Below are 533001 nucleotides of genomic sequence, written 5' to 3' on the forward strand. Positions count from 1 at the left end.
ATTGCTTGGTTATTCTAAGAACAAAGTATTTAAGTTTAGGTTAACTTGAAAGATTTACACCTTCTGAGTAGAAGAAATCTTTCTTTGTTTATTTTCTTTAAATGACACAGTGCGTAATTTATCGTGGTTTAGATAACCATCAAATAAGCCAAAAAAAAAAAACGGATTAAAAAGCCGACACTGAGCAATTTTCAGATTTATTTAAAGTTTGCTATAATTTTTCCGTTCTTGTTAGACTTGTAGGTTAACTTCTCCCTTGTGGACTCTAATTCAACACGGGGGAACATGTTTTTTTGAATAACTTAATTTGGAGATGATGTATTTCATCTTCCGGTGAGAGACCACTACTTTGGCTTACTGAAGACTGGAATTGGCCTGAAAAAGCACAATGGTCTGTAGAGCAGAGCGAAGATTCTGGGTTATTTAACCCTTAACACATTCATGTTACTGACCTTAATGATGTAGGATTACAGCCTTTTGTAGATAGAATTCATATAAAAATGTTTGCTCCTAAGTTAGGGCTTATTGAAGGTTCTCATATGTATTAGAGTCATTGTTCTGCTTAATAATACAAAAAGATATTATTCAACACCAAACGTAAAGATAATCTTGAATATTGAGCAATTTCAAGTAGAGTGATGTGGACAAACATCATGATGGGAAATTGGACAATGAGACTTATTTGTCTCATAGCCTGTGATCTCAGAGAAGGTTCTACTAAGAAAGAAGTGGAGTAATTTTTCTAGTCATTAGATAAGGCAATGACAAAGAAAAATGAAATCTTGGAGATCTAAAGAACAGAGTAGGAAATGAATCTCACCCGGCATATAGAAACGTTTTGCGAAAATTTGGAGAAAAAGGCAAGGCTAATAATGATGGTAAGTACCTGCTGTATGTAGGATATAAGGTTGTCATCACTAACCATGATCCAACATAAAAATGTGCACAGATTCATATAGACGTCACAAGAAATAAGAAAAGTCTCATTAACTGTGCTATTGTTAATAACATATTAATAACATAATCTACGATATTTGGCAATCTTTAGAAATGATGTAATGTGGCGGTATAAAACGTTTAACAGTAGTGGATGCACTGCTTAATTCAGAAGGCATGATCAGAAAGTCGAATTTCAGGTAAGTGGAGTACAGCTATCATATTACCCATCTATAAAAACATGGAAATAAAGCAGAATGTGAATGACAGAAGAATATCCCCGCTGAATGTTCCAGGTAAGACTTATGCAAGGATATTTCAGAAGAGGCCGAATAAATAGGGACTGTCAGAATCAGATTTTCAATTTGAGACAAATAGATGAAAATCATGATTTAAGTTTTGCAATCTGGAAAAGGCGTGTTACAGGGTTCACAAGAGAAATCTGTTCATTACAGTAGTGTAAACGGTGTTCTATATCGAGCAATAGATAGGCTGTGTTTGAGCTGTAAGCCAATAGTTAGACTTCAAAGAGGTACTGTAATATGTATGATCAGGTGTGAGACAAGGATGTACACTATCTCTACAATTATTGAGATTTATTAAAACCTATATCATCAGTATCAATCACATTCTGATGGAAAGTGGCATTAGACTTAATATCAAAAATTAGATGTTAATCTCATCTCCTTATTTATATGCGTGCTATCCTACTACTCTTAAATAAATCCAGTACATGTCTGCACGATTCTGTAACTAAATTGTATTGAATACCTCTATAACAAACTTGGTATGAAAAAACAGGCAAGAACACTGAAAAGATCAACTGCATACTGAACGTGAAACCTATAGAACAAGTACAACATTTCAGCTATTTAGGCATAATTTTAGTGAAGATTGCAAATTAAAGACAACAGAATTAGCTATGCTGGTATGATAGGCATTCAATTGGATAATTTTATATGGAATAAACGAGAAATTAGTCAAAACACTAATAGCTGTATACATGAAAGTGTTCAAACAAATTTTAACTTACGGATCTGAGTGTTAGATTAAAAATAAAACAGGTGGTCAAAGACCAGATGAAATTAGGAACGAATTTGACATTGTTAGCATGTGTGATCAGAACTATATAAAGTTGTATGGTCATTTAAACAGAATGAGAGAGGAAAGTTTGGCAAAACAGGTGTCTGATGCCAAGATGGTTGGAAATGATTCACAAGAATTCAGTGTCTAGGTGGATTGATGTATATATGATGCTAGTTATTTTATTAGTGGAGGTAATTACCAAATAACAAATTTCGTAAAATTAATCAATGCAGACATATTAATAACAAGTTAGAATCGTATTGCAGATTTTACCAATAAAAATATTCCTATTGAAATCAGTATTGAACCACATGGACATTTTCTTCTGCGCATTCTAAATTTCAAATTTTATGAAACTCCATCTTACACAAAATATAATTTCTAAATCATTTATTGCCATAGATGATTTTGACACGTCTATCTTTTTCTGTGCTTTTTCATATGTGCCTTCCGATTGGAGTAAAATTTGAAATGGTTGAGCACATTTCGGAAAGAATTGCAAGTACCACATTTCGATGAAATTCATCCAGCCTTTCGATCATACGCACAAATACTCCAGGAAAGGACGGATGAATTTTATTGAAATGCGGCACTTGCAATCCTTTCCAAAATTTGTTCAACCATTCCAAATTTTGCTACGGCATTTTACAAATTACCGTAAGTTGTGTACGTTGTGAAACATATCCAAAAACTACCAAAGAAATGTTTGAGACGAAGTACGATCTGACGTACTTCGTCTCGGTTTCTATATTCTAATGTACGTCAAAGACCCGTGAGAATATGGAAAAAGAAGTGTGCACCCTTATTCTCTCTAAGTGCACCATCGGTACACTTAGTCAAAATTAGTAGGATCTGCATATGAAGCCATCCGCGTCAAACTTCACTTTCAGAAAGGTTGTGCGGGGTGATTAGATGTTCTTAACTTGGGGCAGATGAACAGAAAACTGCTTGGACAGCTGCCAAATTGCCGCTTGACCTGACATCGTGAAGACGATAATGGCTTACTGAGACTTATTGTCACTGGTAACGAAACAAATCTCCAGTACAAGCTAGAAAGCAAACGACAGCTGAAATGGAAATGTGATGTCTCTTGGCAAGACAAAGTTCCCATTGCAGTCTTCAAGCTGATAAAATGATGTTTATAATGTTCTGGAATTCACAAGGATCAATCGTTAAACACTGTCAGGTAAAGAAAAGAGTATATCTATGGAAAAAAGTTGTTTTTTTTTTTTACTGCAGATATATTCAAAGATTATACAGAAGATTTGATTATGCTGTGTACATTAAAAAACAAATTATCCACGGTCAACCCCGGTCCGAAAATATTAAATGGAAAATTCCAGAAATAAATAATTTATAATTATATCAGCAAAGTGGATATTAGATCCAACATTATTTCAAAGCCGAATGTTTGCAGAAACTACGAAAGTTTCGTAAGTTGACCTGAGAATACAATAATCAGCATCCACGAATTGCGCTACCTACTTGACTTAAGTAGCTAAGGCAACTCGGGGATGCCGGTTATTGTATTCTCGTAAGCTCTCAAGTCAACTTACGAAACTTTCGTAGTTTCTGCAAACATTCGGCTTTGAAATAATGTTGGATCTAATTTCCACTTTGCATATGTAATTTTACATCACCGAAATGAAGCCGTTATTGGCTCTTTCTTTTAGTAATAGACAATTCGGCTGATCCCAGAGGTAGTCTAACACCAGGGCAACTCGTTGCAACAGTGGAGGAAGCTACGCGCCGCTTGCGGCCTTTCGGAAATATGGAATATCTGGAATTGCGCACCGTTCAAATCGACTGTCCCGGTATCGCAGTGCCCCAAATAATGGCCCCAAAGCGCAAAAGTAGTGACGCTGACAATTCGAATATGCCAGAGAAGCCGTAAAGTGCTTCCTGTTAAGTGAAAAAGATGAAAGTTCTCGACTTTATAAAATAATAAATAAATCATAAAAAAACGTGTTCTGAGGTTGCTAAGATTCCATTCACATTCAAATAGCTTTATTACAGTATGTAGTTATAATTATTCTATTTTACTATTGGTTATTGTTGTTAATCTCTTACTGTGCCTAATTTATAAATTAAATTTTATCATAGGTATGTATAGAAAAGTATATATGGGAATGAAATGGATATACAACCTTATTAAGCAAGCGATCCACAAGATGATGTGGAAAGAATATCGTGAGAATAAGAGTGAGAGAGGTTATAAAATACATAAAGCTCACGCCAGAAATGTAACGAGTATTGTGCGGAAAGCTAAATCGGAGTATGAAAAGAAATTGGTCATGAAAGCTAAAGGCAATCCAAAAGAATTTTATCGTTATGCCGCAAGCAAAAGAAAGAATGAATGTGAAAGAATAACATTATTAAATTCAGATGGTACTGGAGTGTCGGAAGCTAATGAGATTGTTCAGTTAATGAGTACCAACTTTGCTAAGATGTATCAACCAGGTGTATGTAACATGGTACGCAGTGCTACTGCTACATTGGATGAAGAGTTAGAGGTTCATGAAAATGAGGTTGAAAAGCTGTTGCATAACTTGGATAAGAATTTGTCTACAGGAACAGATGGAATATCAGCTCGTTTGCTAAAGGAATATTCAGCCGAATTGGCTAGGCCTCTCACATATTTGTTTAACTTGAGAACAACTATAATTTGTACAACTGACGAATGGAAGGAAGGCATGATAGGTCCATTGTACAAGGGTAGTGCAAAAAACTGATGTGTCTAACTACTGACCTATCAGTATCTCTGGTGTGCTTTTAGAGAAGATTTTCGACAAGTTGATAAGAACTCGCATACAGAAATGGATACACAAACAAGCTCTACTCTGCAAGGAGCAGCATGAGTTTACTAAAGGAAGGTCATGTTTTAGAAATTTGCTCATATTTTATGACAATGTTACGGCCGAGTTGGATAAAGGGAATTGATACACTATGATAATGTTGGATTTTTCTAAGGCATTTGATAGGGTACCACACGAAAGGCTGTTGCATAAACTGGAGAATATAGGATTGGAATATAAACTCTTGACTTAGATCAGGGGATGGTTGACAGACAGATATCAAAAAGTTGTATACAGTGTGTGTGTGTGTGTGCGTATGAATCTGCCAGATTTAAGGTGACCAGTGGTGTACCTCAGGGTTCAATCCTTGGGTCATTGTTGTTCATTCTATACATTAATGACAGGATCTAACATCAGATGTGCAATTCTTTGCCGATGATGCCAAGATAGGAAGGGCAATCAAGGATGCTACTGATATTCAGCAATTACAAAATGATTTGAATAGACTGCAAATTTGGGCAAACGAAAATGACTGTCAGTTTAATGTTAGTAAGTGTAAGTTATGGACTTTGGCGTGATTGGAGTTCCAGCGGCATATTATATTAGCGAGGTAATGCTACAAGAAACTGAAGGTTCAAAGGTCACATAGCAAAAGTTGCAAATACAACTCAGATGATAATTGCAATGTTGAAGAGAACCTTGATATGTAAGGATGAGGAAGTCATTTTGCCTCTTTATAAGGCTGTACAAGACCACATTTGGATTATGTGCAGATTTGGTCTCCCGGGCTCCAAGGGGATAAAAGAAGCCGTGGAAAGGGTGCAAAGAAGAGTTACAAATATTATATCCGGATTATGGGATTTAGATTATGAGGACAGATTGTGACTATTTGGATTGCAGACTCTGGTTAACAGGAGAAAGAGGGGTGATATGATAGAGGTCTATAAACTTGTGAATGGGTTATAGGATATCAACTGATGAAATGTTTCATTATATGGACGGTGGAGAGAGAACACGGGGGCATCCATGGAAGTTAAGTTTGTTCACAGTTAAGAAAGGGCTAAGAGCTAGGTTTTTCTTCAAGAGAGCAGTGAGTGAGTGGAATTATTTGCTCTTAGGGGTAGTGAAAACATCTTGTGTAAAATGCATTTAAGAGAAGGTATGATGGCTGGTTTGGGTGATTTATGGCCTCAATCGATGAGTCCTTGACTCCCTGTAAGTCTCAGATAATAACAATAATAATTATATAGAGTTCAGTACTATCCGTGGTGTATCTTGGAACATATCCCCCTCGGCAGAGAAGGGGAAGACTACTGTACATTGCGGATACTTTGTATTCATTCTCGGGAATATTATATTATATTATATTATTATAGAGTTCATAATTCCAGTTCATAAGTGAGTCTATGGAAAATTAGGATTCAATTTAAGATAGCTCGCTTAAATTGTTTCTCAGGAACCAGTTCGTTGTAAAACCGAGGTCTACTGTATTAACTCAAATGATTACATTTGTGTTCAAAAGTCATTTAAATTTCGAAGTTTAAGTTCGATTACGTAAAAGGTTGAACTCAAATAGTCACTGTCCCTCATTGACACCAAAAGAGATCCTTTTCTTTTAACCTAAAACAACAATTTATGTCGATTTGCTTATGAAAATAAGAAGAAACATGATATTCAATTTTTGCACAATACCGCAACATAATACATAAAAAAAAAATCAGCTAACGCCTTTTTATTCCCGTATACGGGGAGTAGGCGAGGCCATTTAGCCCTATCTAACTTTTGGAGACTGAGTGGGCAGTTCAATCTCCACTGGTACCAATCAGAGATAGATGGCCCAAGGCTATCACTAATTAAGCGGTACTCAGTGAAGAGAGACGGCTCAAATGTGCCGCCATCTCGTGGTCCCTAACCCTAACACAATATATTTAATGTCTGAAATAATGTGGGTTCTATGGTCGATTTTCTTGAGTTTACAGGACGAAAAACCTGCTTGCCCGTGCCAGAGATCGACTAACTCGGGAACCGGTCGAAAAAAGGCTTAGAAAAATTTCCTCTAGTCCTTCCTCGCGGCCAAGCGCCGTGGTTGGCAAACGCCACATCCACTGAGCTACACAGGCTCCAAACATAATACATATCTCAAAATATTGAGTTAAAAATTCCACTGATGTAATTATTTTTTTTTTTAGTATTCAGCTTCTATCAAAGTTTCAAGATCGCAGTATTCAAGAGTAGGTTATTTCTATTATACAGTACAGTAATATGGCTTTAATAATAATCAGAAATAAAACTGTGTTATTTAAAAATGTCTTCATCAAAATTATCCTGACTTATGTAAGTCTAAAATTCAAAGATGGAATATTAGTATAAGATAAAAAAAACCTGCATCTGTTACGAAGTTTAAAAAATCATTTGGTGCTATTAACTTATGGAAGTATCCAGGATAGGCATTTAGATCCAAGATGAGGCATTGGTAAGAAGTCATCACTTCCTAGCCGAGGACCATCGCAGGCTACCATCATTCCCCGAAGTGTTCAATGTCTGTAGATTTGTGTGTTTGCTGGGACTGTTTGCCTGTTTTGAGAGATGAAAAACCCGAGTTTCCGAGAGAAAAAAAATCTTCACCTCCGTATGAGACCTGCTAAATCACCATTAGTTGAAAACACCTAAGAAAGGTTTCGCAATCATAGATGGGAATCGAGTCCAGGTCGTTCCGACCAAAGGGTTTCGTCTGTACCGACAGAGATTCCAAAAATTCACTTTTTTTACAAATTAATTAAAAGATAACTTTTTTTTTCATCTTTTCGGTATTTCGTGGTATTTTATTGGCAATGGACGAATGGAGCCTTAAAAATTGTAGTGCGTTTGTAAGTAAAGAAGATAATTTACCATGAGCGAAAAAAAACAAAAAAAAAACAATCCCCTTAATACATTTTATGATCGAATTCGTTTATGTTCCAAACAGTCTATTTTTGGAATATTACTATATCATTAGCAATAGATAGGATTGATTTTTCACGAAAAGCTCTTGTTTAATCCTCCGTTACCATGGACACAAGAATGTGTGGTCCATTAAAGTTAAATGGAGTTGGAGAGAATTTTCGATAAACTATACTGAAGTACTTTTAGTGACTTTGTTTCAAGTTATTTCAATTGTTAGCTATCCGTTTTTGGAGAGAAGGTCGATTAGTTTAGCTATGGATCGATTAGTTACATCCTTCCCAGCCTTGTGAATAGAACGAATTGTTTAGCTTGAATGCGTACATTAGTTTCTGTACTTTACTTTCTTAAAAAAAAACATAAAAAGTGAAATATGGTTGCTCAGCAAGAGTCTTATTTATTTAGCAAGATTTATTATATATTATGCTTAATAAACATAAAATTGGTATTATTGCAGCTATTTTTCTCATGTGATTCCCAATCCATGAACGATTGTAAAGTAGTCATTTTATGTATTTTTATTTATTTTTCATAAGAATAATAGTCCTCATATCTTCCGAAACAAGTTTATGTAAATACAGCAGTTACACGCTTATGTTGTATGTACCTGTACTGCATATAGGATGTTTTACTATCGCAATAAGTGCCTCTTCAGATACCGAATTGTCTGACTCATACGTAGAGAAACGTTGGAATAACAAAGAGCGATCACTAGATATGGAAGTTAGATGCGAATGGCCAACGAAACATAACCTACGGCTGCTTGCCAAGCATGTAGCGATATCAGACAGCGTGCTAACAAGACGTGTTAAACCAAGTACTATATCATTGACGCTAATTTAACATAGAAGTATTGTGACACATTTGTGACATGCCTAGTGCATGCTTCAGTAAATATGTACGGTTGCATGGCGCTTTAAAGGCCCAAGGGCTTTGATGTTGGCTCATCTCAAACTAGGCTGATGCTGTGTGTTTGTTATCTGAATGTAGCTTGTATATTATATAGGATTACTACGTTCTGATTTGAATATATATATATATATATATATATATATATTCAAATATATATATATTCAAATATATATATATATATATATATATATATATATATATATATATATATATATATATAGAGAGAGAGAGAGAGAGAGAGAGAGAGAGAGAGAGAGAGAGATGAGGAATATGGAAGTAAAAAAAGGAGATGAACTGTGTTAGAGTATGCGATTAATATGTTAAGAATGACATTTGAAGGTTTACACATTTTCCAGTGGAAAATGTTGCTTGACTTGTATGTTCCTAAGTAAGATACGTAGTATTATTATTATTAAGACACACCTCCAGGAAGTTAGAGACTCATCGAGGGAGACCATATACTACACACCGGCTATCATGCTTATTCTTGAATTCATTCACACTGCTTACACTCACAACATCCAATGGTGATCCGTTCCAATCACGCACCACCCTCTGAGAGAAAAATCTAACCCTCATCCCCTTCTTGGCAGCATTCATTCTCAGCTTCCAAGGATGCCCTCTTGTCCTTTTCCCACCCTCCATAAATTGAAAAATTCCATCAATTGAAATTCTGTATGACCCTTTCAGAAGTTTGTAAGTCTCAATCATATCACCGCCTCTTTCTCCTGTTTGCTAGTTCCTGCAGTCTACAAATTCTAAATCTCTCTTCATAATCAGTACTTCATAATCCTGATATCATTTTAACGCTCTCCTTTCTACTTTCTCCAATATATCAGAATCACAACATAAACCAGGAGACCAGACCTGCGCACAATAGTCCAAGTGAAGTCTTATAAAGGCCTTGTAAAGAGGCAAAATAACATCCATATCTTTACATGTGAACGTTCGTTTCAGCATTGCAATTTTCTTTTGGTCGAATTTGCAATCTTTGCCACATGACCTCTGAACTTCAACTTTCTATTTATTAACACCACAAGATCCCTAGTCTCATCCGTTTCTTCTAGCCTAATCCCACCAATATAATACGACATTAGATACCTAATCACACCGAAGTGAATGACTTTACATTTACTCATATTTTCTGACACCCATTTTCCCATGCCCACAATTCCAGCCTATTCAAATCATATCCGCAGCATTCCTGATTACCTTACCAATCTTTGCATCATCAGCACATAGCTTTATGTCGCTTGTCCAATCCTTCCCAATATCATTAATGTACATATTGAATAACAGCGGACCAAGCACTGATCCTTGTGGTACATCACTTGTTACTTTAAACCTTGCAGATTCGGATCCCCCGGATACCACTTCTTGATATCTGTCAATCAGCCGTCCTCTTATCCTTGCTAATATTCTATAACCCAAAGTATATTTTCCAATTTATGCAAACGTCTACCATGCTGTATTCTGTCAAATCCTTACAAAATCCAAAAGTATCATGGCGTATCCATTCCCCTTGTCTAGTTCAATGGTAACATTGTTACAGAATATGAGCAAGTTGCTAAAAACACGACCTTCCCTTAGTTAAACCCATGTTGTTCATTACAAAGTAGAGATTCACTGTTAACTCATTTCTGAATGCGAGCCCTAACCAATTTTCCAAAATCTTCACCACCACTCCTAAGATACTAATTGTTCGATAGTTGGATCCATCGGAAAGATACACCGGTATCTTTCGTATACATCGGTATTAGAAAGGAAAAACAATTCACGAAAGACTTTTATGTAAACCTGTCATATATATACAGGGTGTTCGGGATAAATTTGACAGTTTCGTAAGGAAAAAGAAAATCTTCTTTGTATCTATTAAATTTAATGAATTGACAAAAAACATTACAGGCAGAGTTAATTACAATACTATCAACAAGATTTTACTCAAAATAACCACCATTAGCATCGATCACAGCTTCAATTCTGCTTCGGAACCTCGAACAAGCTGATGCTACAGTCTCCCTGGGAAGGGCCGCAAAACCTGTTTTAATTTTATCCATTAACTGGGCTTTTGTATTACTGGAAGTGCGATTGGTGTCTTTTTCAACTGCGCCCCATACAAAATAATCCATGGGGTTAAGGTCTGGGGAGTTTGGAGGCCAAACATTTGGACTGGTGAAGTCGTAGAAATTTTCAGACAACCATTTTTGACTTTTCCCAGAGGTGTGGCAAGGGGCCGAATCCTGCTGCCATACATACGGCCTACCATTGGCTACCCTTGTTATCCAGGGCTTGACTACAGTTAGCAACTCCACGAACAAAGCCCGAATTCCAATGCCAGGGTTCTTCAACACCTGTTCCTGCAGATTTGCGAGGAATTCTGCTGTACGAACGCAATCAGATCGTCTGCTAGGGATCTTTCTTCTTGCTACATCCTCGTAGTCACCATTGCAAGTCTCTAGTTCATGCCTGATTGTTTTTACTGTATTCAGGGAGCATTGGGCAGCAGTCGTAATATCCTTATTTTGATGGCGGGCACGAATCATCATGATACAAGTTATTCTCTTCCATGATTCAGGTGGGTTCCAGCTATCCATCCTTTCTGACATCTTGTATATGAATGAAGAAGGGTCCAAACTTTTAAATGAAGAGAAGTGTGTGTTAATACATGTAACTTACGGAAAAATATAATTAATTATAAATATGTCAAATTTATCCCGAACACCCTGTATACGTACCCTTGGTGGGCAATAATTTTTTCTGTTTTTTAAATTGTTTTTATTCATTTTTACATAGTCCTGAAATCATGCTGTAGAGACCCAGCATAGAACTTTTTCAAGCAACTTCAGCCTCCAATATATGAGGTGGTTGTCCCACACCGGGCGATGAAATTCATATTCCATCTAAAGGCAATCACAAACATTCATGTCCATGGTGGGATTCGAAGCTGGAGCATGTTAGCCGTTAGCAGATATGCCAACCAACACATTCAGGAACGTTGTATTGCTAACGAATGCACCAGGCACTGCTATTAGTAAAGCAATTCCTGTTTTGTTCTGTTGAATGTAAATTAATCACTAAACGTTTCTCTTATAGTTTCCTAAGCAACTTTTTTCAGTCTCTTAAAAAAACAAATAAAGCAACTCTGTCTGTCTGACTTTGTGTAAGCTGTTTCGCTGTTTGTAAGCCTATTCTAAATATTTTAGTGTTCACAGTCACTGGAGATATTATCCGTGCATGTTTTGAGCATAACATACATCACAACAGGGAAATACGAGCAGTTGTCCAAACTACTTTCAGATAGTTCTATTAGGATTATTGCTTACTGCTGATGTCCGTGTGTTGACTTTTTTTTTCTAGACAAAATAATCTTATTGATCCCACACGAGTCTAGATCGTAGCAACAAACGAGTTCCTTTTTTGTTTTTTGACGACATTGCATTGCTTACTTTTTTCTCGCTATCTGTCTTGCATTTTTAACATCGGTATTTCACTGTCCTCTTATATTCTGCAAGAGAATTTTATAAATTTATTTTCTTCTTCTTGCGACTGGCGTCGCAATTCAAACAGGACACTCCAGCGTATGCTAGAAATAAATTGCTGACAATAAAACTATTAGATGTTATAGTTCTTTTAGAATTGTGATAAGATTCATTCGAGGATTACCTGTATTTGATAAATGTCTTTAAATATGTCATTTGAAAAATTCAGAATCATTTATCATTTCAGAAACCTTTCTTCTAGCAGAAGCTCCTATATCAAATTCTGTACTTGTTTTACAGCCTTGCCTATTGTACTGCGCCATTTAGGGATTAATTTTGATATCGTTCCACAATCCAGTTAATAATTTTTTGAGTAGGAATATTGTTGGCGAATAGTTTATTGATAAGTTTTGTTAAGATTTCAATTCCGGTTGAAACTTAGGATTTCTCACTTTTTGGGACTTTTTTTTTATTCCACAGCTAATAATAATAGCATTTTTTCAATATTAATATCAAAGTTTATTATTATACAACGTATTTATACAACATTATTTGTTATTTAAGTATTTATAAACATTATTATATTTTTTGATCGCTAGAAAAATTCAGTATTTTTTATATGTGCGCTTAAAACTTTATTATTACATTTACTATTCAATACAAAATTCAAAATACCCATAATTGTTTTTGTCACTACTACACTGAACTTATTTTATTTTTCTCGTGGTGTATCAGAGTGTCCTCCTCGAAGCTTGTACTAATAAGCTTATTAGAGTAATATACTAGATGGCGGTGGTTTCGTTTCAGTACCCACAACAAGCCAGGTGTCGATTTAGCTGTTTATATGTATGTCTAGAGATATACATATGTAAAATGCATATATAAATGCATTTTTTCCGGTTAGCGCGTAGAAGCCAGTACATGCGCTCACGAACAACCACTACGTCCTTTCTTGTTTTATGACATGTTGTTCTAGTTATTCTGTACTTTGAAAACTGAAGTAGAACATGTGATTTATCATGACTGTGTAGCAGCATAAGTATTCTGCCTTAAATATTATGTTTACTATCATTCATGGTCATATGAGTGTGGGATCTTCTCTTTGTTCCCAGAATATTAGTTTTACCATTATATTTTGTAACGATTATAATTTGTTAAGTTGGTAGCTGTGCAGAATGCATATAATGTAATTGTGTATCTTAAAATACACAATTACACATTTTCACATAATTCTTTATAGATTAGTATTTTTATGCATGTTAGAACAAGTCTGTTAATCTGTATATAATTTGTGTGGATATTCCAACTTAGATTAGCATCGAAGTGAAGTCCGAGATGACGTGTCGTTTTTACCTGTGTGATGGTTGTGGTTTTAGAACTACAACCATCACGCAGTAGGTTATTGGGGCTGAGCATTTTTGAATATCATTCTTTTTTTTTTCAGAGTTTATATATAATGACCTTTCAGTTAGCCAGTTGTTGATCAGATTGATGTCGTGTTGCATATTTGTGCAAGTTGTGTTTGCGTCGTTGTGAATGGATACTCGACCGTGTCGTCTGCTTATTGGAAGATTTTATTTTTAGCGGAAGTTGGTTAATATCGTGCTTGTATATGGTAAACAGAATCGTAGAAAGAACAGCTCCTTGTAGTACTCCACAGGTTACTGGTAGCGATTTGCTCTACGCTGATCTTATACGTGTGATGCGTTTTCATGTATGCTTTGGAACCACTGGAGTAGATGTCCTCCGATTGCGTTATGCGTTAGTTTGTTCCACAAGGCGTTGTGTGTTCGTGTGTCAAATGCTTTTCTAAAGCGAATAAAAACAACTAATTCTGTTCTATTTTCATCTAATGCAGCGTTTATTAGGTCTGTGAAATCGTCCAGGAGCGTTGCTGTTCTTTTATTCTTTTGAAAACGATATTTTGTTTTTTGGGATGATGCGGGATTTACATATGTATGCGGAGAGTTTGTGATACACAATTATCTCCATGATTTGGTTGATTACCGACAATGCGGCGATGGGTTTGCAGTTAGTTATAATGTTTTTTTTCCGTGTTTATGTATGGGGTGATTAATAAATTTCTCTTTTTTTCCCGCTTGATTTTATAAATGAAATTAGTTAAATGAACCATATACATTTAGATTTTGCTTTCAAATAATAATAATAATAATAAATTTTACACACACACATTTATTTATCATATTTTTAATAAAAATCATTTTTGCTAGTACCACATATGCGTGTGTGCTATTAGCAAAAACAATTTTTAAAACGAAAAATATAACTGTGTATGATTTATTTTTTTTTTTTCAAAAATGAAAGGAGACCATGATTAATTCATATTATTCAAAATGTAATTCATTATTATCAAAATTTCATATCAATATTCATAATTTTCCTTATTATCAAAAATAACTTTTCTAGTAAAACTGCTAACTATTGCTCCGTACAAACAAAGTTTGCTGTTCGTACAGAAAATCAATGAACACTCCAGTTACTTCAGTGCCTACGCCTTTCCCAACTTGTCTTTTTTTGCCAGTATTTGCTTGAGGTGTAAGCAGGCAACAGAACATAAATGTTTGAGTTCTCCCGTTCTTTGTGTGCTAATATCAGTTGCTAGAGTATGACAGCCCCATCTTGCAGTATTTGGTGATATATAAAGGGCGTCATCACACACACACAAGATGCTAGTGACATTGCCCCTGGACCTAACGTAAATCTTATAAATCCCTACCTCTAAACCTGTTTGAATTTTGACGCGTGGCATGAAAAGTCTCTTGACTAATAAAGAAAAAGAAGACAATCAGCGACGCATATACCGCCATCTAGGGAACAGCTGTAGAAATAGCGTTCCTTGATATGCTGTCGAATCTTCGTTCTTTGACGTAAAGTTGGAATAGAATATAAATCTGGTGAGTGGGCATACGTATGAAAAACGCTTTCCTTTCATCTTATTACGAAACGCGAAGATCATCCAGTGAACGAATTTCCTTCAAATTGGCATGTTATGGAGCACTGTTTCCAGATTCTGCGAATCACTCTCGAAACACCTTCAGTGGACGAAGAGTGATTCGCAGACACTAATTTTCTCCTTTAGGAGAGATGAATCACTTCACTCATGCCAGTTCCGCTTGAGATGAACAAAGCAGTAAATCAGTGTTGTGAGCTGTACAATCACGTACCTGTCAGTTCATAAGCATAGTGATTTAACTTTCTTGTCATAGAAGATTTTGTACATTCTCATATATAATTATAGTTCGTTCTTATTTTACACCATGACTGCTTTTTCGGAACGTTATCTTTAGTCACATGATTTCCATGATGAGTATATTTTGAGAGTATTCCTTGACTTTGACCTCTTGCCATGCCACAAATATGATGAATATGGAATTATCATATTGAGTAAAGTTATATTAACTAATCACTTTTATGCTGATTCATCATGTTTATGCAATGCTTTTCGTTATTGTAAACGGCATACTGTGATAAGCTGTCATCCTGGTCTATAGAGAAGTACCTGGACAAGACCGCCTCATGAGTGAAGACTCTTAACATGTAGCTAGCCAGTAGTTTTCTGATCCCTATTTAAATAATTATTTGTAATTTAAACTTACAATTGATTGTTTTATATATGATAGAAGAGATTTTAATGAAACTGTTCTGGCTTTGTATTCAAAAATATTGAAGATCTTCCTTGAGCTTTTTGTCACTTCTATAGTGCATTCGGAAGAGTGGCATTTATACTTTGTGCTGAACGACCTAGGTCCGAATCCTATTTGGAATGCGAGAGGTATTTATAAAGACCTTTCAGCTGGTAAAAATAGTCTGACGAAAATCATCCAGATGACTCGGACAATTTAAATAGGGATCCTACATACCAAATTTCATCAAATTCCTTTTATCTAGAGAATTATTACTCTCGTTGGATCATTAGTCTCGAAATTGGTCCTGATCAAGCTGACAAAATATCTGCGAAATGTGTGTGTGTGTAGGATTATAACTCCTATACATTAATAAAGTTTTGCTGACAGCAAACTAGTAATTGTTCGATTGATATTAACTCTCATGTTCTGTAACATCAAAAATGTCGTTTTATGAGGGTATCAAAGATTTTCTAGTATTTTCGTAAAACGGAAATAGATTTTTCCGACATATGACTAAGGCTGCAAAATTCCCATAATTCGCATTCTCTTTCAACAGGAAATTTAGATTTTATTTTAACCGAAAGAATCATTTATCGCTCATGCTTACCAACGTAATCAGTTGTGTGTGTGTGTATATATATATATATATATATATATATATGAAAGAAACAATGGAATAACTGAATTTCTCCTTTCAATCTACCAGTAAACCTGTTTTAAATGTAATTTCCATCTATTTATTGGTATTCTACGTTTAAAATTCACAACGTAAACTGAGAAATGTGTTCGCATTTGCTTTCAGATTGTTGGCGTACTCCAAATGCAATTGTAGTTTTTAGTTCTTCCAACATGTGCTGGCATTGTGCTAGATTTCCTTGCTTTGTTGTCATGAATGTGAAGTGATGTTCAGCCATGCATGGGAATGTTTCATTTTGGCGTGTCATTCCAGATCGAATGAAAGGAAAGAGCAAGTGGTCCTTGTGGCTGTGATTACAGAGCATACTCGTTCCGCTTTTCGTAGACATCAAGGTTTCTATGGTTACAGCTGTGTGCTTCACTAACCTAAGTACACCTTGCAAACATTGCCATAAATATGCAGCAGTTTTCAATGGTCCAACAGTCGAGTTTGATGGATAGGATGTGATTCGAATGATGTACGTGGTTTGAGAAGGCCTTTTATCTCTCGAAACAAAGCTTACTAAGCGTAGATCTATAAACAGAATGTCTTGCATTTTATATCCAGCGTGGCAGATGAAACAGAAGTTTTGGTTGAAAACTGAAAACAAATATTTCCACTGGAGTGTTTTGATGGATGATCTCTGGAAAAGTTGTACCACGCAGCTGTCCTAGTACTAAATATCATCAGGCAAATGTTTTAGACTTTGATTTACTTTAAAATATACGTATAAAGTATCCTTATCAGCAAAAGCACAGGAATCTAAGTGAAATAAATGATTATAATTTGAATTTTATGTTTGAATATTGAAATCATCATACTTTTGCATTTGGATGTCTTATTCATATGCAAGTGTAATACCTAATAATACTGTACAACAGGTCTCAACTCGCTCTCTGTACTGATCGAACTCTAATATTTGTATTCCAGCTTTAACAAGCATCAGAAGGTTAGTAGATAAATATTGTCTGATAATTGCGCATGCGTTGGTTTTTCCTTGTTTTGTGGGAGGTACGAAAGGTTTATTGGAAGAAAAGCCTTGTGACCTGTTTTAAGAGACTGGTTAGTTCAAGTTTATTTAAAAAGCTTTCATGATGGTTCCGAGCATAAATTAACATTCGTATTTTCAACGACCAGAAACACTCTGGTTATTTTAACTATATGATGGACACCATGTTAACAGTACAAATCCTTCCAAATTGGAAACCTTAAATCTTTTGATGGAGTAGAGCAATTGCTGACATATTATATTCCTAAACCCTAAGCTAATAGTATCTGAAATAGCGTGAGTTCTACGATTGATTTTCTGAGTTGTGGAATTAACAACCTGGTTTGTTTCCGGGAAGGGAAAATTCCACTTGCCTGCGCCAAAGATCGATTGAACAACCATATGAAAAAGCGCTATAAAAACTTCCTATAGTTAGATACTTGAATCGAAACTATAAAGTTATTTCTTCTAGCAATATAGAATTATGGAACCAGAAACGTTGCTAAGACTACAGAAGTACCACAGTAATGTTAGTCCCCATCCATTTTCATTTTTGTTTGTGTAGAAATTTTCAGGAGACACTAACATAAGAAATGACAATATTTCAGAGTTGTTCGAAATACCCATATAGGTTCTATTCTAATCGCTGACTAGAAGAACTTTTTCTAGTCCTGTTTTCAGCTGGTTCTAAGCAGTCAATCTTTGAGTAGGCGAGTGGAGTTTGCTTTCTTAGAAAAGCAAAGGTTTTGTCTGTAACTCAGAAAATCGACCGTGGAACCAATGTTTTTTTTTTCAGAACGTAAAAACAACTTAAGGTTTAGGAACACGAGATGGTGGCAATTGCTTGCTGTATATTCTCCTTCCTAGGTCTTCAAAACCCTTAGTAGCCATGAACTCAGTTTTCGATTTTCAGAAAATTTATTTCTGAAAATAAATTTCAGGTGGCTGAAATTTATTTATTTAGCGTATGGGGGAAAAAGACTCTTATGAGAACTATATATAGACTGACAGTTCAATTACGCAATCGAAGGCACTGACTTGGAATAAATGCAGGTTCTTTGGTGTCCAGGGAAGGAGAGTGTGGAGCAGTCATCAGTGATATGATGCATAGTCTGCACAGCACCACACATGCAAAAGCTTGACTGTGAAATTCCCTATAGATGTAATAAGTAGGCACAGCCTCCTTGTCCTGTCCTAAATTTGTTTATTTGGCTCCAGAGGTGTCGAGGTGATCGAATCCTGGAGATTTGATAGTTGGATCTGTAATCGGTACTTGTTTCTAGTTCGTTCAGGAGTCTTCCCAACCAGTCATGGGAACCATCATCTGGTATTTCCACAGTCCATATAGGAATTTCAGAATTAACACCTGCATGTTAATTCTGAAATTCTTTATTTCTTTGATGATAGCTTTTTCTCTTCTAGCACAAGGAGGAACTGATGTGGGAAAGAAGGTGTAACAATGGGGAAGGAGTAGATCTTAAGGTGCCAAAGATGGTCTCATTGTTATGTTAAGCTGTGCAGCCCCAAGAGTAGTGTGATGACTTCGGTTCCAAACAGGAGAACAATACTCAGCAATAGGGAAGACCAGAACCAGGGCTACTGTTCTAAGAGTCGAGGCATTACAACCCGAAAAACAAGTTATGTCTGACAGCTTGTTTATAATGTTGTTGTCTTTAACTTAGTTTTTCAAATGTTTTCGGTCAGTTGGAAAAACTTTAAGCCAAATATATTGCTTCAAGCTTCCACCTATTCCTTTTCGGGAATAAAAGGTAGTAAAAGATTGATTTATTTTACTGACATTTTTGGTGTGATTATATCCTTGCTTAAGGGGTGCTTAATGGTCAAAGCTGTATAACTGAGGGGAGACGTCCACATAGCCTTTAAAGGAATGCGGAGAACAGACCAGGGCTTCTGACCTAATGTCCAATCCTCACCTTCTCGTGGTATACCCTGTTAGGTATCTACCTGGATACTGAATGAACGAGGATTGGCTTTCAATTTGGGATTTAGCCGACCAAATTGTATTCTTATTGGCTTAAACCACAATATACAATAATGGTAAAACATGACAGAATTTCGTGCCGGCTGGGGCGTCGTCCGGTTAAACAAGGCCCCCGTTGTTTTCGCCAGGGAACCAGGGCAAACAGCGAAAAGTCAGCTACTGGAACAAATCCTAAAACACACCCCAGCTCAACATTGCCGGAGTTCAAAATCGCCACTATCAACGTAAGAAGCCTGAATGGCAAAGAAATGGAGCTAGCTGAGGAATTGGATAAGTACCAGATCGACATAATAAGGGTGATAAGCTGTCACTTATCATCCCTATCATGCCACTAAAACAAAAAAGACAAAAACTGGTGTGATCTTTCTGAGCAATAAACACAAAATGTTATATTCAGACAATGACAATCAAGGAAAAGAAGGAGTAGCCATAGTATTCAACACTAAATCTGAAGCTAATCTTCTTGAATGGCAGGAAGTCTCAAGTAGAGTGATGTGGGCAAATATGAGAATGGGGAACTGGACAATGAGACTTATTTGTGCCTGTGGTCCCACAGAAGGTTCCTAAGGTAGAAACGGTGGAATGTTTGAGGCTTCAGAGAAAGCAACTGACACAATGATAAATGAAAGTTCGTCCTTGTTGGGGATCTAAATAGCAGAGTAGATTGTCATGATTGTCAGACATACAAAAATATTTTGGGAAAATTTGGAGAAAAGAGAAAAGCTAATAATAATGGCAAATACCTGTTGGATTTCTGCTCAGGATATGGACTGGTTATTACTAACACCATGTTCCAACATAAAAATGTACACAAATTCACATGGAGAGAAGAATGGCATACAGGAATACAAAGATGCAAGGAATAAGAAATGTCTGATTGACTATGTTATTGTTGATAGTGATGTTTTCTTCCTGGTGGAAGACGCTAGAATGTACAAAGGATTTGAAATTGGAAGTGATCACCATTTAGTCTTGTGCAGGATAAAATTGAATTTTATATTGAAAAGAAGAACATGTAAGAAAGCTTTAAAGCGAATGAAAGTTGAGCAGCTCTCAAATGTGAACTGTAGACTAAAATACACAAATATTATTCAAGAAAACAATGAAAGAGTTTGAGAACAGAAATCAAACCTTGGACAGTCCATGGCAAATCCTGAAGAAAACATTGATTGATTCAGCCAGAGATGCATGTGGTGATGTCTGCAAGGATAAAAAAATCAGAACTCCGTGGTGGACACACGAAGTTAAAGAGGAGTGAAGGGAAAATAAGAAAGCATATCAAACGTTCCTGGCAAATAAGTCAGCTTGTGCTCTTAGAGAATACAGAGACAAATGTAAGAAAGCTAAACACTGTAAAACTGGCTAAACAAAAGTTATGGGAGGACTTTGTCATGAACATAGAAAATAAATATCAAGAAGGTGGCAAAATATTCTGGAGGTTGTTGAAGAAGCTTAGAAATGGAGGAAAGAGTGCTGTAAATGGAGTTAGAGATGATAAAGGCGACACTAAAACTGGAGAAAAAGATATCCTTGAAGTAAGGAATGAGGAGTAATTACTTCCGAAAAATGTTAAATGAAACAAGCAGTGACAGCACAACACAGTGGTAAAAAAACACTAGCCAGGCATATAATCAGGAATACATATCCATACTTGAAGTAGAAAAAAACCATCAAAATCCTGAAATGTGGAAAGGCAGCAGGATAGATGATGTTCGACCAGAAATGCTCAAGTATGGCGATATAAAAGTCTTTCAGTGGCTACAATGCATAGTTCAGAAGGCCTGTACAGAGGGACGAATTCCCGATAATTGGAATAGAGCTCTCATGGTACAAATATATAAAAAGTTAAATAAAACTGAATGTGAGAATTACAGAGGTATTTCTCTACTGAGTGTTCCTGGTAAGATTTACGCAAGTATACTTGAGAAACGGTTGAGAAGGATTGTGGAAGAGAAGCTTGGTGAAGAACAAGCTGGATTGAGGCCCAATAGAGGCTGTCAGGATCAGATTTTACGACAAATAGTTGGGAAATCATGGGAATATAACAAAGATCTGTATTTAAGTTTTGTCGATCTGGAAACGGCATATGACAAGGTGCCAAGAGAGAAGCCATTCAATACGCTGCAGTTATATGGTGTCAGTGGGGCATTATATCAAGCAATACGTAGTCTTTATTTGAGTTGTAAATCAGCAGTTAGAATTAAAGGAAGTACAGGAAGATGGTTTAATGTTAAATCTAGTGTCAGACAAGGATGTATATTATTCCCTCTGTTATTGATTATCTATATGGATCACATTATGAAAGAAAGTGGTATTAAACCTGATATCAAAATTGGAGATGTTAATGCCAGCTCTTTGCTTTTTGCGGATGATGTTATACTTCTAAATAAATCAGAATAAATCTGAATGTCTTGATTAACTTCATACCATATCTATTACAATAGATTCCCTGACTAAATTGAGTAACTATTGTAATAGATATGGTATGAAGGTCATTAATAACAATACGAAGACAATGAAAATAGGCCGAAGCATTGAAAATATCAACTGCATTGTGAATGGAGAACCTATAGAACAAGTAAAACATTTCAGCTACTTACGCCTCATTTTTAGTGAAGATGGTAAATTAAATATGAAAATAGACAACAGAATCAACAGAGTTGGTAGTAGGAAGTAAACTGAATAAATTTATATGGAAGTAGAGAGAAATTAATCAAAACACTAAATTAACTGTATATAAGACCGTGTTCAAACCAATTTTAACTTATGGATCTTGGAAGTAAAACACTTGACGAAAAACTAGAGACCGCAGATATGAGAGTCCTGAGAAATATTAGGGGGCGTGAACGGATGGCATTAATGGCAATATCATATTAAAAACGAGGATATTAGGAAAGAACTTGACATTGTCAGCATCCAGGAATGCTTTAGCAGAGCTAATCTCAGGTGGTGTGGTCACTTAAACAGAATAGAAGATGAAAGATTATATATATATATATATAAATTTTAATTAAAATTTAATTTTTAAATCGATCTTAGGTTGTCTTGATTAATAAAGTATTGTCTAATTTTTATTAAATCATTTTACCTTACACACACACACAAATAGTCATTTGCATTTGGCTGAATGTTTTGGCAGCAATGTAGGTGAGAAAGTTGAAATTATCCTATTTTATTTTCCAGCGTTGTACCTTCCCTTTGGTTTTTGCTATTTGCCCACCTCAAATTATAAATTAATATTTGCATCCGAAAGAAAAATAAATAACAGGCAAATGGAGGAAAGAAAAAATAACAGAAGAAGGGAATTTGTGCTGTTATATTTCTCTGACTTCGTGTCTAAATGCCCTTCGTTTAGTTTCATTGATGTGTGTTTTGCATAATGTAGATCTGAAAGGCATTCATATCGTATTTATTTCTTTTCGTATTATCTTAACTTTGGTTTCTGTTTCGACACAAAAGAAAAATTGATTTTTACCCGTTACAAGAAAAAAAAATGAAGTTGAAAGGGATTTTATTGCTTTTTCTGACACTTATTAAAATTCTCATCGAGGGGTTTGAATTGATATGTTTTTCTTCCGATTGTTGTGACTTTTTTAATATCACATTTTGTTACGTTATACAGCAATGTCTTGACTCTAAGGACTCTATTTGTACAGTCCATTAGTGGGATTTATTGAGCAGAGTTTCTTCTGAAATAACAAGCTCCTAAAGATCAAGGATTCTAGATGTGCGTTAAATGAATGCCGCATGTAGAACCGGTGTGAAGCAGAGCAGCGCCTTGCTTACTTTGCTGATTTTATAGCTTTACAGAAAAAAGCAGCCGTGTGGTTAATAATATTTGTAAGTTCGTGATTAAAAGAAAAATCAATCAAAATCATTTTTTGATTTGTATATAAAGAAATAAATGTCATAATTATTTTGTCATAAATCGATAGACGAGCCTTTTAGGCTGTTATTTATACCACAATTGTCTTATTTTATTCTTATTTTCTATATATCGATGCTGTAGAAAACTGTTGATATCCGAATATTTATCAGTGTGTTCGTCGTATTTTGGACTTTAGATTTGTTATTCACCAGATAGCTAATGACAGTAGTTTGGAAGAATAACCCGTTTTGTATATACCACTTGTTTTTTACCACCGAAGTACAAAAAGCCACTTTATTGGACTAAATTATTCAATTTAATTTAACTAGACATCTTTTGAGGTCTTTCTGTGTGTTTGGATATTTCTTGCAACTTCCTTTATTTGTTATCATTAAATCTCTGTAGTTATGTGAATAAAATCATTTGATTTTAATAGTTTCTTCAGTACCATTCCTTCCAGTCTTGCAGAAAATAATTAAATACTCTTTAAACGTCTTCAGTTTTTTTTCTAGAAAATAAGAAAATTATTTATTTAATACTTTGCTTTGCTTTTGTAATTCCTGAGAGGAATAGCTGCCAAATAATCGTCTAATTCATTATCCTCATGTTATTACTTTTATAATTTAATATTCAATTAGTTTAGCAGTTTCTTCTGAAACATTTAATCTAAACATTATTTAATTTTGAGAGAATCCGAAAACGAGCCACAAAAGACTCGTTAGATAAATAAATAAATTCCATGTGATGATACAGTGTTCCCCTTTTTACGGGAGTTCAGGGTACCATCTAGTCCCCCCAAATTTTATCCAGGCTCCGGAACCGGCATAGGCTGACGAATCAGACCTATGGCTGGGTCAGTATTCCTGACTGTAATCCGTGTGTCCTCAGACCGGTTTGCCTGCTTGCGGAATGAAAAACACCAGATAAACTGCGGAAAAAACCCTGCTGTCCACGCCCAAGACCGGCTAACTTGGCTATGGCTGAGGAAAATCCTTGAGCTCCTCACGTCGTTGACGGGAATCGAACCTAGGACACTCCTTTCCCCAGGCATATGGTTGCGAAGCGCAAAGCCACTAGACTAACCGCGCAGACTCGTTAGATGTGCACATCTCACTACATGTCAACTGAGTGATGTAGCTTCACCGTGAAGCGCTTGTACATAGAGGGAAGTGCGATTACAGGGGAATTTCGGAGTTATATTCAATATGCTGCACAATTGCATGCATTGTTTTTCTTTTCTTTTCTTTTTTTTTTTTTATGAATAAAGTTACATTTTATATACTCCTCCACCCCTAAATTCAATTTTGGGTGAATTTTGAATGAACACCAGTTCCACATTTTCTGTGATCTATCTTTGTTTAGTTCTAACATGTACGCCAGCAATACAGTGCACTTGGTTTGTAGTATTGTCTTGTAAAAGTCAAATACTTTCTGAGACGGAAGAAATTTATCTATCTGTCGCGAATTCAGGTATTTAGTTGTATAGTGTTAATTGCCTGTATTGCAATAGTTATGATTATATTCGAATCAGATTTTAAATAAATGCAGTTCAGATTCTGTGTATATTTTCCCGTTTACTTTACTGTAACTTCTGTTTGCAGATCACACACACCTTGTTTTTTGGCATTACGCTACTTGAATTCGCATTGATCAGAATGCGTTTTACTGAAAAAATTATATTAGTTGTTCATTAATTAAAACACCATCACCCAACACTATGTATACCAGAATCAACCTCTCCTTCATACCATTAATTAGGTTTCAGAAGTCAAGTTACTTGACTGTTACAAGCTATTAGCTCGACACGTGGCGAAGATATATAATGTATAGCAAGTCATTAGCAGTACAGACGATAGTTATTAGTTTTCATGTCCAGGTTGACTTTGATAGCTTTCTAAATATTCGGATCCTGATATATAATCCCTAAATCAAAACTTTCAACCTTGAGCAACCCAGTGTATCCTGTGCCCAGTTCCTCCGACCACACAGATATTCCTTGCATTTAGACTACTTCTTTGGAACTGTTATGTATTCCATTATTTTGATTTATATAATGCATATTCTCAAGAGTTTATCTGTTAAGTAATGAAAACTTATAATTTCCGTGAGGAAGAAACTCCTTCCACAAAACGATGTTCTTCTCACTGTGCTACGAAGATCTTTTTACGGTGGGTAACAGAATTAGTAATATTCTTTAATGTTACGGTTTCTATCATTCTGCATCTGCTTCTCTACAGAATCATTATCCTTAGTGAGAATATAATAAGTCACATTTCTCTTTGAATAATTTTAATCCCATTTACTTTTTATGTTGAAAAATGGGCTTTAAAATATAGTATCTGTGTCCTTTCTTTTTGATTACGTTACAAACTTTGAAAAATGTTCTATGAAGATAAATGAAGATTTTACTTTTTTAAGACATACTGCCCTCGTAAATGCATACGATATTTCTTTTCATAAACGAATCTCTCTCTCTCTCTCTCTCTCTGTCTCTCTCTCTCTCTCTCTCTCTTTCTGTTTATTTAGTTAAAAACAATGGAAACTTTTACTATCTTATGTAGAATATTAAGATGCCAGATGATAACATACGAGGCCTCATCCTCATTTTTTTTATCATGAGGCCACGACCAATCCATAATTACGTAACTGATTTAATAATGTCAATACTAAAAAGGCTGGTAGTCTTTGAGTTTTCATATAAAATTTTCCTCTCAAATTTATTCACGAATGATATGCAAAGGAGATGCAGCGTCTTAGTTTTTTCCCATATTCTTTAGTAATGAATTCTCTGCTCCTATACGCTAGTTAATGATAAATATCTTAGCGTCTGTTTATTATTTTAACATCATGTTACTTACATTCATATTAAATCAGGATAGGATGCGTTTATTATTGAAAATTTCTGTTTGTTGTTCGTTAATTAAAAACCATCACCCAAGAACTCTAGTCTTATTTACTACGTCCATGAGATAATTGGTGTTCATTATCGTATATACTGAAGTGGAAGGCATGCAAAGTCAAGAAGTAATTTATCTGTTTTCAGTCGTGATAGATACTCATTAGAGCTTTATTTTTAGAGGGACCTGTGGCATAGTATAATTATTAAAAACAACGTAAGTCCCCAGTAATAACTTTAATTAATAAATAAGGTAGATATTTCGTACTAAAACTAATAGTACATCTTCAGTGTTACAAACAGATAGGAGTAGAATACAAGTAACGAACATTCGGTGGATCACCTATTAAAATACAATGCTGTCGAAGATCTGGGAGACTTTTATTTTATGCAATCGTTAAAAAACTAATTGTCTTAAATATTAATTATTTATTAATTTGTTTCATTTCCTAGCTCGCAACAACACTGTATTTTAATAGGTGATCCACCGAATGTTCGTTACTTGTATTCTATTCCTATCTGTTTGTAACACTGAAGATGTACTATTAGTTTTAGTACGAAATATCTACCTTATTTATTAATTAAAGTTATTACTGTGGACTTACGAGTTGTTATTTAATAATAATACTCATTAGAGCTCTTATGTGCATAGTTAATTAGTTGACACACAGTCAACCAAAAATCATCTTCGTATTTTACGTTCTAAAATTTGTCGTAGAGAATATGTTAGTATTTGCTTTTCCATGAATTGAGTACAACATTTTCGTATGGTAAGCTTAATGGCAAAAAATATTAATATACTGACTTTAGATTTCGTTTGGATGTTTAATACTTCGACCTCATCCTCAAAAATATAATTTTTAAGAGCATTTGTAATTTACAATAGAATTTACAATTCAAGCTTCAAATGTTTGACGTGGGAACTATACACCGCACATTCCACGATGAAGCAATAATTCAGTTCATCGAAAAATTTCTCTGGGTTATTATATTAGTGGCGTGGTGACTTCGTTCCCGTAAGGTTTTCTAGTGTTTATTCATAGCATTGATGGTGGTACTAAATACTGTCATTCTCATAAGAAGTCACAGAATGAGATGCCTCCATTACAATGTAATGAGTTCCTCCCTTCATTTCGGCCGCCTGCCTGTTAAGAAGTTCATTCAGGTAGTCCGAAACTGTCAAATTTCAGTGGGATGTGGTAATCAGTGTTGGAAATGCTTCTTTCAACATCAGGAACATATTTAGGTTTAGACTAAAATGCTGGATGTTTTCCTGCAAAAAGAAAAGGCTTTTAGATTTTCGGAGAGGTCACAAAACACATTGACCTTAGGATTTTCATACATTTAAAAAATGCTGTTGGGGTGTTCATCTTGTGTTTTCACAAATTTTGTGTTGACTGTTTCTTACTGATGAAATGTTGCTTTTTTCGAAGAACACTAGTACAATTAAGCAAGGGGTCCTTTTCACTTGCTATGTTTAGCATATTATTAAATATGTCATGCGAAATCGTTCGTCTCTGTTTCTACCAGCTTTGGCTAACAGAAACTAATTTACATGGCTTTATACGCGCACAGGCCTGTCTGCGTAGGACTCGTCCAACATACGATTGTGACACTCCAAAATCTTTGCTTGCATGCACTTTTTGATTTGTGTTGGCTGCAGTTTGTACGACACCGTTACTCGATACGTTCCGTTACTAGTTTATCTGCTCGTTTACTGCTGTCCATTTTCGAAAAATTCAGCAGCTCCATTGTTGTGAATTTCGTTTCGTAAGCCACAAAACACATTGTTCTAATACCTGTCACTTGAACTTAACAAAGCACACAACGTCCAAAAACAGTTGCTTGCTGATTCAGTCTGTTGACGCTATTTCATAGTAATGGAATATTTGTAGTCAAACTTAGATGTGTCATATTGAATACTTTTCGTTTTAAGTTTCTGCTTCATGTAATTTTTCAAATATTACACACACTTGGAAAATACATTATCATTAATCCTCTGTTTTTAAATACAAATTTATAAAAATATTAAAGAATGTTGATCCGGCAATTAAGTATAAAGTTAATTGTTAAAGATTGTTAAAGTTAAAGATTTTTCCCCCTCTTTGACAGGATTCAAACCCAGGTCTTTCTGGGCCAAGATCATTGTCTAAACCGAAGCTGCTTCTAATAAGACGGTTAATCCTATATGCAGTTTGTACTACGACTGTAAATTGCGCGTGTTTGGCCGTTTTCTTGTTTTCTTGGTTGAAAACACGAGTTTCCGAGAGGGAACCCCATCTCTGTTTGAGATCGACTAACTCACCTTCAACTGAAAACCCTAATAAAGGTTCTTCGCTTCCGAGATAGGATTTGAACTCAGGTTTTTCCAAATAAAGGGCTTCATCTGTACCGACTAACTTACAAAGACAAAACGGCGTATTAGGAAAACATATTGTTTTAAATAAAGGCACTCTTGTGTTAGATTGAGCTTATCAATGCTCCTTCGTTCGAATTTCTAGAAACTCTCTAGTAATATCCAGACAATATAGTTTCGTCACTTTACTTTGTCCAAGATAATCTCGTTAAATTAACCACATTGGGGAGCAGTTCTTCCTTCCGTGCGCATTAGTATTTCGACAAAGCATTAGAATCAGATATCATTCTGTGCTTAACATATATTGTGCCGAGGAACTGAACGAATAGTTTTATTATCAAAAGAATAAATATCTCATTAAGTATTCACAGAACTCATTACAAAAAACAGATTCGGATGTTTTTTCCCGCTACGGAAGAATAAGAAGAAATAAGCGTGAGAAGAGAGTATCAGACGTTCTAATTAGTACTTTGAGTTATCATCGATATCTCATGGACTTAGTTGTCTCAGTGATACTTTTGCATGGACCGCATAGACCATTTTTTCAGTTACCAATAGTATTCTAATTCCAAATTATAGTTACCGTAGGGAATTACCGGTACATTTCTTGAAGACATTTTTGCAATGTACCATTAACAATGCTTTTATTAACGTAACGAAGACTTATTTTTAAAGACTATGTTAAAGTTCAGTTACGTATTAGTTCCATAGGTTTACATAGTCTCCACTTTATTTATATTTATATCTTTAAATAAGAAGCATACGTATATCTTGCCTTGAGTTAATTGCTTTTGCTCAGTATTGATCAAACTGTGCTAAGGATTACTTTGTTGGCATCATTATCTTTCAAAAGCTAGAATTCGTTCTAAAGAAAAATTACTTCGGTATCATTTGCTGAAATGTCACCATAGTTCTCCGAAATACAACTTAGAATTTCAGTTGGCTTGGTTCCAACTTTTCTCTGTTTTCTTCATGCATAAATGACTGAGAGGGAGTAAGCTGATTCTAATTGTATACAGTTGCGTATTATTTTTTATTTTCAGTATTATTTTAAGTATTAAAAATGTGAAGTATAAAAAAGTAAAAATACGATATCATGCACAGTAGATTTACTCGAGTTTTATTTTAAATTACAATTAGTTTTTATTTTAATTTCCTTGCAGCTTGATTATCTGAAAGTTGGAAACGTAGAGTTCAAAAGGCAGTTCATAAACTTGAATACACTTGGCTCACGTCCTTAGTTGCCTTGTTGTAATGTAAACAACAAAACAGCATGGAGCTCAAATTGAAAATTTGCTCTCTCTTGCTCTTTGTCTGTCTAATGACTTGTAATCACGTCTTTTTTAAATAGTTTATAAGTAAACTGTGTCTTAATCCTTTCCTGATACTTCATTATTTTCGAATGAAATTAATGAGTCTTGTTTTCAGCTAAATCTCATGCATTCGGAATTGCAGTACAATTCGTTTATCTTAAAGCAATCTCAAATGAGCTTTCGTTTAATTTAATTATGTTTCCAATCAATAAAACTTTTGGCTGCATAACGAAGCAAGATTTGTCAACTGATCAAGAGAAATGTAGTGTAGAGTCAGCAGTAGAACTGTGGAGAGAATTACTAGTCTGCAATAACTCATATAACAGGTTTCTTTCCGTAGCCTCGAAAACTTGGAAAATAAAGGCTCACCAGCCCTAGCACATAGAAAAAGAAATCAGCCAGCCAGTTACTAAGACAGAAGAGAGAGAGAGAGAGAGAGAGAGATCATGCGATAGAGGTTTTATATCTTTCGATGCATTCTGATCAGACCTTTAAATGTGTTTTTGCAGCGTACTGCTTACTTCTGTATTGTTTGTTTTATACATTTTATACACACGACTAGAGAACTGGTATTATCGTCTGTGTTAATCGTAGCCTGTTGCATACCATCCAATACATGCTACTAATTTAAATATCGTTTTCGTTCCTAGTTGGATCATTAATATTTTTGATCCATTTATTGATTTGTTCGCTTTAAAATACCAACGATATAGGTATTTTGATCGAAACATTTATTGAACCATAAAAAGGAAATACGGATGTGATTTGTAATTTCCTTCAAAGCCTGCATCGTTTTTAGAATGTCATCAGTACGATCAATTGTCTGTTCTGTCAAATCACCTTCAATTTTTTTTTTTGGATGAGTCAGAAGTCACTATCCGCTAAGTTTGAAGAATACGAGGGGGAATGAAAGATGGGTGATACTGGTTTTATGTCAAAAGTTTCATGTTTATGCGCTCTAAGCCTCCATCTTTCAATTCAGCTTTGAATTTATCGATATTTAATTTTCACCAAAGAAGATCGCCTTTTTATATCAGAATCGTATTAGTACATATGTCTCTTATTTTATTCCCAATTATATTTCCCCAAAACTGTTTATTTTGGTCTTGCATCGAAAAATTACAAAACAGAAACCGATATATGGTTTGACTGCTGGCTTAAAATCCATCATGTTTCGATTTCCTTTAAAAGTTAGGGAGGTTTATAATTTATAAATTTAAATCTATTAATTGGCATAATCGCACATCTATTTGAACGAACAGAATTAGTATCTTGCAGTTTCAAAATTTCATCGATATATCGGATTCTTGGACTTCACGTGGATTGTCATTGCTAATGACATCACTGACGTCATTCTAGTCTTCTCTAACTTTTTATACCAGTTTTTCGTTTTCTTGCGACATTTGACATACATGCGAAATGGCGAAAATGCTTCACTTTTTTCCGCCTTCTCAGAAAATTTAAGATTAACTTTTTATTCTAGAAAACACTATCACCGAAAATACTTTGTTTATTCTACTATTACGGAAATACTCACCTTTTTGTTACTGTGTCTGCTGGCAGGAGGTCTGTCCAATTAGTATATGACTACACTGAATAGCACTTTATTAGGAACACCTTATTTTCCTAAATGGGTAGGTGTACCTAATAAAATGGCCACTCAGTGTATATCTGATACAAGTAGAAACGTGTCAGACAGTATCGTGTTTCATCGCGCTACTATGTTTCTCTTCACGACATTGTCCACTCCTCGCAAACTCGATCTGATGTTTTTTATAGTCTTTATGCTTACCATTGCTTATAGCGCGACTCAGATAAAAAAAAAGGGATTTCTTGCTGAGAATGCTAAGATTAAATAAATTTTCATTTCCTGAAGTTTTTTAAAAAATATTTTTACATATCTAATCAACCGGAAAGTAACCAGTCTGGTGAGATTCTCATTCCTGGTGAATAATGTTGCAACGTGTACTACTCTTTTAGAATACTGCTGCTACATTTCTCCACACAACTGTCGCAATCTCATATGCTATTCGTAAAGCATTTCACTTTACCTATCTCTGGCTGGTTTTATTTTATTATTCATGTTGTAATTTATCTTTCTGGAGAGCTAGAATATTTCTTGACTCCTGTGGAAATTTTTTATGGACTAGTTATGTGTTAGTCGTTTGAGTCACGGCTATTTGACAGACTCACTCGAACTGTTACAAACTTAGGGTAAACTGAACACCTTCTCAGTTAGAAGTGACCACGTCTCTTTGAAGTATCTTATATCTTGGTTCCTTTTAGTTAGGAAAGTATTGCCATTCTTAATTACCTGGATTTAAGGGCTAATACTCTTTAGTATTTAATGCGACAGCACATATTTCATGTCATCTAACGACTGCCAATTCTGTTTACAGATATCAAAGTCCTGGATTGAATGCCATTTTCAAAGGAGGGAATGTATTCGTTTCATACCTTCTGCCAAAGAACCCAACAGGTAAGTTACTCTTATCTAAAATGTTTCTGGTGATTCTAGTTGCAGAAAACCTGAAGTGGTAGCATAATCATCTGTAATTTGAGTAGAAAGATGTAGTTGACAGCAGACTAATGAAGTTGTCATGGGAGATGTCAAACGTAAAGGATTCCTACTTGATCGATATCTCCTGTGATACATCAGAAGCTTTCTTACATAGCATTGTTCTCTTTTTAGGATAAATAAATATTCGAAAGGTGTCTTTAAAACGAATAGTAGTCGAAAATATAAAAAAACAACAACTAATTTATTATATTACTTCCACTTAGCAGGATGTACAGCTAATAACAAATCGATAAACGCAGTCGCCATTTTCTTTCTCATGAGATGTGTAACTTTAATTAACTTACCATTTGACACGCAAACAACACAGGATTAATTTCTCTCCGTATTCTTCACATATTATTAAAGATGTAACAAATTGCGTGCGCTCTCTCTCTCGTTCTCTTGCTAGCTTTCTTAGAAGAGCCTCAAATAAAATTATACGATTAATAAGTTTAGCGCAGGCGAAAGTGACAACCGACAGTAGCGATGAGTAACGCAAATATGTACGGCCAGTTGAATAACAATTACTATGTCTGGAAATTGTTCTTCGTCAATTTTATACCCATTTCTGTGAAAATTTAATTGATTTTCTTATTAAACTTGCTCAGAAACAACGTTAACAACAGAGTAATATTTCTTAAAGAAAACTAATCCTCTCTAAATTGTAAAGTAGCTGACTAGTTTGAATAGGGCTTTTACGTTTAGTGTCCTAGGGATTGTTGTAGTTATTAATTAGCACATTTAATAGCTATCCTTAATTTTTAAAAATCATGCAGTGAATGTACTTTGACGCTGTTTGAAGGGCAATATTTAACCAATACTCCTCTGCCAGTTATTGCCTTTCCTGCTGGTGTACTCCTCATATTATGATCGACAGCTTATTATTAAGTGATAGCCAAACGTTTAAAACTATGTCAGCAACTCTTCACTCGAAAAGCACTTGTAGCAAATTTGAAGCAGCAAAGGAACTCAAAGTGAAGACATTTTCATCTATTTTACTGGCAACGGTAAGTTTTAATATATCAAACTCTATTAAAATATAGTTTGTTTTGAGAGTTTTTCGTAGATTAACTAATAATTTTCACATAAGTGCTGGCTTAGTTACTTTGGTAGCTATGATAGTGTGCATGAATAACTCTATAAATCATTGACAGTTTTGCACAGAGGTAAAAGGAATTTATAATTATATTTTAAAATTAGTTAAAAATGAAAGCACATCTGTTTGGTGACTGGATACACCTCTGAGGGTGGTCATTGTTATGATAAACATCGACAGGGTGCATCGAATTTTAAGTCATCCTTTTGTTTGATGGATGATTGCTTTATTCAAATAAACAAAGAATTTTAAACATAAAGAATCACTTATAATGATACATGTAGTTGAGTGGTATTTTGCCTAAGAATAAAAAAGTAAAATAATTTAAGGGAGTATCTTTTTTCCAAATAGAATACGCATGATCCATTATCTTACTGAAGAAGTTTCAGCTCTTTATTCTTGATTTCATTGGAGTTTTTAACTTACACATGACTAAAATTTGAATACATGAAACCCCTAAACATTTTGAAAGTGAGATTTTAAAAATTAAATTGTCCAAGATCAAGAGATTAAACTGTTTAAAATGATAAAAGAGTGGAGATCTTCATTTAATCTGTATGTTTTCCATCAACCATTGGTTGATGGTTGGTAGCACTACTATTAGGAAATTGTTATAGTACAAAGTGGTTTTCCGTTTCCTTCCTTGTCCAGTGGTATTTTGTGTCTTGCCTTAATAAAGATTTTTCGCGTCATAGAGGGGATTCGAATCCAGGTCTTTTCAACCAAAGGGTTCTGTCGAAACCAACTGAGCTACGGACTTCATTTACGAAGTCTCTACCAATCAATATTTCCAGTATGTCCTGATGTGGATGCAATGAGCTGTTTTACTTACACGTTATCTAAACACTTAGCGGTACGTTTAAAGAATCACATTAGACAATTGGATATACTAGTTTCTGTAAAACAGTATGACAGAACAGGTTAGTAAAACAGGTGATTGAAGAACAACGTCAGTGATAAATTATGTTATCCTGAATGAAGTGCATTATAAGTTTCGTTTCCATAGAAGACAGACGATTTCAGTGGTATGAAATATATATCTAAGAAATAATAGCCTAATTTAAAAAATCTGTATATAAAATTCTTTAATGCGCTTTTGGGGAAATTATGTGATTTATTGAAAGCACCAACAAAGATATTCACTCATTCATTTTAAATTTTATGCTACCCTAATGTCGAAAGAAATAGAAAAACAAACACCAAAAATTTCCGATATTTGTTTAAAAATGCAAAACGTACGATGGATAAACGATCGCTTACCTAATAGTGAAGCGCTTACCTAATAGTGAATTTGGAACCGATGATCGTTGGATGGATAAGTCGGCAGCTTTGTTACTTCCGAAGGCAAAGCTGTTCATAAAACATTCAGCTTGCAACCTTATTTCTTTTTGAAACTTCTGTCCACTATGAAACCAACCTTGAGCACAATAGCTGTAATTTGTTATCGACGAAGCTTAAGTAACTCCAGCCTTCCGTATGCTGAATTGATCGCTTACTATGCCACATTATGCACATGACGAAAGCAAGGCAAAAAAATGTGGCGTGTTTAAAATACGGGGTGGACTTAAGAAAAGTCCTTTTATTTGTTCCCGATGCCAAAGAAGGTTAAAAATCTTTTTGTTATAACAGTCCATAATTCCCAGTGCAGAACTTACTGGATGTGTATTCAGTCACTGATTATTATACGTTATCTTGAGCAGAACCGTGGGTGCCGAAGATATTAAATTTAAATTATTACTTACAATTGTCCACTGTCGGTTTGAAAATAGTGAAGGATTTCATACAAAATCTTTTTTTTCTGATTATCTGTTTTTATAAAAATTCATAAAATCACAAAACATAGCTGTTGCTACTAATCGTTGTGTAATGAAATTTTGTGTTGGACCGTGATGATGTTTCTCTATATCTTTATGCGTCTATATGCTAGGATATGATGATAAGATATTTATATATGTTGCAAAAGTTATACAACTCTTCATTTCTCTCGACAACTTTTTATCAATGAATCAGTGAAATAACGGTCGTTTATAGGAGAATATTTTTAATAAAGAGCTCTGATAGCAGCCCAAGCGAAAATATAGTTGTGCAAGATATTCCAAATGTCTTGCATGATATTTAGAAATCTCTCATGTGATCATGTAGTATATTAGATTTCTTCTACGATAGCAGGCATCAAAAATTATAACAGTGTGGGACAAACAGCAAAGTATACTTGACGCTTAACTTGTTAAACTGAACTCTCATCTTTAGATTGTTTTTCGAATAACTATTTTTGTGAATCTTCAGAGCTTTTCTTTCTGATTTTTTTTTCTAGTTAAAACTTCATGAACATGCTGTCAGCCATTGGACAACCAAACATATAGATGTGACCTCTTTATTCATATTAATGGAAATAAGATGTGGCTTGAAGGTAACCGATGTATAGTAAGATGTTATCATAGTCTGCCGTGTTAGTTTGTTTTGCAGCACAGTTTAGTGCATCTGAGATATCATCTATGACAGCGAACTGTGAACCTTAATAAAAATTTATGCAGACTACATAAAGGAATATATAGATGAACTGGAGAATATTGTAAAGGGTGAGCTTTCCTCCCATTTGCAGCAGTCTGTTTTCAGCTGTAAAACCTTTTGCCAGAAAATTCCGTAATGAATTTCATTTTCCATTTCCATGAGTAGGAAGCTGCATAATATAGTCAAAACAACACCTGAACTCTGTACCGTGCAACTCGGGTTCCAGTTGCACAGTACAGAGTTCGCCAGGATTGGAGAATAGCAAGTTGGAATATGTGTTTTTGAAGTGACCAACATCCACTTCCGTTCAGATAAGCGTGCTTATGTCTAGTAGTAGTAGTGGTCGTGGTGATATTATGGTACAGAAGTGCTTCTCCTGCTTTAGACTAAGATCTTTTGTTGTATTTCGCAAAAAAAGAACACTAAAAGTTATATTGATATTCTAGACCAGGCTTACGCTGTGACAGTTCTATGAAAAACTTCCCATATGAATACAAGCTTATTAATAATGTTAATAAGGACTATGGAAACATGATTTGAATAGATTATAGTGGGCAAAGGTTAGATTGTAAGCGAACTATATAGAACACCTGACAAAGTTACGACTCAGGTGGAAATGACACGCGTTTAACTTTAGCACAGCGAGTAGCTACAATTTGGAGAAGGAAATGGGTTAAATTGTGCATGGATTGTTTATCAATATATAGTGGAATGTAGATGTAAGTGACATGTTATCGCTACCAAAAATGGCCAGTGGGTTATTGAGGTTTGTGCAACACTGAACGGTCTGCATAATTTTTGTAACTTAATGTATTTGCCAGCTGTTTCGAACGGAATAAAGAAATATACCTAAAGGGATGTTTAAGCTAAATGGATCTGGCAGACTCGAGGGACCTAATCCTTCAAAGCTCTGTCACCAGCAGCTCATACAAAACTTCAGTATTTATTTTATGTTTTAGTTGCATGAAGTGGAAAAACAATTATATTGTGCACTAATATTTTATGTGATGCGTACAAAGCATCAATGTGGCTGAATTGCTTGAACGGGACATTCTGTATGAATTTCGATGAGAAAACAGTTCTAATATTTGCATATTTAAATGCATTAAATCAATGTTTCTCAACCTTCTTTCATGTGTGCCCCATTTTTTAATTTTAGTTTTTGTGGTGCTCCCCCCCACCTTTCCCCCTCTTGCAATTCTTGTGTTAAGACACTGACAAAACACATAAAAGTTAGAACAAAACGTAAGCGGGCATCTGACGACTGTGGAACGTCGACGTCAATAAATTTAAGTTCACAGAATATCATTGCGAAAGTAAAATCAAGAAAGTATGCAGCAGAATATTTTGATTTCGGTTTTACAAAGACTGAAGTAAATGATGAAGAAAGACCATTTTGTTATTTGTTCAAAACTTTTGGCGGCTGATAGCATGAAACCGAATAAACTTCAACGACATTTGGAAAAACACTTCAAAAGGAGTATGTTAACCTCGAAAGGTCTTTGCTGCCAAACTGAAATGTTTTGAAAAGCAAAATCTAGCATTAAAAAGCTTTGTCTGTAAATGAAAAAGCTGTCAATTTAAATGAAATGTAAATGTAAATGAAAAATTGTCAATTTCCAGTGTATCACCATCATATGAAAAGTTTTGCTCCGCAGCACAGGCCCAAGAAAGCCATTAATTTTTAGATTCATTGTTATTGTTTAGTTTTAATTAGTTGCTCGGTATATTTTGCAATATTGATATGTTCCTGTAAGCATAACTAGTTTATTATTCAATACAGTGGATTTTATACATTTTATTATTTTCAGAGTGTATTTTATGTTTTTATATTGTTTTTGTGTCAATAAATAGTTTCATTAAATGCTTTTGTTTCAATACAGTAGGTCTTCCTTGGATTTCCACTTTCTTGGCTCCCCCCCCCCCCCCAAAGAGGGCGCGCCACATAGATTGAGAATCACTGCATTATATGCTATGCATCAAGTTAATAGTTTTCTTGAAAATCCTTTCGTTTTTTTTGTTAGCGAAAATGATATTTAAATTATTACGTGGATCCAAATAATCCTGTCCATTACAGCTGCAGTTGTTTATACTTGAAGTGCACTTTATGCGGCACAGTGAAGTCAATGGTTAATTGAGTAAGGCCAGAGATAGACAAAAGAAATTACATATTAATTCAATTAAGATATGGAATTAAAATTTCCTGACTGACCGCTAGATGACACTATTGTAATTAGTACCAAGTTACTCTGCTAAGTATACTACTATAACAAATCATTCTCCGTTTATTTCAAAGTTGTTTTTGAATAATAACGCCTTGCAAAGTCTGATTGAATGTTGTGCACTTTGCGATTTCCATTCCTTAAAACTGCATATATACTCCACCCACCAGAGGCTGTAAAAATACTTTAGTACTTCTCAAAGATTTATTATTTTTTTATTGTTAATCATCAGCATGATTCTTTTTTTTTTCATACAAATACCAACCAGTTGGCAAGATTCTCTTCCTGGTCTGTCACGATCCTTGAAAATTGTTCGTTGGTTGTGATTGAAATTGTGCTTTTCTCTACGAGTTGATGCAGTTATTCAGGTCCATTTTAAGGCTGACTACAAGGCCATTCTGGTCATCTTATACTCTGCTCGAAATAGTTCTTCCGGAGGCATGTCCTATCTAGCTAATAGAATTTTTTTTTCTCCTTAAAATCGCAGTAAAGTTATTTTCCCGGAAGCATTGATTGTTTTTTTTTCTTGAAAATCTTCTTGTTGTTGGACAGTTTTTCATGAGTCACAAGTATTAGAGCCTATCTTTAAAGAGGCTTGTGAGACAGCACATTGTTTTTAGATGTACCATTTCTATTTTTTTAAGTGAAATATTCTACGATTTCCTAAAAAAGTTTTTATCTCTTTTGTTTTAAAAAGGATTGCTTAAATAAACTTGCCACAAAAAACTTTGTGAACTGCTTTTTCACGTCTTTTCAGACTGCAGTTTTTTTGTCACTGAAATGCAGGAGATGCACATCTCCAGCATTTAAAAAAAAAGTCAGTAAAATAGGCTTAGGTAATATTACGGTTAAGATGAATGTTTTCCATTCTCTTTGGAAAATATTAATTCAGCATTCAAAGAAGTAACTGCAGAAATGCGCTTGTTTTCAAAAGAACTGTACATCAGAAAATCTGAAATCACTGAACCTAGGTAAACGTACGTAATAAAAGACCTGAAGGATAAACAAGACTTGATGGATTTATCTTAGTCTTATTTATAAGTGAGAAACTTGAAATTGCATACAGCTGTGTGCAGACATTCAATAAACAGATTTTTTTTTCTGTACGTAAAATTCTGGAAGGGTAAAAATGAAATATGTTTTAATTAGTGGAATGGATTTTTTAAAATTGATATGCTGTTTATATTAATGTTTATAGCACTGCTTTGATTACATTCGGAAGTAATCTTGGATAAAAATTATTTCATAAGAAAATCAAATTTTCATAATACTGTTTGTGGACTCAGTGAAGTAGCCAGCTTTTACACCCAGCTCAGCCATGCTGAGTTCATTGATCATTGATGTAATCACTACATAAAAGCATCGTTTCTTTTAATTTCATGTTTAGAGATGCCACAGATTCTTGGATTTGCTTATTTTTAATAGAAATTATTCCAGTCATTTTAAATGAAAATAGGAGAATTTGCATTTTCTAGTGACTAAGCAGAGAGTCGGTGAATTATGTAGTCATCTTCCTGCTCTTGCAACCATTCCTGACTGGGTGGTGTCTTGTCACTAGAAAATTTGCATTTTCTAGTGACAAGACATATATCGGAAAGTCCAATACTTTCCGATATATTTCTTTTCAGATCACCGCAATATTCCACATTTGAACGGTAGTTGGATGCTTTATGGTTGTTGGATCCTTGTGGTACACTTTGTATTTAACTCATCACCAGATCGATAGTTTTTGTAATACTTGGACTGGCAAGATCTTCGCCGACTATCGTATCATGCTCAGAGTCAATTAGGACACGCTGTTGTTCCTTTATCATGTTGAAAGACACGCGCATATTTCAGTCCTCAGGCTACATAAAGCCTACCTGCTTTATGTAGCCTGGAACGGACACGTGGTATGATACAGGCTTTGACGAAGCGCTAAGATACATGGATGATTTGGGCGAACCTAATATGGCCGCAATGTAATTAGTTTAATGAACAGATGCAGCATGCTATCACTTCCGGAGTAAAGTAAAATAACCGAAACAGTTAATGTCAGAAGTTGTTCACTTTTGTCTCTTTGATGTGTTCTCACGCTGGTATGACCGAAATGAAAAACAGCAATTTCTCTTCGAAAAACCCTGTCACTTCTGTTTGAGATATGCTGACTTAACTCGAATGATGAAAATATGATAGTCAGAGATAGTTTCCGTGATTCAACTGGATTTATGCAGTCCGGTTACAGTGGAACCAGTCGATTGTCACAAATGCTCCGTACATCAAGAAGTAAATCAGCGTACCGTTATTTCCTGTTAACTTAATTGGTGTACATATTTCTTCTTTGTCTCTTTGCTATGAAATGTGAATAAAAGTTAAGGGAAGAGAGAAAGTTTCTTTTCATGCTATTAAATAGATTCTCCCAGCCTAGTTTCCCCTTTAGAATATCTGTTTTGTTTGGAATGATTTCTCTTATTTATACACACACGCACACGAAAGCTTCTTGGTCATATAATTCATTAACGTTGCGAATGAGAAATTGGAGATGGAAGAACTTTGGAAATCTGTGATGCAGTTTTACGATAACAGAAAAATATCATTAATGGTTATTCCAAAAAAATAGTAGCAGAGAGGATGTGCATGACGACGAAAAGATTTGGTTTGTTAAATTTAGAATGTGACTCTGAATTTTGGGTTGATTGTTAATTGTAAATTGTAATTGTTAACTGTTAAGTGTAATTTATTTAAAAATGCAAAAGAAATATGAAAATTTTAGATACTCATTCGGATGAAAAGATGCGGTATCACGGAACAAATTACCTGCTGCACCATGGAATTTCACATCAGTTTGAGAGGAAGTAGAATAAATACATGAGAGACAGACAAAGAAAGTTAATTAATTAATTTAACTGCTCTGTTCCGAATGGAAATTAATACCTTAAGGAAATTAAGATTACTTAGCAATTTTGTAGTTATCTGTCTTCCACATACACACACTGATCACAGAATTAGAAACTTTTATTTTTCTTATTTGCATGCTACTGCCAATACCGATCCTCTTCAGTTTCGTGCGCATAGTTCAGGAAGGAAGTTCTGTTTATCTGTACAAACCTTCGCAGATGAGACCGATCTCGTTCCTGACAGACAAGGACCTCTTAGACAAGCAATGTAGGTTATTTTTCCGCTGATTAAACACCCGGGATATGTCACCTTTTCAGAAACCAGTCAGCTTTGCTGTTTTCAAATCGTGGCTGCAGCCAGACCGCCACCCACAACAAGTCATTTATCGAATTTTGATAAATCCTTTGTTTTCCCCCATTGTGATCAACATTATTGACGATTATCGACCAGCAGTATTCTTAAATATTTGTCTAGAACGCGTGGCTGTGCATGTAACTATGTATTTTACATATACGTTGCGTAAGTGACGTTTACGTATATCTGCAAAAAGATTTGTAATTCAGTGGCCGAATATGTACATGAAAGCCTTAAGTTGTAACTAATAAAAATCTGTCATCGTTTATGGTATTCGTAGTATGCCGACCTGAAGTGTTTTTATTTCATAACTAATGCAATATTAATATAAGGGGAGAAAACATTTAAAGACAGCCTTAACGGGAATATATCGCAACTTTTCTCCAGAAATTGGAAAGAAGACTCTAATCAACATAAAAAGAAATGTAAAAAGAAACGTCTCAAGGTCTCGTGGGAGAGAAAGCCCTGTTAAATTTAGAATCGAATTATAGAAGTACTTCGAAAGAAAATCTCGAGTTACCTACCTTTAAAATCTGAGAGAAACCGGAGAATAAGTTTTATTGTTTTGCTCTAACAAATTGGATCAATTTGTAGGTTCAGAGAAAATAATATAATGAACATTTTCAATTGTGTTTTCGGGTTTAAGTTTCCGCCCATTTATTTTTTGGACAGCTCTGCGTGCCTGGGAATCATTTCTGCAATAGTTTGAAATTTCACGTTTTATTAAAGTAGTTTTTTTTTTCTCTTGCACATTTTATGGTGAACTAGTAGTTTACTAGTTCGCATTAAAATATTAAACTTCGATGAAGTAATAGCTCGTAGCTATTAGATTATATTGAACTACTATTAATATCAAAATATTGTCTTTCAAAATTTGTATACTCCAGATTTAAACCCAATATTTTCGAATGTATTGAAAAGATTCCACATAGTATCGCTTTATCTTCGATGTTCATGATCTTAATGAGATATCTTGAACATGTGCATATCGTTATGAATACACATGATAGAAAGGGAACTTAGATGACACAAAACTTGCTCATGCAGTGCGATACAAGCGTTAAATGAGCCAAACTTTTCGTTTGTGTGTTTATGGAATAAATATCAGTTTTTGCAGGAGAAAAATAAAAAAGGCTTCAATTTTTGACAGGAAAAATTGTAAATTATGAAAAAATAATATTCAGCGTTATTTTACACTAAGCAGGCAAATAAAGTTTGCCTTTTTCTTAAAAACTTCCTAAGCTATCTATCACTTTTGGAATTTAATTTTTATAAAGCGGACTGTGTTTGCCTACTCGAATAACGTTGAATATTTATTATTCTTTCTTATTTCACAAACCTTGGACATTTTGGGGAATATGTCTTTGGATGTAGATGTTCTACAACTTTGAAATACAGTTATCATGTTATCGTGATAAAAAATAAAAATTTATTTTTATTTTTTTATCATGAATATCACAGAGAAATGAAGAAACAAATACTACTTGCGAGGCTACAGTTTTCCGATTGCACTCCTCAAGCTGGTAAGAAAGTTTGAGATGACAACGAAAATGAATAAATGACATGGATGACCTCACTTCAAAACAGCCCCAATTCACAGTCCACTTACCAGCAAGTGTGTATATGCGCTTTCCCATATACCAAATATTCCTGATGCCAGAAATAGAACGACTGTGAAAAGCTCTTCAGAATTTGCAATACGTCTTTTAAAGTCGAGAGAGTGTAAGCTTACAGAAGGTGACATTACTTAAATGACTCGACTTTGCAGCACACTTTCAGCGTAGGTTGCATGGTGTCGTTTAACTATAGTGGCTTTATGCGCATAACCGCCATTGAATTAGAAACTTCTTAGAAATCATTGGTTTCCGTATAGGCATGCGACTGCCCATACCGATCCTCTTCAATTCCCTGCGCACAGTTCTGTGAGATATTGGTCAGGTACAGCCTTCAGACGATTGCGATCTCGTTCCTGACAGACTGTTGTCTTAGGACCACAGTTACACTTCATAGAAAACCTACGTAGGTTATTTTATCACTAATTAAAAACTAGGGATATCTCACCTTTTGAGAAACGGTCAGCTCTGTTGTTTTTAAAACCGTGACTCCATCCAGATGGGCACCGACAATAAGCCCTTTATGAAACTCGGAAAGATCCTTTGTTTTTCCTATTGCGACCAACACCATTGACGATTTCTGACCAGCAGCATTCTTAGAACACGTGGTAATGCACGTGATGAAGTATTTTGCATCTGGTTAAGCGGCGTTTATATATATTTATATATGTTTAGACCATATTGTTTTGGTGTTGTGTTTTAAAGCCTAAGAAGTTGTAAATGTTTTAGGTTGTTTTAACTTAAAGATTTTACGTTAGCCGTTAGGTTTAAAGAATATGTAATATTTAGCTATTGAAATTATATTTACATTATGTGATAAATTTTGAATAGGACTTGTTCAGAAACGATTTGGTGTGGATGTGCATACATACTCCCCCCCCCCCCCGAAAGATTCATAGAAGTGTAAAATTGCTACTAGCGGCTTCTAAATTGAACTCGGCTTTTCGAGAGTGGAAATGGTCAGGTGTAGCAGCAGAAGCTATCATGTCACTGCTGCACGTTCCTAACAGACTATTCAGACAAGATCAGCACAGACCAGGCTGATTACAGGGTGTAGAAGCAAATCTAGAATTGCAGCCGAACTGTATTCCTGAATGTTTCGATGTCTGTAAAGGGCGGTCTGGAATGCGCACAAAATTCTTAGCTCTGTACATGCTAAGGTACCATTAGAGGTGAAGGAACCCGTATACTAGCTGCGAAGGCCTCTACGTCTCATTCAGAATACTCCTAAAAGGAAGCAGCGGCTTCGATTACGCACGCCAAAACGTGGTTTTTCATTTTGTAGGTTAATGAAAACGGAGAGTAAAGTTTTTTTAAATTTTATTTTTACTACTATAATTCTTAACACTGCCTCCAAAAAAAAAAAAAAAAAAAAAATAGCTTCTGCTATTTTTAATTTAGTCATTCGCCGGATAAGTGTCAAAGCAGTACTCGATGTCGAATATTGTTTATTTGAAAATATTTGTCTAGCGTAAAGATTAAGATTGGGCCTCTGTGCTCTGTTAAAAATGCCAGTGCTATGCTGTGCGAGGTTTGTACAGGTGAAAGCTGCAATGAACTTATGGTTCGATAGGAATATTTCCTTCGATTTGTTTATGATCATTTGCATTGCATTTGATTTTAGTTGTATTATATTTGCCTAATGAGTAACAAATTATTTACTTTTTTATTGATCCCATACACGAGAGATCGAACGACCTATGAGCACATCAATTCCGTTTGTGGGGGTGCAGGTGAGGACTGAGAGAGAGAAGTTTATTGACATTTTTTGCACAGTTGCAGGTTGTAGTTATTTGGGAATATTTCATGAGGAAGAAGTGGTGGACCGAATAAAAGAGAAAGAGTAGAACCAGGTTCGGTGTATTTGCAGCTGTACAGTTAATGGATGCTGGGCAGCTACTGCTCCTGTATTAACAGCGGAGGAATGATGGTTTTCCGTTAGGTCGAGCAATGACCGATTGTGTCAGAAAAGTTTCGATTAAGTTGATAATGAATCACAAATTAAGGGGATAAAAATGGGATTTATTTAATTAACTTCTCCAAAAAAAATAGCCGTTTTGGCTTTTCATCTTAGTTATAATGAATCACAAAATCAACGCGCGTGTATTGTTAATTTTATTCCGAAGGATGATCGTATTATATTTTGATTGGTGAAAAAAAATTCTTTGCTATTAAAGAAACGTATACTACTTATGCAACTGACTCTGATAAGAAGAAATACTGTTCAACATGGATACCATCTTTGAATCGGCATCAGGTGAACGCTTTTTCACTTTTATGTACGGAACCAAACCGAAAATCTACAACTGACAGTTTGTGCTGCTATTTGGATTTTCATTGCACGCATTATAAAGATTAATTATACAAAATCTCCGTCGCCTTTAAATAATTTTCCTTCTCTGTTATATATTTTTGCTTGACAGAAGTGCAATAAACGTCGTGGCAAACACATTGAATAGACTATAGTCAAAATTCTTTCATGTATCACAGTATGAGTCTGCGAAGTAGTGTTATGGATTCTCTGCCATAAACCGTTTTTATTTTTGCTCAGGATATAGTCAGGATGATAATCTTGTTGCCCAAATAGTTGAAACATAAATATCGACTCAACCACGAAGAAAGGTGTGGTCGGTTGAGTAGACTGTGCTAAAACAAGTAAATTTATGAACTAATGTATTACTCGTATAGTATGCCGAAAACTTCGACCACTGCGGACAAATTTCTGTCATGGATTTTCTTTTATCTCTCAAAGCACACTCATGAATATTGAAGATTATCGTTACAAAAATCAAGGTGGACATCCCTGACGATTTTCGAATCGGAACCATTTACAATATTGTAAATGATTTGGGCAACTGGTTGACGTTGCACGATAGACGCATTAAAGAAGTCGTGGTACGATGGCATGACATTTAAACTAATTTTATGTTGAAACATTTATCATGTTGAAAAATGAAAGATTTCTCTTTCATTTGCATAATCTGAAATGTTCATGCTATGTCAAATAAAATAATGTTCAAAGATTTTTAATTCACGCCCCTACTTTCAAGTTGCGTGCTTGAAAAGTATGTGGATTTCAAATCTCTTAAGTCACTCAAAAGTAATAATAAATAAATAAAATATAATATAAATCCGCTACTCTTTTATGCCCCAAAAGGAGTGGGCATGGCCATTTGACTTGTGAAGTCTGGCGGACAGCTGGTTCAAAGCTGTCATTGATCATTATTGGTATCCGTAGAGTAAAGTATGACACACATCCTCTGCTATTCCATGGAAACAAACTGTATGTTATTGTCCGAAATAGATCGATTAACTCGGAGACCGATATCAACATGCCTAGAAAAAGAAATGTATTTCTGATGGTGACCAGAATGGAAGTTATAATGTGTTTTTTTTTAATATAGAAGCAAATATTTAAGACTACACACATATAGGACGCATAAAAGCATTAATAATATTAGAAGCTTTTTATACGACTCCTACTACGAAAGGTTTTAAACCTATAATACAACAGTACTGTGATTGGGCTAAGAAATTTATTATTATTTTTTTAAAAAAATATTTTATATAACATGGAACTTTTCAAGCCACTTCAGGCTTTTATTAAGCGGGACGGTGGCTTTACACCTTATAGTGAAATCAATTTCCACCTAAAGACAGTCACGACATCCAAGCCCACGGCAGGATTCGAACCCGCGGCCTGTTGCTTGAGGAGCAAGTAAACCAGGCTAGGTTTAGAATGTGATATCAGTAAAATATAATGGGTATCACTTTTTTCCTGTTGTTCACACTAGTTCTCCAACCTAACTGCTTTAAATTACGAAGGTGGGTTTGTATTGCAAAATCAGTTTTCCCCGTCAAAGATGCATACCCCCCCCCTCTGAGAACAACACACGCAATTCCTAGACATAAATATTATGCCTGTTTATTATGTCATCAAGCATAATCCACTTGCTTCATAATCTTAGTTGCTTTGACGTCATTTAACCTCCCAGTCTTAAAAGAAAACCTTAAAAAAATAGAGGATAGTTTTTGAGGCCTGATGATTATATATATGTCTCTAAACTGTCACACCAGTAAACTCACATTATTAAAGTGAGTAGTGATGAAACAGATGTCGCTTGAAGACAAGTGACATCTGTTTCATCACTTCTCACTTTAATAATCATCCATAAACTTTTATCCACCTCATATTTAATAAAATACGACATATAATATGAAATATGATTTATAATTGCGATAAATTTGCCACCCAAAGTAACTTTTCGTGCTGAAATGATAAACGAATCTGTTATCTGGTACTATATAATTTTAATTTCACAATGGAATTGTAATGTAAAGGAATAACGAGAAAATTAACAAAGAAGAGGAGGAGTTGATACCTGGATGAGAAAGTTTTTTCCTTTGACTTCCTCAATCACGTGATGCTGTATTTCTCCTTAATACTCTTAATGTGAAGCTTGAAGAACTCCGTACTGTGAAGAGGTATTTCTAAACTTAAACACTAAATAAAAAAACATGCAAATATGAATTGAAAATATGTATTTGAAAATATGCAAATATATTTCCGTTTTCAACATTGAAGTGGACGATTAGGCGAAATTATAATAGTTCCTTGTAATATACGTGTCCTAACAGGTATCATGTCACCTTTTCATTTCGCGATTCAACTTTATTCCTGCCGACTGGTTGTATTTGTTGAATTTGCTCTACCTGTGAATTGCATGTTCTCTCAGGTTCAGTTGTTTGCTTTGAAAGAACAAAAACATTACTTTTCTAGAAAGAAAAACTCTTCAATATTCGTATGAAACTGAAAAGTTCTTATAAATGCTCGTTCAAATTCATATTCTTCACATTCAGAATATGAATGTGAAGACCCCGAAAAGTTATATAAAATAACCGATGAACCATTAACTTTCCAAAAATTGTACTCTTTTGACATCTTGTATTGTTGAGCCAATTTTTCTTCCTGGATATACTGCGAATTCTAAACTTATCATAGTGGTATCGAACTGTTTATTCATTTTCTTCAAAGACAGGGAGATCTATTTTCAGATTTTTTTTCTAATAGGACAGGTTGTATACTAGTAGCCAAGGATTGAGAAAGGATGAATCCGACTAGTGGTTTCACAGAATCAGTCATATTAATTTATTTTAAAGTTTTAAAATTTTCAGTACTACTTTAGAAAGCATAGGAGTGAGCAGATATTCCGTTCGATCCTGTTTTATTCTTTAATTTCACACTGACTAAAGCTTAGAAAATTATATATAGTAATACTTCATATAAAATGCAAAACCCGCCGTAACTGAGTTTTGCACTTTTTAAATTGTAACAATAGTAGGTATGTTTGCGCAGTTTTTTCCATAACATTTGAAATGTTTTTCTAACTGAATTCATTTGCATTATTAAAATACTTATAGAAGCAAACCATTACCTTGAAGTAAAACGAAATTGAGTAGTTGAATCTTCGGAATAACCCACTACCCACTTTGCAAGTAATGACTACGATAACGAAAGTATTTTATAGACTCACTATCAATATTTCGGTAGGTAAAGGAGATTTCCCTTGGGAAATACTTTGCAGTCTTTTTAAGGACATACATCGATTTGATGTGGAAGTGAAAGCACACGCGCGTGTACTTGCATCTATTATAAGTGCGTATTCAGTTTAAAATTCCATGTTCATCATTTTATCAGAATTTTTTTTTTTGGGGGGGGGGGGGTTGGATTCGCAGTTTATTAGTGTGCTCATAAAACTGATAGTCGTTTTAGCAATCTCCTTAGTCAACAAGAATTCCTGCAACATTTGATTATACGAAAAAAATGTAATTCCACCTGCACCCAGCTGATATGATGGGATAATTGTGTATAACCTTTAAGCACCCGATAAAGTTAATTGATAGGAAGAACATATTTTAGGGGTGTCTTATTTTCTTTAGATTCTTGAGATTATGAACTGCGACCGTTATTGTGATCACGGTTTATAAATTCATTTTATTCCGGTTCACGATTCATTTAACTTATCAAAGATTTAGTTTAAAATATTGTTTCATTTTCTGCTTTGTGAAGCGTTAACTTGAAACACTGTTCTCTAAGAAAGCTAATGGAGTTTTTAGATTCGTTACAAAACTGCTTTCATTCCATTATTCTGGCGTCATTCTGCGTTCTTATTTAAATCCTTTAATTGGCAAAGTGGCTGATTGCTGAGGGGAAAGTTATGAGACGCTACGTTTATTGTAAACAATATTTTTTTTTCATGTATCGTCTTTTATTTTCATGTATTGTATTTTTATTGTCTTTCGCTTTATTATGAATATTGTGCGTTTCCTATTACGTATTTTTGTCCTAGTCGAGAGAGAGAGAGAGAGAGAGAGAGATAAAGAGATTAAACTTCTGCATTATGTGAAAGTCCGAATTGGTCTAATATATTTTTAATTTATGCAAAATGTAGAAAGCAATAATGCTCTCCCAGCCTTGATTCTGTAGCAAGTGTGACACACCTGTTCATTATAAAATAATAATAATAATAAGCGTACATTCAAGGGCGGATCAAGTCATAAACGCAGCTTCTTACCCAACCTAAGCTATAGCTTGAAACAGAAGAAAATCAATATCTCCAAAGCAGACTTCCTAAGGTCCAAATACAAAAAGTTTGCCTTCTGCTAAAATGGTAGCAGCATTCTGGTCTCTCTCTGGAGCTCTTTGGAGTAACTTTACCCTTTCTAGTTTCTACCCTCTCGTGTCCTGATGAGGTCATGATTACATCATATAAAGATAAGGCACTAGTCTTTTCCTCTAACTCATATCTATGATCAAATCGATCTTCTCCCACTATACTTTGAACTGTTCGCAGTATGGATTCGCTCTGATCTTTCGCCAGAAGGATATATTACAAAAATCCTCAGTAGTCTCGATACTTATAAATTTTCTGTTCCAGATGGTATGCCTTTAGTTATGCTCTACAATTAATAACCCTGTTTCGCCCGTACTTATCATACCCATCTGGCATCAGCGTGGAAGCAACCTTTAATACATGGGTTACTTAGTCAGCCATCTGTTGTTAAGTCAACGACAATTTAGTCAACAACTATTCCAATTGCCGTTACCTCATTACTACAAAGTAACAGACATCATTATCGGTCAGCATCTTTATTACCCCGGGACTCACTAGTTAATGAATAATCACCAATATGGATTCTACCATTCTCATTTTACCGTAGATCTGCCAACCTTATTTACCTTTGCACACAACCCATGGATAAGTTTGGAGAAACTCACTTGGTTTCTTTGGATATTTCCAAGACATTTGATCTAGTACGCATCGTGGCCTTCTTACCAAACTTTTATCTTATAGTGCTTTGTGATTTGATTTCTAGTTTACTCCCTAGTCGTTCGTTGCTCTTTATCACTCCTAGGATAACCAAGAGCTCTATGCTCTTGCCCAGGCTATTCTACATACACATCAATGACTTTAAGTTAATGTTTCAGATAGCAGAATATGAAACAATATTTAAACTAAATCTTTGATAAATTTTTCTCTTACTAAACTCAAATCCTATGCACAATTTTTCTGATGACACTACACTTCATTTCTCTTCCTCGTTCGAGAAACTTTGTGCTTCTGAAATAATTCAGGCGTCAAGATCTTCCTTGACAAATATCTTAAAACCTGATCTCCTTACCATTTTAAGGGGGAGACGAAGATAATGTAGTGAATTTTAATTCTATCAAACAATCCTGTCTTATTTCTCAGAGAAATATCTTACTTCACCACCACTTGCTGGGTGATAATGTTCTGATCTCCAGACAAGATAAGTTTTCTCTTAGGTCGATTTTCACATCTAACCTATCCTGACATAAACACACCCATTGCCTCCTCAAAAAATCTCGGGTGACTCAAGAATGTTCGGTTTTATCCAGAAGGCATTCCTCTTAATAGATAAATCCTTTTATTTTACTTTTTTTATACATTAGCTTTTGGTTCTCTTTTTGCTTAGTGTTTAAGGGTGCAGGCTCGAACACAGAATGGAAATAGTAGCGCGCATCGTACTACTGAACTAGTAAAATCGTTATATACTGTTAACTACTTATTTATTTCGTATGGGGTTTCCCTCTTTTCTCCCCCGTCCCTTAGTACGGGTTGAGTCCTCCTCATGAGGAATTAAGTATGCATTTTATGACTGTAGATTCGTGTGTGTTCATGGGGCCGGTTTGCCTGTTCTGAGAAACGAAAAACCCGAGTTTTCCGGTGAAAGAAAACCCTATCTTCATATGAAACTGGCTAACTCACCTTTAGTGAAAAGAGACTAGATAAGTTCCTCACATCATGGACGGGAATCGAACCCAGGTCTTTCTGAACAAAAAGCTTCGTCTGTACCGACTGAGCTACGGAGGATCTACTGTTAACTACTAAAATCGTTACATACTGTTCAGAAATGGCATTACTTCTCATCCGGCTATTTTCGCTTATGGAACTTTTTCATTACTGGATTAAAAATTAAATTATATTTATTATCTCACACCTCATCGAACACATTAATGAAATAGTTTTCATTAACTATTTCATTATTGCATTCGATAATATTTACAGAAATTGCTGCTTATCAATTTACCTGAACATACTTCATCGACTTTAGTATTTGAATATTAATTTTAATACCCAAGGTCCATTTTTATTTCTCATCAAAGTGCAAGGATGTTTGAAATAAATAAAATAAGTAATTTTATGTGAAGGACTATAATCGGACATAATTACATGTTGACACATAAATCGACTTTAGTGCACACCACTTTTCCGTATAGTTGTCACAGATGCTGATGTACACTGCATGGAAAGAAGTCAACGGACATCATAGTGTGAGGAACAGACATGGCTCCCACCTTAATAAGATGTAGAGCCTCCTTTCGCTGCGATGACTGCAGTAATCCTACGGGAAATACTTTCCACACAAGTGTACAATAGCAAGCAAGAGAAATTTTAGACCATTCTTCCTGTAGGCATGTAATGTCCTGTGCTGTTGTGTGGCGAACGCCCCTTCACCTCACCCCCACAGATGTTCAATAGGGTTGAGATCAGGACTCTGTGGAGGGCAGTCAAGTGTGGAGACGTTTATGTCCGCAGACCACGCAGTTACAGCAGCAGCCGTATGACACGGTGCATTGTCTTGCTGAAAGTGACAAAGGTCAGTTCCGTAGAAAGGCCACAAAGTAGGAAGCATTGCATTGTCTAGAATGTTCAGATATCTCTCGGAGTTCATTGTTCGTGGCATCACAAACAGAGGTCCGAGGCCAAACCAGGAAAAACAGGATCATACCATCACACCGCCACTTCAGACTTTCATAGTTCGGGTTACGCACTCTGGTAAATGACGTTCACCAGGCATCCTCCACACTCACATCTATTCATCTCCTCGGTAAAGGGTATAGCAAGATTTCTCGCTCCATAACAAAGTTTTCCAACCTTCCATGTCCCACTGTGCACGCTCTTTGCACCACTGAAGACGACGCTGTATGTTGGTTCGGGTAATGTTGGGGACTGCATATTGCAGTTCTACCATGGAGATCCATGTTATTAGCCTCTGTTGTGAATAGTTTTGTGCTGATTCGTGTTCCAGTCGATGCCCAGAACTTTGCATTCAACGTGTCGGCCGACCAATGGCGGTTTTTACATATTATCCTTCGTAGCACCCTACGGTCAAGTTCAGTGAGTATGGCGGGTCGTCCAGCCCACTTGCAGTTGGCTCCCTGCGTTTCTGTCTTAGTGTGGTATCAGTGACTGTTGACCTGAGATGACCCAAATTGTCAACAATTTGCCGAAGGGATAGGCTTGCAACTTAGCTCCTATCACAACGCCTCTTTCAAACTCTGTCAATTCTCTTCTCGCAGCCATCTCGCCCCAACACAGTTGCATTGACTCAGGAGCATCATGTTCCTCCAAACACTCGACTCATTACATGGCACGATGTGCCTTACCTATATGGGGTGTCCGTTGACTTCTTTCCACACGGTATATTTGTTTCACGACGTCAGCAAGACATTCATCCCGGCGTAGAAAAAGTTGATGTGGTTAACCCGGCAATGAGAACATCCTGCGATTATCTCGGTTTCTTATAGTTTGTCAGTCAGGAGCTATGTTTGTGGATTAATGAAATGTAAATTGCTTGGCGCAAGATCTAAGACTGCAGCTGGTGATTAGGAAGTTCTCAGTGGTAGCTATGTAACCATTCACCTACGCAGTTGGCAGTGTTATTGTGAAACACGATGCAGTAGTCACGCAGCAGTCCGCTGTTTGTCACCCATTACCAATCGTTACTGATCCACCCTTTAAGCAATGCTACTTTGGTTAAGATGCTAGACAAGAAGTATATCTTTATGATCGAAATCAACAAAGAAGATGAGGAATCACACTGATTTATGCTCGCGCGTTCGTGTTTGTGTGTCGGGGGGGGGGGGGGGGGTAAGCGGTTGGGTTTGCTCTTCCGCAGGTGCGGTAGATATGGTGGCTATTTCTCAGTGTCAGTAATATTGAGAAAATGGATCCTGCAGTACGCCTTTATATATAAAACACCTTTCCAGTCATCCTGCTGTTTTGCAAAAGATGTAGCCATATGACCGCAATGCATCCTTGTCACACTTTTCCGGGATCGTATGAGGAAATACCCCAATGCATGATTTTCTTCACTCCGTTCCCCCTTGAAAACAATGTTTTTTCTCCTATTGGTTTGAGATTGTTCGAAATTATTTGGAACTTGATATCATACTGAAATATATAGTTGAAAAATTATATCAAAACTCTGACAGATTTCTTGTTAAGTTAATTGCGCAGGCTTATTTAATTTGCGTTGGTTGGCTGAAAGGATAGCATCTCCTCTCATCCCTCTAACCAATAGGTTGTGGGTTTGAATCCATTGCGGGCATGCATGTATGTGAATGTCTCTAATAGGAAGATGAATTTCATCGTCGGTGTGAAACCACCATCTTCCAAGTGGCTTGGGAAAGTTCTCTGTTTGCCTTCTAGAGTAGTATTTCAAGATTGTCTAACCCTTGGCGACCAAGACAGTAATATACGATAGGTTTACAACCTTTCATGGGTGGGATTCATATAAATTACTCTGTATGTTGATATGCTTCTTAAAGGTATTCTCTGGCAACGAATATTCTTTTCAAAGAATTGTAATTTTTCTTTCAAAGAACGGTTGTTTTAATATTTTTTTCCCATTATGCTTCTATAGTTTTTAGTTCGAGATAGTAAGTTGGAATTTTTATTATTATTTTGTTGATTGCTTTAGTATTTATATAACATTCATGATTTTATGATAAAAGCAGAAGTCAAGGGAGATATAAAAAAGGTGGCCTTAATGCAGTGTAGATATTTCAGTTATGTACTAAGGAAATTGTGTTCTTAAGTAATTAAATTGCCAAATAAATACTACTAAATAGAAACCGACAGTTCTAGAAAATGCGAAGTGGTGTTGATTACCTTCACAGAAAAGTCTGTTTGGGCCTTTAAAGTGCAGTATTCTTAGAGCATATTGAATATGAAAACAGACATATTTTCATATTTCATAATATTTAATAGCGCTCTGTCTCTTTTAGACTTTTAATTTTTCCTCTATATATTGTGAAGCTTCCTAAGTCATCTGTGTAATTGTACTCGTATTTTCCTATGAACGTTCGTATTTCTAACCAAGGTTTTGCAACCAAAATTTGCAGATTCACGTTGATTCTTATCAGCTTTCTTCTAGTCTTTCCAGTAAATAACATATTTTTCTGCTATGGTTGATTTATCATATATAATAGCCTTCCAAAATCATCAAATCATCACACCAAAAAAAAGAACTATAAATTAAGATATGAGATTTTTCAACCGCTGTCTTTGATTCACTTTTCATATTGCGTCTGCTAAACACGTGTGCATAGGATGAAGTAACCAAGCCTTCTATCCATTTTTCTTATAACGGTATATTAGAAAACGAGAAGAAAAATGCACTTCTGGTTTCTTAGCAGTATATTTGACTTAATTATCCAAATAGATATTAATGTTTAAGTTTATCGCAAGTTTAGACAAATATAACAAGCATGTCTTCAGTGATAATATTCTCTCTCTCTCTCTCTCTCTCTCTCTCTCTCTTTCTGTGATCTTTTTTTACGCAAGGATATATTCCTGGGTATATTTCCTAAATAAAAGGGATTACACTAAGTCTGATATATAGGATTAGCTAACATAAATATATCTACTCCTGATAGGCATTGCTAAGCTTTTAGCTACAGGCAATATGACATAGAAGTACACTTGTATATCTGTTAGATATAGATTATTTGGCGTCTCTGTAGCGAAGTAGTTCACTCAACACTCACTTGTCTGTGAAATCGACATGCGCTCAAGTATATCTGCTAGGTTCTGTTTCATTAGGCCTTTCTGTAGACAGGATTTAGTTAGCCTGTCTCTTCAACAGAGATGGCATGGTTTTTCTTCCTAGCAACTGGAGTGTTCCTTCTCATAGAACAGTCAAATCATCACTCATATCAGCTATCCAGTGATCGGCTAGAATTAAAACGTGATTCAAATCCAAAGCCATCCACCCGTGATCCTAGAATTCTTACAAAAAACTGAAGGTATTTTCGTCATATGGTGTGAAAAAATTTCACGCCATATGATGAAATCTGCCATATGACTCGGTATCTGCCAAGCAGCTAGTGCTGCTTGGCGGATACCGAGTTTCTACCAGTGATACCATATACTAGTTGGGAAACAAAAGCGATGTTTATAAATCGCTTTACGTTCTTTGGTTAAATAATCCGGAAACTCTCCATCTAAAAACCAAATATGATACTTTTTCAAGTACCTTCAGGCCTCACCATGCATAAACAAAGACATGCATAAACATCCGTGCCACAGTGGAATTTCTTCGAACCTAAAGTCGCTTGATTGAAGAAAATAGTTACTATCGACTCAGCAAGCTATCCCAACAGTTTTGGCCGGATCGATTTAAAATACTCTTTACACAATTTTTCTGGTAAATGTTTATTTACATATTTTATTACTATACATTTCATTTACCTACTTTTTTATTCTGTTTAACACCACGTAAAGCTCACTGTCGGTCTTCTGTGCCTTTTGATAAAAACCAAGGTTCAAAATAGAATATTCTGTAATAATCGACTTTTGCATAATGCTAAAAATGCTCATGAGCTCGTATAGGTTTCTCACCAGTGATTTTCACCACCGATATTAAACGATGCTGTCGAAACATCTGTGCTTTGAAATAATAGCTGATATTAATAAAGTAATAAGTAATTAATTACTACTTGATTAATCACTGAATCTGTGGTTATTGTTACTAAATGTTTTAAAGTTAATTATATTTATTAGAAAGCAATGTATCTTGGTGTTTTGTTGCTTATTGTTAATTGTATTATTGATGTTTGACATTTAATATTAGGGCTGTGAACATCACGAGAGAACTGCGTAGCTCAGTCAGTATAGACGAAGCCCTCTGGTTGGAAAGACCTGAGTTTGATTCCTTTCCGTCGTGTGAGGAACTTTTATCTAGTCTCTTTCGACTAAAGGTGAATTAGCCGGTCTCATACGGTGGTAGGGAGTTTTTTTATCCAGAAACTCGGGCTTTTTCATCCCCCAGAACAGACAAACCAGTCTGTTCTGGGGGATGAAATGAATCGAGAGTTCGGGCGAAAAAAAGCTAATGGACATTAAATAATAAGTTAAATAGGATTCATTTATAATGAAATCGACTTGGAGAAATGACAGCAATAAACATCAGCCTTTTACTGTAGCTAATATGTTTGATTTATTAATTTTCTGTAAATTAAAACTCCGATGCCAAATACTGAAAATATTTTTTTAAAGCATTATAACTAGCAGAGCCTTAGTAGCACAGTCGGATTTGACGAAACCTTTGAATCCGAAGAACCTTTATCACGTCTTTTCATTTAAATGTGAATTTAAATGAAAAGACGCCTCCCACTTCCGTATTAGCCTTACTAATACGGAAGTGGGAGACTTTTTTCCTTCCGGAAACTCAGTTTTTCATCCAGTAAACTGACATTGAGAACACATTCAATTTAGGCATGAGACTAACCATCTTATCTTAAATTTTATTATGAAAAGTCTCTGGGTAGTTTATCGTATTTAAGGGTCTGTAAGTACCACAGATTATTATTATTATTATTATTATTATTATCATACCAATTATTTATGAATGTTGTTCAAAGATTCACTCTATAATTGATTTGTAAAGTTATTTAAGAAGTCGATTTCTTTGAAATGTGATGCATGGACTTACACAAAAACCAGAACATTTTTAAGCATAGTCAGTGGCTCGGCTTACTGAGGTATTTAAAAGTTGTTAGACATCTGTTGCTTTTCCCGCAATCTACCAAGATATTTATTCTTGTTAAAAGTGATGCATAAAACGAAATACTGCACTTCAGGCACTTTAAGCCGAAAACAGTTTTATTCGATGTAGGATTCCAAGTTTAACTATTTGAATGCGCTTTCTCAGAGGTTGGGAAAAAAACTTAGAACGATAAATGTATTGTAATTAATGAGGGGGGGGGGGAGAATCATTCTTTAGTAGATTTTAAAAAGCGGAACAAAATAAATTGTACAAGATTACTAGTTTGGGATCCACATTACAAAATTAAATTTTTGAAACGATACAATCTTGTTGCTAAAAACTAATTACAGAAAAAAATTAAAGGTCTCTCTCTGTATCTTTATTTAGGAAAATGAAATTGTAATATGACAATGCACCAAAAGGACTGGCCGAAGAAGAAGAAGCAAATGATGATGAAATTTAAGATATATGTGCCCATACGAAATTTCATTAAAAAAAAAAAAAAAACGAAAGCAAGCAAGTAGGATCTCGAAACTCGGACATCCTTCTCTTCTTTGTAAAAAAAAAAAAAAATGCTTCGTTTCAAAGAATGAGTAGCAATTCGATTGTTTTAAATGGTCAAACTTTTCTTGTTACTTCCATTGCAGTATGCCTACTGAAAAGATTTTTATCGAGGTCAGATTCATATACGAAGAGTGAATAAATAGACTACTCTTTGGAAATTCGTACAACTGTTGTTTCTTCATCTTAATCTTCCATTGCAGCAGTTTAATTAATAACATTTGGACAGCGTTTTCGATTATAATTATATGAATAGAATACTATCATGAGTTTGTACATATATTGCAGCTTACAAAAATAAAAGAAACATTTTGAAGTATATTCGATTTGAATTCTCTTTAACACTGACATCTTTGTTTACAAACTTTAATGATCTTGGCAGTCGAGCCAAATCCTGGTATTTCCTTGTCGACTATCCTTGGTTGTACACTTCAGATAATTGAGGCTTTACTATGATTATGAAATTTATTGCGTAAAATCCCATCGAAATATGCATCTCGGTGGGGTTTGGTATGTAACAGTACATTTACAGCATCATTCCCATGCTAACAGCGTATGTAGTTTGAAATATGACTTGCAGAATATGTCGACCGTGATTTTCTTCATTTTGTATGAGTTACTTTTACCATAATGGCAATGTATGGAGTTTTAATGAGTGTTAATATGAATATTCATTTGCACCTAAAGATTCATTCTTGCGTTCTGTTGATTCCATTTATAGCATGCTATAACGAAGGACTTCTAGAGGTTGTTTCCAGTCATCATTATCATTCACTATCGGAAACCATTTTTGCAGCGTATCGTGTCAGCTTTTTTTCGATGCATTGAGTGTTATAATGTGATTCAATGCATATATTTTCATACGATTTTTAATTCTCCATTATGTAATCCCTAAAATAACTCTGGAATATCTAAAATAGTCTTACTTTAATTCTTCAGATATTGCATTTTCTTTCATATGGCAGTATTTCTGTTGTAGAAAATAAGATAACCTGGAAATGTTTTTTTACAAATTGTTTTAGTTTAGAAATAAGATTGAGAGAAATTGACTTTTTTTTATAACAATGCCGTTCACTAAAGGTTGGAGATTTAAATGCTGAATTCTCCAAAAGTATTTAGCATTGTCTAAAGTGATGCATTAAACGAAATACGTCACTTTGAGCAACATTTAAATGCCTAATCTCCAAAAGGATTTATAATTGTCAAAAATGATGCATAAAACGAAATACTTCACTTGCTCAAAGTGCCCTTTGGCGCTTTGAGCAGAAAACAATTTTTTTTTCGTCTTCATTACAGATTCACTTCAACCGATGTACTTCTGTGATGATGCTGTGTATTAATAGAGCGCATTAGTACTCTGAATTGGCCAAGGATTAGATGCTTCAGAATCTCATGCTATCGAGACCAGACATTGTACTTTTCAAGTCATTTCAGCCTCCAGTAAGCAAGATAATGGGCACACCGAACTAATATCTGAAAATGAATTTGAAATGAATTTTCCATTTCATTGCAGTCTTATTTTCTTATTTTTATGGCATATGACAGATTAGACATTTTATTGAAAACCTTTCATCCGTTGACACACTTCAAGTCGTACTGAGTTGGAATTCAAATGACTGAGCTTCGTTACCTGTGGTCCGCTTGCACGCATTCATGCATGGTTGCAGTAACTCCAGAGTAACTAAAGCAACCTCTCTCTCTCTCTCTCTCTCTCTCTCTTACTTTCTTCAGTGGCTGAAGAAAATCTCTTCTAAATCTTCAGGAACCTTTATTGGCTTTACTTGTCTCTCGTGAAGGCGCTGTGGTTTTAGAGACATAATACACTCGACTAATAAGTTTAGTTGCTTTGGTATGCTTAAACAATCAAATTTTGCGTTGGGTCAGACTTCCGTTGTACTAGAGTAAAAGCTGGAATTTACTAAAGAACAAACTTTTACTAGCTATCGCGGTCTCTATTGAAAATGGCGTACGTGTTCTAAACGTGATTAATCAGTCTTTCCAACCAAAACGCGTGCGTCCTTTCGACAGCTTCAAGGGAGACGAATGCTGGCATGCATGAATTTTCTTTCTTTCTTTTTTTATTTTTTGTGATAAATGGTGAAGGATTTTAACATATCCTAGTAGAAAATGCATTCTGAGCTGGGTAGGCGTGTTGCTTTCTTTCTTGGTTAGCACTTTTGATGACTATAATTATCTTAGTTATTATTTCGGCTTCGACAGCAGTTTGTCTTATTTTTCCCACCATTTCCTCTTCACGTAAAAGATGTAAATTCTTTTCAGATTTTATTAATGAAACTAAGGGAGCTATTTAGGATATGATACAAATTTTAACTATTATTGGTTAATAATGTTATTTTTTGTGATAGTGGGTATTCTTTATTCTTTATTAAATATTCTTTCTCAAGCACATCTGCTTAATAAGTAAAGTACTATAATCCTATAAGGCTGTGGTTTGTTCATTTAGATATACTAAAATGAATCTGAACTCTTGAGACTAGCGTGGACTGTGTGTGTGTGTGTGTGTGTGTGTGTGTGTGTGTGTGTGTGTGTGTGTGTGTGTGTGTGTGTGTGTGTGTGTGTTCGGTTTGTTTTGCAAGTCACTTTGTTTTGTCTGAAGAAATGTGACATCTGTATGAGATCACTAACCCATTTTCAGTTCAGAGTAATAAACATGTAACCACTTTTCTTTTCTAAATGTTCATAACCACTTCGTTTTAAGTAAAAATAAAACTTTTGAAGTTATGAAATACAAAGTGCAGCTATACGTAATCTTCCTTTCTTTTCTTTTTTTAAAGGAGATTATATTCCAAATGAAACCTTACGACACCAATTACAATTTAGTTAATGTATATAAGGGTAATTCAACAGAAACTACTTGAGACGATTACAAAAGCTGTTTGGATCCGATACAAAAGTCTCCGCGGGCATTTAGACATATCATATTGTTTTATTAGGAGATGAATACTTGACTACATTTTCTTGGAGACTGTTGGTTGAAACAATCAAGCGTCTCTAATCCTTTTGAATTTTTTGAATACCTGCTTCACCGGGCTGACGATCTTGAAGTTCCGTGAAGGAGAGGGGTCTGAATTGTATGAAGCATTGAATACCAGCACCTTTCAATTGTGCAGTTGAGACTGTGTGGTAATGGAAAGGACAGCTTATCGAGCGAGTTTCATTGGATGCAGGTCGGATGTATTCGATGTGTATGTGTGTGCATGCAGTGAAAAGTTTTTGAATCATATTGCGCTGATGAAAAGCCCGGGGCTCTTCATGCCCAGCACTCTAGATTCCCAATGACAAAACTGCAGACAAAATGTTACCCCCCCCCCCCCGCTAAATGATATTTGTGTCTGGAATTTGTGCTTCAGATGTGGTCATGTTTCTTTGGATTTCTCTCTGTATTTAGCATAACTCATGGTCTTCTTACTACTCAATATCTGACCATGACTGTTTGATTCTTGAATATATTAGTGGGGAAGAAATGTTAGAAGACTGGTTATTAGGTTTACTACATCAGCATCAAGTTAGCTATTCTTGTCCACATTCATAAGTTTTAAAACCTGTAGTGTATGTGTTGGATTGATATAAAATCAATAAGAAATTTAAGAATATTCTGAATTTCAATACTAAATATTAATAAGTCACAATTTTTAAGAAAAACTAATTGTTTAAATCGGCATTTTCTAATAATTATATGCTTAATGTTTGCATGCTCATTATCAATTCTGATTAATGATTTCATTTGACTAGATGATTAAAGTTTCGTCTTAATAGATCTTTCCATAGATTGTTCATATAAAATGTAATATACAATAAATGTCAACTAAAAACTCTTTATGTACGTTGTTTTCGTGATTGGAAGCTGTCCTCTAAAACAACACACGACTTTTGAGTAAAGTGCAAATAACAAGAAATCGCAGCTTGCGAAAAAACTGGTCTAGTAAGGATGAAGAGTGTGGTTCTTTCAGTATTATGCTTTCTTTCTGGACGTGTCTACTGCTACCATATGTTTGCCTTAATGGAGATATGGAGGCACAGCTCACTAAGAATAATCTGTTCCCTCCGTGCTTCTCTCTCTCTCGGAGATACATTTTAACTTATCAAGTTTCATCATTTCTTATGTTTGCCGATTCCACTCCGTGCTCTCGGAACAGGTGGAACACTTCTCAAGCAACCAAGTTCTTTGTGTGGCTACAACTGCCAATAACGATGAGGAGCTTTTAAATTAGTCTCTCTTATCGTAACCCATCTCATCGCAAACTTTGTCTAGGATGAGAGAGTTATAGCAGACCTGTTATTACTGGACTAAGTATTTTTTTACAAAAAAATAAAAAGTACTGTTTCGCTGGTAGCTTAATTGTTCAAGTGAAAAGTTTTGACACTTCCACAATATATGATTAAGAGACATTTAATTTATTGGGATATAAATATTTGGAATACTTGCTATGTGTGCAATGAGTTATACTGCTATCTTTATTATCTCTCTATTTTCTGTATGCTTTGCTTATTATGTATTGTTAAGTCCATGTCTATGTAAAATGGTTATTAGCATCATTTAAATCAGTACCTTTTCTTACGCGAAAGCATATATATATATATATATATACAGGGTGTTCGGGATAAATTTGACAGTTTCGTAAGGAAAAAGAAAATCTTCTTTGTATCTATTAAATTTAATGAATTGACAAAAAAACATCACAGGCAGAGTTAATTACAATACTATCAACAAGATTTACTCAAAATAACCACCATTAGCATCGATCACAGCTTCAATTCTGCTTCGGAACCTCGAACAAGCTGATGCTACAGTCTCCCTGGGAAGGGCCGCAAAAACTGTTTTAATTTTATCCATTAACTGGGCTTTTGTATTACTGGAAGTGCGATTGGTGTCTTTTTCAACTGTGCCCCATACAAAATAATCCATGGGGTTAAGGTCTGGGGAGTTTGGAGGCCAAACATTTGGACTGGTGAAGTCGTAGAAATTTTCAGACAACCATTTTTGACTTTTCCCAGAGGTGTGGCAAGGGGCCGAATCCTGCTGCCATACATACGGCCTACCATTGGCTACCCTTGTTATCCAGGGCTTGACTACAGTTAGCAATTCCACGAACAAAGCCCGAATTCCAATGCCAGGGTTCTTCAACACCTGTTCCTGCAGATTTGCGAGGAATTCTGCTGTACGAACGCAATCAGATCGTCTGCTAGGGATCTTTCTTCTTGCTACATCCTCGTAGTCACCATTGCAAGTCTCTAGTTCATGCCTGATTGTTTTTACTGTATTCAGGGAGCATTGGGCAGCAGTCGTAATATCCTTATTTTGATGGCGGGCACGAATCATCATGATACAAGTTATTCTCTTCCATGATTCAGGTGGGTTCCAGCTATCCATCCTTTCTGACATCTTGTATATGAATGAAGAAGGGTCCAAACTTTTAAATGAAGAGAAGTGTGTGTTAATACATGTAACTTACGGAAAAATATAATTAATTATAAATATGTCAAATTTATCCCGAACACCCTGTATATATATATATATATATATATATATATTTAACAAAATGAATAAAGTGGATAGCTAACGCGGCCATTCATTTTGTACACAGTTCTTTGAAGTTTCCTTTCAATCGAATTCCAGCTGTGATTTTACTTGCCACTGAAACTCTATTCATTTATTGAAACACATGGCGAGAAAGTGTTCAGAAAATGCTAGCACTGTGTGTGAAACCTTGGGCTTTGTACGAAGGTCGCATTTGAGTAATTTTGGACATCTCTATTAAGAACATTATTTTATTTTATTTTATTTTTGCTAAAACTAAGGTTTTAGCAGAATTGTAAAAAAACCTTAAAAGATATAGAGAAATTTCTAAACTGCTTTGACTCAGGATAACTCTTCTTGTATCATTCGTCAGGGTTACCTGACAAATAACAGTGATGTCCGAAAGCTAAGAACGAACTACATTTTTACTTAAATATGTGAAATTTTCATGACTACAGCCAAATGGTCTTCCTCTTTGTAGCGTTTTTTATCCCGCTTAGTGCAGGGTTCGGTAAAGGGTGGAGGGGGGATTTATGACTGTAGATGTGTGTGCGTTCACGGGGCGGTTTGCCTGTTCTGAAGGAAGAAAAACCCGAGTTTCCGGGTGAAAAAACCCACCTTCGTATGAGGCCAGATAAAGGTTCCCCCACATCTTACACGAGAATCTAACTTGGTCTTTCCGACCAAATGACTTCGTCTGTACCAGGGATTCCCAACTCTATGCCCGCGGGCACCATGGCGCCCGTCTACCAATTTGTGTGTGCCCGCCGCTGTTCAACCGTGTGCCGTATAGTTTGAAATAATCACGCAACAATTCATGGCATGCGTTAATGACACATGACGAGTATTAAACGCATACAATGTAAAGTAGACGCGCATTCGAAGTTGTTCATTCCAGTTTAAGAACTAGAATATCATCATATTCTCCTAATTATGAAGCACTGGCCAATGAAATGCAATGCCAAAGATCGCACTAACTTACATATATATATATATAAATTTTTATATAATGTAAACTTTTAAGTAATAAAACATTTGATTATAATGTAAACTTTGTATGTATTAATTTAACAAAAGAATTCAAAAAAATTGCTTGAAAAAATAGATGGTGCCCGTCGCCCTATCGGTATTTTAGAATGTGTTCTAGGAAACAAAAAGGTTGGGAACCGTTTATACCATACTACGGAGGCTCTCTTGACTACAGCCGAATGTGCACATAAATGTATTGCGAGCATACAAATAAATTATATTACACAAAAATGTGGTATACATTTCATACAAATTAAACTGCAATACGTTTTGGCAAAAGTTACAAATTTCCTAAGGATGTAAGTTAAGGAATTAATGTACAGAGCTTACAGAAAACTATGCCGAGAGACATTTCGTATGGAATATGTCTACCTTGAACTGCGATGCAGCACTCACAACATCGTACCGTGCTTAACACTAAGTCATTCAGGAGTTCTTGAGACAAACTGGTCCGCTCTTCCTTTAGAACAACGATAAGACCTCGTTTGTTTTCTGGATGGGAGAATTTCCAGCAGCAATGCTGGAAATTCTCCCTTTGAGATCTGGTTGAGATTAATATCCTCGATCTCTAGTAGAAGTATCTCCACTGTTCGTGTACGATGTGGTGTGGCATTGTCATCCATAAAAATGCATTATTCGCCTATAGCATCACGGAACTGTCGAACGTGACATTGAAGAATCTCGTTACAATATCGTTCACCAGTCATAGTCCCCTTTTTCCAGCACTTGTAGCTCAGTGTGTCCATTAAGCATAACACCTTCCCACACCATGACTGCAGCACCGCCGTATATATTTCTTTCAAGAAGATTCTCGCGATGCTAAGCAGTACCACTTTCACGCCAGATCAAGTGTCGTCTAGAATCGAGGAAAGAGTAAAACGACTCTTATCTATAAAGAGTACATTATCCCATTGGTGTCTTGTCCAATTTTTATGGATACAACACTACTGAAAACTTGCTCTACGATTAGCTGTGGATAAAGAGATGTAGAATAGAGGCCTTCTGGCATAATAGGCTTACTTGTCGCAGACGCCTTTCTGGAGTTTGTCGAGATATCTACATAACTGTGCTTGGATGGAGCCGACTTGCAAACTGACCTGTTATGGTGCGTCGATTATATTTTACTGTTGTAACCAAAAATCTGTCTTCATGCTGTGTGGTAGAGCGAGGGCAACCTCTTAGCAAACGTGAACACATTCCATTGGTTTGAAACGCTGCAGAGAGCCTGGATACAACGCTTGCAATATCAGTAATTCTGCGGCCTTCTTCAAGCCTTTCCAATAATTCTTCCCCCCCCCCCGTCAAATCACTAGCTGATGTCTTTGAAACATTACAAGACATCAAACTTTACAACTTTATTCCCTCACGAAAAGAGCTTCCTTCAAACACAATTTGCTTAGCGCACACGTTTACCTTTTGTCCTGTTCTACCACATAATCCCTTTGTGCGCGATTCGAAAATTTGAATATGTACCCGCTTTCTACTCGAAATCGTCAGTTATTCAAATTGCCACAAGCTGACTCGTCTGAAATATGCGTTGTAATCGCCATAAATATTGTCGTCCTTAGGTATTAGACTTCAGTGTAGAACTATGTTGCAATACTCGCCAACTGAGTTACAGTTTTAATTATAACTCTGCCGGTAAGTATAAAATATATTGTCACTATCTAAGCGTTAATTTTAATGTAATCTCGAGGGAAATAGCATGAATTTTAAGTTCCATAAGAAAATTCAATGTATGCTCTTTGGTCTTTGTGTTTCTTCGTTGAGACGAAGTGAGCCAATTTTTTACAGAAATTTACAACACATGTGCTTTGCTATGTAGCTTTTTTAGCTAATGAAACGTTTTCGCAGTCTTTCTCAGAACCTTAATTCATTTTCAAATATCAGTACTATCCATAGTTCCATTTTCACTTTGAAAACTACGTGAATCAAAAATTTGAAACAAGTACTCGATAAAACACACCTTTCAGACTACAAAAATTAGTCTAGCACCAGCTGGGTGGATATTTTGCACGCTCACTGCCTTGTTTGTTCAGTCCATCCCGTGACTGTTATTGAGAAAGCGCGATGTTTTGAGTTTTAGTACAACGTGCATTTCGTCGAGAGTTTCAGAAAGATATACCTTCTCAGATAGATAGAAAGTGATACATCGATTTTCGCAACATAAGTCTGTACATTGCTAAACGGCTGTTAGACCAGTATCCGGGTAAATGGAAGAACCTAAAAGCATCTCTTGTTTGCATCCCACACAAATAAACAGTACATACAAGCAGTGGTTTGTGTTATTACAGTCGACCATTTGCTGAGTCCTACGATGATGTTTGCCTATGATTTCATATATAATGCAACTCCTGTAGGCTACCTTACGGCGACAAAGGACTTTGCACGATACCTATATAAAAAAAGTTGAAACGCTGTGCATTTGTTTGTTGGATATGTAGGAACGATCATGATGATATTTTGAGGAAAATGCTTGATCTTGGATGCGTAGACTACTTGGTTATTTCCTTCTCCTCCATGTTGTCGTCGTATTTCGCCCGAGGTTTACGATATTGCCAAGAAATCTAGTTCTTACTTCTGTGAGGCGGCCATACTGATTTCCAAGAACGTTTCTGGACGTAATAAATGATATATACCACTGTATCATCGCTTCACTGCTTCTAAGATACGCAGAAATTTAGTGCGCCAAATGCGAAACTTAGGAGTGCCAACTTTAGGCATCAGCTACAGGTGAAAGCCGTCCATATTACAGAAGCGGTAATACTGACCAGCTGCGATATGTAAGTCATTCATGGTTAGAGAATTGAAAGATCGTGTGGTTACGGCGCATGACATATTTTTGTATGATATCCAGGAAATAAGAACACGTGTATATATATATTTCTGATATTTCTAATTGTTTTGCATAGACGAGATGATGTGGAAAGTAACAATTGATGTCAATTACTTTTTCCCTTCTGGTTCATGAGAATCTCTTAGCCAAACAGTTTACTTGCGCTCGAATTTGGGAGTTCAAATTAAGTGTTGATCTACCTTGTGCAGTTGGGCCCAAAAGTTTGACAAAACACTGTATCGCCGTAGTGCAATACCGTGGATGAGACTATGGATGATCACTGAACGTATTTTTCCTTCTCAATACGATAAAGACAGCCATTTGGAGCAGTGCAATTTGCAATATATATCTGGAGGGTGCGTGCCTGATTTGAAGCGGATTAACTTTAGCTTAAATATCATTGTAATTTTCACATGAAAAACCTCGATACTGGTTTTGTCCAAATCGTTAAATTCTCTGCTTGCTTGCTTAGTAACTCTCACAGATTTCATGTCAGTCATCCTGCATGCTATTTATTTCTCTTTGTTAAAATACAGTGCTGATGTTTGTTTTTATTTTTCCAATTATTCGTTTTCTCCAACATCTACGCATATTTGTTACTTTCATCCCATCTATTTTTCTTTTTCTCCAACATCTACTCATCCAGTTATTCGTTTTCTCCAACATCTACGCATATTTGTTACTTTCGTCCCATCAATTTTTGTCTTCACATCCATGATTCAGCAAATGCTTTTCTGTTAACGTTGAAAAATGCAAATACGGTTACGGTTGTTGAGTGTATTCTTGATTGGACACTACAATATAGGATAAGATTGCGCAGTAGCTAGAGAGAGAGAGAGAGAAATATAAAGCATCAACGTTCATTTAACTCCTTCAAGCCGTCAGTGGTTGATTTCAGTTATGTTCTCGGAATTATTGATGTAAGGAAAATGTTTTTTGATGTATGCTGACAGACGCATATTTAAAGACTATCAGAAAACCTGAATCTCCAGCTCGTGATCTTGTGTAATTTGTAAGTTTATTAGCGTAATAATATTTTTGTTTCAAAAAGGATATTAAGTACTCTAAAAGTATTCTTTCGAATTAAAATGAAATGCAAAACATATTCAATTTCGAGATGATGGGTCAGTCTGGTTTTGTAATCTCTGAGCTCTCCTTGTTTCATTCAACCCTAGGTATGTTATAATTAGTTTTAATTTTTGATAATTTATGGATTTATTCTTTATTATTCTGTTATTTCTTCCTATGTGCATTTCTGTTATCGCCGTCAAGTTCAGGTTCGCATTACGTAATATCTTTCATTGCTTTTCATGTAGCAGCGTTGCTTAAAAATTCCTAGATAACGTTTTCGCATTCTTGCTTGGTTTTCAGTCCAGGGATCTCCAACCAATGATTTTTGTGTTATTCTGTCCTTCTATCTTTATATTGAATCATCAGAGGTGATAATAGATACGGTTGTAGATTTACAGCTGTCACATTTAAGCAGTTGTTTTCGAACTATTGCTTAAAGTTAATTGAAACAATATCATGTTAGGCGTTTTTGACCGACCGAGGTTTTGTTGCTTTCAAAAAATTTGACTTTTAAGAAGTTCTAATAGACGAAAACTTTTATCACTTTTAACGTATAGTTTTCCGAATTTTCTATTTTATGTTGGTATTTTCTATTTTATCGTGCCAACGTAGACTCTCTAAACCTAGATCCCCGAAAGATGAGGATAGTCCTTCCCATTTTTTATGTTTGACAATAGGGTATGTGTGCCGATTTTGAGATAGGAAACCCAGTTATATATTGCCGTTTCGGGAAAAGACCTTAATGTCTTTATATAAGGCAGGCTAACGTACCTTTATTGAAAAACAGCTTTGAAGGTTTCTCGTTGCATGTCAAGCATCGAATCTAAATGCTTGCTATGCAGCAAGTGTGTAAAAATAGTAATGGTAATCCGCTGGCTTTGAAACATTCACTAAGGGAAGGAAATTGGTTTAAGAGTTGTGAGTTTCGAGTATTTTACACGTTTCTGGAGAGAAAAACTTATTTACTCAAGAGAATACTTCATTGTATGAAATCAAAATTTTTACTGGCATCTCAGAAACACAGGAATTCCTCGTGTATTTTTTTCTTCTTGGTTTTATGTTTCATTTATATTTATTATTTATTTTTCTAAATCGGGCATTTATTTTTCTTGGGAAATGAAATGAGATGCTATGGAAATAAATGCGATTGCACAACTTCGTTATGCCGTTAACTTCGCATAATTATTTTTTGAAAACAGCGTTAACTGTTGTGTTTGTGGTGATAATAATGTGTAATAATACGTGTATAGAACAAAACGTTCCTTGGGGTATAATTACAAGTTTTTAATATTTTCTTTATTTTTATGTGCGTGCTTCTGAGCTCTTGGTTCATGAATATATGTACGATCCAAGCTTTTAAATAGATGAGTAGTTGGAGACGCCTGCTAGTAATCATGTAAATATTAAAGCTTATTTAAATACAAAATATTAGTGTTCATCATGAAGGATCTAGATATCATGGAATAGTATGGAATAAATGTTCCAGTACATATTTCTTATATTTTAGACCTTGATCTTTACACGAAAGGCAAACTGTTCTGATGAAGGCAGCATTTGACAGACCAAGCAATTTTGGATAATTCCTAAAAATATGTTTTTTTTCAACGTACATAAATCACCCTGTCTTTGATTATCTTCATTTATAAATAGCGATCTTGCGCAGGAGTAGAAAGTACTGTATTTATAAATTGTGGTTATAATAACGATTTTGTGGAAATTGTTTACGCAGTTATTCCACCTGCTGATCAAAATTACACGGTAATTCTGATCAGTAGTTGTCAAGATGTCAATTATTTAAAGAAACCGATGTTGAAAAACGTATTTAAAGAAACTGATGTTGAAAAACGTATTTACAGAAACATCCGAAAACTTTTTGATGTCTGTTTCTCTAATATTATTTGTCTGTTTCTCTAATATTATTTGTCTGTTTCTCTAATATTTGATGTCTGTTTTTCCACCTCCTGGCAGTTCGGTGTTATACCATTCGTTTTCTTTCTTTTTATTTTTCATTTTCGTTTTCTTCTTTTCTTTTTTTAATATGATAACAAAGGATGAAGTGTACACATCGAAAGGGACCTCATTGCAGGAGTTAAAAGACGAAATTAGTAACGTTATAATTTTCGTAAGTGTTTAAGTGCAAATAGCAAGAATTGAGTGATAGTTTGGATGTATATCGACTTTATATTGAAGTTTCATCATTCCAAATTATAAATAAATTTCAAATAAGAATAAGAATAATAAACTGTACACTGCAAACTGTCATTTCCAATATCTGTTACTGTACTGGCTAACGTTTTTCAAGAAATGTCTAAGATATCGAATCTCGATTTGTGTATGTTAATATCTACTTTTGAAACTTTATACAACTTGCCAAGTAGTTTGACAGAACCAGAATTATATTTTGACTCCTGTTTTTCATAACTTGAGCACAAATGGCATCGAATCTGCCAGAATTATAAAAGTCCCTGAAATATTTATCGGAAAGTCTTGTGAAGCCCACATTAATTTAATGTAATGTATTTTTTTTCATAAAAATCAATTTTCTTTTTTTTTTTTCAAATTTAAACTACAAAAGGATTTCAAAATCAAATCAAATTATAAAAATTCTCAAATTTTCATTGTGGGAGAGGAATTTCACCGATATATTTAAATATTTTCTTTTGTGTTAGTGCATTCTGTGAGGAAAAATGCCTTAGAATAGAAAGTGCGAATAAGTAAATGGTCTCTCACTTTCCTCATATAACACATTTTTTGCACATCTTTTAACACCTGAAACAAAACCGGCAAGAGTGAGCATCGGTGATATGAGGCAGTTTATTAATCTTACTGAATTGTTCTTTCTTGAACCAAGTTGAGAGGTCCTGGGGAAAGAAAAGTAACAACAGTATTTTCTGCTGTGAAGAATTTCTGATTGACGCAGTTAGAAGTTAAGTCAAGAAACGTTTGCCAGAAATAACAAAGAATTTTACTTGCACTGAACTTAACTAAGAGTATACAAAGAATTTTGCTTGCACTGAACTTAACTAAGAGTATACAAAGAATTTTGCTTGCACTAAACTTAACTAAGAGTATACAAAGAATTTTGCTTGCACTGAACTTAACTAAGAATATCTGTTCCTTGTATTGAAGAATGATCAATATTTAAAAATCAGTTTAAAAAAAAAAAGATTTATTAAGATTAAAATTAAAAAAATACATTACTACATAAAAATTAGATTCGCGATCCTCAGCATTTATGAAACAAATTAACAGTTTTGGGAATATTTGATTTGCTTTTGTCTCTAATAAACATGTTTTATTACTTGAACATCGTCCACGCAATGTGTGACAAAAATGGGATATTCTTTATGCTACTTGAATTTATCGTTATGCTTTACTGGGAGAATCACAGTAACGATTGACGTATTATACAGTATAATAAGGCATCATAACATCATAATGCTACTTCCCTGACATGCTTTTATATAAATGTGGAAGCTCTATCAAGGCTGTAAATAACTTAACAGAATTCATGAACAGGAGAAATATAGGATTAGCATTAATATAAGAACCCTACAACCTATGGCTATCCAACTGATTATTAAAATTTCTCCAAAGGATCAGAAAGAAAGAAAGAGAGCTGCAGTATTCGTGTCCAACCGTAAAGTCTAGGCAATATTAATTTCTTATTACAGCAACGAGGACTTAGTACTTCTCGAAATTACGTTCCGCAGAATCAGAACTTTTGCTGCGAGTATGTATCTAGACTATCATAGTGACATAAAATACGACTTAGTAAAATTGGCAACATCCCGGATTTTACTATCGATCACAGCTTAATCCTCGCAATGGATTGCAACGCCTATTCTGTTGTATGGTTTAACGAGAGGACAAATAATATATAATGTGGAACAGTTTTTAGCATCAGATTCCCCACACATACTAAACGACGGCAGTAATACCTCATAGTTTGAAAATTCCAGAGGAAGCAGCTTCATATATCTGACAATAGCAAACGACCCTATTTCACCCCTGATTTCTGAATGGAGATGCGAGGAAGAAGAATGTTGTTCTTATCATTGCATATTAAGTTTTATTATCAGTAACAAAAATTTAAACGGAATGCACGAGACAAACTACGGCAGTAACTGTAGATACTTCACAAAGAAAATCAATCTTTGAAAGGATAATTTGCACACCTAATCTCAGGGCATCACTCCACTGTCACTAGTTAACAACAGCTTAACCCAGACAAGAACTAAGCCATCTTGGCATCAGCACAAGCCGATATAGACTTCCTTGCTTCTGCGCTCTCTCATCATGTTTGAAACTTCTGCGACCAAACACTCATAATACCCAAGAAGCTAAACATCGATGGCAGAAAATCAGTACCTTGGTGGAATGACGAACTAAGTCTTGAGGAAACGTGTAAATGACGACTCTGTCAAAGAACCTACCACAATCAAGGTTTAAGACAGAGTAGACGACAGAACGTCTACTCTGTCTGTTATAAAGCCAAATACGGCTAACAGTCCAAAATTACAAACGCGAAAACAGAATCATGGAAAAAATTCTGTACTGTTTTGACCTCATTGAATCTTTGGAACTGAGTATATATAAATTAGCAGCAAGCAAGAATAAAATAACACCTGTTATTAACTGTTAAAAACAAATAGCTATTACATTAAAAAACTTAATACATTAAATTCTTTCTTTTAGGGTTACACGGTGATCAGCACTCATATTTGTAGATTTAGGGACTCAAAAACACACGTGTTGAACAGACTATTTTATTAATTACAAATAAAATAAAACTTGACGTTTCGACCTCTATATCGAGGTCATCATCGGAAGAATACAACTGTATACAGAACCAAGAAGCTACATGCTCATGCTTTCTATACCAGTAAACTAAATCTACGTAGTTAATAAATCTTTTTTCTAGCCTGACCTCTAGTGATAGAAAAGAAAAACAAAAATAAATAAATAAAGAAATAAAATTATAAAAAAAAAATTATATATATGTATATATATATATATATTATAAATAGATAAATGCAACTACAATAAACTGTTAGAGTCCTCATGTATTAATATTCTGGATAGTTACAAAATAATTTCTTTCAGTTGCTATTGAATGTTCTAAACACTTTACCAGGTCACCAGGTTGTCTTCTTGTAGTGGGAATTTTTCTAATGCTAGTTTAGGATGTTATACAGGTTGTAGATGGGTCCTCCACATTCTTGAAATGGTGAGGCCATCATTTTTGTTGAGATTTGGGTTGTGTTTGAGCATTTCACAAGACTCTTTAAATTTTCTCTCAAACCAGGTTTTGGTGCGGTGTAGGGACTTGGTATTTTTCCAGTCAATTCTATGGTATGTTTGGAGTGCATGGTCAGAAAGGCCTGTTTTACCGAAGTGGAGGTATTTAATGTGTCGTTTGTGTTCGTCTTGTCTGATTGGGATAGTTCGCCCTGTTTCCCCTATGTATGGTATGTTACATGTGCATTGTATTTTGTATACCCCTGGGTGTGCTAGGTATGGAAGAGGATCTTTAGAAGAACTGAGTAGGTGTCTTAACTTATTTTGGGGTTTAAAGGTGGTTTTAATGTTGTATTTGCGAAGTGTTCTGTCTATTTTTTCAGAAATGCCTCTAATATAAGGAATGGCAATAGCATTCTTGAAATCTTTTTTGTTCTTACTGGTATCTTTATGGAGGATCTTGTGAATAGTTTTTTTATTGTATCCATTTTTGATAAATGTTTGGTTGATGATTTTGTATTCTTGGTTTAGAGCCTGTTCATTCGAACAAATAGTTAGGGCTCTGTGTTTAAGGGTGCTTATGACACCTAATTTTTGTGTTGGGTGGTGGTAAGAATTTTTGTGTATGTATTGGCCTGTGTGTGTAGGTTTGCGGTAAACTGAGAAGGAGAGACAGCCAGAGGGAAGACGTGTGACAACATTAAATACATTAAAATTAACATTAATACATTAAAATTAACATTAATACAAGATTAATACATTAAAATAAACTGCACTTATATTAAACATATCAGTTGCAGAAGCTGCAGCTATTATAGTAAGTTTATTCTTGAAGACAGCGAATCAACAGATGAAGAAGTTCACAAAACATACAGACAAAGAATGCAAAAACAGACATTGACACTCTCTACGACAATGAAATTACGTCTAATGAAATTGAATCAACATTAAGATCAATGAATCCATGAAAAAGCCCTGGAGAAGACGGAAAAACTAGCGACATACTCTTAAGAACATTTGTCGAATTTACCAAATTTATAACAGTTTACAACGAATGCCTCAAGAAAGATTGCTTTTCTTTATTATGGAAACGATCTGAAATTGTACCCATAATTAAACCAGGAAAAGAAACATGAAATTAAATTAGCAAATACAGGCCAATTGAGCCACACTCAGTACACATTTAGACCTCAATCAAGCACTGTAGATGCAAAACGTTCACAGAAGACTGTCTACAACAAAACAAATGATGCACTACTCAATGTACAAGGAGTTCAATGCTGTGTCTGCGAAGCGCGATGGAAGAACGATGGTACGTTGCGCCCTTTGATTGGAAAAGGCTTAAGTTCGATTCTCGTCGTGACTGGAGGAATCTTTATATGATTTTTTTTTTCTTCTTCTCAATCGAAGGTAAGTTTGCCGATGTCATACGGAAGTAGCAGGGTTTTTCTCTCCGCAAACTCAGATTTTTTATCTCACATACAGACAAATCGGCCTTCAGGACACACCCAATTTACAGACAAAAAATACTAGTGGTGGTACATTAGATGGCGTTGGTGTAGATGATTGATGGAGGTAGTGGAGACGGAGAGTTGTAGAGTAGGACTCCTTAAGTGTCCTACTCTACAACACGAAATAAATAATAATAATAATAACTTCCGCTTTATTACAGTAGGTAGTCTCACCCAGCAAAGAAAATATTAAGGAGAAGGAAAGCTCTGAAAGTGACTGACGGGAGCAAAACGAAAGAAAACGTCAGGTGTTCTTTCGTAGTATATCAGAGACATTCCATTATACAAGATTGGTGCTTTAGATTAGATCCCCTTCTGTTCCAGAAACCAAGCAGAACAACTTGTTATAGTTCATTCACTTACATATCTCCGGGAATTAGAACTCAACACCTCTCATCAAAAGACCGCAACAATATTCAGTGACAGCAAAAGCACTATAGACGGCATATAAAACCAGAACAACTACCTAATGTTAATAGAGCAGACAAGAAATCTGGTTAGGAGTCTCACTCTAAAGGGATGGGAAATTAAGTTCTGTTTTGTGAGGACGCATACTGGGGTATCGGAAAACGAGAGCGATCATCTGGCTAAAGAAGCGGCTATAGACGAACAGTTAGAAATAAGTTATCCAAAGTATTCAAAATCAGCCATAAAAACACTTGCAGAAGAAATAAAGCTAAAACCTGTGAGAAGAAGAATGGAACACATCTAAAAACGGATCAACAACAAAGTGAATTCTTGCTAAGTATTGGAAGCTGACTCCGGCTGAAAATATACGCTATCTCTCCAGATTTAACCACGCTATTAACGGGAAATGAAAAATTAATACACTACTACATAGATTCCATATTTTGGAATTTCAATTATGCATTTGTTGTCCGCACCTTCAACAGACTGACCATCTCTTACTGTATGAATGTCAGCTACTGGACTCCATCCGGATGTCCTTAATTCAACACAGCATCAAAACAGAGACTTACCCAACGTATTACTCAACATTCTTTAATAATTTTGAGTAAGTTTTCCAATAGGATCAACTTCCAATCATTATAATGTAATATAAATTACTCATAATGTTTGAATTGCATAGTGTATAAATGTAGATATAAGTGTAAATATGGATGTAAATGTAGGAATACTTACATATACAGGTAAAAATATACATGTTAATATGAATATTGATACAAAATGTAAATGTAAATTTACGTTTAAATTTACGTTTAAATTTAAATGTTAATCAGTTAATTAGAAGCTACATGTAGTTTATGCATTGTATGCAATGGAGTATGTAGGAAATAAATTACCTCCTGGTAGGGTTACTATTGGGAGAGAAAAAAAAATGCTTCATGCTACCTGGACAGCTCCTACTGCCACTACCAAATAATAATAATAATAATAATAATAATAATAATAATAATAATACTGTAATAGTTTTTAGTTTCTTAGATCTCTTGCTAGTTCTTAATGGCAAATTCGTTAAATATCTACATGACTCCCGTCTTATTTCTCAAGACGTCGCTCATGGTGCACAGTTGAAGGAATTAAGAAACGTTTTAATATTATTACAGTACTATTATAGACATTCTAGACAAGTCTCATAGCAGAAAATGCAAATAATTCAAACTCACGGTCAAATGGTCGTGGGCTCGAATATCTTTTCGAATATGAGTGAGAAATGAATTTCATGGTCCGGTGCGAAACTACTAGGAGGCCTGAAGTGGCTTCACAAAGTTCCACGTTTGGTCTATAGAGCAAGGTTTCCGTATTATGTAAGAAATAAATAAAAATATTTGAAAATATAATAAAACAAGAGTAAAAAAACTTTTCCCATCCATGGTGCTAATGTACTACAAATATACAACCTTTTATGAGTGGGATTCAGATAAAAAATATACAACCTTTTATGAGTGGGATTCAGATAAAAAATATATTAATAATATTTGTGCCAGCCTGCTTTTTACATAAAATAATGAAGTTTTGAAGATTTTCCGTCATTTTATTGACGGAAAATCTTACGTCCCTCCCTTACGTTTTTCTTCAACAACGTGAAATATCTTATTCGATAGTGTTGTTTTTATATCACAAAGTAAGTTGCGGTGAGAAGTGTGCTGCAAACAGTAAAGTGGCTTCTATTCAGCATACATATTTACTAACTTCTTCGACAAAATGTATCATGCTTTGTCCAAACTAGTCACGTTTCACTGCTATTTACGAGCACTTGTACAACGTAGCGATATTGTTCATTCACAGGTGAAAATTTTATCGAGATAGACGCGCTAATCCGTAAATAAATTTGTTCAGTGTAATATGTAATGTTGATTTGCTTCATCTCTCCATAAGCACACAAATAGATAGTGCTATTGTTGGCATGCTGACTTACAGCTATGTTATGTCGACATGAAAGGGTTTCATGATATGGTGACTAATATTAAATTTAACACTACAATGAGTTTCTGTAGTAGTTATGCTTATAAAACCATACATTATACCATGCCGTAACTATCATATCACAAAACGTTTATAATGTCTTGAATCCCAGGAGCATTAGACAATAAAATGATAGCACTAGAGATGATCATATGAAGAGCATAATGGGCGTCCTATATTTTAAAATGCAAGGAGGTACAGTTTCGCCCTCCCCCAGGTATACAAGCTTTCATTAAAAACGATCTGTAGGATTAAAACGTCTTGATGAAATATTTTAGTTTGATTCTTAGCGTTCTCCTTCTTCTATTTAATTAAAATTATATAAATTAATATAAACACGAACGTTTATACAAAGAAAGTTCTGAAGCCCTACTACACAGACCAAACTTAAACCGCAACGACGTTCTTACTATTCCTAAAGTATGGGAAATTGTCATACAAAATTGTATTAAATAATATATATATATATATATATATATATATATATATATATATATATATATATATATATATAATATATATATATTGTACCACTGTAGCACGTTATGCACGTTTAATGAGATTCTATTGTAATCATGCGCCCTAACTGTATGTTATTCCTATTATTGTTTAAAACTACTGTACCGATGATGTCCTAAGATACTTAGGATAAAATATTTACAATTAAATAATTTTCACTGTGGTTAATACGTGTGTTTCTTTTAATTATGATCGCACCACAGGTTTCGTTATTAAAAATAAATAAATAACTAAAAATCCTTCTTCTATTATTTATTATCTCTTTTGATTCTCTGCAACATTTTTAATATTAACATAATAACCATTCACTGGTTGGAAATAGAGAAAATAGATGTTGTAGTAGAATTGTTTGCCTTTTTTTTTTTTAACTTCTTTCCCCTCATCATCATTATCGATGGTTGTCATCATTATCGATGAACAGACACTTATGTGCCAACCGCCTTCTAAGTCTTTGGAAAGATTTCGTAACCGTCGAGGATAAGGAGGATAAGCTCTATGCCTATAAATATTCCTTTGTTTGTATGTTGTGTGTTCTGCTGGCCAGTTTGCTTGGTTGCAGTACGAAAAACCCGAGTTTCCGTGAGGAAAAACCCTGCCCAATGGGAATGAGACTGGCTAATTCACTTCCAGTTTTCTTACTTCACTCGTTAATTCCGCAACGTTTTAGAATCATGTTTAAGATTTCTGAATCAGCTTGATACAATTTTCTGAATAAATTTTGTATTTAAATTATTGGAAGCCTCCTAGAGATGCTTTATATTACCAAGAAGAATATCATGCGCAGGATTTTTATACAGTAACACTTCACTTTACGACGCTCTTCAATTAGGATTAATGTCCATATATACGACACCTCGTAAGGCGGGGTATTACTGTATAAAAACTCAGTTAACGATATTGCCCACCGGTTGATTCACGGCAGAGTCATGTCGCTAAAATCATCGTATGGGTAAACTCAGTTTGTGGCATCGTTGCTCGCTACATCTCTCTGTGTTTTGGTGTTGTGCTGTGAATTATAAATTGTTTATAACTATTCATGTATTTCATTGTTGTTAATGATGACCGATGAAATTCAAAGTTGTGGTGCTGTTACCCCAGTGAAAAGGATGCATAAGCCTATTACATTACACACTAAGATTAAAATTATTAAATGTAGGACAATGCGGTATCGAACACTGAGAGTGACCTCAGACTAAATCTACCTCGGACTACTGTTGTAAAGTGTAAAACAAAGAAAAAGTTCTAAGAAATGCTACACTAGTTGAAGTCCTTTATGTTCTGTTATTGCTGATGTCACAGATAATTGCTGCATATAACTTGATTACCACGGTTATTTTTTTTTTCTAGATGTGGATGTGGGCAGATGATGTCATCTCATATGCCTCCTTCCACTCAAGGATTGTATCGAGCTTACAGTATTCATAGTCATAATTCTTCTCAGACATCGGCTGATGACCATTGGTGTCCAGCACGCCACACAGCAGCTTCCTCAACAGATGCCTTTGGGACCATAGAATTTCAAGGAAGTCCACATCCTCTCAAAGCCCAAGTAAGGTTTCCTTCTTTATATTATGCCTTAAAGTGAATTATATTGTGCTTACGATATGTTAATAGAAAATTAAACAGATTAGTCTAATTATTCCAGTTACTAATGGAATGATTAAACAATAGGTAAAATTAACTTGCAAACATATCGCTAATATTTGCAGGAGTTCTGGATTCCATAATATTGTTGGGCACGTTCACATGGGCATGATCTCATGAACGCCAAATCTGGACAGCTGAAGAGAGATAAACAGATTGGTTATAGCTAAAGTTAGTATTAAGATGGAATGGATTGAGGACAGTTTCTGCTGGTTCCAATTCTTCTCTCCAGTTCATCGTAACATCTAAAATGTTTTCTGATTCGTTGCAGATCACGGGATGAATGACAGAATCTTCCTCGTTAGGGCGAACAGAATTGAGAACGTGATTAGAGAGTGTGCTGGCTTTACTTTTGCCATACTTGATGTCTCTCACATGCTCTTCCATACGCAACTCACTGGATTTCTCCATCTGACCAAATTAAGGCGCATTGCAGTTACACAAAAGACGAGAAACTCCTGGATACTTAGGCTGTCATGTTTCGGTTTCGATGTACCGAGTAAGGAACGGAGTTTTGGATAAAGGAGTAAAAGAAATGCGGATTTTAAATTTCATTATATATATATATATATATATATATATATATAATGAATGCATCATGCTCAGTTTAATTTTTTCATGACCACGTTGCTAGTTTGATATATAGTTGGTGAACGTAATAAAATTCCACGTAGTTCAGAGAATTTAACAATCAAAATACAATTACAATTTTTTTTAAAGGTTTTCGGAGATCCAGCTATTCAACGATGGCTGTAGCCATTGCCAGTCTTTCATGCGGAATTTACTAAAGAGACTGCGTAGTAGTTTTGACGTAATCCTGTGAATGATACTTCAGCTTCAATTTGATCTCATACTTGAAACTCTACTGATAATAAGCATAAACCAAGTCATGTGTGAAATGTATTACTTTTAATGATAAGATGCGCTCTCTCTCTCTCTCTCTCTCTCTGGCTGAGGGAACTTTTAAGTACCCCGCTTGCCCACCTATTAAAGAATCCACTATTATTAATAAATACTAATTAATATTCATTCTTTCCTTTCAAGACATAATTCTAATCGCATTAAGCGTATACGCACAGTGCTATACTTAGCTAATTGAGATAACTCAAGCAGCCCTTATTGGAGCGGCTGCAGAGTTAAATCAATATTCTTTCATCTTCTCTGGCTGCATAGCAGAGGCCTAACGTTTCAGTTAAGTAGTTTTAAATTTAATATTAAAGGTGTGAAGTTAATTAATTCCACTATTATTGTCTCTAAAAAGTGGCTTGATTAGATTTTTAGATATTTTTCAAGGAAGATTTTTAAGATTAGTATCGAAAACATTAATTTACCCAGTATTGCCGAATATTGGGCAAATTTACCCAATATTTGACTACTTAATTGTTTAACAAAATGGATAATAATTTTATCGCCAACTAATTCATTTAGGATTGCCGACAGTTTTTTTGTTATAGAATCAGAATGTTGTTTCATACATTGTTTGAACGAAGACATTCTAGATATAATCTGTCTTTTTTTTTTCTCCTCTACCTTCAGTACGTTCGTCTCAGCTACGATACTGAACCAGAATCTTTACTGTACCTTCTTACAAGACACTGGAAATTGGAGTTGCCTAAGTTATTGATCACCGTCCATGGCGGCAAAGCAAACTTCGAGCTACAGCCTAAACTGAAGAGGGTGTTACGAAAAGGTTTGGTAAAAGCAGCAAAGACTACTGGAGCTTGGATCTTCACTGCTGGAACGAATACCGGTGAGTATGATGTTATTGAACTCCTTGAATGTAATAGACTCACGTCTTTCAGAATAAAGAGGTCCTGTGAGGTTGTTTTTATTGCTCCTGTTGTGAAACTCACGCAGGACCTCTTTAAATCTGATGTTAGACTGCCTTTTGGGCATACTTGGTATTTGCATTCCGTCTTCATCTTTTGGCGCACTCACAAATATTTATACGCCTTATTCGTAGGTATCCAATGTGTTGGGTAACGTGTATTTTCTTTACTCTGCAGGGGTCATGAAACATGTAGGAGAGGCTCTTTTTAATGAAAGGACTCCATGTCTTCGAGGACGAGTGGTAGCCATTGGTATCGCTCCTTGGGGAATCATCGAAAGTCGTAAAGAGCTGATAGGGAAAAATGTAAGTACCCTTTTTTCCCCTAGTTAGTAGCCTTGTTTAATATGAGTATGTTTCTTAACGGTGCTGTTGCCATGGGTTACTGTTAATGAAAGTCACTTCGCGTTTTCGTACAATCCCCACTAACTGTTTGTGCATAGGTAAAGTACTCGCGGTTCCTCTTTTCTAACGAATATAATGGCGCTGCCGTAGTCTAAAACAAGTACATTGGACTACACACAAAGAGTTGTTCGCCTGTATAAATAAAGAGTGATGGAATATAAATATGTTCAGCTCCTCCGTGTGATGCTTATTTGGTTCAAAGCGACATCTGTTGCCTAATTAGAAATGCGGACTGCAAATTAGCATTCTAATCCGTCTTTTCAAAAGTTTTAAACCTAATGAGATGCATCTCACAGTGAACAAATATGAAAAGATTGTTTTCGTTCCTAATTTTAAAAACGATCGTCAAAGTTATGCCAGATAATGCTTCTTTTCACAACAGCTAGACGTAATTTCATATTGTGTTGCCATTTCATAAGAGCGATATTAAATTAGGATGTATTATTACTGAAACATCATTTTTTTTTCTTTGCTACATGGCTACAATAGCACTGTTGTGTTGTAATTGGATTATAGTTTCGTGCTACCCATGTGATGTTTTATAAAGAAAGAAACATGTTTTTTAACGGTATTGTTCTGATTCATCAGGAAACCACAGTTGGCAAGTAAGTATAAGAACAGTGACAAAATGTGGTGTTCGGTTTAATTAATGCAGTTACGTGCAGTATACTTCAATAAAGTTGAAAGACAGTCCTAACACACCTGCAACCGATACTGGAAGTCGGTACTTAAGATGGAGCGTCTGATTTAAAAATAAGAATAAAAAAAAGGACATGCATTTTTAAAGTGCATTCGAACTGAGTGCATGCGCCAGTTCTTGCATAAACTGAGGAATAAAAAAATATATACTCCTCTAATAATTTTAAGTTGCATTGATATGATTCTAAACAACAACTCCTTTCTTTCTTCTATTGCAGTTAAAAGAAACCGACAGCATATTTAACTTTGCAGTTAAAAAAATGAGAGGCAAATTAAGAATAAAATCTATTTATAACAAACGAGATGAAATCAAGCATTTATATAAATCTTCCCACCTGTCAGTAATATTGCAATAAATAATAAAAGAAGCTCTTTGAGAGGAAGTCGAATTGTAGCACTCAAAAAGACCTGCGTATTAAAATATAGCTTTCTTGTAGTGAAACGATAGGATTCCGATATTGTGGTCGATAGGAGGTGTGCTTCATTGATTCGAATCCTGTTAGAGTACACGAAGAACTGTCCCTAAGGCTCTTTTCTATCTTTATTCGAAGGTAGACTGATTTAATCCTTGGCTATTCTTTCTTTTCGTAAAGAGACGTGCGGGTGTTTCGTGGCCTTGGTTAACTCAGCACCTTTTCAAAACAATTTCTTTCTTTCTCTCTATCTTTCTTTATCTCTCTCTCTCTTAAACACTCCCAGTGATATGATGATGATGATCTTGAATTGCGTCGCTGAAATGGCTTTCACTGTTACCAGCAGAATTCTATTAGAATCTTTAACCTATTAAATGGACATTTTTAAAGCTGCGAATTTTATACTATGAATTTAAAAGCAGTTTTATCCAAATAACACGACATTATTTGCTCTACATACACAAGTTTGAATGAGGAAATTTGCTTTTCGGACTCTTTATTTATGTAAAACAGAAACAGTTATGTAATTAGTGATTCATTTATTACCACTTGATATCTACATATAATTCGCGGTTAACTGTCGTGAGAATAGTATTTAAATAATAATTGTTGCTGTGGGTGCAGTGTCTCAATTGCTAGTTTGGTTTCCCAGACGTGTAGATAATATCGTTCGTCAACCAAGAGACTTTGGGTTCGAATCCCACTGTAGATATGAATGTGTAGTAAAACTTTAGTATTTAATTATGTGGATTTCATCCACATAATTAAATATTAAAGTTTTACTTACTGTAAAAGCAAACCCACAGCGAAAGAACAGTGAAGAGGGGGGGCGGGTTTCTTTGCACTTAAAGATTTAAAAGAACAATCTAATTTTCTTGGACAAGGTACGATCCGTCATGCATATACTGGATTAAAGATTATTCCCATTGTCGCTTTAAATGATTTAACCTGATCACACAGATAATATTCCTACAATATACTCACTTTTAATAATGAAACGAAAAGCTAAAGAAAGAAAGAAAAAATATTATTAAGTCAGGTTGTCAGATAAAAATGATTTTTTTCCGATTTACATTTTCAGCTCAGAACTATCTCTTCTTGGTTCGATTACTTTTTTCCTCTTTCATATTTCCCTGTTAATTATCTTTCCAGCAGTTCTTCAGCCATTGTTCTCGCTTCTTTATAATAAAATATTTATTAACCAATAAAGAAAAGCTTGTCTATTCCCCTTAGGAATTTCATAATGATGAACCTTCATTCTGCTAAGAGGTTTTTGTACTTCAATTATGGGTTCAAACGGGAAGAGCACTTAACACTTAATATCGATGAAATTCGGAACCTCAGCTCAACGAAAATCTTTTCAGCCCTTTCAGCAAGTTGGCACCTTATTAAGTGATTGATTAATCACTTGACAAGGAAATGCAGTGGTCAGTAGTACTGCTTGCAAAAACAAAAGTACATGATTGAACTAAGAGGGTGGTCTGAAAAGTTCTCGGCCTAACAATTAAAAACACGAATTTATAATTTCAGAATTAAATTTATTTTTCAACATAATCTCCCTTAAGACTAAGACATTATTCCAGCGATGCTCCACCGCCATTATATTGTCCCTGTAGTAGTTCTCAGTAAGATCTCCAAAATACCCCCCCCCCCCTCTACATCTGCAGTCACCTCTTGATTCGAGGAAAAACGCTAACCAGCGAGGAAGAGTTTTAGTTTTGGGAAAAGACAGAAGTCAGAGGGAGTCAAATCTGGGGATATAGGGTGGATGTTCCAACAATTCATAGTGTAGATCCCTTACTTAATTTTCCCGTTGCCAAAACACCTTTGTGGGCAGGTGCATTGTCCTGGTGAAAGATGGTATTTTTCTTCTGCAAACCGAGTCTTTTCTCACGAATTTTTTCGTCTAGTCTGATTAAAAGATCGGAATAATATTCCCCGGTTATTGTTTTACCCTTTTCAAGATAATTAATAAACAAAATGCCTTTATCATCCCAAAATATCGCTGCCATGACCTTTCCTGCTGATGGAACCGACTTTGTCTCCTTTGGCGCTGAACAACAGGCTTCTATCCACTGTTTTGACTGCTTTTTGGATTCTGGTGTGTAATGGTGAATCCGAGTCTCAACAATAGTAATAAATACACTCACAAAATCAGTTTTATTCTTGTTAAAACGCTCTAACCACTGTTCAGAGATTTTCATGCGAGTGCGTTTTAATCTGCTGTGAGCAAGCGCAACACCCATCTTGCGCAAAGCTTTTTCATTTGCAATTCTTCATGCCAAATATATCTTACACGTTGTTTTGAAATGCCTATAGTTAGCAATTTCACGCACTTTGACTCGCCGGTCATCCAATACCATATCGTGCACTTGATCAATGATTTCTGGTATTGTTACACTTTTTTGGACACGTGGATCATCTTGAAGGCTAGTACGGCCATGTTTAAACTCGGTAGCCCATTTCTTAATTGTCGAAAATGAAGGAGAAGAGTGTCCATAAACTTTTATGAATTTGGAATGAATTTCTTTTGGCGTTAAACCTTCTCCTTTACAAAGAATTTTATAACCGCACGATACTCAGTTTTATCCATTTCAAGGGATAGCTATAAAACAAACTACTTGATAGAATGACTTGAAATTTCACATGGATGCTTATGACAGATTTGCCAACTTTGAAAGAAAAAATCTTGCCGATAGTGTTGTCATCTATGGTCAAAGCCGAGAACTTTTCAAACCACCCTTGTATCTACCTTAACCTTTGCGCTGTCGACAGGTATTAGAAGTGCAAAGCGAATGATTAAGACAGTTGTATTGCAATTCCAGTGTATAAGCAGAACTAATATGGCTTAGCTGGCCTTGAAAATAGATAGTTGAGCTTCGTATTTCATTTCTCTGTGGGTGCATTTAGTATGACCTAGCTGGAACCATCGGAAGCAACAGCACGTGCGAGTTCCAATTTAAATTTTGATTTCATACTTTTATTGGTTTTGGTGAGTTACATTTTTTCTAGTACAGTTTGAAAATAGTTCTGTTTTTTTTTACCGAAATAATTTGGTTTATTCATTTTAGAATCCACATGATTTTCTTTTTACTTTACTTAGTTAAAAATATGATATTCATCACTTAATATCGCCATCTCGTTTGATCATGTTGTTTGTTAGTCTTTTTCTCATACTATACTGTTCTCACTAGTGTTACATTTCGGCATCTACAGCATCCAGTGTACGGAAAGTTCTTCGAAAGAATAAAGTCAAAATATTGTTTCGTTTTTAGTACGATTAACGGATTCTTCCACTGTTTGCGATGAAAACATCGATTAGTTGCTGTATGTCGTCTAGCTGAACAGAAACCGAGTCAAAGATTTTGTTTTTTAGCTGACGTGGCGTTAGGAACGGATGCCTTTCTGAAATTAAGCTGTGCTACATCCGCTGCGGAAGGAGAAGTGTATTATTAGATGCCTGTAAGGTAAGGAATTTACAGCACTAATAGCTTATTGCTGTGTCTCGCAAAGAGACAGAGACAAAAGCAAGTAGTTCGTGAAAAGATTTCGCTACTTGAAGTATTAGTCCATTAACTGATAGATGCGAGCGTGCAATATATCAAGTAACGACTGACTCTTGTAGCGATTTCAGTAAACTTCAATTTACTTTGTGTTGTCTATTTCGGGCAGTCTTCCAGACTTCAAAGAGAGAGAGAGATTAATTTCACTGTGCATGAAAAGAGATCAAGCAGACAAGTACAAATAAGTTCCTGTTAGGACTTGAGAAAAGTGCGTCACCATTGCTTTTTGAATTTATGGTATCAAAAAAGGTGATGTAAAGACATAGGGAGTAAGTATTATCTTCGCCATGCAAAAACAAAACTATTATCTCTTCTATTTCGAAATGTTAGTTTCAAAAGTGAATACCATTATTGTTACTTGCTTTTTGTTGAGGCGCTTCCATAACTCTTCGATATCGACAATACCTTTTGGTTGAAAAGACCTTGATTTTGAATGCTCTTCTGGAACTGAACGCTTTTCAGTCGCAGTTTAGTCCGATCTGATACATCAGTTATAGGGTTTTCTTTCTTGGGACTCGTTTTCTCATCTTCATTATAAACAAACTAGCTACAGAACACATGCAGTTAACAGACATAAGATGCTTGCCTCATACCTGTAGTTGTTTCAGCCTTGTGTTATCACATAGATTATTTTTACTCGGAAAATTATATAACATTTTAGAAATAAATCACGGTGAATATTTTTGCATAGATTCCGGCCTATAAATCTTTAAAATGCTGACTGTAATCACTGTTTTTTTCGGAGATCAACCATAGCTTGTAATGCATGGCGGGGTCGTATTTCTCAGCGTGAGTACTATACTTGGAGTCTCGCGTGAGTTGGCACCGTATGGATGAGTGAATACGTTGCTAAGCAGACTACAAAGAAAGTCCGTTTGAGAGGCGACCGAAACCACTAACTAGCTGTGCTTTCTTTTTATCCATTCATTCGCTCATCAAAAGCGCTTAGGTCTTTAAGAGTCGAAAACATGCCAGACATCTTTGGCTTCGGTAACCATAATCTTAATAGGCTAAGGTAGTGTGTCTCAAAGTGTGGTACGCGTACCACAGGGGATACGTGGCAATTTTCGGCTATGCATCATTACCGCATCGAATAATTATTAAGAAAAAAAAAAAGAATTATTTTAAACGTATATATTTCTCAATCAATTATGTATTATGTATAAATTCTCCTACTCAAATTACGAATTACTATCGCCATGGCGTCCTGGCGATAGTAACTGGTTCCCTGCGGTAAACAACACGCCCTCCCAACAGCATCACTATACTGAAGACGCAAGAAAAACAAGTAGTTTTATTGTATCACTGAATAAGGTACAGAGACATTTGCAGTCTGTGTAATATATTTCTCAACAAATAGTGCAATTAGAGACAACTGGGATAAAAATGGCACTAACTAATGAATCACATTTCCCCTCCAACAGAAACTGCTGTACAGACTCTAGCAAAACCATATGTTGCCAGTGCAACACATGGTTTTGCTTGACACCACCCCGTCGTGAGCGTGTTAAAACTAAGAAATATATAGTGAATGTGTTTCAGATATTATGGAATTCCGGTGAAGGGAATTAGCATTTCAACTCAACTGTTGACTTGCCTTTGTCTTTGGTTCGCGCGATCTTTTGTTAATACCGCACCAATCATATGCACTTCTTCACAGCTGCTCTATCTCTACTGGCCTACCATTGCTGTCTGTTTCGTGCTCTACTTTTACTTCTCATTAGTCATTTGGGAAGGATTGTTCATTGCATATCTCAAGTCTTGTAAATTACTGGTAATTTTTACTTGAAATAATGGAAAAGAAGATGAAGCTATTTGGGTAGCTGACTTTGACGATGCACACAAGAAAACTGTTCTCGATTCCAAAAGTAGCGATAGCAAATAGGAGCTTCTTGGTAAGTCACACCATTTTTAGTTTTTTTTCTGAAAACTTTGGTTTCCGAAAATCCCCGCATGTATCTTGCACCACGATTTTTTAGTTTTAATTTTGGGAAAAAAAGTGCGAGTTATATTCAAGTAAATACGGTAATTTTTTTAGCTTTCAAATTCTTAAGTATGAATCATTGGTTAAAGACTGGATTTATAAAAACGCACAAAAGAGAGTAATATAGCAAATACAAGTAGTTGTAAGCAACAAGAAAACATTGATATTGTATCTGGATCAAATGACAATTATAAGGGTGTGTTGTCTGACATCTCTAGAAAACCAATCAGGAAGATGAAAAATCTTCGTAAGTATGATATGAATTACTTGAAATGTGGATTTTCATGGACAGGAAAGGAAGAGCAACCTATTCCAAATTTTGTTCCATTAAAAACAAATCATATTTTTTACATGAACATATAAATTCAAATAAAATAGACATTTACAATGAAATATAATTTATTTATTTATTATTATTTTGATAAGGGTATACTTGGTAATAATGAAAATTTAAGAAAAGTATGTGGATATCTGAAGTGTGAGAAACACTGGGCTAAGGTAACAGTCTTATGCCTATGATATAGTTTTGTATGTAACTTGTTTGTGATCTCATGGCCGATCTGCCTGATTGCAGGATGAAACACCCATCAGAATAGATATTCTGATGGTACTAAATATTAGATGGAAAAAGAATTAACATCCCAATGAGTTTCAATATCTTCTTACCTACCAGAGTAGTAGCGTACATCATTCTGTTCTTAAATAGCTTCTGCATACCATTCTGAGAAGTTACTAATATTTATTACAGATTCTCAAAATCCCATCCTTAAGCATTAGAAATTCAAAATTAGCGTTTGTCATCACAAATGGATTATTACATACAGGTATATGTCTTCTCGCTAGCAACTCGTTTATCCACAAATCCATGGTTCTCTTCACTTTTCAACTGGAGACCCGAGTATTAAATTCCGCTCGATTTAATCTCGAATATATATATGTTGTGTGATATTTATATTTTATTTATTTTGACTGTTCCGCTCTGTTATAATTGTGTGAGTGATTGATATACGAAATATTTGTTGTACATATTTCCAACTTTTAACGGTGTACATTTTAAGCATTCATTAGAATGGACATCTGTTTAAGGAAACAGATATCCATTCCATGCAAATTCCATTAAAAAAAAAAACAAGCGTACATTAGAATATACGCTTTCTTTAAAATGGGATTTTAAGGATTTTTTGTGATATATAGGAAAGAAAACTGAAGAGAAACACATTTAAAAAAATAAAAAGAACACAAAAAAGAAACGTTGCTTGCAGCGCATATTAAAAAGAAAAAGTCTACTTTGCTAACTTTGAATATTCAAAATGTGTTTTTTATTTGTAAATGATGTAGTTGGAAGTGTGTAGTATCCTTGTGTGGGAAAAAGATGTTGTCGAGTATCATGACACGAAACATGATTACGTGTGCAGTTTTGTTTTTGTTGCTGAGCTACTGTTTGCGGAATTAATTAGCAATCACGTTCTGTCTCATCACTTTTCAGTGTTGCGAAGATCTTGTGTGGAACAGATTGCGACACGATTTAAGACGGTGAAAATACGTAAACACATTTATAAGAATGTGAAAAAAACAGAGATCGTTAATCTCCACTTCTCCTAGGAGAGCGAAAATAAAAAGAGAGAGAGAAAGAAAAATTCTTTCTCTAGATTATGGATGCTCACTCATTACTTTGCCTACTATCTTAAAATTTCAATTAAATATTTTCTCATTGTACAGTGATAATTATATGATTTCATGATAAAGCAATATTTTCTCAACTGCTAAGTCAATTACTGCATTTAACTTATAAAAATAATAATAGTATATTTAAATAGTTAAGGATACGTCTTGAATTAGACTGTATTAATATTTAGTCTGTTTTTGTTTGCATATATAGACTAATAAATTTTTAATGCAAGGATGTAGCAAGCATGCCTTGCGATTGTGCGTGGCATTTGACATCCTCTGCCTTTTTCAAGATAATCAGTAAAGAAACTTGATTATTACTTATTAATTTAATTATTCGTTTACTTCTTTTTTATTACTCATATTTTTATCCCGTGAGTTTTTAACCATAAGGATTAATTTAGTGAGCCACGATGATGCGAACTCAATGTACCAAGCGAAGAAATTGATCATCTCTAGGTATACCTTGACGTGAAAATGGAAAATGATCGCCTCAGTAGCTTTGGCATTAGTTTTATATTTCGTTATGTTATCATACGAAGGTATGAGATGCAGAAAAGTCTTACAGAAGAGATTCGTCTCTTTTATAAAACTGAAAGTTAAGCCATTAATAAGCTTAAACGTAAACTGTACGGAATCCCAATGAAAATGACATCGTTGGATTTTTATGTTAGGAATTAATATGTCGTTTAATTCCCTTTGTAAAGAAAGGTCTTAGTAAGCCGATTTGTTAAATTATAACTTTTAATACGTGTAGAATATTTTTTTTTTTATTTTCTCAGCATGTGTAAGAAAAAATAACATTCAGAGTACAGGATATTGAAAACGAAATAACTGATTTACAATGAAGCAGAGTTGGAGACCGAAATGTTAATTGATTTTCACAATATTCTCACCAAAGAGAACTTATGATTGAGATTGCGTAAGATGCAAAAGTATACGTTCTTTTTTTGAACTATATATGTGTATATTTTTTTAAAAACAACCGTTGCTAAATTAAAGAAGCTTTCTATACGGGAAAATCCTCGTTGTATTTATAATAATTAACAACTCGTTAAAGTTCAGAAACCCACATGAAAATAATCTCATTCGTTTCAGTTTTTCTTTCACCTATTGATGATGAAGCATTTCTCATGAAAATATTAAAAACACTTTAATAATAAACAAGATACCTTTGGATTAATATCTCTTTTTCGTACATTAACTAGCTTTTTTTTCCCTTGCGTACATCCAACTGTTCATTAAGTGCAGCTGTTAGTTTCTCGTATTCTGCAAGACTGAGAAAAAACACGCTTAAAATATTGAGAAGTAACGTGTGCAAGAATCGCATTATTTAAAGGGTGTATTGCTTCATGAAGATTATACGTTTCACCATCTCTGAACACCAGTGATTACCTTCCAAAATTGTTGTTTTCTAATACCAACTTCGCAAGCTATTTGATGTAATCCTTTTATTGTAGCATCTAGTAGTGCGTAAGCATTTGTTATGTATCTTTTCTTACACAATTGGTTACTATGCTTATACATCTTTTGGTAGTTAATGACTTTTCTCTTTTAAACATAGCGAATCAGTTATTTTGTTTGATTAGGATAATTCTTTCGAAACTATTTTCCTAGAATGAACTAATGGGCTTGGGCTGAAAAAACGTATCTTTTAAACATAATTTTTCAAAACAGTTTCAAAACAATACAATGTCTCTTCCTTTGCACTTCCTTCTTCTTCCTTTAAAAATGATGAATTGCAATTTTGAAATCGGAAAAATCTGTTTGGTGTATAATTAAAGAGCTTGTTTTGTTTCGTTTTCAAGTATTAAAATCTAATATAATTAAAAAAAGGGAATCACTTGATTTGTTTGAACTAAGCGGAATTTACAACCAGAATGGTAAGAATTATAACATGATACTTGATTATTAACGTACATTTAATTATTTAAACTTCAGCAATAGGAATCAAAAGAATAAAGAAAAATATGTGAACTGAAATAACCAACTTTTACGTGGAGTGATTAGAAAATAGTAAATGCTGTGAGAAATGCTTGAGATTTGTTTGTTTCTAAGATGTAACAAGTGTTGTACTTATGTTACAGAGGTTCGTGGTGACAGAAGTGCCATAAAGACAATTTTATAAGAGCTTTCTATTCTTCAACTCTTATTACTAAAGTACAGAATTCCTAATCATGTATTGTGTGGAGTTATCAAGAAATAATTGGTCAGAATACGTCATCCTTGGGTTAACGCTACTGTAATGAACGCTTTCTGTGAATCTATCTTAAAACTTCTCGGGTAACTTAGCTAGGGTTTTTAGCACCCTTGGCAATTTCGTTGCTAAGCGCCTTTTATACTGTGACATTTTCGATAATTTTTAAAATTTCTTGTCATCGGTGCCCTTGGCAACTTCCCCAATGTCAGAGTGTCACTACACCTCTATCCTTAGGCATTTCAGTTGAAGCTTATGAAATATTAAATTTCATAAGCTTTAATATATTGCAAATAGTATTTGTTGTTTCATTTAGACTGTTGGTTTAACTTGACATTTCGATATGACCAATATTTGGTCATATCGAAATGACCAAAATGCTAAATATTTTCATTCCAGTAGGTGCTTTTATAAATGGAATGTGGTTTTTTTTCTTTTTTTTTTTGGTAACAACAACTCGAGCTTTCTGTATCATCGTATTTTATATTTAGGAAATGCTTTTTGTGTGACAAGCGATGTATTGTATTCCTTAAACTGTCTTATAAAAAATGATAAAGAAAATAAAAAGGTAGAAGCAATAAAATACAGGTGCACACTTTTCGTTCATTCTTCTTTCTCTTTTCACTTTTGTCATTTCTTTGTGCTATCTGTAAATCTTTTTTGCCACTTTACGCGAGTATGGACGTGGTTCGGAAGTTTTAATGTAATTCCAAAGATAGCCCAAAGGTGCCACTTTCGTTATAACTTTCTTAAATCTCTGGGATTTCTTTCAAAACGAAGTCAGTTGCCCTTGAAGAATACTCAGTGTGACGACATGTTTTATCCTTTTTTTTTTTTCCAGAACAAGAAAAGAGATTTCCAGGGAGAGAGAAAGACGTTTCAAAAATGAAACTACGCATGCTACTCACATACTTTTCATTTCATGGTTGGGTGTGTTCCGCTCGACAGTTTTGTCCGCAAAAGAGAAGTTAGTTCATAGGAATGTAGGCCATTATCTGAAGACAGTTTCTTCTCCATAACCTATGGAAGTGCAGGGTACCTTTTGGATTAATGAATGCCATCAAAAGATAAATAATGGAGAGAGGCCAAAATCAGAGTACACGACACAGTGAAAGATTGTTGTATTTACATTTGGCAGTAACCTGTTATTAGGGACAGTTTCTCTCTAAGCACCGTCATGTTAAATGCTGTTATGAGGATTATCTAAAATTTATTGCATAAGTAAGACAAAGAAAAGGGTCTGGAAGACTTAGAATACTAATAGCCAGCAGTTTAATCACCAAGCTTCGTCTGCAAAATGAACAAAGTAATTTTGAGGAATCTGATGTATTGCTAGGATATTGAAATGAGTTCTCTTCCTTCACGTACTCGTGCAATATATAAAGGATTATATTTATTAAACTGAAAATCTTTATCGGCTGCTCCGTTCAGCTGGAAGAAGATATGACGTCAGCTTGTGTAACTTGTGATTAAAAAAAAAACAAAAAAACTGGGAACTGTCAATCATTTTTGGTAAGAAGGAAGTTCTGGGTGTGTGTGATGAACAATTTATTCTCTCTCTCTCTCTCTCTCTCTCTCTCTCTCTCTCTCTCTCTCTCTCCTTTAAGATAATACTGCAGGGATTTTGCTACACGTTTTCTCACAGTTCATCTCTTAAAAGAGATACAATGCTGATTCGTAAGGCGGAAACATTTTCTTCATTTTTCCGAAATATATTCATCATATTTTCTAGCGAAGACAAAAGTCACCTTCCTATTAAAGGTTTGTTACGATCGAGATAAGAAACGATGTTTTGAATTGTGCTGACTCAACGGATATTGTCTTTCTTATATAAAAAGCGATAAGTGCCTTTTATATTAGATATCAATCTCTTTTTCGCCGTGACGTACGGTATTCTAGTTTATACGATGGTTACTTACAAGCTAGGGGGATTTCGTATGTAGATTAATTCTGGAAGATATTTACTTGGGAAAAAAGCGTGTGATTACCTGTCAGAGATTTATTATGTACTGTCCTCTAAGAAAGAGGGGAAATACATCTCTCTAAAATAAAAAGGCCATTAAAATGTATAAAGCAGTGATAATTTATATGGTTATGCTAAATATTATGCCTGATTAAATAAAATGTTAGCCGGTTACATAAGGAGGTTGTAGAGTTTCTCCTCACTGAAATCCTGCAAGATAGGACAGAAGAACACACGCAGTGAACAGCCATACACTGTTTCATACTTTCGTTCTTCAAAATAACAACAAGCAGCAATAGTCTTCGTATCTTTTGATGTAGGTGTTTATCAATGGGTAGTCCGTTTGCATAAAAGTATCGCTGTTAAGTTTCTATTGAAATGAGTAGACAGACTGCCTGTGGAAATTCATCAGAAATCATCTACTATATAGGGTACACAAACAACTAATATCAGCATTGTCAGAAGATGGGTTAGCAGATTAAAAACGGGAGAATATACGTGAAAAGTACAGGTAAACTATCCGACATTACCGACATCAGAAAAAGGTAGTTTTTTTTTTTTTTTTAGTATCATAAAACTTTGGGGTGGGGGGAATAAAAAAAAAATATTACAAAAGGAAAAAAAAGACAGCAATTCCAGCCCTCCTCAATAATGCCAATCCTTATATAGCCTTGCATTCCATCAGACTGGCCATGAATCTTAGTATTCAAGCCATTCAATAGTCCCCACTTACCTTTAAGTGATATTTTATTTATTTGGTTCCCTAAAGTTTCCCTTACGTGGACATCACTTTGACTAGCGACTAGGAATTAAAAAAATGTCCAGATTGTTCATAAGCTCTGACCATTTTTTAATATTAGTAAGAATACTATATTTAATATTAGTGTCGGTATTAAAATAAGGTTTATTTGTGAAAATTATTTCAGAAACGGGCATTGCGTTCTACCATGATCGCGAACATTATTATAGCATTTAAATCATATTTTATACTAACAGAAGGATGATATTTAAAATTAGAATGCCATAGAGCAGGGTTTCTCAAACTTTTTTTACGACGGAACACTTCACAAATCCTGAAATGTTCACCGAACACCTTGGTTATTTTGTAATGTATTAATTAATAATTAATTGGTAATTTAGCTTATTTTATCGTTAATTAATCGATAATTAATTATTAATTAAACATCGATTAAACCATCATTAAATTAATTTGTGCTGAATTTCATTGACATATCCTATTCTGATCACCAAAAATGTATAATATTATTATAAGTACTTATGAGTGAATGCAGACTTTCCTGTGTGCTGGTTTTGTAGGCTAGGTAAATATAAATAAAATAAATGAGTACATCTAAGCGTTAAAAAAAAACAATCATTTATTGTCAAATGTTAATTAGTAAAAACAAAACACATAAAAATAGTAAAACATATATTGCAAATTAAGTTCTTAATGACTCCGCTGTTCTGGGGTCTTTGAATTACAAATTCTTTTGATATCAGGCACAATATTAGAAAGATGAATTCTCATATTTGGTGTAGCGTCGAATCTGTTCCTGGACTTTGATTTAGTTGCAGCATAATATGAAAATCCTGCCTCGCATAAATATGTCGTTGTAATAGGAAGTAAAACAAGAATAGCTAGTTTTGACACGCTTGTCCAGAAATCATTTATTGGTAGTTCCTTGTATTTTTGTTTTAAATCAGAGTCACTAATTAAGTCAATTAGATTTTCATGGTCACTTGCGCTGAAGCCTGCTGTCTTAGCTGTCACTGTAAATGGATTCAGAACCCAGGAATTGTCCTCACTGGATTTTGGAAAATATTGCAAAAGGGTTGATTGCAAGTCATGCAAGTGTTCTAAAATTACGTTAGATACTTCTTCATTTACTTTAGCATTTATTTCAGTCAAAAATTCATGCAAGGTGGTAAAACAATCAAAATTATTCTGTTCAACTGTAGAAATCCAGAATTGCAACTCCCTATCAAAAGATGCAATTTTATCTCTTGTATTAAAAATTGTAATATTCTTTCCTTGTAATGATAAGTTAATTTTATTTTACTTTGTAAAAATATCTGCCAGATACGCAAGACTCATCAACCATGAAGAATTTCTTAATAATTCAATAAAATTTTTTCCTAAATTATGTGACATCTAGAAGACCATTAACTCACTACGAAGTTCAAAAAGCCTCAATAATGCTTTTCCTCGGGATAGCCATCTCACTTCAGTATGTAATAAAAGTGCGTTATGTGCACTACCCATTTCATTATTTTAATGAAATGGGTAGTGCACATAACACAAAACACAAACATAACACAAAATTTTAAATAATCTGGATTGAAGTGGTCGAGATTTTACATAGTTGATCATTTTTACGGCTTCATCCAAAATACTTTTTAAATATGTAGGAATTCTTTTTGTTACTAGTGCTTGTCTATGCAAAACAATGACTTTTGGTGGCTCTTGTAGCTACTTGCAGGATATACATGTTACAACCTCCCTTCATCTTTCCTACCACTGCTTGAGCACCATCTGTACAAATATCAATACACTTCTCCCAACCGATTTCCTGTTTTGTAATATAATTATTAATACAGTTGAATATATCTTCTCTGGTAGTTTTTTCTTGTAGATATTCGCACATTTCATTTCTTCAATACTTTTATCAAATATGTAACACTAGTAATACAGCGAGGTCCTGCGACATCTGTAGAGTTATCCATTTGCAATGAATATTCACTGCAGTCTAAATCGATTAATTAGCTCTTTTTCTATGTCAGCAGAAATATCTTTGATGCGGCGTGAAACAGTATCATTTAATAATTGTACTGCATCTATTTTTTTAGCAACCTGCTCGTTTAACATGCATAATACAATGTCTGTCACACAAGGCATAATGAGCGTCTCACCAATTGTATGAGCTTCACCATGAAGTGCAATGCGGTAACTCACGCGAAAAGACGCCTCTGTTGCATTTTCAGTTGAAGCAATTGTAGCCATTTGAAGTTTAGATTTTTCTAGCGAGTCACGTCGTCTCTTAAAAAAAAAAAATGTATATCTTTTCCTTTGTAATCAGTGTATTTCGTTTCGAAGTGCCTACGAAATTTAGCTGGAGCCAAAGAACTGTTTACTAGTATTTTATTACATAAAACATCAGGAGCACGTGTATTGCCAATATACGTAAATCCATAATTTAAATAACTTTCTTGGTACTTCCGTTTTGGTCTGTTCTTAGATGACTCTTGTTCTTTAATATTAGCTTTTGAAGAAACCGCCGTTTGCAATTCCATATCTTCTCCAATCATACGAGTAGATGTGTCAGCAGAAGTACTTGCTCCTCCTTGTGTTAAAGTTCCTGTCTTTAAAGACGAATCCATGGGTATTTTTTCAATAATATTCAAATTCCAATATTTGTCAGAGCTATAATAAAAACAAATAGAATTGTGTTGTAAAGGTAACTTTAGCATGAAAAACAATAAGATTATAAATAAGAAATGTCGAATAATATAAAAGTAAATGAATAATGGAAAATAGTAAAAAAAGACCGCAGTACACAAAAGTAAATATGAATTGTAACAATACTTGTAAGAAAAGTACTAAACCGTATCAAATAATGTAAAAGCAATTGTAATAAGAATGATTTGATAAAATGTTCAGTAACAAAAATTAAACAGTTCGAAATAAATCAGATATTAATTATAAATTTAGTTAAAAGAGTAAGAAGAATTATTTTTTTAAAAGTCGCCTCGCTTACGCCCTATATACGGGAATAGAAAGGCGTTAGCTGATTTTTTTTTTCCCCGAGGGCTCGGTGCCAACAAATTTACTCGTAAATACCTTTCCAAATTTTTTTAACATTCATACATTAACATAAGTATTAATAATTAATTATGGCATAATCATAAAGAATATTAGTACACTTATGTATACGGTGTGGCATGTTGACAAATATAAATTACATTTAAATTAGTTATCAATCACTGGACTAATGAAATGTTGTAGCATGTCGTAGTTTCTTCAGGCAAACATCATTAAATTAATTTGTGCTTATTTTCATTGACATAGCCCGTTCTGATCACCAAATATATTTATAATATTATTATGAGTACTTACGAGTGAATGCAGACTGTTTCTCCTGTGTGCTGGTAGTTTTCCCCTCCTTTTATACATCCTGGAGATCTTTGTAGGCTTCAGGTGGATGACTCACTATCTGTTCCGTCACAAACACCTTCAATAAGAGATTTCTTAATACCAAAATTAAACAAAGCCTTGTCTCTTATTCATATTAATTTTAACTCTGCATTCCTATTACTTTTAAAAAAATCACGGCACTCCGGTTTCAGAACAAGCACTTACACACTGCAATACGAACTTGCGAAGAAAGTTTTCAGTATTAATAGATTTGAGAACCGGATACAGACTACCTTGATCTTCAATTTCAGCGGAAAAATTTTCTTTAAAGTTCCTTGCTGATTGGTCACTGATATTTGCAACGCAGATGTTATTTCGTTCAGTTTTGAGAACCCCCCGGCGATTGTTGTAATCTGCTTGCCGGCAATTTTTATGATCGGTCATAAACGGCGGTATTCTCTTTCTCGATTGTTGAAAGATTTCGATGTGTGAAAATTAACGATAATTCATGAATACTTCCATGTTTAAAAATATACTGCTTGGTCACTGACATTTGTTACACAGATGTCATTTCCTTCAGTTTTGAGGACAGAAGATATGACACCAATTGTTGTAATGGGCTTGCAGGTAATTTTTGTGACCCACCATAAACAGCAGCGTTCCCTCTCCCAAATGTTGAAAGCTTTCGATGTGTGAAAATTAACGATGCACAGATCTAGGTCTGAGCTTTTCGACATATTCACGAATATTATTCTCCTCAGAATATTTTTACTATAAAATATTTATTCATAAAAAATACTTAGAAAACTAAAATGACAAATTTCAGAACTTCTCGCGGAACACCTATTCACCCTCCGCGGAAGATGAGTGTTCCGCGGAACAAAGTTTGAGAAACCCTGCCATAGAGCAAGACACTGAATAGAAGGCATGCTCAGAATACAACTGATACGAAAAATATTTAAAAGCTGAATAACACTCAAATGAAAAGACGTCGAAAATGCAAATTATATGCAGGCAATTTTATTTCTCTATTTTCTATCAAGATTTTTTCAGTTCATTTATTTTATTGGTCTTCTGTTTGAAGGATATTTTAGGAATACTAATTTAACCATCAAAAGCAGCAAAAGATTTCCGTTGCTGATCAAGTGGACAACTTCGCGAATCTTTAACACAAAGTACTTCTTAACACGATCAGAAATGTGAAATGTATCGGAATGTGAAGTTCAAATTTAAGAATGTTAAGAAAGTATAACTATTTTCTTCTGATTTGTGCCAATTAATTAACCTACCAATTGAAATAGACCTGTTAACATGTCGAATATGATAGGTGGCAGCACCGAAACATGAAATTTAAACAGTAACAAACAAACAAACAAAATTTACCAGTAGCAGATTATTTTAAAATAATCTGCTACTGGTAAATTACAAAATAACAGATTAAACCACTTAAAAGTTTCAACTATGGTTGACAATTTTTAATTAAATCATGATAGCATTTAACCAGAAATTCTTATTATTATAACACATATCATCAGAACTCTCTTTTTTGTACGTTTTTGAATAACAGATCTTAACAGATACTTGCGAAGAAATTCCTTGTGTAAATGCATGTATTTTTCTGATTCTTCTATTTCTTTTTTTTTTTTTGAAACAGTATCTTTATTTTTCTGTGTGAATTTCTTCCTTTCTATGTTACTTGTGACGTTAAGGTATCGATTGGCATTTTCTGAGGTTAGGTCTGATTAAACTTTGATTTTCCAAATTAAAAAATATAATAATACAAAACAGTAAAAATCTAAACATTTGTGATTAAGATTACTTTTGAGCTTACTACCTTTAAAAGTTATCACAAAAGAAATATTACTACTTATTTAATTTTTATCAAAATTCTTTGGCTGGTGTTAGGTTACTAACTTCATATATTAAATGTGTGTGTGTGTGTGTGTGTGTGTGTGTGTGTGTGTGTGTGTGTGTGTGTGTGTGTGTGTGTGTGTGTGTGTCAATATTAGATATACAATATCGACATCGACAAAATGCATAGGTCAGTAATTCCTGTATGATAAAAAAAACGAAATGCTTTTCTGATACTTATTTATTAAGAAGTTGATTATAATGGTAACAGCAGTTTTTATTGTCATGTATCCAGCTTCCATTGTGAATGCAGAGGGAGATAGCCTAGATATATGTTTAATTGGTGTTTTTTGTGCCATTAACTGTAAATATCTTTAGGATTCGCTTTAAATTTAGATATTCACTGTGTACCTGTGTATGATTACTACTCAACAAAATGAGTCTGCGCCCATGTCAACAGTGTTTCCAGGCGTGTCTTGAAATTGAACAGTAGTTTTTGTCGAGTGCAATTCCCATGCAAATATATGGTGATATTATTTGAGTTTCTTATGACTCATTGTAACAGTCGCATTACCTCAAATTTCCTCTTTCAACTTGCTTTACTACGACAGTGAATACAGAAAAATTAGAATAAAAAGGTAAACGAATCGAAACGTTAAGAATTGGTACGAAGTTGTGTGTGCTCGGGTTATGAGTCTTATCACCGCTCATTTACATTTTTCATCTCGCTTTATGGCACGTAACTCATTATGTTTACTCAGCATGTCACTTGCAATTAATTTATTGCTGGAAATGGCTGTTATGTTTGACTTAATGGGGAGAAAATCCTACTGTTATTGTCTCACTTAGCATACTTTGTGTATATTAGGAATCAAAAATAAATTATCAGCATAAGTGACCACTCGAAGTGATCCACAAATAATGCACTAGAACACGTAATCCCCCCATCCTCATCCCCAGTAAGTTTTATATTTATTTGCTATATTCCAGTTAATCTCTGAGTAAAGTATGGAGGTTATGGAGATATATAGAATTCCCCAGAAGGAATCTCTTACACTTCAGAGTGATTTCCTGAGTGATTTTAAGTTAAAAAAAAAACAACAACAACTTTATCACACCATAAGTTGGATTGCTTATCGGCATTGAGATAATGGAAACTGTAAGAAAAGAAATGGAAAAAAAAATTGCGTACTAATGCCGCGGAGTTCCTTAATTTATGAAAATTCATTCTCCCTTATATCAATAAAGGAACATCTTCAGGTATGTTTTCCCCACTGGGACAATCACCGAACGCGCCGTCAGATTAATTAGTTCCTAAACAGTCCACACCATACATTGCCCAAAAGCGTTGGAAATTTGTTTCAACTATTGCACGAGCACTTGCACCAACTTCCAAATGCTTATTACGAGTATTACTTAATCTCTCGAAAAAACAAATAAATGAAAATAAAAATAAGTCATTTCATTTGTGAATAAAGTGAATCTGCACAAATCAGAATTTGCGAACAACCAACGACAAAGGTACACTCACGTTTCATAATTAGTCTCGTCAAGGTACTGGTTGGCCGAGTGGTTAGCGTCTCCGCTCTCCAGCGAAGAGGCCGCAGGCATGGATGTTTGTGATTGTCCTACAAACTTTGTGCTGAAAGGGAATCTGCGACGCTACCACTTATTCTAGCAGAAGACATCATTTCCAAAACCATGTGAGGTACGGCAGTGACCATACGGCGTCTACGGATGTCAAATGTGAAATTTTTTTTAAAAAAGGTACTGCTTTTAAACAGCGCAATCCAGCGCTCTCCAGTCCTTTTAGAAAATCCACGACATATGGATATTCTCCGACTATTCCAAGACTGCCGTACTGCTCAAAGCACGCTACTGTTGAAATTGAAAAAAAAAAAAAAAAAAAAAAAACTTTCCTTAGACGTCGGTCTGCATTCAAACTTGTCAATTCGAAATAATGAAATCGTAATTTTCATGGGTATTCCTCAAAATATCCATGGCAATTTTCATGGGTATTCCGCACGGTTAGCCTAGTGGCTGTGCTCTTCGCAACCATATGCCTGGGGAAGGAGTGTCCTAGGTTCGATTCTCGTCGGAGACGTGAGGAGCTCAATGATCTTCCTCAGCCATACCAAGTTAGCCGGTCTTGGCCGCGGGCAGTAGGGTTTTCCCCCCAGTTTAGCTGGGATTTTTTCATCCCGCAAGCAGGCAAACAGTCCCATGAACACACACGGACTGCAGTCATGAATACCTCCATTAGGAATGCAGCAGAGGAGTGGCGTACCGGCTGCATTATTTCGCCATGACTCCTCATTAGGAGAAGACCCAACCCGTCTGTAACAGACGGAAGTGAGAGATAGATAGATTCCTCAAACAGCTCTGACGTTATTGCAGTTACATAAACTTTAAATGATAGTAAATATCAGCTTATTCTGATTTAGAAAAGTAAGCTTGAATCTATTTAATTACAAACATCGAAATAACACGAAAAGGAATGCTGTTGTTGACAGACTCTGAATAACTCTTGCGAGAGCGAGACCCAAAAAAAAAAACTAAATATCGTGCGATCTAGTACTAAAAGAAAGGACACCTATTGAGATGTCTTAGTGGAATATGTTGCATATATTCCTGAACATCCGGTAAGTCAGAATCCACAGTGAGGCCGCCAAGGCAGAAGTAATTCGTTTGATGGTTAATATCGGAAATGTTAGCTGATTCCCAAAAGGCATCATTGACTGATCGACTCTTTCAGTTTATCAATAGGAAAGGCGCTTTTTTTGACTCGACAGTTTTTTTTCTAGTTAAAATGTGACACAATAATGAAATTGAAAAAAAAAAATTATTGGCTAAAAATATTATTTCTTCAGTATTTGAATAAATTTCTCATCAGTGAAGAAGTTTGCCTTCCGTAAACAGAAAATATTTGACAAGAACGATAGTAAACAAACTCAATTAACTGAACGGCATTCTTTTTAAATTTTTTTAAAAAAGTATCTCAAATGATTTGAGATAGTTACTAAACATTCGGATGTTATTTAAGATATAACACGCCTTTGAGAATATTTACATTAGCCAAATAAGCTAATTCCAGGAAAAAATACCAGAGTAATGCCGCTAGCCTGGAAAATAAAGCAGGACTCTCAAAACACACGACAGTGCAAACGCGTCTATTCTAGTGGGATAACTGCGCAGTTTTTGTGCCTGCCATTTGCAAAGCCTGTAAAGGAAAGTACTCCCAACCAATATAATGTGAATGACAGCACGATATCGAATCTGATTTGAAGTAATAATTCCTAAGTGGAAATTACAGGTCTTCGGATATCTCCACTTTTCTATCTCATAGTTGCTCAGTAACGCAGAGAGCACCGCAAGAACCTAGAGTTGGCGTCCTGAAGAATATAATTGAGTCCACAAACGGTGTGTTTATGCTAGTTTTTTGAGTCATCTTGATGAAGTCGGTTGCATTACCTGAAGTCGGTTGCATTACTAAAAGTAAAATCGGTAGTTTTTTTCCAATATGTAAGGAGTCAATAAATTTCTTACTTTTTCGCAGTCATTTACTCCACACGGCACTGTTGTGTTACATATTATGTAACATATACAGGTAAACTTGGATAGAATCACTTTCCTTCTTTACAGCTTCTTTCGACTTGCAGATAAAATTGTCAGGTCACAAAATTCAATCTATAGAGGTATCGACAATGAAGAAATTTTATTTCTTACTGAGTTTGTTGCAGTGTTTTGGCATGATTCTCAGAGACAGGCGGCTAATGGCTTGATAGCCAAATTGTGGGATAATTAGCATTAGTAAAGTTAACCATTCATGAAGAATCTACTTGGAGTAGCTACATCTTTCGTGAAACGTTTCGCCGCATGCAGTGTGGCAATTCATTTTCATTGCAATTTTTTTTATTAATTATAGTGGAACAGTGCGATCTGCTTCCTTAGCTCAAAAACTTGTTAAAAACTGTTCAAATTTTTTCATGTCATACACTTTACCCTCAATAGTTAGTCTCGTGCCATACACTCTGTTGATTTGGGTCGCTACAGCGTTGATACATTTTCACATCTATTTCAAATCCTTTGGTAGCATGAAAGACAAAGTATTCTTTGAATACTGCCATATAAAAAAAAAATCCATTGAGATGAAGTCACGTTATTTGGGTAGCCATTTCAGTTGGCCAATTTAACCAGATCGGCGATGTGGAAGTCTCTGGTTCAAAATCTGTTACATCTGTAGATGATAGTTTGGCATAACCACATCGTTCTGCACAATGGTTGTCCTCATTTTGTGTCACTTTGGTAGAATCCGTTCATCTTATCGAGGTAGTTTAAACACCTGTCATTTTGTTTTTGAAAAAAAAAAAAAAAAAACTGACCATACATCTTTTTCAGAGAAATTGATCATACTTTTTACGGTCTCCTTCATCTTGTACGGATTCGTGGATTCCCCTCCCCCTACACACACACACACACACACACAACACACACACGCGCGCGCGCGCAAAAATTGCAAGTTGTGATGACTGATGTCATTTGTGAAATATGGAACCTATTATTTGTAGCCTTGTCATTATCAATAATTTCTTGGAGAATACAGCAAAATTGTCATCTCTTTATGTATGTTAACAAGCTTCAGGACGTATAGCATTTGCAGTTTATAGAGACGCAATGAGAGTTGATCTGTAGAGACGTCAAACACTCTGTCTCTCTCTTTCTCTCGCTGTTCTATCTATCTGGTCTTGATCGTTGACTTATTCGGACTTCTTTCTTAGGATTTTATGCCTGCTGCACGCATTCCACGGGTGCATTGTACTTTTTCTCCAGGCAAATTCATCCCTTCTTCACAAACAGCGTGTTTTACCTAAGTAATCAAGTATCGCGCTGGCGGGTTCTTGTGATAACGACTCCGAAACGGTTGGTTCGTAGCAGTGGCCAGCTGTGTTTCTTGATAGTGAAGCACACAAACTGTTATTCATCTTAAGACCGCAGCGCTACTACCCGTCTATTCCCTTTTGACACCTTAATTTTTTCTGGTAGCATGTGAAACAGGGTACGAGGGTGGAGCTGAAAAGTTCTGATAAACACCTAGAATAAAAATGATATTAAAGTAATTGATATAATTACCACAAGGAAGAACATGAGTTCATAACTCTGCTACTAGTATGTTCTTTCTTGTGGTTATAATATCAGTTGTTTTAATATCATTTTGTTCTAGGTGTTTATCCGAACTTTCCAGACCCTCCTCATGTTCTTTCATGAGTTATGTATCATTTAATTTACTGATTGAGTATATATTAATTTGAAGAAAAGATCAGAAATGATTTTTGCTTCACAATGCAATTAAATATTTTAATCGATAAGCATATTTCCCTTTTGTTAGTGATTTCGATTTCCATTTGGAAGTGAAAGGTACTGAAATTTCGACCTGAGTATTTCTGCAAAGCATGTCAGCTTTCTATCTTTGCCTCTGAAGGAACAAATAAAGAGACCAAATAAGGAACCCAGAACATCTTTCTGATGTTCATGTCGAAAGGTGGTACAGTCCATTTAAGTATTATTATTATTACGTGACACCTCTAAGGAGTCCAGTGACTATCGTGGAAGTGCACACTACTCTACCACACAACTCACCGTCTCCTCCACTTAATCCTCCAACAACACAACGGTACCATCAACGCACAACGCCATGTACCTACCACCACCCATAGTATTTGTTGTCTGTAAATTGCGTATGTTCTCAAGGCCGATTTGCCTGTATGCTGGAGGAAAAACCCACGTTATGGAGATAAAAAAAAACTGCTACATCCGCGTGTTGCTACTTTTAGTGATATCAGTTCTGTATGTTATCAGCACTCTCGGAAAAGACATGGATTCGATTCTCGTCATTACAAGAGGAATCCTTATGATTGTTTTTTCTCTAGAAACTCTGGATTTTCATCCTACGTACAGACAAATCGGCTCAAGTCACGAAATTTACAGACAAAAAAATATCATTAGTAACGGTAGATGGCGTTGTGTAGTTGATGTCACATGATAATAATAATAATAATAATATGTTCCTTCGTTGCAACGAAACTTTCTGTTTCTTTGTATATATATTTTATCTTTGATTGCTAAAATACTAATTAATATTTATTAAAATGCGTGTGGGTATAGCGCGCGCTAATGTCATTCGGCCTGCACCTTGATTAAATATTTGGCTTTCAAACTTCGAGACTCGGAAACTTCCGATTTAAGCAGTCTCGTCTGTACCTTGTAATAACATTTTTAACTTCTTGGACTACTCAGTTTAGTGTACGGATCTATATATATGTACATCATATGTATGAAAATAACTCAAGTTCATTAAAATAAATAATTAAGAAGAACATATTAATTATTGAGCTGTCTTCATACTTGTTTAGGAATCGTAATAATATGCTAATAGGATTCAGCAAAAGAATGAGATAGAAGAAAAACGTTTAATCTTGTTACTATTTTCTTTGGTCTGAAGTGAGATTTGCAAAATGAAGCGGACATCACAAAAATTCATAATTGGATATTTTAGCTCGGTTTTAATTATGTTGCTACGGCGTGAAGTGGCTTTAAGTACAACTTGCTGTTTTACACAAAATGGGGGTTATTATATGCTAATATAGATTAGCATATGACGCGTGGTTTCCTAGACAAAGATAAAGGTAATCCAGTTAAGTGTTTCTTTTTTTTCTTTTCTGTTTTCATTTAATCTGTCGTGTGGGCGTGTCTATGTTACGCCAACTACCTTTCGAAAATATCTTAAGGTAATTTTATTTAAAATAGCGCAAACTTTCCCATCTGATTTCATTAAACTTTCATTATACGGATTAGTTTAAATGCGCTGTGAATACTGTTTCTGGAATTTTCTCTTTAATTTAAATAATTTAACTTCCAGCACTTTCTGTTATTTGTTTTTGCACAGCGCAGCTATTTTAAATGATATGAGAAACACGTAGCAGAATACTAATGGAAAAATAGGCTATAGAATTCAAAAATGTGCAATTCTGAAAATTCTCGTATGTATGCAGAATAGCTGAAATATTTGCGGTATCATCACGTGCTTCTATGTGAGTATTGCTGAGAGAGAGTTTAGCCGCCTCATACGGAAGTATCGTTTTTTTCCCCCCTCTCCCGGCTAGTCGAGTTTTTCATCCCTCAAATTATAACACGATCATATACATCATCATCATAACGCTAATTATGGATATCGACCATGGTCTTTTCCGGTCTCATCTAATATCCTTTTTTTGGTGTCTACCCGGCCTTCTCTTTCCTTACTTAATAAAGAAAAAATATAACTCAACTTTTTATTAAACTTTATTAAAAGGGAGATCATAAATACTCATTATTATACGAGTAAGACAGCCAACGTTTACTTGGAAACTATACGTTTAATTGTTATAATTTGCCTACTTGGTCTAATACTCAACTGCCCTCCCTCCGAAAATAACATTTGTATATTTGTATATGCAAGTCACCTCATACAACTCATGTTGTATGAGGTGACTTGCATCGTTTCCAATGGGCTTCCGGAATAAAATCTAAATTGAATAGGTTTATGGTGCCATATATGACTTCAAAGGACCAGTGTGATCCTTACCGCCATTCCAGAATTCTCTCTGGTATCTGCTTCTTCTTATGTTATGCTATATTATATCCCCTATCCCAATGGCTTTAACAGGCCTTTAAGGCCCACAACCTTCCAAGCGTACTTGGATTTCGTAACCAAAGTACGAGGATAGGATGGGCACCCCTATGCCTCTAAGTATTCCTGGTTGTATCTCTGTGTGTTCACGGGGCCGGTTTGCCTGCTTGCGGGATGAAAAATCCCAGATAAACTGGCGGAAAAAAAACCTGCTGTTCACGGCCAAGACCGACTGACTTGGCTATGGCAGATCCTTTAGCTCCTCACGTCGGCGACGGGAATCGGACCTAGGACACTCCTTTCCCAGGCGTAGCGCAAAGACACTAGGCTAACCGCGCTGACAATAAACATTATTAGCAGAGCGTGGTTTCGATCCACGGACCTCGGGGCTATGGGCCCAGCATGCTTCCACTGCGCCACTCTGTTACGCTATATTATGTACATCAGTTTATATTATTGATTTAGCCGAATAATGTCTGTTTATTGCCGCACGTTCAACTACTAAAACTGGAGTGCACCTACCTGATGCCATTAAATGGCCTTAGAGAAAAACATCTTTCCTTCATTATAAGACTCGGTTTCCTCTCAAAGAGTAAGTTTAATTTCTCTTGAAAATTCAGTTCGCAAACCCAGTTGAATTGTTAATTTGTTATTGTGTGTGTGTGTGTTTATACTCTCCAAACTTCGTGAAAAAAGTATCAATCCCCCCCCCCGAAGAATGCACGCTAATTATTTGTTCACTAGGTCAGAAAGTGTATGCTATTATTATTATTATGCTCTGTGGCAGCGTCCGAAAAGGAATTTGTCCTCATCTTAATAGTTCAAAGGTTAATTGCAATAATTAAATAAAAATGAAGTAAAATTGCATGACAGTTTCACACATTTTCTTCATTTGTGCTACTAAAATAAGGACTGATGTTTCTCTCCTGCTCTCTCTGAAAAGAAATTGCGTTTATTGTTGATATTTTCTAAAATTACTATCTACAGTTGTTGAAATCAGTCGTCGATTGTTAGAAAGTTTCATCTTTCTTTTTTATACTATCTTATAGAGTAATCTCGAGGAGTATGCAACATTTACTCTTCGGTGTGAATCACGTGAGTAGTAGTAGGGGTGGCGGTTCTGACCAGATCAAGATCAAGATAAGATAAGGAATCGTGACGTGATTGGTTGATGACGTCATTGTGTGCATGGCTTCATGGGTCTGGAATGTTTGGAATTTCCGTGTGGGCAACTGTGTCACTGGCTTCAGCTCTTGTGTTTTGGTTCGCGTATGGGATTATGGGTGATGGTAGAGATAAGGATTCGTGTTGTGGGTGTGTGTTGTTTTCAGATGTAGATACGTGACATCATTTGTTATTTGTAAATAAATGTCGTCATTTGTTATTTGTAAATAAGTGACGTTGTTGTTTTGAATGGAAAGGATGATATTAGTGGATAAGAAATCGTGTCGTGATTGGTGGGACACTTTAAACCAGATCAAGATCAAGATAAGATAAGGAAATGTGACGTGAATATTTGTTGTTAGTTGTAAATAAGTGACGTTATTGTTTTGAATGGGAAGGATGATTTTAGTGGTTAAGTAATCGTCTCGTGATTGGTGTGACACTTTTAACCAGATCAAGATCAAGATAAGATAAGAATCGTGACGTTATGTGTTTGGATATTCACAGTTTCGAGGTTTTCTGAATAATTAATTATATACTGATGTCACTCAAACACACATACTTTTTTTTTCCATACCTCATCTGTATTTTCTTCTATATTCATATTCTAATCAAGTTCATATTTTATTCATAATTCATCCGGATATTTTGATTTGTCTAAAAGTAAGATCTTAAAGTTCAATAAATAAATAAACAAATCGTGTGTGAATTCACGGTGATTTCAAAAGTGTTCTTACTTAAACATACATAACACATCAAGGACACTGTTTGTTCTTTTAAGTTTACATATTTTTTTCACAGATATTATTTACAATGCAATACGCAGAAATAGGAATTTACATATATCACCAATGCCAATGGTGTTTTTCTTTGCATAACATTTCTTTGAAAAAAAAAAAAAAAAACTTACATTTCTTTCCAGAATGGGAACATCTTGGTACTATCTAGGTTTTCTGAATATTCCAAAATGTTGATTAACATATATTCACAGAACACAAACACAAGTCTGAAAAGACATTTTCATTATAGGTTACTGTGGCTAACATATATTCACAACACAAAACACACAAAACATAGTAGTTGAAAGATATTTCTGTAAATAACCAGAAAAGCTAGTGGACTACTTAATTTACTTTAGTATCCGATTGGTTCTCTGTATTAATTCTTTCCCACGGGTGCCCACCTTGGTGGAAAGTCTATGCGCCGTTTTGTTTAGGGTAAGTGTTATTTCTGGTTTCGAATTCCGATTGCTGTCAGAGTATGGAATTCAGACAAGTGAAATTTTTATTTTTTTTTTTTCAAATTGATTGGTTATTTTCTGTATTTTACTTTTACAGGTCATATTCTAACAGAATAACTGAGCAGAATTAATAAATATATAAAGTATATGAGACTTAGTTGAATATTTAATTTAGATTACTATCTGATTGGTTCGTTCTCTGTTTAATTCCTTCCCACAGTTGCTCATGCTATGTTTCCTAAGCTTGGTAGGAAAGTCTATGCGCCTTTTTGTTTAGGGTAAGTGTAATTTCCTGTTTCGAATTCCGAGTGCTGTTAAGGTATGGAATTCTGACAAGTGAAATTATTTATTTATTTTTTTCAAATTGAATGGCTATTTTCTGTATTTTACTTTTAAAAATCAGTTTAATTACATATTCTAACAGAATAACTGAGCAAAATTAACGAATAAATAAAATGTGAATTTATTTTCCAACACTGTAGATTTCTCACTAAGTCGTATCTTAAAGATATCTCTCTTATCCGGTCGCCAACTTGTTGTACCTAGGTGAAAAATTGTGTGTGTGTGTGTGTAGTAACGTGTTGGTTTAAAATATCTAATGGCTCTGTAAAATAACCAAATTCTAGCAGTATTGTAATTTCAGGTGAAATCTTCTGCACTAAAATTCTGGTTATTAAAATAATACTCGATTTTTTTTTTATTTTTTATTTTTTTTTTGCTTCCAAGAGTTGACAGTTTCTTGATATATTTGAGGGCTTGCACGAACAAATAAGACTTTTAACTCACTGAGTCAAAAAAAATAAATAAATAAAATAAAATAACAAAAATCTAGTTAGTTTGTGGCATTAAATTTTACAAGGAGAAAAAAAAAATGTTGTGGTCTTACTTAAATTTGTATTTTGACTGTTGTCCTCTCAGTCCGACTCTTTTTTTTTTTTTTCACAGTAGGGATAATTATATATTTTAACACAATTATTATATTAGATATTCTTTCCAACACAAATAAATAATTATGTATTCTTATTTCAAATAAATATTAGCTCAGAAAGAAAGAAAGAAAATTGTAAAGAAAAAAAAAAAAGTTTACCTTCAAATAACTATTTTGGAATCACAGCAAACAAGAAATTCATCACCTTTTCAAAGTTTTAAATTCCTACCCATATTGTTTTCATCATTTGGTATCATTTAAATGAAGAACGGTTCTGGCTATAAGGTTTGTTAATGTTATTGATTTTTCTCTTCCATTGGCTGTAATTTTTTTTTTTTTTGATACATTCATGCTGATTCCTTATTATCTGCACACTACGATACCTTTTTATTTTCTACAACAAACGTTTTTAGAGTTTAAGTAACGTGATTGGCTAAAATATCAGCTGTTTGTCTCTGTAAAATAATCAAATTCTAACAGTCGTATTGTTAGAATTTGGTACGACTGTTTTTTCTTGTCTGGTGAAGGTATCTACTTCAGATGTAGTAACAAATTGTCACTTATCACTTCATTTTACTTTATTCACAAAACTACAAATCCGTTATTTGGTATGGTGTCTGTTTTTAATTCCCCCATTACTAGAATGTACGGGTGGTAAAGTTTTGAAATAAGTTTCGACTCGCAAGAAAAATAAAATGTTTACATTCAAATAACTATTTATGATCACAGCAAGCAAGAAATTCATCAGCTTTTCAAAGTTTGGAAATTCATACCCATTTTGTTTTCATCATTTGGTATCATTTAAATGAAGAACGGGTATGGGTATTAAGTTTGTTAATGATTTTGATTTTTCTCTTCCAAAGGCGATTATTATTTGATATATACATGTTGATTCATTTGTTATCTGCATGCTACGATATCATTTTTATTTTCTACAATAAACTTTTTTAGAGTTTAAGTAACGTGATAGACTAAAATATCAGTTGTCTCTCTGTAAATAACCAAATTCTAGCAGTCGTATTGTTTGAATTTGGTACGATTGTTTTTCTAGTCTGGTGAAGGTATCTACAGATGTAGTAACAAAATTGTCACTTTTCAGTTCATTTGTACTTTATTCACCAAACTACAAATATGTGTTGTCAAGTTTTGAAAAAAAAAAAAGAAAAAAAAAGTTTCGACTGGCAGTGATATGTTTTTAAACTTTTATCATGTACAAATATCTTAAAAGAAAAGAAAAATGTACCTTCTTTTCTTTTTTACATCAAGCTTTTTTAAGAGTTTGGTAACGTGATGAGTTAAAATATCTGCACTCTGTAAAATAACCAAATTTTTATCTTACTTTGTGTTGGGAAAGGTAAAATTTGTATTTGTGTTATCTGGAGAGTATAAACCTTTTTTCTATACTAAACTTTAAGAGTTTAAGTTATGTTTTGGGTAAAATTATCTGCTTTCTCTCTGTAAAATCACCAAATTCTAACAGGTAGGATTTTCGAGTATGCGAACGAAATGTTTACAGATAACTCAAAAAAAAAAAAAAAATGTCAATAGGTAGCATTAGACAAATTTCTAAATACTTAATTACAGGATATCAGGTTTCCCATGGTCCTTGCATTAATTTCACATTAGTGATTTTTTACAATAATTAAACAGAATTGCATTAAGGTATAAACTTATGGATTTAATTATCAAATTCTAAACTGAATAACTGAGTAAAAATTTCACTGTGGAAAAACACAACAAAAACACACATCTTTGTTCATTTAAGTTTTACAAATGCTTATTTTATTTTGCTGAAATATTACTTACAACGAAAAAAAAAATCGAAACTTGTAATTACCTAAAAATATTTCACAATATTTAGTTTACACTATTTTCCTGAAGAAAGAAAATTTCAAAGACTTTTGTGGTTCACTCATTATTTTACTTTACTGGACCTAAACACCACAACACAACACAATACGATAGCTGCACTGGACGAACGAATTGCAGTAACTGAAAAGACACTCGACTCGATTGTTTTACTTTATAGTACTGTTTACCTGACCCTTTACCCTGACCGTTCCTTCCAAATGAAACTTTCGCGCAGGTGACTCACAGACATGTTTTCGCATGCTGGTGGATTGATGTTGATGTGCGTTTATCTTACTTTGTGACATTATGGTACAAACTTTATCTCTGTGGCTCGAATTCATCCAAAGGAAGATGAGCGAGCTACCCATTTGTAGATATCTTTTAGTGATGTCACCTCAAACTGATAACCAATGAGATGAACGATCTCGCCATTGCGGATGTCCGAAATTGTTTGGATGGAAAAAAAAAAAAAATAGTATTATGTGTTGGGTGTGAAAGGGTAGTCAAGAGGTTGACAGTGGTCTTCCCTACAAGGCTCCCCCACCCTCCCTATCCTCCAGAAGATGTCTGCTCATCTAAGGGAGATGAGCTATTTTGCCGTTGTCGGATTTCTTTTAGTCATGTCACTTCTAACTGATGCTAAATGCTCCCCATCCCATACTCTAACCCATCATCCCTCTCTCCTCCAGCAGATGTCTGCTCAGGCTAGCGGAGATTAGCGAGCTTATCATTCGCGGATATCTTTTAGTGATGTTACCTCCAACTGATACTGATAACTTTGGAGGAAAAAAAAATAGCATCAGGTTGTGAAAGTGAAAAGGTAGTCAAGAAAAGGTAGTGACTGAGGTCTTCCCTGCAATACTCCCCTAACCCCCTCTCCTCCAGAAAATGTCTGCTCAGCCTCGTGGAGAAGAGCGAGCTCATCATTTGCGGATATCTTTTAGTGATGTCACCTCCAATTGATACTGATAACTTTTTTTGGGAAAAAAAAATTAAAAAAACTGGTTTTTTATGATAACTTTTTAGGAAAAAACACGTTTTTTATGAAAACTTTTTTGGAAAAAAAATAACAAAACGCGTTTTTTTATTTTTTGGAAAAAAATTTTTATTTTTTGGAAACGTCACATTTCCTTATCTTATCTTGATCTGGTTTAAAGTGTCCCACCAATCACGACACGATTTCTTATCCACTAATATCATCCTTTCCATTCAAAACAACAACGTCACTTATTTACAAATAACAAATGACGACATTTATTTACAAATAACAAATGATGTCACGTATCTACATCTGAAAACAACACACACCCACAACACGAATCCTTATCTCTACCATCACCCATAATCCCATACGCGAACCAAAACACAAGAGCTGAAGCCAGTGACACAGTTGCCCACACGGAAATTCCAAACATTCCAGACCCATGAAGCCATGCACACAATGACGTCATCAACCAATCACGTCACGATTCCTTATCTTATCTTGATCTTGATCTGGTCAGAACCGCCACCCCTACTACTACTCACGTGGGTTCCAGTCTGACTCGGACGGGAAATCTTTTAAGGACTTTTAAACTGCAGATACGTTAGGTACTCTTAGTCAGAGGAAATAGGATTTTTCCTCCTAAAACAAACAGACAGACCAGCCTGAGAATGCACGTATTTTACAGACATATACTGATAATCGATCATCAACTGCTACGATGTTAATTCCAACTATTTGCAGTGGTTGGAATGTAGTTTGTTTCTTACTACACTTTTATTACACTGATCACAAAGAATTTTTGCAATAACTCGCAACAGGTCCATTTTTAGGTATTTTGGGGCGTAGAATTTAAAAACGGATTTTTTTTTTTCAGATGATCAATGTTCTGTGTTACAGGTAGACAATACTTAGTCATGCTCATGTTACAACATAAACATAGCCAAATATTGATCACTAATTAAAAAAAAAACATAATTGTCAAGTCAAAAAGAAGTTTATTTTATAAAATAAATATAAACACCCAAACTTCATTTACGTTTTAGACAGTAGATGAATTTCATCACCGGTCTAAGCCCATCATCCTGCTTACTGAAGGATTAAAGTGGCATGTAAATGTTCCCTGTTTGATCTCTAGAGGTTCAGCCTTTCAGATTATGTTTTCAGATTTAGGTTTCCAGCTTCTCAAGCCCTTAGTCCCTTGGGTGCTAAATTTATTGTTTCAAACTTTCGTGACGTTCACATATAGAAAAAAAAATTTATATTTACAGTGAGTAAGGAAAATGTTAAAATACACATTTAAAAGTCCTTATAAGTAACTCGTTTTCCCGTGTATCTTCTCTTGTATCATCTTTTTCAATAAACCCACAGTAGTCTCTCATTATACCAGTTAATTTTTTTTGCATCGTTGATCCATACTCATCAGAAGCACACACGTGATTAATAGAGGTGAACCACCAACTTCATAGTCTTAGTTGTTTCGGCCTTAATTCAAAACATCCCAACTCAACCTGTTATCTTTACTTCTGGTAGATAGAACTGTTTATCTTTGTGGTAACTTATTGCACAAGGAGTTTCAGGAAAAAAATCCAGGTGAGAATGAATCTTCTGTAACATCTTACCATCTTGTGGTAATTTTCATAACTCGATCAACCACATCTTTGCAATTACGGACCTTCACCAATATCTTAGACAATTTCCAGGCTTTTAGTGATACATTTTTTCGTAATCTGAGATCTGACAAACATATCTTTCTTAAGTTTGACTTATGATTTTTTTTTTTTTGAAATCTTTGCCCTTCGGTTGACAAAAATGAGTCTGACTCGGGTATAGGTTAATTTTATCCATCGCTTTAAGCTTTTCACGAGAACTAGTTTAAACTGATTTTATGAAAAACTGGTTCCCCTTATTTATATGAGCAGAGAGATGCTGCTTCCCTTCCGCTGAAATAAATTTATCTTTTATTTGAAAATGTGTCACATATTTGAACAACGATCCATTTCTACCTTAAAGAACTATCATAGCCATAATCTCTGTGTAGACTGGGCGTGTGATTACTTTAAGCAATTTTATTTATTGATTGATTCATATGGAATTTCCTCCCAAGTAGTAGTAGTGGCACTTCTGACAAGATCAAGGTAAGATAAGGAAACGTGACGTGATTGGTTGTTCATTTGATGACGTCATGAGTTTGGATTTCTGGGGACCATCTGTGTATGTGACGTCACGTTGTTTGTTTTGTTCGCGTATGGAATTATGGGTGATGGTAGCGATAAGGAGTCGTGTCGTGAATGTTTGTTATTATCAGATGTAGATAAGTGACGTCATTTGTTAGTTGTAAATAAGTGACATTGTGTTGAATGGAAAAGGGGAGATATATTAGTGGATAAGGATTCGTGTCGTGATTGGTGGGACACTTCTGACAAGATCAAGATAAGATAAGGAATCATGACGTGAATGTTTGTTGTTTTCAGATGAAGATAAGTGACGTAATTTGGTAGTTGTTTTCAGATGAAGATAAGTGACGTAATTTGTTAGTTGTAAATAAATGATGTAATTGTTAGTTGTAAATAAGTGACGTTATTGTTTTGAATGGAAAAGAGATATATATTAGTGGATAAGCATCGTGTCGTGATTGGTGGGACACTATGAAACAAATATGGGTAGGGTGAAAGGGGAAGCGACATCAGTGTCGCCTCCCCTTTTACCCTAATTGTTGTACAATTTCTTTTGAACAAGACTTCAAATTTATTTCCTAAAGAAATTTGTATTTCTGATGTATTATTGTAAGATATGCATTGACAAAATCACCTTGTGGTTGGAAAGAATTACATGAAAGAGTTAAAAAACAGAATTCTTGGTTAATAAAATATAACCATCAGCTGAAGTGGGAAATTGGTTCACTATCTCTGGACAAACTAAGAAATTGGATGATAGAATCAACATGCAAATATCAAATATTACTCGCCAAAGGAAGAGAAAAATCAAAAACATTAACGAGGTTAATAGAGAGGCCTGTTCTTGATTTAAATGAAATTGGATGCCCAAAACGTGAAAACATAATGTGTACTTTTAAATGCTTTTGGAAACATAACGAAAGATTGTGTGCTTTTAATAATGCTCAGAAATATATGTATTAGTTTCAAAAAAATAAATATGCAACCCTTAATTTTACTACAGTAATAAATTTCCAATGATCACCAAATGAAAATTAACTTTCAGATGAGAGTCACATTGTCAAAACCCACATGATGGCAATTCCACAAGCATGGGAAGAACCTTTAAACAGCACTGCAAATTTAACAATAAGAAGATTAAGGAACAAAAAAAAATATATTGTATTTTTCACTTTATTTATTTTCTGTATGTTAGATTCAGTAAATACAATTTGTAAATGATATTTCACTCAAATAAAATGTGTAAATTTAAATGAACAAATTGGGTGTCGTTGAAAGTGACAAAAAAATTAAAAGTATCATAGCCTGCAGATAACAAGTGAATCAACATGTATATATAAAAAAATACTCGCCATTCGAAGAGAAAAATCAAATAAACATTAACGAACTTAATAGCCAGACGTTCTTCATTTAAATGATACCAAATGATGAAAACAATATGTGATTGAATTTCAATACTTTGAAAAAAAGCTGATGATTTTCTTGTTTGCTGTGATCATAAATATTTATTTGAGGATAAACATTTTTTTTCTTTACAGTTTTTCTTTCTTTCTTTCTTTCTTTCTGAGCTAATATTCATTTGAAATAATAAGAAATAACTATTTATTTGTTGTGCTGGCAAAAGAAGTTTCTAAAAGAAAACGCTGCGGAGAGTTCAAAACCATGTTTGCCTCATATCCATTACTTAAAATTACTAATGCTAAAGAAAAAATAAATAAAATAAATAAATTCCAGTTGAAGAAATAGGTTATGAGCACAAGGAATTGAAGGTAAATATAATAGTCATATTGGTTTAAAAAAATAAATGTAAGCATTCATTTATTACAGCAATAATTTCCCACAGGAACCAAGAGTTCTGACCTAAACACACGATTTCTCACCTACGTACAACAATTTGGCGACTGAATAAGAGATATCTTTAAGATAAGACTTAATGAGAAATCTACAGTGTTGGAAAATAAATTCACATACATTTTATTTATTTATTAATTTTGCTGAGTTATTCTGTTAGAATATGTAGTTTAACTGAATTTTAAAAGTAAAATAGAAAAAATAACCAACCAGTTTGAGAAAAAAAATCATTTCACTTGTCATAATTCCATCCTCTAACAGCACTCTGAATTCGAAACAGGAAATAACACTTACCCTAAACGAAACAGCGCCTAGACTTTCCCACCAAGCTTGGGAAAACAGCATGGGCAACTGTGGGAAGGAATTAATACAGAGAACCAATCAGACAGTAATCTAAATTAAGTAGTCAACTAGCTTTTCTGGTTATTTACAGAAATATCTTTTAACTCCTGTGTTTTCTGTGCTTTTGTGCTGTGAATATATGTTAGCCCCAGTAACCTATAATGAAAAAGTCAACTGCATTTTCAGACTTGTGTTCTGTGCTGTGAATATATGTTAAAAATCAACAATTTGGAATATTCAGAAAACCTAGATAGTACCAAGATGTTCCCATTCTGAAAAGAAATGCAAGTTATTTTTTTAAAACTTAAACATAACAGTTGATAATTGTAATTTCCATAATCACGGCTCGTATGTTTTGGTAAGTGTAATTCTAATACTGAATAGTTTTTTTTTCATGAGAATAATCATAGGCTACATATTAGAGTATCAACATGGATACATTAGCGACTTTTCATGTCTAATGTGTGTGTGTGTGTTTGAGGGACACCAGCATATATTTAAATTATTCAGAAAAGCCTAATCACTGCTGCCATCATGACTCTACTCTAAGAATTTCTACCCATTAACAGGAAAGAAATACCCCAAAATACATTGGAAAATTAGTGCAGCCATCTATAGACAACCAAAGACAAAACATGACGACAATGACGGATGTGTGTCACCCTTGGAAAATTCCGAGATATCTTATATCAAAAACATCGCCCACAATTCTATATGCAAACCAAAACACCATGTGATATCACAGAGAGACATATGTTCCCCAGAAATTTCCAAACACATAACGTCACCATTGCTTATCTCTAAATATTACCCACAATGCTACCTGCAAACCCAACTCACCATGTGATATCCCTGACAGAAGGGGGCCCTCAGCGAAATTCCAAACATTCCAAAATTTATCTTATCACTATCCATCACCCATAGTGCCATACGGAAACCATTTACTTATCTACAACTCATAACAACACACATCCAGGACACTGACGTTGCTTCCCCTTTCACCCTACCCATTTTTGGTTCATAGTGTCCCACCAATCACGACACGAATGCTTATCCACTAATATATATATCTTTTCCATTCAAAACAATAAGGTCACTTATTTACAACCAGCAATTACGTCACTTATTTACAACTAACAAATTACATTACTTATCTTCATCTAAAAACAGCAAACATTCACGTTACAATTCCTTATCATCTTATCTTGATCTTGATTTGGTTAAAAGTGTCCCACCAATCACAACATGAATCCTTATCCACAAATATATCTCCCTTTTCCATTCAAAACAATGTCACTTATTTACAACTAACAGATTACGTCACTTATTTGCAACTAACAGATTACGTCACTTATTTGCAACTAACCAAATGACGTCGCTTATCTACATCTGATAATAACAAACATTCACGACACGATTCGTTATCTTATCTTGATCTTGTTCAAAGTGCCCCACCAATCACGACACGAATCCTTATCGCAACCATCATCCATAATTCCATACGCGAACAAAACAAGCAACGTGACGTCACACACACAGATGATCCCCAGAAAAATTTCAAACATTCCAAACGCATGATGTCACACACACAGATGATCCCCAGAAAAATTTCAAACATTCCAAACGCATGATGTCACACAAACAATGACGTCATCAAATGAACAACCAATCACGTCACGATTCCTTATCTTATCTTGATCTTGTCTCAAGTTCTCCTACTACTACTACTCTCCCTTTTCTCCTCCTGTCCCTATTGGGGCGAGTTGAGCCCCCTCATGGGGTGTTAAGTATTTATGGCTGTAGATCCGTGTGTTCAGGGGGTCAGTTTGCTTGCTTGTGGGATGAAAAACCCCAGATAAACCGGGGAAAAAATCCTGCTGTCTTCGCCCAAGGCAGGCTAACTTGGCTATGGCTGAGGAAGATCCTTAAGCTCCTCACATCGGCGACGGGAATCGAACCCAGGACACCCCTTCCCCAGGCATATGGCTGCGAAGCGCATAGCCACTAGGCTAACCGCGCGGACACTTTAAGCAATGAAGTCTGGCAATGACAAGTTCTGTGCCTTTTAGCATCTTTGCCTTCTCTTGTGACTTACACTTCGAAATGTGTGACTTCTTTAAGTGGAAATTTATGAAAGAAGGGACACTTTTTTCACTTATTTTTATTTTATAAATGCGATCTGGAGTACCGGGTTTTAACCTTTAGGTGCTGACGATTTTCTTTTATAAAGTGGGCATTCTGCTGACACTCACAACGTCGGTGTTACCTCTGAAAACCTTCACTCACGTCTGCTTTTGCAGGAATTACTTCGAAGAAAGAGCTGCCTTACTGTCAATACAACTGCTTTTCATCCATGACTAGTTCTGATGTCTCTTAACGTTATTGTCTAAGAGACGGAGTTTTCGGAAGCGTAATGAAAAAAAGATAAATTCCTCCAGAAGGCAGTAAACGGTACACCTTAATAATACCCTCTCGGGAACACCAAGTTGTTCACTGCCAGTGGGAAATTAATGTTTACGTAATTAAAAGACAGCAAAACAAAGCATTTTCATTCTCAAGAGAAATAAGATTATCCTGAGAATGGAAGAATATCGCTCAATACTTAATATTTCCGAATTAGCGGAGATAACAAAAGTAACACCAGCGTCACGTTTATCGCTAACGGACACATCCCGCTAAACTTTATTGCGGATGTGAAGCCTTTATTTCACTTATATGTAAAAGATGAATAGAATTTTGAAATTACGCTTTATAAATTAAGACGACACTACTCCATTGCCTACAGCACTCATTAGTGCGTCCAGTTATTTAGCATTTGGTATTTTACTGCACAGTCGGTACTTGAGTAAGAGAATGAAAAGAGTTCGCAACCCATCATTGTTTTCGAAGTTCTCTACTAATTTCCATTACGAAGTTTGTGTGTAGTCTGACGAAGTTAGTCCATTTAAGACAATAAAAAGAAGTTCGAATGTGAATCCGAAGATGTAACTGATATTCGTAAAAGGAGTGGAATAATATCTTTTACCTGTACTGTAAAATAGGAGCCCATCTCGTCCTTAGAGTCAATAATTAGAAATCTGTACGAAGTATCAAATACATGGGCAGAAGGAAATTACGTAAGTCTTTGGGTGATGATGATTTATGGTTTTAATGGCGCAGGGACAGCAAAGGTCACACTGAGCCACATCAAAGGTTACAGCAGTATCAAGGTAAGATAATCACAACCATCCATGCCCGTGAAGGGATTCGAACTGCGACCTGTTAGTTGGAGAGCGGGTACGCTAACCACTCGGCCAAGTGGTTAGCGTACCCGCTAACCTTTGGATATGTAAATACAGAACAAGCAAGCGCAATCATAAATATACAACAAATAACGAATTTTTAAGAATGACTAGAAATTCAAACTGAGGTACCAGATTAAAGATATGGAATTAAGTTGGACAGGGGTGGGGGAATTCAACAATTTAGGACTATGTCTACTCCTGAGGAAACGGAAAAGAATATCAGAAAACAGAAATAACGAAAAGGATACGGCTCAAAGGTAATGTTGTGTTTCACATTCGAAAGACCTGCTTACTTTCAAATTTCTTTCGAGGAAAAAAAGTACACACATTAGTTCAACTAAAAGTCTTATATGCATGTAATGTGAAACTAACGAAATGTGATTTTAAGAAATTCTAAAATTAAAATACTAATACAAGTTTCAGAACAACTAATGGAAAATGGAACTGGAGAGAATTGACAAAAGACAGACATACCATGCTCAGTAATAGTCAGTATATGAAAAAATTACAAGAGTGTAATGGAGACTTAATTCGAATAGAAGAGGAAGCATGCCAAATAAAGCGCCTTTATACATAAATAAGTTGCCAAATAATGATTAGTATGATGGTTGGCACTAGATACAATATATCGCGCGCACGCACATACACACACACAGAGAGAGAGAGGCTAAGATTGGAGAGCAATAGAATAGCCACTGATATTATAAGAAAAAAAAGTTACGCATCAGTTAACTGAAAGAATATACAGTAGATAATGACTAGCGGTTTGCGACCATCATTGGTCTGCTAGATTCCGTTTAGATATGAAAATGTTTAAGGACTGGTGACGAAACATTTCACTGTGAAAATGAGGAAATTGTTTTTGACTCGCTCTGGTTTTCTTAAGATACTCTTTGTTTTCAGAGCTATTTGTTCGAATTTTATTGACTTCTAATTTATTAGCAGCAGTAAATTTGAAATATTTTGAGTCTGTGAAAGTTTTTTGCTTGGCAGTTTTGTGTATCTTTTAGCAGAAAGCGAATAGATGCCGTGTATTTTTATATCATTCTAAAAATGACAAAGACATTGATTTATTTTACCAACCTGAAGGAACGAGTGCGGATTCATTTTTTTAAAAAGAAATCTTTTGATTCCTGACTGGGAAAGAGGCCACACAAAAGTTTTCGACATTTTGTGACAGTTTTATTTAACACTTAAAATTATAATCGAGAAACATTATTTGACAAAAGATAAGCTATTATATTCTGTGGTTTTAATGTATACCTGTGTCATACTTGGCTTGGCTCTTGGACGTAAAAAAACTCTTGACTAAGTCTTGAATGCATCGGCATTGGCGAAGCTCTGAGCATTCAGGAAGTGAATCCATCTATTAAAACAAGTAATAATCAAATGGTGCACTGTATTCCAGGTGAGGAGAAGACCATTTCCGATTCTATCTTCATCCGAACTTCAGTGTTACCTTCTCGCGTTGTCTTGTTGAATAACATCCGGTTACATTTTATTATGTGACTCACCCACGAAAGGTTGTTAACCTGGAGTGCATTAGTACCTCAAGCCACTTTAGAAACATCCATGCTCACTGCAAGATTCGAACTCGCAGCCAGGTAGTTGGAGAGTTGGTTCCTTAATAACTCCGCCAACCAAGCCGGCGATTTGATCGCTGCTGGATAGTACTCCTACAGAATATTATGCATTCGCAATAATTATTGAGAATAAAAGTCAGAGTGATGGCACGACCTAAGCTAGCGTGAAATGCACCGTTGCCTCTCGAAATTCCACCAGTATGCGTAACATAACTTGCGCATACTGGTGGAATTATGCTCATCTCCATACGAGCATAATTCTCGAATTATGCTCGTATGGAGATCGGAATTGTCGCTTCATTCTATGTTTTTTTCTTTTTTAAAAAATACTTTTGTATAACACAACAGTTACACAAAATTGATGAAGAGATAAGTTATAAATAATAGTTATTAATGTGACATTGTAAAAAATGAAATAGAATATAACTAGATAAAGTCCGAAAACGTTTGCATTGGTATAAAAATGGAAATCTCGTATACCATTCCTTGAAGTTTTCCTTCTGGAACTCAATTTATATATGAAAGTGTTATAACTTGTGTTATAGCAAATGTACTTTCGCACACAACTTGGATAATATTGAGGAACGAAAGTCAGGAAGAAAACTAGTCTTTTACTAGCTTCATAATTATACTCAATCATATACCTTAAGACTTTGCGCAACGTGAGAAACTTGGAGAATGAAAAGAAACATTTCTCGCCTTGTGACGATGTTTCCAATTGCATGCTTCGAATATATTCTGCAAAATGCAGTAATTCCGACATACATGACACACGATGGTTGTAATGACTAGCGTGGATCTTTCGCAGTAAATTCCTTCTTCAACAGGAGCTTATGAACCGAACTGAATGTACCATATTTCATCTCAGAACTATCTGCCCTCTGAACATCAAACTGACTTGCAGTGTTCGAATTAGCTGGTAATCCTCGTACGACAGTACTCACCTGCTTCAATTTGTGTTGCCATGGCGACCAAATCCACTACCTGTAAAAGTATATGTGAAACTGCTGGCAAACAAAAGGCGTCGTTTCTTTCCGCCTATGGTGTCTTGTCTTCGCTAATGCAGTATCGTGCTCATCTGTGTCAGAAGCAAAGTGAAGAGTTAACAATGCTAGCCATTATTAATTCCTCTCTTGAGTTGCCTTCTTTTATGCTTGTGGTGTTTAGCGACATGTGCTAGACTTGAACAAATGCTTATCGTGGAATAAGTAAGGATAGTTTTTTCTTTCTTTCTTTATAAAATGATTTTAATATCAGGGTGGATTGTTTTAGAATTAACTCCGAGGCAACTGAGGGCATGAGATAAATGTAGTCTCTATCAATTACACATGTTCCATGCTGACTTGTTTGTTTTAGGGGATGAAAAAATCTGGTTGAAATTGCCTGAAGACATTTCTCAGACCAAATTTCAACCTCTCTTTAAAATTAAACTTTATGGTATCATCTAATAGGCTAATCTACATAGTAGAATAGTATTAATTTTTATTTTTGTTTAATGCCTTCTGAAATAATTCAATTCGGATATGTTCATTCTTCGCATCTGCTTCCAAATAAAGGTTTATGAATTTCTCTGCGTGAGCATTGTAATCTTAGATCTTTGTTGTTGATTTTCTTGGTATACAAAATAGAAATACTCGTATAATACAAAATCATGTCTTCTTGGCTAATCGGCTGCTCGTGATTAGCACGAACAATCTGGAATATCCATAATTTGTAACTAGGAGGGCGACAGTGGTATGCAGTTTATGAGCCACAATTTGTTTTACGTAGGAAAGTCTTATCAAGCAAGTGCGAGTCATCTGTACAAGTGACTAAATTTTTTTTTTCTTTCGTCATTCATTTTGGTATTCAGCCTTGTCGGGCGATATCCCTTGACCTCGTCCGACTCCAGTTCATCCCACAGATGTTCGATAATGTTGAGATCAAGGCTCTGTGGAGGCCAGTCAAGTGTAGTGACGGTTATGTCCGCAAACTATGCAGTTACAGCAGCCCTATGACACGGTGCATTGTCTTGGTGAAAGAGACAATGGTCAGTTCCATAGAGAGGCCACAAAGTATGAGGCATTCCATTGGCCAGAATATTCAGATACCTCTCGTAGTTTAATGTTCATGGCACCACAAACAGAGATCCTAGGCCAAAACAGGACCATGCCATCATACCGCCAACTCCGAATTTCATAATTAGGGTTGCGCAGTCTGGTAAGAGACTTTCACCGGGCACACACACACACACACACACACACACACACACACAAACAAACGCGTGTCTATCTGCTCGGTAGAGGGTGTACCGTGATTCGTCGCTCCATACTACATCCTTCCAAGCTTCTACGTCCCACTGTACACGCTCTTTGCACCACTGAAGACGACGCTGCGTGTTAGTTCGGATAATGTGGTCTTGCATATTGCGCTCCTACCATGGATATCCATGTTGTGAGCATGGTTCTGAATGATTTTATGGGCAGATTCGCGTTCCTGTAGATGCATGGAACTCCGCATTCAACGTATCGGTCGACGAATGGCGGTTTTATATTATCCCTCGTAGCACCCTACGGTCACGTGCGGTGAGTGTCGTGCGTCATCCACTGCGTGTAGTACTTGCAGTGATTCCCTGCGCTTCCATGATGGTATCATCCTGAGATGATAATTCAATGATGACAATTTGCCGAACAGATAGGCCTGCAACATAGCATCCTATCACAACGCCTCTTTCAAGCTTCGTCAGCTGCCTTCTCGCAATCATTTCACTCGGACACAGTTGCACTGACTCGGGAGCATCATATTTTCCAGTTAATATCGGCTACAAACACGTGACTGGTTACATGGCACGATGCATCTTTCCCATGGGGGTATCCGTTGACTTCTTTCCAAGCAGCTAACCTTTCAATTATTATTATTATTATTGTATGAGCGGAGTTCGAACACTTATCGCGGGAGACCAAAACTATCCACACAATCTATCATACATCTCCTTGAACTATTAACAGACAAAACGCTCACAACTAACTCTGGCAACTCATTCCTCTTATTTAGAACTCTCCAAGCAAAAAATCTACTCTTCACATCCCTACCAACCACACCTTTATTCAGCTTCCAGGGATGACCCCTTGTTCTGGTCCCTCTAGCCGAGTGCTGAAACATTTTTCCTGTATCAGTCCTATAAAACCCTTTAACCAACTTAAGTGTTTCTATCATATCCCCACTTTTTCTCCTATCAGCCAACTGCTGCAATCGACACATCTTCAATCTGTCTTCATAGGGAATATTCCACAGACCACTGACTATCTTAGTCACTCGTCTCTGAATCTTCTCCGCCTCTTTCTCATTTCCAAGAAACCCAGGGGACCAGACTTGAGCACAGTAATCTAGATATAGGCGCTTCAAGGCCTTATAAAGAGGAACAACAACTTCCTTATCTCTACTTGTTAATGTGTTCTTCAATAGCTGAGTAATCGTATGGGCTACCTTAGCAATGTCTATTTAATATAATAATAATAAGCCACGGTGCTTACAAGCCTTTACAGCTCATGTCCGGACAAGATTGACTGGTAACTATAATTTTAAGATGAGGTGGTTAGTTTCCTAAATACAAATGTATATACTGTATTTTATGTATGTAGATCGCTTGTTTTCCTATCCGGTTTTCTTGGTCGTTGCATGGAGTATAATTTCTGAAGAATGTAGTAGTTTCTTTTCTGGTCCTTTCGTTATTTTTTTTAATATCATCCGTATCGCTGATGTTCGATGGGTCAGCATTTTCTACCTAACGGAACTAACTTGCAGACTACTTTTTTGTACGCCAAATAGCGAAGCGATATAGAAGCTCTCTCTCTCTCTGATTCACAAAAACAACTACAATAACACTCTTTTTTTTCAAAGTGACAAGCTCATGCAATCCATTTTAGTTATCTTTTCTCTTTCTAAGCTCCTGGATAACCCTCTGTCATAATCCCGTATAAACAATTTCTCTCTTGAAATGCATTTCTTTTGAAACGAGTGTATTACTGTGGACCTAAATCCTGCCAGATTTTTGTGTGTTTTATGTCACGCCATCTACGATAGGTTGTAAACCTGTACTTATTGTTAATAACTGAGGATTAGATATTCCGGAAACTCTTAAGGTAAATACTTTCGCAGGCATTGAAACAATCAGGATATCATCTTGATTGGCGGAGTGGGCAGAGTCTCCGTTCTCCAGCCAACATTCTTCTAGATATCTTTAGTTGGAAGGTGAATTTCATCGTCTGGTGTGAGACTACCATCCTGCTGAAAATAAAAAAGAATAAATTTACCACCCATGGTACTAATTGTACTCTGCGTTTGCAACATTTTTCTGGTAAGGGTCACAAAAAAACAAACAAACAAACAAAATTCCATGGTCAGGATCTGATTTGAACTCATTGCTTGTTGGTGGGAGATATGACACGATATAGATTTGGTCAACCCAACGGACAAAACAATATTGTATCTCTTTACGATAAAAAAAAGTCAGTTTTCCAAAATGGGGAAATTAAAATTACGAAATGTTATGTGATACAGTGTGTTGCAATGTCTTAACATTTCGGCTTTCAGCATGTTATGATTGAGTATTCTTTATAATTTATTTAGAGTTAAGAATTACGGTATAATACCTAAACTGATTAAAATAAATGTATACTTAAATGTATTGGCCGTAATTTCTGCCCAACACTATTCCCACCCTATCATACTCAGGTGGCTCTATTGCATCATCACCCATAGAAAAAGCCAATCTTCTGGCTTCACACTTTGCTTCCAATGCATGCATAACTAACAGTAGTAAATGCTCCCCAACCATTCCAGATTCTCAATGCCCCTATATCCTTTTGCCAGTAAGAGATCAGAAAAAGATAAGAAAAATTTGTGTCCAAATTAGACACAAAAAAGTCTCCTGGCCCTGATGGCATTTCTCCAATGTCCTGAAAGCTTATGCACCAGAACTGACTCCTATCTTATGTCGCCTATATCAGTGCTTCCCAAACGTCTGGATGTCAGGGCCCCCTTTGGAAAAATTAAAATATTTCACTCCCCCCCTCGAAAAGAAATCGTAATATAGACATATACTGTATTATTATAATATTTATTGTATTTATATTGAATACAAAACATACACAGCGAATATTGCAAAAATCAAATGCAAATATTACATTTTTAGCATCTTACATACACATTTGACATGGCATATTATCTAATATTTTTATATAGATAGATATATTGTTATTGTACATTTGCAGTACAAGCACATAAAACGTAAAACGATTAGTAATAAAGAAATAATTAAAAACATAAAAGAAGTTTAATAACAATTTAATGTGATGGATGTGTTTCAATACTGCTACACAAAATGTCAATATCAGGTGAAATATTTGAATCTGCAATTGTTAGATTTCTGCTTTGAAATGAAACTTATATGAATAAGCATGTATTTACTAATATTCATTAAGCGCTGAAATACACAAGAAGCAAAATTTGTGAACCAACACCAATGTGTGATTTTTTTTCCTATTAAAATATAAAAAATAACAAAAAAAGAAATAATAAAATTAAATACGTTTCTTTCAAAATAAAAAATCTACCTAGTCTTAAAACATTTTAAATTTGTTTTCATTATTTCACGCCCCCCCCCTCAACAAAACCTACGGCCCCAAGGGGGCCGCGGCACACAGTTTCGGAAGCGCTTGCCTATATTATACTCTCTTACTCCACTGGTATCTATCCCACGACCTGGAAACTGGCTTATATTCACCCCCATTTCCAAGAAGGTCGACAAGTCACTGCCTTCCAACTACCGCCCTATCTCGCTTACCTTAGTCATGTCTAAAGTAATGAAAAAAATCATCAATTCCCAGCTCCTACACTACCTTGAAGGCACCCACCTAATAGACGACCGCCAGTATGAATTCCGTCGCTGCCGATCAACAGGAGATCTGCTCACATATGTCACCCATCTTTGGACAAATGTCATGGAGAAGTTTGGCGAATCTCAAGTGGTTGCACTTGATATCTCCAAAACTTTTGACAGGGTCTGGCACAAAGGCTTACTAAGCCAACTACCATCATTTGGTCTCTCTCGGGACTTCTATAGTTGGATTGCCAGCTTTCTGTCTGGAAGCACACTATGTGTGGTGGTGGATGGTTTATCCTCTCACTATCAACTAATGTCGGTGTTCCACAATGTTCTATCCTCTCACCAACCCTCTTCCTGCTAGATATCAATGATCTATTTCAGTTGGCCTCCAACCCAATACACAGTTTAGCAGACGATAGCACATTGCACTCCTCCCTTTCATTTGATAAACTTTACCCTACACAACTGACCTCAATCTACAGAACATCAATCACCACCACCACCCTCAATTCCGATCTCCAAGCTATTCTACAATGAGGTTCGGATAACCTCATCAATTTCAATGCTAATAAAACCTAGTTTTATCCTATTTCTCATAAAAAAGAGCCCTCTTTTCCTAGTATTCTTTTTGACGATACTTAAATTTCCAGACAATTTGAGATTTCTCTTCTTGGAATTACCTTGACATCGGACCTCTCCTGGCATAAGCACATCACAACCATTGCATTTCCAGCTTAAAAAAAAAAAAACCTAGGTTTTCTCTTTCGCTCAAGATGTTACTTCACCTATAAACATCTGTTAACATTATACAAATAACAAGTCCGCCCAGCTATTGAATGCTACTCTCACATATGGGGTGGGCCCGTAAAAGCTCCCTCAAAATGCTTGACTCAATACAGAGGAGACTGTTAGACTTATTAATGACCGTCTTACCAAGTCCCCCCCTACACACACACACACACACACACACACACACACACACACACACACACACACACACACACACACACACACACACACACACACACACACACACACACACACACTTTCGCACGGACGTTGTTTCTGCAATATGTATATTCTACAAATATTTCCATGGGAAATGCTCATCTGAAATAACATCAATAATTCCCCCACTTAATACTAAGCTCGTTAGAACACGTGCAGCTGCTGCTCAACATTCCTTCACAGTGCACCTTGAAACCCACAGAACAAGTTTCTTTTCCTCTTCCTTCATCCCTGCAGCTGCTGCACTGTGGAACAGTCTTCCCCCTGTTGTGTTTCCCAAGGTATACGATATACAGTCTTTTAAATGAAATGTGAACAAGTTCTTCCTTTTCTGACCCACTACCCATATATATGGCACTAATGTACTATAGGTTGATCAACCAACTCTCGTGTATGTGCTCAACATAAAAAAAGAGAAGTATTTATGAAAACACACGAAGGGCTTTATCAATAAATTCTTTTACTATGTAAAATAATTTATTGACAAATGAAAGAGAAATCTTTATTCTCCATCGTTCCAGAATTTTTTTTTTTTTTAATATCCCTTCATGATTAGTTGCCAACGAAACCATTGATCAACAACCGATTATTAGCTTAGCTCTACATTCCGAATACTATGTTTGCTAATAAAATCCTACATTTTACAAATTATTCTGATTATGAACCGTCCTTTATGTTCGTAATCATAAAGAAAAACAAATACAGATAATCATGCGGAGGTTTCTGTGGTTAAGAAGTTTAATCGAATTATTTCGGTTTTGTGACCACATTTTTATTAAAAAAATACTATTGTTTAAAACTAAACAAGTACTAAAAAACAAACCCGACAAGTTTTCGTTAGTCATCAAAAAAGTTCGTTAAAAAACCGAAACATATCTATACAATTCTTAATTAATACGTGTTAGCTGGAAACAATGCTATTTGATGTCGCATTCTGTGGTTCACTTTCACTCTGTCCGAGGTCTGAACTGGGTAAATTTTTGATAAACGCTGACCAAACTTGATTTATAATCAAACTTAGTTTCTGTTGCATTGCGTAGGAATTTTTTATCATATTTGCTGCCTCTTTGAATTTTCTTGTGAAACAGTTTTTATCAATGTAGGACATGTTTGGTCTGTCCCAGAGTACATCATGACAGATGTACAGATGTCTGTGATGACCATTTTTCATTACGTTTTTCATAGTATTAACTCCTTTGCAAAAAAAAAAAAAAAAGGAGCACAGAATAGCTTAAATACAGAAAACAGCGAAATGATGGTTATATCTAATAAGTAGAAAAACCTATTAAAGCTAGCTTCTTGGTCTCTCTCTCTCTCACTCACACACACACACACACACACACACACACACACACACACACACACACACACACACACACACACACACAGCACTAGATAAATGATTTCTCTGTAAACAGGTAATCTACTGGAGTTGCCATAGCAACACATTTTATAAACCAGCATACATTCTGCGGCATGCATTCATTCGAGATAGAAACCAGTCGAATTTTATTCCATAAAAGGAACGGGGAAAGTTTTCGATTTCGAACGGAAAAGTGAAAATTTTCCAGTGAAGCTTTGTAACTTGAATAAATGAATGGAACACTTTCCGATGCTGCAATTCAAAAATGCGTGCGAAACTTGTAGAGCAAGTACCTATTTTATACGTTGGATGAGAACTTTCCTGTAAAAAAAAAAAAAAAAAAAAAAAAAAAGATCGATCGGGAGTGTTAATTGGGTGTCCGTTGACTAAAGATGTAGTGCAATGTGTGGGGAATTTATCTCGTGGTTTCGCGATATCTCAGAAATCACTGTGTGTGTGTGGGGGGGGGGGGCAAGATGCTCAAAGGAGCACAGCGACAGCGCACCTTAATAGCTTTTACTACTTGCGAATTTTGTTTCTTATACTTTTCCAGAGCAAGATATAAAGAATGCAAATTTATAGTTGCATTCGGGTCTGTTTTGTAAAGGACAGACGTTCAAATCTCTTACCACTTCTAATCCTTGCTTGCCCCACATGGTAATATTGTACATTACAGATGATTTTCTGCTTAGAAAGATAATCTTTCTTGCTTCTTAAAAAAAAGAACACGCGAAACGAATTCTAAATTGTGGAAATTTAAACAAAAATCAAAAATATTTCTCACTTTTAAGTTGTATTCGGAATTTGTTTTATTCTTTAGCCTCAACTTTTTCATTGATTTCGTCGGCAGTGGAATAACTTGTTCTTATTAAGTAATTTAAGACAAACCGATATGACAAGTTCCAGATCGCTACAAAGACCAAAGTTTCATTAATTAATGATCTATCGCAGCTATCTGGATTTTCTGTGAAATCATAATTCGAAATCATAATCATAATGATTTATTGTATTTTATATTTTTTGAATAACGGCTTCGCACATGTAAGAGAAAACTAAATATAGTGTATTACTCCTATATATTTCTCTCAATATGTCATGAGCTTCTTTCTGGGAGAAGATAGAAAAACTGGTAACAATATTTAAATTCTGAAAACACTATTAGAGTTTAGAGACGTGGGAATAGATGTTTAATTAATAAATTTAAAAACAATAAATAAATAAAAAATTATAAACAATTAACAACAATTCCTTTCCGAAACTTAATTATGTATTAATTGCTGTTAGTTGTTTATATGTTTTATATTTTCATTTATTTATTATTTTTAAATTAATTAATTAAACATGTATTCCCGCGTCTCTAAACTCTAATAGTGTTTTCAGAATTTAAATGTTGTTATCAATTTTTCTATCTTCTCCCTGAAAGAAGCTCATGATATATTGAGCGAAATATATAGTTAGTTTTCTCTTACAGGTGTGAAGCCGTTATTCAAAAGATATAGTATGTCTAACGCGCATGTCTCTATTAAACAGTTATTGTATTCTAAATAACTTTTATATTTCGAGTTACTTCTTGTCATGGAACTGTTAAGCTAATTTCACTTTATGATTCAGATAGTATTTATCATCAGCGTAGCAAACAGAAGTGCGGAAATTGACGACTTTTGGCAAAAGCAGAAGAAATTCTAAAGACAAGTAAACAGAGACATCTTCCTCGAAAAGGAAAATTCCTAAAAAGAATAGAATAAAAAAAAAAGAATCTGTTCTTATTTCGTATTTTATGCCATTAAAATCTTTAATATTTACTAAAACGGATTGATTTAATAGTGGTTATCTGGTAATAAAATACACTACATAATATATCTCTTTTTTATAAATGCGAAGAAGGCAAGTTAATAGGTCCTGATCATAAGGAGGTGATCGAATTTTTCCCTTCCGGAAAATGTGATTTGTCATTCCGGAAATACGCAAATCGATGATTGAAAAAGATAATATACTAGTGTTAGTTTATTATTCAGGTTTGATTAGATTTAGATTTTATGGTTAGTGCTGAATTTAATGAATAATTGATTGATGACGAATGATTTATTGAGAAAATTTTATTTGATTGAATTTTGAGAAAGTATACAGCGCGAAGTTTAAAATTCTTCTTTCCATGGGACTATTTGGAAAACATACTAAAAGGCATTCTAGGATTTTATGTTGAATGATCTTAAACCCACATGTTGATTTCCCCATCTTCTTAAATTCCTCTTCTTAAACCCCCATATCTATTCGTAAGCTATTGCTCCTGCGCAAGCTGTGGTTAAATAATTTTTATACGGATTTAAGGGAAAAAAAGGTGACAGTCACTTCAGTAATAAATGCTCGTTAGAATATAGGTTTGCATGAATGAAGGGTGTGTTATTCATTCTTTCATCCATTTCACAAATGGATTATTTCCATGTCGATTTGGTACTCCTATTTTCATAAATATGATAGATAAAAAGTCGATTTGTTATGGGGATTCAACTGTGCTCTTATTTGATGAGCAACCGATAACCCAGTTGAATCCTCTGCTGTCACTGGTACTGTTCATCACTCCAACATGCGACTATTTACCGATGCATACCCGACTGTTGCTAATAGAAACGCTACAACGTAACAATCTCTTCCTATGATTTTTGTATAGAGCGTGCTTGAAATCTGTCTGTTTTGCATTTTCTTTGTGTCACCTATTTTACGTGACCTGGATATTAGCACGCTGTGTCGTGTTGCAACGTTTCATGTAATTGAAAGCTTCAGCCACTAACCTGAAACTTTTAATTCCATTGGAGTTGGTTTACAGTTAGCAGGTTGCCCCTGCCGTATCCTTGGCAACCAGGTTATAACACAGCAGGGAGTACCTTTCATTTGCTTGGTGGGTGCTGCACTATAGCGCAGTTGCAGTAGAAGCTTAACAGACTTCTCATCTCATCTCCTTCTTCTCGAGATGGTTTCATCCGCCCACTTATGCTTTGCCGCTTGCGGGCAGATCTCTAGATCCAAACTGATGTCGTTTGCTGACATAACAAGCGCAATCAATGATTTATTTCTCGAAATCTTTCTCTGGACTTCTCTTCCAAGCTTGCCCTTATCATAGCTCTCTGATGAACGTGTAGGTTGGAAGTTGTTGAGTTTTTAGGACTTGTATGGATTTATATACGCGGCTTACTGTTGTCTAAGCTACTTACTTCAGCTCACGTCATTGAAGAGGCGAATATCATCTATGAGATAGAGTTTCCTAAAATTATTCTCGCTAAAATTAAGTGAAAATTATCTTTTAACACTTTCTAATACATACTACGTTCCTTCAATGAACCATCCTGAATTCTTCGATGGTTATTTATCTGGTTTGCATTTGCGTGTTTGTTTTGTATTTCATTTTACAAGCTTACCGTTTTATGCAATTAAAAAAGAAACAAAAAAAAAAACACTTTGTAGATTTTTTATTATTTATTTATTTAACGATAAGTATTAGTCGCATGCTGATCATGCCGTTACACTAATATTGTATAGCCTGCGTTTGTTAATGTTTTTTATTATTAATCGATTTAATTTTTTATTATTTATTTTCCTGAAGAAGAGGCATAAGGCTTCCTTGCCTTATGTCTATTAGTTGTATAAATTCGCAGCTGATTTATCTTGCCATAAATATGTCGGGGGAAAATTCTAATCTCTCTGAAGCTGGATGCCACTTTGGAAAAAAAAAAAAAAATCTTATTCTTGTTGGATTCAATTCAGAATGAAATGGTATACCGATGAGGGAACCAAATGGAGAAACTGCCTTTGAGCGCAGTGATATGAGACCGCTAAATTACCTTTGCTTGTTGGAAATTAAGTGAGAGGTTTCCGCTGCTCCGCTGGATGATTGACTTCTGGGTCCTGTCCTTTAATTTCCAGCAAAGCAAAGGTAATTTCCCAGTGGTCATTTGATCCAAGAAGACAAGTCTCACGAGTGCATTACGGAGGTGCTGCAGTCAATTACAGTAGATAAAGAATATTAGATGACGAATTTGGTATTTGCTCTTAAACGATATCCTATAGAATTATATGATATTAAAAACACTTCTTTTTAAGAAATGTTTTTATATAATCATATGATATATGAGAGGTGTATTCCATACACCTCTTTATTCCAGTAAGGTATTTATAACCATACAAGAGGTGTTATGGAATGAAGGAACACCACCAGAAGTTGATTCGTTTAGTTTGGAGCTGAATGCCCGTTTTCACTGTAGTGTTTTTATGTAATTAATTTCGAGATAAAATTTATTGTTTACGTGCCACCTAGTTGGCCGAATGTTAATGTTCCCGCCTTTTTTCAACCAGTTAGCTGCGGATTTGAATCCCGACTTGAACGTAGATTTTGATTGTCTTTAGGCGGGAAATGAATTTCATAATCCAGTGAATGGGAGACATAAAATAAACATCATAGAGAAGAAATTAAATTTAAAAATGACTTATTACAGTATTTCTTGCTTTTTTTCCATTGTGTTTATTGACCTGTGGCAACAGTTCCAGGTGTCTAATCGAATTGTCTGAAGAAATACGCGAAAAGTACTAGAATCTTTCAAGAAAGGCTTTTTTTATTATTATTTTATTCCTTTCTCTCTCTCTCTCTCTCTCTTTCTCTCATATAAATTTGCATGATGCTTAATCGTGATAATAGTATGCTTTATTTGTGTATTTAATGTTCCCAGGTGAGTCTTTGACTCCATGAGGTCTTGGGTAATAATAATAATATTATTATTTTGCTTTTCAGTGTAGTATTCAGTATTTATAACTTTACAAAGTATGGAAGAACAAATTAAATTGAAATGCTAAATTACAACTAGAATACTGATTAAGGAAATCGAGTCCCATCAAAACCGGTCTCCTCATTACATTCTACCGTTTAAGACTATTACAAGAATAAAGCATCCGAATTGACCGAGGTCAGATACATCGAATAGTTTATGAAGTGATTACTTTCTTTTTCCGTGACTAAAAATCCCGTTTATTTCTTATTCTCTTGTGCATGCGTTCTGGTTGACCGAATGGATACTGTCTTCACCTGGCTACCAAAAAGCTGTGTTGGAATTACATTGCGGTTCAGATGTTAGTGAAAGTATTGTTGAAGACACCTTCCTTCTTTCTGAAGGCCTGATTGGAAAATGAGAGATGCAAGTTTGGTGTCTTCATGGATGAATTCCCTGTTTGTCAGTTCTTGGTCTACTCACTATTCGTGCACCATAGATCTCCGACTTGTCAGGGATAAATGTTTTAGAGCGCTGACATTTGTTTTAATGAACCCTACTCACGAAAGGTTTATAACCTTTCGTCAGTAGGGTAGTACATTAATGTTACATTAATTAGTGTACATTAATTTCGTGTAGGACATTAATACTGTGGACGTGCTAAGGATAAGATAATCGGGAAACTCTGAGGGATTAGATATCCAGTGTCGTATTATATGTGGGATTATGCTTAAAGAGACTGATGAGGCTAGAGATCTTGGGGTTTTAGTAGACAGGAAGTTGAAGTTCAAGGGTCATATAGCAAAAACTGTACATTCAACTCAGAGAATAATGACAATGCTGAAACGAACTTTGACATGTAAAGATAAGGATGCCTTTTTACATCTCTACTAGGTCTTGATAAGACCTAATTTGGGCTATTGTGCTCAGGTCTGGTCTATTAGTTTCCGCAGTGATTCTGATACAGTGGAGAGAGAGAGTGCAAAGGAGAGTATTAAAAATGATATCAGGATTGTGGCATAATGATAATGAAGACAGATTGAGAATTTGTAGGCTGCAGACACAAGCAAAGAGGAGAAAGAGGGGTGATATGATTGAGACTTGCAAACTTTTGAAAGGGGTTATACAGAATTTCAGTAGATGGGATTTTTCATTTTGTGGAGGTTGGAAAAGGATGCGAGGGCATCCATGGAAGTTGAGAATGGATACTGTCAAGGGGACTAGATTTTTCTCTCATAGAGTAGGGCATGATTGGAATGGATTGCCGTTAGATGTTGTGTGTGCAAGTAACGTGAATGAATTCAAGAACAGATATGACATCTGGTGCGAATAGTATTACCTCCCTCGATGAGTTCCTGACTCCCCGGAGGTCTCTCTTAATAATAGTAATAATAACAATGAAGATCGAATCGCCTGTTTTTTACCTTCTAGCTCAACATTATCCAGTTTCTTTGAATAATGTTAATATTTACCAGATAATCTTGAGATGGGGTGCGCAGCAGCTATGTTCTCGTTCCTGCACCATGTGAGTACGCATTATAGGAAGCCAAGCTGCTATCAAACAAACACAAGTGATCAAACTAAAATGCTCCCAAATTCCTGTCCTAAATGATCCTACCTGGGGCATGGCCTAAAATAATATAATTGAATATTGAAAATTTCTCCATTGTCAAGCAAGATCTCATTGCAAATATTTGCAGAGAATGACTGCGATGTGTTCTTCCTGCAAGAAACTCACAGAGGGGAAGGTGCCACAAGAGACCTTACATCCATGGCATTAAACTCATCAAAGAGATACCCCATTATAAATATGGTAGTGCAATATTTACAAAAGAAAACCGAATTCCATCTACCATTGACTCAACGAACAACAGAAACATTGAGATTATTACAATCACATTTAAAAATATCACAATCACCTCAGTTTATAAACTAGAAGAAGCTTTCTCGTTCCCTAACATCCTACTCAATAATAATGCATACATAACTAATGTTGTATTAGGTGACTTCAGCACCACTAACTGTGGTTACACAAAGTCCAATAAAGATGGATAACTTGTTGAAAAATGGGCTGAAAGCTATTCTCTAAACTTGATACATAATCCGAAACTCTCAGCATCTTTCAACAGAGGCAGATAGAAGTGGGTCTATAACCCCACCTCATATTTGTTAGCTCAAAAATATCCAACACTTCTGTTAAAAGAGATTTTAAATGGACACGCTATATATAGCGTGGACTGGAGAGTGGACGTGCTATATATAGTGTGTTCACTCTCCAGTCAAGAGGCTGCAAGTCCAAATCCCACCATGGGCATGGATGTTTGTGATTGTTTGGGGAAAATACTAGTGGTGGTGTTTGGTGTAGATGGTGGTTCGTTGTAGTTAGTGGATACAGAAAGTTGTAGAGTAGGTGCCCTCCCTCGATGAGTCTTTGGACCAACTGGAGGTGTTATGTAATAATAATAATAATAAATCCCACTCCATATACTCAACATAGACCTATAATGCCTCAATTCAACCCAGCCATTATACTTAACACAGTCCCTTACACACGACGATTTAATTTCAAAAAAGCTAATTGGAAGCGTTTCATGGAAGATCCTCGAGATTATCCCCAATTCATAAAACTACTGATGAAAATCTTCACCAAACACCCCCCCCCCCCCCAGGATGCCGCACAAACTGCATTTCAGGCCTTTCCATTGATATACGAGCCTAGTATGCTAATTACTTATTACTTGACAACGCTAACCCCTTTTCAGAGGAAACTATCCATGCAGGAGAAAAATTATGCTCCGAGATGGCAGAGGAAAGGCGTTCCTCATGGAAAAAAAGAAACAGAAGCCCTTGACATGACTCATAGTAACAGAAAGGCATGGAACTTTATCAACAGAATTAGGAAGTATTTCACTAAGCCAAATGAGCATCAGGTAACAGCTAATCAAATTGCTCACCAGCTGCTGCTGAATGGAAAATTCCCTAAAATGCAACCAAAAATAAGATATTTAGAACCCCAAGTGAGGAACAAAATATGATTTACCATACTCAGATTTCCTGATCACTGAACTCAACACTGCCATAAACTTATTAAAACCTAGAAAATCTGCAGGCCTTGATGATATCTGTATGAACAAATTAAACACTTTGTATTCAACGCTAAAGAGTGGTTATTAAACCTTTACAACACTTGTCTCAGGTTCTGGCATGCTAAAATGGTGGACTTTCTGAAACCAGGGGAAAACTCACTGAAGCAAAAAATTACAGACCTATAATCACTACTACTATATAGGACATTCCTGGAACCCAGAGTGGTTATTAATCCTTTACAGCACTTGCCTCAGAACCCTAAAGATACCAACTATCTGTACTATACCAACTAATTCTTTCATATAAAACACACAGAAAAAACAAAGGCAAAAGTTAATGCAAGAAACAATATAATAAGAAAGCTTACTTCCTCCAATTTATTTATTTATTTATTGTATGGCTTGTACACATGGTTAAAAGACAATAAGATATAATACACATGAGTATAGATAAGATACACATATATGATTTAAAAAAAGTCTACAGTCAGGCAAATACAAATGTGAAATTTATGACAAGCATCAGACAGAAGATTAGTCATATTTTAACATTTAGGTTTTTGATCCAGTTGATCGCCTCTGGGGATAGGTCAAAGATATCCTTAAAGTCACCTGGATATGCTGTCATCTCGCATTCCTGTACTATATGGTAAATGGTTTGGGTCTCGGCTCCACGGGGACAATGGGGATTTGGTATGTTACCCCACCTTGAAAGTAAGTCTCCATATACACCATAACCTGTACGAATCCTGTTAGCCGTCGTCCATATATTCCTGGGAAGGTCAAATCCAGATGGTTTTTGGAAGATGTTTATGTGATTGCGAACTTCGGGTGATACTGTTTGGGACCACAGTACATCCCACCTACTCACCATACTGTCATTCTGGCTAAGAAGATTATGGGCGGTTTTTATGGCAGGTCTTCCTGATTTTAGTCTATTGGATAAAGCATCTGGAATAAATTCATGTATTGGGAGATTTTGGGTGCAGACCCTAGCATGCTGCGATCTTCTGCCTTGGCTCTTTGCTATTCTTCTGCTGAATATGCCTACCCTGTATGGGCCAGATCCTGCCATGCTGAAAAACTTGAACCCAGCATTGAATGAACGCTTCTGCTTAATTACAGGGTGTCTGAAACCAACACCATTAAGAGACCTGTATGCTTTGGCTGGTATTGCATCTCTTTCAATTCAAAGATCTGCATTCTCAGCTGATGAAAGAAGCAAACAAATGAATGATGAACGCCACCCACTATTTGGCTAGACCATAGTGTCCCAAAGACTATGATCCCGACATGGCTTTCTAGCAATCGTCGAACCACCCAGATACCCTCCAGAGACAAGATTTCAACAATGGTTTGCACTGTACTCTGAGAACAATACTGGTATTCCAACAGCTGAACATCTTCCACGTGGTGCCAAATTTGGCTGGAATACTTGGAAACGCCTCAACAGACTACCAACGATAGGACGCTGCAATCAAAACCTCATCAAATGGGGTTTTGTTTGCTACCTCATTGGACCAGATAATTCTGAGTGAGGGGCAACCCAGTCCATGGAACATCTTTCTTGCCCCTTCTTCAATCGCCTTGCAAAAAAGAGGACCTCAAATCCTTCACAAAAAGAGTAGTAGATTGCTCAAGATACTGTTATATTCCGTTTCTTTTTCCTTCATATTTTACCTATTTATTCCTTATATGCGAGTAATTTACCTATTAAATTTAAGCTGTTCTCATTTGTAATGTATCCTAATTTGTTGTAAATAATGTACCAATTACTTACTACTGTACCACTTGCGTTTATACGAAATAATCTTGATTAGCCGGATTTCAGCTAATCACAAGATTAGCTGAAAAAGTCTTCAGCGGTAGCATACACCAAATCAGCTTGTACATCACCCTCAGGACTAATAATAAATTTTCTTGGAACTAGGGGGAAGGGAATAATTTGACACGCTTTAATAAGTTGAGTCTGAAAATTTCTTCGCTTTAATATTCTCTAACATTACCTCTTTTAACTAGATACACTTTACTTCATTATTTTTGCATTTTGTATAAAAGGTGTATACTCCTTATTTAGATATATTTGAAATTTTAAATATAGCATATTCTACAACTGTTATTAGTTTGTAATTCTATGTTAATTATTCCCACAGTTATAGCTGTGTCTCATTTTACTTGCACGATGCTAGTGGTGCCACCAGGTGGTAATCTCCACTACTATTGATCGAGAGAATTATATGTTTATATATTTAAACAGCAATATAAAATTATTAATTGTTGTACTCACGAATTTAAATAGATAATTTTGCATTTCCTGAAGTGGAGTTTGAGGGTGATAAATCAGGGCGATACGATGTATTAGGATATGTTAAACTAATTAAATCCTTAGACATTAGAAAAGATACTTTTTATGTTTGCATACCAAATTAATGGGATAAATTACAAATTACAATCGCCTTGCAAAAAAGAGGACCTCAAATCCTTCACAAAAAGAGTAGTAGATTGCTCAAGATACTGTTATATTCCGTTTCTTTTTCCTTCATATTTTACCTATTTATTCCTTATATGCGAGTAATTTACCTATTAAATTTAAGCTGTTCTCATTTGTAATGTATCCTAATTTGTTGTAAATAATGTACCAATTACTTACTACTGTACCACTTGCGTTTATACGAAATAATCTTGATTAGCCGGATTTCAGCTAATCACAAGATTAGCTGAAAAAGTCTTCAGCGGTAGCATACACCAAATCAGCTTGTACATCACCCTCAGGACTAATAATAAATTTTCTTGGAACTAGGGGGAAGGGAATAATTTGACACGCTTTAATAAGTTGAGTCTGAAAATTTCTTCGCTTTAATATTCTCTAACATTACCTCTTTTAACTAGATACACTTTACTTCATTATTTTTGCATTTTGTATAAAAGGTGTATACTCCTTATTTAGATATATTTGAAATTTTAAATATAGCATATTCTACAACTGTTATTAGTTTGTAATTCTATGTTAATTATTCCCACAGTTATAGCTGTGTCTCATTTTACTTGCACGATGCTAGTGGTGCCACCAGGTGGTAATCTCCACTACTATTGATCGAGAGAATTATATGTTTATATATTTAAACAGCAATATAAAATTATTAATTGTTGTACTCACGAATTTAAATAGATAATTTTGCATTTCCTGAAGTGGAGTTTGAGGGTGATAAATCAGGGCGATACGATGTATTAGGATATGTTAAACTAATTAAATCCTTAGACATTAGAAAAGATACTTTTTATGTTTGCATACCAAATTAATGGGATAAATTACAAATACTATAAAATATCTCTTTATACACCATTCTTTCTTTCCCTATTCCCCAAAGTATTCAGATATATATTTCTGTTTTAGTATTTCAGTGACTATAAAACATTCAAAAATTTATTAATCCCTATGCTCAATTTCTCAATCAGAAAATTTATGAACTGATTGTATGTTGATTATAATTAAGAATTAAATTATTAATAAGACTAGATATTGATATTTATTTTGATTTCATAATCTTGTAATAGAATATTATTACTAAATAACATAAAAATAATTTTAAATTGTTTTTGTCAAGTACTAAATCTGCTGAATTGTTACTTATTAATAGGATTGTCAGATTTCTTGGTTGTAGAACCAGACACAGGACCAAATTGACGAAATTTTGACAACCAAAAAAAAAAAAAAAAAAAAAAAACTAGACATCTTCTTTCTACAAATGAGCTACAAATATCACAACAGTCACGAGAATCTTTATTTTATAAAGATAACACAACTCAACTAGAAAAAAAATCACAGAGACAAATGAAACATTCGTTGTTTTATAAAGATTCTACAGTTCAACTAAAAAAATCACAGTGACAAATATGAAAATTTTTGTTTTATAAAGATCTTACAACTCAACTAAAAAAATCACAGTAACAAATATAAAAATTCTTTGGTTTATAAAGATCTTACAACTCAACTAAAAAAATCACAGTGATAAATATAAAATATTAGATATTCAAGTTACTTGACTTTATACTTAAATCAAGTATAACACAAACACAAAATTTAAAGAAAAGAAAATGACGAAAACATTTTTTTAAATTATAACTATAATAAATAATACCATGGGCTTATTCGAACTATTTAAAAATCGCAAAACTAATATTAGTTATCCTTTGTTTTAATTAAAATATTACTCTCTCTTTTTGAACTTATCATTAGATTTGGCCATTTTCAATAGAGCCTTGTTATTCAGTAAATAAATATGCATTTGAAGACAATTAAAATCATAGTTTTAGAGACATTGAAGAATACTTTGAACAGTATTTATTGAATGTCTATTTCTATCCTCCGTCCATTGGATTTCCATTAAGGAAAATATTCTTTCCATGTTACCATTGTGACCAGGTATAAAAAAAACACATTCACATATATTATACAAATCTTTATATTGCTTCGGAAATTCCATTTCCATTTTTGAAAATATAAATGCCCATTTTTCTGAAGCTAATTTTTTATTCCACTCTGAAGATTTTAATTCTTCCTCTAATATGGTTTTCAATGTGGTGATTTGATTAAATAAGTATGTCATTTATATCGATATTTTTTCTCTTCAAATATTCAAAACTTTTTTCCACATCTTCCCAATTTGGAATTTCTTCCAAAGTCATCCATGAAAACGCTGAATATTTTTCCAGTGGTATTGTCCACTGTTTTAAATATTCAGTCATTGTTTCATAAAATTTTGTTATTTCTTTGTGAAATTTATTGATTTGTTTTTTTGAAATTAATCCACTTTCTTCATATTTTTTTATTGTTGTTTTAACTTGAAATGGTACAAAATTATTATTTAACTTTTCTATTGCTGTTTTGACACTAGATTTTATAACCTATAAAGCTTCTATAATCGACTTTTTTCTTCCTTCAATTTTTAATATTTGAAAATGAATACTACTACATTGGCTATGTAGGAACCAAAGATAGGCTTCACTAAGAGAGTTTTTAAAAAAATCTAGTAAAGTCTTTGGTGCCTTTTCCTCCAACAAGAAAAAAAGATTAAGAGAATCAAATAATTTTATAGTTTGCTCGATAGCAGGTTGCAGCGATAGCCATCTTGTTTTACAATGTGACAGTAATTTTTTATATTCTACATCCACAAAATTGCAAAAATCTTTTAGTCTTTCTGATCTTACAGTGTATATAGCAAAAGTATTTAAATTTGTTTTAAAATAATCTGTTCAACATCGTAAGATAATTGATCGGCCACAGTTTGTAATGTATTGTGTAATATGTGGGCTGGATATCCAATTCCTTCAATGTCTGCTCTAATTTCTGTTTTTTTAGTTTAGTGTACACATTATTAGTACCTTTTCTTTCTCGGCCCCCAAAATTAACATTTGAATTGTCGCCGCCAAATCCAATGCATTTTTTAGTATCGATTTTCAAGTCCTTCAAAATTTGAACACAAAAATTGGCCAGCATATCTGATGTCTCCTCTTTTAAATTGCTCAATTTCAATAATTTTAAGTTTTGTCGGTCTTGGAAAAATACTGAATCATGATTGGAAAAATATTTTGATCCTTGTGATTACTAGCATCGGTGCTAATGAAATAAAATGAACAACTTTCAATTTCGTTACAGATTATATTAATCGAATTAGGCACAAGAATCCGATTAATTAAACTCGTTTTCGTTTTTGCTGAAGAATACTGTGTTGCAATTTTTGAATTGTTGAATATTTTTGGTATTAGCCTATTGAGAAAGTCTGCAGACGCAAAAGATTGAAGTTCAGAAGAGGAAAACATTATTGCCATAATGTTTTCCTCTTCTGAACTATCTTGTTTTACAAAATAATTTGTAATAGTTTTACTTGTACTTGATGCTGCTACATTAAATTGATGTTTCTCTTTTTTTATATGATATTTTATATCAGCAATTTCCCCATGACTTATACTTAAATAACTGTTACAATGTTTATAAAAACCTTCGTATTCTGTCCTGCCTCTTTTGATAAAAGGATAATTTTCACTATACTCTTTTCTAAAAATTTGCATTGTCTCTTCAGCATTTTCAGTAGGGCTGAAAATAAATAATGTAATTAGAAACGTTATTATTAATTTCAAAGAATATATTTCAAGTAATTACTAATGATCAAGTTTTAAAATAGTAATAATAACTTAACTTACATAAGAAAACGAAACACAAAATAAATTATAGTAAATAAATCAACAGTCAACGGAACTAAATGCATCTACCCTGGCTCGTGGTAGAACAGTACTGTTTAAATGTACGTGTTCACTGCAAATCCCCTCCACACAACATCACGAAACGAGATAGGCACATGGTTAAATCATAATAATATACACAAATACACTGTAAAAAATTTCTGTACAACGTTAAACATTTCTTTAGTTCGGCAAAAGCAGATTTCGAAAGCTTTCCAATATTTCGAAGCATCCCAAAAGGTCTATTCGGGACGTCGGGATTTGAGGCTTAAAATCGGGATGTCTGACAACCCTACTTATTAACAAACATGCAGCAGAACGCAGAACGATACTGACTTGATTGGTGAAGCATAAATGCTTTCATATTCCCCTCCATCTGAAAAGGAAAGTTCTTGGGGGGGGGGGATTATTGAGCTTTAAGCTCGCCCTGAAAGGGCAGCAAGTTTAACTGTGTTCAGCTGAGCATAGAATTGACTTGGGTGTCTGCTTCATTATAGTCTGAAGCTTGCTTGATCAGTGGGTTCAGATGATTAATTGTCTTGATGAAGAACTTTTCAGCTAGGTCGTGAAGGAGAGATGTGATGTAGGGAATGTTGACTTCTCTGTGAATTTGAGAGTTTCTGATAAACCACGGGGCATCCAAACTCATTCTCAGACATTTGTTCTGTATTCTCTGCAGCTTTTGAATATTTGTGTTCGAAGTATGACTCCATGCAGGAGATGCATAAGTGATGACTGAGCGTATTACCATCTTGTATATGAGTAGTTTGTTCTGAGTATCGAATTTACTTTTTCTATTGATCATGAGGTAGAGCTGCACTATTACTTTAGATGTCTTTGAACTTATGTGTTCTATATGATTGGTGAATTGTAGTTTTTTATCGAGAATTATGCCGAGATATTTGACTGTATTCTGCCATGGGATTTTAACACCTAGTAAATGTATATCTTCCTTGATGTGAGGCTTTTTTCTAGTGAACAGTATGGCTGAACTCTTCTGTGGGTTGGCTTGGATTCTCCAGTCCATCAACCATTTCTCTAGTGTGTGAATACTGTTTTGGAGTCTTTTGATAGCTAGTTTGGGGTGAGAGATCTTGCTAATAATGCAGTATCATCAGCATATAATGCAGTGATTGTTGAGCTTGGGTTTTGAGGGATATCAGCTATATAGATAGAAAACAGCAAGGGGGCCAAGAGTGAGCCCTGCAGCACTCCCACCAGAACCTTGCATCTGGTTGATACAGTTTCATTTATTTTGACTTGCATGTATCTGTCTCTGAGGGAAGAGTGAATTATTTTAACTAGATTAGTAGGCATATTAAATGTGATGAGCTTGTAGAGAAGACCCTGATGCCACACCTTATCAAAAGCCTTTGCAGCATCTAAAAAGACTGCAGCTGTATGAAGGTTCTGGTTGAAGCCTTTGGAGATGTATTTGATCAGCCTGTGGATCTGCTGAACAGTGGAGTGATTTTTTCTAAATCCAAATTGCTCATTTGGGATTATACATAGTTGGTCCGTTTGTGATTGAAGCCTAGTAAGGATTACTTTTTCTGTGATCTTTCCAAGGTTAGACAGACGACTGATAGGTCTGTAGCTTTCAGGGAGTTGGGTGTTTTTTCCAATCTTTTTGATTGGTGTGACATCTGCTATCTTCCATGTTAAAGGGAAATATTTGAGCCTGAGGATGGCATTAATTATGTTGACTAGATGTACAATGGATTTTCTGGGGAGTAGTTTGATTATTTTGTTTGTAATTCCATCTGAACCTGGAGCTTTATTGTTGTTCAGGTGGGTTATAATATTTATAACTTCTGTTGGAGAAGTGGGTGTGAGATGTTCTAGGTTATCTTTTTGTTGTGTTATGGCCTGCCTGACTTGGCAGTGAATCTTGTAGTTGAAATTAATGTTCAAATTTTCACAAGAGGAGCTGCATTGAGTTTCCAAGTTGTCAGCCAGAGCCTCTGCCTTTTCCTTGTCAGTATGGGCTATTCCTTTCATGGTCTGAATTGGGGGTAAAAGTTGTCCTTTAGTGTGGAAGGTTCTCAGAAACTTCCAAATGGAGTTGTTTTCTGGGTTTAATTTCGTTAGCTTAGATTCCCATTCTTGGTTTTGATGTTTTTGAAGGGCTTCTCGGACTTGTCTGTTCAATTTATTCAAATTTGTTTTATCTTGAGGGGCTCTTGTGTTATGATACCTCTTGGTTCTAGGTCATCTTTTTGTTGTGTTATGGCCTGCCTGACTTGGTGGTGAATCTTGTAGATGAGATTGATGTTCAAATTTTCATAAGAGGGGCTGCATGGAGTTTCCAAGCTGTCAGCCAGAGCCGCTGCCTTTTCCTTGTCAGTATTGCCAGTATGGTCTGAATTGGGGGTAAAAGTTGTCTTTTAGTGCGGAAGGTTCTCAGAAACTTCCAAATGGAGTTGTCTTCTGGGTTTAATTTTGTTAGCTTAGATTCCCATTCTTGGTTTCAATGTTTTTGGAGGGCTTCTCAGACTTGTCTGTTTAATTTATTCAAATTTGTTTTATCTTGAGGGGCTCTTGTGTTATGATACCTCTTTCTGGTTTTGTTACAAACATGCAGATCAGCAGAGGACTATTTTATTGTAGTAGTTGGCAGCTGTGTAACTAACTCAGTATGAATACCAAACATATAAATAGGTATATAATAAATTTAAAAAATCATTTAATTGGAAGACATCATTTAATTGGAAATGGAAAACATCAGTGGGCAAGAGGCATACGGATGCCCACTAATTCTAGGCTCAGATTGAGGCACATTAGTCCCTGGGTAGATGGCTGATTGATGTCCCTCCAATAAAAAATAAATAAATAAATCAAGTCCTTAAAAAGGCATTTATTTTATGAAATCTTACATTAAGTTAAACTTACATTTAATAATTTTTTAAAAGTTGCTGTCTTGATTTAGGATATGCAACAGTTCTGGAAATTCATTTTTTGAAGTGATGTCTTTTTTTTTTTTTTTTTTCCCAGAGCAGATAATAATCAGCAGGTTCTCTATTAAGAACTGATCTTTTTTTTTTAAATTTAGAACTTAACAACTGTTCTCATCTGTACAGTTTTAAATTAGCCTTTTAGATAAATCCTTACAGCAATCTCTTAGTTTGAAAGTACTTTCCAGATTGTTTTTCTTGATGAAAGAGTTATATTTCACATTGAAACTTAATGTTTTTGAACAACTCACATACACTTTTGACAATGGTTTGCATGATGCTCATGCACTTGCACCCTTACTAGGAAACCAGTGCCTTTGTCACAGCTTAGTACTTGCATGAACTCTCACTTGTCTACATCAGATCTTTAATATAACAATACATTTTGCAATTTAAAGTATAAACACTTTAAATTGCATGAATGAATGTGTATGAATAAACAATTGAATGAGTTGGATGAGTACTAAATATTTATATCTTAGGTACTCAATTTATCAAAAATGTTTTTGTACACCTTTTAAACCCACATGTCCTGAGCCCAGTTTGCTCATTTATGAATACTTGCTAATTCCTGATCATAACATAACACATGTGAATTGAATTATTAGCAAAGAAGTTAAACCTTTCATTGTAGTAATATAATTTGAATCCACCTGGCATCTGCTGCAAAATAATTTTATGAAAAAATAGTATTTTTTTACTTTTATTTTTATACATATTTTGCAATTTTTAATAAAAAAATAGGAACAATCACCAATTATCTCTTTATGCTGCATTCTCAGATATGATAATACATGTGGAAAGACTGAATAAGAGAGAAGCAAGTGTGGATATCTAGGAAGTGTAATATCCTGATCACCGATGAGGCTTGTTTAAATATGTGTAAGAAACATAGTGTCATAACTGAAATGGTAGTTGAGGAATGTCAAGCTTGTGTAACTAACGAGAAGATAGTGAGAGATTGATGCAAGATTTGAAAGATGAGTTGGCGAAGATGAGGAAAGAGATGAAGCAAAAATGAGGGGTGAAACAAAGAGAATTGTAGATATGTATACAAGCGTGAAGAAAATGGGAAATGACGGTAGTTTAAAAGAGGTAATGAAAGACTTGTGAGTGACATTGTATGGCAATTCGATTATTAAAGGTGTGGTAAATGAGAAGATACACAAAGTTTGTTCTGGAAGGTAAAATGAATAGAGTAAGTTATGAGGAGTAAATGAGCAAAAGAGATGGTAGTGATAATAGGAACAAATGGCTTCACTGGGAACAAGGAGAATATAAAAATGAATATCAGAAAGTTGTTGAGAAGGATAGAAGATAATAGTGAGATAGGAAATGTAGTGAGTGTATTTCCCATGTATGACAGTGATGAGATGATGTGAAGAGCAGGGATTTATTATTATTGTTATTACATGACACATCCAGGGAGTCCAAAGACTCATTGAGGGAGGGCGCCTACTCTACAGTGCTCCGCCTCCACCACTCAATCCACCAACTACAACTATTTTCATCATCTACACCAACACCATCTACTGCCGATCACCACCACCACCGTGGTGGTGATTGGCAGTAGATTTCACAGACAATCACAAACATCCATGCCCATGACAGGATTCGAACCCACAGCCTTTTGGCTGGAGAGCGGATACACTAACCACTTAGCCAACCAGGCTGGCAGGGGAGAGGAGGGGAGAAAGAGTGTTGTACCACCTTACCCCAGTCCTGAAGATACTTTCAGGTGCAAACTTTGTTTGCTCACACTTGGATAAAGGATTAAACTAAATTTATTATGGAAGGCAAGATTGATGTGCTTCTTGTGAATGGAGAAATGGATTGCATGAGTGTAGGGAATGAGAGAATTAGGGAAATGAGGCAACTCAGAGTGGACAGGAGAACACTGTGTGAGAAAAATCGATACTCAAAGAGGAAGTTAATGTGTGTGTACACAAGATGGGAATGGGATGGCTAAGGAAAAAAAGGAAATTGCTCAAGGAAGGTATGGAGAAGTCATATCGAATAAGTGGTATCAGTGAAATTTGTTATAGATCCAGGAATGAGCTGCTATGTTTGTATATTGATGCTACAGGTATCAGAAATAAGGGAAATGGTTGCATTGATTAAGTTTTTCTTCACCCCCAAAAATTGTGGGAATAAGTGAGGCAAGGTTGGACAAGGATGACATTCTGACAGGAATAGAGATGGAAGATTATTATGTTTTTTGTAAAGATAGAAAGGATAAAATTGAAGGTGGAGTGCTATTGATGATATGAAAACAGTTATGTCCATACAAGGTAGAGATGCAAGGGAGAAATAGTGTGAGATAGAATGAATACTTAGTCTGTTGAGATAGGCCTGGTAATGTGGAGGGCAGTAACCATGAAATGCATAAGCAAATCAACCAAACAAATAGGAAAAGAATGATCATGGATGATTTTAATTATGGCAGTATAGATTGGGATGACGAGATAGCAACTGGAAGAAAGAAAATGAATTTATTCAGTTTTTGAGGGATAACTACCTCATACAGTAAGTAATAGAGGACACACATGGATTGAGGGTCTTGAATTTGATCATCTCATCAGAGGATGAGATGATCAAATACCTCTTGCTCACTTGCTGACTTTCAGTGAGCAAGAGGCATATGGGGAATTGAGCAAACTTGTTGCTACTGAGGTTGTGTACTTGACATTTCACCACATATTTTGAATAAATGTGCAAATCATTTGACATCTTCCCTTCCAAAGGAGTGGAAGGGAAGATTGTACCACTGAGTAAGGGAGGTTACGCAACTTGACTGTCAAATTATAGTTCAATCTGTGTGTCAGGTATTATGGTTAGCGTTGGAGAGGCTAATTGTGAAATAGTGAAAACCAGGATCCAGAATTTGGTTGAAAATAGTGATTTTTGATGGACAGCTCAGATTTGATGAAGGAAGGTCATGTTTTAATAATCTACTTGTTACAGTAAGATGACAGCTGCATCAGATGAGTGAAATGGATACACAGTGGTATACTTAAATTTTGCAAAGGCTTTTGATATATTACCACATGATAAGTTGATAGTGAAACTAGAGTGGATGGAGTTGGATATTGGACTAATGCATTGGATTGGAGATTGACTGTCTGATAGGTATCAACAAATTGTATATGAGGGAGCAATATCCAGGAAGAGGAAAGTCACTAGTGGTGTGCCTTAGGGATCTGTTTTATGGCCATTGTTGGTTAACCTGTATGTTAGTGATATTGAGGAGGATTTGAATGGGGATATTCAGTTGGTTGTCAATGATGCAAAGTTAGGTAGAACTATGAGGAGTAGAACAGTTGTTGTGTGTGAATGAATAGACATGAATAGACTGAGTGAATTGGCATGGGAATGCAGATCCAGTTCAGTGTTGCAAAATGTAACGTTTTAAAATTTGGAAAACAAAGATGGGATGTAGAGTTTACTCTTGGTGGAGATATATTGTTGGAGTTGGAGGAATAAGAGATCTTGGGGTGATGGTGGATAAAGATCTGAAATTTACAAGACATATTGCTATAATTGTCAGGACAACAGAACGAATTCTGGCAGATGAAGATGACACTGACTTGTAGAAATAAGGTGATTTTGGTTCCATTGTATAAGGCTTTGATTAAGCCATATATGGACTACTGTCACAGATTTGATCACCTGGTTTTTAGAAGGATGAAGAGATATTGGAAAGAGTCCGGAGGTGATTAAAATCATTTTCGGTCTCTAGGAATGTTGAGTATGGAGGAAGATTGAAAAAATGCAAATTGCAGAGTCTAGCAGATAGGAGGAAGTGGAGTGATATGATAGAAATATATAATTGGTATAAGATTAATGTTGAAGAGGTTTTTCATAAAATGATGTGAGATGGGGAAAGAACAAGATGTCATCCCTGGAAGCTGTATTAAGAGGAGTGAGCAAGGGAGTCAGAAGTAGATTTGTTTCATGGAGAGTGGTGAAGGATTGGGATGCATTGCCTGAGAGTGTTGTGTCTGCAGAGAATTTGAATGTATTTAATGCACAATATGATGAGCTATGTGTATGGGAAAGGGACCTCCTGCAGTGAGTCTTTGACTCCATGTGGTCTTAGAATAATAATAATTATTATTAAATTAATTAATTCATATTTCCAATATTTCAGCAAAAGTCAAATTGCCATCTTGTGTGCGTGGCCTGTGCGAATTTCACAATCAAACCTATTAACAATTTCACAATCAAACCTATTAAACATAGGTTTGATTTTGTAACTTCCCAAAGCACGCAAACCAATAAATAATAACTAACTGGTGTCATCCTCAGATAAGCTTACAAATAAGCTTCGAGGATGAAAGCTGAGAAATTACATCTCATCCAAGATTTTAAAAAATAATAATAATAAAAAAAAAATCAAAACCCATATATCAGATTTCAGTGCTGTAGTTACAGAACTTAAATAATTATTATTTAAATTAAGGGGATATTAAATCCCACATTATTTTAAAACCGAATAAGAAACTCAAAGATTGGAATCAGAGAGTTTTATGCCGAATATAGTAAACTATAAAATAGTAAACTATAAAGTATCGGCGATTACTAGCGTGAGCTAATGCAAGTAGTCCTAGTACATAGTACAATCTTGGGCAACTGCAGCAAAGGTGGTAAAGTTCCGATCTCTATTCTTGGTATTTTCCATAATGTAAAAACACATTTCCTAGGAAATGTATGCTGTTATTACATTATGGTGGGAGGTCACTACCCAGACCGGTTTCAGCCTTTATTGAGGCTTCATCAGTGAGTAGCTAGACCAAATTAATTCCAAAGGGTATAGCGAAAAGAACTTATATACTCTGCTATATGAGTTGTCAAAAAGGTGCACCCATTAAGTTACTTAAATATAAAGAGCCAATAGGCTTCATTTCGGCGATATAAACATTATTAAAATTAAGGGGATATTAAATCCCAAGTTGTTTTAAAACTGAATAAATTTTTAAATAATGTTTATATTTATTGGCTTCTTCTATTTAAGTTAAATAATTGTAAATATATCTATATAACTCATTGTTAAATGAACAAATGCTGTATTATTATTATTATTATTATTATTATTATTATTAATACATTATACAGAAAAAAAGAAAGAAAGAAAAAAACCTGTACGAATTTCATTGTTTCAAAAAAAACAAAAAAAAACAGATTTAAACCTGTTGTAAATAGGTAATCTTATGTTGTAAATATGTAATCACAATATTAATCATAATTTTAATTAAAAAACAAAGGATTGAATTTTTTTAATGAAAAATATATAATCAAGTATGTATTATATGTAAACAAATGTATGCAATGTTGTAAAAAAAAATAAATAATATATTACTACTACTACTATTATTATTATCTGAGACCTCCAGGGAGTCAAGGACACAACAGTGAATGCCATTTTAATGGCATTCATTGTTCATATTAATTTTAAAATCTTGATTTGTTTCTTACCACATCTTTCTAATTAAGAAATTTGAAAACCTTACTTATAGCATTGTTTTTATTATTCAAACAAAACAGTTATTGTTTTTATTATGTTATATTCATGATGAAAGCAGAGATATCACATATACAGAGTGTTCGGGATAAATTTGACATATTTATAATTAATTATATTTTTCCGTAAGTTACATGTATTAACACACACTTCTCTTCATTTAAAAGTTTGGACCCTTCTTCATTCATATACAAGATGTCAGAAAGGATGGATAGCTGGAACCCACCTGAATCATGGAAGAGAATAACTTGTATCATGATGATTCGTGCCCGCCATCAAAATAAGGATATTACGACTGCTGCCCAATGCTCCCTGAATACAGTAAAAACAATCAGGCATGAACTAGAGACTTGCAATGGTGACTACGAGGATGTAGCAAGAAGAAAGATCCCTAGCAGACGATCTGATTGCGTTCGTACAGCAGAATTCCTCGCAAATCTGCAGGAACAGGTGTTGAAGAACCCTGGCATTGGAATTCGGGCTTTGTTCGTGGAGTTGCTAACTGTAGTCAAGCCCTGGATAACAAGGATAGCCAATGGTAGGCCGTATGTATGGCCAATGCTCCCTGAATACAGTAAAAACAATCAGGCATGAACTAGAGACTTGCAATGGTGACTACGAGGATGTAGCAAGAAGAAAGATCCCTAGCAGACGATCTGATTGCGTTCGTACAGCAGAATTCCTCGCAAATCTGCAGGAACAGGTGTTGAAGAACCCTGGCATTGGAATTCGGGCTTTGTTCGTGGAGTTGCTAACTGTAGTCAAGCCCTGGATAACAAGGATAGCCAATGGTAGGCCGTATGTATGGCAGCAGGATTCGGCCCCTTGCCACACCTCTGGGAAAAGTCAAAAATGGTTGTCTGAAAATTTCTACGACTTCACCAGTCCAAATGTTTGGCCTCCAAACTCCCCAGACCTTAACCCCATGGATTATTTTGTATGGGGCGCAGTTGAAAAAGACACCAATCGCACTTCCAGTAATACAAAAGCCCAGTTAATGGATAAAATTAAAACAGTTTTTGCGGCCCTTCCCAGGGAGACTGTAGCATCAGCTTGTTCGAGGTTCCGAAGCAGAATTGAAGCTGTGATCGATGCTAATGGTGGTTATTTTGAGTAAATCTTGTTGATAGTATTGTAATTAACTCTGCCTGTAATGTTTTTTTGTCAATTCATTAAATTTAATAGATACAAAGAAGATTTTCTTTTTCCTTACGAAACTGTCAAATTTATCCCGAACACCCTGTATATATAGATATATATATATATAATATACTTTATACTCTTAATAAGACTGAATATGCTATAGATTGTAATAATATTGCTTTTTTAATTTCTTAATCTATAGCTATCAGTGCCATTTCATAGTATTTCTTCTCCAAAGAGTCGATTTGCTGTCCTCAATAATCAGCACTCCTACTTCTTGTTTGTAGACAATGGCACAGTTGGAAAATATGGTGCTGAGATTCCAGTTAGGAAGAAATTGGAGAAATATATATCTAAGCAGAAAATATATGCAAGTGAGTAAGGTCTCAAGTTACAACATTTCCTATTATTTTTAAGCATGTAAATTTATAAATTTCAGTTATTAAATTCTTACTTTGTCATAACTGTTATATTTCTCAGTATGCACTCATCTTATACTATCTGATATCATTTCTGACTTGATTAAACTATTTTAACAATTTGTTACAAAAATTTTATTTTATAAGCGACATTGCTACAAAAATATACATTCCTGAATATATAGTTGAGTTCAATTAAATTTAGAAGTTAAACAGTGGTGCATAGAAATATATTCACAATGTTCAATTATTAGTTTGCTAGAATTATTTTATGACAATGTCACTTCATTGCTACTGTGATATAGGTTGAAAATATGTACCACATTAATGCTTTATGCAGGATTAAAGATTAGATAATTTGGAGGCCCTGTTCTAGACACCGGGTATGTAACATTTTCAAGCCACTTCAGACTCCAATAGACATATTATACATTCATATTTTTTAATGAAAACCATCCACTATCACCTAGATGACATTCACAGATCTATGTCATAGGATTCAAAGCTGCAGCCTCTTGGTTGCAAAGTGAAGACCACTGTCCTCTCAACAACCCATGCTGACAAAAGTTAGAGAAAGAAATACAAATAATATGGATAAGCTCTTATTCCATGTGGGATTATCTGAAACCTTTAGGACTATAAAATTCATGCATGAATTTTATAGTCTTAAAATTCTGAAACCAGAATATAGTCTATTCTGGTTTCAGTTGTTGTTTTTTTCTCCATTCTATTCAAATTAGAATATAACGTCTGTTCTGTCCTCTATCAATCTTTCACCATCTCTTGCAAATAAAATCATTCTTTTACTCTTTCTTTTTGTATCCTGGTTTATAACTCCACAGAATGTTGTTTGTGTTAGCTTTGTTTCATATTCCATATTTTCATTCTTTACCAAATCTTGCTTTCATTGTGTGTATACATTCACTCTTCTTCTCTGGATTGATTGATTGGCTGTTTAAGTACACTAGAACAACTAAGACTCTAAATATAGTCTGTCTGTAAATATCTATTTTCAGAGTGTTTGACAGTTTTATTTGGGTAGGGATGATGGGATGGCTGCAACTTCTGCAGGACTGGAAAATTAATTCAGTTATAAAGTCCCTATAATGGGATGCAAAAAACAAGATCTTTCTAACCAAATGGCATTGTCACTCTGTATAGACACTCTTCATCAGAGCTGGCTGTTGGCAGGGAGAGAGAGGGTATTTCCCCTGAATGTCAGATTTTGAGGACACCAAATTTCCTAGCTGATAATTAATAAGTGATATTTAAAATTGTATCTATTACTTTTTTTTTTCAAATATTTAATGAACAGTGAAAAATATGCAGTGAGAGAAGATATGAGAGGTGTTGATAGAAGCAAAAAAGAAGAGTGAGAAAGTAAAGATTCTGAGTCTGCTGCCTTGATATGACAGGATGATTGAGAAGGACAGCCATGATTGCAAATGAGTTAATGAAAAGATTGTGCAAGAGGGATGGTGTGCAGTTTATGGATGTATGAGGGAATTTGATGGATGAAAGGACGAAAGGACTTGTATATGCCTGATGGGCTGCATTCAAATCTTTTGGAGTTAGATATTTGGATTGAGTACAGTTCGTTGAAAGTGCAAATCAGGGAAACTAGAAGATTAGAGGGAAATGCAGTCAAGTGTGGGATCTGCCACCCCTGAGACAAATGAAATAAGTATGTGTACAGAAGTGAGCATCCAATGCTGAATGCAGTTTCACAGGTTTCAAATGCATATGGGTTGGTTATGACATTACACAAGGAAAACCATGGGTCTATTGGCATTGATCCACTTGTCTTGTCCAAAAATTATAGGCATCAATGAGATCTGTTAGACAGAAAATGATATAGTTACAGGAATAGAATGTAAAGGGTATTGTATTTTCAGAGAGGATAGAGGGAATAGAACAGGAGGGGGGGGGGGGGTATTGCTGATGATAGATAGTAGAATATCTTCAACTATCTATCATTTAATATCATAAGAAAATTAGAAGTTAATGAGGAATTTAGGTCAGTGGGGAGATGGTTCTTTTGAGGCTATCTAGTGCAAGATAGATGCCAGTAGAAAATATATTTTGGTTGTTGCTGCAGACCAGAGGATCCACATGAAGATGTGGATGCCATTCATCAGCAGATTAGTGCAGTAAGTGCAGGCTGAGAAATTATTATGGAAGATTTGAATTATAGGGTGACAGATTGCAGGGTGGAAAGGGGGGCATGTGGAAATGGGATTTATACAGTTGCTAAGGGATAATTACTTGAAACAGCATTTCATGGAGGGGGCCAGGGACTGAAGTGTGCTGGATCTGATAACAGCACCAGAATGTGTATCCATACCCAAGATAGACACTCAGCCTTCAGTTGGGAAAAGTAACCATGCAGTCCTGTTCCTAGAGGTTGCTCAACATCTGGAATTCTCCGTTAAAAAAGCTTTATGTGGAATTATAAAGCTGATCATTATGAAAAACTAAGGTGTCAGTTTAGAGCAGTGCTATGACATAAGAAGCTACAAGGAAAGTTGTCAGTAGTGCACGAGAAGTGGTCATGGATTGTTTGTGAAAAGCAGTATCAGACTGCATACCCACAGTTAGGAGGATACACTAAGTTGGGGAGGATTAAGTGGGTGAGTAGAGAGCTGCAAAAAAGAAAATGTGAAGAGAAAATGTAAAAAAAATATGATGAGCATACTCATGAGCAGTCAAATGTACAAGATTAGTATGGTAAGAAAGGTTGAATCGGATTATGAGAAAAAATTAGATAAGCACACCAAAGTAAATCCAAAAGAATTTTTTTCACTGTGTAGCGAGTAAGAGGAGTAATGACTAGGGAAGGATGACCTTAATAATGCTGATGATGGAATGGTCACAAACACAAGAAATTGTTGAGTTGCTGAGTGATCACTTTACAAAGGTGGATCATACAGGTGGAGATTTTGCAGTTGTTGATGTGAGAGTGATGTCAGAACTGAGGAAGATAAATGGGAGATGCTCAACATGTTAAAAATATTAGTGTGGATACAGCAGTGGAACTAAATGGCATGTCAGTCCATCTGCTACATGAATGTGGAAGAGAATTGGCAATGAGAAATAAGAAATATCTGATGAGGTTATGTTCAATGTATGTCTCTGCTCTGGCAAGGTTTCAAGGGAGCGGAAAGAGAATAAAATAGTTACATTACATAAAGGTGCCTCTAGATGGAAGTAGCAAATTACTGACCAATTAACATCTCAGGAGTGGTGGCTAAAGTATTGGGAAAGTTGATTAAAGGTAAAATTCAGCAAGGGTGGACAGGAATACAATACAGTATGGTGGCAGCATGGCTTTGTAAAAGGTAGGTCCTGCCTTAGTAATTTACTCACATTATGTAATAGAGTGACAGCAGAATTAGATAAGGGAAATGGCTACATCTTCATACTGCTGGATTTTGCAATGGCATTTGATAGAATACTGCATAGAAAATTGTTACAAAAGTTGAAGCAAATAGGAATAGATATAAAGCTGGTAACATGTATAGAGATGGCTGACAGACAGATACCAGAAAGCAGTGTATGTTGGAATGGAATCTAACAGAATGAAGGTGACTAGTGGAGAGCCTCAGGATTCTGTACTATGACCACGACTCTTTAATTTGTGTATTAATGATATAGGGAAAGATTTTAAGGGGAGATAGGAGATATTTAGTTTTGTTTTTTTTTTGCTGATGATGCAAAACTAGGGAGGGCAGTAGTATATAAAAGTTAAATCATCTTGCAGGATGATTTAAATAAGTTGCCATTATGGGTAAATTTTCTTGTATAATAAAACTTATAATGTAAATAAAACCTATATGCAGTATACGTGTGATTCTATAATAAATTATAGAATCACAAGTATACCGCAGTCAAAAATTGATTTATTATACAGATATTTCATCTTACCTATCATAAGACATTATCAGTGCGGATAGAGAACAATAATAAGAAATTTTAATAAAAGAGTCAGTAAAACACATGCATTTCATTGGTTAGAAACTATTGGCGGAAAATAAAATTGGATAATTTTGAGTTTAAAAAAAAAAAATCTAGAATACAATTTATTTAATACACTTAAGGATGACAATTTCCCACACTTGAGGAATGGTGAGCCAGTTGCTATGATTGAAGTTAAGTTGATGAAGTAGGACTTCAGCACTTCCCTTATATAAATGTTCATGTTTATACATGGATCTATATTACAGTTTTGCTATTTTTGCTGTTATTTCTTGTGGCTGGTGTTTTCAATCCGTGTTGTGCTAAGACAGATTTGTGAGGTTTGATGAGCTGGATATGTTCTTGATTCTCAGAGATGCATTTGTTGACAGATCTTTCTGTTTGTCCATAGTAAGATGAATTGCACAAACATGATACTTGGTGTACACCAGGTAGTATCAGTGGTGGGAATTGGTCTTTTGGAGAAGGCAACAGATTATGAATTTGGTTGATGGGTTTGTAGGTAGCAATGACTTTATATTTTCTCATAATTTTTGATACTCATTCAAAGATGCCTTTAATATATGGTATAGGAGTCTGTGGACTTCTTCTTCTTCTTATCTAGGTTGCTGTATAGAAGAACTGTTAATTATTTTCTGTGTTTTTCTTGGATTCTATACATTTAGTAGCACTGTTTTCTTGATAGTTTTCAATTCTTGTTTTAAGAGATCCTTTGGAGGAGCAAATCTTATGTGCTTGAGACACTAGGGATTTAATGATGCCATATTTTTGTGATGGAAGGTGGGCTGGTGTATTGTGAATATAGTAAGCTGTAAAAGTTAGTTTTCAGTAGACCAATGTGGAAATAGATCCATCTTGTTTCTATTGGATGTGTACATTCTGGAAAGGAGATTTCTTTTGATGATTCTTTTTCTAGTATGCATTTAATACGAGAATGTTGGATGTTCATTTTTTGTAGAAATGAATGGAGTTCTGGTTCTGTGTAACTCCAGACTGAAAAGACATCATCTGTGTGCCACAGCCAAATTGATGGTTTGGGTCAAATGAGAGGATTTCTTTTTTCCTTGTGTTTAAGATAAATATTGGCTAGGTTAGATGATAGTAGTGAGCCCATTGTCACCTGTACATATATGATTCCATGATAATTTTGGGCAAAGGATAATGATTGTCAATTTAATGTTGCAAAGTGTAAGGTAATGCAGATGCAGTTCAGGTTGTAAAGGTTACATATTATAAAGGTCTTAGAGAAAAATAGTCAAAAGGAAAATACAAGATTGGATTGAAGAAAATGGGATACTGTATCGGGGACAGCATGGTTTTGTGAAGGGTAGGTCATGCCTCAGTAACTTGCTCACGTATTATAACACAGTGACGGCTGAACTGGATAAGGGTAATGGGTTTACGGTGATTCTACTGGACCTCTCCAAGGCCTTTGACAGGATTCCACATGGAATTCTAATCAGTAAATTGCAGCATATGGGAATGGACATAGGGTTGGTGAGATGGATAGGAGGGTGGTTGACGGAGAGATATCAGAGAGTGGTTTACTCGGGAGTAGAGTCCACAAGACGGCCTGTGACTAGTGGTGTGCCACAAGGATCTGTTCTTGGACCAGTGCTGTTTAATTTGTTCATAAATGATATAGGAAATGATCTGAGAGGAACAGTTCATTTGTTTGCGGATGATGCGAAGTTGGGTAGGGCAATAGTGAATGCAGATGACGTCAAAATTTTGCAGGATGATTTGGATAGATTGGAGGTCTGGGCTAAGGAGAATGGATGTCAGTTTAATGTGGCAAAATGTAAGGTTATGCATTTTGGGGTGAAAAGATTGGAGGCAGTTTACTGCATTGGTGGAACCCTGCTCCAGGAAATTGATGAGGCACGAGATTTAGGAGTGTTGGTGGATAGGGAATTGAAATTTAGGGGACACATTGCAAAAGTGACCAAAACAGCTCATCAAATCACTTGGTTGCTGAAGAATACGTTGACAAGCAGAGACAAGCAGGTTATTGTTCCTCTCTATCGAGCCTTGATAAGACCCCATCTAGACTACTGTGCTCAGATTTGGTCACCTAGGTTTCTTCTTGATGGGGAGGATGTGGAAAGGATCCAGAGGCGAGTGACCAAGATGATAGCAGGTCTGTGGAATGAACCGTATGAGAACAGGTTGAGGATTTGTAGGTTGCAAAAATTGGTTGATAGGCGGAGGAGGGGAGATATGATTGAGACATTCAAATTACTGAAGGGTTTCTATAAAATTAATTCAGAAGATATTTTTGAGAACAGGGCTGGTTGTGGGAGGACTAGGGGACATCCATGGAAACTGGGCAAAAGTGTGGTTAGTAAAGGTGTTAGAGCTGGGTTCTTTACTTTTAGAGTAGTGAATGAGTGGAATGCGCTCCCTGAGTCTGTAGTGGATGCTGTGACAGTGAATGAGTTTAAGGCGAGGTATGATAGATACTGTATGAATGTCAGATAGTTGTGATGAATATGATTTGGGGCCTCCCTCGATGAGTCTAACGACTCCCTGGAGTTGCCCGTAATAATAGTAATAATAGTAATATATTATGCATCACAATCAATGATACTGGATTTCAGGAAATAGTTAAAGCTAGGGTCTTATGGTTTAATGGTGAACAAAGAGTTGAAGTCCAGTGGACATATTGCAAAAGTTGGTAAAAGTATTACTTGGAAAATTAATTGAAAAACACACTAACAAGTAAAGAGAGGGGGGGGGTTGTTATTCCTCTTTATAAAACTATGATTCTATGATTTGGCTGCATAACATATGGGTTTCTTAGTGATCAGGAGGTGGTGGAGAGAGTTGTGAGCAACATTCCCTTTAATTGTTACTGGTCCATGTGTGCATGAAAAAAAATTTTGCGTGCAAGTTTCCATTCTCAGACTCAATGTATATGATAGTTTCTGCATGTTGTTCTTTACATCAGCATTGCCTTTTCATCACATCACATTTGTCCATCCAAACAAATTTAAGTGAATTTGCAGTCCTATTTTCCACTTGAATTTCAACAGTGACATTTTGAGAGTTTAACGTACTATAACTGCTAATGTAATATTTCTCATATTAACGTGGCCCTTTTTTCTAATGTAGCTATAATGTGTAAAATGATATTAATTTTACAACTTATAGCTAGACTAGCTAAGTTAATTAAATTAATTCATGTAAATCAGTATAGCTACAGAAATCCATCACCATATGCATGTGTTCAAGTGACTACTGTCTAAACCACATATGGGCAACCTCCGGCCCTCTTCTTCTTTTGATCCGGCCCTAATCTATTTCAGCGAAGTTTGTCTGATTCATGGTGGGAGAAAACATGGCATGTTCTACTAACTCACATTAAGCTGATGTCATATGACTTGCGCAAAATACACTACGTTTTCTCCAACCAGGGCTCTTTTTCACTTTGACTAGTCGAGTGTGTGAACTTGTTATAATGTGTCAGTTCAGTACTTGCGTTGGTGTTGTGCTTTGTTCAGTGCCTGCATTGATGTTATGTTCTGTTCGGTGCCTGTGGTGTAGAAGACAGTTTTGTTTGACAGTTCTGAATATCACTTATAAATTTGGGACAATGTCAGGGGTTATTGCAAAAAAAAGAAAAGTAGATGCAGAGAATCGTCAATTTCAAGACAACTGGATGGAGGATTATTATTTTATTTTGAATAAAGGTTTGCCTGTATGTTTGCTGTGCAACGAATCAGTATCCGTTAACAAAGAATACAACTTGAAGAGACATTTTATTTCGGGACATGCGGATCACCAAAAATTGATGGACAACTACGAAAAGATGAAATACAGAATCCGTGTGTAGAGGCTTAACTGCTGTGAGGACATCATATTGGAGGTTTAATGGATTGTATACAACACTCAGAAAGGATTAAAACAGAATTTAATACTTCCTATATATTTCTTCTCAGTAAATGAGACATCTTCAGGGATTACAAAAAAACTAATGTAACATCAAAAACAAATAACATACAATACTAAGCCCAACCACGTGGGTGACACTAAAGTCCTATTTAGGTGGAGCACCCTCTAAGGGCGGTTGTAGGTGGCCTGGAATGTAAAGTGGGACCTCTGGTGATAAACGTTTCCCAAATCTTAGGAAGCTTAATGCAACCATATTTGTTGAGATTTGGTTGGTTCCTGAGAGCTGCTGCTGATTCTAAGAATAGTCTCTCTTTTTTGAATTTACTGTGGTGGAGCATGGTGGTTTTTTTCCATGAGATCCTGTGGGTTGTATCCAAGACATGGTCAGCCAAGCCTGACTGACCATAGTTGTGTTTGCAGATGTATGACTTATGTTCCTCCAGGCAGATAGTTGCTGATCTGCCTGTCTGTCCAAAGTATGCCAGTTTACATGAACAGGGTACTTTATAGACTCCAGGCACTGGAGAGGAGGAAGTTTATCTTTTGTAGAGCAGATAAGGGTAGCAAGTTTGTGGTGAGACTTAAATGCTGTGTGTAGGTTGTACTTTTTTAAAATCTTGGCTATTTTTTCTGATGTGCCACGGATGAAGGGTATGGTGATGGCATTTCTAAACTCTTTCTGAAGAGAAGACCGAGGGGAGGGGGAAGGACCTGATTATTTTTTTAATACTGTGATCACTGTAGCCATTGGGGAGGAAGGTGTTGTGTATGTGGTCAAGCTCAGTTGTAAGGGCGGTTCCACTGGGACAAAGATTGTGGGCTCTCTTGGTAAGAGTTTTAATAATGCCATATTGTTGAGAGGGGGGGGGAGAGTTTGTGAATGTATCTACCTGTGTGTGTGTGGGTTTTTTGTATACAGTGAAGGCAAGTGTATCATTAGGCAGGTGTGTGACTAAGGTGTCTAGGAAGGGTAAACAATTGTTCTTTTCCTTTTCCATTGTAAATTGGATTCTTGGATGTAGGCTGTTGAGGTGACTGAGGAAAGAGTCTAATGCGTCTGAGTCATGAGGCCAAAACACATTGTCTACATATCTTAGCCAGATAGAAGGTTTGTGAGGGGCTGAGTCTTTTTTGTAATCCCTGAAGATGTCTCATTTTCTGAGACGAAATATATAGGAAGTATTAAATTCTGTTTTAATCCTTTCTGAGTGCTGTATACAATCCATTAAGCTTCCAATATGAAATACGGAAGTTGAAGAAGAATTTGGATACCCAGCTGCACATGTTCAACAAGCAAAGAATGCAGCACCACAGCATTGTCAAAGCCAGCTTTGTGGTAAGCGAAAAAATCGCTAAGCATTCTAAGTCATTTGGTGAAGGAGTATTTATCAAAGAATGTCTGCTGGATGTTGCAAGTATAATATGTCCTGAAAAGAAAAAATACTTCGAGAATATTCGTTTGTCGAGATGTACTGTTGTCCAATGGATAGAAATTATGGCTGATGATATCAAAAAAAAGTTTAAAAGAGAAGATTGCTAGATTGGAAGCATTTTCAATTGCTTTGGATGACAGCACTGATGCCTCCGATGCAGCACAACTAGCAATATTTATTCGAGGAGTCGATGCAGATTTCAACATCACAGAAGAATTATTGGCGCTTCGACCGCTAAAAGGAACAACTACTGGTGAAGATATATTTGAAACAGTCAACACAGTCTTTGAGAGATTTGGGGTTCACTATCTGACATATGCACTAATGGAGCCCCTGCAATGGTTGGTGCACAGAATGGATTTATTGGAATAGTTCATGAAAGTGCAATAAAACTACAGATCCATCCGGAAAATTTAACAAATTTTCACTGCATTATCCACCAACAAAATCTGTGCGCAAAATCGATTAAATTCACAAATGTTATGGAAGTTGTAGTAGCCAGTATTAACTGTATTAAGTCACGTGCACTTAATCACCACAAATTTAAGGAGTATTTGGCAGACCCATTTCCGGATTATGAAGATGTGTCTTATTATTGTGAAGTGAGGTGGTTGAGTAAAGGTAAAATGTTAAAACGATTTTATGATCTGAGACAAGACATTGCAGATTTTATGGACATGAAAGGAAACACAATTAACCAAGTAAAAGATGATGAGTGGGTGTGTGATTTATCATTCCTTGTAGATGTCACCAGATACCTAAATGAACTGAATCTTAAATTGCAAAAACAAGGACAATTGGTTCATGAACTGCATGGACATGTCAAAGCTTTTTGTAATAAACTAAGATTGTTGGAAAGTCAGATAAGAGCTAAAAATTGTTATCATTTTCCTACTCTAGCAACTTATAAAAATATCCCTTATAATTGTTATGGAGATGAACTGAAGGCACTAATAGAGCAATTTGATACAAGGTTTGCCGACTTCAAAAACAAAGACCACATTCGCTATATTTGCTCATCCGATGGATGCTGATGTAAATAATGTGCCATAAAACTTACAGATGGAACTCATTGAGCTTCAGGCGGATTTAGTGCTAAAATCACAATTTAACAACATTGCTTTCACGGATTTTTATAAATTTTATTTGGTGGAAGAAAAATATACAAATTTACGCGCCTTTTCAAGAAAAATCATTTGTCTTTTCGGCAGCACATATATGTGCGAACAATTTTTTCGGGGATGAAATACAATAAATCAAAAATTCAGACAAGAATAACGGACGAAAACATCGAAAATTCGATGCGATTATCCTTAAGTAATATTAACTTCAATATTGATAGTTGAAGTACAAGGCCAATCTTCACATTAAATTGTTATGTCGTTCATTATATTATAAAATTTATGTAGAGCTTTATACCAAAGCATTATATTATAAATAAATGAAATATGAAGTAGCAACTTGTTTTAATTCATTTAATATTAATTTATTTTATTTAATAATTTGGTCCCCCGAACTAGGAAAGGTTGCCCATGCCTGGTCTAAACTGTAAACACTATAAACAAATATGCTTCTGTAACTTGCTGGTGTTGGCATCAGTTGGCCCACATGATATAGGCTAAAACAACTAATTGAAGCGTATTAAGATGATGAAATGGATTAAAGTAATATTGGATAATAATTTAATAATTTTTGACTGTAAATTAGAAATTCTCATCATCATCATCAAATTCCTGACATTTACCCTCAAGGAGTGTACAGGGTATGATAGTACTACATGAAAAATTTACATCATTACTAACTTTCTCTCTATAATTTTCCTCCAAATCAGTCCATTATCTGTCAAGACTCCAGTATTATCAGATCTTATATTTCTGTCTTCTAAGGCACTTTTTACTGTATCAATCCACCTATATCTTGGTCTTCCTCTGGGTCTTTTTCCTGCCAACCTGGCAAAGAACAATGTTTTGCTAATCTTTCCTCTCCCATTCTGTTTAAGTGACCATACAACCTGAGATTAGCTCTGCTAACACATTCCTGGATGCAGACAATCAAGTTCTTTCCTAATATCCTCGTTTTTAATATGATATTGCCATTGATGCAATCTGTTCATGCTCCTAATTCTTTGTTCTATTCTATTATATTCTTTGGTCAAGTGTTTTACTTCTGACCCAGCTTTCAGATCCATAAGTTAAAATTGGTTTGAACACTGTCTTGTATACAGCTAATTTAGTGTTTTGGCTAATTTCTCTCTTATTCCATATAAATTTATTCAGTTGACTTCCTACTATACCAGCTTTGTTGATTCTGTTGTCTGTTTCCTTATTTAATTTACCATCTTCACTAAAAATCGTGCCTAAGTAGCTGAAATGTTTTACTTGTTCTACAGGTTCCCCATTCACAACACAATTGACATTTTCAACAATTCTATCTATTTTCATTGTCTTTGTCTTTTTAATGCTGACCTTCATACCATATCTATTACAACAGTTATTCAATTTAGTCAGGGAATCTTGCAGACTTGTAGCGGATTTATTTAGAAGTATAACATCATCTGCATGAAGCAAAGAACTGAGATTAATATCTCCAATTTTGATATCAGGTTTAATACCACTTTCCTTCATAACGTGATCCATATAGATAATGAATAACAGAGGGGATAATGTATATCCTTGTCTTACACCAGATTTAACATTAAACCATCATCCTGTTGACTTACAACTCAACTAAAGACTATGTATTTTTTGATATAATGCCCCACTGACACTATACAACTGTAGTGTTTTGAATAGCTTCTTTCTTGGCACCTTGTCATATACTTTTTCCAGATCTACGAAACTTAAATACAGATCTTTTGTTATACTCCCATGACTTCTCAATTATTAGAAATTGTAGAAATATTAGAAAGAAATTCTGAAAGTAAAAATTTTATGGGTACAGTTATGAGGTGTGTGCACTCCCTTTTCGATCAGTATAGCTGCTCGTGCACACAGACACAGCTTAAAGGGAACATTGGTTCACAGATGAGTGTCCAAGATGGTGACAGATGTGTGGAATGCTGCCTATGAGGATAGTCGAAGTGTGTGGGTTGCAAAGTTTAATTGATATTGGGAAAAAAGAGGACATAATAGAAACTTATAAGTTGTTATAGACGTTGCACCTTTTCATTACTTGTATATAATAAATTAAAGATGCCAAGAAATTATATTCTTGTTTAATTCTTTATCCAAGAGTAACAAACAAAGTTTGCATGAGAAGTTTCTTCATGACTATGCTACCTATATGTAGTGGTTAATGACTTCAAATTAATTGACTTAGTATCCCTTAAGGCATCAGTTACAAAGCATAGATCCTTTCAGGTGTATGTATGATACTATGCTTTATAGGAAGGATTACCACCTGGACCAGTTTTGACCTTTGTCGAGGTCTCATCTGTGGGAGCCAGACCCAGAAGAGATTATAATGAAGTATTGCAGAATCAGGTATTCATATAATGTATATATGAATTATAGAATACATATATTGTAGAGTCATAATGATGTGTGCTTTGCATTATGGGATACTAAGGTATTTAATGTGAAGTCATCAGCCACTACATACTAGTAGCCTAGTCACGAAGAAACTTCGTGTGCAAACTTTGCTTACACTTGGATAAAGGGTTAAACAAGAATAAATTTCTTGCCATGTTTGATTTTATTTATAAACCAATTGAAAAAAACTTTCTACAACTGATGCACTATCTCTAACATCAATCTCTAATTTCTTGTTACACAATTCATGCTTCCTTTCATGTCATTGGTGCCAACCATTACTATCATCTCCTGTACATTTCACTGTGCTTCATTGCCATTGCCAGACTCTCTAATATTCCTCCTGGTATTAGCACTCCTTGGGCACCCTGCTATGCACATCCCACACATGATACCATGATTGACTGTTCTGTGGAATGCTTCCTATGAAGATAGATTGAGGATTTATGGATTGCAAAAAGTTGGTAAGTGAAAAAGGGTGATTATGATAGAAACATTTACGTTACTTAAAAGATCTTATAGGATTAATGCAGGGGAAATGTTTCAGCACTTGGCTAAAGAGGCAAAACAAGAGTTCATCCCTGGAAGTTGGGTAAGAGTGTGGTTAGCAAGGGCCTAAGAACTAGAGTTTTCACTTGGAGAGTGGCAAATGAATGGAATAGGTTGCTTGAGTCAGTTGTGAGTACTTTGTCTGTTAATGGTTTCAAGGAGAGGCACAATAGATATTGTGTTGATAGTTTGGGTCTCCCACAATGAATCTTAGGACTTCATTGAGGTGCTCATGAAATAATAACAATAATTATAATATCTTATGTGTGACTTAATAGGCATCCAAAAAATTGGGATTCCTCTTTTGCACAAAGCATTACTTTTGCTTCTAATCCCTATTAACCATGTACAAATCACAAATCCACCCATCCATTGAGTGCTGCTCACACATCTGGAAAAGGTTTCCCCCTGGTAGCGCCATAAAACTATTCAACACCGTACAGAAGAGAGCAAACTGATTAATGACTCATCTTACCAACTCACTCCAACCACTCTCACACAGATGAGAGTGGTTGGAGTGAGCATGCATTGTCTATAAATAATTCCATCCCCCCCTCTTTCCCAAATCCATCGAAACACATGCAACTGCCATCCAACACCCCCTTCACAATCCAGCTCCATACTTGTAGAACAAGTTTTTCTTCCTTCTTCTTCATTTCTACTGCTGTTGTATCTGGAACAGCTTCCCCTCCTATGTGTTCCCCAAGGAATGCAATGCACAGGCCTTCAAATCCAATGTGTACAAATTCCTCCTTTCCCAATTTGCTTCCCATACACAGTACTATCATGCTATAGGCTGACCAAACAGTGTCAAATTAAGATTTGTTCTTTCTCTCTGACTAATTGTAAACAAAAACAAATCTCAGACTAATATACATACATACATACATCTTCAAGGCCCACCTTTCCTAATTGGGAAAGGTGGGCCTTGAAGGGGGAAACAGCTGCAAGAGGAACTTCCAATGGTCACGATCCTCTGCCACCAAGCTCAGGTGTTCTGGTGGGATTCCCAAATGTGTCCACCCAATGTTTTGGATATAATCTATAATCAGTGAGTCCTTGGCCTTCCACGTGGCCTCCCACCCTCTGGCTTGGCAAAGAGGGCCTGCTGAGGGAGCCTCTCTTGTGGCATTCTAACCAGGTGGCCATACCAATGTAACTGTGATCTCTCAACATGGAGAAGTAGTGGTTGAGTATTGAGGGCTTCCCGAATTGCAGAGCTTCTGACTTTGTCGAGTCTTGTCAGCCCCACAACCCCTCGAAGGAACCTCATTTCAGCTGCTTGGATTCGTGTCCACATTCTTTCAGTTATTACCCAACTCTCATGATCATAGGTGAGGATGGGGACATGGACTGTATTGAAGACAGCCAGTTTTGCCTTCTGGCTTAACTCCCGCTTCAATACTACCGAACGGCCAAGCTCCCACAATATTGAGCTTGCTAAGCCAATTCGAGTATCTAGCTCTACGTCCCATTTTCCATCATTCGTGAATATGGACCCAAGGTATTTAAACTTCTCCACCTGCCTCATTGGGACTCCACTTACATGTAGAGTGCACTGGAATGGTTGTCTTGAGACCACAAATGTTTCAGTTTTGGCCACACTGATCTTCATTCCGGCATCTGCACAAACAGCTACAAACCTATCCAGGGTCCGCTGGAGATCATCTGTGGAAGAGCTTAGCAGAACTAGGTCATCTGCTAAAAGCTGACGTCCAATGCTACATCTTCCAATTCTGACACACTCACTGCCTCAGCTGTGTCGATCAATCCAGTCCATAAATATTATGAAAAGTAGGGGTGACAGAACACACCCTTGGCGGAGGCTAATGGAGACTGTGAAAGGTTCAGACTTTGTGCTGTTTACCCTGACACAAAACTCTGGGCATTCATACAGGGACTTGATGGCAACGAATAGTTGGCTATCCACTCCATACTCCTGTACTACTTGCCAAAGCTTATCCCGAGGAACCCGGTAATATGCCTTCTCCAAGTCCACAAAACGTGTAGACATTCTTGGCATATTCCCAAGATTTCTCAAAGACTTGCCTTAAAGTGAAGATTTGGTCAGTTGTGCTTCTACCAGGACGAAAGCCACATTGTTCTTCCTGGAACTTTGACTCAACTATGCTCCTGCGCCGTCTTTCCAAGCACCTAGCATAAACTTTCCCAGGCAGGCTGAGCAGAGAGATGCCATGATAGTTACTGCAATCCTTCTGGTCTCCCTTCTTGAAGATTGGTATTATTATGCCTGTCTGTCATTGCTTTGGTGCTTGCCCAGATATCCAAGCATCCTGACACACTCGAGTCAGCCAGAAAACACCATCTCGATTTAAGGCTTTTAGCATTTCGGGCCAAATTTCATCATCGCCAGCAGCCTTGCCCAATTTTAGCGATTTTATTACTAAATGGACCTCTTCTGCTGCTGTGAGACTAGTCATTGCCTTGATCTGCGCCTCTTGGATGTCCACAACTGCTGGGCCACCCGGGTTAAGAAGGCTCTCTCAAAGTATTCCCTCCATCTGTGGAGGATATCCTTCTTGGTTGTTAAAAGTGCACCATCAGAGGCCTTAATTGCCCTTGCTGTGCACGATTTCCTTCCTCGAAGGCGGCAGATGGTCTACCAGAATACTTTGTTTGCATTTGCATAGGATGAGTCTAATCTTTCTCCAAAGGATTCCCAAGCCTTCTGCTTTGCTGTCTTTACTGCCTCAGCATTCTGCAAACGCATCTCAGGTGACCTGATCCTAAGCCATGTTAGGTAGGACTCCGTTTTTGCCCGGACAGTTTTTTGGACTTCTTGGTTCCACCAAGGTGTCTTTTTTCTCACTGCCCGTTGCCACACCGAGCCGCTTTCTGCCACAGCATGAGAGTGCAGAGGCAGTGACAGCTGTTCTGAACAGCTTCCACTCCTCCTCAACATCTGCATTATGCTTGGGAATCTCTTTGAACCTGGAGGAAATGTCATCTGCAAAAATTCTTCCTCACAGCCTCATTTTCCAATGCCTCCCATTTCTCACGGTATAGCTGCTTAGGCCTACCAGCATTGATGGTAGCATCTGGTTTCTGAAGCCGTAGAGTGCACACAACAAGGTGGTGGTCAGTTGACAGTTCTGAACCTCTTCTCACACGAACGTCCAACACTGAGGAAAATAGGTCTGCTGAGACTGTAAAGAAGTCAATGAGAGACCTTTGTTCTAGTGTATCCCTGTACCAGGTATACTTATGGCCTTCTCAGTGCTGGAAGAAGGTATTCATTATGGACAAGCTGTTAGTACAGCAGAAGTCCAATAATTTCAACCCATTCGCGTTAAGGTCAGGGGCGCTGTTCCTCCCAACTACACCCCTCCATGTCTGGTCATCTGTTCCAACGTGTGCATTAAAGTCACCCATTAGCAGGACTGATTCCATGTCTGCCACTCTGTCAAAAGCAGCATCCACTTCCTCTAAGAAAGCAGAGTATTCTGACACCACAGCCAAATCATGGTTTTTCATCTGAAGCCTTAACACACATACTGTTCCCCCAATGGGATCTACTTAGCAACACAGTCTGACAGCTGGGGCTTGTGAGTATCCCCACACCCGCCTGAGCAGACATTGTCGGGCTCACACCAGAATAGTAGAGCTTCCACCCCTTATCCAGGTCAACAGTTCCAGAGCCTCTCCTCTTGGTCGAAGAAAGCCTAAGTCTAGCCGGTAGCGCTTGGCTTCCTCAACCACTTCCAACTCCTTCCCTGTCAGAGAGAAGATGTTCCAGTTGAAGCATCTTTCTCTAAGAAACACACAGTCTATCAAGCCTCATCGAGGGGAAGCCCCCCCGAGAAACACAAAATCTATCATACCACTCCTTAAACTCAATGACTGTTCTTGTTCTCACCACTCCATCAGGCAATGCATTCCATGGTTCAACCACCCTCCATGCAAAGAACCACTCCTCACCCTCTTAGCAAACAGTTTCCTTTTGTAACTTCCAGGGATGGCCTTTTGTCATCACTCCTTCCCACTGTTCAACCAAGCGAAAGAACTCCCTAGTGTCAACCTGGTAACCACCTCTCAACAGTTTAAAAGTCTCAATCATATCACCTCTCCTTCTCTATCCACCAAACTCTGCAGTCCACATTCCCTCAGCCGATCCTCATAACTAACATGGTACAGTTCTGAAACCATCTTTGTTATCTGCCTTTGTACCCTTTCCACAGTTAATTTATCCCCTTCAAATCCTGGGGACCAAATCTGAGAACAATAGTTTAAGTGTGGGCTGATCAGAGACTTACACAACGGAATGCATGTCCACGTAAATCTCATTCTTCCTTTGAATCTGTTTTATCTTCCATCCTGGCAGTTTAAACAAGATTCATTCATCAAAACCCTATTCTTTTTGATTTTATATGCTTCCATTTTGTTTAATGACTATCACTTTAGATTAGCACTGCTCATACATTCTTAAATGTTGACAATGCCAAGTTTGTTTCTAATATCTTGATTTTTAAGATATTCTGCTATCAATGCCATCCATTTACACCACTGATTATTTCAGAACTCTATCATATACAATATGGTCTCTAGTCTTTGATCAACCAATTTTATTTCTTATACATAAGTTGAAATTGATATGGGAAATTTTTTTGATTTGGTTATATTGTATGTTATACTTGACAAAAAATTATGTTCTTGCTTTAATCTTATACTCAAGTATAAGCGTAAGCTTGAAATAACTTCATGGATATTTAATAATAAAGTGATACACCTTTTTTTCCTACTTGTATATAGAAAATATATCATTTTTGCATCAGTTTAACATGCAAGATTGAAAATAGCCTGGGTAGTGAATATTCCCATGATTTTGCATTATTGGAGTCTAAATCAGTTGATGTGAAGCCAACAGCTTTTATATACATGTTGACCAGTTATGAATTTATTTAATACTTATGCGTATGCTTTGGTATAGAATTAAAACATGAATATACAAGGGTGGTCTGAAAAGTTCTCGGCCTAACAATAACTAAACAAATTTATAATTTCGAAATTATTTTTATTTTTCAACATAATCTTCCTTAAGACTAATACATTTATTCCAACGATGCTCCAGAGCTATTATCCTGTCCTTGTAGTGGTTCTCAGTAAGATCTGCAAAATACCCCTCTACAGCTGCAATCAAATTGATTCAAAGAAAAGCGCTGACCAGCGAGGAAGAGTTTTAGTTTTGGGAAGAGATAGAAGTCAGAGTGAGCCAAATCTGGGGAATAGGATGGATGTTCCAACAATTAATAGTGCAGATCCCTTACTTAATTTTCCCATTGCCAAAACACCTTTGTGGGCAGGTGCATTGTCCTGATGAAAGTTGATTTTTTTCTTTTGCAAACCTTTTCTGACAAATTTTTTCATCTAGTCTGGTTAAAAGATCGGAATAATATTCCCCAGTTATTGTTTTACCCTTTTCAAGATAATTAATAAACAAAATGCCTTTGGCATCCCAGAACACCAATGCCATGACCTTTCCTGCTGATGGAACCGACTGTGTCTACTTTGGCACTGAACAAACGGCTTCTGTCCACTGTTTTAACTGCTGTTTGTATTCTGGTGTCTAATGGTAAATCCAAGTCTCATCCATAAGTAATAAATCGATGAACAAAATCAGTTTTATTCTTGTTAAAATGCTCCAAACACTGTTCAGAGATTTTCATGCGAGTGCATTTTTGATCTGATGTGAGCAAGCGCAGCACCCATCTTGCACAAAGCTTTTTCATTTGCAATTCTTCATGGAATATATATCCTACACATTCTTTTGAAATGCCTATAATCTTAGCAATTTCACGCACTTTGACTCGCTGGTCATCCAATACCATATCGTGCACTTGATCAATGATTTCTGTTGTTATTACACTTTTTGGATGTCCTTCATGCAGATCATCTTCATGGCTGGTATGGCCACGTTTAAACTTCGTAGCTTATTTCTTAATTGTCAAAAACGAAGGAGAAGAGTGCCCATAAACTTTTATGAACTTCGAATTAATTTCTTTTGCCTTGAACCTTCTTTTACAAAGAATTTTATAACCACATGGTACTCAATTTTATCCATTTCAAGGGATATAGAATATATCAAGGGATATATAACTACTTGATAGAATGACTTGCAATTTCACATGGATGCTTATGACAGATGTAGCAACTTTAAAAAAAACTTGATGCTAGTGTTGCCATCTATGGTCGAGGCCGAGCACTTTTCAGACGACCCTCGTAATTTCATGTCAGTTATGATATATTGTCTCATATATATCTATGAGACTTTATATATACAGATGGATTACAACGTATATATATTATATTATCTGTTATCTACTATCATATATTATCTCTCTCTATATGTGTGTGTGTGTGTGTGTGTGTGTGTGTGTGTGTGTGTGTGTGTGTGTGTGTGTGTAGATTACCACATGATTAGTTGGTGTGCAGTCTGCAGAGTATGGGAATAGATAGTATATTGGTTGGATGGATGATCTCTTTGAATGATACTGGCAGGTTGTTTGTGATGGAGCAGTATCTCAGAAAATGAGGTAACCAGTGGTGTGCCCTAGGATTCTATATTTGGGCTTCTGCTGTTTAACTTGTTTGTAAACAATATATCATGTGGTCTAAGTGGATATCTTCAGTTGTTTGCTGATGATGATGATGCAAAGTTGGGAAAAATTATAAGGTAGTGCTGATGTTAATTTCCTTCAGGAAGATTTGAAGAGACTTTTTACTTGAACAAAGAAGTGGGGTTGTAGTTTTAATATCAATAAGTGCAAGGTATTACATTTTGGAGTGCAGAAATATAAGGCTGTGTTCTATGTCAACAGTGCTGTACTGCAGGAAGTGGATGAGATTAGAGATTTGGGAGTGGCAGTTGACAGAAGATTGAAGTTTAGAGGGTATATTGCTAGTGTTACAAATGCTGTACATTGTAGTTCTGCTATGATAAGAAGTACTCTAACATGTGTAGGGATAAGGAAGTGGTTGTGCACTTTATAAAGCACTTGTCGGGCCACTCGTGGACGATTGTGCTCAGATCTGGTCACCTGGTTTTCAATGTGATGTTTAGACATTTGAGAGGGTCCAGAGGTAAGTGACTAAGACAATATTGGGACTTTGGAATGCTGGCTATGGAGAGAGAGAGAGAGAGAGAGAGAGAGAGAGAGAGAGAGAGAGAGAGAGGTTGAAGAAATGTGGATTGCAGAGTTTGGTGGATAGGAGGAAGAGAGGTGATATGATAGAGACATTCAAGTTAGTGAGAGGATTTCATCAGATTAATCTAGAGGGGATTATAAAAAGAGTAGAAGGTGAGAGGGGAAGAAACAGAGGTTATCTCTTTAAGTTATGTAAGAGTGTGGTGAAGAGTGGTGTGAGGAGTAGATTTTTTACATGGAGAATTGTCATTGAATGGAACGCAGTACCAGAATGTGTTGTTAATGCAAGGAGTATTAAGGATTTTAAGATTTGACATGATAAATATGTTGTCAGTTGAATGAACCTCCCACATTGAGTCTGCCGACTCCATGGAGGGTGCAGTAATAATAATAATAACAACAATATATATATATGCAGACACAGCTAGTTTAGTGTTTAGAGCTAATTTTTTTCTCATTTTATATAATTGTCTTCAACATGAAAACGGATAATATTCTATTATCCATTTTCATGTTGAATATGTTGTCTTAACTAAAATTCTGTCTAAATAGTCGAAATGTTAAAATGTTATACTTATTATTATTATTATTATTATGTGACACCTCCATGGTGTCCAAGGACCCATCGCTGGATGATACTCTACTCTACCTCACCAAATACTGGTGATACCTCACCCTCTCCACTGCTACTTAATTCTCCTACTACCACACTACTATCATCAGCAGCATCTACTGTCCATCATCGCCAAGAACGCTTGTGTTCTGAGGGCCGATTTATCTGTCTGCGGGATGAAAAACTCGAGTTTCCGGGAGAAAAAACCCTGCTACCTCCATATGAGATTGCTAACTCACCTTGAATTGAAAAAGCCCTATAAGGATTCCCCTCGTAACGCCAAGAATTGAACCCATATCTTTTCCAATCAAAGGGTGTAGTGTTCCGCTGTTTTTTATACTTGTTTTAATGATTCTACATTGAGTTGGTGCTTTCCATGTTCCTGTCTGTTTTCAGTGTCTTTTTTATTGCCGAATTTCATACCAAATTATGAAAACCATCTAAAACATCCTGAAGACTAGCACTGAATTCATTTGGGAGTATAGTCATCCCTCGACTTATGTTGGGGTTCCGTTCCATCCCGCAGGATGTAAGTCGTTCAGATGTAAGTTGATATATTAAATCAACAAAGTTATTGGGGTTTAGGGACTTAACCGTAATAAGTATACTGGCATTTTAATTTTTAAACCATACAAAACTATACTGTGCTTTACTACCACTATAAAAGAGGAGAATAATCACTGAAATCTTCCTCCACAATCACATCTTCATTACTTTCCCAATGTGAAGGACCAGGCTACAGTTCTTCTGGTGTAACCTTTGGTTTTTTGATGAAAATGTCCGATGTGCTTTGCTTATTCCTCCTCTTCTTTTCATCATAAATTTGTTTATAGCAAATAAACACATCATGTACTTTTCTTTCTACTAATAAGTAGCATTCAACATTGGGGGTCAATATCTTCACCCATTTTGAGAACATCGCTAACTTCAGAGAACACATCTGCAAGACTCCTTCACTGTGAATTGTTTAACTATCTCTTCTTGTTTCTCTTCCCCCCCCCCCTTTCCGTTTTTTATTCTTCCTTTTCTGCAACACGTTGTTCCTCCAGTTCGACCAATTCTTCATTTATCAACTCTTCACGGGCACGTTCTCTGAGTTGAACTATGCCGTCATCATTCACTTCAAGTTTGCTGGGCACACTATTTTTTCACTCAATTTACAAAGGTCTTCATTTTTTTCAAAACTTCCAAAAGTGTGCACAAATCTTTTTAATGTCTTTTTCCATATGCCACTCATACACTGAGAGGTCACTTCGCCCTGGCCACAGCAATATTTTTAATAGCATGATAAATATTGAATGCTTTGCAGAATTGCATGAGAGTCTGATCATTTCCTTCAGTGGCAGAAATGGCTTGTGAAAAAGTTCTCTGTAGATAATAAGTCTTAAATACTGAAAGAACTCCCTGATCCATCGGTTGGATCAATGAAGTAGTGTTTGGAGAAAGATCTTGGGGTGAAGATCACCGTTGTATGGTGGATGACTTGGAGCATTATCTAGAATTAATAAAGTTCTAAATTTTACATTTTCTTTCACACAATAGCTTTCCATTTCACTGGCATAACAGTTGATTAAGGCATCCACAAACAATTTTTGAGTCATCCAAGACTTTTTATTGCTCCGTTAATGAACTGAAGAGTATGCTTCCTAATATTTTTGACGACTCATGGATTCTCACTGTGCCATATCACAAATGATTTCAGTTTATATCCAGTCACATTGACCCCTAACAGAACCGTAATACAGTCTTTAAGAGTTTTGAAACCAGGCATAGATTTTAGCTTTTGGTGGATGAATGTCTGCTTGGACATTTTTTCCCAAAACAAAGAGGTCTCATCCATATTAAATATTTGCTGTGGCAAATAATTTTATCCAATATCTCGACAAACTCCTTGACAGCCTTCTCATCAGCACTTGCAGATTCACCATACATTTTCACATTATGTAGTGCAAAACTCTGCTTGAATCTCATGAACCAACCAGAAGAAGCATTGAATTTGTAGTTGTAATCAGACCCTCCTTTCTCCTTCAACATATTGAAGAGACTTAGTGCCTTAGCGGTTATGGTCTTAGTGCTAAGCTGTATGCGCTATTGGTTCAGGTCCTCTATCCAATGCAAGTATCTTTTCCATATCACCGATAGGACCTTGTTATTGCTTCGTCACTATTGTCGATTTAATGAAAGCGCATCCTTTTACAGCCTCTACGATTTTATCCTTATTTTTCAAAATGACTTAGAATAAGACCATCCGAAGTCGTGCGATCACATTGACAGGCTTATAAAGCAATACGAAGCTGGTAAGCCCATAGATGTGATTGCTTGCCTCATTTTATGTGATTCTTCACTAGGTTTTTTGATTGGACATGTAGGGGGCCATGTTGCACAAAATATTGCAAAATATTTAACGATAAACACACAAATAACCTATTTCTCAAACGCAAAATTAACAGAGGAACTGTTGAAGAAACTGAACACGGCACTGAATGCACTGTTGTCACTGCACATGATACATTTTTGCTAAATAGAAGCCTTTTCTCTTTATGCTCGCTTCTGTCTTGTTCAAAAGTATAGGCAAAAAATGTTATTTATTTCCTTATGGGATCATGGATGTATCTTTGAATGGACGTAACTCGAATGAACGTAAGTCAAGGTTCAGGACTGTATAACATTATCTGTATAAAGTAAAGAGCTGAGTTTAGTCCTATTTTATATCAGTTTTAATGTTACTTTCCTGCATAATGTAATCATTGAGATGCTGTATCACCCTTAGGGGATGCAGGAGAGGAGTCATGAACCGGTTGCATTAATTCATCATAAGTCCCCTCATTAGGGGAGGCTCAACCCATCTTAAGGGACAGATGGGAAGTATAGGATAGGAGAATGAGATGATCACATCCAAGACCTTTTATCCTCACATGTTCTCTGTCAACAACATGTTGCTCTGAGTAGTTGCTGCACAGAAACTTGAGAAATTCATTCTCTGTGCCCCCAGATGCCATCTCTTCATTGAATTCTGTATTGCCATAATGAAAATCACTCATGATGATCACCCATTTCTTATTTGCTAGGCTGATTTGTCTGTATATTTCCTTCTTACCACCTTCCTCATTATCAGATCTACTCGTATAGCAATATCCAACTAAATATTTCATTCTGTCCTCCTCTACCTCACACCATACTGCTTCTAAACCACTGCCATTTCTTGGCCTTCTCACTTTAAATGGGCATAACTCCTCTGCTATCATCAACAGCCCTTTCCCCTTCTTCCTTGTGTATCGTTACGAAAAACAGCATATCCCTCCATCTTTATACCTGTGAGAATGGCTTCTTCATCCAACCATGTCTCACTTATTCATACAATTTTTGGTGAACAAACTTGATTGATGCAACAGTTTCATTCCTCTTATTTCAGATAAGGGGAATGAAATTGTTGCATTGGTGGGTTTGGTATTCGTAAACAAATATAATAGCTCATTTCTGGTTCTATGATAAGTGCTACCAACACCACTTCTCAGATGTAATTCCTCTGTACATCTCGTTGCCAATCTGTGACAGGGACTAACAATTATAAGTACTTATAAATAGACATTATTATTATAATTATTATTTGACACCTCCAGGGAGTCCAAAGACTCATCGAGGGAGAGTGTGCCAACAGCATCGAATGATTGGTTCCCTTCCAACTACTAACTGCGCTCTAATTTACTTAACTGAGCCATTAGTAGCAGAGGCTCTACCAATCGACCAACCTTTACTGGCAAGGTAAGACTAGTTCAAAAATTATTACTGTGTTATCATGCATTCATTCAAATTGCTTTAGTCTTGCTTCAGTGGTAAAAGTGTGCCCAGAATCAAGGTGAATGTATCAGGACTGAGTGCAGGTAGCTAGTCTCCTCTACTATATGTGTTCATAATTTAATTAAGTGTTAAATGGTTTTTTCAAAAGCAGGCATTACTTTTTAACATGGCTCTGTATGTCATCTCTTCCTCCCTCCTTTTTTTCCCTTCTCAGTCTCTCTTGTTCTCCTAAGCTTTAGTGTTTCCTTTTCTTCAAGTAGACATTCAACAAGCTTCTTCTCGCATATCTCTAATAACCATATCTGCCTTGCATTTTAATAATTCCTCCATTCTCTGCTTTCTTTTCAGTATATTTCCCACTCTCATATTCATCTTATGCTTCATCTTTTCTTTTGATATGCTTCATTAACTACTATTGCTCATCTTGTAGTTTACTTTCCTTTCTTCTTTGAAAGGAAATTCTGTATTGTTTAGACATTTTGTGGTAATTTTTATTTGCTAATAAGAATTAGCAAATAATTAGCAGGTAAATCCAAATTTGTAAGAAAGTTCAGACTTTCTTACAAATTTGGGTTTAATTGGTATTATGTTTCGGTAAAATGATGATTAGCTTTATTTCTATGTAGAGTTTTTGTTTGTTGTGTATATTCTTCTGTCAAGATTGCATTATTCAGTCTCCCTGAAAAAGACCTAGAACATTTCCTTTTTCCTTATTGGGTTTGAATTCATCTTTCATTGCTGTGCATTACTGATTATACAGCATTCTTTCACCTTCTGCTTTTTCTGCTTAGCTTTTCTGCTTTTTTTTTTATCTCTTCTGTTCAATTAGTTTTCTCTCCTCTCTCTCTCTCTCTCTCTCTCTTTTCCCTCCATCTTAGTAGTTTTCTTGTTGTGCCTTATTTGTACAAGGATGGTCTGAAAAGTTCTCAACCATAGGTGGCAACACTATCGGCATGTTTTTTTTGTTTTTTTTCTAAGTTGGTACATCCGTCTAAGCATCCATGTGAAATTGCAAGTAATTTGTTTTATACAGCTGTCTGAAGCAAAAATGTGGTCTGTATCCCTTGAAATGGATAAAATTGAGTATCTTGCAGTTATAAAATTCTATAAAAAGAAGATTTAATGCCAAAAGAAATTCATTCCAAGTTCATAAAAGTTTATGGGCACTCTTCTCCCTCATTTTTAACAATTAAGAAATGGGCTGCCGAGTTTAAACATGGCCGTACCAGCCTTGAAGATGATCCACACCAAGGACGTCCAAAAAGTGTAACAACACCAGAAATCATTGATCAAGTGCAGAATATGGTATTGGATGACTGGCGAGTCAAAATGCATGAAATTGCTGAGATTATAAGCATTTCAAAAGAATGTGCAGGATATATTTTCCATGAAGAATTGCAAATGAAAAAGCTTTGCGCAAGATGGGTGCACAGCAGATCAAAAACGAACTCACAGGAAAATCTCTGAACAGTGCTTGGAGCATTTTAACAAGAATAAAACTGATTTTGTACGTTGATTTATTACTATGGGTGACACTTGAATTCACCATTACACACCAGAATCCAAACAGCAGTCAAAACAGTTGTTCAGTGCCAAAGAAGACAAAGTTGGTTCCATCAGCAGGATAGTCATGGCATCAGTGTTTTGGGATGCTAAGGGCATTCTGTTTATTATCTTGAAAAGGGTAAAACAATAACTGGGGAATATTATTCCGATCTTTTAACCAGACTAGATGATAAAATTCGTCAGAAAAGGTTTGCAGAAGAAAATAAATCAACTTTCATCAGGACAATGCACCTGCCCACAAAGGTGTTTGGTAATAGGAAAATTAAGGTATCTGCACTGTGAATTGTTGGAACATCCACCCTATTCTCCAGATTTGGCTCACTCTGACTTCTATCTCTTCCCAAAGTAAAACTCTTCCTCGCTGGTCAGCTTCGAATCAAGAGGTGATTGCTGCTATAGAGGGATATTTTGCAGATCTTACTGAAAACCACTACAGGGATGGGATAATGGCTCTGGAGCATCGCTGGAATAAATTAGTCTTAAAGAAGATTATGTTGAAAAATAAAAATAATTTTGAAATTATAAATTCATTTTTTCATTGTTAGGCTGAGAACTTTTCAGACCACCCTCGTATTATGAAATACTCATGCCTTACATTTATTAATGACCTTACTTGATGGAGGTCATTAACAAAGAAGGAAAAATTTTTGAGATACATTCGCATTCAAGTAGATATAAAAAGAAATATGTAAGTATGAATTCAATCATACTTGTATATTTCTTCCAAACCAAAATTAAAACATTCTTGATCTTTATTGACAGTTTTTATTATGATGAATTTATTATTATTTTGTAATCAAAATGCCTGATCAGGTCCTGTTATGCAAAGTAATAATGTAGCAAATAAGATTGCTAAATGCCTATATATGTGTGGATGGTTAGCCTGTCCTGTTTTGTGATCATTAGGGACATTGCTGTGGTGTGTGTGTGAATTAGAAGCAGTCTCATGTGTGAAAATATCGAAACTGGCAGCAAATGCTGATAGCAAGAGTGAGTGGAGGTCTGAGTAATAATTATCCAACCCTAAATATATTATACATTTTTGAAAATTATGGAGAGAACTACCGTGTTTTGGTAGTTGTCTCCATAATTTTCAAAAATGTATTCGGATCATTGTATAAGCTTAAAAGAAAGGACTAAATATATTATGTTAAAATGAAATGCCAAAGGCCCACTGTTGTGGTTTTCTGTTTGTTTGTCAGATGATATATGAAAAAAGAACCCTACTGCAATTGCTATTACTGATGTTGAAGTTTTTTTAAAATAATATATACATATATTAGTATAAAATAATATACTTTATTAATATACATATATTACTTTGAATTAAAAAGATATACATGCACATCAATACATTCTTGCATCATGTTAAATTTTCCTTTAGGAAGTGAGATGGAAAGCTGTGGTGTTCCTGTTGTTTGTGTTGTTGTAGAAGGGGGACTAAACACTATCAGGACTGTACTTGAATATGTGACAGATAGCCCACCTGTACCTGTTGTTGTTTGTGATGGCAGTGGTAGAGCAGCTGATCTTCTAGCCTTTGCCCATAAATATACAAAAGAGGATGCGTATGTGAAAATTTTAAAAAAAAATAAATGTTAATGAATAAGTATTATTTATCTAAATAAATTTCAGTGTGATATATGTGTATATATATATATGCATTCAGGAACATTGACTTGGTTGTTTTGATACATTATTATAAAGAGATTTAATGACTAAAACCGAGAATAATTGTAAGGCTTTAATGATATAAAACACTACTAGTTTCGGCTTTTGACAGCCTTCTTCAGGTGTCTTTTAAAAATAGGAAACAGCAATAAAACACTGAAGTTTAAAAACTGAGAAGCACAGGAAAATTGCAGTACATAATTGACATGAAAAAAACGTTGTATTTACATTTAAGTTGTTCTTTCAAACGTGGCATTGTTTGTTGAGTGCGTGCCTGCAGACTCTCATTACCATGATGAGTTTGAAAGAAAACACAATTTTTCTTTCAAACTCATCATGGCAACGAAAGATGTTTTCGGATCTATCCCAGCAGACTAAATGACCCTGCTGTTCATCATCAGGATTGTTCGAGAAAAGGACATGACTAGACAAGGCACTGGCATGTGTTCTTTTGTAAGAGATGTCTCTCTTGTGTTCCTCCATATGTAATTCAATGATTTATTTGTTTGACTAAAATAAGGGATATTACAATCACACCATATCTTATATACGCCAGGATATTTCAGATTATGATGATGATGATGCTTTGGATGGCTTACTAACGAGTGGATTTTTGGAAGTGTAGCGAATAAGGTTCTGATGTTGTACTTCTTAAGAACTTTAGCTAATTTTTCGGAAACTGAACTGATGTATGGGATGGAGATGTTACCCTTAAAGTTGATTATTTCTTCAGTGCAGTGGCTAGGAGGATTTAGAAGAAATGTTTTAATGGTTTTATCAGAATATTCATTTTGTCTAAAGACATGTGAGAGGTAATTAATTTCTTTTTGAAGTTCATCTAGGTCATTCAGAAGAGAGCGCGCTCACTTCTGAATGACCTCTTCATGGGTTAATGTTACTCTCTGTGTGTTAATGTTGTTGCAGGAGTGATGGTAAGGATGGACTGTCCCATGGAAGTGAATAGGTTCAGTTATGTCTTTAGTAAAAATTATGGGAATGGAAAGCTGAGGTTTCAAAATCACAGCAAAAAAAAAAGAAAGCAGGGATGAAGAATGGTTTGGCATTTGTTTATGAATGCCAGTACTATCAGAAATAATGACTAGTTTGAAGCATTCATTTAGTCTTCTCCCTCAAAAAAGTTTGGTGGAGTGAGACACAGTTGATCAAGAATAATATAGTGATGGGAATAGAAATGAGAATAAGAAAGATAAAAGTGGGTGATGAAGGTACTTTTAATGATAGTAAAGTGCAATTACAAGTAATTACAATCAATGGTTTGCTTGTTCAAAATAAAAATACTAGAGGGAAGCAGAGCCAGTGATGCCAGTTGAGATTAACAAGACACAATATAGGATGTTATTATAGACTTAGATGTATAGAGGTAATTATTGTTCAATGTGTAGGTAAATTAAGTTGCTGACTCGCTGCACCTGATATTCATTTTTATCTTTCGTTTCATCTACCTCAGTTCTGTGAAGCAGCCTTTCCCATGAAGTATTCCCAGCACTATAATCTCATTTCATTCCTTCAGTCTGTTTTGGATTCGTTAACTCGTAGTCTCACATCCTACATTACCTACATCTACATAAATATCACACTACCTACAAATCCATACTTTCTCTCATCTCCTGTTCAGTCCCTCCACAAACACATCATTCGCATTTTGGCATGCATGCACGTTGCACTCACAACATCAAACCATTTTAGAAAAATTGTCGTAATTAATGCCATTTGATTTTCACGCAGCTCGCTTAGTTGACCTCGTGTGTATCACCATTGTGTTCCATTCGAGGGAAGAATCAAAAATGCAATAAAAAAAAGTCAGTTAGAAATCCACAAGGCCACTAATCATGCAGACACACTAATTTATAAAATAAACAGTAGTATGTATTATACTAAAATGTAAGCAGCATTGCCAATTATTACACAAAATAGCACTTATCTTTTCCGAATTTTTGGAGCTCTTTACCAAAATTAAGCATATCGCACCTCTGTAGTGGCTGATTATTCTTTAAGGAGCTACTCTTTTTTTTTATTTTATTTCCAATCAGGAGGCATTATATTAAGTTATTTATTAATGAAAATTTAAATTTGAAAGAAAAATAAATCATATATACATGAGTAATATGAAGATCACATTGAAATTCTCAAAAATGCTGATTATTGTTTAAGGAGCCACTCTTTTTTTTTTATTACCAATCAGAAGGCATTATATTAAGTTATTTATTAATTAAAATTTAAATTTGAAAGAAAACTAAATCAGATCTTCATACTGCTCATGTAGTATGAAGATCACATTAAAATTCTTAAAAGCATGCTGCAAATGTTGTGAGGTGAGGAAAACAATTTGGAAAGTGAAAATCAAATGCATAAGTAACAATCTGTCAAAAGTTAGATATAAAAATGTTGAAACAAAGCAGATTTTGGAAGGCTATGCATTTAACGATTATAAAATTTAAAATTATGAACTAAACATTAGCACAAAAAAAGTAGTAAAGAAAAAAAAAATCAGCCAGTATTATTAAAGCTAGATTCTGGAATCTAGAATCTAGAGAGAATATATTAACCAGGAGAGAATATATTAACCAGGAGAGAATATATTAACTAATTGATTAATGCTACAATATTTTGAGTGTTCCCTTGTATTTTAGGATATATTACACTTATTTTACAAAATTCAGTAATACAGCTGACCTGCTGTAATGAATTTTTGTGATTTCCCTGAAAATTGAGTAATGCAGTAAATGATTCATTTTCTAGCTATTGGATGCTGATATATTGTATGATTTATTTTTTATAATAATAATGTTATTTAAAGCAAATTTTCTCATGTTTATCTAATTCTTAAATGTGCTTAAAAATAATATTTACATAGATTTCTTTTTTGTTGTTGTTATTGTTTTAATTAAAATTTTAATATTGCAATCTTTATTTTTTTAGAACGCTTCTAGAAAGTGTCAGAGAACAGCTTCTATTTACCATTGAAAAAGCATTCACTCTAAGCAGAGAACAAGCAGAGAAAGTATTTGTAGAACTTCTTGAGTGTGTTCGTCGCAAAGAGCTGGTTTGGAAATTATTACTTCTTTCCTGAATGTTGCTGTTATTTTTTATATATGTATTTAGATATGTTTAGTAATTAAGAAATGATATGTTATCATTATTATTATTAAGAGAGACATCTTAATATTCTTAAAAAAACAAATATGGAACTATATCAGTGATGTACTTATTCACAAAAATAGTTGTATTACAAATATGCTAATTAATTGAAAACACCTTTAAATTTTTAAAATATTTATGAATAAATAATAATTATTATTATTATTATTATTACTATTAATAATAATAATAATAATAATAATAATAATAATAATAATTAGGGTTGATGTCAGGAAGGGCATCCGGTCGTAAAACTTAAATGCCATCTCAAACTATGATATGAGTCAAAGAGAAAATGATATAAGGGCTAGGGCGTACCCCTTAAGCGACACGCAGCCACATCACCGTATAGCTGCGAGAGGTGGATGAGGGCTACCGCATGAAGGGCCGGTACGGTTAAAGAAGCAAGCCCAGCAAGTGGAGAGGATGTTGAGAGTGGGAACACTGAATGTTGGCAGACATGATGAGGAAGAGGAAGAGAGGTGGCAGACATGATGAGGAAGAGGAAGTTGGACATTTTATGTGTGCAGGAGACAAGCTGGAAGGGGGGGGGGAAGGCAAAGGAACTGGGAGATGGATATAAATTGTTCTACTCTGGAGCGAATAACGAGGGAAGAAATGGTGTAGGAATTGTGGTGTGTGGCAGAATGAAGGGCAAAGTACTGGAAGTGGGTAGAAGGAATGACAGGATCACGCGAATGAAATTGGGTCTTGGAGAAGAGCGGGTGGTCGTATTATCTGTATATGCCCCGCAAGTTGGTTGTACAGCAGAGGAGAAAGATGAGTTCTGGAATGTGTTAGATGAAGAAATGAGAGAACTGGAAGAAAATGAGATGGTGATTGTCGGAGGAGACTTTAATGGACACATAGGAAGACAGAATAGAGACTGTGAAAGGGTGCATGGTGGCCCACAGAGTGGGAATGATGAACCAGGAAGGAGAGAGGGTTGTGGACTTTGCAGTAGATTTGATCTGGCAATTGTGAACTCGTTTTTATACAAGAGGGAAGAACATTTGATAACATTTAGGAGTGGTAAGAACAGTTCACAAATTGACTACATTTTGACTAGAAGAAAACATCTTAAGGTTGTGACAAATTGTAAAGTAATTCCAACAGATCAAGTAGCACAGCAACACCAACTGCTGTGCGCAGACTTTAAAATAAGATCGAAGATAAGTACCTCTGGATGCCATGGAATGAAGACAATTAAGTGGTTTCGCTTAAAGGAGGAGAGTGTGAGGAATCGTTTTAGGGAGAGGATGTTAGAGAGAATTTCGGATGGACTGGAAAGTGTACAAGATTGGTGGAAACATAATTCAAAAGTAATCCTGAGCTGCGCAATCAAAGTGCTTGGTGAGACATCTGGAAAGATTAGAGAGCAGAAGGAAGGTTGGTGGTGGAATAATAATGTACAAGTGGCAGTGACAGCTAAGAGGAAGGCAAAGCAGAAGTGGGATGAGTCAAGAGTGGAAGAGTACAGAGAGAGAAAGCAAGAAGCCAAGAGAGTTGTTGCACAGGCAAAGGCCATGGCATATCAAGATCTGTATGATCAATTAGAAACAAAGGAAGGACAGAGAAAAATTTACCAACTAGCGAAATGTAGAAATAAAGCAGCAAAGGACATCTTACATGTGAGGCAGATCAAAGACGCTGAAGAAAGAGTATTATGGAGGGATGTGGACATAAAAAACAGATGGAAAATATACTTGAGGGACTTTTGAATAAGGAAAATGCATGGACTCATAGAGAAGATAGACAGCCTTCTGAGGGGATGGTGCAGAACATCAGTAGAGTGGAAGTGACGGAGGCCATGAAGAGGATGAGGAATGGAAAATCGGTGAGCCCCGACAGAATTCCAGTGGAGGCATGGAAGGTACTGGGGGAAGAGGGAATTGACCTGCTGTGGTGGGATCTGCTCATGAAAGTTTGCCAACAGGAAAATATACCCGAGGAATGGAGGGAGAGTACGCTTGTCCCCATCTACAAGGGTAAAGGGGATGTACAAGACTGTAAAAATCACAGAGGAATAAAGTTGATGTCCCACACAATGAAAATCCTAGAAAGGGTTCTTGATGGTAGATTGAGGAAGAAGGTGGAGATTGCAGTGGAACAATTTGGCTTCATGCCTGGTAGATCAACAACAGATGCTATCTTTGGATTACGGCAGATGATGGAAAAGTATCGAGAGAGACAAAGGGGGCTACATATGGCATTTATTCATCTGGAGAAAGCATACGACACAGTGCCAAGGCAAGAAGTCTGGAGGTGTCTGAAGGAGAAGAAGGTTCCGGAGAAATATGTCAGGTTGGTGCGGGAAATGTACAGAAATGTGAAGACAAGTGTTCGGACCTGTCTGGGACAGACAGAAAGTTTTCAAGTAACAGTTGGCTTGCATCAAGGGTCAGCATTAAGTCCATTTCTTTTTAATATTGTGATGGAGGTGGTAACAGAGGAGGTGAGAGAAGATGTGCTTTGAACAATGTTGTATGCAGATGACATTTTGCTGTGTGCAGATTCAAGAGACGAAGCGGGAATTAAACTGGAAAGATGGAGAAAAGTACTGGAAGAGAGGTATGAGACTGAGCAGAAGTAAGACAGAGTATATGTGTTGCACAGTGGGTGGCAGACAGGAGACAGATCTGGAGCTGGAAGGAAATGTCATTAGGAAGGTGAGAGACTTTAGATACTTAGGTTCAACAGTGGAAGAAGATGGAGTAACTGAGAAGGAAGTGGGATGCAGGATACAAGCGGGTTGGAGGAACTGGAGGGAGATGGCTGGAGTGTTATGCGATAAGAGGGTGCCGATCAATCTGAAAGGCAAAATCTATTGGACAGTAGTGAGGCCAGCTATGACATATGCTATAGAAACTGTGGCCCTGAGGAAAAATAACATCAGCAGGATGGAAGTAGCAGAGATGAGAATGCTTAGGTGGATGTGTGATGTGACCAGAAAGGTTCGTCTGAGAAATGACTATGTCAGGGGAACAGTGAAAGTTACGAACTTAGCAGCGAAAATACAGGAGGCAAGGTTGAGATGGTTTGGTCATGTGATGAGGAGGGAGGACGAATATGTGGGAAGAAGGGTCATGCAGATGGATGTGCAAGGAAGGCAGAAGCGTGGGTGGCCAAAGAAGAGATGGAGGGAGCTGGTAGACGAGGACTTGAGGATGAAGAACTTGAATGTGGCGACAGCCCAAGACAGGAAGGTGTGGAGGAGCCTCATTATCAACAGTGACCCCACTTAAGTGGGAGAAGCTGTAGAAGAAGAAGAAGAAGATTACTATTATTATTGGTTGTACATAAATGAGGACATTTATGTATACTTAGAAAGACTGTGATTTCATAATAATGAACATGATCTCTAGATATGCAGGAAGACAAAACAGGCAATTATCGCAACACTGTGTATTAATAGACTGTATTTTTAAAAAAGCTGTTGAATGCTGATGTTTAACTGAGTGCTAACTGCTTAGTTCTTACCACCATCCTTTGATAAAGCCATCAAAAATATTATTATATATTGGAGTCTATTTAATCTGAGGATCATCATTGGAAGACTACACTAAGCATTATTCATTTAATATCTGTCATATCTATTCTTAAATTCACTCACTGACAATTCACTCACAACTGGCTCTGTCAAGACATTTTGCTCATTCTTCACTATTCTTCAAATAAAAAATCTAGTCTTTATATCCTTTTTCATTTAATTATTCATTTATTATTCATTATTCATTTAATATCTGTCATATCCGTCCTTAAATTCACATACTGACAATTCACTCACAACTGGCTCTGTCAAGATATTTCACTCATTCTTCACTATTCTCCAAATAAAAAATCTAGTCTTTATACCCCTTTTTTTTTAACCACATTCTTGCACAACTTCAGGGGTGACTCTTTTAGTAACTTATATGTTTCTCTCATATCCCCTCTTTTTTTTTCCTATTTGAACATTCCTAAGAAATCTAAGCTAACAAATCTGTGCATAGTAGCCTAGATGTGGCCATATCAAAACCTTATGAAGAGGAATAACCTATCTCTAATTCTCAGTATTTCCTTAACATCCAAGTGATCCATTGAGCTGTTTTATCCACCTTTACCTCTGCCCTCTGAACCTCCCTAACCCACAGTGTCTTCAAATCCCAAGCTTCATTAATGTCCAGGAGTACAGTTCCATCAGTATAGTACACAGCTTGTAATCTTTTCATCCCAAAGTGCATAGCCTTATATTTTGCCACATTAATCTTGCCATCACTATCCTGTTTCCATACATCTAGTCTATTTAAATTATCCTGTGTATCTCTGTATCACCTTTATTAACAATCTTCTTCTGCAGTTTTCTGTCAGAAGCAAACAACTGGATATTTCCTCACAAATCATTCCCTATATCATAATGTAAAAATTAAATAGCAGTGGCCTTAGTACTGAGCCATATGTGGCACACCATTGGTCACCTGCTTTTTCCTGGATTCTAATCTGCCACATACTACTTTGATGTGGCAGATCAGATCTGTCCATTAGCCACACTTTCATGTCACCAGCTTCATATCCATTCACATTTGCTTCAGTTTATATAGTATAATTCTGTGTGGTATCTTGTCAAATGTCTTTGCAAAGTACAGCAATATCATGTTAGACATTTCCTTTATCCAACTCAAATGTAACTTGATTGTAGAAAGTGAATAAATTACTAGGTGAGACTGGCCCTTTGCACAGCCATTCTTCTCCAATGAGTATCACATTCCTATCCATAAGGAAAGAATCCTGAATTCTTTCCTTAACCACCATGCCCAAGATACTCTGTCTGTAATGTGCTGCCTCTGTCTTGGAGTCTTCTTTATGTAGTAGAAATATATTTTCCTCTTTCCACTCCCTTGCCAGAACTGATACTTAAACTCATAGTCAGAAGTAATACTGCATCTCTTCCTCCTTTTCATAACACATGAGTCAATATCCCATCCATTCCCACAGTACTGTTCATATTGCAATTCTGTTATTTTTGAGCATCTCCAGTTCACCTGGAGATGCTCAAAAATACTCAGTAATTTAACTGTACTTCTTGCTTCTGTTTCCTTTGCAAATTGGCATTCATTAAAGTTATTCTATAACAGCCATTCTTCTTTTTATTTGCATGTTGCAAAAGAATCCTTTTCTTTGGTCTACCCAGCTAATTTTCTCTCATAGTTTGCTTTTGCCTTGAGTAGCCAATGCTGGTTACCCTTCTTGCCTGTGCTTTGAAGTATTTATGAGCTTCTTGCTGATCACCTGTGTCACTATATTCCCTGCACAACACTTTCTCCTTTTTTTTTTTTTTTTTTTTTGCTCCTGTTTAATTTTTGTTTTATGTTGCTCCCACCCACAAAAAGTCATTTGAAAAACCTATAGTACATTTTTTGTACCATGGGTAGGCTAAGGATTTTTTTTTCTATTATAATACATTTTGATATATTGATTCTGCCAGAGAGGCATGTGGGGAGGTTGTCTGTAAGGATAAAAAAATCAGAACTCCCTGGTGGACACAGGAAGTTAAAGAGGCAGTGAAGGAAAAGAAGAAAGCATATCAAAAGTTCCTGTCAAATAAGTCAGCTAGTGCTCTTAGAGAATATAGAGACAAATGCAAGAATGCTAAACACTGTGTAAAACTAGCTAAACAAAAGTCATGGGAGGACTTTGGCAAGAATATAGAAAATAAATATCAATAAGGTGGCAAAATATTCTGGAGGTTGTTGAAGAAGCTTAGGAATGGAGGAAAGAATGCTGTAAAAGGAGTTAGAGATGATAAAGGTGACATGAAAATGGGAAAAAAAGATATCCTTGAAGTATGGAGTAATTACTTTGAAAAACTGCTAAATGAAACAAGCAGTGATAATAGCACAGTGATAAAAAACACTGACCAGCCATGCAGTCAGGAATACATATCCATACTTGAAGTAGAAAAAGCCATCAAAGGCTTGAAATGTGGAAAGGCAGCAGGAGTAGATGATATTCGACCAGAAATGCTGAAGTATGGTGGTATAAGAGTCTTACAGTGGCTGCACTGCATAATTCAGAAAGCCTGGACAGAGGGACGAATTCCTGATGATTGGAGTACAGCTCTCTTAGTACCCATATATAAAAAGGGAAATAAAACTGAATGTGAGAATTACAGAGGTATTTTCCTACTGAGTGTTCCTGGCAAGATCTATGTAAGTATACTTGAGAAACGGTTGAGAAGAATTGTGGAAGAAAAGCTTGGTGAAGAACAAGCTGGATTCAGGCCAAATAGAGGCTGTCAGGATCAGATCTTCACTTTACAACAAATAGTTGAGAAATCATGGGAATATAACAAAGATCTGTATTTAAGTTTTGTTGATCTGGAAAAGGCATATGACAAGGTGCCAATAGAGAAGCTATTCAATACGCTACAGTTATATGGTGTCAATGGGGCATTATTATTATTATTATTATTATTATTATTATTATTATTATTATTACGGGTATCTCCATGGAGTCAGTAGACTCATCGCGGGAGACCCAAACTAGCAAAACAATATCTGTCATATCTCTTCTTGAATTCATTTACAGACGAAGAGCTCACAACTAAGTCAGGCAATGAATTCCACTCATTCACCACCCTCCAGGCAAAAAACCTTGTTCTGACACCTTTGTTAACCACACTCTTCTTTAATTTCCAGAGATGACCTCTTGTTCTTCCATCACTATCACACAGCTGAAACATTTCCCCTGCATCAATCCTATAAAAACCTTTTAGTAATTTGAATGTTTCTATCATATCCCCTCTTCTTCGCCTATCAACCAATCTCTGCAATCCACAAGCTCTCAATCTATCAATGTAGGGAGTATTTTTTTTATCACTCACCAACTTGGTCACTCTTCTCTGAACCCTCTCCACAGCCTCCTGATCTCCAAGGAATCCAGGTGACCAGACCTGAGCACAGTAATCCAAATGTGGAAGTATCAATGCTTTATAAAGGGGAATAATAACCTCTTTATCTCTAGATGTCAGTGTGTTCCTCAACAACCAAGTAATCCTATGTGCAATCTTGGACACCTTAGCAATGTGTCCTCTGAACTTCATCTCCCTATCTACCAATACCCCTAAGTCCCTAGCCTCATCAATCTCTTGGAGTACCTTTCCATCGATGTAGTACACAGCTGGTAATCTTTTAATCCCAAAATGCATGACTTTACACTTTTCCACATTGAACTGACATCCATTTTCTTTTGCCCATTTTACCAAGCAATACTTAGTCTTTATTTGAGTTGTAAGTCAGCAGTTAGAATTGAAGGAAGTACAGGAAGATGGTTTAATGTTAAATCTGGTGTGAGACAAGGATGTACATTATCCTCTCTGTTATTCATTATCTATATAGATCACATTATGAAGGAAAGTGGTATTAAACATGATATCAAAATTGGAGATGTTAATGTCAGCTCTTTGCTTTATGCGGATGATGTTATACTTCTAAATAAATCCGCTACAAGTCTGCAAGATTCTCTGACTAAATTGAATAGCTGTTGTAATAGATATGGTATGAAGGTCAGCAATAAAAAGACAAAGACAATGAAAATAGGCAGAATCATTGAAAATGTCAACTGTGTTGTGAATGGAGAACCTGTGGAACAAGTAAAACATTTCAGCTATTTAGGCACGATTTTTACTGAAGATGGTAAATTAAATATAGAAATAGACAACAGTATCAACAAAGCTGGTATGGTGGGAAGTCAATTGAATAAATTCATATGGAATAAGAGAGAAATTAATCGGAACACTAAAGTAGCTGTATACAAGACAGTGTTCAAACCAGTTTTAACTTATGGATCTGAGAGCTGGGTCAGAAGTAAAACACTTGACCAAAGACTAGAGATCACAGATATGAGAGTCCTGAGAAAGATTAGAGGCGTGAAAAGATAGCATCAATGGCAATATCATATTAAAAATGAGGATATTAGGAAAGAACTTGACATTGTCAGCATCCAGGAATGCGTTAGCAGAGCTAATCTCAGGTGGTATGGTCACTTAAACAGAATGGGCGAATAAAGATTAGCAAAACAAGTGTTCTCTGCCAGGTTGGCAGCAAAACGACCCAGAGGAAGACCAAGATATAGGTAGATTGATACGGTACAAAGTGCCTTATACGATAGAAATATAAGATCTGATTATGTTGGAGTCTTGACAAGTTACAGACTGATTTTGAGGAAAATTGTAGATAGGAAATTAATAATGATGTAATTTTTTTCATCTAGTACTATCATATCCTGTACACCCCTTGAGGGTACATGGCAGGAATTTGATGATGATACATTTTTATATTTTTTGCATTTTTTTTTTATTTTTACATAGTCTGGAAACCCTGCTCTAGAGACCAAACATAAAACTTTTTCAAGCTACTTCAGGCCTCCAATAAGTGGGGCAGTGGTCTCACACTCGGAGATGACATGAATCTCCCACCTAAAGACAATCACAAACATCGATACCCACAGCAGGATTAGAACCTGCAGCTGGTTGCTGCAGGTTCCAGTGGTTGGAGAGAGTGAGTAGACTAACCACTTCGCCAGCCAGGCTGGTGGTTGATGATAATTATCAATTTAAATTCCACCTGATTTATTTTTCTAACCCTAAGTATGCATTCTGATACTACTTACTTCAAGTACCCCCCCCCGGACCATTTCTCATGCATTGCTAGTATCCATCCCTTGCAACTTCTTTTGCCATGACACTGCTATAATCTGTCTGCTAATTTTCACATAATAGCCCTTTTGGATCCCCCTTTCACATATACCTCTTAACTAACAATTCAGTTTTCTAGCCATTACTGGTAAAGACTGTAATAACTGCCACCACTACCACAACCAATCAGAGGCAAAGTGCCTACCTTAGTTATGGTCAAATCCTCTGATGTTATCACCAGATTCATCACTCTCAATTCTAAGTACCCCCCCATCACATGACATTTCAGTTAAATTATCTTGTAGTAACAATCAAACATCGTGTATAAAAAAACAGCAGATCGTTATTGTTGTGCTTTTTTTTTATTTCATTATGTTTTTTAAATAATTACTGTTTGTTTCATTTACTAAAGAAAATTAATATGATATTTAATTTTTTTTCCATTAAATCTTTGGTACAGCAGCAGATTTCAAGATTCATATTCAGTAAGCCATATGAATTTTTTTTTTTTATCTTGGCATCATAGGTTATTTTCCAAAAAATGAAACAAAATATTTAGAAGATTACTCTTCCTGGTTGTGCTTGGAGAGGGAGTCTGAGTAGTGGTATGTGTGTGTGGGGGGGGGGACACTGTTCAGGCCATATCATAGCACGGAGTTTGGTTTTTCTCTCTCTATATGGAAGTTATGTCCAAGAGTCTGTCTTCTCTCACTGCTTGTCCCTACACTATCCTTCCAGCTTATCATGATTAAACTTATGAAAGCTCCTACAAACAATGACAGTAACACTGCAACAAAAATGAATCTTCCCTCACAAACCAATCCCATCAAAATAGTGACATCACAAACAGATACAACATACAAACCAAGCCAGAACCTTTTCACTAAAACTCACTTTCACATCCACTTTACTAACATCCCTAGCATTAACACAAACATAATGATATTCTCCACCACCACTTGCAGTCTTCCCGATATGACATCACATTCCTGACAGAAACCCAGATTGCAGCTATATTCACTACTCTCTGCAAACAATGCCCAAACTACATACTTTATGATTCTTTTTTTTGCCACAAGGTTGGCACCTGTGCTTTTGTGAAATCTGATATAGCCTACCAGAGAATGGCTAATTTAGAATCCTCTGCATTTGACTTTCTCTGGCCAAAGGTTTCCTTGCTCCATTTAATAACATTCATTTGTTGCATTTACCAGTCTCCAAACACTGATAACCATTCAGACTTCTTCACATTCCTTTCCATGAAACTGAACCATCCGCAATCCAGCTATCTGAATAGTGAAGTCATCTTCCTGGGCAACTTCAATGTCGACATTTCCGACTAGCTTCAATGTTCCACCACCACCGACCAAGCTGGACAAGAAGCAAAAGTCTTTGCTGTAAGTAATGACCTAACATAAATCATACATCTACATACTCAAATTCCTGATCACTCACTTCATTCTCCAAATATTCTGGATCTCTTTTTGACCAGTTCTCCTTCCATATACACTGTACAGGTCACCTCTCCTCTTGGCAACCTTAGAAATATGTCGTCTAAACTTTAACTCTTTGTCTGCCACCACCCCTAAATCTCTAGCTTCATCTATTTCCTGGAGTACAGTGCCATCAATGTGATAAACAGCTTGTAATCTATTTATCACAAAGTTCATTACTTTACATTTCTTGACATTAAACTGACACTCATTACCTTTTGCCCATACTGACAAGCCTATTTAAATCGTCCTGCAAGCTCTCCATATTGCCTGGATTAATATTACTCTACCTAATTTCACATCATCAGCAAAGAACTGAATATCTCATTTCAGGTTATTTCCTATATCATTTATGTACAAATTAGACAGCAATGGTCCCAGCACTGAACCTTGTGGCACATCACTAGTCACCTGCTTTCACCTCGCTTCTGCCTCCCCATATACCACTTTTTGATATCTATCCAGCATCCACCCTCTTTCCACTTAACCAGTGTCATATCCATCCCCATTTGCTCTAATTTGCGTACCAGTGTTCCATGTGGTATTCTGTCAAATGCTTTTGCAAAATCTAGAAAAATCGTGTAACCATTTCCTTTATCCAACTCATCTGTTACTCTATTATAAAAAATTAGTAAATTACTGAGGCATGATTGACCCTTCACAAAGCCATGCTGAGCCTAATACAGTATCATATTTTTATCTACCCATTCTTGAATTATCTTTTTTAATACTTTTACAACCATGCCTGAGATACTGATTGCTATATAATTTGCTACTATAGTCTTAGAACCTCCCTTATGCAAAGGAATAATTTTGCCCTCTTTCCACTCCCTTGGAACTCTACCTGAGCTGAGACTTAAATTAAACAGCTTAGTCAAAGGCATTGCCAGTTCTCTTGGACATTCTCACAAAAAACTTGCTGATATCCCATCTAATCCCACATCTGTATTTACATTGAGATTCTGCAATATCATAAGTACCAATGCATCCACTTCTGTTCCCACATTAGTGTCTATCACATAGTTAAAGCAGTAACCTTACTTGGAAGATATATACTTGCAAAGTAGTCACTCAGTAACTCAACTATTTTATTTGCTTCCATCTCCTCTTGACCGTCATCACTCATTAAAGTTAATCTTCCATAGTCATTCTTTCTCTCGCTTGCTACATAATGAAAGAACTCTTTGGGATTTCTTTTGGCCTGCTAGGCTAAATTCTTCTCATAATCTGATTTTACTTTCCTTACCATGCTGATCACCTTTCTTGTCTGAGTCTTGTACTGTTCATGAGTTTGCTGGTCACCTTTCCCTTTATATACTCTGAAGCAGAATGTTTCAGAGCAGTTATAGAGATACCATCAGGACCAGAAGAATTTTCAGTATCCAAGTTACTTAGTAGTTTTCTGTTGTGTTTTTGTCAAACCTTTGCCAGCAAATGTTGGTCGATTGGTAGAGCCTCTGCTACTAATGGCTTACGCAAAACATTTAGCAAGTTTGAGCATGATTAGTAGTTAGAAGGGGTTCAGTCATTCATTTCTTTTGGCACACTCTCCCTTGATGAGTCTTTGGACTCCCTGGAGGTGTCACATAATAATAATACCTTCCGCAGCATTTACTTCTTCTGCAGCTCGTGCTTAATGATATTATTCATCCATCTAACTCCTACTTAATTAACCCTCCTTACTCCAGGTATACTATTTAATACTGCTTCCTCTAGATGACCCTTAACTATCCCATGCACTACTAACTTTACCCTGCAGTGTTTTATGCCATGGCATAGATTTAAGCTTTTTCCTAAGCATATCATAATCACCTGCCTTGTAGTTCCACAAATGCCCCTTCTTGATAGAATATTCCTCATGTTTTACAATTTCCCAAGTCAAGACCGCATGGTCACTTTTGCCAATTGGAGGCAATGTTTGTTACCTTGGTTATGGATAGCTCTTCTGATCCTATGACCAGGCCCAATACTCTCGCACTACTAGTCCCCTCCATCAGATGCTGCCTTAAGTAATTATCTCTTACCACGTGTGTAAATACTACTTCCTTTCTCCCATGTGATCTTTCTTCCTTCCAATCTATATCTCCATAGTTGAAGTCTCCCATAATAATCACTTGACCTGTACTCATACTAAATTTAGCGATGCATGCCTTCCAGATCATATGTGGAATTCCCTGGCCTATAGCAACAACCGACTGTATATTTTATCTTACTGGTCTTAATCTTACACCAGATTGCCTCAAATGAACAGCCACCCTCCTGCCTGTCTCCTATTATTTTTGGTTGCAATTCATCTGCTATCATCAACAGTACTCCTTCCCCCATCCTTTCTTTTCTTTCTTCCCTGAAAATACTAAACCCTTGACATTCAATCCTTGTAACTACATCATCTGCTTTTAGCCAAGTCTCACTAATGCCTATAAGTTTTGGTGAGGTTGCACTAATCAATGCCAAAAACCTGTCCCTCTTGTTCCTGATACTTCTGGCATTAATGTATAGAAACAGCAACACCTCTTTATTCTCTCACCCACCTTTACTTTCTGAATTGAATAACCTATTCAATAATTTTACTTGAAAGACTTAATTCCACACTTGGTCATTCTCACACTCACTCACTTCATGGTTGCTCCTTCACACAAACTCACTTGCTTCCACCATAATTGCTTAGGTTTCCCTGAATTTGCATGTCTACATGCTCGATGAACATAGCTCTCTCCAGACATCTAACACCAAAATCATTCAGATGCAGTCCATCTGTATTGTACAAATCCTTTCCATCAAACAGAGACCACAGATCCACAAATTCTACATCATTCCTTTTGCACAATCTATGTATAGACACATTAGCTATCAATGCCCCCCTCCTTCTCCTCAGTTCGCCTCTAACATAGGTTCAAATCCCACCATAGGCATGGATGCTTGTGATTGTCTGTGAAAATACTAGTGGTGGTGGTAGGAAGTATATGGCGTTGGTGTAGATGATGAAAGTAGTTGCAGTTCGTTGTAGTTGGATTTGAGTGGTAGAGACAGAGTTGTGGAGTAGGTGTCCTCCCTCGATGAATCTTTGGACTCCTGGAGGTGTCATGTAATAATAATCATAATATTAAGATTTTTAAAGAAAGAAAGATGTTTTGTGGTAACATAAATTTACACATTTGTGTGACATATATACACTCAAACTCAACATTAACAAAGAAATAATTCATTCTGGAATATTTCTTTTTTAATATTGAGTTTGAGTGCATGTATGTCACACAAAATGTGTAAATTTATGTTACCTCAAAACATCTTTCTTTCTTTCTTTTGGGCAGTTAATTTGAATCTTACTGTATGATGATCTATACAGTGCACATATGATGATCGCTTCCAGTGTTGAAGGTGTGCTGATAATAGAACAGTTCTGAAATGTTTTGTTTTTTTTCCTGTTACAGAGGATAAATCACTTCCAGTAATTCTACCATTTGGACTTCTCCATGTTCTACTTTGTGTTTTTTTATCATGAAAAAAGTTTCATTATATAGAAGCTTTCTTTTTCTTCAAATTCTGTTAGTCTTATTCCTCTATCATCTCTTGTGCCACATCCAAAATTTTCCATTAAGCTTTCATGTGACTCTTGTGTGCCATTTCTGGCGTTCAAGGGATGTTTTATTTTGTGGTAAAGTTGTGATGCATCAAGATAGAAGGTTTCAATTTCTTTATCAGTATGACTTACTATTGGTTTGTAGACTTGAATGACCTTGAGAGTGTGTATATTTTAAGGGATATGGAGAAATACTTGTTATCCAATGATGTACTGTCAAATTTTATTATTCCATTCTTCAGTTTTCTGTTGATCATGAATCCAATTTCCCTGATTCTTTACTTATCCTGGTATCTCTAGTGCAAAATGCATCTGTTTTAATTGAAGAATTGAAAAAAAAATAGAGAAAGACTTAAATTTTAAACAGTCAATTCCATCTGCTTTACAGGATCAAAATGGAGAAAAATATACTAATAGAAAAAGGATAGAAGAAATTGTGCAGAATTTTTATAATGATCTCTATGCAACTAAGTGCCAAGTTTCAGAACCTGTCATTCCAAAACCAAGCAATATACCAGATGTACTTCCAGAAGAAATAGAACATGCCCTTAAGAAAATGAGTCAAGGAAAAGCCTCAGGACTTGATCATGTTAAGGCTGAAGAAATCCAACAAGGTGGACCAATTATTTTCAAAGCCTTGGCTGCCGGATTCACATGGTACTTCAAAGAAAGAAAGATTCCAGAGGAATGTAAAACCTCAAAAACCATACTTCTATTCAAAAAAGGGAACAAGGAAGACATAAAAAACTATCATCCAATCTGTCTACTCTCTCACATATATAAGATCATGAAAGTAATACTGAACAGAATCCAAAACGCTAAAAGACAACTCCAGCAGAGAGTAGGCAGGATTCAGAAGAGGCTTCTCCACAATAGATCATATCCAGGTCATTTCACAACTAACAGAAAAATGCAGAGAATACCGAATTCCTCTATGTTTCCTCTTTATTGATTCTAAAAAAGCATTTGATACCATAGAACACAATGCAGTCATCAATGCCTTACTGGAAATAAATGTGGATCCTACTTATATCCACATGATAAAAGAAATTAACAAAAATCAGACCACACAAATAACCCTGTTTGATCAACCTATAAATATAGTTATAAAGAGAGGGGTCCACCAAGGCGATGTGATCTCCCCAAATCTATATACCAGCACTTTAGAATACATTCTGAAAAAAATAGACCTAAATGGAGGAATAAGCATAGATGGTGAAAAGCTACAAATTCTTGTGTTTGCCGATGATCTAGTACTGATATCCCACAACCCAAAAGACCTAGAAGAAATGGGTGAAAAAGTATATACAAACAGCAGTAAGATAGGCTTAGAAATGAATCTAGAAAAAACAAAATGGATCAAAAACATCTACACAAGTGACAGTCACCTATGTATTGATAACATCCCTATAGAACAAGTTGACTCATACAAGTACTTAGGACAAACAATAAAAATGAATAACGGTTTATCTGAAGAACTAGCAAAAAGAAAGAAAGCTGCATGGCTATCATTCAACAGACTAAAAGAAACACTTACTGATCCAAATCTTGACATCTCTCCAAAGGCAAAACTATTTAATAGTGATATTCTACCATCACTCACATATGGATCAGAAACATGGAAACATGACAAGAAAAGAAGAAGAGACTCTCAGAATAACTCAACGTGCAATAGAACACAGGATTTGTAACATCAGCAGAATGGAACATGTTAGAAACACAGAACTAAGAAAGAGATCAGGCATAAAAGATGTGGTAACTACAGTATATAAAAGCAAGATGAGATGGGCTGGTCACATAACCAGACTCAGGGATAACAGATGGACATATAGAATACTCTCAACTGGCAACCAAGAATAAAGAGAAAACCAGGAAGACCACCTACAAGATGGGAAGATCCACTAGTTGAAATCTATGGGTATAACATGGAAGAGAGTGGCTCAAGATCGAGATCGTTGGAGGCATCTTTGTGACTTGCACTCATGGAGAAATCCTGAGTGAAACACGGTCCATCAAGGTAATCAAGGTAATCAGAGCTTCCCAGGATTTTCTGCTCGGTAACTAGCGGAAAATCTGATTGAAACAGATAAATTAGTAATGGGTTGTTACTGTATTAATGTGGAAGAGATTTTTCATGGAATGAGGGAGGGAGAGACAGGTGTAGAACAAGAAGCCATCCTTAGAAGGCTATATAATAAGGACATAAGCAGGGATGGGGAGTAGGATTTTTGTGTGGTTATTTGACTAGTGGAATGTGGCGACAGTTGGATTTCCTGTGATCAATGTTTGGGCCTCTGTGGAAGTCTATGGAGGATCTGATGAGAATAAAAGTCATAAATTTGTGCATGTTAATTACATGGATCACATGTAATTAATCAACTCTCTCTCTCTCTCTTTCTATTTGTGTGTGTGTGTGTGTGTACGTGCGCGTGCAGTTTTTTATTTTCTTTTTTTTGCTTTACATTCTCCACTTATGCACACATAAGTCTAGGTAATTGGTTTGCAAGCAATTCAGTCTATCCTTTGCTAATTTAATAAACCATCTAAATGTACCCTAAAATGTATCCTTTAATTATTAGTTAATTTTATTTCTTGAAACCAGTTGATTTTTTCATCTTCATATAGCTGGGTTCAATGGTTTGGACATACATACACAACTTTCTGTGATGTGCCCATGCAATTCATAAACAGAAATCATGAGGCAATCGGTCTGTGCCAGCATGAATGTGTTAAATTATGGTGTAGCATATACATAACTTAGAGGCCCTTGCATTGGGTCGAAAAGTTATGGTATTCTGATATTTTCATTCAGATAACATTTTTGATTTCTGAAGTACAAAGCCTGTTAGGTTGATTAACCCATTTGATATCATCAAAATATACTTTTATTTATTTATTTATTTATTTATTTTTTGAATGGAGTATGCTTTTTGACCACAGAAAAGCATTTTTATGTTATAAGTGCTGAAAAAAACTAATTGCATGTTTTTTTTTTTGAAAATAAAGAATTCTACTCTCCATGTCAGGTTGAAACAAGGAAATTTATTTATATTGTGAGTGGAGACTTCATTTTAAAATACTGAATTCTTTTTTTAAAAGTGATTGAAACAATGATCAACATTTATTATAAATGGATTTGAGGAAGCAAATACTGTTTGGAGTAAAATAACTTTAATTATAATGAAATCAGTATTGGATTGGATTCTGCTGGAGACAACTGTTTTCAGATGATGTTGTCTTACAGGAGGATCTGAATGGACTATGTGAGAGGACAAATAAATGGAGCTACCAGTTTAGTGTTGCAAAGCATAACATCTTGGTAGGCAAGGATGAAATGTAGAGTATACAATTAATGGGGAAATTGTGGAGGAAATAGACGAGATGAGAGATATGAAGTGGTGGTTGACAAACACTTAGAGGTTACATTGCTGCTGTGAGACTGCCACCTCCTTGAAGTGATTTGAAAAAGTTGCATGTTTAATCTCTAGAGTGGGGTTCCCAGATCATGTACCCTTGGCTCATTCTTGGTACTTGTGTAGTTTAGGTTTAAACCCTTTTGCAAATGGGATTCACATAAAAAAAAATGTAGCCAGCTGTTCTATGTTAGCATAAATCACTCTTTCCACTTTGTAGCAACTCCCTGTTTGTTGTTTATAAAAAAAAAATGGCAGACCTATCAAAATTATGAAGAGCTTTAAAAATCCCATCATAGATACAAAAATATACAAACAACTAGATTTGACTGAAATTTGTTCTCAACACTTAGCTAATTTTTGTACGAAATACTTAAAAAATAAACACCTTGGCACAGCTTTAAATAAATTTTTATAGCATTGATACAGTGATCTTTCTAAAATTACTTTACTGCAAAAAAAGAATCAAATAACTGTCTGCCCTTCCTAAACACATTAGTCACACATCTTGCAAATAGTTCATCTCTTTCTCTTTATAGAAAGCCACACCAGCCTAACAGTTTCATATACTTAAGATGCTCAAACATAGTGCCGGGCTATTTGTTTTATTGACATCTTCATTTTATAGCTAATGGCTAGAGATTATTGCTGTATGTAATATTGGCTTTTTTCCCCTCGTTGTATTTTTAATTTGAATTATTTTAATTAATTTAAAAAAATTCAAATTAAGCAATTTATTGAAATTTTAAAAATATTATGCAGTATGATGGCTCTGATGAATGGATATTTGCATGAAGTATGGTGAGTGAATATTCCATTCACTTGCCACACTACTTACAAATTATGAGAATAAGTAGAGGTGTGGGAGTGAGAGAAGAAAGATAGAGAATGAAAAATTTTAAATCAGAGTATGAAGGATAGTAATAGTTTGAGTGAACTTTTCCAGATCTGGGAAAGTCACACAGAGATTTGATGATGATGTTAATACTAATAATAATTAGTAACAATATTGAAGTTTGCTCCTTTGCAGATTACAGTATTCCGAATGGGTGAAGGACCCTGTCAGGAATTAGATCAAGCTGTTTTGACGGCATTGTTAAAAGGTATGTGATAATAGTTAAGTGGTGTTCATTAAATTGCTTATTCATTTTTCTGTATGTAAGTCTGTTTAGTAGGATTAGGGTTGGGTACCTGATCCTGTTAGGTATTATTGCTTATTATTAGATATATAGTGTTCTATTATATTATATTATTATTATTATCATCATCAACAGACCTCCATGGAATCAAGAGACTCATCATGGGAGGTCCTCTTCTCACATGCACAGCTCATCATACCTCAACTTAAATGCATTCACTGTCCCTGCACTCACCACACTCTCAGGCATTGCATTCCAATCACCTACCACTCTCCATGTAAAACAAAATCTGCTCCTCACCCCCTTGCTCATATCTATCCACCTTATACAGCTTCCAGGGATGGCCTCTCATTCTCCCTTGTCTCCAGATATTCTATGAAAAATCTTATCCATGTTAATCTCATAATTACCCCTTACCAACTTATACGTCTTGATCATGTCTTGCCTCCCTTCTTTCTATTCATTGGGCTCTATAATTTGCATTCTCTCAATCTATCCTCATATTCCACGTTCCAGAGCCCAGAAACCAACTTAGTCAATCATCTTGAACCCTCTCGAACATCTCATTTTTCTTTTGAAAACCTGGTGACCAAATCTGTGCATACAATAATCCACATGCAACCTGATCAAAGCCTTGTACAATGGGAACAAAATATCCTTGCTTCTAGACCTCGATGTTCTCTGCATCATTCCCATAATTTGCTATGTTATCCTCATAATTTTAACAAAATATCCATGATATTTGAAGTTCCTATCCACCAACACCCCAAGATCTTTCAACTCCTCCACCTCTAAAATATTACCACCAATCCTATACTCTTCATCCCATCTTTGCTTCTTAAATTTTAAAACCTTACACTTTACACTCGCCCATTCAGACAGTCTATTTAGATCCTCTTACAAAGCTACAACATCTCTGCTTCTCATAATGCTCTCCAGCTTTGAATCATCCTCAAACAACTGGAGACTTTGGAAGGCAGTGGCACTAATGATTTTGAAAGCAAGAGGTGGGAAAGTCAGGATATTTAGTCGGGTGTTGCTACAGATCCCAGGAGCACAGAGGGTGGCGACCAGGAAATGTTTAGACAGTTGAGTTTGGCAAGTGCAAGAAGAATGATTGTTATGGGTGATTTTAACTACAGTAGTATAAATTGGGGAGAGGAAGATGCATGTAGCAATAAGGGAATGGAATTTCTAGAATTTTTGAGGGACAAATGTCTTACGCAACATGTAATAGAGGGAACAAGAGGTTCAAGAGTTTTGGATTTGGTTATAGCATCAGAAGAGTTGATAATAACTGAGATGACATCTCTCCCACCTGTTGGAGAAAGTGACCATATGGTTTTCACTTGGAAAATTAATAGACATGTAGGAGTATCAAAGAGACTTGGACATATGTGGAATTATAATGCAGATGATTATAATAGTCTTAGACGTCAACTTCGGGAAGTTTCATGGAGGGAGGAATTGGAAGGCCGGGATATCATTAGTGTTTGGGAAATTGTGAAGGAATATTTGTTAGCAGCAATGGTAAGTTGTAGACCACGAGTGAACAAGAGAACACAATTTGGAGTAAAGTGGATGACAAAATATTAAACAGAAATTGCATGCAAAAAAGAGGCTATGGAAGAGATATAAGGAGACAGGTGAAGAGAAGATGCATGAAGAGTATAAGACACAGGCCAGAAGAGTGACTAGTATGGTAAGGAAGATGAAACTGGAATATGAGAGGAGATTGGCCCTAAGATCCAAAGAAAATCCTAGGGAATTTTTTAGATATGTGGCCAGTAGGAGGAGAAATGACTGTTGAAAAATGGTATTGTGGGATAAAAATGGGAATAGAGTGATTGATGCAGAGGACATAGTGGAATTGTTCAATGAACACTTTATTGGAGTATTTCATCCTGGAGGAGTCAGTTTTAATACTAGAGGGATTGGGCAGGTTCGAGGTTTAGAGGTACAGGAGGAGAGTGTGTTTCAAATACTGAGTACTCTGGATGTCAGTAAAGCTGTGGGACCGGATGGTATTTCACCACGAGTTTTGAGAGAATGTGCTAGGGAACTGACAGTTCCTTTGACCTGGCTTTTCAATGAAAGTCTGGCTGTGGGAAAGGTGCCCATGGAATGGAAGGAAGGTAAGATAGTGCCATTGTATAAGGCCGGTAGCAGACTGGAAGTGTCTAATTATAGGTCAGTTTGTGTCATCAATAGTTACCAAGATCTTGGAGAAAGTAGTGAAGGACCATATACAGAATTGGGCAGATGAAGGTAATGTTATCTGTGAGAGTCAACATGGATTTGTGAAGGGGCACTCTTGTTTTAGCAATATGTTAGCCTTTTATGATAAAGTTACAAGAGCATTAGATGAGGGAAAGGCATATACTGCCATTTTCTTAGACTTAGCAAAGGTATTTGGCAGGGTGGCACATGATAAGCTGATATTTAGTTGCAGCACATGAGTCTGGATGTCAGATTGGTCAACTGGATTCAGGATTGGCTGTCCATTAGGTATCAGAGAGTTGTGTATGGTGCGGCAGTGTCAAGGAGTTAGAAGGTTACAAGTGGGGTCCCACAGGGCTCAGTACTGGGACCTATATTATTTAACCTTTATATCAATGACATTGTCAGTGAATTGCAAGGGGATATTCAGTTGTTTGCGGATGATGCAAAGCTAGGAAGGATTATTAGTAATAGTGCAGATGCGGCAGCCCTGCAAGAGGATTTGAATAAGCTAGATAGTTGGGCAAATGAATGGGAGTATCAGTTTAATGCAGCAAAATGTAAGGTCTTGAGGTTTGGGTAACATCGATGGGACACTGCATACTCTATGGGAGGAGTTATACTGGAGGAAGTAGGGGAGACAAGAGATCTGGGGTTGATGATTGATAGAAACCTGAAATTCAGGGAACATATTGCAAAGGTGCTGAAGGTAACACATAGGATTGTTGCAATAATGAGAAGGACACTGACCTGCAGAGATAAAAGAGTTATCATTCCGTTGTATAAGACCCTGATCATACCACACTTGGACTATTGTTCTCAGATTTGGTCCCCAGGATTTGAAGGTGATAAATTAACTGTGGGAAGAGTACAAAGGCAGATAACAAAGATGGTTTCAGGACTGTACAATGATAGTTACGAGGATCGGCTGAGAGAATATGGACTGCAGAGTTTGGTGGATAGAAGAAGGAGAGGTGATATGATTGAGACTTTTAAACTGTTGAGAGGTGGTTACTGGGCTGACACTGGGGAGTTCTTTCGCTTGGTTGAACAGCGGGAAGGAGTGATGACAAGAGGCCATCCCTGGAAGTTACGAAAGGAAACTGTGAGCAAGAAGGTGAGGAGTAGTTTATTTGCATGGAGGGCGATCGAACCATGGAATGCATTGCCTGATGGAGTGGTGAGAGCAAGAACGGTCAATGAATTTAAGAAGTGGTATGATAGACTTTGTGTTTGTTATGGGGAACCTCCCCTCGATGAGTCTTGATAGACTTTGTTTCTTGGGAAGGACCTCCCACGATGAGTCTTTTGACTCCATGGAGGCCCGAATAATAATAATTAATAATAATAATCACCATTTAAGACCCTTCCAGTGTCATTTACATGCAAAATAAACAACAGTGGTCCCAAAACAGCCCCTGGGAACACTCCACTAGTGACTCATCTTCTGGGATATCACTCTCCCATGTACAACCTGCTGATACCTGTCAGACAACCAATCTTCCAGCACACTAATCTGCTATCCAACCCCCCCCCTCCCCATTCTAATTAACTACTAGTTTGTCATGTGGTAACCTATCGAAAACCTTTGCAAAATTTAAATATTCTACTGTATATACATCCCTCTTGTCCAACGTATTTGTCACCTTGTCATAATAAGTAAGCAGATTGCTAAAACACGATCTTCCTTTAGGAAATCCATGCTGTCCATTAAAGAGAATTCTACTGCTGTCATCCCAGTTCTGAATCTGAGTTGCTAGCTTCTTCAATACCTTGACCACAACTCCAGACAAGAAGATTGGCATATAATCCAAAGCCTTAGTCATATCACCCCCCTCCTTTTATGAAGTGGAACAATTTTGCCATCTTTCCATTCCTTTGGAACCTGGGCTAATCTAAGACTTGTTAAAAATGTAAGTATAAAGCTGTTATTAATTCCCTGGAACATTCCCTGAAGACACATGGTGATATAACCATCAAGTCCCATTCCCTTGTTGGCATCAAGTTTACTCAATTCCTTATTATACTTCCTGATCAATCACCATCATTGGTTCTTCCCCTACTTCCACTGCTCTCAGGTTCTGCATTATGTATTTCAGGGATGGAATACTTTAATGAACTGTTCATTGAACCTCTACTATATCCTCCTCAGTGTTTATCATTCTCCCATTATCACTGATCAACATCATCTTCTGATAATCATTTGTCCTTTTACTGGCAACATACTGAAAAAACTCCCCTAGGATTTTTTTTAGCATCGTTTGCTAACTTCTGCTCATACTGCACTTTTTGCTACCTTTACTACCTTGCTTGCTTGCTTGCTCTTTGTACTCTTCATATAACTGATTATCTCCACTCATCTGGTGCCACCTCCACAGTGCCTTTTTTCCATATTGCATGCTTCACCTCTTCAGTCATCCATTTTACACCTGTCTTATTTCATCTCCTGATCTTTGGAATACACTCAGTCATTGCCTCTTCCAGATACTTCCTGAGTAGAGACCAAGCAGCATTGATTTCCTTCCCATGCAATTTTTCCATGACATCGCTGCAAGCTGCTTACTGAGCTTCCCATAATCACCTGCCCTATAGTTCCACATATAACCCTTTCTTAAAAAAAATCCTGATATGGCTGGCTGCCATCCAAGTGATCACTTCGTCACTTTCACCAACTGGAGCAATATATGACACCTTGAAAGTCACTAGTGATGTACTCCAAGGGTCAGTTTTGGAGCCATTGTTATTTAATTTATATATTAATGATATTGGGATAGGTTAAACTGGTGATATACAACTGTTTGCAGATGATGCAAAACTGGGGGACAGTGATGAGGAATCAAGCAGATGCTGTGGCCTTACAGGAGAACTTGAATAGATTGTATGCATGGGCAACAGCATGGACCTCTCAATTTAATGTTGCAAAGTGTAAGGTTCTGATATTTGGTAAACAACAATACAATTAAGTATATACACTTGGCAGAGAACTTTTGGAGGAAATTGAGGAGATAAGAGACCTTAGAGTATTGATGGACAAGGATCTGAAGTTCAGAGGTCACATTGCACAAGTTGTGAAGACATGCATCTGATTATGACAGTGATGCAGAGGACCTTAATTTGTAGAAATAAGAAGATTCTGATTCCATTATATGTGGCCTTGATCAGGCCTAGTATGGATTATTGTGCACAGATTTGTTTCCCCCTGATTTTCATGGTGATGAGTATATGTTGGAAAGGGTCCAGATAAAACTGACAAAGGTTGTAACTGGTCTTTTGGATGTGGGATATGAGGACAGATTGAGGGAATGTAGCATGCAAAGCCTTGTAAATAGGAGGAAGAGAGGGGTTGTGATTGAGACATTTAAGTTGATAAAGAGTTATTGCAGGTTAATGTGGAGGAAATGTTTTGTAGAATTGGAGAAGGGGGTATAACAAGAACCTGGAAATTGTATTTGGAGGATTTGAGCAGGGTCATAAGGAGCTGGTTCTTTGCATGGAAAGCAGTTGGTGAGGGGAATGCATTGCCTGACAGTGTGATGAAGTAGATACATTAAATGAGTCTAAAGAATGGTTTAATGGACTTTTGTGTGTAAGAGTGTTTGTCTCCCACCATGAGTCTTTTGACTCCATGGCAGTATGGTGTTAATAATAATAATAACTCTTATATAAGTTGGGAACTGCCAGTATTTAAGTATTTATTTATTAAAAGAAAAACGTGTACAAAATAGATTTTTCTGGCAAAGAAATGATCAGTGTTAGAAAGTAATTAGTATTATTGAGAATTATTATAGATACACGTGATATTTAGGCATTAATGTTATGGATAGTATATTTTTGTATATCCAGTTTCATCAGCTCAGTCAGTAGAGGTAAAGGAAATCAGTTTGAGTTTATTGTTTATTATAACCAGATCTCAATGAGGTCAAACACTCCTCATGAAAGATCACTACTTTCAGATATACTGTCAGAACCATACCTTAAATTGATTTGTTGTTTTTGCACTCAGGCAGTGCATTCTGCTTGATGACCACACTTCAATAAAAATAAATAAAATAAAATAAAAAAACAGTTCCTCGTTTCTTTGCTTCCACTCATCTGTTCTTCTCTTTATTTTTCCACTTTATGAAAAATATCCTCTGTAATAGTCTTATACAAACCTCTCGCCAACTTGATTATATCACTTCTCCTCCTCCTGTCTACCATTTTTCATATGGCATTTTAACTGTCCATCTTCACATTCAACATTCCAGGGACCTAACACCATCTGATGCTCTTCTCTGGATATTCCAGATATTCATTCATTTCCTCATAAATAATAACCAAATTTCAATACAGTAGAGTTGTGATCTCTTTATTTTTATATGTCAGTGTCCTCCTCAACATGGCTGTAATCTGTTAGGTTTGCCTTATAGTTCTTGCAATGTGGCCCTTAAATTTTAGGTCCTCATCTATAATCACCCTTCCCCCACTCCTGATGGGCCTCCCACTTCCAACTCATTTAGTACATCCTCAATGATCAGAGATATTGAGTTGTTTGTCTTGGTTATCACATAAATTATAATAGACAAGAAATCATATTCTTGTTCTTGCAAAAGAATGAAAAGGAGTGTGCATTGTATTATTGGATACTAAGGCAATTGATGTGAAGTCATCAGCCTCTGTAATCTAGTCATGAAGATAATTCATACACAAACTTTTGGTTTCTTACGCTTGTGTATAGGATTAAAAGAAGAATATAATTTTTTACCTATTATATTTTTATTAATTGAATACACAGTAGCATCCCATCCTTGCCTTACAAAACTTTATTCATTTGAATTGATAGCCTAACTTACTTTCCCCACACACAGTGATTCTATTCAAATCCTTCTAAAGAACCATCACATCAGTTTTGCTCCACATGGCTCTCCTTAACTTATCATTATCCATTCAACTGCACATCCTGATTTCATCTTGATTATATCACTATTTCCAAATATTATTTCAGCCATTGTAGGACATTATTGTTTATATATTAATAATATCTCCCTCACACTATTAGTAACTCTCCATGCAGTTAGCCTAGTGATTCCTGTCGCCAACGTGAGGAGCTTATGGATCTTTCTCAGACATAGCCTAGTTAGCTGGTCTTTGATGTGGACAGCAGGGTTTTTCTCCCCGGTTTATCTGGGGTTTTTCCTTCTGCAACAGCCACACTGGCTCCATGAACACACACAGCTACAACCATAAGAAATACCAGGAGGTATAGGACTAGCTACCTTATCCTCAGGACTGCTACGACTTAGAAGGACTAAAGATAGCTCTGTAACAAGCCAGTAGGTCCAATATGTAGTAGGGACTTTACTACTATTAGTAATTTTCCTCTTCTGGGATACTTCACCCCCATACACAATTTGCTGATGCCTACTGCTCAGCAAGTATTCAGAATGGCTTATGGTGTTTAGGTAAGTTATACAACAACAACCAGAACAAAAAAAAGTCCAGATTTGAGGAAAGATCAGGATTTTAGGCTTGAAGTTTTTTAGTGAGTCCTTTTGACTACATACTGTATGAGCAGTTTTATTAACAACTTCGAATTAATTCTACACCTTAATCAATTACTGTTCTACTAATAGTGCTCTAAAATTTAAAGCAATGAATCAAAACTATACTAAGACAGTATGATGCAGATGAACTGGTAACTAATTTAAGGTAGAAGTGGCATGAGATCCCTGGGTCTACATTGAGAATACTTATTAAATGTGCACTCTACAGAATTGCCACAGTTATTTAGACTTCTTTTGACAAATTACTGTTAATCTTTTTTTTTTGCTTAAGAACATATTTTCTTTTTCTCTAAGCATCCTGATACGTGTTAGAGACATCATGATACATTATCTGATTACATGTAATCTATTCCATTTTTGTTATTTAGGTCATCATCTTCCGGCACCTGATCAGCTGAGATTAGCACTTACTTGGAATAGAGTTGACATTGCTAGAAGTGAAATATTTGTATATGGACAGGAGTGGCCAGTAAGTTTTTGTCAGTGTTTGTTTTGTAATTATTAAAGATAATGCAGAATCAAGTTCCCTTGCCTTTTATATATAATATGAAATACTTAAAATAAAGAGTGCTTTTAGTTTGTGTACATCTTCATTTTAAGACGGGGAACTAGGCATATCACTCTGTGAATGAGTACTTTATGGATACAATTTGAATGTGTAAATATGTGTGTTTATTATCTATATGTGTGTTACCTACCATATAGATTACTGTTTAATGTCTTTCATCTTCTTATGAATCATTAATGAAGTTAGTTATTGAATTAGAATAATTAGAATATTGAAATGTTGGAAAATAATTAAATTTTATGTCTTCCAGTGCTTCCCACTGCCTATATTTTAAAACTACAAAATTCATACATGCCACATGCATACATATGAAATCCCCAACTGTGTATGAATAACGTAGTCTTTAAATTATGGTGGGCTGGACAACAGTATGTTAGAACTGGCAGTTGCAATGATGAATGTGATCAGTACAATTGGATATAATAGAGAAAATAATATCCTAACAAAAGACAACATCGATCATACAAAAAAAATCCATCAATTTCAATAGCACAAACTTAAAATCCAGTACTGGTAATTAAATAAACACAGTAAAATCCTCCCTTACTACTAATACATATCTTTTTAAACAGCTCACATTGACCAACTACATATATCTTTCTGCACATGAAGAGAATAAGAGTTTCAAGGATAGCATCCAGAATGTGATAATGAACACATTATCAGCTTTGTTCTGGTAAAGGAGAGTGATCACATGGTCCTTACTTAGGAGATGAGTAGACATGTGGAACTCTCAGATAGAAACAGATTGTATGTTCAGGTAATGTAGACGATGTCCTTTAATTAAAAAGACCTGTGTTTGAATCTCATGTAGAACATGAAGAACTTGAAGGAACAAGGTTTTCCTCTTGGAAACTTAGGGTTTTTTCATCCTTCAAAGCAGAGAATTCTTGCAATGAATTCATGCAGTAAACAGACTATGCACATAAGATTAACTGACTACAAGAGTATTAATTTGATTTTTGGGGATCCAAGTTACTTGCAGACAATTAAGAATCTAACACATGATAATGAAAAAATTATATTATGACAGAAATAGAGGACAGCCTTCTGGAATACTGTGGAAATACTGTAGCCAGAAGTACTTGGAGGAAAAGGAATTAATAGTGCTTAGGAGCTAGTTTAAAGAAAAAGTTTGTAGTCAGCAGTTACTAATTGTAATAGTAAAAGAATAAATAATGTGGGTGTGAAATCAATCAATCAATCATTAGGTAAGAGTTGCAGAATCAAAAGTGGCTGTGGAATAAGTATAAAACAGAAAGTAGTGGGTAGCTGCCTGAAGAATATCAGATACAAATGAGGAAAGTCACAGGTCTGACAAAGAACTTAAAATCTGAGATGTTAACAGAACCGACAAAAGGAAATCCAGAGTTTTTCTTTGTGTGGCCAGTAGGAAAAGAAATGATTATAGGAGAATTCCTTTAGTGGATGGAGTTGGTGATGTAACAACTAGTGCAGCTAGAGATATAGTGGAAGTAGTGCCTAGTTACTTTGCTAAGGTAACAGATAATGTATCACAGTAGTACAATACAGTCAACTCTCACTATAACAAACACACAGACCACAGGAATACTGTAGTTTGTTATAGTGAGCAGTCTGCTATAGGTGAAAAAAAAAAAGATCAGCAAAATGTAATTTACTGCTAGTCATTTTGATCAATTAATGTCATTAAATTGGTTGGAGTGCTTTAATTGGGAATAGTGCATTAAGAAGAAAATTATTTTAAAAAGTTTTAAAAAGATAGTAGTATTTTAGTAAATAGTAGTAATGTAAAGGTAGTATTTTAAAAAGATAGAAAACAATAATGAGTAATCATTATGATAACCATTGGAGCTTTATGAGTTTCTTTTTTAAAATTTTTTATTATTATTTTTTCTTTATTAGCCTGGTGCTTTAGACCAAGCAATGATGGATGCCTTGATTATGGATAGTGTGGATTTTGTGAAGCTACTTATTGAAAATGGAGTGAGCATGCAAAAGTTCCTCACTATTCCCCGTCTAGAAGAACTGTACAATACGGTAAGACAACACTGAATATATGTTATTTGCAATAGGATTTGAATAAATAAAATAGCTTAGTCATTAACAATGCCTTTTGCTTAGAAACAACTGGTTCAAATCCCATCTAGGACATGAAAAATATTTGTAAGAGCTTTTCAACTGAAGGGTTAGCTGGGCTCATACAGAGATGACTTGGTTCCCCCCCCTCCCCCGAATACTTAAGTTTTTCATTCCACAAAATAGGAAAATGCAACAATAAGGGAATGGAATTTCTGGAATTATTCAGGAAAAATGTTTTAGGCAACATGTAGTAGACAGAACACAAGTTTGAAGAGGTTAAGATTTGTTCACAGCATTAGAAGAGCTGACTATAACTGAGATGGCATCTCTTCTCCCCCCCCTCCCAGTTAGTGAGAGTGACCATGTGATTTTGACTTTGAAGATGAATAGACATGCAGGAGTATCAAAGAGAAAGAATGTATGAACTTGGGGCAGTTGCATGGAGGGAGGAATTGGAAGGGTGAGATATCATCAACGCTTGGGAACTTGTGAAGGAATATTTACGATTAGCAGTAATAGCAAGCTGTATACTGTGAGTGAAGAAGGAACACAATTTGATGTAAAGTGGATGACAAACAATATCAAACAAGAACTTCAGGTAAAAAAGATGGTTAAAAAAAAAAGTTAGATTCGAAAAAGGTTTCTAAGATGAATAAGGAGAAAAACAAATGGCTCAAGTTAAGTATAGAGAAGTCACATCTAACAAGTGGTATCAATGAAATTTGCCATCGATTCAGGAATGAGCTGTTATGTTTTTAATCGAATGCTAGAAGTGTTAAAAAGGCAAATGAAATGGTTACATTAGTTGAATCCAATGACCCAAGAATTGTTTGAATAAATGAGGCATGGTTGGATGAGGATAACATCCTGACAAGAATAGAGATGGAAGGGTATATAAGATGTAAATCACTATATACCCTTATATAAGATGTATCATCTTATATAAGGGTATATAAGATGTATCATCCACATTACTAGTGTAATGTGGATGATAGTGACCAGGAAATGGATAATCAAATTAGCCCAGCAAATAAGAAAAGGGGAATCATTACAAGCTTATAGAAGAGATATAAGGAGAGGGGTGGAGGGAAGATGCATGAAGAATATAAGACTCAGGCCAGGAGAGTGACTAGTATGGTAAAGAAAGCAAAACTGAAATATGAGATCCTGCGATCCAAAGAAAATCCTAAGGAATTTTTTCGCTGTGTGACCAGTAGGAAGAGAAATGATTGTGGAAGAATAACATTGGATAAAAATAAGAATAGAGTGACTGATGCAAAGGACATAGCAGAGTTGTTCAATGAATGCTTTTGGAGTATTTCATCATACAGAAGTAGATTTTAATACTAGAGGGATAGGGTAGGTCCAAGGTTTAGAAATGCAAAAAGAAGAGTGTGTTTCAAATACTAATTACTCTGGATGTCAATAAAACTGGAGTGGATTTTGCCACTCCATTGACCTGGCTTTTCGGTGAAAGTCTGGCCGTGGGAAAGATACCCAAAGAGTGGAAGGAAGGAAGATAAGATAGTGCTATTGCATAAGGATGGTAGCAGACTGAAAGAGTAACCTATAGACCAGTTTGTATTTCATCAGTAGTTTTAAGATTTTGGAGAAATTAGTGAGGAATCATTTACAGTGTTGCGCAGATGAGGATAATGTTATCTGAGTGTCAGCATAGATTTCTTAAGGGGCATTCTTGTTTTAGTAATATGATTGCCTTTTATAATAAAGTGACAATGTGAGTGGATGATAAGGGAAAGGTATATTCTGCTGTTTTTATGGATTTTACAAAGATTTTTGACAAGGTACCACATGATAAGCTGATATTTAAGTTGCAGCACATGGATTTAGATGTCAGGTTAGTGAACTGGATTTGGGATTAGCTATCTGATAGATATTAGAGAGTTGTGTATGTGGAGGGCAGCATCAAGGAGGCAGAAGGTTACTAGTAGGGTTCTGCCTACTAGTAACCTTCTGCCTAATTCTGTTTAACCTTTATATCATTGACATTGTTAGTGGATTGCTGGGAGATATTCAGTTGTTTGCAGATGATGTGAAACTAGGATGGATTATTAGTAATAGTGCAGATGTGGTATCCCTGAAAGAGATCTGGGCAAATTAATGAGGGGTGGGGGGAGATGTCAGTTTAATGCAGCTAAATGTAGTCTTCAAGTTTGGGATACATCGATGGGAAGTTGCATACGCTGTTGGTGGAACTGTACTAGTGGAAGTGGGGAAGGCAAGAGATCAGGATGTGATGATTGATACAAGCCTAAACTTCAGGGAACATGTTGCACAGGTGGTGAAGGTAACCCAGAGGATTGGTGCATTACTGAGAAGAATGCTGACCTACAGAGATAAAAGAGTTGTCATTGCATTGTATAAAGCTCTGATCAGACCACACTTGGACTGTGGTGCTCAAATTTGGTCCCCAGGATTTGAAGGGGATGAATTAACTGTGAAAAGAGTGCATAGCAGGATAACAGATATGGTATCAGGACTGTACAATGTTAGTTATGAAAATAGGCTGAGAGAATGTGGACTGCAGAGTTTAGTAGATAGAAGAAGAAGAGGTCATATGATTGAGACTTTCAAATTGTCAAGAGGTAGTTACAGCAGGGGGGGGAGCAAGGACAAGGAACCATCCCTAGAAGTTACGAAAGGAAGTTGTGAGCAAGCAGGTGGGTGAAAGGAAACTGTGAGTGGTTTCTTTTATGCATTACCTGATAGAGTGGTGAGAGCATGAATGGAGTAGTTATGATAGACTTTGTGTTTTTCAGTCTGGGACTCTCATGATGAGTCTTGTGACTCCATGGAGGCCTGAATAATAATAATAATAATAATAATAATAATAATGATAATAATAATAATAATTTATGTAAACATATTAAACAATCTTTTTTGTTGTTTTTTGTATTTCTAGAAACATGGACCAAGCAACACTTTACAGCACCTTGTGAGAGATGTAAGAAAGGTAAAATATTTTTAACTACATCAGATTATGAGCTAAACTTTTATTTCAGAATAAATATTGTTGTAAATCAAATAATTATTGAAAGAAAATATGAAGTTAATTTTTATTATTATTATTATTATTATGGGTATCTCCATGGAGTCAGTAGACTCATCGTGGGAGACACAAGCTAGCAAAACAATATCTGTCATATCTCTTCTTGAATTCATTTACAGATGAAGAGTTCACAACTAAGTCAGGCAATGAATTCCACTCATTCACCACCCTCCAATAAAAAACCCTGTTCTGACACCCTTGTTAACTGCAATCTTCTTTAATTTCCAGGGATGACCTCTTGTTCTTCCATCACTATCACACAGCTGAAACATTTCCCCTACATCAATCCTATAAAAACCTTTCAGTAATTTAAATGTTTCTATTATATCCCCTCTTCTCTGCCTATCAACCAACCTCTGCAATCCACAAGCTCTCAATCTATCAATGTAGGGAGCATTTTTTACATCACTCACCAACTTGGTCACTCTTCTCTGAACCCTCTCCACAGCCCACTCATCTCCAAAGAATCCAGGTGACCAGACCTGAGCACAGTAATCCAAATGTGGACGTATCAGCGCTTTATAAAGGGGAATAATAACCTCTTTATCTCTGGATGTAAGTGTGTTCCTCAACAACCAAGTAATCCTATGTGCAATCTTGGACACCTTAGCAATGTGTCCTCAGAACTTCATCTCCCTATCTACCAACACCCCTAAGTCCCTAGCCTCATCAATCTCTTGGAGTACTGTTCCATCAATGTAGTACACAGCTGGTAATCTTTTAATCCCAAAATGCATGACTTTACACTTTTCCACATTGAACTGATATCCATTATCTTTTGCCCATTCTACCAGCTTATTTAAATCATCCTGCAAACTTTCAACATCAGCTTGATTTTTTTATTGCGCTAACCAACTTTGCATCATCAGCAAACAACTGAATATCTCCCTGTAAGCCATTTCCTATATCATTTATATACAAATTAAATAACAATGGCCCAAGCACATACATGTAGCAGTTTCCGCAACGCATCCATTGCGAAAAATCTAACGCTGAGCCAGCCTTTCGTGTAGAAGTAGAAGTCCTGCGTGCCGGTGACGTACATTTCTTGTTGGACGCCATCTTTATACATCGAAGTAGTGAAACAAACAGCAGCGAAAACAATATATACAACACAGTTCCAAATAATAACATCACTGAAGGACACTTGTATCTAACCGATGCACAACTGCAGCACAATTTGAGACAAAAAGCCACACTATATTTAAATTTAAAAACATGTTTTCTAGCCTAACTAAACACGACCACCACATTGATTTCAGTATTGCTATTTTATCATCAGACTTCCAGTATTTCAGGATTTGTCAAGGGAGATTCTCATTAAATATCACTGTGTCCATTGTACTATACCAATAAACTTATTCTTTATTTTTTCATTTACTACAGTATATCCTGTTCCACTTACATGAACTGTAAGAGTGATGGACTGCATTTGAATGATTTCGGTGTGAGTCATTTGGAGAGACTGCTGCTGGAAGGTAGAGAAATGAGTGCAGAGAATGAATCTGATCAAGTAAAAAAACGAAATGAAAGAGCAGGAGAGTAAGAAAGGAGAGATTGAAGAAGTGGGTAGCATGAGTATACAGAATGAGAGAACAAGTGTGCCAGACAATCTGCAAAATGGGGAGGGTCGGGGGGGGACACAATGTGAGAAAGGTTGATGCCTCAAGAGGATGTGAATGTGTGTAGACAAAAAGTGAAAGGGGATGACTGGGGATCAAGGGAAAATAGATTTGAAGAAGGTTCTAAGATGAATGAATAAAACAAATTGCTCGAGTTAAGTATAGAGAAGTCACATCTAACAAGTGGTATCAATGAAACTTTCCTTAGATTCAGGAATGAGCTGTTATGTTTGTAATCGAATGCTAGAAGTGTTAAAAAGGCAAATGAAATGGTTACATTAGTTGAATCCGATGACCCAAGAATTGTTTGAATAAGTGAGGCATGGTTGGATGAGGATAACATCCTGACAAGAATAGAGATGGAAGGGTATGATGTGTTTCATGAGAAACACATCATACCCTTCCATCATTAAGGTTAAAGAGGGAAGAGGAGTGCTATTGATGATAGAGAAAGAGTTATGTCCATACAAAGTAGAGCTGGAAGATGGAAATAGAGCCAGTGGTTTTGAGGCAGTATGGTGAGAGATATAGGTGAATAGAATGAAATACCATCCACATTACACTAGTAAAGTGGATGATAGTGACCAGGAAATGTATAATCAAATTAGCCCAGCAAATAAGAAAAGGGGAATCATTACAAGCAATTTTAATTATGGCAATATAGCCTGGGATGATGAGATAGCAACTGGAACTAAAGAAAATGAGTTTTGTGAGTTTTTGAGGGGATATTACCTCAGGCAGTATGTGACACAGGGCACACGAGAATTGAGGGTCTTAGATTTGATCATCTCATCAGAGGATGTTAGTATAAACGAGGTGTCCAATTACCCTCCATTTCAGAGTGACCATGAAGTGATTACCAGGATGGTTGCTGTCTGGACTTCTGTGAGGAAAGGGTGTATGTGTAACTACAAGACTGGTGATTATGAGAAGCTCAGGAGACAGCTTGCAGGTGTGGCATAGAAGGAGGAGTTGGCTCGAAAGGAGATCAGTGCAGCTTAGGTGTTATTCAAGAACTGTCTAGTAGAAGAAATCTCTAATTGTATTCGAAGGATCAGAAGGTTAAATAAGGTAGATGGGAAATTGATGAATTAAGCATGCAATACAGAGGGGAAAGGGATTATGAAGGCAGCTTAAGAGGAGTGATAATAATCAATTTCATGAAGATTACAAAGAACAGGAAAGGAGGATGACTTTGTTGGTAAGGGTAGCAAAAGTGAGATATGAGCAGCAGTTAGCTAATGAAGCCAAAAAAAAAATCCTGAGGACTTCTTTTGATATGTAGCCAGCAAAAAAAAAAAAAAAAAAAAAAGATTTTGGAAGGATGACATTGATTGGAGAAAATAGTATAAGAACCACTGCTTCAGAAGATATAGTTGACATTTAATGAGCAGTTCATAAAGGTCTTTCATTCTTGTGAATTGGACATCATTAGTAGCCTGTGTAGCTCAGTGGATGTGGTGTTTGCACTCCTCAGCGTTAATCTGCCTGGTATACTCTGAGTTCAAGTCTAGTCAAGTTTCTCAAGCCAAAAGGCTGTGGGTTCGAATCCCGCCCTAGGCAAGGATGTTTGTGATTGTCAGTAAAAATACTAGTAGTGGTGGTCGACTATAGATGGCATTGGTGTAGATGATGGAAAATAGTTGTAGTTGGTGGATTGAGTGGTGGAGATGGAGAGCTGTGGAATAGGTACCCTCCCTCGATGAGTCTTTGACTCCCTGGAGGTGTCATGTAATAATAATAATAGTAATAATAATAATAATAATGAGGAGGAGATTCTTGTTTCATTGTATAAGACACTGATTAGGCCACACATAGACTACTGTGCACAAATTTGGTCACCTGGTTTGAAAAGAACAAAAAGATGTTGAAGAGAGATCCAGAGGTGACTAACTAAGGTAGTTTCTGATCTCTGGAATGTTGAATATGAGGAAAGGTTGAGAAGATACAAGTTACAGAGTAAATTCTAGTGGATAAGAGGAAGAGGGGTGATATGATAGAGACCTACATGTTAGTAAGGGGTTGTTATAGGATCAGTGTTGGAGAGGTTTTACAGCAAACAGTGGGAGATCAAGGGAGAACCAGAGGACATCACTGAAGCTGTATATGGAAATTGTGAGCAGTGCCTTGCCTGAGCGTGGTGTCTGCAGAGAATTTGAACGTGTTTAAGGTGCAGTATCGATAAACTGAGTGTATGACAAAAGGACCTCCTATATGAGTCTTTGACTCCATGGGTCTTAGGTAATAATAATTTACAGTGATCTGTTAAACAAAAGGTTATGTGGGTAGAACATGTGTCATCGATATTCTTGGGAGTTTTAGACTATCACTGTTGTTGAAATTAAGGTAGTCGATAAGTATTTCACATGACCTCTTACATTTGCAATCATTCCAAGTTTTGGTGTAATATAATGAACTGGTGCCTTTCCAGTTAATCTGATGTACAGTATTCAGGGCATGATCAAAAAGTCCAGATTTACCACAGTTATTAAATTTAATGTGCTGTTTATGTTTCATTTTCTGGATAAGAATTATGCATCTAGTTTCACCTATATAAGGCAGATTACGGGTACACTGAATATGTTATATTACTGGGAAACCAGGGAAGAAAGATTCCTTACAAGGAATCTTTCTTCAAGGGATGACCTCTTGTTATCCCTTCCAGGGATAACAAGAGGTCATCCCTGGAAGTTGTATAAGGAGGGTGTGAGAAGCAGATTTTTTGCATGGAGAATTGTGAATGATTGGATGTCTGCAGAGAATTTGAATGTATTTAAGGCATGGTATGATGAGCAATGCATATGACAAAGCAACCTCTAATGATGAGTTTGACTTTATGAGAGAATTTGAGATAATAATAAAATAATGAGATTACTACACAAAACAGCCTTAATATCACCTTTAAACCTCCTGCAAAATTAAAGAAATTATTCAACTTATCCAAGGATCCCCTTTCTTAACAGTAATATAACATATTCAGTGTACCTGTAATCTGCCCTTATATAGGTGAAACTAGATGCATAATTCTTATCCAGAAAATGAAACATAAACAGCACATTAAATTTAATAACTGTGGTAAATCTGGACTTTTTGATCATGCCCTGAATACTGTACATCGGATTAACTGGAAAGGCACCAGTTCATTACATTACACCAAAACTTGCTCATACCAAGTTTTGGTGTAATGTAATGAACTGGTGCCTTTCCAGTTAATCCGATGTACAGTATTCAGGGCATGATCAAAAAGTCCAGATTTACCACAGTTATTAAATTTAATGTGCTGTTTATGTTTCATTTTCTGGATAAGAATTATGCATCTAGTTTCACCTATATAAGGGCAGATTACAGGTACACTGAATATGTTATATTACTGTTAAGAAAGGGGATCCTTGGATAAGTTGAATAATTTCTTTAATTTTGCAGGAGGTTTAAAGGTGATATTAAGGCTGTTTTGTGTAGTAATCTCATTATTTTATTATTATCTCAAATTCTCTCATAAAGTCAAACTCATCATTAGAGGTTGCTTTGTCATATGCATTGCTCATCATACCATGCCTTAAATACATTCAAATTCTCTGCAGACATCCAATCATTCACAATTCTCCATGCAAAAAATCTGCTTCTCACACCCTCCTTATACAACTTCCAGGGATGACCTCTTGTTCTTCTCCAATCTCTCACCATTTTATGAAAAACCTCTTCAGTGTTAATCATATAACAACCCCTTATCAACTTGTATGTCCCTATCATATCACTCCTCTTCCTGTGGAAGTTGATGATATATTATCAAGTTCCACAACCTTATTAACATCAGGTTTGCTCAATTGTCCATATACCTCTTGCTCACCTACAGTCAATCTCTCCTCTTCTTCTTCATCCACTGCTCTCAAACTCTGCATGCTGTCACATTCATGAGGATGAAATATCCTTATGAACTTCTTAAACAATATCTCAACTATATCCTATACGCATGGATAGGCTTATGTGTTCGTCAGACATGTTGTAATAGGTTTCACGGTATGATAAGAACACAGATGGTTAAGAAAATAACTATTTATTAACTTAAAAGCTAATATTTCGCTGGTATTATATCCAGCATCTTCAGAGCACACAACACAAAGTTTGTTACAAATGTAAGACAACCACAATCCGGTGTAACAGTGGGGCTAGTATAAGCGATTGAGCGTGCAACACAAGACTAAAGTCGTAATATGGCGCCATCTAGGTAAAAAAAAAAAAAAAAAATTCAAGTTTTGAAATAGTAGTCCAAATGATAGTCTTAGAAAGTTTGAAAAAATATAAATTAAAAAATAAAAGTAATAAATATTAATTTGGTCTTAGGATGACTGTCTCCCAAATCTTTGGTAGATTTATACAGCCATACTTGTTAAGGTTTGTAGTATGTTTTAAGGCCTCTGTTGATTCCAGGAACAACCTCTCTGACTTGTAGAAGCTTCTGTGCATTACTTTTGTTTCTTTCCAATTGATCCTGTGTGCAGGGGTATCCAAAGCATGGTCTGCCAGACCCAACTTACCATAGCGAAAGTTTCAGATATATTTTTTGTGTTCACTGAGGTGGATGTCCACATTTCTTCCTGTCTGTTCGTAGTAAGCTTGATGGCAAGAACAGGGCACTTCATAGACACCTGGATGTGATAAAGGAGTGCATCCTTAGGTGAACGGATGAGAGTTGCTAATTTTATATAAGGTTATATAACAAATATATAATGTTATATAATTTTATATAACAAACACCAAATACTGTGCGTAGTTGGTGTTTGTTAAGCACCCTAGATATCTTTTCAGATGTGCCTTTAATGTATGGGATGGTAGTCTTCTGTGGTAGATAGAGGGGATTTATGGGTAGCATTTAGTATGTTATCTATTTTATGGGGATTATAACCATTGATTAAGAAGGTTTACGTAGGTGAGAAAGTTCAGCAGTGAGAGCAATGTCATTGGAACAGATTGCTCTAGCTCTATGGGTTAGTGTTTTTAAGATACCATATTGTTGAGAAGGGTGATGGTGTGATTGTTTGTGTAAGTATCTCCCTGTATGTGTGGGTTTTCTATAAACTGAAAATGATAAGGAACCTTCTGGAAGACGTGTGATCAGTGTGTCCAAGAAGAGCAGGCAGTCATTGGCTTCTAGTTCCATTGTAAAGTGAATTTTAGGGTGCTGGCTATTTAGATGCACTAAAAATGTATTCAATGTTAGAATTAGAAGAAACACACGTATAAACCACAGTGAAAATTATTTAATTGTAAATATTTCATCCTAAATATCTTAGGACATCATCAGTACAGTATTTAAACAAAAATTAGGAATAACATACAGTTAGGGCGCATGATTACAATAGAATCTCATGAAAACGTGCATAACGTGCTAAAGTAGTACAAAAAAAAAAAAAAAAAAAAAAAAAAAAACGTTAATTATTTAACACAGTTTTGTATGATAATTTCCCATACTTTAGGAATAGTAAGAACGTCGTTGCGGTTTAGGTTTGGTCTGTGTAGTAGGGCTTCAGAACTTTCTTTGTATAAATGTTCATGTTTAAATAAAGATCTATGTAAAAGTTTAGCCTTTTCCCAATGGATCCTATGGTTTGGATTTTCAATTCCGTGTTGAGAGAGGCCAGATTTCTGCGGTTTAAGAAGACGAATGTGGTCTTGATGTTACGAAATGCGTTTCTGAACAGACCTACCTGTCTGTCCAAAGTAAGATAATTTGCATGAGCATGGAAATGGTTATTATTGCGTAGTTCTTTTAAAGTTCATTAAAGGCACATCTGAAAAGATATCTATGGTGCTTAACAAACACCAACTACACACAGTATACTCCAAAAGATGTGCCTAAAACCAAAATAATGGCTTCCGTTGAACGTCGGATTTACCACTTGCCTCCAGCCATAGCCAATAATATTAACCATGGTTAAAGATATTTAACCATGTCTAACCTAATAATATTAGGTTAGACATGGCTAAATATCTTTATCCATTCTAAGCCTCCCAAAAATAATATCCCACGTAAAGAAATAATAGCTCTAAAAGAACTATGCAATAATAACCACATTACAATAATGTAAAATTTAATTGTAAATATTTCATCCTAAATATCTTAGGACATCATCAGTACAGTATTTAAACAAAAATTAGGAATAACATACAGTTAGGGCGCATGATAAGTATGTATCATAAATACTCATGATAAGTTGACAGTCAAACTAGAGCAGATGGGGTTGGATATTAGATTAGTGCATTGGATTGGAGACTGGCTATCTGATAGGTATCAACAAGTTGTGTATGGGGGTGCAATATCCAGGAAAAGGAAAGTCACTAGTGGAGTGCCTCAGGGATCTGTTTTAGGGCCATTACTATTTAACTTGTATATTAATGATATTGGCGAAGATTTGGATGGAGATATTCAGTTGTTTGCAGATGATGCAAAGTTGGGAAGAACCATAAAGAGTAGTGAAGATGTTGTGGCCTTGCAAGAAGACTTGAATAAATTGAGTGATTGGGCAAGCAAATGGGGGTATGAGTTCAATGTTGCAAAATGTAAGGTTTTAAAATTTGGAAAACAAAGATGGGATGCAGAATTTATGCTTGGTAAGAATATATTGTTGGAAGTAGAGGAAATAAGAGATCTGGGAGTGATAGTGGATAAGGATCTAAAATTTAGGGGTCACATCGCCAAAATTGTGAAGACAACACAAAGACTTCTGGGAATGATGAGGAGGACACTGACGTGTAGAAGTAGGGAGATTCTTGTTCCATTGTATAAGGCTTTGATTAGGCCACACATGGACTATTGTGCCCAGATTTGGTCACCTGGTTTTCAGAAGGATGAGGAGATGTTGGAAAGGGTCCAAAGGCGACTGACTAAGGTAGTTTCTGACCTCTGGAATGTCGAGTATGAGGAAAGATTGAAAAGATGTAATTTGCAGAGACTAGTGGAGAGAAGGAAGAGGGGAGATATGATAGAGACCTACAAGTTGGTAAGGGGTTGCTATAGGATCAATGGTGGAGAAGTTCTACAGCGAATAGTGGGAGATCAGGGGAGAACCAGAGGTCATCCCTGGAAACTGTATAAAGAGGGTGTGAGTAGGGGAGTGAGAGGCAGGTTTTTTTCGTGCAGAGTTGTGAATGATTGGAATGCCTTGCCTGAGAGTGTGGTGTCTGCAAGGAGTTTGAATGTGTTTAAGACCCGGTATGATGAGATGTGTGTGAGATAAAAGGACCTCCTAGATGAGTCTTTGACTCCATGAGGTCTTGTTTAATAATAATAATAATAATAATAATAACCAAATCAGACAAAGGAAACGCCACTGTAGTAATGGATACAACAGAATATGAAAGCAAAATGCATGCACTGCTCCAAGACCGGTCTGAAGGGACTGAAGAATCCCTAGATCGACATCCCACCAACTCACAAAAAAATAAGGTGTGCAAGTTACTGAACAAAATCACTTCCTGGCCTAAAGAAATTGTCAAAAAACTCAAACCCATGCACGTTAAAGCACCCAGAATATATGGTGCTCCTAAAATACACAAACAAGGTACACCTTTGCGTCCTGTTGTAGATAGTATAAACAGTCCTACATATAAACTAGCTAAACATTTAGCAAAATTACTAACCACTTACACAAACAATTCTCCCTCTTTTGTTAAAAATTCTACCCACCTAAAAAGTATTTTAGAAAACCACACCTTAAATAGTTCAGACCTAATGGTGAGTTTTGATATCACCTCATTATTCACTAATGTACCACTGATTGAAACACTTAACTTACTAAATTCACAATTTCCCCCAGATATATTTCAGCTATTTAAATTCACAGTACAGGCAGGTTATTTTACATGGAAAGGGAAAATATACAAACAATTAGATGGGACAGCTATGGGTTCACCCCTTTCTCCCCCCTTCGCCAACTTCTACATAGAACATCTGGAAAAATTAGCTATCAACACAGCCACTCTCAAACCTAGTCTCTGGCTATGCTATGTTGACGATGTGTTTGCTATTTGGCCACATGGCCCAGACACATTGAATACATTTTTAGTGCATCTAAATAGCCAGCACCCTAAAATCCACTTTACAATGGAACTAGAAGCCAATGACTGCCTGCCCTTCTTGGACACACTGATCACACGTCTTCCAGAAGGTTCCTTATCATTTTCAGTTTATAGAAAACCCACACATACAGGGAGATACTTACACAAACAATCACACCATCACCCTTCTCAACAATATGGTATCTTAAAAACACTAACCCATAGAGCTAGAGCAATCTGTTCCAATGACATTGCTCTCACTGCTGAACTTTCTCACCTACGTCAAACCTTCTTAATCAATGGTTATAATCCCCATAAAATAGATAACACACTAAATACTACCCATAAATCCCCTCTATCTATCACAGAAGACTACAACAAAACCATCGCCATCCCATACATTAAAGGCACACTGAAAAGATATCTAGGGTGCTTAACAAACACCAACTACGCACAGTATTTAAACCTTATATAAAATTAGCAACTCTCATCCGTTCACCTAAGGACAAATGTACTCCTTTATCGCATCCAGGTGTCTATGAAGTGCCCTGTTCTTGCCATCAAGCCTACTACGAACAGACAGGAAGAAATGTGGACATCCACCTCAGTGAACACAAAAAATATATCTGAAACTTTCGCTATGGTAAGTTGGGTCTGGCAGACCATGCTTTGGATACCCCTGCACACAGGATCAATTGGAAAGAAACAAAAGTAATGCACAGAAGCTTCTACAAGTCAGAGAGGTTGTTCCTGGAATCAACAGAAGCCTTAAAACATACTCCAAACCTTAACAAGTATGGCTGTATAAATCTACCAAAGATTTGGGAGACAGTCATCCTAAAACCAAATTAATATTTATTACTTTTATTTTTTAATTTATATTTTTTCAAACTTTCTAAGACTATCATTTGGACTACTATTTCAAAACTTGAATTTTTTTTTTTTTTTTTACCTAGATGGCGCCATATTACGACTTTAGTCTTGTGTTGCACGCTGCAATCACTTATACTAGCCCCACTGTTACACCGGATTGTGGTTGTCTTGCATTTGTAACAAACTTTGTGTTGTGTGCTCTGAAGATGCTGGATATAATACCAGTGAAATATTAGCTTTTAAGTTAATAAATAGTTATTTTCTTAACCATCTGTGTTCTTATCATACCGTGATCAACTATATCCTTTCCTGCAGTTATCGTCATACTGTTTTGTTCAGTCCCTGTCATCCTACCATAATCATTGCTATTGACTACCTATCGAAAGAACACCATATAGTTTTTCATTAGATAGCTTCTGTTAGTCTTACCTACTGAGTGAGCTTTCTTGCCTTTTCTTTCTACTCCTCATGAAATTGATTATTACCACTTATGTTTTGTTGTCTCCATAATACCATCTTCTTCAGTATTGCATGATTAATCTCCTCGTTTATCCATTTCACACCTACCTTATTTACCTTCTCACCCTTGGAATACATTTAGACATTGTTTTTACTAGATAGTCTTAAAAACACTTATTGTACATCTAGAAATTGTTAAAACACAATTGTACATCTATCCACTCAAATCTCTGATAACTCTTTTTACTCTTCAAATACATTGGATCTCTGTTTGACTGGTTCTCTTTCCAGATACACCAAAGTCACCTCTCCTCTCAGCAATCTTGCACATCCCCCTTTCTCACAGAATACCCCTCCATTTGCTCTCGACCTCGCATCCTCTGGTGGTGCTAAAAAAGAACCAATTGAGATGACCTCTGGAATTTTTACTCTTCCTTTCTTTAGTCCGACTACTGTATCCATTCAACTGACCCTAACATTTGCTGTGGACATGTCACAGACATTATTCTCACTAGTATGAAAGTCTCATTCCCCATTCAACCCTTAATCCACATCCACTTTCCAAACCCCCTGTTTCAACCAACTATGTGGCAAAGCAATCAAAGAAAACATTCAACTTACTGCATGTGGCTTACCTCAAGAACCACAGCTTCATACTTTGCCTATGTAACATGCATTGGTATATATTTGCATATGTACCAATGCATGCAACATATGCAAATCAGTTATCAGTAGTTCCAAATCCGATTTCATGAAGGCAACCAACAGAAAACTTCCTTTCTATCCAAATTGAAACTGTGCCTTCTGGTCGCTTACAGGCAATTGGATGCAACTTCTGCTCTCCTGCACTTGCACCTCTGTCTCATTATGATGGCATGACTGTTACTTCATTCAAAGATAAAGCTGACCTCCTTGAATCGCTCTTTTCCTCAAACTCCTGAACACATGAACAAGGGAAATCACCTCTTATCAGAATTACCAGAATCCAAGCACCATATGCCTTCTATAGCTTTTTTGACAAAAAGTCATCATAAAACTACTGAATAACTGGGATACTTGGAATATCTGTTACTGATGGCATTTCTCCAATTGTTCTCAAACATTGTTCTCAGTGCTAACACTACCCATCCTGCATCATCTCTATAATTTATTATACATATGTGGTACTTATCCAAATGCATAGACAATGTCATAAGTCAGTATTTGAAGTTTTGGCATGTTTTTATTCTCTGATTATGTTGGTTTTAAATCCATCAAAATAGCAAGAATTTAATAAGTGATCATGTTTATTTTGTTCTAGTTGATGTGAGTTGATATAATTAAATAATTTAAATGAATAATTGCTAGTACCTAATCCATTCTATATGTGTAATTTCAATAGCATTTACCACGTGGTTATCGTTATTCACTATATGATATTGGCTTGGTGATGGAAAAATTAATGGGAGGTGCTTATCTATCATCTTACTGCCGACGTAAATTTAGGCATCTTTATAACAGCGTATTCAGGAAAGTTATCACACTTAGTGCTGTAAGTATTTCTACATGAATTTATACTTTTCATGTTGTGTTTTTCATTCTTATTGCATATAATAATTTATATATTTGTGAATACAAAGATTTCTAGTGCTGCCTGCCAATCTTTGAACAACAGAAATTGGCATTCCATGCACTCTACTGAATTAAATGGAAAAATTCTTGCCATGGCATATTTTGTTAGTTTTCAAAAAAAAAAAAAAAAAAAGAAGTTTTTGGTTGGAATAATTTCTAGTATTTTATTTTCTGTTAGTACATGACTGTTTTTACATTTAGCTATCCCTTTGATTTTTTTACCTTATTTTTTATAACTTTCCTACTGGCCAAGGTCGATCAAAGGTACCAACCACTTGACAGTTTAAAAGGATAAAATGAATAATGGCTTTATGTTTTTATCACGCATTTATCCAAATTTTAAATACTTAATTGTAGCGCCTTTTACAGATTACCTATAATGGAATTCCATCCTTTGAGACCACTTGACTTAAAGAATTTCTTGTATCAGAAATTGATTTTCAGTATTTGAACTTTTTGCTTGATATATTATTATCATTATTATTATTATGTCCACGTGGTTAGCCTAGTGGCTGTGCGCTTCGCAACCATATGCCTGGGGAAGGAGTGTCCTAGGCTCGATTCCCGTCGAAGACATGAGGAGCTTAAGGATCTTCCTCAGCTATAGCCAAGTTAGCCGATCTTGGGCATGGACAGCAGGGTTTTTTCTGCCAGTTTATCTGGGGTTTTCATCCCACAAACAGGCAAATTGACCCCGTGAACACACACAGATTATAACCAGGAATGCTAACCCAGCCATAGGTCTGATTCATCAGTCTATGCTGGTGCCGGAGCCTGGATAAAATTTGGGGGGACTAGATGGTGCTGTGTCACCATCACACGAAATAATAATTATTATTATTATTAACCAAGACCCCATGGAGTCAAAGACTCATCTAGGAGGTCCTTTTATCAAACACACAGCTCATCATACCGTGATTCTTAAATTCTCTACAGACACCACATTCTCAGGCAAGGCATTCCAATCATTCACAACTCTCTGCATGAAAAAAACCTTCTTCTCACTCCCCTACTCACACCCTCCTTATATAGCTTTCAGGAATGACCTCTGGTTCTCCCCTGATCTCCCACTATTTTCTGTAGAACCTCTCCAGCATTGATCCTATAACAACCCCTTAATAACTTGTAGGTCTCTATTGTAATATTTATGTCTTCTCTTGATTTTTTTTTCTAATTTTTCTTATTAAATCTTATTTATTAATCTTTTACTATAATTTCTTTGTTTTAACTTTCTCTATTCCTTATTTAACCTCATTAATCTTTACTCTACTTTTAGTATATCTTTCCTATACCGGGAGAACTCTAGAAATTTATTTTTTTGATTAATCGACTGTGCCACTAATGCACTCCTTGTGGTATAGGATATATGAATACTTCCAAGTAGAGTTCTCTTTCTATCCTAAAGCCCTTCTCAACAATAAACAGTCATGGCTATCATTAACCCCCCCACCCACCCCCGCTCACAGGATCGTGTTTATTTCGAAACAGTGCAAGACAAACATATTTATTTATATTGATGTAACTATATGAATCACACAATAGTTAAATATTCTTTCTTACTTCACTTTAAGCTTAAAACATTACAGTAAATTCATGGAGTCATGCAACATATTACAAAATTATCAACATTTTAAAAGAAAACTATCAGTGCATTTACATTTTAAGCAATATCTTGCTCTGTTACTTGTAACTAGAAATTCCAAATATCACTTTATGCAAACTATTCTCAGACTATTTATAACAACACTAAAAAAACTTATCAGTCCTTCTTAGACAGTTTCACATATCTTCTTTATCTTTAGTGTGCGCTCTTTCTTAGTTCCTTCTTTCCTTTGCTTCTTTTCCATTTCAGGATTTGGGTTTTCACTCAGAGATTCCGTAGGCACCATCGTCTCATTTGTAATGGTTTGCGGGGCCTAGAGCACGATTTTCCGGTGTTTAAGATTTGGGCCAAGGGTCCGACGATTGAGGCCTATGCAGATTGTCTTAATGGCAATGCATTTTGGTCCTGCGCCGCTTCTCCCTGATTTTTAGTTCTCACCGAAAGTGCATATTTAATCTCATTTACAAAACAGCGGAACTACGTTAGATGTATACTGCCTTTTTTTACCACTGACCTTGAAGGTGGTATCAGGCTGACCTTGGACACAATAAATTTCACTTACACTTTATACAAAATACCGATATCAATACATTGCCGATTTCTACGGCATTGCTCTTGAACCTTATATTTTCAGACATACTGTCTTGCATGCCAATTCCTTGGGGTTAAATTCATGGGCTTTTAAGATTATTTACTAAGTTATTTTGGTGTGTTTTTGAGATATAACCTCTGTAAAAGCCGATGCAAGAAAACAGAAAATTTCTACTGCATCGAATTTTGCACTATTATATCTCCCCTCCTCCTCCTCCTGCCTACCAGACTCTGCAAGTTGCATCTTCTCAATCTTTCCTCATACTCGACATTCCAGAGGTTCGAAACTACCTTAGTCAGTTGCATCTGGATCCTCTCCAACATCTCTTCCCCTCTGAAAACCAGGTGACCAAATCTGGGCACAATAGTCCATGTGTGGCCTAATCAAAGCCTTATACAATGGAACAAGAATCTTCCTACTTCTACAAGTCAGTATCCTCCGCATCATTCCCAGAATCCTTTGTGTCGTCTTCACAATTTTGGCTATGTGTCCCCAATTTCAGATCCTTATCCACTATCACCCCCAGATCTCTTATTTCCTCCACCTCCGACAATATATCCTCACCAAGCATAAATTCTGCATCCCATTTTTGTTTCTCAAATTTTAAAACCTTACAATTTGCAACATTGAACTCACATGCTCATTCCTGTGCCCAATCATTCAATTTATTCAAGTCTTCTTGTAAGGCAACAACATCTTTTCTACTCTTCATGATTCGTCCCAACTTTGCATCATCTGCAAACAACTGAATATCTCCATCCAAATCTTCACCAATATTATTAATATACAAGTTAAACAGCAGTAGCCCTAGAACAGATCCCTGAGGCACACCACTAGTAACTTTCCTTTTCCTGGATAATGCTCCCCCATACACAACTTGATGATACCTATCAGATAGCCAGTCTCCAATCTAATGCACCAATCTAATATCCAACTGCAGCCACTCCAGTTTGACTATCAACTTATCATGTGGTAATCTATCAAAAGCCTTTGAAAAATCTAAGTATATTACTGTGTATCCTTCTCCTCTGTTCATGGAAGCAATCAGCTTATTGTAATAAGTAAGTACATTACTAAAACATGACCTCCCTTTAGTAAATCAATGCTGTCCATGAAAGATAATACCATTGTCATCCAAATTCTGAATCCGAGTTCTCACGAGCTTCTCCAACAACTTAACTACAACACCTGATACACAGATAGGCCTATAATTTGATGCTTGAGCTGTATCACCTCCTTTATGAAGTGGCACAATCTTCCCCTCCTTCCACTCCTTAGGAACTTGACCCAGTGCAAGACTCGTATTAAAAAAATATGTCAAGGCCAGCGTCAACTCCCTGCCACATTCCTTCAGAATATGTGGTGATATATTATCAAGTCCCACAGCCTTCTTTACATGTAGTTTTCTCAACTCCCCATACACCTCTTGCTCACTTACGGTCAGTCTCTCTTCCCCATCATCAACTACTCTCAATCTCTCCATGAAGTCACATTCACAAAATTGAAAGACCTTTATGAATTGCTCATTAAGTATCTCCACCACACCTTCTGCAACAGCTGTCTTTATACCATTTTCTCCAATCAATATCATCCTGCCATAATCATTCTTTCTTTTGCTGGCTACATATGGAAAGAATTCCTTAGGATTCTCTTTGGCTTCATTAGCTAACTGCTGTTCATACCTTTCTTTAGCTACCCTCACCAACCTAGTCACCTGCCTTGCCTTGTCTTTGTAGTCCTTATGGAAATGGCTATTTCCCCTTCTCTTATGCTGCCTTCATAATGCCCTTTTTATCTGTATCGCATGCTTAATCTTTTTATTCATCCATTTCACACCTACCTTATTCAACTTCTCATCCTTGGAATACATTTAGACATTGCATTTACTAGATAGTTTTTGAAAATCCCCCAAGCTGCATTGATCTCTTTTCCAGCTAACTCCTCATTCCATGTTACACCTGCAAGCTGTCTCTTGAGCTCTTCATAATCACCTTCCCCCCCCTTGTAGTTCCACATATACCCTTTTCTTACAGAGGCTCACACTGCTGCCAACCACCCGGGTAATCACCTCATGGTCACTCTCACCAATTGATGGTTGATTTGACACTTCATTTATAATTACATCCTCTGATGAGATGACCAAATCCAAGAACCCTCAATCCTCGTGTGCCCTCTGTTACATACTCTGAGGTAGTTATCAAAAACTCAAGAAACTCATTTTCTTTACTTCCTGTTGCTATCTCATCATTCCAGTCTATATTGCCATAATTAAAATTGCCCATAATGATCACTCTTTTCTTATTTGCTTATTTCTTATTTTCTAATTTGATTATACATTTCATAGTCACTACCATCCACATTTCCTGGTCTATAACAACATGCAACCAAGTTTTTGATTCCATTCACCTCCACCTCACACCATACTGCCTCAAAACCACTATCACTATTTCCCGCTTGCATCTATACTTTGTATGGACATAACTCTTTCTCTATCATCAATAGCACTCCTCCTCCCTTTATAACCTTCCTATCCTCACGAAACACATCATATCCTTCCATCTCTATTCTTGCCACGATGTCGTCCTCATCTAACCATGTCTCACTTATTCCATCAATTTTTGGGTGAACAGAAATGGTTGCACTCAATTAGTGCAACCGTTTCATCTGCCTTATTTCTTACACTTCTAACATTTGTATATAAACATAACAGCTCATTCCTGGATCTACAGTTAGTTACGCTGATAACACTCATTTGATGTGATATCTCCATGCTCGACTAGGGTGATTTCCCTTTCTGCTTATTCATTTTAGAACCCTCTTCAATTCCAGCTGTTTCCTCTTGATCCCAGGTCATCCCATTCCTTTCCTGTCTGCACATGCTTTCACATCCTCTTGGAGCATCCACCTTTCTCATTCTGTGTACCCCTGTCTGCCCTGAGCCTCCCCGTTTCCCTGTTCATCTTGCACACCCATTCTCTCATTTTCCATATTCATGCCACTTACTTCCGCATTCATAACCACCTCTTCAATCTCTCCTGTCATACTCTCCTGTTTTTTCACATCAGTTCCCACTTGATCTGATTCATTCTCTATACTCACTTCTCTACCTTCCAGCAACAGTCTCTCCAAATGACTCACATGTTAACCACTCAAATGCAGTCCATCGCTCCCATACAGCTCACTTCGTCCTTCAAACTCCTTCCGCACATTAACAAATTGTACTCCCTCTCCTCACACATTTCAGCCAACATACCATTCATAATCCTTGCTCTCTGTCTCATCTCACCACAATCATACCTAGGCAACATGCTCATTACCCTTCTGTCACACTTTTCTCTTTATATGTCACAATATTTCTTTTATATTATTTACATGCAAGAGATAAACAAGTATCACTTTGGAAATAACATGAAAAAAAAATTGTTCAGTTGTTTGTTGGTGGTATAAAGTCAGGGAGAATTATAAGGAGTACTACTGATGTTAATTCCCTTTGAGAAGATTTGAATATACTTTTGGCTTGGACAAATGAGTGGGGTTGTAGTTTTAATATTATTAAGTGCAAAGTGTTACATTTTGGAGCACAGAGATGTATGGTTGCATACTGTATTGATGAAACTGTGCTTCACAAAGTAGGTGAGATTCTAGATCTGGAGTGATGGCTGACAGTAGACTGAAGTTTGGATGTCATATTGCATTGTTGCTATGATAAGGAGGTGGTTGTGCCACTGTAGAAAGCATTGGTCACATTTGGATTACTATGCTCAAATTTAGTCACCTAGTTTTCGCTGTGAGTAAACACTGGAGAAGGTCCAGAGATGAGTGAGTAAGGCAATATTAGAACTCTGAAATATTGGTTATGGGAAAGAGAGGTTAAAGGAATGTAAATTACAGAGTTTGGTGGATAGGAGGAAAGGAAGTGATATGATATGATACAGATGTTTAAGTTAGTGAGAGGATTTTATTGGATTAATACAGAGGAGATTATAGAAAGACTAGAAGATGAGAGGGCGAAGAGCCAGAGGCCATTTATGGAAGAGTGTGGTGAAGAGGGGTGTGAGGAGTAGATTTTTTTTTTTTTATATGGCGAATTGTGGATGAATGGAACACATTACTGGAATATGTTGTTGATGCAAGGAGGGTGAAGGATTTTAAGATTCCATATGGTAATTATGTTATCAGTTGAACGAACTTGGATGTTGAAAATCACTGACAATTAAAGATAGGAAAGTTATTATCCATTTGTATAAAGATCTTAATCAGGAACATCTTGACTACCATGCACAGATTTGGTCACTTGGGTTTCTTAGATATGAGGAATGGTGGAGAAGATTCAGGTATGAGCAGCCAAGCTTGTGACAGGTCTGTAAAAGGTCCCTATCATAGGCTGAAGATGTGTAGGTGGCAAAGTTTTTTTTTCTGGTAGGAGGCAAAAAAGAGGATATAATAAAAACTTGAATGTGGTTTGTAAAGGTGTGCGTGACCTAGATTTTTTCGTGAACTATGGTAAATTACTGGATCCAATTTCCAGAATTAGTTTGTGTGCACTTACAGTGAATGAGTTTAAGGAGAAGTATGATAGATATTGTGTGAATAAAGGTTTGTATTGGTCTCTCATTATGAGTCATCTGACTGTGGAGTATCCATATAATCTTCTTCTTCTGCAGCTTGTCCCATTTAAGTAGGGATGCTGTTTATGGTGAGTCTCCTCCTGTCTTGGGCTGCAACCACATTCAAGTTTTTCATCCTCAAGTCCTCCTCCACCAGCTCCCTCCATCTCTTCTTTGGCCACCTGCACATCCATCTTCATGACCTTTCTTCCCACATATTTGTCCTCCCTCCTCATCACATGACTAACTCATCTCAACCTTGCCTCCTGTATCTTTGCTCCTAAGTTTGTAACTTTCACCATTTTCCTCACATAGTCATTTCTGAAACAATCCTTTCTGGTCACACTCTGCACATTCACCTAAGCATTCTCATCTCCACTACTTCCATCCTGCTGATGATATTTTTTCCTCTGGGCCACAGTTTCCATAGTATACATCATAGCTGGTCTCACAAATGTTCTATAGATTTTGCCTTTTAGATTGATTGGCACCCTCTTATCACATAGCACTCCAGCATCTCTCTCTCTCTCCAGTTCCTTCATCCTGCTTGTATCCTGCATCCCACTTCCTTCTCAGCCTTTCCATCCTCTTCCACTGTTGAACCTAAGTATCTAAAGTCCCTAACCTTCCTGATAACATTTCCTTTCAGCTACAGATCTGTCTCCCGGCTGCCATCCACTTTGCAGCACATATACTCTTACTTATGCTCAATCTCATACCTCTCTCTCTCTCTCTTCCAGTACTTTCCTCCATCTTTCCAGTTTAGCTGCCACTTCTCTTGATTCTGCACACAGCAAGATGTCATCTACATACAACATTGTCCAAGGTGTGTCTTCTCTCATCTTCTCTGTCACCACCTCCATCACAATATTAAACAGGAATGGACTTAATGCTCACCCTCGATGCAAGCCAACTGTCACTTGAAAACTTTCTGTCTGTCTGAACTCTTGTCTTCACATGCTTTTGTACATCTCCTGCACCAACCTGACATATTTCTCTGGTACTTCTTCTCCCTCAGACACCTCCAGACCTCTTGCCTTGGCACTCTATTGTACACTTTCTCTAGATCATTAAACACCAGATGTAGCTCCCATTGTTTCTCTCGAAATTTTTCCATCCATCAGCTGCCATAACCCAAAGATAGCAACTGTCATTGATCGACCAGGCATGAATCCAAATTGCTCTTTTGTAATCTCCACCTCCTTCCTCAATCTTTCATCCAGAACCCTTTCTAGGATTTTCATTGTGTGGGACATCAACTTTATTCCTCTGTAATTCTTACAGTTTTGTGCATCCCCTTTACCCTTGTAGATGGGGAACAAGCATACTTTCACCCCACTCCCCAGGTATATTTTCCTGTTGGCAAACTTTTATGAACAGGTCCCACAGCAGGTCAGTTCCCTCTTCCCCCAGTGCCTTCCTTGCATCCACTGGGATCCTGTCAGGGCCCACCAATTTTTCATTCTTTATCCTCTTCATGGCATCCTTCACTTCCACTCTACTGATGTTCTGCACCATCCCCTCATAAGGTTGCCCATCTTTCTGTGAGTCCTCACATTTTCCTCATTCAAAAGTCCTTCAAAGTATATTCTCCATCTGTTTCTTATATTCACATCCCTCCTTAATACGTTTCCTCCAGAGTCTTTGATCTGCCTCACATGTAAGATGTCCTTTGATGCCTTATTTCTACATTTTGCTATTCGATAAATTTATCTCTGTCCTTGCTTTGTTTCTAATTGGTCATAAAGATCTTGATATGCCATGGCCTTTGCCTGTGCAACAACTCTCTTGGCTTCTCACTTTCTCTCTCTGTCCTCTTCCACTCTTGACTTGTCCCAATTCTGCTTTGCCTTCCTCTTAGTCATCACTGCTTCTTGTACATTATTATTGCACCACCAACCCTCCTTCTGCTCTCTAATCTTTCCAGATGTTTCACCTAGCATCTCAATTGCACAGCTCAGAATTGCTTTTGAATTATGTCTCCACCAATCTTGTACACTTTCTAGTCCATCCGAAATCCTTTCTAACACCCTCTCCCTAAAACGGTTCCTCACACTCTCTTCTTTTAAGCAAAACCACTTAATTGTCTTCATCCCATGGCTTCCAAAAGTTCTTTTCTTCAATCCTATTTTAAAGTCTGTGCACATCAGCCGGTGTTGCTGTGCCACTTGATCTGTTGGGATTACCTTACAATTTTTCACTTCCTTAAGATGTTTTCTTCTAGTCAAAATATAGTCAATCTGCAAACTGTTGTTACCACTCCTAAATGTTATCAAATGTTCTTCCCTCTTGTATAAAAACGAGTTCACAATTGCCAGATCAAACGCTACTGCAAAGTCCACACTTCTCTCTCCTTCCTGGTTCATCACTCCCACTCCATGGCCACCATACATCCTTTCATAGTCCCTATTCTGTCTTCCTATGTGTCCGTTCAAGTCTCTTCTGATAATCACAATCTCTTTTTCTTCCATTTCTCTCATTTCTTCATCTAACACATTCCAGAACTCATCTTTTTCCTATTCTGTATAGACAACTTGTGGGGCATGTACACATAAGACGACCACTTGCTCTTCTCCAAGACCCAGTTTCATTCACATGATCCTGTCGTTCCTCCTACCCACCTCCAGTACTTCACCTTTCATTCTGCCACACACCACAATTCTGACACCATTTTTTCCCTCTTTATTCGCTCCAGAGTAGAACAATTTATACCCATCTCCCAGTTCCTTTGCCTTTTCTCCCCTTCCACCTTGTCTCCTGCACACATAAAATGTCCAACTTTGTCTTCCTCATTATGTCTGCCATCTCTCTTCCCCTTTTAGTCATGCTTCCAACATTCAATGCTTCCATTCACAACATTCTCTCTGCCTGCTGGGCTTGCTTCCTTAACTGCATCTGCCCTTGATGCGGTAGCCCTCGTCCACTTCTCGCAGCTGTAGGGTGATGTAGCTGCGCATCGCCTAAGGGGTACGCCCTAGCCCTTGTATCACTTCCTTTTCGACTCATTTGATCATAGCTAGAGCTGGCAGTAAAGTGTTACGATCTGATGCCCTTCCTGACATCAATCCTCACCATTTATCCGGCGATAATAATATTCAGGACCTCCTATGGGGTCTCAAGATTCATTGTGGGAAGTCCATCTTAGACAAAACGAAGTATATCATGTATTCCTTAAAATTGTTCATTATCAGTGCTCTCACCACCCTGTCAGGCATTGCATTCCACAGTTCTGTTAACCGTCGTGCAAAGAAGCCACTTTTACCCTCTTATCACTTCTATTCTCGACTTCCAGGTTCCCCTTTATTCTTGACGAGTGGTATGCTTGTTGATGGAAGTGTGAATTTGCGTTTAAATTGAAAGAAAGGCATAAAACACGAGGACATACCTGGAAACTGTATAAGGAGGGTGTGAGCATCGGCATAACGAGCAGGTTCTTTGCATGCAGATGAGTGAAATGTATTGCCTGACATTGGGGTGGATGCAGACACATTGAATAAGTTTAAAGCACAGTTTGATGATGGGCTTTGTGTGTAACAGTGTTTGCCTTCTGCAATGAATCTTTTGACTCCATGAAGGTTTAGGGGTGGTAATAATAATAATAATAATAATTTTTTCTTCTGTTGAACCAGGGCTTTGAAAGTGGACTGGAATTTTCGATGGAATAAGGATGAATGCCTGCACGTCAGTGTGGATGATTTCTGTGACTCATTCAGTACAAATGTATGTGTCTGAAACAGTGGAAGCAGTAGCCATGTCATGGTAAAGAAGAGTAGTAGTTCTGGAGGTCATCCAAATTGGCTCCTTTGTAGTGCCGAAGGATACAAGATTTGGTGTGGTCAGAGGAGGGACATTCTTTGAAACTGGAAATTTGCACAAAATTGTGATCTAAGTTGCCAAGAGAAGAAGTAACTTCTGTAGTGTGTGTGTGTGTGTGTGTGTGTGTGTGTGTGTGTGTGGAAGGAGAACTAGTTAAAAAATCAAGGGTATTGGAAAGCAGATGGGATAATCAGGAATTCGGGTAGCTAAATGTACGATTTTCATTAGATCATAGCTAATAGCAAAAACTTTCACGTTATGTCCAGGTAGTGATCAGTAGTGCTGTGTAGTGAGCTGGTGAGGAGCTAGGAATAGGTGAGCCAGTTGGAGTTGTGGGCGGTCATGTCACTTAGGATGTTTGGATAGTTGTATTGATATGATTGAGCTTCATGGAAAGGAAGGTGAAGAGGTCTAAGTGGTTTTCAGACTTTGGAGACCAGTAAATGCAGTGGATGAATGTTATTAAGTGAGACAAGGTAACCTTCAGCCAGGGGAGGTCAAAAGCAGTGAATTCTAAATTTGCCATTCTCTGGCAGGTAATGTCAGAATGCACATTGTTCATTCTTCGACTCCTCAAAATCCAGATGACCAGAGCTCCCACTGCAAATCAGTGTGACCTGATCAAAGTTCTATACAGTAGACTACATTGTTTTCTCTTTGGGTCTACATCCTGCTGAGATCTCCTGTTTTGTCACCTCACCTATTCCAATTTAGTCTATCTACAAAAATATAAAATCTTCCATTTTTGAATCTCAAAATTTAAAACTTTACTTAGCCTCATTAAGCTACCCTTAAGTAGCATTAAGTACCCTTACCTATTTTCTTCCTTCCATCCTTTTCAGATTCTCTTGAAGAGCCACTATATCAGTGCCATTCCTAATAACTCTCTCCAGCTTCACATCATTTACAAGCAAATCTTCATCCTCTCCCTTACAGTCTATTCATAATATTAGTAATGTAAGGGATGAATATTTAATATTTCAGTACTGAATCCTCTGGAATCCTGCCTGTCACCTTTTTTTTTTTATACTGCTTTCCCATATATAACATAAAGGAGGTTCCAAGACTGCTATTGCAAATTAATGACCGATCAGCATATCAGGAGTCATTGTTAAGGTCTTGGAGAAAGTAGTCAAGAGAAAAATACAGGAATGGATAGATGAAAATAGGATACTGTATGGGGGACAGCATGGTTTTGTGAAGGGCAGATCATGCCTCAGTACCTTGCTCACGTTTTATAACACAGTGACGACTGAACTGGATAAGGGTAATGGGTTTACAGTGATACTGCTGGACCTTGCTAAGGCCTTTGACAGGATACCACATGGAATTCTAATCAGTAAACTGCAGCATATGGGGATGGATATAGGGTTGGTGAGATGGATAGGAGGGTGGTTGATGGAGAGATATCAGAGAGTGGTTTATTCAAGAGTAGAGTCCAAAAGACAACCTGTGACTAGTGGTGTGCTGCAGGGCTCTGTTCTTGGACCACTACTATTTAATTTGTTCATTAACGATATAGGAAAGGATCTGAGAGGAACTGTTCATTTGTTTGCTGATGATGCAAAGTTGGGTAGAGCAATAGTGAATGCACATGATGTCAAAATTTTGCAGGATGATTTGGATAGATTGGAGGACTGGGCTAAGGAGAATGGGTGTCAATTTAATGTGGCAAAATGTAAGGTTATGCATTTTGGGGGTGAAAAGATTAGCAGCATATACCACATTGGTGGAACTGCATTCCAGGAGATTTACGAGGCCAGGGATTTGGGATTGTTGGTGGATAGGAAGTTGAAGTTTAGGGGGCACATTGCAAAAGTGGCTAAATCAGCTCATCAAATCACTTGGTTACTGATGAATACTTTGACGAGCAGAGACAAGCAAGTTATTGTTCCTCTGTATCGAGCCTTGATAAGACCTCCATCTTGACTACTGTGCCCAGATTTGGGCAACAGGGTTTCTTCTTGATGGGGATCCAGAGGCGAGTGACCAAGATGATAGCAGGTCTATGGAATGAACCTTATGAGAACAGGTTGAAAATTTGTGAGTTGCAGAAATTGGTTGATAGGTGGAAAAGGGGTGATATGATTGAGACATTAAAATTATTATTATTATTATTATTATTATTATTATTACTCCAAGACCTCATGGAGTCAAAGACTCATCTGGGAGGTCCTTTTATCACACACACACACAGCTCATCATACCATGCTTTAAATGCACTCAAATTCTCTGCAGACACCACACTCTCAGGCAAGGCATTCCAATCATTACAACTCTGCACGAAAAAAACCTGCCTCTCACTCCCCTACTCACCCCTCTTTATACAGTTTCCAGGAATGACCTCTGGTTCTCACCCGATCTCCCACTTTTTTCTGTAGAATTTCTCCAGCATTGATCCTATAGCAACCCCTTACCAACTTGTAGGTCTCTATCATATATCCCCTCTTCCTCCTGTCCACCAGACTCTGCAAATTACATCTTCTCAATCTTTCCTCACACTCCTCATTCCAGAGGTTAGAAACTACCTTAGTCAATCGCCTTAGGACCCTTTCCAACATCTCTTCATCCTTCTGAAAACCAGGTGACCAAATCTGGGCACAATAGTCCATGTGTAGCCTAATCAAAGCCTTATACAACAGAACAAGAATCTCCCTACTTCTTCACGTCAGTGTCTTCCACATCATTCCCAGAAGCCTTTATGTTGTCTTAACAATTTTGGCTATGTGTCCCCTAAATTTCAGATCCTTATCCATTATCACCCCCAGATCTCTTATTTCTTCCACCTCCAATGATATATCCTTACCAAGCATAAATTCTACATCCCATCTTTGTTTTCCAAATTTTAAAATTTTGCAACATTCAACTCACATCCCCATTTCTTACATTTCTTACCTTACATTTTGCAGCATTGAACTTACATCCCCATTTCTGTGTCCATTCACTCAATTTATTCAAGTCTTCTTGTAAGGCCACAACATCTTTACTACCCTTCATGGTTTGTCCCAACTTTGTATCATCTGCAATCAACAACTGAATATCTCCATCCAAATCTTCACCTATATCGTTAATACACAAGTTAAACAGTAATGACCCCAAAACAGACCGTTGAGGCACACCACTAGTGACTTTCCTTTTCTTGGATATCGCTCCCCCATGCACAATTTGTTGATACTTATCAGATAGCCAGTTTCCAATCCAATGCACTAATCTAATATCCAACCTCATCTGCTCTAGTTTGACTATCAATTTATCATGAGGTACTCTATCAAAAGCCTTTACGAAATCTAAGTATATTACTATGTATCCTTCTCCTCTGTCCAAGGAAGCAGTCACTTTATTGTAATAAGTAAGTAGGTTACTAAAACATGACTTCCCTTTAGCAAATCCATGCCATCCATTAAAGATAATACCATTGTTGTCAACCCAACTCTGGATCCTAGTTCTCACAAGCTTCTCCAACAACTTAACCACAACACCTGACACACAGATAGGTCTATAGTTTGATTCTTGAGTTTGATCACCTCCTTTATGAAGTGATACAATCTTGCCCTCCTTCCACTCCTTAGGGACTTGACCGAGTGCAGGACTTGTATTAAAAAAATATTCAAGACAGGTGTCAACTCCCTGGCACATTCCTTCAGAATATGTGGTGATATATTATCAAGCCCCACAGCCTTATTAATATGTAGTTTACTCAACTCTCTATACACCTCTTGCTCACTTACAGTCGGTCTCTCTTCCCCATCATCTACTGCTCTCAATCTCTCCATGAAGTCACATTCACAAGATTGAAAGACCTTTATGAATTGCTCATTAAGTATCTCCACCACACATTCTGCAACAGCTGTCTTTATACCATTTTCTCCTATCATTGTCATCCTGCCATAATCATTCTTTCTTTTGCTGGCTACATATGGAAAGAACTCCTTAGGATTCTTTTTGGCTTCATTAGCTAACTGCTGTTCATACCTCTCTTTAGCTACCCTCACCAACCAAGTCACCCTCCTTGCCTGGTCTTTGTAAACCTTATGGAATTGGTTATTTCCATTTCTCTAATGCTGCCTCCACAATGCCCTATTTCTCTGTATCACACGCTTAAACTCTTTATTCATCCATCTCACATCTACCTTATTTAACCTTCTCACCCTTGGAATACACCTAGACATTGCATCTACTAGATAGTTTTTGAAAATCCCCCAAGCTGCATTGATCTCTTTTCCAGTTAACTCCTCATTCCATGCTACACCTGCAAGCTGTCTCCTGGGCTCTTCATAATCACCCCCCCCCCCCTTGTAGTTCCACATATACCCTTTTCCACCTCACACTGCTGGCAACCACCCGGGTAATCACCTCATGGTCACTCTCACCAATTGGTAGTTGATTTGACACTTCATTTATAATTACATCCTCTGATGAGATGACAAAATCCTCGCATGCCCTCTGTCACATACTGTCCAAGGTAGTTATCCCTCAAAAACTCAAAAAACTCATTTTCTTTACTTCCAGTTGCTCTCTCATCATTCCAGTCTAGATTGCCATAATTAAAATCACCCATAATGGTCATCCTTTTCTTATTTGGTTGGCTAATTTGATTATCCATTTCATAGTCACTAGCATCCACATTTCCTGGTCTATAACAGCATGCAACTAAGTATTTGATTCCATTCACCTCTATCTCACACCATACTTCCTCAAAACCACTGGCACTATTTCCCTCTTGTATCTCTACTTTGTATGGACATAACTCTTTCTCTATCATCAATAGCACTCCCCCTTCAATTACTGAAGGGTTTATATAAGATTAATTCAGAGGATATTTTTGAGAATAGGACTGGTGGTGGTGGGAGGACTCGGGTCCATCCATGGAAACTGGGCAAGAGTGTGGTTAGCAAGGGTGTTAGAGCTAGGTTTTTTACTTGGAAAGTGGTAAATGAGTGAATAAGCTGCCAGAGTCTGTTGTGGGTTCCATGACTGTGAACGAGTTCAAGGCAAAGTATGATAGATACTGTGTGAATGTTGAATAGTTGTTTTTGATATGATGTTTAGGGCTCCATCGATGAGTCTAAGGACTTCTTGGAGTTGCCCATAATAATAATAATAATAATAGTAACTCATTGTTATTATTATTAATATTATTATTATTATGTGACACCTCCAGGGAGTTCAAAGACTCATCGAGGGAGAGTGTGCCAACAGCATCAAACAATTGAACCCCTTCCAACTACAAACCACGCTCAACTTGCTTAACTTTTGTCTATCAGAGGGTCAATCACTAGCTGATCTAACTGATTATTTAAATTCATTCATTTGAACTTAAGTATCAGTTAGTTATATTCTTATGCAAAATCCAGAAATATCACAGCTTTTGCACTTCTCTCATCAATCTTTTTTCTCCTTAGGAATTCTTCCAATTATAAGACTTTCATTAAGTACCAAATCAATGAGATGACACTGATTTGGTGCTTATCTAGTTCCTTAAATCATTTCCTTAAAATAGGTGACAAAATTTCATCCTACTCCACCAGATTATTCAGGTCCACATTCTTAGTATTCCAGAGACACCCCTTTCAGTCACTTACATATTTTCCTATATGAGAATTTATTAAAAAATGCATCTCATTTTTATCAGTTCTGTACTTCACTGAATGAAGAATTTTATCCCTGGACAGTACTGAGACGTGACATAACTATAGATAGATGCCATCTCATATGCAGGTGGCATGGTTTCCATCTCCCAGCAACTCAAGTTTTTCATCCCACAATCAGTACGAAAACAAAAATATTTTTTTTTTGTTTTCATATGGCTGTTTTTCCATTAACTATGACTATCTCAAAAAAGTAATATTGAAATTGTTGTTTCTTTATTACAACATTCAGAGTTCTTGGTATTTTTTACTATAGAGTCCAACTCTCAGCCACACTATTCACCAGTCAGTTGCTTCTCCATATGATTCTGCATGCTTATCAGAGCTTACCTTTAACTATCCCTTTAATGAACTCCTGATATGGGCTGTGGTATCAAATCGTCAGAAGATGGCTCTCTTCATGTGGCAAAATGGAGAAGAGGCAGTTGTTAAGGTAAGAATTTATTAGCTTAAATTAAGTAAGATGACTTGATTTTTCAAGTTTCTTGTTTACAGATTTTAGTCATCTTGAAATTTGATTAAGTGGTTGTTAAAGATGGATTTAGAAAATTAAATCATCCAATTCCATTTATAATAAAATTATATGAATAATATTGCTTTTTCATAGTATTCCATATTACTATTGAATTTTCAACATATTCAAAATATGTATAAATAAGTAATCTCGCGCTTTCCTTCCTTTTCTTTTTCTCTTTTTCACACACACACTTGTTCCTCTAGAATGTGAAAAGTTGTAAAGTATTTATTGCATAATAGTAGAATACCTAAAATACTTTAAGTATTTAGTGGGAATGAAGTAAAAAATTTTGAGAAATATCAACATTTTTTACTTCATTAATTAAATGAAAAGTTGTAATTTAATTATGAAGGAAATGGATTAGAGTGATGAAATCCTTTGTGCATCATTATTAACTTTATATAAGTAATTGCAGAATATGTTTTAGTTATTCTACTTTTTTTCTTCTTCTTTTTTTGTTAGGTGAAACAGATTTACTCATTTACTCAATTTTTCTAAAATAACATTACTATCTGAGTTACTATTCAGTTTCTGCAAAAAAAAAAAAAAAAAAGAAACGGATATTGAAGATGATCTACAATACAAGATACAGCCAGAAAGACCAGACAGTTCTGACCAGGAAAGAACAGTGTAAAAGTCACTGGAAACAAAACACATTTAAGCATCAGAAGCCAGAACATTTGTTCCTTAAATTAATTACTTGAAGAATTACTTCAATACTACAATAATTACTTGAAGAATTAGTTAAGCAAAATATAAAATTTTTTTGCATATATATATATCAGAAACAAACAAGAAAAAAGGTAAAGGAATGTATAGATTAAATAACTATTACGTTTTTTTTTTCAGTGGAGGAGAGAAACAAAAAAGAGCTATAGCAGGTGTAGGAATAATAATACATGTGGATTTTCAAAATGAAATAAAATAATAGGAATACATATCTGAAATGATACTGAGAATAAAGATAAAATCGCAAAATAAAACTCTAAATATAATCAGTGCTTATAGCCCTCAGAAGGAAAAGTAAAAACAGAAATTGAAGAATTCTATGAAATGCTACACAAAACTGGTGATTAAGAGAAGCTCAGGAGACAGCTTGGAGCTGTAGCATGGAATAAAGAGTTGGGCAGAAAGGAGATCAATGCTTGTTTTTAGAGAAACTTGTGCCATAGTTCTGTACAATATATACATGAAAACACAAGGTAAAAGTATTATTTATTAAATGTACTACCATATACTTCAATCTGAAATTAATAGATCATCATCAGTGGCTTAAAAAAACAGTTGTTACAAGGTAGAATGCAAACAATTGATTTATTTGAAATAGAATGAGCCACATGATGTTAAATCATCAATAGTGCTATGCTTTAACTGAAGAAAAAAGTTAGTCATAACAGTGTAAAAATAAATTTCATATATATATATATATATATATATATATACATACACACAGGTATCCCTTGATTAACGCGATTAATTAATACCTCGATGTTACCGCATATATCAAATTTGCATTAATCAAATGTAACAATCAATGGTAAAAATTACAATTCATCTATAATCAATTACTGTATTAGTAATTCGTTTAAATATGGTACTGTTTTAGGAAAGATAAAAAATGAATGCAAAGTAAATGTTTAATAAATGCTTGTACCTACATTAGTTAGTTACTGCAATTTTTTATCAAAAAAAAAAAGTTATCAAGAGTCGTTTGAACAGTTTTAGTTTTTTTCTTATCACCATAAATTCTACTAACAAGAAAAATAACTCTCTAGACCTCTGCAAACAACCATTCTTTGATTAACATCTGGATTCCTATCCATTGCTTGCTTCTTAAGCAATTCTAAAATACTAAATTTCCATCCAGTTCTTTGATTGTTATCTCCTTTGCAACCTCATCTTCACATTCCATTTGTTCGTTGTCTTCATATGTGAGTTGTTGTTCAATTTCCAGAAGATTGTTGTCACTAAAATCTTTGAATTCAAATCCAATAATTCTTTAACATCTTCTGCATCAAAACCATGGTCTTCACCAAATGCAATGATTTCTTCAACCATGTTGCTCACAGGATTTTGAAAACCACGTAAGTCATTAGCACATTCTGGCAAAAGATTTTTCCAAACAGCTCTCATGCATCTAGAAGACACTTGCTCCCACGAGTCATGAATGTTTTTAATTGTGGGTTTAATATTAAAATTTTTCTAAAATTCTTGGGACGCAATCGCATTTTCTCCTGTTGTTGTTTCTTCTGCCTTTGAGGATGTCTTTTTAAGAAAATAGGCTTTGAAAGTTGCAATGATGCCCATGTCCATGGGTTGTAGCAATGATGTCATATTTGGTGGAAAAAATAAAACTTTCACATTCTCACACAGATCATTAAGAGAGTTTGAATGACCAAGTGCGTTATCATCATCATCATCATCATGCTCATGACTTTCTTTCTCTCGGCCAGGAAACACTCCTGAAGGCTTGCATGTTTTTGCGGAACTCTTGCTGTGTATATAAAGGGATTGTCGCAGTTAATTTCCCTGTGTTAAGCAAAAGTCCGTTAAGCAAGGGATACTTGTCTATTATCATACTCAACAGATCATCAGATAAGTATAATAGCTATTTGGTTTCTTAAGACCTTATGTCTTTATGACATACCATTCTCAGTTCATTAGTAATTGGAATAAAAAAAAACCTTTAATGATGTGTTATTCTAATCAGACTTTCCCATATTTTTGATAAGCATAAGCAGTTATCCTTATATTGGATAAGTCATTCCAATTCAAGTTAGGATGGTGAATTTCCCTTATCCAACACATTCATCACTTTATCAGAAAATGTAAGCAGATTGCTGAAGCAAGACCTGCCCTTCACAAACACATGTTGAACATCATAGAGAATCTTATGTCCTTCAACCCAATCCTGTATTCTTTTTCTAACTAATTTTTCCAACACTTTAACCACAACTGCAGATATACAGACCAGGCTATAATTGGAAACTTCTGTCCTAGAACCATGCTTTCCACTTCTTAGGAACCTTTCTCATTGCAAGATGTTCATTAAATAACCAGGTTAAGGACATGGCTAACTTTTTGCACATTCATTAAAAATACATGGTAATATGTCAACCATTCCACAGTCTTATTAACATCTAACCCTAGCACCCTTGATACACTTCTGATTCTTGCCTCCCTTCTACGTGTTGCACAGCATCATTCACACCACTATGATATAGTGCTCATTAAATAATTACACTATATCATTTGCTATGCTCTGTAGTAATATGTTGGTGAATAGAGAAACCACATCAAAATAAACCACAGTTTCATTATCCAACAGACAGATCTTTAATTTTTTTTCTTTGAAGTCAATGCTGTTCTTAATATATGAGCTAGTGTTACCATTGAGATTTCAAAGAAGGTGAAAGATGTTTGGCAAGATGGTAAGTGGAAAAGACAATACAGTTCACTATTGTTTGTAGTAGATAGCCAACTTTATAGACCTTGGGGAGATTATAGGAATATGATGGATGAGCATGATGAATTTGTAATTCTTACCAGTGGTGGTAGCATCCATATATTCTACATGGGCTAATAAATTTTTTAATTTATTTATTTGACTTTTTGTTAGGCCTCTGCTGATGACACTGTATCCTATCCTTAAGTATGATATTAATTTTATGATTATACTCCATAGTATTTATCAACAGTGGCATTATCCTTATCAGCCTTTGTGATGACGATATTAGTGTTTTGACATAAGGAGCAAGGTGCTTGTAGTTCTGAGGTTGGTATATTCCAAGTGGAGGGTTTGCTTTGTATAAGACCTAGGCAATTTCAAACTGTAATTTATTTAATTCATCTTGTGCATAACTCTGTGATGCCTTTTTCCACATCTACCATAAGATCCAAGTAATGTACCCATGGAGGAGACAAGAAAAAATCTGTACCCTTATATAGAACATTCAGTGCATCGTAGAAAGTATTTTACCTTGGGTATAATAAATGTTAAAAATACCAAGCTATTTTAAACCTGGTTTTACTCCATTTCCCAAGTAAGCAAACAGACAACCAAGTCAAGTTTGCGCCTGCACGTATTGGAAGTCTAGCTGACCCTCAAAGTAGTGCAAGACCAAGGCAACTCTTGGTAAAAGTAGAATAAGCTCTGATCACTAATCTGAATATTTACCCTTAATGCAAAGAAACCGGTCTGGGTAGTGGCCAATTGCCTTTAATACAAAACATCATACATCTCCTCCAGGAGATGTGCTTTGCATTAAGGGTAAATATTAAGATTAGTGATCAGAGCTTATTCTACTTTTACCAAGAGTTGCCTTGGTCTTGCACTACTTTGAGGGTCAGCTAGACTTCCAATACGTGCAGGTGCAAACTTGACTTGGCTGTCTCTTTGCTTACTTGGGAAATGGAGTAAAACCAGGTTTAAAATAGCTTGGTATTTTTAACATTCAGTGCATTGTTTGTGAGTGGTCTGTTTGATAAATTTATAACCCATTTGTCATGGGATCAGGTAGTAGTTCAGTATTGTGAGGGTTTCTTCATTCTAATACTTCAAACTTGTGAATCATTATACGTTTATGATTTAAATGTGCTCATCTGGACTGAGGATTAACAAAAAAAAAAATCTATAATTGCATCAAAAGATGCATCCATAACCTTGATAAGACATTTTGCCTTCACTCAGGAATATGACCATGTAGTATTATTGTCTTAAGAAGTTGATAAACATGGGGAATTCTCAGTGATTACGACAAACTTAGGAGACAGCTTAGAGCAGAGCCATGGCAGAAGAAGCTACAAACAAGAATGCCACTGGTGCTTGGGAAATGGTCAGAGGTTGTTTTAGAGTGCTTGAATGAGTATATGTGGAATTACTAATACCACATATATCCCTTCAACCTGAGGAGCCAGGTTAGAACAGTGTCATGGCATAGGAATTTGTGTGGGCAAGATGTTAGTAGTGCATGGGAGATGTCCTTGCTAATACAATGCACGTTGTATTGCTCATAGGCATGCTGATCACTTTTTTTTCTGTATATTCCATCCCAAATGTTTTCGTTTTTTGCAGCTCCTACCTTATGATGCTACTCATCCATTTAACTCACACTGGGAGTTAAATGGATGAGTAGCATCATAAAATAGGAGGACGGATTATGAGAGGAAATCAACTAAGCAGGCCAAAGGAAATCCTAAAAAGTTTTTTCATTAGTGAGTACAGGGAAGTATTATAACTTTAATCAATGCCAATGTATTTAAAGTGACAGAAGCAAAAGAAATAGCATTATATAAATAGTTCAATCTAAGTGATCACTGTATAAAGTTGTATCATCCAGGTAAATAATAGCATTGTAGATGTGACAAATGTGAGAATTGAGGTAAATAAACTGGAGGTTCTTAGCATATTGAGAAATATAAATGTGAATACAGCAGTCGGATCAGATGGCATGTCAGCCCACATATACTATAATGTTACAAAATTTTTTTATCAGCACTGCCTCTGTAGAAATGATGTAAGTCTTAGATGTGTCATGGTTCCAAAGGAGTGAAAAGAGGGCAACATAGTTTCATTAAATAAATGATACTAAGAGAGAGAGAGAGAGAGAGATAGCAAATTACAGACTATCTCAGGTGCAGTGGCTAAGGTATTGGAAAAGTTAATTAAAGGTGGAATTCAAGACTGGGTGGATGGGAATATGCTGCTCTGTGGCGAGCAGCATGCATTTGTGAAAGGTAGATCCCTGTCTTAGTGATTTACTCACTTTTTTATAATAGAATGACAGCAGAGTTGGATAAGAGAAATGGCTATACCATGATACTGCTTGACTTTACAAAGCATTTTGACAGAATTCTGCATGGAAAACTATTACAAAAGTTGGAGCAAATAGCAATGGATGTGAAGCTGGTGGCATGAATAAAAAGGTGCCAGACAGACCCTAGAGAGAGAGAGATAGAGAGTGATATGTGGTGGAGTACAATCCAGAAGAACCAGAGTGAAGTAAAGTACCTCAGGGTAATATACTAGAGCCACTCCTTTTACATGTGTATACAGTCATACCCTGAAGTTACGCCGTAGGTGGGATCAACAAAATGCGCACAAGTTGAATTCGCGTAACTCGGGGTATAATTTTGCATGTAATTTATATATACAAATATACAAAATATTAGTTAATTGGAACCAAAGGTTTACAAAAACACCTATATTTTTTAAGAAATATAATCATAATTGTAGTTTTTCGTACATAAAAAAAAGAAAGTTATTTCGATGTCGATGGTTTCATAAAATCTAATAGATTCATCTGACAGCATAATGTCTTTTTCTTGTCACGCAAAATTTATTCATAGCAAGCTAATGATTTTTTTATTCCTTGCCTTTTGCCTTGTGGCTACAGTTCGTTCCTCATTAGAATCTATGTCCTCCAAAATCTGTAAACCTTTCTTTTATGATTGTTCTTACTGTGGATTCCTGTAGATCGAACTTCTTTTCTAGCTCACAAATTTTCATTCTGCCTTCAGAATCCTTAATAATGTTGAATTTTGTTTCCAAAGTCAATGTTTTTCTTTTCTTGCTAGCTGTAGAAATCGAACTTGCTTCTTTTGGATGACATTATTATTTTTTATGATAAAATTATTATCAAGAACATAACATTAAACAATCGCAAGGTTTGTAGACTATAAAAATCGTGTATGAATGGAGACCGCACAAAACACGTCAGTGCTTGTTCACAGCATGTGCAACACTGGTGAATGCGGCCGGCACCTGAAAGATACGACTAGTGGTGAGGCGTGAAGCGGGACGGGAATACTTACATATAAGAAACCGCGTAAGTCGGATATGATTTTATTAATAATATAGTGAATGATTTTGAGGTGGCATTTCCAGTTGTTTACTAACAGTACAAAACTGGGAAGGGAAATAATAAATGTGATGTAGAAATCCTGCAGGATAATTTAAATAAATTGGTAGTCTAGATAAAGGATAATGGTTACTGGTATAATGTGACAGAGTGCTTGAATGCCGCACCTTGCTGCATTATGAAGGTACTTTGAGATGGAAATGTTACATACTGTGTATGTACATTAATAGTACTGGACAAGTAAAGATAGAGAGGCTATTATCCTTCTTTATAAGGCTTGATATATTAAATCTTTATTACTTGAGTAGTAATTTGGTCCTCAGTCTTGGGAGAGAGGAGATAGTGTACAGGATCAAGAGATGATCCTCTCCACTACCTATATAATGGAATGCTCCCTGTGTGTATTACAAAGTGTAGTTGATAGGAAGAAAAGAAAGTGACATTACCAAAGGAGTTCTATAAGATTGATACTATGAAATTTTTCTACACATGATGAGCACAGAGAGAGAGAGAGAGAGAGAGAGAGAGAACAAGGGATCACCCCTGTTGTGTAAGAGTTGTAGTTAGTAAGGGTGTGAGGACTAGATACTTTGCTTGGAGTGGTAAATGATTGGAAGGGATTGGCAGACATGGTTGTGAGTGCTCCAACAATAAATAAGTTTAAGGAAAGATATGATAGCATTGTATGAATAGTGGTTAGTGTACACTTCTTCAATTCTGACTCCATGGAGATGCCTGCCTAATAATAATAATATTTTGGAAAGTTTTGAGGTATGTTTTCTGAACTTGAATATCCTCTACATCATCAGTCCCAAATCTCCTGAAACAGAAATTCACTTTGAATATCTGTGAACTACATACCATTTCCTCCTGCATTGATTAACATGTCTCCCAGTTCATAACAATTCACATTTCCCAGAACTATTTACTTTCACTTTTCCTTTGTCCTTGCATTTTAACTACATACAATGTAGATAAATGGCAATGTAGTTAAATATCTCCTGGGTGTAGTTAAATATCTCATCAAGAGTACAAAGAGTAGACCAAAAAGGTTGACTTGGTTGGGACAGCAAAGGAGCCAAAATTAAAAGCTCTTGTGATATCATACATTTCATGTGTCATAATATTACTAGTTGATATATTAAGAACAAAGCCAAATATGATATTTAGAAAGTTTAAAAATAATAATAATAATAATAATAATAATAATACATTATTCATTTCTAAATTTGGTGTCAAGTTTTATATTTCATTGATATCATTTTACTGATTGATAAATTTTGCAGCAAAAGTTAGAACTTGGATATAACATTAGTTTATTAGATATGTGTTATTTCAGGCTCTGGTAGCTTGTAAGTTGTATAAGGCCATGACACAAGAAGCTGCTCAAGATGATATGGAGGCTGATATTTGTGAAGAGATGAAAGAAAATGCTAGGTATTATATAATTATATAATTTTTTTCCTGAAATTTGTTTTTATTTATTGACTAAAAGTAAAACATATGAAAGGTATATCATTCCCTCTTCTCAAGAAAGAAAGACAAAAAGAGAGGGTGGAGGAATGTGGACATTATTGGGTTTCATTAAAGAGTTACATATTGCCATTACACTAGGATGATGATGAAGACATCTATAGGCAACTTGAATTAGGGTACAAGGGAAGGTTGATTTTAATTATGGGAATAGGATTGGAATGAAGAGATATCATCTGGAAACAAGAAAAATTAATTTCTTGAATTCTTGAGAGATAACTGTCTTAGGTAGTATGTAATGCAGAGAACTCAAAGATTGAGTCTTAGATCTTATCATATTATCAGATGATGTGATTGCAAATGGTGTGTCACATTTCCCTCCAGTTTGCAAGAGTGATCATGAGGTGATCACCTGTGTGGTAGCCAGCCCATATAAAGACTTCTAAAAGGATGGGGTATATGTGAAACTGCAAGGTCAGTGATTATTTAAAACTTAGGAGAGAGCTTCAAGTTACAGCATGGAATGAGAATTAAGCAGAATAGAGGTAAATGCTGGTTGGCAAGCAAGAGCTGTTTAACAGCAGCAATGTATGAATGTATTCCAAAATCAAAAGGATGAATAACATAGGTGTGAAGTGGATGAATGAAAAGATCAAGCATGCTTTCTGGAAGGCACTGTGGAGGCAGCAAAAATGAATACAGGTAATAATCATCAAGAGTACAAAGAGTAGACCAAAAAGGTTGACTTGGTTGAGACAGCAAAGGAGCCAAAATTAATGATATGTGGCAAGTAGAAGAAAGAATGATTATGGTAAAATTATATTAATGGATGAAAATGGTAGATTGATAAATGCTGCAGAGGACATTATTGAGGTATTCAGTGAGCAATTCATCATAATCAGAGAACTCAATTCTGTATCCTATCTTTCACCAACCACTCCAACATCTAGCTTGTAACTCAAGACATACAGATTGTCCTAGATTTTGTAGCCTCAGTCTTATTAGCTTTTGTGAAGTGGAACAATTTTATGTTCCTTCCATTTCTTTGGGACTTTCACTGTTACACAGGTAAACCAAAGCTGCCTTAACACTCCCCCAGAGTGACCCTTAAGACAAGAAGTGATACTGACATTGAGTTTAGTTAATTATTTGTTATACCTATTGCTCACTCACCATCAGCTGATCTTCTCCACCCACCCTACACTCTAACTTCTCAGGATGTCTCACTTATGAGGGTAAAACATAAGTGAGACATCATAAGAGGTTAGAGTGGGGGGGGAGAAGATCAGCTGATAGTGAGTGAGCAATAAGTATAACAAGTAATTAACTAAACTCAGTGTCAGTATCACTTCTTGTCTTAAGGGTCGCTCTGGGGAAGTGTTAAGGCAGCTTTAGTTTACCTGTGTAGCAGTGCAGGTCCCAAAGAAATGGAAGGAGCATAAAATTGTTCCACTTCACAAAAGTGGTAATAAGACTGAGGCTACAAAATCTAGGACAATCTGTATGTCTTGAGTTACTAGCTAGATGTTGGAGAGGTTGACGAAAGATAGGATACAGAATTGAGTTCTCTGATTCTGTTCTCTGTGATTATCAGCATGGCTTTGTTAAAGGAATGTCATGTTCTCCCAATTTACTTATATACTACAAAAATGATGACAGCATTGGATGACAGCCTTTACAAACCATGTTAGATTGCCATACAACAAGTTGATAACTAAATTGTCACAAATGGCATTAGATACTATATTAGTGAGATGGGTAGATGATTAGCTGTCAGATCAGCAAGTTATATATGGGGTACAGTATCCTCAAAGGGGAATGTCACTTATTTGTGTGCCCAAAGGGTCTGTTTTGGAGACATTACTGTTTATCTTGTACATTATTAGTATTGGGTTGAGGTTTACTAGAGATATAAAGCTCTTTGAAGACGGTGTAAAGTTGGGTAGAACAATAAGGAGTCAAGCAGATGTGGCCCTACAGGAGGGTATGAGTGGGCAAGTGAGAGGCCTTATGAGTTCAATGTGATTAAAAGTAATGTTTGAAATATGGTAAGTGTTAAATCTTTAATGAAGAGATTTCACTAAGAAATATTTCATTCAGGATTTAACAAGCTTTAACCCACCAACAAGGATATACTTATAGAATTGTAAATTACTGGAAAGCCTTAAAGATATTGTATCTTGACATTGAATGATTCTGTGTAAAGGAATATTACCTATCTTTGTATGTTTAACGAGGGAAGAAGAATAATTTGTGAAATATATGTTAGCATGTAAAATTATGAGTCCAGGATACGCGAGCGAGACACTTGGATTAGCAGCAGAGCCTACGGCAGTCATGTACGCACAGAGCCCAGTGCGTGAGCTTCCCGGAAGACGCTAAGAGAGAAGAACGGAACTGCGTGCAGAAGACTGGTGAAGAGCGAAAAGGTGTGATGCAGAAGGGGTGCCACTAAAGGTGCAATATAAAAAGGTTTGGCTTCCCCAGTTCGGGACTTTTTCCTCTTGGATTCCAGTTCTTCCTCATGCTCTCCTGTTCAGCATTCGTCACCCGTCACTCGAGGGCCCCAGCTCGAGTTGTTCCCAGAGATGTGTAGGTGAACCCAGCCAATGGAACGATGTCTCAATGGAAATAAGTGGCCAAGTGGCAAGCCAGGTGTGGGCATTTCGTCAGCGTACAGAGAAAATCTACTCAAGCTGACCGTCATGCTAAACCACTTGGACCAACTTAAGCAGAACTGTTTCTCAACCACAATTGGAGAGGATAAATCGTGATAGCAAGCTCCAAACCAGGTCCAGGTGAGACGACCATCAGGATAAAGAATAAGTAAGCTGTAAAGGGAATTGAAGATTGAGGGACAGACCTGAAGAAATCTTAAAGATCCGGTAATGTACAAACCTTAGTCTCTTTTGTTGTCGAAAAAGAATTATTGTATAATAGTGAACAGGAACATTCATTAGTAGAGCTCATATTATGTAAGAGGCAAGACTTTAGTAATTAGTCTAATAGTAAAGTGTTATAGCTCCAGGAGCATAGTCTAATGTATTGAAATGTCGATCATGTTTAGTATGTTATAGTATAATCGTATGTGAAGTTAATTGAATTAATGCCTGGAAGGAATTGTAGATCAAAGAATACAAAAGGACAATCAACTGATTTGATAGCATTGTCTTATGACAAGATTCAGCTATATAAATTATAGTTTGTTATATTTAAGTTCTGTAACTTAAGAAGGTGAATATCTTAGCTGAGTGTATATTTGGTGAAAGTGTATTGCATGGGTTTAATAAATGAGCCTTTGTAATTTTACCTAACTAGTTGCCTGATAAATGAATCCAATGCACTACTTATTAATTAGAACCTGAGCGGAATTTAATTGTTTAACAGAGACCACGACTGCAAACTAGAGTTGGTGTAGGAAATTTAGCTAATTTGAACTAAGTATTTTAAAAGAACAATTAATTGTGTGTCTGTCTGTGAGTTAACTCCTTGATTAAGAAGCTTTTCTAATCTAAGGGTTCTGGATGGTGCAGCAATAACAAATAAATTTTCTAGAACCTAACGAGGAGGTAACTCCAGATATTTGTAACAAAGGAATTGGCTCTAGCCAAAGGCAGTCCCCTTGTTAATCTAAGTGATGGCCACAGAGCACAAAAGGAGATTAAGCACTGAATAGGCATACAAGGAGAGGTATAAGTAGTGTTTCCATTACAACTAAAGAAGTACAATTTAAGGATAATTACAGAACAAGAATTCAGATACCTCACATGCACATCAAATAATAAGAAGAATACATAAAAAATACGTGTAACAGTAAGCAAGGACAGGATGTAAAGCATGAAATTGGTGGGAAAATTTTGAAGGTGCAGAAGATGAAAGATCTTTCAGTGGTGGTGGTGGTGGTCATGGACAGAAAGTTTAGGGGTCACATTGCTCAAGTTCTGAAATTATCACATCAGATTATTGCAATGATTAGGAAGACCTTGATATGCAGAAATAAAGAGGTTATGGTTTCATTGATAGTCTTAATCAGGCCTTATATGGATTATTGTATGCAGATTTGATCATCCAGTTTTCATGGGGATGTATTGGAAAGGGAGGATGGACTAAGATGACTTGTTGTCTGTGGAATGTGAGGTATGAGGACAGATTTAGGTACTTCCCTTTACAGAGTGTATTGAATAGGAGGAAGAGGCAAAGATATGATTGAGATGTATAAGTTGGTGAGGGGTTGTTACCAAGTTCTTGTGGAAGAGACTTTTCCCAGAATGGAAACAATTGTAGAACAAAAGATCATCCCTGGAAAACCTGGTATAAGGTAGTGTGATCCAGGAGTAGTTTCTCTGCATGAAGCAGGGTTGGTTAGTATAATGTTTTACCTGAGAACATGATGAATGTAGAAACTGAAAACACTCAACATGTTCTTGGGCGATGAATTTAAGGTACATTTTCATGAATTTATATGTGGTTCCCATGATCAGTATTTTGACTTCTTGGCTGCCCAGTATTGTTATAATAAAATCAGCACACGTAGTAGAAGAGCTTAGGCAAGAGCTAGTGAAAATGAAAAGCGAAATGAAACATCTGGAAGAAGATACTAAACATCTAAAGAAGAAATTGGCTGATGAGAAAGAGAAGGAGGAAGTTAGTACTATGAAGAAAGAGTCAAAAGATAGTCTTATATCATTGTATGGGGAATCGATCATTAGAGGTGTGATGACTAATAAAGTGCACAGAACATGCTTTCCTGGTAGAATAATGAAGCAAATAACTGATGCGTTGCAGCGTGAGCACAAATGACTTAGTTGGGGGGGAAAAGAGAATGTTGATAGAGACTTCAGGAAGTTGTTGTGGCAGATAAAGAAGGATAGTATTGTTGGAAAAGTCATAGGCATATGACAGGAGTGAACTGAGAAGGAGAGCAGAGATAATGAATAGTAAGATAGCTGAGTTGTGTGAGGAAAAGGGGATTCAATTTGTAAATCTGTGGAGTGAATTTGAAGGAAAGTTGGAATGGTTTGAAGTTGATGGATTGCATTTGAATGAATTTGGTGTTGTGCATTCTGAAAGGCTGTTGTTTTCTGAGAAGGCACAGAGTAAACAATTTATTGCAGTACATGATCAGAGTCTACTTGTGAAGCAGGATAGTGCACTAAATGGATTGTATGAACAGGAGGAAGATGGATGTGAGGTTGAAGATGTGGTTGCAGCAGCACAAGGTGATCAAATGCATAAACATGAGGATCGAACAGGTAGGAATGGAAATCAGAGTCAGGATCAGGGAACTGGGAGTGGTCAGACCGAAGAGAGAGAGAGAGAAGTGTGGTATACAACTAGAATAGAGAATGTTGGTGCTCATAGAATGACCTCAAAGACACAGAGATTGTTATGTTTGTACACAAATGTAAGGAATATTCAAAACAAGAGAGCTTTGTTTGTTGCATTGATTGAGCCAGTATTCCCAAAGATAATTGGAATAATTGAAACTTGGTTGTCTGTGGAGGATGTGATGTCGGGAATAGAAATAGAAGGATATATAATTTTCTGGAAGGATACAAATGTGAAAAGGGGAGGGGGGGTGCTGTTAATGATTGCAGAGGAATTGTTTCCACAAAGTGTGAAAGTTGATAGTGGATGCACAGATTTTGTTTCATGTGAAGTTGAAATAAACAGCTTAGTATATCTGAAAGGATGCTGTTATAGACCAGGGAATGCAGAGAATACTGATTGTGAAATGTTTAGGCAAATTAGTTGGGCATGTAAAAAGAAGGTGATCCTGATGGGAGACATAATTATCAGAATATAGAATGGAAGAAGATAGTGTATGGGAACAAGGAGAGTGAGTTTGTTGAATTTTTGAGAGATAAATATCTTAAGCAGCATATGATTGAAGCAACTAGAGGATTTAATGTTTTGAATTTGGTAATAACTTCATAAGATGTAGTTATTAATGAGGTGTTGACATTGCTACCAGATGGTGAGAGTGATCATGAAAAAATGCTCCCTGTGCTGTGTGATAGTGATGGAAGAACAAGAGGTTATCCCTGGAAATTAAGGAAAAGTGTGGTTAACAAGGGTGTGAAAACGAGGTTTTTTGCCTGTTGGATGGTGAATGAGTGGAATGCAATGCCTGACTCAGTTGTGAGTTCTTAGTCTGTAAATGAATTCAAGAAGAGACATGATAGGTATTGTTTTGATGGTTTGACTCATGGAGGCTACTGACTCCATGGAGATACCCATAATAATAATAATAATAATAATACTTGTTTGGGAAGTGATAAAACAAGAAACGGCTACTGCCAAAAATTGGATATATGTGGAAGTGTAAAGCAGGTGATTATAGAAAACTCTGTAGTCAGTTAGCATCAGGAAGTTGAGTAGATCAGCTAAGTGGAAAAGATGTTGACAATGCATGGAAACTCACAAGGCAGTATCTATCAAAAGCAACGAATAACTGCAGACCAATGGTTAAGTGAGTAAATAGAGTAGGAGTTAAATTGATGACGAGTGAAATCAAGCAAGCTGTGCTGGAAAAGAAAAGACTATGGAGGAGGAGGTACAAGACAGTTAGTGGTAATCGGATCCATGAAGAGTATAAAGTGCAGGCTAAAAAGGTGACGAGCATGGTAAAGAAAGGAAAGATGCAGTATGAGAGGAAATTGGCTGGTCAGGCCAAGGTTAATTCAAGGGAATTTTTCCACTATATGGCAAGCAAGAAAAAGAATAATTAAAGCAAGTTGAGTCTGGTGATTAGTTATGTCAGAAGAATAACAGTTGCAAAAGATATAGTGGGATTATTGAGCATTTTCCTTCTGTACCTTCTTTGGGGAGAGGGTACAGAAGGAAAGCCTAGTATACGATTTCTGTCAATTATTTTTTTAAAGATATATCATGTTTTTTTTTTAAATGGATATCATAAAGATATACATTTTTAAAGATATATCATGTGGGCTGACTGCCGATCTTCTGTTGTTTGCTGATGATGCAAAGTTGGGAAGAATTATAAGTAGCACTGCTGATGCTAATTCCCTTCAGGAAGATTTGAATAGAGACTTTTTACTTGGACAAAAGAGTGGTGGTTGTAGTATTAATATCAATAAGTTGCATTTTGGAGTGCAGAAATATAAGGCTGTGTCAATATAAGCTTGTTTACAATACCAATATATTGATGGTGCCGTACTGCAGGAAGTGGATGAGATTAGAGATTTGGGAGTGATGGTTGACAGTAGACTGAAGTTTAGAGGGCATATTGCTAGTGTTGCAAAAGCTGTGCATCGTAGTTCTGCTATGATAAGAAGTACTCTAACATGTAGGGATAAGGAAGTGGTTGTGCCACTGTATAAAGCATTTGGCAGGCCACACTTGGATGATTGTGCTCAGATTTGGTCATCTGGTTTTCAATGTAATGTGGAGACATTTGAGAGGGGCCAGAGGCAAGTGACTAAGACAATATTGGGATTTTGGAATGCTGGCTATGGAGAGAGAAGTTGAAGAAATGTGGATTGTAGAGTTTGGTGGATAGGAGGAAGAGAGGTGATATGATAGAGACATTTAAGTTAGTGAAAGGATTTTATCAGATTATTCCAGTGGGGATTATAAAAAAGAGTAGAAGGTGAGAGGGGAAGAACCAGAGGTCATCCCTGGAAGTAATGTAAAAGTGTGATGAAGAGGGGGTGTGAGAAGTAAATTTTTTACATGGAGAATTGTCAATGAATGGAACATATTACCATAATGTGTTACTAATGGATTTTAAAGAGTGTTAAGGATTTCATTCTATATGATAAATATGTTGTCAATTGAATGAACCTCCTATGATGAGTCTGCCAACTCCATTGAGTGTGTAATAATAATAATTATTATTATTATCCAGGCCTGCATAGAGTCAAAAGACTCATCATGGGAGGTCCTTCCTAAGAAACACAAAGTCTATCAAATACAATAGTATAAAGAAATGTTAAACACCTCAAATTTTATAAAGACAATTTCTTTGCTGTAATCTTTTAACCTTTCTAATCTGTTACTCACCATTTTCTCTCTTTCAGTCAGTTAGGATGTCTATCTTTTGATTTTTTTCTCAGATTTTAAGTGCATCATAACACTTATGCAGCTTACTGGAACCATCGACACTCAGGTGTAGGCTTGTTTACAATACCAGCTCTTATTACTAAAAAAAATTATTCTATACATCAAGGAATCCACAACCATGCCTGCTACACATAATAGCCAACTTACTACTATTGCATTGACTATGCATTCTTCATTATTGAATCTACTCATAATGGTTATAAAAGTGACTTTGTTAATTCTTGATTTTTGCTGCCGAAATGAGTTCCGTTCTGAAAAATTCTCTTCCAAGTTCTTAAATAACCTGTTTAAAATAATTTGTCCTAAGAAAATGAAAGAATTGCTTTGATTTATTAATAGCATTCTTGATCTCACTAACCTTCACATTAGACAAACACTTAAGAAACTCTTATTGTTGGTTCCATGTAATATATTTCCAGCTCTTTGTGCTGCAGAATTTCCATAAACTGCAATGGTTCTGCATGCTGTGATATCTAAAGTATCGTGAATTTTAATGTTAAAATCCACATTATTGCAAACTGTTTCCATTATTATTATTATTATTTTGATAACCTCTCCATAGAGCCAACAGAGTCAATAAATGACTTATTGTTCAGAAATCCTATACTAGGCTTGCCTTCTATACCTTCTCCTCAAAGTTTACATCTACTGCTCTGTATATTGTCAGACTTCTTGCTTAAGGGGAGAAGGTACAGAAGGCAAGCCTAGTATATGATTTCTGTCAATTATAATGTCAGAAGACTATAGGTATTTTTTCTGAGAAAACTCCCATGTTACCCCTCTTAAAAACTATTATTTTTATGGCTATTTTGCCTGCTTCTGTTTAGGAGTGCCCTTTTGTAATATCATTAGTTTGTTACTCAAGAATTTTTATGGCATTGCAGATGTATTTTTAGAGACAAATATATGTAGCATAATATAAAAAAATTCGCACATACCTTTTCTTGGATGTTGTTTCCTGTCTTCTTTCTGCAGTGTGCATACTTCTGCTGTTATGGTGTTAAAAGGGGAGTGTGTATGTGGGGGGGGGGGGGGGGATATGGGAGAATTAGTTTGAAAAAAACCTGTTTTTTTTATATATATAATATGTACATATATTATATTTAAGGGTGGGTGGAGCCCTTTTTTTTGTAGGATTGGAAAAGAAATTAGGTCACAACTCCAACCAATAGGCAATAACATGAACACTTCAAAGGCAGAAACACCAAGCAGACATGACATAGCATCCATTTCCTCCATGAGTTCAGATGACGACCCAAGTGGTCGAAATGGCTTGCACCCTGTCAACTCCATCCCCAGCCCTTTCCCATGAACCCTTCCCCTTCCTCTAAAAAACAGTTTCTAATTTCAGCCCCCTTTTTCATCTTTTTCCACCCTACAAAAAAGGTGCTTTGCCCACCCTTAAATATAATATATGTACATATTATATATAAAAAACCCAGATTTTTTCAAACTAATTCTCCCACATTGCCACCCCCCCACACACACACACTTCCCTTTCAACACCATAACAGCAGAAGTATGAAAAAAGATCGCAGAAAAAAGACAAGCAACAATATCCAAGAAAAGGTGTGTGCGAATGTTCTTCTATTATGCTTATATTTGTCTCTAAAAATACATCTGCAATGCCCTAAGAATTCTTGAGTAAAAAGCCAATGACATTGAAAAAGGGGGCGCTCCTAAACAGAAGCAGGCAAAATAGCCGTAAAAATAATAAATGTCAGAAGAGATTAAGTAGGAAAAAAAAATAGAGGGAGGTGTGGAGTATTGTTGCTTATAAGGAAGGACATAAATTTTGAAATTGACAACTCATTAGATATCTGCAGAAGGAATGAATGTGAGAAAGCCTGGTATATGATAAACACATAGGCTCTAAAATTAAGAGATGGAGCATGTTATCATAAAGAGAAGCCAGTGATGGTACTGCAAACTAGTCATTTAGTGAGTGAGGAAATGCTAAGGTATTAGAAATGGGTGATTTTTATATTGGTGATACTAGATAAATGAAAACAGCATTACACAGACCAGTATTTAATAGTTTTGTATCGAGCCTAGTTGGAAAAGTATCTTTTTGAGTTGTGCGATGTTGTTTGTGAAGGCATACATAAATACTTCTGTGAGTTTCTCATGTTTCTTGCCTTGACTGAAGTTTTTGGTAATAAAATCTTGTGGAAAGGTTTTCCTTTTTTGGGTTAATAGTTCATTCAATATACATCATGCTTGCTTCATGTTGGCACTGTATTCGAAAAATTTCTGAAAATAATAGTGGCTGTTTGCATGCCTATTTTTAGTTTTTAGTTGGGTTGAGAAAAGAGCACTCTGAGATGATAAAGTTGACATGAAAATTGAAGATAAAGGTATTCTCGATGTCAAGTGAAATTACTATGAAAGATTGTTAAATAAAACAAGCAGTGACAGCACAGTGATAGAAAACACTCAATAGGAATGCAGTCAGGAATAAATATCAATACTTGAAGTAGGAAAAGCCATCAAAAACCTTAAATGTGGGAATGCAGCTGAAGTAGATGATATTCAACCAGAAATAATATCAAATCTAAAGCCAAATACTTCTCACAAAAGATAACTGAAACAGCTGAAGAAATTCTTGGATACAAAAGGAAAGTCAATAAACCATGGATAACCAAAAATATTTTGGCCCTATGTAACGAAAGAAGAAATTTAAAATCTCATATTAATAGTGGTGACAATAGAGAACAGTATAAATATATTACCAAGATTATTAAAAAAGAAATCAAACATGCTAGAAACTTATGGATACTAGATGAATGCAAGAATATAGAAGAGGACCTAAATAAAAATAATCCTAAAAATGCTTTTCAAATTATCAATAAGTTAATGAAACCTTTTACTGCAATTAATTGGAGTATAGAAGAAAAGATGGAACTCTTATCACGGATAACTAGAAAATAGTTGATAGATGGAAATGTTACGCAACCAGGCTTTCTCAAAAGGACCCTTAGCTCCTCAAAAATAGCTGGGAATTGATGGTGTTACAATGGAACTGATACATGAAGGAGGTGACATCATCATAGACACCTTGTTAAATTTATTTCAGGATGTATGGAACACAGAGATTTGACCTTCTGATTGGTGGATTTCTGTCCTTGTACCTGTTCCTAAAAAGGGAAACAGCAATAAATGTAGCAACTATAGAACAATAAGCCTTATTAGCCATCCAAGCAAAATCTTGTTAAAAATATTATTGTCAAGAATTGAAAAGAAACTAGAAAGCAGACTATCAGATGAACAAGCAGGTTTCCGGAAAAGTACAATCAACCATATTTTTACAATACACATACTAGGTGAAAAATACATAGAACATAACAAAATAATCTGTCACAACTTTTTAAACCTTCAAAAAGCTTTTGACTCAATATGGCATGAGGCATTATGGAAAATTTTAGAACATTATGGTATAGACCAAGGTTTCCCAAACTTTTTTCTCCGTGGCCCAGTTATTTTAATACTTCATCTTTGTGACCCACTAAAATTTTTATGGCCAATAGGTAAAATAAAACAGATTTGAATGTTCATAGAGTTTTCATTTATTGTTATTAAAATAAAGAAGCATTTACTCTTTACAAAAATATAAAGAAATTAAACTAAAGTCAAATTTGGAATTGAGAAACTCGGTTCCAAATATTGTAATACTGCTGCGAATTTTCCTCACAATTGCTGTAAGTGTTGCTAGTTGTGAGAGGAATTTTTCTAAATAAAATTATTATTATTATTATTATTATTATTATTACTTGACACCTCCAGGGAGTCCAAAGACTCATCGAGGGAGAGTGTGCCAACAGCATTGAACGATTGGTCCCCCTTCCACTTACTAACCACACTCAAACTTACTTAATTGAGCTATTAGTAGCAGAGGCTCTACCAATTGACCAACCTTTGCTGGCAATTGATTAAGAATTATCTACATTACTATGAAATAGACTTTGCCAATGTCATCGATGATTTTGCTAACAGAAAAGCAAGAAAAATAACATTTTAGAATGTTGAAATTAAAGTTTTACTTCAAAAATAAACCTAACGTTTTAATTTATTTCCCTATACGTCGTTTTGACTTTTTGTAGTATTTTTGGTGTGTTTTGAGAGGGGCAGCAAGGACCACCCCGGACGGCAAAAGCTCTAGCTACACCACTGGCTGTTGTTTGTTAACTAGAAACTTCAGGTTTGGAGGAAAATATGATAACTTTATTCTTAAATCTGGTTTGACTTCCAATCGGTGTCTATATTTATTTTTTAGAAAAACCAGTGTTGAAAAGCCTGTTTCACACTTATAGATTGTGACAAAAGGCATTAGAAATTTTATCGCTTTTTCTGCTAAAACTGGGTACTCCTGACGGCAAGACAGCCAAAAATCCATCAATGGTATTGTGTTGGAGATGTCTTTGAGTGCTGTATCACACAGTGTGTTTTTCTTCTCTATTAATTGAATTATTTATTCATTAGTCTCGATTAAACGCTATTTACTTGTATTTTAGAGTTTCGCAAAAAAAATAAACACCCCAAAATGAAACAATTAGGTTTTCTATAGTTTTTTTTAGGTGACCCAGCATTTAGCTTTCGTGACCTGGTGCCGGGTCATGACCCACCATTTGGGAAACACTGGTATAGACAATAAAATCATTAGGATTATTAAATCTGTTTATTCCTCATCTGATATGAGAATTAAAATTAAAAATTACAGCAGTGAACCGTTTCAGGCAGAACGGAGATAAGACAGGGATGCATCTTGTCCCCTCTTCTTTTTAATTGTTTTCTGGAATATGTCATAGATAAAGCTCTTCATGAATATGACACTGGAATAGTAGTTGGTGGACTAAGAATAAACAACTTTAGGACTATGGAAGAAAGAGAGAGAGATTACATAAGACCTCCAGCGAGTCCAAAGACTCATCGAGGGAGGGTACCCACTCTACAACTATCAATCTCCACCAGTCGCAACTACCTTCATCATCTATACCAGTGATGGTGAACCTATGACATGCGTATCAGCACTGACACACTTGAGGGTTTCAGGTAACACACCTTGGATGTCGAAAAATATTGGTATTCTGATGAAAAAACTAATTTCAATAATTTCAGTTTATTAAATTAATTGTATAATACGAATTCATAGATTGTATATCAATGTCCTATTAAATAAATAGCCTAATATGATATGCATACGTCACCATCTCTGATTAAGTAGTTAAATTTATAATGCATGTATGCAAGTGGCACATCAACAACGTCAATATTTAAAAAAAAAAGATGTTTGACACACCTGGGTAAAAAGGTTCGCCATCACTGATCTATACCAATGCACACGCTATTGCACACAATGCTCATCCAACTGTGCCTTAAAATGATATCAGTGTGTCTACATTCACAACGCACTCAGGCAATGCATTCCACTCATCAACCACCCTCCATGCAAAGAATCCTCACCTCACTCTTCTGCTCAAATCTTCCTAATAGAGTTTCCAGCAATGGCTTCTTATTCTACCCACCACCCCTCTTCAATCTGTGAAAAATCGTTTCCATGTCACCCTGATAATAACAACCCCTGACTAGCTTATATATTTATATTATACCCCCCCTTCCTTCTGTTCACAAGGCTTTGCAATTTACCTTATCTCAATCTATCCTCGTACTCCATATCCCAAAGACCACTGATCACCCTTTGTGAATTTTCTCTGGACTCTTTCTAAAATATGCTCGTACCATGAAAACCTAGCAGTCAAATCTGTGCACAATAATCCATATTTAGGCCTAAGTGACCTTCCTCTTTTGGGATACTGCATCCCCATATACAACTCTCTGATACTTATCTGACAACCAGTCACTGATTCAGCTCAGAAGTCTGTTACTCAATCCTGTCTGTTTCAATTTATTTAACAGCTTGTTGTGTGGCAGTCTATCAAAAGTTTTTGCAAAAGCCAAGTTCATCACTGTATATGCATCTCCCCTCTTCAAAGTATTTGCCACCTTGTTATAGTACATAAGTTAGTGAAACATGATCTAGCTTAACAAACCCCATGCTGATAACCATAGAGAATACTGCTGTTATCAACCCATTTCTGTATCCTACTTCTCATCGATCTCTCTCTCTCTCTCTCTAGCACCCTCACCACAACTCTAGATATACAAAGATTGGCCTGTAATTTGAAGCAACAACCTTATCACCATCTTTATTCAGCAGAACAATTTTACCTTTTTTTCCACTCCCTTGGAACCTGTACTGCTGTAAGACTCCTATTAAACAGGCATGCCAATGCTACTGCCAGTTCGCTGGAACATTCTCTTAAGATGCATGGTGATATGTCATCAAATCTTATCGCCTTATTGACATCAAGGTTATTTATTTCCTCAAATACCTCCTTCTCACTCACAATTAAGCCATCCTCTCCTATGTCCTCTACACGTAAGTTCCTCATGATTCCATCCTGATGAGGGTGAAACACCCTTATAAACTGATCACTGAATACCTCAACAATGTATTTTACAGCAGTTATCATTTTACCATTTTCAACCATTAACATCATTTTACCATGATCATTCTTCCTTCTACTTGCCACATATCTAAAAAACTGTCGAGGGTTTTTTTCTTCACCTGATTTGCCAATTTCTGCTCATACCTTTCTTTACTGAGTCACTCCCCTGACTTGTTGTTTATACTTTTCATGTTACTGATTATTACTATTATTCATCTGTACTGCCTCCAAAGTACCTTCTTCTTCCAGATTTCATGCTCCTCATTTATCCATTTTACACCTACCTTATTCAGTAACATAACCTTTTGGCCTTTGGAATGCATTCACACATTGATGCTGTTAGTATTTCTTTGTCAGTTCCCAAGCAGCATTTTATTTATTTCCTTACCACTCAACTCCTCATTCCATGCTATAGCTCCAAGCTGTCTCCTAAGCTTGTTATAATCTTCTTCTCTCCTGTCTAAGACGGGTTGAGTGTTCTCTTGAGCAGGATCTTCCAGTCTTCTCTATTCCTTGCTGTTCAAAAAAGTTCCTTATATGTTCTGCATCCCAAGATGTTCTTTATTAATTTCAGCCAGGTAATTCTTGGTCTTCCAGGTCTTCTTTTTTCAGTTGAAAAGTATTTGATTAGGATGTTAGGAAGTCTGTCTGCATCCATGCATACAGTGTGGCCAAACCATGTCAGTTGTTGTTTTCTAATTTTTTCTATTATTTTCTTTTTATACAATAATTCTTACTGTGCTGTTTGTTTTCTTTTCTATCCAACTTGTTCTATTTATTTTTCTTAAGCATTTCATTTCAAATGCTAGCAATTTTTTCTCCTCTCTTTTCTTAACTGTCCACACTTCTGCTCCATAGATGACTGTTGGTATAATTATTGATTCATATAATTTGATTTTGGCTTGCTTAGATATCTTGTTTGTTTTCCAGATTTCCTGTAATTTTCCCATGGAGGTCCATCCTATCGCTATTCTGTGTTTGATCATTTTGAGTTCATCTATTGTTTCTGTTAGTTTTGATGCAAGATATATAAACTTGTCTACTTGTTCTATTTACTCTCCATTCAGGGTGGCTGAGATGGTAGTTCTGTTTCTTCCTATTTTCATCACTTTTGTCTTTTGTATATTTATTGTCATGTCATATGTTTTACAGGTTTCGTATAGCTTGTTTATCAACCTTTGTAGTTCATTTGGGGTTCTTGCAATAAGGACGAGATCATCCGCATAGTTGATGTTATTTATGTTTAAACCATTGACATTAATTCCAGGCTCATTGTCTATTGCCTTCTTTACAACTTTGTCTAGATGTATGTTGAATAGGCATGGGGATAATGGGCATCCTTGCATTACTCCTTTTTGGATCTCTATGGGTTCTGTTATGAGTGGGTCCTTTTTAATTGTTGCATTTGTCTTAGAGTAATATTTTATCAGAAACTGTATCATATACAGTGGTACCTTGAGATGCGAGTGCCGCAACATACGAGTTTTTTGAGATACGAGCCATCACTAGGTTGATTTTTTGCTTTGAGTTACGAGCCAGAATTTGAGATACGAGCCTGCTTCGGTGACGTCACAACCACCACTCTGCTCAGATTCCCAAGTCTTGCACGTCATTCAGTTCACATGTTTACCTCACCGCAGAAGCATTTCTGTCGTGTTGAGTTTTAATTTTTTTTTTTTTTTTTGTATGTACAGTTATTAAGCTAATTTTTTTCGTATAACCATGAGTCCAAAGAAGGTGAGTGTAAAGAACAGTGGTGAGAAAAGGAAAAAAGGTGATATGCATGGAATTAAAGCTTGAGATAATAGACAAACATGAGCAAGGAGTAAGAGTAATAGATTTGCAATGCAGTACGATCGCACTACTTCTACAATATGTACTATTCTGAAGCAGAAGGACTCGATAAGGACTATAACTCTAGCTAAGGGCGTTAAAATTATTTCAAAGCTACGCAACTCTGTCCATGAAAAGATGGAGAACCTGCTGATTTTTTGGTTGACAGGGAAGCAGCTTGCAGGAGACACTGTGACAGAGACAGAGACTATAATTTGCGATAAGGCACGAGCCATTTATGCAGATTTGCTGCAGGAGACCCCAGATACTTCAGCACAGGAGGCTTCACAAGAGCAGTTCAAAGCCAGTCGTGGGTGGTTTTAAAATTTCCGAAAAAGGACCAGCATTCACTCCATTGTCAGGCATGGTGAGGCAGCGAGCTCTGATTCTAAGACAGCTGAGGAATTTGTAAAAACCTTTGTTGAATTGATTGAAGCCAAAGGATACATCCCCCAACATGACTTTGAAGGATTTAGACCTGAACAGGTAGTGCTAGAGGAGATTTTGTCCCTTGGAAAGTCCATGGACCTGGAGGTGGATGGGGGAGACATCGAAAACCTTGTCGCCACACATTCTGAGGAACTGACGATGGAGGAGTTGACGGAACTACACACGCACAGATTGGTACATCCGCAGAGGCAGAGGAGGCTATCTCTTCAAGTGAGATAAAGAAAGTGTTGGCAGTGTGGGAAAAAGTTTCGGACTTTATTGAAAAAGAAACACCCTGAAAAAGTTGCAACTGGTCGTGCAACAGCGCTATTTAATGACATTTGCCTAACTCATTTCAGAAACATTCTAAAAGGGAGGAAGAAACAAAGCTCCTTGGACAGGTTTCTATTGAAACACCCTGCAGATGAAAGTGACAAAAGTGTGGGAAAAAAAGAAAAAACTAGTGAAGAAGAAAATTAAGTTAGGCAAAAGTGAAGTGAAAGAAAAAATTAATACCATACGCTAATCGGCTCCACCAACATCTGTTTATTTCTTTAGATTCTCTTTTACATGTATGTACGTACAGTATTTGGTTTTATTTTGTTTGTATACAATATTTGTTCATTATAAATACATTATTATAAAAAAATTGGAGTGGTTTTTTGGGGGCTGGTACGAATTAATCTCATTTTAATTAATTTCAATGGGGAAAATTGATTTGAGATACGAGCATTTTGACTTACGAGCTCGGTCATGAAATGAATTAAACTCATATCTCAAGGTACCACTGTATTTGTCTATTGCTTTTTCTAGTAAAAACAGAACTACCATCTCAGCCACCCTAAATGGAGAACAAATAGAACAAGTAGACAATTATTAGACAAGTAGTCGATTAGTAGAGCCTCTGCTACTAATGGCTCAGCAAAAAGTTAAGCAAGTTTCAGCGCAGTTAGTAGTTGGAAGGGGTCAATCGTTCGATGCTGTTGGCACATTCTCCCTTGATGAGTCTTTGGACTCCCTGGAGGTGTCACATAATAATAATAATAACTTTAAGAAGGATTTCTCTGTTGATGCTATCGAAAGCTTGTTTAAAGTCCACAAAACAACAATATAGTTCTTTATGGTCTTCCCAGCTGAGCTCTGCTAGTTGGTGCAATGTGAAAATCTGTTCTATTGTTGAATAATTTCCTCGGAAACCAGCTTGTTCTATGCCTATCAGTTCTTCATATGTATTTTTTAATCTATTTTGTATAATTCTTATGAATATTTTATAGGTGTGGGAGAATTAATTGATTGGTCTGTAATTTCTGCAGTCTCTTTTGTCTCCTTTCTTGTATATTGGGATGATCTTTCCAGTCATCTGGGATCTCTCCTATTTGTAGTATTTTATTGAATAAGGTTGTTAAATATTCTATTGATGTGCTGCCTTCATATGACCAATTCAGTAGGGATAGTATCAATGTCTGATGCTTTATTGTTTTTCATCTGTTTTATTACGTATCTAACTTCTTCTTGTAAAATTTTTGGATGGTCGTTATTTCTTCTATTGTTAGCATTGTAGTTTTGTTTCTTTGGTGAAAGATAGTCTTAAAATGGTTTGACCAGATTTTTCTTATATCTTCAATATTCCTGATTTCAGTCATCTTGTTGTTTATCATTGTTACTGCTTTTTCTGAGAATTCCTTTGTAATTTCTCTTATAGTGTCGTGGAAGACTTTTAGGTTGTTTTGTTGATATGCTTCTTGGCATTTCTTAGCTTTTTCTTCTAACCATTTTTCTTTGGCTTTTTTGCATAGGTTATCAACTTTATTTTTTAGTGCTCTGTATTTTTCTCTATTCTCTTCATTGTTTTGTTGGTTTACAAGTATCTTGGCCTCTCTTTTCTCCTCTATTGTAGCTACGATTTCTTGGGTTATCCACTGTTTGTTTATTTTGGGTTTGGTACCTAGAATGTCTTTTGCAATTGATAACACTGTTTGTTTTCCTTCTTCTCAGTATTTTCTACTGTTCTGGAAGATGGGGGATTTTAATTTCAAGCACATCTGCTCTAAAAAGCGACTTCTGCTTGAGCTATCTTTTAGTTTTGATAGGTTGATGTTTTCTTCTTTTCCTGTATTGTTTTTCCTGAATTTTATCTTCACTTTGGCAGTTAATATTTCGTGGTCAATGTTGAAATCAAAGCTTCTTAATGTTCGTACATTATTTACTGATCATTTCCATTGTTTGTTTATGATGATATAGTCTATGCAGTTCTTTATATTACCATCTGAGGATGTCCATGCATATTTATTATTAGGGCCTTGATAGAACAATGTGTTTGCAATCATTTAGAAGTGGAGTAAATGTTCTCCTCTGTCGTTAAGCTCTCCGTATTCAAATTTCCCCATCACATTGTTTTGGTCTGCTGTGAACTGTCCTGTGAATTGTTATAATCACTATCCTTATAATTCCACATATATCCTTTTCTCACAAAAATCTGCATATGGCTAACTACAACCCAGGTGATCACTTCATGAGTCTTGCCAACTGGAGGGAAGTGTGAAATCCCACTAACAATTACATCCTCTAATGAAATGATTAGATCTGAAATTCTCAATCCTCATGTGCCCTTCTTTATGTGCTGCCTGAGATAGTTATCTCTCAAGAACTAGAGAAATTCATTTTCCATATTCCCAAATGCTATCTCTTCAATCTCTTCATTCCAATCTATACTGCTATAATTAAAATCACCCATAATAATTACCCTTGTTTTGTTCACTAATCCAACTTGTTTATACATTTCTATATCATCAACCTCCACATTTCCAGGCCTATAGCAACATCTAACTAAATATGTTTTCCTGTCAACCTCCACTTTACACCACACCACTGCCTCATAACCATTACCACTATTTCCCTCTTTCATGTCTACCTTATGTGGACATAATTCCCTTGCTATCATCAGCAGTCAATCTCAATCATTGAAACCATTTCATCTCCCTTATTTCTGATACCTCTGGCATTTGTAAACAAACACAGTAATTCGTTTTTAGGTCTATAACCAGTCTTATCCAAGCCACTTGTTAATTGTGATTTTTCCACCATACCTGCTCAGTCACCTTTATCACCACTTACCACATATATCTGCTCAGTCTCAATTTTCCCACCCACATCGCAATATACTCCATCTACATGCACACATTCACTGCCACTTTTAGCATCCGCTTTCCCATGCCATGTCTCTCTGCCCACACGGGCTCCCTCCCCCCTCCAGTTTCCTCTTGCATTCCTGTTCTCTCTTCATCTCTCCCACTACTACTACTGTTTTGACTACAAAGCACTTCTGTCTCTTCAGTACCACTCTCCTGATTTTTCACTTCATCTCTTGCTTCTTATTTCTTGCATACATCACACACTGTGCTTCCATCCAGTAACACTTTCTCCAATGTACTCACTCCAAAGCCATTCAATGCAACCCATCACACCTGTATAATTTCATTCTTCCCTCAAACACATGTAATACATCCACAAACTGTACTCCCTTCTCCTCACACAACTCCATACCAATGATTTTGGCTCTCCATCTCAACTCCATTGTCATACCTTTGCAACACACTGACAACCTTTCGCACTGCACTGTTTTCTTTCACTCTTCTCAATAACGTCCTGATATTTGCCCTCACATGCTCCTTATATCCACTTAGATCATTTGTTTCCACAATCACCACTAACTCTCTTGCTCGTTTCTTCCAGTGCTTGAATTAGCTTCTTTATTCATTAGTTATTTTTAAAAAAATTATTAACATGTAAAGAAAATAAGACTTTCCCATATTGTAGATGGAGAGGCAGTCATTCCAATTTAAGTTCAGATGGTGAAGTAAAGCCTTAGTGCTTTCTTTAAAGAATAGTTCAAATTTATACTGACACCAATGAAGTAAGCATGTTTCAGACCATAGGATATTATGATCTGCATCTATTTCGTGCTATGCATAGATGCACATAGTAATCGAATATCCAAATTTTTAGCACACCTATTGAAAACTCAGATTGGTATCTCCCACTCATTTATAAAAAAATTCTTCAGACTTTCTAGATAAAGTAAAAAATGTTTCCCTACAACCCACTGATATAATGGTTAGCTTTGATATAAAATCTCTCTTCAAATATTCCTCTTGAGGATACACTACATTTACTTTCAGAAGCATTTCGACAGGATATAGTGAAACTAGTGGTGGAGACGGAGAGTTGTACAATAGGTGTCCTTCCACGATGAGTCTTCAGACTCCTTGGAGGTGTCACAAATAATAATAATAATATTTGACTTTGCTATGCACTTTGGATATTTTGTTTGTCAGAATAAGGTGTACAGTCAAGTTGAAGGAATTACAGTGGGAAGTCCACTCTCCCCTACACTTGCTAACTTTTATTTAGAACATTTAGAAAACATTCTTTCCTCATTCATACACCCTCAGCCTTCATTTTGGGTTCATTATATAGATAATGTTGTTGCTATCTGGTCCCATAGTGAATACACATTGGCTACTGTTGTGCCGGAAATAACTGGCCCACTATTAGTCAGCCATTTGTTTCAGACCCAACATGAGAAAATAGTGACTTATGATAAAAACATGCTTATACTCTCAAGAGCAAGAGTAAAGAAGTAATAAATAAATTGTAATCAAAAGGTATATCAACTTTATTAATAATATTGTGGTAAAGTAGTCCAAATACTATTTTAGAATCATGCCCAATATGGGAAAATTATGCTGAACAAGTCAGAATCGTATGTTAACCAATCAATGGAAGGACAGATCACTGTGTAAGAGTCCACAGTGACACAGCAGAAAACCCGTAGAGTCATCCAGTAACCCCTGCCGTGACAGTTCTGTCAAGAGAGGCGTCGAGGAAAGAACATGACATCATCGGTACCTGATGAATCAGAGATAGCTAAGTGAGTGACAAAGGCAGAGAGAGAGAGAGAGGGCGCTCATGGATTAGATATAAGGAGCGCTGCGCACTTTAAACGCTCTCTCTTGTTCCTGCATTTTTCCTGTGTTCCTATTCAAAGGCCATGAGGGCTGAGGTATCTTTCCATGTCCCTGGTATCCAGCAACTTTCCACGTTGCTGTGGGACCCAATGTGCACAAGACGTCTGATGGAACATCGGGAAACCAGCAGACAGAGCCATTGGTGAATCTGTCGCCAATGTGAGGATAGCAAAGGGGGATCCTTCGAGAAGAAAGGAAAGAGATAAACAGCGGAATCAACAAGCAACAAGGGAATCTTGCCACATCCGAGGAAAACCCGGAACTGAAGTTAAGGGACCACTTCATTAAGGAAAATAGCCGGTAAGGTGCATATCTTTTACCTTATATATAACAAGTATTGTAGAACCAGAGGAGGAGAATTTTAAGCATAGCCCTGCTCGACCCATCTAAATGATCGGTTTTTGGACTAATCGTCTGTGATAGGACCTTTTTTGTGGTAGTTTACACTTTTGTGTAAGAGAGACACTATAGTAGGACAGTTATGAAATGATTCATTATATGTGATAAATGTGTGAAGGCCCTGTTCTTTATATTGAGCCTATAACTTGTGTAAATTTTACAGCAAACAGTTTTAATCCTCTAACTAAGATAGTAATTGTTAAATTGAGTGAACATATCATGTGTATCTAGCTAACATTGTATTACCAAAATTTACATAACCACTAGAGCATCACTTAATACTAATGCAAAGTACAGAAATAAGATTGATTAACTGATGCTCTTGGAATATAATCATATGTGCCTGTGTGATAAGAAATACGTGAGAGTGATATTAACGTTTAGAATAATTGAGTAATTTTATTACAATAGCATGAGCATTTATGCACGAGTTTGTTTTTATATTGTTATTACATGATTTCTGTATATGATTTTTAGTTCAATTAAATGTATTCTTTTAAATCAAAGCTTGTGAGTTCTATTGTTTGAGACTGAATTACCCCTTAGAAAAGTTCGGACCTGTGTAAGTGGGGGACATTTTATGCAAGGTAGTAAGGGGGAGCCACGACTGCACACCACGTGATCCCTATGCTCAATTAAATTGTCGAGAAAATGAGTAGAGTAAACCGTTGTATCAGAAACTAGTTACTGGCTGGCGCAGTCGATCCTGAATAATTTGTCAGGAACTGATTTCTGGTACATGTAATTTAAGATATAAAACTAAAGTAGAATATAGTAAGAAAGAAGAAAATAACAGAACAGGGAAAAAGGGATAAACTATAATTAAAGAGGAGCTAGTGACGTTACACTACTTTTATATCAGATATAAACAACCTACAACCACAAATTAAATTTACTATGGGAATGGTAAAAAACAACAAATTGTCTATTTTAGATATTCTACTCCTTTGTTCTCCAGCAGATTAATTAATGACTTCCATTTATCAAAAGCCTACTTTCGCTGGATGCTACATTCAACAGCAATCAGTTCATCATCCTTCACAGAGGACTGGAATTATTAAAACTTTATTGCAACGTGCTCATACTATTTGTTCTCCACCTCAGTTATTACAGCAGGAATTCTTAAATATCAAATGATATATGAAACTCAGTGGCTTGTTAGAAAGGACTATGAATCAGTTTTACAATTCCTATAATCCTAGTCTAAATAACAAAGAAATAGTACATCAAGTTCCATTCCTTACATTTTTGACATCTCAGAACTATTTCCAGAATTCTTAAGAAATAAAATTTAGTAGCTAATTTCCTTCCTATCAAATTATTATCGTGGTTTCTATCTTCAAAAGATAAACAGTCTCCTCAAGCTCTCCCTGGTGTCCACCAAGTTCCTTGTGATTCATCATTCTTACTTTGAACAAATAGATGCTCTAGAAAAGAGTACACAAGAACACCAATTTTACATTATCAACTGTAAATCTGTAAAATCTGGCTTGGTACAGCATGGAATAGATACAGACCACAGCACCCTATTGTCTGAAACACACTTACTTCATTGGTTTTGATATAAATTTCAGTGCTTCTTTAAAGAAAGCACTGAGGCTTTACTTCACTGTTTTCTTTTACTAGCTAATGAATTATCAATATTGCAGTATTTCCTCAGTTACACCATTGAATTCAGCTCTTACTTTTTCAAATTAATCCATTGTTCTCATTCCACTTTATAATTAACTATTGTCACCACTGATGGCCTGTAATATTCAGGTTGAAATAATTATGGCCTTAAATAAATAGTATTACTTATCCTTTGTGTTTTTCGTGTTAATTGAAGAAACTTCTTATGATGCAAGTATCTCTTAAACAGCAGTATTCTTAATCCTGAATTTTGGCAGAGCTTAGGAGGAGGGAGTGTATTTTGTAGATATGTCATGTGTATTTCAGGGAAGAATACATTTATACAAAAGCAATGTACAGTATTTGAATGGCTTCAGAGTAAGTGAACTGGAGAAACTGTTTCTGGAAGGAAGTGTAGTGAGTGATACAAGCAAGAGATCAGAGGAAGTAAGAGGTGAAGTGAAAGATCAGAAGAGTGGAATGGGTGAAACTCTAGTGCTTGGTAATGGAAATAGTAATAATAGTGTGAGAGATGAAGAGAGAATGGGAATGCAAGAGCAACAGGGAAATGGTGAAAGCCAGAGTGGACAGGGAGATGCAGCAGAGGGCGAGTGGATATTAAAAGTTAGTAGTGAAGGTGTATATAGGAATGATCAGCATAGGAATGGAATGGATCAGGATGTGAGGAAAGTAGTTGAGACTGAGGATATATCTGGAATAAGCAGTGATAAAGATGATTGGGAAAGGGCAGGTATGGTGGGTAAATCACAACCAACAGGTGGCTTGGGTAGGACTGGTTATAGACCTAAGAGTGAACTGCTGTGTTTATTTATAAATGCCAAGAGAATTATTATTATTATTATTATTATTATTATTATTATTATTATTATTATTCAGGCCTCCAAGGAGTCAAAAGACTCATCGAGGGAGGTCCTTCCTAAGACATAAAGTCTGTCAAGACTCATCAAGGGGAGGTCCCCCCCCCCCTGAGAAACACAAAGTCTATCATACCACTCTTTAAACTCACTGACCGTTCTCACTCCCACCACTCCATCAGGCAATGCATTCCACGGCTCAACCACCCTCCACACAAAGAAACCACTCCTTACCCTCTTGCTCACAGTTTCCTTTCGTAACTTCCAGGGATGGCCTCTTGTCATCACTCGTTCCCGCTGTTCAACCAAGCGAAAGAACTCCCCAGTGTCAACCCTGTAACCACCTCTCAACAGTTTAAAAGTCTCAATTATATCACCTCTCCTTCTTCTATCCACCAAACTCTGCAGTCCACATTCTCTCAGCCGATACTCATAACTATCCTTGTACAGTCCTGAAACCATCTTTGTCATCCGTCTTTGTATCCTTTCCACAGTTAATTTATCCCCTTCAAAACCAAATCTGAGAATAATAGTCCAAGTGTAGTCTGATCAGAGACTTATACAACGGAATGATAACCCTCTTATCTCTGCAGGTCAGTGTCCTTCTCATAATAGCAGCAATCCTCTGTGTTACCTTCACCACCTTTGCAATATGTCCCCTAAACTTCAGGTTACTATCAATCATCGACCCCAGATCTCTTGTCTCCCCTACTTCCTCCAGTATAACTCCTCCCATAGAGTATGCAGCATCCCATCGATGTTTCCCAAACCTCAAGACCTTACATTTTGCTGCATTAAACTGACACCCCCATTCATTTGATTTGCCCATCTATCTAGCTTATTTAAATCCTGAGAAACACAAAGTCTATCATACCATCATATCATACCGGTGATCCGAATGCATTTTTGGAAATTATGGAGACAACTACCGTGTTTGAATAAAAACTTTAGTTTAATATTACTAAAATTTTACAATTCGACGTTTCGACCTTTATGTCAAGGTCATCTTCTGGAGCATATACTGGTTCATTAAAGACACTGACTAACCGCTACCACAATTGTTGGCCTGACCTCTGGTGAAAAAAAAATAAAAAAATAAAATTATACATCAACGCTAGAGTCCTATTATTTGTGTTGTCTACTATATACATATATTAACATCATTCCAGCCAGTTGGAGTAGAATGGTTTCTAATACTAGCGGGTTGGCTAGAGTCCTGACTTATATTGAATCTTTCATATTAGGTTGGCTGAATGTGTGCCATCCAGATCCTTGGAATTTTCATACCATCTTGATTGTTGATATTTGGGTGGTTTATCAGGATTTCGCAGGATTCTTTAAATTTTCTTTCGTACCATGTTTTTGTGCGGTGTAAGGAGCAGGTGCTTTTCCAGTTGATTTGGTGTAAGGTGTTAAGTGCATGGTCTGAGAGGCCTACTTCACCATAATGGTTATATTTAATGTGTCTAATGTGTTCTTTCTTGCGTATAGAGATTGTCCGTCCTGTTTTTTTTTTTTTTTTTTTTCACCAGAGGTCAGGCCAACAATTGTGGTAGCGGTTAGTCAGTGTCTTTATCGAACCAGTATGATTGTAGTATAGCTTGTTTCTTGTGTATATTTGTACGCTCCAGAAGATGACCTTGACATAAAGGTCGAAACGTCGAATTGTAAAATTTTAGTAATATTAAACTAAAGTTTTTATTCAAACACGGTAGTTGTCTCCATAATTTCCAAAAATGCATTCGGATCACCGTGCAAGCCTAAAAGAAAGGTTTATTTAAATCCTCTTGCAAGGCTACCACATCTGCACTATTACTAATAATCCTTCCCAGCTTCGCAACATCTGCAAACAACTGAATATCCCCCTGCAATCCACTGGCTATGTCATTGATATAAAGGTTAAACAATATAGGTCCTAGTACTGAGCCCTGTGGAACCCCACTTGTAACCCTCTGCCTCCTGGAAACTGCTCCACCATACACAACTCTTTGATACCTATCAGACAGCCAATCCTGAATCCAGTTGACCAATCTGACATCCAGACCCATGTGCTGCAACTTAAATATCAGCTTATCATGTGGCACCCTGTCAAATGCCTTCGCCAAGTCTAAGAAAATTGCAGTATATGCCTTTCCCTCATCTAATGTTCTTGTAACTTTATTATAAAAGGCTAGCATATTGCTAAAACAAGAGCGCCCCTTTGTAAATCCATGCTGACTCTCACAGATAATATTACCCTCATCTGCCCAATACCATATACAGTCCCTCACTACTTTCTCCAAGATCTTAACAATTAGTGATGACAACACACAAACTGGCCTATAATTAGACACTTCCAGTCTGTTACCACCCTTATGCAATGGCACTATCTTACCTTCCTTCCATTCCCTGGGGACCTTTGCCAAAGCCAGACTTTCATTGAAAAGCCACGTTAAAGGCACTGTCAATTCCCTAGCACATTCTCTCAAACCTCGTGGTGAAATACCATCCAGTCTCACAGCTTTACTGACATCCAGAATACTCAGTATCTGAAACACACCCTCCTCCTGTACCTCCAGACCTCGAACCAGTCCTATCCCTCTAGCATTAAAACTGACTCCTCTAGGATGAAATACTCCAATAAAGTGTTCATTGAACAATTCCACTATGTCCTCTGCATCAGTCACTCTATTCCCATTTTTATCCCACAATATCATTCTTCCACATTTCTCCTCCTACTGGCCACATAGCTAAAAAATTCCCTAGGATTTTCTTGTTGGATCTTAGGGCCAATCTCCTCTCATATTCCAGTTTCGCTTTCCTTACCACACTAGTCACTCTTCTGGCCTGTGTCTTATATTCCTCATGCATCTTCTCTTCACCTGTCTCCTTATATCTCTTCCATAGCCTCTTTTTCGCATGCAATTCCTGTTTAATATTGTTTGTCATCCACTTTACTCCAAATTGCGTCCTCTTCTTCACTCATGGTATACAACTTACCATTGCTGATAACAAATATTCTTTCACAATTTCCCACACACTAGTGATATCCCAGTAGAATACAGTTGTAAGGGAAGAAGTAAGGGAAATTACATTATTTTATTTATTGAGTTTATTGACTCAAAAATCATTGGAATAAGTGAAACATGATTGAATGAGGATGATAACCTGATGGGTATAGAAATGCATGGGTACAGTGATTTTTGAGAATAGAAAGCACAAGATGGGAGGGGGGAGTGCTACTGATGATAGCAGGGTAATTATTTCCACCTAAGGTAGACATGGAAGAGGGTAAGTGGCAGTGGTTTTGAAGCAATATGGTGTTAGGTGGAGGTTGTCAGAAAGAGATTTGTTGAATATTGCTATAGACCAGGGAATGTGGATGGTGGTGATGAAGAAATGTATAAGTAACTTAGGTTAGTGAACAAGGGAAGAGTGATTATTATAGGTGATTTTAATTATGACAGTATAGATTGCAGTAAAGTGGTAGCAGGGAAATAAGAAAAATTAATTTCTTAAGAGACAACTATATTCTACTGTATGTAATGGAGGATATGCAAGATTCGAGAGTTTTAGATATGATTATTTCAGAGGATGTGATTATGATTGGGTTTTTTGCACTTCCCTAAGTGTTCACCTGGTTTGTGGTTAGCCATATGAGACTTCTGTGAGGAAAGGATATATTTATAATTACAAGGCTGATGATTATGAGAAGCTTAAGAGACAGCTTGAAACGTAGCATGGAATGAGGAGTTAGTTGAGTGGTAAGGAAATAAATGCTGTTTGGGAACCAACAAAGAAACACATAACAGCATCAAAGGCCAAAAGGTTGAATAAGGTAGGGGTAAAGTGAATGAATGAATGAATGGTGGGTTTAAGCATGAAATCTGGAGGAAGAAGAAGGTTCTTTGGAGGCTGTACAAGATGAATAATTGTAATAATCAGATACATGAAGAGTATAAAGATCAAGCCAGGAGTTGATAAGAGTTGACTCAGTTGATAAGAACAGCAAAAGTATAGTATGAGCAGAAATTAGCAAATCAGACCAAGTAAAACCCTTTGGAGGTTTTTCAATATGGCAAGTAAAAAGAGAATGATTATGTCATATTGATATTAATAGATAAAAGTGGGAGATTGGTAACTGCTGCAGAAGAGGAGGACATAGTCAACGTATTCAGTGAGCAGCAGAGTGTTTCATCCTCAGAGTGAAAACTGAACCTCCACTGCAGAGAATGAAATGAGAAAGACTTAGGTGAATGAGCAAGAGGTATATGAGGCATTAAGTAAGCTAGATGTCAATAAGGCAGTGGGACTTGATGACATATCACCACATGTCTTAAGGGAATATTCCAGGGTATTAGAATCAGCTTTGGTCAACCTGTTTAACAAGAGAGTTACAACAGCACAGGTCCCAAAGGAGTGGAATGAAGGTAAGACTAAGACTAAGGCAACAAATTACAAGCTGATCTGTAGATTTGGAATTCTAGGTTAGGTATTGTAGAGGTTGGTGAAAGCTTGGGTACAAAAGTTTGCTTATAACAGTGGTATTCGCTGTGATGGTCAGCATGTGTTTCTTAAAGGGAAGTTGTGTTTTACACTTGCTTATATACTATAACAAGGTGCCGAATGTATTGGACAAGGGATGCATATACAGTGGTATACTTAGATTTTGCAATGGCTTTTTGATAGATTGCCACACTACAAGTTGGTCCCTAAACTGAAGCAGATGGGATTGGATGACAGACTAGTGGGTTGGATAGGTGAATAGCTCTCAGATAGTTATTAGCAAGTTGTGTATGTGGGTACAGTATCCCAGAAGAGTGAAGTCACTAGTGATGTGTCACAGGAGTCTGTTTTTGGACCATTATTTAACTTGTATATTAGTGATATTTGGATGGATTTAACTGGTGATACTACAGCTGTTTGTAGATGATGCAAAAATGAATGAATTTTTGGAAGTGTGATTCTGAACCAAGCAGAAGTTGTGACCTTACAGGACAACTTGGATAGATTGTGTCAGTGGGCAACAATATGGAACTGTTAGTTTAATGTTGCAAAGTGTATAGTTCTGAAATTTGGTAGGCAACAATGGAATGTAAAGTATACACTTGGTTGGAAAATTTTGTCGTAAATTGATGAGGCAAGAGATCTTGGAGTGTTAGTGGACAAGGATCTGAAGTTTAGAGGTCATACTGCACAAGTTGTGAAAACATCGTATCAGATTATGGCAATGATGCTGAGGACCTTAACATGCAGAAATAAAGAGATTTGGTCCTCTGGTTTTCATGATGATGATGATGAAGATATATTGGAAAGGGTTCAGAAAAGACTGACTAAGTTGATAACTGGTCTGTGAGATGTGAAGACAGATTAAGGTGATGCAGTTTGCAAAGCCTTATGAATAAGAGGAAGAGAGGAATGTGATTGAGACATTAAGTTAGTAAACAGTTGTTACTAGGTTATTGTAAAAGAAATTTTTCATAGAAGGGGGGAGGGGATGTGAAGGGACATTCCTGGAAGCTATATAAACAGAGTATTAGCATAGGCATAAGGATTAATTCCATACATGGAGAGGGATTGGTGAGTAGAATGCTAATATTATGGTGAATGTGGATACATGGAAGGAGTTTAAAGGGTGTGTAAGAGTGTGTACCTCTCACTGTGAGTCTTTGACCCCATGGAGGTCTTGTGTTAATAATTATTACCACGGAATGAAACTTCATGATGCATGGAAAGCCTTGATGAAGCAGTTGATCTGAGAGACTTATGCTACAATAGAGCATATTTAAAAATCTAATAGCAATCTGTCTGTCTGTCATAATGGTTGAGGATAGTTAATAAGTGCAGTGGTTATTTTAATGTAGCAGTCTAAAATTAATGTTTTGTTGATAGTTTGGGTAAATGCTCTTTAATGTTTGCTTTACCTCTGTGAAACTTTTATACAGTTTGAGTGAAGTAGTAAGATTAATAAATATGGTGAGATTAGGCTGTATTTAATGTTTGTTGACTTCTTTATCATGAGATATTGCTGCATAATTTCAAATTCTTTAAACTGTGATTAATGTCCAGACAGTATTACAATATTCTGTATATACATTCAGCTTCACATACAAGCGATTAATCTTTTAAAATAATAATTTTCTTATGCATATTATATATTTTTTTATTGTCAGTGTTCTTTTTTGTACTTTACAGAATTTTAAATTTCTACATTCATGCAGAATTCATATTCAATTTTACTAACATTGACTTATTCACATTTTTGTATTTTTCATATTTGCAGGGAATTTGAAACCCTTGCCCTGGAATTATTGGACTACTGTTATCGTACTGATGATGATCTCACGTTTCAGTTGCTAACATATGAATTACAGAACTGGAGCAAACAGACATGCTTAGGATTAGCTGTTGAAGCCAAACATAGTGCTTTTCTTGCTCACATTGCTTCTCAAATGTTAATTTCTGATCTCTGGATGGGAGGATTGAGAACAAGAAAGAAAACAAATTTGAAGGTAAAAGTGGAAGAATAATACAAAGATTGTAACATATACCAAAAGTATGAAATTCATATTTATTTATTTATTTGCATAAAATGATGTGCCTATTAATTGGGAAGACCTGTTTTTGAATCAGGTCAAGAACATAAAAAACATTCAGAAACATTTTCAGCCAAATGAATTTAGGTTAGTTTTATCTAAATGAGTTTAGTGAATGTGTTGAATGTTATTATTATTATTACCATCCTCCAGTAATGAGTTCTTGGACCAAGGAGTTCACGAACTTAAGAGCACTCTATTCTATACACATCATATCATCGCCCCTACTACTTAATTCTTCAACTACACACAGTGGCACTACTACCATCAATATCATCTACCCACTGACAACAGTATTTTTTGTTTGTAAATTGTGTGTGTTCTTATGATATGATGTATTCTCAATATTGATATTCAAATACTCTCTCTCTCTCTCACTCCCCCCCCCCCCCCTCCCTCTGGAAACTTAAGTTTTCACCTGCACAAACAGGATAAAATGGCTGGCACATAATTAGCAGACATTCATATATGGTAGAAAGAGAAAAATAACTTCCATATACAAACATAAATTATCATTATAAAATTACTTGGATATGACTTGGATATACTTGGATCCAAGAATTACTTAGATATAACAGACCATTAGGCCTAATATCTTAATAGGAAGATAAGATGCTGTTTTTATTTTAATTTTATATCACTCCTACATGTGAAAGTCTGCAAAACATAGAAACACAGGACCTTCTGTATGTGTAGATGGTTTAAGAGAATGTAGGAAGCAGTGATGTGTTTTTGAACTTGCTAGATCACAGTCTCTGGGGAGAATGGTGATGGCATGAAAGAAAATCCTGTTTGGTAAATTTGAATTTTAAATTCCGTGTGAATGTTGACTGACAACTGTGCATGTCACTAGAGAAAAATGATTGTAGCTAGTCTAGTGGAAAAGTACCACATGATTTCTGACTTATAGAAGGTAGAATTTTTTACCCATTAACTATCCCCCAGTATATTGCATGCACACATCCTGTGAAGAGTGCGAATGTGTAAGTGTGCATCAAATGCAGGCAGTGGGAAGTGCCTTGTGACATAAGCGTTTTAATCTCAGGCTTGAGAAACAGATGAATGACAATTTATAGATGCCAGTAGCATCTAGAGCATGAAGTGAACTTGAAAGATGCATATTAAGGATGTGACTTGTTTGCATACCTATTCTCCAACCAACAGGCCATGGATTTCAATTCTGCAGTGGGCATGGATAGTTGTGACTGTCATTAGGTGAGAGATGAATTTCATGTGGCTTGAAACCATTTGAAATGTTTAGAATCTAGAAAAGGGCATCCAAATTAGGCAAAAATATTAATAAACAATTCTGCAAACTGCAAAACAGAACATTTATAATAATCACTTGTTATTAAACATTAACAGTACACTGTCAGCACACCCTTAGATGAATAATTTAACTAGACCCACATCTAAAACTTTATTGTTGGTAAAATGTAGTTTTTAGTGGTAGGTGTGACTACTAAAATCCTACTTGCCAAATATATTTAGTTCTTAGTGCATCTTTACATACAAGGTGCTTCAAATTCAAGTATCCCTGTTCAGAGCGGTCTGTATATATGTTCTGTATAGAGGAAGCCAGTAGATGAAGTGCCTTCAAACTTAGTGGGTTGCCCTGACCAGATCACAGGGAAGAGACTGACAATCAAAAAATTAGTTCATAAATGACTGATGGAGGCAATATGACACTGTGAATTTGAGAAAATTACATTGGCGTGAACCCGGATGGTATATGTTTGTGAAATGATTCAGTCAATGACAAATGAAGTATTTGATGTTTATTTTGCTCATTTCATAAAATAATATGATACAAAAAAACACATCACACAGTAATGACATACAAGGAGCTGTCCAGAAAGATCTGTGTGATCCATGAAGGTGAGGTTCAATGTGTCAGACTTTGTACAGAACCAATAGCTGATACTGCCATACAGCATTGTCTACAGATGATCTGTCAAAAGGTTTCACATATGATGTGTGATTTCATCTTTCAAATTTACCAGGTAAAGAACTTTGCCTCAATATATCATGCTTTTGAGCTAAGCCAAAAGTCACAGGGATTAAGATCTGGTGAACACTGGCCATTCATAGGATAAAAAAATTAGTGAATAATTACTCTATCCTCTGTGAAATGTTAATGCAATAATTGTTGAACTTACATCCTATGTGGGAAGGTGTTCCATCTTGCATCAAAACTGCTGTGTTCGGGCAACCTCTTTGCAGCAGTTGTGTGATTAATAAACTGCTTAACATGTCCTGATAATGCACAGTGATGGCTGAGGAGGTCACAGGACCAGTGTGAAGGATTTCTTTGAAGAAAAATTGTCTAATAATGAATTGATTATAAATCTTGTCCATACAGAGCCCTTTAGCAAATGTAAAGGAACATGTTGAAATGCACAAGGATTCTCCATAGCCAAGATGGGGCAGTTTTGAGTGTTTACTTTCCACAAACATGAAAATGAACTTTATTACTCCATAAGATGTTCCAAGGTCAATCCTTGTCCACCTCCATGTGTGCCAGAAATACAACGTAAAATTTTCTTAGACACTACCATCTCCCATTTGCAACTTTTGGCTGTGATTGAGATTATATGGGTAGCACTACAATGCTTTATGCAAAGTTTTTCATATCATTGTGTATGGCAAATCTAATTGTCTTGCTATGACATTTGCACTACATGAACCTACAGTATTCTCATTTGACTGCTCCATAAGTGCAGCTGCAATATCTTCAGTCATTTGCAAAATTTCAGGTTTACACTCTCTTCCTGGGTTGGACTCTCAAAAACTGCCTGTCTCTGCAAATCAACGAACCATGCTTCACATCACATTTTGTGTCACTGGTCCTTTTTGCAAAGTCTTTAGGTGTCTGTACTTGCAAAGTGCTGCTACTACAGAAATTTCCTCATTCCTACAGAAGAACTTCACAAGCAAGGCATGTTCAGGCAAAGCAACACCTATAACACATTAAATGACTATAGATTCAGTCTCATTTCTTCGTTTATATTACCTTATGGTCACATTGTATGGAAAATTCACTATCTTTTCTTGCTCACATCATCACATTTTCCCTATTGTTCATTTTTGATCAATTTTATTTTTAAATTGTCAAAATCTCTTCAACATGATCTGGTCGGGGTACTCACCAGGTTTCAGGGTGTTTTGTCTCCTGGTTCTCTCTATAGATTGCTCTAAATAAGGGGTGCTTTAATTTGAAATACCTGTATATGAACATAAGCTTTATATCTTTAACCGATGTCTCTGTTTTAAATACCACATAATATGCACATGTTGGAGACTACTTACAGATTTAGTTGTTCCACAAATATCATTTACTGGTTTTAAGGACATCTTTAAATCAGCATTCATGATACTGTCTTTGCTTTTCTGAAGTGCAGAAGTCTCTGTTAATAGCTCGTGTGCTTCCTCTAATTCGATATGCTCTTTCTCAAACTTCTTTAAGTTTTCTGCATAAAGTAACATTACTTCAAGAACACTATTTAACCTGTTTTTCTAAACAGTTAAATTATATATAAATACATATAATACATAGAGATAAGATATATTCAAGTAGAAGATATATATGCACAGTTGTCTTAATTATTCACAATACTGTTAATTTTAGAGATGACAACATGCATTATAATAATAATTATGATTGCAGGCATAGACTTCTGTGGCTAATTGGTTCAAAAGATATATTTCAATGATTACACCACATTTTTTATTATTCAGTTATACAAAATACTGAAATAATAGTTCCCGACAAGTTTCGTAAATCGTAGGATTTACATCTTCAGGGGGTAAATAGTATAACTTAAAAAAATACGCATGGCTGAACACCAAAAAGACGTACAATACAAAAGAGAACCAAAAAACGGATCTTGCTTTCCATACCACTTCCACTGGACACGATGTACTCTGGCAAAAAACGACGATGTCATACATAGAAAACAACAGTTATATAAGAAAATTTAAAAAAGCTGCTAATATGCTAAAAAACCCAACCCAATGCAATAAAAATCAAGGTTTAATTCTCCATCAAGTGTGGTCAGCTCTAATAAAAAATCTACCTCAATCTGAGCTCAGACTGTATGAACGAGAACAAGAACACGTGACATCGTCCAGTATTGTTCAACGTCAATAACGTTTTATATCTGCATTCTGTTATTTGAGTTTTATGAATAGTCAGACAGTTATGATTTGTATTTATTAATTCTCTTGTTTAAACTTTAAGTTATACTATTTATCCCCTGAAGATGTAAATCCTACGATTTACGAAACTTGTTGGGAACTATTATTTCAGTATTTTGTATAACTGAATAATAAAAAATGTGGTGTAATCACCGAAATATATCTTTTGAATAATTATGATTATTCATTATTTTATATATTTTGCCTAAGTCACTCTTCCATCATAAGAGAACAATACACAGATAAAGATATGTGCATGTATCCAATACATAAGTAGGTTAAGTTATATCTGATAAGAAATTATATCCTTATTTTAATTCTTTACCCAGGTGTAAGCAAACAGAAGTTTGCAGTAAAGTATCTTCAAATTATATGAAGTATATCAAATTGCTTTAATATCCCATTGTGTACAGTACACTTCCTTTTGTTTGAGTATATTGTCATACATTATTATTATTATTACTTGACACCTCCAGGGAGTCCAAAGATTCACTGAGGGAGGGCACCTACTCTAGTCACTAACGCCATCTACTGCCCACCACAACTACTAGTATTTTCACAGACAATCACAAAGATCCATGCTCATGGCGGGATTCGAACCTGTGGCCTTTTGGCTGGAGAGCGAATACGCTAATCACTCGGGCAACCAGGCCAGTATGGGAAAATTCACCTAAAAATTTTGACCTTTAATGAGGTTCATCAGTTTGTTCAATAGATCACTGGCTTCTAAGTCAAGACTTCGGTTTCCAAGTTATTGGACCAGCCACTTCCTCTAGACCTCCCTGGAATTTACCAGGTCCCTTGTAGTTGGAAACTGTCTTACTATGGCCAAACATGAGTCTTGATAGGCTTTGTGTTTCTTAGGAAGGACCTCCCACAATGAGTCTTTTGATTCCATGGAGGCCTGAATAATAATAATAATAATAATAATAATAATCATTATGGCAGAGGGAAATGTATTATTTAATGGCCATGATTGTGTAAGAGAATGTGATAAGAAAATCAGGATGCGTGGAGAAGAAATGAAACTGCTGAGAAAGGAGATGGTGGAAGGCATGCTAGTTAAGTGGAGGAGGGTGAATGAACAGATTAAGAGACTAAAGAGGTTAACTAGTTTGTGAAGAACAAGAGTAGGTGTGAGAGAACAAGGGAGAGACAGGAAAAGCATGGAAACTGGAGAAAGTCAAGAGAGAGAGAGAGAGAGAGACTGTGTATGGGAAAGATACAGAATTGAGAGAAAGGAGAGAAATTGGAAGGGAGAGATTGGAAGCAGAAAGGCTCATGGATACCAGAGAGAGAGAAGAACGGATGAGGCTGTTCAGAGTGTCATGTCCAGAGATTTGATGATTCACGGTGTGCAGAGTAGAGTGCTTGCTGAGAGCAGTGATAGAGAGCATGGTGTTGTTGATGAAGTGATGTGAAAAGGTAGAGATGATAGTGATGATTGACATGAATGACCTAAAAGGGAGCATGAATCATGTAGCAAGAGATTTAAAGCATCAGAAAAATGCATCAGAGAGAAGATAGTGAACATGTTCCCTCAGTATGATAATGTAGAGTGGAGGAAAAGAGCAGTGATAATGAATAAGATGATAGTGAGAGCATGTTGGAAGAGAAGTATAGAACATATGCATACATAGAGTACATTTGAGGATGGAAGGGCTCTGTATGAAGGAGAAGGATTACATTCCACCATAGAAGGCATTTGAAGAGACTTGTTTTCTGGCTAATGAGTGTGTTAAAGCAGGGAAACTAGAATTGCAAAGCTGGAACATAGAAGGATACCTCATGTGGAGATAGTGCCTTGAGAAATGAGAGGATGTACATATATTGTAGAGGGGTAATAATAACTATATAAATACTGCCAGTGCACTGGTTTTTCTGTATGCAGATGACAGGGACATTAGGGGAAAAAAAGGAATGAGTTTGTGGCATTGATTGACTGTCTCTGCAGTTTTTTGTTTTTTTTTTAATATTGATCCCATACACGAGAAGTCAAGAGACCTATAAGCACATCATTACCATGTGTGGGGTGCAAATGAGGGCAAAGATAGAAGTTTATTGATTTTTTTTTAAGAGATGCAAGTTGTAATTATTTTGGAATGCTTCATGAGGAAGGCCATTCCAAAGGACAGAGGTAGATGGAATAAAAGAGGAAGAGGAGAAGTAGGTTTGGTGTGTTTGCAGTTGCACAGTAAAGGGATGCTGAGCAGCACCTACTTTTGTATTAACAGGTGCAACTGAAAGTGAAGGAATAATAATTGCCAATTCATTGGACCAGTGACAATGGAAGTATCTGTAGAATAGACAGTGCTGAAACACTGCATCTGTGAGAAAGATTGTCAATAAGCCTAATTGCTCACCTCTGGACAGCATCAAGAATTTTAATGGAAGTTTTAGGTGCACCACCCAAAACATGTGAGCAGTATTCTAAACATGATTGGATTTGGGATTGTATATAGTTGGGAGATGGTTGAGTGTAAAATAGCATTTTGAATGAAAGAGAATGTCTAGTTTTTTGGAATGTGAAAAGACTATTCATGCGATGTGTTTATGCCAGGACAGACTGCAGGTAAATGTTAGTCCAAGCAGAGGGATCTGATCTTGCGTGATGATTTGAGTGTTAAAGAGGGTAAGGGTAGGTGAACTAAGATCTCTTTTGCACAAGAAAATGCAAGACTGTGTTTTGGTTGCATTGGACATGACCAGGTTATCCTTGTCCCATTGAAGGATAGTATGAAGATCAATGTTTAAGGTACATTGTAGATGATCTTGTGGCCTGGGACAGAGTACTGCATGGTTACTGCATGGTAAGGAAATGACAAGAAAGAAGTTTATAGGACAAGATTTAATGAGAGTGGGGATGCCAGCTCAACATTGTAAAGTATAAGGTTTTAAAAATTGGAAAACAAGTGGAGATGTATTGGAGGAGGTGGAGGAAATAAGAGATCTTGGGGTGATGGTGGATAGGGATCTAAAATTTAGAGGATACACTGCCAAAATTGTGAGGACAACACAGTGAATCTGACAATGATGCAGAGGACGTTGACTTGTAGAAGTAAGGAGATTCTAGTTCTATTATATAAGGCCTTGAATAGGCCACATATGGACTAGCGTGCACAGATTTGGTCACCTGGTTTTCTAAAGAATGAAGAGATGTTGGAAAAGGTCTGGTGATTGACTAATCTACATACTCTAGAATGTTGAGTATGAAGGTTAAGAAGGTGCAATTTACAGAGTCTAGTGAATAGATGGAGGAGGGATAATATGATAGACATATAAGTGGGTAAGAGGTTGTTTTAGGATTAACTTAGAAATGTGTTTTTCCTAAAATGGTGGGAGATGGAAGGGGGATAGAATAAGAGGTCATCCTCTGGAAGCTGTATTAGGAGGGTGTGAGCAGAAGATGAGAAGCAGGTTTTTTGCATGGAGAGTGGTGAATGATTGGAATGCATTATCAAAGAGTGTGGTGTATGCCAAGAATGTGAAAGTATTTAAGGTATGGTATGATGAGCTGTGTCTATGATGTGGGGACCTTCCACAATGAATCGACTCCATGGGTGTCTGGGGATAATTATAATAATAAGATGCTACAGACGCTAGTATAAATTACATTCTTTGTTCAGCTGATTCTGACCAGTCATTCATTGATTGTTTTCCTACTTAATCTCTAAAAATTAGTGGTACATCATAAAAAATAAATTAATCACACATGAAACAGGAGGTTGGCTGCAATTTGCAAGGAGCTAAATGGCTGACATCATTGCTTAAATTGTTGAGAATGTAGATTCTCGTGAATTAAAACAGTGTTAGCCAAGAAAGATGTTCTGAAATTAAAATATACTACAACAGCAGCAACAATAGCACCACTGTTTATTAAAAAATATGTTGTTAAAATGCTTGCTTTTAAGTTGTAACCATGTTAACCTTGCTTCCTTGGTACTTGGTCACTATTTTATACACGAGATCTCTTCTCAGTTAAACAGATTCTAATAGTTGTATATCACATGGCATGTAGCACTTGTCCAGTAATTGTTAAACAATTTGAGTTATCATTCTATAATTCAAATCTGGTTTCATAGCCATATTGAATGCCATGGTGGTAGACAGTAGATGGCGTTGGTGTAGTTGCAGTTCTTTGTAGTTGGTAGATTGAGGGGTGGAGACGGAGAATTGTAGAGTAGGTGCCCTCCCTCGATGAGTCTTTGGACTCCCTGGAGATGTCAAGTAATAATAATAATAGTAATATTATGGCCATAGTGAATTATTCATTTTGAACTGTTTCTGCCATTATTTAAGTAATATTAAACTAATTCTATAACTTCACTGTGAATATGTCTTATTATATATAAAATATTTGTATTGTTTGATCAGATAATTAGCTTCAAAACAGACAGTGCTTTTCATTTATTTGATTTAAATATAATTTTCTGCATGAACTATATATCAATTACTGAAAATTATTTCCTCATTTCAGGTGATACTTGGGCTTGTTTTTCCACCAACAATTCTAACCTTGGAATTTAAATCTAAAAAAGAATTGCAACTAATGCCTCAAACTGAAGAAGAACATATTCTTGAATTAGCAGAACAGGATGAAGAACGGGCAATTACTCGTTACCGAAATAGCATAATCCCTGATAAATATCCACTTGGTGATAATTTTACAAACCAGGTAAGGTATGAAAGTGTAAGAAAGAAAAATGCATAACAGATTTTGTTTCCATTGTTCAAAATGAATATAGCCTCTTAGTATGTAACATATTTTAAATAGTTGCAAGATTAATATTATTATTAATATAATTTTTCTTCTTATTATTATTATCTTGGTATCATAGAGAATAGCTAAGTGAACAATCATTGATAGGAAGATATAGATTTATGAGAAAAAAGGAATAGTATACTATAGAAAGTGTATTTGAATAAATATGGAAGTAACTCAAATTGTCATAGAGAAATGAAAGCTGGGATATAAGGCAAAGAGAATGACTCATTTTACAAAAATTATGGACTCTTCAACCATGTTATAAATAATTATTTTAATTTCCCAACATTTTGACCTTCATATTAAGGTTATCATCTGGAGTATACATACATACATACATATATATATATATATATATACAGAGACAAGCTAAATTACATTTCACACAGTATGTTGAAGAGACAATGATTTGATCAACGGCTATTTTACTGGCGTGACCTCTAGTGAAAATAAAATAAAATTACGATAAATAAATGAAATAAAATAAAATAAGTACACCAAAGCTATATTCTGTTTAAGACAACATCAGAGAAACATTCTTTCTTATAGATAGTTTTGTTACAGTAAAAATGATGTCCTAATTCTATGTTCAGGGCATGATCAGAAAGACCATCTTGACCATAGTTATTATGTTTACTGTGTCGTTTATGTTCCTTTTTTCAATAGGAATTGTGCGTCCTGTTTCCCGTATATACGGCAAATTACAGTTGCAATGAATATGGTATACTCCAGGGTGGGCCAGCAGAGGGAGTGGATCCTTGGATGAGTTGAGTAGGTTCTTTAATTTTGCAAGAGGTTTAAAGGTGACTTTAAGGTTTTATTTCTGTAATATTCTGTTTATTTTGTCTGATATCCCTTTAATGTATGGAATGGTTACAGTTTTATTGTAGTCTAGTTTATTTATGTTTTTAAGTGAGTGCGTACAGAATTTTGTTGACAGTATTTTGGCTGTAACCAATTTTTAGGAAGGTATTGCTGTTAACTTTTAATTCATCTTTAAGTGCTTGTTTATTGGAGCAAATTTTCAATTCCCTGTTTTTTAGTGTAATAATGACCCCTAGTTTTTGTGCTGGGTGGTGGTAGGAGTTTATTTATATACATTGGCCAGTATGTGTCGGTTTCCAGTAAACAGTGAAGGAAAGACTGCCCTAAGGAAGACATGTGAGAAGTGTATCTAGAAACAGAAGTGTGTCTTGCTTTTCAATCTCAGTTGTGAATTGCATTCATTTGTGTTGTTTGTTTAGGTGGCTGAGGAAAGTGTCTAATGTCTGGCTGCCATGGGGCCAGATAGCGAAAACATCGTCAACATATCTAAGCCAGACTTTGGGTTTGAATGGAGAGAAATCTAGAGCACATTGCTCAAAATGTTCCATGTAAAAGTTAGCAATGGGGGGGGGGGATAATGGTGAGCCCATGGCTGTGTGCCTTCTTTTTGTAGGTAGAAAGTGTTTTGCCACACCAAACAGCTAGAACGTAGTACATGCACAAAGAGCGCTGTGATATCAGGGAGGGAATTTGTCCTGTAATAGAAGAATTGTGTCATTGATTGGGACATTTGCGAAGAGGGGAGATATCAAAACTGACTAGCAAATCATCTTTTTCCAGTGTGATGTCTTTGATTTTGTTTACAAAGTATTGTGTGTTTTTAATATAGGAGGGGCGAATGACCTATCAATTCCTTGACTGTTTACGCTAGTTTCTTGGTCATTCCCCCTCCTATATTACGTAATGCAGAATCTTAAATCTAATACAACAATTGTCATGTTAAATAAGGACATCATTTTTACTGTAACAAAACTATCTATATGAAAAAATGTTTCTCTGATGTTGTCTTAAACAGAATATAGCTTTGATGCAGTTATTTTATTTTATTTCATTTATTTATTGTAATTTTATTTTATTTTCACTAGAGGTCAGGCAAGTAAAATAGCTGTTGATGAAATCATCATCTCTTCAGCATACTGTGTGAAATGTAATTTAGCTTGTCTCTGTATATATATATATATGTGTGTGTGTGTATACTCCAGATGATGACCTTAACACGAAGGTCAAAACGTTGGGAAACTAAAATAATTATTTATAACATAGTTGTAGAGTCCATAATTTGTGTAAAATGAATGCTGATCACTGTGTAACACTAAAGGAAAGGTAAAGAGAATGACCTTTCATTCTCTTTACCTTTATGTTGGGAGGGCTTGAGGTTAGCATAATAACCTTGTATCTTGATAGATCCAATTTATTCAAAAATGTTTGGAAAGAATGAAACATGATTGATTGGAAGGCAATATCAAGTCAAGTTATGTGGGCAAACTTCAAAATGGAGAAATGGAAAATGAAACTTAAATGAAAATGAATGTCACATTGAAAAGTGCAATTTATAAGAAAGTTTTAAAAAAAATTAAAGTTGAGCTGCTTTTACAGGTAAACTGCAGAAGAGGTGGAGGAATTTTTTGATATGTTAGAGCATAGGTGGCCAACAGCAGGCCCATGGCAGGATAAAAACTATATTAAATTATATGTATTATCAATTTAGCTATTAGTTTCGACAGATTTTCTAATTGATATACTAGTTATATTCATTATTTCTGATGGCAGAAACAATTTATATTCTCAACACGGAATCAAAATTACTTTAAAAAGATTACTCAGTTTATAAAATCTACTGCTTGTCTGTGCGAGTTGTAGTATTGGGAGTGGTAGATTTCTATGCACCTCACAGTGTTCTCATTAAGTTGTGTTACATGTAAAAAAACCAGAAATATGTAATTAAATTTAATTTAACAACTTATATTTAAATCAATCAAGTATTTTATATTGTTCTCCCAGTAGTAAAATGATTTAACAAATATAGTTTTTTTTTTTAATTTTATTATTATTTTTTTAAAATTATCCCATGGTATTATTACACCAAATCATAGAGGTCAAGTTCATGTATTTTATACAGCACCTTTACTGGTGCTGTATAAAATACATGAACCTGTATGAATATTATGGAAATATTCATACAGTTTAGCAAATGCATTGGTGATGCTTCCTCGATATTACAGATTTTGCAGGTGGTAAAGACTTTTATTCCATTGCTAAAATTTATTGGTCTTGTGTGGCCGGTCTTGAAGCGAGAGATCATGGTAGTGGCACTGCGATTAAACTTGGAGTTGATGGTAGCTCCTGGATTTTCTGCTGAGTACCAGTGGTGAGTCAAGTCCTGAAGAATTGTTCTTTTTATGTTTTCTTTTTGGGTGGTTTTAAAAAGATCGAAATGTGTGTATCACTTGATGTTGCGGCCATTTTTGCTACTTCATTTGCAGTTTCATTTCCCTTTAATCCCACATGGGATGGGATCTATTGGAAGATTATTTCGGAATCCTTATGTAGTTTGTTTATGTATTTTGCTATGTCTCTAAGTATTTCTTGATGTCTGGTGTAGCAGTTCTTAATAGCTTGAAGGGCTGCTAAGGAATCTGTGAAAAATATAAACTCCTTTGGATTTTGTTTGTTCAATATTGCAGTGCTGTGTTAATGGCTATTAATTCTGCATGGTATGAGTTGCATCCAATACTGTTAGTTGTTTTTAGTTCTATATTATGAGAGCCATAGATGAGTATGCCACTCCCAGAATTGCCATTTGGATTTTTGGAGCCATCTGTAGATCTTTATTGAGTCAGGTCCATATTCCATTATTTTTGAAAGGGCTAATGATCTCAAGATTTCAGGGTTTTCTAGGCTTTTTTTCTCATGTTTCCCTATTTCAGAGTTGATAACTATATTTTTCCTGTCTTGATTTGAAGGAAATGCTGGGTAGTCGCTATTTTATATGGACAATCCAAGGGAATTTTATTTTCTATGATTTCATGCATTGTTGATTTTTTCTTTATTCTGTTTGTTGGTTTCCAGTTTTTAAAAAATTCACTTGTTCTATGATGTGCGAGGTTGGCTCTTTTTTCTACAAATTTGGTAAGATTTTCTTGCCACCTAATTTTTAAAGGAACAAGGCTGGATTCGAATTCAGCTCTTTTTCCAGGAGTTGTATTCCTTAGTCCACATATGATTTTAGCTGCATTTTTCTGAATTTTTTAAGCTTGTCTAAACTGATTTGTGATGTTTGTATCCAGATAGGTGAAGCGTATTCCATTATGGGACGGATAATAGAGGTATATGTGACTTTTAAGGTTTTAGCATCGGCTCCCCACTCTTTACCTGAGATACTTTTCATGATATCTTTTTGCTCTGACTGCAACATTGTTGATATGTTTATTGAAGCTTAGCAATGGATCCAGAGTAACTCCAAGGTATTTGGGGCTTTCATTAAATGTAATTAGTTGACTGTTTAGCTTAATCTTTGGTCTCCACTTTCTGAGGTGTTTATTAATAGTAAAAACACAGATTTCTGATTTAGTAGGGTTAATTTTGATTTTTTGGTTTTCACAATATGCAGCTAAACTTTCAATGGCTTTGTTTAAGTAACCTTCTGCTGTTTCTAGGTTGTTGTGAGCTGAGAATAGGACCAAATCATCAGCAAACATAGCTATCTTTGTTTCTTTATTTATATTTTTATCTAAGTCATTTAAGTAGATGGAAAAAAGGAGTGGGCTCAAAATGCTACCAAAATGCTATAAACAAATATAGTAATTCAATACATATAACTATTGTCTTGAAAAAAATGCAGAGTTTATTTTTATTTAAGTTCTGTCTAAAAGTATGCGGCCCGTGATGCTACCACTTATCGTATATTGGTCCTCGTATAGAATGAAATTGGCCACACCTGTGTTAGAGCATGCAGCTGACATTAAGAAATGGAAAAGTGGTCCTTGCTGGAAATTTCATCAGTGAAGTAGAAAATGAATCCCACCAGCATATAAAAAAATTTTTGGAAAATTTGGAGAAAAAGACAAGTGATAAAATTATTATGGGGGAAAATTATTTCCTCCAGCAAATATTTAATATGGATGAGACCTCTTTGTTTTGGAAAAAAATGTCCGAGCAGGCATTCATCCACGAAAAGCTAAAATCTGGTTTCAAAGCTCTTAAAGACCATATTATGATTCTGTTAGGGGATAATGTGGCTGGATATAAACTGAAACCATTTGTGATATGGCACAGTGAGAATCCACAAGCCTTCAAAAACATTTGAAAGCATACTCTTCCAGTTCATTATCAGAGCAGTAAGAAGTTGTGGATGACTCAAAAATTGTTCGGGGATGCCTTAATCAGTGAGTGAAATGGAAAGCTACTGTGTGAAAGAAAATGCAGAAAATATAATTTTATTAATTTTAGATAATGCTGCAGGTCATCCACCTTACATCGGTTATCTTCACTCCAAGATCAAGGTCATGTTTCTCCCTCCAAACACTACATCATTGATCCAACTGATGGAACAGGAGATTCTTTCGGTGTTTAAGGCATATTATCTATGGAGAACTTTTTCACAAGCCACTTCTGCCACTGAAGGAAATGATCAGACTCTCATTCAATTCTGCAAAGCATTCAATATTTATCATGCTATTAAAAATATTGCTGTGGCTTGGAAACTACTTAAAAGTTTTAAAAATGTATCGAGGAGGCTTCAGAATTGGAGTTGCCCTGGCTTGCACTAATTAAATTAACTCTACCTAGGAGCCTGTATATTCACATTTTATTACTGCATTGATTAGGTTAACATGCCTGCTAATTGTTGGTTCTCATCGGAAACCAGTCTTCAATTTGCCAAAGTTTGAAAAATGAAGCAGTGATGACAAAAACTCTCACAGAGTAGTAGTATAGCAAAACCATGTCAGAAAGTTAAATTCATCATAAGTGTTCTCTTGGCAGGTGCATAATAAAATATTAAGATATAGAGCTGATAGGCTTAAAATGATCAGACCACGGAAGTTGACTGAAATATCAAATCACAAATACACACACACACACACACACACACACACACACACACACACACACACACACACACACACACACACAGCAGAAGTGTGAAGTATGATCCGAAATTTGTATAAAGTTTTTTACCTTGGGTATGCTATACGTTAAAGATACCAAGCAAAGTGATCAGATCTTATTCCACCTTTACCACAAGTTGCCTCAGACCTGAAAATACTTCAAGTGCAAACTTGATTTACCTGCTTTTTTGCTTACTTTGGAAAAAGGATTAAAACCAAGTTTATAAAATTGCTTGGTATCTTTAACATATGAGCAGAAATTGGCTAATTAAGCTAAGAAAAATCCTAGTGAGTTCTTTCAAATTCTAATAGGTAAATTACATAAATAGAAGTATTATGGATCCATCCAGATTTTATAGCCAAATGTAGAAAGAAACCAAGTTTCTTTCTACATTTCAAAGTTTCAAAATTTACTAGGGAGTTTATGAGAAGGTTACGTTATCATGGACTCGCTGGTAAATTTTCAATATTTTTCAGTTTCTTTCTGCATTTGGCTATACAGCATGGATGGATCCATAATATCCTCCATTTCAGTATCTCACTTATACCAAATTGAAGCTTCTCGGCTCTATAGTTTAAAATTTGACAGTTATATGCCTGTGTAGTTTTTATCACATTAGCCTCACACATGGAAGGTCCTGGGTTCCTGCCCTGGTAAGCACAGTGGGTTTTTTTTTTTTTTTGTTTATAGAGAGAGAGAGAGAGAGCTTTGTTCACTGAGCATGCTGAAGCACAAATTCAGGAAAACTTAAGCAATTAGGGTCGAAGCAGGTGAGTTTGTGTGAAGGTATCCATGAGGCGAGTGAGTTTGAGAATGACCAAGTGCAGAATCTAGTCTCTCAAGCAAAAATATTGAATAGGACAGTCAATTCAGGAAGTAAAGGTGGGTGGGGGGCCTAAAGGGATGTTGGAATTTCTATATACTAATTCCAGAAGTATCAGGAACAAGAAGGAGAAATTTTTGGCATTGGTTAGTACAACCTCACCAAAAGTTATAGGTATTAGTGAGATTTGGTTAACAGCGAATGATGTAGTTAATGGGATAGAATGTGAAGGGTTTGGTATTTTCTATAAAAATAGTAAATTACTATGATGATGATGATAGTGGATGAATTACAGCCAAAACAAACAGATAGATGGGAAGGTGGCAGTTCATTTGAAGTAGTCTAGTGTGAGATTAAGGCCAGTAAGACAAAATACACAGTTGGCTGTTGCTATAGGCCAGGGAGTTCCATGGATTATCTGCAAGACATGCATCACCAAAATAGTTCAACGAGTACAGGTCAAGTGATTATTATGGGGAGACTTCAACAATGGAGATATAGACTGGAAGGAACAAAGATTACGTGGAATTTATACACCTACTGAGAGATAATTACTTGAGGCAGCATGTGATGGAGGGAGACTAGGGGTATGAGCGTATTGGGCTTAGTCATGGGATCAGAAGAGCTATCCATAACCAAGGTGAACGACCACATTGCCTCTAGATGGTGAAAGTGACTATGCAGTCTTTACTTGGGAGATTGTACACATGAGGAATATTCTATCAAGAAGGGGTATATGTCAAACTACAAGGCAGATGATTATGACAATCTTAGAAAGAAGTTTAAATCTGTGTCATGGCATAAAACACTGCCAGGTAAGGATGTTAGTAGTGCCTGGAAGATAGTTAAGGGTTATCTAGAGGAAGTAATATTAAATTGTATACCTAAGGTAAGGAGAATTAATCAGGTTGGAGTTAGATGGATGAGTAATATCATTAAGCATGAGCTGCAGAAGAAGAAAATGCTGTGGAGGGCATATAAAGAGAAAGGTATTTACCAGCAAACACGTGAACAGTAGAAGGTTCAGGCAAGAAAAGTGACCAGTATGGCAAGGAAGGCAAAACCAGATTATGAGAAGAATCTAACCAAGCAGGCCAAAGGAAATCTCAAAGAGTTCTTTTGTTATGTGGCAAGTAAGAGGAAGATTAACCTTAATGAGTGATGATGATGATGATGGTCACAAGGTGACAGAAGCAGATAAAATAGTCAAGTTACTGAGTGACCACTTTGCTAGGGTATATCATTCTAGTGAGGTTATTTTTTAACATATGTGACAGATACTAATGCAGGAACAGAGATGGATGAATTGGAGGTTCTTAGGATATTGTAGAATCTCAATGTAAATACAGCTGTGAGATTAGGTGGGATATCAACTTGAATTTTGCGAGAATTTGCAAAGGAATTGGCAATGCCTCTGACTAGGCTCTTTAATTTAAGTCTCAGCTGTGGTAGAGTTCCAATGGAGTAGAAAGAGAGCAAAATAATTCCCTTGCATAAGAGAGGTTCTAAGACTGCAGTAGCAAATTATAGACCAATCAGTATTCTCAGCCATGGTGGTAAAAGTATTGGAAAAATTGGTCAGAAAGAGAATTCAAGAATGGATGGATAAAAATATGATACTGTATGAGAGTCAACATGGCTTTTGTGAAGGGTCGGTCATGTCTTAGTAATTTACTATTTTTTATAGTAGAGTAATAACAGAAGAGTTGGATAAAGGAAAAGGGTATATGATGATTCTGCTGGATTTGACAGAATACTACATGGAACTCCAATAACTAGAACAAATGGCGATCGATATGACACTGGTTAAATGGATAAGAGAGTGGCTCCTGGACAGATATGAAAAAAGTGGTATATGGAGGGGCAAAATTGAATAAGAATTCTGCAACAGGCAACTAGTATTTTGCCACAAGGTTCAGTGCTATGACCATTGCTGTTTAATTTGTACATAAATGATATAGGAAATAACTTGAAAGGAAATACAGGAATATCTTGTATAGCGCGGTTAATTGGTTCCAAGAGGAGTCCGCGCTATGCAAAACCACGTTCTTCGAGGTCTATTTCTAAAGGTTTTCAATTTAATTTGTTTATTACAAAAATTTAGGATAATAAAAATGTTTAAAATTGAAAAAAAAATGTTATATTTATTAACTGAATAACAAATAAAATCCTTTTAATCTGATATAAAAGTTGTAGAAAACAAAACAAATATTGCTTCAATATTAACGTACAGTAATTTACTTTTTACTAAAGTAGTCTTTTAGTGTTCGTTTAGTCTTTTAGTGTTCACTCAAGGGCTCACTTTAGTGAGTACGGGCATGGCAAACCCGAGGTACCTGATGCTGGACCATGCCTTACTTCCTGTAATATATATCTGTTATATTATTCTGTAGACTGGTCCCTCCTCTTCTTTCTTTGCTTCTTTCTCCTCTCCTTGCTCCTTCCCCCTGATGCTTTTAAAGTATTCAAGGGCTAGGGGTGAGTCTTTCCTATCTTGCTAAGTCATTTCGTCTGATGCAGCCACCGAAGGAGGCAAGCTAGCCTCAATAGGTGCCGGTCCCAAGCCCGGATAAATGCGAGGGTTGATGTCAGGAAGGGCATCCAGTCGTAAAACTTCAGTGCCAACTCAAACTATGATTATGAGTCGAAGAGAAAATGATATAAGGGCTAGGGCGTACCCCTTAAGCGACGCGCAGCCACATCGCCCTACAGCTGTGAGAAGTGGACGAGGGCTACCGCATCAAGGGTGGGTGCAGTTAAAGAAGCGAGCCCAGCAGGTGGAGAGGATGTTGCGAGTGGGAACACTGAATGTTGGAAGCATGACTGGAAGGGGAAGAGAGGTGGCAGACATGATGAGGAAGAGGAAGTTGAACATTTTATGTGTGCAGGAGACAAGGTGGAAAGGGGGAAAGGCAAAGGAACTGGGAGATGGATATAAATTGTTCTACTCTGGAGTGAATAACGAGGGAAGAAATGGTGTAGGAATTGTGGTGTGTGGCAGAATGAAGGGTGAAGTACTGGACGTGGGTAGAAGGAACGACAGGATCATGCGAATGAAATTGGGTCTTGGAGAAGAGCGGGTGGTCGTATTATGTGTATATGCCCCGCAAGTTGGTTGTACTGCAGAGGAAAAAGATGAGTTCTGGAACGTGTTAGATGAAGAAATGAGGGAATTGGAAGAAAATGAGATGGTGATTGTCGGAGGAGACTTGAACGGGCACATAGGAAGACAGAATAGAGACTGTGAAAGGGTGCATGGTGGCCACGGAGTGGAAATGATGAACCAGGAAGGAGAGAGGGTTGTGGACTTTGCAGTAGCGTTTGATCTGGCAATTGTGAACTCGTTTTTATACAAGAGGGAAGAACATTTGATAACATTTAGGAGTGGTAAGAACAGTTCACAAATTGACTACATTTTGACTAGAAGAAAACATCTTAAGGTTGTGACAAATTGTAAGGTAATTCCAACAGATCAGGTAGCACAACAACACCGACTGCTGTTGCCAGACTTTAAATTAAGATCGAAGATAAGAACTTCTGGTTGCCATGGGATGAAGACAATTAAGTGGTTTCGCTTAAAAGAAGAGAGTGTGAGGAATCATTTTAGGGAGAGAGTGTTAGAGAGGATTTCGGATGGACTGGAAAGTGTACAAGATTGGTGGAAACATAAATCAAAAGTAATCCTGAGCTGTGCAATCGAGGTGCTTGGTGAGACATCTGGAAAGATTAGAGAGCAGAAGGAGGGTTGGTGGTGGAATAATGATGTACAAGTGGCAGTGACAGCTAAGAGGAAGGCAAAGCAGAAGTGGGATGAGTCAAGAGTGGAAGAGGACAGAGAGGTGTACAAAGAGAGAAAGCAAGAAGCCAAGAGAGTTGTGGCACAGGCGAAGGCCATGGCATATCAAGATCTGTATGATCAATTAGAAACAAAGGAAGGACAGAGAAAAATTTACCAACTAGCGAAATGTAGAAATAAAGCAGCTAAGGACATCTTACATGTGAGGCAGATAAAAGATGCTGAAGGAAGAGTATTATGGAGGGATGTGGACATAAGAAACAGATGGAAAATATACTTTGAGGGACTTTTGAATGAGGAAAATGCAAGGACTCACAGAGGAGATGGGCAGCCTTCTGAGGGGATGGTGCAGAACATCAGTAGAATGGAAGTGACGGAGGCCATGAAGAGGATGAGGAATGGAAAAGCGGTGGGCCCCGACAGAATTCCAGTGGAGGCATAGAAGGCACTGGGGGAAGAGGGAATTGACCTGCTGTGGAACCTGTTCATGAAAGTTTGCCAACAGGAAAATATACCCGAGGAATGGAGGGAGAGTACTCTTGTTCCCATCTACAAGGGTAAAGGGGATGCACAAGACTGTAAAAATTACAGAGGAATAAAGTTGATGTCCCACACAATGGAGATCCTAGAAAGGGTTCTTGATGGTAGATTGAGGGAGGAGGTGGAGATTGCAAAGGAACAATTTGGCTTCATGCCTGGAAGATCAACAACAGATGCTATCTTTGGGTTACGACAGATGATGGAAAAATATCGAGAGAAACAAAGGGAGCTACATCTGGTATTTATTGATCTGGAGAAAGCATACGATAGAGTGCCAAGGCAAGAAGTCTGGAGGTGTCTGAGGGAGAAGAAGGTGCCGGAGAAATATGTCAGGTTGGTGCAGGAAATGTACAGAAATGTGAAGACAAGTGTTCGGACCTGTTTGGGACAGACAGAAAGTTTTCAAGTAACAGTTGGCTTGCATCAAGGGTCAGCATTAAGTCCGTTTCTGTTTAATATTGTGATGGAGGTGGTAACAGAGGAGGTGAGAGAAGATGCACCTTGGACAATGTTGTATGCAGATGACATCTTGCTGTGTGTAGATTCAAGAGAAGAAGCGGAAACTAAACTGGAAAGATGGAGAAAAGTACTGGAAGAGAGAGGTATGAGACTGAGCAGAAGTAAGACAGAGTATATGTGTTGCGCAGTGGGCGGTGGCCAGGAGACAGACCTGGAGCTGGAAGAAAATGTCATCAGGAAGGTGAGAGACTTTAGATACTTAGGTTCGACAGTGGAAGAAGATGGAGGAGGTGAGAAGGAAGTGGGATGCAGGATACAAGCAGGTTGGAGGAACTGGAGGGAGATGGCTGGAGTGTTATGTGATAAGAGGGTGCCGATCAATCTGAAAGGCAAAATTTATAGGACAGTAGTGAGGCCAGCTATGACATATGCTATAGAAACTGTGGCCCTGAGGAAAAATAACATTAGCAGGATGGAAGTAGCAGAGATGAGAATACTTAGGTGGATGTGCGGTGTGACCAGAAAGGATCATTTGAGAAATGACTATGTCAGGGGAACAGTGAAAGTTACGAACTTAGGAGCGAAAATACAGGAGGCAAGGTTGAGATGGTTTGGTCATGTGATGAGGAGGGAGGACGAATATGTGGGAAGAAGGGTCATGCAGATGGATGTGCAAGGAAGGCGGAAGCGTGGGCGGCCAAAGAAGAGATGGAGGGAGTTGGTAGAAGAGGACTTGAAGATGAAGAACTTGGATGTGGTGACAGCCCAAGACAGGAAGGTGTGGAGGAGACTCATAATAAACAGTGACCCCACTTAAGTGGGAGAAGCTGCAGAAGAAGAAGAAGAGTCTTTTAGTGTTCGTTGAACCATCCTTGTCTTCTTTGTCTCTTCAAATACTAGATATCTGTAGCATTTGATGTCATTATTGAGACTTTGTCTCACTTTGATGCTTCTTTCCAAATTCGGGTCAGCATTTATGAGAAAGTCGGAAGCTTCGTCGATTTTTCTCACAAAGGTTAAAAGTCAGCAAAGGAAAATTCTTCAACCCTGACATCAGTGGAGTCATCTTCATCTTCTTCCCCGTCATAGGCTCGTTGTTGTTCCAACTCCAAAAGGGTTTCATCATCCAGATCATTTGAATGAGAATCAGTACATTCGTTCACATTGTTACAATCTAAACTTGTAAAACCAAGATCTTTGCCCATCTGCACAATTTCTGTTGAGATTTCTGTGTTACAAAAGCAACTAAGTCCTTTGAACAATGCGGCAAGATATTATGCCATACAGCTCTCATGTTGCTTTGAGTCACCTCTTGCCAAGATTCATAAATATTTTGAATGGCATCTTTTATGTTAAATTTCTTCCAAAATTCACTCAAAATCCAAGAATCTTCTTCTGCTGCAGCTTTAATAGCTTGAGCAAAAGTTCGTCTTAAATAGTAAGCCTTGAAAGTGGAGATAACGCCTTGATCCATCGGCTGCAGAATTGATGTTGTGTTTGGAGGGAAAAAATGAATCTTGACATTTTCATCCAAGTCAGTCAATAGAGTTGGATGGCCTGCCGCATTGTCTAATAAAAGCAAAATTTTGAAAGGAATATCATTCTTTTTTTACAATAGCTTTTAACTTCAGTGCAAAAACAAGTTTTAAACCAGTCTTCGAAAATTGAACGAGTCACTTACGCTTTTTTATTCGAATGCCAATGAACGGGTAAATTGTTCTTTGTAAAGCCCTTAAGAGCTCTTGGGTTTTTCGCTCTGTACACTAACAGTGGCTGCAATTTTAAATCACCTGATGCATTACCTCCTAGTAAAAGTGTCAATCGGTCTTTTGACACTTTATACCCATCTTGTGTTTTTTCCTTCTCTGCTAGAAATGTGCGCGATGGCATTCTTTTCCAGAACAAGCCAGTCTCATCAGCGTTAAAAATTTGATCATCTGTGTAGCCTTCCTTCTCAATAAGCTCCTTCAATTCATTGGGAAATAATTCTGCAGTTTTAGAGTCAGCACTTGCGCTCTTACCTTGGATTCTTACATTTTGTACCTCCTTCATTTTCGCATTCATTTTCTTTTATTTTGTCATATAGACTTGTTGCTTTTGCCTGGATTATCATTTGACTCAAAGGAATCTTTTTCTGATTACAATCTTCAATCCAGATCATTAGAAGGCGTTCCATATTTTCCATTGTAGAAGATCGATTTCTCGTGATCACTTTTGACATATAAGAAGCGGTGCTCCTTCCATGTTGTTTAATCTTTTCTTTGCTCTGAATAATTGTTCGTATGGATGACTCATTCATTTAATTCTCACGTGCTATTTTAGCAAATGAAGTGCCATTGTCATGACATTTTATAATTTCAAGTTTCTTCTCTGTCAACCACTTGCGTTTTTTGTTACTCCAACAGTGTCTTCTTTGTTTCGTCTCTTTTCACTCATACTTAAATAATAAAAAAATATTAAATACTAATATTAACGTAAATAATAAAATGCCGTGGGGAAAAAACGTGTCTATGTGAGAGCCAATCGAATCACTACTGCATAAACCTGGCTCTCGACTGTCACTTGCGGCGCCCGGGAGTCGCTGGTCAGTGTTGACAATGTTAGTGTATGTAATAATAAAAACCGTGTTAGACCAAAACCCGCATTGTTCAAAACCACGCTATACAAGGTATTCCTGTATTCAGTTGTTTGCTGATAATACAAAATTAGGTAGAGTAATAGTTATACAAGGTGATGTGGAGAGCTTGCAAGATGATTTAAATAGGCTGTCAGTATATGCAAAGGATGGGTGTAAGTTTAATGTGGAGAAATGTAAAGTTGTGTATTTTGGGATAAACAGATTACAAGTTGTGTATCACATTGATGGCACTGTATTCCAAGAAATAGATGCGTCTTACAAGCCACAACAGGTTTTGACATCCACCAAAATGTGGATGTGAAGCATACGACAGAGCTGGAGAAACATAGGTAAGAAGTGTTTCTGTTATCTTCATTAAGAGATGTGATAATCCTTCACACTCATGAGAACACTTAACCATATTAACTCATGTTTGTAGCTGCATCTTTGAGCTAGTGCTATTAAGCAGCATGAAATGCATAGCTTCTTACAGTGCATGCATTGTTTGCTGTAATTTTAACTAGAAATATAGACTAAACACTTAACTAAAATTTAACATTTAGCAAAAAACTATAATTATAGTTTTTTGTTAATGGCAGGACAAAATAAAGAAAAAACTCTTTAGAATTTTCTCTGGCCTGCTTAGCTAATTTCCTCACAAAATCTGATTTAGTCCTCCTGACCACACCATACCAGTTACCCATGCTTGCATTTTGTAATGCTCATGAGCATGCTGATGTTGATCACTTTTTCTTTATATTCTTTTTACAAGGTTTCTTTCTGATTTTATTTTTTTAAAACTTCAACTTTATAATCTGCTCATTCATTTCACTCCCATTTGATTTATCCCTCTTATCTGGGGTAAGTGGACAGGCATATCAGCTTCCTACCCACCCAGGATCAGGAGACATTGCTTCCTTCATACAACGTAATCATTTCCCATCTACCATTGACTGTAGCTTCTTATGCTCTGGCACTGCTCCATTTATTATATGTATGACATGGAGATGATAAACTTATAGACTACATAAAAGTGTCAGTGTTCAATTGTATAAACAGTAACAACTACAGAAGCATAATAAAATTAGTTTTAATTGACATTTGCCATTAGGATAAAAGTCTGCATTAGAGACTTAGCAGGAATTTGATTATTTTTATATTTGTCATATATTTTATACTTAATTATTTTTTCTGATTGATTTATATTAATATCAGTTTATTTCCATTCTTTCTTAGTCATTTCTCAGTTTGCATTCTGTTGCTTTTTCCCGTTGTAATTCAACTACTCGCATTACTAAAGTTGAAAATGGCAAAGTGCCACAGTTCGATACTAGCCCTGAATTTGAGAGCCCAGAGCATGTTCCTATCAAGAGGGATCCTCTAGGACTTGGAAAAAAAATAAATGAGTTTTATGCAGCACCAATTACAAAATTCTGGGGACATACAGTGAGTATTTGTTAATTCTAAACATCTGGCACTGAATTTTTTTTTTGTGTGGTATACATAATTTTCATTATACAGTGGATCCTCTTTGTTATGCGATATGTGTTTTTTACTGATATCCTTGCGAAATCAAAAATCATTTAACAGAACAGAATTTTCCATTCAAATGCACGTAAAATAGGAGTTTGTATATGTTTTGTCACTATAGAAAATCTATAAATGCTGCTTAGCATGCGTTTTTTGTGTTGCTTAATGATAATCCTTGCACAATTTAAATAATGATAATAATAATAATAAGTATTATTATTCCCTTTCAACACACTCCTGAACCTCCATAGCTCAGTTAGTATAGACAAAGCCCTTTGGTTGGAAAGATTCGAGTTCGATTCCTATCAGTGATGTGAGAACCTTTATCTGGTCTCTTTTGACTAAAGGTGAGTTAGCCAGTCTCATAGGGAGGTTTCACCTGGAAATGGGTTTTTTGTCCCCTAGAACAGACAAACCGGCCTGTGAACACACATTTCTACAGTTCGATTCCTATCAGTGATGTGAGGAACCTTTATCTGGTCTCTTTTGACTAAAGGTGAGTTAGCCAGTCTCATAGGGAGGTTTCACCTGGAAATGGGTTTTTTGTCCCCTAGAACAGACAAACCGGCCTGTGAACACACATTTCTACAGTTCGATTCCTATCAGTGATGTGAGGAACCTTTATCTGGTCTCTTTTGACTAAAGGTGAGTTAGCCAGTCTCATAGGGAGGTTTCACCTGGAAATGGGTTTTTTGTCCCCTAGAACAGACAAACCGGCCTGTGAACACACATTTCTACAGACATAGGATACATTGGGAGCATAGGGAGTCCAAAGACTCATCGAGGGAAAGTTTGCCAACAGCATCCAATGATTGATACCCTTCCAATTACTAACCATGCTTAAACTTGCTTAACTTTTTTCGTGAGCCATTAGTAGAAGAGGCTCTACCAATTGACCATCCTTTGCTATCTGCAATACGGTAGCGGTTAAGTGTATAGAAATCCTTGACACCACATGGTAAAAGAGGCAGGGAAGGAATAAGAAGATAAAAGAACACACTCCTATTGGAAATTTTTTTTCCCACTTGGTTAGACTATAATAAATTTAGTTTAATCCTTTATCCAAGTGTAAGCAAACAAAGTTTGCACCTGAAGTATCTTCAGGAGTGAGGCAACTCATAAAGGTGGACCAAGCTCTTATCACTCCTTGTCCCATAATGCAAAGCGCATCTCCTTGTGGACATGTATAATGCTATGCATTAAGGGAAGGGCCACTACCCAGACTGGTTTCGACCTTTATTGAGGTTTCGTCAGTGGGAAAAAGACCCAGAGGTTGTGATACCAAGATGGATGCAACGGAGAAGTCATATTTACCTATATGAGTTGCCAAAAGGTGTCTCACCTTATTATTAAATTACTCTGGATTTAGAGAATGATGTTGGAAGTTTTTGTTTTGTTTTTTTAAATAGTCTAAAGTGGAAAAAAAAAACTTGCAACATCTTTCTCTAAATCCAGAGTAATTTAATAATAAGGTGAGACACCTTTTGGCAACTCGTATAGGTAAATATGACTTCTCCATTGCTTCCACCTTGGTATCACCACCTCTGTATCTGGCACCCACTGATGTGACCTCAATAAAGGTCGAAAACGGTTGGAAGCTTGGGTGATGAATGGCAATGCTGTCACCCAGGTCCTGGGTGTGTGTGTGTGTGGTGGTGGTAATGAATGCCAATGCTGTAGCCCGTGAAGTTAACTGAGGCATGGCTGTTGCTGTTACCCCTCGGATGAGATATGAGCAAATGGACGGCTCTGCTCGGTGGTGGGGTGAGCCTGTCATGGTGTAGAGCAAACCAGTTCTGAGAGTTCTTCTCAGTGGCATGGTGAGCCTGTTACCGAGGGGAACAATGTTGAGTTTATAGAGTTTGACCTGTACTTGAACATTCAGTAAAGGTCGAAACTGGTCTGGGTAATGGCCCTTCCCTTAATGCATAGCATTATACATGTCTGCAAGGAGATGTGTTTTGCATTATGGGAGATACTAAGACAAGGAGTGATGAGAGCTTGGTCCACCTTTACCACAAGTTGCTTCAGTGCAAACTTTGTTTGCTTACACTTGGATAAAGGATTAAACCAAATTTATTAAACACACTCATATCATGGATGGACTAATCATTTTTATAGTGCTTTATGACATAGTTTTCATTTCTGCGTCATACACTTTCCAATATATTTTTCTGCACTTCCAGTAGCACCAGATATTCCAATAATTACCCTAACTTGCCAATGTTAGCTTCTTTATTAATTCCCTTTATATTAATAAAGATTTATTATTATCAGTGTACTCAAACACTAATGGCCAAAATATTGGACTTACAAGTGGTGTTACAGTCAGAACAGTATATATGATATTAATATTTTTTATTAATCCACTTATAATCAATAGTTTTTTTATTTTTTTATTAATAAACTAATAATCAGTACTTCACTAATAATAATAATAACTCACAATTATATGTATACATAATTATAGGCATCTGTTGATTAAATTTTTATGAAAAAATATCAAAAGTCTGCTGGCCCCATTGCATAAAGCCTTGATCAGACCACATCTGGATTTCTCTACTCAGATCTAATCACCAGGATTTGAAGGGGATGAAGTAACCTTGGAGAGAGTGCAGAAACCGAAAATAAAAATGATATCAGGACTGTACAACATTGATTATGAGAATAGACTGGGGGCATGCGGACTGCAGAGTTTGGTAGTTAAAAAGCAATGGGGGATATGATTGAGATATTTAAGCTGTTGAAGGGTTTTATCATATTAACACTGAGGAGATTTTTCATATGATAGAATAAGGGAAATGAACAAGAACAAGAGGTAAGTAAAAGAGTTAGAAGTAAGTTTTTGAATGGAGAGTGGTTGGAGCATGGAAGGCATTGACTGAAGGATGGTGAACATGCAGACTGTGGATCACTTTAAGGAGTGGCATGATAGACTATTTATTGACTAGTGCTGACCTCCCATTATGAGTCTTGTGACTCCATGGAGATCAGGAAATTGAATTCATTATAAATGCAATTTTATTTATTTATATAATGATATAATGCCCATGAGGCCCATATAGACATGTACAGCACCATCTTCTACCAATATATTGATAGTGGTTGTAATGTAATATTGTGTGTAAATTGCAAGTATTTTCTGCTGATTTGTATGTCTTGAGGAATGAAAGACCAAATTTTCCTGGAGAATACAAGACTGACTATCACCTTTAATTAAAAAAACATTATAAAGAGTTTTGCATCCTACACAAGATTCAAACTCAATTATTTCCAACCAAAGGGCATGTTGCTCTTTGGTCAGAATTTTCAACCAAGGGATATATTGCCACTTTTTGTTGAACCACACAAATACTTAATTCCATTTCACTTCATCATGAGAAATTAATGATGAAGAGGCTGAACAGTGGTCATTGAACGGAGGTTGAATCACAGGCTTGACTTGCCCAAAAATTATGTATCAGATTTTTCTCAGATGTTTCTGTTTTGGCAATTACAAGTTAATTAGACGAGTGATGATAATGAATGATATGATTGCAAGAATGTGCAAAAAAAGAGGGCTGGAATTTGTTGATGTTTGGAGTATGTTGGAAGGAAAAAGACAGTTGTATGCTAGAGTGGACTGCATCTGAACATGGAAGGACATAAGTGATTGAAGAAGTTACTGTTTTCTGAACAAGTTGAAGTAATTGGGCAGGGAAACTAATATTGAAAAGGTTGAGTGTAAGAGAGAGAAACTTTAGCACTGATTGTATATTTATTGATCCTTATTCGCAGAATAAATTGCAGACGAGAGGGGATAAAAATCGGCATGGGACTACTGAAATTAGTGACTTATATATCAGTTCTAAAGCCAGTGCAAGATCTAGAGGAAATCTGCAATTTTTGTATACAATGCAAGAAGTATTCAAAATAACAGAGAAGAATTTTTCGCATTAGTCAGTGCAATCTCATCCAAAAGTTGTAGGCATTAGTGAAACTTGGCTATCAGCAGAAGATGGGGTCACTGGAATTGAATGTGATGGGTACAGTATTTTCAGGGAGGATAGAGAAGATAGAACAGGGGGAGGAGTACTATTGATGATAGCTGATGTGTTGTAGCCAAAGAAAGTAGATCAAGATGATAGACATGTGAATGAAAGTTCATTTCAGGGGGTCTGGTGCGAAATAGTGACCAATGCAACCAAATATACAGTTGGATGCTGCTATAGGCCAGGGAGTACAGGGGGAGATATTGAATTCATGCATCAGCAAATTAGTGCAATGAGTGCAGTTTTAGTGATTATTATGGGGGATTTTAATTATGGTGATATCAATTGGAAGGAGGAAATATCACGTAGCAAAAAGGAAATGGAGCTCATACATCTTCTATGAGATAATTACTTGAAACAGCACATAACTGAAGGGACACGTGGTGTGAGAGTGTTGGACCTGGTTATTGGTTCAGAGGTTATATGCATAAGTAAGGTGTCCTCGTTACCTCCAATTGGTGAAAGTGATCATGTGGTATTGACATGGGAGGTTGCAAAATCTGTGGATTTTTCTGTTAAGAAGGGGCATATACGGAACTACAGGTTAGGCAATTATAACAAGCTTCGGAGTGAGCTTGCAGCCATCCCATGGCAGAACATATTGCAGGGGAAAGATGTTAGCAGTGCATGGGATAAAATCAGTGGGTATCTGAGGAAAGCAATATCAGATTGTGTCCCCATGGTCAGGAAATCAAACAAAGCAGGCATTAGATGGATGAGCAGTAGTATCAAGCTTGATCTTCAAAAAAAGAAAATGTTATGGAGAATTTACAAGGAGAAAGGTGGTCAGTATACCCATGAGCAGTACAAGGCTCAAGCTAGGAAGGTTACCAGCATAGTAAGAAAAGCTAAATCAGATTATGAGAAGACCTTAGCCAAAGAGATCAAGGGTAATCCCAAAGAGTTCTTCCACTATGTAGCAAGTAAAAAGGAAGAATAACTTCAGAAGGATAACTTTAGTGGGTGCTGATGGTATTGAGGTGACAAAATCATTTATAATAGTCGAGTTACTGAGTGATCACTTTTCAAAAGTCTATCACCCAAGTGAGGATATCTCTGTACCTGTAGCAATAACTAATGTGAGAATTGAAGCTAAAGAATCAGAGGTATTTAATATATTGCAAAATTCAAATGCAAACACTGCTGTAGGCTTAGATGGAATATCAGCTCGGGTGTTGGGTGAATGTGCAAATGAATTGTCAACCCCTCTTACTTGGATATTTAATTTAAGTTTGAACTCTGGTATGGTCCCTAGAGAGTGGAAGTTAGGCAAAGTCGTCCCTTTGCATAAGGGTGGCTCTAAAACTGTGGTAGTTAATTACAGACCAATCACTATCTCAGAAGTAGTGGTAAAAGTATTGGAAAAGTTGGTTAAAGACAAAATTCAAGAATGGGTGGATCAGGATATGATACTCTATAGAGGCCAACTTGGTTTTGTTAAAGGTAGATCCTGCCTTAGCAATCTATTAACTATCCATAATAGAATAACATCAGAGTTGGACAAAGGACCTGGCCACACAGTGGTACTTCTGGATTTTGCTAAGGCTTTTGACAGGATACCCCATGGAACACTGTTACGCAAATTGGAGCAGATGGGAATGGATACTAAATTAGTGATATGAATAGGAGAATGGCTCAGGGAGAGATACCAGAAGGTGGTGTATGGAGGAGCCAAGTCCAGGATGAGGCAGGTGACCAGTGGTGTGCCTCAGGGCTCTGTGCTTGGGCCATTGTTGTTTAATTTGTATATAAATGATATAGGAAATGGTTTACAGGGAGATATTCAGTTGTTTGCTGATGATGCAAAGTTGGTTAGCGCAATAAAAAATCAAGCTGATGTTGAAAGTTTGAAGGATGATTTAAATAAGCTGGTAGAATGGGCAAAAGATAATGGATGTCAGTTCAATGTGGAAAAGTGTAAAGTCATGCATTTTGGGATTAAAAGATTACCAGCTGTGTACTACATTGATGGAACAGTACTCCAAGAGATTGATGAGGCTAGGGACTTAGGGGTGTTGGTAGATAGGGAGATGAAGTTCAGAGGACACATTGCTAAGGTGTCCAAGATTGCACATAGGATTACTTGGTTGTTGAGGAACACACTGACATCCAGAGATAAAGAGGTTATTATTCCCCTTTATAAAGTGTTGATACTTCCACATTTGGATTACTGTGCTCGGGTCTGGTCACCTGGATTCCTTGGAGATGAGTAGGCTGTGGAGAGAGTTCAGAGAAGAGTGACCAAGTTGGTGAGTGATGTAAAAAATGCCCCCTACATTGATGGATTGAGAGCTTGTGGATTGCAGAGGTTGGTTGATAGGTGCAGAAGAGGGGGGATATGATAGAAACATTTAAATTACTGCAAGGTTTTTATAGGTTTGATGCAGGGGATATGTTTCAGCTGTGTGATGATAGTGATGGAAGAACATGAGGTCATCCCTGGAAATTAAAGAAGAGTGTGGTTGATAAGGATGTCAGACCAAGGTTTTTTACCTGGAGGGTGGTGAATGAGTGGAATTCATTGCCTGACTTAGTTGTGAACTCTTCGTCTGTAAATGAATTCAAGAAGAGATATGACAGATATTGTTTTGCTAGTTTGGGTCTCCTGTGATGAGTCTACTGACTCCATGGAGATACCCATAATAATAATAATAATAATAAATACTTAACTTCAAGTTGAGTGCTTATAAAATGAAAATGGCTAAGTATTGCATTATATAAGTATGAAATCTTCATAAACTGGACTTGTATAAACAGAGAATCCATTGTATCTTTGTGCGCTGTATTTGATATTTAACCAGATCAGTGTCTTAATGCAGTGGCACAACAACTTATCACAAATTGATAGATTACAAACACTTTAACAAATAAAAAAATAATAATGTTAGTTTTTAGGGAAAAATGGGAGATTAATTGCATTTATGTTATTAGTAATAGAATTTTAGTCCTCCTTGGAATCACATGACCTATTGTAGAGGTTCACTTTCCTTGCTAGTGGTAGGGGAATTGAATGCATTCTGTTCTTCAGCAATTATCTGTGAAAAAAAATTCTTGCTTATTTCTTCATAAATATTGTGAGCAATAGGGTGAGGAGTAGTATCTTTGCATGGAGAGTGGTCAAACTGTAGAATGCATTGCCTGATACAATGGTGAGAGCAAGAATGGTCAAGGAGTGGTATGGTAGATTTTGTGTTTCCTAGGAAGGACCTCCCATGATGAGGCTTTTGACTCTATGGAGGCATTAATGATAATTTTTCTTTAAAACATTTTATTATTTCTCAGATAGATTATATACATACATACAATAATAGTTTTTTTCATTAAAATTATGATTACATTTTGTGATTACATATTTAAATTACATGTGATACGTACATACATTTCATTACATATTGTGATTACCTATTTAAATTACATGAAATACTTACATATGATACATACATACATTTCATTACATATGATACATACATTACGTACATTTCATTACATATGATACATACATTACGTACATTTCATTACATATGATACATACAGTAGTATAAATTGGAAAGAGGAAGATGCATGTAGCAATAGGGGAATAGAATTTCTAGAATTCTTGAGAGACAAATGTCTTAGGCAACATATAACACAGGGAACAAGAGGTTCAAGAGTTTTGGATTTGGTTATAGCATAAGAAGAGTTGATAATAACTGAGTTGACATCTCTCCCACCAGTTGGAGAGAGTGACCATATGGTTTTAACTTGGAAAATGAATAGACATGCAGGAGTATCAAAGAGACAGGAACTTATGTGTAATTATAATGCAGGTGATTATAATAGTCTTAGACGTCAAATTCGGGAAGTTTCATGGAGGAAGGAATTGGAAGGCTGGGATATCATTAGTGCGTGGGAAATTGTGAAAGAATATTTGTTAGCAGCAATGGTAAGTTGTATACCACGAGTGAAGAAGAGGACACAATTTGGAGTAAAGTGGATAACAAACAATATTAAACAGGAATTGCATGCGAAAAAGAGGCTATGGAAGAGATATAAGAAGACAGGTGAAGAGAAGATGCATGAAGAATATAAGACACAGGCCAGAAGAGTTACTAGTGTGGTAAGGAAAGCGAAACTGGAATACGAGAGGAGATTGGCCCTAAGATCCAAAGAAAATCCTAGGGAATTTTTTATCTATGTGGCCAATAAGAGGAGAAATGACTGTGGAAGAATGATATTGTGGGATAAAAATGGGAATAGAGTGACTGATGCAGAGGACATAGTGGAATTGTTCAATGAACACTTTATTGGAGTATTTCATCCTAGAGGAGTCAGTTTTAATGCTAAAGGGATAGGGCAGGTTCGAGGTTTAGAGGTACAGGAGGAGAGTGTGTGTTTCAGATACTGAGTACTCTGGATGTTAGTAAAGCTTTGGGACTGGATGGTATTTCACCACGAGTTTTAAGAAAATGTGCTAGAGAACTGACAATGCCTTTAACCTGGCTTTTCAATGAAAGTCTGGCTGCAGGAAAGGTGCCCAGGGAATGGAAGGAAGGTAAGATAGTACCACTTCCAGTCTGTTACCAACCATTGCATAAGGTTGGTAACAGACTGGAAGTGTCTAATTATAGGCCAGTTTGTGTGTCATCACTAATTGTTAAGATCTTGGAGAAAGTAGTGAGGGACTGTATATGGTATTGGGCAGATGAGGGTAATATTATCTGTGAGAGTCAGCATGGATTTACAAAGGGGCGCTCTTGTTTTAGCAATATGCTAGCCTTTTATAATAAAGTTACAAGAGCATTAGATGAGGGAAAAGCATATACTGCCATTTTCTTAGACATAGCAAAGGCATTTGACAGGGTGCCACATGATAAGCTGATATTTAAGTTGCAGCACATGGGTCTGGATGTCAGATTGGTCAACTTGGTTCAGGATTGGCTGTCTGATAGGTATCAGAGAGTTGTGTATTGTGGAGCAGTTTCAAGGAGGCAGAGGGTTACAAGTGGGGTCCCACAGGGCTCAGTACTAGGACCTATATTGTTTAACCTTTATATCAATGACATTGCCAGTGGATTGCAAGGGGTTTAGTTGTTTGTAGATGATGCAAAGCTGGGAAGGATTATTAGTAATAGTCCAGATGTGGTAGCCCTGCAAGAGGATTTGAATAAGCTAGATAGATGGGCAAATGAATGGGGATTTCAGTTTAATACAGCAAAATGTAAGGTCTTGAGGTTTGGGAAACATCGATGGGATGCTGCATACTCTATGGGAGGAGTTATACTGGAGGAAGTAGGGGAGACAAGAGATCTGGGGTTGATGATTGATAGAAACCTGAAATTTAGGGGACATATTGCAAAGGTGGTGAAGGTAACACAGAGGATTGCTGCAATTATGAGGACACACTGACCTGCAGAGATAAAAGGGTTTTCGTTCCATTATATGAGTCTCTGATCAGACCACACTTAGACTATTGTTCTCAGATTGGTCCCCAGGATTTGAAGGGGATAAATTAACTGTGGCACAGAGACGGGTGACAAAGATGGTTTCAGGACTGTACAATTTTGGATATTAGGATCGGCTGAGGGAATGTGGACTGCAGAGTTTGGTGGATAGAAGAAGGAGAGGTGATGTGATTGAGACTTTTAAACTCTTGAGAGATGGTTACAGGGTTGACACTGGGGAGTTGAACGTGTTCGCTTGGTTGAACAGCAGGAAGGAGCGATGACAAGAGGCCATCCATGGAAGTTACAAAACGAAACTGTCAGTAAGAGGATTAGGAGTGCTTTATTTGCATGGAGGGTGGTTGAACCGTTGAATGCATTGCCTGATGGAGTGGTGAGAGCGAGAACGGTCAATGAGTTTAAGGAGTGGTATGATAGACTTTGTGTTTCTTAAGGGAGGACCTCCCTCGATGAGTCTTGACAGACTTTATGTTCTTAGGAAGGGTCTCCCACGATGAGCCTTTTGACTCCATGGAGGCCTGAATAATAATAATGATAATACATTACATACATTTGATTACATATGATACATACGTTGATTACGTTTTTTTTTTTTTTAAATTCAATCCTTTTTTATTATTAAAATTATGATTACATGTTGTGATTACATATTTACAACACATATGATTACATATTTACTACAGGCTTAGTTCTTTTTTTTTTTGTAATTTATTGTTTCTATGGTTGAATAATATTGTTTTTTTTACAGCATTTATACATTTAACAATGAGTAATGAGTTATATATATTTACAATTTTCATTTAATGTATTTAAGTGCTGTAACTACTGCACTTAAATGTAATATATGGATATATATATATTATTATTTTATTTATTTATTTTTTTTTTTATTTTATTATTTTTTTTTTTTTGTTCTTGGTTGAGATGTAATTTTTCAGCTTTCATCCTCAAAGCTTATTTATTATGCTTATCTGAGAATGACACCGGTTAGTTATTATTTATTGGTTTGTTTTTTGTGTTGAGAAGTAGGCTAATGTTTGATAGGTCTGATTTCCACTACCGCTGTAGGTTGAGAAATTCACACACACACTTGCACAATAATTTGGAATGTCTTGATGTGTCGCTGAACTGGAAAGCCTGAAGTAATATATTGTGTTTCATTAAGTTTGTAGGCTGTTTAGGGTGTATGTTTCTTGTTCATAATAAATCCTTAAGGCTCTTTTCAGGCTATTGTAATTTGTAAGGTTTCTATAATCAAAAGGTAATTTATTTAGCATGTCTAGGATGTAGAAGCTTCGTGTGGCTTTTCCATAGTGATTATTGTATTTATATGTGATATAATTAGTTTTCTGAGGTCTTGTTATACAGTGCGTATTTCTGACTGTCCAGTAGTTGGCATCGAAGTAATGTTTTAACAGAGCTGTGTAGTGACATAAGTGTTTTGATGTCAGTATTTTGTGTTCTGACATTGCAATGTGTATAAAGTCGATATTGTCTCTTTGTTCCCAAAAGAACAGTTTTATCATTTTGTACTGTAACGGCATTAATCTATTTAGTTTGTAGGCTGCACAGAAAGCATACGTTGTTATAGCATATCTTAGTATATTTTGGCATAGTGCTTTGTATATTAGTGTTTTTAGGTGTGTGTGAACTATGTCTTTTAACCTGTAGAGTTTGACAGTTATTGTTCGGAATTTGTTTTGTAAATAGTTTATATGGCTATTTCAGTTCATATCCACATCGAAGTAAATTCCAAGGTATCCTATTGTTTCGACCTGAGTGATTGTAGTGTTTGTACTGTTCTGTGTGTTTTTTATGTTGGAGAGTGGATGTTGAATGGTTATATATTTGTTATCAACTGGTCGAGTCAGTGGATTTCTGAATATCATTAATTTTGTCTTATCTGAGTTTAGGTGTATGGGGTTTTTGGTGAGCCAATCTGTAAGCAGATTTATGTCATGCTGTATATTTGTTTGGGCTATGCTTACATTATTATGGATGGATATCGTCTGCATATTGGAAGGTCTTACCTTTGAGAGAGGTAGCTGATTATTATTGTCAGAGCCGGCGCTAGGGTCTTTGCCGCCCGCATGCAATGTCTATCTAAGCACCCCTGTAATGATCCAGGCGTTTGTCGTTCTTTTACGATAATAAAAATTTAAATTATTTGAAATTTCTTACATAAATTTTGACAGAACAGCCACACGGTTCGCTAAATGTAACGAACCGGGGGTGTTGACTAGATATGATAATCATTAGAAACCCAAATATTCAAAAAATTCTCAAAAGTTAAAACAAATTTTGATAAACCCACTTCACTTTAATCATTGAATATAATGATACAGGGATTATAGCCTTCTCACCGACCCGAATCGCTAACAAAATTAAAATGAATTTTAATTAAAGTTAAAATTTATTTGAACTAAAGTTTAAAAAATTCTTGTGTTTTACTAAATTCTTAGTAAGTTGTAAAAATTTTTTAATAATTTTTATAAGTAGAACTATCTTTTAGGAAAATTAAAGAAACTCAAGATAGATGAGAAAATAAGAAAAGAATTCAGAAATAATAATTAGAACATTTTATTAATATTAATATAAGTATTCAAAAAATAAAATCTTTACAGAATAAGAGAAAGAAATTAAATCAAATAAATATACCTGAAATTTTTTTATTAAAATTTTAGGGTTCTTGATTTCATATTCACCAAATTAGAAATAATGGTCTTAACATCTAATTCCGCACATACATCATTTTCAGTAGCTATTAACGCCAAACTAACAATCCTTTTTTGTGACATACTTGTTCTTAAGCAGGTTTTTAATCAATTTCAACTTGGAAAAGGAACGTTCACTGCTCACTACACTAACAGGTAAGGTTAATAGTATTCTTAAAGCAATTGAAAAGTTAGGGAAAGATAAATTATTGGACACAATAAAATTAAGAATATCAAAAGGGTTTTGAATATTTAAATTATCCTTTTGAAAAATATCCCGGAAAGCACATAACTCGTCATATAGTTCTATTGCATTTACGTCTTTATTGTCGCCGTTCATTTAGAGAATCTCTAAATCGTCACAATTTTTTCATAAATCTTCGTTATTAATTTGTAGTAATCTATACAATAGATTTAAATTATCATAATATGTTTTTAGTTGTTCAAAACGTTTTAGCAACGAACACATTGCAACGTCTAGAAGTGTATAAAACACATTCACTCTAAATTTATCCTCTGGCGATTGTGGCGTTTTGTCATGATGCTTGTAGTCCAATTGTCATGTTTTCTTTCGTCGTCGAACTTCCGTACCTGTTTTAAATTTTTGTTCTCTACTTTATTTGAGTTTCTTTATTAAAATTTTCATTATTTAAAATTTCATAAAGTGCATCGTAAATTTCTCCTAACTGATATCGTAGAGGGCGGATTGCATTAATTTTACTTTCCCATCACGTTTCTGATGGCTGTTTCAATTAAATTTTTGACGAACTTTAAAAGAATTGCCCGACGTTTGTAAGAGAATGAAAAGAAATTATATATTTCTTGAATAATTGCAAAGAAACTAATTGTATCTGCATTCACTTTGGCTGCATCGTTAATGATTAAAGTTAGAGTATGAGCAGCACATGGCACGTAAAAAGCTTGAGGATTTTTGTTCAAAAGCAAATTTTGGAGCCCATATTTTTTCTCTTTCATATTTGCCCCATTGTCATACCCTTGACCTCGCATGTCTTCAATAGGAATATTCCATTTTTCCAGTTGTTCCACTATTGTTGCACATAAACCATCCTGTGGAATATGATATATCTACAAAACCTAAAAAGTTTTCCCTGATCTTGACAATTCCATTGTCACAGGAAACAAAGCGAATAATAATGGTCATTTGTTCTGTTTTACTTGCATCAGGTGTGCAGTCTAAAATTATGGAATAATATTTAGATTTTTGAGTTGATAATAAAATTGTATCCCTGATTGCATTACTTAAAGTTTTCAATATTTCATTTTGACTGTCTTTACTCAAATAGTATACTCTATTGTTCCTTGCAGGGCCCTTTCAATATGATTTTCCATAACGGGATCAAACTTTGCAAACAGTTCGACTAATTTTAAAAAATTGCCGTTATTCCTTTCATATAATTTATTGGATGATCTGCAAAAAGCTAAATTTTGGCTACCAAGGAATTTTATAATTTCAATCAAGCATTCTAAAACACTCGTCCAATGTTTCTTTTCCATTTCATACATGCTTTGAGTCAGCAATCAATAGTAGTTTTGTTTTATAAATTTTTATCAAGTTCCTTCCATTTTAAGAAATTTTTCATGTGAGCTAAACTAGTCTCATGTCTATGCAAAGTTGTACTTACATTTCTCCAATCGTTATAACCTTCTACAAGACTACTTGATTCAGTAGGTGCGAAAAGTTTGCAACAAAAGCAAAAAACAGAATTTAAAGTTTCGGAATAAATGAGCCATGTTCTTGGCACGAACTCCCCGTTTTCCATTTTTCTATTATAATACATGTCGCCAAATTTACTACTATATGTATCTCTGGGATATATTATATTTTTCTTTTGAACAGGCCCCATTTCAATTAAACAACTCGTAATTTTTCGTCAATATATCCCCATTCACCTGGATTTTCTAAATTTACAGAGACTAACAATGTGTTAATTTCATGGTCATCTACAACTAAATCTTCTCCTAACTGTTTTTCACTTAAATTCTGTATCTTGTTATCTTGTTCAACAGTTGTAATAGTACTTTCATTCAAACTGGATGATGTGCACGGTTCGTCAACTCTGATTTCTGATGTATCGAGTTGGTTACAATCTGCATCAGAATATTTTAACAAATTTATTAAGAGCCCCAGTTTGTTTCTTAATATCTGCATCTTTCGCAGCATGATGCTTACGATTTTGTGCACCAGATAACTTTTTTTAATTTTTGATTCCATTTCTATTTTATACCCACAAGAAATTATTACACAACACGACACAGAGACAAAACAATAGTCCGCACTGCGCTACTGTCATAGCCTATTGAGATGCGTACTGTTATAAATCTACTGTTGCTATCCTGTCATTACTGCGACATTGTAAAATTTTATTATTATTTTAACTTTGTATATTTGTAATTTCTATTAATTACTTGTGATGTCTTTTTTCTTTACTTTATACTTTATTCTCCGTTATTCTAATGTAGCTGTGCACGCTTTCTCTCTCTCAGAATCTCTCTTGTTTATATTATTACGTGCTATGTTTACAAGAAAGTCAAATAACATTTATTTACATTACTATGAAATGTACACGAATTTAAACATTTGGGAGATTGCTTTCTTTATCCTTCTATAAAAACTCTAGCAAAATTTAGAACCTTTTTCTTCAACTTTAAAATACTTTCTTTAACACAAAACGTTATCTACTCTCAGTTTACAAATTTTACTTATTAAACTCCAAGCTTACTCGCAAAGAGGTTACCTAAATCTCTGTTAAGTTATCTTTACAAATTTGATATCAACTTCTAACATGCCAATTGATTCCCTTAAGGACACTTCTTAACCTTATTAAACATTAAACATATATCTTAAAAGTCTTTCTAATACTACCATAAGAGGAATTATATAAAAGTTTTGAACTTACAAAGGCTCTGTATCTGACAATTAGTGAAAAGTCTTTTTCACTAAAAGTTCTATGGCAATTCTTTCATCTCAGATCTTCATCTGGAATTTTGGCTTCGGCTATATCAATTGGGAATGTAGCGGGACTTGTACTGTTCCGGAAAAATGTTATTCTCCCACAGCGAAAAGAAAAACTTATGAGCGAAGGTACTTCGGGAAATTTGCCTCGCCTTTTCTCCTCTACTTGGGCTCGCCGAAAATGCCTGGACAACTGCTGTCTCAAGTAGCTTGAATTGCTGCCTCTAAGAAACTGAAAATGCCGCCTCCAAGAAAAATGAAACTGTTGTCAACTGTCAATCAGGATCCCTCTGGACTGGAAACTTTTCTCTTCTACAGCATTTGGGACTTCTCCTTTTGGCAATTTGAGAGCCCTGTCTGTGGCCTAGAAGTCATTTCTCTCTAGCGACGTCTCGAACCGAGAAGCTCCTTTCTGGAAGCGGAAAGCTCCTCTCTCAACCAATGTCTGGATCTAGGATGCTCTCTGACAATGTCCGGAACCGAGCAGCTCTGTCTCTCTTCGGCAACGTCTGGGACCGGGCAGCTTTAGCAATGTCTAGTACTGAGCTGCCTCCTCTTTGACAGCATGTGGAACTGGGCAGCCTCTCCTGTCTCTCTGTGGACATCTCCGGAACCGGGCCCCCCCTCTACTTCTGCAGCAATCTCTGGATCCGTGCAGCCCCTTCTGTTTGCTTCAGTCCCTTTTTATTATACCTTCTCTGAGACCTTGCATGAAGTTTGGCAATCCCCAAAGAATCAGTATGATTCTTTCATCTTAAGTTTCAAGTTCGGCACGCCTTTTGTTCTCCTCCACTTTCTTTTAATTGTAAGTTGCCGGCCATCGGAAAGTTGTTTGAACCTTTCTGACCGACTTAGCAGATATGTACACTTAGAGCCTGCAAGCCTTTCTCATACAAACAAATTTTAATAACAATCTTTCTAATGCCGCCATGTAGATCTATTACATGCAGCTGCGGCGATATAAACATCGCCTTTGTTTTTAACACTCTAACATATTCTTATTAAAGCAGTATATACAAGTAACTTCCAGTGTTATTTACAATAACATCTAAAACAAACTATACAGAGACAAACAAAGTTTATTTTTACAATATTCACATGGGACTTAACCTATAAACAATCGAATGTAATGTGCTTTGGAATATTTAAGCTATAATCGAGTTTTTACAGTACCATATGACTGGTTACGTAGCAACAAATGTTTTGTACAAAAATTCGTTTCTGCGCATAAAAACCGTTCACCGTTTCACTTTAAATTCTGGAGGCAAGCATTTAGCCTGCTCTCGCTGCAAAATTGTAAACAGCCGGCAATATACAATTTTTTAAAAATTTTTATTTGGTGTATCCGGCCTTATTTATTTTAATATCGATCATTCTAAGAATTTTTTGTTTTTATGATAAAAATTTTGTTTCTTAAAAATGAACTTATGACCCGTGCCCCGGCGACCCTTCGTAGCGACGCCCGCATGCTCTGCATGCCCGCTTCTGCCGGCCCTGAATATCGTGCATATAAATGTTGAATAGAGTCGGGAAGAGTACAGCTCTGTGGCACTCCACAGGTAACTGGTAGCTCTCTACTTTGGTTTCAGCTGATAGGTGTGATGTGCTTTCTATTTTGAAGGTGGTTTGAAAACCACCTGTGCAGAGGCCCATCTATTCCATCATGTCTCAGCTTTTCTAATAAGGTTTGCTGTGTGAGTGCATCAAATGCTTTAGTTAAATTGATAAAGACTACCATGGCAATTTTGTTTTTGTCTAAGGCAGTATTAATTATTATTATTATTATTATTATTCAGGCCTCCAAGGAGTCAAAAGACTCATCGAGGGAGGTCCTTCCTAAGACATAAAGTCTGTCAAGACTCATCGAGGGGAGGCCCCCCTGAGAAACACAAAGTCTATCATACCACTCTTTAAACTCACTGACCGTTCTCGCTCCCACCACTCCGTCAGACAATGCATTCGACGGCTCAACCATCCTCCACACAAAGAAACCACTCCTTACCCTCTTGCTCACAGTTTCCTTTTGTAACTTCCAGGGATGGCCTCTTGTCATCACTCCTTCCCACTGTTCAACCAAGCGAAAGAACTCCCCAGTGTCAACCCTGTAACCACCTCTCAACAGTTTAAAAGTCTCAATCACATCACCTCTCCTTCTTCTATCCACCAAACTCTGCAGTCCACATTCTCTCAGCCGATCCTCATAACTATCCTTGTACAGTCCTGAATCCATCTTTGTCATCCGTCTTTGTATCCTTTCCACAGTTAATTTATCCCCTTCAAAACCAAATCTGAGAATAATAGTCCAAGTGTGGTCTGATCAGAGACTTATACAACGGAATGATAACCCTCTTATCTCTGCAGGTCAGTGTCCTTCTCATAATAGCAGCAATCCTCTGTGTTACCTTCACCACCTTTGCAATATGCCCCCTAAACTTCAGGTTTCTATCAATCATCAACCCCAGATCTCTTGTCTCCCCTACTTCCTCCAGTATAACTCCTCCCATAGAGTATGCAGCATCCCATCGATGTTTCCCAAACCTCAAGACCTTACATTTTGCTGCATTAAACTGACATCCCCATTCATTTACCCATCTATCTAGCTTATTTAAATCCTCTTGCAGAGCTACCACATCTGCACTGTTACTAATAATCCTTCCCAGCTTTGCATCATCCGCAAACAACTGAATTTCCCCCTGCAATCCACTGGCTATGTCATTGATATAAAGGTTAAACAATATAGGTCCTAGTACTGAGCCATGTGGGACCCCACTTGTAACCCTCTGCCTCCTATAAACTGCTCCACAATGCACAACTCTCTGATACCTATCAGAAAGCCAATCCTGAACCAAGTTGACCAATCTGACATCCAGACCCATGTGCTGCAACTTAAATATCAGCTTATCATGTGGCACCCTGTCAAATGCCTTTGCTAAGTCTAAGAAAATGGCAGTATATGCTTTTCCCTCATCTAATGCTCTTGTAACTTTATTATAAAAGGCTAGCATATTGCTAAAACAAGAGCGCCCCTTTGTAAATCCATGCTGACTCTCACAGGTAATATTACCCTCATCTGCCCAGTACCATATACAGTCCCTCACTACTTTCTCCAAGATCTTAACAATTAGTGATGACACACAAACTGGCCTATAATTAGACACTTCCAGTCTGTTACCACCCTTATGCAATGGCACTATCTTACCTTCCTTCCATTCCCTGGGGACCTTTGCCAAAGCCAGACTTTCATTGAAAAGCCACGTTAAAGGCACTGTCAATTCCCTAGCACATTCTCTCAAAACTCGTGGTGAAATACCATCCAGTCCCACAGCTTTACTGACATCCAGAATACTCAGTATCTGAAACACACTCTCCTCCTGTACCTCCAGACCTCAAACCAGTCCTATCCCCTCTAGCATTAAAACTTATTCCTCTAGGATGAAATACTCCAATAAAGTGTTCATTGAACAATTCCACTATGTCGTCTGCATCAGTCACTCTATTCCCATTTTTATCCCACAATATCATTCTTCCACAGTCATTTCTCCTCCTACTGGCCACATGGACTAAAAAATTCCCTAGGATTTTCTTTGGATCTTAGGGCCAATCTCCTCTCATATTCCAGTTTTGCTTTCCTTACCACACTAGTCACTCTTCTGGCCCGTGTCTTATATTCCTCATGCATAATTATGTCTGTAAAGTCTTCCAAAAGAGATGTTGTACCCTAATTTTTCTGAAAAAAAACTTTATTGTGTTTTGGGGATAATATGAAAGTTCTCTGTATATGCTGTGAGTTTCTTTAGTACAATCCGCTCCATAATTTGATTGATAATTGGTAGTGTTGCTGTGGGTCTATAATTGCTGATTAAATTTCTTTTTCCATGTTTGTATATGGTGTGATTATGGCGGTCTTTAACATACTTGGTATTCTGTCCTGTTTTAAATATTTTATTTATTAATTTTAGTAGGATAGGGCCTAAGCTAGTTGCATGTTGCTTGATATCCTTGGGTCTTATACCATAAATTCCTGGGCCTTTGTTTGTTTGATTTGATGTATTACAGAGAGAAGATCTGCTTCTTTTATGCTTGGGAACCGTAATGCCTGTTTTGATTGTGGTCCAAGTGGAGGATCATGTTTTGTGATTGAAGGAATATTTTTGTGCATTTCTTGGATGGAGTCTGCAAAGTATTGGTTAAAGTCATTGCTAGTTGTTGGCTAGATTTTGTGTCTTTCTTGATGCTGTGTTTTATGGTTTCAGAGGCAGTGGTATTGGGAGCACAATCTAGCATCTCATCGATCAGATGGCAGGTTTGTTCATGTTGTTTTCTGCAGATGTTAAGTTGTCTCTGTAGTAGTTTCTTTTTGCATTTCTTATTTGTGTTGTAAGGTGATTCCTTGTTATCTTATATTCGGTTTTTAAAGCTGTGTTATTTGGATATCGCTTTAATTGTTTCCATAGCGCGTCCTTTCTGTGTATTTCTAGGATGAAATTTTGTGTTATCCAAAGATTTTGGGTTGTTCTTGAACAAATTCTGACTTTCTTTGCAGCTTTCTTATGTTATCTCCTCCAGAGTGAGTTTAATGTTGTTGTATAGGATATCTGTTGAATCTGGTGATGCCATGCTTTCTCGGTTTGTTTTCCTTAGTTCGTGGTTGACTATTTCTTTGTCTATTATTGTTTTCTGTTGCTTTTCACATGTGGAGCATTGCATCGATATTGTCTTAGTGTGCGGGTTTAGAGCCATGAAGTAACTGTCTGCTGCTTTGCACTTTATGACTGATGCAGTGTAACTGTTTGGTGGTGCTCAATGTTTATATTATCTAAGCAGGAAGTAGTGATAGTATTTCCAAATATTTCTTCTCTAGTACATTATTCTATTGTTGGTATTAGGTTATACATGGATAGCGTGTCTAGGTATTGTACAGTGTAGTTCTGATTTTCGTTTGCAATATTTATGTTTATGTCACCGATTATCATTAAGTATTCGCTTGAGCATGTTTCTTGGCATGAAAGCCAGCAATTAAGTGCATGCAAGAATTTTATCACGTTTAAGTTTGGTGGCCTGTAAATAGCATTTAGTATTATGGGATGCTGTTGATTGGTGGTATTAATGATTTCGATGCAAAGGGTGTTGGCATTCTCAAACTGATATACAGCTTCTTTTGCCAAACAAAAAGAGGGGGTAGAATATTAATATTCTACCCCCTCATTTCGTTTGGCAGCATGATCTGTATTGTCGGATGCCTGGAATTTGGAAAGCAGTTGCTTGGTCATTAGTTACAGATACTTCTGTTAGGACCAATATATCAATAACACCGGTGTAATTCCTCAGATATGCCTGTAACAATAACCAATGTTTTCGGATGCTTCTGATTTTAATATGCAGGATGTATATTAACATCCTCTCATTTGTACTGCGTGTTGTTTTCATGCATCGAGCAAGTCAAAAAGTACAGTTGCTGATGTATTCTGGTGTTATTACATCTGTCTGATGGTTCACATTCATTTTTGTTGTGTTGAGGTCTTCTTTTTGAACTAATTAGGAGTTTTTGTTTCACTGTGGCAGCCTATCTATGTCTTCGGAGCTTTTTATTTGTATTGACTTTGATGTTTGTAACTTTCACAAGAATATCTTGCTGTCTCTGATCCACAAAAATTGATGATTATTTTTCTATTTTTGCTTTTTGTGCTTGGTACAACATTCTGATTGAATGGTGTTAAATACTCAGATAGAAAGATTGGGGTGTTGTCTTGCGATGCGTTTAAGTCCTTGGCAACTGTTTTTTTTCTGTCTGCTGGCTTTTATGAGATTATTCAGCGATACCCCGGGTTGTGGCAAGCCTTGTTTCTTGTTCTTCCTGGGAATCCGATTTACGGTATGAATGTCATTATGCTGTCATTAAGGGGATGTCAATTGCATGGCCTAACTAAAACTATGTCTCTGAGATTTTCTGTGGATGCAGTTTCAGGAAGACCGTTTATGACAAGATCTTCTTTATGTTGTTGCTGATTTAAAAGTTCGTATTGTAGTTTTAGGGAATTAAGTTATTGACAGAGTTCAGATATTTCTTTCATCAATTTGTGTTGCCTGTCAGTTAGTACATTAATGCTGATTTTAATGTCTTTTACTGTTTGCAAAACTTCTTCGACTGTTGAATTATTATATTTAACAAAAAATATAATGTTCGTTCTGTTTATCAAAGAGTTCTTGGACATGATCTACTAAGCTGGCTTTTATATTCTCTAAACCTTTTTCTAGTAATAAATTTATGGAATTCAAATGATAAGACTCACTTGTATTTTTTTGTCTGTTCAGTTCATTGTCTGATTCTACCGCTGGTGTAATCAGTTGTGCCGTGGGTGGCGGCGTTTCTTTGTTCTCTCTGCATTATAGGCGCTTCCATTCCTCTCATTTTGCATTGGATTTGCGTTGCCATGTTGTTTCTGAAAGTCCGGAACATGTAAAGTGAAGATTCCTAAGGCATTTCCTGCAGGTTATATGATTTCCGTCAGACAATAAATCCTTCAGGCACTTGTTGCACTTCATGACTCACCTTTCTTCCCTTGAGCAACTTCAAAGATGGCAATGTCCTTTGTTCTTTGCTCGTTGGTGACCAATGTGAACTGTGTTGAATTTTCAGCACTCAAAATTAGGATTCTACTTGGCCGATTTTGGTGAATCGACCAAGTAGAATTATATATCACTCTCTTCAGCGTAATGAATAGATTTACTTTATGACACTTTTAAATTAAAAACAGGAGTTAGAACCACTTTAAAACTATAAAAAGCAGGAGTGGCGATACCACTGTGCAGCCGTTCATATGCCTACACAACACCCTCTCTCAATAATAATAATATCCTTATGCAATATTTAGGATCCATTTTTTATTCATCCACTACTGTCTTTATTGTATTTATCATATAAGCTTGTATTATCAAAATATAAATCTCAATCAAATTACTTCTTCTGTCATAGCCAACATTCCAAAGTTCTGAAAGTATCTAAATTACTGGCCTCTGAATCCTGTTTAGGTCTGGCTGATTTTTCTTCATCCCCAAAGTGACTAAATCCACTTCCATTAATTTATATTCGACAAAATTAGTGCTATATCCAGTAGCATAATTGTTTAATCATTAAAGTCACATCCTTTTACATTATTGCAATAACAGCATGCATCTGATTCTTGCAATAAATTTTTCTGAGCTTCAATTCCTTATCTGACCCTACCACCTTGTATTTCTTATAATCTCTATCTCATGTTCTGTAGTTCATTTTCTCTGCCCAAAATACAAAACTTTATATGTGTTAATATTAAATTATTATCCCCACCAATAGGGTTCATTTATTAGGATCTTCATGAAGGAAGATCATAATAGAAATTCTCACCCATAACTTTCCCCAATTGCAAACTTCGAAGTTGAGGTTAGTGATCAAAATCATAGAGCCTCCATATCAGAGTCATATGATTGATGTGATATTTACTTTTCAGTTTGAAATTCCTGATTTTCAATCCTACCTGGAACATGAGGAACCTTTATGAAGGCTTTTCCATTGGAGGTGAGTTACCTAGTCCCATATGGATATAGCATTATTTTAATTTGCAGAAACTTAGGTTTTTCATCCCTGATGAAACAAATTGGTCAGAGTTGGAATTCTTTCATCTGCAGTTCCAACCGATTCGAATATTTATTATTATTATTACCCAAGATCCCATGGAGTCAAAGACTCATCTAGGAGGTCCTTTTATCAAACACACAGCTCATCATACCATGCTTTAAATGCACTCAAATTCTCTACAGACACCATACTCTCAGGCAAGGCATTCCAATCATTCACAACTCTGCATGAAAAAAACCTGCTTTTCATTCCCCTACTCACACACTCCTTATACAGCTTCCAGAGATGACCTCTGGTTCTCCCCTGATCTCCCACTATTTTCTGTAGAACCTCTCCAGCATTGATCCTATAACAACCCCTTAATAACTTGTAGGTCTCTATCATATCTCCCCTCTTCCTCCTATCCACCAGACTCTGCAAATTGCATCTTCTCAATCTTTCCTCATACTCGACATTCCAGAGGTTAGAAACTACCTTAGTCAGTCGCCTCTGGATCCTTTCCAATATCCTTCTGAAAACCAGGTGACCAAATCTGGGCACAATAGTCCATGTGTGGCCTAATCAAAGCCTTATACAATGGAACAAGAATCTCCCTACTTCTACAAGTCAGTGTCTCCTCCACATCATTCCCAGAAGCCTTTGTGTTGTCTTCACAATTTTGGCTATGAGTCCCCTAAATTTCAGATCCTTATCCACTATTACCCCCAGATCTCTTATTTCATCCACCTCCTACAATATATCCTCACCAAGCATAAATTCTGCATCCCATTTTTGTTTTCCAAATTTTAAAACCGTTCATTTTTCGACATTGAACTCACATCCCCATTCCCAATCACTGAATTTATTCAGTCTTCTTGTAAGGCCACAACATCTTCTCTACTCTTCATGGTTCGTCCCAACTTTGCATCATCTGCGAACAATTGAATATCTCCATCCAAATCTTCACCAATATCATTAATATACAAGTTAAACAGCAATGGCCCTAAAACAGACCCCTGAGGCACACCACTAGTAACTTTCCTTTTCCTGGATATCGCTCCCCCCCCCCATACACAACTTGTTGATACCTATCAGATAGTCAATCTCCAATCTAATGCACCAATCTAATATCCTACCCCATCCACTCCAGTTTGACTATAAACTTATCATGCGGTAATCTATCAAAAGCCTTTGCAAAATCCAAGTATATTACTGTGTATTCTTCTCCTCTGTCCTTCTAAGGAAGCAGTCACTTTATTGTAATAAGTGAGTAGATTACTAAAACATGACCTCCCTTTAGTAAATCCATGCTGTCCAAAGATAATACCATTGTTGTCAACTGAATTCTGAATCCTAGTTCTCACAAGATTCTCCATCAACTTAACCACAACATGTGCACACAGATAGGCCTATAGTTTGATGCTTGAGTTCTCTCACCTCCTTTATGAAGTGGCACAATCTTACCCTCCTTCCACTCCTTAGGAACTTGACCCAGTGCAAGACTCGTATTAAAAAATATGTCAAGGCCGGTGTCAACTTCTTGGCACATTCTTTCAGAATACATGGTGATATATTATCAAGTCCCAAAGCCTTATTTACATGTAGTTTTCTCAACTCCCCATTCACCTCTTGCTCACTTACAGTCAGTCTCTCTTCCCCATCATCAACTGCTCTCAATCCCTCCATGAAGTCACATTCACAAAATTGAAAGACCTTTATGAACTGCTCATTAAGTATCTCCACCACACCGTCTGCAACAGCTGTCTTTATACCATTTTCTCCTATCAATGTCATCCTGCCATAATCATTCTTTCTTTTGCTGGCTACATATGGAAAGAACTCCTTAGGATTCTTTTTGGCTTCATTAGCTAACTGCTGTTCATACCTCTCTTTAGCTACCCTCACCAACCAAGTCATCTGCCTTGCCTGGTCTTTGTAGTCCTCATGGAATTGGTTATTTCCACTTCTCTTATGCTGCCTCCATAATGCCCTTTTTCTCTGTATCGCATGCTTAATCTTTTTATTCATCCATTTCGCACCTACAGTTCATTATTTAACCTTCTCACCCTTGGAATACACTTAGACATTGCATCTACTAGATAGTTTTTGAAAATCCCCCAAGCTGCATTGATCTCTTTTCCCAGTTAACTCCTCATTCCATGCTACACCTGCAAGCCGTCTTCTGAGCTCACATAATCACATCATAATTCCTCTGTTTGCAGACCATTTTCATCTTGTGTTTTGCAGTTTATAAAAACATTTTCTGAGACGACAGTTTTGGCATGTATCATACCAGCTAACTTATTTTCATTTGAAAGGCTTTATAATGGTTCTTATGTCCTAGATGAGATTTGAATACTAGTCTTTCCAGCTAAAGGACATGAATCTACGAACTGCACTATGGAGACAACAATTTCCCATTTTCCTTAATTTAAATGGAATTTATCATTTGGTATTCTAACAACTTTTCAGAATCCTGAAAGTTAATGTTACATTCATTTCATTGTCCAGTACAGCTCTCACATTTGTAAAATTAAATAGGTTATGTAAGATTGTCCATTACCAAATCCATGTTATTCTTCATAGAGATTTACCTTCTTATTAACTTGGTCTTATATTCTAGTCTTAATTAACTTCTTTAAAACCACCGCACTAGAAATGTAAAATATTAGGCATATTATGCATTAGATCTAATTAATTATTGCCTGTATGGATTCATTCTGTTGATTCATAGGTAGTGAATTGAATTATTATTATTATTATTATTACTACTACAGGACTCCACAGAATTGTGAGACTTATCAGTGGAGGTCCTGTGTATACTCATTCACTGTTAACCACATTCAGTATTATTTTCAGTGTTATTTTTCTGTTTATAGATGTTTGCGATTCAGCCCTGTTACCTACAATTTTGAGTTGGCTAGTTGGTTTTATTTTCTTTTATTACTTGGGGTGAAATTTGCATATACGTACAGCTTTTTACTGTGATACTAGATAGTTTGGCAGGTTGTTAAGTCATATATTGTATTGATTTCATATATTTGTCGAATACATGATTTCATATATTTGTCGAATACATGATTTCATATATTTGTCAAAGAATATATTCCTTAACAAATATATAATAAACTTAATTTATTCTTAATTCTCCTTTACAGATGGCATACATAGTATTTCTGTGCGTCTACACTTTTGTTGTATTGGTAAAAATGCCTGTTAAACCATCTTGGGAAGAAGCTTATGTTATTGCTTATTTATGTACTCTAGGAATAGAAAAAGTGAGAGAGGTAAATATTGTTTCTGTAGTATATGTACAGTGATGAATAAAATTAAGAATTTTGCCTAGAATATTTTAGTTGATTTGCATTAGATTATTGATGGAAAAAGAATCATTTATATACATGTATATCAATCTAGAAGTGGCAGCAACCTCCCTCTCTTCCTAGAGGGGGATGAGGGTGTCCTTCCATTACACTTATGTGCAGGGCTCCAAAAATACCACTTAAATCTACTGGCTACAAAAAATTTTTACTCACCCATAATATAAATTGTGATAGTATGTATGTATGTGTGTATCGTAATTTCAGTAATATTTAATATTTTGTACGCGAAGTAATCAGACATAACATAAAACTTGGACTTCAAGCAATCACTCCTGTGGTCTTATTAGATACAAGGGTGGACTGAAAAGTTCTTGGTCTAACAATGAAAAAAAAAATTTATAATTTCAAAATTATTTTTATTTTTCGACATAATCTTCTTTAAGACTAATACATTTATTTCAGTGTCGTTATCCCGTCCCTGTAATGGTTCTCAGTAAGATCTGCAATCACCTCTTGATTCGAAGAAAAATGCTGACCAGCAAGGAAGAGTTCTAGTTTTGGGAAGAGATAGAAGTGAGAGGGAGCCAAATCTGGAGAATAGGGTGGATGTTCCAACAATTAGTGCAGATCCCTTAATTTTCCCATTGCCAAAACACCTTTGTGGGCAGGTGCATTGTCCTGATGAAAGACGATTTTTTTCTTCTGCAAACTGGGTCTTTTGTCACGAATTTTTTTGTCTAGTGTGGTTAAAAGATCGGAATAATATTCCCCAGTTATTGTTTTATCCTTTTCAAGATAATTAATAAACAAAATGCCTTTAGCATGCCAAAACACCAATGCCATGGTCTTTCCAGCTGATGGAACCAACTTTGTCTTATTTGGCTCTGAACATCCGGCTTCTATTCACTGTTTTTGACTGCTGTTTGGATTCTGGTTTGTGATGGTGAATCCAAGTCTCATCCATAGTAATAAATTGACACAAAAAATTTGCTTTATTCTTGTTAAAATGCCCCAAGCACTTTTCAGAGATTTTCATGCAAGTGCATTTCTGATTTGCTGTGTGCAAGTGTGGCACCCTTCTTGCACAAAGCTTTTTCATTTGCAATTCTTCATACACTTTGACTCGCCAGTCATCCAATGCCATATTGTCACATTATGTTTGTTGAGTGGTGTGGAATTTGTGGATGTGTGGAATGAGTTCGATGGGCAAAAGGATTTATATAAAATGGATGGATTACATTTGAATGGATTTGGTGTGCAGAGACTTGAAAAGGTGTTGTCGAATGTGGTGGAAGTGAATGTACAGAACCAGGGAAACTAGAGTTATTAAAGGGGGTGGGGAAGTAGATATGCAGATTTTAGGGAGACAGTTGAGTGTGTGAATGTGTGTAATATGCCCAAGCGAGTAGGAAAGACCACAAATCAGAATGGGATAGTTAGTATAAGGCATCAAAATAGGGATGGGAAAAATCAGCTTCTTCAGTTCATGTATACAAATGCCAGAAGTATTAGGAACAAGAAGGAAGAATTTTTGGCCTTGGTTAGCACTTCCAGACCACATGTTATTGGCATTAGTGAAACATGGCTGACAGAAGATGACACAGCTAGTGGGATGGAATGTGAGGCGTATGGTCTGTTCAGGAGAGACAGGGAGAATAAAATGGGGGAGGTGTGTTATTGATGATAACAGATGAGCTACAGCCAAAGAGAATAGAAGTGAAACCGCAGGATAGAGATAAGAGCACATTTGAGGCTATTTGGTGTGAAATTGAAACTAGCAGAACAAAATATACAGTTGGGTGCTGCTATAGACCAGGTGATGGAATAGATGGTGGAGATAGTATGCATAAGCAAATAGAAGAAATGAGTGGAAGGAGGGTAATTATTATGGGAGATTTCAACTATAGTAACATTGATTGGAAGGAGTAGAGGACACATGGGAGGAAGGAATTGGATTTTATGCGGTTATTAAGGGATAACTATCTGCGACAGCATGTAATGGAAAATACTAGGGGTCAGAGAGTGCTTGACCTAGTAATTGCATCTGACAATTTGGCTGTAACGAATATGACTGCGTTGGCACCAATTGGTGAGAGTGATCATAGGATCTTGACTTGGGAGATGGCTAAAGGTGTGTAATTTACAATTAAGACAGGGTACGTGTGGAATTATCGGGCTGGTAAGTATGACAAGCTTAGGAGATTGATTGGTACAGTTTCATGGCATGTAAAACTGCAAGGGCTAGAAGTTGACAGTGCATGGGAGGCGGTTAAGAAGTGTTTGCATGAAGCAATGGCTGACTGTATACCTAGATTCCAAATAATAAATCAAGGAGGAGTTAAATGGATGAATAACACCATTAAGCTTGAGTTGCAAAAAAAGAAACAACTATGGAGGGAATTTAAAGAGAAAGTTGACCGGCAGACACATGAACATTATAAAGCTCAGGCCAAAAGTGTTACGAGTGTTGTAAGAAAAGCAATAAAGGATTATGAAAGAACATTGGCCATGCAGGCTAAAGACAATCCTAAACAGTTTTTTAAATATGTTGCAAGTAGAAGAAAAAATGTATATGGCAGAATGATTTTAAAGAATGTCGATGGTAGGGAGGTAACTGAATCAGTTGATATAGTTGAATTACTGAGCGAGCACTTTGCAAGAGTATATCGTCCAGGTGGTGACATTGCAGAAATGAATGAACCAAAAGAGTATACGGGAATAGTGGTGAATGAGGTGGAGGTGAGTAGTCTATTACAAAACCTCAATGTCAATACATCTGTGGGATTTGATGGTATACCAGCTCATGTCGTATGTGAAGCAGCTAAAGAATTGTCAGTACCCTTGACCATTCTGTTTAATCTGAGTCTCGGGTCTGGGTTAGTCCCAAGGGGATGGAAAGAGGGGAAATAGTTCCACTGCATAAAGGAGGTTCCAATACTGCTGTTGTAAATTACTGACCGATTAGCATATCAGGAATCGTTGTCAAGGTCTTGGAGAAAGTAGTCAAGAGAAGAATACAGCATTGGATAGATGAAAATGGGATACTGTATGGGGGACAACATGGTTTTATGAAGGGTAGATCATGCCTCAGTAATTTGCTCATGTTTTATAACACAGTAACGACTGAACTGGATAAGGGTAATGGGTTTTCAGTGATTCTACTGGACCTTGCTAAGGCCTTTGATAGGATACCACATGGGACTCTAATCAGTAAACTGGAGCAGATGGGATGGATATAGGGTTGGTGAGATGGATAGGAGGGTGGTTGACGGAGAGATACCAGAGAGTGGTTTATTCAGGATGGAGTCCAAAAGATGGCTTGTGACAAGTGGTGTGCCGCAGGGTTCTGTTCTTGGACCACTACTTTTCAATTTGTTCATTAACGATATAGGAAAGGATCTGAGAGGAAGTGTTCACTTGTTTGCTGATGATGCAAAGTTGGATAAAGCAATTGTTAGTGCACAGGATGTCAAAATTTTGCAGGATGATTTGGATAGTTTGGAGGACTGGGCTAAGGAAAATGGATGTCAATTGAATGTGGCAAAGTGTAAGGTTATGCATTTTGGAGTGAAAAGATTAGCAGCAGTATATCACATTGGTGGATCCATACTCCAGGAGATTGATGATGCCAGGGATTTGGGAGTGTTGGTGGATAGGGAGTTGAAGTTTAGGGGACACATTGCAAAAGTGGCTAAAACAGCTCATCAAATCACTTGATTACTGAAAAATACTTTAACGAGCAGAGACAAACAAGTTATTGTTCCTCTATATCGAGCCCTGATAAGACCCCATCTGGACTACTGTGCCCAGATATGGGCGCCGGGGTTTCTTCTTGATGGGGAGGAGGTGGAGAGGATCCAGAGACGAGTGACCAAGATGGTGGCAGGTCTGTGGAATGAACCTTATGAGAACAGATTGAAGATTTGTGGGTTGCAAAAATTGGTTGATAGGCGGAAAAGGGGTGATATGATTGAGACATTCAAATTACTGAAGGGTTTCTATAAGATTAATCCAGAAGATATTTTTGAGAATAGGGCTGGTGGTATGAGGACTAGGGGCCATACATGGAAGCTGGGAAAAAATGTGGTTAGCAGGGGTGTTAGAGCTAGGTTCTTTACTTGAAGTGGTGAATGAATGGAATAAGCTGCCAGAGTCTGTTGTGGATACTATGACCATGAATGAGTTTAAGGCGAGGTATGGTAGATACTGTGTTAAAGACGAATAGTTGTTCTTGACATGATGTTAGGGCCTCCCTCGATGAGTCTGTCGACTCCTTGGAGTTGCCCGTAATAATAATAATAATAATATCGTGCACTTGATCAATGATTTCTGGTGTTTTTACACTTTTTGGACATCCTTCACATGGATCATCTTCAAGGCTGGTATGGCAAAGGTTAAAATTCTTCAGCCCATTTCTTAATTGTCAGAAACGAAGGAAAAGAGTGCCCATCAACTTTTATGAACTTCGAATGAATTTGTTTTGGTGTTAAACCGTTTTTTACAAAGAATTGTATAACTGCACAATACTCAATTTTATCCATTTCAAGGGATATAGACAACACTTTTGCTTCATGCAGCTGTATAAAACAAACTCTTGATAGAATGACTTGCAATTTCATATGGATGCTTATGACAGATGTACCAGCTTAGAAAAAAAAATCTTGCCGATAGTGTTGCCATATATGGTTGAGGCCGAGAACGTTTCAGACCACCCTCATAATAGTCCAGCACATCCAGAAATCTAAAGTCTTGCCAGCAGAAATATTTCTGCCTCTGAATTGTAGTGCTGTTATTCAACCAATCAAAAGCTTGAGCCGTTTGTACAGAAAGCATTATTTAAGAAATCATGTCGATTTTTAAGTGGCACACTTAGTAAATTTCGTGCAAAATATACAATAAAGGTGGCAAAAGGGAAATCATGGAAGTGCATAAGTCTCTACACTAAAACATGCCTAGAATAGAATTTGGCTTACATTGGGCCAAAAGATTCTTTTTGATTAAGAAGATGATGAGGAGAAATTTGAGGGTTTAAAAGAAAAAGAAATTTTTGAAAAACAAAGACGAGAATTACTTGCTTATGTTAAGAAGCTAAGTGTTTTGGAGTTAAGAGGCATTGCAAGCTGGGAATATTGCCTAAGAAATAGACAACTAGATACAAAATGACAATGTTGTACCTAGTACACAAGCTCTTGCCAATGAAGAGTTAATTGAGTTTGTGAATAACACTAATCCACTACTGGAAAGCCTGAAAGAAGGGAACAGCAAAGGCAACAAAATGAAGATGCTAAAGACAAAACTTGGGAAACAGTAACGAAACCATAAAAATTCATGATGTTTGTAGGAAAGAAATGGGTCTTTGTTCCTTAAGAGTTGATGACTCTACAAAATTTACATTCCTGTTTCATGTGGTATCCTGTCCAATGCCTTAGCCAAATTATCACATTATTGAATCATAAACAATTTTGATTAGATCGTGCTGAATACCTGTGCATCCTTCATGCAACTCCAACCCCCCCCCACACACACACAGATACAGCAAGAAAACATGTGTGCCGGTTTGTGAATTCTAAAGTTGGTCGCCCTACTTCTTAGTGTCCACAGATTCATCATGGAAGGTTAGCTCTGCTTGCAGCATATCTATCATAAATCTACTCACACTCTAATTCCATTTACACATCACTCACTAAATAAAACAGAGTGATAGAAAAACAGTTCTCGTTCTTAATCAGCAACCTTGTGCAACTTCTAGGAATGTCCCCCCCCCCTTAGTTCTACCATTTGAAAAATCTCTCCTTTCTTCATTTAGTAAATAACTTTCAAAAACTGAAGTGTTGGAATCATCTTCTTTGCATTCATTATCTACGTAGCACAACTGCATGAAAAGTGACACTTCAGAATCAGCTGTTTTTCAGGAAATTGAATTTAGATTATTATTACTAAATTCAGTTATGAAACACATCCGTTTTAGGACACTATGTTAAATTTCACAAGTTGGCTATGCTGTATGCAGGAGTGACCGATAGTAATGAAATATTTATTTTACAATTTCTTGGCTTGTGACATTTTTTCATTGTTCTATTAAAAAACTGCCAGCTGTCATTCTTCTGACACCGACTCCAGCTATAGCATTCCTACCTCTGCATATCGATATATATTAGCTTGTCAGAAGAATGTTTCTATTATAACACTCAAAGTTATGATATTGTGTGTGATATAACAACAAAATAATTTTAAGGAAGGAAAAACATTGATTTCTTTGCCAAGTAACTTTCATTTGCAGTTACTTGGCTTAAGAAGTAGCACATGCGCACACACACATACACACACACACAGAGTTAAATTGTGCACTGCATATTTAATATTATTATTATTGTTCAACTAGCACCATTTTTAAAAAAAAATCAGCAAAGAGATCAGCATGATGAATACATTGCAGCAAAATGAATAACTAGCTTGAAGGAAGTTTAGTTTTCCAATTTGAAATGACAAGGTGCTTTCATGAAGGTGGAATGCTCAACAAAAATCGTGTTTGTTTATAAGGGGGCTTGGGGAGAATAGAGAGAGAAACTGCAACTAATCACTTGATGTGATAGCAGAAACAAAAAAAAAAAAATACTACAAGAATAAAGTGAACAAGAAGTCAGAGATCTCTAACAGTCTAACCTACCAACTTACAGGTACTGCTGCGATTCATTGACCACAATTTATTATTTGTCGTCTCTCTCTTTGGAAGCTAGCAGATGAGTTTAGTGAAAAGTTCATAGAAGACTTGGATATCATTATCTGTTTACTGTAAGTTTTTATTTTTATTTATTTATTTTTGAATGAGGGGGTAGTTAGAATTCTCCAGTTAGAATTCTGAAAAGAAAAAAGTTATCCTGAACTGTTTGTTCAGGAAAACAATGGCTTTCCATTAGAAAACAGACTAAATATAGCAAGTGAAACTACTGTTTTTGTTTACAGTTTGTGGTGATAACTGTTTCTCCCTGCTTCAAGAATCATCTAATGCTACACTTTTTTTTTGTTTCTTACAAGAAAGCCATCATGCCGAAAATGTTATTGACCACTTTTTTCTTTTCTTTTCTTTTCTTTTTTTTTTTCCAACTTGATGAAACCAAAAGTTTTAGTGATTATATTTTAATTTAACAATAATGCAAAAAAGCATGTGTTGACCTCAAGAGTATTGCTTCCCCACAGTGGCAAAGTGTTCCTTCAAGTTAATGATCCTTCAAATTGCTGAACAAAAATTCACTTTCCCAACAGATAAACGATAGATTTCTGTAGTTATTATATGTTTTTACTTATTTTTATGTTCCTAAATTGGGTTTAACAATAACTTAGTTTATGAATGGACTATTGTGTGAGCAGATACAGTATTATGTCTTTATTTATTTCTTTGGTTTTCACATTTCTTATTTTATTCAGGTGGTGTGCTCAGAACCTGTTAGCTTTTCTCAGAAGATTTCAGTGTGGATGGAAAAGAAATGGAATCCTTGTGATCTTGTATTCATAATATTCTTCTTAGTAGGACTTACATTACGACTCCTTCCATCATCTCGTGATATAGGCAGAGTAATCTACTGTGTGGATATAATGTATTGGTATATCAGAACACTAGATATACTTAATATTAATAAATATTTGGGACCTTATGTCACAATGATTGGCAAAATGGCAAGTCTGTGTTTTTTAAATCCTTTAAATTATTTTTTAAGTTCTTATGTTTAAATACATTTCATTCTGTATTATTCTTTAAATAATTGTTTCTTTTTTTATGTTATTTTTATACCTAATGACAGCACAATATAGATGAAAAGAATTTACTACATTAAGTCTATTCCTACTAGAACTGACTTTTTAACAACTGAAATAACCACTTTTCCTGACAACAATTTTGTTTTGATTCAAATACCTGAATAAATAATGTAATTCATTCTACAAGTACTGTAACTAGACAAGGAAACCTGGACATTTTCCTTGGATACAACAGTTTATGTTGTTACATCTGAGGTAAGTGTTGAATAAAAATACATTTAAAAAAAGATTAAGAATGTCACTATATCACCATGAATTCAAAAGCCTCATTGTGGGAGGTTCCACTATCACATGCATAGATCAACAACATTACACAATAACCATAGTAATAAACTTTGATGAAAGTACAAAGATTTCATACTGTTGTTTCCAGTGTGTGGAAACAACAAGCAGTTGACCAATTAAAAATGGTTGCTACATGCTAAAAATTAATATTAAAAATAAATAATGTTTAAACTATTTATTAAAATGAAGAGCCAAAAGACTTCAATTTTGCGATGCAAAATTATATAAGTAAAGCATATTAGATCCAGCATTATTTCAAAGCTAAATATAGAAACCATGAAAGTTTAATAAAAATAAGTTGACCAGAGCGCTTATGGGAATACACTCACTAGCATTCATGAGTTGTCTTAGCACAGACTACTTAGAAAACATAAACACTGCCCAAGCTTCTATATATTTGCTTTCTATTAGTCCATTTTGATATATATTTGCTTTCTATTAGTCCATTTTAATAAGGTTTCACTGGTCTGACAGTGAAACCTTATTAAAATATATACACCTCTGACATATAAAGGAACTTTATATGTCAGAGGCGTATTTTTGGTAAGCGAATATCTGTTCGGTGTGTGAAAGTATTTACTAAAATAAATAATCAAAAGGCTTCGATTTGGCGATGCAAAATTATATAAGTAAAGTGGATATTAGATCCATTATTTCAAAGCCAAATGTAGAAACCATGAAAGTTTTGTAAAAATAAGTTGACTAGAGAGCTTAGCTTACGGGAATACACTCACCAGCATTCACGAGTTTCCTTTGTGCAGACTACTTAGAAAACATAAACACTACTGAATAAGAATTTTGCTCTCTTAAAGTTTCTGCCTTGTCTCTGAGGAGAATCAACCAGTTCGAAACAGTTGTCAGGCCAGTTAAACCTTATTAAAATGGGCTAATAAAAGTGAATATATAGAAGCTTGGGTAGCATTTATGTTTTCTAAGTAGTTCATGTTAAAGCAACTCGTGAATGCTGGTGAGTGTATTCCCATAAGCTCTCTGGTCAGCTTATTTTTACAAAACTTTCATGGTTTCTACATTAGGCTTTGAAATAATGCTGGATCTAATATCCTTATCATCATCATCAAATTCCTGACATGTACCCTCAAGGGGTGTACAGGATATGATAGTACTACATGCAAAATTTACATCATTACTAACTTCCTATCTACAATTTTCCTCCAAATCAGTCTGTTACTTGTCAAGACTCCAACATTATCAGATCTTATATTTCTATTGTCTAAGGCACTTCGTACTGTATCAATCCACCTATATTTTGGTCTTCATCTGAGTCTTTTCCTGCCAACCTGGCAGAGAACACTTGTTTTGCTAATCTTTCCTCGCCCATTCTGTTTAAGTGACCATGCCACCTGAGATTAGCTCTGCTAACACATTCCTGGATGACGACATTGTCAAGTTCTTTCCTAATATCCTCATTTTTAATATGATATTGCCATTGGTTCATGCCTCTAATCTTTCTCAGGACTCTCATGTTTGCGGTCTCTAGTCTTTGGTCAAGTGTTTTACTTCTGACCCAGCTCTCAGATCCATAAGTTAAAACTGGTTTGAACACTGTCTTGTATACAGCTAATTTAGTGTTCTGAATAATTACTCTCTTATTCCATATGAATTTATTCACTTGACTTCCTACCATACCAGCTTTGTTGATTTTGTTGTCTATCTCCATATTTAATTTACCATCTTCACTAAAAATCGTGCCTAAGTAGCTGAAATGTTTTACTTGTTCTACAGGTTCCCCATTCACAACACAGTTGACATTTTCAATGATTCTGCCTATTTTCATTGTCTTTGTCTTTTTATTGCTGTATTTTCATACCATATCTATTACAGCAGTTATTCATTTTAGTCAGGAATCTTGCAAACTTGTAGCGGATTTATTTAGAAGTATAACATCATCTGCATAAAGCAAAGAGCTGACATTAACATCTCCAATTCTGATATCATGCTTAATACCACTTTCCTTCATAATATGATCCATATGGATAATGAATAACAGACGGGACAGTGTACATCCCTGCCTCACACTAGATTTAACATTAAATCAACTTCCTGTACTTCCTTCAATTCTAACTGCTGACTTACAACTCAAATAAAGACTAAGTATTGCTTAATATAATGCCCCATTCACACCATATAACTGTAGTGTATTGAATATCTTCTCTCTTGGCACCTTGTCATATGCCTTTTCCAGATCGACAAAACTTAAATACAGATCTTTGTTATATTCCCATGCTTTCTCAACTATTTGTCGTAAAGTGAAGATCTGATCCTGACAGCCTCTATTTGGCCTGCATCCAGCTTGTTCTTCACCAAGCTTTTCTTCCACAATTCTTCTCAACCGTTTCTCAAGTATACCTGCATAGATCTTGCCAGGAACACTCAGTAGGGAAATACCTCTGTAATTCTCACATTCAGTTTTATTTCCCTTTTTATATATGGGTACTATGAGAGCTCTACTCCAATCATCGGGAATTCGTTCCTCTGTCCACGCTTTCTGAACTATGCAGTGCAACCACTGTAAGACTTTTATACCACCATACTTCAGCATATCTGGTCGAATATCATCTACTCCTGCTGCCTTTCCACATTTCAAGCCTTTGATGGCTTTTTCTACTTCAAGTATTGATATGTATTCCTGACTGTATGCTTGTTGAGTGTTTTTTGCCACTGTGCTATCACTGCTTGTTTCGTTTAGCAATTTTTTGAAGTAATTACTCCATACTTTAAGTATATCTTTTTCTCCAGTTTTCATGCCACCTTTCATCTTTAACTCCTTCCTCCATTTCTAAGCTTCTTCTTCTTCAACAACCTCCAGAATATCTTACGACCTTCTTGATATTTATTTTCTATGTTCTTGCCAAAGTCCTCCATGACTTTTGTTTAGCTAGTTTTACACAGTGTTTTGCTTTCTTACATTTGTCTCTGTATTCTCTAAGAGCAAAAGCTGACTTATTTGTCAAGAACTTTTGATATGCTTTCTTCTTTTCGTTCACTGCCTCTTTAACTTCCTGTATCCACCATGGAGTTCTGATTTTTCTATCCTTGCAAACAACCTCACCACATGCCTCTCTGGCTGAATCAATCATGGTTTTCTTCAAGGCTTGCCACTGAATCTCCAAGGTTTGGTTCCTGTTCTCAAACTCTTTCATTTTTTCTTCAATAATCTTTGTGTATTTTAGTCAACAGTTCACATCTGAGAGCTGCTCAACTTTTATTCGCTTTAAAACTTTCTTACATGTTATTCTTTTCAAAGGAAATTCAATTTTATCCTGCTCAAGACTAAATAGTGATCACTTCCAATTTCAAATCCTCTGTACACTCTGGTGTCCTGCACCAGGGAGAAAACATCGCTATCTACAATAACATATTCAATAAGACTTTTCTTATTCCTTGTTTCTTCTCTCCGTGTGAATTTGTGCGCATTTTTATGTTGGAACATGGTGTTAGTAATGACCAGTCCATATCTTGAGCAGAAATCCGACAGGTATTTGCCATTATTATTAGTTTTGCTCTTTTCTCCAAATTTTTCCAAAATATTTTTGTATGTCTGACAATTATTTCCTACTCTGCTATTTAGATCCCCAACAAGGACTTTTCCCTTTTCATTGTGTTAGTTGCTTTTTCTAAAGCATTAAAAAATTCCTTCACTTCTACCTTAGTAGAACCTTCTGTGGGACCATAGGCACAAATAAGTCTCATTGTCCAATTCCCCATTCTGATATCAGCCCACATCACTCTACATGAGACTGCCTGCTATTCAAGAAGATTAGCCTCGTATTTTGTGTTGAATACTATGGCTACTCCTTCTTTTCCTTGATTGTGATTTCCTGAATATAACATTTTGTATTTATTGCTCAGAAAGATCTCACCAGTTTTTGTCTTTTTAGTTTCGATTACCTCTATTATGTCGATCTGGTACTTATCTAATTCCTCAGCTAGCTCCATTTCTTTGCCATTCAGGCTTCTTATGTTTACAATACTGATCTTGAACTCTGGTGATGTTAGTTGGGGTGTGCTTTCAGATTTGTTCCAGTAGCTGACTTTTCATTGTTCATCATGGTTCCATGGCGAAAACAACAGGGGGCCTTGTTAAACCGGCGACGCCCCAGCCGGCATGAAATTTTCTCACGTTGTACCATCATTTTGTATATTGGTTTAAGCCAATAAGAATACAGTTTGGTCGGCTAAATCCCAAATTGCCAGCCCATCCTTGTTCGTTTAGTATCCAGGTAGATACCAAACAGGGTGCACATGAAGAAGGTGAGTACTGGACATAGGTTAGAAGCCCTGGTCAGTTCTCCTCATTTCTTTAAAGGCTATGTAGAGGTCTCCTCTCAGTTATACAGCTTTGACCCTTAAGTAATCTAATATCCTCTTACGTGTTTAAACCATTTTTGATATCTATACAAGATGAGAATCACTCAAACATTTGGGAGAGAGAGAGAGGAACAATCATTCCGATTCAGGTTAGGCTGATGTAAAAGGGCTTCACAACTTTCTTTGAAAAGGCATTTACATTTAAACCTGCTTGTATGAAGAAGATGAGCTTCATCCCACAGGAGACTGTGTTTTGTGTTTGAAAATTATAGGCCAAGGAAATCCCAACAATAATTTAGAATCACCCTGTATATTCCATGTCACAAGACAAGAAAGAACAAGGATTATCCCAGTAGTTGCATAAGGATTGTTTGGAGAATGGTAAAAGAGTAGAATAAGTTATCTGAGATTTCCTCTTTGCAGATAGTGTTGCTAATGTATACTTCCTTTTCCAAATTTCTTATTATTACTGTTTTTTTCAGACTATTATGTTACTTATCTCAGATACTGTTCTTCTCATTTTCAAACTGTTTTTGTTTATTTAATCTACACTACACTTAAAAGATATTCAGATTTTATTATTATTATTATCTCTCGGGCATCTTTGTAGAGTCAAAGACTCATTGCAGGAGGCCTCTACTCACATAATGCTTATCATACCTCTCCTTGAAATTGTTCATTGACAAAGCATTTCACAACTATCACTTTTAATACATTCCACCCATTCACCACCCTCCAAGCACGGAATCTAGTCGTAAATATCCTTGCTAACCATACATCTTAGAAATTATGGAAACAACCACCATGTTAAATAAAACTTCAGTTTAATATAAATCAGAATAATCACTCTGTATTTTGACCTTCACATTAAGGTCAACAGGTCTGGATATATACATACAGAGAAATACATATATATATATATATGTATGTATATATATATATATATATATATATATATATATATATATATATATATATATATATATATATACATACAGAGAAACACGCTGCACTACAATCTACATGGTATGCTAAAGTTACTGGTCAACCATTAAAACTATTGGCCTGATCTTTAGTGGAGAAAAAAAAAAACTTGCTACATCTAAGCTAGAGTCCTATTATTATTATTATCTATTATTACGAAATTAAATTAAGCTTAAAGAGCAACCTGTTTACACAAAAAAGTTACTCATATAATAAATTTAAAAAAAAAACAGTATGAATGGTGGCCAATAAAAGCTGTAAAATTGCTTAGAGTCCTGAAGTCAAGGTTTGCCGGAAAACTTCAAGAACTAAGTGGGCTGAATGTGTACCATCCAAATTCTTGGGATTTTTATTCAGTGAGTTAGATGCTACGATATCTGATCTCATTGCGTCAGGAGCTGGAGATTTTTGAGAGACGAGTAGTGTGATAAGTGAGAATAACGAGCAGCGAAATATGAAAGAAGAATTAAGAGTGGGGAGTGTGGAAGGCTTGAACGATTGTGAAGTTTTCAGAGATGGTCATGATTGGGAGGAGGAATGCCAAGTAAGAGTGACTAACTTGCAGAGATAAAGATAGATGAGCTGAGAGAGGTGGTGGAATGTCTGGGGAATGAGATGAGAAGTATGAAAGATGAGAATAGGCTAATGGAAGAGATGAATGCAAGGCAAATCAGAGTAGGAGTGAGAGAGAGAGAGAGAGAGAGCTATGGGAATGATAGAAGAGAATAGAAACAGTAAGAGAGAGGTATTGGAGTGATAGAAGAGGAGAGAATAGGAGCAATAGAAGAGGAGAGAATAGGAGCAATAGAAGAGAGGGAACATGGGAATGAGAGAATGGAAACATATAGAGAATTAGAAGAATGCAAGGGAGTGTTGGAACCAGGGATAGAGTGATGCCAGGACAGCAGGTAAGTAGGGGAACACAGAGTGAAAGAGTTAGAGGAGAGAGAGTGAGGGATGCATGGGTGCAGTCAAGGAACAAAGTGGTAAGAGCTGTGATGTATGGAGACTTGATGATCTGTGGTGTGCAAGATAGGATGCCAGAGGAGTGTTTGCCTGGAGGAATGATAGAGAGTGTGGTTATGGCAATTAAACGGGGTGAAAGGGTGGATGAGATGATTGTGACGGTGGGCATGAATGACTTCAGAGGCAATGTAAATCGGGTGGCAAGAGATCTGAGATTCTTGCTTGAGGTTGTACGAAAGAAAACGTAGAGAGGAAAGATTGTATGTGTGTTGCTCAGGTATGTGACAAGCTGAGAAGAAGAGCAGTAATAATGAATAGCATAATAGCCAGAATGTGTCAGAACAGAGGATTGGAATATGTGGATGCTTGGAGAGCATTTGAGGACAGAAAGGAACTGTATGCGAGAGACCGCTTACATCATTTGAATGAGGAAGGACGTAGGCATCTGGAGAGATTGCTATTTTCTGAACGAGTTGGTGTATCAGTGCAGGGAAACTGGAATTCCCAGGGGTGGATGAGATGATGGATGGCAGCAGGGGTGGCCTCTTGTGGGAATGGGTGCTTGGGGAAAGTGGGACGACACAAAGTAACACTGAGTCCAGTGGGTTCTAGAGGAGATAATGATAGGTATAGAAGCAGTGACAATTTTATGCTTTATACTAATGCTAGGAGTATCCGGAATAAAGGAGATGAATTTGTGACACTGATAGCATCAGCACCACAAATCTGGCCAATAATCTCTGAGACGTGGTTGAGGGAAGATGATATAATAACAGGAATAGAAGTAGTAGGGTAAGCATTTTGGGGCAGGATAGAAAGGGAAAACGTAATGGTGGAGTACTGCTTATGAAAAGTGATGACTTATGTCCTGTAAGAGTAGAGGCTTTGGAAGGCAGTGACGCTAATGGTTTTGAAAGCATATAGTGTAAGGTAGAGGTGGGAAAGAAGGATATTTAGTGGGGTGTTGCTACAAACCAAGGAGTACAGAGGGCGGGAAGCAGGAGATGTTTAGGCAGTTGAGCTTGGCAAGTGCAAGAGGAATGATTGTTATGGGAGATTTTAACTACAGCAGTATAAGCTGGGAAGAGGAAAATGCATGTAGTAATAATAGAATGGAACTTCTAGAATTTTTGAGGGACAAATGTTTAGGCAACATGTAATAGAGGGAACAAGAGGTTCAAGAGTTTTGGATTTGGTCACAGCATCAGAAGAGCTAATAATAACTGAGATGACATCTCTTCCCCTAGTTGGAAAGAGAGAGACCACATGGTTTTGACTTGGAAGATGAATAGACATGCAGGAGTATCAAAGAAACGGGAACGTATGTGGAAATAAGGCAGGTGATTATAATAGTCTTAGATCTCAACTTGGGGCAATTCCATGGAGGGTGGAATTGGAAGGCCAGGTTATCATTAGTGCTTGGGAAATTGTGAAGAAATATTTGTTAGTAGCAATAGTAATCTCTATTCCACGAGTGAAGAAGCCGACACAATTTGGTGTAAAGTGGATGACAATATCAAACAGGGACTGCAGTTGAAAAAGAGATTATGGAAGAGATATAAGGTGGAGGGCAGATGCATGAGGAATATAAGATTCAGGCCAGTAGAGTGACTAGTATGGTGAGGAAGGCAAAACTGGAATATGAGAAGAGATTGGCATTAAGATCCAAAGAAAATCCTAGGGAATTTTTTAGCTATGTGACCAGTAGGAGAAGAAATGACATTGTGGGATAAAAATGGGAATAGAGTGACTGATGCAGAGGACATAGTGGAGTTCTTCAATGAACACATTATTGGAATATTTCGTCCTGAAGAAATAGGTTTTAATAACCTAGAAAGATAGGGCAGGTTCGAGGTTTAGAGGTGCAAGAGGAGAGTGTGTTGTGTAAAGTGTAAAGCTGTTGGACTGGATGGTATTTCACCACAGATTTTGAGAGAATGTGCTAAAGAACTGACAGCTCCGTTGACCTGGCTTTTGAATAAAAGTCTGACTATGGGAAAGGTACCCAGGGAATGGAAGAAAGGTAAGATAGTGGCATTGCATAAGGGCAGTAGCAGACTGGAGATGTCTAATTAGAGGCCAGTTTGTGTGTCATCAGTAGTTGTTATGTCTTGGAGAAATTAGTGAGGGACCATATACAGATTTGGGCAGATGAGGGTAATGTTATCTGTGAGAATCAACATGGATTTGTTAAGGGGTGCTCTTGCTATAATAATATGATTGCCTTTTATAATAAAGTGACAATAGCAGTTGATGAGAAAAAGGCATATACTGCCATTTTTTTGGATTTTGCAAAGGCATTTGATAGGATACCACATGATAAGCTGATACTTAAGTTGCAGCACATGGGTTTAGATGTCAGGGTAGTCAACTTGATTCAGGATTGGCTGTCTGAGGTGTCAGGTATCAGAGAGTTGTGATAACTGGCACCTCATCACAATGATGTGAAGCAAACAACTGAATATCCCCTTGCAACTCTCTGATTCTAGGTATCAGAGAGTTGTGTATGCTGAGACAATATCAAGGAGGCAGAAGTTTACTACTGGGGTTCCACAGTGTTCGGTACTGGGACCAGTATTGTTTACCCTTTATATCAATGACTTTGTCAATGGATTGCAAAGGGATATTCAGTTGTTTGCTTCACATCATTGTGATGATTGATAGAAAACTGAAATTCAGGAAGCTATTGCAAAGGTGGTGAAGGTAACCCAGTGGATTTCTGCAATACTGAGAAGGATGCTGACCTGTAGAGATAAAAGAGTTATTTCTATTGTATAAGACTCTGATCAGATCACACTTAGACTATTGTTCTCAAATTTGGTCCCCAGGATTTGAAGTGGATAAATTAACTTTCGAAAGGGTACAGAGGCGGATAACAAAGATGGTTTCAGGACTGTACAATGTTAGTTATGAGGATCGGCTGAGGGAATGTGGACTGCAGAGTTTGGTAGATAGAAGAAGAAGGAGAGGTGATATGATTGAGACTTTTAAACTGTTGAGAGGCAGTTACATTGTTGACACTGGGGAGTTCTTTCACTTGGTGGAACCGGGAAGGAGCGATGACAAGGGGCCATCCCTGGAAGTTACGAAAGGAAGCTGTGAGCAAGAGGGTGAGGAGTGGTTTCTTTACTTGGAGGGTGGTTGAACCATGGAATGCATTGCCTGATAGAGTAGTGAGAACAAGAACAGTCATTGAGTTCAAGGAGTGGTATGATAGACTTTGTGTTTCCTAGAAAGGTCCTCCCACAATGAATCTCTTGACTCCATGGAGGTCTGAATAATAATAATAATAATAATAATAATTTATGCCACCATAATTGTTAAGATTAGGGCAGTTAATTAAAATTTCACAGGCTTTTTTAAATTTCCATTTATATCAAGTTTTTGTATCCAATTTTTCCAGTCAATTTGGTGCAAGGTGTTAAGAGTAGGCCTGCTTCACTAAAATTGTTAAATTTAATGTGTCATTTGTGTTCTTTTTTATGAATAGGGAATGTTTGTCCAATTCCTGAATATAAGGTAAGTTACAGGTGCAATAGATGCAATAAACTCCAGGGTGATCCAATGGGGAAGGAGAGGATCCTTAGGCCTCTAAGCAGTTTTTCAGCTTTTATTGGCCACCATCCATACTGGTTTGTTTAAATTTATATGTATATGTATGCTTATCTGAATAACTTTTTTTGTGTGAACATGTTGCTCTCCTGCTTAATTTAATGTTGTAACCTAATAGATAATAATAATAACAGGACTCTAGCTTTGATATAGTAAGATTTTTCCACTCTAGAGGTTAGGCCAATTAGTTTTAACGGTTGACCAATAACTTCAGCATACAATCTTTTATAAAATCAGTTTTTAATGAGTGTATTCTTTGTTCACAACATTTCTTCTTATAAAATTTAATTAAAAATGTTTAAAATTTATTTTGGTATGCCTGGATTGAATTGAAAATTAAATATCCAGTATTTGTTTATGTAGCCAAACATGCTTTGGTACATCTGTACATGGAATGATCCTATATAAATGATAAATAAATAAATAAATAAGGAAATAGTACATTGTGCTGTTTTCTTTCAGGTGATTGATATGATATACTTTGTGGTGTTATTACTGGTTGTTTTAATGAGTTATGGAGTTGCAAGGCAAGCAATTTTGTATCCCAATGAAGAGCCTTCTTGGAGACTTGCACGTAATATATTCTTTTTGCCTTATTTCATGCTCTATGGAGAAGTGTTTGCAGATACAATTGACCGTAAGTATTTGCAGATAAAATTTTATACAGTTTAGATACTTGATTAATTATATAGTAAAGAAAATATACCACTGCTCTTTCAAAAAATTCCCTGGAATTATCTTTGGATCTTAGTGCCAGTCTCTTCTCATATTCCAGCTACGTTTTTCTTACAATATTAGTCACTCTCTTTTCCTGAGTCTTATATTCTTCGTGCATCTGTGCTCCACCTCTCCTTATCTGTCTTCCATAACCTCTTTTTCACCTGCAGTTCCTGTTTGATATTGTTTGTCATCCACTTTACACCAAATTGTGTCATTTCACTCATGGAATACAGCTTACTATTGCTGCTAACAAATATTCCTTCACAATTTCCCAAGCACTAATGATATCCCAGCCATCCAATTCCGCCCTCCATTTACATTCTGATTTACACTGCCTCTCAAGTCATTCATGCCGACCATCACAATCATCTCATCCACACTTTCACCATGCTTAATTCCATAGCCACACTTTCTATCTTTCCTCCAGGAAACACTCCTCTGGCATCCTATCTTGCACACCACAGATCATCGAGTTTCCATACAGTGCCTCTTACCACTCTGTTCCTTGATTGCTCACCTGGTAACCCTTTCTCTCTGTGCCCCCCTACTCACCCACTGTCCTGCCATCACGCTATCCCTGGTTCCAGCACTCCCTCGCATTCTTCTCATTCCCTCTCTTCGACTGTTTCCATTCTCTCTTCTTCTGTCATTTCCATAACTCTCTCTCATTCCCTGTCTTCTATTGTTTCTATCCTACTCTAAATATTTACCAATAACTCTCTCTCTCTCTCTCTCTCTCTCTCTATCTCTCTTCTACTGTTTCTATTCTCTCTCCTCTTTTATTATTCCCATAACTCTCTCTCACGCCTACTCTGATTTGCCTTATCTCATCTTTCATACTTCTCATCTCATTCCCGAGACATTCCACCTCCTCTTTCCGCTCATCTATCTCTGTCTCTGCAAGTTAGCCACTCTTGATCGCAATTCATCCTCCCAATCAAGACGACCTCCGAAGAACTTCACAATCATTCAAGCTTTCTATGTTCCCCACTCTTATTTTTTCATTTATATTCCGCTTGTTATTCTCACCCTCTATCATGCTACTCATCTCTCTAGGTTGAGATTCTCCCACCCCTGATGCAATGAGGTCGATTATTGTAATATCTAACTCACTAAGTTCCTCCCATTGGCTACATTTTGTGCATGTCTGTATTTTGCAAAATTTCCCCTTCTCTCACTCACCACATATCCAAATGCCAGCACACATACATACCACAAGCACTGCATGCTACAAAATCCTGTAGTATGTTATGCAAAATAGAGTCATTAAATGGGGGAGGACTTGGTGACACACCGTTTGTAATTGGAGCTGCAGCTGTCACCATCATTCAAAGAGTGCAGAGGAACTACTACAACTAAATGCTAAATACTAAACCCTCTACTATACTATGTTATATGCTCTACTGTAAGCTAATTTACTTATGCAATACTATAAGTATAAACTATATTTAACTATTCTAAATAACTAAATACGAAAACTTATCTTCTTCTTCTCTTCCACCATAGATGCTTCCTACTCTGACCTCGCCGTCTCGGTAACCCAAAAATAACACAATACAATCAACAACCAAACTTCAAAAGCAGCACCACTTGTATTACTGAAAAAAAATGTAACATAATTCGCAACAGAAGTCACACTATACACCATTTAAAAACACTTCGTTTAAAAACATAGACCAAAATTCTGCAAATAGAAATTTTTACATGACTTTCATCATTAATTGGTATTATAATGTCTTCCTCCATTTACAGCTTGATTTTTAAATTAAGCCATTTACCTTTGTCCATACTGCTAGTCTGTTTAAGTCTTCCTGCAGGATCTCTATATCATCTTCATTTATTATTGCTCTCCCCAGTTTTGCAAACAACTGAATATTTCACATGGCTTTATTTCCTATATCATTGATGTACAAATTAAACAACAGAGTACTAAGTATTGAACCATATGGTATACACCACTAGTCACCTACCTTCTCCTGGATGCAACTCCTCCATAAACCACTGATATCTATCCATCCGTCACCCTATAATCTCACCAGACTCATATCCATTCCCATTTACTCTAATTTATGTAACAGAGTTCTATGTGGAATCCTATTAAATGCTTTTGCAAAATCCAGCAGCATCTTCTCTTATTCAACTCCATTGTCACTTTATTATAAAAAGTTAGCAAAAGGCAAGACCTACCCTTCACAGAACCATGTTGCCCCTTATAAAGTATCATATTCCTATCCACCTAGTCCTGAATTCTGTCTTTTTCAATACCTTAACAACCATTTATCTTTCATAATAAAAACATATTTCTTTGCATTAATTTCTCATATTTAAATATTTACCAAGATGCACCTGTATAAAACAAAATAAATCGCGTTCATGTTTAACATTTGTCTTCATAGAGAAATTTACACTATTAATCTACAAAATTAATTACGGCAGATGCATCTAAATACATTAATAATCCTACAGGGATAGTAATAATCCACCATTATATTCTATTCATGAATAGAATATAATGGTGGCAGTAATATGAGTAATAACTATAACAGGCTTGACATTGTTTAGTGCGAGATAGATGCTAACAGGACAAAAGACATAGTCGCAGGCTCCTCAGACATCATTTCAAGAGAGATGTGAACTGAATAGTTAGATAAACCTTATGAATTACAAGCAGCTCTGTCATTAAAGGTGATTCCTTGGGATATTGACTGGAGGAAGGAGAAAGGATGCGATATGAGTAGTAGCATATGATGAAAGTGATTGCTTCGTTTACTATTTCACTTCTCAGTTTTAAATAATCAGCAAACAACTGAATGTTTCCTGCCATATCATTTCCTGGATCTTTGATGTATACAAATTGAATAACAGAGAACCAAGTACTCAGCCATGTGCTGTACCACTAGTCACTTGACTTCTCCTGGACTCAACTTCTCTATTAATATGAAACCATAATGATGGTTTCTTTTGATGTAGCTTTTCTGTTTATAAACATACCATTTCAAGAAACTTTTACAAGGAAATTTCTCTGATGACCTCATTAAATTATTTAAGCTTACTATTGATGCTGGTTACTTTACTTTACAAAATAAACTGTTTCAACAAATCAGGTGTATCACAATGGGCAGTCCTATATCATCTGATTCAGCTGATGACTTTATGGAACACTTAAGGGACCAAATTTCTAATCCCCGTTTCTCCTTGACCTTATCTAGCTATGTTTTGTTGATGATGTCTTTACAATCTGGTCTCACCCTGAAACCAGATTGTAAACCTTGGGTTTTGGACAAAAACCAAACTACTTCAGTTTTTGGACAAAATTAACTCCTTGTACATGTGCATAAAGTTCACTATTGAGTACGAATCTAACAACAGTCTTACCTTTCTGGATACTCTAATACAAGAAGCCATGCCTTTACATACAGATATATCCACACAGCTTCATATCATGTATTATGAAAAGCCTCATGCACTGAACATGCACAATTTCTTCCTCTCACTCTCTTCTGTTAGAAAAATTAAATAAAACTCACTCTACCACTATGGATATAACAAAACCACAATATAGAAAATAATTGATAATTATCATCCCTCTGCCGGACTGCAATTTGATGTTAAAAGGATCCACATATCCTACTTTAAAGGGACTTCTGAACGAATAGCAAGGACTCTCTACAAAAATGGAGGTTGGAGTAAAAGGATGGAGATATTCAGTTGTTTGCAGATGATGCAAAGTTGGGACGAACCATAAAGAGTAGAGAAGATGTTGTGACCTTACAAGAAAACTTGAATAAATTCAGTGATTGGACACGAGAATGGGGATACGAGTTCAATGTTGCAAAATGTAAGGTTTCAAAATTTGGAAAACAAAAATGGGATGCAGAATTTGTGCTTGGTGAGGATATATTGTAGGAGGTGGAGGAAATAAGAGATCTGGGGGTGATAGTGGATAAGGATCTGAAATTTAGGGGACTCATAGCCAAAATTGTGAAGACAACACAAAGGCTTCTGGGAATGATGTGGAGGAGACACTGACTTGTAGAAGTAGGGAGATTCTTGTTCCATTGTATAAGGCTTTGATTAGGCCACACATGGACTATTGTGCCCAGATTTGGTCACCTGGTTTTCAGAAGGATATTGGAAAGGGTCCAGAGGCGACTGACTAAGGTAGTTTCTAACCTCTGGAATGTTGAGTATGAGGAAAGATTGAGAAGATGCAATTTGCAGAGTCTGGTGGATAGGAGGAAGAGGGGAGATATGATAGAGACCTACAAGTTATTAAGGAGTTGTTATAGGATCAATGCTGGAGAGGTTCTACAGAAAATAGTGGGAGATCAGGGGAGAACCAGAGGTCATCCCTGGAAGCTGCATAAGGAGGGTGTGAGTAGGGGAGTGAGAAGCAATTTTTTTTCATGCAGAGTTGTGATTGATTGGAATGCCTTGCCTGAGAGTATGGTGTTTGTAGAGAATTTGAGTGCATTTAAAGCATGGTATGATGAGCTGTGTGTTTGATAAAAGGACCTCCTAGATGAGTCATTGACTCCATGGGGTCTTGGGTAATAATAATAATAATAATAGTATAATCTGTATACCAGCTTCAAACCAGTCTGGAAATTATAATCTTTCTTACCACCTATTAAGGATAAATTATAACCTCTTTCCTTGCCTAGTGTTTATCAATACCCTGTTCTTGTCATCTTTGCTACTTTGGACAGACTGGCCATTCTTCTCTAATTAGAGTCCAAGAACATCAAGATTGTTCAGACCATGTTTCTCATGTCATCAACACTAGGCACAGAGTTCACTGGAATCAAAGCTGTTACACTACAGTAGGTTTAAATTTAATCATCTATTTCTTGAATCAGGCGAAACCTATGCCACTGTCTTAATTTTAATCAAAGACTGTATACTTAGCTATTAATTTTTTATATTTTTTTAATTACATAACTATACCTATTTCCCATAGTGTTTCCTCCTGTACTTGTACAGCTGCAACTGAGACATGTGGAAGTATGCATATGCTGTATGATTTGTTCATGTCTTCATAAATTAAATGCTATAGTCAATTCTGCTTTTTCCTTGCATGATGCTCATGATATATTGAGCGAAATACATGGGAGTATTTCATGTATGAAACTGTCATTTAAAAAATTAGTATTATGCATACTGCACATGTTCCTATTAAATGCCTAGTAAATAGTAAATGATGAAAGGGATTCATGTTGCAAGATTATTGGATCTAGTAATAATATCTGAGAATTTGTATATAAATAAGGTGACCGCTGTCTCCATTTGGAGGAATAATTCATGCATTCATGAGAGATGGTTAATCATATGACAACTTTGAATAACCTGGCCTGGTTGGTCAAGTGGTTAGCATACCCACTCTCCAGCCAAAACAGTCGGATGTGGTTAGCACGAGAGTGCTATCCACTCTCCTATCGAAGCCCGCCATGGGCATGGATGTTTGTGATTGTCTGTGAAAATGCTAGTGGTGGGTAGGCAGTAAATGCATTGGAGATGGAGAAGTAGAGTAGGTGCCCTCTCTCAATGAGTCTTTGGACTCCCTGGAGGTGTCACCAAAAAAAAAAAAAATTAATTAATTTAAAATAAAAAATAAAAAATTATGTGTGTACGAGGTGTGGCTATTAAATAACGAGACTGGTTGCAAAAATGTGGTTTATTATTACAATTGTATACAACTTAATTGTTATCCCCTTCAGCATACTCCCCTCCTCTATCTATGCACTGTTGCATACGAATTTTCCATTGTTGGAAGCAGTGCTGCAAATCATTAGGTGTTATCTGCTTCAGTAGCACTGCCTTTTTCTCCCTTACCTCATCCATTGGTCCACTTTACCTCATCCACCCATATAGTCATACCACCTTACTCGCCGGACATGGAGCTAAGTCCGGCAAGTAAGGTGGATGGTCCATCACCGGGAGATGTCCTGATGGAGAATCCAAGTGTTGATCTTCCACAGATTGGATCTCTTCTTCCTCACTCGTTCTCTCAGCTTGGCCAGAACCTCAAGGTAATAATGTTGGTTAACTGTCTGACCCTCTGGTACCCATTCAACCACTACCACGTCATTGATATAAAAAAAAAAAAAAAAAAACGATCCCCATTGCCTTCAGTTTTGACTTCTCATTCTTGTTTTTTTCATTCTCAGTGACATGGAAGTTTTCCAGTGCATCGATTGTTTCTTTGTTTCTGGATTGTACTGGAAAATCCACATTTCATCACATTGGCGATCTTCTCCTGCAAGTCTGACTCCGTTGTCAACCGTTCCATGATGTCAGTGCAAATTTGTTTCCAGACATCTTTCTGCTACCGACAGAAGTTTTTGGGAACAATTTTGCCATGCAAAATTTGTCATTCAGTCTCCTTATCAATGTACACCATGTCTGCTATCATTTGAATGCTTAATTGACAATTGTTGCAGACAATTTCATTAATTTTCACAACGTTTTGTTCGGTTCCTGCTGTAACAGGGCGACCTGGTCATTCATCATCTTCAACGTTTTCTCGACCTTCAGCAAAGCGTTTGTGCCATTCAAACATTCGCACACATGACATTACATTATCACCGTACACCTCATACAACAGTTTCACACACTCAGTCGGTGATTTCTTCAATTTCACAAGGAATTTGAGATTCGAGCACTGCTCGAATTTAACATTAGACGTTATTCCGGCAAAGCGACTTTACATATGTTTCTTTTATAACTGCCTACAGACTAACTACGAGTGACAGCGAACAATGCTGATCTCAACTGCTTCCATATCCTTCAAGGTCATTCACAGTGCAAGCCTATCCCACTGCTACGAGTACATGATTCACAGTGCACCTTGTCTTGTTATTTAATAGCCACACCTCATAAATGATTAAGGTAGACTGAGATGGCAGCTGGATGCAGTACCTTGACATGAAAAATTGCATGGTAGAGGAATTAGCAGTGCATGGAATATAGTCATATCATTTCCACTAGCATATTATTATTATTATTATTATTATTACGGGTATCTCCATGGAGTCAGTAGACTCATTGCGGGAGACCCAAACTAGCAAAACAATATCTGTCATATCTCTTCTTGAATTCATTTACAGATGAAGAGCTCACAACAAAGTCAGGCAATGAATTCCACTCATTCACCACCCTCCAGGCAAAAAACCTTGTTCTGACACCTTTGTTAACCACACTCTTCTTTAATTTCCAGAGATGACCTCTTGTTCTTCCATCACTATCACACAGCTGAAACATTTCCCCTGCATCAATCCTATAAAAACCTTTTAGTAATTTGAATGTTTCTATCATATCCCCTCTTCTTCGCCTATCAGCCAATCTCTGCAATCCACAAGCTCTCAATCTATCAATGTAGGGAGCATTTTTTATATCACTCACCAACTTGGTCACTCTTCTCTGAACCCTCTCCACAGCCTCCTCATCTCCAAGGAATCCAGGTGACCAGACCTGAGCACAGTAATCCAAATGTGGAAGTATCAATGCTTTATAAAGGGGAATAATAACCTCTTTATCTCTGGATGTCAGTGTGTTCCTCAACAACCAAGTAATCCTATGTGCAATCTTGGACACCTTAGCAATGTGTCCTCTGAACTTCATCTCCTTATCTACCAATACCCCTAAGTCCCTAGCCTCATCAATCTCTTGGAGTACCTTTCCATCTATGTAGTACACAGCTGGTAATCTTTTAATCCCAAAATGCAAGACTTTACACTTTTCCACATTGAACTGACATCCATTTTCTTTTGCCCATTTTACCAGCTTATTTAAATCCTCCTGCAGACTTTCAACATCAGCTTGATTTTTTATTGCACTACACAACTTTGCATCATCAGCAAACAACTGAATATCTTCCTTTAAGCCGTTTCCTATATCATTTATATACAAATTAAACAACATTGGCCCAAGCACAGAGCCCTGAGGCACACCACTGGTCACCTGCCTCATTCTGGACTCGGCTCCTCCATACACCACCTTATGGTATCTCTCCCTGAGCCATTCTCCTATCCATATCACCAATTTAATATCCATTCCCATCTGCTCCAATTTGCGTAACAGTGTTCTATGGGGTATCCTGTCAAAAGCCTTAGCAAAATCCAGAAGTACCACTGTGTAGCCAGTTCCTTTGTCCAACTCTGATGTTATTCTATTATGGATAGTTAATAGATTGCTAAGGCAGGATCTACCTTTAACAAAACCATGTTGGCCTCTATAGAGTATCATATCCTGATCCACCCATTCTTGAATTTTGTCTTTAACCAACTTTTCCAATACTTTTACCACTACTCCTGAGATGGTGATTGGTCTGTAATTCAATACTGCAGTTTTAGAGCCACCCTTATGCAAAGGAACCACTTTGCCTAACTTCCACTCCCTAGGGACCTTACCAGAGTTCAAACTTAAATTAAATATCCAGGTAAGAGGGGTTGACAATTCATTTGCACATTCACGCAACACCCGAGCTGATATTCCATCTAAGCCTACCGCAGTGTTTGCATTTAAGTTTCGCAATATATTTAATACCTCTGATTCTTTAGCTTCAATTCTCACATTAGGTATTGCTATAGGTATAGAGATATCCTCACTTGGGTGATAGACTTTTGAGAAGTGATCACTCAGTAACTCAACTATTACATCTGATTTTGTCACCTCAATACCATCAGCACCCACTAAGGTTATCCTTCCGAAGTCATTCTTCCTCTTACTTGCCACATAGCGGAAGAACTCTTTGTGATTACCCTTGATCTCTTTGGCTAAGGTCTTCTCATAATCTGATTTAGCTTTTCTTACTATGCTGGTAACCTTCCTAGCTTGAGCCTTGTACTGCTCATGGGTGTCCTGATCGCCCTTCTCCTTGTAAATTCTCCATAACATTTTCTTTTTTTGTAGTTCAAGCTTGATACTACTGCTCATCCATCTAATGCCTGCCTTGTTTGACCTCCTGACCATGGGGACACAATCTGATATTGCTTTCCTCAGATACCCACTGATTTTATCCCAAGCACTGCTAACATCTTTCCCTTGCAATATGTTCTGCCATGGGATGGCTGCAAGCTCACTCCGAAGCTTGTTATAATTGCCTAACCTGTAGTTTCGTACATACCCCTTCTTAATAGAAAAATCCACAGATTTTGCAACCTCCCAAGTCAATACCACATGATCGCTTTCACCAACTGGAGGTAACGAGGTCACCTTACTTATGCACATAACCTCTGAACCAATAACCAGGTCCAACACTCTCACACCACGTGTCCCTTCAGTTACGTGCTGTTTCAAGTAATTATCTCGTAGCAGATGTATGAACTCCATTTCCTTTTTGCTACGTGATATTTCCTCCTTCCAATTGATATCACCATAATTAAAATCCCCCATAATAATCACTAAGCCTTCACTCATTGCACTAAGTTGCTGATGCATGAATTCAATATCTCCCCCTGTACTCCCTGGCCTATAGCAGCATCCAACTGTATATTTGGTTGCGTTGGTCACTATTTCGCACCAGACTGCCTCAAATGAACTCTCATTCACATGTCTATCATCATGATATACTACTTTCTTTGGCTGCAACACATCAGCTATCATCAACAGTACTCCTCCTCCTGTTCTATCTTCTCTATCCTCCCTGAAAATACTGTACCCATCACATTCAATTCCAGTGACCACATCTTCTGCTGACAGCCAAGTTTCACTAATGCCTACAACTTTTGGTGAGATTTCACTGACTAATGCCAAAAATTCTTCTCTCTTATTTCTAATGCTTCTAGCATTGGTATACAAAAATTGCAGATTCCCTCTAGATCTTGTACCGGCTTTAGAACTGATATATAAGTCACTAACTACCGTAGTCCTATGCCGATTTTTTCCCCCTCTCTTCTGCAATTTATTCTGCCTATAAGGATCAATAAATACACAATCAGTGCTAAAGTTTCTCTCTCTTACACTCAACCTTTTCAATATTAGTTTCCCTGCCCAATAACTTCAACCTGTTCAGAAAACAATAACTTCTTCAATCTCTTATGTCCTTCCATGTTAAGATGCAGTCCATCTCTAGCATACAACTGCCTTTTTCCTTCAAACACACTCCAAACATCAACAAACTCCAGACCTCTTTTTCTGCACATTCTTGCAATCATATCATTCATTATCATTGCTCGTCTACTTAACTCGTAATTGTCAAAACGAGGCAGCACACACACTATTCTCCCATTGACACTTTTCCTCTTCACAATATCTAATAATGTTCTTAAATCTTTTCCTACCCGATTTATACTACCTCTCAGGTCATTCGTACCCACCATACTATCATCTTGTCTGTTTCATGCCCTCTCTTTATTGCTAAAGCCACTCTTTCTATTGTACCATCAGCCAAGCACTCCTCATGCATACCACTCTCCATACCCTTAATCATAGAATCACCATATATTTTACCACTATTAACTTCATTCAAGTTCACACTCATGGACTCATTCTCTACACTATTCAGCATGACTCTCCCAGCTTCATTACTCAACTCTCTATTACTTACCCCCCCACTCTCACTACATCTCATTTCTTCTTGGCCACTTGTGGTTTTATTATGTTGACTCCCAATCACTCCCATACTATTTATTACTGAATCATTCACCAAAGACTCACCCATATGTAATCCTGTTCTAGTTACTTCAGCTAAAGTAATCTCTATAGTCCTAATTTCTCTGTTTAACACATTAAACTCAGCTTTAACTTCCAGTATCTCCGTACCGATCACTTCCACTTCCTCATGAAGAAGATGAAGGTCATTTTTCATTTTCATAAACTCCCGCCGAAGTTCTTCCGCTACGGTCCCGATGTCAGCTTCCATTCCTAAACGCTCCAGCCTATCCCGACACTTCTCAGTGTGGAGAAGACGTGGCGGACGAGCTAGTATATTAATGATATTACAAGATATCTGCAAAGAATGTCTGAAGGATGCAGTGTATGACTGCATTTTACAATTAGGAGAATAAATCACATAGGAGTGAAATGAATTACTAAGATTTTAAAGCAAGAGCTGCATGAAAAAGAAAATATTATAGATCCAATACTAGGGAAAAGGCAATGACTAGACCCAGAAGTCTTATTAAAAAAGCATGCCAGGAGAGCGAAGGTGATGAATGTAAAAGGTAGTATTCCCCAAAGACCACATCCTCCAGCTTTTCAAAAGAATATCAACAGATTAATTTGCTCTTGACCTCTGTCTACACAGAGCATTTATTTACTGTAGGCCTTGTAACCTTTCATATGTGGAATGATATAATAATAAAACAAAATCAAAAATTACTTGGAAGAATAACCTTAGTGAATGTGAAAGGTAGGAAAGTATCAGATGCTTTAGAAGTAGGTGAGTTGTTAAGTGATCACTTGAGTGAGGTAACCATCCCAGCCAAACCCTGCATTGTAACTTGATGAAAGGATTTCAATATTATTGCAAAGTAGTAGTGTTATATGGGATATCTGCAAAGGTATTGAAGGAATGTGCAAAAGAATTATTAAAGCCTGTAACTTGGTTATTCAACTGGAGTTTCAGAACAGCACACTTCTTAATGAATGGAAAAGATAATTCCATTACACAAGCATGGAGAAAGTAGTAACCAATTATAGACCAATTGAATTCTCTGTAGTGATCATTAAATGTCTTGTAGAAGCTAATTAGGTTCACATCCAGAGGTGGGTAGATATCATTCTGATCCTCTATATATGACTTTGTTATTGCTTTAGCAATTTGCTTGCTTTTATAATAGAGTGACTCCAAAGTTGGATAAGGGGGATGAATATATACCACAATACTTGATCACTACATCATGGGATTTTGTCAAGGACTTGAAAATATTCCATATGGGAAACTCTTATATAAACTCAAAGGAATGGATATTCAAAATATACTTGTGGCAAATAAGAGAGTGTCTTAATGACAGGTATTAGAGAGTAATATATGGAGGTACCGAGTCTAAAAGGAAGGTGACCACTAGCATATTACAGGATTCTATACTTGGGCCTTTGTTGTTTAACTTGTATATTAATGATATTGGAAGTGGTCTAGTAAGTAATATCCAGTTATTTGATTATGAAGCAAAGTTGGGGAAATAATGTTAAATGACAGCTGATAAAAAAAAAAAAAATTCCTGCAAACTCATTGAAACAATCATAGTAATGTTGTTTGTAGATAGTAGCATTGTGTGTAAAAAAATAAATAAATAAATAAATAAGTATTGTAGATGGTGGGGTGTGCCCTCTTGCAAAGAGTTCATGGACTCTCCTTGGAGATGTCATAGTAATAATAGTAATAAACAGACTTGGTCTATGGACAAATGACACTAATGTCAATTGATTGTTGCTAAGTGTCATTTTATGCCTTTTGGACTGAAGACATTGCTGGCATACTATTATATTAATGCGAATTTACTGCAAATAGTTTTTATTTTTTATTCATGTGGGATTCTCCCCGTTCTTCGACCATGCCGTTAGGACTGGTTGAGCCCTTATAATAAGGGATTAAGTACTATATTATGACTAGCCTGTGTGTTCATGGGGCCAGTTTGCCTGCTTGTGAGATGAAAACCCTCAGATAAACTGGGGGGAAAATCCTGCTGCTCAAGACCATCTAACTTGGCTCTGTCTGAGAAAGATCCTTAAGCTCCTCATGTTGCCGACAGGAATCGAACCTAGGACACTCCTTTTCCAGGCATATGGTTGCAAAGCGCATAGCAGCTAGGCTAACCGTACTGACACTGCAAATAGTTAATGAAGCTAGACTTTGGACTGACACTGGACAGAGAAGTGGAAGTCAAATGCTGCTTAAATGGTTCAGCTATCACATTAAGTAACTATGCTCTTGAAAAGAACTTTACACTTATAAGAAGAAGGACATTATGCTCCTGCTTTACAAGACTTTGATAAGACTACAACTGGACTAATATGTGCAGATAAGGTCACCTCCATTCTATAGTGATTGGGAGACAATTGCAATGATCCATTGATGGGCTAACCAAAATGATATCTTGCCTATGGAATTGTGCACGTGAAGACAGAAGGGAATGTGGTTTTTCAAAGTTCAAGAAACAGGCAGAAGCAAGAAAATACAGAAATATATAAGTTGGTAAGGGAATTTTACAGTGTAGACACAAGTTAGATTTTACACTCATGAGAAGTATGTGTGTGGAGGGGGGGGTAGTTGGGGTCACCTCTGGAAACCAAGTAAGGGTATGCTTGGGAAACATATGAGGTCCAGATATTTTCTCATTGTGTTTAGTGAGTGCGGAATCTACTACTATTTGGTGTGCCCTTGGTGATTGTGTTCACAGAGATATAATAAGTATTTAGGCCGTGTAACATTGGGGAGGGGTGATACTCCTCAATTAGTTCTAGGACCTCCTGGATACTAATAATAATGATGGAGTAAGGTAATTGTCCTTCAAAAACTCAAAAAATTAATTTTTCTTGCTTCTAGTTGTTATCTCTTCATTTCAATCTGTATCCCCATAATTAACAAAATGAGGATCACTCATGTCCTGTTTTTTTAAGACAGTTAGAAGCATCTAACTAATATCTCATCTTCTTATATAACTAATATCTCTTATATAAGAGATATTAGTTATATAAGATTAACTTCTCATATAACTAATATCTCATCATCTGAGAAAGTCAGGCATAGCACACTATGCCCGACTTTCTCAGAACTTCTATATCTGTTTTCTCCTTTTCATGTGTACCTTAATATTATTATTATTATTATTGCACCTTCCATGGAGTCAGCAGACTCATCATGGGAGGTTCATTCAACTGACAACATATTTATCATACCAAATCTTAAAATCCTTGTATATCGATTCTCTTGTCATATGTTTCTCTCTTTCTACTGGTTTCACACTTCTCCCCCTCCTTGCATTAACAACATATTCTGGTAATGTGTTTCATTCGCTGACAATTCTCCATGTAAAAAAGTTACCCCTCCTCACACCCCTCTTCATCACACTTTTACATAAATTTCAGGGATGGCCTCTGAATATGGGTGCAGTTCTTCTGCTATCATCAGTGGCCTCTCTGCCTTTCTCTTCTTGCACTTCTCATTCTCAGGAAGCTTTTAAAGAAGAATTTTTCTTACTTCTGGATGCTCTTCATTCTAAATTTCCATAATTAAAATAATAATAATCACCTTTGTCTTGTTTACTAAGTCAGTTTGCTTATACATTTCTAGGCTTGTGGCCATCCTCCTAATATTCCATCCTGTTCACTGCTGTGCAGTGAACAGGATACATATCATATCATATCGTATCCTATGTTTTATCAAAAATACTACTCCTGTTCCTATCATGTGTATTCCTTATACAAGCACAATTCCTCTGTTATTGAATGTCCTCTCTTGCTTTCATATCATATCGTATCCTATGTTTTATCAAAAATACTACTCCTGTTCCTATCATGTGTATTCCTTATACAAGCACAATTCCTCTGTTATTGAATGTCCTCTCTTGCTTTCTCTTGTTGTTATTCTCATCATCATGAAAAACACCATACCTCAGTATCTCTACTATTCCTTTCATTGTATCATCCTTTTCTAGTTATGTTTTAATTACACTAACAGTGCTTCAACAAATTCGGCCATTTGGTGCAGAAATTTCATCCTCCTTGTTTCTGATAATCCTGGCATCTGTAAATAAACAGAGAAACTCATAGGGTCATAGATTAGGCTCATAGATGATCCCTCTCTTACAGACTCACTTCAACCTCTATCTCACAAGTGCAGTGTTTCAGCATTGTGTCTGTTCTTCAGGTGCTTTCCATGATCACTGCTCCAGTGAATTAGCAATCATCATTACTCCACTTTCTGTTGCATTAATACAAGAGCTTCAGCTGCCCGGCATCCCTTTACTGTGTGACTGCAAATACACCAAACCCACTTCTGTTCATCCTCTTTTATTCTGTCCACCTCTGTCCTCTGGAACAGCCTTCCTCAAGAAGTATTCCCAAACAACTACTGCAACTCTTCAAAAAAAATCGATAAACTTCTATCTCAGTCCTCATCTGCACTCTGCACAAGTGATGTGCCTATAGGTCCCTCGACCTCTTGTGTATGGAATCAATATAAAACTAAAAATAATTAAAAAAAAATAAAGTAGGATTTAAAAAAAAATGATTGTTCTATGACTAGTCTTATTTCTGCAATTCTCATCTGTAACTTCTGCACATCTGAACTTGGTCCTTCTCATTTATCATTACCTGTTCTATATTTTTTTCTGATACATCCCCTTCTTACATTGACCACACACACATTTACACATTCACTACTAATGCCAACATTAACTCTCTGTACATTGATTCCCTGTACATCCTTACCCTGCCTTGCATATCCATTCTCTTGTCATATGTTTCTCTCTTTCCACTGGTTTCACACTTCTTCCCCTCTCATGATTCATTTGCAACCATTTTTCAGTCTCATTACTTTGATCTTTCACGTTACCTCTTACTTTCTCAGATCTTTTTGTTGACCTTTAACTGTTACCAGTGCCTCTTCATTCAGATGTAATCCAATGTGCTTACACAGTTCTCTTTGTCCATGAACTTAATTCAACACAGTCAAAAATACACTCCTGTCTCCTCACCTTCCCCTTTCTTGTTGTCATTATCATCTAACTATCTGCATCATATATCTTACTATAATAAATATTTTACTTATGTATTACATTTTATTTTCTTTATTTCTGACTTGTCTGCCAAGTGTAAATAAAAGAAGCATTTTTTTTTTTTTTTTTTTTTTATTGCACAGCTGAATGTGGAGAAGCTGAGGGCCAGATACCATGTCGAACAGGCATGTGGATTAATCCTGCAATCATGTCAGTCTATTTGCTCATTGCCAACATTCTTCTTGTTAATCTGTTGATTGCTGTATTCAAGTAAGATTTATTTTCTATTCATAAAATATCTCAAAATATATTCATCAGTGAATGACATATAATAGAACTTTTATTTAACACCCTATTTGCTTGTCCATTAGTTTTACACACACACACATACATTCTTTGATTGGTCTGGCTAAAAGTTCATAAGGATGGTGTTATATTTTAATTAGTTTTATGTTTTTGTTGTTTGTTGTTATTTACAAATTTGTGCTCTGCTAGTCCTGAAAGAAAAATATGTCCCATTTTATATTTATGTATGTTCTGATTTGATATTTTCAAAAAGTGTGCAGATTTGTAATATGTAATACTTGAAATTCTCTCTTGTCATCTAATAATCTCTTGTCATAAGAGAATTAATGTTTTATGGCAGGTGGAGGAAGTGTTGATTGTAATGATTCAGGTGAATAACATGAAAAAAATAAAATAAAAGTCAAGATTGTGAGTCTATTGCTACAATTTGATAGGAATGAGCTGAGAAAAAAGTTATGCCCACAAATGATTCAGTGTTAAGATTGTGTAGGAAGAATTACTTGCAGCATGGATATATGCAGTGATTTTCATGGCTGGAAGAATTTGTGTCTGTAAATTGGTTGCACTTCAGTGAACTTACATTGTTTGGAAAAAATTCTGTGTGGGGGGAAGAATTGTAGTTGATGTGAAGAGTGGGGGAAACCAGAATAATTAGAGTGGAGGAAGTTTGAGCACATGTATAGAAGTGAGTGATTTTTAATGAGCATGAGAGCTATAGAACTGTAATTATAATAACCACAAAGATAATCAAAATAGTGATTGTTGTAAGGAATTAGATTCCTCTTGTGTGAAAAGTGATAGTTGCAGCTGCAACATGTGGAATGACTGATTTGTGGGAATTAAAAATGACTAAATCGTTTTATCCAGTAACATTGTCTAAATGGCTAAATTAGTTCTAAATTTTTTAACATCTTAATTGGTTGGAACTGGTTTTAGTTCAGAATAAAATCTCAAAAATAGGAAAGAAACAGATTTGACATATGTGCAAGGGGAGACATTAGAATTAAGCTATCTAATATCGAACTAATTCAGTATTTATAAACAAATGATCCTATTGAGTAAAAATAGTAAGTATAAAGTATTGGAATGACTTTTAATGGGATTATATTGATCAAGTGCATATAATAAACAACTATGTTATACCAACTAGTTTCACCAACTAAGGCTGTTGGCATCTTCAGGGTACATAACTGATGTAAGGCACTAAAAAGTAAAAAACTGTTACAAACTATAATCAACCGATTCCAATTATATTAAACTAAGAACAGAGCGCGTACAATACATGTATAGAGCGTGCATGATATCACTTGTTGTTATTTAGGAACGTTCTATAGTTGGCACTATAATTCAGTTCTGGTGAATTGAGGGATCTAATAAGGGTCTTCCAGATCACGGGCAAGATTAGTCCTTGGTTCCTGCTAAGGTTTTGTATACAGCAGGCAAATTTAAACGTTTTTTAAGTATAAAGTATGTTATTCTTTAAAATTGCATTAGGGATGATTAGAAAAAAAATTGACTATAAAAGTTTTTTTTTTTTTTTATGGGGGGAAGTCACTAAAGAAAGGTTAAGAAACATTAATGTGTATACTAATGCCTGAAGTATTAAGAACAAAGGAGAGAAGAGTTATAGCATTTGCATGTTACCAAATTGGCTAAACATTGTTGGTAATAGTGATACTTGAGCTGAAAGAAGATCCATGCAGAAATTGGCTGTAAGAACCATATTTTATTCAAGTAAAATTATTATTATTATTATTATCCAGGCCTCCATGGAGTCAAAAGACTCATCGTAGGAGGTCATTTTTAGGAAACACAAAGCTTGTCATACCACTCCTTGAACCCATTGACCATTCCTGCTCCAACCACTCTCTCAGGCAATGCATTCCAAGGTTCAACCACTCTCCACGCAAAGAAACCACTCCTCACCCTCTTGCGCACAGCCTCCTTTTGTAGCTTCCAGGGATGGCCCCTTGTCATTGCTCCTTCCTGCCGTTCCACCAAGTGAAAGAACTCTCCAATGTCTACCCTGTAACTGCCTCTCAACAGTTTAAAAGTCTCAATCATCTCACCTCTCCTTCTTCTATCCACTAAACTCTGCAGTCCACATTCCCTCAGTCGATCCTCATAACTCATAGTGTACAGTCCTGAAACCATCTTTGTTATATGTGTCTGTACCCTTTCCACAGTCAATTTATCCCCTTCAAATCCTGGGGACCAAATCTGAGAACAGTAGTCTAAATGTGGTCTGATAATGGCCTTATACAACGGAATGATAACTCTTTTATCTCTGCAGGTCAGTGTTCTTCTCAGTATTTAAGCAATCCTCTGAGTTACCCTCACCACCTTTGCAATATGCTCCCTGAATTTCAGTTTTCTATCAGTCATCACCCCCAGATCTCGTCTCTCCTACCTCCTCCAGTACAGCTCCCCAAACCTCAAGACTTTACATTTTGCTACATTGAACTGATACCCCCATTCATTTGCCCATCTGTCTAGTTTATTCATATCCTCTTACAGGGCTGCTGTAAAATCTCGCAAGAAATTATTTTTTAAGAGAGTTTTCGCTAAAGATTTTCCAGTTTTTTGTCTTAAATTATAAGAAAAAAATGTGCTTAGTAAGATGCAAAAATATAAAAGAATAAATTGCTGTTAGAAATGCACCTACGCTATAGGAGTTTAGCCAGATTAGCGCTGAATACCACCAAAATCGTAAGATCTGGCGGCCAGCAATGATGTCAAATCTTTCATTGTTTCTGGCTAATCCTGGAATACTCTGAATTAAGAAGAAAGGAGAAAAATCGATAATACTTTGAATTAAGAACAATTAAGAACATAAGAGAAAAATGGAATAAAAGGCAATGCAGCACATGGTTCTGGGCTTTTTGGCATTTGGTCTCTTGCTTGGCTCTTCACCTACGAGGTCTACGGGGCTCCTTCCCTAGTTCTAGGATGATCGTTCTTCCCGCCATCCGATGTTTCTCTGTCGGCAGCTCGCTCTAGGTTCCTGGTAGCTACAGCAGAACCCCCAGTGCGTTTGATGAAGGAAAACTCTCGAGGATTGACCGGACGGAAGTCTCTATGTGTGATACGAAATAAATCGGACTTTCCTCTCGAGTTTGTTAGCAAGTAAGCCATTATTTTGTTTGTAATATGTTATATGATTGTAACTTGAAATCGTAAAGGATTGAGAGAGGTTACTTGTTAACTGGCGGTTAGATTGAATTTGAATAAGGGAAGAACTTATATGGTTAAGTATGTCTAATTCATAAGTTGCTTGTGATAATGTCTGAATTAGTATCAATTAAGTATTGAATGATGTGTTGGAGGAAAGTTAATGTGATCCTTCTTGGAATATTTATGCATGCTTGCAGGTAATATGCATGTAAAGCACTATTACTGATAACCCTTCCGAGCTTCACATCATCCGCAAACAACTGAATGTTCCCTTGCAATCCATTGACAATATCATTGATATAAAGGTTGAACAATACAGGTCCCAGTACTGATCCCACTTGTAATCTTCTGCTTCCTTGATATTGCCCCACCATACACAACTCTCTGATACGTATCAGTCAGCCAATCCTGAATCCATTTGACTAACCCCGACATTTAAACCCATGTGCTGCAACTTAAATATCAGCTTATCATGTGGCACCCTGTCAAACGCCTTTGCAAAATCCAAAAAAAATAGCAGTATATGCCTTTCCCCCATCAACTGCTCTTGTCGCTTTATTATAAAAGGCAATCATATTACTAAAGCAAGAGCGCCCCTTAACAAATCCATGTTGACTCTCACAGATAACATTACCCTCATCTGCCCAACGCTGTATATAGTCCTTCACTAATTTCTCCAAGACCTTAACAACTACTGAATGACACACAAACAAGCCTATAATTAGACACTTCCAGTCTGCTACTGCTCATATGCAGCAGCACTATCTTACCTTCCTTCCATTCCCTGGGTACCTTTCCCACAGCCAGACTTTTATTGAAAAGCCAGGTCAATGGAACTGTCAGTTCCTTAGCACATTCTCTCAAAACCGTGGTGAAATACCATCCAGTCCAACAGCTTTACTGGTATCCAGAGTACTCAGTATTTGGAACACACTCTCCTCTTGCACCTCTAAACCTCGAATAGACATTGATAATGGCGTCACAACTTCAGGTATACCGACAGATGCTGACATCTTAAAACAAATCTCTCATACACCAGAAGAAGATAATAGTAGTAGTGACTCCGAGGAAGAAAATAGCAATGATGAGAAAATCATTATCTGGTGTGAAGCAGAAAGTGCTTTACATATTTTAACAAGATTTATGGAATCACGATCTGTAAGTTCAGATGACACATTCAAGCATCTTAGTGGTATAAGGAACAATTTCAAACATATGAAATATGCGTCTTGTGCAAAGCAAAGCAAAGCACGCTTGATGATTTTTTATGTAAAAATGTGAAGTTTTAAAAATAAATTTTTGTTCTTTATATGTATGTATGCACATATGTATTTATGTTACCCAATATACCTATGCTGAGAAAAATCTGAAAACATTTTTAATTCGCTTAAATTATGACCTTCTTGGATATAACAAATAACGGTTATTACGGACAAATATATGCATCCCCTGGAATTCGTTATAACCGAGTTCTACTGTGTGTGTATATATATGTGTGTGTGTGTATATATATATATATATATATATATATATATATATATATATATATATATATATATATACATACACTACTTTTTGGTATCTGTCCATCAGCCAACTTTCTATCCATGTTACCAGTTTCTGTCATCTCCAATTGTTGCAGTTTGCATAATAGAGTTCCAGGTGGTATCCTGTCAAAAGCCTTTGCAAAATCCAGCAGTATCATTATGTAGCCATTCTCTTTATCCAACTTAGCTGTCAACCTATTATAAAAAGTTAATAGTTTACTAAAGCATGACCTACCCTTCACAATATCATGCTGCCCCTCAATACAGTATCACATTCTATTCCATCCATTGCTGAATTCTCTTTTTGACCAACTTTTCCAGTTCATTTACCACTCCTGAGATACTGATTGGTCTATAATTTGCTACCAGAGACTTAGATCATACTTTATGTAAAGGTAGTAGTTTGCCCTTCTTCCACTCTCTTGGGACTTTGTCAGAGCTGAGACTTAAACAGCTTAGTCAAAGGCATCGCCAGTTCCCCTGCACATTCTCATAAAATGCAAGCTGATATCCCACCTAATCTCCTAGCTGTATTTGCATTGATTCTGCAAGATACTAAGTACCTCCAGTTCTTCAATCTCTATTCTCATATCAGTCCTTCTCCTTGGTCATAACAATATTATTATTATTATTATTTTTTTTTTTTTTTTTTTTTTTTTATTATTATTATTATTATTACGGGTATCTCCATGGAGTCAGTAGACTCATCGCGGGAGACCCAAACTAGCAAAACCATATCTGTCATATCTCTTCTTGAATTCATTTACAGATGAAGAGCTCACAACAAAGTCAGGCAATGAATTCCACTCATTCACCACCCTCCAGGCAAAAAACCTTGTTCTGACACCTTTATCTTCACTTGGATGGTACACTCTTTGCAAAATGGTCACTCAGTAGCTCAACAATATTGTCTGCCTCTGTGACCTCTCTATCATCTACACTCATTAAAGTTACCTTTCCATAGTCATTCTTCCTGCTACTTTTTTTTGTGTGTGGGAACGTTCCCACCTATGAAATGTTATTATTATAAACCTTTAGTACATTTTGTACCGTAGGTGGGCTAAGAATTTTTTTTGCCATTTTTATCAATTTTATATACATTTTTTGTAATTATTTTAAAATTGATCTTTACATAGTCTGGAAACTCTGCTCTAGAGACCGAACATGGAACTTTTTCAAGCCACTTCAGGCCTCAAATAAGCAGGTAGGTGGTCTTACACCAGGCATTGAAATTCATCTTCCACCTAAAGACAGTTATAAACATCCATGCCCAATGCACAATTCAAACCCATGACCAACAGATCGTAGGTTTGAATTGCTGCGTATCGAAAAACTTTGAGATTTCCTTTCGCCTGCTCAGCTAATGTCTTCTCATAAGCTGATTTCACCTTCCTTACCATGATGGTCACCAGTCTTACTCGATTCTTGTACTACTGTTGATGAGTTAGCTGGTTACCTTTCTCCACACAACGTTTTCTTTTTTTGCAACTCATGCTTAATGACTACTCATCCATCTAAATCTTTTCCAATTTATCCTGATGACCTTGGGTATACACTGTATACCCAAGGTCATTCTATCTAGAGAAAGATGCCCCTTTGACTATACTCCATGCACTGTGAATATCCTTTCCTTGCAGATCTCTCTCTGCCATGGCACTGCTTCAAACTGCCTCCTAAGTGTGTCATAATCACCTGCCTTGTAGTTCCATATGTACCCATTCTTAACAGGAATTTCCTCATGTTTTGCTACCTCCCAAGTTAAGATCACATGATCACTTTCCCCAATTGTGGAGGCATTGTAGCTACTTTAGTTATGTACAGATCTTCTGATCCTATTACAAGGTCCAACATGCTCATATACTCTGAGTCCTCTCTGTCACATTCTGCCTCAAGTAATTATCTCTCAGTAATTGTATAAATCCCATTTCCTTCTTGCCCCATGATCTTGCCTCCTTCCAATCTATGTCTAAGAAGTTGAAGTTTCCCCATAATAATTACTTGACTTGCACTCATTGAACTAATCTACTGATGTATGTTTTCCACATTATCCTTGGCCTATAGCAGCAACCAATTTTATATTTTGTCCTATTGGCTCAATCTCATACCAGATTGACTCCAGAGAACTCCCATCTGCTTGACAACTGATTCCTGCTCTTGTTGGCTGCAATTCATCTGCTGTCACCAGCAATACTCTTTCCCCTTTCTCCACTACTCTTTTCTCCCTGAAAATACTAAATCCACCACATTCTATCCCTGTAATTACATTGTCTGCTGTTAGCAAAGTCTCACTAATGCCAGAGGTATAGCTGGGGGGGGGGGAGCACAGACTGCCCCAGGCGACACTTTGAACCTTTTTGAACTTTTGCAGTTAATTCTAAAATATAGTCTCGAAAACTCAGTTCGAAATATTGTAATACTACTGCACATTTTCCTCACAATTGTTGTAAGTGTTGCTAGTTGGGAGAGAAGTTTTTCTAAATTAAAATTGATTAAGAATTACCTACATTACTATGAAATAGACTTTGCCAATGTCATAGACGATTTTGCTAACAGAAAAGCAAAAAAAATAACATTTTAGAATGTTGGAATTAACATTTTACTTCAAAAATGAACATAGTGTTTTGATTTAATTCCCTATACATCGTTTTGACTTTTTGTAGTATTTTTGATGTGCATTGAGAGGGCAGCAAACTCAGGGACCTGGGCGGCATAAGCTCTAGCTACATTACTGACTAATGCCTATAATACAATTTACAGATAAAAAATACTAGTGGTGGCAGACAGTAGGATGCCATTGTTTGTAGATGATGATGGTTGTGGCATTTTGTGTAGCTGGTGAATTAAGTAGTGGAGACGTAGAGGTATAGAGTAGAGTGCCCTCCTTCAATGAGTCCTTGGAGGAGTAATTGTCATGTAATAATAATAACAATGATAACTTTGGTGAAGCTGCTCTAACCAATGCCCAAAACTCCGTCTCCTTATTCCTGATGCTTCTAACATTAGTATTTAGAAACTGTAGCATCCCCTTAGACCACCAACCACCTTTACATCCTGAATTGATTATCCCATTTGATACTGTTGCCTGAGAGACTAGATTCTGCGTTTTTTTTTTGTTTGTTTGTTGTTGTTGTTGTTCATTCACACACTCATTTGCTTCATGTCCACACACACACACACACACATACATACTCATCTGCATCCACCCTAATTTCTTTAGTTTTCCTGACTGTGTGCTTCTACACTCTGTGAACAAAGCTCTCTAGGTACCTGACTCTGAATCCATTTAAGTGCAATCTTTCAGTATCATACAGATCTTTCCATTCATCAAACTCAACTTGTGCAATGTGGCCCCTGAACTTCAGCTCTTTGTCTCCACCGCCACTTCCAGCTCAATGATCTCCTCTACCTCCTTCAAAATTTTTCCACCAAGTGTATGCTTTACATCTCATTGCAACATTGAACTGATAGTTCCACTCACTTGCCCACTCATACAGTCTATTCAAGTCCTCCTGTAAGACCACAAACATCTACTTACTTCCTCGTTATTCTTCCCAATTTTTCTTCATCTGCAGACAGTTGCATGCCTCTAGTCAAACCTGTCCCAATATCATTAATATACAAGTTAAACAACAATGGCTCCAAAACCCATCCACCTCTCTGTTATAAAGACTCGCCCATTTCAGTTTAGTTACCAAATTGTTGTATAGCAATCTATCAAAAAGCCTTTGCAAAATTTAAACACACCACTGTATATGCATCTCCCCTGTCCAATCCATTCATCACCCTCTTATAGTACCCAAGAAAATTTGTAAAACGTGACTTCCATTTATCAGCACAAAGAATATTGTTGTTATCAATCAGTTTATGTATGCTAGCTCTTACTAACCTCTCCAGTACCTTAACCCCAACCCCAAATATAAAAATTAATCTATAATTTGTAGTCTTAGTTTTATCACCCCTTTGTGAAGTGGAACAGTTTGACCTTCTTTCCATTCCTTTGCAACTTGTGTTATTTGTTTGTTGGAAGACTCTTATTAAACAGGTATGCCAAAGCTACCACCAACTCCCTGGAACAATCCTTGAAAATGTGTGATATGCCATGAAGTCCTGTTGCCTTATTGACTTTCCAACTTACTTAATTCCTCGTATACCTCCTTCTCACTCATAAATAAGCCATTCTCTCCCATTGATTCTACACTTGAGCTTCTCATGATTTTGTACTGATTAGGATGAAACATTCTGATGAATTATTCACTGAATATATGCACGTAAACACAACAAACGTAAGTCTTATGTCACAGGTATCCTTAAAACAGCGAATTATTCACTGATATGTCCACTACAGTGCTTACCAATCTACATCTTCATCCACATTATCTTACCATAATCATTCTTCCTTCTACTTTCCACATGTTGGAAAAACTCTCTAGGATTTTTGTTGACTGTATTTGCTGATTTCTGCTCATAATGCACTTTTGCTGTTCTTATTAACTGAGTCACCTAGCTGGCTTGCTCTTCACTCTTAATTCAATTGCTTGTTCCCATTATGTATCTTGTGTTGCCTCTACAATACCTTGTACTTTCGGATTCCATGCTTAATCCCTTTATTCATTGATTTGATGTTAAATATCTCTTGCTCATTGCCCAAGCAGCATTGAATCTTCATTCCAGACTGTAGCTCTAAGTTTTCTTTTTATTCTTCTTCATCTCATCTATTCTTTAGGATGAGTGGATTCTCCTGATTAGGGTTCTTGACAAATTAATGCAACCAGCATATCATGCCTCTGCTGCATCTTCTAAGGATAAGTATTTATGCCTGTGGATCTGTCTTCACAAAACTATAGGCATAAATACACACAGGCATTAACAGGTCAGTTTATATGCTCTGAAGGATGAGAAACTTTAATTTCTGAAAGAAAAATTTCCCTCTACCTCCATATGAGGCCTGCTAACTCACCATTTGATTGAAAAGACATTATAAAGGGTCCTCATTGTAGACAGGATTTGAACCTGGGTCTTTCCAATGTATGGAGGCTCAGCTGTCTCCTAAGCTTCTCATTATCACTGACTTTGTAGTTCCACATATATTCTTTCCTCACAGAAGTCTTCATATGGCTGGCCACCACCCAGGTGATCACCTCATGGTCACTCTCACAATCTGGGGAAATGTGACACCCTGTTTATAAACACTTGATAAAATGTTAGAGCTAAGTCTCTATTAATCCTCACATGCCTTTCCTTACATACTGACTAAGATAGTTCTCTCAAGAACTCAAGAAATTTATTTTCCTTATCACCAGATGCAGTCTCATCATTCCCATCTGTATTACCATAGATAAAATCATCTATAATGATCATCCTTCATTATTCAATAACTCTAGCTACTTATACATTTCTTCATCACCACCCTGGCCTATAGCAACATTGGACTAAATGTCTTCCTTTCAGTCTCAACCTTCACACCATACTGCTTAAAAACCACGCCAGTATTTCTCTCTTGCATCTCCACTTTTTTGCAGACATAATTCCTCTACTATCATGAGCAGCACTCTCTTTCCCTAATAAATTAGTGAAAGCCACATTGTCCTTTCCAGAGAATTTAAGCCTGATCAGTTGAAATATGCACTCCTGTATCTATGCATTTCATTAAAATTTCTGTCAAAAGCTTACAAAAATACATCCTAACAAATAGAAGGTGCATTTTTTTCTAACTATATATTTTGTTAGACTGCAAGAATTTCATTGAAAAGTACCTGTCTTATCATTATAACAGTGCTTAAAAGAAAAGAAAATGCCTGATTTATATAAGCAGATGGGAATGGATATTAAATTGGTGATATGGATAGGAGAATGGCTCAGGGAGAGATACCATAAGGTGGTGTATGGAGGAGCCGAGTCCAGAATGAGGCAGGTGACCAGTGGTGTGCCTCAGGGCTCTGTGCTTGGGCCAATGTTGTTTAATTTGTATATAAATGATATAGGAAACGGCTTAAAGGGAGATATTCAGTTGTTTGCTGATGATGCAAAGTTGTGTAGCGCAATAAAAAATCAAGCTGATGTTGAAAGTTTGCAGGAGGATTTAAATAAGCTGGTAAAATGGGCAAAAGAAAATGGATGTCAGTTCAATGTGGAAAAGTGTAAAGTCTTGCATTTTGGGATTAAAAGATTACCAGCTGTGTACTACATAGATGGAAAGGTACTCCAAGAGATTGATGAGGCTAGGGACTTAGGGGTATTGGTAGATAAGGAGATGAAGTTCAGAGGACACATTGCTAAGGTGTCCAAGATTGCACATAGGATTACTTGGTTGTTGAGGAACACACTGACATCCAGAGATAAAGAGGTTATTATTCCCCTTTATAAAGCATTGATACTTCCACATTTGGATTACTGTGCTCAGGTCTGGTCACCTGGATTCCTTGGAGATGAGGAGGCTGTGGAGAGGGTTCAGAGAAGAGTGACCAAGTTGGTGAGTGATATAAAAAATGCTCCCTACATTGATAGATTGAGAGCTTGTGGATTGCAGAGATTGGCTGATAGGCGAAGAAGAGGGGATATGATAGAAACATTCAAATTACTAAAAGGTTTTTATAGGATTGATGCAGGGGAAATGTTTCAGCTGTGTGATAGTGATGGAAGAACAAGAGGTCATCTCTGGAAATTAAAGAAGAGTGTGGTTAACAAAGGTGTCAGAACAAGGTTTTTTGCCTGGAGGGTGGTGAATGAGTGGAATTCATTGCCTGACTTTGTTGTGAGCTCTTCATCTGTAAATGAATTCAAGAAGAGATATGACAGATATTGTTTTGCTAGTTTGGGTCTCCCGCGATGAGTCTACTGACTCCATGGAGATACCCGTAATAATAATAATAATAATAATAAGGCATTTTTGCTCAATACTGATTCATATCACTATATTTAGATATTTCAGTACAAAAATAAAGTGCAAGAAATATAACTATATCACTTTTAGTTATGACTTTCTGCCAATACTATTTAGAACTGCATTACATTGTGGTTTGCAATTAAAAAAAAGCCTTATTTTGATCATTTACATATGAAAAATATAGTCTATAACATTATTATTATTTTCTTGACCTTCATGGAGCCACAAGACTCATTTTGGGAAGTCAACACTAGTCATTACCACTGCTCAAACTCATCCACGTTTTGCACTTTCACCACCCTTTCAGGCAATGCATTCCATTCTCCTACCACTCTCCATGCAAAAAACTTACTTCTTATTCCTTTTACTCACTACTTTCTTTTGTAACTTCCAGGGATGATCCCTTGTCCTTTGTCCGACCCCTTGTTCTACTATATGAAAAATCTCCTCAGCATTAATATGATAATAACCTTTCAACAGCTTAAATGCCTCAATCATATCTCCCCCTTTGTCTTCCATCTACCAAACTCTGCAGTCTGCATGCCTTACTCCTCACAATCAACATTATACAGTCCTGATATCATTTTTTTTATCTGTCTCTGCACCCTCTTCAAGGTTACTTCATCCCCTTCAAATCCCAGTGACCAGATATGATCACAGAAATTCAGGTGTGGTTTAATCAAAGCTTTATACAATGGGACCACCACCCTTTTATCTCTCGTGATCAGTGTCCTCCTCAATATTGTAGCAATTCTTCACAACTTTTTACACTATGTCCTCTGAACCATAAATTTCTATAAAACCACCTCAAGATCCCTTGTTTCTTTCCTTCACTTCTTCCAATAGAACTCCACCAAGTGAGTATGAAGCATCCTATCTGTGGATTCCAAATTTCAAAACCTTACATTTAGTTGCATTAAACTGGCACCCTGATTTGTCTAACTTTCCAGCTTATTCAGATCCTATTGAAGAGTCAGAACATCAGCTTCACATCATCTCATCTGCAAACAACTGAACGTGGTATCCCTGTAGTCCAGTGACAATATCATTGACATAAAGATTGATCAGTAATGGTCCTAGTACTGAATCCTGTGGAACTCCACTTGTAACCTTCCTACTCCGTGATACTGCTTCCCCATATACAATTCTGATATCTTTCAGAAAGCCAATCCAATCCACTAACCTGATATCCAAACCATATGTGTTGCAACATAAAAACCAACTTATGTGGCACCCCTGTCAAATGCCTTTGAAAAGTCCAAAAAAAAGCACAGCTCATGCCTGGTAATACACTTTTCAAGACATGAAACTAGTCATGTTTTCTGAAAAACTATGAAAAACTGAAAAACTATATTGAGATGTTTCCACTAAAATTATGCAGTAGAATTATTCCATTTGAGGCCTATCAATGGAGAGCACAAAACAAGGGAGGTATACAAAATGATCAGAACCATTAATAAAAAGTGGCAACTAAAACAGACCACAATTAAAGATGAAAAAGGCAAAATATTGATGAATAAAGAAACAATTGTACAGCTGTGGACAAGATACTGTAGTGAGTTATATGAAGAAAAACTAGATTTAGATAGCATTGGGAAACTAACTGAATAATTGAAGCAGATATCACCACCAGGTAATGAGCATGATATGGACATTTCAAGAGCAGAGATAGAAAAAGCAATAGGATGGCTAAAACACAACAGGAGTCCTGGTAACGATAACATCACTGGAGAAATGATTAAATATGGTGGTGAAAGTATGGTTACAGAGATGTACCAACTGTTTAATATGGTATGGAAAGAAGGGAAATACCAGAGGAGTGGGTGAAATCAATATTAGTGACATTATACAAGAAAGGAAATAAGCTAGAATGTAAAAATTATAGAAGAATTGCCTTCACAAGTCACTTTGGTAAAGTGATGGTGATGATATTGACAGAAAGATTGAGAACACAATTGGAAGCATACTTTGCAGACGAGCAAGCAGGATTTAGGAAGGATAGAACTACAATTCAACAGATTTTGACAATGAGGTTAATAGCAGAGAAAGCTAGGAGAAAAAACAAAACCATATACAGGGTGTTCGGGATAAATTTGACAGTTTCGTAAGGAAAAAGAAAATCTTCTTTGTATCTATTAAATTTAATGAATTGACAAAAAAACATTACAGGCAGAGTTAATTACAATACTATCAACAAGATTTACTCAAAATAACCACCATTAGCATCGATCACAGCTTCAATTCTGCTTCGGAACCTCGAACAAGCTGATACTACAGTCTCCCTGGGAAGGGCCGCAAAAACTGTTTTAATTTTATCCATTAACTGGGCTTTTGTATTACTGGAAGTGCGATTGGTGTCTTTTTCAACTGCGCCCCATACAAAATAATCCATGGGGTTAAGGTCTGGGGAGTTTGGAGGCCAAACATTTGGACTGGTGAAGTCGTAGAAATTTTCAGACAACCATTTTTGACTTTTCCCAGAGGTGTGGCAAGGGGCCGAATCCTGCTGCCATACATACGGCCTACCATTGGCTACCCTTGTTATCCAGGGCTTGACTACAGTTAGCAACTCCACGAACAAAGCCCGAATTCCAATGCCAGGGTTCTTCAACACCTGTTCCTGCAGATTTGCGAGGAATTCTGCTGTACGAACGCAATCAGATCGTCTGCTAGGGATCTTTCTTCTTGCTACATCCTCGTAGTCACCATTGCAAGTCTCTAGTTCATGCCTGATTGTTTTTACTGTATTCAGGGAGCATTGGGCAGCAGTCGTAATATCCTTATTTTGATGGCGGGCACAAATCATCATGATACAAGTTATTCTCTTCCATGATTCAGGTGGGTTCCAGCTATCCATCCTTTCTGACATCTTGTATATGAATGAAGAAGGGTCCAAACTTTTAAATGAAGAGAAGTGTGTGTTAATACATGTAACTTACGGAAAAATATAATTAATTATAAATATGTCAAATTTATCCCGAACACCCTGTATACTTTGTTCATTTTCAGAAAGCATTTGACAGTATTGACCAGAAAGTGACATTAACATCCTGTGGAATTGATAAAAAACTAATAACTATATTAAAAGATGTTTATCAGAATGCAGTTGCAGCAGTTAGAATAGGTGATGATTTGGGGAAATGGTTTAGAACAAGCAGAGGTACTAGAAGGGGGACCCAATATTACCAAGCATTTTCATCACACATTTAGAAAGAACAATGGACAAACTGAAGGAAGATGCAAAAGGAATATCTGTACATGGAATGAGAATTAACAATCTGAGATTTGCAGATGACATTGTTATTATTGAAGAAGACGAAAGAGAACTACAAAAAACACCGAAACTATTAAATGAGGAAGGGAAGAGATTTGGACTTGTTATGAACTTGGAAAAAACAAAGACAATGGTATTTGGTGAGAAGAATATGAAACAAAAGATACAAATGGATGGAATTGATATAGAAAATGTAGAACAATTCACATATTTGGGAAGTAAATAGACGTATGATTTGGACTGTAAAAAAGAAATAAAGATCAGGATTGCAAAGGGAAGAACAAATCTGAAGGCTATAATAAATTTAGTTTAATCCTTTATCCAAGTGTGTGCAAACAAAGTTTGCACCTGAAAGTATCTTCAGGACTGGGGTAAAGTGGTACAACACTGGGCAACTCCTTGCAAAGGTGGAGCAAGCCACCAACACTCCTATCTCAGTATCTCCCATAATGCAAAACACATATCCTTGCGGATATGTATAATGTTATGCATTAAAGGAAGGGCCACTACCCAGACTAGTTTTGACCTTTATTGAGGTCACACTTGGATAAAGGATTAAACTAAATTTATTATAGTCTGACTAAGTGAAAAATAAACTTTCAACATCTTTCTCTAAATCCAGAGTAATTTAATAAAAAGGTGGCACACCGTTTGGCAGCTCCTATAGGAGGAGATGACCTTGCTAATGCTTCTGCATGGTATCTCCACTTGGGCCTGACTTCCACTGAAGAGACCTCAATAAAGGTCGAAACTAGTCTGGGTAGTGGCCCTTCCCTTAATGCATAACATTATACATATCCGCAAGGATATGTGTTTTGCATTATGGGAGATACTGAGATAGGAGTGTTGGTGGCTTGCTCCACCTTTGCAAGGAGTTGCCCAGTGTTGTACCACTTTACTCCAGTCCTGAAGATACTTTCAGGTGCAAACTTTGTTTGCACACACTTGGATAAAGGATTAAACTAAATTTATTATAGTGTGACCAAGTGAAAAATAAACTTTCAAAATCTGAAGGCCATGGATAACATCTGGGAAAGTAAAGTGATCAGCCTGCAAACAAAACTAAAAGTACTAGAAACATGCATCTTTAGTGCCATACTGCATGGATCTGAAACATGAGTAATAAATAAGGAATCAAGATAAAGAATTTTGGCATTTGAAAGAACTTGTTACAGGAAGATTCTAAGAATAGAATGGGTACAGAAAATCACAAATGAAGAGCTCTATCGGAAGATACAACCAAAAGAGAATCTAATGCAGAAGATTATAAAACGGAAGCTGCAATTATTTGGACACATCTGTAGAATGAGTGAGGACCGGAAGATAAAGCCATTTATGTTTGATATTTTGGATGGTTTAAACAGAAGAGGTAGACCATACAGAGAATGGATAGATGATATAAAGGATTGGTGTGGAATGGGTGTACAGAAACTGTGACACCGTGCACTAGACAAGAAAGGTGGAAGAAGATAGTGAAGGAGGCATTGGACACCAACGGGCAGTGAGTCCATGGTTCGTAATGATGATGATGATCACCATAATCAAACATCTGATTCTTTCCATCCTCCTGCCATTTAATTTGGTTTGGGTATGTCTTCCAATTCAAAATTGTCACTACAGTCGGAATAATCACTGCTACCAAACTCATATTACTTTCATCTAGTACATACTGCCACTGTCACTCATACCCTAATCGCATAATATTTTTATTACATTTTACTCAAATAAACCATTAAAGTAGACAAAATTAAACTTAGCTGCTATTGCCAGTCACCTTGCAATTAATACCTGGTAGCAACTAATACATCCTCATCATTGTTTCAATAATATGGAAAAGTTTTGGAGTTGTTTGGTAAAAAATGACAATGATAATATTGAAAAGCATTATGAGGACTTTAAAATATGTTCTGACAAATATTACAGAATATTTGTTTTCTAAGAAAGAAACTTAAGCATGATGACTCCAATGTCATTGTCATTGCTGGGAATATCAAAGCTTTCAGTGATGTCAGCATTATAGTTATACAGAAAGGCTTAAAGTTATCTCTAGATATTGAATGTGTTTTATATGAGTTGAGAGAGCTTTTCTAGACTATGTAAATATAGTGTGTTTTTGTTTGGTGTTAATTTTAATTTATTCACATAAAGAACAGACTTATACTGACTGGTGAGTCAAGATGGCAACTGCTTTTTTTGCATTCTTGGATTGAGTTTTTTGTGTTCGGTCATTTGAAATGTATTACATGCACTCTTTGGACTATGTCCATAAATATTTAAATCAGATAATGTGTGTGTGTGTGTGAAGAGTTTAATTTGAATTAGAACTATTGTGAGGCGAGTAAGCTATTGATAATTGGAGGGTGAAAGTATGAGTGTAACCACAGCAGTTGGGAATATATTGAGAAGAGCTAGTGTGCATCTGATCAGTAAGAAAGAGAACCTGAATAAATAATAGGTGTAAGTAGCAGTAAGAAAAGCAAAAAAAAAAACAAGGGATATTCTTGTTAGAATATTCCCTTGTTTACAAATAGTATTGTGAATGCTGTTATGAGTGAGACAGTTAGAGTGAAAGTACAGAGAGCATGTGGAAGAACTGGGTGTTTGCAAGAAACATAAAAGAAAGAGAGAAAATGGAATGGCAGAACAATGAATGAGGTGTTGCAGGGAAGTTAGTATGAAAGGTGTAAAAATAAGTGAAGCTCTCTTCAGTGAAAAGATCAATTGCCAGGGATAAAGTGATGAGGTCAAGGAATGAATTAAGGAGAATATATAATAAGCTATGGCAGTTAAAGAAGATGTTGTCTATTTGAAAGAAGGGTAGATGTAGCTGTTAAAGAGTAGTTTGAAAGTGAATGATGGTGGCAGACATTTAAAAAGTAGGATAGTGGAAGGAAGAGAGAGATAGTGGGAGGGGAGGAAAGAGAGAGAGAGAGAGAAGGAGAGAAAATATATACTGTTGTGTGGGGATTTCATTGTGAAGGGTGTTTGAACAAGTGCTGAAGGTGAGTAAGAGAAGAAGAGGGGCAATAGTAAGAGAGTGACTTAAGCTGTAAAGAAGATATGGGCAAAAGGAATTCATTATAGTTTTTTGGAACAAATGATTTCCAAGAAAACCTGAATAGTAAATCACAAGAGCATGATAATGAGTATGTGGCCATGTTATGATAGCAGAGAGCTGAGGAGAAGGGCGATAAATATGAATGCTAGAATAACTAGAATGTGCAGAAGGAGAATCCTTGAGTTGGTAGATGTTAGAATAAACTTAAAGGTAGGAGAGAGAGCTGCTTGCTCAAGATGGTCTTCATTTGAGTGACTGTGTGAAATTAGATAGATTGGATAGTAAGGAGGAGTGTTGAGGTGGAGAAATGAGAATTAGTGTGCTAGAAGCGTAAGATACCAGATAGATGTGATCAGTGGCGCACTCAGGATTTAATCTTGGAGGGGGCCAAGCACTCATGATTGGGGGGGGGGGGGACGAGTTGAGTAGACAATTTGAGAATACACACTACGCATTGCATACGACCTATGACTGAGCATCTGCAGTGATCGCCAATACATGATACCCGTGATCTTCTCTTGCCCCGCTCAGACAAACGAAGTAGCGCTCGGCCACCCGAGCACTGCTTCGTTTACAGCAGCAGTGATTCCCAAGAGCTATAGGGTATTCTCACCTTATGTGACCGCTAATTCATAAGTAGAAATAGAAGCCACAACACAACATAAATAAAAAAATGAATTTTAGTTAGGAAAAGATTTTAAAAAAATTTTCTAGTGTTTTCTTTCCTTTTACTTTTTTTTTGGGGGGGGGGCTCCTTAGCTCCCTCCGTGGGTGCACCACTGGATGTGATGGTGATATGTGAAATAGGAGTGCAGTGATGAACATAGCAAAAGCAACTTAGTCAAATTTCTTGTGAAATGATAGGGTAAGGAACTGTGGGAAGAAAAGGGAATCAAAAGCAAGCTTTTTTGTTTATATGCCATTTTGAAGATATTAGGAAGGCAAAGGAGCAGTGTTTGTGGTCTTATCAACAGCATCTATCATTGCATAAAATTTACTTTAGAAATTGAAATTATAATGTTTTACTTTTTTGGGATTGCCTCATATCATCTTCAAGATGGATCTTTGAATTTTTCCATCAAAAGAAACCTATCTTTAGTGAAAGATATATTCACGTGGACTCCAGTCATCCATCTAATCAGAAGTTTTGTGTCGTTAAAACCCTTGCAAATTGTGTTAATGTTTTCCCTTCTGATGAAGGTGGGATATTAACATATGAATTTGACCAAATACAAAATGATATCCATCTAATCAAAAGTTTAGTGTCATTAAAACCCTTGCAAATTGTGCTCATGTTATCTCTTCTGGTGAGAGGATATTAATATATAAATATGACCACATAATAAATGATATCCATTGCCAGCCTGGTTGGCCGAGTGGTTAGCGTATCCGCTCTCCAGCCAAACGGCTGCGGGTTTGAATCCCGCCCTGGACATGGATGTTTGTGATTGTCTGTGAAAGTACTCGTGGTGGTAGTCAGCGGTAGATGCCGTTGATGTTAGATGAAGGTTAATGGAGTAGTGAGACAAAGAGTTGTAGAGTAGATGACCTCCCTCGATGAGTCTTTGAACTCCCTGGAGGTGTGATATAATAATAATAATAATAAAAATATCTAGCTATGAAATATCTAGCATTAGTTGAATACAAAATAGTTATCCTAAGTTTAGCCATCTGATATAAACCAAAATAAAATAATTGTTCCATATGTTAAAAATATTTCTGAAAAAGTTGCTTATATTTTTAAAAAATTCCAGTTGTTTTCAACCTCCTTCCTTTGTTCAAAAACTCTCTTCCTTTTATTTCTATTTAAAAAGTCAAAGTATATCCTTACTCTTCCTAGTGTATAGTACATGCCTTGTGAGTTCAACTTTTCTGGTCAGACTAGGCATTCAGTTGACATAAGATGTTTTAGAGCTATGAATTACGTGTATTTCCATCAACTCAGTTATGCCCAAATTAGGTGATCATGTGCTTAATACAGAACATCATATTAAATGGCTGGAAACGATGCGCCTTCAGTTGCAGTTCTTTTAAATTTTCAGCACCAAATATTAATAAAATTGATTGTGCATCAGCCTCTTGCATTTGGAAAGAGCACTCACCTGTGGCTCCTCACCACCACTACTTGATCCCCATAGAGTCCAGGTGACCAGATATGTGTGCAGAAGTCCATATCAGGTCTTATGAAAGGCTTATAAAGGGAACATAATAACTTCTTTATCCTTGCTTGTTAGTTTTCTTCACCAGTCACAAAATATGATGTGCCATTCTCACCACCTTTGCAATGCATCCTCTGAACTTCAACTCCCTGTCCATTGACCACCAAATCCTTGGCCTCATTAATTTTCTGCAGTTTGTTTCCATCAATATAGTACACAGCTTGTCTTCTCTTCATTTGAAAGTGCATGACCTTATATTTGGCTGTCAGACTGCCAGATGTTTACCTTTGTCCACACTGCTAGTCTGTTTAAGTCATCCTGCAGGATCTTTGCATCACATTCATTGATTGTTACTCTTTCTAGATTTTGTTGGCTAGAAAGCAAATTTAATATTAATAAATATTAATTTGTTAGAAAACACATTAATATTTCCCCTTAAATTATTTCCTATATAATTGATATACTAATTAAACAACAGAGAACCAAATACTGATCCCTGTGGTACTCCACTAGTCACTTACCTTTTCCTGGACTCAACTCCATCCAGACACCATTCTTTAATATATGTCCATCAGTCACCCTCTTATCCAAATCACCATCTTCCTGTCCATCTCCATTTGCTTCAGTTTATGCAACAAATTATTTCTGTATGGAATCCTGTCAAATTTCTTTGCAAAGTCCAACAGTATTAGTGAGTAGTGCCATTTCCATTTTCCAAATCAGCTGTCACACTTAAAAAGTGAACAGATTACTAAGGGAAGACTTTATCCTTCACAAAACCATGTTCCTTATAAAGTAACATATTTATGTCTACCCAGTCCTGGATTCTGTCTTTTACCAACTTTTTTAATACCTTAACCACCACTGCTGATTGGTATATAATTTTCTAATTCTGTCTTGGAGTCTCCTTTATGCAGTAGAACTATTTTGCTCTCTTTTCACTTCCTTGGTACCTTCTCAAAATTGAAGCTCAACTTAAACAGCCTGGTCAGAGCTGGTGCTAATTCCCTTGCACATTCTCATAATATGCCAGCTGATGTGCAATCTAATCCCATGGGTATGTTTGCATTAAGGTTAAGCATTATAGTACATCCAATTCATCTACTTTTGTACTTCCATCATTCAGCATCACTATTAACACTAGAATACCTCCACCTGGATGATACATGCTTGAAAAATAATCACTCAGTAATGCAACTATTTCATTTGCTTCTGTAACTCCCCTCCCCTCCCACTGTCAGTACTCATTAAAGTGATTCTTCCATAGTTATTCTTCCTTTTAATTACTATATAGGGAAAGAATTTTTTTGAGATTGGCATCACCAGCTAGCTTCCTGTCATATTTACCTTTGCCTTCCTTACCATACCAGTTACCCTTCTTGCCTGCACCTTGTGTTGCTCATGAGCTGTCTAATCACCTTTTTCTTTTTCTGCAACTCCCACTGAATGATACTATTAATCCATCTAACTCCTACCTAATTTATCCTTCTGCCTCTGGGTATACAGTATGATATTACTTTCTTTACATATCCCTTGACAATCTCCCATGCACCACTAACATTTCTTTCCTCCAATTCCTTATGCCATGACACAGCTCTGAACTGACTCCTCAGTTTGTCATGATCACCTGCTTTGTAATTCCACATATACCTCCCCCCCTCCTCCTCCTTAACAGAAAATTCTGTATTTCTGGCAAACTCCTAGGTCAAGATCACATGATCACTTTCTCCAAGGGAAGGCAGTGTGGATACGTTAGCTACTGCTAAGTTCTGACGTAGTGACTAGATCTAGCATTCTTGAACCTCAAGTTACCTCCATTACATATTGTCTCAGGCAGTTATCTTTTAGCAGCTTTATAAATTCCTTCTCTTTCCTAATGATTATTCCTCCTTCTGGTCTATGTCTTCATAATTGAAGTCTCCCATAATAATAATTACTTGGCCTACACTCATTCTACTAATTTGCCAATGCAATTCATCCACATTCTCCTTTATACTTCCTGGCCTATAGCAGCATCCAGCTGTATATTTCATCTTGCTGGACTCTACTAGCAGGATGAACATCTCCTCACCAAAACAACTCCTCCCATTCATGTCCTCTCTGAAAATACTATCTCCTTTGGATTCTATCCTTTTGACTATATTATCCTCTCAGCCAAGTTGTCCTAACCAATGCCAAAATCTTCTCTCCCTTATTCGGAACTTCTGGCATTACTATACATAAATTACAACCCTATCTTCATTCCACAGCCCCCCCCCCCAACTCCACACACACTTTGTGTTGGTTATCCCACTAATGTTAAGAACCTGGTAAGTTACATTCTGCAACTTGTAACCACTCTCCCACTTACTTGCATCTAGGTTGTGGATCCACACTCACCTTCATCCCATCTAAACAAAATTTCTCTGACTCTGCACTTTCATTTCTCACTGAACAATACTTTCTTAAGCTACCTAAAATCCATTCAAATGCAAATTATTTGCCTTATATAAATACTTACATCCATCAAATTGACTCCACAAACTCTGCACTATTCCTCCTGCATGACCAGTGCACTGACTTCTTTTAATTATAGCATTTCATCTCAGCTCACCTCTATTATACCATGATAGCAGTACTAGTAATGCCTTCAAATCTTCTTGCATACTACACTTATCACCTGCTAGATCATTAGCAACAGCCAAGATAATCATCTCTTTCACTTTCATTCTCTGCATCCTTAATCTTGGGGCCCAGGGAAACACATCACACTCTCCTCATGCACTCCTCTTATCATCTTATTCATTAAATCCTTCTTTTAATAATTAAATTCTTATCCTTATCCATTTTTATTCTCTATTCTTCTTATCCTCCAATAAATCTTTGTAATAATATTACAAGAATGTGCAAGCTTAAAATCATGTTTTTATGTATGTACCGGGTGATCCAAAAGTTACAGAAAAAATAAAAATTCAATAATTCGAAAAGTATAGACAGTAGCATGATGCGGTTTTCACAGAAATGCACAGAAAGACATGGGATTTTTTTTTTAATGACGAAAAATTGTATTGCCAGAATAGTTACGATTTGTCAGTGACAGGTGGCACTGTAGCAGTCCCGGAGCTGCTACTTGTCACTATTTAAACCATGAGGTATGTAAATTTCAGATGTAGTGAATACTGAAGTTAAACTTTCAGCATTTAACGTTTATTACTGAAGTTAAACGTTCTGCCAAGGTGAGGTATGTTATCGTTACGAGATAAAGCACTGGAATGACTTTTAATGGGATTGTTATACCAACTAGTTTCACCAACTAAGGCTGTTGGCATCTTCAGGGTATATAACTGATGTAAGGCACTAAAAAGTAAAAAACTGTTACAAACTATAATCAACCGATTCCAATCATATTAAACAAAGAACAGAGCGAGTTAAATACATGCATAGAGAGTGCATGATCGCATTTGTTGTTATTTAGGAACGTTCTATAGTTGGTACTGTAATTCATTTCTGGAGAGTTGAGAGATCTAATAAGGGTCTTCCAGATCATGGGTAGGATTAGTCCTTGGTTCCTGTTAAGGTTTTGTATACAGCAGGCAACTGTTGTAGTCTCTTTAAAAATACCATAGAGCGGGATAGAAGCACAATTCCTTACATAGAGGAGGACTTCCACTCCCAAATTTTTAAAGAGGCTACAACAGTTGCCTGCTGTATACAAAACCTTAACAGGAACCAAGGATTAATCTTACCCGTGATTTGGAAGACCCTTATTAGATCTCTCAACTCTCCGGAACTGAATTACAGTTCCAACTATAGAACATTCCTAAATAACAACAAGTGAGATCGTGCAAGCTCTATGCATGTATTGTATGCACTCTGTTCTTTGTTTAATATAATTGGAATTGGTTGATTATAGTTTGTAACAGTTTTTTACTTTTTAGTGCCTTACATCAGTTATGTACCCTGAAGATGCCAATAGCCTTTGTTGGTGAAACTAGTTGGTATAACATAGTTGTTTATTATATGCACTTGATCAATATAATCCTATTAAAAGTCATTCCAGAGCTTTTTGGTCAAGAAAATTAAACATTTTTAACATGAGATAAAGCACTTTTAGTTAAGCTGTATCAGAACTCCAAATGTGCAAGAGAGGCAAGCGCTCCATAGTGTAAGATTCATGCAGGATGGAGCACCTCCGCACATCACAGGTCCTGTCCAGCACCTGCTGCGATCGACATTTGGTGATGACCATGTAATCAGTTCCTCTTTCCCGCATGAATGGCCACCAAGATCTCCAGACCTTACACCTTGTGACTTTTTGTTATGTGGCTACTTGAAGTCAGGTGTACAGAGGTCGGCCGACGTCATTAGCCATGTTGAAAGAAGCTATTCGCCATCATGTGACTGGAATTACAGCTGAAACCCTCTTCGATGCTGTGCAGGGTGTCGTGCCACATCTAACGTCCATTCTCATGAATGACAGCCATCACATTGAACATTTGTAATCCTAGCTGCGTTGTGAACTGTGCTGCGCCACTGCACAAAATACTGACACAACTGAAGCGCCACCTGTCGCTGGCAAATATAAGCATTTCTGTGAAAACCGCATCGTTCTGCTGTCTATACTTTTCGAATTATTGAATTTTTACTTTTTCTGTTACTTTTGGATCACCCGGTATATCATCATTAGTGTTCTGTCTCTTGCTTCCTCTTTCATTTCCTGATATCTTGTTGTTCCCATTATATCATCAAACATCATTAGTCGTCTTCTTCCTCTTGGTCGCTTTCCTTCAATTTTCCCTTCTATCATTCTTTTCAGTCGGCTGTTTCCTCTTAATACATGTCCTATCCAGTTATGCTTTCTTCTTCTTATGGTCTTTAGTAAATTCCTTTCTTCTTCAACTCTTTGTAATACTTCTGCATTGATGATTTTTTCAGTCCACTTTATTTTCTCCATTCTTCTCCATAACCACATTTCAAATGCTTCCAACATTTTAGCTTCTTTCTTTCTAATTGTCCATGTTTCTGACCCATATAAGGTCATACTCCAAATATAGCACTTAATAAGCATTTTCTTTAGATTTTTATTCATTTTATTATAAACAAATTTTTCTTGCTATAAAAGGCATATTTTCCTTTGTTAATTCTTTCTTTTATTTCCATGTCACATTTTTCATTTTCTTGTATTATATTACCAAGGTATTTGTATTGTCTCACTTGCTCTACACTTTCTCCATTCATCATCACCTTGATACTTCCTAGTTTCCTGGAGACTCTCATCACTTTTGTTTTCTTTGCGTTAATTTTCATACCATATTTCTTGCATATATTTTCAAATTTTTGCATTAGGTGCTGTAGGTCATCTTTGGTATTAGCTAATATTGCTTGATCATCTGCAAATCTAATATTTTGTATTGTTCTTCCTCCAGTAGTGATTCCTCTTTCCTCTCCATAAAATACTTCTTTTATCATTTCTTCTGCAAATATATTGAAGAGCGTCAGTGACAGGCAGCATCCCTGTCTTACAAATCTTCCAATCATACATTTTTTAGTTTTTCCTACTTTTGTCTTTATTATGGCCGTCTGGTTCATATATAATTCAGCTATTAACCTTCGGTCTCTCCAATCTAAACCTATTTTGCGTAATATTTCCATCAGATTTTCCCATTTCACCATGTCAAATGCTTTTTCAAGGTAGATGAAACAAATATAAACCTCTTTATTTATTTCTATATTCCTTTCGCATATGGTCCTCATTACTCCAATTGCATCTCTGGTTCCTCTGTCTTTTCTAAATCCAAATTGATCATCCCCCAGAAAATACTCCACTCTATTATACAATCTTTGATTTAATATTCTTAGCAGCAAAAATTGGGAGGCATGTGAGAATATGCTTATAGTTCTGTAGTCACTGCACTTAGCAGAATTGCTTTTCTTTTCAATTGGTATAAGAATACTCTCTGTGAAATCTTTAGGCCATACTCCTGTTTTGTAAATGAGGTTGCAGAGTTTCCATATTTCTGTTATACCTTTGTTCTCCAGTTGTTTTAGGATTTCACTAGGTATTCCATCCACTCCTTCCATCTTTCCACTTTTTAACTCCCTAATTGCTGTTTCTACTTCTCTCTTTAGTATTTCAGGACCTCTTTCTTCTGTTGAGATTTCATTTTGCTCTTCCAATTCAATTTTTGTTGGTCTTTAATTTTTTGGCATAAAGTTCTTCGATGTATTCCTTCCATCTTTCACCCTGTATTTCAATATCATAAATCAGTTTTCCCTGCTTATCTTCTATTGGCAGATTTCTTATGCTTTTTTTAATATTTGTAATTTCTTTTGCTTTTTTCAAACATTTTATCATATCGCCCCCTTTTTTCCATTTCTTCAATTTATTTGCATTCTGTTGAAAGTTTATTGAAAGTTTATTTTCCACTTGGTTAGAGTATAATAAATTTAGTTTAATCCTTTATCCAAGTGTGAGCAAACAAAGTTTGCGCCTGAAAGTATCTTCAGGACTGGGTTAAGGTGGTACACACCAGGGCAACTCGTTGCAAAGGTGGAGCAAGCTACCAACACTCCTATCCTAGTATCTCCTATAATGCAAAACACATCTCCTTGCGGATATGTCTATTGTTACGCATTAAGGGAAGGGCCACTACCCAGACCGGTTTCGACCTTTATTGAGGTCTCTTCAGTGGGAGCCAGGCCCAAGTCGAGATATCAGGCAGAAGCATTTGCAGGTCATCTCCACCTATAGGAATTGCCAATTGGTGTGCCACCCTTTTTTAATAAATTACTCTGGATTTAGAGAAAGATGTTGAAAGTTTATTTTCCACTTGGTTAGAGTATAATAAATTTAGTTTAATCCTTTATCCAAGTGTGAGCAAACAAAGTTTGCGCCTGAAAGTATCTTCAGGACTGGGTTAAGGTGGTACACACCAGGGCAACTCGTTGCAAAGGTGGAGCAAGCTACCAACACTCCTATCCTAGTATCTCCTATAATGCAAAACACATCTCCTTGCGGATATGTCTATTGTTACGCATTAAGGGAAGGGCCACTACCCAGACCGGTTTCGACCTTTATTGAGGTCTCTTCAGTGGGAGCCAGGCCCAAGTCGAGATATCAGGCAGAAGCATTTGCAGGTCATCTCCACCTATAGGAATTGCCAATTGGTGTGCCACCCTTTTTTAATAAATTACTCTGGATTTAGAGAAAGATGTTGAAAGTTTATTTTCCACTTGGTTAGAGTATAATAAATTTAGTTTAATCCTTTATCCAAGTGTGAGCAAACAAAGTTTGCGCCTGAAAGTATCTTCAGGACTGGGTTAAGGTGGTACACACCAGGGCAACTCGTTGCAAAGGTGGAGCAAGCTACCAACACTCCTATTATTATTTGCATTCTGTTTTCAACCATTCCTCTCTTGCTTTATCAGTTTCTCTTCTCAGTTCATTATTTAATACTTTGTATTTTCTTCTTCCCTCTTCAGTGTTTACATTTTTCCATCTTCTTCTTTCTTCCATTTTTCTTATTATTTCATTTGTAATCCATGGCTTTTTAATTCTTTTCCCTTCCACAAAACCTATCTCTTCAGCAGCTGTTTCATATATCAAGTTTTTCAGTTGATTCCATTTTGCATTAATATCCATAGTTTCTTCAGATATATTCTCTTTGTTCCTTATTTTATTTTCCAGTTCTTCTCTGAATTTCCTACCTACATCTCCTTTGAGTTTTTCTAGGTTCCACCTTTTCTTGTTTTTACCTTTGTTTATTTTCTTATATCGTATTCTTAATTCCATAACCTGGTATATGTATACGTGCATTGCACAGGGAATGAGGATTTTTTTTTTTTTTTTTGTAAAAGTTTCTTTATTTTGTGAACTGTATTTTGTGAACTTTATGCTACCTTGGCTATTCTTAAATGTTCTCAGCTTTCTTATGTAATATGCTGTGTATTCATTAATGATGTGATGAGATGTTTGTCATGATATATAAGTATTTTTTATGAAAGTTTTTTTAGGAGGTTTTTTTTTTTTTTTGTAAAAGTTTCTTTATAACTAAGATGAAAAGGCCAAACGGCTTGGTGTGGCACTACCAAGTGGTCACTTACGCTTGGATCCGCCGACAGTTCGTTGGCATGGAACGTTTAGATCATAGTTTTCGATCTTAGAGTTTTGCATACTGGCTGACAAACAATAAGGGATTTTTATCCCCTTTACTTAAAAGTTTCTTTATTATATGTATTTTGTGAACTCTATGCTACCTTGGCTATTCTTAAATGTTCTCAGCTTTCCTATGTAACATGCTGTGTATTCATTAATGATGTGATGAGATGTTTGTCATGATATATAAGTATTTTTTTATGAAGTGTGTTATTTTTTTTTACATGTTTAGTCAGTTCATGAATGCACAGCCTGTTGGTTGAAGAGCAAAGATACTGTCCACCAAGCCAGTAATATCTGAACATTACTTTCATTATTTTAATTTAATTTTATCTGATTTTTAAACTGGTTGAGTTGACGGTAAATCAGATAGTTATGGAAAAGTAATCCAAATATTAGTCTAAATTTAAGTCTTGTCTTGAATAAGACAAGATTTAATATATTGATGTTATTCAAATGTAATGAATTATGTAGCTTACTTACTAGTTACAAAAATTATATTAACAGTCAGCAGCATATAACAATTAACATTTTCATTTCAGCAACATTTTTCTTGAGGTGAATGCAATCTCACAACAGTTATGGAAATCTCAAAGGTTCCGTGTAGTTATGGAGTATGAACAGAAACCTGTGTTGCCCCCACCATTAATATTGTTTTCTCATATCTACCTCCTTTTAAAACACTGTAGTCGCTGGTGGAAGAAAAAAACAAATACATTTGACCATGGCCTTAGTAAGAAATTCTTGTTTGAAAAATTATGTTGCTTTAAATTTTGAATATTTTTTTAAGAGAAACAGATTTTTATGACTTGCAATGAAATATTTTGTGCACTAGATAGACTGTCATTGTAATGTCAGTGAATTTTCATTGTTCAAGAGGAAGTATTAATTATGACAGTTAATTGTTTTTAATTATTTTTTAAATTCTTTAATCACTGTAGCCATTGGAAAGGAAGGTGTTGTGTATATGTTTGAGTTGAAAGGGAGGTCCTACTGGAACAAAGCTTGTGGGCTCTATTAGTTAGAGTTTTAATAATGCCATATTGTTGTTACAAAATTTATTTGTAATCCCTGAAGATGTCTCAGTGACGGAGGTGAAATTTTGGAAGCATTAACATTAGTTTTAGTCCTTTCCCAGTGCTGATGATATTCCATTAAACCTCCACATGATGTATAGATTGTACTTGTGAAGAATCTGCATTATTTATTCAAATGTTTTTTTAAGGTAGGGTATGGAAATTCTTTTCAGATCATACAGTGGAAAAATTCCCTTGAGTTCGCCTTGGCCTGACCAGCCAATCTCCTTTCATACTGCACTTTTTCTTTCTGTACCATGCTCATCACCTTCCCCCCCCCCCCCCACCCCCCCCCCCCCCCACCCCCCCCCCCCCCCACCCCCCCCCCCCCCCACCCCCCCCCCCCCCCACCCCCCCCCCCCCCCACCCCCCCCCCCCCCCACCCCCCCCCCCCCCCACCCCCCCCCCCCCCCACCCCCCCCCCCCCCCACCCCCCCCCCCCCCCACCCCCCCCCCCCCCCACCCCCCCCCCCCCCCACCCCCCCCCCCCCCCACCCCCCCCCCCCCCCACCCCCCCCCCCCCCCACCCCCCCCCCCCCCCACCCCCCCCCCCCCCCACCCCCCCCCCCCCCCACCCCCCCCCCCCCCCACCCCCCCCCCCCCCCACCCCCCCCCCCCCCCACCCCCCCCCCCCCCCACCCCCCCCCCCCCCCACCCCCCCCCCCCCCCACCCCCCCCCCCCCCCACCCCCCCCCCCCCCCACCCCCCCCCCCCCCCACCCCCCCCCCCCCCCACCCCCCCCCCCCCCCACCCCCCCCCCCCCCCACCCCAGGTGTGGTATAGCACTTTGCTTTGTTAAAGGAAATTCATTATAATGAATTTCCTTTAACATTAATTACAGGTTTGCTATATGAAAGTTAACTCTTATTTGTTTTATCCTGGAGAAGTCTTATGAAAATTTAGGAAATATATTTTTTGTTAAAGGTAGCTAAAGAAAAGAGTGACAGAGTTAGAATGATGAGTCTGTTGCTGCGGTGTGACAGAGAGGAGTTTAGAAGGAGGACCATAATCGCAAATGACATTATGTGCAGGTTATGTAGATGGTGTGGTGTAGAATGAGTTTGATGGGGGAAAGGATTTATACAAGATGGATGGCCTGCATTTGAATGGATTTGGTGCGCGGAGATTGGAAAAACTGTTGCTGAATGAAGTGAAAATGGATGTACAGAACCAGGGAAACTAGAACTACCAAGGAGGGGTGGGGAGTGGATATGCGGACATCAATGAGACAGTTGAGTGTAAGAATGTATATAATGTACCCGAGCCAGTACTAAGGACAAAAAATGGGAATGGGATATTTAGAATAACGCATCAAGATGTAGGGCAAAGGGATCACTGCATTTCATGTATACTAATGCCAGGAGTATTAGGAACAAGAAGGAAGAATTTTTGACCTTGATTGGCTCTTCCTGGCCACAGGTTATCAGCATTAGTGAAACATGGCTGACGGAAGATGATATAGTTAGTGGGATAGAATGTGTAGGTTATAGTGTGTTTAGGAGGGACAGAGAGAATAAAATGGGGGGGTGTTATTGATGATAGCTGATGAACTGTGGCCAAGGAGAATTGAAGTTGTATCGCAGGATAGTGAAAAGAGCTCATTTGGTGTGAGATTGAGACTGGCAGAATAAAATATACAGTTGGGTGCTGCTATAGACCAGGTGATAGAATAGATGGTGGAGATAGTATGCATAAACAAATTGATGAAATGAGTAGATGGAGGGTAATTATTTAAGGGGATTTCAACTATGGTAGCATTGATTGGAAGGAGGAGAGGACACATGTGAGGAAGGAAATGGATTTTATTCACTTATTAAGGGATAACTATCTGAGACAGCATGTAATTGAAAATACTAGGGGTGTGAGAATGCTTGACCTGGTAATAGCATCTCAGAATTTAACTGTAATGAATATGACCATGTTGCCACCTATTGGTGAGAGTGATCATAAGGTCTTGACCTGGGAGGTGGCTAAAGGTGTGGAATTTTCGATTAAGACAGGGTATATGTGGAATTACCATGCTGGCAAGTATGACATGCTTAGGAGATTGCTTGGATCAGTGCCATGGCATGTACAACTTCAAGGGCTGGATGTCGATAGAGCATGGGAAGTGGTCAAGGAGCATTTACAGGAGGTTATGGCTGATTGTATACCTAGGGTCCGAATAGTAAATCAAGTAGGGGTTAAATGGATGAATAACACCATTAAGCTTGAGCTGCAAAAAAAGATACAACTGTGGAAGGAATTTAAAGAAAGAAAGGGGTGACCTGCAGGCACACGAACGGTATAAAGTGCAGGCCAGAAGGGTAACGAGTGTGGTAAAAAAAGCAAAACCGGATTATGAAAGGAAACTAGCTATGCAAGCTAAAGAGATTCCCAAACAGTTCTTTCAATATGCTGCAAGCAAGAAAAAAAAACTGTACACGGCAAAATGATTTTAAGGAATGACGATGGTAAGGAGGTCACTGAAACAGTTGATATGGTGGAGTTACGGAGCGAGCACTTTGCAAAAGTATATCATCCAGGTGGTGACATCGAAAAAATGAAGGAAACCTTAGTTTATACGGGAATCGTGATGAATGAAGTGGAGGTGAATAGTCTATTACAGAACCTTAATGTGAATACATCTGTGGGATTGGATGGTATACCGGCATGGGTCTTGCATGAAGCAGCTAAAGAATTATCAGTGCCCTTGACCATGTTGTTTAATCTGAGTCTCGGGTCTAGTTTAGTCCTGAGGGTGTGGAAAGAGAGGAAAATAGTTTCACTGCATAAAGGAGGATCCAAGACTATGGTTGCAAATTACTGACCGATCAGCATATCAGAGTCGTTGTGAAGGTCTTGGAGAAAGTAATCAAGGGAAAAATACAGGAATGGATTGATGAAAATGAGATACTATACGGCGGACAGCATGGCTTTGTGAAGGGTAGATCATGCCTCAGTAACTTGCTCGAGTTTTATAACAAGGTGATGGCTGAACTAGATAAGGGTAATGGGTTTACAGTACTACTGCTGGACCTGGCAAAGGCATTTTACAGGATACCACATGGAATTCTAATCCGTAACCTATAACATATGGGAATGGATATAGGGTTAGTGAGATGGATAGGTGGGGTGGTTGATGGAGAGATATCAAAGAGTAGTTTATTCAGGAGTAGAGTCCAAAAGACGGCCTGTGACTAGTGGTGTGCCGCAGGATTCTGTTCTTGGACCACTGCTGTTTAATTTGTTCATTTACAATATGGGAAGGATCTAAGAGGAACAGTTCATTTGTTCGCTGATGATGCAAATTTAGGTAGGGCGATAGTGAATGCAGAAGATGTCAAAATCTTGCAGGATGACTTGGATAGATTGGATAATGGATGTAAATTTAATGTGACAAAATGTAAGGTTATGCATTTTGGGGTGAAAAGATTAGCAGCAGTATACCACATTAGTGGAACTGTACTCCAGGAGATTGATGAGACTAGGGACTTAGGAGGGTTGGTGGATAGGGCGATGAAGTTTAGGGGGCACATTGCAAAAGGAGCTAAATCAGCTCATCAACTCATTTGGTTGTTGAAAAATACCTTGATGAGCAGAGACAAGCAAGTTATTGTACCTCTGTACCCAGCCTTGATAAGACCTCATCTCAACTACTGTGCCCAGATTTGGTCACCTAGGTTCCTTCTTGATGGGGAGGAGGTGGAGAGGATCCAGAGGCGAGTGACTAAGATGATAGCGGGTCTATGGAATGGACCATATGAGAACAGGTTGAAGATTTGTGGGTTGCAGAAATTAGTTGATAGGCGAAAAAGGGGAGATATGTGACATTCATATCTGAGACAGCAATTTGAGACATTCGAATTGCTAAAAGGTTTCTATAGGATTAATTCAGAGGATATTTTTGAGATCAGGACTGGTGGTGGGAGAACTAGGGGACACCTATGGAAGCTGGGCAAGAGTGTGGTTAGCAGGGGTGTTAGAGCTGGGTTCTTTACTTTTAGAGTGGTAAATGAGTGGAATAAGCTGCCAGAGTCTGTTGTGGGTGCTATGATGGTGAGTGAGTTCAAGACAAGGTATGATAGATACTGTGAGAATGTCATATAGTTGTGTGGACATGATGTTTAGGGCCCTCGATGAGTCTAAGGACTCCCTGGAGTCACCCATAATAATAATAATAATAATATTGTTTATTCATTTTTGTGTTCTTATGCATTTCATGCAACCATTGTTAGTTGACTTCAGTTTAAATATCAACGTGTTTTCTCTTTTGTATACAAAAATTACTAATATAAAATTCTGTGTTTTATACTAAGCTATTATTATTATTCCATGGGTACCTGTATGGAGTCTGAAGACTCACTGTGAGAGATCCATACTATCCACACAGTATCTATTGTATCTGTCCTGGAACTTCTTGACACACAAAGCACTCATAGCAGACTATGGCAAATCATTCCACTCGTTCTCCAACCAAAAAATCTAGTCTTCATACACTTACTGGCCCCTTACTCAGTTTTCAAAGATGATTCTCTAGTTATGCCCCTCTAATCATTTGTTGAAATATTTTATCTGCATCAGTCCTTCAAAACCCTTTTAGTAATTGAAATGTTTCTTTCACATTTCCTCTTTTCCAATTATCAACCAACGTTTGTGACCCACAAACCCCCAGGCTGTTATCATAGAAAACATTCCACATACCACTCACCTCTAGATCCTCTCCAACACTTCCTCATTCCCAAGAAACCCAGGTGATCAGATTTGGTATCAAGGCCTTAATAATATAGAATGTAGTATAGAAATTAACTCTTCACTTTTATATTGCATTATTCCTTTCTCAAATTGAATCAGAATTATATGTCTATATGCTGGAATGATAATTCTATGAACAGAAAGCACAGATATCTTTGCAGACATTTAAAGTAAGTCCTCTACTATGTTTTATTTTTACTAGTTGAATGGTGTTAATTGATATATTTATGCCCTGTTGTTTTCTTTTTGAAGAATTATTCTTGAACGATCATGATGTAGAAAAAATTCATGATTTTGAAGAGGAATGTGTTGAAGGTTATTTTAGAGAAAAAGAAATGAAAGTTCAGATGTCAGATGAGGAGCAGATCAGGCAGACTTCAGAAAGGTAAGCCAAAACATCTGAAGTTTTATCTATGCTGTCCAGTAATGATATGTCCCTTAAGAGCAGCTTTCAAAAACTATTCCTCCTAGCTCATATACCACACTTTCATAGTTAATCTTCATATGTAATTGGAGGGAGTTGGAGCCTGTTATTGTTTTGAATTCCATAACAGATAAATAATGTTTTTAGGTCTTTGAGTTTTGAAAGTGTATACAGTCACAATTAGCATATTTATATAGGTCAATTGCATTCTTCATTGCAACTAAACATTTTATTTGTTTGAAATAAATCAAGCCTATATTCTGTATGCAGGTATGCTGATGTAGATTGAACATATAGTTTGGATACATAATATATAAAAAAATTATTTTAGGGAGTTTTTTTGGCGGGGGGGGGGGGGGGGGGGGAATCTGGAAAGTTCTGATCAACACTTAGAACAAAAACGATATTAAAGCAGCTGATATAATCACAAGAAAGAACATATGAAGATAGCAGAATATGAGAACATAAGCTACCTTCATAACTCTGCTATTAGTTTGTTCTTTCTTGTGGTTATATCGGTTGCTTTAATATTGGCGCGGTGGTGATTTGAGCTGTGGTAGGGAAAAGTGTTTTTTAGACATTGTACAGTGTGAATTCTTTTGTGAATTGTGCTGCATTTTTTTCTCAGTAACACAAGTGTTCTTTAGTGGTTCTGCTTTTGGAGTCTTGTTGTTATATGTTGTGTTATTTTTGGGTTACCGATAAAGCGAGGTCACAGTCAGCAGCATTTGTGGTGGAAGAGAAGATAAGTTTTTGCTATCTAGTATAGTTGAATATAGCATTATATATATATATATATATGCTTATATTTAGTGTTTATTTATATATATACCTGTGATACAGTGTTCATATATTCTTTTAGCGATTACTTTAGTAGTTACTTGGCAGTCAGGAATGAAGGCGGACGCAGCTGCAATCACAAATGGCGTGTCACCAAGTCCTCTGCCATTTAAGAACTCTATTATACGTTATATTATAAAGGACTTCGTGGCATGCAGTATTTGCGGCATGTATGCTTCCCAGGAGTTGGACATGTGGCAGGTGAGAGAAGGGGGAGTGCTTATATGCACAGAATGCAGACAGTGGGAGGAAATCAATGAATTAGATATTTCAATAACTGACCTAGTTGCTTCAGGGACAGGAAATGAATGTCGGTAGACGAGTAGTGTGATAGGAGAGAATGACAAGCTGGAGTAGTGTGATAGGAGAGAATGAGTTGGGAGTGTGGAAGTTTCAAAAGACTGTGAAGTTTACGGAGATGGTTTTGATGGGGTAAATGAATGCCGAATAAGAGTGACTAACTTGCAGAGAGGGATAGATGAGCTGAAAGGGAGGTGGAATGTCTTGTGAATGAGATGAGAAGTATGAAAGATGAGATTAGGAGAACGGAAGGGATGTATGCAAGGCGAATCAGAGTAGGAGTGAGAGAAAGTTTTGGGAATGATAGAAGAGGAGAGAATAGAAGCAGTAGGAGAGAGGGAATGATAGAAGAGGAGAGCATAGAAGCAGTAGGAGAAAGGGGATGAGAAAGAGGTTTGGAAATGACAGAAGAGGAGAGTATAGAAACAGTAGAAGAGAGGGAATGAGAGAGAGGTATGGGAATGATAGAAGAGGAGAGAATAGGAACAGTGAAAGAGAGGGAATGATAGAAGAGGAGAAAATGGGAAACAGTAGGAGAGAGGGAATGAGAAGAATGCAAGGGAGCACTGGAACCAGGAATACAGTGATGTCAGGAAGGCAGGTAAGTAGGGGAACACAGAGAGAAAGTGTTAGAGGAGAGAGAGTGAGGATGCATGGGAGCAAGCGAGGAACAGGGTGGTAAGAGGTGTAATGTATGGGGACTCAGTGATCCGTGGTGTGCAAGATAGAATGCGTGACGAGTGTTTGCTTGGAGGAACAATAGAAAGTGTGACTATGGCAATTAAGTGAGGAGAAAGGGTGGATGAGATGATTGTGATGGTAGGAACAAATGACTTGAGGAGTAATTGAAATTGGCAGCGAGAGTATGATAGTGACGAGCTGAGCAGAGGAGCAGTAATATTGAATAACATAATAGCTAGGATGTGTCAGAAGAGAGGATTGGAATATGGGGATGATTGGAGGGCGTTTGAGGATAGAGAAGAATTGTATGTGAGAGACCGCTTGCATTTGAATGAGGAAGGACGTAGGCATCTGGAGAGATTGCTGTTCTGAACAAGTTAGTGTGTCAATGCAGAGAAACTAGAATGCCCAAGGTGGATGGTAGCAGGGGTGGCCTCTTGTGGGAAATGGCACTTGGGAGAAGGGGGGGGGGATGACATCAGGTAATGTTGAGCCCAGTGGAGTCTAGAGGGGATAATGCTGAGTATAGAAATAGTGACATTTTTTTATGCTTTATATAATCCCAGGAGTATCCGGAATAAAGGAGAGGAATTGGTGGTGCTGATAGCATCAGCCTGGCCAAAGATTATTGGGATATCACTGAGATGTGGTTGACAGAAGGGGATATAATAACAGGAATAGAAGTAGCAGGGCACAGTATTTTTCAGCAGGATAGGAAGGGAAAGCGTGGTGGTGGAGTACTGCTTATGATAAGTGATGACTTATGTCCTCTAAGAGTGGAGCCTTTGGAAGGCAGTGACACTAATGATTTTTAAAGCATATGGTGTGAGATAGAGATAGGCAAGACGAGATGCTTAGTGGGGTGTTGCTACAAACCATGGAGCATAGAGGGTGGGGACCAGGAGATGGTTAGACAGTTGAACTTGGCAACTGCAAGAAGAATGATTGTTATGGGAGATTTTAACTACAGCAGTATAAATTGGGGAGAAGAAGATGCATGTAGCAATAAGGGAATTGAATTTTTTAGAATTCTTGAGGGACAAATGTCTTAAGCAACATGTAATAGAAGGAACAAGAGGTTCTAGAGTTTTAGATTTGGTTATAGCATCAGAAGAGTTGATAACTGTGATGATATCTCTCCCACCAATTGGAGAGAGTGACCATGTGGTTTTGACTTGGAAGAGGATCAAAGAGATGGGAACATATGTGGAATTATAAGGCAGGTGATTATAATAGTCTTAGACATCAACTTGGGGAAGTTCCACAGAGGGAGGAATTGGAAGGCTCGGATATCATTAGTGCTTGGGAAATTGTGAAGGGATATTTGTTAGCAGCAATAGTAGGCTGTATTCAATAAGTGAAGAAGAAGACACAATTTGGTGTAAAGTGGATGACAATATCAAACAGGGTCTGCAGTTGAAAAAGAGATTATGGAAGAGATATAAGGAGAGGGGTGGAGAGCAGATGCATGAGGAATATAAGACTCAGGCCAGGAGAGTGACTAGTATGGTGAGGAAAACAAAACTGGAATATGAGAAGAGATTGGCACTAAGATCCAAAGAAAATCCTAGGGAATTTTTTAGCTATGTGGCCAGTAGGAGGAAAAATGATTGTGGAAGAATGATGTTGTGGGATAAAAATGGGAATAGAGTGACTGATGCAGAGGACATAGTAGAATTGTTCAATGAACACTTTATTGGTGTATTTCATCCTGGAGGAGTAAATTTTAATACTAGAGGGATAGGGCAGGTTCGAGGTTTAGAGGTGCAGGAGGAGAGCATGTTTCAAATACTGAGTACTCTAGATGTCAGTAAAGCTGTGGGATTGGATGGTATTTCACCATGGGTTTTGAGAGAATGTGCTGAAGAACTGACAGCTCCTTTGACCTGGCTTTTCATTGAAATTCTGGCTACAGAAAAAGTGCCCAGGGAATGGAAGGAAGGTAAGATAGTGTCATTGCATAAGGGTGGTAGCAGACTGGAAGTGTCTAATTATAGGCCAGTTTGTGTGTCATCAGTAGTTGTTAAGATCTTGGAGAAATTAGTTAGAGACAGTATACAACATTGGGCAGTGAGGATAATGTTATCTGTGAGAGTCAACATGGATTTGTGAAGGAGCGCTCTTGTTTTAGTAATATGCTAGCCTTTTATAATAAAGTTACAAGAGCAGTAGATGAGGGAAAGGCATATACTGCCATTTTCTTGGATTTAGTGAAGGCATTTGACAGGGTGCTACATGATAAGCTGATATTCAAGTTGCAGCACATGGGTGTGGATGTCAGGTTGGTCAACTGGATTCAGGATTGGCTGTCCAATAGATATCAGAGAGTTGTGTATGCTGGGGCAATTTCATGGTGACAGAGGGTTACAAGTGGAGTCTCACAGGGCTGAGTACTGGGACCTATATTGTTCAACCTTTATATCAATGACATTGACAGTGGATTGCAGTGGTATATTCAGTTGTTTGCAGATGATGTGAAGCTGGGAAGTGTTATTAGTAATAGTGCAGATGTGGTAGTCCTGCAAGAGGATTTGAATAAGCTAGACAAATGGGTAAATGAATGGGGATGTCGGTGTAATGCAGCAGAATAAGGTCTTGAGGTTTGGGACACATCGATTGGACGCTGTATACTCTATTGATGGAGCTATACTGGAGAAAGTAAGGGAGAAAAGCGATCTGTGGTTGATGATTGATAGAAATCTGAAATTCAGGAGATATATTGCAAAGGTGGTGAAGGTAACAGAGGATTGCTGCAATAATGAGAAGGACGCTGACCTGCAGAGATAAAAGAGTTATCATTTCGTTGTATACGACCCCGATCAGACCACACTTAAAATATTGTTTTCAGATAGATTTGGTCCCCAGTATTTGAAGGGGGATAAATTAACTATGGAAAGGGTACAAAGGTGGATAACAAAGACAATTTCAGGACTGTACTATGTTAGTTATGAGGATCAGCTGAGTGAATGTGGACTGCAGAGTTTGATGGATAGAAGGAGGAGAGGTGATATGATTGAGTCTTTTAAACTGTTGAGAGGTGGTTACAGGGTTGACATTGGGGAGTTCTTTCACTTGGTTGAACAGCGAGAAGGAGTGATGACAAGGGGTCATTCCCGGAAGTTACGAAAGGAAACTGTGAGCAAGAGGGTGAGGAGTGGTTTCTTTGCATGCATTGTCTGATAGAGTGGTGAGAGTGAGAATGGTCAATGAGTTTAAGGAGTGGTATGATAGAGTTTGTGTTTCCTAGGAGGGACCTCCTACGATGAGTCTTTTGACTCGTTGGAGGCCTAAATAATAATAATAATAATGATTATAATTATTATTTTTGTTCTAGGTGTTTATTGGAACATTCCTGACCCCCCCCCCCCGCTCTCCTATATTGGTATTTTAAGGAGATGATATCATAACTAAAAATATTTAATTATTATTTTCAATATTTCATCCAATTGAAATTGGATGTTATTATTGTTCTTATTTGAAATTATAGCTGTAGACTAAGATTATTGTTATTATTGTATAGGTTTATCCATGGAGTTGGAAGACTCATCATGGGAGATCCATTATTCACACAATGCCTTTCATATTTGTCCTTAAATTCATTCACTGATGAAGCACTCTCACTAACCTCTGGCAATTCATTCACCACTCTCTAAGCAAAAACTCTAGTCCTTAACACCCTTGCTAACAACATTCTTAGACAGTTTACATGGGTGACTTCTCATTCTCTTCCTTCCTGCCCTGCCATGTACTGAAAAAAGTCTTCAGTGTGATTCCTATAAATCTCCTTTAATAATTTATATGCTTCTGTCACATCTCTTTTTTTTTTAGTCTATCAGCTAGTTTTGAAAGCCCACAGATCTTCAATCTGTCTTCATAGGAAGCATTCCATAGACTTTGATTGCTTCAGGTCTATGGAATTGTTACTTGCTTCTTTGTTACTTGCCTCTGGATCATCTCCATCTTCTTCATCCCTGTGGAATCCAGGTGACCATATCTGTGTGTGTGCAGTGGTCCAGATGTGGTCTTATTAAAGCCTTATAAAAGGGAATAATTACTTCTCTATCTCTGCTTGTTAGTGTGTTTTTCAACAAGCATGTAATGTTTTGGTCATCTTTACAATCTGCCCTCGAATCTTCAACTCATTCACAATCACGCCAAAGTTCCTGGCGTCATCAGTTTCTTGGAGTTTGGTTCCATCAATATAGTACACAACTTTTGATCTCTTCTTTCCAAAGTGCATCATTTTACACTTAGCCACATTAAACTGAGTTCTAATTAACTAGCAAAGGTAAATTTAATTTACCTTTGACAAAATATTGCTAGTCAGTTTAAGTCTTACTGCAGGATCTCTGCATCAGCTTCATTTACTATGGCTTTCCTCAGTTTTGCATCATCAGTAAAACAACTGATTATTTCCCATCATATCATTGGTTTTATCATTGATTTATAATGGCTTGCTTAATTCTGTTCAGCAAGCTGTCATAAATCAAACTCTAATTTCCCATAGGCTCTGTCATGAATTAAGGTTATATTTTGGAAATACAGTTTGATCTCTAATAACATAATGTAACAGAATAAACTTTTTGTTTATTCTTGAAGACGATGGTTATTTCAGAATGCGACAACTGAAATTTGGAAGCAAGTTCTATTACTTTCATTCCACTTTCATGAAGGTCACTTTCATTTCATGTTTTCTAATGCTATTTTTGTTATATAACATTTTTGAGAGCACACATATTGGGTCAAGTTTCAAAGGAGTGGAAGGAAGGCAAAATTTATACTGCTTCCTAAGGAAGGTGGCAGAATTCAAGCATCAAATTGTAGTGGTTAAAGTGTTGGAGAGAATCACAGTTCAGAATTTGGTTGACAACAATGGTATTATCTTTGGTGAACAGTGTGGATTTGCTAAAGGGAGGTCATGTTTTAGTAATCTGCTTGCTTATTACAGTAAGGTGACAGCTGCATTGGAGATGGATACACAGCAATATACTTAGATTTTGCAAAGACTTTTGATAGTTTACCACGTGATAAGTTGATAGTCAAACTAGATCAGATGAGGGTTGGATAGTAGACTAGTGCATTGGATTGGAGATTGGCTGTCTGATAGGTATCAACAAGTTATACGACATGTTATAAGATTATCATTGAAGAGGTTTTTTGTAAAATGGTGGGAGATCAGGGGAGAACAAGAAGTCATTCCCGGAAGCTGTATAAGGCAGGCGTGAATGCATTGCCTGAGAGTGTGATGTCTGCAAAGAATTTGAATGGGTTTAAGTCACAGTATGATGATTTATGTGTATGATAAAGGGACCTCCTAGATGAGTCTTTGAATCCATGGGGTTAGGATAATAATAATAATATACTGTACTGTATTTAAATAGTTTGAAATTAAACTAACGGTAATTGAACATTGAGATGAGGCAAACTATCGCATTTCACTTCAATGCAAGCTCTAGACCAGGGGTCGCCAAACTTCTTTGACCGTCGACCCATTCAAGAGTTTCTTGACTTTTCATAGACCCCCCTCTATTTTACTATTATGTAATTATAATAGGACAAGCAAAAAAGATGCTTATGTGAGTTTTTAGATTGTTTATTGTATGTATAATATAGTATATATTATTATATTGGCTTATTTATTATCACATAGAGTATCATGCAGTTCTTCACTGAGAGTTTTTGCCACCATATGTTTGCCAACACACAGTGAATAGTACGTACACTTTGAATTTTTTCTTTCAGAAAGGCAGCGAAACCTAGATAATGGCCCACCATTGCAGGTGCACCATCTGTGGCTACTGCTGTTATATTAGTAAATGGAATATCATACTTATTTAAATATTCCTCCAATCACTGAAAAATTGTCAACCGCATTCTGTTCCATCACTTTCAAGATATTTTGCAAATAAAAATTCGTCAATGATTTGATGTTTGGTTTTATTCTATCTTACATAAGCCATATGTAAGATAGTATATAATATCTTACATAAAATATTATATACTTAGGAACTATAATATCTTACATAAGTCATAAGAATAGAAGAACTATCGAATGTAGAATCATCAAATTGGATGGAGAACTTACTATTTTTGAGTTCTGATACTACAGTTTTTTCTACATCTTCAGCCATTTCACTAATACATCTTTTCACGTTACTCCCACTCAATGGTAAGCATTTTAAAACAGAGCCAGAAACTTTTTTCATTATGGTTTCAATTACTTCTTTGATTGTGGGTATAACAATGTCCTCTCCAATTGTATATGGTGTGCCTTTTTTTGTTATATTAAAAGAAATATTGTAGGAGGCTGTTAATCCTTGTTTATTGTCAGCTTCGGCAATAAACATTTGAAACATATGAAAGCACAATTATTTGTACTTTCATAAATGATTTTATAATTGGTCGATGTGTGTATTTCTCTTTCAGTTCTTTAAAAAAGTCAAGATCTTTATCTTTCTTATCGGGATGGAGTCTTTGAAGATGATCTTTCATTTTTGCTGGTTCCATTGCATCGTTACCAAAAGTTTTTTCACAAAGAAGACACATAGGCCTCATTTCGTTTCTTAATGAAGCAATAAACCCAAGTTTCAAATATTCTAACGAATATTGTCTGCATTTCTTTTTAGAATCTGAAGCTGCCATTGTGGTTACTGGGGTTGTAACAAAATAATTAAAATTGAAGTCAGTAAGCAAAAGTAATAAGTCTAAATAATATACCTACTCACCTATTCTATAGGATGCACATAACTACCAGCCCTGCTCAACTCTTCAACATAGAGAAGTTTAGTTCGTGAATTAATAACGATTGAATTATAATATGTATGTTGATGAATTTTAGAACATTAATGCTCACTCGTATATCGATGAGAAAAATGAGACTGGGATCGAATACGTGTAAGTATAAGTAAATAAGCAACTGCACACATGTTGCAATCTCGCTCCTGCCGCACCGGCCAGGAGGGAACCACCGACATCTGTTTATTGGTAAATGCATCATTTTGGCCTCCGTAACTATTTTCATGACCTTGCTCCATTTTACAGGTCCATTTCATGTCACTGTTCCCACGATTCACTTTTAATTGCATTGTCATTCAGGATGAAGGTAATCCAAGTTAACCGAATTAAATATTACCTGTACAGTGATGGCTTATATTTTTCTATCGACCCCTGGGGGTTGATATTGACCACTTTGGGGACCACTGCTCTAGACTAATTCCTGTTGCAGTGAAGGTGATCCAGACACAACAATAATTTTTTTTAATAACAGAAATATGTATGCAATATTTTGCAACATAAAACTTGATTATTGGATAAGAAATAAACCTTGCTGATTCAGCTATTAGAAATCATTTACACTAGTTAAAATATTTTATTTTTGGTTGTAGCTGTGCTCTCATTCAAATGACAGCCAAAAGAGAAATAGCCCACATAATGTTCTAATCACAGGTGAAGCTGCAAGTGCAGATAAAGAGGTGGCTGCAAATTATCCAGAGATTTTGAAGAAAATTGTGTAAGAAGGGGAGTATTGTGATCAACAAATATTTATTGTCGATGAAACCGACCTTTTTTTTTTGGAAGTGAATGCCCTCCAAGACTTTTCTAGCCAAATCAGAGAAATCTCTGCCTGGTTATAAAGTCGAATGAAATTACTGCTAACAATATGCATGCCATTTGGAAGCACATTCTTCCACATTGTGCAAATGATTTTAGAGGCTTTTCAAATGAATCTAAGTTAATTAAATCTCATTCTGAGAAGTTAAGTGATTCCAACCTGCTAAATTTAGATGCACAGCGGGAAGATCCTGAAGAATATTAAGAAAATTTAATCACTCACAAGCCCAAAGAGGTTTCACAGAAACAATTTGAAAATAGTTTTCATACAAATTGAAGTTTTTAAGCAGCAATGCTTAGAGACTGACCCTGGTGAAGAGAGACCCAGTTTAAAATTTGCAGAAGAGGCAACAGGGCCATACCGTCAGTTGTATGAAAAAAAGAAACAGAATGCCCAGCAAACTACATTACCTCAATTCTTTGTTAAGAAGCAGAATAATAAATTTATATTCTGAATATGTTTTATTGTCATTCAGCTTCATGGTTTTCATTTAACTAGGCCCTGAGACATACCCTAATTCTTTTATAAAAAAAATTAAGGGTCAAAAAAGAAATCTAAGGAATGAATTATACATTTTCCTATAGGTTATTATATTCAATTAATGCGTCTGTTTTAAAGAATGTATTAGGTGCATTAATCGAGGGATTGCTGTAGTTTCTTAAATTAAAGGAGTATCTAAAAATTTAAAAAACATTCAATAGATACCACTTAAAAACTATCTATCCTATCCTATTATCTCAGCCATACAGCTGGTGGGGAATACTAAGGAAATGATTATGAGCAAGGTGTTTTCCCATTGCCTTCCTTACCATAGTATATTTATGAATGTAGCTGTGTGTGTGTGTGTGTGTGTGTGTGTGTGTGTGTGTGTGTGTGTGTGTGTGTGTGTGTGTGTGTGTGTGTGTGTGTGTGTGTGTGTGTTCATGGGACCAGTTTGAGGAATGAAACACCCAAGTTACTGGGGAGAAAAAACCCTCTACTTCCATATGAGACTGGTTAATATGATTAACTACTTCCATATGAGACACCTTTAGTTGACAGAGACCAGATAAAGGTTCTTCATGTCTTAGACGGGAATCAAACCCAGGTCTTTCCAGCCAAAGGATTTCTCTTATACTGGCTAAGCTATGGAGGCTTCCATAAACTGATATTAAAACTAACTTCCCTTATTTGTGTTGCACAATATGATGGTCATCCCATTATCAATAATATCAATATCATTCATTATCATAGTGTATGCAGAATACACTGCCAGCGTAAACCCCTTTGGTTACACATCATGCACTTTGATAGGGAAAAAACTGTTATCCTAAAAACAATGTGCTTCAATAGTGGCAAATTATTCTGGGAATCTGCCACCTATGCTTTATAGAACCTTTCTAAATAAATAAGTGTGGATGTAAAAAAAACTTTCAAACATCTGGCAGCCTCTAATTCCTCTCACACCCTCCTCATACAGTTTCCAGCAATGGAGTCTTGTTCTCCTCACTCTCCCATTCTATGAAAGATTTTGTATCCTACTTCTCACCAATCTCTTTAGGTGAGAAATAGGATAGTTCATCACTACTTCAGACATATTATAATTTTGTCTATAATTTTACCTATAGCCTTATCACCACCTTTATGCAATGGAACAATTTTACCTTCTTTCCATTCTCTTGGAACTTGCTGTTGTAAGACTTAATAAACAGGCATGCCAGTGCTACTGCCAATTCCCTGGAACATTCCCTTAAGATATATGGTGATATGTTGTTCATGATTTCACTCTAAGGAGGATGAAACATTCTTATAAATTAATCACTGAATACCTCAACAATGTCTTCTGGAACGGTTACCATTCTACCATTTTCATCCATTAACATCATCATACCATAATCATTCTCCCTTCTGCTTGTCACATATCTAAAAAACCCTCTAGTGTTTTTCTTTGTCTGATTTGTCAATTTCTGCTCATATTGCACTTTTGTTGTCCTTACTGAATCACTCTACTGGCACGTTCTTTATTATTATTATTATTACATGACACCTGCAGGGAGTCCAAGGACTTATCGAGGGAGGGCACCTATTCCACAACTCTTCGTCTCCACCACTCAATCCACCAACTATAATGAACCACAACTACCTTCATCATCTACACCAACGCCATCTACTCTGACCACCACCACTAGTATTTTCACAGACAATCACAAACATCCATACCCACAGCGGGATTCCAACTTCCAGCCTTTTGGCTGGAGAGCAGCTATGCTAACCACTCGGCCAACCAAGCCAGCATTCTTGATATTCTCTTCATGTAACTGATTATTACCATTATTCATTTTGTTCTGTCTCCACAGTACCTTCTTCTTCCAGATTTCATGCTTAAGTCCCTCATTCATCCATTTTACACTTACCTTATTCAGCCTTTTGACATTCGGAATACATTCACACATTTCATGTTGTTATATATTTCTTTGTCAGTTTCCAAGCAGCATCTTTTTTCTTACTGCTCAACTTCTCATCCCATGCAATATCTTCAAGCTGTCTCCTAAACTTGTCATAATCACCAGCCTTGTACTTCCATATATATACTTTCCTCACAGAGGTTTGCATATGGCTAGCCATAACCATAAAGTGATCACTTTATAATCACTGTTACCAACTGAAGGAAAGTGCAAATTCCACTCACAGTTACATTCTTGATGAAATGATCAGATCTAAAACTCTCAATCCTGATGTGCCCTCCTTTATATGCTGCCTGAGATAGTTATCTCTCAAGAACTTGAGAAATTCATTTTATTTATTCCCAAACCACATCTTTATACAACTTCCAGAGATGGCTTCTTGTTCTTCCCATCTTAACATCCACTCTTTTTATAATATCTTCTGAATTAATCTTATTGAATCCCTTAACTAACTTGAAAGTCTCTATCATATTTCCTCCTATCCACCAACCTCTGTAATCTACATTCTCTCAAAAAACTCTCTTCATAACCAATATCTCCAGAGCCCTGATATCACTTTGGTTATTCATCTTTGGACCCTCTCTAGTGTTTCCAACATCGTAGTGAAAACCAGGTGACCAAATCTGAGCGCAATAGTTCATATTTGGCTGACCAACGCCTTTTATAGAAACACCACCACCACCTCCTTATCCCTACACGTCAATGTACTTTTTATCACATCAGCAATACAACTTGCAGTCATGTGCCCTTGGAACTTCAGTCCACTGTCTACCATCACTCCAAGATCCTGAATCTCATCCACTTCCTCAAGTACAGCTCCTTTAATACAGTATGTAGCCTTATATCTCTGTATCCCAAAGTAGAACATTTTGCGTTTATTAGTATTAAAACTGTAACCCCACTCATTTGTTCAACCTAAAAGTCAGTTAAAATCCTCCTGTAGAGAATTAACATTATCAATACCTGTTATAATTCTGCCCCTAACTTTGCATCATCAGCAAATATTTGAAGATCCCCAGTCAATTCACATGAAATATCATTAACAAATAAGTTAAATGTTTGGGGCCCAAGAACAGAACCCTGAGGCACTCCACTGGTCACCTTCCTTTTCTCAGACACAGCTCCATCACACACTACTTGCTGGTTGTTCAGAGAGCCAATATATCCAATCCATGTAACCATTATACTACCTATTCCCATCCTCTGCAGCTTGTACACCAACTTATCATGTAATCTATCAAATACTTTTGTAAAGTCCAAGAATATCACTGCATATGAATTCTGTTATTCAACACATTCGTGACCTTATCATAAAATGTAAGCAGATTGCTGAAGCAAAACCTGCTCTTCATATACCCATGCTGACCGTCATAGAGAATCTTATGTCGATCAACCCAATCCTGTATTCTATTTCTAACCAATTTTTCTAACACTGATCACAACTGCAGATATACAGAACGATCTACAATTGGTCCATAATAATGGTCTATAACTTCTGTCCTAGGACCATGCTTATGGAGAGGTATTATTTTGACTTCTTTCCACTCCTTACAAACCTTCCCCACTTCTAGATGTTCATTAAATAACCATGCCAAGGGCAGGGCGTGGTGATATGTCATCCATTCCAACAGCCTTATTAACATCTAAACCAAGGAACACTTGATACACCTCTGATTCTTTCATCTTTAATTCTTCTAATTCTTGCCTTGCTTCTACATGATGCACAGCATCATTCACACACTGTGATATACACTGATGAAGTGTTCATTAAATAATTCCACTATATCATTGTTATGGTTACTCTGCTGCCATAGCTATTCACCAGTATCAACCTGCCATAATTGTTTTTCCTCTTGCTTGTCATATAGCAGAAAAATTCCCTTGGATTAACTTTGACCTGACTGGCCAATCTCCTCTCATATTCTATTTTTTATTTTTTTTAACCATGCTTGTCATGTTTTTGGCCTGCACTTTATATTCTTCATGCATTTACTCACTGCAAACTCTCTTTTACTTCCTCCATAACAACTTCTTTTGTAACTTCTTTTGGGTAACTCTCAGTATGCAGTTATGCAATGCTTGCATTAGATACTGCCTTATCATTTCCCATGCACTGTCAACATCTTTTCTACACAATTCATCAATCCAATGTATTGATGCTAGGTTGACTACGGAACTTCTGATAATTACCCACCTTATAGTTCCACATATAGACTTTCTTTATAAGAACCTTTTTCTGTTTGACTACCTTCCAAACCATTCCCTCATGATCACTTTCACCAACGGGTGGCAGTGTTGATATCCCATTCGGAACCACATCCTGGGAGGATATTTCCAAATCTTACACCGATAAACTTTGTGTTGCTTCCATCATATTCTACTTTAGATTGTTATCCCACAGAAACTCATCAAATTCACTTTCCTTGTTACTAAACACTATCTCTTCTTTCCAATCCACATTCTCTTATAATTAAAATCTCTGATTAGATGAGTGGAAAATCTCCCATTAAATTATGATAATAAAACAGCTACTTTGATATTTTTGGATGTCCTTCATACCATATGTATTCAAATTGAATGACATTGATACTTCTTATTGTTGTAATAAGTAAATATCACATGATATTGCATTACAGTATTCCCCTAGCTGTTCTGACATGAAATGTGGAGTCACCATTTGTTAATGAGCACTCTTTTGGTGTCTCATATTTAAGGTACTCTGTGATTTGGGTGTCAGAGATAGTTTTTTTATACTGTGTCTGTCAATGTGTGTGTTTGCGTTTTCATGATGATTGCTTGTTTTACAGTACAGTAAATTTGAGTTTCTGGAAGGTAAACCTATCAGCTCTATTCAAGATTGACTAACTTGGCTACACTTTAAAAAAGCCTATAAAAATTCTCTTGTTACTGGCAAGATTTCACAGGTCTCTTTCTATCCAAAGTGAAAGCATTTTTCATGGATATAGAATAATTATTGTATAATAGAAGAATAGTGTACTGTCAAGTCATATGTTACCTTTAAGGGAAAGAAGAACAGTCTTAATTTTTATAACATGAGGTTTTGGAAAAGTTTTGTATCATATTACCAATGTTAATAGAATTTAGTGAATGGTATTCCCCCCCCCCCTTCTGTGAGCATTCTTTATGTTTATTGATGTATATCCCTATCCACTCTATTTCTTGAAGTTATGTTTTGGACTCATGCAGTTTTACCATGATACTAAGTATACATTTTGTAAGAATGTGTGTAAATTTTTGTTAAGTACAAAGCTATATTTTATTCTGAAATTATTAATTTTTTTTTATATGAACACTCTTTTGGTGTCTTATATTTTAGGCACTGTCTGACTTAACAGTTTTCCTCCAAACATTTATTTAATTTGTATATTATGATTGACATGTATAAAGTGTGGTTTTAGTGTTTTAAAAAGTTTTCATTGATTTTTTTCAGGGTGGAAACAATGGCTCAGCGAGTGGAAGATATCAACCAAAGAGAAAGAGAAACTAGTACATGCATTCATGGTTTTCAGTATAGGTTAAATAAGATAGAAGATTTAATTGAACAAACAACATCTTCACTATCAGTTATTCATCAATTTATTACACAGTATATTGAGAATGACCCGTCTCATGGTTTTCATACATCTGATAGCCCAGAGTATGTGGAAGATAACCAAGAAGATTTACAACAAACTGTTCCATATTATAGTCATTCTATGATTCCACCCACAGTAGAAGTTATAGAAGATGACAGTGAAGAAAACAGTGGTGAAGAGGGGGATAGTGGTGGTGGTGGCACTGGTGCTGCTGATGATAATGACAAAAGTGGTGGTGTTAATGATAGTGGTGGGGATGAAATTTTTGATGTGACAAACAGTACAAATGAGAAAGGGACTTTCATGGATGAAGCAGTCCCTCACCATAGCTTAGTGTCCCCATTTCCTGATTTGCATAACAAGCCTCCCTCCAACAGTCTGCTTCAAAGAAGACTTCAGAAACGTCGACTAGAAGGTGGTTTGATGCGACAGACTACTGTAGCTGCTCCTGAGGCTATCAGAAATACTTTGTCGCTTGAAGAGACACCGATTAAAATTCCTCCACCTTCTGCAAGGTCATTGCAGAGGCGGCTCAGCATGTATCAGTTAGATGAACCAGCTCCTGAGATGCTCCAGGTCAGGAGGCCATCAAAAGTAGAACGCAGTCTTTCATGCATTAGCCAAGTAAAGCTACCGAAACAAGATGCAATGATAAGAATCATTCCTCCATCTCCACACCCCCGTCTTGGAGCAACAAGGGGAGAGTATACTAGTATTACAGATGACTTGGAAAATGTAGCACTGAATAATCAGCTTCTTCCTCCTAAATCTCCTACAGATCCATATTCACCAAAAGTAGTACAACAAAATGACAGGGTTAAAAATCATGATGCACTTGCACTTGAAACTGAAATTTTGAGAGATGCAGAGGCAGAGGATTACTATTTAATGGAAAGTTTAATCCAACGACGTTTACATAGAGATTCTGAAAATCTTACTGTTAGCCTTGAAGAATTGTTTAGTGCACACAGTGATTCTGACTGTGAAACAGATGCTGCTACCCATGAAGAAAATTATGGTAATGGTGTTACCATTGTGGTTCCATCTGGTATAAGCCCTTCCCCTTCTGCTCCAAGCATTGCTGAATGCCCAGTAGATTCACTTTCTAATAATCAGCTTCCAAAATCTAGGTCAGCACATCTTATTGCTTCACCACTTTCTAGTTTTAGGAATGAGACTCCTTGTTGATTGCCCAAGAAAGTTCTATTAAGAAAAAAGTTATTAAAAATGAACTATTTCAAGAATTAAAAACAAACTGTAATACTGGTGCTGGTACATAAAACTCCTTTAGTAAGAACAAAACGTTTCAGGAATAAAAAGATAAAGCGATATTGGTGCTGGCACAGAAATCTCCATGGTGATCATTATCATCATCATAATCTAATAATAACAGGGTATCTGCTTTTCAATAATGCCTTATACTGTAAATATTTAAATTGCTTATATATGTATGTACAAATATAATAGATAATTAAAATTAAAATTTAAAGAATTAGGATACTAAACGAGATATCTTGTGTACTGGTTAAAAAAATGTCAATTTTTTTCATACTAATAGTTATCCGGTATATCTAAATTATCTTTTCTAGCTTTAAATTAATTTTTTATGTAGATATTTTTGACTGCATTGCAAAGGTTACATACCAGAAGATTTGGACTGCTTAGAGAGAGAAAGGGAGAGAGAGAGAGAAAAGAAGTTGTTCTTTTTATTGCTTGTATTTAACTATGTCAGTGATACCTCAAGTGATGTTGCTGTGCATATTTTAGCATTTCATTAACATACATTTGTTCTAACCAAATAAAAAAAATCACATGAAGGTCCATCAAAAACAGTTTGTAGACTGTTTTGTTCACAAACACAAATAAGTCATTATTCACAGTGACATCATCTTTAATCTGCTCAAGTGTAGCGTGGCTGCTGATGATCTATAGAGCAAGTGCCATTTATATAATATATATAAAAAAATGGGCAGAGTTTTCTCCAGCAAGATTTAACCATAGCATAGTCACAAAGATTCTTCACATGCAAACTTTGTCAAATGTTTGCATGGTAAAAGATTAAACAAGAATATAATTTTTCTTGGCAAGTCTAATTTACTTGATAAACAAGTGAGAAAATTTTCTACAAGTGTCTCTGATCTAGAGTATTTTAATAAGGTGATACACCATGTTTGATACTTGTGTATATATATATATATATATATATATATATATATATATAATTTTTACATGATATATGATGATACATCATCATATATCATGCTTACTGAGTAAGCTCAAGTAAGTTTGCTTATTTGAGTAAGCAAACAAAATTTGCTAGCTTGAGCTGATGAAATGTTAGCTTGTAAATAATTAGTTATAGTCAGTGAATTATTTATTTTCCTACCAGATTCACTAGTTTTTGTTCTAGAAACTTTGCCATGAATCATTGCTACAGCTGCAAAAATCTGAACATGGAAATATAAAAAAGACTATATTGTTCTAAAAGTATTATTATGACTTTGCTAATAGACTGTATTTACTTATATTGGATATAGCACTATAATGACAAGAAGTAAACAGAAAGTAACAAATGATAATTAATAAAGAAAATTTTGGGGATGTGATATGACTGTGTGTGTGTGAGAGAGAGAGAGATTGCAGGTTAACCTCATCTTAATGGGATATATTTTCTGCCAAAGAATCTAATGAGGACATCTGCACAAACAAGCATAAGGAGAATATAAATAAAAAATTAAAAAAAAAAATAGGGCAATCCTAGGTGATGAAGTTAAAGTATTAAAAAAATAGATTGGCTATTTTTGAGGGGTTTGACTCTGATAAAACAGTTCAGAAAATGTTTATTTTAATTTTAATACCAGAGAAATTCTGTTTAATGTATGAAACATTGTACTATTGGAATGGAATTTATTTTTTTGAAAGATAAGCATTCTTTAGTTATAAGCATTCTTAATGGGTCAGTGATTCTACTGGACCTTGCTAACGCCTTTGACAGGATACCACATGGAATTCGAATCAGTAAACTGCAGCATATGGGGATAGATATAGGATTAGTGAGGTGGATAATAGGGTGGTTGTTGGAGAGATATCAGAGAGTGGTTTATTCAGGAGTAGAGTCCAAAAGACGGCCTGTGTCTTTTGGACTCTAGTTCTGTGCCGCAGGGTTCTGTTCTTGGACCACTACTTTTCAATTTGTTCATTAACGATATAGGAAAGGATCTGAGAGGAAGTGTTCATTTGTTTGCTGATGATGCAAAGTTGGGTAGAGAAATAGTGAGTGCACAGGATGTCAAAATTTTGCAAGATACAGGAGGACTGGGCTAAGGAGAATGGATGTCAATTTACTGTGGCAAAGTGTAAAGTTATGCATTTTGGGGTGAAAAGATTAGCAGCAGTATATCACATTGGTGGAACCGTACTCCAGGAGATTGACGAGGCCAAGGATTTGGGAGTGTTGGTAGATAGGGAGTTGAAGTTTAGGGGGGCACATCGTAAAAGTGGCTAAATCAGATAATCAAATCACTTGGTTGTGAAAAATACTTTAACAAGCAGAGAAAAACAGGTTATTGTTCCTCTGTATCGAGCCTTGATAAGACCCCATCTAGACTACAGTGCCCAGATTTGGGCGCCAGGGTTTCTTCTTGATGGGGAGGAGGTGGAGAGGATCCAGAGATGAATGACCAAGATGGTGGCAGGTCTGTGGAATGAACCTTATGAGAACGGGTTGAAGATTTATGGGTTGCAGAAATTGGTTGATAGGCGGAAAAGGGGTGATATGATTGAGACATTCAAATTACTAAAGGGTTTCTATAAGATTAATTCAGAAGATATTTTTGAGAATATGACTGGTGGCGGGAGGACCAGGGGCCATACATGGAAGCTGGGCAAGAGTGTGGTTAGCAAGGGTGTTAGAGCTAGGTTTTTTACTTGGAGAGTGGTGAATGAGTGGAATAAGCTGCCAGAGTCTGTTGTGGGTACCATGACTGTGAATGAGTTCAAGGCAAGGTATGATAGATACTGTGCGAATGTCGAATAGTTGTTCTTGACATGATGTTAGGGCCTCCCTCGATGAGTCTAAGGACTCCTTGGAGTTGCCCGTAATAATAATAATAACAATAATTTAGTAATGATTCATTGCATTTGAACAGAAAACTATTAAGAATATTGGTAGATTGATTAATGTAATTATCAGAAAATTATTATCTTAGTATTCACTATAGGGATAAAAAATAAAGTCTACAAAACTTTTGTATAGACCTTCACACACACACACACACACACACACACACACACACACACACACACACACACACACACACACACACACACACACACACACACACACACACACATTGTATGGATTGAAATATTCTTTTGAAAGATTGATTACCCACTGTCTTTCCTTCTCACTTTAGTGATATGGAATATTATACCATAAATTTGGATATACATCAGTTAATTCATTTTCAAAGCATATTTATTGTTCTAGGAAAACTTCTAGGAAGTTCAAGGAGTGGTCACATAAGATCATTTAGCTCACCTCACACACACCATTCATAATATCTCCATAAATTTCTTCATAGAAGATGTAATCACCACTTCCACCAGCAACCTTTTTTACTCACTCACTCACTCACCATTCTTGATGAGAAAATGTGACTGCCATGCTCTTTTTAACCACACTCTTATTAAGCTTCCAGGGATGGCCCATTGTTTTCTCCCTCTTACTGAAAGATAGGAGGAGAAAGAATAAGTCTGAAATATTTTAACCATCTCTATCCTACAAATGTTTTTTCCATCAGGCTTGTATATTTGTCATATTATCTCCCTTCCATTTAATCATCACAGTTTCTTACCAATATTCTTAATCTTTCCTCATATCTTACATTTCATGGTGCTGATACCACTATCTTCTATTCTCTCCACTGTTTCTTCATCTCCTCAGAACATTGGTGACCAGATCTGAACAAGGTCAGTACAGATATATAATATCTAGGTTTCTTAAAACAAATACTGACTTATTAAGAAGAATAAATTGGTATCCTCATCACCATAAGACTGTAGTTGAGCATATGTTTGTTTGCAAATTTTAATATCCAATATGGTTCAAAAAGCATTTTTCATGGCACTAATGCACATGAGGAAAATGCCAGCTAGAGTTTTCTTGTTCGCTGAATTGAACATGAGAAATTTCATATGATATAGCATGTGTTCAATGTACTCACATTGCAAAGAGTTTATCATATGAAAGATGAGAGTATCAAAATGTTTCATGTGAGTTGCAAGAAATGTGATTCTTGTGGAAAGTGGGAGAATGAAGTAAGGCAAGATAGTATCAAAGATAAAAGATATTATATGATAAAAGTGTTGTAGAGAATGTGGAAGGAGTGAGTAATAGTGCACAAAATGTAAATGAGAGTATGAAAGAAGTCGCTGAAAATAATGTGGATGATGAGATAACAGTAAGGAGTGAATTAGCTTGCTTATGTGGCATTCTCCACAGCACAAAATGTGAGATAGAGCAGCTGTAGACATGATTGCCATGTTGTACATCAGGAGGGAGAATGAAAGAAAAAAGTGGTGAATGAGAAAAGTATGAAAGTACAAGAAACTGGGAATAAGGAGAAGGTATTGTGTGGCAGTTCAATGATAAGAGGTGTACTTAATGAGAAAGTGACAAAAGCTTGTTTCCTGGATGCAGAAATCAGGGGTGTTAGGGAAGCTGTTAGTTTGCACAAGTGGAGAAGTGTAAAAATTGACTGTTTTGGCTGGCAGGAATGATTTGAAAGGTGAGAAATATAAAATGGGAGAAGATATGAATTAATTACTGTAAAGATTGTGAGCCTACTGCTTTGATATGACAGGACTGAATTGAGTAGAATGTCCAGGATTGCAAATGAGCCAATGAGAAGAGGAGGAATAATCTGCAGTTTATTGATGCATGAAGTGAATTTGATGAATGAAAGATCTTGTGTATTCTTGATGGACTACATTTAAATAGTTTTGGATTCACATGTTTGAAGAGAGAGTGTTTTTAGTTTGGGGCTGGAACTACAAAATCAGGGATACTAGAAGTATTGAGGGGACATGAAGTCGAGTAAGTGCAGCCACCCCTGATACTATTGTGTGTATGTGTGTGTGTGCGTGTGCACACACACACACATATGACAGATTTCAAATTCGAATAAGCTGGTAATGACATATTCAAGGATAACTAGTCAAAAGCGATATTGAAATGTATGTAGTGAATGTCAGAAGTACAGAAATAAAGGCGGGGGGGGGGGAGTGGCATTGATCTGCTCGACTTGGCCTCGATTATGGGCAACAATGAGACCTGGTTAACTGACAATGATGTAGTTATAGGGACAAAATGTAAAGGTGTTGTATTATCAGGGAGGATAGAGAGAGAATATGACAGGAGGTAGGATATTGTTGATGATGGCTGAAGAACTTCAACCAAAAAAATTAGAAATTAAAAAGGATTTTGGATCTGGGGAGATGGTTCATTTGAGGCTATCTGGTGTGAGATAGATGCCTCAATAATAGGACAAAAGCTATAGCCCTGGGGGGGGGGGTCCAACAGGAAGATGTGGATGCCATGCATCGACATATTAGCACAATGACTGCAGGTAGAAAAATTATTATGGAGAACTTCCACTATGGGGACATATAGATGGAAGTGTACTGGAATGCATTCAGTTGCTAAGGGATAATTGCCTGAAACAGCATATCATGAAAAGGATCAGGGATTTGTGAGTGCTGGATCTGATAATGGCATTAGAAGATGAATTCATAACCAAGGTAGACATGCTATCTCAAATCAGAGAGTGACCATGCAATCTTGTTCTGGGAAGTTGTTAAATATGTGGAACTCTCTGTCAAGAAAGAGTTTATGTTGAACTATAAAGCTGGTAATTATGACTTAGAAGTCATCTTGGAGCAGTGCCATAGCTATAAAGCTACAAGGAAAGAATGTTAGTAGATCATGAGAAGTGGTCAGGGATTGTTTGACAGAAGCAGCATCAGACTGCATATCATTCACAGTTAGGAGGATAAACCAAGTGGGAGTTAAGTGAATGATTACACATGTAAAGAAAGAACAAAAAAAATGTTGTGAAAGTACTATAAAAGAAAAAATGGAAAGGAAGTATATTATAAAGAAAAAGGTGATCAGCATACTCATGAGCAGTACAAAGTGCAGGCAAGTATAGTGACTTAAGTATGATAAGAAAGGCCAAGTCAGATTATGAGAGATAGCTAATAAAGCAGGCCAAAATAAATTCAAAAGAGTTTTTTTTCACTATTTAGCAATTAAGAGGAAGAATGATTAAAGATGAGTGACTTTAATCAGTGCTGATGTCAGGAAGGTGACATGCAGAAGAAATAGTTGAGTAGAATAGATGAACTTTCACTATATTGAAAGAAATCAATGTGAAAGCACAACAGTTGGACTGCATGACACATTGGCCCTTGTGCTATACAAATATGCAAAATGCCTGTGATGAAGTTATTCAATCTAAGTCTCAGCTCTGACAAGATTTCTAACTAACCATTTTTACTTTATCACCTTTCCATCGAACCTTCTTAAGTCATTAGATTTGACAAGCACCACCATCTCTTTCAAATTTCTTTTCTGCTTTTCTGTTGCCTTTGTCCCATCCTTTATTTCTTCTCCCAGTTTGATGTCGCGATTCTGTTGTCAAGTACAAATTTAATTATTGAATCACCCTACCAAATTACTGTTTTTTCTTATAGTCTATTTGACTTATCTTGTTGTTGTTATTGATAACTTACGAATTCCTGCACTTTCCTTCCTCTTATTGTTTTCCTTATTTCTCCTTTCCCCTAAATCTTGTAAATGTTTTTCTTCTTTTTCTAATGTCCTAGTTGATTACTGAATAATTCCTTTTAATCTGTATATTTTGTATGTTGCATTTTCTGCATTTTATTCCATCAGTATAAAGGTTCTCATTTCCATTCTCTGCATTATAGATATTCTTAGCTTTCAATGCTGCTGCTCTGTTGTTCTGCTGGGTTTTTGCTACCATTCTCGAAACTATCTTAATTTAATAATTTATCTTAAAATATATTAGCAAATGTACTAAATACAATAAAATCAGTAAAAATACACTAACTGATCTACAAAAAAAAAAAAAAAACTATCTTAGAGAAGCTCCAAATTACATATCATTGCATGAATACAACAAAGACAAATAACACTAATACAAATGTACTGGTGATTATTTATATATGTTTTGTATTATATGTGTATGTTTAGTAGAAGTCCATTATATTGAAAGTTTGATTGATCAAAAAATATCATTATGATGGATGCATTATAGGAAAACCTCGCTTAACACAATTAATTAGTCCACCAATTAATGCACGCTAAGCGAAATCATGTTAAGCGAATGCAGTAAACAATAGGAATAATTATAATTCATCCATCAGTTAGCATACATTTGAAAAAAAAAATTATAAGCTATATTAGATAATAAAATCATCAAAGTTAATAAAAGTCAATTGCTTAAATTTTTATTTAATGTCTAAACATTTGATTGAATCGCTTTTACAAAAAAAATTAAGTAAAGATGTTTGAATAGTGCCCAACTTTTTCATTTTGTCATACAATTTGCAATAGCTAGCTATCACTTTATCAAGAATTCTGCAGACTTCAAAGCTTCATTCCGTATCAGGATCAGATAAACAAAATTCAAACAAAATTTAGGTATCTAAATTAAAACAAAATGAAAGAAAAGTGATTGAGCAGGAGAGCAGAGTTTGCACATGTGCTTGCAATGAGAGCTTTGAGTCAACAGCAAGTGTTGCTGGCCACTGCCTGCAGCACTGCTACTGCACACTGGCTGCTACATTGACGACAAAAAATTTCACATAACGTAAAAAAAAAATCACGTTAACTGATTCACTCGCTTAAAGCGGGAAATAGTATCATTTCATTCAATTGCGCATATCGAATTTGCGTTAAGCGAGGTTTTCCTGTATTCCTGTATTATTACTATATGTCAGAAGAAGGCAAATCCATTCCAATAATAGGATAATCAATGATGAGTGTTTATTATTATACGTTGGAAAATTAGCTTTTCTTTTATGAAAATTCTAGATTTTAAAGTGGTAGCTATTTTGCCTGTACAACAGTTCGAAAATTTTACATATAAAGTGTGATTTCACGTGTTGGTGAAGATTTATTATCACTCCTTATTCCCTTCTCCCCTTCAACACGAATACGAATTGACTCTTCTTGGCATCGTGGCAGCCAGGGTTCTCGCATGTGTGGTTGGACAGCATATGTGCACAGTGCTTGTCTTACCTCTCTTTAAGCTCATTCACTGACACTCAGGATCGACTCTGACAACCTGTTCTATTCTGCTCATTCAGCACTCTCCATGCAAAAAAAAAATCTAGTCTTCGTGTTCTTGCTAACCACACGATTATTCAATTTCCAGGATTAATCGCTTGGTCTCTCTCTCTCTCTCTCCCCCCTCCTCCTACTATATACCTTGAAAATTTATTCTACATCTGTTGTGTAAAATCCACTTAATAATTTGTATATTTCTATCATATTCCTTCTCGTTTCCAACTGTAGACTAAATTTTTTGCAACCTATAGACCTCCATTGTATTCTCATCATCATCATCATCATCATCATCAAATTCCTGCCATGTACCCTCAAGGGGTGTACAGGATATGACAGTACTACATGAAAAAATTATATCATTACTAACTTCCTATCTACAATTTTCCTCCAAATCAGTCTGTTACTTGTCAAGACTCCAACATTATCAGATCTTATATTTCTATCCTCTAAGGCACTTTGCACCGTATCAATCCACCTATATCTTGGTCTTCCTCTGGGTTGTTTTCCTGCCAACCTGGCAGAGAACACTTGTTTTGCTAATCTTTCCTCTCCCATTCTATTTAAGTGATTAGCTCTGCTAACACATTCCTGGATGCTGACAATGTCAAGTTCTTTCCTAATATCCTCATTTTTAATATGATATTGCCATTGATGCCATCTGTTCACGCCTCTAATCTTTCTCAGGACTCTCATATCTGCGGTTTCGAGTCTTTGGTCAAGTGTTTTACTTCTGACCCAGCTCTCAGATCCATAAGTTAAAACTGGTTTGAACACTGTCTTGTATACAGTTAATTTAGTGTTCCGACTAATTTCTCTCTTATTCCATATGAATTTATTCAATTGACTTCCCACCATACCAGCTTTGCTGATTCTGTTGTCTATTTCTATATTTAATTTACCATCTTCAGTAAAAATCGTGCCTAAGTAGCTGAAATGTTTTACTTGTTCCACGGGTTCTCCATTCACAACACAGTTGACATTTTCAATGATTCTGCCTATTTTCATTGTCTTTGTCTTTTAATTGCTGACCTTCATACCATATCTATTACAACAGCTATTCAATTTAGTCAGAGAATCTTGCAGACTTGTAGCAGATTTATTTAGAAGTATAACATCATCTGCATAAAGCAAAGAGCTGACATTAACATCTCCAATTTTGATATCAGGTTTAATACCACTTTCCTTCATAATGTGATCCATATAGATAATGAATAACAGAGGGGATAATGTACATCCTTGTCTCACACCAGATTTAACATTAAACCATCTTCCTGTACTTCCTTCAATTGTAACTGCTGACTTACAACTCAAATAAAGACTAAGTATTGCTTGATATAATGCCCCATTGACACCATATAACTGCAGCATATTGAATAGCTTCTCTCTTGGCACCTTGTCATATGCCTTTTCCAAATCGACAAAACTTAAATACAGATCTTTGTTATATTCCCAGGCTTTCTCAACTATTTGTTAAAGTGAAGATCTGATCCCGACAGCCTCTATTTGTCCTGAATCCAGCTTGTTCTTCACCAAGCTTTTCTTCCACAATTTTTCTCAACCGTTTCTCAAGTATACTTGCATAGATCTTGCCAGGAACACTCAGTAGGGAAATACCTCTGTAATTCTCACATTCAGTTTTATTTCCCTTTTTATATATGGGTACTATGAGAGCTCTACTCCAATCATCGGGAATTCGTCCCTCTGTCCAGGCTTTCTGAACTATGCAGTGCAGCCACTGTAAGACTCTTATACCACCATACTTCAGCATTTCTGGTCGAATATCATCTACTCCTGCTGCCTTTCCACATTTCAAGCCTTTGATGGCTTTTTCTACTTCAAGTATGGATATGTATTCCTGACTGCATGGCTGGTCAGTGTTTTTTATCTCTGTGCTGTCATCACTGCTTGTTTCATTTAGCAGTTTTTCAAAGTAATTACTCCATACTTCAAGGATATCTTTTCTCCTGTTTTCATGTCACCTTTATCATCTCTAACTCCTTTTATCAGGACTCTCATATCTGCGGTTTCGAGTCTTTGGTCAAGTGTTTTACTTCTGACCCAGCTCTCAGATCCATAAGTTAAAACTGGTTTGAACACTGTCTTGTATACAGTTAATTTAGTGTTCCGACTAATTTCTCTCTTATTCCATATGAATTTATTCAATTGACTTCCCACCATACCAGCTTTGCTGATTCTGTTGTCTATTTCTATATTTAATTTACCATCTTCAGTAAAAATCGTGCCTAAGTAGCTGAAATGTTTTACTTGTTCCACGGGTTCTCCATTCACAACACAGTTGACATTTTCAATGATTCTGCCTATTTTCATTGTCTTTGTCTTTTAATTGCTGACCTTCATACCATATCTATTACAACAGCTATTCAATTTAGTCAGAGAATCTTGCAGACTTGTAGCAGATTTATTTAGAAGTATAACATCATCTGCATAAAGCAAAGAGCTGACATTAACATCTCCAATTTTGATATCAGGTTTAATACCACTTTCCTTCATAATGTGATCCATATAGATAATGAATAACAGAGGGGATAATGTACATCCTTGTCTCACACCAGATTTAACATTAAACCATCTTCCTGTACTTCCTTCAATTGTAACTGCTGACTTACAACTCAAATAAAGACTAAGTATTGCTTGATATAATGCCCCATTGACACCATATAACTGCAGCATATTGAATAGCTTCTCTCTTGGCACCTTGTCATATGCCTTTTCCAAATCGACAAAACTTAAATACAGATCTTTGTTATATTCCCAGGCTTTCTCAACTATTTGTTAAAGTGAAGATCTGATCCCGACAGCCTCTATTTGTCCTGAATCCAGCTTGTTCTTCACCAAGCTTTTCTTCCACAATTTTTCTCAACCGTTTCTCAAGTATACTTGCATAGATCTTGCCAGGAACACTCAGTAGGGAAATACCTCTGTAATTCTCACATTCAGTTTTATTTCCCTTTTTATATATGGGTACTATGAGAGCTCTACTCCAATCATCGGGAATTCGTCCCTCTGTCCAGGCTTTCTGAACTATGCAGTGCAGCCACTGTAAGACTCTTATACCACCATACTTCAGCATTTCTGGTCGAATATCATCTACTCCTGCTGCCTTTCCACATTTCAAGCCTTTGATGGCTTTTTCTACTTCAAGTATGGATATGTATTCCTGACTGCATGGCTGGTCAGTGTTTTTTATCTCTGTGCTGTCATCACTGCTTGTTTCATTTAGCAGTTTTTCAAAGTAATTACTCCATACTTCAAGGATATCTTTTCTCCTGTTTTCATGTCACCTTTATCATCTCTAACTCCTTTTACAGCACTCTTTCCTCTATTCCTAAGCTTCTTCAACAACCTCCAGAATATTTTGCCACCTTCTTGATATTTATTTTCTATATTCCTGCCAAAGTCCTCCCATGACTTTTGTTTAGCTAGTTTTACACACTGTTTAGCCCTCTTACATTTGTCTCTGTAGCCTGTAAGAGTAAAAGCTGACTTATTTGCCAGGAACTTTTGATATGCTTTCTTCTTTTCCTTCACTGCCTCTTTAACTTTCTGTGTCCACCAGGCAGTTCTGATTTTTTTATCCTTGCACACAACCTCACCACATGCCTCTCTGGCAGAATCAATCAATGATTTCTTCAGAGTTTGCCACTGATTCTCCAAGGTTTGATTCCTGTTCTCAAACTCTTTCATTTTCTTTTCAATAATCTTTCTGTATTTTAATCTACAGTTCACATCTGAGAGCTGCTCAACTTTTATTTGCTTTAAAACTTTCTTACATGTCATTCTTTTCAATATGAAATTCAATTTTATCCTGCTCAAGACTAAATAGTGATCACTTCCAATTTCAAATCCTCTGTACACTCTTGTGTCCTGCACCAGGGAGAAAACATCACTCTCAACAATAACATAGTCAATGAGACTTTTCTTATTCTTAGCCTCTTCTCTCCATGTGAATTTGTGTGCATTTTTATGTTGGAACATGGTGTTAGTACTAACCAGTCCATGTCCTGAGCAGAAATCCAACAGATATTTGCCATTATTATTAGCTTTGCTCTTTTCTCCAAATTTTCCCAAAATATTTTTGTATGTCTCACAATCATTTCCTACTCTGCTATTTAGATCCCCAACAAGGACCAACTTTTCCTTTTTCATTGTGTCAGTTGCTTTTTCTAAAGTGTCAAAAATTTCCTCTACTTCTACCTTTGTAGAACCTTCTGTGAGACCATAGGCACAAATAAGTCTCATTGTCCAGTTCCCCATTCTCATATTTGCCCACATTACTCAACTTGAGACTGACTGCCATTCAAGAAGATTAGCCTCGTATTTTGTGTTGAATACTATGGCTACTCCTTCTTTTCCTTGATTGTCATTGCCTGAATATAACATTTTGTATTTATTGCTCAGAGAGATCTCACCAGTTTTGGTCTTTTTTGTTTCAGTCGCCCCTATTATGTCGATCTGGTACTTATCTAATTCCTCAGCTAGCTCCATTTCTTTGCCATTCAGGCTTCTTACGTTGATAGTACCGATCTTTAACTCTGGTGATGTTGAGTTGGGGTTTGTTTTCAGATTTGTTCCAGTAGCTGACTTTTCGCTGTTCGCCCTGGTTCCCTGGCGAAAACAACGGGGGCCTTGTTTAACCGGGCGATGCCCCAGCCGGCATGAAATTTTGTCATGTTGTACCATCATTTTTTATTTTGGTTTAACCAATAAGAATACAATTTGGTCGGCTAAATCCCAAATTGCCAGCCCATCCTCGTTCGTTCAGTATCAAAGTTCTCATAGACTGAATGAGAACTTTGAGAACTGAATGAAAAAAAAAAAAAAAAAAAAAAAAGTTCTCATAGTTATTAAATTAAATTCTCTTCACCACTTCCTCATTTTGGGCAGTTAAATATGAGCAAAGTTGTTTGGATGCGGTTGCATCAGGACTTCCTTACCTCTTATTAGTGTATGGATAACTAGTGTTTTTGACAATGGCTGTCTCTCTCTGTCTTGAAACAGTTAGGGCTAAAGGAACTCTGCCTACTCCCTTTTTTTTGGGGGGGGGGGGGGGACATTAAAGGATTTTTTTTTATTGTAACCAATTTTCCACATGAAAAGGTAAAATTTGTCTCAAAAACAAACAGCAAACAAAGTAATTTAGTTTCATCATGCCATTGATACTATAGTATCGATGCTACAATACTACAGTTTTAATTAAATTTAAATAACATATTTATCTTACTGATAGTCAGCATTTAAGTAAGTTTAATAACTAGGCAAATTCAAATTGTGAATGTGTTAAGGTAAATGGTGGAATAAACACGGCAAAAACAAAATAAATAAATGAAATAATAATTATAATAATAACAGTTACTGCATATCATACGTAATCTGTCCCTATCACTTTCATCTGCTTATTCTGATTTTTTTTTTACTATAATTGACTATAAAACAAAAATTATTTCAAAAATTACATTAAGAAACAATGGGAAAAATTAATTTAGGAGAATCACTGTTGAACATTTAGAATAAACAACACAGCATTTAATAAATGAGCGTATAAAAATGCTGTCATGATTTAATTTATTCGTGTTTCATGAAGTTTTATGAATGAGCAAAAGGGAAGATAAAGAGTGAGTTTATGGTGATTTTGTGATAAGAGGAGCGCTTGATGATAGTGTGATGAAATTGTGTGTTCCCAGCTGCAGAGATTACAGATATTATTATTATTATTATTATTATTATTATTATTATTATTATTATTATTATTATTCAGGCCTCCATGGAGTCAAAAGGCTCATCGTGGGAGGTCCTTCCTAAGAACATAAAGTCTGTCAAGACTCATCGAGGGGAGGTCCCCCCTAAGAAACACAAAGTCTATCATACCACTCCTTAAACTCATTGACCGTTCTCGCTCTCACCACTCCATCAGGCAATGCATTCCACGGTTCAACCACCCTCCATGCGAAGAAACCACTCCTCATCCTTTGCTCACAGTTTCCTTTTGTAACTTCCAGGGATGGAAGTTACAAAAGGAAACTTGTCATCACTCCTTCCTGCTGTTCAACCAAGTGAAAGAACTCTCCAGTGCCAACCCTGTAACCACCTCTCAACAGTTTAAAAGTCTCAATCATATCACCTCTCCTTCTTCTATCCACCAAACTCTGCAGTCTGCATTCTCTCAGCCGATCCTCATAACTATCCTTGTACAGTCCTGAAACCATCTTTGTCATCCGTCTTTGTATCCTTTCCACAGTTAATTTATCCCCTTCAAATCCTGGGGACCAAATCTGAGAACAATAGTCCAAGTGTGGTCTGATCAGAGACTTATACAACGGAATGATAACCCTCTTATCTCTGCAGGTCAGTGTCCTTCTCATAATTGCAGCAATCTTCTATGTTACCTTCACCACCTTTGCGATATGTCCCCTAAATTTCAGGTTTCTATTAATCATGAACTCCAGATCTCATGTCTCCCCTACTTCTTTCAGTATAACTCCTCCCATAGAGTATGCAGCATCCCATCGATGTTTCCCAAACCTCAAGACCTTAGTGAACTTATTAGGATGCAAAAGGAGAAATTAAAAGAGATGTTTGATTTGGCCAGAATGAGCTGGCAGGTGATAAGTGTAGTATGTGAGAAGCAATGAAACAGTTTCTGGAATAAACCAAAAGAAAAATCTACAAGTAAAGATTGTAATTCTGCTGCCATAGTATAACAGAGGTAAGTCAAGAAGAGCCCCTAATTGTAAATGAGCAAAATGCAGAGTGTATAGGAGGAGCAGTGTAAGATTGTGGATATATGGAATGGATTTATTAGATGGAAGGACTTATATAGCAGGGATGGGTTATACATTGGATGCGGAGTTAGGTGGCTGGAGAAATCATTGAGAGTTTGAAAGTCTAGGCTCAGAAGTATAGGAAACTAGAACTTTTAACTACACAATTAGTAGATGCAGGTGACTTTTGTGTGTGTGTGTGTGTGTGTGTGTGTGTGTGTGTGTGTGTGTGTGTGTGTGTGTGTGTGTGTGTGCGCGCGCGTGCGTGCGTGTGTGTGTGTGCACGTGCAAGCACCAATTGGGTAAGTGAGGGAAAGAATGACAAAAAAATTGCTTAATGTAGCTTCTCACATCCCAAAATTGAGAAGAATAATTAAGAAGTGTTTATATTGTCAAGGGAATAAAAATGCCACAACTTATGGGTACTAATACCAGTAGTATTAATAATAAGGACAAAGGAGTTTTTGGCATTAGCTAGTTAAACTTGGCCAAAAGTCATAGGCATTAGTGACATTTGACTGTTGAAGGATAATATGATTAATAGACATAGAATGTAAGGGATATAGCATTTTCAGGATAGGGAGAAAGGTTTTGCTAATGATAACAAAAGAACTGAAGCAAAAAAAAATATATATATATTCATTATGAAGATAGAGAAGTGGAAGGCAGTGCATTAGAAGCTGTCTGACAGATAGAATCTAACACAAAATATATAATTGGTTGCTGCTAAAGGCAAAGGAGGTGGTAGGCAGCATGCTTGGCAGATTAGTATGAGTGCAGAGCAATAACTATTGCAGGGGACATCAACTAAACCAGCCTGCAAACTAAGTGATTAATATACTCGTCTTCCAACCATAGCAGCCTTCTAGTTTGAATCTGATCATAGGAATGGATCTTTGTAAATATCTTCAAGTAGGAGATGAATTTCATTTCTTGGTTTGACACTATTGCCCCTGCCTACTGAAGGCTTGAAAAAGTTCCATGTTTGGTCTCTAGACCAAAAGGTTTGAAGATTGTGTAAAAAATAAATGAAAATACAAAAAAAATAAACATTTAAAAAAAAAGTATACATCCCTATCTATCTGTATGTTCACTGAGCATCCACAGGTGTTGTATAGTCCCTCTGATGCTCGGTGATGTGCCTCGCCATGTAGTCCTGTTGTTTGCTTTTCTGGAGACTTCATCTCTCTGAAGATTAGTCGCTCCACACACACCATCCATCCATCTCATTGATGGTCTACCCCTTCCTCTTTTTCCAGGAACTTTACCTTCTATTACTGTTCTGAGAAGTCATCCTTTCAATGTGTCCAAAATATTTCAACTTTCTTTTGTCAGTATCCTTAAGTAGCCTTAAAGTTCTATTGATCTTTTCTAACACCCATTCATTTGTATGCTTTTCAGCATATGATATCCTCAACAGCCTTCTGTAGCACCACAACCCCAAAGCAGATATCATTTTCTTATCTGACTTCTTTAGGTTCCAAGTCTCACATCCATAAGTCACTGTTGGAAAAACAACTGCATCCAAAATCCTCAACTTTGTTCCCATGGAGATAGATCCATTCTTCTAGATTTTAGACATGTTTGACTGTTGTTTTTCCAACAGCGACTGAACAGCAATTCTTCACATTAATAATGGATCCCAGGTACTCAAACTTGCTGACTTCCTCAATTCTTTCTCCATTAGGGTACACTTGTTTCTCAAGAGCTTACCTGTTGGTATTGCTAGGATTGAGTTGAAGTCCTATGTTATTACTGATCTTGTTAAATTTGTCAAAAATTTGTCAGTATTATTATTATTTTATACCCCCCCCCCCAAAAAAAAAAACTATAGGGAAACATAGATTAGGAGAGAGAGAGAGAGAGAATAATCATATGGAGGGACGAAAATGGAATTTATGCAGCTGCCAGCATGTGGAGAGAACATGGAATGTAAGAGTGCTGGATCTTGTTATGCCATCAGAAGATAATCAAAGTAGCAACATTACCTCAATTTATTTATTCTATATGTGGAACTTTAAAGCCAGTGATTGTGATATTGTTCAGGTAGTGGGTTGGAGCAGCGTCATCATAGGAGAAACTCCAAGGAAATAATGTTAGTAGTGCAGTGAAAATGGTCAAGGGGTGTGTGAGGGAAGTAGTATCAAATTGCATCCCTTAGGTGGGAGTTGAATGGATGAGTAACATGATTAAGCAGAAGCTGCAAAAAAAAAAAAATTATTGTGGTGGGTATATTATTATTATTATTATCCCTCCAGGGAGTCCAAGGACATTGTAGGAGGACACACCACTCCACCCTGCCAAATACATCCCATCCTCTCCACTACTACCCAATTATCCAATTACGACACCATCATCAGCGTCATCCATCACCCATTATCACCAACAACTGTATTTTTTGTCTGTAAATTGCATGTGTTGTGAAGGCCGATTTGTCTGTACAAATGAAGAACCTGAGTTTCCGGAAGGAAAAAACCCTGCTACCACCATATGAGATCGCCTAACTCACCTTCAACTGAATATAAGGGAAAAAAATGACCAGCAAGTTAATGAGCAGTATAAAGTGCAAGCACAAGAAGAGAAGTGTCATTAGCATGGTGAGGAAGACAAAATCAGATTACAAGAGGAAACTGAGTAGGCCACAGGTAATCCTGAAGAGTCTTTCACTAGGCGACAAATTTATGGCAGGATGGCTACTGTGTGCTGATGGTATGGAGAAAAGAGAAGCAGATAAAATAGTTGAGTTACTGAGTGATCACTTTGGAAGGGTGAACTACTCAGGTATAAGTATTGCATTACCAACAGAATCCTTCTTGTCTTAATATTATTATTATTAATATTATTTGCATCTCCATGGAGTTCAGAAAGACTTATCATGGGAGACCCAAATCAACCATCATACGCACATATCCTATCATACCTCTCCTTGAATCCATTCACCATCAGGGAACTCACAACCAATTCTGGCAATTCATTCCACTCACTCACCACTCTCCATTCAAAAAATCTGGTCTGCACACCCTACTGACCACACTCTTACACATATTCCACGGATGCCCCCCCCCCTCCCCTAGTTCTCTGACTGTCATATATTGAAAAATTTCACTTGCATCAATTTTATAATCCCTTTAATATCTTAAAAGTTTCTCTCATGTCCCCTCTTTTCTGCCTACAAACTTTCAACCTATCCTTGTAGGAAGTATTCCATAGACCTGTGACCACAGGTCTGTGGAATATTCCCATGCAAAAGTAGTCAAGATATGGCCAAATCATATCCTTATAAAGAGGGATAAGCTTCCTTATCTTTACTTGTTATATGTTTTTCAACATCCAAGTAATTCGTTAAGCTATTTTACCAACTTTTGCAATATGCCCTCTGAACTTTAACTCTTTGTCGACCATCATCCCTAAGTCCCTAGCCTCATTAATTTACAGCAAACAACACCATCAGTATGATACGCCATATGCAACCTTTTCAACCTGAAGTGCATAATTTTACATTTTGTAACATTAAATTGATACTTATTATCCTTTGCCCACAATGCCAATTTATTTAAGTCATCTGCAGGATATTTACATCACCTTTATCAACTATTGCTTTCCCTAGCTTTGCATCATCAACAAACAACTGAATATTCCTTCTTAAATCTTTCCTTATGACATTGATATACAAATTAAAGAGTTAGTGGCCCTAGTACCAAACCCTGAGGTACTGCACTGGTCACCATCATTCTCTTAGACTCCACTCTGTTCGTGAGCCATCCCCCCCATCCATGTTACCAACCTCACATCCATTCCTCCTCTCCAGTTTTCGTAATAGTTTTCCATGTGGTATTCTGGCAAATGCCTTGGCAAAGTTGAGCATTATCATGGTGTAGCCATTATCTTTATCCAATTCTGCTGTCATTTTATTATAAAATGTGAATAAGTTACTAAGACAGGACCTACCTTTCACCAACTTTTCCAATACTTTAATAACCACTCCCAATATATTAATTGATCTGTAGTTTGCTACCTCTGACTTGGATCCACCTTTATGCAATGATTACTATCATACTCTCTTTCCACTCCCTTGGAATCTTGCCAGAGCTGAGACTTAGATTAAAGAACTTCGTCAGAGGCAATGCTAATTCTCTTGTATATTCATGTAGTACACAGGATGATATGCCATTCGTCCCACTGCTGTGTTCACATTCATATTTTTTTTTTAATATGATGAACATCTCCTGTTCATCTACCTCAATGTTGATATGCATCTCTGTAACATCACCAACTGTAAAATCACCACCTGGATGATACACCTTTGCAAAATGATCAATGACAACTGAACTTTTCTTTTGGTTCATCACCTTCCTACCATGAGCATTGTTTCAAGTCATTCTATCATATTCATTTTTCCTCTTACTTTTTACATAACAAAAAAACTCTTTTGGGTTTGCTTTGGCCTGTTTGGCTAATTCTCTCTCATAGTCTGATTTGACCTTCCTTACCATACTAGTCACCCTTCTTGCTTGCACTTTGTACTGCTCATAAGTATGCCAATCACTTTTTTCTTTATATTTCCTCCACAATATTTTATTTTTTTCCACCTCTTGTTTTATATCCCTACTCATCCACTTAATTCCAACTTGGTTTATTCTTATGACCTTGGGCATGCCGTCTGATACTATTACCCTCAAGCAATCACTGACCACTTGCCATGCACTACTGAGATACTTTTCTTGTAGCTTCTCAAGCCATGGCACTGTTCCAAGATGACTCCTGAGTTTCTCATATTCACCTGCCCCGTAGTTGAACATAAAACTAGAAGGAGTTCAAGTGCCAAACAAGACCGCATGGTCACTCTCCCCAATTAGAGGCAGAGAATCTATCTTGGTTATGGATACATCTTCTGCTGCTGTTATCAGATCCAACACCCTCAAAACACTTGTTCCCTCTATGACATGTTGTTTCATGTAATTATCCCTTAGAAACTGTATAAATCCCACTTCCCTCTTGATATTCCCCTCTTTCCTCCCTCCAGTCAATGTCCTCATAGTTAAAGTCTCCCATAATAATTGTTCGGCCTATGCATTGGTGAATCATTGTGCTGATTCACCAATACATGGCATCTTCTTTTGGACCCCCCCCTCCCTCGTCTATAGCAGCACCCAACAACATATTTTGTTCTCTTTTTTCTTCTATCTCATGCAAGACATCCTCAAGTGAACCATCTCCCTCAGACCTAATATCCTCGTTAACTTCTAATTTTGTTGATTGTAATTCTGCAGCTGTCATCAGCAATATTCCACCTCCCATCCTGCTCTGCACTTCAAACTACTTCACATGCAAACTTTTTCCACTTACACTTGAATAAAGGATTAAACCAATAATATAATTTCTTGGCATCTTTAATTTATAGTATAACCAAGTGGAAAAATTTTTAAATATACTGTATATCATTTTCAGTCAACCAGATCTCAGTTATGCCCATAATTTTTGGCAAGTTGAGTTTACCATTGCCAAAAGCTCCCTTATTACTGATACTTTTTTGCATTCGTGTACATGCATTTCAATGTCCCTTTGTACCAATAGTTACCCTTGTGTGATGTCATTACCAACCTGTTTAACTTGGAGACCTGTGAAATCCTATTTGGCATTGCATAATCACATTAAAAATAAAGAAGCTAACGGCGTTTTATTCCTTTATAGGGAGTAGGCGAGGCCTTTAACCCTCCTACCGGCCGAGGTGGATGAAATAGCCAGACAATTCCAGAATTTTTCATGGATCAAAACTTCATCAGCATTCTATCTTTAATCAAGTATTTACCCTCCTCTGCCGTTAATTCCTTAACGATGATTTTAGAGCCAGTAAGAGATTAACTGTGGTGGAGGGACTTTTTGAGTCACTTGTCTTTACATGTACTGTGGTACTTGGAATTTGCTTTACTGTACTAGGATATTTGATCGTTTTTTGTATTTTTTTTGCTGCACAATTTATTGTGTCTTTTTCCAAATATAGACGTTTCACATCTACCAAAATAAATAATCAATCCTGAAATGACTGCAGATCAGCCTTTGCAATGAATATATTTTAGTAATAGTAAATTTCCTTCATTTTACTGAAAATATAGATTTTTTTTTGCAAATTTTCAAATGTTTGATTGCATTTAAAATATTTTGTCAAATCTTTATTTTTTTAAATAACATTTAGTGAAATAAATATGACATTTTGCTTTCTTTATTTGCAAAATACCTTTATACGGATCCTCAGATTTCAATTTTAGGAAAGTTTTTTTTTTTCTTTCATGAACAACAGATGATTATAAACTGCATTACTCGGTTTCCGATAGTGTGTCTTTTTTAGTATTTTAAGCCTTCTTTTGCTTAAAATTACAACAGATTTTTTATTTTATTTATTTATTTATTTTGTATTTTTTTGTATAATAGCACATTACTATTATACCCAGCACTTAACCACTGTAGATATGTTGAAAATATAATAAGTAGGATATCCTGTATGGATATTCTTCCAATTATATTTTCCTATTATATTTGGTTTTATCCAAATTAGCCTGCCAGAGGGCACCATTAGGACTTTAGGAACAATATTAGTTTCTTGCCTTCTTCATTTGCTTTTGTTAGTGCCTGCGTGCACATACCATATTTTTATGTTCCTAAAGATGGCAACGTGACGTTGCCGAAATATTGAATTCTATTCATTATCTATTCATTAAAGTTGCCTTTAATTAATATCTTTTATATGCATCGTTGATTCCGTAAGCTAATTACCAGTTAATACTGTTATTATTATTGGGTGAATTTACAATGTTCTTTCTTTGTGTTTTGAAATGAAAGAGCAGATGATTATTTTCTTACCATTTTTGCCAATAGAAAATCTGCTATAATTATGCGAGTGACATTTTACCGTTTTGCTCCTACAGGAGAAAAGAAATAGTGCAATAATAAATGTTAAGTATGGAGTGATCACTTTATGAGAGGGTATTATCCAGGTACAGATATTGCAGTGACAGTTGTGATAGGAACTGATGTGGGAATAGAAGTAGATGAATTTTTTTTTTTTTTTTAAATATTGATAACATACATGAGAAATCAAAAGACATATAAGTGCATCAAAGCCATGTGTGGGACAGGTGTGGACTCAGAAGTTTATTGACATTTTTTTTAGAATTGCAGGTTGTAGCTGTTTGAAAATACTTCTTGCAGAAGGCTGTTCCAGAAGATGAAGGTAGATGGAATAAAAGAGGAAGAGAAGAAGCAGGTTTGGTGTGTTTGCAGTTGTACAATAAAGGGGTGCTGAGCATTTGCTACTCTTGTATTGACAGATGCAAGTGAAGGTAGAGGAATGATGGTTGTTAGTTCAGCAGAGCAATGACCATTGAATTACCTGTAGAATAGACAAGGAGCCAAAACATTTACATATGTGAGATAGAGGTTGAAGGTGAATCTGTAAGAGAGAGATCATTTGTGAGCTAAATTGCTTTCCTCTGAAAGTGTGTCAAAAATTAGTAAAGGAAGTTTTAAGTTCAGCTACCCCCCCCCCCTCCAAACATTTAAGCAGTATTCTAAGGGATGAGCAGATTTGGGATTTATATAAAGTTGAGTTGGTTGGGTGTAAAATAGCATCTTGAACGAAAAGAAATGCCTAGTTTTTTGGATGCTGAGGAACCTATTGATGTGATTTGTTTATCCCAGGAGAGACTGGAGATAAGTGCAATTCCGAGTAGAGAGATCTGATCTTGTCTGATGATTTGTGTAGTAGGTAGGCTTAGATTTCTTTTGTGAGAGAAAAGGCAAGACTGCATTTTGGTTGCATTGAAGGTGATTAGATTTTCCTCATCCCCATTGAAGAATAACACATAGATCGGTGTTTGAGGCACTGGTTGTAGATGATCTTGATGCTTGGGATGTCTGTGCACTGTACAGTTTGTCAAATGATTAGGATGAAAGGAGAGTATTATCATCAGCACAGCTGTCAATAAGATTCAAGATGATTCAGAGTAGGTCACTTATATACAGGAGAAAGAGAGTAGCTGATGGGACAGAGCCTTGAGGTACTCCTGCATTGGTGGTAAAGCTCAAAGAAAAGGAGGCATCCACCATGACATGCAGCGAATAACCAGAGAGGAAGCCAGCAACCCATTTACAAAGGGTGGCAAGTAAACCAAACGATGGCAGTTTATCGGGCCTTGATGCCAGGCAATCAAAAACACTGGAAATGTCAAGAGCAGTGCTGCCAGTTTCTCTAAATCCTGTGTCCAGTGGTGGTTGACGCAAGCTAAGAGGTTGGCTGCAGATCTTGAATGGCAGAATTGATATGGGTGGTTGCTTATTGATTGTTGGTCCATTAGGTAGTGGAAAAGTTGTCAACAGACAACTTTTCCACTAATTACTGATTGGTCAGTAATTTGACAATAGGCTTCTATCTCCCGTTTTTTGGAATAGGCTGGATACATGATTGCTTTTGTGCATTGGGAGAAGTACTATAGAGGTGATACAATACAATACAGATGTTAGCCCTGGAGAACAACATTGTGGATGAGCTTTGTGTGCAATAGTGTGTACCTCCCATGATGAGTCTCTGACTCCATGGAGGTCAAATGCTAATAATAATAATATATATCTTAAAGCACTTGGTTTCATTAATGACTTCTTCATATATAAATAAGAGTTTATAAGGCAAAAAAACAGAATAAGATGGTAACAATTATTTTAATTAAAAATATGTTTCATCCTAATTACATAGGATTGCTTCAGGTGTAAACATGCCAAGTAGTAGACAAACAGTAAAGACTAACAAAGATTAGTCAAAGATTAGGTGGTCACTATGTAAAACTACAGAGTGACCACCACTATGTAGTTTTACAAGAGGCTGATGTTTTTTTTTTTTTTTTTTTTTTTTTTAAATAGTTCTAATTGTGCATGTTTATGCATATGGTTAATGATGTCTAAGACATATTCCAACAAGTTGATACTTGGGTTTATATTTAATTCTTTTGGATCCAGTGCTATTTCCAAATTTTTCTCTCAGTTACATTACAGTTTATAGTTCGAATTTATCCCATAATACTTGATGGGTCATTGCCGAAGCATCTTGTGAGTCAGCTGAAGAAAGTACATGCGATGACAAAGCTGAGGCCTCATCCAGGTGGTGACATTGCAGAAACGAATAAACCAGTAGATTATACGGGAATTGTGGTTAATGAAGTGGAGGTGAGTAGTCTATTGCATAACCTCAATGTCAATACATCTGTGGGATTGGATGGTATACCAGCTCGTGTTGTACGAGAAGCAGCTAAAGAATTGTCAGTACCCTTGACCATTTTGTTTAATTTGAGTCTCGGGTCTGGGTTAGTCCCGAGCGGGTGGAAAGAGGGGAAAATAGTTCCACTGCATAAAGGTGGTTCCAAGACTGCTGTAGTAAATTACCGACCGATTAGCATATCAGGAATCATTGTCAAGGTCTTAGAGAAAATAGTCAAGAGGAAAATACAAGATTGGATAGAAGAAAATGGGATACTGTATCGGGGACAGCATGGTTTTGTGAAGGGTAGGTCATGCCTCAGTAACTTGCTCACGTATTATAACACAGTGATGGCTGAACTGGATAAGGGTAATGGGTTTACGGTGATTCTACTGGACCTTGCCAAGGCCTTTGACAGGATTCCACATGGAATTCTAATCAGTAAATTGCAGCATATGGGAATGGACATAGGGTTGGTGAGATGGATAGGAGGGTGGTTGACGGAGAGATATCAGAGAGTGGTTTACTCGGGAGTAGAGTCCACAAGACGGCCTGTGACTAGTGGTGTGCCACAAGGATCTGTTCTTGGACCACTGCTGTTTAATTTGTTCATAAATGATATAGGAAATGATCTGAGAGGAACAGTTCATTTGTTTGCGGATGATGCGAAGTTGGGTAGGGCAATAGTGAATGCAGATGACGTCAAAATTTTGCAGGATGATTTGGATAGATTGGAGGTCTGGGCTAAGGAGAATGGATGTCAGTTTAATGTGGCAAAATGTAAGGTTATGCATTTTGGGGTGAAAAGATTGGCGGCAGTTTACTGCATTGGTGGAACCGTGCTCCAGGAAATTGATGAGGCACGAGATTTAGGAGTGTTGGTAGATAAGGAATTGAAATTTAGGGGACACATTGCAAAAGTGACCAAAACAGCTCATCAAATCATTTGGTTGCTGAAGAATACGATGACAAGCAGAGACAAGCAGGTTATTGTTCCTCTGTATCGAGCCTTGATAAGACCCCATCTAGACTACTGTGCTCAGATTTGGTCACCTAGGTTTCTTCTTGATGGGGAGGAGGTCGAGAGGATCCAGAGGCGAGTGACCAAGATGATAGCAGGTCTGTGGAATGAACCGTATGAGAACAGGTTGAGGATTTGTGGGTTGCAAAAATTGGTTGATAGGCGGAGGAGGGGAGATATGATTGAGACATTCAAATTACTGAAGGGTTTCTATAAAATTAATTCAGAAGATATTTTTGAGTACAGGGCTGGTTGTGGGAGGACTAGGGGACATCCATGGAAACTGGGCAAAAGTGTGGTTAGTAAAGGTGTTAGAGCTGGGTTCTTTACTTTTAGAGTAGTGAATGAGTGGAATGCGCTCCCTGAGTCTGTGGTGGATGCTGTGACAGTGAATGAGTTTAAGGCGAGGTATGATAGATACTGTATGAATGTCAAATAGTTGTGATGAATATGATTTGGGGCCTCCCTCGATGAGTCCAATGACTCTCTGGAGTTGCCCGTAATAATAGTAATAATAATAGTAATAAGGTTTTCCATATGTCAGCTATTATCATTCCCTTGGTTTCTGTTAACGTTTTCTCCAGAATGGAGGGCTACTACGGCTTCCTTGAAGTTTCTACATGGAAGTCTTCTTCTAGATAAGGCATGGAGTTCCTGTCCCACTCAATGGTGTGGTTTGTCATCGCAAAATGATGGGCTAGACCTGAATTGTCTGTTCTGTTGTTATTAACATCACCTGTATGTTCTTTTTTTTCTGATTTCAAAGCTTCTCGAATGTCTGTCATATATAGTTTAGGCCACAAGAGCATGGGATGTTGTACACTTTAGCGTGTTTGAAGAAAGCATTAATGTCTTTTGGTGATCTGAAAACGTGGCCCACCATCCTTACAGGTTTGAAAGCAACTCTGATGTTGAAAGGCCTAAGAAGGTTTGCGATCTTTTTCAACACTGTACCTACATAAGGAATAACTGTGGAAGATCTGTATGGAGTGGTGGTAGGTTGTTGTTGTGAGGGATGCTATGAAGAATTGTATTGATTACATTCCTTGGATAGCCATTGTTTATTAATGTCTCTGATATTTGAGTAAGTTCATCATAGAGTTATTTTTCTTCTGAGATTATGTTGGTGGCTTTATTTTTGAGCATATGTATTATGCTGAGCTTCTGGGAAATATGGTGAATTGATATGAAATGAAGGTAGCCCCCAGCATGCGTTGGTTTGCAGTAGACTGTTAGTTTGATTTGTCCATCTGCTAGAGTATCCAGAAATGGTAATTGATTATCTTTTTCCAGTTCAGAGTGAATTGTATTTTTTGATGGAAAGCATTAATTTTTATTAAAAAGTCCAAAAGAGCTGTTTTTGTGTCCCTCCAAATTATGAAGCCATCATCTACATACCTCTACCATACTAAAGGTTTTGGGTCTAATTTTGAAAGGATGTCTGTTTCTAGCTTTTCCATGAACAGATCTGCACAGAGCAGTGAGAGTGGACTGCCCATAGCTAAGCCATTTAGTTGTTCATATATTGTGTCATAAAAAATAGTTATGAGCGAAATGAAATTCTGGAAAACTGAGCGATCTTACTAAGGTTTTCAATATGTCAGCTATTATCATTCCCTGGTTATTTTCTCTAGAACAGTGAACAGATACCCAGATATTCTAGTAGGCTATGTCAAGGTTTTGTGAATTGTAGTGATCTCATCTTGATAGAAGGTGTTATATCTCGTTGTTTCCCTTGCTTGGCTTTTTATCGTCTTTTACAGCTATTTTACAACTTAAGTCTTACTTGTACCAGGAGTTAGTTTCCGACAAATTTATTTATCTTAAATCAACTGCACCAGCCGGTGACTAGTTCCTGATACTTAGGCTTACTTTAATAACTATCTCTACAATATTACTTAGCAATGGGAACATGTGGTATGCAGTTGTGGCTCCCCCTTACTTACACAAATGTCTCCCCCCAACTTACACAGGTTCGAACTTTTAATAAGTGGTGGGTCGGTCAGTCTCAGTTAACAGAACGTACAAACTTTGATCTAAAATAATGCATTTTAATACAACTAATATTCATATACAGGAAATCAAGCAATAATAATAATATACAAGAAATAAGTTCATGCACAAATGCAATGGGCTCATTCAATCCCTCTCACGTACTTCTTAAAATACAGGTTCATGTAATCATAATTTCAGGAGCATTAGTTAATCAGTGTTACTTCCATAGTTTACATTACGATTAAATGATACTCCAGTTGTTATGCAAGTTTTGGCAATGCTAGGTTAAACAAATTATGAATGATGTGTTCAATCAATCTTAACAATTACAACTTTTATAAAAGGGGAAACTCCTTGCTATAAATCTTATGCAAGTCACAGGCTCAGTATACAGAACAGTGCCTTCATTCATTGTGTCTCTTATAATAATTTATCTCTTAACTGTTCCATCAAAGTTTACTCAAACACAAATTCACGAATTACAGTCAGGAAGGTCCTATAAAGACGTTCAGTCCAAAACGGATCTTCTAGTCGGGTCAAGCAGGGCTATGCTTAAGGTTTTCCCCTTTCTCCTTGTTCACTCTGGTTTTACAGCACTTCTTATGCATATAGGGCAAGAAATATTTGCCTTACCGGTTAATCTCCTTAGCGTGGTGGTCCCTTGGTTTTATGTCTGATCCTTCCTCGGATATGGCAAGACTTCCGTGTTGTTCCGCTGTCTTTCTTTACTCATTCCTTTCGAAGTGTTGAGTCCTTCGAAATCGTCACATTGGCGGTAACTCACCAATGGCCTTGTCTGCTGGTTCCTTGTTGTTCAGTTGGACAACCTGTACACATCGGGACCCACTGCAACGTGGAGGGTTGCTGGACACTGGCGACAAGCTTCCTCAGCCTCCACGGCCTTCTAACTGGCACACAGGAAAAATGCAGGAAACAAGAGAGCGTTTGAAGCGTGTGCTGCTCCTTATATCTTAGCAGTGAGTGCCCTCTCTCTCTCTCTCTCTCTGTCTACGTCACTCACTCAGCCGTCTTTGATTCGTCAAATAAGGTCACGTTCTTTACTCGGTGGCCTTCTTGACAGAACTGTTACTACGGGGGGGGGGTTACCGGATGACGTTTCAGATTTTCTGCTGTATTATGGACTATTGCATAATGATCAGGCCTTCTGCTGATTGGTTAACATGAATTTTTCCAGTATTGGGTATTATTCTAAAACAATATTTGAATTATATTACAAGAACATTATTAATTAAATTAATACACTTTACATTTACAAGTTAGTTATTGCCTCTCCACGTCTGCTCTTGAGAGTTTAAGCATGTCTTTATGTTAAGATTCAATTCTTTCATGTTGTGTCTGAAACCAATGGCTGACTTATAGTGAGCCAGTTATTTCCGACATAACAAGGGGAATGAATACTGTTTTGATTTTGATCACTACTCTGATCCACAAAATCTTGACATAGCCCACTCAAATATCCAGGTATCTATTAGCTATGGTGAGAATAATAAGATATTATATATATATTATATAGAATAATAAGATATTGAATATCATAGGAGTGAGCCTCAGCTTTGTCATCACATGTACTCTCTTCAGCTGACCCACAAGATGCTTCGGCAATGAAACATCAAGTATTCTGAATAAATCTGAACTATTACACTGTTGCTGTTACGTAACCAAAAGAGAAATTTGGGAATCCTTGGAAATGGCATTTAATCCAAAACATGTAAATATAAATCCAAGTATCAACTTGTTGGGACTGGCCTGGTTTGCTGAGTGATTAGCATACCCTTTTTCCAACCAACAGGTCACAGTTTCAAATCCTGCTGTGGGCATGGATGTTTGTGATTATCTTACCTTTTGCACTGCTGCAACCTTGGATATGGTGCAGTGTGACCTTTACTGTCCTTGCACCATTAAAACCATAAATTGTGTCTGAATATGTCACCATAGCTAGGATGTATTCAGACAAGTCATCATCTTGTCTGAATACATCCTAGCCAAATGCCTTTGCTAAGTCTAAGAAAATTGCAGTATATGCCTTTCCCTCATCTAATGTTCTTGTAACTTTATTATAAAAGGCTAGCATATTGCTAAAACAAGAGCGCCCCTTCACAAATCCATGTTGACTCTCACAGATAACATTACCCTCATCTGCCCAATGCTGTATACAGTCCCTCACTACTTTCTCCAAGATCTTAACAACTACTGATGACACACAGACACACAGACTGGCCTATAATTAGACACTTCCAGTCTGTTACCACCCTTATGCAATGGCACTATCTTACCTTCCTTCTATTCCCTGGGCACTTTTTCCGTAGCCAGAATTCCATTGAAAAGCCAGGTCAAAGGAGCTGTCAGTTCTTTAGCATATTCTCTCAAAACCCGTGGTGAAATACCATCCAATCCCACAGCTTTACTGACATCCAGAGTACTCAGTATTTGAAACACGCTCTCCTCCTGCACCTCTAAACCTCGAACCTGCCCTATCCCTCTAGTATTAAAATTTACTCCTCCAGGATGAAATACACCAATAAAGTGTTCATTGAACAATTCTACTATGTCCTCTGCATCAGTCACTCTATTCCCATTTTTATCCCACAACGCCATTCTTCCACAATCATTTCTCCTCCTACTGGCCACATAGCTAAAAAATTCCCTAGGATTTTCTTTGGATCTTAGTGCCAATCTCTTCTCATATTCCAGTTTTGTTTTCCTCACCATACTAGTCACTCTCCTGGCCTGAGTCTTATATTCCTCATGCATCTGCTCTCCACCCCTCTCCTTATATCTCTTCCATAGCCTCTTTTTCGCATGCAATTCCTGTTTAATATTGTTTGTCATCCACTTTACTCCAAATTGTGTCCTCTTCTTCACTTGTGGTATACAACTTACCATTGCTGCTAACAAATATTCTTTGACAATTTCCCACGCCCTAATGATATCCTGGCCTTCCAATTCCTCCCTCCATGAAACTTCCCGATGTTGATGTCTAAGACTATTATGATCACCTACATTATAATTCCACATAAGTTCCCGTCTCTTTGATACTCCTGCATGTCGATTCATTTTCCAAGTTAAAACCACATGGTCACTCTCTCCAACTGGTTGGAGAGGTGTCATCTCAGTTATTATCAACTCTTCTGATGCTATAACCAAATCCAAAACTCTTGAACCTCTTGTTCCCTCTGTTACATGTTGCCTAAGACATTTGTCCCTCAAGAATTCTAGAAATTCCATTTCCCTATTGATACATGCATCTTCCTCTCTCCAATTTATACTACTGTAGTTAAAATCTCCCATAACAATCATTCTTCTTGCACTTGCCAAACTTAGCTGTCTAAACATCTCCTGGTCCCCATCCTCTGTGCTCCTGGGTCTGCAGCAACACCCCACTAATCCTATCTTGCCTACCTCTACCTCACACCATATGCTCTCAAAATCATTTGTCTCACTTCCTTCCAAAGCCTCCACTCTTAGAGGACATAGGTCATCACTTATCATAAGCAGTACCCACCACCACGCTTTCCACTCCTATCCTGATGAAAAATGCTAAATATGTATGTACATGAATGCATAAACACACACAATGTACTGAACAGTGCGATACATAATTAGAAATATTTTTAAAAAACTCAATCTCTTGTATAACTACATAGTGGTTGTCACCTTTGTTAATCTTTACTGTTTGTCTACTAGTATGCATGTTTACATCTGAAGAAATCCTATGTAATTAGGATGAAATATCATGTTTTTAAAATAAAATAATTAACCCGCAAAGTCTACACCTATATTGTGTGTGTGTGTGTGTGTGTGTGTGTGTGTGTGTGTGTGTGTGTGTGTGTGTGTGTGTGTGTGTGTGTGTGTGTGTGTGTGTGTGTGTGTCCACACACACATTATATGTTTATATATATGTTTGTTTGGGTTTTTTTTTTTTTAATTTCCTTTATGCAATTCCTACCCACAGAAGTATGTAGACCTTTAGTTCATTAGTACCTTGGGTGGGCCAATATTTTATTTTATTTTGTTTTATTTTAATTTTTATATTTTTTTTGTATTTTTATTATTCTTTCCAAACCACTTCAGGCCTCCAATCAATAGAGCAGTGATTTCACACCATGTGGTGAAATTCTACTCCCACCTAACGATTATGAGAAACATCCATGCCCATTGTGGGATTAGAACCTGCAACCTGTTGGTTTGGAGAACAGATACACTAACTGCTTGACCAGCTAGGCCAATAATAATATAAAGCAACTTAAAGTATCAATTATAAGAATGTGAATATATTAAATTATCTAGTGTGAAATTTAAAAACATGAAATCAGGTAATAATGGCTACATAAATTTTACAGAAAATTGAAGTCATGAAATCAAAAAATACATTACTTAAAATAATTGCTTTCCTTTTGATGTACATTTCTTAACAGTTATATTGCAAATAATCACAACCATTACCAAACATAATTTACTTTTAAGTTGTTAATAATTATATTAAATTATAATGGAATAAAGGAAATGAAGTCAGATCTAGAAAAAAAAAACTCTGCAGTTATTTTATATATTGATAAACATCGCTAATTATAAGTAAATAATTCAGGCTATATCACATTAATGACAACTGAAAGAAAAAATAATTAGTCATAAAAATTTCCAAAAACATTCAGCTTTGAAAAAAAGCTTAATTTTTTGCCCATTACGTTTTCACCATTTTCTTCGTGCATAAAATGTTCATTTCATTTCTTACTCACAAATACAGCTCTATAAGATAGAAATATAAGATCTGATAATGTTGGAGTGTTGACAAGTAACAGACTGATTTGGAGGAAAATTGTAGATAGGAAGTTAGTAATGATGTAATTTTTTTTTCATGTAGTACTATCATATCCTGTACACTCCTTGAGGGTACATGGCAGGAATTTGATGATGATGATGATGAAATACAGCTCTTTGCAGATGATACAAAGTTGGGAAGAACTACGAGGAGTAGAATGGATGCTGTAACCTTGCAAGTGGACTTGAATCGACCTTCTGAATGGGCTGTTAGTTCAATGTAGCAAAGTGTAAGGTTTTAAAGTTTGGGAAGCAGATGGAATGCAGAGCATAAGGTTGGTAGAAATATCATAGAGGAGGTGGAGGAGATGAAGGATCTAGTGATGTTATTGCATAAGAACATGAAATTTTGGGGACATTTTGCTAAAATTTGTGAATTACAGCACAATGCATTATAGCAATGATGTGGAGAACACTGACATGTAGGAGTAAGGATGTTATGGTTCAATTGTTTAAGACTTCGATCAGACCACATATGGATCACTGTACACAGATTTGGTCACCAGGTGTACAAAAGGATGAAGACACATTTTAAACTCTTCAGAGATGATTGACTAAGGTGGTTTCTGGCCTCTGGAATGTGGAGCATGAGGCAGATTAAAGGGATGCAAATTTCAGAGTCCAGTAGATAGAAAGACTGAGGGGGCTTGGGGGCATTATCAAGACATGTAAGTTGGAAAGGTGTTATTAATAGATTAACATGGATCACATTTTTCATAGAATAGGAGGAGATGTAGTTGTTGGTGGTTGGACTACATTGCCTGGAAGTATGGTGAGGGTGGAGACAGTGAATGCATTCAAGCCATGGTATGATGAGTTGTGTATATGTGAGATGGAGGACCTCCCACCATGAGTCCTTGACTCCATGGAGGTCTAATAATAATAATAATGCCTTTGTGGCCTCCAATGATGATTAAGGTTTCACTGGCCTGACAGCTGTTTCGAACTGGTTGGTTCTCTTCAAAGACCAGGCAGAAACCTTAAGGGAGCAAAAACTCTTGTTCGAAAGTTAAGGTTAAAACTTAAAGGTTTCTGCTTGGTCTCTGAAGAGAACCAACCAGTTTAAAACAGCTGTTAGGCCACTGAAACCTTATCAAAATGGACTAATAAAAGGAGAATATGTAGATGCTTGAGTGACACCTATGTCTTCTAAGAAGTCTGCACTAAGGCAACTCCTTGAATGCAGGGAAACATATTCCCGTAAGCTCTCTGGTCAACTTACCTTAGGAAACTGTCCTAGTTTCTACATTTAGCTTTGAAATAATGCTGGATCTAATATCCACTTTGCTTATGTAATTTTGCATCACCAAACTGAAGTCTTTTTTGGCTCTTTATTTTAGAAATTACTTTAAAAGATACATTTTTTACCTGCATAAACAGTTGACAGTGGAGACTTTATCACAAGTCCAGAATTCTGTTTATTGATATTATTTTCTCCGATATCTCAAATCCAAGAATACTCTTGAGAGGCTTACGCTAATTCTTTTTACCACATGTGTGAATAATAGTAATGAATGAATGCCTTGAACTCATTCACCGACAGAGCACTCATAACTGCCCCTGGCAATTCATTCTGTCCATTTACCACCTCTCAAGCAAAAAATATTTGTTCTGATCCTCTTACTAACCATTTTCTCTCTCTCTCTCTCTCTCTCTCACACACACACACACACACACACAATGTCCACTATAAATTATATTTACATATAGGAAGTATCCAGAGTGTTAAGGTTGCAGTAGTTTTTAACACTTTTTTTTTTTTTTTTTGGAATTAGGCTATGTTTGAATTATGGCTTTATGGCTGAAGCATCCAAAACCTAGGTACATTGTCAATGTGGGATATAACATTTAATGAAGCGCCAGTGTATCTGACTTTTCAGTGTGTGTATATATATATATATGTATATGTAACTGAGTATATATATATATATATATATATGAATATATATAAAGTCATATATATATATATATATATATGCCATATATATACATATATATATATGGTAACTGAGTTAGTAATTTTATTTATGTATAATTCAATTATACATAAATACTGCTTAATTTCTTGATAAAAATCTATGATATTAAGTGGAAACCAGATTGTAATTAAATTGTAACTAAATAATAGCCAACTAAACATTTACTTGTTTTGGAAATCAGAACCATATGAATTCTCTTTTAATTTATATATATGTATTCTAACTATTTTTAAGTTATTTGAATTTGCTATGATGTACCATAAAATATTTTGTACTCATACTGTACACCAGGCTTAGAGTTTTAATTTTTTGATTCATAATAATAATCTTATTGCACCTGTTTTGATTTTTATATAATCTTATTGCATATGAATATATGCCCTTTTCAAAAAGAGAAAAAAAAAAAAGTTGCCTGTTTAAATAAGCTGAGTATTTCACTGACTGTTCAGATTTATTTAAGAGAAGGTTGGATCACTATGAAACCTTTATGAAAACAATATAATAATCAGATGCATAGAGTGCAGTCTTTGCAGTATAGTCAAATTCCTCTAACTCCCATTTGTTGATTTTCATATTAAAAGACTTAGATGTATATGTATATCCCATATTTGTGTGCATGAAGGTAGGGTTTTTTGTTATGCTTCTTATAGTGACTTTATTATTCATTTAGAATCCTTTCTTTTAGGCTTGCACGGTGATCCGAATGCATTTTTGGAAATTATGGAGACAACTACCGTGTTTGAATAAAAACTTTAGTTTACTATTACTAAAATTTTACAATTCGACGTTTTGACCTTTATGTCAAGGTCATCTTCTGGAGCGTATAAATATACACAAGAAACAAGCTATACTACAATCATACTGGTTCGTTAAAGACACTGACTAACCGTTACCACAATTGTTGGCCTGACCTCTGGTGAAAAAAAAAAAAAATTATACATCAACGCTAGAGTCCTATTATTTGTGTTGTCTATTATATACATATATTAACATCATTCCAGCCAGTTTGAGTGGAATGGTTTCTAATACTAGCGGATTGGCTAAAGTCCTGACTTATGCTGAATCTTTCATATTAGGTTGGCTGAATGTGTGCCATCCAGATCCTTGGAATTTTCATACCATCTATATTGTTGATATTTGGGTGGTTTATCAGGATTTCGCAGGATTCTTTAAATTTTCTTTCGTACCATGTTTTTGTGTGGTGTAAGGAGCAGGTGCTTTTCCAGTTGATTTGGTGTAAGGTGTTAAGTGCATGGTCTGAGAGGCCTGCTTCACCATAATGGTTTTATTTAATGTGTCTAATGTGTTCTTTCTTGCATATAGGGATTGTCCGTCCTGTTTCACCAATGTACGGTAAGTTACAGGTGCAGCGGATGCAATAGACTCCAGGATGTGCTAATGGGAGGAGAGGATCCTTAGAGGAGCTGAATAAGGTTTTGAGTTTAGTGGGTGGTTTAAAGGTGGCATTGAGGTTGTTATTATTATTATTATTATTATTAAAACAAGACCTCATGGAGTCAAAGACTCATCTAGGAGGTCCTTTTATCTCACACACATCTCATCATACCGGGTCTTAAACACATTCAAACTCCTTGCAGACACCACACTCTCAGGCAAGGCATTCCAATCATTCACAACTCTGCACAAAAAAAACCTGCCTCTCACTCCCCTACTCACACCCTCTTTATACAGTTTCCAGGTATGACCTCTGGTTCTCCCCTGATCTCCCACTATTCTCTGTAGAACTTCTCCACCATTGATCCTATAACAACCCCTTACCAACTTGTAGGTCTCTATCATATCTCCCCTCTTCCTTCTCTCCACTAGACTCTGCAAATTACATCTTTTCAATCTTTCCTCATACTCGACATTCCAGAGGTCAGAAACTACCTTAGTCAGTCGCCTTTGCACCCTTTCCAACATCTCTTCATCCTTCTGAAAACCAGGTGACCAAATCTGGGCACAATAGTCCATGTGTGGCCTAATCAAAGCCTTATACAATGGAACAAGAATCTCCCTACTTCTACACGTCAGTGTCTTCCTCATCATTCCCAGAAGTCTTTGTGTTGTCTTCACAATTTTGGCGATGTGTCCCCTAAATTTTAGATCCTTATCCACTATCACTCCCAGATCTCTTATTTCCTCTACTTCCAACAATATATTCTCACCAAGCATAAATTCTGCATCCCATCTTTGTTTTCCAAATTTTAAAACCTTACATTTTGCAACATTGAACTTGCATCCCCATTTGCTTGCCCAATCACTCAATTTATTCAAGTCTTCTTGCAAGGCCACAACATCTTCACTACTCTTTATGGTTCGTCCCAACTTTGCATCATCTGCAAACAACTGAATATCTCCATCCAAATCTTCGCCAATATCATTAATATACAAGTTAAATAGTAATGGCCCTAAAACAGATCCCTGAGGCACTCCACTAGTGACTTTCCTTTTCCTGGATATTGCACCCCCATACACAACTTGTTGATACCTATCAGATAGCCAGTCTCCAATCCAATGCACTAATCTAATATTCAACCCCATCTGCTCTAGTTTGACTGTCAACTTATCATGAGGTACTCTATCAAAAGCTTTTGTAAAATCCAAGTATATTACTGTGTATCCTTCTCCTCTGTCCAAGGAAGCAGTCACTTTATTGTAATAAGTAAGTAGATTACTAAAACACGACCTCCCTTTAGCAAATCCATGCTGTCCATCAAAGATTATACCATTGTTGTCAACCCAACTCTGGATCCTAGTTCTCACAAGCTTCTCCAACAACTTAACCACAACACCTGACACACAGATAGGCCTATAGTTTGATGCTTGAGTTCGATCACCTCCTTTATGAAGTGGCACAATCTTGCCCTCCTTCCACTCTTTAGGGACTTGACCTTATAATGTTGTAGGATTCTGTTGATTTTTTCTGATAACCCTTTAATGTATGGAATGGCTATGGTTTTACTGTAATCTAGATTCGTTTTTGTTGTGGTTTTATAGAGTATTTTATTGACAGTATTTTTGTTATAGCCATTGTTTATGAATGTGTCATTAATGATTTTTAGTTCTTGTTTCAGGGCTTGCTGGTTAGAGCAAATAGTTGTGGCTCGGTTTTTAAGGGTGTTTATGACTCCATATTTTTGTGCTGGGTGGTGGTATGAATTCGCATGTATGTATTGGCCCGTGTGTGTCGGTTTTCGGTAGACCGTGAAGGATAGACTGCCTGATGGAAGACGTGTAACTAGTGTGTCTAGGAACGGGAGCGAATTTTGGTTTTCGATTTCGATGGTAAATTGTATGTGTTCGTGTTGTTTGTTTAGGTGGCTGAGGAATGTGTTTAGCGTTTGTCACCCGTGCGGCCAGATCGCGAACACGTCGTCAACGTATCTGAGCCAGATTGTCGGTCGAAGCGTGGCGGAATCAAGAGCCCTTTGCTCAAAGGTTTCCATGTAGAAGTTCGCGATTGGGGGGGATAATGGTGAGCCCATGGCTGTACCTTCCTTTTGTAGGTAGAATTTGTTTTGCCACACGAAGTAACTGGACTTTAGTACGTGGGCAAAGAGGGCCGTAATGTCGGGCGGAAATTTGTTCTGTAGTAGGAGAATTGTGTCATTGATGGGGACATTAGTGAAAAGGGCAGAAACGTCAAAACTGACTAATAGGTCGTCTTTGTCGAGTGTTATGTTTTTGATTATGTTTATAAAGTTTGTGTGTTTTTTATGTAGGAGGGGGAATGACCTACCAACTCCTTGAGTGTTGCCGCTAATTTCTTGGCTAGGTGGTAATTGGGACTGTCTATTCCTTCCACTATTGGTCGAAGGGGCACATTTTGTTTGTGTAATGCCACAATGCCACCTTTAAACCACCCACTAAACTCAAAACCTTATTCAGCTCCTCTAAGGATCCTCTCCTCCCATTAGCACATCCTGGAGTCTATTGCATCTGCTGCACCTGTAACTTACCGTACATTGGTGAAACAGGATGGACAATCCCTATACGCAAGAAAGAACACATTAGACACATTAAATATAACCATTATGGTGAAGCAGGCCTCTCAGACCATGCACTTAACACCTTACACCAAATCAACTGGAAAAGCACCTGCTCCTTACACCGCACAAAAACATGGTATGAAAGAAAATTTAAAGAATCCTGCGAAATCCTGATAAATCACCCAAATATCAACAATAAAGATGGTATGAAAATTCCAAGGATCTGGATGGCACACATTCAGCCAACCTAATATGAAAGATTCAGCATAAGTCAGGACTTTAGCCAATCTGCTAGTATTAGAAACCATTCCACTCAAACTGGCTGGAATGATGTTAATATATGTATATAATAGACAACACAAATAATAGGACTCTAGCGTTGATGTATATTTTTTTTTTTTTTTTTTTTTTTTCACCGGAGGTCAGGCCAACAATTGTGGTAGCATCAGTGTCTTTAACGAACCAGTATGATTGTAGTATAGCTTGTTTCTTGTGTATATTTGTATGCTCCAGAAGATGATCTTGACATAAAGGTCTAAACGTCGAATTGTAAAATTTTAGTAATAGTAAACTAAAGTTTTTATTCAAACACGGTAGTTGTCTCCATAATTTCCAAAAATGCATTCATTTAGAATAGTGAGTGAGCTCCAGAACAGTACATGTCCTGCTTAATTAATGTCCTGAACATTTAATTAATGAAATCTAAGCAAACTGATTTTTATAATAAAGCTTATTTCAAATGGCAAAAAACTGATTAATACAAGAAGAATAATCTTTAAAAATTATAGTTTTAAATATTACTTATAATTTTAAATATTGCTGTTAATTTATAGAATATAATCATATGTTCTATATTTTGCCACTTTTATTAAATGTTTTGTTGTTTCGGTAGAAGCCAAATGAAATGTTTTGCAATGAAAACAATATAATTATCAGATGCATAGAGTGCAGTCTTTGCAGTATAGTCAAATTCCTCTAACTCCCATTTGTTGATTTTGATATTAAAAGCTTAGATGTATATGTATATCCCATATTTGTTTGCTTTTTTGGTTTTGCTTTTTTGGTGTACTGTTTCATACTGTTCTGAAAAACATATGTATTCGACATTTGTAAATAATTATCCAGTCAAATGGCAGAAATGCACTGTAGATATATATATATATGTATGTATATATTGTATATACACATGTGCAGAAAAATTTTGCTGTTAGTGTTAAATCATTAACATTAAAATAGCATTTTAATTCTGCAATTGTTTTATTTAAAAGAAAATATATGAGGTTCACCATATGTAAAAATATACTGGAATATTAAATACTCTTAATTGTATTACTATTTTGTAAAATTAATGTGCTTACACACACACACACACACACACAAATAATAATAATAAAAGAGAAAACTGATACAATATTCAAAAAATATTGAGTAAAAAAAAAGTTAATTTTTTTTTACAAAAGCTGATGATTTTTTCTGGATCTAGTAAACATTGCTTATTAATTTATTAAACTGCATAAATAAATTGGTCAAAAAGTAATTGATACTTATAACAGCGTTTCCCAACACTGGGAAAAGCTGTTATAAGTAATCAGAACAATTCACAATCTGAAATTTTAACAGAACACCTTGGTTAGAGTTGAGTGTCATCAGTCTCGTATTCAGTGTAAAGCTAAGCACACACTATCGCCGAAACAGGCTATATTGCTTGCAAAAATGCGGCAGTGCACACCACAGGCATGCTGGACCTCAGCGCATCGCATTGACCTTGCTTTTGACTGCATGTTTCCTAGAATAGATACCTCCATACTTCACTCGTGCTTGGAGGTGTCGACAACTGCAGGTGGCTCAGTCAAGGCCAGTTTGCAGTGGGCTTAATAGCACAGTCCATACGCAAAGTGAGGAGCGCCTGATTTTCAAACATGTTTGAACTTGTCACAGCATTTAAAACCATTCCAAGCTCATATTAATTTTGATAATTTTTCATGGAACACTTATTCACTTTCTGCGGAACACAGTTTGGGAAATCCTGACTTATAAGACAGTATTTCTGAGTTATTCTGAAGTTGTGAGTTCAAAAGAAAATCAAGTCTTACCTAGGGAAACTTGATTTTCTTTTGGGTGAATGCTGGAAGTAGAAGTGACTATGCAAGCAAATTCCTGGGATACAAGAGAAGTACTTGAATCTTATGGAAAAAGATAGTGTAGAAAATCACAGGACATGTGGTGATAGAGAGGCGCCAAGGAGACATTTGGAGGGATCATACTGCAAGAAGTGTTGTCATTAAGATTCGTTATGGACCTAGAAATAAACTATTTTGTGTGATTATGAATAACAGAATATCAGAAATAAGGTAAATTGTTGCATTGATCAAGTGTATATGCCCAAAAATTGTCGGAAAGAGTGAGATGTGGTTGGATGAGGATGACATACTGACAAGGATAGCAATAGAGGGGTAGGATGTATTTCATGAAGATAGAAAGATCAAGGGTGTGTGTGTGGGGGGGGGCAGTGCTGTTGGTAATAGCAGAGAAGTTATGCCCAGGCAAGATGGAGATGCAAGAAAATAATGGTGTCAGTATGGTGGAGATAGAGGTGGAGAGGATAAATATTTAGTTGGGTGTTGCTTTCGAACTGGCAGTGTGGAAGGTAGTGACAAAGAATTATATAGGCAAATTAGTCCAGCAAATAAGGGAGGAGTAGGGGCCATCCATGGAAACTGGGCAAGAGTGTGGTTAACAAAGTTGTTAGAACTAGGTTTTTTGTATGGAGAATGGTGAATGAGTGGAATAAGTTGCCAGAGTCATGGCATCTACAACAGACATTGTGGGTGCCATGACTGTGAGTGGGTTCAAGATAAGGTATGATAGACAGTACAGTAACGAGGGTATGAAGCGCCTGTGGCAAATGTCTAACTTGCGTCCCACCCTAACCTAAAAATGACAAAAAGTTTGAAAAATTTAAATGTAACAAGTTAAATTTTACTAAATGCAATATGGTAAATACTTACTATTAACCCCATCAAAATGAGTTTCAGTGCGTTGCAGAATTTGTGTGTCTAAAGCAGCGTATTGCTAAAATTTAAAAATACAATATAAAACAGCATACTTTTATATCTATTTATTTATTTTTATTTTTTACATTTTGCACCCCAAACTTAGTTGCACCCGTGCAAGCGCCTCTTTTGCCATGCCCTCATTACGGCACTGATGATAGATACTGTGTGGAAGCTGAATAGTTGTAGACATGATGTTTAGAGCCTCCCTCGATGAGTCTAAGTACTCTTTGGAGTTGTCCATAGTAATAATGATAATGATGATAATAAGAAGAGGGTAATCATTATGAGTGATTTTAATTATGGTAATATCAACTGCATCTGGGGAAAAAGATAATGAATTTTTCAAGTTTTTGAAAAATTCATTCAGTGCATAACAGAACAAATGTGAAGATCGAGGGTCTTGATCTATCCATACCATCAGAAAATTGTAACATAGATGGAGAGTGACCAGGAAGTGATCACTTCCTCATCACTCTCTTGGGGTGGACCTTATGAGGACTTCTTTGAGGAATGGATATAGGTGGAACTCCAAGATTGTGATAATGGAAAGATCTGGAGACAGTTTATAGATATATCATGGAATGTGGAAATGAATGGAAAGGAGATCAGTGAAGCTTAAGGTCCTACTCAAGAACTGTGTAGTAGAGGCAATGTTCAGAGCTTGACAAATTATACAAAATCCCATTTGCCACAAAAAAAAAAAGGTACTTGCCTAAGCTCCCCCCCCCCCCCCCCCAGTAAGTCAATAGGCATTCTATAAAGTGATTAGTTGTGCTGCATCATTGTTTGGAAAACATTTCCATTGTGTGGGGACTATTCCAAGAAATCAATAAATAATAAGAATAGGATAAAATAATAAAAACAACATTGATTTTTTGGAAAATATAACTTGTTACATTAATTTCTGTTACTAGAATGCCTTTATATTATACATATTCTTCTTAAAGTTAAGATTTTGTTTTAGAAAATTATCTTTTAATTAAAAATATTCTATTTTGTCCACTCTGTAGCTACTTACCCACTGGCAAAATCTACTTACCATGGGCAAGTGTATTTGTCAATCCCTGGCAATGTCTGAATGTATTTTCTAAGGGTTAAGAGATTAAATAAGGTAGGTGTGAAGTAGATGAATGAATATGTTAGGCATAGTCTGGAAGAAGAATACGTTATGAAGGAGAGCAGATATGCTAACCACTCAGCCAACCAGGCCAGCAATGTCATGTAATAATGATAATAATATTATACTTAAATATAAGCAATAGGCAGATCATTCAGAAATCACTGTAGAAGGCAGTTAAACACATTTTCAAGAAACAAAAAGTCTTTTCTTTTCTGTTACAATAAATGTATCAAAAGTAATTACAGGAAATTGAACATGTAATAAAGAAATATGATTTATTTAAAATTATATTCTAAATTGTTAACTTACATGCACCTAAACTATCCATCTAATGTTCCAGTTATGGCTTCACTTACATCATCGAGTTTTAGTGTTTTTGAATATTTTGAATAGCTTTTTCTCTGAAATTGTTATTATTAACACTAGACCTTCATGTAGTTAAAAGAACTCATCACAGAAGATGCACTGTTGCATACAAAGAAGCTTCTGAAAGTGCTTTAAACTCATTCAATGTGTTTGCATTCAGTACATTGTCAGGAAATGCATTCCATTCATCATTCACTCTCCTGCTCCTTATACCTTGCTCCCATCCTCCTTATTCAGTTTCCAGGGATGGTTACTTGTTCTGCTACTCCTCCCCTACTCCCATTCTGTGAAAAATTTCTTCCACATTAGTCTTAGTATTACTGCCTCCATGGAATCTAAAGACTCGTCACAGTGGTCAAACACTCATGGACCACAATAACTATCATATATTGCTTTAAGCACATTCAATGTTGGAGCATCACCACCCGATCTAGCAATACATCCCCCCCCTCCTTACCAACTAAAACATATGAGTCATATCCCCCTCTCTTCCTCCTATTCACAATCTTATCATTTTGAGATCTACAGAACTTATTGATCCTTGTTCATATGAGTTTTCAACTATTTCTCATGAAATAAAAATCTGTCTCCAAATTGCTTGCAAAAATATATGAAATGACCAAAGCAATATGTAAGCAAGTAGTGATAAGATTGTGTTGACCAGAATGAATGGTTAGAAAGGAAGTATTGTGTGAGAGAAGATAAGAAAGAGCTGTTTAGTGAGGTAAAGAAAAAGTGAAGCAAAAGGTGAATACTCTGCATAAGAATTTGAGAGTCAAATGGATTGGTACTTGGAAGATAGATTGTACTTGAATGATTTTGGCATCTGGTGTTCAGTGAATGAGCATATGTAAATAGTGAGGAAAGCAAGATATGTCTGGGTGTTGCATCAAAGTGTGGATATGCAGATTAAATTAAGTGATAGAAACTGTGAATGCAATGACAAGTAGAGTGTAAATTATGGAAATGGAGAGAGGAGGAATTTGGTTTAGGAATCACTCCAGCTTCCTATTTAAACCTCATGTTTTAAGAGAATGCACACCAGCCCGCTAGCCACCTTGCTTGCATATTATACTAATGCCAGAAGCATCAGGAATATTAGCATTAGCATTGGTAGATGTACTGGAACCAAAAATTGGCAATTAGTGAGACCTGACTGATAGAGGAGGATATTGTTGCAGGAATAAAATGTGACAGATTCCATGTATTGAGAAAGGACAGATGTGATACAAAGGGTGACAGAGTTCTGCTAGTGATTGCAGAAGACTCTAAATCCAAGCAGAGTAGAACTCTCCAATGGTGGCCGGCAAAGGTTGGTCGATTGGTAGAGCCTCTGCTACTAACGGCCCAGTTAAGTAAGTTTGAGCGCGGTTAGTAATTGGAAGGGGACCAATCGTTCGATGCTGTTGGCACACTCTCCCTCAATGAGTCTTTGGACTCCCTGGAGGTGTCAAATAATAATAATAATAACAGTATGAGTAATACAGGCTTGTTTAGTGGGTTTAAGGCTTTTTCAGTGGGTTTAAAAGGCTGTTTGATATATGTTTGATCTATAGGTATCAAAATACACAGTTGGGTGCTGCTACAGATCAGGTTCATCTGAAGAGGCCTGTGAACCAAATAGGCAAATAAATTTATGGATACAAAGAGGATTTTCATTATGGAAAATTTTAAATAGTAATATTATTATTATTGTATGGGCACCTCCATTGAGTCCAAAGACTCATCACAGAAGACCCAAATTATCCACACAATCTATCATACCTCTCCTTCAACCCATTAACAGACAAAGCATTCACAACTGACTATGGCAACCCATTCCACTCATTTACAACTCTGCAAGCAAAAAATCTAGTTCTCACACCCCTACTAACCACACTTTTATTCAACTTCCAGGGATGACCTCTTGTTCTAGCTCCCTCTAGCCGAATGCTGAAACATTTCTCCTGCATCAATCCTATAAAACCCTCTAAGAAACTTAAATTTTTCTATCATATCCCCTCTTTTTTTCTTCTATCAGCCAACTTCTGCAATCCATACACTCAATCTATCCTCATAGGAACATTCCATAGATCACTCACCATCTTGGTTACTCACCTCTGAATCTTCTTCACCACTTCCTCACTCCTAAGAATCCCAGGAGACCAGACCTGAGTACAGTAATCCAGATGTGGACGTATCAAGGCCTTATAAAGAGGAATAACAACTTATCTCTGTTTGTTAGTGTGTTCATCAAGAGCCAAGTAATCTTATGGGCAACCTTAGCAATATGGAGATATAGATGTGAAAGGAGAAAGCATTCATTCAAGAGAAAATTTATAGAATTACTCAGGGATAACAATCTTAATCAGAATGTGATGAAGAAACTTATGGTGCAAGAACACTGGATTTGGTAATATAATACCATCTGAGAATCTGTCTATAATTGACTATTGTGTCTCCAGTTGATGAGAGAAGTCTTGACTTGGGAGTTGGCAATGTATGTGAGACGTGAGCGCTCTAGTTTAGAATGGGGATGTGTGGAATTATAATGCAAGGGATTATAAACTGAGACAATAGTTTGAAGCAGTTCCTTGTCATGGAAAACCTACAGGATAGAGGAATCAGCAGTGCATGGTAAGTAGTCTAAGGATATTTGAAGGAACAAATATCTGACTGCATCCTCAGAGTTAGGATTAAAAATCACATAGTAGGTAAATGGATGAATAACACTTTTAAAGTAAGAGCTTCATAAAAAAATAATGTGGAAAGAGTGATGACGAGGCTCAAGAGGTATAAAGAAAGGCAAAAGGAAATCCAGTAGAATTTTATTGCTGGGAAACAAGTAAAAGAAAGAATGATCATGGAAGAATATCCTTAGTCGAATGCAGATTGCATGAAAGTGACAGATCCACTGTCATTTACCTTCCATCTGCATTATATCAGGTTGTTAAGGTGTACATTCATGTAATAGTCATAATTCATGTGAATCCCACTAATTGTGATGCATTTGATGGAATCACACATTCAACTTTGCAAGGAAAAAAGTTATTTCCTCAAGGCTTTGATAAAACCACATCTGGAGACTGTACAGATACAATCACCTAGGTTCTGTGAAGATGGACAGATAATTGAAAAGATTCAGAGGTGAGTAACAAATAGGATATCTGGGTTATGGAACTTTCCATAATCTCATGCTTTACAGTTTTAGATATGTTCATGTTGGACCAAATCTTTTCCCTGCTTTGCCACTTCCTAAGTGTCTCATAATTACTCTCATCAGTGGCATCTGTGTGAACACCTCTGAAATGAGGTGTTGAAATAGCCACCTTAAGGCTGTCACCATTACACTACTCTAAAACTTTATAAATGCATCTATCACCAGTACCATTGACAGGGTGTAGCATAGAGGCAGCCTGCCTCATGACACGGCTTAATAAGGGCGCTCGTTCAGCCATATTGCGGTAGGCAGCGTAGCAAGTGGGGAAAGAAGTTTTTCCAAGCTTAAACTGATTAAAAGTTATTTGCAAACAGCAATGACCCAAGAAAGATTGGTTGGTCTAGCAACTATAGCGATAGAGGAGAATATAGCTTATAATTTAAATTTAGAACTTATAAACAGTTTTATTGTGTGATATCCCCATAGAGCAAACATTTAATTAATATTTTTATGTAATTGTTTTGCATTAATGTTTCTATTGTAATAAAAACAAAATAGCAATTTGAGATTTTCTTATATTTTTGTCTTATAATCCATCGGGAGCCATATTTAATTTTGCCTCAGGGCACAATGTAATCTGGCGGCAGTCCTGTCTATCACATACTGCTGAGGTAGTTATTCTTCAGAAAAAATAATCTTGGAATTCACTTTCTTTACTTTAATACCTATCTCTTCCATGGACTTTTTATTTGTCCAACCACTTTCTCTAAACAATGAAGAGAAAGTGGTTGGACAAATTCCCATGTATAACAATTCTATTTATTTATTGTATTTTACTTATATTATTATTATTATTAACATCTGACCTCCATGGAGTCAAAGACTTATCATAGGAGGTACACACTGTTGCCCACAATGCTCACCCATCCGTGCCTTAAACTGATTCAATGTATCTACATTCACAACATGCTTAGGCAATGCATTCCACTCACCAACCACACTTAATGCAAAGAACCTGCTCAATCTCTCCTTATATACTTTCCAGCAATGACCTCTTGTTCTATCCCCTCTCTCATTCTATGAAAAATCTCTTCCATGTCAACCTGATAACAACTCCTTACTAGCTTATATGTCTCAATCATATCTCCCCCTCCTCCTATTCACAAGGCTTTGCAATTTACATTCTCTCAATCTGTCCACATTCCAGAGACCACTGACCATATTTGTGAATCTTCTCTGGATCCTTTCCAACTTAATCATCGTCACCATGAAATCCCAGCAACTAAATATGTGTACAATAATCCATATGAGGCCTGATCAAGGCTTTATACAATGGCATCATAACCTCTTTATTCCTGCATGCCCTGTTAGAGGAGAGATTTGGGAGTGGTGGTGGACAAGGAGACCTGAAATTCAGGGACCACATTGTCCAAGTTGTGAAGATGTCCCATTATAATGCAGAGGACCCTACTGATGTGACGTCTTCACAACTTGGGCAATGTGGCCCCTGAATTTCAGGGTTCCTTGTCCACCACCACTCCCAAATCTCTCCCTACTTTGTTTAAAATTTCTTCACCAAGTGTATACTTTGCATCATTGACCTGATAGTTTCACTTACCTGCTCATTCATGCATTAGAGCTCCACTATCATCAGGTGGCCACTTTGGATTGTGTGTGTGTGTGTGTGCTATAAACATCACTTTTGAGATTAAAAAAAGTATCAGTGGAATCAGTAAATCACAGAACTTACATGATTTTTGAGCAGGAGTAGTCTAGATAATAGTACAATAAATACTAATCAAATTTGTAGCAAAGTAAATTGATCACAATTGGTAGTTGAAATGACAATTACTCAGGAAAGAGCCTTCAGAGATGTCATCTTGGTTTCAAATATATTCAAAGAAATTATATAGATTATATCTATAATTATACATCTAGCGCTTGACTAGAGGAATATAAACCTTTTCCCCGGCAGGTTCCCTAGGTTTCTTGATCTTTGACATAGACCCAGAAACTCGGAATTTTAACTCCCAACTAAGGAAAATCAACACCATTTTCAGACAATAATATGCAGTTTTAGGGTAAAACACCACCACATTGTGACAGTTGTCTACATACTCTCCTTTCTCCCCTGATGTCTAAAATCATTGATACCCCTGGGACAGCTATTTCTCTCGCTATTCTACCTATGGAACATAGAATGGCATGTATGTATTTCCACAGTTGAAACTCCCATTATGATTAGCACTTTTTTTACTAGCTAAATGATCACATTCCACCATCAGCAGGGTCTCCCAGCATTGACTGTAAACTCGAAATTAAATTAATAAGTAATGATTTTGCAAAAATGAAACAATGGGCATTTAGAAACATAAATCAATTTAAAAAGCATGGATTTACATAATAATAAAATTTTAACACTTTATTATTATCTTTCAGCAGCGGCGGCTCGTACCTCCACCACCCCCATCTTTTCTCGATATATAAATATATTTATTAATTTATTTATAGTTGCTTGTAATATTTAATTTTATTATCAACAATCCTATGCAATTCTCTTATTTTGCAAAAAAAAATAATAAAAATCCATCTTGTAGCACTTAGGAGGGCGAAGGACGCTAGCAGCACTGTGTTTACCACAGTGTCATATTGCTACGTGCGCAAGCATATGCACGTCATAGTGAGATGCGAGCTATTAGCGTAATGTGGCACTGTCCATCGCGCAGTTCCACTGTTGTTTATATGCATGCAGTCTGCGCCAGTAGTAGAGTGTTCGTAGTGCTTATCGTGTTTACTCCGTCTCTTTAAATATTTGGACATTACAATTAAAGACATAACATTTGCTATAGTTTTTATTTTGCACCCTCTGTCCAAAAAGAAACCGAACTTTTCGAAAATAGAAGAAATTAGTGGCGCCACCTGTTGTATATTTTTGTTGTCGAAAGCGGCAACCTTCATTAGTGTTGTGTCAACTGTTTATGACATTTGTATCATTAGAAGCCGAGTTATAGTGCCAAGAGTGACAGCGTGTTTTGACGAACGGTTGGTCGTCACGATATTCATGCAGTACACGACGAATTTTCGCTATCAAACGCTTCAAAACTTCAAGATAAAACTCACCATTGACCGTTTAGCCAGGCGGAACGAATTCTTTGTGGATAATGCCCTTGGAATAGTAGAAACAAATCAGCATTGTCTTTACGTTTGTCTTCTCCAAGCGACTTTTTCGGATGTCCCTCTTCTGGTGGTCTCCACTCAACAATCTGGAGCTTTGTTTCCGGCTCATACTCAAAACATCACGTTTCGTCACCAGTAACGATCGTTTCAAGGAAGTTTGAGTCCTTACGAGCGGTTTTAATGAGATCCCTGCAGTGTTCAATTCGATACATTTTTTGGTCGTCGGTCAACTTGTGGGGAACAAATCGCGAATTCAATTTACATAGGCCCAAACTCTCGGTCAAAATGTCATGCACAGTTGATTTTGGAATCCCCAATTCACCTTCAATCAATGTCACGGACGATTTCAGGTTTTCTTTGATGAAATCACGCACTTTTTGGATGTTAATTTCACTCAGTCCAGTTTTTGGATGGCTCGGCTTTTCGTCATTCTCAAGCGTTTCACAACCACTTTGAAATCACTTAAACCACTCGTAAACTTGAGTACGGATAAGCATTCATCACCGTATGCTTTTTGAAGCATTTAATGCGTTTCGGTAAAACTTTTGCCAAGTTTAACACAAAAGTCAATCGCAGTTCTCTGTTTGAAACTCATTTTCCTACCTTTCGTCAAAACACACTGTCACTCTTGGCACTATAACTCGGCTTCTAATGAAACAAATATCATAAACAGTTGACACAACACTAATGAAGGTTGCCGCTTTCGACACAAAAAAGATACAACAGGTAGCGCTACTAGTTTCTTGTATTTTCGAAAAGTTCTGTTTCTTTTTGGACAGAGGGTGTAGAACATTATTGGGATTATTGACAATTATGACCTCAGAAATGCGACCTCAAGAAATAAGTTCTGTGACAGTAGTGACTGTAAGTGAACTGCAAAAACTGAAATTTTTGTAGGAAAAAAAAAAAACATTTCTGAGGAGCACTATGAATCAGGATAGGTTAAATGCACTTACGGTGATTTCAACGGAGAAAAAATTTCTTCAACTGTCACACAAACATCAAGGAAAAAGTTATTGACCTTTTCGCTCGAAGCAGAACAAGAAGAATGGATTTTATTTTTAAGTAATTTTGAATTATACCAAACGTTATAATTTTATCGATAATGAACAATAATTTTTCATGTTTAATTTTTTTTAAAATTTTTACCATAATTTTGATATTTTATCCAAGCACGTATACATACACTGTACTTGCACTGTGTATGTATATTTCGAAAGTTGCAGCACCTCCCATGATTTGAAGCCACGAGCCGCCACTGTCTTTCAGGTATATGCATACAATCACTGTCGGTGTCAGGTTATTTTGCTCCCTAGGCAAAATTTACAAGTGCGTCCCTTATTTCATAAACTAAAATGTTTCTAATTGACATTAAACAAAATAAAATTATCTTTCAGGTTAAATTAATATGGCTTTTTTATTTTCTTTTTAAATTAATTTGAAAATTCTCTGTTATAATTCATTTACAAAAAAAAAAAGTTATAAAACACCAAATATTTTAAAATGTTAACGTTTTAAAATATTTATCTTAACTGAATTTTAAATAGCGGTAAGTTCAAATCATTTAGGTAAGGAACAAAAAAGAACCAAGAGTTAAATAGTAAAATAGTGTGATGTGTGAGGGATAAGGAAAAAGAATCGATACTTAAATCATATATCACTATTTAATTTTGATATTTTAGTAAAGTATGAATAAAGCATAGCTTGAAGTTTTGCGCCCGTTTATGGCTTGTGCCCTAGAGCTACCATTTAGCTTGTGCCTAAATGGTAGCGCCGGCCCTGCATACAATTTAATTAACAATACTATATTTTGTTGGCTGAAGTACATGACGAATTACAATTATTTCCACTGTAATTAGTATATTTAATTTAATTAACAGAAATGTATAAGTGATAATTAAAATTAAAAGAGGTCGATCAATTATTCATTCTTCAAGGACTAAAAAGCTTATAGCCGGTTCTAGTCACCACCCTCAACCATTCCAGGCATATATCAAACGCCTACTTATCCTGTACGAGTTTCTTTCACCTCACACACCAAACACTTGGAAAATCATTAACACCACTTCCCCCTAGGCTGTCAATCCTGAGTAGGCATGAAGAATCTGCTATCATTAATAAAACATCCCATCTCCGCTTCCTCCTATCTTCCGAAATATGCCGTACCCATCAATTTCTATTCTTGTTAATATATCATTCTAATGTTAACTATGTTTCTATAATGGCAATTATTTTTGGATATACTAAAACAATCATAGCAACTGGATATACTAAGACAATCATGGCAACAACCCTCCCCCATCTCCACTGGTAGGCGCATTTGTTTCAAATGTCCCTGACATTGTCATATAAGCGGGAGCTTATATTTGCTATGCTCCAATTTATATTTTGCTCTGATAGTACCCTGTAGTTTCAATCGTTATTTCATAGTATAAATTACTTGCTAGTGTACGAAAATATTAATTGCTGTTATCATTATAATTAATTGAATAATGAAAGTAGTTACTGTGTATGTTAGTTAATGAATAGTTTCTTTGTTTTATTACCAATTTAATTTTATTGGCAAGTGGGATTCAGAAAACATTGAAATTTCAGGAAAAAACTTATATTATTCAAGTTTCTTACTCAAGAATTTTGTTAGATTTCACAAGAAACTTATAATTGTAGGTAGCGTTGTTACACATTCGTTTGCTGTTTTTCAGTCTAGTGTGCTATTGGTGAGTTATGTTTATCTTGTATCAGAGACGTTGTAACGTTATTTACGTGTGCGAAGTAAAAAGTTTTTTTTTTTTTTTCCTTTTCGTACAATTTATTCTAAGTGCTTTTATTTTTTTCAACGGAAGGATGTTGCCGATGTTCTTATTTTACAGGCAAGTTATTTTTACTTTCCTTAACTAATTAATTTCCGTACTAATTTGGTCAGCTTAGCAGACGACAACTTGTAGTCTGCTTAAGTTAACTTATTTGCTTAATTGAGGTTATTGGTTTGTTTGTCATGCGAGAAAATTTGTTTCCTACAAATGAATATTTCATTGTAATATGAAACAGGTTGTTCCACGAATAACTAAAAGTTAACACTTAAGTTTATTCGCATCTTCTTATCCCTTCCTCCTCCACTAACTAGTTCCGTGAAAAGATTTCATGCGGTTCGTTGTGAAGAACTGAGGAAATCCTGTGCTTGCTTTAATTTTCTACAAATACCTTATCGTTTACAAATATCCTATTGCTGTGAGAAAAGAAATGAAAGCTGATAAGGTTTGTAGATGAATGCGCTCACGCCTCTAGAGGAAGTGACTTATCCGAAATCGTCAATACTAAACAACAGCAATGCGCACGATCATTCTCTGCTTAAAGGTTCACAGTTCATTCTAATTAAATAAGCAGTTGCTATATAGAGGTTATAAAGGAAAGCCCTAACTTGTTGGTTGATTAATACTGTGCTGATGATGCGTGTTCCCTTCGTATACTATCGGGGGACATTACATACTTTTTATTTTAAATATAAACCATTACCTTGAAATTTTTCAAATAATAAACAAAAATGGGGGTTAAGTTGAAACTTTTTTTTTTTTTTACCAGTATGTCTGTCCTTTCGCGTTATGTAATTTTGTGTGATGTAACTGCTTGCGAAGAAAAGTTTTTGTTCAAGCCAATTGAAAAGCGATAGCTTGTTGCTATGACTTATCAAAAATCGTTGATATTATTACTTTTCGGTACCGAATAGTAAAATGCCTCATGTAATATGTCTTTACCCAAGCTCTCCCTTTGTGTACTTCTTCGGATTTTCCTTTACATGCTGATATCTTCTAAACCAGTTCCGCATTTGCAGTAAATTTTGCGATACCATTAAACGCATACTTTTCTGTCATCACTTTTGTTCTTTCAAAACCATCAGGTATTTTCCGCCAGAATTATGCTGCTGTTTTCTACATTCACCGAAGTTATTCTTCCATAGTATTTCTTTCTCTCACTCTTCGCACAGCGAACTGTAGGATTTACAGATAAAAATACTATTGGTAGTAGGCGATAGATGGCGTTGGGTTGAAGCTGGTAGTGTTGTGAGTAGTTGTATAATTGAGTAGTGTGCCCTCCCACGATGTCAGTACTTGGAGGTGTCACGTACTACCACTACTTAATAATACAGTAATTTCCTTTGGCTTGCTCTGTTAATTTTCTCTCATTTTGCCCTCTTATCATATTCGTCTCCCTTTCTTATTTATGCGCATCCATTACTCACAAAAAGTAGGAGATATCTTACTGACTTTTACACACGCACAAAACTAATAAATTACTGTTTTCCCTCTGTCTGTTTATTACAACAGTAAAGAAAATGCGGTAGTGGTATATAAAGTAACATAAATTTGAATTAAATGTAGCTTGCCTACTCATTCGTCTTTAGAGTGGAAGTAAGCTTTATCAAGCCTATCCCTAAAAAGAAACATAAAAGTCAACCATTAAAGAGTGGTCCTATTGTCCTCACCTCAATACTCTAGAAAGTGATGAAGGCCATAACAGTCAATCAGCTAACTCACTAATGATTAACTGACCATTCAGTTAATTACTGATCACCAATATGGATTCCCATTCTCGTTATTCAGCAAATCTCCTCGCTGACCTTACCAACCTTTGGACACGGAAAGATTTCCAGAAATGCACATCGTCGTTCTTGATATTTTCAAGACATTTAATCATGTCTAGTTTCGAGGGCTTACTAAGCTACCATCTTATGGTCTTCCTCTTCCCTCTTGTGATTTGACTGCCACTTTATCATTCGTGGAACATCCCAGAGTTCTGTACTGTAGTCTAGGCTCTCTTTCCTATACATCAGTGACATTTTCTTTGGCCTGAAATCCTGTCCATAGGTTTGCTGATGGCAGTACTCTCCATTCGATTTCCAGAAAGAGAGGATAAACAGATCACATCCATAGCTTCCTCAGCCTCAAAAAAATTCTTTCGTTCTAAATATCATACTTCTCTCCTGCTTAACTCTTTGAACACTTTATGAATTCCAAACCCGATCAACCTTAGAATATTGTTTTCACACATTTGGGGTGTTGTACCAAACCTCCCTTAAAGAATCTCTCTCTCTCTCTCTCTTTCTCTCTCTCTCTCTCTCTCTCTCTCTCTCTCTATATATATATATATATATATATATTGCTTATTGAAGAGGACAATCCACTTAATAAATGAACCTCTTTCCTCAGGAGACTCTTCGGTCACCTTCTCATAATGCGCTCTGTTTCTGCATTATTATTATTTTTTTTTTTAAATAGATACTTTCAAGGCATTGCTGGACGCAACTGCTGATCAATATCATTCCTCTGTATTTTTCTATTCATATAAGAACAAGAGCAGCCACTGGTCAACATTCATATGCACTTCAACTCGGGATTTTCTGAAATTTTTCACGTAGCTTCTAGTTTTAGACAATAAACAGAAAAAAAAAATCTTTTATTATGACGAGGCTGGCCCTATATTCCTACCTAAGGCTAAAATAAATTCTGCATAAAAATTTTATATATTAAAAAGAGTATTAAAATGACATACCCGGGTATGTATTTTTTGAAGGTAGGAATGACAGTATTTAGTGCTCGAGTCCGAAACCAAAAATATATGATATGAGCGAAATGTTCAAGATGAAGAATAAACATGTGATACGAACAGAACCAATAACGAAGAAGAAAATGAATCAATGAATTAAAGAAAATAAGAACTTTAAGAATAAAAAGGAACAAAATAATCATCCAAATCTCAATTAAGTCCCTTACCAAACACTGTGCCAACCATACCTTCAAAGCATATGTACCCACGCATATCTTTTTTTATACAAATATTTAATTAATTAGAACCTGCTTTGGCTTTCTCTTGGAATAGAAGGGCAACTCTATAAAATCTTTGCTCAGGCTACTATTAGCTATTTTTTTAGTTCTATGCCACATATTAGTAAAAGAAGCAAGCACTTAAGTTTCGGAATATTGTGTCAAAATAATAATAGAATCAATACATAATAGAAATAATCATCCGAAACCAATATGGTCTCGTACACAGCTATACTAACTGAGTTACTGTGTTACCTTGCTCTCGCAGTTTGTACGTGAAGTTTTTCGCGATATTCGTCTCATACGAAATATTCGCATTTCACATAGATCATGACTTTTATTTTATTTTCATTGTTTTATTTATTTTAATTTGGTAAAATGAGTAAGGTTATTCCAAAGTAAAGGAAATTCTCCTTTATTTATGTAATGTAATTGATGTTTTATTATGTGTGTGTGCATTATAAACTCAGTCTACAAAAAGCGAGCGGTGAGTTATTATGTGGCAACTCCATGGAGTCCCAGGGATCATTGAAGAAGGCCGCTCTGCACGATGTACAGTACAGAATCCATCCCTTTTTTTTTTGGTCGGTTAATTGCGTCTATTATTCTTCCAATTGTCCTTATTTTCCGGAAGTTAATATACCATTCTACTTCCGTAGAGGCCGTTTGACTGACTTTCAGTTAGTTCAAGATGAGAATCGAACTCATCTCTTTATCAATCAAAAGCCACACGTCGCATCGTCCTTCCATCGGCACCGTGGAAACGATGTACAGTCTCTTATCTAATAATATTCGTTAAAAAGGTTCGTTGTTTCAGTAACACGTATTTCGAACAGATTACCATAATTGTTTTGATTATTTCAAGGACCTACTATAAATTATTTTTAACAGGAATACTCAGCCTTCATCCAGTTTAGAATTCGCCATAACTTGTCTTTCCGGGAAAAAAAAAAAAAAATTATACATGCAAATAATATGCAATTTTTTCATGTAAATAAATGTATGTTGTTCTTTGTGGCGGAGAGGTTGTGTAAATAATGTATTTTTCTGGTGCACTCAACACTAGCATGGATGGTTCAAACAGGGCCGCTTAGGGAATTCAAAATAATTGGAAGAGAGCCTTTCCAGCTGTGTATTTGGAGCCGAAGTCTCCCTGTCTGGCTTCAGTTACTCCAGTCCGACAAACTTTTTCTTTGTATTTTTGAAAGAAAAATTAGATGTACTTTATTCAAGTTTTTAAGCGTTTAAATCGACAGTGCGCGATTAAAAATCGTATAACTTTGTGGTTTCTCTCTCTCTATCTCTGAAACCCAACCGTTTGTCAAGCGAACACGAAGTCATTAAGTTCTATTTCGGCATTTTATGTGGATATACATTTCTCATCGCAATGCAAATAGAAAGAACTAAAAATAAAATCAATAGAAGAAAAACTAAACAGTTACAAACAACATTGGATAGCATGTCGAAAAGCAAATGGCGGTCTGCGTGTTATGCCTAGTGGCTCTGCGCTTCGCAACCATATGACTGGGGAAGGAGTGTCCCAGGTTCGATTCCCGTCGAAGACGTGAGGAATTTGAGGATCTTCCTCAGCCATAGCCAAGTTAGCTGGTCTTGGGCGCGGGAAGTAGGGTTTTTCCGCCAGTTTATCTGGCGTTTTTCATCCCGCAATCAGGCAAACCGGCTCCGTGAACATACGCTACTTCAGTCAAAAATATATCCCCCGAGCAGGCGACAGGTCGGTTGGGAGTGGTACTAACAAGAAGTCTTCCTGCATAGGAAGCGGGAATAACGCGTAGTGAAAGAAGAAGATATGCAAAATATGAAGAAGAATGGCCAATACCCGATATCCTAAATAATTAATAAAATATAAACCAATTGGAAAAAAGAGGATAATGAGACTGGAACAGACCAATATGGTTTATATCGGTAATTAGCGTGATAATGATGCAAGTATATTTTTGTTTTATTGCTGCTACTGCTAAAACGTGTATATTTAATTATATTTTCTATATTATTAATATAGTTATATTTACATATTAATATATTATCAATCTTAACCTTTTATTTAATAAATAGCATTACATTTTTTTATTGTCGTTGACTAAAATAAAAATAATTCGATGTTTATTTTATATACATTTATACGAAATATTTATTTGATCTACATGCGTTTTATCCAAATAAAAATATGCTTGTATATTATTTCTGGGAAAACTCCCATGTTACTCCTCTTTATAAACTATTATAATTACAGCTATTTTGCCTGCTTCAGTTTAGGAGTACCCCTGTTTAAATGTCATTGGCTATTTACTCATGGATTCTTAGGGCATTATGAGTGTAGATGCACTAAAAAGTATATGTAGCCTAAGGAATAGAAAATTGCACATACCTTTTTCTGGGTGTTGTGGCTTTTCCTCAGTCTGCGATGTCGAAAACTGCAGTGTGTGTGGGGGGGAGGGAGTAGGCAGTTTGGTAGAATAAGTTAGAAAAACCCGGGTTTTTTTCGTAATATATAGAAACATATACTTTTATATAGGGTGGGGAAAAAAGTGAAAGGGTTAATTTTTTAAAATAGGGAGGGGGAAGGGGAAAGGTGGTTGACGGGGTGTGGACCGTTTCGACTATTCGTGGTCGTCATCTCTAGGAAGCGGGAATAACGCGTAGTGAAAGAAGAAGATATGCAAAATATGAAGAAGAATGGCCAATACCCGATATCCTAAATAATTAATAAAATATAAACCAATTGGAAAAAAGAGGACGACCACGAATAGTCGAAACGGTCCACACCCCGTCAACCACCTTTCCCCTTCCCCCTCCCTACTTTAAAAAATTAACCCTTTCACTTTTTTCCCCACCCTATATAAAAGTATATGTTTCTATATATTACGAAAAAAACCCTGGTTTTTCTAACTTATTCTACCAAACTGCCTACCCCCCCCCCACACACACACACTCTGCAGTTTTCGACATCGCAGACTGAGGAAAAGCCACAACACCCAGAAAAAGGTATGTGCAATTTTCTATTCCTTAGGCTACATATACTTTTTAGTACATCTACATTCATAATGCCCTAAGAATCCATGAGTAAATAGCCAATGACATTTAAACAGGGGTACTCCTAAACTGAAGCAGGCAAAATAGCTGTAATTATAATAAAAAATATGCTTATTTTTCTAATTTTACCAAAATTCGAAATGACTCAAAAAATACCTCCCCTTGATACAAATCCTTAAAATGATCAAAATTGAAGTTTTGGACCATTTCAGTAAGATCCCAAATTTTAATATGCTTCTTCCAGCCAAAAACAACAAATAATATGCCTCACTGGGAAAATAATTTAATAGATACTGGATTTTGCGAAACAATTTTGACATATTACAGTCGTTCATCATAACCATCGCGTGGAGAGTGATATTAAATAGGAGTACTTTACAATAAAAATTAGTTTTAACGATATAATAACAAACTTTTCAACATGGCCGTAGTAATTTTTCATGGCTTCTTTCCTTTAGAACGTGGCATGATTTCTCTTATCCTAGGTTGCATGTAAAGGACTACTTCCTGTGCGTTTTGAAACCCTAAAATTAATACTACTGATAAAAGGAACATTCACTCCTTCACGTCATGTCTTTTTTAATAGTGTAATATCAGGGAAGCTTGAGGTGTACTTGGCGCTAGCGTATGTTATTTGTGATATTTTATAAAAATGTCATTTTGGAATCAAGGATTTTTTTAGCTCAAGCCTTAAATGGAAGAGAAGGCTCACAAGTAGAACAACCTTAAACTTTTTTTTTCCTAAAAAAATTGATGCTAGAAAATTCAATACATCTTTTCATTTTAAGTTAGGCGATGCATGCGTTTATAGAGATGGTATTGTTTATATGATCTGAAAATAAATAATGTGAGCAGCATAAATATTTATGCTGTTCACAATGCATTTCTCATCATTTGCTTGATGAAGCAGTCAAAAATATTCTGATTATGGTCTCTCGCATGTTTTAATTTAGAGCCCTGGCCCAACTTTAGGATTATCACCTTTTTTTTTTTTTTTTTTTCATAGTTTGGCACAACGAAGTAACAAAGGTTTTCAAATCCGAAGCATCTCCTCTCATCTCCGTTATCAGTGTCTTAATTGCAAGTACATCTGTGATGCCCTTATCTTATTCTTATTCTGTTTTTCCTCGTCCCCCCCCCCACCACCATTTTCTTTAAAAATTTTTCCATTGCCTACTGGTATCCGAATGTTGCAATTTTGTATTAATAAATAAAACACTTTCGTTTTTGTAATTAACAATGGGACCTTTGCGTTTAATCAGGTAAGAACGTTTCAAGCACTTATAATATCTGCTTTATTATAAAGCATTCTTTTTTAAGACCAGACCGTTTAATTTTCATTTAGGATTATTATAATTACTAAATTCGTCCGAGAGTATTTCTCAAAGCATTAAATGTTTTTCTTCATGGACACTAGATGCCAGCACCCGTTCGATAGCATCAAAACACTACGCAGTACATACGTAATAATAATGTTGCTCTCAAAAGTAATGATATGTGATTCAACAGTGCCGAAATTTTCACTTTTACGCTTCATATTAGTTTTTCTTTTTTCTGATATCGGTTTACAAGAATGATAAGACCTCAAGTACAAAACCGAGATTTGTCTAGGGAATTGTTGCAAAACAGACCACTTTACAGTAATGCGATTCGTTTTCTAATACCCCTGTAATATCGTTATTGTTATAAGACTTATTCCTGGCGAGGGGACAAAGAAGGGAACGAGACAGAACAGAGAGCGTGAGAGTGTATTTACAACACTTACTTTAATGTACTTCAGGTGATGGTGTGAAAATGCTTTCTCTGTCTTCCTATAAAATCAATTACACTGTGGCATATGGGATTTGGCATATCTTGGATGCCTCTCTTCCTTTCTCGCTGCTGTTGACACCCTCCATATATCACATATCCAAGGGCCCGAATAGACTCTTTCGGAAAGGTGGAATGCCTTCAATAAATGTTGTAAAAGAAAAGTATCACCATTTTTTACCACTATCAGATTCAGATTTAGGTGCAGATAACACTTACAATTGTTGCACGGGACTGTGAACATTTTGACTGGGGAGTTATTTTCCTTCTTTCTTAACAGATTTTCCAGATATGTCATTCACTCTTCCTTTCCGCGAAGAAATAAGTCGGGCACTACCTATTCCGAAGCTGCACAATCTTGTTAGGCCATCGAATACGGTATATAGGAATTCATTTTCTGCTACAAACGAATAAATTTGATAAAAGAAAAAAAAAATTACACTATCTGTTTTTAAATGATTCGCATTAGGCACATGATTCCTAGTGGTTTCGACTTGACACAAGGCGTGTTATTGTAGCTCTTTTCTTATTTGCTGAACTTCTGAAATAACCTTAAAGTATTTAAGAAAAAAGGGCGCTCCTTATCCTCTACATTATTTTTTTATGCATTATTAAGTAAAATTCTTTTATTTGTGTTTTTCATCTGAGTTTTCACTCTGTAGAACAAAATCAGATTTTTTCCCCACCGTAGTGTAGTAAAATGAAGTGGTAGGATAGAATTGAATAAGATCATAGTTAATAAATAATAAATCATAGTTAACTGAAAAACAGAGACAGAAATAAAATCTAAAGGGTTGGGGGTCGTCCACCGTACCATTTCGAAGTACGTTAAAATTATATGCTAGACTGAGTTTTCTTGTCGCGTTGTGTGTGTGTGTGTTTGGGGGGGGGGTTAGTTGCAGGCGACCTGTGTTTGGCTGCTTAATGCGACGTTGTCAAACTACAAATTGCAATAGAAAGTGGCAAAACAATGCAGAAGACGATGCCGGGTTATTTATAAATAATCGGCATACCCATATATAATATTGATTCATTTATAAATCCTCCGTATACTAACGATATTGGGAATATTTACTAACTACTAGAAAAAACAACACTTGCAACTTTATGCATGAATTTAAAACATTTGAAAATAATGTGCAAATCATCATACACTTGTTGTACTGACGAGTTTTCGTGGGCTAGGTGAAAGTAGGCTTTCATTTTCTTTTTTTTCCCCTCTTTTTTTTTATACCATTTAAAAAAAGAAATGTCTTGTGGCCGTTGTAATCCCAGTTGCATCACCGTTGGTAAACAAACGAACGCTTAATAGGAATACAATCTCCGCACATTCCTTTTGAAATACGTGAGGGTGTGCCACCCGAGAAATCATCCCCCCCCCCCTCCATTTTGCTCTCATTCCACCTGTCTACAGTTCCCACACTTTACAAACAACAATATGCGTATCTCAATAGGTTTCGTGCGTATCTGCAGGAATGTCGGACTGTATAGGCGTGAGGTCTCGTCCATTTGCCGCACCAACGAGCGGTCTGCTGGTGCTACAGAGCGTCCGCCAGTGTGAACTAAACACGTGCTACATAACGCTGACCATTAATGCAATCGTTTGACGGGCTCAACAAGAGGAAGTAATACATTGGAATGCGAGAATGCGATCAGTTGTAACATCCCACTTCATTTCTCTGTTCTTTTCTGTGCTATCCAATATCTCAGGATTATTCTGTAACTGCATTGAAAAGAAGAAGGCGATGAAACACAACATTATACTGAAAAACTTTTTTTTATATATATATAAAAAAGTTTAAGCATTCATTTTTACAATATCATAGCAATAACAGGATAATTTCGTAGATTACATTGAGAGAGAGAGAGAGAAAGAGAACACGATTGCACAGATCAAAAGAAGAAGAAAATATAAATAAGAAGAAAATCAGGACATAATTTCAAAATGAATAATTTAAGTCCTGGTTATTTGGCATTCAAGATTATTATTACATATTTGCCAAATAATTATTTTATGTTTCAGTGAAGACTTAAGATGCGTATAACACCCTATTAACTGATTATCAGGTAGAGTTGAAGGGAAATTATGAGTAACAAATACCAAGCAGTCTGTGGTGAGAAAGCCCTTCGGTCACTATTATGGTGGAGCTATTACGGCGCCTGGAAAGACTCCGGTTTTGGAAAAGAGTATTCATCACATATTTAACTGCGGAATTTCACTGCCTCTAAACGAAGCTAATTACTGTTTGGTTATTCACATCATGGTCGTATATGTGACTTGGTCACTTAACTCAAACGAGCATTTTCTTCGGATTTAAGCATTTCGTCCTCTCATAGAGTTAGCACGTTCTTGTGGAGTAAAGAGGCAGCAAGTGCAGGCTGGGAAGAAAGAACGGCGAAGTTCCGACTAGTCTGTCCTGTCCTAAATTTTGAATACTGTAGGTCGCTGGTCTAATAAGACCGAAAGTAAGAAATGTGTGTTTCATCTTGGAATGTTCCGTTTTCGTTTGATCAACCTTATGTGCGTACTTAACAGACTCATCAATGCTTACATGATTTCTGAAACAGGTAAATTGGAGTTTCAAAAAACTTCGCAAACTACGAGGAGTGTGTGTGGGGGGGGGGGGGGGGCATTGTTTTATTCGTCTTTTTTTTTTCCTCCAATTCTGAACATTTAACAGAAAGTTCTTTGTTTCCAGTTTCAATCCTTCTATCATGGCCACTCTTTTAACGTAATTGCGGTATGCATATTTGTGACGTAAGTGGAACGCCTAAAAAAACGTTTGGAAGTAGTCGTGAGCACTGCTTCCAAATATGTTACTTCTTCAAGAATGAAATAGGTTCGTCTATTTCGTTCTCGAACCTTTGTTGCTATGGAAATAGTTGTACGTTAGTCAACAGCTAACAAATGTGTTTTTATGTGCAGTGATAAGAGGCGGTATGTGTTTTAGAATTAAAGCCGAGATAGATATAGCAACTCATCGTATAACTCAAGCTTAGGTTGAAAATGCCTAGAAAATTGCTCCCGTCTTTCACCGCAGTTCTAGGAACCTAGATTTGGTCAACAAGAGAAGGTATAAAACTTTAAAAGCATATAACTGAAGAAGGGTGTAGTGAAAAAAGTACCGTAATTGTTCTTATTTGAAACAATATTGAGTTTATTCTTTATTGAATTGGAATTTGCCCGCGTCCCGCCGGCTGTAAGTATATTTATGTCAAGAAAGATTACGGGTTGAAATTATTCCCAAAAGAGTATATATATATATAGCGCCTCCGTAGCGCAATTGGAAGAACGACGGTACATTGCGCCCTTCGATTGGAATAGGCCTAAGTTCGATTCTCGTCGCGACGGGAGGAATCTTTATCTGGTTGATTTCAATCGAAGGTGAGTTAGCCGATCTCATATGGAGGTAGCAGGGTTTTTTCTCCCGGAAACTCGGGTTTTTCATCCCGCATACATACAAATCGGCCCATCAGAACACACGCAATTTACAGACAAAAATTACTAGTTGTGGTGGTGTTGGAAGTGGGCGGTAGATGGCGTTGATGGAGATGATTCGTAGTAGAGGTTAGGTGTAGAGAGAATTGTAGATGTCCTCCCACGATGAGTCTTCGGACTCCTTGGAGGTATCAGGAATAATAATAATATATATATATATATATATATATATATATATATATATATATATACACTTTCTACATCTTTCTCTCATCCTGAGATTTTTATTTAATAAGCTCATAGCACCTTGTGGCAACTTGTATAGATAAAATTAATAAGTTCAGCATTACTTCAACCTTGGCATCTCAGGGTCTGGCTCCCACTGACGAGACCTCAATAAAGATCGAAACCGGTCTGGGTAGTGGCCCTTTCCTTAATGCATAGCATCATACATGTCCGTAAGGAGATATGCTTTGCATTGTGGGAGATACTAAGGAAAGTGATCAGATCTTACCCCACCTTTACTACGAGTTGCCTCAGACCTGAAAATACTTAAGGCGCAAACTTGACTTACCAGCTTGTTTGCTTACTTGGGAAAAAGGATTAAAACCAAGTTTATAAAATTGCTTGGTATCTTTAACACACACATAACCAGGTTTATATTTAAAATAACTTGGTATCTTTAACACATATACGAGTATATATACACACACATAGATGCACACATGTAGGACGTCCTCTTAAGAGATTCAATGATGACTTCTAAGGCCGGAACAGGCCACTCTAGGCCTAAATCCTGGATAGGCATGATGATGATATATATATATATATATATATATATATATATATATATATATATATATATATATATATATATATTACTTTTTTTGCATCGTTCAGAAATCCAAACATGGCACCTTTTTCAAGCCACTTCAGGCCTCTAGTAAACGGGTCGTTGGTCTCATACCGAGAGATGAAATTCATCTCTTACCTAAAAACAATCACAAACAGGTGGAATTCTAACCCATAGCCTGTTGGTTGGAGGGCAGGTATGTTAACCACTTTCTCCAAATCACTCTAAAGATGTCAAACAACTATTTCAAGCCTGAACTACCAGAAACTCTGAACAATTCAGTAGGCATGCCAACTATTCCAGGTGATTTTCCATTCTTCGTCTTCTTTAAGGATTCTTCAATTTCTGGCATACCTTCTTCCCTATTGTCTTTCTCACCTTTATATTCGATCCAGTTTATTTTTCTATGCTTTCATCTTTGCTTAGCATATCTTTAAAATAATGTTGCCACATCGTCCTAATCTCACTTCTGGAAATCACAAGATTTCCACCTCCATTAATTAAAAATTTTGGTTTCTCATAATATCCTTATTAACACTGAAGTACTACAAATGAAAATACGAGTATAATACAATAAATGCAACAAGTACAGTGGTATCCTGTTAATCCGAACTAATAAAAACCGTGCTCGTTCGGATTAATTTTCTCCCAAGATGCAACAATAACTAGCGTTTAAGACAAAAATAATCAGACTCTAACTGTACATTAATTTAATTCTGTAAATAAATGAAGTAACTGATAGAAAAAAGCTACTGTACTGTAATGTAAAACTTAAAAAATAATACAGTACGCAAGTTTATTTTAGTAAAAAATTTAGTTTGTATGTACCTGTATTGTTGAGGATTTTGATTTAATAAAAATTGCATAGTTCAGTACATAACTTAATTTGCGTAAAAAATATCACTTTCTTGTACATAACACAAAAAAAAATTCACAAAATAACACACAAAAAAGTTTTTTTATTTCTTTGTAAAGAAGTCACTGATTTTCTTTTGTTTCTTGGAAGCTAGACTTTTTTCGAATGCTTCTTCTCGGAACTGCATTAGCAATAAAATTTTGTGGAAGGCGTATCATTGTGCTTAGCCCATTCTATGCGCATATTAAAACTGTCAACTGCCTCTCCATGTTTTACTTTTTCTTCGAGTTTTTTATCGTCAGCATCGTCTTCTAATTCATTCTGTAGCGTCATATTTATAATTTCAGCATCTGATTTGTGATTCATACGGACAATACAGTACGTACTGTACAGTATAAAAAAGCAAACGTGAAGCCCAATAAATCAAAATACGCCTCCAGTATAACCGTACAATCGACAGCATGAAAAAAAAATACTGTACTGTAATAATAATAAAATAAATAATAATAGTTAAAATAATAATTATTAAATAAAAATAATAGTACACAATATAATAATACATAATAAATAAAACTTTTTTTTTTCTTTCAAACCGCAGTTCGGGTTACTGAAGAGTTCGGACTAAAGAGGTTCGGATTAGCGAGATATCGCTATACAGTATTTAGAACAATACAAGTGATAATGGTAGATAGTAAAAAGTAATACTACATTTGTTATAAAAAATATCCTACATTTATTTTTCAAGTGATAATATAGAAATTGATAGTTAAAAGACTTCGGAATAAAGAACAGAAAATGGAAATAGATTAGAAGGAACTGTACAATTGCAACCGAGGCCGTAACCGTACGGGTTACTATAAAATTGCAAATACAGGCAATACAGTTACAATTCTCAGCATATTTAAGGAACAATTATATTCCACATTTTAACGATGCGATCTGTAGAGGTGTCTGAGAAAGAAAAAAAAAAAATGACCCTTTTTGTTATTTTTCGACATTAATTGGATTTAACGCTTCAAGTTCGGAAGGCTTCGTCCTGTTGAATACCTGTTTAGAGTAAAAATGTGGATCGATATATTCAGCATAGAACAGGATTTGTAGCAAGACTAGCTTCTTGTAATAGGCGCACTCAGTACTCGACTTGGCTTAAGAGTCGCTGTCATTACTACTCTGTGAAATACCCTCCACACACCGAGTGAGTATTCCCCGAAATCCTTCATTTCCATTGAGATTCTGAGTGAATGAGTTTGCAAAGATGTGACAAACCATAATCCAATATCGATATGACTAGAGACTTGTATAATATTATCATAACTTCTGTCTTTTTCCCTACAACTGAAACCTCTTTTAATTGAGCCTGCAATCTGCTGAGCTCACGCTTCCAACAGCAATGAAAGGAGGCGATTTCTTCATTATGGCTGCCGTAATAAGCTGGACGGGGGGGGGGGGGGGAATAAGTAGTCTTCGAAGTTTTGTAGCTGAGAGAATAAGGGTAAAGTTTTTGATAGGGTTATAAAAATATGCAATATTATATATTGGTTGAAATGGAACGTACTAGCCAGTAATTCACAAAGGAGCTTTACTTGATACACTACTTGTAAGCGGTTTCTGTTTGTAGGTAGTATATTAAGTAAAACTCCTTTGTTAAGCTAAAATTACTTTGGTCATTGCCGAATATGCACCCTCTTAATACTTCACTTCAATAAACATCATGAAAGTCAATCAAGTTTGCAGTTTACGTATTCAAAGAAACTATTTACATAAGCTGATGTTCCTAAAACTTTTAAACTGCTTTTTTACGCTCCCCTCTTCCTTTAATGATAAAATATTTGTTTTATAATCAGAATTACAATAGCATACTGTTTGATGGGAATCTAGTAGTTTTAAGATACTACTGGAATTCTGAGTACGACTTTTTTCTTTTTACTTTTTTTTTTTGAACGTGTTCGCGAAAAATTTGGGGTAGTATATCTTTAATTCTTTAGAATTAGAGTATGCTTGTGCATGTGACGTTTTAGCTTGTTATATCCAAGCATCTCTCTCTCTCTCTCTCTCTCTCTTTCCACACACAAGTAATGCTCACATTTATTAATCTGGTGAAAAGTAAGCATTATCCATCGTATGTGTAATTTTTTACTTTTGGTTTTTTCACCAACTTCCTGATATACGCACCTAAGGCTCGTACATGATATGATAGTACTTCATGAAAAGTTGATATCAATACTAACTTCTTATCGAAAATTACCCTTCTGAGCTTTACTTGATACACTACCTGCAAGTACTTTGCTCCAAATCTGTTGACTGTCAGGACTGCAGTATCATCAGATCTCATGTTTCGATCTTTTAATGAATCTCGCCGCTTCAATCCACCTAGATCTTGTTCTTTCTCCGGGTCTGTTTTTCTGTCTTCCTGGCACCCAAAAACACCGGTTTTGCAAACCTTTTCTTCCCACTCTGTTTAAGTGACCATATCACCTGAGATTAGCTGTACTCACACATTCCTGAATGTACAATGTCAAGTTCCTTCTTAATATTCTCATTTTTAATACTGTTGTGCCATTGATGTTATCTTTTCACTAACCTAATTTTTCTCAAAACGCCAATATATATGCGGGGTATATATATTGGAGTTCTGAACTTGGATCAAAGACTGGAGTCTTTGCATTTCATTTTCTAGTGTACCCTACACGAATAGCTCATATAAATCAGCGATATGCGTTTGGCATCGATATGTAGACTTTGCTCCTACGATTGCCAGTTAGTACCGTGTCTTCTTTGTGACCAATCGTTTATAGTTTTATCTCTCTCTTGAAAACTTTTTTCCCTTCTCCGGTGAATAAGCAGAGCTGCTGGGAGACGTGCAATTAACGATATTGCATTGTTTTCCATTGAACGAATCAATCTGATTATTAAAGCGACAAATATTGCAACTGCATTCATATCGTTTCACGTATGTATAAATGGTGACATCAGCACGCTGATTTGGTTGACAGTCTGATAGTTGTTACGCATTATTGTGGAACATCAAAAGTTTTCAGCGGAGCTATAACACACGTTCATCAATACGCAGTTAAATGTCAACCGAATAAAGATACCGAGAACAGCATTTATGCAACCTCTATTTCGTTATGTCTTCAGTAAAGAATTCATTTCAGTAGAATTCAGTCCTTTGATATTAAAAGAAATAAAGTAGATGTAAATAAAGTGGATGAGTGATAGGATGAAATAGAAATACTATTATTTTTCTGGTTTCGACTACCCAATCTACCGCTCAGAGTCCTATTTGTATAAATAGGAAGTAAAATATATCGCAATCGGTAATCCCAGAGTTTAGTAAACATTAATTGGAAGTACGCGATTCGAATTTCTACCCAATTTTTGTACACAACGAAAGAAAATATTACATCATTTTAATATATAATACCCTGTAAAATTGAGTTGAAACTTCGTTTTATCAGGAGTGGATGTCAATAATGTAAATCTCACAAAAAGTTTTCATTCTTCTCCAGCCTAAGTATGAAAGACTTCTTACAGAGGGGTGGAGGGTAGGCGAGTTACCCGGTTTGTGACCGCTGATATAGAGTAAATCGGAGATGGTTATGTGGGAAGGGGAGGGGTAAAGTGTGTGAACAAATTGAAAATAATTTTCACTGTGAATAGTTCACGACGCATTGCATTCTGTTTCTCATGAACGTTGTATGTGTACCGAATACCGAAATCAAAACGTTGGAAATCTCCTCATTCTGCTTAAGATGTTGAACTTATCAGCGATAAGAAATTTTGAGGCGTTTAATTCTTATGAAGATTTATTAGAAAAGAGTAAAAACAAACCACGAACCTTCAGTACAGTAGAAAAATTCTCGTTCTAAGAATAGATGCAATTTTGGGATAATTAATAAAGTTGGCTTAAGTAGTATTTGAATATTGGTAAGTGTAATGTTCTGCGAAACAAGGAACGAATGTCATTTCTCTGCGTATAATGAAACCATTTACTTAAACAGGACGTCACGTTATGTTTTCATGGTAGGTGCGTTCTGCTGGTGTATACCAAGTCGCTGCTCGCACTATTTTTGCTCTTTGTAGTGATATGCCACTCTTTTTCCCCGCTGTGGAAAAGTATCATTTTAATAATGTCAGTACCTCTTCGTAAAGGAAAAAATGGAAGTGTATGCAGGACAGAACGTGAGCTCAGCGCAGGTTTATATTTCCATTTCCATAGAAGAGTAGGATGTTCGCATTCTGTCAGAATGTACATGGAAAACGCGCATGCTCTTGCGTTAAAAATATTTGAATGCGTGTCATGGGATGGCCTTCATATTTTGGAGACAAGCCATATATTTCTTTTAAGATAGCAAAGAGGGTGAAGGTACATGAGGGGGCGTATTCAAATACAGAAAACAAAAAAAAAAAAGTGAAAGAGGACACAGAGAGAGAGACAGTTAAACAACCTCCGGAACTAAATAAATTATCTACTACTTGAGGTCATTGAGGACCGTGTTGACAGTGGAACCTGAAATCTTCCACAAAGCCCGGAATGCCGCACTTTAAGCTGTAATCCTTTATGTCCTATGGCAATCAATACCTCGTCACAGGTAGAGTTATTGCATCCATTTATAGATAATCTTCTTATCCTGGTCCTATTGTAGGGAAGCTATGGACTACGTCACAATGTACCCCCTGCCTTCACTAAGCATTCACGTCTATGTCTGGGGTATAAATCACCCTTTCTCCTTCACTCTTGGAAACTTCCTTAAAAGCCTTCCCCTTTGACTTCCATTGTCCTCACCTTAACCCCACACGACGCAAACATTGAGCGACATCCTGCTGCATCACAGTGTCACAGTTCTTGCGTCACTCATTCGTGTCTACTGGAGTTGGCTGGGTTTCTAGGAACATTTTTCTCGACGCGTTGTGCAACTCAGCAGCAAAGATTCACATAAGCAGTGAACAAAAGGAAACGTCAAGTTTATGAACAACAGAGAGATGTCCGACTTGTTGCTCGTCGAACGACACTCATTTAAAGCATTCCTTGTACAGTACAATACCTTTGTGGGTGTTAATCTTGTGATTCATTTTATTTCTAAAAGGAAAAATAAAATGGTCGCCCAACATTGTTGTTATGATGTACGATTACTTGACATTGTAGTCTTAAGATTATTACTACTAGCATATAACCGTTCAAAAATGACAGGGAAAATAGTGTAAATTAAAGTGATATAATAAACTAGAAACTTTGCCCACAAAACTTGACTAGTGATGTCAAAATGTGATGGGAGCCCAAGCAAATCTCATCCTACTGGCGGGGGGGGGGGTTAAAGTTTCAGAAAACGATAGAAAATATATAATACGAACATACTGTGCACAAAAACAAACAACAACAAAAAAAAAACTGTGTACGCTGCTGTTAACCGTGACAGCTGGAAATAATTGAAGTTAATACATGTATCCCATTATAAATTTCATTATATTCGTCTTCATAGCAAAGAGTGCAACAAAATTAAGTACTTTATTAATCCCGTAGTACAAAAGTTAATATTATTAAATGTGTATACTATACCGAAGCTCGATAGGATACAGGATTTTAATGTTGAACATAATTTTTTGCAAGTTTTTATCATATTCTGTATGGAATATGTGATTCGAATGCATAATTTCCTTTCTTTATAAATTTGTATTTTTTTTTCCTCGTCACTAATTATAGATGAATAAACTTCATCAATAATTAGTGATCGATTTACGAGCTAACTCTTATATTAGATGATTATTTTCCATGTGTTGCTTTTAGCTTAAGATAGCCGTTATAATTTCAGAAAAAAATATTGCGCTAAATAGATGATATGGGTTTCCATACTGACATTCCTGTCAAGCCAAATGATTAGTGTATTCTAGCCGATACGCTAGTCATTGTGATTGTCTACGGGAAATGAATTTCATCGTCCAATATTGAGACCCGCTTTTTGGAGGTCCCCAAGTAGATTGTAAAAGTTCCGTGTTTCATTTTTAGAGTGAGGTTTTTGAATTATGTTAATATAAATAGGGGGGAAAAATCCCTAGCCCATCCATGGTGCTAGTCGACTCTTCATTTACAATCTTTCGTTAGTGGCAGTCACACCCGCACACCCATATATTATTATTATTATTATTATTATTAATATTTGACCTCCATGGAGTCAGAGACTCATCGTGGAAGGTACTCACTATTGCATACAATGTTCATCCAACCGCATCTTAAACTGATTCAATGTGTCCACATCCACAACACACCCAGGCAATGCATTCCACTCACCAACCACTCTCCATGCAAAGAACCTGCTTCTCACTCCTTGCTCACACCCTCCTTATACAGTGTGTGTGTGTGTGTGTATATATATATATATATATATATATATATATATATATATATATATATATACAGTATATACTGCTGTATAAAATGTTATTAAAAATCTAACTGAATATTATAAATCTTTTGCATAACGGTTTACATAAATATAAAAGTAATTGTCGTAAGCTAATTCCAGTGAAGTAAGGAATTTTGCATGATGTATTTAATGCCAGGCTACTAAAGTGGTGTATCATTTTGTGCCACGTTAGATTAATTTGGAGTGCACACTTCTATGGAAAACATAGCTATAGAGGAAAGGCAAACGGTGAACAGTACCACTTCACTACTGTTCACTGTTTGTATTTCTTGTCATTTTTTTTGTCGGTTTGAGAATACCCTTTGGATCTAAACTACTAATGTTGTTGTAGCTCAACTAGTAACGATCGTTGGCATCATCTTTTTGGTAGTTCCTTTATTCTCTTTCCTCTATAAACACGGCAACGGAAGGAAACAATTAATAATCGTTTTTCTCCCTATGCGCTCCTCTCGTCAGACTTCTCTGTTTTAGTTGATGATCCAGCGCTTCTAGGCTAAAAATTAGATTTTTTTTTTTAACGTTATGATATATTTGTGTGAAGTAGTACAAGTCAAGTGGCTCTTGCATTTTGGTGATATACTGGGGTGAAGATAATCTGGGGTAAAGAACTCTCACTATTTCGAATTGGGGTGAAGATAATCTAGTGAATTTCAATACTATAAAAATACACAACCTGAAGATACCTTTATAAGGTTGTGTATTTTGATAGTTTTGAAATTCACTAGATTATCTTCACCCCAATTCAAAATAGTGAGCGTTCAGTATTATGCCGGTTGTGGAAGATATTTAATTTTGAATACTACAAAGTTTCCAGATTGAAGAAGAGTAATGGAGAGTACTGTCTTAGGCGAAACTAATTATAGGATTTGAAGCTAGAAAAAAGGCATTGCTGTGTGGGAGAGAGTACAGAGCCCGGGAGTACTTCAGCATTGATAAAGAAATATAATGAGAGGAAGTCATGATAACACACAACGAACGACCAAAGAGAGAGAGAGAGAGAGGAAGATAGTTGGAAATCCATTCACAAAAGCACGTGGCCGACCATAAGTTGATAGTTTGAAAAAAAAGACCGCGATGCCGAACTCGATTAAATGTTTTGAAAATATCAAGAGCGACCAAATAAGTTTCTCCAAACCCTCATGTGGTCGCTCTGGGTCATTCATCAAAGGTCTTGATGAGGGACCAGAAGTGTCGACTGACATTTGAGCAAGGGACAGACAAGCTTAGTGAATTTGGCCCTTAAATCTTCCACAACCGGTGTAATAGTACTGAACTCTCACTATTTTCAATTGGGGTGAAGATAATCTAGTAGATTTCAATACTCTCAAAATACACAACCTGAAGAAAGTTATTACTTCATCACCTCGTAGATCAGCACACCGCTGCTCTCATCCTAACACTCTCAATCCCAGACCCTACCGACCTTACAATATTGTTCTTACACATTTGGGGTCGTACACCCCAAACTTCCCTACGGGCATTCTCCCTAATAATTGATCTCTCCTCTCACCGATTCCCTGGGGAACCTCCGTAGCTCAGTCGGTATTGGCTCTGCCCTTTGGCTGGAAAGACCTCGGTTCGAATCCCGTATATGATGCGAAGGAACTCTGTCAGGCCTTTTCAGTCAAATGGTGATATGGAAGTTCCCCCCCCCCCTCCGGAAGCTCAGGTTGTTCGTCTCTCGCAACAGGCAAACCGGCCCCCTTGAACACATACCTACAGGCATAAATACTAGTCCTTAGAGAATGTGCTGTGGGCGTAGTGTGGCTGTATTAATTAAATCCACTGTACTAATCAGGGGACTCTGCTCGTCCTAAGGAACGGATGGGTTGAAGAAGTGACTATTGTTCTGGAAACTATCCTATTACTTCTCTCCACTCTATACGTCTGTATACTCTTAATGACAATTCTTTCGAAGTCTGTAATCATAGGATGCTAATGTCGGTAGTCTATCCGTTCGTGACAATGGCAGTGCAGACATCATTATCGACTGATGGAAATGTGAGGGTAACATTTCTGAAAGAAACGGAAGGGAAAACCCGGAAAGATAATATCAGGAAACCACAGAGTGCCCGTAAGGGTTGTGTGGAAAAGATCAATAAGGCGTAGAATAATATGTGGGTACAGCAGACTACACTGGTGTAAAGAACATCATGGCTGTTCCTCTGAAGTGTTGGAAACCTAATGTGGAGCGACGATTTGTGGTGGCGAGGCTTAATGATGCGGAACTGTATCTCCTAGTACGGAGTTCGACCTTTTGTTGTAGTGCCGGAAAGATGAACGCCGACTGATAAGCAATATTTCCAGATAATGCAGTGTTCCCTAACATTGTGGTATTTTAAAGAAGTTCATGTCTTTTAACACAACAGTGTGTTTTGTCATACTGCAGTGTTGCAACATGGTTTGAGGAAATTTGTCTTAAAAAAACTTGACTAGCCTGCACGGAGTTTCGACGTCAACTCAGTAGAACACTTTGATACGTAATGGAACGTCGGGTGCGGGCTTGACCTATTCGTCCAATAACCAGTTGGGCTGGGTTGTTTTGGAATTATGGGCGTAACAACTAAGGCTGTCGAAGTCGGTGTTTTATTGTGTGCGCGCTCGCTCTTTAACTGGTTTGCCTGTTTTTGGAGGATGAAAAGCACTAGTTTCGGCAGGAAAAACTCTCACCGCCAACAATACACTTTCTTTGAAAGCCTTTTTGAAACGAAGAATGTTTCAAAATACCTGACTTGTATTATCACAGATTAGTAGAGAAGAGCGACAAGTGTGATCAGGGTCATAGCAGAACCCATATGCTATTAATGTGTGTAGTTTAGGTTTCTGTGAAATATAGTCTGTTTCAGTAGTACTTGTTTGAACATAAGAAGCTATTCCAGTTAGGTTTATTGAAGTTGGATTCGAATATTGTACCCCATATACGAACCAGCATTCTTAAAAAATTTTCTTCACTGCAGACTTCTTTCAATGTCTTCCTCCAGAAAACTTTGCGGTCTCAACCCTGATTCGTTTACCCCCCCCCCCCCCACACACACACTCAAATTATTATTATTTTGACGAGAATAATGTTAAATTGTAATAATTCAATTTTTTCTTTCCTTTCTCTCCCCCCCCCCCCCCCATAGAGCAGCGGTGAAATTTGTGGAGATTTGCTGTTTTCTTATTACTAATAATAATTATGTCAAGAGCGGCCGTAGCTTAGTCGGTTTCGACAATATTCATTGGTTGAAAAGACGACTTGAGTTCGAATCCCGTATGATACACAAAGCATCTTTATCACGACTTTTCAGTTGAAGATTAGTTAGTTGGGCTTACACGGAATGGCTTGCAAAACTCGCGTTTTTCATCCATGCGAAACTGGGCACAAAAGAAATACGCAGTTTACACGAAAATCCATATTTAGACATAAAACTAACCGCCTTATCCTAAAATTATAGTTACAAAATCAAGCGTTACTTGGAAGGACCTAGACCTTAAGGACCGGTAAGCACACAGGATTATTATTATTAATGCTATTCTCTCAGGCTGGTAACGTTTTCCTTATAAATTATGTGCTTTATATTTAAACTGGTTTCCACGCAGTAATGTCAGGTTTTGAAAAAGTTAGAGCATTAAAAAGCAGTCAGAAAAACCCTAAGCTGACATTATTTTATGTAACATTAAATTAAAATAAAAATTACTTACTAGCATACTTTTCTCCAACTCTTGACTTGATAATCTCCACCAATCTCCTTATTTCAATAAATATCTTTCTCAGTGCTAACTCATGTTTTCCGAAGACATCAATAAAATCTTAAATCATTCTCTATACGAAGAGTACTTCTGTCATTCTCGACAGTTCACTGAGTCCAGTGTTTTTACTTCCTGTTATTGTAGTATCCAGCTTATTGTAGCTTAAAATACGAAGTCTGATCCAAAACTTTCAAAAATATTCACTATACTACTGAAACTGTTTTAGGCATAGTAATAGAATAGAATAGAATCTGATTGATCATTCTCCATTGAGAAGTAATTCTAGTAAAACATGATTATTTTACTGGAACTACAATTTCAATTTCTTTTCAATGTCTCTTTGTATGCATGTGTGCGTGCGCGTAACATGTGTTTCAATCCGGGAAAAACTGTCATGAGACCTTCGAGTTCAAAACCTGCTTTTGAAGAATTAGAAGTCAATTCTCCCCCAATTTCAAGAGAAGTGTTTCTTGATAATGTTGAACATTGGGTACGTCAGTCGACTGCAAAGCAATTGGAAATGTTTGAAGGAACGTTTCTGTGAAGATAGGTAGATGACTGTCAGCGGGTTAGCCGATTATTTGAGAATTTCATTTGGATCATGCTGTATCCTTAAAATCCTAGCATGAATTGCTGATAATTTCGGGCCAAAAGAATAATAATAATTTAATTAAATTGTTAAAAAATTAAATTTGAAATTACATTTTTGTGCAGCCTTCTTTGCTCCTCAGATTTGACACTTTGTTTTTCAAAAATGAAAGAAATGGTTCTGTTGAAGAGGAATAAGACTGATATTACAATTAAAAATGATAATGAAAAAAAAAACATTCAAGTTTTACGGGAACTACTTGGAAAATACCTTCTGTTCTGTTGTTATCTTAGAGAACAAAATATAAAAAATATGTTGATTAAACCTTATATTATTTATTTTGGCAGTCGACACATTATTAGCTCGTTAAAACATAAGCGCTACTTCATTTATCATGTGGTCAACTTCAAACTTGCCAAGTGAATTCCCTTTTCATTCATTTCCCGTGTTTCTACTCTTCTAGAATAACCTTCCTCCAGATATATTTCTGGAGAGTTAAAGCAGAAGATATGAAAATTCAGTGCTAATATTTCGTCTATGCTACCAACATTCAATCATCCCCTAAAAGGGTGGGTGGGTGGGAAATGCTCTAGTGCAGTGCTTCCCAAACTTCTGGATGTCAGGGCCCCCTTTGCAAAAATTAAAATATTTCACGGCCCCCCCCCTCGAAAAAAAATCGTAATAGAGAGATATATTATTATAATATTTATTGTATTTATATTCAATACAAAACATACACAGCGAATATTGCAAAAATCAAATGAATGTATTACATTTTTTGCCTCTTACCGTTTGGTTCTGAAGACGATGCGGGCTGTTCTGGTAAAATATGAAATACTGTCCTTTTTTTTTTTTTGAATCTGTTTCTACTTCTTCTGATTGTTCGCGGGATTTTTTTTTTTATTTTTTATCAGCCACTTATTCATCTCAGGGTTAAATTTTTTTAACGTAGAATAGATCAAATAATATCACCACTTACCGATACTGGCACACCACAGACTGATAACATGAAATTAGTGAATATTATCTGAATAAGGGAATCCCCGGACCAGGAACATTTTTCTCTTTTGTGACTTTTCTCCCTTTACGGTAATTATTAAGCCTAACGCGAAACAGACGCCAAAGGCAGGTTATTAAAACATGCATATGATTGGTGCGGTATTAACGCAACCGAAAGATAAAAGCATAGCTGACAATTGAGTTGAAATGCTACCTCTCTTCAACCGAATTCCATATGTGAAACTGCCATAACATTCATTATATATATATATATTACTTAGTTTTAACACTTTTACGAATTTTAACACGTTCGGTTGAATTTTATTGCTGCCTTGGGAAATCGAACTCACACACACATCTAATTAATAACAATAGTTTTTAGTTAGATACTGTGTTTGCCCATGCAACATATGGTTTTGTTTCAGTCTATACAGCATAGTTTCTGTATGAGGGGACATGTGATTCATTAATTAGTGTGTTTTTATCCCAGTTGTCTCTAATTGCACTATTTGTTGAGAAATATATTACACAAACTCCTCATACCTTATTCACTGGCATAATAAAAGTACTTGTTTTTATTGCCTCTGCAGTATAGCGGTTGTTAGGGAGGGGTGTTGTTTACCACTGCAAGCTAGCTACTATCTCCCCACATGAACTTGTTTAAGCTTTTTTTCATGTGTGAAGTATATGCGAAACTTTTATTGGTAACAGAAAACTAGCTCGGATGACAGTGATAATATAAAACAAGTTTTGATATGTATATAAAGTCAATATCAACGGTCCCTGATTACGAACGCGTGATGAAAGGGACAGGAAGATTTGGGGCTTCCCTGGAGAGCATTCGAAGTAAATAAAATTAACCACTGCTTTGAAATGAAACAAGCGCCGAAATACGCAGGAAGCAAAGTTTGTGAATCAACACCAATGTGTGAATTTTTGCATTAAAATATAAAAAATAAGAAAAAAGAAATAATAAATAATAACAGTTAAATACGTTTCTTTTAAAATAAAAAAATCTACTGAGTCTTAAAACATTTTAAATTTGTTTTCATTATTTCACGGCCCCCCTCAACAAAACTACGGCCCCCAAGGGGGCCGCGGCCCACAGTTTGGGAAGCGCTGCTCTAGTGGAATCCATATCTGATCTGAAAAATGATATGCACAGATGATGCACGTGCTGCGTTTTTTTTTTTTAAGGCGTCTTATTCAATTACAGAATCTGATTGCTCAGAAAATACTATTCGTTTTTTAAAAAATTCCTTAAGGAGATTTACGGAGGCGCATGCATAATTTTTGTTTTTCAAAAATTCATATACTAGAAGTTCGGTGTACACGCACAACACATTCTTATTCTCAGCGCACTATTCAGTTCCAAATATTGCATTGAGTAATGAGGCTAAAAGGATGAATAAACTATTAAAATATTTAAAAAAAAAACGGTGAACTTCATAACGGATTGAGGTGGGGCAAAACCTGTCGTATAAGTAGGAGAAGAAAAGAAGACAAGGCAAGGCCATCACCCAGCTGGTGTTGGTGAATCTACATACAAAGACCTCTCCGTACTTTAACGTGCATCGTATATCCACCGACACTTTCCTCCTCCTCTTTCGAAGAGGGGTCATAAGATCACAGAACTTTGTATCCTTTCCATATAGAGATCTGGAATGACGGAGGCAGCAGCAGGTACTTGTCAAGCGCTGTGAAAGACAGCGACCTGTGCATGCGGCGTCCATTAGGTCACGAAAGGGAGTTCATAGAAGGGACAAACTACAAACAGGTCGATGGGGGGAGATTAATGCGTGTGATTAAGTACATCCGTTACCTTTCATTAGCGTATAGTAAATCATGTCCCCAAACCCAAAGGGTATTTGTGGCAGTCGAATGCCAAAAAAAAAAAAAAAAAAAGTGTGCAGTAAATATGTGCGCTCCAGGTAGTAATGGTATTGAAGCGAGAGGAAATTTGACTCGAATGTATTTAATTATAAGCATTGAAGATAAAGCGATATGAAGAACTCCAAATCCGAGAATATTTTAGCCCGTTGAAGGTTTTGCGTATCTTAAATTTTGAATTCATTCACACAGGGTGGATAAAAACGCTAGCCAGTTGTAAGTCCTGCCGTATAGTTAGTAATAATTCTCTCCAGCCTCATATTAAATATACTATATTTTTATACTTTTCTAGGACCAGATAAAGGTGATCCAATTGCCCGACAAATTTTCCACACCCTTCTACGTACGTTTAGCATAAAATTTAAAATTGCTTGCTATCTCCAAAGGAACTTCGCAAAAGTATCGTGGCTTCCAACCTATACACGGCTCATATTAACTTTTATTTAATAATAATGCTAAATCATTTAAATCCTTAAATGATGATAGACCATTTTCGAGACTTGGAAGCTCGCTCTACCTGCCCTACCTCCCGTCACAAAATGTCAGAACGTAGAACAACCCTCCTCCATTTTTAATTTTACAAATTATAACAAAAACATCAAAATTCATTAGGTTTGCTTGTAAAATTTTCGGACACATTGATTTCTACGATAGCAATGCTAAGATTTCTATATTTACTATACTAGGGGTCTCCTCCCCCCTGACGCCTACGGCGCCCAACCCCCCGAGTTCCGGACTGATAGGCCGGTTCTCCTTGAATTCTGATGACTCGAATTTTGAAGACTAGACACTCAGGGTAGCCCCGGAGTTTCAAAAAGTGTCAAATAACTTGACAAAAAATGTGACACAAAAACGTTACAAAAAAGGCTTATCATTTTATATTTATAGAGTAGATTAAGATTTTTTTTTTTTTTTTTTAATTTTGTTCCCATCCACGAAAGTTCAAACATATGGTACATTTTGTACAGTGGACGACCTTGGGATATTTGTTTCGTATATAGAGCCCGTGTAGCTCAGTGGATGTGGCGTTTACCACGGCGTTTGGCCGCACGAAGGAAGACTTGGTTTCGAGTCTAGTCGGCGACTAGAGGAAATTTTTCTAAGCCTTTTTTCGACCGGTTCCCGAGTTAGTCGATCTCTGGCACGGGCAAGCGGGTTTTTCCTCCCGGAAACTCGGGTTTTTCGTCCCGTAAACTCAAGAAAATCGACCGTAGAACCCACATTATTTCAGACATTAAATATATTGTGTTAGGGTTAGGGACCACGAGATGGCGGCACATTTGAGCCGTCTCTCTTCACTGCGTACCGCTTACTGATAGCCTTGGGCCATCTATCTCTGATTGGTACCAGTGGAGATTGAACTGCCCATTCAGTCTCCAAAAGTTAGATAGGGCTAAATGGCCTCGCCTACTCCCCGTATACGGGAATAAAAAGGCGTTAGATGATTTTTTTTTATTTATTTTTTATTTTTTTCCGTTTTTATAATATATTAACTTACTAGCTCTCTGATGTGAAAAATGCAGAATTTGCCTAAAATGAATTCGCAAGAACGTACTTCTATGTATATCCTCGCACTGTTGCATTTTACTAATCCCCCACCTTCAAATATGACATAATTTAAGGGTAAGCCAATAATTGACCTTAACATCGGTTACAGTTTCTAAACGAAAGCCTCAGTTTGTAAATCTACACTATATATATAAAATGATAAGTCTTTTTATGTCACGTTTTTTGAAACTCAAAACTGAGTGTGGAGTCTTCAAAATTCGAGTCATCAGAATTCAAGGAGAACCGGCCTACCAGTCCGGAACTCGGGGGGTTGGGCGCTGTAGGCGCCAGGGGGGCGTAGCCCCTTTAGTGAAAATAATAAAATACCGCAGTTATACGAGTAAATGCATAGAAGAGTCGAGAAGCAAATGCTCTTTTTTTCTATAAATTCGCAAAAAACTCCCCGAAAATCTACCTTGGCATAACCAATAGACTTGCACGTATTCATCGTGTGTTATGACCGTTAAAAGTGGAATTGCAAAGTCCTGAAGGTAACTTGAAAAGTGAGCGAAGGCGAATTACTTGGTTTGATACGAGGTGACAGTGATCCCCCCCCCCCTCCCCCGAGAAAATTCATGTCTCCTCCACACCAAACAGAAAAACCAGCTGGCTAACATTCGCAATTAACAAACATGATACTCTTCTTACCAAATGATTATAGTTGTCTTTGTCCAATTCAAACCAATCATTTAATCGAATCGAACTCGATCACTCGCTTTATTTGTAGTGATTTGTTGCTCAGAATAAAAGAAAAGATTTTTTAAAATTTATATTTTTTATTTTAAGGTCTGTTGACTACTTTGTGACGACGTCATTCTAAATTTACCCTCATAGCTTTGCATTTTACGATCCCGTCCCCTTCAAATATGACATATCTCGCGAGATATATGGGATCTTAGTACTTGCCATTGTGAAGAAGGCTTTTCCAAAAATGATATTTGGATTTGAGGCCAAGCGTATTATGTGTGTAAATTGAGTCTGAACTTTTGGTTTTTCGTTGTTTCCTCGAAACAATTTGTTTTGCGGAATGAAAAACCTTGCTACTCGCCATATGAGACCGCCTAACTCAGTGGTCGCCAAAGGGATCGATATCGACCTCCACGGGGTCGACAGAAAAATATAAGACATCAGTGGAGGTAATGACAACGCAATTAAGAGTGAATCGTGGGATCAATACCTCCATCTTACAGGTCCATGAATAGGACCTGTAAGATGGAGTAAGGTCATGAAAATAGTTACTGAGGCCAATCAAGCAGGCCAAAATGACGTATTTACCAATAAACGGATGTTGGTGGTTCCTGCCGGCCGGCGCAGTGGAAGCGAGATTGCAACACGTGCGTGGTTCTTATTTACTGATACAAGTATTCGATCCCAGTCTCATTTTTGTGCATCGACATACAAGTGAGCGTTAATTTTCTAAAATTCATCAACATACATATTATAATTCAATCGTTATTCATTCACGAGCTGGACTTCTCTATGTTGAAGAGTTGAGCAGCGCTGGTAGTAATACCAGTGATATTAATACCAGTAGTTTATTAATATCACTAGTAATACCAGTGATATTACTAGTGATAGTAGTAGTAATAATAATATAATAATATATACTATATTATACATACAATAAACACTGTAACTATAAAATAAACAATCTAAAAACTCACATAAGCGTCTTTTCTTGCTTGTCCTATTATAATTACATAATAGTAAAATATAGGGGGTCGATAAAAAGTCAAGAAACGCTTGAAGGGGTCGACGGGCAAATGACTTTGGCGACCCCTGGCCTAACTTGTCTTCCTATGAAAAAGCCCTTATAAAAAATATTCTAGACGGGATTCGAATATTTGGCTTTTCAGCCAAAAAAGGGCATCGTCAATAGCGCGCCATTCATTTCCAAAGAAGAGAGATAAAGAGAATGAAAGAGATGGATCAGATAAGAAAATTGACATAAACTGTGTTTTATCGGCCGAAGGATTTTTATTGATACTAAGTAAGAAATACCAACAAGTTTCGCCAACTTAGCTGTTTGGCTTCTTCAGGGTGAATAAAAGAGAGACAAAACAACTTAAATACTCATACTGTTCATGAAGGAATGAACAGTTTAAGTGTTTGGATGGTTATCGAAAATTCTTCTAAAACTGGACGAATTTTAGATGTGTGTGTGTGTGTGTGTATATGTAGAAAGCATTTTGCCTTGGGTATAATAAATGTTAAAGATACCAAGCTATTTTAAACCTGGTTTTACTCCATTTCCCAAGTAACAGACAAACAAGTCAAGTTTGCGCTGCGCCTGCAAGTGTTTCTAGCCTGGCTCCCACTGATGAGACCTCAATAAAGGTCGAAACCGGTCTGGATAGTGGCCCCTTGCCTTTAATACAAAGCATCATACATCTCCTCCAGGAGATGGACTTTGCATTAAGGGTAAATATTAAGATTAGTGATCAGAGCTTATTCTACTTTTACCATGAGTTGCCTTGGTCTTGAACTTCGTGCGGGGTCAGTTAGACTTGCAACACTTGCAGGCGCAAACTTGACTTGTTTGTCTGTTTGCTTACTTGGGAAATGGAGTAAAATCAGGTTTAAAATAGCTTCGTATCTTTAACATATATATATATATATAGTGTTAGAAGATGTAGAGGAGATGAAACAGTGTCTTGAACTGAGTATTATCAAAGGCAAGAGAAAGTGAAGTAAGGCCTTTTTGGTAAGGATGGAGTTCTCAAAATAGCCTTTATACCACTGGAGAATTGCAAGGTGTTTAAGATATTGTTATGAAGGATCTTTATGCTTGTATTATTTGTGCATTACATGGTTTCAAATGAATAAAAGAAATGGAGTGTACTGCCATCAGCAGAACTATTGATAGGATTTCAAGTTAGTAACTGAAGTTCATTCATGTATAGGAGAAAGAGCGTTTGAGAAAGTAAAGAACCCTGGGGAACTCTAGAATTAGTGGAGAAATCGTAAGAGTGGAACCGTCCACCAATGCAATGAATGACCAGAGGAGAACCTGGTTACCAATTTTCAGAGGTGAGAGGGCAGGCCATCAGATGATTGTTTAGTCAGTAGACCTTTAGTCGGATCCTTCAAAAAGCAAGTAACATCTACGTTGGACATGTCGGGTGAGAGATAACAGGTTTGGTTTAGGATGCATATGAGTGGTGGCGCACATCATTTATGCTGGTTTTAAGAACACGAATATTGGGAAAGTCGGTGTTTTTTTTTTTTTTTCGTGGATTTATTGTTGTTTGTATGTTTGTGGTATTTTTTTTATTTTTGGTTGTAGTTTGGTATTTTATGACTTTTGCTGTTATTTGTGGTGGATTTTTTTTCCTGGTTCGCACCGTTTTTTCTACGGTAGCTCTTCCGGTTGGTGATGTTAGAATTACAGAGTATGTGGGTAAAAGACAAACATCTTTCACACAAGAAATACTCAATCTCTGTTCATGTGTGACATCGATATTCTCTTACATACTGTTATATTCGAACTCCCTTCAAGCAGAATCTGTTAAGAGTAACCGATTGTTAAGAATTCTTCCGATGCATTGCCAACTGGTTCGGTTCGCAAACCATCTAGCGGTCGGCATTTGGTTCAACTTCGCTGCTGTATCCTGGAATGGAAGAAGTACTGGTTTCCTTGTTACAGTTTGTTGACTAGATCCATGAAAGGATCTTGCTCTTGAGACCAAACACGGATTCATTCATTTTCGGCCAATAAGCAGGGTATTCGAGTTTCGCTGGAAGTTGAAAGTTTCTTGCTACCTTGAGGAGGTAGTTCGATTTTCACGAGAGAATATATGGCTCTCTTGTTTGCGAGAGCTATATTTGTGAAAACATGCCACACTGCAGGAAGTCGTGGTTTGTCTGACTGAGTGAGGCTTTATATTGTTCATTTTAAGCCCATTCAATGCTGAGATTTATCATATTCTGTACAATATATATATATATAGAATATAAGTGTGTCAGGAAATTTGTGAAGAATTAGTGGCGATATTCACTATTTATATGAAGTCGGTGCTTATAAACACTTCAATCTCTTCTATTTGTGTGTAGCATTGAAAGACGGAAGCCATTTGTAGTTGTCATCAAGGTTGCTTGACAAACCAAGAAAGACGATTTTGCTGTTTGAGCAGTTTGACTTACAGCATATCAAGTTTTTAATTTTTTTGGGGGGGGAGGGGGGATATTTTTTGGGTTGTGCAAAGTTATCATCCCCACACACACACATACACACACCGTGGTACTGAGGTAGGGGTTTGGAGAAGAAAAGGAATGCGGTAAGGACTCTTGTTTATTCTACCAATATGTATGTGTATGTATATATATGGTGTTTGTTGAAAGATCTGGAACATTGCTTGATCTCCATAGTATGTAGGTGTGAAGTGGTCTTCCTATATTGCGGGAAAGGAAAGATGGAGTTCGCACTTCGGAGGTCAATCATGATGATTTTGAGCAATTCACGAAGGACTACCCGCTCTCTATAACAAGAGTGGTGGTACTGCGTGAACTGACGGAGTTCTTGAGATTGTAGATGATTTTCATCGCCCTCTGCTAGATATCCTGCTTATTGGAATGCTGGAGGTAGTTTGGAAAAGCTCTGTTTTTCCCCTAGAGCAGAGTTTCCGGATTACATGCGGATTAAGACGTGCATTATCAACTGGAAAATACGGAGTGGTGTTTAATTATTATGAACTGTTATATTTAATATAATTGTTTGGCACTGTCATTTAGACATCCACCTCGTATAACTGAAGAAATATGATTGAATTATTTCAGAATATTACATTTGTTCTAAGCTTTACTAATATTTCCTTTGAACTTCTGTTTTCTAGTACTTGTTTAGAGTTTCTTAGCCTTTCTTCACTACGTTGATGTATAGTTTTCATTATTGTTCCGAGGATACAAATGGCACTTTTTTTTATTGTCGCTTCCCTGTGTCTGAAATATCCGTTGCTGTACGTGTAGGTTATTCCATACCCCTTTCTTCACCGTAACCTAAGACTATTATCTCTTCCATACACGCCACTGACAACGCCATCTACACATCCGTCCCTATGACCTGCAACTAACAAAACTCCACATCTGACACCAAGTTGACACCTCCGAATTCGGACGACTGGTTACTTCACGCTGATATGGCTGTCGGCGGGAGGTCAGGTCCGACCCGAAAACGTCATTCATCTTTCGTACCTCGGGCGACCACAGGTCATCTGACAAAGATACGTGGTGTCACACCTCACCGAGAGCCTTGTCTGGTACGTAGGAGTGCAGTTCAACGGCACGTGAACGTACCTTACAAACGACATTGTAACGCGCATTAATACCCAACAATAACAGCGTTTCAACTGAAAACGAAGGGATTTTTTTTTTCCCATTTTGCCTCCGAAGCCGCCTACGCATCTTAAATGGGGGAAAATTATGGCTGTTACGAGACACTCCTTGCCAAGTAGCTATTTGTTATGGGAAAAGACGATTTGTTACAGTCAACCTTTGGTTAGACTCGTTTCATCCAATCTGTCGGCTGTGGTGTCGTTGAATATCGTCCTTTTTAGAGGGTTGGGCTTGCACATTTATATTCAGCACGTGCATTCCCTTTCTTCAAGTCATTTCTCACTTTCCATCCCCCTACTTCGATTTTCACAACCATCGTCGTTCTTCTTTCATGGCTCGCGCATCCCGCTTTGTACTTTGAATTTGAAGGAGTATTAAAATCTTTCCCTTTGCCATCACCTTGTCCCAATATATCCTGACCGAAGAAATATCCACGGATTAATGGTCGTGAACTATGAATTAATTTACATACAATTCACATAAGTCATGCCACTGAACAATAATTATTAAAGGTAGAATTTTAAGCAGTTATACAATACTTAGAGCTCTTAATACGTGCCTTTATTCCTCGCTCTCATAGCTTCTCGAGATGAATTATACTGCCATGGCAATTATTTAGCATGTACGGAATAAAAACATAGTGATTTGCTTATGTAATGATATATTAATCTATTTATAGCAAAGTAATGACATTTTTCGTGTATTTTAGTTTCTTGAAGAAACAGACACGCAAAACCGCAAATGCTTTAGTGTAACTACATTTTGCTCTCTAAGAGTTACCCATCCATTTTTGTGACATCACCGAGTAAAAATAAAATGTTTAAAATATGTTTTAACTTGCTCGTTGGATGTTCTTGATTCAAGAAAGAACATGCAGTTGCTATTACAACATGAACTTACTTAATGTGACAACATAGAAAGAACATGGATCAGAATCTCGTTGTACCGTATTACGTTTCGTGTACAATATTTATATCTCTGTGTGCGAAACATCCTCAAGAACTAGTAAACAAATATTTCTGAAGAAAACAGAAAAATATATTTAATTAACTGTTAAAAATATGGTAGAAAAATGCGAAATTTGGCACAGTTCAGGTATGTTTACATACTTAAATATTGTTACAGAAACTTAGTTGAAATGTTTCGTTTTTAAAATACAGGTTGTTTCAAAATGAACTGAACACTTTCAAATATTTATTACTCAGTAAATAGTACATGTGGCCATGCAGTTTTTAAGCAAATATGTAAGGGAACTATCACAGTTGTTATAATCTTATACATGATCAATATACCACGTGCTCATAAGAAATCTAGTTAGGGAGCAATGATATGCTGAAAATTATGTCTATTTGAATGGTTTTGAAATATCCGTTTAGACTGGGATATCCGTCCTTCTTACCGCTTTGTACGATCTTGATTAGAAGTTAACCTTTTCGCTTTGCAGGCACAGATGGAAAGAGAAATTGAACTTGTCCACTGATCGTTAACTTTTTTTAAAAAAGTAACAAAAAATATATATAAAAAAAAACTTCCGAGCACGCTTCGTCAACTTTCTATCAATTTTAATTGTTCGCTGTCATTTTCGTCGGAAGCTTTAAAAAAAAGTACAAAAAAATCACTGGAAGACGTTTTTTGTATCGATCTTTTTTCTTTTTCAAACTGTCAGAAATAATTTAAAAATGACCAGTTAAGCGATAAAACTATCATTTTAACCATGAAGGAAAAAAGAAAGGGAAAAAAAATACAAAAAAAAAAAACAGCTCCCTGAAGCTTGATGAAGTAGAAGAATTGTGAAGTACAAGAAAAGCGCGTAACAACTAACGCGACTCAGTTTGACGGGTGAGAGCGACTTTCGACATTAAATTCGCTGTTTATAAGTGCATTAGTGAGAAGATGTCGCAGTTTAATTTGATCTTTTGATCCCGTCGCGTATCTGTGACAGACATGATTAAGCTGAATAAACATTGAATTCTGTATAATCATTGGAAATGCGCGTGTATAAGATGTTTATTGTTTTTCTATGATAGCTCTACCTACGAAAGGTTGAAAAGCACATTAGCACCGTAAGTAAGTTATGGGCTGGATAACGACTCGAGATATTGCTCTGCAGATGAAACACGGTACTTTCACAAGTCGTTTCAGGTATTCGCTTAACAGGGTGGTGGTGGTTCCGCACCGGGCATTGAAATTCATGTGCAATCTAAAATTTTTACAAACATCCATGCTACAGTACGATTCGAGCTATACTGTTGGGCGATAACTACCCACTAGCAGGGCCAGGCTGACTTACTTAGGAAAACAAACCTCCATCGAGATAAGTAAGAACTAAAGCACTGAAACCATATTACTTCGTTGAAATATCAGCAGTATCGTTTGACTGCGCAGATCTGCTTCCTCTCGTGCAAAAAAACTAGTGCTTTTTATTCGCTACTGAATTTCGAGAATGACCTAATTTTTGAAAAGAACCGTGCGTGTCTTCTTGCTTGTTTTCAGAAACGAAAGACCTGAGGAATAAACCCTTCCGCCTCTTTAAGACCGACGAATCCCTTCAGATGAAAAAAATTAAAAACTTTATAGCGGTGTTTCACTTCTTTCGGGATTCGAGTCCTGCCCTTCCCAGCCAAAGAGCTTCGCCGTTACCGATTGAGTTACAAAGGCGTATACCAAAATAATTGAAGTTTGTTTTTTCCAATAACGGCATCATCGAAAACCACCGTCAACTTCGTTCAGAAGTCTGAAATTATAAATTTATAAACATGAAAAATATTACGGCTGGGTGAGATTTTCAGTCCGGTTTTTATTGTGTAAATCCTCATTAAATGTATTAACACAAAGTTGGGTATACCCACGAAACCTAGCATTAAGAAATATGCTGATCAACATTTTAAGATGAAATTTAGATACTTTGCTGTGTGTATTACTAAAGGTAACTAAATATCCTGCTCATGTATTGTACACGAAAAATTTATGGTATTTAATTTAATCGCGTTTATTGCATTATAATATTTGGTATCAGTTTACTGTGAATCTTTATACATTCAATTCAGCAGACTTCATTTTTATTTTTTATATCTTCTTAACACAATCTTCGATTTATCTAGAATTCTGTCAAGCCTTCTGTGTTTCCTTTTAGAGAAGACCCTAATAGTTCTGTTATAAATGTTAAGAATTAACACTTTAAATTCTTTTATGCCTCTCTCTCTCTCTCTATAATAATAATAATAATACAATACTTTTCTTTGTTCTACACAAATGTGACGTAATATTTCAGTGGAACAAGTTTTGCCATCAGTAGCTCATTGGTAAATGCACACTTCTGCTTCAAAATATTTTGCGTTCGAATCCAGTTTACTCCATGGATCCGTTTCTGAATTTCGGATTCATTTACAAGGATTTCATTTTTAAATGAATTATTTGAACTAGCTAATCGTGCTAAACTCCAGTATATACATAATATATTCGTCGTTACACTACAGAAATCCCACTGTGTAGATTTTCTGATGTAGCTTCGCCAGTGAAGAGAATCTAATTGAGAAAAATGTTGGTCATTGTCAGTTTTCTGAATATCTTCTGATATTCACATACTTTTCTAACACTTTTTTCGAGCTTTCCGATAATCTAAATCTCACGTGCATATTATGTTAGATAATTATGCTCCTTCCCCCCTCCCCCTTAACTTTCGTTCAAGCAAATAGAGATCGAATGTTGTCCATAGCTCTATTCGATGTACTGAAATCTCTTATTTCGCTACGGTACACGCTTATCCTTTCTAATCTCCAAGCCAAAGTACACAGCAGAATTATATCAATTTTAATTTATCGTACTGTGCATTTTTCTCTACTCCATACGGGGTGTGCGCGCGTATTTTCTTCCTGTGCAATGAATTCAAACATTGACGAATTCTATATATGCCCTGGAACTTGGAATGTTTAGGCTGCATGTCATCCCGTTATTAAAATATGACATAGGAGCAATATAAACTATATCTTCTTTCTGCCATATTACTGGAAAATAAGTTTTGTCACATTTTATTCTATAAATAAATAGAAATAATTAAATGAGATAAAGATTAAAGCTAATCATTTCCATTATTGTTTTTCACAGACGTAAGAATATGATTTGCGTTGTATTTTTTACCATACCGCGGTCTGATTTTTCTATTACATTAAAAAGATTTCTTTAGTTTGTCGACTAAGGTAGGTGTATGACATCATTTCCCTGTCAACAGTAGGATTCTAATAGCACAATAATCAACGCACGGCATTCACAAGTTATCTTCATCGTGTTCTTTTTCAATTTAATTTTTTTATGGACGTTACATAAGCCACGAAAGGTTTTTCTGTAAACAGGTACATTCTCACCGTGGGTGGGCTAAGGATTTTTCTATTTTTTTAAAATATATTTTTGGTATTTATTTATTTTTACATAGTCCCGAAACTCTGCTCTATAGACCAAACTTGGAACTTTTTCAAGCCACTTCAGGCCTCCATTAAGCGAGAGCGGTGGTCTTACATCGAGTGATGAAATTCATCTCCCACCTAACTGATTGCTACTGGAAATTTGCTCATTGCAAGATGAATCGAGTAACCACCCAATTCTAAGTTAAGCTGATTAAGCCATTAGCCCATATTGCAGTGCTCATATTCTATAAAACTTTGCAATTGCAGTATTTTGAAGAAATATGTCTGTTGAAGGTCGAAATACTTTCCTCATACCTGTGCTTTTTTAATACGATTTGCCAAAAACCTAAGATCGGGTAGTAGCATCAGAGTAAGAGTTAATACAAAGAATGTTGAGAAGAAGTTGAGTTTCACAAATACTCTTAAGTGTTGTATATTATACGGCGTTCAGGACCAACTCATACTCAAAACGAATGCTCATGACATTCGGAGATAATAGTTCTGAATTCCTGTCACCATATATTCCATCCTGGTTTTACGTAGGATGATGTTTTTAATTCTAGGTTCAGGAAATTCGAGGAAAGCTATTTTTAATTATCATTTACATATGTTTGTATTTGCAGAGACTATTTTGAAATCATATCCCGTGTAAAATTGAAACTTGGATTCCACTTCTTAGTTATGACAATGGCGAGTACAAGGATGGGGATTGTGCTGTCTCCTTTCATGTTATACTGTAGGGAGGTCTTCCAGAATGCCTAAATCCGCTACCGACCTATCGTTGCTTTTGCAAAAAATATAATTAGGCATAAATAAATTAATATATTTTTAAATGGAAGAACTCAAACTATCCGTTGAGTGACCTACAGAAGAAAATTACAATTCTTTCCGATGCACCCGGTTTTTATTGCTGTTTCCGGAATAATCAATAACGAAAATAAAAGAAGTAAATCACCTTGAAGGTGATCAAATGAACTATTTCAAACTTGTGTGATTTGAGATGTTACTTAAGATCTCTATTTTCAGAAGAAAGAAAAAGCAATTACCCACGCTATTTTACTCCAGTTGCAGTTCCCTCCCCAAATTACTGGTATCGTTAGATAATAATTTCATTGGATGGCGAACATGACTGTTGCTTAGCGACTGTCATCTTAACAAATAAATTTCTCTCTAAGTGGAAATTACAGAGAGACAACACAAACACTTATTATCTCGTCCTTTTACGTGTAACCCCAACGTATTTTTCTTGTTCCGGGAAGAACTACTTGTTTTCACAGATGCAAGGGATCACGGGTAGGGGGGGGGTTGATGTAATAATGAGCACATCTTCGTAATGACAGTGATAGTACAAACTGTCAGTAGGAGGGGCACTTTCTGCTCTATCATTTCCTCGCAAGAGACGAAGCCCGTCTTTAAACTGTCGATAAATTATAACAATTCCGCAACTTTTGTTCGCCATTTCGGGTACAATTAGGACTTTCAAACGTTGCCCACAGCGCCGTCTGTAGTGAGAAGGATGACATTCGCATCTTGATCCACAGATGGTCGTCGTAGTTGTGTGCGTGTCCATCGTCTTCGTTTACCGTTCCTAATTCTATCACAGTCAGTTACTAGCAAGGTAGGAAACGGCGGTTTTGATTTATGGACGGATGTTGAAGAGATGTACAATTACTTCTTTTTATTTATTAGCGAGCGTTCACGTCCCTGCATTCTGAGATCTTCTACAAGGACAGTAAATTAAACTTAATACGTGTCTGTTAGGAGAGCTGGTTATGATTGGTTTTGATACAGACTTAATATAATAACAGAAAAACGATATCAATTGGCTTTAATCACGTCCTTTCAAGTGGAACTAATAGGAGGTCACAGCTAAATTATGGGCGTTTCGGGCTCACGAGGTGTTTATCGTGATGGTAAACGGATCTACTGGTTGAACAGCGAAGGGGATTGGTTGCTAGTTTAGAACGACGGGACTTAAAAAGATGAAAATGACGACAGACAACAAGAAAAGAATGATTTGTTTTCCTTAAAAGATTCCTGTTAAGTCATGATTTTCACGGGGGATTGTTCGTTTTATATTAGTTAAGGTGTAATTAATATAAAACGAATTTCGCGTGAGAACTTGAACAAATAGAAGAAAAAATATTTTAACGCTTTGTCATCACACACACAACACGTGTCATTCTCGAGTCCTTTGCTAAAGTCCTTGTTAAATACGAGCCAACTCACACTGTGAAGTAATCTCTTGGATAATATCTTAAATGATTTTGATAACTCTTCACGATAGCATTTTGTACGGGTGCGGAAAGTTTATAACTCTATTTTCCATAGAGAGCTTGTAAAGTAGTTGGATAGAGCATCATAATCGTTAAAATTATAGTCTCAATAGTAGTTTAGTAATTTTCAAAATTAGTTTTTAAGATTTTAACTTTTATTTTAAAGCAAATTACTCATGCTTACAGTTATTGCCAGATATTGTGTCCTACATACTAATTAGCTAAGAAATTATATTTCATAACTTCAGGTATAATAAACATTACATTTCTTCGTCTTTTTTATGTAAAAATACGCCGTAGGGCAGTGTGTTATGCTACTTCCCATAGGAAGGAAGTTAGCCTGAGTCAAAGGGACTCAAAGTAATGTTCAAATGGCAACTTTAATATAATAATTTGCAGCACTTTTCTACATTTACTCATGAATATCTTTTAAATTAAACAGATATTTATGTTAAATTTTCCCTTTGCCTGAAAACGTACAAATAGAATTAGAAATTCTCTTTGTATGAGAATAGTCAAGTCACAGTGTGACTTGACTAAAACTTCACAAGGATTGTTGTAGTGCAATCGCGAAAGATGATTCTCATTTCTTCATTTTGTACGGGAAGTTGCATGACAGTCATCGAATGCGGCTGCTAACAGACAAATACATACTTAACTGTGAAAGAATGGACTTCATCAGAATTACTTGCTTCCCACATCATAGCGATGCAGATGAATTAAAATTTTATTAAATTGGTCAGAATCGCTGCTATTAAAAGATATATTCGTTTATATTATTTGAAAACGCATTAAGCAAAGTCATCAAGTATCGTTATTATATTGGTTCAATTAAAAAAAAAATCTCCCAAGGTTGAATTCTCCCGATTTAATCTAATTATAGTAATTGTTTCCATTTTCTATTAGAACAGGACAATGCGGGAAACCAATTTAATGATGTACTAAGATGGTAAAAATTGTGAAGCAAAAAATTATTCATTTATTTGTGTCCACTTTTCCGGAAATACGTGTCAGTTATGTACAAAGAAGATATCTACTTTGTAATAATTGAAAAAAAGTCCTAAACAAGGATTATATTGGTTAGTGTAAATGTTTAGCGCAGCCTATTTATCTGCCTATCTGTTCACATTGTTTTCTTATCATCTTCATAAAAAACAAGGGCTAAACGTTCGTTTTGTATGTGTGTGTGTGTGTGTGTGTGTGTTGCTAAATCTGGATTTCTCCAAATGTAGTATACTTCACTTTCCGATACCTACAGCCACTTAATTATGGTATCTGCTTTTAAGCCAGTTTATAAATAATTGATAACTGTAAATTATTTTACGCTTCTAACTTTTAACAAATTACAGAAGGATAAATTACGAACTATGAAGGGTCTTCTTGCTACTAATGCAGGTAATATACATTTTACTGATATCCAGAAGCTGCTCGTGCATAGGCACTGCGGAACTGCAGCACTTCCAATTTTTCTCGATATATAAATATATTTTTTAATTTTTTTATATTTGCTTGCAATATTTAATTTTATCATCAACAATCCTATACAAGTCTCTTATTTTGTATAAAAATAATAAAAATCCATCTTGTAGCACTTATGAGGGCGAAGGACGCTAGCAGCACTGTGTTTACCACAGTGCCATATTGTTACGCGCGCAAGCATATGCACGTCATAGTGAGATGCGAGCTATAGTTCGCCCACCGATCAGAGATCCCTCGACACTTCTGCGCATGTCAGAAAAAGGAGAATCCATTCTGATAATAGGGTAATCAGTCCGTATTGTGGGATGAGTTATTTATTATTACAAGTCGAAAAATTAACTTCTCTTTTATGATTATTGTAGTTAACTATGTTGCTTGTATAACAGTTGAAAAATTTTATCTATAAAGCACGTGATTTCGCGTGTTGGCGACCAATTCGTACGTCCTTCATTTCTTTCTCCCCTTCAGCATGAATCGACTATTCTTGGCAAGACGCCAAGCAGAGACCTACAAACAGTGGGCGAACTATATTATCGTAATGGCACTGTCCGTCGCGCAGTTCCACTGTTGTTTATATGTAGTTTGCGCCAGTAGTAGAGTGTTCGTAGTGCTTATCGTGTTTACTCTGTCTCTTTAAATATTTGGACATTATAATTAAAGGAATGGATTTTATTTTTAAGTAATTTTGAATTATACCAAACCGTATAATTTTATCGATAATAAACAATATTTTTTCATGTTTATTTTTTTTTTAATTTTTATCATAATTTTGATATTTTATCCAACCACGTATACTCTGTACTTACAGTGTGTATGTATATTTCGAAAGTTGCAGCACCCCCCACAATTTCAAGCCACGAGCTGCCACTGCTGATATCTTAAATTTTCTGTTATAGAAAATTCCCCGAAAGCACCGTACTATAAAAAAATTATGGCCTCCTTTATTTTTCGTACGGTTTTGATATACACTTCAATAAAACAATAGCTTTTATTAGTTTTTTGTTTTATTAGTTTATCAGTTGAATTTATTTTCCCAATCAGTGCATTCTGGCATTTTACTTGGAATAATGACAGATAGTTATAACCTCATCTTTTCTGCATTTTAAAAAATGTCTGTATGGCTGGACATTGGAACTTCGCAAATTATGTGGAGTGAATTCCACATATCTTTTTCTGTTGTATTAGCATTTTTTAGAGAAATTTATATTTACAGGGTGAAAAATTCTATTACAAATTTGGGGACTTGTTCGGAAGATCAAAAAAGAAAAAAAAAAGTTGCGATGAATATGAATGAGGAAATGCTTACTTCCCGGGATATCGCAGCGTGGCTCTTGTGACACCACAGCCTATGTACTTGCCTGAGTAGATAACCGGTTCTGATCATGTAAGAAACTCGTTCCGATGGGTTCCCCAGGAAATAAATCGAAAACTGTTCATCGAAAGACATTACATCGAACAATGATCCTTCGAGTGGAAATCTATCAGCAAAAACACTGAAATTCTTCGATGAATTGTAAAAGGAAATTTATCGAAATTTTCCTCTGAAATATAATTTCTCTGATTTTGTTAGCATTACTTACGAGACGTATGGTGACAAGAGAACCTCTGTCGTTGTCATGGTGAAACCTGGTGTCATATTTTTCTGAGTTATAAAAATGTTTAGCTCTTAGTATCAACTACAGATGTGTGAAAGAGGGAAAAAAAGAGCCGAAGTATGAATTTCTGTAATGCAATAAATTTGTTAACCGCCTATGTTCTTGAATCGTGTTAGATTTACGTTACGTTACACAATGATGTTAGCATTTTCCGTTGCTTGCTTGTTTTCCTCTGTGGCATGAATTCAAAGCGCAATACTAGTAAAACTTCACTTCGTGGATTTTTTTTTTTTAAATCAGATACCTTCGGTTCGTATTGGTATCTAAGATGCATAGAAGTAATACTTGACATGCTCTACAACCGAGCAAAATTTGAAATGAGATTTCAACATAACTTCGAAGGTTTCCTTGTTGTGTATGTGTGGCCATCGCGTATCGGTGTCAATCCAAAGATTTTGAGGCAAGTAAAAGAAAGAAAGAAGAGTAGAAATAATGAATTCAAATACTTTGTGATTATAAAATCTTCTTGGAAAGAATATTTTCCAATAGTTTCTATACAATTTCCTAATAGCATTAGTTTCTATACAAGTCTAACAAAAAGTTATTTTTGTTCGAATAAATTGTATGTTCATTTTTCAGGATGAATTCTAATGTAAATGCGAGTGATGGTGTTTTGAATTATTACAACGAACGGTTTTGTGCTCGAGCAAATTCGTGTGCTTAAATTTAAAGGCAGTATCTGTTATGGAATGGAATAGTAGATCTGCTTCCGGCATGTTTTAGAACATGTCTGTGCATGCATGAAAAAAAAAAATCGTGAAAACGTTTGTTTTCCGATGAAGAAATTTAGCATTCTTCAGCTATGTCAAAATTTACTTGGATTCACCTAGTAGGAGATCAAATGTATAGGCCCAGTGGCATAATCAAGGTCTCTGGAGCTTAACTTTTAAATATTTAAGTGTGGGCCCACTTGATTTCGTTTTTTTTTTTTTTTCAACGCATTTAACATGCAGCAAGAGACGATTGTGATTGAGCCTGTCCGTCAGCCCCATGTACATCGCATGCGAGAAAGCGAAAATGGATACGAATTTTCATCTTTTTACAAAAACCATTGCAAGATACTACGAATTTTTAAAGGAATTTATTTTCTTTAGTAGCGAGATATCCGGAATAAATCTTTCTTCTCTACGTATCTAATTTTTTAAGTAGTCGAAAATTTTAGCCGGTCTTGGGCGACAGTAGGGTTTTTTCCCCAGTTTATCCTGGGGTTTTTCATCCCGCAAAGCAGGCAAACCAGCCTTGAGAACTCAACACTACGGACATAGGATATACCGAGGCGTAGGGCTGACCACCTTGTCCTATGAACGGTTTGAGGTCCGATGATTAACTAACCCTCGACACCGCAAGGTAAAAGAGGAAAAAAAAGGAAGATGAGAAGGATGATTTGCTGTAACGTATTATTTTAGTTGAATAGCACTTCCTACTTCTTCCTGTACGTTAATCTTTCTTTCACAGGGAAAATAAAAGCTTGTTCACCTTTCATAAAAAGTGTATATTAATAAATACAAAATTAAAGAACTTATATACGAACCAGATTTTTTAAAGAACGATATAGCTATGACGTATAATATTTCAAAAATTAAGAAAACTTTTGTGTGGAGGTCTTCATTCTATCAAAAATGCATGCGTAATACCGATCGAATCCTGTCTTGGACGCGAACAAAATCTTTATAAGAGCTTTTTCGAGCGAAAATAAGTTAGATGGAGGTGGTAGAGTTCCCCTTCTCGAAAACTCGGAATTTTCATTTCTTAAAAACAGCGAAGAGGAAAAACCGGTCTGTTTGGCCGAGTGGAGATAGTCCGCCCACTTTTCAACCAAATAGGTCTTAGGTTCGAATCCCACTGTGGGCATAGATGTTTGTGAAAGTCTGTTCTGGAAGAATTGATGTAACTCCTTAAGTTTATAAGTCTCGTCTTTTATTTTAAAAAACCCGCAATAAAAACATGACACACTTGCCTCATAGCCTTAGTTGCTTCGACTGCAATTCAAAACAACTCAACACAAGTCACTCATTTCAGTGCTGTCTTTCGTCTCTCATTAAGGCATCCAAACAGACGTTTTTTTTTGTTTTATGTGGATGCAGCTCCTAAATATCTGTTCTGCTGCTAGCAAAGGCCTTACGCCAAACTCGTTTCTGTGATATTCCTCCCAACGTTTCTACCAATTGACAATGAGTTGCTGCCGGTTTCTAAAACTAAGATAACATATTTTGGTCTCTTGGCATGTAAACATAGAATCATTGTATTCGTGGGATTCACATAGCCATAGTATACTACTGACTCCCCTGCAGCATACTACAGTCATGTGAATGGTTGTACAATGGATCGTGCGCATTACTCAATGAGCACGATCTATTTATAACAAGTAGATATTTCTGTAGCCCATGGTTATAGATGCAACTAATCAAACAAATGTATTATTGAAGTTTTATCTTTAACAAGAGTGATGATCAAATTCGAAATAGAATAATCACAATATTAAAATATTTTAAAATTATTTATTGTTTTTATCATCATTATGTAACATCGTCATGTAGTCCAAGGACTCATCACCGGAGGGAACTTTACATAATCAGCCATGTTCTGAAAAGAAACTCTATCAGATTAAAACAAAAATGCATATCGTTTGTAGCATCGTCATGAAGTTGTACTACACAATATACAAAACGGACAACCGGTTTTATGTACAGTCTGTAGAATTTCTCCCCCTCCACACAAGCCAAAAGAATAATTCCGGTAAGGGGATGAAAAGAATTTAAAAAAGAAAAAGAAATCTCAATTCTGTTCAATTATCTTTTCATCAGATATGCAATGATTCATATTCTTCGATCCACGATTTTATCGGCTCATCATCTTCCTTTTACCCTCTTTTACCTTGCGATGTCGAGGGTTAGTTAATCGTCGGACCTCAAACCGTTCACAGGATAAGGTGGTCAGCCTTATGCCCCGGTGTATCCTATGGCCTGTAGTGTTGAGTTCTCAAGGCCAGTTTGCCTGCTTGCGGGATGATAAACCCCAGATAAACTGGGGAAAACCCTACTGTCTACGTCCAAGACCGGCTAACTTGGCTATGGCTGAGGAAGATCCTTAAGCCCCTCACGTCGTCGGCGGGAATCGAACCAAGGACACTCCTTCCCCAGGCATATGGTTGCGAAGCGCACAGCCACTAGGCTAACCGCGTGGACTTTATTTTATTTTATTTTTTATCGGCTCATTAATCATTAACCATTTAGTAATTGTTAATAAATGAAATATTACTATTCGTCACTAATAATGTACCTTAGTATTATTTATTAGTGACATACTTATTTTATCCAACCTCACGCAGGAAGCATTGTAAATCTATAGTACATTAGTCCTGTGGGTAGGCTTAGGAATTTTTCCTTTTATTTTTTACATAGTCAAAACATGGAACTTTTTAAAATCTTCAACTCTCAAATAATCGGGATGGCAGTGATGTCATTGGGCGAGGAAATACATCTCCCACCTGAAGAAAATCACACTCATCCATGCCCACGACGGAATTGGATTCGAACTCGCAGTCTGTTGGTTGAAGAGCGGATATGATGAAGTTCTCTATTTTTCTACCGCTGTAGAGCATGTCTGTAAAAAAAAAAAAAAAAAAAAAAAAAAAAAAAAAGTAAAAAAATGTAAAAATTAAGTAGTTTAGGAGGTGATGGCGCAGAAGTGGCCATTCGGATAATTGTAAAATGTGTAAATCCTGTGGTAGATGATTTCATGATGTAATCGAAGGTGGACTGAAGTGTCTTTAGGGGAAAGATTATCCTGAAAGATCTAATGTGGCTTGCAGAGGTTCAGAGTATATTGTCCAGTTTGTAGTCTTCCAGAGGAAACGTTTAATTGCATTTTGAATGTGATGGAGAAAGTGCCAATTAGATCTGCAAAATTTGTTAATTATTTGAATTTATTTGAATGCAGACACACTTTAACATATCTCTTTCACAATGTATTTATTAAATTTTTAGCATAAGTATAATACAAATCAAATCTTTATAAAATATCAGGCGAATGCAATCAAGAGCGCGTAGAAATATGTATTGGGAGTTTTAGATTTAAAAATACTGAAATATACGGTATATGTCGTCACGCGTCGCTTATATGCTGCGCCGTACAGATGAACTGTACATCAGGCGCCATATTATTCCGTCCATTCGTGACGTTAGTAAAAAAAAAAAAAAAACTGCATCACCCGGTTTAAATTGTAGGCAATATTAACAGCCGATAGGAATGTGAATTTTGCCATTTCATCCTGGACTACTTACGAAACTTACACTAAGGGACCAAATAGTAATCGTAATGGTGCTACAGAGATTGCGGCAGTCCAATGCGAAAATTCGGAGTTCAAGAACACGGAGGATTTAGTTTGGTATTACAATAGTTTCACAGTCTCCGCTTCTACGGAAGGTCAGCTGCACATAAGTCAAATATCAACTAAGATAATCTCAATATCACATAAAGGACTTAAAATAAAAAAAGCTCGACTATTGCGTCGAGCATTGGAAGTCTGCGATATGGATTGGCGAATCGGTAGATGCCATTTCGTGATTGGGCGGACAAGTGTGGCGATTACTTGAGGTGCGATTTATCCCCTCGTGTATCAGAAACTTCTGTGAGGTTACGTGACAGAGGTATAATATCCAAACTGTTTCACTGGTATGGATTGAAATCTTTAGTTGTTGCATATCCGTTGTCGTTTATCCTCCAGGATAAACGAGTATGCTGCAATTCTGGATGTAGTGAAACAACTACACATCTCTTTCAGCACAATAACACATCATGCCATATTATAGATGCTTTAAATAAAACAGTTTGAGAAAAATAATGTTGGAAAAACTGGATTGACTTGCACAGAATCTTGATCTTGACGCATTAACTCTGGATCAACTGGAACTTCAGGTGCGGACTTATCCAGATGCGAAGAACTTCTAAGTTTTACAATCTGAAGACGATGTCATATGGAAGTGGAAAAGCTTTTACTCTTGGAAATTCGGGTTTTGCCTCTTGCTAAATAGCCAGACCGTCCAGAAGAAAAACACGTAATTTACAGACGGAATTTTCACTGGCCTCATGCTTCGCCTGTAATTCCAAAGCGGAATAGTCCAGTGCTTTCATCATCGACACATGAATTAATAATTTATAAGGCAGATCGATTCAAAATACTCGATTCTTTATCACAGACTGGAGGAGAGCGTGTGCAAAGAGATGGAAAGCGTGATCAAGGAACGAGGAGGGCTCGTGTGTTTGTTTAGGTGTGCAGTTTAGAATTCTCTGAAACTGTCTCAACGCGTATGTCGCACTAGCAGTGTAATACAACTTTCAGCATGTCGGCTTGGTATTCATCATCATACGTTAACACTTGCTCGTGCGCTTCGTACCATGCGGGTTGAAAACCTAATCTGTAGCAATAGGCCATACATATTCACGTCGTTTGTTGTGTCTGCATGTATTCTCTGGCGTTTGCCTTATTTTACAGGTTCCAAAACTTCCAAAACCTTCTACCTCAATTTGAGACTGGTAAACTTGCTGTTGGTTGAAAATCTTAAGCCTTTTATGGAAGTTCTTCGTGCCCTAGTCGAACCTGGATCTTTCCAGTAAAAGCGTATCGTTCGATAATACCGATGAGCTATGCTATTATACTGCCCAAATTAAAAGATGCAGAAGAGTAACAAATGCATCCGAAACAACCGTTTTACTAAACATGAGACAAAAAGCAATTCGCGGTTTCTATGCGAATTTGCATATTTTAATTATAGTAATAGGAGTTTGAAATAAACTTTTGTGCTGATCATATCTTAAGTCATAAAGAGTTATCCCTGTATTAAAACTTTGTCATGGTAAAGGATTATAGCATTCTTTTGATTGCTTTTATTATATATATAAAAAAACCGATAAATTGTATTCGCTTATAGTTAAAGAATTAAACAAGCAAAATATTTCTGTTTCTTTGTCGTGTATTAGTATACGTTGGTGATGCTTCATCCTATTATGCGAATGACATTGTCATAAAAGTACTTTCATGGTTTATCGCTACATATGTTTCTAATTTCTGAGAGATATTTAAATAAGTTCATTCTTCCAAGAATTCACCAATTGCAAACTCAAATAGTTTCCCTTTTCATCATAGAATCGTTTTGTTATTTCTTTTACCTTTACACAACAGAAATAGATGCAATTCAAACACCCCTTCACAAAACTTGTAATTTGATTCGTATATTTAAATCTTAATACATGTGTTAATACATACTCTTAAGTAATATTTTTCAAAGTCTTATAACAGTAATATATTTTGTTCGGAAAGTTTAGTGGGAAAAGAGTAATTAATGCAACGCCAAAGCAAAGTTTTAAGAGTTAATATAAAGAAACGAGTACTTTACCTAATAGGATTTCATCAACATCATTTCTAGGAATGGATTCCAACTGGAGGCTGTCGGTGGTGACATGGCACGGTGATCTCGCCAGTTGCATTATTTTATGTAATTTCCCCTTGAGTCGGGCCCTTTCGAAATACCATCTGCTTGTACTTGGGAAAAATAGGAAACTTTCCAACACAACTACTCGTACATGTGTTCCATCTACATGACAGAGCATACATTTAGCTGCTTATGTTTAGAATATGGCTGGGTTTGGTTTAACTAAAATTACTCTAAAGAACTAAGGCCATATCCAATATGTTGTATCGTATATAAATTGTTGCGCATGTTCTTAATGCCAGTTGTAGGATGAAAAACTCGAGTTTCCAAGAATGGAAATCTTGGAAACTCGAGTTTCCTAACTCATCTCCAGCCGAAAAAGCGCTTATAAAGTTGTTTCTCTCTGCAGTATTAGCACTCGTTGCTAAGATAGACAGCTCCTTCACTGTCTCACTTTGTTTATTGTGACCTCAGACTAACGTTATTTGAATCTCATTTCTTCGAAGAGAAAAATGTTGCAAGGAATGAAAACATGCGCCATATTTGAAAGAAAGCGGTTTTCATGAAAGTTTTAAACAGGAAAGATGAATGGATTCGCAGATACTATCCTTGTTTCTTGCATGGATCGAAAAGGAAAGAAAACAAACCGACTAACCTTTCTTATAAGCAGGTCATTCTTTTTAACAATAGAGTCTGAAGTAAGCTGATCTAAGAGCCTTAGAAAAAATGGTGGCAATTCTACATAACAGAAGAATTTGGCATGTAACAGAAATTGAAGTGGTGCGAATAATTGAGAGAGGAGACGGTGGAATTGATAACCAAATGCTTACTTTCTGTTGTAAAGAGAAGGATAAAGATTATTAGATCAGATACATATGTGGTTAGTTTTACTTTTTTAAGTACATTTCCTCGCCAGATGTACCTTCAGTCTCGCTGAAATGCTAAGAAAGATAAAGGTTTCAGAAGTAATATGAGTATAATTCAAGTTTTTATTGAAATTTCATATCATTCTTTAAATAACTGTACAATGTTTTGTCAGGGATTTCTATTTTTGAAGGATAGGGATGGAAAGCATGGTTTTTGTTTGCAATAGATATATGAACAAAGAAATAACCAATATCTAGATAAAACAAAATGTAGAAATAGAATGGCTTAATATATATAAAAATGATACTAAATGCAGTAGCAAACGAAAGCTTAGGAAAGACCAAAAAATTCAATAAAAGGAAAAAACTGAAGATATGTAAAGATACAATCAAAGAAATAATCAAAATGAAAAAAGAAGCTTATCATAAATGGTTAAGCAGTAAAAGATTAGAAGATGAAATAGAATATAAATGAATAAGAGTCATAGCTAAAAGAGAAGTCAGAAAAAGACATAGAGAAACATGGAACAAATTTGTTTTTAATTTAGAACATGATTTATATAAAATAAGACCCATTGCATATACGATTTTGAAACACTTAAATGCAGATATTAAAGAAAACATAAAATTAAACACCGAATTGAAATTAGAGGAATTTCTAAATTTCTACGCAGAATTGTGGACAGATAAATATTTTAAAAAAGTCAACTGGCAAACAATTAATGAAAAGGAAAAGGAAATAACTGAAGAAGAATTAGAAATCAGCCTGAAAGAAATAAGAAACGGAAAATCACCTGGAGAAGATACGCTAGGTTCAGAACTATATAAATATGCAGGAACAAGATTCAAAGAAAGACGCCTATTATTTTTAAATAAAATTTATTCAACTGGTAATCCCCCAATAGAATAGAAAAAAGCAATTGTGATTCCTATCTTTAAAAAAGGTAGTAGAGATGACTCTAAAAACTATAGAGGAATAAGTATACTAAATTTCTGTTGCAGAATTTTAAATAGAAAACTAATGAAATACTGCGAAAACTTTATGTTAGAAGTACAGAATGGATTTAGAAAGGACGATCATGTATAGACCCGGCCTTTTGCCTAAAATTAATAATAGAGAAAAGAGGAGAATGCAATTTAGAAACACATATTGCATTTATTGACTTTGAAAAAGCATTTGACAAAGTTAAAAGAAGCATTTTATTTAACATATTAAAAGAAAGACAAATACCAAATAATATCCTAAAAGCTATCATAAATATATACGAAAATAATCAAATACAAATAAGATTAAATCATGAGCTATCATATACAAGAGAGATAAACCAAGGGGTCCGACAGGGATGTCCCCTCTCCGCAACTCTTTTTAATATTTACCTAAATGAAATTTACCTAAACACTCTCCTATTTGCCGATGACCAAATAATAATTATAAATTCTGAAGATAACTTACAGAAAGCTATTTTAGATCTAAATGAGATAGCCAAAGATTATCATATGATAATATCAACAGAAAAATCAAAACCTATGGCCTCTAAAGGACAAGATCCAGCAAGAACTAAGATAGTAGGATTTTTCTTCGTTTATACAGCAGCTTCTTCATTGTGAATGTAAATAACAAGATCTTAGAACAGGTGAATTAATTTAACTACCTAGGATGTATGGTCACATATGAAAAAGATATAAACGTAAAAATTGCAAAATATTTAAAAATAATAGGCGTAATTAACTCTGTATTTAAACCAAACCTACTTCAAAAACAAACCAGACTAAAAATATACCATACGTTAGGCCTACCAGTCTTATTGTATGGAAGTGAAATCTGGACAATAAAACAAAAGACAAACAAAGATTAATAACAGCAGAAATGAAGTTTATGAGAAAAACTGCAAAGTATACTCTATTTGATCACAAAAGAAACGAAGAAATTATGAAAGAATTAAACCAAGAATAGAAAAAATTAAAAAATATAAACATAAATGGATGGAACACGTTCAAAGAATGAAAACAAAGATTACCAAAACAAGCCTTAAAGTACAAGCCATTAGGAAAAAGAAAACCAGGACGTCCTTTTAAACGATAGGCCTAAATCATTGATATGCATGATGATGATAGATATATGAATTCGGGAGAGGGGGGGGATTGATAAATCGGGGATGCTTTTGAGTTGTAGTCTGGATTTTTCTTCGTTTATACAGCAGCTTCTTCATTGTGAATAAATAATGTTTTTCTCATCCCGATATTTAAATTTTATCATTGATAAGTAAGATAACGGTATTCAAAGTCATTAACTGCCACCAAAAATAACTTCAGCGATAGCCGCATAAATTCTGATGGCATGTAAGTTGTTATTTAGTGAGTGAAGTTCCTCGGTTAAAAAGACAAGTTTTAACCGAGTCGAGATCGCATATTGTAAATATAAACATGATCTGGCCACCCGTATTGAAAGTAATGCATTGAAAAGTAACGATAAGTTTCAATTTATCGTTATTATTAATAAATTAGTGGTAATGAATTTTGATAATAAAGAACTTCTCGAACCAACTCTCAGCTTCACCGTGGAAAAACGTGTCCTTTGTGGACTGGCAGCATTTTTAAACATTACTCGCACTGTGAAATAGAAACCTAAAGCAAAGATAAAAATTGTGACGTATTAATCATATTGATATATATTTTTAGCTGGGTTTGAGCTACTACAATGGCGATAGCACTGAGCATAGAATTCAAGTAGGTTTGAGGATGAGCGTATGACTTAACGGTCCAACCTGAGGAACTCAGACACATAGAGGACTCAGAAGTTAACGTTTTCTCGAGTAGCGATCTAGATATCATCTCTTGCAAGCATAAACTTAAAGAAATCGCACTTAGTTATTTGATTTTTTTTAAAATTTCTCTTAGGTGTAGTTATCCTTCGAATCCTATTCAAAGATTTGGAGAATGATGAAGAATTAGGCATTTTAGAAGCCACTTGAAGTTTTAAATGGTATTCAAGTGAGAAAGAATATAATGTGAAATTGATTGGAAGTTCCTCGTAAGCGAAAGGGTAAAATAAATAGAGCAAGTAGTATTATGTATTTGAAAATGAAACATTATTGACAAATAAGATTTATTACTTGGAATGATGAAAAAATGCTGATATTTTCTTGATGACTATATGCTACTGTACATCAAGGTTCGTCCTTGGTCACTTGCGATGAAAATATTCTTTAATTTTGTCTGGCGTTGAACAAAACGAAGAAGAAAGTTTTTATCGGACGATGATTTCTATTAACAGGATCGAAAATTTCGGGATATAATTATATTTTTAGGATAATATAATTAAACGAATAGAATAATAAGATGCTCTGCTTAATAACCGATTTTTCTTTTTGCTAAAATTAAGTTTTTTAACCTGAACGCAGTGGTTTAACAGGATGGCACTGAACTGGATGCATTTGGAATCGAATGCATTTTTAACGGAATACAAACTTCTAAGGAAACTGTTGCTTGGACAATCAGTTTCGATATGTTGTTGATTATACAGAAAGCAGCCTAAGGTCACGATATAATAAGATCCGTGTATCATTTCTATTAAGTGCGTATGTTTTCCGGACGGTCTGTTTTGCAGAAGTAAAACCTCTTTCCAGGAGAGAAAATCTATAATTTCATTATGAGATTAGCTGTCTCACCTTCAGCTGAAAAGCTCTTATAAAAGTTCAGTGAGTCCTAGACTAGATTCGAACCCAAAAAGTACAAGTAAGCAGCTACAGCATTCCTCATTACATTTCAAGGTTCTGCGGCTGAAACTTGCAATTTTCAGTCAGACAGGATTTCATCTTCTAAAGATCTTGGAACGCGACATATACTTACAGTGCAAAAGTTTTGTTTCTGGAGATCCATAAAACGTATGCTAATTGCAAATTATGACATAAACCAAACAGTTAAAGAAGTGTACTTTCAACCCCTTGAATTCTCCACTCCCTCAACAAAAGCTCATTTCCTGTTTTGTAGCAAACATTAAGCTTGGTGTACTTTCTGATACTACTCGGTTTTCGCAACGGCTAGCTGATTCTTGTTCTTTGCTTTCATCGGAACATATCTGATTACTCGTAGCAATATCCCCCTAAGAAATTACTCTTTTTTGTAACGTCATCATCATGCGTATCAAGGATTTAGGCTAGCATGGCCTGTTCCGGCCTTAAAAGTCATCATTGAATCGTTTAGGAGGACATCCTAGTTTTCTTTTTCCTAATGGCTTGTACTTTAAGGCTTGTTTTGGTAATCTTTCTATTTTCATTCTTTGAACGTGTTCCATCCATTCATGTTTATATTTTTTAATTTTTTCTATTACTGATTCTTGGTTTAATTCTTTCATAATTTCTTCGTTTCTTTTGTGATCAAATAGGGTATATTTGATCACAGTTAGGTTATTATCAAATATTTATAGATTTGATAAATATCTACTGGAAAGGCAAATCTTGTATGATCATTCTGCTCTTCATCACTGCTTCAGATATCGTCGAGTGATTCAATGGGTTTAGTTTCTGACCCACCATAGAAAAGTTATAGTCCGGTTTCTGTCAGTTATCAGATACATAACTGGTACAGTAATTTTCGCTCACTTCGGATCCATTTAAATTCGTGTATAAGGGAAAAGTATGTTAATAGTATTGTTCTGTTGCAGTGATATGTTCCACTATGGTCTAGAAGTGTGGTATATATTCAGTTTAGGTTAGGCGCATGTATAAGATTCGATCCTTAAAAGAGAGGGGAAAAAAAAAATATATATATATATATAAACACTCCCAAAGCATAATGCTGCTCTATGACAATAAGAATCCATTAACTTTCATAGTTCGAACATTGGTTGTAATATGCTTATCTGAATGATATTATGGAGATGCAGGCTTTTCTTCCTATTTTTCCAAAGGATAGGGAAGAACCCTATCTTTTGGAAAAAAAATAAAAAATAAAATAGCCTGAGAACGCATGCATTCGATAGTATAATATTCTACCCTTCACGGTCAGGGATTCCTTAACTGTGATGTCAAACAAGAATCCAAGTGAGGAATAACGGCACTCATGTATTCTGAGTATTGATTTCATGATGTTATGGAACTGAATGCGTCAACTTCATATGCTGTGCAAAAAAGCGTTACACGCATCTCCGCATCAAGCCTGTCTTTTGAATTTGAGTCTCACGTGCCTTATCTTTTCTAAATTTCGAAGCATCTTATCACATTTTTATCTCAACTATAAAATGTTACGACGGTTACTACCTGGCTGATCTCTTAGAGAATCACAGTACATGGTATGACTGTTCGAATGGGATACTGTAGGACAAAAGAAATGCTGGAAAAGAGACTCGAGTTTCAGTTTTTTTCTTGTTTAGTTATTCTCTAAATGTTTAGATGCTTGATTTAAAGTCAAGCCATGGGAAAAAGCTTCCCCATTAATACGACATTGTCCCACACATAGCAATCAGTCGTTAACGTTAAAGGTTTTTGAGATCATCTCGTGCATCTGGAATCTATTTGACTTCTCACCTTTCATATCTTTGTAAAGCAAGCATTACTTTGACTAGTCTATCCAAGAATAAAACGAAGTTTCGATTCTTATTTTGATCATGTTGTCCCAATACTTTTCATAACAATGCGTATTGAGTAGTGTAGAGATTATATAAGCCCAGGATTTTCATTTAATAGTGTAAGTGACATCTGTCAGAAGATTGGAAAACATTTAAATTGCATAATTAGGAGAATATTTATAAACAAGAGAACGTGACTTATTGATTTTGAAAAATATCAAAGAAACTGAGTCTGTCTTTTTACGCGAACTTTGTGATTCAAATGTCTGTTACATGGATTTAAATTCATTTCGAAAATGGTATGTTTGATATATTTCAGCATTCACTAAACACTTAAAATATTTTCTTTCTTAAAGCATTTCTAACAGATGCACACTA

General features: G+C 36.3%; 1 protein-coding gene across 1 annotated transcript; it reads left to right on the forward strand.

Moving 5' to 3' along the window:
• The first annotated feature begins 13483 nt into the window (after window positions 1-13483).
• On the forward strand, window positions 13484-424476 carry Trpm (transient receptor potential cation channel, subfamily M). The gene is given in 26 exon segments (XM_090403483.1): window positions 13484-13542; window positions 79567-79768; window positions 81400-81613; window positions 81870-81997; window positions 155772-155952; window positions 183894-184077; window positions 187121-187244; window positions 205530-205602; window positions 213770-213870; window positions 215854-215988; window positions 218954-219004; window positions 231491-231612; window positions 234541-234559; window positions 248243-248419; window positions 256703-256800; window positions 287864-288092; window positions 296851-297048; window positions 312544-312753; window positions 338750-338878; window positions 346340-346588; window positions 357368-357542; window positions 373428-373554; window positions 402362-402552; window positions 407882-408014; window positions 423382-424321; window positions 424471-424476. Coding segments are annotated over 26 exon segments (4455 nt in total).
• The last annotated feature ends 108525 nt before the right edge of the window (window positions 424477-533001 follow it).

Source organism: Typopeltis vanoorti, chromosome 14, assembly GCF_054136105.1.
Source record: "Typopeltis vanoorti isolate ZY-2024b chromosome 14, IOZ_Tvanoo_1.0, whole genome shotgun sequence".
NCBI lineage: Eukaryota > Metazoa > Arthropoda > Arachnida > Uropygi > Thelyphonidae > Typopeltis > Typopeltis vanoorti.